Genomic DNA, 576,716 nt, shown 5'->3' on the forward strand with positions numbered 1-576,716 from the left:
TTTGTTTCCTCCTGCTCTGTGTGTGCAATTAACAAGGTCGCTCACTCCAGACCCGCTCGTCTGCTCCAGCCATTGCCTGTGCCCGATGCTCCCTGGCAGTATATAGCTATGGACTTTATTACGGACCTGCCCCTCTCTGCCGGATGCAGCACTGTCTGGGTGGTCGTGGATCGATTTTCAAAAATGGCCCACTTCATTCCTCTGACCGGTCTTCCGTCTGCTCCCCAACTGGCCAAACTGTTTATCCAACACATCTTCCGCCTGCACGGCTTGCCACAGCATATTGTGTCTGATCGGGGGGTTCAGTTCACCTCGAGGTTCTGGAGAGCCCTCTGCGGACTTCTAGGTGTGAAGTTGGACTTTTCCTCGGCCTACCATCCTCAGTCCAATGGACAGTTCGAGAGGATCAATCAAATCTTGGAGAACTACATGCGTCACTTCGTCTCTAGGCAACATGATGACTGGGTACAGTTGCTCCCGTGGGCTGAATTCTCCTACAACAATCATACCAGCGAGTCCACAAGGAACACTCCGTTCTTCATAGTCCTTGGCCAACACCCACGAATACCTCTCCCGGTTCCTGATTTATCCAAGGTACCAGCTGCTGACGCAGCCTTCAAGGACTTTCTACAAATTTGGCGGCAAACTCGATCCTCCATCCTGCTGGCGGTGGATCGTATGAAACGGAGGGCGGATACAAGGAGAAGAGAACCACCTCAGTTTCTTCCTGGCACAAAGGTCTGGCTGTCCTCCAGGAACATTCGACTAAGAGTACCGTCATGCAAGTTTGCTCCCAGGTTCCTCGGTCCTTTCGAGATCCTACAGCAGATCAACCCTGTCGCCTACAAGCTTCGGCTGCCTCCTACCCTCAAGATCCCCAACTCCTTCCATGTTTCTCTCTTGAAGCCAGTGGTTCTGAACCGCTTTACCAAGACTCCAAGCACTGCTGTTGCCTCCAGCGGCCCTTCAGACACCTTTGAGGTTAAGGAGATCTTGGACATTAAAAAAGTAAGAGGAAGAACCTTTTATTTAATAGATTGGAAGGGGTTTGGTCCAGAAGAGAGGTCCTGGGAGCCAGAGGAGAATCTCAACGCTCCTACCCTCATCAAGAAGTTTCTCTCTCGTTCTGGTCCCAAGAGAGAGAAACACAGACCACACAGACCACCTGGAGATAGTACCATACAGTCCCCTGTAAATAGTGCCACACAGCCCACCTATAGATAGTGCCACACAGCCCCCTTTAGATAGTGCCACACACACCGCCCTTGTAGAAAGCGCCACACACCTCCTGTAGATAGAGCCACACAGCCCACCATGTAGATAGTGCCACACACCCCCTGTAGATCGCACCACCCCCTTTAGATAGCACCACACAGCCCCCCGTAGAAAGTGCCACAAGGCCCCCTGTAGATACGGCACACAGCCCCACCCCTGTAGATAGTGCCACACACCCCCTGTAGATCGCACCACCCCCTTTAGATAGCACCACACAGCCCCCCGTAGAAAGTGCCACAAGGCCCCCTGTAGATACGGCACACAGCCCCACCCCTGTAGATAGCGCCACACAGCCCCCTGCAGAAAGCGCCACAGAGCCCCACTGTAGATACGGCACACACAGCCGCCCCAAAGATATGGCACACACAGCCCCCGTAGAATGCGCCACCCCGCTGTAGTTAGTGCCAAACTTACCTGTCCCCGTTCCAGCGGCGTCCTTTTCTCCGACGATGCAGCCCTGGTCTCTTCTGACCAGGCCGCATCCAGCGGAGCAACGCAAGTAGCGCAGTGATGTCATTGCACCACTTGCATCACAAAATAAGGCCGAACGGCTTGGAAGGGAAACGATGGTTCCCTTGCTTTGTCAGCAATGTCAATTGTATCCGCTTCCGAAGGACGCGGATAAAATTGAGTCCAGTGGCCTTCAGTTTTGGAGCAGTTTTTTCCGCGATTCGTGTTAAAAACGTGATAAAACTGTGAAGTGGTCTTTGGGCGGCCATGTGCCCCCAATAGCCTTGGAACATGGGCATCCACCCATAACGGACCTGATGGTCCCCACGGTCTCAAAATGTAACTCTCCTTGTACACAGATAGGCCACATTCTTAAATATAATTACGTTTCTTGATTTTGGGAAGAAAATTGAGTACCTTGAGGGAAACATAGACCAACAAGGATACAATATGCTTGTTCATATAGATGCTGCATAATGTTCAAACCTGTTAGCCAACAATGTCACTACCTTAAAAAACAAAACCTCATAGATTAGAATGATTTTCTTTTTGATTGGTAAAAGTAGAACAAAGTTAGACAAAGCTCTGTACACAGACCCTGTACAGCCGAACACAAAGTGTGCTGGCATATGGCGCCTCCGTGGGACACTATATTGCCTCCTAGAAGCATTGCCTTCAATACAACACAGAATTATAATTCCGCTGTTGGCCCGAGCCCTTAGATTGCCAACCACTTGCTTCGGGCCAATGACTGCTAGTCATCAGGCAGTGTTGGAGCTTGTATCTGGTGACATGCTCCAAAAATGTACGTTTTTCAAAATGGTACTGCAGTACACGTTGTCTTTTTACACCACTACTGGGAAGTCTAATAAGAAAGCATACTCAATATATTCTGGTTGCCTTTTCATTAAATACCCTTGGAGACAAATTTTGATGTCCAGTAAAAGGCAAAATAAAATGGTTTAGGCAATTGAATAACTTATTTTAGAATAAGTTACCATGTTTTCATGCTTAATTTCTCAGGAAACTATTTTAATTTAACCTGAATAAAAAGGAGGTAAATTGAGAAGAATGGGATTTTGTAGGAGTTCCCATGGGCACTTGTCACTAGACAGTACCATATTACATTCTCTGCTGCTGGGATGTAGGAGAGTGCCAGTCATCGGAGTTTATTGTGTGTAAGAAGTCTCATAAAAATATGTGTAGCCTTAGGTTAGAACTATGTGAATAAAACATGGAATGTATTTGCAATAATCTCATTTCACCAGAGCACCTGACTTTTGCTTGATCTGCTTAAATTTCTCGATATTATTAAGAAATGTAATTTGCCAATAATTATGGTTGTGTGTGAAGGTAATGATAGGTCATATTTATGACTTATTTATTATTTGCCCTTTACCACATTACTTTTCTGGCTATATTAGCCCGGCAACCGTGAGATATTAAATAATATGCCTATACAATAGTAGGTTGCAGCCTGCTCTTATACACACACTTTAGATTGAATTAGACTGGTTTTTGTTTTTTTCAGTTTTTTTTTGTTTTTTTTTTTGTATGTATTTAGAATGATGATCGTGTAGAGAAAATGTTTTCTATGCATTTGAAACATGCAGATGTAGCAGAGCTAAATGTGTGAATGAATGCTTTGGCACTGCTTTGCTTGGGGATCAACACAACTCTCTGAGTAAAGATAATGCAATAGGTTACCAGCAGTCCTATGTAAAACTATAGATAACATGTCCTGATATCCTAATCAACTATGCCACTAGATTTAAACTCTTGACATATTTACATACTCTGTACCCTACCATAACCTTCGGATTAGAATATGAAAAATTTGAACTCTCAAACATTTAATGCCACTATTCATACACAGGTAGCCATTTTGACGGCTACTTTAGGGGGGTTGGACAATCTCTACCTTTAACAAGGGTCCCTTGTCATTAAACTGATCACAAAGTGTCTCCGGCTGGAACCTGTAGCTGAATTCTGTGGGGAAACCTGTCAGTAAGTGTTACATTTTCCTGCAGCACCATCACAGGTATAATAGAACATTACACAGTTCCCATTCAAATCAATGAGTTGTCGGTGTAATACAGGACAGGACAGGACACTCTCTGCAGCCGCTCTTCACTCTGGTCAAGAGATGAGGATCCTGAACAGTGGGCCCCCATCCCCTCTCTTAACTCCCTAATAGGGTATATAAAAATGAGTTTTCTAAATTGGACAATCTCTTCAGCCTTTTTTTGATACATAATCCTAACAAATGATCTTATGGCTCATGCACACATCAGTTAAATTCTTCAGTGTGCTATCCATTTTTTTAACACACTGACCTATTCATTTCTATTCGACCATGCGTGCTTCCGTTTTTTTGCGGATCCATTTGCCCTATCCTCAAACTCTGAGCAGGCCCTATCCCTGTCAGTTTTTGCGGATATCTCTCACCCATTCTATTCAATGGGCCGTTTAAAAAACATAACATACACGGAAGCCATCTGTGCGTGGTCCGTTTTTGGTGGATCCTTTTTTTGTGGCCTTATAAAAGGACAAGGATGTATGCATGAGGCCTTAGTGAAAGTGTTTGCCCCTAGTGGACATCCTATAAAGTTTTCCTTACCATATAATATGGTTTATCTCTGTATTTCTACTGCTTCTTTTTCTATCCACACCTGTGTTTAATTTAAAAAAAAATACAACATCAACAGCTGCATGTGTGAACCCAGGCTGATATCACTTACTTGTATTAAGAGAATATGTAGTACATGACTTACCGTATTTTTCGGACTATAAGACGCACCTGACTATCAGACGCTCCCAGGTTTTAGACAACAGAAAATAGGAAAAAAAATCATATTTTACCTCTTTTACAAAGAAAAAGCTATTGGTTAAAAAAAATATTTTTATTTTATCTATATATAATATATTTTTCTATCGTTTGAGCAATATGAGGGCTTATTTTTTGCGAGACGAGCTGCAGTTTTTATTAGTACAATTTTTTTGGTACATACGATTTTTTTTATCACTTTTTATTTCATTCTTTTTAGCGCTATGGTGAACAAAAGGCAACGATTCTGGGGTTTTCAATTTATTTATTTTTACGCCGTTCACTGTGTGAGTCAAATAATGCTATATTGTAATAGTTTCAGACTTTTACAGATGCAGCGATACCAATTTTTTTATTTTGACGTGCTTGGGGAAAAATGGGAAAAGGGTTTGTTTGAAACTTTAAAAAAAATGTACACTCCTGAAAATTGATCTAACTTTTTTTTTTTTACACATTTTATTAGTGCCCCTAGGGGACTTGAACCAGCGATCATTAGATCGCTGGTACAATACACTGCAATACATGGATGAGTTACGGAAACAGCTCAACTAGCTGAACTACGCTGTTTCCGTAACTACTATTCAGTTCTATGGGAGTTACGGAAACTGCATAGATCAGCAAGTTAGGCTGTTTGTGTAACTCGAGCATGTAACCAGGAAGTGGCCGGAAGACGGTGGAGCCGGGTAAGATAGAACGGGGTCCCATTCTAGAGATAGATGCGGGTCCCAGAGGTGGAACCCGCATCTATCTGACATTTATGACATATCCTGTGGATATGTCATAAATGTCCTTCATGGAAAAACCACTATAAATGCTGCGGTCACTGTTGACCGCGGAATTTAACTAAACGGCCAGGAACAGTGTGATTGGTGTTCCCGGCCGCAGGAGCAGCGTGTCAGTAGCTGACACCTGCAGTGTATGGAGCGGGCTCAGCGCATGATGTGTCGGCACATCACGGGTTGTGAAGGGGTTAAGTAAGGAGCGGTCAGGGGGCCCGGCACTGCTGGGTCCCTTGACTGCCGACTATAAGACGCAGGGACTTTTTAGCAAGATTTATTCTTGCTAAAAACTGCTTCTTATAGTCTGAAAAATACGGTAATACATTTCTGTATCTTTCAGGAGGTAAATCATATGTGCTGTATTATGTTAAAAAAAAACATTGAAATAACTAGACTAGCGGAAAAAGTAATCGGAGAATCCTACAATGTGGAACAGATGACAAGTTACAGGGTGGAGGAGTCAAAATACATTTTGCTTTTAACTCTGTACAGCAGAGATTCGCAAAGTTTTTAACTCAAGAGCCACCATGAAATGTAACAATTAATTTACAAACAGAAAATACCAGTGTGAAAATGTCACGTGAGTTATATTGTGCTATCCAGGATGAAACAATTTTTCTATTGGATTCGTACAGAATCTGACAGAAAAAAACTTTGTATGCCTACAGATGAGATTGGAGGCATAAAGAGGTACAGTAGAGGGATTTTTCAACATTTCCAAACACAGCGAAGCCATAATCTGGCCATGTGCATGAGCCCTTATAAGCCAATTTCCACATTCATAGAGTCCTCAAATGAATAAACACAGGCAATAATTCAGAACCAAAAATGAACCACATTAAAATAAAAGAGACCAAACAGAACAAAAGAGGAGGAAAATGGTAGGATAAATGGGGTATAGAAGAAAAAGACAGAGGGAATAGGCAACAAGACTGGACAGTATCAACCCCCTAGAATGGTAGGGGGTGTCTATAACTTTAATAGAAATTCCTATTCCACTTGTGTCCCAGGTAGGAAAATAGAGATCGACTTTCACAAAAATTTTCACTACGGCCATCTGAAGAATCTTTTTTGTAAATATATAATTGAAGAAAACAAAGACCCTTTTTATGACAAGGTTCCCCTGACAATAATTTCATACCGGCGCTGGGACGCCTCAGTAATTAGCTGTTATCTGTGGTGGAACCCAGCAGCAAATGTTCATTTCCCATGTAGTGCCACCGCAGGGGAAATAGAGCATTACACAGTTCCCATTTCCGGGTCCTCCAGAGCAAGAGACGCTCTTTGTAGATACTGTATGCTCTTGCTGATAGATGGGAATCCTGAACAGGGGGCACCATCTGTTATCTCCGAATTTCTTAATAGGGTATTAGAAAATAGGTTTTCTAATCCAGATAACCCAAGTTTCAGGCATAAGTTCATAAACACATTCAGCATTTTTATTGTAGAAAAAGTGTCAGTAATCATGCACTGGGCAATAAGATGGTTTGCTCTCCTTTATGCTTTGTTCTTCTCAATCCTGCTCCTTTGTAATGATCCATGTCATAAACTGAATATAAATTTCTGCAAAATTATGCAAAAAGTGCTTAACCGTACAACACTGAGAAAGCTTCACCTACCTCGACTTTGAATTTCTAAGCATTCTTGGCTGCAGGCTAAAGTGCGTGATTGAAACGAGTATCTTCTCAGTTAATGTTTGTGATCACAAGACACAGTGGGAAGGGGTGTGCATACATTGAGGAGCATATAACAGTACATTTTTCTTGCAGGGCTAATTTATGGTATTCAGTGGAATATAATAAAGGTGATGTGGCAATCTCTATAGGAATGCTGTAAAGACATAGATCTTTGTGTAACAAAGGGTGAGCGCATGAACCCGGCTGAGATTCCGAGATATTGAAAACGTTTAAATCTCAGAACTGCTGGGAAGTAAAATAAGCCTATGCAACACGGAACATTTGTCACAGCTGGTGGTCAGAATGTGATGCTGTCTAATTCTAATAAGTGCTATTATCATTACATCTTATGTCCAATCTCACCAGTTACCTTATATTTCCTTGCCTTTAAAGAAATTAAATAAAATGCAACTACTTTATTTCAGTGCTTCTAAAACTTTAATGCGCCCCCCAGTTATTGGTGAGGGGCAGATGGGGAGGCAGACTTAATAATAATAATAATAATAATAATAATCTTTATTTATATAACGCCAACATATTCTGCAGCGCTTTACAATTTAGAGGGAACATAAACAGACAATATCAGACATTACGTAGTGACAAAGCTCATTTAGAATTCAAGCAAGAGGAGTGAGGACCCTGCTCGCAAGAGCTTACAGTCTATGAGGAAATAAGGGAGACACAAAGTGTAAAAGTGTTTGTTTAGTACAATGGTCCAGCTATATTTTATACACATGGGGTGGTAACATAAAGCTGCATGAGCCAGTATCTGTGTATGACGGACATGAAGTGCATTAGGGTGCAAGGAGTGTGAGGGAATCTTATTCTGATGACTAATGGGGCCAAGGAAAGGAATCAGATTAGGGAATGTTATAGCCCTGTCTAAAAAGATGTGTTTTCAGGTCACGTTTAAAACTGTAGATATTGGGAATTAATCTGATTGTCTGTGGTAGCGCATTCCAGAGAACTGGTGCAGCAACGAGAAAAATCCTGGAGACGGGAGTGGGAGGTTCCGATTATGGAGAACGGAGAGCCAGAGTAGGGTGGTAGACAGAGAAGAAGGAGGAGATGTAAGGAGGTGCAGCACTGTGGAGAGCTTTGTGTGTGAGAGTAATAAGTTTGAATTTAATTCTGAAGGGGGTGGGCAACGAGTGTAGTGATTGGCACAGGGTAGAGGCGTTGGTGTAGCGGTTGGTCAGAAAGATGAGCCTGGCTGCTGCATTAAGGATAGATTGGAGAGGGGAGAGTTTAGTGAGGGGAAGACTGACTAGTAATGAGTTACAGTAGTCAAGACAGGTGTGAATCAGAGCAACAATGAGAGTTTTGGCAGTTTCCTCCGTAAGAAAAGGGCGTATTCTGGAGATGTTTTTCAGGGGAAAATTGCAGGAGCGTGAAAGTGATTGTATGTGAGGAGTAAAGGAAAGATCGGAGTCAAAAATAACCACTAGACAGCGGGCATGCTGCCTAGGAGTTATGATAGTGCCACACACAGCGATGGAGACATCAGGTTTAGGTAGGTTAGTAGACTTGCTTAGGCCTTTCTATGGTTGCACCAATCTTTGGTAGAGAAATGTAACTGACTTATTTTCTGCTTATTTTAATGTTTTACTTGGCTCAGGAGACCAATTTTAAGATAATCAGGAGTATTTTTTTTATTTATTTTTACATTTTGGCCTGGACGTATGACCAATGATTATTTCACCTCTAGGATCACCATGTTCTGGCTGTGGAGGCAGAAATAAAAAAGGATTGAGAAGCCGGGCTCCATTTATTCAACACAATATAAATAAAGAGTAAGCTATAAAAAAAATGAAGTATAAAAAGTTTTTTTCAGAATGTGTGCAGGTGGCAATTTTTATAATCAAAGGGAAATGTACTAACTTAAAGGAAGTGTCACCCCATAAAATTTTTTTATATCAGTTTGATGTTAGTGTTTTATTAAAAACGTTTGTATTTATTTGTGTGCTAGCGTGTGTTACTTTTTTTTATTTTTACACTTTTTCTTCCCTATGGGGGCTGCCATTTTTTTTTCCATTTCTGTATGTGTCGATTAACGACACATACAGACATGGAATACGGCAGCTCCAGTCCAATAGGGACTGCGAACGGGGCCCGTTCCATCCACGATGGTGTACGCCGTCTGTGTGGGAACGGCGCATGCGCCGCTCCCACACAGTCCAATTTGAAATGCGCGCCGTCCGGCACCATTTTCCTGTGGACCGGAAGTCGCGGCCGGACAGTAAGATTACTACTTCCGGTCGCGGCTTCCGGACTTGTGCACATGGAGCAGCGGCAGCAGACGGAGCGAACGGTCCGGAGGGAGCGGCGGCGACTGGAGCAGGTAAGTGATTTCTATGTATGTTTGTGTTTTACTGTGTGTTTACTAGTGTATGTTAACCTACTACACTGTGTGTTAGCTCAAAAAATGGCGACACACATTGTAGGAGGTTAGACCGTTCAATCCCCTCGTTTCTCCCGGCACTAGCCAGGATAAAGGAGGGGGGATTCTGAGAGCTCACTAGAGCGAGGGATTTTTTCCCAATTTTGCAGCATAAAGCAATGTGGTTGCTTTACCACATGCAATGCTGCAATTTTGGGAATTGCTCCATCTAGTGACCAGCAATGGGAAATATTATAAATTAGAATCCAATTGAATCCAATTTATAATATTTCCTTACTCGTGAAAAAAATAAAAAAAATTAGAACAATGTTTAATCACCCACACACTAATTGTTTAACTAAAAAAAAAAAAAAATTTTTTGCTAACACATTCCCTTTAAATGGCATTTTAAATGCTAGTCAAATGTTTTTGTATTAATAGTTTTCCTGGATTCCTTCTGCTGAGCTCAAGATTGAGTATAAAAATGTTTTTGTCCTTATTAGTTATGGAATACTCTTGAGAGCTTTAATGGTTCAGGTTGTATGTATTGTATAGTATTGTATAGTATTTGTATTTATAATCCGTGGCTTCCTCCATAATGTCTGAGCATGGAAAATTAACATCAAATGCAGTCATCCCAAGTTGTTCTGAGGTTCTTGCTAGATAATATTCTTCATTTTCCAGAATTGAATCAGTCTATTCACCACAAATCTTGACCCTTGATTCTATCATGTTTAGTGGTGAGCTGTTCTTCAATCTACACCCACTCGTGTTTCAGAGGATAGGTCTTGTATCATCTCCAGTGAACTGGGAAATCCTTCTCCTAAGTAGTCCTGACCAGATATTTCATCCTATAGACCTTTACTTACACAGAATCCAAGGAGAAGGAGCACGTAAATTATGGCAGGACATTCAGAGTGAACAAATGAAGGTGTCATGCTTATGGGAGTGGGCATGGAAGGAGACGGGATCAGATGAAATATCCTGTAAAGGAAGTTTAGAGGTAAGGTCTGTTGCAGTTGTGTGAAATTTGCAGCTCTGGAGATGTATGTGATCTTCCATGATGGCCTATACAACGACTACACATACTCCATTCTATGTGCCCAAGGAGCCCTGGTCTGTGACCTCCCTGACCATTAGGTCTGCTTTATTAAAGGGAGCTTAGAAACCCAACAGGGCCCAATTAGATCATGTCCCAACCACATTATTCCATGCCTCGTGTCTTAACGAGTGAGTAGATGACATGTAGTAAAGAAAGGAGGAGACCTCCAGCTCACCAGTAGTTGCGTCTCCAGACACCTCGCACGGATCCCCGCTACGGCCAGCGGTAGGTATATCAGGAAAAAGAAAGAGAAAATCCAGCGCTGTGTTTGATTAAAAAGGAAAATTGTTCCCAATTTTATTGAAAAAATAGTTAAAAGTTACACGGAGACGCAGTCTCAAGGTGTATATATAGCGGGCTGGATGACCTTGGCCTACGCGTTTCGAGCAAGCGTGTTGCTCTTAATCATGGCAAAAAGAATATCATATTCTTTTTGCCATGATTAAGAGCAACACGCTTGCTCGAAACGCGTAGGCCAAGGTCATCCAGCCCGCTATATATACACCTTGAGACTGCGTCTCCGTGTAACTTTTAACTATTTTTTCAATAAAATTGGGAACAATTTTCCTTTTTAATCAAACACAGCGCTGGATTTTCTCTTTCTTTTTCTAGATGACATGTATGCAGCGTGGGACAGCCATAGCTCCTGGGTTTTCCTGTGACCATGTTGTCCTGCATCACCATGTTTGTGATACAGTCCGAGTATGACAGGTGGTGAATACATGCTCTACAGAAGGCAGACTTTTTCAAGTAGAATATGCTATTAAAGCTATACGGCCACATGCACACGATGCATATTATGTGTGGATTTGCTGCGCATATTTTCCTGTGGCAAATCTGCAGCGTAATACAATTCTAGCAAAGTAAATGAGACTTTAAGTAATTTCATCTACACGTTGCAGAATTTTTCCGCACGTAAAGTGACCTGTGGTGCGTATTTTAAAACCTGCAGCATGCCAATTTATCTTGCGTTTCCGTCTCAGAATTGTCTTACAAGTTTATATAAGAAACGTATCAAAACCTGCAGCATAAAATATTCACCTGTTTCCGCATCAAAATGTAAAAAGAGCACCTAAAATCACATTAAAAAATGCACAATTAATGGGCAAATTTTTTTCCTGCTTAATTACCTGCATTTATTTGCGGTTTTGCAGATTTTCTGCACCAAATTACGGAACATGTGCATGTAGCCTAAAGCTTGGCTCCACAGCCATTAGTATCTAGACATCGGATGGAGTATGTCTTGCTATCAAGAAAATAATCACATCACATCTGATGGAGCCCAGCAGCATTGAGATGATTGTCTTAGACGCTCATGTAGGCTGCGCCATAAGTAGATTGATGGCGGATGCAAAGACATTAATTCATAAAGCTAGAGTTGAAACAATCACTGGTTCACATATAACGAGATAATGACTGTAGACACCGACTGTAACTAACCTAGCACTGCAATTTGAGAAATAAGATGCCACTGTAACTTTAAGTGCATTATTTTCATTTATGTTTGCTTGACTTGCTTTCCTCCACAGTTCTAGATCCCAGAGTAGGACTGTTAATATCATTTTATTTAAGAGAACTTGCTCATGATCTTTGGTGTATAAGATAACATGTATTAGGTGGCAATTTGAAAGTCTTTGTTTCACACTTTTTAGCACCATTGGTACTTATTTCAATATACCTCTCCTCGTCTGTGTTACAGTGAGATACGTAAAAAGTAATGTAATGTGTTCTTAATTACAGGTAATGGTGGCTCACTTTGTCTTTTATAGTGCGATGTCGGGAAAAACGTCACGATGCCATTTGCTATTATATTTTGTTGCGTCGACAACTGTGTGAGTATGTAACCAGTGTAGAGACACTGCGGACCACAGATTCAGCGGTTCTAAAGTTATAAAAAGCTGCTGTTCCTGCCAATCGGGGTTCAGTGCACGGGCTAGGATCCTGAGAGCAGTAGGGTGCTGTAGTGCAAGCACGTGAATCTGGAGAGACTCTGGAGATAGAGTTGGGTGGGTAATTGCGGTCAGGTTGCCAGGGAGCTTCCCCACAAGCAGCACGGTGGCTCGGTGGTTAGCACTGTTTCCTTGCAGTGCTGGGGTCCTGGGTTCAACCAAGGGCAACATCTGCATGGAGTTTGTATGTTCTCTGTTGGTTTCCTCTGGCTACTGATAGGGAACTTAGATTGGGGACAGTAAGCGAGGACCTTTGTACAGTGCTGCAGAATACATTGGTGCTATATAAGTAACAGAAATAAATAAACAATCAGGGAGATTTTTTTTTCTTTATCAAAACAATTTTATTAGAGTCGAAAACATAACAGAGCATATAAAACATCTCGCAAAATTGCAAAAGTGTGCACGCAGTGCAACATAATAAATTCAAACTGTATAAAATGTTACAAAGACATATGAACATTGGTAGGAGGTAGCCTCCCAGCCACCGAAGCAATGGGAAGAATATAATAACGGCTAATGGCAATTATCAATACCCAATTTACATCAAAGGTAGTACAAAATGTAGGGGAACCAGTCCCGAAAAAAAAAAAAAAAGAGCAATAATGACACGGTTAAGTGCAAATTTCAACCCAAGGTTACATAAACACAAGACAACAAAGGGAAACACAAACGGACAAAAGCACGCAGTTTTGGCTATATGATCAGTCAACAGAAAAGGCCATCCAGCCAGAGGCAGATCAGCACCACCCCAGAATCCAGACCAGATAGACCAGGTACGAACAAAGATCTCTAATGTACCCCGATCAGCAGACATCAGCTCCTCCATCCTCATAATTCCATTCAGCTCCGTTACCCATTCCTTCAAAGAAGGCACAGTACTAGACTTCCAATGACGTGGGATGACAGTTCTAGCTGCAGTCAGAAAATGCCTAAAGACCCCCCATTTGAGGTGTGGAAGTGATCCAGGAACCATGGAAAGCAACCCAACAGAAGCCAAGGTAGGCACTTCAGTGCCAAAAAGTTTATTGCCAAGATCAAAAATTTTTCCCCAAAAGGGCCGGAGCTTGGGGCAATCCAACCAAATATGCAATATAGTTCAAGGAGCCTCCGCACACCTCCAGCAGTCGGCAGACACATTAGGAAAGATCCTATGTAGAAAGGAAGAACAGCGGTACCATCTGGTAAGTATCTTATAGTTCTTCTCCTGAGCAAAACACGAAGTCTGTAATTTATGAGCCAGCAAGAATGAAGTTCCCCATTCCTCCTCAGAGTGCCGAACTCCCATTTCCTCATTCCAAGCTGCAGTGAAGGTCAACTGAGAGTAAGAATATCTAGGTTGGAGGACACCATGTAAATGAGACAGTGTGTGAGAAGGAGCAGAGATAAGTGACAGATAATGTTCCAGAGGAGTCTTATCCTGTAGCAACACAAGACAATCACCCATGGAAGAGAGATAGGAGCGCAGCTGAAAATAAGACCACCATATTGATCGTCTCCCCGGGCAGGCCTCAGAGAGAGCAGTCAGTGACAAGATTGAACCATCAGGTGTAAGGGTCTGAGCCAGACATCCACTGCCCCGTCTCTCCCAACAGAGGAATGTATCCACACCCACTGCCGGAGGGAAGGAAGGGTTATCAAAAAAGGGAGTCATAGGACCCGGACGGTGAACAATGTCCAGAGTACCAATGATCCGCTCCCAAATTACAAGAAACTGACGTGTGAGGAAAGGCAAAGAAGACGTTTGTCGCTGAGAGGCAGTCAACCACGGCAAGGAGGATAAGGCGAGGGAAGACATTCCCTTCTCAATGCACACCCATTGCTTACCGGCATCTGATCGGAACCAGTCCACCAAACGCATGAGGATCGCAGCTTGATGATAATGCTTAAAATCTGGCAAACCCGCAGCCCCCTCCAGTTTCGGTCGGCTAAGGACAGAAAATCGAATGCGCGGCTTAGAGGACCCCCATACAAATTTGGCTATGGCCCTATGAAAGGACTGGAAGAAACACGCTGGCACTACAATAGGGACGGTCTGAAAGATGTATAGGAATTTGGGCAAGATATCCATTTTGACAGCGTTAATACGCCCAAACCATGACATGCGGCTCCTGCCATACGCCGCCAATTCCCTCAAAGTATGTTGTAAGATAGGTGTGTAATTCAAGGTAAACAGGTCAGACAAATGTGTAGGGATATGTATCCCAAGGTATTATAAAGACTTAGATTGCCACTTAAACGGGAAAACCCGAGCGAGATGAGCAGCAAGAGGAGCATCCAGAGATATATTCAGTGTCTCCGATTTAGAGTAATTAACTTTAAAATTACTCAAATGCCCAAACCGCTCAAACTCCCCAGTCAAAGATGGCAAAGAAATCATAGGAGTCGTGATGTATACAAGAAGATCATCAGCGTAGAGTGCGAGTTTGTGATGCTGTGCACCACAATCAGGGAGATTGATCTGGTGGGTCAAGTTGCCAAAAAGCCTCCCTGCAAAAGAGAGGGTGGAGACAGGGAGAGAAAGGGCCTGGGTATAATGAGGACGCTTTCCCTGTATCAGGGAGGAATTTAAAGCTCTGTTCGGAAGTTAAGTGATGAAACACCATTATATTGTATAAAGTTCCAAGAGGCTACCATTTGTGACAAAAACCTCCCTGCCTTACTCTACTTACATGTACACTGAGTCAGATAAGATACCTGTATAGGGGAGCAGGCAAATTAAATATAATAAGATGTGCTGTAACGTGGAGAAGATTTGTAACTCTGGAATGTGGTTGCTGGGAACAGCCTTCATGACAGTATGCACCAGATGATAAAGAGGATACAGTATATAGACAGTGGGGCTGCATACACCTGTTGCTCAGGGGTTGCCAACCTCCACTTCAGAAATTTCTGGACTACTGAGCTAAAATTCACAGACACGTTACAAAATCATTTCCTGTGCACTGTGCAGTGTTCTAGGAGTGACTCACCAATCTCAGCCTGGAGCTTTCCTCCGCTAACTTAGGGGATGTTTTTTTCTGTTTAGAGTCGTTCACTTTACCTTTTTTTTCTCCATCCGGCCCAGACCACTGTGATGACTTATTCCAGCCACGACTCGTCTCTGCAGAATTTGACACACAGACATGTTGGTTTCCTGCTTATAAAGCACCTTCCACACCTATAGCCCATCCTCTAAACAAACTGGTAATCTACAGTGCCCCAGATGGTAATAATGATCCCTCTGTGCTCGACACAAAAAAATTGTGCCATCAGTAACCGTGCCCCCTGTAGATAACACCACACACAGATGTACAGTAGATAGCGCCACACAGTCCATCCTTGTAGATAGCTCCACACAGCCCATCCTTGTAGATGGCTCCACACAGCCCATCCTTGTAGATAGCTCCACACAGGTCCTCTTTGTAGATAGCGCCACACAACCCCCTTGTAGATAGTGCCACACAGCCCATCCTTGTAGATAGCGCCACACAGCCCCCATGTAGATAGCACCACACAGCCCACCGCCCCCTTGTGGATAGCGCCATACATCTCCCCTCTGTAGATTGCGCCACACAGCCCCCCTTGCAGATAGCTCCACACACAGCCCCCTTTTGTAGATAGCGTCACATACAGCCCACCCTTGTAGATAGTGCCACACAGCCCCCCTTGTAGATAGCTTTGCACAGCCCACCCTTGTAGATAGCGCTGCATAGACCCCGTTCCCTTGTAAATAGTGCCACACAGCCCCCTCCCCTTGTAAACAGCGCCGCACAGCCCCCCCCCCCTTGTAAATAGCGCTGCACAGTGTACTTAGTACAAACAGAGCGGACAAACAGTAGTGGTAGCCTACTGCTACCACTCTCCTCTCTGCCTGACGTGACTCACCATCAGGAGGAGGTGGTCATGTGGCGAAGCGGCAGAGGATCACTCTTGACTGGGGACGGTGATGGAACAGGAGTGGACCAGTCCAATCAACTGACCTGAGTCACCTGACCTCGTGTCGGGTGACTCGATTGGTCCACTCCCGGCACCGACCTTACTTGGCAGTGACCGGAATCTGAAAATATGCCTGCCCGCGGCCTACTATTCCTTTGCACTGCGCATGTACATTTTGGCCCATGCGCAGTGCAAAGTTCCTGGGAGACTTTAGAAAAATCCCAGACTGTGCTTTTTTCTGGCGGATGCTACGGACGGCAGAAAAAAAACACCCATTTTTGCAAACTGTCTGTAAATTTACGGACGGTTGGCAACCCTGCTGTTGCTAATGAAGGCCCACTGTTATGTCAGTATGTTATCCATCAGGAAGGGGCATTGTGACTTTCAGTTGGGCACCTGTGTAACTGTTAGTAGGCTTCGCACTTGCGAAGAAGGGTAAAAAGCCCCATGGGAGCTACTAAAAACAGCATAGAAATATATAACCCCACTTAGTGATTTGTTTACCTATGTCATGTTTGACTAGAAAACCCCTTTAACATCTAATATTTATTGCAGTTATGGATTGTTGTTCTGATGACCCAAATACCATCTAATCTCTTCATGTCTGAACACATCAACAATGTAGAGGAAAGGCTGACAAACCAGCTTGTGTTCTCTCCTGCAGAGATGCGGTTAATCCACCCCTTCACCTCCTAGAAATGTGGACATATGGATGCCAAGCATGCTGCACTCCCTTACGGTGTGCTGTAAGGGTTAAGTTAGATATTTAGGCCATTTCATGCAGATTATAAATCCATACACGGAACTGCAGTGGCTCGTCTATCAGATTTTACTTAGGAACACAGGATAATTTGAAGTTTGTTTGTATGTTTTATTTTCTTCTTTAAACCAATTTCCCTTCGAGATGTTTAGATGTAATTTGATTTGAGTTTTATTGTCAGGAGTTAAGTGGTTTATTCTCAGTGCGGCTGTTAGGAAAGAAAGGTTTGTTTCCTTCTTACTTTTTTCTTCTTGGGGTTGTTACAATGTAGCTTGTGAACGCCTTGAGTGGGTCAGAAGGAACTAGATGGCCATTCTGTGCACTGGATTTTCTTTCAAGTGCATATTTAACATTTTAAGTGACAGATCATAAAAATCTTAAAGGTACTTAGCTGAAAAATAGGACAAGATACCAGGTGCATAGGAATAGAAAACTTATGGTTAGCTACGCAAGAATTGAGAAATGAGCTAAGCAAGTTGTATTCCCTAAGCAAGCCATGGTACTTGAACTACAAGTCCTAAGAAGCCCGGGTTGTGGGAGACCGTGATGAGATATTTAGCTTCTAAAAGCTTGAGAGTCCCCAACTGTCTTGCATTTTCCTATAGAAACCTAACAAAAGTCTATATAATTGAATGCATAATTTTTAAAGCAGATATATTCTTCTAGACATGATGGAAGACCAAACCGGACAGGCTGGAGTAGGTTTTGGAGCATTGCCTCAAAAGCACCATAATTCTAAATTTCAGGACAATGGAGAGACTTTTCTAAAAGTTCTATACCAATACATGAATTTATGGGGGCAGAAAACTCTATGTACCCACACCCATACGTTCCATGTGAACAAACAAAATATTGCCTGTAGTAACATGACTGAGATCTCGTCTCAGAGATTAAATCACTGACCATAGCATATTACAAAGTGTAGGTATATATGTCTACAGTATCTAAAAGAACCTCTAGTAGCCCAAACTAGCATTGTGTGATGTATCTAGTCAAATAGAATAGTAGACCCTTTGGTGGTCAGATAGTGGCCCTTATCTGCATTTCTTTATTTGACTCTCTACAACAGTAATTCCGAAACATATTACCATCAAGAAACCCCTACTCTTATTCCTACCTCAGAGAGACATTTACAAAGGTCTAGGGCAAGATAAAGCAATCTACAATTTTTGCTGAGATTTGTTAATGTATTTGCCTGTATGCATAGTAAGCATGTACAGTATGAGCAGGCTGAGTTTGCCATCCCTAATGTAGAAGTGACTGCTCTTGCTACTGCTATCTTCTTGGGAACCCTTAACTAGGTTCCAGGGCGCCCCAGGATTGCAGGGAACCCTGGTTGGGAATATGCAGATATTTTATAATTTAACCAGGTTTTCCACATTTCATCATGCTTACACACTGACAACCACTGCCCCTATTACAACTGAATTGTAATAACGTAGTAGGATACTACACAATATTATACCTCCACCCAAAACTTTTCACTAACTCTAAAGTTGGCCATGTACTTATGATAACCGTTGACTGGCTGACAACTATACTGTCTAATTCCCCTATAAATATTTACACTCGGATCAGCTGGATGAGCATCCTTACTTTCATAGTGACCGAGATGGATAAGCAACTGCCAGACACATTTGGTGATCTCAGAAATAACTAAGTGACATATGAGATGCTTTGGTGCTTTGAACTGGAGCGTATATTTTGAGGGCCAACTGAGCATAGTCTATAGGAGCCTGTCTTCCTGGCAGCTTCTCTTTAAAATATTAAAGGGGTTGCCCACTACTGGACAACTGATAACCTATCCACCGGATAGGTCATCAGTACATGATCTGTGGGGGTCCGACACCAGGACTCCTCACCATTAAGCCGCTCCGCATCATTAAGACGTGCATGCCAGAAGAAGTTGGCTCCGGCCACAGAATAGCGCCGAGCTGCAGTACTGCAGCACTACTCCTATTGAAGTGAATAGGAGCAGAGCTGCACGCTATGTTATGTACGGGGCTAACTGTTTCCGGCTCAGTGCATCGCATAATGGGCCATAACATCCGGTGCCTGGAGGCAGCCGGTGCGGCTTAACATTGCGGGGTCCGGGTATCGGACCCGCACCAACGATATACTGATAGAACACAAAAGGATGAAAAAGACCCCAGGTAGTTGGCAGGCACACTAATGAATTGCAGGAGAAGAGAGTGTCGCCCTCATCCTACCGATGGCAAAACCTATTCTGTAAAACAGTTTCTCAACTGTCAGAGCAAAGGGGTTGTCTACATTGCTAGATGCCCATGTCCCAAGCTGTATGTGGGAAAAACAGTGCAAGAACTGAGAAGACGTATATCCAGACATCTCAGTACCATCAGGCTCAAGGAGGACACCACCCTCTCGAGACATACCCACGAGCATCATGGGGGCAACTCAGGGCTGCTTAAATTCTGGGGGGTTACCCAGATTAAAATGGGCCCCAGAGCAGGTAACCTTGACCGCAGACTCCTACAGGAGGAAGCGCGGTGGATTTACCGCCTTAATACCATGTCTCCCAGGGGTCTTAACGAGGGTTTCACTTTTAGTGCCTTCCTATGAGCCTCTTTGGACCATTCTGTCATCAGTAAAATATAGTGGATACTTTATTGACACTGTTCCTTCTACTTTATACTTTGAAGTTTTCTTCCCTGCCGTATTCTTTCCAAGATATTGAAATATTTTGGTGATTATTCTTCTGACCCCACACATTAATGTTGGGGTCTTACATATATGTTTATCCTATCTATCCTTATGACGAGTACCACACAATTATGGCGACATACATAGCATTATTTCTATAGGGGACGGTACTCACTGCCCCTCTATTTATTAATGGACTCACCTCTCCTGATGTGGACCTCCTTTATCATGCCGCATTTGGTGGATCTTTTGCAGTATACTTTCTATAAGTTGATGCTTTCTTGTCATCTTGGTGGCGTGGTGATTATGGGGGGGTTTTATTTTATTATTTTTTTGGTATTTATTATATGTGTCATCTTTCGATTTACGATAAAGTTGTTTTGCACATGCGCCAACGAGCCGTGCACTTTCATGCATGCCTCATTTATCTCTGATTTGGTTTATTTTATATACATATATTAAATTTAAAATTATCCGTTTACGTCAGTGCTGTAATTCCAATCATTTCTATATCTCACTTACCATCTGTCTTCTGAGTACATATACTGTCGGTTGCGCCTGCGCCGCCTCTGCCGTTAACTGATGGGAACTCGCTATTCTTTTTCTGAGTCATTGTAAGTGAGATCTGCGCATGCGTTGTTTGGCGCCGCTATACTTGGCTTGACACACACAGCCTAAGTCCGACTTTGTGCTTCCGCGCCTGCGCCCTAGCCCTCGCGCTATTGGTCAACCTCACACAGTTTTTCATTTGTTGTTTCTCCCTCTCCACGCTACGGACATGTCTCTTTTGACAGGATTGGCTGTCCTGCTGACACACCCCCACTAAACGTCAGCCACTGGCCCATATCAGGAGCTTCCGTCTCGCCGCGTCGCCATTAGCCCCGTGTACCCCTGAGGACGCTACTCCGTAGCGAAACATGTCGGGGGGGCTTTCAAATTTCTTTTAATTCCTACCACTGACCGGTTTCACTTCGCTATCCATTTAGTTGACTAATGTCAAGCAATCTAACTTACTACACTCGCTAATGCGTACCTTATCGGTAGCTATCCTATGCCTGCACCACAGGCAAGATATTGTCATCCGGTCTTCTGGTAGTGAGAATTTTAAATTTGTGTGTGTGGTTGTCTTGCTATAAGTAGCTAATAAAGAAATACTTTTAATCTAACTTGTTGGGTAGTTGGGAAATTAGGCTGGTCGCCTGAGGGCGACACTCTCTTCTCCTGCAAACGATATACTGATGACCTATCCGGTGGATAGGTCATCAGTTGTTCAGTAGTGGACAACTCCTTTAAGAAAACTTACTAGAAAACAAAAATCTGTTCAGTAAATCGCTTAAATCTGCTTTAAAAGTGGGTGCATTCTAAGCTTTAGTCGCTTGTGTGCTGGTGTTATTACTACTGCTACAGTACTGATTTTCCACCGTTTGCGAAGGTTTTGTTCTGGTGCATTGGGTTACATTGTCATGTCATTATTTCCAAAAAGATAGTGTTATGTGTCAACATCTCTGAAATTAAAGCACTTATCTTTTTGAGCAGTTGTTATGGCCACACATTGTCGAAGTGACTGAGTCGTACATTGTGCTGTATCTTATTCAGATGATCACTCTGATATCAATAGAGAAGAATGAGCTCCATTATTCTGCTGTCACATTCTGCTAACCACACCACTCTGCCTACAAGCAGAATTCATTGCTGCCACTTTCTAGTCATGGCGTTGGCATAACCTTCCCATTACTGCAGAATGGCCAGGTATAATTTCCATTCATTGGCTAACTACTTCAGTTCAGAGACAGATGAAAGCCTCTCAAAAAACAGAAATTGCAATTTTAAATGGCAAAGGTATGTAGATTTTGGTACAATAAATGTATTTTTAAACCATAGATGTCCAGAGGTATTATTATCCCAAACAAAGACGACTGAACACATACTATACAAGTATTATATTACAGACCTCAGGGGAAAATGGCTCAAAATTAACCTACCAATTCCATAGGCAAAAATGTGTCTGAATGTTGGAAACCCACTAACCCTGTATTGCTAGCCTTGCTGTCGTCACGCAGCATAGTGGTCATTTAAAAAAAAAGTGAAAAATTATCGTTGTCGGCAGCACAACAGGGAGACGCACTGCCGACATGATAATAATGTATGGGGATGAGCGATCGGAGTAACGACTGCTCGTCCCCACCCATAGCTCCGTGTGACTTATCGGCCCATGTAAAAGGGCTTTAAGGTATTGGATCCATCCTTTAGCCAAAGACTAAAGTAGAAAGTTACTTAGAGTCATATAAATGTTTAATAAATAGTCCCCTGAGAATCTGAATATAAGGAGTGCATCAGGCATTTTATAATGGGAGATTGCAAAAACAGAAATCATTTCAGATCTTCTCTGGGCTTTGTTCAATGTGGTTTCATTTACTTTTCAGTGTATGTTTGATGGTAGGAGTTAGAAGCCCCAGAGAAAACTAATGGTGTTGGTGGTACTAGTGGATAATTTTATTCAGGCCACAAAAACAAAGTTGGGACAGGGATAAAGTATTCTTTATTCTTTATCTTAGAAGTTCTTAAAGAGGATCTGTCAGCTATTCTGACTGGTTTGTTTGAGTAAATACCTTTATTTCCAAAGAGATAACAATTCTGGAGCATCTTGTGTTTGAACTCTGTTCCTCCCGGAAATGTATGAATAAATTGACAACTGGGCGTTTCCATTGTCTTTATCAAGAGAGTGTGTCCCTATACCATCTGACATTGACAGCGATTGGATAGTGTCACAGTGGGAAGGAACATGCCCTTTTTTGACTAAGGGAAAGGTAACACCCAGTTGTCAATTTCCAGGAGTAATAGCAGAGGAATAGTACAACAAAGAGCTTGTAAATAGGTGCTACAACACTGTTACTTTACAGAGAATGCAAGCATTGACATAAAAAAGACATATCAGCAGAGTTGACAAGTCCTCTTAGGCTAAGTTCAGACTTATAAACCATTACTCTGCTCCGTTTATAGATGAGAATAACGATAAAAATGGATCAGTTAAAAATCCTATTGAGATCAAAATAACGGATGCAAATTAATCACAATCCGTTTGTATCCATTTTACATTGACACCAATGATAAAAATAACCCATCTGTTAGACATCTTTTTTTTTTTTTAAACCGAGAAAAAGTCCTGTACTCTGCACTTTTTTATCTATCTAAAAAATGGATGACTAACATAACGGACGCAAACAGATGCAATTAAAAATCTCATTGATTTCAATGGGATTTTTAACAGATCCGTTTTTAACCTTATTCAGATCTAAAGACGGCTCAGAGTAACGGATTATACAACGCAAGTGTGAACTTAGCCTTAGAGATCTTATTCACTCAACTCTAAAAACTCTTTCCACCTAATTTTTTAAAACTGGTAAGAGTGCAGATAGACTGTAATGAAATACAGAAATGAAATCAAATACTCTGTCAAGATCAGTTGGTTTTGTGGATTTTTTTTTACAACCAAATAACAGTTGATGAAATGTTTTTAGTGGTGTTTTAGTTAATATAAATAGCTACTTATGGAAACTAAATGGAAACCAGATGTATGACACAAAAATTGGATGCAGTTGTAAAACTGTGGACTAGCTGTTACTCAATAATTAAAACTGTAAAGTCGTGCTATAAGGGGCTGCAGTGGAGCCCCAGCCTTAAACATACACTATATATGGACAATGTCCCTATTAAGTATAACTAGTCAGGGGTGTACATGGCGGTGAGGGTACCCCATAGCTAAGATTAAGGCCTCATGCACATGGCCGTAGTCATGTGCACAGCCGTGATTTTCGGGTCGGCCGGGGATAGAGTGTCACCCGCGGGCCGTGCACATGGTTGCGTCCATTATTTGCGTCCATTATTTCCTATGAGCCTGGACCACAGAACACGGCCGTAATTAGACATGACCGTTCTTTCTGCGGTCCGGCCTCCTGGGCCATGCACGGACCGTGAAAACCGTGTGCTTGGCCTCATAGGAATGAATGGGGCCGCAATTCTCCCATGGATTTTCGGGGGAATTGTGGCCGCAAAAGCACGTTCGTGTGCATGGGGCCTTAAGGGTAACTAAACTTTAGAAAAACTTCTGACATGTCATAGTGACGTTTCAGAAGTTTTGATTAGTGGGGGTCCGAGCACTGAGACCCCCATTGATCACTAAAACGAAGCGGCAGAAGTGCTCGGGTGAGTACCGAGCCGCTTCGTTTCCATTAAACTTTACTCGGAAAAGCCGAGCAATTGGTGTACAGGCTCAATAGAAAGTCTATGAGCCCGTACACAAACTGCTTGGCTTTCCGAGAAAAGACAATCAGAAACTAAGCGGATCAGCGCTCACCCAAGCGCTTCATTTTAGCGATCGGTGGGGGTCTCAGTGCTCAGACTCCCACCGATCAAAACTTTTGACATGTTACTATGACATTTTAGAATTTTTGGGAAAGTTTAGTTATCCTTTAAAATGGGTCCCACTTCTGGTGCTGGTTAATACAACTATATCCCTAACAACCTGGGACAGGAGGACTTAATGCTTGTTTGTCTCCTTTTGATGATGCTTGGGTTAATTCCTCACACTTTTGTATATAACATTGTTATATAGTGTTACATAGTATGCTGACTTGATTGAAGAAAAGTAATTTATCCACATCATGGATCATAAAATGATCATTTATTATTAGGTGATAATTGGAAAGACATTGTAGCATTCTTCAGAATAACAATGACAAGAAAATACGTAAATGCGTATTAATAAACAAATGGAAGAAACACATCTAGGGATTTTATAGCTGTAATTTTGTCACCATATTTGTGATTCCAATAAGTTAAATAATCACAAAACATCAGTTTTCAAAGTACAACAATGAAAATCAATCTCAAGCTGCAAATCCAGTCACCCTTGAAGAGATTCTCATAAATAGACATGTTCTAATTTCCTATTGGACTCTATTACGAGTTTACGTGCGTCCTTTCACTGCAAGTGGGTTAGGTTTAGAGTGCAGTCACACGCAGCAGATTTGCTGCAGAAATTTCTGCTACTGAATCAGTTCTACTTATTTGAATGAGGTTGTTTCTGGAGCAAACACATAGATTTTGGCAAATTTCATTTAGATGTATGGATCTAATTTTTAGTCACAGAAATTTCTGAAACAAAACCTGCCGCGAGTGACTGCACCTTGTGCTCAGACCTTTAGGCCACATTCAGACGTAATGGAAAATTTCTTCTGCAAATTTTGCGGCAATTACGCAACAAATCTGCAGCAAAATTTGCATATTTGACAGTTAATTCAGATGTGTCGGATATCAAAGCGGACTTGCCACAGATTTCAGGCTAAAATACGCAATGAAAATCCGTTGATTCTGCATAACGTCTAAACTAAGTTACCTAAAAAGCTATAGAAACCAAAGGAAAAAAAAGCCTGCTGCGGTTTTCTACTGCGGCCTGTAAGTAGAACCGATAAAAACAAGGGGACATATATGAAAACACAGAAAAAGGCCATACTTACAAATGGACACAGCCAGGTCAGAAAATGCTGATGAAGGAGTGAGCAGGTGCTTTAAATAATAATAGCCACTCCCACTAGTCTTGAGGGGAGTGGTGTGTGGTGCATGGGATGTGTAGTAAGAAATAATAAATGAATAGTGTGTGTGCAAGTGTAATACTATGAGTGAAATATAGGGGGCAGTAATGAGTGAAGTGCCTCAATAGAAATAAATGGATAATGGGGTGCAAGTGTGTGAAACATGGAGGGATAGTGTGTACGTCATGAGGCACAACGTGTATAGCCAGGTAGAAGCCTATTTGTGACGCCTTGATAGTTCATAGAGCAGGCTACCCTGCTTGCTATGCCAAACAACAACACACCATGCTCTCCCAGCATCAAAGACCCGGCTGTGTCCAAGAGAAGTAGTGGAATTTCGCCATGTCTGAACATGACCTTCAAGTAGCTGCAAAGCTGTTTTATTGAAATAATGTTGGATGGTTTGTTTGCAATAGCTTGAGCGGTTTATGAATGAATCTGTTCTTTTCTCCATTAAAATATTGTACTTTATGTGATTTTATACTAGGCTCCACTTTATTTACCATATTAGGGAAACTTAGGAAAGAGGGAATGGTTTACACAGTCGAGTCACATTATTATGACCACCAGCTAATATCCAGTGTAACCGCCGTGTGCAGCACAGACATCAGCTAGACGGGCTGGGAGTGACTCAATGAGGTGCTGGTAGGTTGTCTCAGATATCTGGAGCTGTGCTGACTGCAGTGCATCCCACATTTGCTGGAGGGTGCGTGGGGGAGGATCCATAGAGCGAACAAGAGGGGCCAAGGAAGTCTTGGTCGTGCTCTTCCAACCACTCTCGGACATTTCTAGCCGTATGACATGTTGCATTGTCTTGCTGGAAGATTCCATCTGCCCCAGGAAGACAAACAGCATGTATGGGTGGACGTGATCTGCAAAGATGGATTTATACCCAAATCGGTTCAGAGCCTTCCACATGGATGAGCGAGCCCAGATAATGCCATGAAAGTATTCCCCAGACCATAACGCTGCCGCCACCAGTTTGTGTTCTTCCAGCAATGGTTGTAGACTGTTTGTTCTCTGATGTTTCTCGCCTGACACGCCAACTTCCATCCGTTCGATGAAGCAGAAAACGTGACTCATCGGTGAAGGCAACCCTTTGCCAATCTTCGGTGCCGTGCAAATCGAAGCCTTATTTTCCGATGCACCTTTGTTAGCATAGGAGCAGTGACCATCCATCTGCTTCGGATCCCCATACGCAGTAGGGTTCGCTGAACTGTTGTTTTAGACACATGTCTGGTAGCCCCTTGTTGATTTTCACGGTGAGCTGCTCGACTGTAGAGTGTCATTCCGCCCTCGCGCACCTTCGTAGCTGACATTTACCTCTCACATCAATGGCACGTGGTGCTCCACAGTTTCCGTCGGCTATTATCAATGGTGTAATTTGTCCACTCACGATACACTTTCACCACAGCAGCATGCGAACACTTCACAAACTGCGCTGTTTGAGAAATACTGACACCCTTGGCCCGCAAGCCAATAATCATCCCTTTTTGCAATCCTGATAAATTGCCACTTTTACACCAGGCAACAACGAGTGATATGTGTTCAGACAGTCTATCGCACACCTTATATACCCACCAAGCCAGCCCACGACACATCACTTCCTTCATGGGGTATGCGCTGCCGTCGTCGAAAGTAGGAGGTGGTCATAATAATGTGACTCGACTGTGTATATTAACTGTCCAATCCAATGGGGGTGAAGGGAGTAGTCAGATTGGGGGGGCAAGGTAGGGACCTTGCAACGCCCCATAGAGTGAGATGTACGCCAGCAAGTAGCTAGCATAGATTTCCAATATAATTTATGTCAGGCGTAAATTATAATAAATTTGTCAGACCTCAGTGGCCATGCCCTTTTTCCAAGAGGCCATGCTCCCTTCCCACAAAAGTGGTGCCTTTTTGCCCTTTTGCGACTTTTCTACGCCAGAAACTAGCGCAGAAAGGATGACAAACTACTCCATCTGTGTCCAGAGGGAAGATAGGACATGTACCACCCGCTCCCCTTAGATGTCCAAGTCAGTGGTGAGGAAAGAGGTCTTTTAGCGGCTGGATCTTAAGAGCTATATTATGGTGAAGCGCTAGGGCTTTTATTCTATAATCAATGGCATAGAGTTCAAATTAATTAGTGCCACACAATGCTGATATGGTACTGTTATGCAATGCTGATATAATAGAGCCAATAAAGTAGCCTCATAAATTGCTAATATAGCAGTGTCTTAAAGTACCAGATTACAAGTGCCATACGTTGCAACTATAATAGTGCTATATGTATGCCATAGAGCAGAACTCGCACTATACAGTGCCAATATTATGGTTTTAAGTAATGCTAATAAAGTATCAATATAAAACCGCCCATACGGTCAGCATATTCTCTATGCCCCACTGGTCTATCCCCTCTGCTAAAGCTATGGATGACTGTAATGTTATGTTCACACACAGCGGATTTGTCTGCCACTAAAAATCTGTTCCACACATAAATACATCTGAATTGGGTTGTTTCTGCATCACGTACATTTGTTTTGACCTACCCCATTTAGATGTATGGGACATTCCTATACATTTCTGCAATAAATCTTCATAGAAACATACCCTTATATTTAGCAACCAGTTCCTGAACAATGTCTGCTAATATAGTCACTAGCCCCCCATGCTCTATCTGGCTATGAACCCTCATGTTGGGGCCTCTGTACAGAAACAGAGAAAAAACATTTCACCAAAATTTCTCAATCTGACAACTGACAATCTTTTCAGACTGGTGCTGAGGCAATAAAATTCTAAAGAAAATTGCAGCAATTACAAAATAAAAACACGCTGGGCCTTGCACAACCTCCCCATTGATAGCAATGAATCCCTTGATTTGAGGCAGTACCAGTAGTAGAAAGGATGTCTGATACAAGTTTAGTCAGAACATTGTTTGGTATCTATGATTCATGAATTCCTGTGACAGTCGCATTTACCTTCAATGTGATTGGAAATAATAGCAGCCCACCAAACTCAGCACAAAGGCTTTGTACAGAGAAAGGTGGTGGTTAAAATCCCTGTCAGCTATGGTCCAGGATCAATCTCACCTCTGCTACTTATATTCGACAAATAAATCTTTCCAACCTAGAAAATAACATGCTATGCTCTTCTCATTCCACGGGTTACTTATTGGACATTACGGCTGCATAGAGAGAAACGGGTGCCACCGGTAATGATTGGATTTTCCGAGATAAAACTTTAGCGCCAACGTTCCTGTAACTAGGCCATAGAAGTGATGTGTTGATTAAAAACTGATCTTTAGGTCTTTTCCGCAAGAGAGACAATTTACACTTGCCAGGGCAGAAAATATATATGTTTTATGCAAAGGGTAAACCTGTGGATCAGACACCTGCGGACACCGGCCTCTTCAAGCCTCCAGACTCATTTTCCATGAGCTTTCCTAGCAGTCACTAAATTACAGATCAGCACTCCAGCTTAATCCTCTCACTTGACTCTCGTGTCTCCAGCTTAGACTGTACTGATGCAGACGACTGACTTCATCACTGCCGGGACAAACTATAAGATGGGAGGATTTTCTTTTTTTTTTTTTTTTTTTTTTAAAATAAGCAATTTATTTGAGTTTTGTCGATGAAAAAGAATCAAACGAATTATTCGAATTATTTTTGACCCATAAAAACTCTGCTGCTTTCCTACAAGGGGTTTGATGAGATAACCTCCAAAAGGTTTTCACTAACATTAATATCTTATTGTAAGTTTATATTTTTAGGTCACTTTTCTTTTACCCCTCCCCCATTTCATTTATTAACTAGGGGAGAGATATAACACATAGAGCAACAAACGACTGTGGATGAAGGATGTACTCTACCTATCCTCTGACATCTTCTATAGCGTCTGTGTACTGATGTTTTCTGACTCCATGGATATCACTAAACTTGATGACCTCCTTAAATTAAAACTCTTTCTGCGTCAGCAAATCCTGGATATGAAAATGGAGATTCTGCTTTTCTCCAATGGTTTTCCTGTCTTCATCATGGGACTTAGGTGTGATCTCTTGGCTTTCCTGGGAGTTGGAAGATGCTGAGGTGATGGTTGTTCCTGGACTTGTTGCGGGGACTGGGGGTTCTTCATCAGGGCTAGCGAGCAGGAGTCCATAGGATCCTCTTGTGGATAAGTCTCTAGTGGAGAAAGCCTTTTGGAACAACCAGAGGTATACTCTCCCACTCTTCCAGCATTAGGTGTCTCTTCCAGTCTAGAAATTTTTACTTCCCATAGCATTTTGAGTAACAGAGAAAAGCTGCTGCAGGGAATTTTTATTCCCCACAGTTGCCCTCTCTGCTCCACTAGCAAATAATACACATTAGTACTAGACTGTGGGGCCTTTGAGACATTGCATCTTCTCTCTAAATACACATAATACTTTATTAACAGCCCCTAGGGGGCACTAGGATGGTATGCTTTAGGCCCGTTTCAAATGAGCGTATGTGTCAATATTCAAAATATGGAACTGCAATAAGGCTTTATCTAATCGACTACAGAACATGTAGAATACTGATGGTCTCTCTTCTAAGAGCATATTCACACGTGTGTTTTGGTTGGTATTTTGCATCAGAATTTTGTAAGCAAAAAGCAACAGTGGAACATAAACAGAGAAAATGTATAGTAGAAAGATTTGTACCTATTCCATGTTTTGGACCCATTCCTGGTCTTGGTTTTAAAATAGTGATGCAAAAAATTGATCAAAATACTGCCGTGTGAAAGTGGCCTGAGGAGGATCAGAAAACACATAAGACAGATTCTTTTAGATACAGATGCAATATTGATGACAAACTGATGCCATGTGGTTGAATCGCTTTTGTACAATATCCGTAGATATCGGAGGTCGTTTTGCATTCACAAACGTTATTAACGTCGCACCATCCATGTGATGTTGACATTGGCTCTGAATTTTTCACTACACAAATATAGATGAAATATAGACTTGTTTGATACTAGTCTAAAGAATATTCTCCTTGGCTGACCTGCTTTCTTACCCAAATTGCCCAATATCCTAGAATGGAATAATTTAAAGTCAAAGGTGTATTATTAGATATTCAGGTAATCACTTGGAATCCATTCACCTTATAGAGGTGGCTCCTATGTAAAACTTCCCTTTAAATAATAAAAATAGCAACACTGTAGAAACATATCAAAGATCTTTTCCCACAAAGAATTATATGGCATAAGTCAAGGAGGTGGGAACCTGACTACCGGACCCCTCTGATCCAGGGGATGTGAATACCCGGAGAAGTGGTTGCACATGCTCGCCGTGCACAACTGTTTTTGTATCCATCATAGAAATGAGGCCCAGACATCACTGTTCTTGGGATAGTCTGAACAGTCAGATCCCGACTGATCATATTTTTATCGAATATCTAATGGAAAAAACCCAATGAAAGGGCTATGGATATATAAAGGTATAAAGTTTCAAAGAATATATATATTATATAGCTGTTATTTTTCATTAGTTTGCCATGCCTTACCTTGGTTGGTTAATGCAGGACAACATTATGTTTATCTATTTATCTTATTTGTCCACTGTGAAATATTTTTATGCAGTAATTATATTAAATATTTGTAAAAATGTATACCAGATAAGATATGGAAAAAAAAAAAGCTGAAAAGACGGCGCTAAAAAAAACCAACGTGTAAACGCGTCAAAAACAGTAGTGATTTTGGAAAGCACTTTTTAGAGTACAGGCGCTTTTGACGCGGCTTTGACGTGTTTTTTTAAAGGCATTATTTGGTGCATTTTAGGCGCTCGTTTTTGGTCACGTAATTAGAGAATTAGGTGTGTTTTCGGCGCATTTTCAACGCGTTTTATGTACCAAGAATTGACCTGATGCTTCTTTTTTTACACAACGCGTTTTTTAAACACACGTGCGTAAAAAAACGCGTCTTATCTACTGCAATGCGTTTTTCCATTGACATCAATGGGAAGCTTAAAGCATGCATGTTTTTCGGCGAGTAAAATGCATCAAAAACGCATCAAATAAACGCTGTGTGAACAAGGCCTTATTGTATTTGTGAAGTAAAAGACTAAAGTGATATGGGTATCACCCATCACCAGCGCTAAGTGATTTCAAAAAGTGCAACGTATAAATTCTAAATTCTAAAGCCACAGCTACTGGTAATATCTACACATCATTGTCTTTCTCTTCATAAAATTGACGTTCAGGAGACATTTCTGTGATCTCAAATCATGTTTGCTTTGTCTCTTCTGTAAGGCTGGTTTAGCAACAGGGAGTCCTCGAATCCCTGCCAAGAATACTGAAACACCAAACAACCTTCTCCCTTCTTGTAAAACCCGAGTGTCATGTATTATTACTATTACCAATTAAAAGTATTTTATATTATTGCAGGAAAAAAAAGCACTTGTAATCTCTGTTATTTGGGTTTTACAATAAAATAGGCTCTACTTATGAACAATCTGTCTGCACATGGTCTCCTCCATAGTAGCTGTGAATACATAGTTTACTTAGCGTCACATACCTTCCCCTGTGTTTATTTATCTACTAGTAGCCCCCGACCCTCCTTAAATATTCTGTAGGCTGTGGCACAGGAGGTGCCGGGCAACCAAATGAATTGCACGTTGGTTCACCAACATTTAGGCCTTATGCACACGAACATATTTTTTTCCTCCCGTAAATACTGGCGTAAATACGGGTCCTTTGTCACAAGTATTCGACCAGTATTCCACCAGTATTTATGGCCCCCTGCCCGTAAATACGGGTCCGGTGTCAACAGTATTCCACCCGTATTTACGGACCCGTTTTCTCTGCACTAATCGGCAGCCCCTTCTCTCTTCCAGTGCTGGACAGAGAGAAGGGGCAGCCCTTTCGGGCAGAGTTTCCGCAGCAATTGAAAGTAAAAGAAGTTCATACGTACCGTTGTCTTGGTGACGCGTCCCTCATTTGACATCCAGTCCGACCTCCCTGGATGACGCGGCAGCCCATGTGACCGCTGCAGCCTGTTATTGGCCTGTGATTGGCTGCATGGGATGAAATGTCATTCTGGGAGGCCGGACTGGAGGAAGAAGCATGTGAAGAAGTATCCGGCACACAAACAAAATGTGGTTTAATTTTTCGGTTTTATTAATTCTGATGCCATGGGCAATGTGCAACGTTTCGGTTCAAAGACCTTCGTCAGGCACTGTAGGTGTACAAAATATTACACATGAATATATTGGCATCAAATAAGTATGACAAGGTACATAATATCAATGGTGAGTAACATAAATTAAAGAGAAACTAAATAAAAAGAAACTAAATAAAATAGAATTCAATAAAAGATCTGAAATAAGAACAGAGTCTTTTGACAAGGCACATACAGAGTTCATATCTATTCAACATGTACAGCATTTCATTCAAAAAATGCCTCAAATTATAGACATAAACCTTTATTTACATATGAACAAATGTATGCTGATGGGTGACTTCCCTTCCACTGCACAATACTTAATACAAGGGATAGTGGTACACTCCAGAGTGTCACATAGAAGTTATCTAGACCTTATGCAGAAATAGCTGTCAAGTGTAATAGACACAATACAACAGTGAATAGTGCATAGTGCAACTGTGGAAAGCAAAGCGAAGTATATGTGATGATAATCCGCGTTCCTGTAGATATTCTCTATATCTGTTTCACAAACTTTGAGGAAAAGAGCATTGCAGCAAGGATAACATTGATCACGGAGCATAAATTTACATGATGTAAAGGAAAAAAGGGGGGATCCACCTGGGAAAGTTACATTTCTGCAGCATCATATGTATCCCTATCTGGGGTGCTGTCAGTGTGTTGCCAGTACATACAGGATCGTATAAAGCCCATAAATTCTGTCGGTCATGGAGTAGGCAGATAGCATCGATATGAGACTTAGCAGTGGTGTAAAGCATGGCAATGATAAAGAGTTAGAGTTATAGGCTAGTTACCTGGATCCCATTTGGCGTTGGTTTATTCACTTGGAGCGCTGCAGTCAGTATGGCGGCTTGCCGCTCGGTTTTTGGCGCTAAACTGTGTTGTAACCCCTGTAGTTTAAATGCTGTGGGTATGGGGCGGGGCGTGGGCGGGGCTCCAGTGTGTGTATTACTTCGATCGTAACATCGAAGGTGTCCGAACAGGAGGGTGTGTCAGACGACGTGGCTGGCAGGGGGCGTGTCTAGTGGAGGGAATTCCACTTACTCACGGGCTTAGACTGTGTGACGGCCATGTGTATGAACGTCATGAAAGGCGTTCCTTAGGGCGATGTGTCATATGTTGTGGCCAGTAAGGGGCGTGTCCAATGGCCCGCTCCGTGTTACTGCTAGTGGATGGCCATGTTATGCCCTGATTCCAACCATATTTGAGAGAGTATATATATATATATATATATATATATATATATATATATACATATATAAAGAAATATATGTATGAGGCAGAAGGATATAAGTAGGTATCACCTACTCTTTAAAAGGTATAAAGTAATCGTATCCTCATATAGTATATATCAGTGTGAATGGTCAAAAATTGTTTACTGGTCAAAAAATGTTAACTCAAAATCTGGGCTACTATCCATAATGAGTCATAAATATTGTTATGGATTATACATAATCAGATAGATGTCGTTTCAACATATTATGATATTAGTGTAGTGGTAGGATTTTTATAAGGATATACATATATATGTGTCATATTTTTGTATCAATATGTATTGCCACTATGTATTACCACTGAAACATCAATCGTATTTAGACTTACTGCAAAATACTAGAAATTTTCAAGGATACCGTGGTCCGGTGTGGCCGGATGAAGGTGTACTATATATCCTATAATGGATCAGCGTGTCTGTTGTGGAGTAAAAAGATAGCATTAATCATTGCAAATAGACGTATTTAGACACATTTAGATCATTCTACTGCATACAGTTATGTTCTCTGGTTACAAAAAGCTGTTAACTTCATACTCCCTATTCAAGCCTCGTGGCTCAAGTGTCTGCAGTTTATGGATCCAGTACGCTTCTCTAGGTTTCAATGTCCTAATTCTATCCCCTCCTCTCCTGGGTGCTGGTATATGTTCTATAACCTGGAATTGTAGTTGCGAAATGTTATGTGTTCTTGTTAAGAAGTGCGCAGGGATAGGTAGCAAGGTTTTTTTACAGCGTATGTTACTCTTATGCTGTCCGATTCTGTCACGTATGCGCTGTGTCGTTTCGCCAACGTAGGCTAGTCCACAGGGGCATTTTATCAAATAAACAACATAATTAGTGTTGCAAGTAAAGTAATCATTCACCGGTATGCGTTCGCCTGTCTGAGGATGCTGTAATGTATCACCCTTGATCACATGAGAGCACTGCATGCACGACCGGCATGGAAAAGTCCCTTGTTTAGGGGTGTTCAGGAAGGTTTGTCTCGAGGGCCTCTTGGATGAGCCAACATCCGCTTTAACCAGCTTGTCCCTAAGGTTACGTGGTCTTTTAGAGCATGGAAGGAAAGGAGCTTGGAATTCTGTAATTTTGGGGTAAGCTTCTTTAAGTAGGGGCCAGTGTTTTCTGATTATATGATGTACCTTATATTCGCAGGGATGGTATATATGTACAAACGGTATGCGTTTAGGTTTTATCATGCCCCTATTGCTGGTGGTATTTACTTGTGCCTCCAATAGTGTACGAGTAGGATAGCCCCTGTCCATAAATTTTTGAGTCATGTTGGTCATTCTCATGGTTCTATTAACGGTGTCGTCCACTATCCTAGTCACTCGTTTGAATTGGGACTTTGATAAAGATTTTTTGGTCGATATTGGATGTCAGCTGTCATAATGTAGGAGACCATTCCTGTCTGTTTCCTTAGTAAATAAATCAGTGCTGAGCTGGCCCCCATCGCCCTTGATGACCATTGTGTCTAGGAAGCTAATCCTAGATGTATCACAGTTAAGAGTGAACTGAAGTTCAGGCCAAATGTTATTGAGGTATTCCAAGAATACCAGTAAAGACTCATTTGAGCCTTTCCATACGCAGAATAAATCGTCGATATATCTTTTCCAAAGCAGGATATGCTCCTTAAACGTATTTGTAGGGTAGACAAAATTTTCCTCAAAATGGGCCATGAAGCAGTTGGCATATGGTGGTGCCACGTTGGACCCCATAGCCGTGCCTCTCTGTTGGATGTAATATGTGTCTTCAAAGAGGAAGTAGTTATCGGTTAAGATAACATTTAATAAATCCAGACTAAGGTCTATAATCTGTCTTTCCTTGTCTGCCTTGGTCAGTATTGCCTCAACTGCTATAAGCCCTTTGGAATGTTCAATAGACGTATAGAGGCTACACACATCCATGGTCACAAGGATGGCGTCAGGAGGTAGTTCATCCAAAGTGTGAATGATTTCTAGAAAGTCGGATGTGTCTAACAGAAAGGATCTTGTATTTTTCACTAGGGGAGTGAGCAATTTCTCCATGAACTTGGAGAGTGGAGTGAATACTGAATCTGTTGAGGCTACTATCGGGCGACCTGGAGGGTTGTCAAGGCCCTTGTGTATCTTGGGTAGTGTGTAAAAGACAGGTGTGACTGGATGTCTATTAGTCAAGTAAGACACCGTGTCTTGGTCTATCGTACCTAGGGTCATATATTTCTTTAGGACATTTTGGATCTTCAGTGCGATCCTGTTAGTGGGGTCCTGGTTCACAGGTAAATAGACAGAGGTGTCCTGTAATTGCCTGTGAATTTCCCTAAAGTAAGTGGACCTATCCATGATAACAATGGCTCCCCACTTATCTGCTGGTTTATGTCTATAATTTGAGGCATTTTTTGAATGAAATGCCGTACATGTTGAATAGATATGAACTCTGTATGTGCCTTGTCAAAAGACTCTGTTCTTATTTCAGATCTTTTATTGAATTCAATTTTATTTAGTTTCTTTTTATTTAGTTTCTCTTTAATTTATGTTACTCACCATTGATATTATGTACCTTGTCATACTTATTTGATGCCAATATATTCATGTGTAATATTTTGTACACCTACAGTGCCTGACGAAGGTCTTTGAACCGAAACGTTGCACATTGCCCATGGCATCAGAATTAATAAAACCGAAAAATTAAACCACATTTTGTTTGTGTGCCGGATACTTCTTCACATGCGATTGGGTTGGGACCCTATCCGTGCACCTCCTGAAGTCTTGTGCGCTCTGAACCAATACAGGCCTGTTTCCCATTCCGACCTGCACAGACGAGAAAATGACCACCTCCGTTTTTTCCTACAATCAAGAACAGACGGATGACATCCTTTCCAGGGTAACAATCTCCAGGGATTTCCTGCAAACACCACCATCAGAGGTCCGCACTCGGGATCTGGTAAAAACCTCCAAACGCCTGATCAATCAAGAGTTACATAGCGCAACTCTAGCGGAATATGTAAGAGTACAACGAATACCGAGGGGCTTACGGGTGCCCATAAGACCAACCATGTTCAACGAAGATCATGAATACTGTACACAGTTTGAACATATATTGAATAAATGTTCACTGGACCTGATGACGTTGACGATCTCACACCTACAGACGAGTATCACGGAGTTGAAAAAACAAACCACGATGGCTGAACAACAGATGAAGACCACAATGTCTGTCGCAGACTACAATACCTTTGATGACAAATTGCGAGCAACTCTGAACATACACAGAACGGAGATAGAACAACAGAAGAGGAAGAAATTCCAAAGGGACCTGGATGACTACAATAACCAGAGGGTCTACAGGTGGCATGAGGGACATGCTGGCAGCAGATCAACATGGAGAGGAGCATACAACTCTTCATGGTCTTCCTATTCAGGATCTGGGGGCGAAGGACACGATTATCAACAACGAAGACCATATGGGGGTCGTTTTTTAGGCCAGCGACGGGGCAGATGCCCAAGAAGAGGACGAGGAGAGGCTGAAAATACTCAGGCAGAGATCAACCAGATGGAGACGAGATCGCAGGTATGACTCCAATATCACAGTCATTGGTAGTTAATATTTCATCCAAGACCCTAAGTCCAGCACAGTTACTTCTCCTCCAGAAAGGCCTATCCTTCTGTCCCACGTATAGATACGATTTATTCCAGCTTGATATGGATCTTAATCGCTTCTTCAGATCCCTACGCCTCCGGGTCTACTTCTCCAACTTGGTGGAGTCCCGAAGGAACGAAGGGACAACTATCGACCCCGTAGGAAATCCTGCTATTACCAGCCGAGACTTTGGACTAAGAAACAAGAGTTTCTTTAACCCTCCAAAGAACTCGCCAGCATTGGAGACATTCATTAACCTGATCCACAGAGATGTGGACGGGTTCAATCACGACTTTAGATTGGGCCAATTTAAATGCCAGGCCAATCTAAGTAATCTGGACAGACAAGCCTTGTCCTCCCTTACCGGGGACAAGGATCTGATTATCAAACCTGCAGATAAGGGGGGAGCCATTGTTATCATGGATAGGTCCACTTACTTTAGGGAAAAACAGGCAATTACAGGACACCTCTGTCTATTTACCTGTGAACCAGGACCCCACTAACAGGATCGCACTGAAGATCCAAAATGTCCTAAAGAAATATATGACGCTAGGTACGATAGACCAAGACACGGTGTCTTACTTGACTAATAGACATCCAGTCACACCTGTCTTTTACACACTACCCAAGATACACAAGGGCCTTGACAACCCTCCAGGTTGCCCGATAGTAGCCTCAACAGATTCAGTATTCACTCCACTCTCCAAGTTCATGGAGAAATTGCTCACTCCCCTAGTGAAAAATACAAGATCCTTTCTGTTAGACACATCCGACTTTCTAGAAATCATTCACACTTTGGATGAACTACCTCCTGACGCCATCCTTGTGACCATGGATGTGTGTAGCCTCTATACGTCTATTGAACATTCCAAAGGGCTTATAGCAGTTGAGGCAATACTGACCAAGGCAGACAAGGAAAGACAGATTATAGACCTTAGTCTGGATTTATTAAATGTTATCTTAACCGATAACTACTTCCTCTTTGAAGACACATATTACATTCAACAGAGAGGCACGGCTATGGGGTCCAACGTGGCACCACCATATGCGAACTTCTTCATGGCACATTTTGAGGAAAATTTTGTCTACCCTACAAATACGTTTAAGGAGCATATCCTGCTTTGGAAAAGATATATCGACGATATATTCTGCGTATGGAAAGGCTCAAATGAGTCTTTACTTGTATTCTTGGAATACCTCAATAAAATTTGGCCTGAACTTCAGTTCACTCTTAACTGTGATACATCTAGGATTAGCTTCCTAGACACAATGGCCATCAAGGGCGATGGGGGCCAGCTCAGCACTGATTTATTTACTAAGGAAACAGACAGGAATAGTCTCCTACATTATGACAGCTGACATCCAATATCGACCAAAAAATCTTTACCAAAGTCCCAATTCAAACGAGTGACTAGGATAGTGGACGACACCGTTAATAGAACCATGAGAATGACCAACATGACTCAAAAATTTATGGACAGGGGCTATCCTACTCGTACACTATTGGAGGCACAAGTAAATACCACCAGCAATAGGGGCATGATAAAACCTAAACGCATACCGTTTGTACATATATACCATCCCTGCGCATATAAGGTACATCATATAATCAGAAAACACTGGCCCCTGCTTAAAGAAGCTTACCCCAAAATTACAGAATTCCAAGCTCCTTTCCTTCCATGCTCTAAAAGACCACGTAACCTTAGGGACAAGCTGGTTAAAGCGGATGTTGGCTCATCCAAGAGGCCCTCGAGACAAACCTTCCTGAACACCCCTAAACAAGGGACTTTTCCATGTTGGTCGTGCATGCAGTGCTCTCATGTGATCAAGAGTGATACATTACAGCATCCTCAGACAGGCGAACGTATACCGGTGAATGATTACTTTACTTGCAACACTAATTATGTCGTTTATTTGATAAAATGCCCCTGTGGACTAGCCTACGTTGGCGAAACGACACAGCGCATACGTGACAGAATCGGACAGCATAAGAGTAACATACGCTGTAAAAAAAACCTTGCTACCTATCCCTGCGCACTTCTTAACAAGAACACATAACATTTCGCAACTACAATTCCAGGTTATAGAACATATACCAGCACCCAGGAGAGGAGGGGATAGAATTAGGACATTGAAACGTAGAGAAGCGTACTGGATCCATAAACTGCAGACACTTGAGCCACGAGGCTTGAATAGGGAGTATGAAGTTAACAGCTTTTTGTAACCAGAGAACATAACTGTATGCAGTAGAATGATCTAAATACGTCTATTTGCAATGATTAATGCTATCTTTTTACTCCACAACAGACACGCTGATCCATTATAGGATATATAGTACACCTTCATCCGGCCACACCGGACCACGGTATCCTTGAAAATTTCTAGTATTTTGCAGTAAGTCTAAATACGATTGATGTTTCAGTGGTAATACATAGTGGCAATACATATTGATACAAAAATATTACACATATATATGTATATCCTTATAAAAATCCTACCACTACACTAATATCATAATATGTTGAAACTACATCTATCCGATTATGTATAATCCATAACAATATTTATGACTCATTATGGATAGTAGCCCAGATTTTGAGTTAACATTTTTTGACCAGTAAATAATTTTTGACCATTCACACTGATATATACTATATGAGGATACGATTACTTTATACCTCTTAAAGAGTAGGTGATACCTACTTATATCCTTCTGCCTCATACATATATTTCTTTATATATGTATATATATATATATATATATACTCTCTCAAATTTGGTTGGTTGGAATCAGGGCATAACATGGCCATCCACTAGCAGTAACACGGAGCGGGCTATTGGACACGCCCCCTACTGGCCACAACATATGACACATTGCCCTAAGGAACGCCTTTCATGACGTTCATACACATGGCCGTCACACAGTCTAAGCCCGTGAGTAAGTGGAATTCCCTCCACTAGACACGCGCCCTGCCAGCCACGTCGTCTGACACACCCTCCTGTTCGGACACCTTCGATGTTACGATCAAAGTAATACACACACTGGAGCCCCGCCCACGCCCCGCCCCATACCCACAGCATTTAAAGGAACAGTGTCACCAACATTTTTTTTTTTATATCAGTTTTATTTTAGGGTTTTATTAAAAACGTTTATATTTATTTGTGTGTTTGTGTGTTACTTTTTTCTATTTTTACACTTTTTCTTCCCTATGGGGGCTGCCATTTTTTTTTCCATTTCTGTATGTGTCGATTAACGACACATACAGACATGGAATACGGCAGCTCCAGTCCCATAGGGACTGCGAACGGGGTCCGTTCCATCCACTTTGGTGTACGCCGTGTGTGTGGGAACGGCGCATGCGCCGCTCCCACACAGTCCGATTTGAAATGCGCGCCGCCCGGCGCCGTTTTCCTGTGGACCGGAAGTCGCGGCCGGGCAGTAAGATTACTACTTCCGGTCGCGGCTTCCGGACTTGTGCACTTGGAGCAGCGGCAGCAGACGGACCGGAGGGAGCGGCGGCGACTGGAGCAGGTAAGTGATTTCTATGTATGTTCGTGTTTCAGTGTGTTTTACTAGTGTATGTAAACCTTCTACACTGTGTGTTAGCTCAAAAAATGGCGACACACAGTGTAGGAGGTTAGACCAGGATAAAGGAGGGGGGGGATTCTGAGAGCTCACTAGAGTGAGGGATTTTTTCCCAATTTTGCAGCATAAAGCAATGTGGTTGCTTTACCACATGCAATGCTGCAATTTTGGGAATTGCTCCATCTAGTGACCAGTGCAAAAATAATCGTGGAAAAAAAAAAAAAAATTAGAACAATGTTTAATCACCTACACACTAATTGTTTAACTAAAAAAAACAAACATGTTTTGCTGGCAACACATTCCCTTTAAACTACAGGGGTTACAACACAGTTTAGCGCCAAAAACCGAGCGGCAAGCCGCCATACTGACTGCAGCGCTCCAAGTGAATAAACCAACGCCAAATGGGATCCAGGTAACTAGCCTATAACTCTGACTCTTTATCATTGCCATGCTTTACACCACTGCTAAGTCTCATATCGATGCTATCTGCCTACTCCATGACCGACAGAATTTATGGGCTTTATACGATCCTGTATGTACTGGCAACACACGGACAGCACCCCAGATAGGGATACTTATGATGCTGCAGAAATGTAACTTTCCCAGGTGGATCCCCCCTTTTTTCCTTTACATCATGTAAATTTATGCTCCGTGATCAATGTTATCCATGCTGCAATGCTCTTTTCCTCAAAGTTTGTGAAACAGATATAGAGAATATCTACAGGAACGCGGATTATCATCACATATACTTCGCTTTGCTTTCCACAGCTGCACTATGCACTATTCACTGTTGTATTGTGTCTATTACACTTGACAGCTATTTCTGCATAAGGTCTAGATAACTTCTATGTGACACTCTGGAGTGTACCACTATCCCTTGTATTAAGTATTGTGCAGTGGAAGCAGGGGCGTAACTAGGAAAGACTGGGCCCCATAGCAAACTTTTGACTGGGGCCCCCCCCTCTGCTGGGTATCACACAACCCCCCCCCCCCTTGTAGATAGTGCCTCCCTATAGATTCCACCACACAGCGCCCGCCTATAGATAGCACCATACACAGCCCCCTGTAGATAACGCCATACAGCCCCCTCTGTAGATAACGCCATACAGCTCCCCCTGTAGATAACGCCATACAGACCCCCCCCTGTAGATAACGCCATACAGACCCCCTCTGTAGATAACGCCATACAGCCCCCTCTGTAGATTACGCCATACAGACCCCCCCCCAAAAAAAAAACGGCCTATAGTTTGTCCTACAAAAGACATGCATCCCCTATCCACAGGACATCCACAGGATAGGGGATACATGTGTGATCGCTGGCAGCGATAAGGAGAACGAAAGTCCCCCGAAGTTCTCCATGACTAACCTCGGACTTCCGGCGTCTGCGCAGTTCAATAAAAATGAAAGGAGCGCTGGTCACGCATGCACACAAGCACGACCGGTGCGCAAGTCATTTCCATGGAGCTGCAGACAGACTACGGAAGTCCGAGGTTTGTCATGGAGAACTTAGGGGGGACTTTCGGTCCCCCGTTCTCCTCATCGCTGGGCGTCCCAGCGATCCCACATGTATCCCCTATCCTGTGGTTAGGGGATGCATGTCTTTTGTAGGAACAACCCCTTCAGTGGCGTCGTGCTGTAGCAGCCATAGCGGCTGCTAGCGGAGCCTGCGGCCATGGGAGGGGCCGTGCCGGCGGATGGCACGGGCCCCCTCATGCTGCAGGCCCCGTAGAAGTCGCTACGGCTGCTATAGCGGTAGTTACGCCACTGCGCATAGGTTTGTACGGCGTAAAACTACAGCTCCCAGCATGGCCGAAACAATGATAAGGATATGCTGGGAGATGCGGTTTCACAAAAAAAAAATCATACCACCATCATCTCGCTGCAGATCATACAGTGACTACAATACTGATTAGAGGCAGAATAAACATTTACATTAAGTGACTCACCGGTGACGTCTCAGATTCTAGTTCTTTTCTTCTCCCTTCTTTTCTTCTCCCTCCGGTTCAGACATCTATGATGGATTTCTCCCGGGCATGACCCATTTCTGCAGTTTTCCGTTTAGATGTCTTCAGCTTCTCACTTTTAAAACATTTCTGCACCTGTAAACAAAGTTAAAATTCTCAACACATCTAAATATAACTGTCACACACACACACACACACACACACACACCGTGCCCCCTGTAGATAGTGCCCCCTGTAGATCGTGACCTACATAGAAGCCCCTGTAGATAGTGCCCACATATGGACTCCAGAGCTGCAAGGCAATAGTGCTAACCACTGAGCCACCGTGCTGCCCTACATATAGCTTCCCCTATAGTTAGTGCTCCACGTATAGCCCACCTCTGTAGATATTGTCCCACATATAGCCCACCCCTGTAGACTGTGCACTACATATAGCCACCCTGTTGCTAGTGCCCCACAGGTAACCCACACCTGTATATAGTGTCCCACACATAGCCCACCCCTATAGAAAGTACCCTAAAAAATAGCTCCCCTATAGATAGTGCTCTACATATAGCCCACCCCTGTATAGTGTCTCACATATACTGCCCCACATATAGACCCCCCTGTAGATAGTGGCCCACATCCCCACATACAGACCCCCCCCTGTATATAGTGGCCCACATATAGACCCCCCTGTATATAGTGGCCCACACCCCCACATATAGACCCCCCTGTAGCTACTGCCCCACATATAGACCCCCCTGTAGCTACTGCCCCACATATAGACCCCCCTATATATAATAGCCCACATAAAGACGACCCCCCCACTATAGATAATGCCATTCACATTTTTATGAGGAAAAAATATATAAAGTTGACATACTCACATTCTCCGGTTCCCACGCTGTTCACTGGCGATGCAGACATGCTCTCTTCTGAGCATGTCTGCAGGAACTGAATGAGCGTCCTTCAATGACGCTGATTGGCGGGGCAGAATGACTTGCCCCGCCAATCAGCACCTTCCAAGCATGGAAGCGGCGCGATGATGTCATCGCGCCGCTAGCCAATCAGTGTCATTGTAAGGCACTGGATGGTCAGGCACGGAACATGCCCGGCCATTCAGTGCTAATACATGTATTTGGCTGCCGCTAGCACCGGGGCCCCCTCCGGTGCTAGCGACACCTACAGGCATGAGAGTGCCTGTGTAAGGCTCGGTGGCGCGGGCCCCACAGTAGCGGTGCTACCCCTGTAGCAGCCATAACGGCTGCTAGCGGCGCCACCGGGCATTTGGGAGGGCGTGTCGGCTGGCGGCACGGACCCCCTCAAGACCCGGGCCCCGTAGCAGCCGCTACTGCTGCTACCGCGGTAGTTACGCCGCTGAGTGGAAGGGAAGTCACCCATCAGCATACATTTGTTCATATGTAAATAAAGGTTTATGTCTATAATTTGAGGCATTTTTTTTTATAAAATGCCGTACATGTTGAATAGATATGAACTCTGTATGTGCCTTGTCAAAAGACTCTGTTCTTATTTCAGATCTTTTATTGAATTCTATTTTATTTAGTTTCTTTTTATTTAGTTTCTCTTTAATTTATGTTACTCACCATTGATATTATGTACCTTGTCATACTTATTTGATGCCAATATATTCATGTGTAATATTTTGTACACCTACAGTGCCTGACGAAGGTCTTTGAACCAAAACGTTGCACATTGCCCATGGCATCAGAATAAATAAAACCGAAAAATGAAACCACATTTTGTTTGTGTGCCGGATACTTCTTCACATGCGATTGGGTTGGGACCCTATCCGTGCACCTCCTGAAATCTTGTGCACTCTGAACCAATACAGTGGAGGAAGAAGCAGGTAAGTTAACTTTTAATACTATTAACTCCAGCGGTAGTGACTGTCCCGGGTGCTGAAAGAGTTACTGCCGATCAGTTAACTCTTTCAGCACCCTGGACAGTGACTATCCCCTGACGTCGCCTAGCAACGCTCCCGTAATTTACGGGCGCACACACGTAGCCACCCGTAATTTCGGGAGCCCCATAGACTTCTATGGGCCTGCTCGTGCCGTTATTACGGCCTGAAATAGGACATGTTCCATATTTTTCAACGGCACAGGCACCTTCCCGTAAGCATATGGGAAGGTACCCGTGGCCAATAGAAGTCTATGGGCCCGTAATAACTGGCCGTAATTACGGCTCGTAATTACGGGCGTTTTTATGTTCGTGTGCATGAGGCCTTACCAAGTAAAGAAGAACTGGAGTGGCGACAAGAAGTTGTATCCATTATAACATTGCTATTGCTATAATATTACAGCTATGTAACACACAATTTATTCTAGGTTTAAGAGGCGTAACCTGAAGTATTTGTGCCGCAAATGCAAAATCTGTAACTTTATTGTAAATTTATAGTACTGGTATCCTCTTATGTAGCAGAGGAATTGTTGTGCTACCTCAGGACCCAAATGCATCTGCACCCTCTGCACCTTATATGTTTACACCCAAGAATATTCACACTGTGACGCATAGCAGTCAACATTTCAAAATTATTTCCAAGGACACTTTGGCTTTAAGCAGGGCGTGGCTTCCCATGGGGAGGGGTTGTCAGAATATATTTATTTTCCCAAAATGTTTCTTCTATATTGTCCTTTCTCTAAGGACCTTACAGTGACAACAGTACAGAGGGAGGGGATTCCCCAGTGACAGCGATCTCAGATGGCATTTGCAGTTACAATTTTTATAAAGTCTGGATAACCCTTTAATCCAGACCAAATACCAAGGTTATTTGAGACCCCAGACCCCAATATTCAGAACTCAGACCAGACCCCATAATTCAGACCCCACATTTGACCCCAGAGTTCATATAGTAGACTAGACCCCTCTAATTACTAGCCTTTCCTCACTTCTGGCTGCCCATCATAAGTGCAGTTGCACACGACCGAGTGCCACTCGGGCCGTTTTTCACGGCATCCGAATGGCACCCGATAGTTTTCACTTTAGCGGGTGAACCGGGTCCGTGAAAACTGACCCAATTCTCCAGTCCATGGAAAGATAGGACTTGTTCTGTCTTTCCACGGATCACTGACGGGACCCGGCCGGCGCACACTGTCGTGTGAATGAGGCATTGAGACATTGTGTGCAATGGGCGCCGGAGCCAAAGAGGAGCTGGGAGCGAGGAGAGGTGAGTTATATCAGCTGTAATCTATTGGATTAATGCAATAGATAATGGTCAACTTTAAAAAAAATAGACCTAAGTACTTAAAAAATATGTACAGTCCCAGGAAATTAAATAAAAAAATACAGTGATGCCACAACACAGAGATAATGAACTCAGAAAATGCACACATGGGTGTCACAATAAAGATATTGTCATAGAACAGGGATAATAATAATAATAGTGATGTCACAACTAATGGCTAAAGACCACAGTGATGTCATAGCTAATGGCTAATAATAGGATTATGTACAGGGCTGCACCGTCCATGAGGCAAGATGAGCACCTTGCCTCAGGCGGCGGCCTGTAGCCACCTTCCCCTCCTGCACTAATTGTACCTGCGTCTATAGAACGCAGGTACAATTACATGTATAAGCACTAAACGGCCACTCACGTTCCGTGCCTGACCATTCAGCGCCTTACAATGACTTACCCCACCAATCAACACCTTTCGACGACGCGCGCCTCTTCTGTTGTTGAAATGAGCCGATTGGCGGGGAAAGTCATTTTGCCCTGCTAATCAGCGCCTTTCAATGACGCTAGCAGCACTATGACATCATCGCGCCGCTACCGTTATTGAAAGGCGTTGATTGGCGCAGCAAGTCATTCTGCGCTGCCAATCATCGCCTTTCAATGATGCAAGTGGCGCGATGACATCATCGTGTCGCTTGCATCATTCAGCCCCAGCTGACCTGTTCAGAAGAGAGCAGGTCTGCATTGACACAGGACGGCGCAGGAACCGGATCAAGGTGAGTATGTAAAATTATTTTTTTCTTTAAAAAGTGTGCATCGCATTATCTACAGGAGGGGAGGAGAGGGCTATATGTTGGGCACTATATACAGGGGGCTATGTGAGGCACTATATACAGGGGGCTATATGTGGGCTTTATATTCAGTGGGCCTATATGTGAGGTACTATATACAGGGGGCTATATGTGAGGCACTATATAGAGGGGGCTATATGTGGGGCACTATTTTCAGGGGGGCTATATGTGGGGCACTATCTACAGGGGAGGCTATATGTGGGGTAATATATACAGGGGGCTATGTGAGGCACTATATACAGGGGGCTATATGTGGGCATTATATACAGTGGGCCTATATGTGAGGTACTATATACAGGGGGCTATATGTGAGGCACTATATAGAGGGGGCTATATGTGGGGCACTATTTTCAGGGGGGCTATATGTGGGGCACTATCTACAGGGGAGGCTATATGTGGGGTAATATATACAGGGGGCTATGTGAGGCACTATATACAGGGGGCTATATGTGGGCATTATATACAGTGGGCCTATATGTGAGGTACTATATACAGGGGGCTATATGTGAGGCACTATATAGAGGGGGCTATATGTGGGGCACTATTTTCAGGGGGGCTATATGTGGGGCACTATCTACAGGGGAGGCTATATGTGGGGTAATATATACAGGGGCTATATGTAGGGTACTATCTACAGGGGGCTATATGTAGGGCACGATCTACAGGGAGAGCTATATGTGGGGCACTATCTACAGGGCGATCTATGTAAGGCACTATCTATGGGAGGCACTATCTACAGGGGGATCTATGGGGGCCCTATCTAGAGGGGGCTCTATTGGGCACTATGTACAGAGAGCACAGTCTGTATGGGACATAGTGTATTATTCCATTATAATCAGGTACAGTGTATGGTGCTAATATAATTAGATTTGCAGTGTATGGCACTATTATATTTATATTTAGGGCGTAGTGTCTGGCATCATGAGAATTTTATCCTCGTTTATAGGTGCAAAAATGTTTGAAAAGTAAGAAGCTGAAGACATCTGAGCGGCAGACTGCAGAAATGGGCCGTGGCTTGGAGAAGTCGTCATAGAGGTCTGGACCGGATGGAGTAGAAAAGATTAAAAGAAATAGAATCTGAGACGTCACCGGTGAGTCACTCAATGTAACTGTTTATTCTACCTCTAGTCAGTAATGTAGTCACTGTATGATCTGCAGCGAGATGATGGGTGGTATGATTTTTTTTTGTGAAACAGCAACTCCCAGCATATCCTTGCAATTGTTGGGACCATGCTGGGAGCTGTAGTTTTACGCCGTACAAACCTATATGACAGGGGTTGCACTAAATTGAGCTGTATTTGTGTTGGTGTTGTATTTATGTACTGAGCTTAGTTCTGATACTGTATATATGTACTGAGCTTGGTTCTGGTGTTGTATATATGTACTGAGCTTGGTTCTGGGGCTATATATATGTACTGAGCTTGGTTCTGGTGTTGTATTTATGTACTGAGCTTGGTTCTGGTAGTGTGTGTGTGTGTGTGTGTGTATATATATATATATATATACACATATATATTGGGCTTGGTTTTGGTGTTGTATTTATGTATTGAGCTTTGTTGTGGTGCTGTGTATATGTACTGATGTTGGTTCTGGGGCTGTATATATGTACTGAGCTTGGTTCTGGTGTTGTTCATTGTTTATTTAATGGAAAAATGTCAGGTAATTTTAACACTTGAACCGCCACCATGCGTTCATACATGACCTGACAATATTTCCAAACATTCCCTTGTATGTTTTTTTCAGATGCAGCAAAATTTACAAAATCAACTTTTAAAATTGTGCACACTATATGCTAATTACTCATTAAAGGGTGTCACGTTGGGTTCGTGGACCCACTGGGCCATACTGCCTTGACGGTATGACAGCTGGCCAACAGAGCGCAGGTAACAGTCTATAGTTCGTATAGGCTCGGCTGGGACTAGGCAGCAGGCAGACGTCAGCCATGGTGTGGCAGGACAGGCGTGGTATGCAGCACAGCACGACTACAGCTCAGCACGGCACTTGACCAGGATAGAACGGGATACAGGATACAGGTACGGGAAACACTGGGAACTGGAAGACACTAGGAGACCATTTGCATAAACAAACTTTGGGTACGACAGCAATGCTCAGGCATGGGAGGAAGGGGCTGGGCCCTTCTTATAGCCCAGGGTGCTCTGGGAGCAATCAGCTCAATCTCCCACCTGCCTAAGCTTTGGCTTCTTAAGTCTGGACTGAGTTTGTGAGCCCACCTGGTGGTCACTGTGGAACATAACGGCCGTGTGTGCAGACATCTCTGGAGAGAAGGGCGTCGACTGGATGGAAGGAGTTCGTGGTCAGCGACCACGGACATTACAAAGGGTCATGGGGCGGTGCTGCTATCCTGAAGAGTCACATAGTCCTGCCTCCAAACCCAACTTTCCACGTTTGATTGCCATCCCCCTGGCTGTTATATATCACTACCAGTCTCCTCCAACTTTCTCATATGCGCCATTGCCTTGTATTACTTGGACCGTGCAGCGAGATGTATTTTGCCCGGATGCACCGCGCATGCCATGACAAGTCAACAGTGCATCCGCAAGATTTGGAGGAGGCTGCTGGTGTTGTAGAACAACCCGAAGGATGTCAATCCAAATATCGGGGGGGGGGGGGGCATTTAAATTTTCGCCTCAGGCAGCAGAAAGGCTAGAATCGGCCCTGATTATGTACACACAGTAATGTGAGCCCAGAGCTAAGCAGAGCTGGGCAGAGGGCGGTCATGACGGGTCTGGGCCTGCAAGGGGTCATTTAGAGGGGTATTTTGGTTATAGGTTGGTGGGTGGGGTTGAGTCAGGAATTGTGCTAGGGGGTTGTGAGCATTGGGGGTGGAGTTAAGGGGATGTATATATAGTGGGATAAGCAGGGAAGCCATTTCATGGCTTGAAAATTTTTGTCAAGAATAGGTGTGTGCAGCCAGTGTCAGGGTAGCTGTTTTCTGGTCAGTTTTAGGGCCTAGAGTTATGGAGCGTTTAGAGCAGTTAATTGCTAGGGTTAGGGAGCAGGCAGCTGATAAGGGGCTGGAGTGGGTCCGGGAGCAGCTAGGGGCTTTAGCAGGCTCCCCGGTGGGGCGTGCCCCCAGGGCTCGGCGTTCACGGCCGCCTGAACGCTTGAGCCCCTCGGATTCCCAAGCCGCCCGGCGCAGATGGAGGAGTGTGACTCCCCCTTACCTGTTTCCGCGGTAGTGGTCCCTTGTGTGACAGATCCGGTGGCTGGCGACGGTGGCGTTATTCCGGTGTCGGGGATTGGAGCCATGGCGGCATCGGGAGCGGGGGCAGCAGTGGAGACGCCTGGAGTGAGAGGCCGGGGTGCGGTTTGCCGGGTGTCCAGTCGGGGTCAGCGCAGCACAGTCCGTGTGCCTGAGGAGCGACGTGGAGATGGACGTCGAGGGAAGCGGTCTTCATCGGTGGTGCAGCGGCGGGGAGCAGTCCCCCTCCTATCCAGTACGGTGGACTCGTTCAGGGAGCCTGTCAGGAGTTCAGCATAGAACTGAAAAAGGTTTGTCGTGGGCATTAGGACACAATACCCGGCACAAACACAAAATTGCAAAAAAACCTTTTCAGTGTCAGAAAACCCCTTTAAAGGATCACAGGGTTTTGTATGGCAGAACAATGTTGTCACAACATGTTATTTATCTTGTAGGATTCTGCAAATATCAGTGAGTATGCTCAAACATATAGAACTTCTTATTAATTCTTGTAACAGTTTTTTTAATTTGATGCACAGCTAGTCACTTTTGTGCCATATCTGCCAGCATTAAAATGTCAATAAAATATAGGCTTCCTGTAAAGTTCTGTAATAACGTTTTCTAAAAATTTTGTTGACTGTAAGAAAACCTGCAGTAGCAGTTCTGGCCTCCAGCTAGCAGAGGCGCTATGTGGTTCACCGTTTTAACCATTAGACGCTCTCACCCTTAGACTTGGGCACTGCGTCTTTCCGCCAGCCCCAACAAGCGACCACAGTGTAGGCATGTACCCGGTAAAGAGCGGGCTGTGCGGGATCGGGAGAGGCTGCCAGTGCTGGATCTTTGTGGCCTTTGGGGTCCTCAGAGTCAGCGCTGCATAAGGCTAAGGCACACGGCTGCTAGGAAATGCACGGTATGCTGGGACCAGTAGTTTTTTCTCTGCAGCAGGGCATGATGGGACCAGCAGATTCTTCTCTGCAGTATTTTATGGGCAGTGTGGATGACACTATTAAATGTACCCTGTGGCAGGCATTAAATGGGAACCATGACAATAATTATTTTATGGGCAGAATTATTGAGGCTTTGCTGTAATCTACTTGGTCTTTTGCAGCTCTTACAGCAAGAAACCTTCATGAAAAAAATGGTTATATGTGCAGTTTTAACAGTCTAACTCAGTCGTCTAGCCATTCCTCGCGTATTTCAGCTACGCTTTGTTTGATCCTGTGCTGAACAATTGTGTAAACGTTTTTATATGTCCATTGTGACTGTGGTTTTACTTAATAAAAAATTATTAAAACAGAAAAAGTGCCGACATTTTATCCAGTGTGAAATTTAATGGCAGTGATGTATGTTGTGTCTGATTTACCATGTACACGTGTGATAATAAATTTGTCACAACAATAAATTAGCCAAGTGTTCACTTAGATATTGGCTAAAATTATGCCACTTTTGATAGGGGTCGATCAATGGGGCAAACACACGACCACACGGAGGTTATTGTCTCATGTGGGAAGGCGATATCTGTCTATATGTGATGGACCCAAACAAAATAAATCAAACTAAAAACTGTACAATAAATACACAGAACAATTTCATTTGTTGTTAAATAGCCAAAATTTTATTTTGCCAATATATGGGAAACCCCCGACTCACGAAGACTCACCCTCCAGCACTCAGGAAAGGAAAACCCCCTGTGGGGGAAACCTCTAGGGAAACCATGGCTGGAGGATTGCCCTTCTTCTGGGCTTAGGAGGTTAACACCAATAAATAATTTCTTATAAATAATAGCAGCGCTGTGTTCTTGGGTGAAGGAGCTTCACATCCGGGGCTGAGTCTTGTGGGGTCGTCAATCTCAAAGGTCCTCAGGTGCATCAAATATGGCGCTGCACGTGGTGATATGGTCTATTATAGAATCTTCTTGCATTTATAACATCAGCACATTAGTCATGGCTACTACAGATGTTTATCACTGATGCAGGTCTCATTCATTATGAAGTCACCCACAGGATTCTGAAGTATTAACCCTCTAATGACTGCCAATGTACCTTACTACAGAGACCGTTATAATGCACTTGCCACTAGGCAAGCCCTACTCATAAGATGTCCTAATAAATAGAAGATAACAAGTTATTAGATGTGATGTACAGAATTCCTTTGGCCAATAAAATATGACGAGAGGGCTCATGTGCCATCTACTCATTCTTGAAGCTAAGTAGCCAGGAGAAATTGGCACAAAACTCCACTTGATGCATGTGATCTGTCTAAATAGATCTAGTACATTTATTTTCATATTGTGAGCCAAAATACAAGCCATCAATGTGTGATCGGTAGGGATCTTAAAGTGATCGGGGCTGAGCTGCAGTACCAGACACATCCACATGTGTATAGAGGTCACTGTCCGGTAGTGCCGGAAACTGGAGTCTGTCTTACAGGGGTTGTCTCATCAAAGATAACCCCTTTCACATTCGTGATCAGCTAATCGCAGCGGATTTTGTCTAGGGAAGCAGTGTCCAGACATTTCCCCTGCAGCTGCTTCTGAAATGTAGTATTAACCCCTTAACGCAAAAAGATGTACATGTACGTCATCAGCGGGATGTAGTTTGGCATTGGAAAAAGCTTAAAACCTTAAGCACTGCAATGTTCAAGATTTGATGATATAGTTGCGGATTCCGTGCCTAAATTATCATCAAATCCGCTGACGCTACGCATCCAATATAAGTTAATGGGGTATTTTACATGCTACTTACACGTAGGGGAGAAAAACTGTGCGGAATAATGACCACACTGCGGATTTTAAAATCTGCTGCATTCTCAGAATTTGCGTGAATACTCCAAGGAAAAGTGCGGATTAGCCCCATCAAAATACAAATCCACGAGTGGACCCTCTGGTAGTCTTGGATTACTGCCATAGATACTTTCAAATATCCATCCTGGATACTCCTGAACATTTGAGCATAGCCTAATAGATGTCTGTACATCTTATCACAACTGAACGAAGGAAAATACAATTTCAATCAATTGTATTGCAAATGGAAACGCTAGTTTCCGTTTGTCTTTCTGTTCATCTGTTCCCAAGACGAAACGTGATGTGAACAGCGCCTTACATGCATGGGCACTAATCTGCTGTCATATAGGCATACAATGTTTAAAAAATATATATATTTTCAAATAAATCAATTTCATTTCCACAAAGTCACAAAAACATATAAAACATATAGTTATTATAGATCCCCTCACTCGCCTTGGCCCTTGTAATCAATGACAAATTGTAAATGAGCATATTTCAATACTCTGGCCTGGCCTATCGCGCCACAAGCAATAGGGCAATGTTGTTCCAGTTAAACTTTATTACAGTTCAAGTGATCGATCCTGCCCCTGTGTCTAGGGAATGTGTCGCTAGAAATGTTTTTTGTTTTTTTTTCAGTTAAACAGTTAGTATTTAAGTGATTACACATTGTTTTAATTTTTTCACAAGTCAGGAAATATTATAAATTAGATTCTAATTTATAACATTTCCATGTGCTGGTCACTAGATAGAGAAATTCCCAAAATTGCAGCATTGGCAATGTGGTAAAGCAACCTCATTGCTTTATGCTGCAAATTTGGAGTAGACACACTCGCTCTAGTGTCCTCACACAATCCCCCCTCCATTATCCTGGCTAGTGCCAGGAGAAAGGAGGGGGTTGAATGGTCAAACCTCCTACACGGTGTGCCGCCATTTTCTGAGCGAATGCACAATGTAGGAGGATTAGATACAGTGGTACTCAGACAGTATAACACTAACATACACACACATCGCATACACAAACATAACTTACCTGCTCCTGCCGCCTCCACTTCTAGTCCTTGCGTCTGCGCTGCCTTGAACATATGGCCGGAAGCCGCGACCGGAAGTCGTCATCTTACTGTCCGGCCGCGGCTTCCGGTCCACATGGAAATGGCGCCGGATATTGCTCTACCTTCCTTTTGGTCTGTGTGGGAGTGGCGCATGCGCCGTTCCCACACAGACGGCGTACGCTATAGTGAATGGAACGGCTCTCGTTCGCATTCTCTATGGGGATGTATGTGCCGTATTCAATCTCTGTATGTGTCGTTAATCGACACATACAGAGATGGAAAAAAAATGGCAGCCCCCATAGAGAAGTAAAAGAAAGAAAAAAGTACAACACAAAAACACAAATAAATAAAATGTATTTTAATGACATACTAAAAGCAATATTATATATAAAAAACATTTTTCGTGTCACCTTCCCTTTAAGGCTAACCTTTCCTGCAGCCAACTTTCAAACAAACCATTATCAAAAGAAATACAAAAATTTCATTCATACAATAAAGATATGCCCTCTGTTAATTTTAAAGGTGAGAATTTTAAAAAAAATAATAATTTGGATTTGCTTTATTTATTTTTTTAATTGTACCAACATTACCATATATTAAATTGAAAATCATGGCAAAAAAATATGACCTCTTTTGTAAAAAAAAAAGACTAAAATAACTATGTATCCTTAAAAATTAAAAAGTTATGTCTGACAAATTGCAAGGGGGCAAAAAAACAAACAAAAAAACAACCACTCTTGATTCTTGAAGAGCTTCTTTGTTATATACAATCCCTACTTTTTAAAAGGGTCTCATGGCAATAATCAGATCAAAAAGTTTCCCCCTGTTGGGACGCCCAGTGATCAGCTCTAATCTGTGGGCAAGCCTGGCAGTAAGTGTTAAATTTTCCAGGAGAAATGAATTCCACAGTGCCCATTAAAATCAATGTGCTGTTTGTGTAATACAGGACAGATCCTCGAGAGATGAGGGTACTGAACAGAGGAACCAGCTCTATTAAGTCCTAATTCCCTAACAGGGTAAATGGAAATGGGATTTCTAAACTGGATAACCTTTAAGGAGTCAAGGAAAACCCAACGTAAAAGGTGCCTTAGTACAGGCCAGTGGCGGACACAGACTGCAAAAGGCCCCTGTGCAGATAATGTGCCAGGGCCCCCCCGCCCCCCCCCCCAATACCGACAAAGTTACCTAAACATATATATGCATATAAAAATAAACCTTACTAATAAAAATTATGAAGGAAGATTTATATTGTACATTTTATTACCAGTTTAGAACACAAGTAACACATTTTTTTCCGGGTTAAATTCTTATCTAAACTAAGTCCCTAAATGTGGGCAAAGAAAATGAAAAACCTATACTCACCTCCTCCGGCGCCTCCGTTCCCCCTCCGCAGCCCCTATCCCTTTCTGTGTTTACAAAGCTGCTGTGGTGACGCGCGGTCGATGGCACATGACCGCTGCAGCCAATCAATGCCCTCAACAGCGATTTGCTGTGGAACTACTGTCCTCAGCAGCACACCAATGAGGAGTTATTGGCAGCAGCGGTCACGTGCCATCGGCAGCGCGTCACCAGTGCAGCCTTGTACACTTGTAACACAGACCGAGACAGGAGGATGGGGGCTGCGGCGGGTGAACGGAGGCGAGGGAGGAGGTGAGTATAGTTTTTTTATTTTCTTTGCCCACATTTAGAGACTTAGGTTAAATTGAATCATTGAATATAACACAAAGCACTCATGCAACTGAGATGCAATAATTTAGATGATCTTATCATGCTTAGCTTACTGCACTGTTACCTATCAAGCAGGACTGAATCTCAAGATATCTACAGAGGGGGCTGTATGGCGTTATCTACAGGGGGGACTGTATGGCGCTATCAACAGAGGGGGCTGTATGGCGTTATCTACAGGGGGGACTGTATGGCGCTATCTACAGAGGGGTCTGTATGGCGCTATCTACAGGGGGGTCTGTATGGCGCTATCTACAGGGGGGACTGTATGGCGCTATCTACAGGGGGGACTGTATGGCGCTATCTACAGGGGGGACTGTATGGCGCTATCTACAGGGGGGACTGTATGGCGCTATCTACAGGGGGGACTGTATGGCGCTATCTACAGAGGGGGCTGTATGGCGTTATCTACAGGGGGGCTGTATGGCGTTATCTACAGGGGGGACTGTATGGCGTTATCTACAGGGGGGACTGTATGGCGCTATCTACAGGGGGGACTGTATGGCGCTATCTACAGGGGGGACTGTATGGCGCTATCTACAGGGGGGACTGTATGGCGCTATCTACAGGGGGGACTGTATGGCGCTATCTACAGAGGGGGCTGTATGGCGTTATCTACAGGGGGGCTGTATGGCGTTATCTACAGGGGGCTGTATGGTGTTATCTACAGGGGGGACTTTATGGCGTTATCTACAGTGGGGTCTGTATGGCGTTATCTACAGGGGTTCTGTATGGCGTTCCCTACAGGGGGGGTCTGTAGGGAAAGTCATACAGCCCCCCCCTGTAGGGAACGCCATACAGACCCCCCTTTAGGGAACGCCATACAGACCCCCCTGTAGGGAACGCTATACAGCCCCCCCTGTAGGGAACGCTATACAGCCCCCCCTGTAGGGAACGCCTTACAGCCCCCCCCTGTAGGGAACGCTATACAGCCCCCCCCCTGTAGGGAACGCCATACACCCCCAATCACTCAAAAAAATGCGACCTACAGTGTGAAAAGACAAAAGACATGTATCCCCTATCCACAGGATAGGGGATACATGTGTGATCGCTGGCATTGATAGGGAGAGCGGGGGACCGAAAGTCCCCCGAAGTTCTCCATCACTCACCTCTGACTTCCGGTGTCTGCGCAGCTCAAGTGTGACCGGCGCTCCATTCATTTCTACGGAGCTGCCGACACAGACCCCGGAAGTCCGAGGTTTGTGATGGAGAACTTCAGGGGACTTTCGGTCCCCCGTTCTCCCTATCAATGCCAGCGATCACACACGTATCCCCTATCCTGTGGATAGGGGATACATGTCTTATGTTTAATGGCAGAGCGGGGAGATACTCCCTGCTCTGCCGTAGTGTTCCGTGGCATCGCGCTGTAGCAGCCATAGCGGCAGCTAGCGGAGATTCCGGCCAAGGTGGGGGCCCGTGCCGGCAGGTGACGCGGGCCCCCTCATGCCGCGGCCCCGTAGCAGCCGCTACGGCTGCTATAGCAGTAGTTACGCCCCTGTGTTAGGGGGAGTTCACACTGAGGTTTTTTTCGCGAAAAACGTCAGAAAGTGCCTCCCATTGAAATCCATGAAATTTTTCCTGCGAGCAGTAAAAACCGCATGCGGGAAAAAGAAGCGCAATGCCCTTTCTTCGGGCGTTTCTGTCTCTGACTTCCCATTGACAACAATGGCAGGCAGAAAATGCGTTTTTTGCTGCGTTTCCCTGCCCACGGCCCGATGGCCGAAAAACGCCACAAAAAAACGCAATGAAAAACGCGGGAAGTGTTCTACCGGCAGGTCAAAATATGCCTCAAAATTCCGGAAGGAATTATGAGGCAGATTTTTCTACATAAAAACTTCTCCCTTCTGACATGAACTTTTTAACTTCATCTACCTGTCCTCTGCAGTCTGCACGTCCTCCACTCGTCCTGTGTCTGTCCTCCGCTCATCCTATGAGTTCTCCGGCAGTCCTGACTGTACTGTCCAGCCGCCCGAAGTCTTACGTCGCACCGCCCCCTGTCCTCTCCCCTGCCTGAGCGCTCCTCCTACCACCAGCATCGCCGTCCTGTCCTATTCATCTGTGCCAGATTGGCAGTGCAGTGTAGCGGCTATCACCGGGCCCGGGCACCCGCCCCCTCCCTCCCGATTGGTAGTGCAGTGTGGCGGCTATCACCGGGCCCCCGCCCCCTCCCTCCCCTCATGCCTAGTGTTGTGATGCTACTAGGCATGAGGGGGCCCGTGCCGCCAGGCCTGGTACATAAAATGTAATGTGCCTGTCAGGGCGACACGGGCCCCCCCATGCCGCGGGCCCCGTAGCAGCTGCTACGGCTGCTACTGTGGTAGTTACGCCACTGAACGGGCCCCCTTCCCACGCGGGGCCCTTGTGCAGCTGCACCGGCTGCACATGAGGTATGTCCGCCCCTGGTACAGGCACAGCATTTTTTTGAAAAATATATAAATTTCACCTCAATTAACGGTACCTTAGGCAACTGCCAATTCCTCCCCACCCTTATCCAAGACCCCCTTGTTTTTTGAATCCGGAAGCATTAAGATTGATGATACAAAATCTTTGATGGACCGGCTGGCAGAACCAAAGATCTTAACTCTATTAGGCTCTAGTGCAGGTGTCAGCACCCTTTTGCACTTTAACTGTTGTAAAACTACAACTCCTAGAATGCCATGAAGGGGCAGACACAGACAGCAGCGCACCCCTGTGCAAGAACGGTTTGGGCCTTTACCTACCTCTATGGCAAAAAAGCCGCAGAAACCTGTACATTTTATCATTCTACATGGATATATATTAAAATAACATAAAAACATGCTGAGGGTATTCATACTACACGCTACACTTGCACTGCACTGTATACCTTGTACAGGTCTGCATATGTCTGTTTGGTTATATATACACAGACAGTTATTAATGGAGTTTTTCAGGCTTTAAAATGTTCATACAAGGCAGTTGTATATGTGATAGCTATGCAGAACAACCTTTTTTGGCAAACAATCTACAGGGTTGTGCCGGGCTCCCCTGATAAGGAGCTGCTCTTTCCAGCCCATCTCTGCTGTGGCTTATAAGGAGGGGCCCCAGATGGGAGGATCTCCCCTAAGAAGTCCAAATGCTATAATAGGGCATATGCTATTAGTATTTTTAGTAATAAACAATATATACATATTAAGATTCTGAGGACACAAATGTACAATGGGCATGACGCTGTACAAAGCAGAAATGTTTTGAAGTTTGCTCCATGTACTCCGCTTTCCTTCCACACCAGATAAAAACATATTTAGATGTTGAGCCCCATTAGTGACAGTGAGTGATTGCAACTTCTTTATAGAACTTTCGAATATGATGGCGCTACATAAGCAGCAGAAAATAAGTAAATAAACACCACTTAGAAATAAAAGTTCAAGATGTGCAAATTTATCATGCTGCCATATGCTATTATCTTTTCTGCTGTTATTGTATTTAGTCTGTACACGGTGGCCGTTGCCAAAGGAGAATGTTCTGGAGATTTTATTGGCCAAATCCACAATTCCGTATGGAGGGTAAAAACCTAGCTATCACTTAGACTCCACTCCCAAGTTTAACCCCCTGCCAAATCTGTTGGCAGCACAGCAGGTCAGCACCATTCTCTTTTGGCCGCAAGACAGTCACCAATCTCGATGGGCACCAAGTCAAGGGGAAGCCGTGCTCGCCAGAGCAACACGGCCCGCTAGAGCAGCTCATCAGAGCACTCAGCTGAGCAGAGGAGTGCCAGGAGTCGGATCCCCACCAATATGATATTTCTGGCCTATACTATTCATAAGCCATCAAAGTCTTGAAAAACCCCTTTAAACCCTTAAAGGTTTGTCTCATGAAGGCAACGTTTGTCCATACAATATACAATTGTCCATATGCAATAGAGGGTATCCCCTGCTGTAGACCCTCTCTATGAGCCGGGATGAAGTGCCACTCTAAATGAGCGACTACCGTTCTGGTGGACTCGAGCCAACCTGGTATAACAAGGTTGGCCATACAGCTCAATAACCACCATTTAATACTACATGTCCTGGCTGGCCACAGCTTCCCGGCGAGGTCAGCTGTTTGACTGGCAAGCCAGGAGCAGGACCTGGGGCAGAAAGCAAATCCCCCAAGGAGCCCCATTATAAAATAGGTGGTCTATGATGAGACAACTCCTTTAAACAGGTTTTCCAGAACTTTACTAGAGTTTAGCCAAGTGAGCTGCAGTACCAGGCACAACTGTACGTACAGAGTGCCGCAGCCCCTTCATTCAGGTGAGCGTCAGGGTGACAGGAGTCAGACTCCACCCTGATGTCCTGCAAAACCACTTGAAAGTAATAAGGTGCAGTGGAGAGCTGGAAAATGATGACCTTCAAGATGCCTGGATTGTATTGTATTAAATATAATAATTATAATAAGATAATATAGGTAGAAATCCAGAGCTACTATGAACAAGGAACGATTACGTATTACGTTCCTTCAAGATTATTATGTAGTTTTACAATAGGGCAGTTCTAATTATTTTTTGTACTATAAGTTCCTGGGAACTTCATAGGTTGAAGAAAGAGAGTAGCCGTCCAGTATTACAAATCATGCTCTTAGGATTCTCTACTGGCAAATAAATGGATTGGTTTTCTCCTCATGCAATTCAATCAACTCCAAAAATATAAATTCTTAATGGGAGTTTTCCAACTATCGCTTACTAATCAGTGGGTGTCTGCCAAACAAGACCCAACAGATGGACGGGTACTCCACTTTGGACGATACTTTTTTGTTTGAAGGGTACCCAACGATAAGCTGAATAGCTGCTGGGACACCCAGCAATCAGCTGTAACCTTTGGCAGAAAGTGTTTAATTCCCCTGCAGCGCCCCCACAGGGGAGAAAATTTGTGAAGAAAGAGGGAAGCCCTGACGAGATCCTTTGTCCATTTTACCCTGGTGTGATTATCTGCGTTTCTGAGAGACTGGGACCAGTTAGGCCTTGTTCACACAGTGCAGATTTGCTGCAGACTAAACATAAGAAATATAGAAAAGAAGGTCTAAATTGTCTCATCTCCTGAATCTAAAACGCAGACAAATTCTGCATTGTGTGAACAAGGCCTTATATTTTTTTTTTAAAAATCCTTCCCCTGCTCTTATCTTTTAACCTTGCTATATAAAACTTTATAGTATCTATGTCATTAATATATTTTGCTGTCAAGCAAGTGTCACCTTTCTCCTCCTTCATAGATGCTTGATGTTGGGAGCTACTGTATCCTTTGGCTAAGTTTGCCCGCATTGTTCCACATTTGTTCCCAGATTCCAACTCGCACACTGTCGGACATATATGCTTCTGCACATGGCACAGCGGGCAGCTGTTGTGCATTTTCCGGTGTCTAAAGCTGGCTATATACATTGAGGCTACATGCACACATTGCATATTTTGCGGCGGAAAATACACACCAAAATCGCAGCAATATGCAGGAAATTCGCAGGGAAAAACCCCACCTAATCGTGTTTTTCGATGCAATTTTTGCGTTTTGATGTGTTTTCATGCTGCAGATTTTGGTGCGATTTTCCCCAGCACTAGGTATATACAATTCGCAAGCGGAAATGAAAGTTAGATTTACATGAAGCAGATTTTAAAATCCGCACCGCAGGTTAATTTACATGCAGAAAAATACAGCAGCGTGTACATGAGATTTCCTGGCATCTCATGGACCATGCTGGTACTGTATTACGCTGCGGTTTTGCTGTACGCGAACATGTGCAGCAAAACCGCACGTAATACGCATCGTGTCATTGACCCTAAATTGATCCACCAACATTAGTTTTCTTTCAATGGGGAGAGGGGAATAAGCGGTTTAATCTTCTGTGGGAACAAAGGATCGGGCATGTTGAAATCCAAGTAGATTTCAGGGGAGAGTCAGATAGTTCCCATACACAAGATCGTCAGCTGAAACTGTCGGGTTGGGCCGAGTTTTGTCTAATGTGTATGGGCACCTTCAGACCTACATTAGCAGCTGACTATAGCTTCTAATAGTTGATATCTACCTTTGTGATGCCTGGAATATGCAGTTATCGAACTGCCTGCAGTTTTCTCTATATCAAGATTGCGGACAGAAGCTGGAATATTCTCTTCTAAAAAGCAAGTTAGAGGTGGCATGTGGGCTAATAGAAGAACACTATTATAATAATGTGGGCGAGGAATCGATCGTGAACGTTCATAAATGGGTTATGGTATACGCCTAAAGTTGGGTTGGGGTGCCATCTGGTGGTTGTAAAAACTCTTACACAGCACATACACATTGTATCCACAACCTTATATACATGTAATGTGTGGACCTGAAATCAGGGCAGGTAAATCTAAGTAAATATAATAGGTTTGGCCGGCACTTATTTTGTAACCAGGTGATCGAGATTTGCCCACTTAATAATCAAGAATCTCTCAGCCCCGGACCCACATACACTGCAGTAAGACGAAAACACAAAATTAAGTATAATTTTCAATTTTATTTATAACAATATTCTGTGTTATTTAAGTTGTAAAGTAATCCAGCAAAAATTATTAAAACTCTTTTTGTAACCCTGCCTCCCTCAATTCAGCCCGATAAAACATCTTGAAATGAGTGCTTTTCAGATTTACCAAATAAAAATACTGCATGTTAACATAATGTACCATTTAGCATGTCTGAGAAAATAAAACCAAAGAGCGAAAGAGTGAGAAGGGGGCGATTAACGGTTAATGTGCTGGAATTCCAAAAGGAAACATATTCGAGAAATAGTACATCAAACAATGTGGAGAAGAATTCTTGAAGGGTGTGCTGACATTTGAGCGATTTTCGGGAATGTGGTTCAGCCTATCTTTCCTGGGGTAAGCGTTAGTGTTAAAGAGTGAGGAGATGAAATGAGACGACATAAGAATAACTTTTACATAGTAAGGCTATATAGTGCAACAATATTTTCTTTAAAAAAAAAAAAACGGAAAATAAAAATGGTGGTCTACATCAATGGCTGGTTCGCCTAATATTAGATGAAACAAAACCGCCGTCACGTGACTGGTCTTCATGGGGCTTAAAGGTGCAGACACAGATTTCATGGTTTTCTCGTGTGATCCCCTTACACTGCAGATATTACATTAATGTTTAATGTATTATCTAATTTTCCTACACTCCTAAAAGTATATTAATATTTAAGGAATATCACTGCCAGGCTTCTGCAGGTCTCATTTCAGAGGAAACCTGGTCATACCGGTTGATGGTAACCCAGATGATACTAATGGTCACAATTAGATACCAACTGCAGAGGTTCAAATAGTTTATGATGAAGACCATACACTAGGAATCTGAGATGCTCATAGCTCAATTCTGCTACTTAATATGTGCAAAATGACCCGATAATCATATTCTAGAGATGAACATTTTTTTATAAGAGTGTCATCTATTGCAAGAGTGACAGTTACAAGGCAGTTCTTGAGTCACAGTGACTTTGTCACTCATTCACACAGCTATCTTGACCTGACAATTCCTTCCAAGGCCTTTTACATTTAGGTCAAAAAATATTTCTGAGCATTGAAAAGCACAATAAATTGTATATGAGCAGAAAAGAGAAGAAAACAAATGTAAACAGATAACGCCAACTTAAAAACAAAAACAAAACAAAAACACCCAACATTGTGATGCAAGGCCACCAGGGTTAGTGATCAACCGCTTTACAAACATATATAAGCTCAAAGTGAAGCGGAGGCATGCACACAGCGGAGGTGGCCATTTTGTGGGCTGCGCTAATACTCATGTAAAAGGCACTCAACAGTTAACTAAAATCTAGCTACATCACGCTCTGTAATGATACTGGTTTCTATTACACTGATAGGCTCAACATCGGAACAGCCCAAAAAATAGCCATTGCCCCTGCACGTGCGTCATAGGTCCAATTTAAAAGTGCAGTGCCACAAGAAAAAACAAAAAAAATAACATTAAACTTAAGAGATCGTGTTAAGGCCCACCTACCTAGGTCGAGCTTGTGAGCTCATCTCTTATAGTGTATTATGTGAACATGGTGAATGTAGAACCAAAGTCTTATCCTACTATAAAAAAAAAAAAAAAAGACTAGTTGGGATTAGAGTGAGAAACTAGTGAACGTGAAATTAAAAAAAAAATAATTTTAAAGGAAAAGAACATTTTGGGTTATGGAAAATAAAAACTTGTCACATTTAGCAACACTGCTCTTTAAACAGAGAGTTCACTTTTAGCCAAATATCAAAAACATTGTTACATTGATTGCAATTATTCTATCTCCTAGGCATCCATATATCATACTTAAGGAATTTAAGGGAAACCAAAACTTTTTTACGTCTAGACAGTTCCAAAAATGCAGCAAAAGCAAGAAAAACACAACAAAAAGCCCTATGAAGGTAATTACTGAAAGCAAAACCGCTTTTTCTGGAGCACATTCATTGGTGGGGGAATCTTCTCTCCAGCTTGGGTTGTTCTTTCGGCTTTCCAGTAACCAGGCACTATATAATCTATAGAATCAGCTCTTTGCGTGTCTTGGAAGGTGGACCCTGACAACCGTGGGTAGCCTTTCATGTGTTCACATAAGATGCCAAGAAATACAGTCCAATAATAAGCAACGCACTTCTACCTGTTCAGCGGCAAGTTGCTACGGCAGTGATGGGGCTCGACCTCAAATTACAAAGAATTGTTAGTCTCACAAAAGTATGTGTTGCTCACCCCACTTCCAAAGGGCTGAACCGAAAGAAAAATACCATCACACTCTCTTTATCGAAACATTAAAAAAATAAAAACAATTTAAAAGTATTATGTACTGTATGCTGTAGCTAAAACATGAAGCAAGTAAAGTAAAAAGTAGTGGAAATAGAATCAGAAAAGCTCGTTTGACGCGCTTCACTCCGGTGACTTCATACCCTGCTGGCAACTTATGAAGTGGAAAAAATAACGTAACAGTCTTGATTAAAAGGCCAGCCCTTGAAATAATAAAAGCGCCCCCTCTCGTGTGTGGAGGATTCCTCTTCTTCTCCAGACGAGCTGCCTTTCATTGCTTCTCTCTCTTCAGCTCTCCTATCTGCTTGACAAGATCTGCGAGCCACTAGTGTTTATTGCAGAGTCCTGTTACAGCAGGTCCCGAGCACATGTGGGCGAGGAGGTGAAGGATTTCAGACAGGTTCCAGAAAATAATGGCAAGGAAAAAATATATTTATAATACTGAGATCAATATAAAAGTAGTCCTTCATTTATACACTTTATACACCGTTAGGTTGTGTGTGTGTTTTCTCCATAATTTTTAAAAGTTTTTTTTTTTAACTATTTTTTTTCTCCTTTTACTAAAATTTCCACCCTATGCCAAAGGGTCTGAGAAGTCGTCCTCTCCTCCACGGGACAGCAGCTCTCGCTTCTCATCCGTGCTTGCTAGAGAATTTCTGCTATTGTGAGCTCCCATGTACAAAGTGGCATAGACTGGGTTAGTGAAATTTGTAGGCTATAAGTCAGAAAAAAAATAAAACAAAAGACTAGTTAGGATTGCAAAAAATTCACAGTAGAAGAACTATGGTGTGACAACAGTTACTTGTCTTTCACAATTGCACGGTAGAATTTCTGAAACCAAATGATATAAAACTAGTAGGCAATAGATGATCCAAGTGAAATTGCCAGATTCTGCTACTATTCTCAATTTGTCATTGAATACGTTAAAGTTTTTGTTCAGTTTCAGCAAATTAATTTTATTTTTTGTATCATTAAAAGTTATACAATGTTCCAATATATTTACTGTATTAAATTCTCACGGTTTTCAAGATTTCTGCTTGTTATTCGGTAGGAACATTCATGGTTTACTTCCAATGGATACAATTCTAACCAGGGTCATGTGATGGACACAAGGGTCATGTGATGGACACAAGGGTCATGTGATGGACACAAGGGTCATGTGATGGACACAAGGGTCATGTGATGGACACAAGGGTCATGTGATGGACACAAGGGTCATGTGATGGACACAAGGGTCATGTGATGGACACAAGGGTCATGTGATGGACACAAGGGTCATGTGATGGACACAAGGGTCATGTGATGGACACAAGGGTCATGTGATGGACACAAGGGTCATGTGATGGACACAAGGGTCATGTGATGGTAAGAAGACACAGCTCCGATACACATACTGTAATGATCCCAGCACCTGTGTGTCCATCACATGACCATGGACAGAATTGTATCCACTGGAAGTAAACAATGAATGTTTCTTCTAAATAACAAGAAGATATTTAAAACTGTGAGCATTAAATACAGAAAATATATTGGAAAACTGTATAACTTAATTATGCAAAACAAATAACGTGAATTTGTTAAAACTGCACAACCTCTTTAATGCCAAGGAACTTGACCATTCTCTTAACCAAAGTACCAGGGTCCCATTGGCTCATATAGCTGTGAGGAAGAAAAAAAAAAGGAGTAACACTAAAAAGGATTTGGTGAGTGCTAGAAACAAACTTTTTATATCCAAGGTAATAGAAAAGATTTGCTGAATGTGGACTAACCCTAAAGCATATCCATAAGTAATGGCTACAAAATGAGAATAGGTAAAGGAGCAGTAATATCAGCCACGTCTCTGGTAACGCTGATCTATTACCTTATCTGGATCTAAAGTGAAGTCGGCATCCAGCAGCTCCCCAACATCATCGTCTGGCTCTCCTTCGTACATTTTGTAGGTGGGATTGCCAATTTCTACATTCATGGCTCCATTGGTCATTCGCTGATGCTGGAATCCTTTAGCCCTGTGGAAACCACAATAAACGTAAACTATCATAGTTACACAAGATGGCTGCTCTCTTTATGGAATGTGACTTATCGTATTGCAACGTATTAGTAAAACCGATTACGTAACACTTGGTTTTTCTTACCCACTCATTCGATGCCTATACCACAAGAATACTCCAACTCCAAGTATAACCAGCAGCAGTATCAACACGATTGGAATTATAATGGAGGCGGTTTCTGCAGCAGATAAGATTCAGATCATTTATAAATTGTCAATCTACTGAAAATATTTTGAAAGAAATATTACAATAAATTCAACTAGTAACAACTTTATCAACTTTGGGTAATTTGAGAAGTCAGAAGTTATAGTCAATGGAGGTCTGCGAGTAGAGACCCTCACCAATTGCTAGAATGAAGGGGCCTTTGTGCCCCTTTGGCTTTTGGCTCAGTTATATAGGTTTTTTTCTTGTAAAAATAAATAAATAAAATAAATCAGAACTAGAATATAGATCTATACGTGTCCATGGACATATCCATGGCAACCACAATGCAAAGTTACCATGTTTCAACTGATGACCTTGCAATGACAATGCCAAGTGCCGGGAACACGTATTTAATAGAATGGCATCTTTAAATCCTCAGACTATGTGCAATGTAAAAAGTCATTGAATGCAAACAGTATATACTTACGAGAGGTTGTTTGTGTTTGTCCTATAAACATTTCACATGTTGAGCCAGTCATCTCTGATGTGCATCTAGAGAAGAACAGTTAAAGACAGATTAAAACAGCAGTAAATCCTTTGAGTGGTTACTGAAGTTGTCTTTTCAGCTTTGGGAGGAAATATAGCATATACAAGAGATTTCCATAATAAAGAAGATAAATTGTCAGGATTATAGGGGGTCTCATTGAAGAACCCATCATTCATAGTCAATGCATCTCTTCTAAGCAAATAAAGTAAGAAGAACTTCCTGATCCAATTACACAACCCTCATTACTAAAAACCAGTTGTGTTTTCAAAGAAGGCGACTAGATTTTAGCGTAACGAGATCTGAAGGTTCACATTAATATGACATTTATGTTATATTAATCCTGATGCCCCTTTGCCCCAAAATCGGGCATTTCTTACTGGCATTCTGGCATCTCTGTCATCCGGTTGATTGTGCATGTTCCTCCATTCTTACAATAATTTTCACATGTCAAACAAGACTTTGCAATGCGTCCATCCTTGCACCTTTAAAGAAAAAACAAAACAAGGATTAGATCACATATCTGCTTTAACTGAAAAGACTCCTGTCGCCAATATTCCAGACTTACGTGCAGAGAACATCGCCACTGCTCAAGCTACATTTGCCATCTTTGCATCTGGCACATCTGTTTTTCTCACAGCGACTGCCTTCAAACAGAGGGGTACAGCGGCACAGCTTGGTTTTATTTGCACTGAGTTGGCAGATTCCATTATTGTCACAGAACCCAGAACATTTTCCTTCAGAAGAGAAAGGTCTCATGTTAGATTCTGGAGCATTGACCAAGTAAACTAAATGATTTCAGAATTACACTCAAATCATTTGACAGGTAAATGTGTATTATTTGCAATGTTCAAAGCGGTTCAGACACTCCCCGATCCTAAAACAATTACCAAGTCACGTCCAGCACATGAGGCTGCGAGATGAATACAAGTATCCCCCAACCAATTTTAAGATCCTATAGCAGGTGTATTTGTCTAACTGCTTATACCGAGCCACAATAATGGATAGCTGCCATTTATGATTACACCCTATACATATTCCATGCTATAGACTCATCCAGTAACGTAGGACTCTATAATACAACACATTTATCTCCTCTGTGGTTCTTCACTGCAGTCTACTCGAATAACAGGAATTATATTTGAGCAGGACAGCTGTCTCAATGACGCCTGGAACTGCACGAGGCTCCCAGGCTTGACCGTGGCCATCCTGATCCTAGTGAGTCTAATGGGGTCACTTTGTACCAAACACTTATAAATGTCATCACTTCATATCCGTTCAGAGTTCACCGGCTTCTGTATTCACTGAATAAGCCTGAATCATTTATAAATCCATAGCAAACTGAGCTGATCAGCTCTTTTCCTAAAAAATTTTTTTCTTGGAAACGTGAGAAATGTATTCATATTATAAAGTTAGATTGAATTCAACGAAACCATCCAGGCAGTAACTGCGCCAAACTTATCACAGTGGCGCACACTACTGTATGATAAATTTGGCGCTTCTTGCTAGACACTTTTCTATTACACCACCGATTTTGTGACAAAAAATGGTTCATGCCACGACTAAATTTGGGAATCTTATGGTCCTCTTAGCCACGCCCCCTGTCTAGTGAGACATAAAAAGTGTCACGCCAGTTTTTTGGGTACATCTTGCTTAGTAAATGTCCCCCACTGTAATACAAGGCTCTGATGAGCAATGAAGAAAGTACTATCTTCTATTCTGCCAGATATAAAAATGTGAAATATGTAGTAACATTTATTTAAATTTCTTGTGGGCTATAAAAATTCCTCACGTGCTATAAAAAAAAGCCTTATTTCCTTTAATTTTAAAATAGTGTTTATTGTTACATCTCTTAAGGTTTCGAAATGCAATACTGCATCGGACTCAAACCTGAGCCGGAAAAACCAGATGCAATGTCACCTGGATGTGATGCTGGACGCATTGAACTTAAAGGGGTTGTCCACTACCGGTCATCAGTATATCATTGGTGCAGGTCCGACACTCTGACTCCGCACCGTTAAGCTGCCACTGGGCACCAGACGTACATGCCGGAAGCAGTTGGCTCCAGCCATTGAATAACGGCTGAGCTGCTGTACTGCAGCTCTGCTCCTATTCAAGTGAATAGAAGCAGAGCTGAAATTCTGCAGCACGGCCGCTATGCAATGTACAGAGCCAACTGCTCTGTACATCGCATAATGTGTAACAACATCCAATGCCCACAGGCCACAGGAGCAGCTGATCGGTGTAGGGTCCAGGTATCGGACCCGCACCGATGATATACTGATGACCTATCCGGTGCATAGGTCATCATTTGTCCGGTAGTGGACAACCCCTTTAATTAATGCTATTGGATTTTAATGCTGGCATAAACCCTGTGGGCACATTGGGGGGAATAATAGCAAACAAGCTGGAAAAGGATGCGACAAATATCTTAAGAAGTATATGCCTCTTAATAAATTTTTCGCAACTTTGACTTTCCATGTGCCATTGAGCGAAATCTACACCTTCCAGGAGTTCATGGCGTAAATTATAGTAATTGCGTCGGGCGGCACTGCCTCTTCTGCTAAACTTTACCCACATTTTAGAAAAGGTTTAGAGAGCGTCAGAAACTACCCAAAAGTTTACATTTTTTACAACTTTTCTATACCAGAAAACTGGCATAGAATAGTTTATAAATTCCCCCCAATTACACTATGTAGCTACTTACCATATTGACATTTGTCTCCAATGAAGTCAGGAAGACAGCGGCAGTTTGGTTGGTTTCCCAAGTTGACAGAACAGGTGGCGTTGTTTTGACAGTAGTCTGCAGTGCATACTTGCTCTTGGCACGTGGGACCAGTAAACCCAGTAGAGCAGCGGCAGGTTGGTAAACCTAGGAAGGATAGATGGCAAGAACAGAAGTTAGCTTTGGTAAACCTAAAGACGGTTTTAGGATTATACAGTCAAGTAAGTGGAATATAATTTGATTAGATGCTGTAACAATCTGTATAGATAAAAAAGTTTCTCCGCACCCTAAGTTAAATAGCAATGTTCCCTTTTATGTGGATCGCTTACAGTTCTTAATGGAAGGTTAGGATTCAGAGTGGAGGTGAAATACAAGAAAAAGTAAATCAGTTGAATGAAGAGGCCACGGGGCTACAGCAAGCGCTGTGTCCCCTTCATTATTTACCCGTGCAAAGCACTGTACATAAGGTTTCGGCTGTGCCTGGTACTGCTGATGGACAGGGGTGCTGGTAACCAGACCCCATCGATCAAATGTTGATGGCCTATCCTACGGATAGGCCATCAATATTACAGCCTCGGAAAACCTTAATAGAAAATTAAGCAAAAAAAAAGCCCTCCTCTACTTCTACTGTATTATATAGGATTTGCTCTAGGTAACATGTGTAGCTCTTCTTAGTTTACCTGTATGTGATGGGGCACAGTTTCCTCCGTTCTTGCAGTAATCTTTACACTGGTCAATTTCACACCTTTCGCCATGATAACTTGGTAAACAGCGGCACTTTGCTTGTTTTCTGGCATTCAAGAAGCACTGCCCTCCATTCAGGCACTCTACATTGCAAGTATCTGGAATGGATTCTAGATAAAAAGATGAAATATTACAAAACTAAAACGCAAAGCTGAAAACTGTACCATGTAAGCGGTTAGTCACTTATCTCCCCACTTACCATCAGGAGACTGAGTAGGTGATGGAATAAGCACACACGTTCCGTTGTCCAGTCTTCTTCCATTTGGACATGTACAGACTGGTCCACTAGGACTTAGCAGACACAGCCATTCACACTTCTTCCGGTCACATGGATTTGTCACTAAAGGCACAACAGACAGTGACTAATCCTTACTACCTAGCTCTAACATAAGCTTAATTTCACAGTAAATTACGTGCAACATCCTCAGAAAAGTATAAGCGGCTGCCAAACACTTGTGACTGCACTTCTCTCAGGGGAACAAAGGATTGGACAGGTTAAGATCTATTCGATCAGATCCTTCTTTCCACCACGGCAAATGTTAGGGAAACATTGAGTAGGCTCCATAAACATTAGATTGTTAGTGTAACCTTCAGTATTCTGCTGTTTGTCTATGGCTAGCTTGAAGGGGTTGTCTCATGATTGCCCTCCCTTACAGAGCGGAAAGTTGTTATGCTGCTCTGGTGGACACCCTGCGAAAAACGGTTGTTTACTAGGGCGATCAGTCGGTCACAGACCCTTTAGACAGCTGATCGTAGGATTGACGGGGGACGGACTCCACCGATCGGATATTGATGGCTTATCCTAAGTATGGGCCATCAATATAAAATTCCCGGAGAACGCCTTTAAGCTACGAGAATTCTCTCTCCCTTCGGAGGACACGGTGCATTACACCGACAACCCACTGATTTCAATGGGCACCATGTAATGCTTCATTTCCACCTTTGTTGATGCTGCATGGAAAATAAACACTTGCTGTCAGGTTTCCCCTCAGATTACAGCAAATTACTTGGGGTCCCAGCAGCGGAGCACCCTGTGATCAGCATCTTTTCAGCAGACCCTTCCAAAAAAAAAAAAAAAAGGAGTATTCCAAAGTAAAGCCGATTTTTCTGTGACCTGCTCTCAGCTACCCATCTGCTTGTTTTCGATATTCCAGCTCTACTAGAACTTCTAGATTTCCATTCTTACCTTCAGGCTGCTTATACTGGTGATGGAGAACAACATCAGTGACGTGGTTAATTCCCCAAGTAAGATTGGTCACAGGGCCATGTCCATACTTGTGCACTTTAAAAATAAGATTGTTAATATATGTAACTCCGTAGATGTAATCCTCAAATATATCAATGCTGAACGGATGAGTGAGGCCTGCAGAGAGAACAAAAAATAAATAAATCACTTGAAATGAAGAACATTATGTCAGTGACAAGACTAAACGATCTGGCATAATATGTTACTGTTATATAGAAGTGTTCCTAATAAACTTAATTGTTGTGGCAGTGGCCCTATGCTCAAGTATGTGCAAAGGCAGATCTGCTCTGGACCCTCCATGGAATGAATATTGTGTAGCCCCCAGACAAACTCGTATGGTGAAATGTGTCCAACTGCTGGGTGTCCGCTCTGTCAGTTTCATAGTATGCCTATTTGTTAGGTCTTTATTGATATATACACTTAACCCCTTAAGGACGCAGCCTAGTTTTGGCCTTAAGGCTCAGAGCCCATTTTTCAAATCTGACATATTTCACTTTATGTGGTAATAACGTCGGAATGCTTAAACCTATCCAAGCGATTCTGAGACTGTTTTCTCGTGACACATTGGGCTTCATGTTCGTGGTAAAATTTGGTCGATATATTCAGTCTTTATTTGTGAAAAATTGCAAAATTTAGAGAAAATGTACAAAAAATAGCATTTTTCAGAATTTAAATGCATCTGCTTGAAAAACAGACAGTTATACCATCCAAAATAGTTACTAGTTCACATTTCCCATATGTCTACTTTAGATTGGCATCGTTTTTTGAACATTATTTTATTTTTCTTGGACGTTACAAGGCTCAGAACATAAACAGCAATTTCTCATATTCTTAAGAAAATTTCAAAAGCCTTTTTTTGAAGGTACCAGTTCAGTTCTGAAGTGGATTTGAGGGGCCTATGTATTAGAAACCCCCATAAAACACCCCATTTTAAAAACTAGACCCCTCAAAGTATTCAAAACAGCATATAGAAAGTTTTTTAACCCTTCAGGCATTTCACAGGAATTAAAGCAAAGTGGAAATGAAATTTGCAAATTTCATTTTTTCTGCTGAATTTCAATTTTATTACATTTTTTTCTGTAACAGAGAAGGTTTTACCAGAGAAATACTACTAAATATGTATTGTCCAAATTCTGCAGTTTTTAGAAATGTCGTGCACTAAAACACAAGCCCTAGAAGCAAAGAAGCACCTAGTGCATTTTGAGGCCTCTTTTTTATTAGAATATATTTTAGGCAGCATGCCAGGTTTGAAGAGGTGTTGAGGTATCAAAACAATGGAAACCCACCAGAAGTGACCCCATTTTGGAAATTACACCCCTCAAGGAATTCATTTATGGTTTTTGTTATCATTTTGACCGCACAGTTTTTTCACAGCACCTATTTGAATTGGGCTGTGAAATGAAAAAAATGATATTTTTTCCAATAAGATGTCATTTTTTATCAAAATTTCTTATTTTCACAAGGAACAACTACCCCATTTTGTTGCCCAATTTGTCCTTAGTGCGGTAATACCCCATTTGTGGTGATAAACTGCCGTTTGGGCCCATGGGAGGGCTCAGAAGGAAAGGAGCGCTATGTGTTTGTTGGAGTCCAGATTTTGCTGGATTGGTTTTCGGGTGCCATGTCGCATTTGCAGAGCCCCAGAGGTATCAAAGCAATGGAAACCCACCAAAAGTGACCCCATTTTGGAAACTACACCCCTCAAGTAATTCATTTATGGTTTTTGTTATCATTTTGACGGCACAGTTTTTTCACAGCACCTATTTGAATTGGGCTGTGAAATGAAAAAAATGATATTTTTTCCAATAAGATGTCATTTTTTATCAAAATTTCTTATTTTCACAAGGAACAACATACCCCATTTTGTTGCCCAATTTGTCCTTAGTGCGGCAATACCCCATTTGTGGTGATAAACTGCCGTTTGGGCCCATGGGAGGGCTCAGAAGGAAAGGACCACCATTTGGCCTACTGGAGCTTTTCTGGTGCTAAGTCATGTATGCAGAAGCCCCTGAGGTACCAGTACAGTTGAAACCCCCGAGAAGTGACCCCATTTTAAAAACTACACCCCTTAAGACATTCATCTAGAGGTGTAGTGAGCATTTTGACCCCACAGGTACTGTGTAAAAGATAATGTGCAGCAGATGGTGCAGTGTGAGATTTGCAATTTTATATAAATATATGCCATTTCAGTGTCCAATATATTGTGCCCAGCATGCGCCACCGGTTCACCTGGGTACGGCAATACCCTACATGTGGCTGTTATCAGCTGCCTGGGCATACGGCAGGGCTCAGAAGGGAAAGATGAGGGGGGTAAGCTGTGCGGAGTGCATCAGGGTAAATTAAAAATCAAGGGATGTATGATACATTTTAAAACAATCTTTTATACAGAGCCCTGGTTTTTTGGGACACGTGTCACATTGGTATATTGTGTTCTTCCTTATCCCCCTCTTATAGCAGACTCTGCACCTCTTTTGACTCTTTCCCTTTCCACCGGTTTGGGGAACTTCTCCTGGAAAGTGTTGCCCTGGTACGATGCGTGTGGCCTCGCTTCCAGAAGTACTGGGTGCCCCCCCCCCTTCCTGGTCCCTAAAGATTAGATCTTGAAATTCCAGGAAAGTTCCCCTCTGGCCTGCACATCGAAGTAGCACGTACGCATTGTACAAAGCCATCTGTATGATGTGCCCGGCCAGCTTCTTATACCACACCGCATGGCGCTGTAGGGCTTCAGGACTTGATTTGACAAGTCCATCCCTCCCATGTACCTATTGTAGTCCAGGATGCAGTCTGGTTTGGGGGTGGCCTTTCCTTCATATATCCTAAATCTGTAGGTATACCCTGATGCACTCTCGCACAGCTTATACATCTTCATGCCATACCTTGCCCTCTTACCCGGCAGGTACTGGCGGAATTGAACCCTCCCTTTAAAATGTACCAGGGACTCATCAATAGAAATGTACTTTTTTTTTTTTGTCAGAAAATCCTCGATACCATTTTTTTTATAACACAAAAGGTTTTATCAGCGAAACGCAACTTAATACTTATTGCCCAGATTCTGCAGTTTTGAGAAATATCCCACATGTGGCCCTAGTACGGTAATGGACTGAAGCGCCGGCCTCCGAAGCAAAGGAGCACCTAGTGGATTTTGAGGCCTCTTTTTTATTAGGCACCATGTCCGGTTTGAAGAGGTCTTGTGATGCCAAAACATTGGAAACCCCCCAAAAGTGACCCCAATTTGGAAACTAGACCCCTTGAGGAATCCATTGCAGTTTTCATGGGGTGCATGCGGCTTTTTGATCCGTTTTTATTCTATTCTTAGGTCGCGTGGTGACTAAAAAACAGCAATTCTACTATTGTTTTTTTATTCTATTTTTTTTACAGCGTTCACCGTGCGCTATAAATGACATATTCACTTTATTCTGCGGGGCGATACGATTACGGCGATACCCTATGTTTATAGTTTTTTTTAATGTCTTATGGCGTTTGCCCAATAAAATACGTTTTGTAAAAAATCATTCACTTTTTGTGTTACCTTATTCTAAGAGCCAGAACGTTTATATTTTTCAATCAATAAAGCCGTGCGAGGACTTATTTTTTGCGTAACGAATTGTAGTTTCGATCAGTACCATTTTTAGGTACATGCGACTTTTTGATCTCTTTTTATTCAATTTTTTGGGAGGTGAAGTGACCAAACAATTGTTATTGTGGTACGGTTTATTATTATTTTTTTTTACAGCGTTCACCGTGCGGGATAAATAACAAAATAATTTTGTAGTTCAGGCCGTTACGGACGCGGCGATACCAATTATGTATAGTTTATTTGTTTGTTTATATATTTTTATTAATAATAAATGACTGATAAGGTAAAAAATGGGACTTTTACTTTTAAAACTTTTATTTTCACACAACTTTTTTTAACTTTTTTTTAACTTTATTACTTTGTCCCACTAGGGGACTTGAGGGCAGGAGACCCTGATCGCTATTCTAATACACTGCACTACATGCGTAGTGCAGTGTATTAGAACTGTCAGCTACTCACTGACAGCAAGCATAGTGGGTCCTGACGTTGTCAGGACCCACTAGGCTTCCGTCTATGGCATAGCCGGACGCCATTGTTTGGTGTCCGGTTGCCATAGTCACCATCGCCGGCCGCTATCGTGTAGCAGGCCGGCGATGGCGGATTAACCCCTAAGAAGCCGCTATTGAACGCGGCTTTTGAGGGGTTAATCAGCGGGGGAGTTCCGCGATCGGTCCCGGCACATTGAGCAGTGATAGTCTGCTGTCGGAAACAGCAGCTATCACAGCTCATGAACGCGCCCCGCGCGAACGGTGCCGTGTTTACTCCATGACATACTATTAGGTCACTGAGCGCGAACGATGCACTTACCATGACATAATAGTATGTCCTGGAGCGTTAAGGGGTTAAAGGAAACCTGTCCTAGATTTTAGGGCACTAACCCATTAGGATGTAATTATACTGCTGGGGTTTAGCACCCTAATCATGTCCCTCTCAAAGCTCTCCGATTTAGCATTTTGTCGAAGACGACGTAATAAATTACAGGAGAAAGGTCCTAAGAGGAGTCCAGCGGAATTCTGCGCGGTAAAGCTAGGTGAACCGGCCTCTGCTTCAACTGCGCAGGATGCTGCTGGACTCCTCTCAGGACTCTTCTCCGGTAATTTATGAATTCTTTTTAAACAACATGCTAAAATGGACCGTTTTGATAGCGGCATGTTTAGAACGGAGAAACCTCAGCAGTATAACGACAAACTGGTGGTTTAGTGCCCTGACAGGTTCCCTTTAACAATGAAGGTAGATGACATTGTAAGAATGTGGAAAAATAACATATACTGTACATGATCTACATATTTTTATATAACATGCTAGATTTACTAGGTATACAGACTAAACAGATACAGGTTTTCAATTTTGTAATGTCTTGTGACAGAACTCCGAACTCCACATTCAACAATATATCACAGTTTAATTTAATATTTATACAGTTTAGCAACATTGCAAATCCTTTTTTTTACTTATTACGAGTTCTTTTATGTCCTTCTCTATATTTGTATAGGATCCGCTGGTTGTCCTTGGAAAGACAGCGGTTTCTCTGCACTTTACTGTCAGACATGTTGCTTAACAGCTTAGCTCTATGTATCGGTCATCTGAGTTCCAACAATGCACTGCTCTCTGCAGAAGTCTGAACTTAGCATTAGACATGGATGGAAAATAAATCATCCCAGTACAAGATAAGTAAGGCAAAGTATTCAGAGTTAGGCCTCATGCACACGACCGTGCTCATAATTACGACTCGTAATTACGAGCACGGCCGGCCACGGGCAGCCGGCCGCTTTTCCGAGCCGTGCTCCCATTATAAAGTATAGTAGCACGGCCAGTAAAATAAAAAAATAGAACAAGTTCTATCTTTTTAACGGCACGGGCACCTTCCCGTGAGAAAACGGGAAGGTACCCGTGGCTAAAAGAAGTCTATGGGCCCGTTATTTCGGGTCGTAATTACGACCCGCAATAACGGGTGTTTTTACGGTCGTGTACATGAGGCCTTACTCTACATTTTCTGTAGCTTTTAACTGTGGGATGTGTCAACTGAGGTTCATAAATGAAGTTTTCTAACTGTTCCTTCAAGACGTACGTAGAGAAGTTCCTGACCTGGAAGTGGTGACATAGTCGTGCATACACTACCTGGGAACCAACGCATATAATATTAGGCACAAATAGTGTTTATGTGAACGGAATATATTGGTTACCTTTCATGTTATTGATCACAACCACGGAATCTGTTCCATTGAGACGGATACTGCTGATGATGGATAACTTGGCATCGGCCCAATAGAGGCGTTCATTGTAGTAATCCACAGCCAGACCTAAAATATAAGCAATGGCCTAATGAAATTGTATGTACTTATGTATAGATCATTGAATTATCACATAACCATTAAAGCATCTGATCTCTTATCAGCCATGTCAGAAGTTTCTTGCTTGCCTTAACACTTCACTTAGACATCAAACATATCATATGTTTCTAAAAGACTTCCGTAATTTTGTCACTGATATATTTTTTTTTTTTCAGTTGGCTTCCAGGAGCTTTGGAGGTGAGGCCTCGGCATCAGATTGTGGTTCTAGCAACTGGCCCACCCTACAGCAACACCTATCAGTTCTAAACTTCAGGTGTGAAACCCGGAGTTGTAAGTAACTGGATCTAAACGTTAGGTAATCTATGTTTTGGGTCAAAGGAGACTGTAAGGGGCAGTTAAGTGATATTTACACCAGATAGAAGAGGGGTGATGGATCATACATTATATTTAAATTCCAATTTTCAGACTGCTAGAATATATAAATATGAGGCAGAAGTTAAATTACTGTAAAACAGTAGTGGATCCTTTTACTCACCCAAATGCAACGTTTCAGCCCGCTCCAAGGATTGAGAAAAACCCCATTGAGCATGGCTGAATCGGTGCATTTGGGTGAATAAAAGTACCCACTACACTTGGAGTGCTGCCTCATATATGGATTTTTCTGGCTATTAGGGGACACCGAGTCGAGTGTCTGGAGAAGATTTGCACCTAATACAAGCGGTGCTGCTTTCTTTCTAGTTTTATATGATTTCACTGTTCAGATCCAGCTGATAAACAATTATCAATAATGTCCAATATTTAAAGTAAAAGCAAAAAAACAACAAAAAACGGACGTACAGTACTAGATTGTAGTATAGGGGACACCAATTCTCTAGTGCACTCCTTCTAACAATAGACAAGGCTGGTGTCACGCATCATATACCTGTAGGCCACTGAATGTTCTCCTCCACCAGAGTTTCCCTCATAGTACCATCCATAGCTGCGGTTTCAATTTTTGGGTGGTTTCCCCAGTCAGACCAATACATAGTTCTGCATGAAAGAAAACATTATTAAACACACATTATTATCTATTTGTATGTACAACACTTTTAACATGCTTTTAATAATAGTAATGTAAAAAAAAAAAAAGTTGTATACTACACGCCTCTACCTGTGAATAAAGTGTATTCTGTAGACAAACTGTGAGGAAGGAGGGAGAAGCTTATAGTACAATATGTGCCATATAACAATATGATGTTACATAACCACAGTAACAATAGGTTTATAAGTGTTAGAATTAGAAAATAATGGATTTCTTTGTAAAGGGGACGCATCAACAGAAAGATTTTCACCAATACTTTCCAAATTCTGTTCATCAAATAGTTTCCCATTCATTACCCTCGTAATGGATCCACTACTATGGCATGAGGTTCATCAATCATTCCAGAGATTAACGTTTTCCTATGTTCTCCCTTCATCTGAGCCACCTCGATGACATCACGGCCAGAATCAGTCCAGTAAATATTTCCTGCTACCCAGTCAACAGCAATGCCTCTGGGCATCTTAAGACCTGGGATCTGTAAGGAGAACAGAGGTCAAGTTTATGCAGCTACAAAAGACCGCAAATGCAAGACATACAGAGAAAACCATCCCTTACAACACATTAGAGGACCACAAGACGCACAACCAGAATAAAGTAGGCCCAGAAGCCAGAAAGGATTCAAAATACCCTCATGACCAACAGCAAAGAACGAACATTTAATACACTCACATCCAGGTCAGTCACCATCACATCAATCTGACGCTTGTTGCGGTTGGAATTTGTGGATGTAGAGGGCGAATGAAGCTCTCTATAAGAGATCTTCCCAGTGTGCCAGTTGCTCCAGTAAATCTTGTTGCCCTTCACATATACATCCATGGCATCAATGCGAACATTTTCATCACCTCGGAAGGTCTGTTCATATGCGGAGTTGGGATTAAATGGGTAAAGGCTTCTGATCTCGTTATCATCAGCAATATAAAGGACCTGGTTAGCTCCTGTGAAAAAAAGGACAACAGACGATGAAAACAAAAAGTATACGTTTGTGGTAACTTGCGTTCACTACAGAGAACTGTACATATAGGAAGCCTTGGCAAATGGCCGGTAATTCTGTTCCCACCCGAAATTACAACCATAACATTACTCTATTCAGTATCAATGTGTATAAAGAAAAAAAAATCAACTCTTACCGTCAGCTTTGCAGGTGTGATTTGACTTGACGAAGTTCTTGGCACAGGTGCACATATAGGAGCCTTTGGTATTGTTACAGATCTGTGAGCAAGTCCCAAATGCTAGACACTCATTCACATCTACAAGAGAAAAGGGGTTAGCGACATTCATGGAGATCGCCTGGGAATAAAGATCTCATCTATATGACTACATGTGCTGAGTATTCTTCTGCTGGTGGATTATTTAGTGGGTTGTCATATCACAGACACTCCTTTCCTTTGGAGCCGCTGCGGTGATCGGCTGATGGACAGGGGGTCGTCTTCATGAGACACCCCCCTTTAATTATTGAAAATTCATCATGTCTGAGTGATATCTGTTCATAATAAACATACGATCAATATTGTTTCTACTGCAACTTACAATTGCTCTCTTTTAAGTATAGGCAAGTAAGAATAACCCTTTCCAAAATATAAATGATAAATAATATTAGGTTATGATTTTATTCTGGGTTTAGATTTGTGGCTGTTAAGTACAAGGTAGAATTGAATGTTAAGTCGCAGCTTTTCCATTTTTGTTTCAATGATGACAACCACCCTAATTTTTATAAGCATTGTCACAGGCCTCCTTATATTTCTATCATCACATGATATGATGATAGGCTTCCAGCCTTACCTCTGCATGCATTGCTGCCTTTGATCTTCTGGAATCCATCTTTACATGTGCAATAGACACTGGTCTTTGTCTGGATACATTTCATCTCTTCTCCGCAGATGGTGCTATTGGTATGGCAGCCATAGTTTTTAACATCTGCCAAATAATGAGTTAAATGTACTTATTTTGGTTCCAAGCATATATGATAAATTAATTCTATGTGACGGAGCACACATTCTAAAGCGAACTGAGGGAATAAGGGCATGACCTCCTCTACCATATACATATAAGCACTGTCTGTACAAAAACTTACTATAGTATTCAAAGTCCATTGGGCCCATAGTTACTGGTATTGAGTCCGTTTTTCAATCATTCTGACACACAAACACTACGTGCACTTTTGGTAGACCTGCTCCATATCAAAAGTGATTACCATTGCGAACAGTGATGTATTTCCATTAGAGACATCTTACAATCTTATTTAGGATTAGTACCATATAGAAGTCTGCATATCTTAACATTCAGGCAACAGGCAAGCTCATGTGGTGTAAAAGCTTACCAAGTATATACATTGGTTTTATTATTAGTAGTCTCAAAAATTGGGACATTCATTGCGTGTGGAAGAAAGACGCTTCAGACATCAATATAGGAAAGGGTTCTTTACAGTTAGAGTAGTCAAACTATGGAATGCCCTACCCCAAGAGATAGTGATGGCAGCATTTAACCCGTTAGTGACCACCCCATAGTGTTTTTACAGCGGCCACTAATGGGCTTTATTCCGATGCAGTAGCCATTTTACGGCGCTGCATGAGAATGAATAAATAAATATTCTCACCCCACCGGCACCCTGCGTAGCAGATGCCTGTCCATTTTACATGGACAGGCAGTAATACACTGCTTAAAAAAAAATGTGCTAAAAAGTGATCAAAAAGCTGCATCTACTCCAAAATGGTACCAATAAAGTCGCCCCGCAAAAAAAAAGCCTTTATACAACTGCATCGGCGGAAAAATAAAAAAAGTTATGGCTCTTCAAATATGGAGACACAAAAACAAATAATTTTGAAAAAAAAAAGATTTTACTGTGTAAAAGTAGTGAAACATACAAAAGCTATATAAATTTTGTATCGTTGCAATCGTAACAACCCGCTAAATAACGGTAGTGTTATTTATACCACTCGGTAAACGGCGTAAATTTAGGACGCAAAAAAGTGTGGCGAAATTGTTGTTTTTTTCTATTACCCCCCGAAAAAAGTTAATAAAAGTAAAATCAATAAATTATATGTACCCCAAAATGGTGCTATTAAAAAACACAACTTGTCCCGCAAAAAGCAAGACCTTATACATCTATGTTGATGCAAAAATAAAAAAGGTTATAGCTCTTGGAATGCGACGATGGAAAAAATAGCTTGGTCATTAAGGTTTAAAATAGGCTGGTCATTAAGGGGTTAAAAAGGGCTAGACGATTATTTACTAACAAATGGCATTGAGGTTTGTAACTAATCTAGAAATGAATGACGAAATGAATGACGTGTAATTGAGAGAAAAGATTGAACTTGATGGGCCTGTGTCTTTTTTTCAACCTATGTAAATATGGAATGATTTTGCCAAGATTACAATTTTCTAGATTCGATATTTTCAATTGAATGTATTTCCCGTTAACACACAATTAGACGTAGTACACACGCCGACTTACTGTGAGGACAGTTTTCTTCATCTGAACCATCTCGACAATCATCAAAGAGGTCACAGAGCAGGTTGGAGCTTATGCACTTGCTGTTCTTACACTGGAACTCTTGCTTATCCAAGTCGCAACTCTTAGGTTTATGCAAGTCTAAAAAAAGCAATGGGATACAGTGTCTATGAATATCCTTAAAGAAGGCGCACTAAGACCATTTCATTACGTCTCTTAATGTATCAAGAAGGGGAAAGGTAATATCAGTATAAAATTCCATGCAATCAAAGTATATAATAATATTTAATATTCTGTCCGCTGGTCTCCAAGAAAGCCACATTTGTTAAAAAAAAATAAAAAATTGCACGTGCGAAGGAAATATGATTTTGAACAGAAACTCAATTCACTGGTTCCTTACCCACCAGATACCTCTACCTACCCTTTGGTGTAAATTGTTGTGACATGCACTAGAGACAAGAACTGCTTTCTGAGGAATCACTACTTCTACTGAGGATATATTGAATATTTCATTCCAAAACCATGGCTATTAATATGGAGATGGTTCTGTCTTTGCAGCCACCACTTTTCTGGCCAGGCTTTCCACTAGATTTTGGAACTTGTGACAAGAGGATTATAGTGAGGTTGGTCATGAATGTTGGCTTGCAGTTGGTTGATCCCAAAGGGCACCGTGCAGGCTGGTCAAGTTCTTTCACATCAAGCTTGGCAAAGCATCTATTTACCAACCTCCCATTGTGCACAAGGTGGTAAAACAGCTTTGTCTGACGACAAATGGCAAAATATGATCATCAAAATATGATCATCACTCCAGAGTTTAATGACATTAAGCTTTAAACCACTCCAGCCATTCCGAATGGTGATCTCAGGCTTGTTTGTCAGCCATGGAACCCAGGTTGATGTTTAGACCTCGGAAGAGAGGACAGATGATACGTACACTATTTACAGTCATCACTCATCAGATCTAATCTGCCAGCCTGTGTAAAAGTTCAAGTTGTTCCTAGACATTTTCACTTAACAGCAGTTCTGTTGACTAGGGTAGATTTTCATGGCAGAAAGGTAACAAATTGACTTGTTGCAGGGGTAGTATCTCATCAAAATTACTGAGGACTTCAGCAAGACCCATTCTACTGCTAATGTTTGTCTATAGAGACTGGAGAACGGATGTAGTTGTAATGGTGAAATCCACGAATTAGAAAGGGAGACCGCATAGTTTTGGTAATGTAGTGATTATTATCCACTCTACCGCGGTGGAGGGACACTTTAATTGTATACAAAACACTTGAAATAGTTGAAGAGAAAATTTTTATGGCTAGAACTGGGGTCATTGGTTTAATTTTACAAGTAAAATATATTAGATCGTAAGGTTTAACAGGAAATACTCTCGCTCTCCATTATTCTCACTATTCTTAGACATTTTATGCTAAAAAAAAAAACTAAATGTCATTTATTTAGTAATTTAAAAAAATTCCTACAATACATTTTGTTGTGTATTTAACCTCGTACTCACCACAGTTCTCTTCATCCGTGCCATCTCCACAGTTATCAATCCCATCACAGACACGAGCCACGCTCAGACAGACACGGTCGTTCCTACAGCGGAACTGTCTGTACGGAGGACAAGTGAATTTCACTGGTAGAAACACAAAAACATAAAAATAATTTTACAAATCCTACATCAGCTACTCATACTCAAACAATCCAAACCCTGATGTTAATTGGAAGCAAAACAGGGGTTCAACAGAAGACCAGCACCACGAGCGGTCACTTTTACATAGGGACGGCACACGGATTTCAGCGTGATGCTGGGCATCAGAGCAGGTTAATCAGCCAACAAATTCCCACCCGAAAATAGAACTGAATTACAAAATGTTTTATCTGCCCCTACACACAGCCTCTCTGAGGTAGGAATGGAGCAGTGGTTCCCCAGAACCCCCATGGTGAGAAGGTTGGGAATCAATGGTTTTATTGCTTGTTTGATGGAAGGAAAATGGAAGTAATATCACTTCTTTGATGTCTTTGATGTCTGAGCCGTTAGCTAGCGCTCGCTTTTTGGATCCTTTTTAACTTACATGACAAAACACCGGTCACTCCTTAAATTAGAGCAGAATGGTAAAATGTGGAAATAAAATAATGCAGCACATGAAATCCCCACGTGACAGCACATTACTCACAGCATTCCTCTGGTCTCTCATCCGAGTTGTCCCCACAGTCATCCTCTCCATCACATCTCCAAGCCAAAGGTTTGCATAGAGTGTTGTTACACTGAAACTCGTCCAAGGGACAGCTTCGTACTACTGAAGAAAGGCATATTTATTAAGAACCAGGCATTTATTTAAGCCAAGCGATTACTTTTACATAAATTCTAACCCAACTTAAATTAGTCAAAATTAACCTTCAATTTGAGAATTTTGCAGACACAACCCACATTATTATTGACCATTTCGTCTCCATCGCTTACCAAATTGACCAGATTTTGGCATACGCTGTTATATGCAAGTTCTCTGCTCAATGTATTATTTGTCTGTATGTTCAGTCACACAGTAGAATCAAGGAATGGGTAAGGCATTATACGAGTTAACTAGTAACATCTAAGCAGTTTCATTAAAACTTCAATTCACTAGGGTTTTATGGTACAACCGTGAAATGAGATGTAGTCTTGTTGCCAAATATACTGTATGATCAGACCATAATGAATCGCATATCCGATTTACAATAATTATCAAGCAGTGGTCAGGCCTGAATATACTATGGGCCGAAAGGAGCAGCATTACCTCTAGTACTACAGTTCACTTCATCACTTCCATCCATACAGTCAGCATCCGCATCACAACGCCAGCGGTGTGGGATGCAGTGGCCATTTGTACACTGGAACTGGTCGGGTTCACACCGTAACTGACAACCTTTCTGTTTGGAGAAACCAAAAAATTGGGTATGCATATAAACTATTGCTAGATTTTTTTTTATAATAGAATGTAACTTCCATTTGAATATGTACAAAAATGCTCGACTCTGAAATTGTTATATACCAGTGTTTCTGAATCGAGTCCTCCAGGAACCCCAATATGTCATGTCTTCTGAGTTTCCTTAAAGGGGTTTCCCCATCAGGGACATTTATGACATATCCACAGGATATGTCATAAATGAAAGATAGATGCGGGTCACACCTCTAGGGACCGCACCTATCTCTAGAACTGGGCCTCTTAAACCCTGTTTTAGCTTTCTGTGTTCCCATCGACGCTTGTGATTTCCGAACATACAAGAGGAAAACGGCGTAGCTTGCTGAGCTACGCTTGTTCCTAAGTCCCATAGAAGTGCATGGCAGATATGGAAACAGCGTAGCTCGCATGCTATGCTGTTTCCGTAACGGACATTTACTATTATGGGAGTTACGGAAAACGTGTAGCTCAGCAACCTACGCCGTTTTCCTCTAATATGGTCGGAAATCACAAGCTTCAGCGGGAACACAGAATGCTACAACAGGGTTTAAGGGGCACCGTTCTAGAGATAGTTGTGGGTCCCAGAGGTAGGACCCGCATCTATCTGACATTTATGGCGTATCCTGTGGATATGTCATGAATGTCCCTGATGGGAAAATGTTGAACAAGTGATTTAATGAGGTTCAATAAATCAAAAATTAGCATGTGGCAGTGTATGCTGGGAAGAACAGGATGGTCAGTTCTCTCGCTTTCTAGTAATTGGGATGCTTTTTGCACTTCTCTTATAAAAATGTGCAATATCCTATTAGGAATGTTACTGCTATATGTTCACGCATGTTCGTTGATTTTGCTGTCTTCCAAGGTACTTTCTCTAGGACTCCACTGTCTTACTGTGCTACTATGTTGTTGTGGGTTAGGGTGGTGGTAGGGATTTGTAGTCTTTTGTATGTACTGTAAAACAAAATGTAAAAAGTTTGGGTTCCTTAAGGACAAGTTTGTGAAATACTGGGATATACCAAAGGCTATATCTCTTACGTGTGTGTTCTTACCTCATCTGATCCGTCAATGCAGTCATGATCTCCATCACACTTCCAACGACCAGCAATACAACGTCCATTGGCGCAAGAAAATTCACTTTCTGAACATGGCCTTGGGGCTAAAAATAATAAGAAAACAGAGATATTTTTAATATTATAAGTTGCTAGTAATACTAATCTTTATACCTAAATCTTGAAAAGACTTTAACCTCAACTTACAGAAATAAAAAAACCTTCTATACCCCCAATGGACATTATTACGGACTAAGGGTTCATGCACACAGGTGTTAAGCTTTCCATTGTTGAATCTTCGCAGATCAACAGACTAGGTACGAAAGTAAAAACAGGGGACTGCACATGAGGTGTTTAGCATGCGTCATGCATTATGGTTGTAACTACAGCTTCAGAACACGGCATATCAATTCAAGTATCAATGTACAGTGACAACTAAATAATGCATGAAAGCTTGTGAGAAAATTTGGAAGGGTTAACTGGTTTAGACAATCTATTGTTAAATGCCCTTTTAGTGTACGTTAAGCCGATCAATATATTCCTTTTCTGTTGAGATCAATGGATGCCTTATTGAATTTAATAAGTAGTGTAATGCTTCACTTTGAAAACGAGGATTGACACTGAAGCTCATGGCAGGAGGACAAAATGTAAAAAAGATTTGCCAAAACTTGACAACTCCTTTAATTGTTGATGAAATCCCCTTCCATTAACATTTTACCACACTCATGTGCACCATTTAATGACACCCGTGTGCCTGAGCCCTAAAGAGCAAATCAAGACAGACCTAAAAAAATTTTTTGCAGTGAACTATATTTATAGAAATCTTTGGATAGTGTTATTCCAAGTATTACAGTGATTCCCATTATCATAAACATGACTACAATGATACAGTGAATGGATGAGAGTGATTTGGATAAAGTTAAATATCATACAGTACGAAAAAACCCATAATTCAGATAAAAATGTAGTGTTTTAAATCGGGAAGAATACAGTATCAGGGCAGAAAAGATGGCATTCGGCCTGAACTGTAATTTTATTAAAAAATGTGTATGCTTGATATGTTCTTATTAGTAAAACAAAAAAACAAACCGCCAAAAAGGAATTTTGTTTCATATATAGACCACGCTGAATGACCAGGCAAGAAGGCAAAAAATGATCCCCCAATGTTATAAGAAGCTTCTACCTTCACCTTCTATCTGCTCTACCTTGTAGATTGTAAGCCCTCGTTGCTCAGGGTCGTCTATCCTTCTGTACCAGTCCATTGCACACGGCATCAATATTTTACAAAATTTAAAAATGTTTTGAAGCTTATCCCATATGGCCCCAAAATATTAAAGGGCATGTATATATATATATATATATATATATATATATATCACATTGTGAATATAGTCTTTTATATAGGTTATAGTCAGTCCTGATCCCGTCACTCAGAGTCTGGCTGGCTGGCTACGTACAGCTGGCAATACAGAGGACAATGTCTTGTCAAGATTAAGACTGTCCTCAAACGTCCTTTTCTATAGAGGTATCTTCTTCCCCCAAGTTTTTGATATTTCACCACATACTACCTGACTTGTGTCTCAGACCATGTATAGTCACCCTATGAAACCACAGCATCATAAAAAAAAAAAAAAATTAGACTACGGGTCACATTTATCAAAAATTTCAAAAAACAAAAAGCTTTGACCACTGAGTCACTGCTATTGGGGCAACAAGTCTGGGTATCTCTAGGTACAGGCACAACGTGTCAGGATTTCTTTACCGTTTAATGCATGAAATCATAGACCCCAAAATATTAAAGGGGTTATCCTATAACCATTTATCACCTATCCACAGTAAAGATGATAAACCTCTGATCGGGAGGGTCAGACCACTGGGACCCACACAGATCATGAGAACGGGCTTACCTTTTCGCTCCTGGGAGCTCCATAGGAATGGAGCGGTAGTGCGCATGCTCGACCACCGCTCCATTCATTTCTATGGGGCTGCCAAGCGCCATCTTCGGTAACCCCATAGAAATGAATGGAGCGGTGGACAAGCATGGGCACTCCCGCTTTTTTCCTATGGGGCTCCCCGGAACGCAAAGGTAAGCCCGTTCTGAGGATCGGTGGGGCTGCCAGTGGTCGGACCCCAACCGATCAGATATTTATCATCTTTCCTGTGGATAGGTGATAAATATTGATTATGGGAAAATCCCTTGAAGTGAAGTAATGCCTGCAGGCTAGACTGGCTGAAAAAATAATGCGGAAGATTTGTAAAAACTAGAGAAAGGGAAGTTGTGCAGTTGCCCATAGAAAACCAATCAACATGGAAAAATTTAGCTAAGTGCTGTAAGGATTGGTTACTATAGGCAATTGCACATCTTTTCCCTTGCACTAGTTTTTATTTATCTCCCCCAGTATGTTTCTTGGTTTTTAATGCATTCGTTTCCCAGGTTTTTCAGGAGGCATGCTTGGGGACACAACACACCAAGGAAAGAGAAAAGGGCCAGAAGCACACAGCAAGGGATACGGAGGAGCAGCATGGTTAGTCGGTGTTATATGGAGAGATTATTCTGCACCTACCTCTGGATGCCCCAGGGACGACAGTGTTAAAATGGAGAAAAACATAACATGAGGTGAAATGATACCAACACAAATACACAACATGTGAGAACAAGAGGTGAGCTGCTAGGCTGGAAGAAAGTTCTAGACCCCGGACAGATGAGTAGGATAATGATGGATAAATAGTGAAATGACTTATAGAAGGAAAAGATGTAAAGAGGAGAACGTAATGCAGTGGAACAGCAAACAGAACCTCGAACTGGGCAGAGGAACATTACAACACAAGCTGCTAGTAAAATGAGGCGCATGGGGCACATTCATTTATATAAAGCTAGTAAAGGGAAAAAGCAGCACTACCGCCCACTTCATAGCGACATTTGGAATCGGAATGTTTGGCACAGGCTACGCAATTATTTCCTGTGCATTAGCTTTTATAAATGGCCTCCACAGCACAAAGTGTTCCTAGCATTTCTAAGGGCATGATGCATCTACCGATGAGATTTAGTAGACGTTTTACTAAGTGTGCGCTCCAATTATGGACGCCTTGCAGCATCTCATATGCTACAGCTGTGTAGAAGCTACTAAGACTAAAATGCACATACTGCAAGTCTCTTCATCAGAGTTATCCCCGCAATCATTGTCATAGTCACACTGCCAGCGACCGGGAACACAGCGGTTGTTCTTACAGCGGAACTGATAAGGCTCACATGTTCTCTCATCTAGAATCAGAAAAACAAAGACAAGTCAACCAGAGTGAAAATTACGTTATGATGTAGTCTGCGACATGTGGTTCCATTACTCTAGGGATTATGAAAGCCTTTGGTATGGACAGGAAAAAAGAATGATTTCGAAGTTGTACTTTGCTATGAGACATGATGAATATGTGCTCGGTGTAGAGAGCCAGCCATAAACACAAGGGCGTGATTTCCATACCACATTCTTCTTTGGGCTCATCTGAACTATCTCCACAGTCATCTTCTCCGTCACATTTCCAGCGTGCAGGGATGCATCGTCCAGAGTCCTTACAGCGGAACTCATCCACCCCACAAGTCATCTGAGCTGTAAAATAATACAACACGGCTATATCATTGTAGTTAGCAGAGTTCTCTCCGGTATTATAGTTTACACCACAGATTCTTAATCCTTTTCTACTGAGGCCTCACCAGCCAGAGTGTAATAATGCTTAAGGATCACCATTGGTCATAGTCCATGTCAATATCTAAAAAAAAATGACCTCAATTTATCTTAAAATGTGTCTCCTGAACCCAGTATAAAACGGACTCCCAGCTGCAGCTCACCGACAACTAAGGGACACCTCACAGTTTTAGAAACCAAGATCTACACATCACTGATGCTTGTATACAGATATAGGAACTGACAGAATGTTCATGTCCCTGGCAAACTTATCCTTAAAACATTTATGAGAGACCTTTTAAAAACCAAATGCAAATGCCTAGATGTTTTCCTATATAGGTGTATGACAAAATGACCAAACCTCAGCTACAACTAGTTTTCCGTTACACTACCGTTTGATGTCATTTTGTAAAATAGGTTCCTGGATAGGACATATTATAAAACGGTATTTTGACAACTTGAATCAATGGAAACTTGAAATGTTATGTATTTAAAAATCCACTATTGTGAGTCAGATCTAGGACCTTCTCATTGAATATTATAAGCTGTCAAATGAAGACGACCACTACCTGTGATATCCTTTTCCACTCAGCATTTTCCAAGAATGTGCTATATTCTAACAGGTTATTTGGGGTACATAGCAGAGTTCTCTGAAGAGGCAATATTGGCAGAGGAGCCCTGAAAAATTCAGACACTTTAGTGCCTTACAATAAACTTGCTTTTTGTGCTGGTCACCTGCTCGGTTTCAACGTTAAATCACCGCAGGCAACAAGTGATCCAACAGTGAAGATCCAATTGCCAAGCAGCTATAGCCCAAAAAACAATCACAGAAAGCGGTTTTATTTCCAAAGATCTTTTTTCATTGTTAATTCAATGCATTAAGGCTCCATCCATATTACAGTCATGGCTTCCGTTCTTAGCAGAGCCATGATGGCCTTGATGGAACCGTTTCATCGATGATCATGTTTCAGTTTTTGTTTTTTTTAAGGAGAAGTATAGTGCTGCAGATTAAATGAAAACCCAAAAAACAAACATGAGCCCTTACTGCAATTTTGCGGTTCATCGGATGCGTCCACACAGTCGTTGTCTCTGTCACAAACCCAGACACGGGGTATACATCGCTTGTTAATTGTACACTGGAATTGATTTGGCGCACACGTAACTTCAGCTGAGAAAAACACAACAATGAGTCAAATGCAGTGTACATAAAAAGCAACAGGCATAAACAAGTAAAGAGTGAAACTCCCCAGGAAGATATTTAGGGCAGACATTTTCGCAGGTGACAACTGGAAGTGCAGTTATATTGGTTGTCATCTTTGAATTGGCGACTTAAGTTTTGAATGGATAGACTCGGTAATGAATCAATCCTGGGTGCTTGTACAACAGGCACAATGGCTATACTTATGTCAGGAATCCTTATAATCTACTCACGACAATCCTTTTCATCTTCTCCGTCACCGCAGTTATCTTGTCCATTGCAGCGGAAGATGCCTGGAATGCACCTATTTGTGTTGGTGCACTTGAACTGACTTGGCAGGCACACATGAACATCTGAAATGATAAGCAGTAAAAGCATAAAATGAAAATAATTTGCATTGCATGTATAATGTGATTTACCGCTTGGAATAAAGATATGATTTCTTGCTTTTAACCCCTTCCTGCCCAATCACGTAGAGTTACGTAGTCAGCGCTAATGGGTTAGCGCCTTCTCACGTAACTGTATGTGATGGTGCAGGCTCAGAGACTGAGCCATGTGCCATCACCAGCAGGTGTCAGCTGTATATTACTGTTACAGCCAGGACCGGAGCTAGCCTCCGATCCTGCCGATTAACCCCTTAGATGCAGCAATCAGGCGATCGCTGCATCTAGCTGGTTTCTAGCCTGTCGGCATCCTGGCGCCGCTGTTGCCGGGATGCCGGTGCTTGCAACGGCAACGGAGGCCTAACAATGGCCTCTGGCATGCCAAGCACGGAAGTCTTTTAGGCCCCGCCGGAGGCGGGGCTTAAAAGGCTTACTATCAGGGCCAAGAAGATGGCGCAGGCTCAGAAGCTGAGCCTGCGCCAGCATCCGCGGATGTCAGCTATTTATTACAGCTGACATCCTGATGTAACGGCCAGGGCCGGAGCTTGCCTCTGATCCGGCCGATTAACTCCTTAGATGCAGCGAAAAAAAGCGATTGCTGCATCTAGGTGATTAGATCGCAGCCGATGGTTACTATGGCAAGGATCGACACTTGCATTGTTGCCGATGGTTGCTATGGCAACTGGAGTCCTAACAATGGCCCCCTGGTTTGCCTAGTACGGAAGCCTATCAGGCGAAGCCTAAGGGTAAGACCACACGGTGCATCGTTGACTCGCTTTTGTTGCGTTTGAAAATCGCATGCGGTCAACTGCATGCGTTTTTTGTCCCTGTAACGCTGCAGTTCTGTTGCGTTTTTAAAGGAAATAATTGATGGACATAGTTTTCACCCGTGTTGAAGTTTGTTAGGCGCTTCCTGTATATAGTTCATTCCAATGCATTGCAAAACTGTTAGCAAAAACGCAAGCAGTTCAGCAACAACTTTGTCAGCGCGGTCATTAACTGCATGCGGTCACACATTATGAAGATGCAGTTAACTGCACAAAGAACACATTGTAATATAATAGCAGCAGTCTATTGAAAAATGACTTGGTGCAGTTTAAAAACGGAATATAAACGCACTGTGACTGCACCGTGTGGCTTTACCCCAATAGGCTTGCGGTCAGTGAACAACTGACAGCTCTAATACACTGCACTATGTAGGTAGTGCAGTGTATTAGAATAGCGATCAGGGCTTCATGCCTTCAAGTCCCATAGTAGGAAAAAAAAAAAAAAAGTTAAAAGAAAGTTAATAAAAATGTTAAAAAGTAAAACAAATTCAATCAAAAAAAAACAAACACTGCCTTTTTTTCCCCCATAATAAGCCTTTAAAAAAAAACCAGTACACATATTTGGTAACGCAGCGTCCGTAACGACCCAAACTACAATGATATCACGTTATTCCCCCCCCCCTGCATGGTGAACACCGTAAAAAAACAAAACAATTCCAGAATCGCGTTTTTTTGGTCAGCACCCCTCCCAAAACAGAATAAAAAGTGATCAAAACGTTGCATGTACCCCAAAATTGTACCAATAAAAACTACAACCTGCAAAAACAAGTCCACCCACAGCTTTTTTGATGGAAAAAAACAAAACGTATGGCTCTCAGAATATGGGGATACAAAAAAGAAATGATTTGAAAATTTTTTTTTAAAATAAGAAAGTGATTTTATTGTGCAAACGCTGTAAAATATAAAATCTATATACATATGGTATCGCCGTAATCGTATCGACCCACAGAATAAAGTGAATATGTCATTTATAGCGCATGGTGAACGGCGTAAAAAAAAAATATTGTCAGAATTGATGGTTTTTGGTCACCTCACTTGCCAAAAAAAATGGAACAGCAAGTGATCACAAAAATTGCATGTATCCCAAAATAGTACAAATGAAAACTAGAGATTGTCCCGCAACAAATAAGCCCTCATACAGCTCCGGTGGAGAAAAAATAAAAAAGTTCTGGCTCTCAGAATATGGCGACGCAAAATGTGAAGAGCGTTCCAAAAGCGGATTAGATTGGGCACCATTTATGGGCACACATCTGTGGATTATTATTTGTTTACGGCATTATTATACCCTTATGTACACCGCACAGCTTACATATGCCTCCGCATTATAAACTGAAATACCAGCGAAACCACATATCGGGCACTAAAATGGCATATCAGTGGAAAATTGCAATTTTCACTTTGCACCATCCACTGAGCATTCATTTCCAATAAGAAAACACAAAAACCCCTGTGGGGTCAAAATGCCCACTACACACCTTAAAGAGGCTCTGTCACCAGATTTTGCAACCCCTATCTGCTATTGCAGCAGATAGGCGCTGCAATGTAGATTACAGTAACGTTTTTATTTTTAAAAAACGAACATTTTTGGCCAAGTTATGACCATTTTTGTAGTTATGCAAATGAGGCTTGCAAAAGTCCAAGTGGGTGTGTTTAAAAGTAAAAGTCCATGTGGGCGTGTATTGTGTGCGTACATCGGGGAGTTTTTAATACTTTTACTAGCTGGGCGCTCTGAAGAGAAGTATCATCCACTTCTCTTCAGAACGCCCAGCTTCTGACAGTGCAGATATGTGACGTCACTCACAGGTCCTGCATCGTGTCGGCCACATCGGCACCAGAGGCTACAGTTGATTCTGCAGCAGCATCAGCGTTTGCAGGTAAGATCGACTTACCTGCAAACGCTGATGCTGCTGCAGAATCAACTGTAGCCTCTGGTGCCATTCGGATCTGGATCCGTGAGCAGAATTGGCCAAAAGCGAGTCACAATATTTGTTATCTCCATCCATTGCGAGTTGTATGGAGTAATAAGTCTCACTATATCATCCGTGTTCTTACGTTTTTGTTGAGTGAGCAGATTATTCCTATTACTGTGACAAGCCCTATGATATCCCTTCTCGATATCCTTTTTAGGATACCCTCGTTGTATGAAACGGGTCCTCAGACATTGTGATTCTCTTTCAAAATTAGAATCGGAGTCACATACACGTCTGGCCCTCAGGAATTGCCCCGTAGGGATAGCCCGTATAACATGAGAGGGATGAAAGGACGATGCATGTAGGAGAGAATTTACAGAAGTTTCCTTACGGAAAATAGTGGTGCTGAGCTTACATAGAGTGATACTTTTTGTATATAAGTTTGCGTGCAAACAGAAACACATCCTTGATGGCTAGAAAATCATCAAAGCCTGTCACAGGACAGAATGACAGACCCAAGGAGAGCACTGAGATTTGACTAGGAGTAAATACACGGGTTGGTATGGCTTCTGGGACCTACTCTGATTTTTGGTGATACCCTGGTCTCTATACCACTTTATTTACACTGAGATTTCAGTGTTAGCTACCAGTCTCCCGTGTATACTATTTTTTACAGGGTCTGTATTACATTGCTCTGTTTCAGCATGCTTTTTGGAGACACATTTTGTGGTGTAGGTTATCCTTGTACTGTACATTTATAGCATGACTGTCATAGTGACCCTGTTCGATATTATTGAATGTTGAATATAGGCCATTCTGAGTAGCCTCATGTTCTCCACATTGTATATTTTAATTGTCTGTGTTTTTTAGGTCCTGATGGCCAACATGTTCTTATGTATATTGTAATAAAGAATTTATATTTTTTGCAAGTTACTTACTGTACTTGGTGTCATTATTTTTCCCTTTTGGGAGATTTGATTTGTCTTCACATACAGTTATAGGTATTTATTGTCTGTTTTTCCTTGATATGTGTGGACGTTTACTATAACGTTTATCGTTAGGTCTGGTTCTATATAGGTACTCTTTAAGGATTAGTAGTCTATGTGGCAATCTCGGTTTCTTGGAGGCTCAAATGTATTTTCAGAAAATTTGTCTAATAGAATTAAAAAAGGAGTTTGGAAGGCGAATAGGTATAGCTTGTAGTACTTATAACAATTGTGGGAGAATATATGCTTTCACATAGTTCTTTCGCCCTGACCAGGAGATAAAAGGGATGGTAAGAGAGTTAAGGTGTGTGTGGAATTTATTAGCTAAAGGGAGGAAATTTAGGGGGTAAAGCATAGATGAGGATTTAGGCAGTTGTATCCCCAGGTATTTAATATGGGTAGCCGGCCATTTGAATGGGGTAAGACTTTTAAGTTCATTCACTTCTCGGAAAGCAACGGTGATGTTAAAGAGGCTGTCACCAGATTTTGCAACCCCTATCTCCTATTGCAGCAGATCGGCGCTGCAATGTAGATAAGAGTAACGGGTTTTTTTTTTCAAAAACAAGCATTTTTGGCCAAGTTATGAGCATTTTTATATTTATGCAAATGAGGCTTTCTAAAGTACAACTGGGCGTGTTTAAAGTTATGTACAAGTGGGCGTGTATTGTGTGTGTACATCTGAGCGTTTTTACTTCTTTTACTAGCTGGGCGTTGTGACTAGAAGTGTATGATGCTGACGAATCGGCATCATCCACTTCTCTTCGTTAACACCCAGCTTCTGGCAGTGCACAGACACACAGCGTGTTCTCGAGAGATCACGCTGTGACGTCACTCACTTCCTGCCCCAGGTCCTGCATCGTGTCGGACGAGCAAGGACACATCGGCACCAGAGGCTACAGTTGATTCAGCAGCATCAGCGTTTGCAGGTAAGTAGCTACATCGACTTACCTGCAAACGCCGATGCTGCTGCAGAATCAACTGTAGCCTCTGGTGCCGATGTGTCCTCGCTCGTCCGACACGATGCAGGACCTGGGGAAGTGACGTCACAGCGTGATCTCTCGAGAACACGCTGTGTCTGTGCACTGCCAGAAGCTGGGTGTTAACGAAGAGAAGTGGATGATGCTGATTCGTCAGCATCATACACTTCTAGTCACAACGCCCAGCTAGTAAAAGAAGTAAAAACGCCCAGATGTACATACACAATACACGCCCACTTGTACATAACTTTAAACACGCCCAGTTGTACTTTAGAAAGCCTCATTTGCATAAATATAAAAATGGTCATTACTTGGCCAAAAGTTGCTGCTGCAATAGGAGATAGGGGTTGCAAAATCTGGTGACAGAGCCTCTTTAAGTACATCTGATTTGTCACAATTGATTTTAAAATTGGAGACCCAACCGAAATTTTCAAATATGTGTAGAATGTGAGGGAAGGCCTGTCTTGGATTGGTGATTAGCACTAATAGGTCGTCGGCGAAGGCCGCTGTCGAGTGTGTGAAGTCTCCAAGTTTGATGCCCTGAATGGAGTTTGTTTGAACGATTTTCTGAATTAGTGTTTCCATAGCGAGTATAAATAAAGTAGTGGAGAGAGGGCAACCCTGTCTCATGCCGTTCGCGATATAGAAGAAAGGGGTAAGTGTGCCATTTAACTGCAATCTTGCTTTGGGTGTGGTGTAAAGAGAGAAAATATCTGATATAAATAAGGGAGGGAGACCAAATTTAAGTAGAGTCGCATGCATATAAGACCACCGAACCCGATGAAAGCCTTTTCTGCGTCCGTGCTTAATAAAACTAACGGTATCTTTTTTAAATTAGCGTAGTGGATAATGTTGACGAGTCTGGTGAAAATATTCTAATTTTAATCCATTTCTTTCAGTAACACAGCGAGTGTTATCAGTGTAACAACTCAACATTTACAACAAAGATTCTGCAGTTTTCAGAAATATCCTAGTAGTTTTTATTGGTACCACTTTGGGGTACACGCATTTTATTTAATTTTTTTGCAATTCTGGCACGATACGATTACAGCGATATCAAATTTATATAGGTTTTTTTTCTAAAATAAATCACGTTTTGGTGTCACCATATTCTGAGAGCCATAACTTTTTCGATTTCTTTAGACAGAGCTGTATCAGGGTTGTTGTTTTTTCGGATTCGGAAAAAGCTATAGTTTTTATTGGTACTAGTTTGGTTTGGGGTTCATGCGACTTTTTGATGATTTTCTATTACATTTTTTGAAAGGCAAGATGAACAAAATAGAGGCATTCTGGCAATGCTTTGATATCATAGCTGTAACTGTACTAGGGATTGCGGTAAAGAACTCACAATCGCGATGTACAGCTATGTTATTTTGCAGGAAGGCGTTAAAAAAGGCTTAGATAATTTCTCAGAAAAAAATAAACGATGTCAATGTATAGAATTCTTGTTTAAATGTTGATCCAGTCTGATAGCTACATGGGATTAACCCCTTCCCTCTTTAGCCACTTTTGACCTTCCTGACAGAGCCTCATTTTTCAAATCTGACATGTGTCAATTTATGTGGTAATAACTCCGGAATGCTTTCACCTATCCAAGCGATTCTGAGATTGTTGTCTCGTGACACATTGGACTTTATGTTACTGGCAAATTTTGCTCGATATGTTCAGTATTTAATTGTAAAAAAAAAAAAACATTAGCGAAAAATTGCAAAAATTAGCATTTTTCTCAATTTAAATGTATCTGCTTGTAAGACAGGCAGTTATACCACACAAAATTGTTGCTAATTAACATCACCCATATGTCTACTTTAGATTGGCATCGTTTTTTGAACATCCTTTTATTTTTCTATGACCTCACAAGGCTTAGAACTTTAGCAGCAATTTCTCACATTTTCAAGAAAATTTCAAAAGGCTATTTTTACAGGGGCCAGTTCAGTTGTGAAGTGGTTTTGAGGGCCTTATATATTAGAAACCACCAAAAAGTCACCCCATTTTAAAAACGTCACCCCTCAAAGTATTCAAAACAGCATTTAGAAAATGTCTTAACCCTTTACACATTTCACAGGAATTAAAGCAAAGTAGAGGTGAAATTTACAAATTTCATATTTTTCTGCAGAAATAAATTTTTAATACAATTTTTTTTATAACACAGAAGGTTTTACCAGAGAAATGCAACTCAATATTTGTTGCCCAGTTTCTGCAGTTTTAGGAAATATCCCACATGTGGCCCTAGCGTGCTACTGGACTGAAGCACCGGCCTCAGAAGCAAAGGAGCACCTATGGGATTTTGGGGCCTTATTTTTGTTAGAATATATTTTAGGCACCATGTCAGGTTTGAAGGGCTCTTGCAGTGACAAAACAGTAAAAATCCCCCAAAAGTGACCCCATCTGGGAAACTAGACACCTCAAGGAAATTATCTAGGGGTGTAGTGAGCATTTTGACCGCACAGGTTTTTTACAGAAATTATTGGAAGTAGGCTGTGAAAATTAAAATCAACATTTCTTCAAATAAAATGTAGGTTTAGCTAATTTTTTTTTCTCATTTCCACAAGGACTAAATGAGAAAAAGCACCATAAAATTTGTAAAGAAATTTCTCCCGAGTAAAACAATACCCCACATGTGGTAATAAACGGCTGTTTGGACACACGGCGAGGCTGAGAAGGGAAAGAGCGCCATTTGGCTTTTGGAACTCAAATTTGGCAGGAATGGTTTGCGGAGGCCATGTCACATTTACAAAGCCCCTGAGGGGATAAAACAGTGGAAACCCCCCACAAGTGACCCCATTTTGGAAACTACACCCATTGAGGAAATTATCTAGGGGTATAGTGAGCGTTTTGACGCAACAGGTTTTTTGCATAAATTATTGGAAGTAGGCCCTGAAAATGACAATCTAAATTTTTTCAAAGAAAATGTAGGTTTAGCTAATTTTTTATAATTTCCACAAGGACTCAAGGAGAAAAAGCACCACAAAATTTGTAAAGCAATTTCTCCCGAGTAAAACAATACCCCACATGTGGTAATAAACGGCTGTTTGGACACACGGCAGGGCTTAGAAGGGAAAGAGCACTATTTGGCTTTTTGAAATCACATTTAGCAGGAATGATTTGCGGAGGCCATGTCACATTTGCAAAGCCCCTGAGGGGACAAAACAATGAAAACGCCCAAAAAGGGACTCCATTTAGGAAACTATACCTCTTGAGGAATTCATCTAGGGGTGTAGTGAGCATTTTGACCCCACAGATGTTTCATAGAATTTATTAGAATTAGGCAGTGAAAATAAAAACAGTCCTTTTTCTTCAATAAGACGTAGCTTTAGCGCAAATTTTTTCATTTTCTCAACAAATAAAGGAAAAAAAGAACCCAACATTTGTAAAGCAATTTCTCCCGAGTACGGCAATACCCCATATGTGGTCATAAACTGCTGTTTGGGCAAACGGCAGGGCTCAGAAGGGAAGGACCGCCATTTGGAGTGCAGATGTTGCTGGATTGGTTTCTGGGCGCCTGTGGGCCCAAAACAGTGGAAACCCCCCAGAAGTGACCCCATTTTGGAAACTACACCCCTCAATGCATTTACCAAGGGGTGTAGTAAGCATTTTAACCCTGCAGGTGTTTTGTAGAAATTAGTGTTCACTCGATGTTGCAGAGTGAAAATGGGATTTTTTTTCCATAGATATGCCAATATGTGGTGCCCGGCTTGTGCCACCATAACAAGACAGCTCTCTAATTATTATGCGGTGTTTCCCGGTTTTAGAAACACCCTACATGTGGCCCTAATCTTTTGCCTGGACATATGACAGGGTTCAGAAGTAAAGAGTACCATGCGGAGTGGAGGCCTAATTTGGCGATTTACAAAGTATTGGTTCACAACTGCAGAGGCTCAGATGTGAAATAATAAAAAGAAACCCCTGATAAGTGACCCCCACTATGGAAACTGCACCCCTCAAGGCATTTATTAAGGGGTGTAGTGAGCATTTTCACCCCACAGGTCTTTTCCATAAATGAATGCGCTGCGGATGGTGCAAATTAAAAATTTATATTTTTCCCTAGATATGCCATTCAGTGGCAAATATGTCATGCCCAGCTTATGACGCTGGAGACACACACCCCAAAAATTGTTAAAAGGGTTCTCCCGGGTATGATGATGCCATATATGTTGAAGGAAACTGCTGTTTGGGGACGCTGTAGGGTTCAGAGCCGAGGGAGCACCATTTGACTTTTGGAGAGCGGATTTTGCTTGGTACTATATTTGTTTGAGTATTGCTGGTGTTTTAAAATGTGGGGGTGCATGTAAGCGGGGCGGAGTATATAAGGGGCATAGTCAGGTGGTATAAAAAAATTAAATAATCCATAGATGTGTGTTACGCTGTGAAGCAATCCTTTCCGCACAGGCCAGTGTCGCACTGATAAATGGTGTCATTTCTTATCCCCCTTTTGGTCCACACTCCGCACCTTTTGTAGTTTGGGGAATTTTGCTGGGAAAGTGTTGTCCTGGTATAATACGGGCACCGTCGCTTCCAGCGGATATGTTTGGGCTCTCCCCTTCCTGGTTCCCTAATTTTAGGTCCTTGATAAATCGCCTCTTGAAACAGAAGAACTGTTCCCCTCGGGCACAACTGCATATTTTTTTATTTCCTGACTTATTGGAGCCATAACTAATTTTATTTTTCATAGACGTAGCGGTATGAGGGCTGGTTTGTTGCGGGACGAGCTGTAGTTATTATTGGTACCATTTTGGAGTACATGTGACTTTTTGATCACTTTTTATCCTATTTTTTGGGATGCCAGGTAAACAAAAAAAGCAATTCTGGCACAGCTTTTTTCGTTTTTTTTTTATACAGCGTTCACCATGCGTTATAAATTACATGTTAACTTTATTCTGTGGGTCAGTACGATTCCGGCGATACCTAATTTATAGCACTTTTTTATGTTTTACAACTTTTTGCACAATAAAATTACTTTTGTAAAAAGAATGTATTTTTTCTGTCGCCAAGTTGTGAGAACCATAACTTTTTAATTATTTTGTCAACGGAGGTGTATGAGGGCTTGTTTTTTGCGGGACGAGCTATAGTTTTTATAGGTACCATTTTTGGATACGTGCGACTTTTTGATCACTTTTTATTCTAATATTTGTAGGGCAAAGTGACCAAAAAACAGAAACTCTGGTAAAGTTTTTTAAGTTTTTTTTTTACGCTGTTCACCGCGTGCAATAAATAATATAATATTTTGATACCTCAGGTCGTTACGGTCGTGGCGATACCAAATACATATGGTTTATTATTATTTTTCAATAATAAAGGACTTGATAAGAGTAAAAGGGGGATTGTGTTTGATTACTTGAAACTTTTATTGTTTTCAAACTTTTATTTTTTGCACTTTTTTATACTTTTTTTTACACTTTTCTTCAAGTCCCACTAGGGGACTTGAAGGTCCAACGGTCAGATTTTTTTTTTTTCTAATACACTGCACTACCTATGTAGTGCAATGTATTAGATCTGTCAGTCATTCACTGACAGCAAGCCGATTAGGCTTCGCCTCCCGGCGGGGCCTAAATCGGCTTCCGTAATGGTAGAGCAGGAGACCATTGTGTCTCCTGTTGCCATAACAGCAGTCGCCAGTCCCGATTGCCTCTCAGGGCTTGCGATCTGCTAGTAACCGCTACGATGCAGCAATCGCTTTCGATTGCTGCATCGAAGGGGTTAATGGCAGGGATCGGAGCTAGCTCCGGTTCCTGCCGTTACAGGTGGATGTCAGCTGTACAGTACAGCTGACTTCCACCGCTGACGACGCCGGATCAGCTCCTGACCCGGCGCCATCTTGCCGGCAGCTACGGAAGCCGATCAGGCTCCGCCGCCGGGCGGATCTTGACCGGCTTCGGTGCTAGGCAGACCGGGAGGCCAGTATTAGGCCTCCAGTTGCCATTGCAGCCACCGGAACCCCGGCAATTTCATTGCTGGGGCTCCGATGAGCTGCAAACACCTTAAGTGCAGCGATCGCGTTTGAGCGCTGCAGTTAAGGGGTTAATGGCGGGGATCGAAGCTAATTTCGGTCCCCGCCGTTACAGTCGGATGTCAGCTGTAAGATACAGCTGAGATCCGACGATGATGGCACCGACTCAGCTTCTGAGCCGGTGCCAAACATTTGACGTAAATGTACGGCATTTTGCAGGAGGTCAATGCTTTCCATGACGTACATTTACGTCAAATGTCGGGAAGGGGTTAAGTGGGAATTTTTCTCTTTTTAAAGCAGATTGGTTAATGCCTAAGGAATTTTTTTTTATTATTATTTTTTTAAATCAATAGGGGTAAATCAAAGTTCCACATTTTACCCACATCCCTTCCCTTTCTCCTATTCTTTGGTTAAACTTGATGGACTATGTAACATTGTGAAAATAATAAATAGGTTACACTTAAAAAAACAAACAAAAAAACAATAAAAACCTGTAGTACTGTGATCTATCTAACTTCAAGTGACTGCACACCCTTGAATACAATGACTCTTTTTTTTTTTTTTGTAATCCAAATAGGTTTTAACTGTGTGATGAAGAATTTTTTCGATTTTTATAGCGGTTGGCGCCCCATATTTCTGATCCAGGAGTCCAGATTCCCTGAATAGCTTTAGATTCAGACATAGACACCTCTGGAAGCGGCCTATCTCCTGTGAAAACAGCATACATGATCCTGCTTTCCCCCGGCATCTGCTATCGGGGGGGGTCGGGTAGCCCCATACACATTAGATCATAGCCCAATCCCACCAAACTTGGTGATTTCAACCGAGTTCTGTCTTAAAGAGGCTTTGTCACCAGATTATAAGTGACCTATCTCCTACATAATCTGATCGGCGCTGTAATGTAGATCACAGCAGTGTTTTTTATTTTGAAAAACGATAATTTTTGAGCAAGTTATGAGCAATTTTAGATTTATGCTAATGAGTTTCTTAATAGGCAACTGGGCGTGTTTTTACTTTTTACCAACTGGGTGTTGTACAGAGAAGTGTATGACGCTGACCAATCAGTGACCAGTGTTTTCAGCCGTTTTTCGGGCCGTAAACACCCGAAAAAACGGAAGCAGAACGCCTCCAAACATCTGGCCATTAAAATCAATGGGAAAACGGCGTTCTGTTCCGACGGAGCGTTTTTTTTTAAGCGTAAAAAAACGGCCGCGAAAAAGAAGTGCAGGACACTTCTTGGGACCTTTTTGGAGCTGTTTTCCATAGACTCTATTGAAAAAAGCTCCAAAAACAGCTACGTATTTTCAGAAGTTTTTGAGTTTGCGTGTGAACATACCCTAACAATGAGCAGGAACAATGACACGGATTAGTCACGGCTTGGTCAGCCTCATACACTTCTCTTCAGAACGCCCAGTTGGTAAAAAGTAAAAACACGCCCAGTTGGTCATTAAGAAACTAATTAGCATAAATCTAAAATTGCTCATAACTTGCTCAAAAATGATCGTTTTTCAAAATAAAAACCACCGCTGTTATCTACATTATAGCGCCAATCATATTATGTAGGAGATAGGGCATTTAAGTGTATGGGCATAAAACATTCCATACAAGCCTTTACATTCATAGATTTTGTGTCTTGTTCTCTTTGGGTATAGGTTACTGTGTAAGGCTGGGTTCACACGACCTATTTTCAGACGTAAACGAGGCGTATTATGCCTCGTTTTACGTCTGAAAATACGGCTCCAATACGTCGGCAAACATCTGCCCATTCATTTGAATGGGTTTGCCGACGTACTGTGCCGACGACCTGTCATTTACACGTCATCGTTTGACAGCTGTCAAACGACGACGCGTAAAATAACTGCCTCGTCAAAGAAGTGCAGGACACTTTTTTGAAACGTAATTTGAGCCGTTTTTCATTGAATTCAATGAAGAACAGCTCAAGATTACAGGCGTCAATGACACCTCGCAAAATGCGAGGAGGAGCATTTACGTCTGAAACGGCGGAGCTGTTTTCTCCTGAAAACAGTCTGTAATTTCAGACGTAATAGCCAGTTATCGTGTGCACATACCCTAACTTTAATAGCAGGTTAAGAAGTACACAAATGTCTGTATCTAGACTAGTAAACTGTCAACATTTCTTTTCCTCACACTGCTGAAAACAAAAAATAAAACCATGGATTTCTCTATAACTGTAAATGCAAAACGACATAAGTAATAATCTTACCGCAGTTGAGTTCATCCGAGTTGTCCTGGCAGTCGTTGTCTCCATCACAGATGAATGCAGGATTGGTACATATTCCTGTGGAACACTGGAACTGCCCTGGGCGACACTTAAAGTCAGCTGTAATAAGAGAGAAAGAGAAGTCAATTATTTAAAACAAACTTGAAAAGCCCTGTATGGGTGAAGCAACTGTTGCTATTAATGACTGACCTGCTCCACTTAATTAAAATGGATTACAAGAAATATTTTTCATAAAGAGATTTGTCTTTAAAAATATTTAGCTAATTTTTATCACTTCTCACCATCCTGTCCAGGAGTATGATGTAGCACCCTAATTAGTATAATCTATATACTCTTCATACTTAGTTGGCAATACTCGTGAATGGTCGGCCGAGTGTGCATGTCTATTCTAATGGGAAGAGGGGAATAAGCAGCTGCCAGACCTCTCCGGCAGTGGCTTATCTCCAGCAGGAACAAAATATCAGGCTTGTTGGAATACAACATGCCTAATCCTTCTATCTGCCAACATCTGTTGTCAGGGGGACAGTCAGGAGGACCCGTACTCATTAGATCGGCCGATTCCGCCACAATTGATGGGTTCGGCTAAGTGTTATCCAATGAGTAAGGCCAGCTTAAACCAAAAGTGATAAAAATAAAGTGAATTACTGATGTTAACATACGGCAATCAGCAGGCTCATCTGACCGGTCTCCACAGTCATCTTCTGTGTCACACTTCCACCAGAATGGGATACATTTGTCATTTTTGCAGACAAACTAAATAGATGTAGAAATATTTGGTTAACAGATGTCTCACATTACTGCCAATATAGATTAAAAAAAAATCCCCCAAAAAATAATTTAAAAAAATGAAATCGATGTACTACTTGTCAAATACTATTAGACTAAATGACATGGTACAGTAGAATCAGGGAAGACATGTAGTCCATAATCTGCCAGCTAGATGATAGAATACACAAATTCCCTACCTGGTTCATCTATGACAGAATATCATAATAAAAAGAGTTAGGATATGTGCACACACAAACTACAAAAAAAGCTGAAAATACGGAGCTGTTTAAAAGGGAAAACAGCTACTGATTTCAGGCATTTTTTAACAATAATTGCTTTCTTCACGACGGTTTTTGGAGCTGTTTTTCTATAGTCTATGAAAAACGGCTCCAAAAACAGCTTAAGAAGTGACATGCACTTCTTTTTCGCGTCCGTTTTTATTACGCGGGTGTTTTGAAAAACGCCCGCGTAAAAAACGGCCCGTCGGTACAGAACACCGTTTTTCCCATTGAAATCAATGGACAGATGTTTGGAGGCGTTCTGCTTCCAATTTTTCAGTCGTTTTTCAGGACATTTACGGCCCAAAAAATGCTGAAAACCCTGCGCGTGCACATACCCTTATAGTGCTGCAATCTGTTTAAGTGTCACCATAATTTTGTTCTCCCCTGTGATTGGACACAGGGAGCAAGCTGAGCGGGACAATTGCCAAGGCAACTGTATGACGCCTGATGAGTCATGTATGGGTCTTATTCTTAGTAATGGGACGCATGTAGAAGACTAACGCCCAAAATGCTCCCTGCTTCCCTACGTCTGATGTCAGATAGGGCGGGAGGTGGAAATTATAAAGACTAAGCATTAATTTGAAGACAAATTATTATACAGGGCTTTAATTCAATTCTTGAATATTTTGCACTTCGTGCTTATTTCCGTACATATAAGACTAACTTACCTGACTAGCAGTGCAATTGGACACACAGTTTTTGCCATCTGCTCCAAGGTAGAAGTTAGAGGGACAAGCACATTTATAACCACCATTAGGTGAGAGAAGACACAGGTTGCTGCAACCACCATTGTTCATTTTGCAGGGATGATTAGGAACTTAAAAGGAAAACAGATCAAAACGGTCACATTACTGACGAAGGAGCCTGTGTGCTCTGAAAGCTTGTATATATCATTTCTATGGTTAGCCAATAAAGGTATCATACCTACTATACTTTTGTCTTTTTTGACACAAAAGTATTTAACATTGCATATAGTTTCTGGCTAACACGGTACTACACTATTTGTTACTGTATTTCGTACAAAAGAACTCCAAATAAATACACCGTAATGGCGGATAACCAGAAGCACAGCCCAGGCTCAGGAAATATGAACAACTCCAAACACAGCACAGAAAGCCATTAAATAATCATTCAAACGACAACCCATAAAAATAATGTACATAAAATAAAATTTTGCATATAAAACAAACCCATGGAATCATTAGTATTAACAGGAATTTGTTTAAGAAATAGGCTCTGTGAGTGCTAAAGCTCTTAAAGGGAATGTGTCGCTAGAATTTTTTATTTATTTTTTTAGTTAAACAATTATTATTTGAGTGATTACACATGGTTTTAATTTTTTCACAAGTCAGGAAATATTATAAATTAGATTCTAATTTATAACATTTCCATGTGCTGGCCACTAGAGGGAGCAGTTCCCAAAATTGAGGCATGGTCAAAGTGGTAAAGCAACCTCATGGCTTTATGCTGTAAATTTGGGATAGACACACTCTCTAGTGTCCTCACACAATCCCCCCTCCCTTATTCTGGCTAGTGCCAGGAGAAGGAGGGGTTTGAATCTTCAAACCTCCAACACGGTGTGCCGCCATTTTCTGAGCGACTGCACAGTGTAGGAGGATTAGATACAGTGATCAGCAGACAGTATAACACGAACATAATACACACATCACATACACAAACATAAATTACCTGCTCCTGCCACCACCGCTCCTATTCCTTGCTCCTTTGCTTCCTTGAACATATGGCCGGAAGCCGCGGCCGGAAGTAGTCATCTCACTGTCCGGCAGCGGCTTCCGGTCCTTAAGAAAATGGCGCCGGATTTTGCTTTGCGAACGAGCTTCGTTTTGGTCTGTGTGGGAGCGGCGTATGCGCCGTTCCCACTCAGACGGCGTACGCTGCAGTGAATGGAACGGCTCCCGTTCGAATTCTCTATGGGGTTGTATGTGCCGTATTCCATCTCTGTATGTGTCGTTAATCGACACATACAGAGATGAAAAAAAAATGGCAGCCCCCATAGAGAAGTAAAAAGTAGAACAAAGTAAAAAGTAGAACACAAGAATATAAATAAATAAAATTGATGTTATCATATTAAAAGCAATATGATAAAAAAAAATTCATGACACCTTCCCTTTAACTAAAAGGTGTCATACAAACTAGCAAATGATGGCATGGAGGTTTGTGCTGTTTGTGGACCCAAATGTAGAAAATGGTTGGCATTTATATCTAAAGAGCTAACAGTAACATTTATTGCAGCTGCACTCACCATCAGGCTGCCGATACAGATGATAGATGTGTATGTCCATGGGTCGGTGAAGTGTGCTGATGAGCATGGACTTGTTGGCTCCAGTGGTTTTATGCGCTCGGTTAATAGATTTTGTTTCCCAGTCCGTCCAATATATATAATCTTCAAAGAGTGTCAGAGCAAAGATGTGTGGGATGTCTTGACTAAGCACTGTAGAGAGGGTATGAAGTACAGTTATTAAACAAAAGCAGAGACTTGGCAAGAATATACAGCATAAGAGTCTAATTGTTATATGCTCTTCAGGACTTTGAAATAAAAACGTCTCTGTTCTAGCTTAGAAAGTGTTACAACTTTCTAATAGTGCATGTTGCTGCAACTATGTTCCTGGGCACACATCCAGGGGTCCTACATACATGCAAGTTTATGGATTTGCTACATACTTGGATTCTACGTAGGCATTGCATCTATAAACGGAGTGGTATTCAAGATCCTGGCTTAGAGACCAAATTATGCCAAAATATAAACTTATATTCCAACGTATTTCAACCCGTAAGGTCCCACCAATTTTAAGCTTCCAGGACAGAGCTATTTTGTTTTTCTTTTAAACCTTGCGCCGTGTGGCAAATATTATGATAACTTTATTCTACAGGTGGTTAGAAGTGCGGCGGCGCTGCCTGATATGTATTTTTCGTCTTGTATACTATTTTTAAACAATAAAATAAATTTCCTGCTTACGTCATTAGGGGACACAGAAGACATGGGTATATGCTGCTACCCCTAGGAGGCAAACACTAGATCAAAAGTGTTAGTTCCTTCACTGCCTATTCTCCCCTTGCAGACAATGAGCTCACCAGTTTTTTTAAATCTTGGTATCCGTAGGAGGGGACATCCCTGCTTTATTTTAGTCATTTTTTTCCTCGTCTCTCTGTTGCTCCCCTATATGGAAGCTGAACAGCATTGACGTAATCACGCTTTTATCCCCTTACTTTTCAGAAGATAAATTGAAACAGAGCAGACTAGCTCCTCTAATGCCCATCAGCCATGGCTTCACCCAGTGTTCCTAACTGATGCCTCCTACAAGTGCTCTTTCACAACAGGGTGAGCTAAAGACTCCATCTGGGAGCTTAGGGGGAAGAGGAGCAAGACAGGGTTGTTCCTCTTCCTCACTGTGTGTCCCCCCTGCCTATACCCCCTTCCTCCTCCATTTCTCCCTTCTCCTCTCTGGTTGCACCTGGGTTGGGGGACTTCCTCTCACAGGGCAGTATTTTTCTGCCTCACAGGAAGGTCGGGAGTCAGGCTGAAAGCTTCCTCCCCAGCTTCCCCACCTTGTGGTCCAGGCCTCCACTGTTCCAGCTTCTCATGAGGACAATCCCCGCTCCTTTCGCCCTCTACCCACAGCATTCCTGTTCCTCGGCCGCAGAAGCTACTCCAGGCCTCAGCTTCTCTTTGGGCCTACATGGGAGCATGGGGGTGTGTCCTCCACTAGGCTCGATGAGGCGGACGCAGGACTTTAGCAGTAGCTAAAGGACCCCTTGTAAAACATTAGCACGGAATTCAGGAGAGTTAATGTGTAGCATAGTGATTACTCCAGTTGAACAATGCCAAAGTAGTCACCTACCTAAACCATCAGGGTGGAACCCCCAACTCAGTGGTGATGTTAGAGTCAGGCAGGATTCTGCTGTGGGTGGAGAGTCACATCCTAGCTCTGTCCAAAATCCGGGAGTGGACAATTGGATAGCAAACTTCCACAGCGGAGAGCGTCTGGACCCAGGAGAGTGGTCTCCCCATCAGGACGTTTTTTGACCAATGATACGCCAGGTGAGAAATTACAGACATAGACCTAATGTCCAGGTTCAAACACAAGCTTACTGGCTTATGAAATGCATGCTCTGGTCGTCCCCGGGACTGGTTCAGTCTTTTGTACATCTTTCCTCACGCCTCTTCTTGCCAGGATTTTCAGACAATCCTAGTTCCTCCAGACTGGCCTAGGCGGGCGTGTTACACTGACGTTGTATCCTTCCAGGCCGATGCGCTGTGCCTTCTGCGACTCGTGGTCCAGCTTTCCACCAGCATTTAAGGTTTCTACGTTTGACATGCCGTCAAACGTAGAACCTTACGGCTATTGAAGCTGCAGGCATGAGATCTCGTGGTTTCTCTGAAAGTGTCATCAAATCCATGTTGAAGGCCAGTAAACAGTCTTCCACTCATATTTACCTAAAATCTTGTCCATTCTCTAAAGGGGCTTGGACCTCGGACTCAGCTTTAGCAGCTCTCTCAAAGGGCAGGACTCAGCACCCCCCCCCATCCTTGATCAAAGACATTTGATTTCTAAACCGGATGTGCAAACCTTCTTCCAGGGGGTTGCCCATGCAGTCCATCCTTATCAACATCCTACGATTCCTTGGGACCTGAACTTGGTCCTTAAGGCAATCCAGTAGTCTTCCCTTTGAGCCTCTACATGAAGGTCTTCTTCCACATCTCTCATGAAAGGTGGTTACTCATGCTTACTAGTGCTTCTCCAAGATAAAGCGGTTCTCTGGTCAGTGCCTTTATTCCTGCCAAACGTGGTATTCTCCCTTCCACCTGAGCGAGGATATGGTGCTTCCCTAATTCGGCCTCTGCCCCAATAACTCCACGCAACGCTCTCTCGCGTCACATGATCTTCCTTGTCCCCCAATGATACGAACTAGAAAAGCTGATTATTTTTTTTGTTACTCTCCGTAAAAAAAAATTCTCGTCAAGTTCATTTGAAAACACAGCTCCCACCCATTTGCTTCTTCTTATTTCTGGGTATCTACCGTGTCTGATGGAAGATTCCTCTGGCCTTTTTGGCACTGGCGTTTTGTTGCCATTTCTTTCCGGTTTACTTGTTTGCTTCTCATAGTTCTACTGCATTTATACAAACTGGTAAGCACAGTGTCTAAAGGAGGAGTATAGACTGTGGACAAGGTGTCAACACTTGACGTAATAACCGCCTCCTAGTGGCAGCAGAATATACCCACGGTCTTCTGTGTCCCCTGGTGAACTCGCCAAGAAATGGATTTTACGGTTAAAAAAAAAGCCCCTCTTTTTTAATGAAAAGAATGGGTTTATTTTAGTAAAGTTTATTTACTATAATTTCCAATTTTTTGGCCCACTAAGGGAGTTGTAGCTGCGATCGTTTGTATAATGCTTTGGAATACTTAATATTCCAAAGCATTTTTGCCTGTTAAGCTATATTCAGACGAGCGTCGGCAACCTCGGACGTGAAAAACTGACATTTTTCATGTCTGAGATGCACCCGTGCGGGACGCGTTGTCACGGATCCCCCACAGACTAGAGTCTATGGAGGGACGCGTGACACGCAGCAAAATAGGACAAGTCCTATTTTTTTCACGGACCCTTCACACGCTCCGCTAAAACAACGGTCGCGTGAACAGCCCCATTGAAATACATGAGTTCGTGTGACGGCTGTCACACAGACGTGATACACGCTCGTCTGAATGAGCTCTTAGTGTTAAACTGACAAGCAATTAGGCCATGCTAGCTTATACCTAAGGAAGACCATGGGGCCTTTATTAGGCCCCCGGTTGCTATGGGAATCAATCTGTACACTGCAATCGCGTCAAGGGGCACTGATGGGCAGACAGGGGGAGCCCCCTCACTCTGTCAAGCTCATTAAATGCTGCGGTCGCTATTGGCTGCGGTATCTAAGGGGTTAAACGTCCGGGATCAGAGGCTTCTTTGATCGTGACTGCTACAGCAGGAGCCTGTCTGTCAATCACACCCAGGCTCCTGCTGTTGATCACACAGGCACAGCTCCTGTGCCACCACCATGATGTACATATCTGTATGTTATGGAGTTTTAAGGGGTTAAAAGTAAAGTTCACCTATGCAACCAAATTTTTCGTTGTTGTTCCAATGCATTGAAAAAAAAAATAAAGCAACTATCCAGATAATTAAAAGGGTTTTCCAGTTAGAAGACATTGATGCCCTATCCTCAGGATAGGCCATCAATATCTGATCGGTGGGGGTCCGACTCCCCACTGATCAGCTATTTTGAAGGCGCCACGGCACTCATTCGAGCACTGCTTCCCCTTAATTCTAGTCACTGCTCATACTGTGAATTGACGACACACTTGTTGCGTCGGTTCAATTATTACAGCCTTCTCCTGCTCTAATAGGCCATCAATTTCTTCTAACTGAAAAACCCTTTTAAAATTAATTCAAAATCTCCTATCATTTGTATCTACACCTGCTATGCAGACCTTTTATGTTTCCATGGTAGCGGACTGCAAACTCTGTGTTGTCTGATCCTGCAGTCATACTCCCATCTGTTCCCTAATTCTTACTGACATTTGATGGGTTAGCAGGAAGTGGAGGACAGGTGGACAGCAAGAAGACTGCAGCAATAGACTGCACAGTTTGTTAATAGCCTGTTACCATGGAAATATAGGCCTGCATTGAAGCTGTAGACACAAAATGATAGGGGACTTAATTAAGAAAATTTAGAAAGTTGATTCACTTTTTACTTTAAATACATTGAGACAAACAAAAATGGTTGCAAAGGTGTCCCTTTCCTATACATAACCCCTGTAATAAATCCATCATCAACATCTGTCAATGTTTACTAAAATGTCCTCGCATAATATCGGATACTACGTTCTTTATTGGCTGCTAGGGTCATGATAAAATCATATATCATATAATAAATATCCCTATATAAAACCATAGTGCGAACTAAAATTTCAGGATGGTCTCTTGAACAAAAGATCTCACCTGTGTGTCGGCTGGTTCCATCAAGGTTAGCAAACTGAATGTAATCCTCCCTAGCGTCAGCCCAGTAAATTCTGCTATTGACATAATCCAGCGTCAGACCATTGGGCCACGTTATTTTGCTCTCCACAATGACACTGCGGTTGGTGCCATCCATACCAATTTTACCAATCAAGGAATTGTCTCCCCAGTCTGTCCAATACAAATAGCTAAAAAGGGCATAAGATGGCAGGCAACAAATTACAAGTCTGCTCAGAAGCCAACAACATGAGCTCCTAATAGAGCATAAAATGTATGCAATTGACTCTTACCCATGTTGTACATCTACCACTAAAGCGCGAGGCTCCCTCAGTCCAGAGTTAACCAGCACGGTACGATAAGCACCATTTAGCTTGGAAACCTCAATAGTGTCCCTTCCTTTGTCACACCAATACAGATTTCCGCCAACCCAGTCCACAGCCAGCCCATCAGGGTTACTAAGCCCAGTACGATGAAGAACCTGTGACAGAGACATGGATCAGTTTTATTTTCCATAGATCATTTTCTATTCTTGCAGAATTTGCTCTAGGTTTGTCAACACCTGATATGAGTTTTTGTATTTTATAAGGTTACAAGTACTATTAGGCGAGTAGAGTTCTATATTTAATGAATATTGCTGAACGATCACATATAGTGCTCTGAATCAGACTGTGGGTGCAAGAGCACTATTGTTTTATATGACTCATGTATATACATCCCTATGGCTGTATCCCACACGTCATAGAACGCTATTTATGAAAATTGAATAGGTGTTGGTGGTTTTTATACCTGAACATTGCTCCCATTGATATGCATACGACGAATCATGCTGCCCTGAGTGGTGACATCAGTCCAGTAAATCATCTGTTCTCGATAATCAAAATCTAATGCAACAGCATTATTCAGGCCCTGAGTAAAAGATAGAGAAAATTTTTATTAAGTCAAATAGGCTATACCAACTATATAGCACTTTTTTTTTTGTAACTAAATCATTCATTTTTTTATTTTTTTTAACATATATAAGGAATTACAAATATTGAATTCTCCTTAACGCACTGGATAAGGGAAAAAAAAAAGGCTTTAATGTCCCATCACTTTTTATTTATCTTCCTCAGTTTTATACCGCTATATTTCCTCTTTTCATTATCCAGGGGTTCCATGTTACCAGGAATTATTCTTTATTACCTCTTTTATACTCCTAAAATGTTTCATACTGTATACTAGAATTTAAATATTTTAGCCATTCAGAAGATGTAGGCCTGTTTTGCAGCTATTCAATTTTTCAAAGTTATTTTCTTAGCAAAGTAAAACAATTGTATTATGGCTTGACTATATTCTTTTAGATACCTTAACCCTAAAGTTATCCCCAGATAACTACTTCTTCCCAGAAAGAAAATATGTTCAAAACATGTATAAGATATCCCTTTTCCACTTTACATTTATAGTGCCAAGTGTCTGAGTTTTATTAAATTTTGCTATCCTTTCTGTAGTATAATGAAGTTGATGAATTATAAATAATTAAGATAGTTTAAGAATTTAATTATATTGGCGCATTTTCTATTCCAGTGCTACTTTCTAATAGGACGTATATCCACGCCACATTTTTTGACTACTGCCTCTTCGCTATCTCTATGGTTTTCATTAGTAATTACCTTACAAACCTTTATATTATCCCTTTCATCCTCATATCCTGAGACAATATTCCTATTAAAGGGTGTCTCCATATACTTCCAACTCTTAACATATTTTTATCTGTAATGGCCTACCTTAAGGGGGCTTTACACTGGACGATTATCGTGCAGACAAGCGTTCATATAACGCTCTAATTGCCCTGTGTAAAAAGAGCAGTGATCAGCAGATGAACGAGCAAACGCTCGATCATCTGCTGGTCGTATCGTTTTAAAAAAGTAAAAGATTATCGATGTTGGCAGCACATCACGCCCGCTCATCCCCATCCATAGCTCCATGTGACAGGAGCAAACGAGCGCCGATCAGCAATGTCTCGTTGATCGGCGCTCGCTGCACTGGCCTATTGTCGGCCGCTGTAAGAGGGCCTTTAGTTGGAGATAGCAAAAACTCCCATTTGCATCTATATCCTAATCTTTTTCAAGTTCCATGAAGCTCCCCTCCCTGTAGAGTTGATTACATTTATATATTTCTTTTATTGAGCAATACAGATAGATATTCATTTGAGAAAAACAAACAAAGTTTTTAAACATTTAATTATCGACAAGATATCCAAGATTTTAATCGGTGTTACACTTCTCTTTTACCCTTTACCACACTTGATGAAGCATTTTTAAATTAGGAGACTTAATATTTTTTCTCTTTTCAAAACATCTTGTTTCTATAATTTCCCATATATTATATTTTACCATCATGCAGTGTTTTGTTTTTTATATATTGTTTAAATATAGGATTTTTTTTGCAACATTTCCGAGGACTTCAGCTGTGCAGCTAAATAGTATATCTTCATATGTGGCACAGCCGGACCTGCAGATTTTAGACTAGCAAGTTTTAGCCTTGCCTGTTTCCCCTCCAAATAAAGTCTATAAAAAAAAAAGCTTCCAATGGTTTTAAATTTTTTTGGGTGTATCTTAGCTGGAGGATTAGAGATGGCATATAATAAGGTGGTAGAAATTAACATTTTTATTAAGGCAAACCTGCCAGCTATAATTATTCTTTTTCAAATTTTAATCTTACCCCTAAATTTATTTATCAGTGGCAATATATTATTTCTTACCATTTCCTCTATATTGAATGAGATCTTAATACCTAAATATCTAAATGTCTGTCTCTGGGGGACCACCTGTAGCTTATTAGACTGAAATTCAGTGTCCAGGCCAAAAGCAATGGATTTATTCCAATTTATATTTCAGACTGATTATTCCCCATATTGAACAAAAATTTCTTAAACAAACTTTGAATGATCCAAAGTATAGCATTACATAGTCCGCAAAAAATAAAATTTTCTCCATCTTATTTCCAAACTGAAAGCCAATTATCCTTTGATTTGGTCTTAGTTTTAAGACCAATGGCTCAATTACCAAAGAGAAAAGCAGGGGGGACAGGGGACAACCCCACCTAGTCCCCCAACCTATTCCAAATGCCCAATACTTCAACCTATTAACCTCAACTTTTGCCAAGGGCAACAGATACATTAGAGTCAGACATTTTATAAATCGGTCCTCGAACCCCATAGATCTCATAACTTCCGACATGAATGACCATTCAATTGTATCAACAGGCTTGGCTATGTCCAATGACATAAACACTCTTTCACCTTTGTTATCATATTGGAATTGTAGATTCATCAATAGTCATCTTATATTGGACGCTGTCGACTCCCCGTCATAAATCCTGTTTGGTCTCCATGAATCAATGAGGGAAGTACAGAGGCCAGTCTATCCACCAAAATCTTGGCCAAGAACTTTATATCCATGTTTATAAGGGAGATTGGCCTATAAGACTTTGAGGTTTGGATTTTTACCTTCCTTAAGAATTAATATAATTAATGCTTTACACATTGCACTAGACAAACTATCCTCCTAATTTCATTCATTTGAGACCCCCATAAGTCCTGCAACAATATGTGGTATTATTAACACAGTTCAAAAGGCAGGCCATCTAGTCCGGGTGTCTTGCTATTAGCGGTCACAGTCAAGGCACCACTTAGATTCCGCAATAACCATGGAAAAATTAACACCTCCACCTGGTTTTGAGATAGGTGCCAGATTTCAATAGCCTCCAAATATATAGCACTTTTATGATCTAAATAATCAGGCAAATCTACCAAAAACACAGAATTCTGTGATATTGTGTTTATCTTTATACAGTATTTCACAGTAAACAGCTCAATTTATTGCAAATCGAGAGGATTTCTTAAGGTTCTGAACTTGCAATGTGTTAAAAGTGAGGGCGGGGGAGACAACCATCGTGCTTAGTAATACTAAATATAATTTAGACAATAGAATCTATTGTTCCATTTTGTAATATGTCCTTCAATGTTTTTCCATTGTTTTCACACTCTTTTAATGCAATTGTGAAGTTGGAGACACATGGTGAGTGTCTGCCAATTCTGGTTGAGATCACTGCTAAAGACAACCAAAATAAATTAAAGTTCAACTGGAGTTTTGTTTTAGAGAAATAAAAATAAAATCCGAAGGCTTCAATTTGTATGTATGAAGATTCTAACTGACCACACAGACTAAAAATGATAACGTTCTATTATGTGCCGATTGGTAGGTCTAGCAGGGTGACCCATTTAGAGATGCAGCCATTTGGCCACGTGTGTTATCGAACACCAAACAAACATTTAAATTACAAATTCAGCCCTGCTACATCTGTACAAAGCAAATTGAGTCTGGTATCCTGAAAATGCAAACAATAAGATTTAGGTGAAAGATAAATTACACATATTTACAGATCAAAAGAGAAGATGTGGAGAAGAAAAGTTGCAGTATTCGGGACACGGCGCCTGACAGGTAAGTATTCAAAACGAAGTATTTTTCAGTAGACTTTATTTGTAATAGATACTACGCGTTTCAGGACCGGACAGGGTCCCTTCCTCAGGTTCATACAGCGATACACAAGAAACAGGCATCATTTTATGCACAGAAAGACCGGGAAAAAAAGACAAGCGTTTTTTCTAGGATGGCAATTACACCTCATTTTTCAAACAGGAACGGAGGAGTGAATTAACCCCAAAGGTCAGTATAGATCAAACAGTGATGTCAGGTAGTAGCTCCCCCTGATCGTATGCAGGTGAACTATATATGCACAATTGTAATGACGGGTATTTGACCTTGCCATCACAACTAAGATAAAATTATAAAATGTATATATCTATAAAAAACAAAGCACAATACTGCGTATTTGTGATAAAAATCTGATCTATTACCGATCAGAATAAAACCCCATCCTTGTTCAGCAACAATGGGCAGGGTAAAAACTAACTGATTTAAATAGAAACATATGAATATGACCTGGTTCAGTACTCAAATTTGTGCTGTTTTTACAAAGGTGCCAAAAATGTATAGCAAGGCTACCTGAAATTTAATTGATATAGTGTAAATGATATGTCCCAACTAGAGCGCTATCATCCCTTACTAACATTAATGTTTGCATCACATGAAATTGTATATTTTAACAATTTTTTTTTTACACATTTTTAAATGAAGGGTGCTTTAGAAGGTTAGAAGAGGTCCCCTGTGGATGTTTTGTTTTTGGTTGCCCCTGGTTACCCTGTATTATTAGGTCAACCAATAATATTGGATTTTTTTCAATATATTTGCTACTTGATACTGAGGGCCCCATATGATATTTTATTTAACAAGTGTTCTCCAGGGTTTCACTCAGCCCCTCCGGAGAGAGACTATGAAATTTATAAATCCAAAAGGATTCCCTATTTTTCAGAAGTGAGAATCTGTTAGTGGTTTCTATGGGGATTTGTTCTAGTGGTGTGATCTTCATCTCAAAACGTTCCCCATGATGTTGATGCAGATGTCTAGGGACACGGTTTTAACCCCTTAATGACCGGGCCATTTTGCACGTTAATGACCAAGGATTATTTTTTTGTTTCTTCACGGTCGCATTCCAAGAGTCGTAACTCTTTTTTTATTCGGTCGACATAGCCGTATGAGGGCTTGTTTTTTGCGGGACGAGTTGTATTTTGTAATTGTACCATTTTTAGATGCTTACAATATATTGATTAACTTTTATTAACTTTATTTTAGGAGAGAATTGAAAATAAGCAGCTATTCCAGCATTGATTTTCACGTTATAAATTTACACCGTTTACTATGCAGCGTAAATAACATGTTAACTTTATTCTATGGGTCGGCACGATTACGGGGATACCAAATATGTAAAGGTTTTATATGTTTTTTCGAAGTTTGCACAATAAAAAGCCTTTTAGAAAAAAATTACTTGTTTTTGCATCGCCGCGTTCCAAGAGACATAACGTTTTTATTTTTCCGTCGATGTGGTCGTATGTGGGCTTGATTTTTGCGGGACAATGTGTAGTTTTCATTAGAACTATTTTGGGGTACATAGGACTTATAGATTAACTTTTATTTTATTTTTTATGGGGGGAATGGGAGAAAAGAGAGAATTTTGACGTTGTTTTTTGCGTTTTCTTTGGACGCCGTTCATCCGGCGGTTTAATTAATATGTTAATTTTATTGGTCAAGATGTTACGATCGCGGGGATACCATATATGTGTATGTGTGATTTGTTTTGACCGTTTTACTAAATAAAACCACATTTTGGGCCAAAAAAGTAGTTTTATTTGACTTTGACTGTAATTTTTATTTTATTTTTTTTCACAAACTTTATTTACCTGTTTTACATTTTTTTTTTTTGTCCCACCAGGGGACTTCACTATGCGATGTGCCGATCGCATATATAATGCTTTGGTATACTTCGTATACCAAAGCATTATTGCCTGTCAGTGTAAAACTGACAGGCAACCTGTTAGGTCATGCCTCCGGCATCGCCTAACAGGCAGATGCTGAAGGCAGACCTGGGGGTCTTTGTTAGACCCCCGGCTGTCATGGAAACCCGACGGCGACCCGCGATTTGTTTGCGGGGGCGCCGATCGGGTGACAGAGGGAGCTCCCCCATCTGTCAAACACATTAAATGCCGCTGTCACTATTGACAGCGGCATTTAATGGGTTAAACTGCCGGAATCGGCGCGCGCTTCGATTCCGGCAGTTGCAGCAGGAGCCAGGCTGTGTATAACAGCCGTGCTGCTGCCGCTGATCGCGTGGGTACAGTGTCAGTACCCGCGCGATCACAGGACGGATATATCCGTCCTCCTGCGCGAACTAGCAGCTGCTGAGGACGGATATATCCGTCCTTCGGCGTTAAGGAGTTAAAAAGTGAATATTTGTTTTGGACCTGTGTTTGTTTATTCTGGTTCTCAACGTTTGTTTGGTCCTTCCTATGTATTGCAGTCCGCACGTGCATTCCAGGAGATATACCACGACATTAGCTGCGCAGTTTAGGAAATGTTTCTGAAAAATAGGAAATCCTTTTGGATTTATCAATTTCATAGTCTCTCTCCGGAGGGGCTGAATGAGACCCTGGAGAACACTTGTTAAATAAAATATATAGATCATATGGGGCTCTCAGTATCAAATAGCATATATATTGAAAAAAATCCAATATTATTGGTTGACCTAATAATACAGGGTAACCAGGGGCAACCAAAAGCAAAACATCCACAGGGGACCTCTTCTAAAGCACCCTTCATTTAAACATTTTTTATTTTTTTTAATATACAATTTCATGTGATGCAAACATTAATGTTAGTAAGGGATGACAGCGCTATGGTTGGGATATATCATTTACACTATATATCATCAATTCAAATTTCAGGTAGCCTTACTATACATTTTTTGCACCTTTGTAAAAACAGCACAAATTTGAATACTGAACCAGGTCATATTCATATGTTTCTATTTAAATCAGTCAGTTTTTACCCTGCCCATTGTTGCTGAACAAGGATGGGCTTTTATATACTTGTTTTATTCTGATGGAAAATAGATCAGATTTTTATCACAAATACGCAGTATTGTGCTTTGTTTTTTATAGATATATACATTTTATAATTTTATCTTAGTTGTGATGGCAAGGTCAAATACCCGTCATTACAATTGTGCATATATAGTTCACCTGCATACGATCAGGGGGAGCTACTACCTGACATCATTGTTTGATCTATACTGACCTTTGGGGTTAATTCACTCCTCCCTTCCTGTTTGAAAAATGAGGTGTAATTGCCATCCTAGAAAAAACACTTGTCTCTTCTTTTCCCGGTCTTTCGGTGCATAAAATGATGCCTGTTTCTTGTGTATCGCTGTTTGAACCTGAGGAAGGGACCCTGTCCGGTCCTGAAACACGTAGTTACTATTACAAATAAAGTCTACTGAAAAATACTTTGTTTTGAATACTTACCTGTCAGGCGCCGTGTCCCGAATACTGCAACTTTTCTTCTCCACATCCTGTGTTCGATTTCCCCGGGAATAGATTTTTCTCTCGTGGGATAGCAGTGGGTGGCAGCCGACATCCACAACGATCTTCATGAATTCTCGTTTCCACGCTAAGCAGTAGTGTTGTGCCTATCCTAGCACAACACTGCCAGGTGAGTGCATCAGCTCACCTCTTCGCTCACACTGTCCCCCGTTCTTTACAATATTACCTTAGAGGAGCGCCGTTGTCCTTCTCTTTCCTTTTTCTTCTTTAAAGTAGGGCATCTATTAGACTCCTACTTAAATGGTTCCCACGGGTGCTACTGAACCCACTGAACATTACGACTGATTGGTCGAGAAGTATCACATGGCTTGCATACCAACATTTAGACATAAAGAGTATCGCTATCCTAGTTGCATGATCCCTCCCAGCCAATAAGTACAGAGGGAAGCACTGCTTATGCCCCAGTATCACGTTTTTTTGGCCTACTTCTGTTGCATACTCTGGAAAAAGCTTCCGTAGTATACATTAAATATAGGCTGTGCCACTATTCGGCATCTGCCTCCAATAGACTACTTATGGTATCCGTTTATTGTGTACGTCATAAGTTATAAGAGCCCATGACGTATACATTAAATAGAGGTCAGTGATGCATACCATACAGTGGCAAACGTCACACATAGGCACAGATGTTAAAAAACCCTATATGTTTTTACAGGATTCCATCGTATGCAATAGAGTAATCTACTATGCTATTTTATACCACACAAAAAAATAAATTATACAGACATCGTTTCGGGCTCTGTCGGGCTGATGGAGCGCTATGAACATGTTCAGCACATATGTCGGGAGCTTTCACAAAGTACACGCTAAATGTAGGGCAAAGTCTCTTTCAACAGGTTGTTCAGTGGGGGACACCATTTAGGGAGAGCATAAAATAGGAGCCCTTATTTACGGAGGTCTGCCTGTGAGAGATGCCCTTGGACATATATGTATATTTTATACTTTATCTCACCTGTTTCAGTAGGGTGTAATTGCTGCCTCCCAGGCTCAGCTTCCTCAAGTAATAACGGTTTGCAAAAATTAAGACGGGCTCCTCCACTATTAAAAAGGAAAAAAAAAAGTCTTAATGTAAAACCCTTTTGTGATGGCCGCTTTTTGTGATGTTGGTTTGATCAGACTTATTTGCTTTCTCTCTCCGTTTTATACATAGTCTTTTTTGCTCTGGCTTCTTGCCTGCCACGTGTATACACAGTCATGTATATGCTCACCTTGCATTATGCACTTTATCTTTAATTCATTTGGTATACTGATTGACAATTTATATCTGATCGGTTTGCACTTTTTTCTCCCTGTTTAGCAGTTCATGCTTTATGAACGGTATTTACCAGTGTCTAGAGAGCTTTGTATTAGAGACTTTATATACATTCATTTACACCGGTCTAGCCTCATTGTAAGGGACCTCATCACTAGAAGGTCGCAGTATTCATTGCAACCCTCTTTGACTATTGTCTTTTCTAATTGTGCTTCAATATTTGTGTGTTTGTTTTTTTGGGCATATGTGCATTTTCTTTGTGTATTACAATAAAGTCATTGTGCTTTTTCTTTTTGCATTTTTGTGGATGTGCATACTTGCTCTTTTTGAGTTGTCGCTTTTTGCATATTACTTTAATGTAAAACCTAACCACAAATGCATGAACAGGCTTTATACAATGTTTTTGGGAAAAAAAAAACTCCTTTTGACAAAGATGGAGAAAAAAAAGTTTCCTACTGGTTCTAAAAAACAGACCAACTTGGTTATAGCACGGCATGCTGGAGTCAATCATGTTCAGGTGCTGGCTCCATAACTGCTGGTGGAGCATCATAAAAACATGCCACCGGCCCTTCGTACAGTGGGTGACAATGCCGGTCTCCACAGGAGCACGGAGATCTTGTGTTGTCACCAGTATACTGTGTTGTCTATTGCTAAGCAAAGACCCTAACCTATTAATTATTGATATTCATTAGGGTATGTTTGCAGACTGCGGACATACAGGAATATTTTCTGCAGTGGAAATAAGCACCCATTCCAAAAGTCTGAAGGACTCTCTAATGAATGTCTACAATGGGGAAAGAGTTATAATGAATATAGAAATCATATATAAAACACTACATTAAAAAAATGACATTTGGAGATTAGGACGTTCGATTTGCTCACTTTCCATAGAACCAACCACCTTGCAGCTTGTACTATCATTTGCTCGCATTTCATAGCCCTCGACACAGAGACAGCGGAAGCTTCCAATGGTGTTGATACATCTTTGGCTGCAGGGGTAAGTGGTGGTGCATTCATCAATGTCGACACAAGTTTTACCATCATCCTTCAGCCAAAAACCAGGACGGCATCTGCACTGTACGGTGACAAAAAAAAAAAATCAGCAAGAAAATGTAGGTTTGTATAAAGGACTAGTAAGTTACATCAGTGTAATCCAAGTTTAATGTACATCAGTACTTTGACTGTTAAAAGGGGTTTATACCGTTTATCTAAAAGTGAAAAAAACAACCTGATTCCTGAGCATGGACACCAGCAACTGCAGCTAAACGGAGCATCCTTTGCGGTCTTTGGTGGGGTTCCAGCAATCAGACTCCCACCTCCCCAGAACAGGTGTCACAAGTCAACCATTTGGAGGGGTGGCCACACGTGCAGTTACCCGCCATTTTAATGAATGCGAAATACAGAAACAGCCTATAATGACCACATATATGCAGCTAAGTCTTTGCTACAAAGGAAGGACAAGGGATATTGAATGCAATGAGTGGAGCTTGGATGGAGTCCAGGGATGCATCTGAGGCCCACTAGTCTGCAGTTACAATTTGAAGGTGCACACTAAAAAAGCAGAGAATTGTTAACAGTTATTTCGCGTCATATGCCCAATATACCATTTATATGGCAGGACACAGGCTGAGATGCATGTCGTGCAATGTTAGCGGTCTAAATGACCGGGTCAAGAGGGCCTTGGTTTTCCAACTTATCAAACGCCATACCGTGGATATAGTTGGTCCTCATGAAACCAGCCTGACTGGTTCAGACTAGCGCTTTTATAAAAATAAAATGGCATGGGTAGTCTGGTGCTACTAGTCCACCTTTGCTAACTCTTCCAGGAGTGTTTCTGTTCTTATTCCAAAAACTGACTTTTTTAAACTTTCGGAGGCAACTTGTGACTCCTTTAAACTGGCGCTCTCTTGCTACACTATTGAAAGACACTCGTATAGATGTCTGGTGACAAACCACCTACAGATACAGTCTACACATGTTTTTACTCTTCTAATCCAAAATCAATCATAAGCTTGTTTCCAGAGACCTTGTGACTTATATGACCTCTGCTTCCTAAGTCTCCTGCTCGGCTTTCTATGTCTCCCGCTTTGCCTCTAGACTTTGCTTGGGAACACAACCCATGTCATTAAAATGTCGGCAACATGAGTACTGGCATAGCCTTTTTCCAGAGAAGCAAGATTTATCTGTGGCAATTCCGTCTTATTTTAGTGGCAATACTGCCATGGCAGATATTCTAGTGGTATGGGATGCCTTTAAGCAGATATTTAACTTCTGCAACCAACACCCTTAGGAGGCATTCCCTTGGAATGACCACGGGATTGGAGGCAGAGTCATTGTTAGCAGAAAATGCGTACATAAACGGCACTAGTGGTAAAATGTGTACTAGTTGGTTTTGAGCACAATCCGCTGTTTGAGATGCTCAAGTTGAAGCTGACAACCAGACAGACTTTTTTTTCTGGCATCAGCGTGTTTTTGGACATGGGGATCAATGCATAAAGATGCTGGCCTTCCACTTTGGGGAAATGCACACACCTCCGGTTACTACTGAAATAATAACCCCTACAAGTGTTAGAGTGACCACTCTAGATCCCCCTCCCTCCAGCCTCAGTCTCTCACACTGTGTGAAGCAGCTTCATGCTGATAGGACAGCGTCAGAGGCTGTGAGGAGGCTCCACCTCAGGAGAATCACTGATGTTGACACCCCCTTGTCAAGTATAGCCTCATTTGCACATTTAGGAAAAAGCTCATAACTTTTAAAATAATAAACGTTTCGGGACACAATTTTCACTAGCATTATCAGTGTGACAGCGCCTATTAGATCAGCTAGGAGATAAGGCATTACTAAACTAGTGACAGATCCTCTAACTCTATCCTAATCCCCTTCAAGTTGCGGGAGGGGAGAGAAAAAATGGATGGGGAGGAATTGGTGAGATATTCTCATCATTTTAGTGTGTGTGTAAATATTTATTTTGGTAATTATAAGTACATAAGACCTTTGTCCCCATTTGTCATGATTTGATGTGTACCTTGTAGCCAATCTTAAGGTCCTCGCACTCCTGACTGCAGCCACTTAACCTTTTGTTCTGACATTCATTGATAAAGCAGTTGAGCTCATCTGAGCCATCTCCGCAGTCATTGTTGTTGTCGCACATGAGATGCTCTGGAATACACTTGCCATTTTTACAGAAGTAGAATGTGTCATTGCATTTGCCTTCTGTAAAAAGAAAGAAAAAACAAAATATCTATAGAACAGAATTTCTGATATCTACCATCTTTATGTCATACAGCAACTATGATGTACAGAAATATAAAAAGAACATGGAAAGTAATAAAGTGTGTGAATATTTATAAAATATATTAACTATCAAACAGCCCCATCGGTATGTTATTATATTCGACTAATTTAAAAACATTTTTGAACTTTACACAGCTCTGCAAACATCTTAGTCTTACCGGTGCTGGTACAACTTGGATTTTTTGGTGCCTCATCTGATTTATCATGGCAGTCAAATTCTCCATCACATTCCCACTGTTTGTTTAGTAAGCAGCGCCCATTAGCACACCGGAACTCGTCAGGACCACAGGTATGGTACTCTAATTCAATTTATTAAAAGAAAAATAATTTTTTAGAAAAAGTGAAATTTGCTACCATCATGAATGATATGTAAGTAAGAATAGCAGCACGGCAAAAGAATCAAGAAGTAAGTAGCCAGGTGAAGTAGTATTCATAAAAATACAAATGTTACCAAATTTACCCAAAGAGTCTAGTTTTAAGGTTAATATTAAGGGGAACAGTCATAATTTGTATCAGAACTTCAGCCTTCTTATCCATGAGGCCAGAAATCCTGCCATGTAGATGGTACAGTAAGGGCTCTGCCATGTAGATGGTACAGTAAGGGCTCTGCCATGTAGATGGTACAGTAAGGGCTCTGCCACAGACAGGAATTTATTTATCTACACTTGGAGTGCCCACAACTGCTCATCGAGTAGCCAACTCACCACACTCAGGAGATTCATCCGATCCATCGCTGCAGTCCGTATCATGGTCACATACAAACTGCTTCAGAATACACTGCTGATTCTGACACATGAATTCTTTTGAGTCACAGGTATTGTTGAAAACTGGAATTAGAGAGACATTAAATTTATAAGATTTATTTAGTGCTGCAATAAAAGCGGTTACGTAGTTTTTGGACAGGAGTGCTAGCCCACAAGTATGTAGTTACCAGAGGTACCTTCTATTGAGATACAAATTAATTTATTCACAGAGAGGCTACAATTCGAGAGCATTACCAATCCAGATCCTTTTCAAAACCATTAAACAGATTACCTATTCAGATTAAACAAACATGATCACCAATGTAAGGGCTTCTCGTGTGGACAATTTCTGCAGCATTTCCGCTTGAACTAGCAGACCATCCGAGGTGGAAAAAGCGAACATTTCCTGCGTTTTTTACTGCAAAAAATAGTGCGGATTTTTCAGCATTTTTTTCCAAGCCTGAGTATGGTGATATCTCCTTTGAAAAATGCAGGAATTCAGTACACTTTTCGCAGCAGTAATGGACGCTGCGGAACTAAAAATACGCACCGCATGTGAATTTCTGGACTGAAATTTTCCGCAGCGTATGGATGACATTTGTTCATTCACACCCACTTTGCATGCTATTGTATTCTGCTGCGTATTTTCTGCCCTAAATTCTGCACGAAAAATACGCAATTCCGTTACGTGTGGACAAGCCCTAATAAACGAGGTCAGGATTATATAGATACAGTTAAACCTCTGTGAGATAACCACCCAAACGTGCAGTGAAAATGGACTTCAAGAGGAGTGGTCCTTACAAAGAAGAGGGCCAATATACATAGAATATAAGGGAATGGAAAATCCACCACAGAAAACTTTTATTAGGAGTTGTCTTTTGTGGAGGTTTCAACGTACATTATATATCCGCTTTTCGGATGTCCAAGGTTACGAGGGATGCTGAGCGTCCGAAATGTCTCTGATTGGCTGCCTAGACAAGGGGGCTCGCCGCAACCCTGACAGGTCATGAAAATGAAATCCCCTTGCTAACCGACTGTCCAACATTGATTTGTATAGCAGATAATATTCTGCTATGCTCCTTAGCAGTGACTTCCTATCTTGAAATGTGTTCAAGTCCATAGTACTGTATCCCCGCAATGTTTATATATCCGCTTTTCGGATCTCCAAGGTTACGAGGGATGCTGAGCGTCCGAAATGTCTCTGATTGGCTGCCTAGACAAGGGGGCTCGCCGCAACCCTGACAGGTCATGATTGACGTGTCTTACTAGGATTGGCGGCTTGCCGCAGCTACGTCAGCAGAGGAGGAGGGCTTAAGCCTGTTAAAAGACCGGCACCTCTCCGGCTCGTGTGTGACGATTGTATCTGAGTCGTGCACGAGCCGTGAGGTTGATTCAGCACAAAACTGTGCGAGCCGGCAGTAACAATTTGAACAATAATAATCCCTGATGATGCACCACAGATATCAGTGGTGCAGAAACGCGTTGGATTAGCGTAATATTCATTCAGCAAGTTGGGTTCAGCGATTATATAATAAGAGGAGAGGCTGGTCTAAGGGTGGACAATCTACATCACTGCCAATAGACTTGTCTCTGCTGCTGATCATTTGACTGAGCCTGTTGTAATTTGGCTTCAAGAGCCCATTTTTAGCAATCATTTAATAAAATTCATTTTAATCGTTTATAGATTACAACAAAATGCTCTATACTTCACATATTACCGCAAAACAACGGAGGAGGCACGCAACTTTCTTACTGCAGTGACTTTACCTGTTCTCTCTACTAAACAACGCACATACTTACACCATCTCATTACTGAGGAAGAAGTCCTCCAATCTGCAGTCCAACACTAAAATCCTGGTCCAAATACTTACTAATCGAGTAATATTAACATTGATACATCATGACAAGACAGGCTTTATGCCGGAAAAGGCCACTTTTTTCAGTGTGAGGCGCCTCGATGCAGCTATAACCTACAACTCCGTCAAATGGCCTTCCCTCTGGGCTACACTCAAAACCTTTGGATTTGGTTAAAATTTCATAAAATGGGTTAGCTTACTATATCATGCTCTGACCACAAGAGTCAGTATCAATGGGTGGGTCCGCCACTTCTGTATGCACAGACTGTTGAGCCTTTGACTCATTGTCTTTGCACTGACCCAAATATAGAGGTCCTTCGTAAACATAGCCTTGAAAAACACATCAGATTATACGCCGATTATATGATCTCTACCAAGTAGACTCAGGTAATTCCCTAACACTTGCACTCTTTATAGTGGACCGTTTTGGGGAGTTTTCCAGTCTCAAAATTAGATGGTCCAATTCACGTATTATGCTCTTGGACCTATTACCCTGCAGGCGTTGTCAGGGTATGTTCACACGGCCAAATTTCAGACGTATACGAGGCGTATTATGCCTCGTTTTACGTCTGAAAATACGGCTCCAATACGTCGGCAAACATCTGCCCATTCATTTGAATGGGTTTGCCGACGTACTGTGCAGACGACCTGTTATTTACGCGTCGTCGTTTGACAGCTGTCAAACGACGACGCGTAAAAATACAGCCTCGTCAAAAGAAGTGCAGGACACTTCTTTGGACGTTTTTGGAGCTGTTTTCTCATAGACTCCAATGAAAACAGCTCCAAAAACGAGTTGGTAAAAAAACGAGTTGGTAAAAATGCGAGTTGGTAAAAAAACGTCTGAAAAGCAGGGTCTGTTTTCCCTTGAAAACAGCTCTGGATTTTCAGACGTTTTGGTTGACTACGTGTGAACATACCCTCACCATTACAATGAAGCAGCTCCCTTAAATACCTTGGTGTGGAAGTCAGTAGACACATCCCCGACTTTCAGGCAGATAATATATTACCCCTTATCAAACACATCCAAACTCCTAGGCTAGGCTCTTCCTGACGGTGGAGGGGTGGATTATCCTACTGAAGTTGGTTTTGTTAGCCAAAATTCTTTGTATTTATTCACCAGTCCTCCTTAAACCCCGGGTCATACCGTCTTTGGGAAACTTAAAGAGGATCTGTCACAGTTTATTAATTCACTATCTCCTAACTAATCTAATAGGCGCTATGATGCGGATAACTACAGTGTGATTTTTCAAAAACGTTTATTATTTGCAAAGTTATTATTTTTATAAATATGTTAATATGGCTCGAATAGCCAAATAAGAGGTGACTCTTTTTTTCTCTCTGGGTGGTGTAATGTTTTCTGGATGATGCTGTCCAATGATCATACAGTTTCTCCCCTTCCCTGCATAGAAGGAGCAAAAATTTGCTGTTACATTAACATGACATTTGCTGCTTTACTCACTACAGCCGGCATGGACACTTTCATCTGCCCCATCCTGGCAGTCTTTATCTCCATCACACAGCCAGCGGCGAGGTACACACACATGGGTACTGGGGCATTGGAAGGCTTCAGGGCTACATGTAGCAGATTCTGAAACAAAATAAACAAAGCATTGCTACCAATATTTGCCTCTAATTAAGGACAAGGCGGAAAAAACTTGGGTATGGACTTACGGCAACGGATGTCCTCATCAGATTTGTCCCCACAGTCATCGGATCCATCGCACACCCAGTGTTTGGAGATGCAACGGTGGTTATTACACTCAAACTGCATTGAGGTGCAAAACTTGTCTGTTAAATAAAAAAAATCTCAATCAAGACTATTACCATTTATATAATGAATAAAGACATCAGATGTGCTGAATCTCCTTTTTCAAATAATTTTTACCGTACGGCGAACACCAAAAAAAACGTTGGAATTGTTGTTTTATTTTCCATTACCCCTCCAAAAAATAAATCAAATAAACATTTAATACATTATATGTACCCCATAATGGCACCATTAAAAAATACAACTCGTCCTGCAAAAACCGACTACGTCACCAGAAAAATTAAAAAAGGTATGGCTCTTGATGGAAAAACTATAAAAAAAAATGTAAAAAAAAAATCGCTGCGTCCTAAAGGCCAAAAAAAAAACTGCGACCAGGAGGGTTGAAAGTATTTTCTTCCCCATTTTACCTGCTTTTCTCCAAACAATACACTTTCTGAAGAAGTTTATTTGAAAACATCAGCGATTCTCCATTTCTTACCACAATGGGTTTCATCCTCCCCGTTCTCACAGTCATTCTCCTTATCACAAGTCCAGCTCATAGGAATGCAGCGTCCGCTTGGACAGGCAAAATAATTCACTGGACAGCGCGGCTTGCGAATACCTAGAGAATTATATTTAATTATGTTAATTACCTTTCCAAAACAAATGATATAACTTCTAGAATAAAATGTAGAGTTTGTTTACCTGGGCAATTCATCTCATCCGTGAAGTCACCACAGTCATTTGACCCATCGCAGACCCAGCTGGGAACATAGCACAGGGAGGTCCTCTCACATTTCTGGAAGGTCGCTCCTTTGACACCCAATTTAAAAAAGCTGCTGCAGTCAGTAATGTCTATGGGCCAATAACACAAGTTATTAGGATGTTATGGACACGGATACCAAAAAGCCTTATTTCGCAAATGGTTTAGTGGGCAGACCCGACTGTACAAACGGAACCTAATAAAATTCTGATTTGTGTAATAGTTGGATAGGAGGTTGCTTATAAGGATTAAATTTTTGTGGGAATTATGTGATCAGTACATTAATATAATGCTCAATTAAAAGTTTCTATGATACCCTGAAATATATGGAAGGGGTGGGGAACCCCTGGACCCTCTGATCATCTTCAATGGCGCCCAAAGGAGAAAAATACGAACAGCTGTACATCCGAAAGACTTAAAGGGGTTATTGGCTTTGTCAATTCCTACTTGTTAGAAGGGTCCCTTGACAATAAGCTGATCACACAGTCTCCCTGCTGGAACCCCCAGCGATCAGCTGTAATCTGAGGGGAAACTTGGCAGTAAGGCCAGTGCTAGACCTAGAATTTTTTTGTAGTTTGCCATTTAATTGCTGTCCACAGTAATGCATTAGGCTACGGCTATTGGTCTAAAAAAAAACGCTATGATAAATCGCTGACATATAACTTACTGCAGTTCATCTCATCTGAGGCGTCATCACAGTCAATAAGCTGGTTACAGCGACTTGAATTACCAACGCAGCTTCCATCCCTGCACCGAAAATCTTCTGGGGCACATGATGTCTCTTTAATATACAAAACGGGTCAAAGACGACTCATTGTCAATACCATATAACAGCATAAAATTAAAACGCAGTATTTACTTAAAAAAAATAATAATTCGGCCTCCATGCTTTGGTAGCCATCTGATCTACAGATTGCCCTGTGCAGGCTGGAGAATGACTTTACAGCAAGAAAAACATCTGGGGCTAATAAATGGACTGAGGTCATCATGCGGCAGTGTATAGGGAGGTCAAATATTATGTATTGTTTGATTGAGTTGAAAAAGGCCTTTTTATAAACTTCATATGAATCAGCTTTTTTTTTTATGAGACAGCGGCGAGAGGTAGTTCATACTGATCTGACTAAAGTAGCAAAATAAGGGTCAACAGTCGGCTTTTTGGACATACTCACTGTTGCAAGATATCTCATCCGAGTTGTCACCGCAATCATCTAGACCATTACACCAGTTGGCAGTGGAGATGCAACGTCCATTCAGACAGTGGTGGAAACCCTTCTTACACCGGCGATTAGCTGTGGACAACAGGCAGTACACAATACACTATAGATTTCATAGCCCACGTCAGCTAATCCCATTATGTGCAGTATGGCTGTCACTGGGCTGTGACATTTACTAAGGCTATCAGATGACTAATGGTAAACAGAAATGCATATGGGAATGATTATATTTCACAGTGTGATCGAGGGGAAAAAAGCAAAACAAAAAAACCTGAACATCGTGTTCCATATCATGTTTGTTTTTCCTGTTGAACCATTTATACGGTTTTCTAAGCTTAAAACACAAGGTAACTCTTAGGCTATGTTCACACGGGGTCTTTTGCCGAGTTTTTTGACGCGGAAACCGCGTCGCAAAACTCGGCAGAAACGGCCCGAGAACGCCTCCCATTGATTGCAATGGGAGGCGTCGGCGTCTTTTTCCCGCGAGCAGTAAAACTGCCTCGCGGGAAAAAGAAGCGACATGCCCTATCTTCGGGCGCTTCCGCCTCCGACCTCCCATTGACTTCAATGGGAGGCAGGAGAAAGCGTGTTTTATGCCCGCGGCGCTCAATGGCCGCGGGCGAAAAACGGCGCGATAATTGCTGTTCACACGGAGTATTTTGGGGGAGGAATATCTGCCTCAAAATTCCGTTTGGAACTTTGAGGCAGATATTCCTCCCCCAAAATACTCCGTGTGAACATAGCCTTAAAGGGAACCGGTCACGCTGAAAATGCAGTCCATGTCATAGAGCAGGAGTAGGTGAGCAGATTAATAGAACATATAGCAAAAGATTCAGTATAACTTGTCATTTATTTATTTGAGCCTCTGTTCATTCTGGGCTTGGGAGTCCAGTGGGCGGTCCTACACAGTTATTGACAGCCTTCTCTGTATGAGTGTGAATACAGAGATAGATGTCAATCAGTGATTAGGACCATCCACTGGACTCCTACGCTCAGAATGAGCAGAGGTTTAAATGAGTAAATTATAAGTTATACTACAGAGCTGTGACAGAGCAGACTTTGTCAATATAGTAGGACTAAATGTGTCATTTGGCATAACTGATCATGATATCACAGCTGCACATGGACCTACTGAGTTATGTTACATTCACACTCCGCAATAACGGTTACGGCAGGCTTTGCGCCAAGTGTACTTGTACATTGTACTTATTGTATTGGATCTCATAAGCAGCTAGTGATTAGAAAAGTATCAAATCAAAAGGTTGGTGAAACGTTCCATTTAACGCAGGGACCGGAAGCGGCATACTCACCACAATACGAGTGCTTCTCATCCGCCTTGTCTTTACAGTGGGCGACAGTATCACAGGTCAAGCTGTAGTTTATGCAGTCGCCATTACCACACTCAAACTCATCATGTGGATTGCAGGTGGAGTTCTGGGCTGTTCAAGAGAAGAAGACCCCAGTGTTGTTATAATGTAGTGTTCTATATATAGTCTTCTACAGGTGAATACAGCCATAGGAGAATTATCAACCAGGACAGACACTTCTCCTACATCACAATCTTGACCATTCCAAATGGTGTTTTTTCATTGAAGATCTTACACTGCTCAAATAAAGTTATTATCTGTGGCACTCTGTGTGAATGTTGGGTGCTGTTTGTAGGGTTCCCACCCCGTAGATCATTAAAAGATAGACTTGAGCGCTCCGTAGATTGTAATGCAGCATTCTTTTATTCAGAAGAGGGCAAACATAAACGTGTAACGTTTGGGCCTAAAGTACGGTCTTTTTCAAACACTATTGCCACTGGATACAAATGTGGACTGCTGGAAATACAGCGCTAGGGATGCAGTATCTTTACCAGTGGTGGGCGCTATTGCTCAAATAAAGAAAGAAGTGTTCTCCTTCATAATGTCTATTCTGGATCACTCCACTGTACCCACCAAACAAAAAAAGTAGATCTCTAGAAATAAAATGACATACCTTTACATGTGAAATCTTCCTGTAGAATCCTATCCCCTCTGCAGGAGCAGTTCACCCTCCCGTCTGCAGTGATAAGGCAAAGGTCCTGACATATACTGTTGCTGCTGCAGGGAGATAACTCGCCTTGGAAGGAAAATGAAATTATATAGGTTAATATTATTACTAAGGGAGGCTAATTTTCTGGAGTGGAGCAAATGTACACAGATTCTACTCTTTATGCTAGTATCATACAATACCCACTAAGAAAGTAGGAAAAATTCCATGATTGTAACCAAAAATGAAAAGCTACATTGTAGATATTAGTATGCCAGTAAAGTGATAAAGCTGCACATACCACATAGTGAAACATAAAAGTAGTAAAAAAAAACCTGCCCCGGATAGATACCACTTTAAAGGGGTTGTCCACTACTGAACAACCGATGACTAATCCATCGAATAGGTCATCAGTATATCATCAGTGCCGCTATCTCTGGGCACCGGATGTTACGGCCCATTATGCGATGAACGGAGCCAAAAGCAGCCAAACTGCAGCTCTGCTCCTATTCACTTGAATAGGCGCTATTCAGTTGCCGGAGCCAACTGCTTCCGGCATGTACGTCCAGTGCTTGGAGGCGGCCGAAGCAGCTTAACGATGCGGGGTCCGGTTGTCAGACCCCCACTGATCATGTACTGATGACCTATCCAGTGGATAGGTCATCACCTGTCCAGTAGTGGAAAACTCCTTTAACATAATTTACACTTGTTTCTTCCTGAAGTAGCTTTCCTTCTTTCAATAAATATATATATATATATATATATATATATATATATATATATATATATATATATATATATAAAAATCACATAGACACAAAAGTTTGAACAGCACATTCCAACAGAATGATTCAAAACGTGTATACAGGTGTGTGTGTGTATATAAACAACAAATATATATATATATATATATATATCATATATACACACACACACACACACACACACTCATATATGTATCTTTAGAAGTGTAAGCTTCCTTCAACCAGAATATCTAGTTAACGATACTTCAATGATTGTAATACCCTTTATTAACCTATAGGTGGCGCTATGGACCAGGTGATCACAGCATTGAGCAGCTATCTCTTCATACAAAGGAAATACGGTCTCATATAGTCTGAAAGAGGCTCAGTCACCACATTATAAGTGCCGTATCTCCTACATAAGGAGATCGGCGCTATAATGTAGGTGACAGCAGTGCTTTTTATTTACATAAACGATCTACTTTTACCACTTTTATGATTTACACGAGCATGTGTGTTTTGCGCAGGCAAAAAACGCGGCGTTTTGCGTGCGCAAAATGCATTTAACAGCTGCATGTGTCATCAGTGTATGATGCGCGGCTGCGTGATTTTCGCGCGGCCGCCATCATTATGACACTCCATTTGGATGTTTGTAAACAGAAAAGCACGTGGTGCTTTTCTGTTCACATTCAGAGTTTGACAGCTGTTGCGCGAATCACGCAGTTCGCACGGAAGTGCTTCCGTGCGACCTGCGTGGTTTTCACGCACCCATTGACTTCAATGGGTGCGTGATGCGCGAAAAACGGCGAAATATAGAACATGTCGTGAGTTTTACGCAGCGGACTCACGCTGCGCAAAACACACGGACTGTCTGCATGCCCTCATAGACTAATATAGGTGCGTACGACCCGCGTGAAAAGCACGTGCGTATATTACGCTCGTGTAAATGATGCCTAAGACAGCACATAGCGATCTAACAAGATCCCTATGCGCTGTGTAAATGAATGGAGAGGAGTGCATGACGCTGATTGGTCAGCATCATACACTCCTCTGTACAACGCCCACTTGGTCTAAAGTAAAAATACGCCCACTTGGGCATTAAGCAACTCATTAGCATAAATCTAAAACCGCTAATAAAGTGGTGAAAATAGATCGTTTTATTAAATAAAAAGCACTGCTGTCACCTACATTATAGCGCCAATCTCCTTATGTAGAAGATACGGCACTTATAATGTGGTGACAGAGCCTCTTTAGCCCACAGTTTAAAAGCACATTATGTGGTATAGTGGGTCTTACATAAACCATAAGGGCTCCTAAATCTCTAGAAATAATGACTGGCATCCACTGTCTCGGTGCCTTATTATTGCTACTGGGTGGTTCTAAATAGCCTGTTTTTCTCTATATCTGTAGTGCCAAAAAACGTGCTACTTACAGCTGTTGGTATCATTTGCCACAGCAATAATGCCCATGGGCTGCTGCGGGATGTCGCCTCTTAGCAGTTTCAGGTCAGAGCCATCATATTTATTTGCACGCTGAACTGCTCGTCGAACCCAATCTGTCCAAAAGATGTAGTCACCATATACAGCTAGACCAAAGGGGTGGACTGGATCAGACTTTAATATCCACTGAAATAAGAATACAGTGATACGGACATGAGCCTTCATTACATGACGCCAGGAATGAAAAAACGTGCGTAGCTTTAACAATCATTTAAGGGAATATGTTATGTATTTAATTTTAATGTCAATAATTGGATATATAAATGATAAATAATGTGTTTGGTCTTTTTTTTTACATGTTGTAGCTATTAATTTGTAAAACCTTCCCTGATTTTAGATACAGACTTCCTTCCGGTACTTTGCTGAGTCACTAGAGTTCGGGTGTGTGCGCTTTACGGCAGCAGAAAAAAATTGGAGTCAAGCGACGAAGAAATCTCCAAGGACGAGATGGAGTACAGCACTTCTTGCATAAACCAGGGGAGATGCATACAGAGCCATATTTGTGTGTACATAGCTTGTAGTGTTGCTATTATACATTATCTAGGCTTCCAGTATTATAATAGAGCGGTCATTTGCTTGCCCATCCTCTAATGATCATGAGATGATTTTCCTCATCCTCAGGAAAGATCAGCTTTTGTAATTGCTCTAGTGGCGAGTGTGAAAACGTATATTTCAAGATTTCTTTTAACGTGCATAGTCACATAAAAAATAAAAATAAAATTAAAAAAACACTACCGAATTCGCTTTTTTTTTGTTTTTTAAATGTGTATAATAAAAACATTAATTAAATAATGTCATATTCTGACGATACATTCCCTTTAAAAGGGGTAAAAAAAAAGACAATCCAGTGCAGATTTATGACAGTTACTTACATAGTATGGCTCCACCATGAGCTGACTAATGGTGGACAAGTATGCTCGGTGACTCTCCCCACAGCCAGTTCTCTGCATAGTGATCCTCTTTTCACTGCAGAGCCGCCAATAGAAATAGCTTTCTGCCCTGCTTGTCAGGGAAGGAGCAGAGCCTCTGCAGTAGCATGGCAGTATAGCTGATAAGACTCCTTCTCCGCTTGTTAGAATTGTAAATCTCTGCATCCTGACTGCTGATCTGAAACCTGCAGATGCCCACTCAGGCTTTATTGCAGGAACAAGGAAATTCCCTGAATTCCTGATATTATATTAAAAAAATATTATTTTCTGTTATTATAATCTTTAAAGTGGCTGCAATTTGTTTCACCATAACTCATATGTTCCTAACCCCCAAATGAAGCAAAAAAGACATATTACAAGAGACCGCAGGACCTGCATTACCTTCTTAGCTCTGATGCACCATCCTAACCTTAACCTATTCACTTACATGTCTGTTGGTCCCATCATATTCACAGCGCTCAATCTTGTCCAGGGTGGCATCTGAGAAGTAGAGTTTCTCCGCCCTGTGGTCAATTGCAAGTCCATTGGGGGTGCGGATGTCACGGTCAATGATTATAAGCACATTGATACCTGAAAGTGTAGACCTCATAATACTGGGGTGTTGCTCATTCCAGTTGGTCCAGAACATAAAGCTGTAAAAGAAACGTAAAAACATGAAAATATATCCTGAAGGAATGAGGTGTCTTACTATGGACCGTCTAAACCTAACCAGTGTAAGACATTATTCTTATTGGGTATCTGCAGTGCGTGTCTGTAAGACAGTCCTAACATGGTACTGTTCTGTAAGTATGAAAAAGATCGCTCAAGTACATATAGGTCAAAAATAATATTTCATTAGTAATACACTAGCTCAAAACCATAGTATAAACCATAAAATATTAGCATATACCAGACAATATTTCATTAAATTTATCTGCAACATGTTTTAATGGAAGTTTGAAATAAAAGAAGTGATATTTTAACACAGGAGTGCTGGATGAAATCCCATGAGAACAATCATATTTGACATATTAATACCATGCCTATCTCACAGGCAAGTAAAACTAAACGTGGAATCCATAAACTAGTCAGACAGTGCCATTTTTAGCAGGTGAGTGGACGCATTAGTATAAAAAAACAAAAACAAGCCCCCCCCCCCCCAACAGACCGCCATGACCTCTACAGAAAAACCTCAGGTAATGTCACCTACTTTTGACATTCATCCAGGACAAAGGCACGAGGATGATCATCTCCAGACATGGTCACTACAGTCTCCCTCTCAAAAGCCCCAAAACGGTTTTGGTCAACAGTGTGACGGGTGATTGTAGAAGTGGTGTAACTGGTCCAGTACAGGGTGTCCCAGCCACGATGGTACGCCAGCCCCTCCACAGAGCCTACATCTGTCATAATAGAGAGATATTATACCACATACATACCACTGTACTATCTAACACAAAAAATATAACGCTTTTATCATTACTACTCATTCTAGTATTCAACGGACCGTACATTTACCATGAATATCCCTTTATTCTGTGTATGTAGTAGAAAACAAGGGCCATAAAGCTTGTAAACATACAATCAGGACATCAATATTTGATTTCACAGCTATAGAGTTTAGAGCATTTAGCCAAATCACTTACTCTCCACTACGGTCTTGCGTCCTGTGCCATCATTGTTGATCTGTTGAATGTTCCCAAAGTGAATGTCACTGTAGAAGATACGTGTTCCTCCTTTGTCACTCTCCCGATAATCAAATGCCAAGGCAATGACGTTCTTCATGTGATCATGGTCTTCAAAGGGCTTAACCGGGGCATTGAGGCTACTTTCATCAGATAGATGAATGCTTTTTAGAATGGTGCGTTCTGAATACAAGAGGTAACCATCATACTCTCTGCAATTTAGACCATTTTCTGCAAGCATGCCATGGGCACAAGCGCAAGTACGTTCACCTCCACCTCGGAACAAGCACAACTGTTGGCAGCCACCATTGTTTTCAGCACACACATTAGTTCCTGGAATGTGAAACATAAATTAGCGCTACGTAAAACCAGCATCAGTTCAGCGTTCTTCAACTTCGTTTTTTTGCACACAGAAGACTAGGTAAAAACAATCTACATTTGAATATAAATTTAAGGAAAAAATAGTTTTATGCTAAATTCATGTGCCCATTCTCAACCAATTAACTCTTTGCAGTTAGTCAGTGTAACATTTTAGTAGGTTTATTGTATGTCCTTGTATGGGGGAAGTAATCTGTACGATTTCACATTCGGTTTATAGCTGATAAATGATTTACCCTTCTGTCGGTTTTTGTTGAACACCTTGATGTCTTTAAGCTGTACTCCAATTCCAGTCCTCAAGGATATAGATTCTGTAGCATTGTCTTTTTGGCCTCTCTTAATGGAGCCATTAGCATGGGTTCTGTGAGACAGACCACAACATACATGTCAGAAATATCAAACTCTTAAAAAAAAATAACGTGTATTTAATAGACAACCTCATTTATTTTGCACACATTACGCTCTGTTCTCACCCTCGTCGTGGCTAATGTTTATATTGAAACCTATAATGCAGTGTCAGATTAGTTGCACAATGGACACCAGTGGAGCCCCCCAATGACATACATTGTGTTGTTTCTGCAGCATGTAGGACAGATTTTTTTCAGTTGCAGAAATGTCTGCAACAAATCTGCCGCATGTGAACATACCCTTACTCTCAAAGACTTTGTTAAAAAAGATGCACACACTCCTTACTACTCATCACAATCCTCCTCTTGCAGCAATACAGAATATTACCAGATAATGTGCTTGACGGGTAGGAAGAATGCATTAGAAGGGACCACTTTAAACCTCTGCACGAGACCTCACCTGTCACTCCAGTAGATGTAATCTTCAAAGACAGACACCGAGAACATGTCCATGTTGTTGTTGGACAGCACCACCTCTCTGTTCTTCCCCGTTTCCAGATCAATTCTCTCAATTTTATCAGTGCGAGCATCACACCAGTACAGCTTTCCTTCCTGCAAGACAAGCAATGCTGAGATTTGCCACTGAATACAAACATCATTAAATATTTACAACCTGAAAGAGTAAGCCCCTCCACTGCCCAAGGGGTGTCATATGAGAGCATTACCAAGAACCATTGCTTAAATAAGAGCAGCGAGCGCAACTATAGCTAAAAACTAGGACGATGTGAGCACTTTACACTTACATTTTACCCCCAATCAATCAATACTAACCTAAATTGGCGCTTGTACATGATCAATCGTACTAACTGAAATCCGTGTCATCTGTCCTGCTCGAAAATATTTTTTGTCTAGCAATCACAATCCCTTCAATTTTAGCAAGTACTTAGTGCTATGAGAGACAACTATTATGGGGAATTCTCAAATTATGGGAAGCATGGAGGGAAACTTCTGACAATATACAACTAAAGTCAACGACATTTCCCATCTGACACTATGTTGAACCGCTGATGTGTCCCAACCCCCAATCTGCCCCGCCACCACCACTTTGCAATTACTGGAACCCACTTCCTTTAGTGAGGGAACGTCGGCTGGCTTAATGAATGTATATATGAGACGCGATCTTTTCCATTTAAAGTTGGTCTAATCTACATTTGTGCTACAGATGTGTCCATCCTTACCTTTGCTTGAATTTTGTTAAGGACTCAAATCTCTCATGTAACAAATTCAATACAATATCGCGACATGCTAGTAAAACCCTTGACAGGCTGCAATCCACATCACAACCACTGGGTGGCCACACAGACACACATTGCACAGACATCTCATAACAGAGCATTAATAAATCATTGTTTCTTTCATAGCTGATCATCTTGTGCCCCACATCTCAGGATATGTTGAGATATGAGGAAAGGTAAAAAAGAAAACATCTGTATATGACATACTAGTAATGCATGATTATGACTAAAGTTGTATAAACTCTTATGCAAGACTGTGATCTTGTAGGATAGTCTATTTATTCTCTTATAGAAAATCAGCACCACAAAATATGTGACAGATCTCATACCTCATAATCTATTGAGACTCCATTGGGCCAACTGATGCTGACATCTACCAGGACAGTTCTTCCACTTCCATCTAGATAGGACCTTTCAATTCGAGGAAATTGACCCCATTCTGTCCAAAACAGATACCTAACAAAACAAAAAGTCAAGAAAGCAAAAGTGAGGAACAGGAGCTGAAACCATTGAAACGGATTTTACATTAAATATTAATGCACTTTACCCCTTCTCTGGATGCACAGTAATAGCCCGGGGCTTGTCTAGTCCTTTGGATATGACAACATAACGGAATGAACCATTTAGACGGGCCACCTCAATAACATCAAAGCCTTGATCTGTCCAGTAGATGTTGCCTGTGAAAGACAAATGTAGACAATGATATCCTAAGTAAGAGGAAAGAATAGGAGGACGGCCAAATGGAATTTCATATTGATACTGTCCGATTGGATCCAAATGGCTTAGAGAAATTATTTTGGAAAAATAACTGCAGTAATTGTTCTTCCAGTCTTTTTCCATGGCATGCTTATCAAGTATAATACTCATATTCTGAATTCCTGAGTCCATCACACGCAGAAAGAAAGAGAAGTTCCCAAAATATACCAGAAGTGCGTCTATAAGGAATCAACACTAAATGACTTTTATAATTCTTCTTTTATTGTCATGTAGTTTTAACGTTCAAACTTTTGTTCTCACTAATTTTTTAAAAATGGTCGGAGCTTTGTTTTTCCAAAATGGAGCTCTCAATCCACTGTAGTGTCACAGATTTAAAAAAAAAAGATAATATTCTGGCTTTCTGCAGCTGCCACAAGAGGGAACTTAGCAACAATGGGGGAGATTTATTAAGACTGGCAAAATAAAGTAAATTATATAGTATATAGTAAAAGGAAGCCCCCATTTTTGGGAAAAATACAGTGACGAAAATGGCAAAAAAGTTGCAATTTTAGCCGCAAATTCGTGACTTTTGTGCCATTTGAAACTTTTTTATGGGAGAACACTGGTGTACAAAACATAATAAATTCCCCACAATGAGTTCAATGTATAGACCGTATAACGTTAGCTTCTATTGCCCCCTCTATCGGCAGCGGCAGGTACCCAGCATGTTTATTTATAAATCTATGACTATGCAGAGGATTTGGAGCTCGGTTTTCGAAAAAAAAATCCAGATGCTATGCAGATATATTAAAGAAATAGCAACTTGTTAGGATGCTATAATAATACTATGCATCTTATAGCAAAACAGCCACAGGAAGGATCCACAGTTTTTCTACTCAATGAAATGGTTATCAATATCTGTATGTGAGAAGTTCAATGTACTATCAGTATCTAAAGCATCTAACACAATATAAGCGATAACATAAGTTTAAAACAGACAAGAATAGTGTTATGGTAGTAAAACGGTCATTAATCCCAACCTGCTATCCAATCCACGGCAATTCCCTCCACTCTGCCGATGCCATTAGTAACCACATCCTCTCGCCAGGTCTGGTCTCTTTTGGCTCTGCTGATGGTGCTGAGTCCCATGTCCACCCAGTAGATTGTGTCATTTTCTAAATAAACATAAATATAATTGCTATTTATATTACCTTGAAGGATTTTCATTTGTGTGAATTATACGAATACAAATGTACTTTTACGCATTTCATACCTGCAAATGCAGCTATCATACAAACATATTATAACATTATAGAATATAAGATAAAACTTATTTTAAACACATACTAAACACAAAGGACAAAAAGTGACAAATGTAAAAAAAAATACGCTATTCCTATGGGCTTTGGCAAGACCGTATGAGCAGAAGTGCAAGAGAGGAAAAAACAAATGGATGAATGTAGGCCAACCGCTATCTCCCCTGATCTCCTGCTGGAATTAATCATACGTGTACGGGCAGCCTTAAACCCATGTCGAGAAGACTGCTAGACAAGCAATACAAAACAAATTTTCCAGACACTAAAAATTGATCACCTATCCTCAGGTGTCGACTCCCGGGACCCCCGTCGACCGGCTGTTTAGAAGGGGGCGCAGCACTGCTTCCCGTTCATTTCTACTTGCTCAATGAGAATCTTCGTAACGCATTTAGCGGCGATTCACAGATATTGCAGCCTTCTTCTAAAATTCACTTCTATGGGAGAAAAGGCTGCAATACCTGTGAATCGCCGCTAAATGCATGTCGAAGATTCACAGTGAGCAAGAAGAAATGAAGGGGAAGCAGCGCTTGTACGAGCGCTGCACCCCCTTCAAAACAGCTGATCTGTGGGGGCAGACCATCAATTGGATAGACCACCAATTTTTACTGGTTTGAAAACCCCTTTAACATTTATCTAGGGTGAACAACTAGGCAGCAAGTTAAAACAAATGCTCAGAGTAGAAAGATATGCTAATCATATCAGTATAACAAAGAAATAGGCAATTCTAATTCCTGGTTAAAAACATCCAGGATAGTAGTGGATCTTACCAGCATGGAAGTCCATGCCAACAGCCAGGGATGTACCAGAGACCGGAACCAGAGCATCAGATTTATCTGTTGGGTCCAAAGGAATGCCCCTTATCCCTTCATGTACAGAGTACAGCAAGAAAGAGCCAACCCCTGCAGGAAAGAGTATATCACACATTATGATGTCCACTTATATAGTGCAACATTGGAAATCAAAAAGCGCTTAAAAAAACCTGAACAGACGAAGTAGCGATAGATATAAAGAATTCTGGGACCAACAACAATGCACATTCTCCTGGACACAGCAAGATTATTTCAAAGGGTGGTCCCAGAATTCTTCATGTAGATAACCAGTCTGCACGCGCAGACCAATATCAGTCATTGTCATGCAATTCAGACTATAGTAGGTTACCTAAAATGATATGTAGTTCACATCAATCACTATTGTAACTTACTTCAGGTAGGTAGGCAGTACTTACCCTCACATGTCTGCTTCCCAGTCTTCAGGCTATAGCCAGCAGTGCACATACATGATCTTGTTGTAGAGGAGGTAGGAAGGCACAGTTGGGAACAGTCTCCATTATTGACAGAGCAGTTATTGGCTCCTAAAGTAAAAGTAGTATAAAGAGCTCAGTGGACCAGAATGGAGGAAAGGAAGGAATTCTATTGTAATAGAACCGTTGAATAAATTGGAGGAGGTGATACCAGGGTCCTGCTCCTACCTTTCTGGATCTCTTCATCATAAACCTTCATGTGCATGACTTGATTAGTGTTCTGGCGTAAGATTCGGGGGTCTGATCCATCCTTCTTATTGCAAGTTCCCATTTTATCAGAAGCATGGTCTGCCCACCACAGCTTGTCACCTAAGAAAAAAAGTCAAGAAAAGGTCCTGATGATGATGAACTTCATGACACTATAAAATCTAAAGCAATACTACCTGCAACAGAAACAAGATCTAAGCACGATGGGGCTCAGGTAAACCCAGGCAAACAAAGTTTCGGGAGTTGTAGAACTATCCCTAACCTGGGCAAAAATCTGAAATTATATATTACTCTTCACCGATTAAAAATTAGATAAATATGTTCCCCCAGGACTGAACATCACCTTATTTTTCACTGAATAGTCACAATAAATAGGGATTTTGTTTTTTAAAACGTAACCTTAAGCGCTTTATTCTAAAAAAAAACAATTATGATACAAATATAATAATATATGTGTGAAAATCTTGTGCTTCCGCACATTGCATTGCAACGGTCATCTTCTCGGCTGTTTTGGACAGACCAGATGCGTATAATTATTTATATATTTATATGCAGTGGAGACCGGTAACCCCAATGCGCCTGATAGAGTTATTCCCCTCCTATGGCTCCAGTCCGGTATCTGCGGCCATCCCTCACAGCTGCTTGATGGTGATCGAGCTAGAGGACAACTGATGGGGCTGTATTTATTTGTTGAAGGAGAATACAAGGCTATTCCACTAAACATACTGTGTCGTCTAAACCCGGTTAGCCCTACGCGTTTCTTCACTTTTATTACTCTGCAGTGAATGGTCAGGGGCTTTGCAGAGCTGATGTAGTTATTCCTCTGACAATCCAGATTAGTGTACAATGCACTAAATATTGAATCCTGTGTGTCGTGGGTGCAAATGCCGAGCTGCCAACATTTGAGATACATTTATAATAAATAACCATAACACATAGTAAATAGAACAAAGCAATCTTCATTAACCACACAGAGTCTTATAAAAGGTGAGGTACTTCGTAAAACTCATTTACCCATGATGGCCAATGCGGTTGCCTTTCCAAAATTAGTTTTCATGGTGAGAAAAACTTCCAGTCCATTTCCATTGAGGTTACATCTATTAATTGTGCCAGCCCCAGAATTGATCCAGTAAAGCTTTTTCTCAGGAAAATCAATTGATAAGCCTGCAAAGCAGAGTATCGTGACATATATAAGATTTAATACATCACATAGTCACACATACATTATACGCCATATTGATCTTGATGTAAAAAAAAAAAAAAACAGATCTAAGAGTAAACAGTGTTTCTGTATGCTGGGAAACATTTATTTTAAAAAGGGAATGTCTGATGTACTTCATTTTAGTTTCATGAATTAGATGTAAGGATCGGGTAACACCTGTTTTGGGGGCTCTGTTTGCTCTATTTACATGGAACAATGATCGGGAGTATAAGTATCAATAATCCTTAATACAATCATTCGTCACCATACAGTTGTCATATGGTCTGCAGCACATCCCCTATTTACACAGGGATGTGCTGCCAACAAACGATAATTTTTTCTGCGGCATAGAGGATTGTTTGCTCGTTTGTCAGCTGATTACTGCCCTTGTTAAACAGGGCAATGAGCAGCGCTCGTTCAGCCAATCATCTGCCCGTATACAAGGGCCTTTACTATCGTGACTTATCTAGGCCTCCAGCAGAACAATAGAGCTTGCTCATTTATTAGTCCACTCTCTAAAGAGAACGACATGACTCTGCTCAAACTTTCCCAGTTATACAGCAAAACTGTCAAGTCATCTGCTGGAAAGAAAAAGTATCAGTTTATTGTGACTGCTTTAGTGGTCAGTAAAGAAATTTTGAATACTTCAAAATTTATTTCTTTTGTGGATAGTAACAAAAACAATGTAAAAAATAAATAACTACATTACTAACATTATTTTAAAAACAGGATTAAATAAATACAAAAATTATTTAAATATGTCATTTTCTGATAATTCATTCCCCTTAGGCCTCATGCACACGACCGTAGTGTTTTTCTGGTCCGCAAATTCCAGGACCGTGTTCCGTGAAATGTAATCCGCAGTTCATCCGTATGTAATCCGCAGTTCATCCGTATGTAATCCGCAGTTCATCCGTATGTAATCCGCAGTTCATCCGTATGTAATCCGCAAAATGCGGATGAAAAAAAAAAAGCCTAGGTAAAACAGGATGACGACAGAACTCATTCCCGGTCGTCGCCTAGCAACACTTCCGCAAAACTGCGGATGACACACGGAGGTGTATCCGCAATTTCCACGGGCCCATTGACTTCTATTGGCATGTCCGCATCGAATTTGCGGCCCGTAATAAGACATGTCCTGAGTTTCTGCGGCACGGATTTGCGGACATGCGGAGACCCGTGAAAACACGGATAGTGTGTATGGGCCCATAGAAATGAATGGGTCCGCAATTCTCCCGTGGATTTGCGGGGGAATTGCGGACGCAAAAACACGGTCGCGTGCATGAGGCCTTAATCATTTGCCAACTTGTAACTATTGTGCTTATTTTATTATTTTCATTATGTATGCTATAACATGACCTTGTACACAAAATATTGAAAAATAAAATCAGCTAAGTTGTAAGTTCTTGTGCTGTCCCTTACTTTCTAAACTTTAGTCTTTTCTGCTTACATTGCATATACATTAGGCTTTTCCATAGTTGCACCCTAATGCCACTGCTTTTGGTATATAAAATAGCACAGTGAAAAGGGGAGAAAGTTCTTCAAATACATCTAAGATAGAATCAGTAAATAACAGGTGTACTGTAGGTCAAAATGTAAGAAGTGTGTTAAAATCTCACCAACTGGTCCCTTCTGTCCGGTAAAGAGGACTTGTTGCTCTGTGCCATCCATATTCGCCATGCTGATGTTGTCGCCATCTGTCCAGTACATTTTCCTGAAAGAGATAAACCCATTATTTAGGTCCAGACTGGCAGTCACATGTGCCCAGAATAAGACGAGCTTTGCACATCACACTGAGGCAATTACCTAAATTGAACCCGGACACAACCACAGCCATTACTCAATATTCCAGACCCCGATTACTGCCCAGCTACCCACAGAGGAAACTATTTAGTGTATTCTAGAGCAGCACATATTGGATTATTGCAGGCTCCGATCATTCTACCTTTTACTCTAGCTGTATTATGCACCACAGGCAGAAAAACACTGAAATGATCATTAAGACCACACTGTAATACTGTGCTATTCAATGTATTTTTTCTTGTGTCGTTCACCCTAAATCAATGGATAACCATCAAGCAGATGACTATACTTCTTCGCATCAACAATCGAAACAGCAGTAGTCCGTCCAAATTGTGTTTCTTAATACCATCAGCAGCAAGTTACGTTACAGCCTCCTGACATTTTTCGAGGCCTTGTTTCCACTGATAACACCAATATGGCTAAACATGTCGGAAAAAACGGCAGCACTCGTTCTTAAAATTTGAAAGCTAAAGAGCTTTATTTCACCAAAACATTGCAACATTTTGAGATTCAAATGTTGCGTTAAAGAAAAATCAAGAACGAGTACTGTGTTTTTGATATAGTGGGGTTGGAATGGCTACAGCTCGCACCGGTCCTATATACCATTTGGAATCTAATCTCTCCATATTTTTGGGATGCATGATGTGCTGCTGATTTTTTTAATTTTTTTGGAAACCTACCAGGAAGGATATATACATAATTTTATACAATATATCATTTTAAAATACGGTGGTCAATAGCATTGCTGCTGATATTAAAACAAATTGTATGGGCTGCAGCCATCTCAATAGACTGTTGATAAGGAGAAGGAATTAGTAAATGTCTGGATTGTTATCCAGTGATTTAGGGTGAATAACCCAAGGATACATTGAGTAGCATACTAGAACACCAGGCACTTAAGCACCTTGTACATAAACTCATTTCACTGTAAAGACAATATTTAAACCGACTCAAATACAGAAAGTTTTCATCGTAGTCCAGGTAAAAAAAAAGATGTTTTTTTTTTTTTTTTGCCGAAAAGCAATTTGCTGAAATTTTTTTAACATTATAATCCCTACCTATATATAAGGCAACATTTGGGGAATTTTAATTATATTAGCAATGGTTGTCCAAGGAATAAAAGGTAAATCTACTGCATTAGCGGTAATAAATGTGCAGAAAAGAAACCAGTTATTGAAAGGGGTTGTCTGAACCCCTTCCCGACATCCGCCGTATATATACGGCGCTGTCGGGAGGTGCTTCCCGCAAAGCGCCGTATATGTACGGCGCAGTGATGGTGCGGGCTCAGAAGCAAAGCCGGCACCATCACCGCGGGGTGACAGCTGTATTATACAGTTGGCACCCTCCTGTAACTGCCAGGACCGGAGCTATTCTCCGATCCGGCAGATTAACCCCTCAGATGCTGCGCATCATCTGACCGGCAACCCAGTGATGCAATCGCTGGGTTGCTGTGGCATTGGGACGCCAGAAAATGGCGTCCGAGTCTGCCTTGTACGGGAGCCGATGAGGACCAGCCTGCGGCTTGCTTGAATAACTGACAGCGCTAATACACTGCACTACGTATGTAGGCCCTCATGTCCCCTAGTGGGACAAGTAAAAAAAGTTAATAAAAATGTGGTAAAACAATAAAAACACACACATTTCAAATAAAAATAAAGCTAAATTGACTTTTTTCCCATAGTAAGTCTTTTATTATGGGAAAAAATATAAAAATTAAAAAAAACTATACATAATTGGTATTGCCGCGTCCATAACGACCCAAACTACAAAACTATTATGTAATTTATCCCGCACGGTGAACGCGGTAAAAAAAAACATGAAAAACAGCGGCAGAATCTTTGTTTTTAGGTCACATCTCCTTCCAAAAAATGCGATAAAAAGTGATCAAAAAGTCACATTTACTCCAAAATATACTAATAAAAACGACAATCCGTCCCGCAAAAAATGATCCCTGACACCGTTTCGTGCACCCAAAAATAAAAAAGTTCTGGGTCTTAGAATATGGCGACACTGAAAACAAATGATTTTATAAAAAAAGTGATTTTATTGTGCAAAAGCCGCAATACATAAAAAAACTATACATAATTGGCATCGCCGCGTACGTAACGACCCAAACTACAAAACAATTATGTAATTTATCCCGCACGGTGAACGGCGTAAAAAAAAACCATGAAAGACAACGCCAGAATCTTTGTTTTTAGGTCACATCTCCTTCCAAAAAATGCTATAAAGTGATCAAAAAGTCACATTTACTCCAAAATAGTACTAATAAAAAACGACAATCCGTCCCGCAAAAAAGAATCCCTGACACCGCTTTGTGCACGCAAAAATAATAAAGTTATGGCTCTTAGAATATGTCGACACAGAAAACAAATGATTTTATAAAAAAAGTGATTTTATTGTGCAAAAGCTGCAATACATTAAAACTATATAAATTTGGTATCGCCGTAATCGTATCGACCCGCAGAATAAAGCTAACATGTAATTTAGGGCACACTGTGGATGCCGATAAAAAACCCAATAAAAAAACTATTCCAGAATTGCTTGTTTTTGGTAATTTCCTTTACCAAAAAATGAAATAAAAAGTGATCAAAAAGTCGTATGTGTTCTAAAATGGTACCAATAAAATCTACAGCCCGTCTCGCAAAAAACAAGCCCGCACACCGCTCAATCAACTGAAAAATAAAAAAGTTATGGCACTAGTAATGCGGTGATGAAAAAACATCTAAATGCGCAGGCCGGAGGGGAACATTCCTTCAGATTCAGGGCCCTAGTATTTAGGAACTAGGAAAGGGAATGGACATAGCACATCCGCTGGAAGCGAGGGCGCCATTATACCAGCGCAAAACTTTCCCTGTAATATTTCCCAAACTACGAAGGAGAAAAAGTCCCCAAAAGGTGCAGAGCGTTACAGAAGGGGGATAAGAAAGAAAACCGTTTATCAGTGTGACACCGGCCTGTGCATAACGGATCGCTTCACAGCGTAACACACATCTATGGATAATTGTATTATTTACCCCATTATTATACCCTCTTATTATGCCCTGATGTACTCCGCACAGATTACATATACGATGATGTACTCCGCACAGATTACATATGCCCCCACATTATAAACGGAAATACCAGCAAAACCCCAAACAGAACTACTACCAAGCAAAATCCATGCTCAAAATGGCGGTCTTTCCCTTCTTAGCCCTACAGTGTGCCCAAACAGCAATTTATGGCCACAAGTAAGGCATTACCATACCCGGGAGAACCCGCTTAACAATTTATGGGGTAAGATTCTCTAGGGTCACAACATCTTGTGCGGTGAATGGGCAGATCAGTGGAGAAATTTTCACTTTGCACCATCTACTGCGTATTCATTTCTGAAAAACACCTGTGGAGTCTAAATTCTCACTACACCCCTTGATAAATGCCTTTAGGGGTGTAGTTTCTAAAACGGGGTCACTTTTGTTTGGTACATCAGGGGTTTTGCAAATGCAACATGGCGTCCGCAAACTCCAGCAAAATCTACGCTCCAAAAGATAAAATACAGCTCCTTTTCTTCTGAATGCTCCCATATACGTAAACAGCTGATTATAACCACATATGGGGTGTTACCGTACTCGGGAGAAATTACTTTACAAATGTTGGGGTGCTTTTTCTTCTCTATTCCTTGTAAAAATGAAAAATGTGTATCTAAAACTACATCTTGTTGGAAAAAAAAATAATTTTTCATTTTCATGGCTTAATTCTAATTAATTCAGCAAAAAACCTTTGGGATCAAAATTTTCACTATACCCCTAGATGATTCCTTAGGGGGTGCAGTTTCCCAAATGGAGTCACTTTTGGGGTGTTTCCACTGTACTAGTACTACAGGGGCTCAGCAAATGTGACATGGCGCCCAGAAACCATTCCAAAATCCAAATGGTGCTAGTTCCATTCTGAGCCCTACTGTGTGTCCAAACAGATGTTTGTGACCACATGTGGGGTATTGTTTTACTCGGGAGAAGTTGCTTTACAAATGTTACGGTGCTTTTTCTCCTTTAGTCCTTGTGGAAATGAAAAAAAATTAGCTAAACCTACATTTTATTTGAAAAAAATGTAGATTTTCATTTTCATGGCCTAGTTCCAATAAGTTCTGTAAAACACCTGTGGGGTCAAACTGCTCACTGTACCCCTAGATAATTTCCTCATGGGGTGTAGTTTCCAAAATGGGGTCACTTGTTGGGGGTTTCCACTGTTTTGTCCCCTCAGGAGCTTTGCAAATGCGACATGGCCTCCGCAAACCATTCCTGCTAAATTTGAGTTCCAAAAGCCAAATAGCGCTCTTTCCCTTCTCAGCCCTGCCGTGTGTCCAAACAGCCGTTTATTACCACATGTGGGGTATTGTTTTACTCGGGAGAAGATGCTTTACAAATGTTACGGTGCTTTTTCTCCTTTAGTCCTTGTGGAAATGAAAAAAAATTAGCTAAACCTACATTTTATTTGAAAAAAAATTAGATTTTCATTTTTATGGCCTAGTTCCAAAAATTTTTGCAAAAAAACTGCCCGGTCAAAATGCTTGCTACACCCCTAGATAAATTCTTCGAGGGGTGTAGTTTCCCAAATGGGGTCACTTTTGCTGGGTTTCCACTGTTTTAGTTCCACTAGACCCGTTCAAAGCGGACATGGTGCCTAAAATATATTCTAATAAAAAGGAGGCCCAAAATCCACCAGGTGCTCCTTTGCTTCTGAGGCCGGTGCTTCAGTCCAGTAGCACACTAGAGCCACATGTGGGATATTTCCTAAAACTGCAGAACCTGGGCAATAAATATTGAGTTGCATTTCTTGGGTAAAACATTCTGTGGTGCAAAAAAAAAATTGATTCAAAATGAATTTCTGGAAAAAAATAATGAACTTTGTAAATTTCACCTCTACTTTGCCTTAATTCCTGCGCAATGTCTAAAGGGTTAAGAAACTTTCTAAATGCTGTCTTGAATACTTTCAGGGGTGCTGTTTTTAAAATGGGGTGACTTATTGGGGGTTTCTAATATCTAAGGACCTCAAAGCCACTTCACAACTGAACTGGCCCCTGTAAAAATAGCATTTTGAAATTTTCTTGAAAATGTGAGAAATTGCTGCTAAAGTTCTAAGCCTTGTAACGCTCTAGAAAAATAAAATGATGTTCAAAAACGATGCCAATCTAAAGTAGACATATGGGGATGTTAGTTAGCAACATTTTTGTGTGTTATAACTGCCTGTCTTACAAGCAGATACATTTAAATTGAGAAAAATGCTAATTTTTGCAATTTTTCCCTAAATTTTGGTGTTTTTCACAATTAAATACTGAATGTATCGGGCAAATTTTGCCAGTAACATAAAGAAAATAATCTCAGAATCGCTTGGATAGGTAAAAGCATTCCGGAGTTATTACCACATAAAGTGAAACATGTCAGATTTGAAAAATGAGGCTCTGTCAGGAAGGTCAAAAGTGGCCAAAGAGGGAAGGGGTTAAAGAGTACCTGTCACTAGGTCAAAGAAGTTAAACTGAACAGACCTGAATAGTGCAGTCTCCCTGATTTCAGCGTTGTTTTTTCTCCTGGAGATATGGTTCACCGATTTTTTGGCTCCCTATATGCCAATTTGCTGTAGTTAGCCAACAGGGTGTGAACAATTTTCAGGCTGCCTCACGCTGATTGGTCAGCATCAGGGGCAGGGAAGCAAGCTGAACACCACTGGTTAACTACAGCAAAAATTGCATTTAAGGAGCCAACACAACAGTGGGCCATATGTCTGGAACAGGGGCTGTACAGAACCACCCCACCCCCCCCCCCCCCAAAAAAAAAAAGAAACAGCGCTGGAATACAGGAGACAGCGCTATTCAGGTCAGTAAACCAGTTCAACTTATATGACAGGTCCTCTTTAAGAAAACCCATATTCAAATGCTCTATTAGAGTATTCTTAGTTATTTGGGGGGAATCCTTAGTGCAGCATCCCCAGAGTAAGGTGGCGCCATAGAGACCTCTCACTCTGAAGGACCTAGCATGTCTGGACAGCCTATTAATTTTTAATGTAAAAAGTGGGAATTCAATACTTGTTATCAGGTTCCCCCAAAGATTAGAGCAAAAGGATCGGGATCTTAGCAGTGGCACACAATGAGACCAGCCTAATGTTGAGGAAATCCCTTTGAGAAACATTTTACGCACTAGATTTCATCAAGCAAAAAATCCTAGTTGGTCCATGCATGCTTTATGAATAGAGCAAATAAAAAGGTAATATCCTCTTTTTCAACTAAATGTAGTAATAAAAAAAAATGCAAAACACCCTGAAATTTTCCTCCCTAAGGAACTGTTCAGAGTTTTCTTGTCACGGAAACCATACAGTCTCCCATTGATTTTAATGGGAGGTGGAGGCGTTTTTTACCCCGGATTTCAGCTAGGATTTGCCGACGGAGGCTCGCGGGAAAAACCAGCGACATGCCCTTTCTTTGGGCGTTTCCGTCTCTGACCTCCCATTGACATCAATGAGAGGCAGAGAAAGCGTTTTTCCTGGCATTTTTGCCTGCGGCCGTTGAGCGAAGAACGCCGCGGGAAACGGCGTGCAGGCAGGTCAAAATCTGCCTCAAAATTCCAGATGGAATTTTGAGACTGATTTTTCTGCCTGCAAAATACTCAGTTTGAACTAGGGGCCTAACACCTTATTCACGCAGGGCAGATTTGCTGCATTGACTGCATGTATTTTTTTAAGCCAAAACCAGGAATGAAACCTAAAGTAGAAAAAATAAAGGAAGGCCCTAAAGTGTCTACGATCCTAGATCCACTTCTAGTTCTGGCTTAAAAATTGCATGTAAAACCTGCATCAAGGCTGTGCTGTGTGAACAAGGTCCAATGTTCTTGAGAGCATATTTATTTATTGGTTATCATCCACTTAAAAAATAACAGCTCCTGTTATCAGTTAGAGAAGCCGCTGCCATTCACACAAGCATGGATAAGCCATTGGTAAAGAAATATGAAGTCCCCCCACAAAGTAACGTGTACGTATCCAGTCTACTTACAAGCGGAGCAGCTGAAATATATTAACAAATATCAGATTTCCATAGCATAACTTGTATAATATGTCCAGTATTTTATTTGGCTGCTGGAAGAATTTCAATGCATTATGCATTTCGATGCGATGGACGTATAAACCTCTAAACATAATCATTTTCTTAAACGCAGCCGGTAAATTCTTGGATCGGATTTGGGGTCTGCGTGACATTATCACCAAGTCTGATCCACCGTTTCCTCGCATTAATTTCCCGTAATGAACCCAGCTCTCCCACACAGTTGGCTCTGCTTATTTCCACATTACTGGAAACTACTTTAGTCCACCCCCACATGCAGGCCAGCCAGAGACAGGAAAGCAACCAGAAGTAGTCACATTCTCCAGTGTGCCACTAACAACTACCCACAAGAGCACCCGCCTGGAGGCAGAAACGCTGAATTACAACAAGTGTGTATGAAGAAATAACACTGGGCAACTTCCCGCTTACTACCTAAATTTCTAATGATAGTGGAAAAACTTCTATGCAAACAACATCCAAGTAAAACTGTAAAATCTCCAGTGGCCTGCCCTGGGAGCATTCTGTACAGTTCCTAATGTGTTAAGGATTTTTCTCCTTTACTTCATAAGAAAAAAAATATTTTCAAGCTCTAAACCTGGCCATCGACACTGAAATATTTGGTCATTCCAACTAAGGATCTGAAAAACAAATCCGATCATAGCACACTCATCTCCCACATATGAGGTTATCCATCCGGTTATCATTTATGAATTCACATAGAGAACATTTTCTCAGCATGTCTAGTAAATATTTCAGACTTTTGTATTTTTACTGGAAATCTGGTTTACTTGACGTACTTCTGGTACAATGGCGGGCTTCACGAAGGCTGTATCTGTGTCGATCCTTTCTGCATTACAAGTTGATTTAATTTCCAACATACAGATGTACTTAAAGGCTATTTCTGGAAAGCTGTGCTCTGATTAAAAAAAAAAACTATACAGGTACAGCTGCTAATGGGATTGTTGAGTTCTTTAGAATTTGTATTAATAGGGTTATCCCATTACAGACAGAAAACCCCTTTAATTTGAGATCTGTTTGGCGGCCTCGGAGACCCCCGCTAATAGTGGATTTTGTCAGAAGTGGTCGTCAGCTGCTTATTTCACTTGCAGAAGCTGCTCCAGGGGGAAATCTAGTATTGCATGTAGTCATTCAAATGACTAGATCTTTCTAGAAGAGACAATTTAGAGGTAATACTGGTTGTGACAGCCATAAATGTGCTGTTAAAATAGAGTAGAGTCACAATATTACGACCACCAGCTAATATCCAGAGTAACCGCCGTGTGCAGCACTGACAGAGGCTAGACGGACTGGGAGCGACTCAATAAGGTGCTGGTAGGTTGTCTCAGCTATCTGGAGCCATGTGGACTGCAGTGCATGCCACATTTGCTGGAGGGTGCGTGGGGGAGGATCCATAGAGCGAACAAGATGATCGAGGTGATCCCACAGATGCTCAATTGGGTTCAAGTCTGGCGAATTAGGGGGCCAGGGAAGTACTTGGAAGTATTGGTCGTGCTCTTCCAACCACTGTCCGACATTTCTAGCCGTGTGACATGTCGCAATGTGTTGTGGGAAGATTCCATCTGCCCCAGGGAAGACAAACAGCATGTATGGGTGGACGTGATCTGCAATGATGGATTTATACCCAAATCAGTTCAAAGTGCCTTCCACATGGATAAGTGGGCCCAGAGAATGCCATGAAAAAATTCCCCAGACCATAACGCTGCCGCCACCAGCTTGTCTTCCTCCAGCAATGGTTGCAGGGTGTTTGTTCTCTGATGTTTCTCGCCTGACACGCCAACTTCCATCCATTCGATGAAGCAAAAAATGTGACTCATGGGAGAAGGCAACCCTTTGCCAATCATTGGTGGTCCAATTCTGATACGGTCGTGCAAATTGAAGCCTTTTTTTCCCGATGCACCTTTGTTAGCATAGAAGCAGTGACCATCCGTCTTCTTTGGAGCCCCATACGTAGTAGGGTTCGCTGAACTGTTGTTTTAGACACACATCTGGTAGCCCCCTGTATGATTTTCAGGGTGAGCTGCTCCATTGTAGTGTGTCGTTTGACCCGAGCGCACCTTCATAGCAGACGTTCACCTCTCACATCAATGGCATGTGGTGCTCCGCAGTTTCCACATCGGTTATTCCCAATCGTGCCATTTGTCCACTGACTATACACTTTCACCACAGCAGCACACAAACGGTTCACAAACTGCGCTGTTTGAGAAATACGGACACCCTTAGTCCGAAATCCAATAATCATCCCTTGCAATTCTGCTAAATCGCCCCTTTTATCTATGGCAACGAGTGATTTGTTCAGACTGCCTATCGCCCACCATATATACCCACCAAGCCAGCCCACGACACATCACATCCTTCATGGGCTACACGCTGCAGACGTCGAAAGTAGGAGGTGGTCATAATATTGTGACTTGACTGTATATTATGAAGAGATTCATCTTACTTGATGGCCCAGAAATTCATCCAATAGGATATCAATTTCACCACACCATGCAAAAGGTTCCAAACAAGCTTGTGAAGAATGGTTTCCTGGAATGATGAACCTTACAGGTATGATAATAGGACATTAAAGGAGGCTCTGTCACCACATTATAAGTGCCCTACCCTCTACATAATGTGATCGGCGCTGTAATGTAGGGAACAGCAGTGTTTTTTTATTTAGAAAAACGATCAATTTTCACCAAGTTATGACCTATTTTAGATTTATGCTAATGACTTTCTTAATGCCCAACTGTGCGTTTCTTTAGCTTTTGAACAAGTCGGCGTTGTAGAGAGAAGTCTATAACGCTGACCAATCAGCGTCATACAATTCTCTCCATTCATGTACTCGGCACATAGTGATCTTACTACTCACACATTAACTTTACTGAAGTGTCTGGAGAGTGAATAGACATCCCGTCCAGCCAGGACGCGGTGTCTAATCACAATCCCAACACTTCGGTAACGTTTGTGTGGGACTTAATGACAGCACGCATGATCTTGTGAAATCACGCTGTAAATGACAGCACAGCGTGATCTCGATGTGCTGTGTTAGTAAGTGACACACAAACATTACCGAAGTGTCGGGATTGTGAATAGACATCGCGTCCTGGCTGGAAGCGATGTCTATTCACGCTCAAGACACTTCAGTAAACTTAATGTGTGAGTAAGTGACAGCACATCGTGATCTCGCTAGATCACTATGTGCCGAGTACATGAATGGAGAGAAGAGTATGACGCTGATGGGTCAGCGTCATACACTTCTCTTTACAACACCCACTTGGTCAAAAAGTAAAAACACGCCCAGTTGGGCATTAAGAAAAAGTCATAAATAAAAAAACCACTGCTGTTCTCTACATTACAGCGCCAATCACATTATGTAGGAGATAGGGCACTTCTAATGTGGTCACAGAGCCTCTTTAAAGCCAATGATTTTGCTTCAGGCATTTTCCATTGGGTTGCATAAAAAATAAGAAATAACTGAACCAATATTGATTTTAAGGGGGGGTGGGGAGTACGAATTCTTTTAATATATTAAATCCTTTACTTACAATTATCTATCTATTACTCAACAAAATAAAAAACAGAAACATACCCTTCCAGTGGATATACGACAAGGCAATGTGGTTTGTCCAAGCCCTGGATGACTGCATTCTTGAAAGACCCATCCAAGCGAGCCACATTGATTTGCTTTTTATTAGCATCATAACTGGTCCAATAGAGGTTTCGAGACACCCAGTCAACAGCCAATCCTTGAGCATTTGGTAAATCTGCAAATTTGAAAGAAAAATATATATATATATATATATATATAATTTAAAAATATATAACCAAAAACTTCTTTATAGACCTCCTAGGGTAGAGAGAACAAGCGTGTTGGTTATTACCAGCAGACACCACAGTCTCTACTCCAGTGCCATTGATGAAAGCTCTCTTGATGGTTTGTGTACGGACATCCGACCAGTAGATGCGCTGTTCTAGGGCATCATAATCTACTACAGTGACATTGTCGATATCAGGGACAGTGAAGGAGATGATGTAGTTGTAATATGGGTTATCAATGTCAACGCCACGGATTTCCATCTGGCGAGCATACAACAGGAACTTTCTGGATTCTGAAAGTGTCAAAGAGACAAAACTGAACTCGATAGACTGGACAATTAGACTAAACTCTACGAGGAAACCAATACATGTTTCGACTATATTTTACAACGTATTCCAAATGCATCGTATTTTTCAGCTGCAAACAGCTGGCACTATGTCTTAAAATGCCAAGATTAAAACATACAAACAATACTCTCAAGAACGAGTGATACACTTACCAAGACAAGTCTTTTTATCTGGAGACAACTTCATGAGATGAGGGCAAGCGCAGGAGAATGTCTGGTTGTAGTTAATAAGGCACAAATGACTGCAGGGTCCTTTTCCATCATTTGCTGCGCATGGATTTGGAGCTACAATGTATGAAACAAAGAAATCTAAAATAAGCATTTAAAAGAAATACAGAAAATAATCTACTTTCTTACAGTGGTACAATAATGCATCAGTCACGGAGAACCAACGCTTGAAGTACGAATGCACAAACATGAACAGAAACGGGATATTGCCCTTTATGAAAGTTTTATGCCTTACCTAGGGGTTGGCGTGAGGGGTGATAAACCTGCAGGTCAAAGGGTTGAGTGTTGGTACGCTGTACAATTGTCACATTGTGACCAGTCCATTTATTTGCCTTTGCCAAGGTGTTTGTTCTCCAGTCAGTCCAATATACTTCCCCACCATATAGCGTGACGGCAAAAGGATGAGATAAGTATTCATGGCCTTTCAGTACTTCAATGTGTCCAGAACCATCATACTTTGCCGAGTAAATTGCATCTGATCTAAGGAGTGAACACAGCTAAGTAACATAGTAACCAACTCAAACAGAACTCGAGTTTGATGGTTCAAAAGCCTATAAAACTCCTGTACATACAAGATGATAAACTAACAACAATAATACACATAATAGAAAATGATTTTACTATGAATGAATTGAATCGTATAGTGATGCACTGGAGAGCACATAGGTGATGCATTGGGAACCAGAAGATTAACCCCTTCCAGGCAGTTTTGCAACGTTTTTTCCACTTTTTTTTTATCCCCCACCTCTCAAGAGGCATAACTTTTTCTATTTTCATTGACATAGCTGTATAAGGGCTTGTTTTTTGCAGGTTAAGTTGTAGTTTTAAACTATACCATTTTATGTACCACATATTGTATTGAAAAACTGTGTGGTGTGGAATGGACAAAAAAAATAAATTGTGCCAGTGTTGTTTTTTGTTTTATTTTTACAACGTTCACCGTGCAGGATAGATAACATTATATTTTAATAAATGGTATTGTTACGGACACAGCTGTGCCCATTATGTTTATGGTTTATATTTTTTACGCAATAAATTGTAAAAGTTGTTGTTTTTGTTACTTTTAGACTTTAAAAAAAAAAAATTAATAATTTTTTTGTCCTGCTAGGGGACTTTAAAATGCGATTGCTTTTAGAATACACTACAATGATTCTGTATTAAAGTGTATTATGCTGTCAGCACTATCCTATTAGGCCCTGCAGATGTCAGACCTGGGAGTCTTCATTAGGGCCCCTGGATATCATGAAAATCCATCAGAACTCCACGATTGCTTTGCGTGGGCTTATTGGGTGAGAAAGGAAGCTCCCTCTCTGTCTAACCGCTCAGCTGCCGCGGTTGCTAAGGGGTTAAACAGCAGGGATCAGAGTTATCACTGATCCCAGCCGTTAGATTAGGCTGTCAGCTGTCGTACCAAGAGGAGTCCTGAGCTCGCTCCATACATTCACCTGCGACAGAAATACAGTGGATGTCAAAAAGGAAGTTAAAATACAAGTATCACCGCCTTGCTATTTCAAGTTACAGGATACAAGCTGTGGTCCTCTTCTAGGTCAAAAAATATTGTGTGTGTGTTCTGGTCTGTGGCCTTTACACGGCACTCATATCTGTATATGATTGTATGGTTAAGTTGTACCTGGCATCAATCCAAAGAATGCGCTCCTCCAGGTAGTCCACAGTAAGACCATTTGGCCATCCTCCTGATCCAGTCTCTTTATGAATTGTCCTGCGTCCCTCTCCGCTCATAGACGCTGCTTCGATGCGTGGCAAGCTAGAATCCCAGTCTGTCCAGAAGAGAATTCTAAAAAAAATAATAAAGAATTTTTCACATAAAGAATATATGACTTATGCTAGATAGGAAAAACGTGTCTTGCGCTCTTATATCTTACATTGGACATAAATACTATAATCAGTAGCTCCAATAAGCAGATTGCTAAATATATTCCAAGATGTTTTCTGACCTTGAGTTACGTTTTTTTTTATCCCAATTGAAATTATACTGCTTTTATCAGGATTTATTATTTGTGGAAGTACCATATAGACCTAAGTCGAAAAGCTACAAGGGTCATAAAGTAAATTATATGTTAGAGCAACCGACCTTTTTTTTTTTAAAATAAATAAATTACATTTTCAAAGATATTGTTATTTTTGTATCTCAATGCGACAGCCATTTTTACAAAGTGACAACAGGATCCATCACCATATTGATTGTAAATTTTAAATGATCTTCCGGAAATGAATAAAACTTTTAAATTCCTTGATAATGTTGAAATATCAAATTTGTTAATATTCTTAGCTTTTACAATTTGTAACCATCACCTCACGGCTGCTGTTCGGGTCACCACAGTCATTTTTGTTTACATGAATGCATGGCAGGGGCACAGAAGTGAGCTGGCCAATCACTTCAGGACATGTCACCAAAGAGATCTGTAAGCAAAGATGTGTCTGGGGACCCAAACCGTGAGGGATCGTAAAGTGAGGTATACTAACAGGTTTCTTATTTTAACGTTGGGTGAATTCCCGGAAAATCCATTTAAACTGTGTCTCTCTCAACTATTGGTCATCGATTGCTGAGAATTCACAATGCACTATGTATATACTTATTACTAAAAACCTGCCCATTCTTTACAGATCAGCTTCATTTCAGAAGGTACTATTTCTTCTTGCAGAGCTTTAGCTAATAGTTAAGGTAAAGCAATGATCTCTGGGAGAAAAAGTATGCAAAATAAATCTCCACCGGGAGAAAAAAAAGCCTCCCTAGTGCACCATTTGCTTCAAGGTTTTTTTATAGGGTCGATGTACCCCAAAAAGGAAATTGCTAGAAAATCCAAGCTTTTTTTTCCCATAGTAGGCTGTCAAACTACTACAAATTGCATATACAAATATGCTGAAAAAATAAGAAAAGTCTAAATTCACACATGCACTTCATATCAAGGACATATAGCATTTGACTAAACATCTGCCAAGTGCATTAGTGGATTTGCTATTTGCTTGTGAACTCTGTGTCGCTTTCACCATTACAGCCCATGTCTACTCTAGTTTATGTGTTTTCAGTAAAGCTTTGGCATTCCATTTGCATTCTGTTTCATAACACTTCCAAGAACCTCCCGCTGGACTGATCAAACACAACTATCAATTACAGTCCCACAAGCTTATCTTTGGACTCTGTCAATGGAAAAAAAAAAGTCAGAAGAGCCAGAATTATGCAGAAATTCTAACAGTTATACCACAAGTGTCTGTAGAGGGCTGCACCTTTCAGATAAAACCATCTACAATAGAAAAACATATTGCTTTTTTCTAATTTTCCATGAATGTGACTCGATCGCTTAAGGCCTTATTCACACGACAGTGATAAACTGCCACGTGACGGCCGTCCTTTTAACAGTCGTCACACGGCCGGTTTCAGAACACGGCCCCCATAGAAGTCAATGGATCTGTTTTTAACGGCTGTCAATACATGTAACAACCGTTAAAAACGGATCTGTGACATGGGGATTTGCAAGGGAACGAGTAGTTTCCCTGCTGGCTATTGGCGGCGCAACGACACATACTCACCGATGCAGCACCGACTTCTTCTGTTTTGGTCGATAGTTTTGTGCGGCATCGCCTACAGGGGGGGCTGTGCGGCATCGCCTACAGGGGGGGCCGTGCGGCATCGCCTACAGGGGGGGCCGTGCGGCATCGCCTACAGGGGGGGCCGTGCGGCATCGCCTACAGGGGGGGCCGTGCGGCATCGCCTACAGGGGGGGCCGTGCGGCATCGCCTACAGGGGGGGCCGTGCGGCATCGCCTACAGGGGGGGCCGTGCGGCATCGCCTACAGGGGGGGCCGTGCGGCATCGCCTACAGGGGGGGCCGTGCGGCATCGCCTACAGGGGGGGCCGTGCGGCATCGCCTACAGGGGGGGCCGTGCGGCATCGCCTACAGGGGGGGCCGTGCGGCATCGCCTACAGGGGGGGCCGTGCGGCATCGCCTACAGGGGGGGCCGTGCGGCATCGCCTACAGGGGGGGCCGGGCGGCATCGCCTAAAGGGGGGGCCGGGCGGCATCGCCTACAGGGGGGCCGGGCGGCATCGCCTACAGGGGGGCCGGGCGGCATCGCCTACAGGGGGGCCGGGCGGCATCGCCTACAGGGGGGCCGGGCGGCATCGTCTACAGGGGGGCCGTGCGGCATCGCCTACAGGGGGGCCGTGCGGCATCGTCTACAGGGGGGCCGTGCGGCATCGTCTACAGGGGGGCCGTGCGGCATCGTCTACAGGGGGGCCCTGCGGCATCGCCTACAGGGGGGCCGTGCGGCATCGTATACAGGGAGGCGTGCGGCATCGTATACAGGGAGGTGTGTGGCATCATATACAGGGAGGCTGTAAATAGTATCTAGGTGAACATGTGACCTTCTTTTGGGTGTTTTCAGGGGGTTGGGACAAAAAAAGCCTGACCAATGAAATTCATCAGTTTTTTTTTTTTTTGTTTGTTTTTTTTTAACTGCCATGAAAAACTGATGCAAAATGGATGTCAAACGGCCATTAAAAACGGACAAGAAATGGATGAAAATTTACAGACACACTGATGGAAAACGGCCATGAAAAACTGACAGATCGGTTTTTAATGGACATTTTTTTTCACTGTCGTGTGAATATAGCCTAAAACTGTACTTTGCAAACACTTCATAGAATAATTTAAGTACAGTTCAAGTACTTTCGAGCGACCAACGTGCTACTAGAAACCCCAATTTTTGGTCTTGTGCATGCTCGTGCTGGTCCTTCGATGACCATCTGAAATATTGGGATGTAGGATAAAATCTCTAAATTAAAAGGAGAAGAGAAGGAGGATGTAAGGGCAAGCTGCCCATAACTTACTGTATGTAAAGCTATTGCCTTGCTTAGTTTTAGTGCTGCTATTCGTCTGGAACATCGTTGCTCCTCCACACAACAAGGAAGGCCAAGCTAATGTATACAAGCCTTCAGGACCATTCCCATTACAGGAGCAGTTCGGTTTCAGCAAACGAATGTTTTTGTATAATTAAAAGCTCTACAATTTTCCAATATACTTTCTGTATTAATTCCTTAAGGTTTTCACTATAGCTGCTTGTTGTTATTCAGTAGGAACCTTCATTGGTTACTTCCAGTGAATAAAATCCTGTCCTGGCGATGTGATGGACACACAGGTGTACGGCTCGTTACAGTTACAGTATGTGTATCTTCTAATGACCCCAGGACCATGGACAGAATTTTATGCACTGGAAGTAAACAATGAAGATTCCTACTGAATAACAACAAGCAGAGATATTGAAAACCATGAGTTATTAATACAGAAAGTATATTGGAAAATTGCATAACTTTGTATTATACAACAAATAACATTAATTTGCTGGAACCGAACAACCCCTTTAAGTCCTTGATATGTCCTCATCTGTCAGGTTGCAAGTTTTATTTAGGCATTTCCCAATTATATCTGTATTTAAATAGGATCTGTCACTAGTTTAGTAATGCCCAATTTCCTAGCTAATCTAATAGACGCTGGCACACTGACAATGCTAGTGAAAATTGTGTCCCAAAACTTTATTTTATACTTTTTTTTTCTAAATATGCAAACGCGCTTATACTACACAAGTGGGCGTCAAAACGAACGATTCTCCTGAGGTGGAGCTACGTCACAGCCTATGACGCTGTCCTATCAGCATGAAGCCGTTTCACACACAGTGTATGAAACAGAGGTTGGAGGGAAGGGAGATCACTTAAAATAGCCAAATCTCGGGCTGCTGGTTCTGGTGGCATATGAAAGATGAGATTCTAATCTGTCATATGGCACCAGGATAGAAGATCTATCTGTGAAACAACCGGAGATATCACTAGTTGAAAACACAGTCGGGAATGGAAACTGTATACTTTATGCATATACAGTTCCCATTCCCAACTGTGTCTTTAACTGGTGATACCTCCGATTGTTTCACAGCTAGAACTGCGCTCCTGGCATATGATAGATTACAATCTCATCTTTCATATGCCACCAGAACCACTGTTCTAGGTGGTCCACAGCCCAAGATATGGCTATTTTAACAGATCCCCTTCCCTACAGCATTAGTCTCTCACAGTGAACCTCACTCTGAACTAGCACTGTGTGTAAAGAAGCTTCATGCTGATAGGACAGCATGACAGGCTGTGACATAGCTCCACCTCCGGAGCATCACTGGTGTTGATGCCCATTTGGCAAGTATAGCCTCATTTTTCATATTTAGAAAAAAAGCCCATAACTTTTCAAATAAATGTTTTTGGCCATAATTTACACTAGCATTATCAGTGTGACAGCGACTATTAGATTAGCTAGGAGATAAGCCATTACTAAACTAGTGACAGATCCTCTTTAAGAAAGTTGTGGGACAATCATTATAGCCACCTTTCCAACTTCCATATGGGTTGCCCTGAAGATCACATCTGGCTAGTCATGCACTAATACTGCCCCCTACTAATGTGTTGCTTTATAGACATTGATGTTCAGAGGTCTGCTTAAGCTGCTAAAGGTCTGCAATAATACTAAAAAAAAAAGTTATTTCCATCCAATACATTTATAGCATATCCACTGGATATGGATTCAATAAAGTAAAAAAAAACCTTATCTTCCCATTGGATTGGCCTCGGTGATCATTAATGAGTGCCTTACAAGATACTGTGCATTATTTCACAATAAATTTTGCTACTTGGCAGCATGTAACATTTTAGACAACATGCACTTTGCTACATTAAAAGAAAATTATTAATAATTGGCTTTGCTACAGCTTCATGTGCATTTAATGAAAAAAAAAATGTATATATACAGACCCATTTCGAGGATCTAGGGCAATGGCGCGAGGATGTTCAATATCTCCAGCCAGAAGCGTTGTCCTCATTGTACCATCTAGCTTGGCCACCTCAATCTGATCCAAGTTGCTCTCTACCCAGTAGATATTTCCAGCAATCCAATCTACAGCCAGGCCTTCCGGTGTTGCCAGGCCGTACTGAATAATAACCTCAAAGCTGGTAAGGGCTGAAGAAAAATAAATGACAGATGGCAAGAAGTACAAGATATGACAAGGTTTATCTTTACAATTCTTTTGACAAGTCACCGAAACACGTAAGGCTGGGTTTACATATATCAGCTGCTGCCGGCCAGTTGCTTTTAGCCTGAGCTGGATACAACCGATGTAATTTTGTGCACTGGTCCGGCGTTCATAGCCAGAACAGAAACGTTACACGCAACGTCTTTCTGTCCGGCAGAGGTAGACATCTGGCATTAAAATAGATGCAAGGGATGCCAGAACTGCTCCCATAGGAATTAATGGGAATAGTTATGCATAAGTTTTCCTGTACCAAAACGTAAAGAAACTATGTCAGATCGCCAGATAAACGGAAACGGGGCCTAAAATGATGTTATTGGTGAAGGTCTGTGCTCCATCAGTAGAACAAAGAGGCCGCAGTGCTCCTCCGAGCACAGTGCATCCTGTTTCTATTATAAATGCCTATTCACTGCATTGTTACCCCTTCATTCCAGCAATCGGTGGCATCACAGGATACAGAACACCACTGGTCATATTTTCTGACATGTCTCCAAGTAGAGCTCATCTTAACAATAAGTTGAAGGGGTTTTCCTGCTTTATATAATAGGAACTACACTTTTACCAAACTTTTGATATGTCAGAGACATGTCAAAAGTTAGGATCGGTGGGGGCGGGTGCTGAGATCTCCACCGTTGCTGAAACGAAGGTGCAAAAGCACTCACCTGAGCACTTTGCTCCTTCGGCTGTGATCAGCGCTCATGGTCAGGATAAAGATGGCTTACATAGGACCTGCATGAGCACCGTCTTCAGTTTGATCAGGAGCGCCGATCACAGCCGAAAGTGCAGGGCGCTCAGCTGAGCGCTTCTGCATCTTCGTTTCAGCAACAGTGGGGGTCTCCATACCCAGACCCCCACTGGATTCAAACTTTTAATATGTCTCTATGACATATGAAAAGATTGATGAAAGCGCAGTTACTATGTACTGTATTACAGTATTGCAGCTTTGTAACATACCACGTGTTTAAATTTCTCACAATTTTTAAGATGATATTTTTTCCGTCAGTGAATTAGAACATTCTTGTTTATATTCTTGAGGATACAAACCTGTACATAGCTAGGCCTGATCTCTGGCTGAAAAGTGGATACAATTGTATCTAGTCTAGGCAATTCTATGTGAAGTACTGTATATTAGAAAGCTGTAGAACTTCACTGTATAATAGAGAATAATGCCTCATGCACACGACAGTGTGCGCCGGCCGGGTCTAGTCCATGATCCATGGAATGATAGGACATGTTCTATTTTTCCACGGATCGGAAAGTTGGGTCCGTGAAAACTATCGGGTGCCACTCGGATGTCATGAAAAACAGCCCGAGTGGTACTCTGTCATGTGCAAAGGCCATAAGGGCCTGTTCACATCAGCGTTGGGGCTCTGTTCAACCATTCCATCACAGGAACCAATGAACGTAAAGCCGAATAGAAACGATAGCTTCTGTTTGCATTACCATCGACGGTAATGCTTCCATTTCAGTTTGAACCCTGAAACTTTACGAAACGGAAACAGACTGAAACTGAAGAATTACCATTGAAATCAATGGTAATGCAAACAGAAACTATAGTTTCCCTTCGGCTTTCCGTTCATCGGTTCCTCTGACAGTAAGGTTGAACAGAACCCAAACGCTGATGTGAACCGGCCCGAAGCGATTTATGGGGAAGAAAACAAAAAACTTCATTGATGACTACAACTGATATCACAAAGTATCAATGAAATAGGTTAATTAAAAAAAAATAACATAATAGAAGCTACCATATGTGTGTTTCTACACAACCTTGAACATTTCATGAGAATTTAGTACACACACACACACACACACACACACACACCAATTGCATTTTAGCAGCAACTTTGATTAATAATTGTAAGGGATAGACGTAAACAGTAGTTCGGAATCCAACAACATTTTACTCTAATCCTGAAATGTACACAGTTAACATCTACTGTGACCAAGGGTTTGGAAAAAATGGAATCTCTGAAGGTTTCTGGTTAGTGTCTTGCTGTGGTGCCTTCATATGCAGATATACGGAAGATTCCATCACAACTCTATTTTCAGCTTTGCCTTGCGTCCAATTGTTAAGCTGCTTTCATGAATGCTACATATATTGCAGGAAACTAATGGACCCAAATTTGATGTGTAAATAATCCAACATGGTAGAGATGGCCTCAAGCCCCTAGCTATACAAACCATTAACCTAATGAGTAAAGGGTCTATTAAACGAAGCGATTATCATACACATTTTTGTATAATCATTTGAATGTAAAACATGATCGCCACGTATAATAACGTGCAACGATTGAACAACGAACGATAAATCGTTGGGTTTCTGTGGATCGGCCACATCTACCCAAGCGAAAGAGGATTTCAATGATGAGGTGTGTGCGAACAAGCAACGATTGCAGTAACAGAAAAGTGAAAATCTTCTGAAATTATTGTCATGCGTAACAGACCGTCTTTCGAACGCAAACGGCTTGCTAAATCCTCATTCAGCCATGAAAAAATATAGTCTAATAGGACACGAAGGCCTCATGCACGCGACACTAGCCATGTGCACGGCCGTGATTTTCGGGTCGGCCGGCAGCGGTGTGTCAGCCGCGAGCCGTACGCAAATCGCGGGCCGTGCACATGGAAGCGTGCATTATTTCCTATGAGCCTGGACCGCAGAACACGGCCGTAATAAGACATGTCCATTTTTTCTGCGGTCCAGGCTCCTGGGCCATGCACGGACCGTGGAAACCACGGTCGTGTGCATGGGCCCATAGGAATGAATGGGGCCGAAATTCTCACGTGGATTTTCGTAGGAATTGCGGCCGCAAAAGCACGTTCGGAACAGTCTAGCTCGGATAAGGAAGCACCATAATAGTGAATGTCTATGCAGCAGACCTAGTTACATACAACTAAGAGGGAATTTGCATTTTGTTTTCTCATTCCCCTTCTCTTTGTAATTGCCATCAGACTATAATTAGCATTAACAGCAGCACAGAATGCTAATTATCTCTTGTATCATGATGAATGTTTTCCGGCTACAAAGGGTATCATTAAGATGTGCCACCCAGACCAGACAAATCTCTAGGCTGGGTGTTGAACTGTGGTAACAGACTCACATGCTTCACTGCTGAGAGCGGAGAGTATATATATAAAAATAAAAAAAAGTACTGTATGTAAAACCTCCCAACTGATCTATCATTTATATATATATATATACTGTCGATTATTCAGTCCTTTGAAAAATTACCGTTAAAACAAAATACGATGCCAATGTAGAAAGAATATAATCTCGATAAACCAGAAGCATGTTACTTAGTTCAGCCTATTATCCTGCAACATTGAAACATTGATCCGGAGGCAGGAAAGGTTTTTGTCAATTGTCCTCATCTTTAGGGGAATAAAATCAACCGTCACAACATCCTCTGGTAGAGGGTTCAAACTACATAAAGAATTTTGATAATCTTTCGGTAACATTCCTCTAAACCATTTCCTATACTACTAGGTCTTTATTAAAGACTTCGGACAGGTCTGTTATGATAAACATTTGTATTCCGCAGCAACTAACAGTTCAGGAGCATCTTTTCTTAAAACTCTACGTTGTACCTTTCCTCGGTTATTCCTTAACCCCTACGACTCAGTAACTATACGTCATCGCACAAGGTTAATTCCCGCACGAGGACGTATAGTTACTGAGTCGTTCCTGGTGCACACTGTCGGCGACAGCGGACACGCCACTCTTGCCGGCCAGCGGTCATTAGCTGCTGATTTAGGCATAACCCCTTAAATGCAGCGATCGGTTGTAATCGCCGAATTTTAGGGTTTTCTAGCACCTCGGCAGACCGCACGATGAAATTGCGGGGTTTGCCAATGGTTGGCATGGCAACCTAAGGCCAAACAATGGCCTCTGTGTCTGCCATGGACGGAAGCACATCAGGACTAGCCTCCAGCTGGTCCGGATAGCCTTCCTGTCAGAGTGACAGGAAGTCACTGAGTTGTTCCCGATGCGTCAGCGTGCATTGGGAACCGGGAGTGACACTTCACTGTTGCCAATCAGCGGCTCATGGCCACTGATTTAGGCAATTAACCAATTAAAGAGGCTCTGTCACCAGATTATCAAATCCCTATCTCCTATTGCATGTGATCGGCGCTGCAATGTAGATAACAGTAACACTTTTTTTTTTTTTTTTAAACAATCATTTTTGGCCAAGTTATGAGCAATTTTATATTTATGCAAATGAGCCTTTCTAATGGACAACTGGGAGTGTGTTTTCTCTTATTTCCAACTGGGCGAGTATTGTGTTTGTAACATCTGGGCGTGTTTACTTGTTTTACTAGCTGGGCGTTGTGAATAGAAGTGTATGATGCTGACAAACACTTCTATTCACAATGCCCAGCTAGTAAAACAAGTAAACACGCCCAGATGTTACAAACACAATACACGCCCAGTTGGAAATAAGAGAAAACACACTCCCAGTTGTCCATTAGAAAGGCTCATTTGCATAAATATAAAATTGCTCATAACTTGGCCAAAAATTATCGTTTAAAAAAAAAAAAAACGTTACTGTTATCTACATTGCAGCGCCGATCACATGCAATAGGAGATAGGGATTTGATAATCTGGTGACAGAGCCTCTTTAAATGCGGCGATCGATTGCGATCGCCGCATTTAAGGGGTTTGTAGCACATCGGCAGCCTCCATGCAATAGTGGGGGGCTGCCGATGGTTGTGATGGCATCCGGAGGCCAGACAACGGCATCCGGGTCTGCCGTGTATGGAAGCCTTTGAGGACCAGCCTCTGGCTGGTCCTCATAGGCTTGCTGTCAAAGTGACTGTGACATCACACTGACAGTTGGAATACATTACACTACTAGGTAGTGCAGTGGTGTAACTACCGCGGTAGCAGCCGTAGCTGCGGCTACGGGGCCCGCGGCTTGAGGTGGCTCGTGCCGCTAGCCGACACACCCCCCCATATGCCCATTATGGCTGCTACAGCTGTAGCGACACTACTACGGGGCCCACACTGCCGAGCCTCTAACATTTATGGGCCGGGTGACACAGAACCTCTCATGCCCGGGGGCGTCGCTAGCACCAAAGGGGGCCCCGGTGATAGTAACAGTCACCCCCTCTTGCAGTAATTGTACCTGTGTCTATAGCACGCAGGTACAAATACATGCATCAGCGCTGGATACCATTCAGTGCCTTACAATGACGCTGATTGGCGGGGAAAAATGACTTGCCCCATCAATCCGTGCCTTTCAACGACGCTAGCGACACGATGACATTATCACGCCGCTTCTGTGCTTGAAAGGTGCTGATTGACGGGGCAAGTCATTCTGCCCTGCCAATCAGCGCCTTTCAAAGACGCGCCGCTTGCATCGTTCAGCTCCAGCAGACCTGCTCAGAAGAGAGCAGATCTGCATTGCCACCGGACAGCGCGGGAACGGGATCAGGGTGAGTATATAATTTATTTTTTTTCTACTAAAACTGAGTGGCGTTATCTACAGTGGGGGCTCTATCTACAGGGGGGCACTATATACAGAGGGGTCTATATGTGGGTCACCAAATGGGGTTGTCTATATGTGGGGATGTGGGCCACTATATACAGGTGGAGCTATATGTGGGACACTATATACAGGGGTGGTCTATATGTAGAGCACTATCTATAGGGGAGGTATTTGCAGGGCACTATCTATAGGGGTGGGCTATATGTGGGACACTATATAAAAAGGGGTGGGTTACCAGTGGAGCACTAGCTACAGGGGGGCTATATGTAGTGCACTGTCTACAGGGGTGGGCTATATATGGGACACTATATACAGGGGGAGCTATATGTGAGGTACTATGTACAGAGGTGAGCTAGACGTGGAAAACTATCTATAGGGGAAGCTATATATAGGGCAGCACGGTGGCTCAGTGGTTAGCACTATTGCCTGGCAGCTCTGGAGTCCATATGTGGGCACTATCTACAGAAGGCTGTATGTGGGCACTATCTACAGGGGCTTCTATGTAGGGCACTATCTACAGAGGCTCTATGGGGGCACTATCTACAGGGGGCACGGTGTGTGTGTGGGACACAGTGTATGGTACTATTATAGTTAGAGGTGCAGTGTATGGCGCTTTATTATATTTAGAGGTGATGAGAATTTTAACTTAGTTTATAGGTGCAGAAATTTTTTAAAAGTGAGTAGCTGAAGACATCTGAGCATAAAACTGCAGAAATGGGTCGTGGACGGGAGAAGTCCATCATAGAGGTCTGGACCAGAGGGAGAATAAAAGAACTAGAATCTGAGACGTCACCACTGAATCACTTAATGTAAATGTGTATTCTGCCTCTAAACAGTACTGTAGTCACTGTATGATCTGCAGCGAGATGATGGGTGCTTTGATTTCTTTTTGTGAAACAGCATCTCCCAGCATATCCTTACTATTGTTCGGGCCATGCTGGGAGCTGTAGTTTTACGCCGTACAAACCTATACAGTAGGGGTTGCACTAAATTGAGCTGTATTTGATCTAGTGTTGTATATATGTATTGAGCTTGGTTCTGGGGCTGTATACATGTACTGATCTTGGTTCTGATGCTGTATTTAAGTACTGAGCTTTGTTCTGGTGCCGTATATATGTAAGAATTTTCTGGGGATGTATATATGTACTGAGCTTTGTTCTGGTGCTGTATTTATGTACTGAGCTTGGTTCTGGTGCTGTATTTATGTACTGATCTTTCTTCTGGTATTGTATACATGTATGAGCTTTGTTCTAGTGCTGCATTTATGTACGGAGGTTGGTTCTGGTGCTGTATGTATGTATGAGATTGGTTCTAGTGCTGTATTTTTGTACTGCGCTTGGTTCTGGTGCTGTATATATGTGTGAGCTTGGTTGTGGTACTGTATATATGTATGAGCTTGGTTCTGGAGCTATAATTATATAAGATATATTTATAACAAAATTGCAGGGCAGATAAAATTGTTCTCAATTCATTGTATATTTCATGGGAACCTGTCAGGTAGTTTTAATCCCTTTAACCTCCACCATGCGGTAATACATGACTGGACTATTTCCAAATGTATGTTGTTTTCAGATGCAGCAAAATCTTTAAAATCCACTTTTAAAACGCACACTATATGCTAATTACTCATTAAAGGCTCATGGGGCGGTGCCGCTATCCTGAAGAGTCACATAGTCCTGCCTCCAAACCCAACTTTCCATGTGTGATTGACATCCCCCTGGCTGATATGACTTTCTTGAATCGCCTTGTGGCACTGTATACAAGGGGGGGCTGTGAGGCACTATACACAAGGGTGGGCTGTGTGGCCCTATATAAAAGGGGGGGGCTGTGTGGCACTATACACAAGGGGGAGCTGTGTGGCACTATACACAAGGGGGAGCTGTGTGGCACTATACACAAGGGGGAGCTGTGTGGCACTATACACATGGGGGAGCTGTGTGGCACTATACACATGGGGGAGCTGTGTGGCACTATACACATGGGGGAGCTGTGTGGCACTATACACATGGGGGAGCTGTGTGGCACTATACACATGGGGGAGCTGTGTGGCACTATACACATGGGGGAGCTGTGTGGCACTATACACATGGGGGAGCTGTGTGGCACTATACACATGGGGGAGCTGTGTGGCACTATACACATGGGGGAGCTGTGTGGCACTATACACATGGGGGAGCTGTGTGGCACTATACACATGGGGGAGCTGTGTGGCACTATACACATGGGGGAGCTGTGTGGCACTATACACATGGGGGAGCTGTGTGGCACTATACACATGGGGGAGCTGTGTGGCACTATACACATGGGGGAGCTGTGTGGCACTATACACATGGGGGAGCTGTGTGGCACTATATACAAGGGGGAGGGCTGTGGCTCTATCTACAGGGGGCTGTGTGTGGCACTATCTACTAAGGGGGGGCTGTTTGGCACTATATACAAGGGAGGAGCAGGGCTGTGTGGCACTATATACAGTGGGAGCTGTATAGCGCTATATAAAGGGGGGCTGTATGGCACTATCTACAAGGGGGAGGTGGGGGTTGCTATCTACAAATGGGGAGTGACATTGTCTATAGGCGGGGCTGTATGGAACATTCTACATGGGGCACTATCTATAAGTGGGGCTGCTTGAGGGACCTGGGGGGCCCAGTCAAGAGTTTGCTATGGGGCCCAGTCTTTCCTAGTTATGCCCCTGAGGTAGTGTAATGTATTGTTGCAGCGATCAGGGCTGCAGGTAAAAAAAAGAAGTGTAAAAAAAAAAAGTAAAAAACAAACACTGCTTTATTTCCCTACAAAAGTCTTATTATAAAGAAAAAAAAAAGAAAGAAGTACACATATTTGGTATCACCGCGTTTATAACGACCCAATCTCTAAAAAAAACAAAAACTATAAATGTTTATTTTTCCCACATGGTGAACACCCCAAAAAAAATAAAAGGAAAACTAAATATTTTTTGGTCACCATCCCTCCCAAGATATAGAATAAAAATAAAAAAAAGTCATCAAAAAGTCGCATTTACCCCAAAATGGTACCAATAAAAACTACAACCCGTCCCGCAAAAAACAAGTCCTTACACAGCTTTTTTGTCTGTAAAATAAAAAAAGGCATGGCTCTCAGAATATGGCAACACAAAAAATTTATTTTATAAAAATGGGATTTTATTGTGCAAACGTTGCAAGACAAAACTATATACATATGGTATCGCTGTAATCGTACAGATTTGCAGAATAAAGTAAAACTTAATTTATTGCGCACGGTGAATGCCATAAGAAATAATTTAAACCGCCAAAATCGCAGGTCACCTTAGCTCTAAAAAAAAAATGTAATAAAAAGTGATTGAGAAGTTGTATGTACCATAAACTGGTACCAATAAAAGCTACAGCTCGTCCCGCCAAAAATATGCCCTCATACCGCTCAATCGACCAAAAATAAAAAAAAAGTTCTGGCTCTCAGAATGTGGGGATACAAAACAATTTTTTTTTTTTTTAACAAATAGTCTTTTCTTTGTAAAAGTAGTAAAATATAAAAATAAACTATATAAATTTGGTATCACCGTAATCGTACTGAGACGCAGAATAAAGTTAAGTTGTTGTTTTTACCGCATGGTCAAAGCTAGGTAAAAGCATTCCAGAGTTATTACCACATAAAGCAACACGTATAAATACATTGACAACTGGGTGTTACCAGTTGGGGGTGTGTCGCTACACGGACTGACACTGTCCAATCATGGCTGACAGAGTGAAACTGTACAGACCCGCCCCTTTGACAAGTGGAATGGTAACACCCATTTGTTAATGTATTCATAAATTTCTAGGAGGAATAACAGATGAACGGCACCACTAAAAAAAGATGTTCCAGATCTATTTCTTAGGGAATACAATTATTTATTAAAACAGACATGTCAAGAGAGCTCACAGGTCCTCTTTAAAGACAGGTACCCGGAAATATATATATAGTATTCCATGTGAAGTTGGACTAGTTACTTAGAGAAAGGTAAATCTATGTTCTCATCATGTACATGTAAGCCCTTTTGTTGCATCCCAGCAGTGTCATTTTCCCCATAGTTGTGAAATTTATTTTTGAAATTTGCCCTAACCGCAATAGCGAACATTTATTTTATCGACCAAGCACCACTTACCACCACTTTCGGACAACTTCCCACGATATATCTTGTCCTCTACCACATCAGTCCAGTAGAGGGTGCTCTGGTTCAGGTGGAAATCAAGGGCAATGGTGTTCCTTAATCCTGGCACAAGGACGCTGTAATCTCCCTTATGCAGATCTATCCGGCGGATTTCATGGCGGTTGGAAAATATGATGAATGGTTTAAAGGGATCTAAAGAAAATAAGAGCAAACAAAAAAGTTAATAGATTATTTCTAATGTCATTACCAAAAATGAGATGCCCGCAATATGACTATAAACGCAGCCACGTGTTTCATATCAGGTGTCCCGTTATTGGCCAGGTGCCATACATTAATGTGCTCAACTTCAGCAAAGTAGATGGAAAAGATGATTAAAAAAAACAAAAAATTTTTAAACATTAATATAAAGAACTTTGCACTAAGGACATGTGACCACTTCACGTAAGTGCAATATAATATTCTCTCATTCATCATTCGTTCTCACTACGTTTAACGGCACAACATATTTTGGGATAATGATATTTAATGATCAAGCGCTAAGAGTCCTGCCCATGAAAATAAACATGGCAGCCATCCCTTGTACGTAGGCAACGGGCAGCTGAGGTCCACCGAAAATATTTATGTTATGAGCGATCAGAGGTGGCAGAAGGTCATGATAGATATATATTGGCCAGCATAGCTTCCCGCAGTATTTTTAAAGCAGCTGAAAACATAACTGCACATTTCCAGCTCCTTGGACCATCTTCCAAAAGCAATAGTCTCAATACAATGCCTAGAGGCACCCTGGGAGAGGAACTTCAAATAATTCAAATGAGATTCCAACTCCTGAGCACAGGAAGAAGAAGCGCATTAAAATGTATATTAAGATCGACACAAATATTTGGATAGGGAATACAACGAACACATAGATTACAAAGTGGTAACCTAGAATAACTGAAAGTTACGCAGGCAGTGACAGAGTCAATGCAAAAGGAAAATGCTCTGCACATCTTCTGAGCAAACAGAAAAACCTTGGTCTTGGCACCCAGTTGCTCGCACAATGGTGCTATTATAAGGGTCTGTTAATATGCTGACTGCGCCTCTCTGAGGACGACAAGAGCTGGATGAATGGCTGGGTCACTGTTTCCTTTGGCACACGTCTGGAGCACACTGAACTCATTTGGATAGGACTAAGGCTCCCAGGTCATGGGATACACAAAGATGCCACATGTATAGAAAAAGCATTTTCCAGAGTAACGATGCTCCAGATTTTAATCTTAGGACTGTTTAATACAAACACAACAGGAAATGCTGCTAAATATTAATAGGAAGGATATGAATACAAATTCAATTTGCTCACCCTGCCTTTGGCAAAGGAAAACACCACAAAACCAGAAAGATTTTACTGTTGAAATGGGGTCAACGCCATGTAAAGCTAACCGCTGCCGTTAGGCATTTTTTTTTATCTTTCACATTAAAGGGGTTGTTACATTTCAGCAAATTAATGTTATTTTGTGTATAATTAGAATTTAGACATTTTCCAATATACTTTCTGTATGAATTCCTCATGGTTTACAAGATCTCTGCTTGTTGTGATTCAGTAGGAACATTCATTGTTTGCTTCCAGTGCATACAATTCTGTCCATGGTCATGTGATGGACACACAGGTGCGCGGCTCGTTACAGTATGTGTATCGGAGCAGTGTCAACTAACGATCCCAGCACCTGTGTGTCCATCACATGACCATGGACACAATTATATCGACTGGAAGCAAACACTGATTGTTCCCACTTTACAACAAGAAGCAGAAAGCTTGAAAACTGTGAGGAATTAATACAGAAATGAGATTGATAATTCTAATTATACCCAGAATAACATTCATTTGCTGAAACTGGACAACCCCTTTAAATAAAAAAATTCTCAGCCACAGTTATAGTATTATCTGCAGTTGTATTTTTTTAAAGAAACATTGTCATTTTTAGACACAATTTTACAAAATGTAATATTTACCAAGCAAGATAATATCTGTAATTTGTTGAATCGCCCCTATTAAATACGTGGATATTATTGTAGCAATATATACAGAAATCGACCTGTCCCCAGATCCCGCTATTTTCCAATGTGCCAGTTGTACAGAAAAAGTCTGTTTCTTAACTATTTTCTGAGAAATGAAAAGGATCTGGTCCATGCAAGAAGACTCCTAACATATTGGCCAAAAATCGATTTTTCCCTACAAAACTTGAGAACTGATCATTGCACCGGACCAAACATGCAGTATGGTATTACTAACATTGATAACCTGAAGTGTTTGTCATAGGAAAAATCTTGGAGGTAGGGGCTTTAAATGAATTCTTACTGGTAGAGGTAATATGGGTTTAACAAATATTATTTAGGGGATTTAAGACTGGCATTTCATATGCCAGTATTAAGAGGAAACACGCTGGAGTAAGATTCGAGAAATTCATTAAGAAGCGCACTCCTCCTAGTAAATTTGTCGCATCTTTGGCTGACCGGGCGGCCCTGCGACTTTTCTACACACAAAAGTTGTTAAACTCCTTCTAATATACTTTGTATTTCAATTCCTTAAGGTTTTCAAGATCTGTTTGCTATCATTGCCCTTCATTGTTTACCTCAAGCATAAAAATCGGTGAAAATGTAAGGATCCCAAAGCAGCCTGTTTTTTAACAATTCATATAAAGTTATCAGAGTTGTCTGTCTTTAAAGGGGCTCTGTCACCACATTATAAATGCCCTATCTCCTACATAATCTGATCGGCGCTGTAATGTAGAGAACAGCAGTGGTTTTTATTTTGAAACACGATAATTTTTGAGCAAGTTATGAGCAATTTTAGATTTGTGCTAATTTGTTTCTTAATGACCAACTGGGCGTGTTTTTACTTTTGGCCAAGTGAGCGTTGTACAGAGGAGTGTATGACGCTGACCAATCAGTGACCAATCAGCGTCATACACTTCTCATTGTTCCAGCCCATTGTTACAGTGTGATTGTGCAGTGAAAGAAGCTGGGCTGGAACAATGAGAAGTGTATGACGCTGATTGGTCACTGATTGGTCAGTGTCATACACTCCTCTGTACAACGCTCACTTGGCCAAAAGTAAAAACACGCCCAGTTGGTCATTAAGAAACTAATTAGCATAAATCTAAAATTGCTCATAACTTGCTAAAAAATGATTGTTTTTCAAAATAAAAACCACTTATCTACATTACAGCGCCGATCAGATTATGTAGGAGATAGGGCATTTATAATCTGGTGACAGAGCCTCTTTAACAAGCCGGGAGCCTATGTAATCACACCTGGGAGTAAACGATGAAGATTCATAATCAATTACAGCAAACGGAGATCCTGAAAACCATAAGGAATGGATTCAAAAAGATTATTAGAAAACAGCAGAAATTTTCATTATTTTATGAATAAACTGTATTAAGCTGAAACAAAAAAAACTTTAATATTGTGTCTTGTTCTTAAAAAGGTTTTCATTTCATTCTTTCTGATCACGTGAAACACCAATTTCTCTACTCCAAGAGAGAATTCACATATGACCGAAATGTGTGCAGACAACCTAACAAAAACAAAACAAATGCATTCATATAACTATTTGGAAATTGACTGACCCCTACCAATTTCCATGTATACATACCTAAACTCTTGCAGGTACCGTGGTCAGGGTCCAAGATCCAGTCATCATAACAAGAGCACTTGACAATAAACTTCTCCTGCTCACATCTCTGGCTGCATCCAAGATGCTTGGGACAGTTATTCTGGATTTGGCACGTCTTGTTATCTGGACCCGTTTCCATTCCCAATGGACAGGAGCACACAATACCCTCTCCAGGGGCCACAGTACAGTTGTGACTACATCCACCGTTGTTCAACGAGCACTGATCTGTTCAAGAGAGACATGTATGGGACAAAATCATTTCAGTTGTCCGACATGTCTTCAGCACAGACTCTGCATCTTCAGTACTAAAGACTAGCCCGTTTTAGGGATTATGTACAATGGAAATAAGCAGAATTTTTAAGAAATCAAATATTTCAAGTAATTAATAGTCATACCATTGTCAGTGTCAACCACAAGTAAGAGTCTTAAAACATCCCTGGTCTATTACACGACATGCACTTCCTTCACTGGCTAGTTGAAAGGAGGAGGTACATCGGGAAGGGCATCGATCACTTTCTATTACCCAATGATGCCTTGAAAATAACATGGATGTCCTCCTCATACAGTTTTCTGTTGCCATGATAAGCATCTTGCGGAGCTTAACAGTGGTACTGGTGACGTCCTTATGGTAGAGTAACACTGAAGCATCTCCAGTAAACACTTTGTACACTCCCGACACAAATAATGCTGTGGAAATTACCCCCCAGTATTCATGTTCAGTATGAGACATCTCTTGCTTCAATATAGGCATAACCTGCAAACTTTTTTGTTTTCTAGAAATGTTACAGAACACATACCATATTGTTCCACACATGCAGGGAATATTTACAGCTCGTAGAACTACTGCAGTATTTATACTACTTTTTAGCATATATAAGTGAATTGCTTAAGTAGATATTTCGAAACATTCTTCTTGGAACCATCTTGAACCATTGAAGAAGGGAAATTATAATTTCCTGCCGGTTCCTTCAAAATCCATCAGCAGACTACGGACTGCAGTATATAACAAGATCCAAAATACAGACGGTCATAGAAAAGGCTCTAGTCTGTTGACAGACAGGCAGGAAATGTTGCTGAAATGCAATTTCCCCAATAGCCCTGTAGTAGAACTGTGGCGAACAGAAGCCATTCCAATAAATATAAATATAATAATAATAATAATAAAACCAACAACAACGTATTCAGAAATCACTATTCTGGAAAGAAGAGCCAAAGTGGAGTTCAACTTTTAACTAAACCCCATAAGTTAATTAATTAAAAAAAATATATGCAAAGATGGGAAGACTAACTGGAGGAAATCCAACTTACCACAAAGTTCTCCTTCATCGGAGTCATCTCCACAATCGTTGATGCCATCACACAGCTTCTCAGGAGGTAGACAGATAGAGGTGTTATGTGCACATGTGTGAGATGGAGGTTTACACACAAGCATATCACAGTTCTCTTCATCAGAATGATCCTCACAGTCGGTATCACCATCACACACCCAGGCTTTACTAATGCACCTTGCTGTGGTAACAGAGGAAATATCAGTGCTAGAAACCGACTCAGAAAGGGATTGTTTACCAGTCAAATATAATTAAAGCCCAATGCTAAAGAAAACCAAACCCAATACACAGGTTACCTTACATAATAGAACAATAATAGTGTGTATGTGTGTATGTATGTATGTATGTATGTATGTATGTATGTGTGTGTGTGTGTGTGTGTGTGTGTGTGTGTGTGTGTGTGTGTGTGTGTGTGTGTGTGTGTGTGTGTGTGTGTGCGAAATCAATGGATGAAGTTTAAAGAGGCTCTGTCACCAGATTTTGCAGCCCCTATCTGCTTTCGCAGCAGATAGGCGCTGCAATGTAGATTACAGTAACGTTTTTATTTTTAAAAAACGAGCATTTTTGGCCAAGTTATGACCATTTTTGTAGTTATGCAAATGAGGCTTGCAAAAGTCCAAGTGGGCGTGTTTAAAAGTAAAAGTCCAAGTGGGCGTGTATTATGTGCGTACATCGGGGCGTTTTTAATACTTTTACTAGCTGGGCGCTCTGATGAGAAGTATCATCCACTTCTCTTCAGAACGCCCAGCTTCTGGCAGTGCAAACACAGTGTGTTCTCGAGAGATCACGCTGTGACGTCACTCACAGGTCCTGCATCGTGTCAGACGAGCAAGGACACCGGCACCAGAGGCTACAGTTGATTCTGCAGCAGCATCAGCAGGTAAGTAGCTACATCGACTTACCTGCAAACGCCGATGCTGCTGCAGAATCAACTGAAGCCTCTGGTGCCGGTGTCCTCGCTCGTCTGACACGATGCAGGACCTGTGAGTGACGTCACAGCGTGATCTCTCGAGAACACGCTGTGTCTGCACTGCCAGAAGCTGGGCGTTCTGAAGAGAAGTGGATGATACTTCTCATCAGAGCGCCCAGCTAGTAAAAGTATTAAAAACGCCCCGATGTACGCACATAATACACACCCACTTGGACTTTTACTTTAAACACGCCCACTTGGACTTTTGCAAGCCTCATTTGCATAACTTCAAAAATGGTCATAACTTGGCCAAAAATGCTCGTTTTTTTTAAAATAAAAACGTTACTGTAATCTACATTGCAGCGCCGATCTGCTGCAATAGCAGATAGGGGTTGCAAAATCTGGTGACAGAGCCTCTTTAAGAAGGACTAAAAGGTATACAGATGCCTAAATATTGGAGCGTATACTAAATTAGATTAAAATGTATTTATCTTTTGAAAAGTTGTAAAAACTGTTATTGAATGGTCTCTCATTATATCTAGTTTTTTAGAAAGCATGGTGGTAACTAATATAACCACAAGCCGTATGGCCGCAACTTTTCCAGGTTTAATGGCAAACTGGCTTAGATGAAACTGTGTTATTGCAGGATTTGCCAGATTTGATTTGGAGTTTAGAAAAGTTGGATGACAACCCGTGTTTCAAGACGTTAGGGTTATTTTCCAGTAGAGAGACATCTTTCTGTCCAGTAATTCCTTTAAAGGACACTACTTAAAGAGGAACTGTGGCCTCTCCTGACATGTCTGTTATGGTAAATACTTATATTCCTCCTGAAATAAACAAACATTCAGGAGCATCTTTTAACTCTATTTTGTGCCGTTCCTCTGTTATTCCTCCTAGAAACGTAAGAATAAATTTAGAACTGGGTGTTACCATTTGTGGGTGTGTCCCTACACAGCTTGATACTGTCCAATCAGTGCTGACAGAGCGAGGCTGTGTAGGGACACACCCCTTGAATAATTGGAATGGTAACACCCAGTTGTCAATTTATTAATATATTTCTAGTAGTAATAACAGAGGAACAGAACAACATAAATATCTAAGAAAAGATGCTCCAGAATTGTTGTTTCATGGGGAATACAATTACAGTATTTACTAAAAACAGACACGTCAGGAAAGGTGACAATTCCTTTTTAAAACCAGTAACTTGCACTGAAAACTCATTGTTGCTAACTGTTTACTTGCTATTTACTTGTCCTCACCAGAGTCCTTGCAGCCAAACTTAACATTGGGGTCACAAGCATGTGTCACGCCATCGCAGTTCTTCTCATCACTTGTATCCATGCAATCTGTGTCTCCATCACAGCGCCAGCGGCTAGGAATGCACAGGCCATCCAGCCGGCACTGGAACTCATCAGTATGGCAACCACCAGGGGGTCGAGTAGCTATTTGAAACAATAGTGAATTAGAAATCGTTAATAGAATATAACATTTTAATTTTCTTTTTAAAACATGATAAAATCCTTTTTTTCCACTGTGCTAGTTGCAAGTTGCACAAATTATTTGTGTGCAAAATGTCAAGTTTTTAGCAGTTTATCTATGGCTAAAGCTAAACAGATTAAAAACCCAACAAATTCACCAAAATACACCAAAAACCATTACAGGTAACACATCCTATTCAGGCCAGGATGATAATTCACAATACATCTAACTGCATGATGTATGTATGTATGTATGTACCTATGTATGTATGTACCTATCTATACATGTCATAGTACACATGTGCATATATAATATTTGTATTAAAAATTGTAAGCTTTTCACCTTGGTTAGTGCAGTTAGCATGCGTCTCATCGCTGTAGTCCCCACAGTCATTGTCCCCGTCACATGTCCAGTGCTCTGGGATGCAGCGGCCACTATTACATTTGAACTGGGTGCTAGAACAGGAGTGACTGCAGCCGTCCTCATCACTGTTGTCTCCGCAGTCATTGTCTGAATATAAAGAGCAAAATTATAAATGGGATGATCACTAACCAAAATTGATCACCAGAGACATGATATGCAGTCCTGCGCAGAATTCACTAAAACAGAGGTCATCTAAAAATGGCAGCAGTCGATAATATGTATTATTACAGTCATCTTTGGCATGGTAATCGTTAGACTAACAGATCAGGGGAAACAATGCAAGTTAAAGCTGTAGATAGCTCAAGATGTTCATTTAAAGATTACAGGAAGAAAAGAGTAAGCACAAATAACAGTCCAGTTCAAGACCAACACGGAGCTAAAAGCACTGCCCAAGTATTTTATCTTTAGAAGAATATACTGTATAGACCCTCCATTGACTTTTACTACAAAATACTTTACTGGCTCTGTCTACCTTCTTACTGTTGCTCAGACAGGTCATCAGACAATGGTATTTAATCCAGTTTCATAAGACTGCATTCTGCTTGTTCTATAGAACCCAAAAATGGCAAAAAAAAATGCAGAAAGTAGACAGAAACAAAGACCAATGTCTGTAGTGAAAGTTACATAGGAGTTGTGATCAGTTGAAGCATAGCGGACTCTCAAACACCATAGTCACTGACCGGATGACACACAGACACACAGGATCACTATTGGGAATCAGGATCAGGTAAAAAAAAAAGTTATTTAAATATGCAAAGCTGATCCCCCCCTTCTCTAACAAACAAAGAATAGGCAAAAAGCTCTAATATCTACATTTAGGAAAAAGAACACAGAAACTGCATAGATCATTACATGCACCATATCTGAAAGGGAGAATTATATTATATGCCTAAAACGGGCTACAAGTGAGATGGCTTTGCCAGATCTGTTTAACATTCAAATATTGCTCAGCCATCCTTAAGTTTATTTTTGTCCATATGGTTTAAACCATCCATGGCAGTTTCATTTAAAGGAGTTGTATAGGACTAGAAAAACATCTCAGAAACAGCGCCACACATGTCCATGGGTTGTGTCTGGTATTGCAGCTGAGCTCCATTTACGAGAATGGGTCCGAGCTGCAAAACCACACACAACCTATGGACATGCTGTTCTTAGAAGAAAGCAGCCATGTTTTTTCTAATACTGTAAAACCCCTTTAGTTGCTAAAGCAATATGCACCTAAGCTCATGACATGCAAAAGCACTTGTACTTTGGTAAATATAAAACCAAGCCCAGTAATAAAATGTGTTCCTAATCTCACTTTATCAAGTAAATGATACTGTACTCGCTCTCAACTGGAAGGACAATTTCAAAAGATGGCCTTTTACGAATAAAGATTTTGACTCTTAAGTAAAAAAAAAAAATTCCACAGAAACAGCACCACTCTTGTACCTGGGCGATGTCTGGTATTGCAGGTCAGCCCCGATTACTTGAAAGGGAATAAGCTGCAATACCAGACACAGCCCATAGACAAGAGTGACACTGCTTTTAGAAAGAAAAGCAGAGCAATATTTGTAACCATGAACAACCTCTTTAACAGGTAGTCGTCAGGATCGACACATGGATTCATAAAGTCTATTATAGATCTATGGAGGGCGGCTTATGCTGCATTTCAACAAGACCGCATCAGGTGGAAGACTGTAGTCGCCACGGCCATCAATGCACAAGGTTGACCTTTGTTCGATCAGATGAATTAATAACTGAATGAATGAATTGCAGGATGGACATTGCATTAATGATGATTAGAGCTGGATGTTAATTGGCTGCATCAAGCTGCATAGCTAATCCGTTAAATTAGGAACCAGCAGAACTGTGGGACCCGTGTTAAGGAAACTGTATTCAAAGCTACAATACAGAACTGAAAGCCACTTTCAAATAATACTATTACAATATACAAAAAGAACTAAGGATTTTCTCATCAGATGACCAAATCCAGCTAGAAGCCAGGATTCGGACTCTGCTGTTTCGTAGAGTACAGATTCTCTCAAAGTCTACAAGACACGGGTATATCCCTAACTGGCTGGATGGTGCATGTTGACCTATGCACTAACCGGCAGACTTTGTACAGTTCTTTTCGTCAGAGCCATCCCCACAATCTTTTTCTGAAACAAAGAAAAACCAACCAAAGACAAGACATTCGAGACATTAAAAGACACAGAATAGAAGGAATTACAGACAAACATAATTAGAAAAGACAAACACAAACTACACAAAAATGAACATACATCATTGATCGTGGACGTGTAGCCTTTAGTCTACTGATCAGGTTAATGCGCGGGACCAGCGGGCTTCATACAAAACACTCTTATAATCATAAAATATTCGTGGACCAAAGTATAGACTGCATATAATATATCATACCATAATAACCTATTATATTATTGTTGGATTTACTAACAGTTGACTATTTTTGCTACCAATTTCTTCATGAAGCACATAATACCTCCCAAGCTTCTTGAATTTAGAAGGACAGTGTCCTGTGACTGGACACTTCTGTCCCGGGAGAAGAGATAATATCATAGATTCCTTCACTTTATAGTGAAAATTTTTGGCATAGGAAGTTAAAGAGGCTCTGTCACCAGATTATAAGCGCCCTGTCTCCTACATAATGTGATCGGCGCTGTAATGTAGATAACAGCAGTGGTTATTATTTTGAAAAACAATCATTTTTGAGCAAATTATGAACAATTTTATAGATTTATGCAAATTCGTTTCTTAATAGACAACTGGGCGTATTTTTACTTTTTACCAACTGGGCGTTGTACTGAGGAGTGTATGACGCTGACCAATCAGTGACTAATCAGCGTCATACACTTCTCATTGTTCCAGCCCAGCTTCTTTCACTGCACAATCACGCTGGAACAATGAGAAGTGTATGACACTGATTAGTCACTGATTGGTCAGCGTCATACACTCCTCTGTACAACGCCCAGTTGGTAAAAAGTAAAAACACGCCCAGCTGTCTATCAAGAAACTAATTAGCATAAATCTAAAATTGTTCATAACTTGCTCAAAAATTATCGGTTTTCAAAATAAAAACCACTGCTGTTACCTACATTACAGCGCCGATCTCCTTATATAGGAGATAGGGCACTTATAATGTGGTGACAGAGCCTCTTTAACTTCCTTTGTTTCAGAAGAGGCAGGGGGGTGAAGGTAATTTACTAGGGGGCATGGTGACTGTTTCTGGGGGCTCTGTGACCAGTACTGACGACACCCTACATGGCCCTGTAATTGAATGGGACACACTGCTGTGCCCAGCTGCACCCATGGTTTGGCTAGTGAGGATCCAGAAGAAAAAGTGTGAGAAGCCCCGTCCTGGATTATTTCAAATAGATATGTTAATCGAATGATCTTCTAATTCATACCATAAAAAGAAGTGTAAAACTTTTCTGAATCCCAATCGTCTATACATGTACCTTTACAATGTTTGCAAAATCGGCATCATTTTGGTGTCCTTGTTAAACTAAGAAACAGAAGCCTCTATGTGGCGCTATTTGCTCGGAATATAGACTAGCGTCTAGAGTTCTTCCTAGCCATAAGTATATTCAGCATATATTTGTTGACAAAAACGTAACACTCGATTTATCAGCAGACAAAAAGCATCCATGCTCCGCACTTTGTTCATTACTGCATGTCTGTACTGAGCAGGGTCAAGGTTATGTACATTTATTCATTTATGGTTATGTACCAGTAACTGAACTATTCCACTATGTAGAACATGACAAGACTTATCAGAAAACCCTTGTGTCAGTAAAAAGTAATAAACTATATGTTCTCACATGTATTGCCATCATATAAATCCAGCATTAACTGCAATTTAGAGAAAATACCTATAAAAAATATTTAAATGTTTGAATTTAGCAAAGTACAGAATGCAAAGATCTTTGCTTCCCCTCCTACCTAGGAAAAACTATCCCCCTGCTGTAAAGAAAGGACTATATTGTAGTCAAGAAACTTCAGTACAAGTGACGAATAGTCCACAGTTTGCGTCCTATAATGGTGCAAGTCGTACAGATTTAAGGCCTAATTTCTGGTAGAAATGATCTTTCCTTTACCAAAACGAAAGAGTTCATAACACAGCTCATATGGTAGCGAGAACCAATTGTTTTATGCTAATTTGCATATGATTTATGTGGTATTTAATCTATACAGTTTTATGTAACTTAAGAACGACTTTGTAGCGCCTACATAGGGTTGGAAGTGAAAGAAATAAAAGTCCAGTTAATAACGATCCCATCACATGACATTCTATAATAGAGACATTTGTCAAGTCGGAAAACATACTGAATGCCTTCAACTTCAACATTTCCATGCTAGTTGCAGAGGACTCGTCAAACAGTAACACTTACCATTATCGCATCGCCAATTTATGTTGATACATCGACCATTGGTACAGGTGAACTGGGTAAGAGGGAAACAGGTCGGGTAGGCTGCCAAAGAAAAGTGAAAAAAGGTAAAATGACTTCTTTCCAACCAATGGCTGACCTATGCAGGTCCGATGGCCATCTCATTCTTACCACATTGGGATAATTATTACTAGTTACCCAGACATAACTTGGGTGGCAGGCCAAAGCCTGGCATGGTGCCCATCTGGGAGACTAATATGGCAGGTGACATGTCAAACAAAAGAGTAAAAACCAACACTGTGCCCATAGCAAGTCAATTATGTCCATCATCAGGCCCTTTAATGACGTTTAGACAGTGGTGTAACATAGATCTTATAAAGCTGCACTGTTCACGTCAAAGAAGAGCTAGAGAAATCTGGGATACCAAAGTAAAATGGAAATTTACAGGAGGTACAAAGCTTCTTCTGTATTCTATTAGACAAACTCACAAGTATTTAGTAGGTCGCAGAGAATGTACATAACTTATGTTTGCTGCAATAACAACCACAGCTCGATCATCCAAAGTCCAAAAGTTATACCCTGAGCCCCACATGTTGTTGAGCAATCTCCTATGAGTAACTATGACATTGCTAACTAATGATCATCTCCTACAGAAGAGTTTAGAGAGCAGGAACCCCAAGACCAGGTTCTTGAAAGCCCACTTTGTGCTCAAACTTTAGGACCTGAACTGATCTTTGGTCTGTGCAAATTTCTGAGAAAAGAAAACCTCATTGAATGTATTCTCTACTACCCAGTTTGCAGAACGCTCCAGTACAGTGTTATACTACGAGGAAGGTGTGGATACAGCGTGGAGAACACAACCATGAAAATAAACGGAACATTTTCACAAACACTCGGGAATACAAGATAAACCTCTCAATGTTTTCATTCCTGTTTAGCAGTTGAGATAAGATAACATATTGCACATCAACATTGATTTTCTATTGTAAATAATGAGAAGCTGCTTTGGTCAACTTCTAGGACATCCCGCTAATGAGTGAGTCACTAATTCTGGGAAGGGTTCAATGGGGCCAGTTTAAAGGGAAGGTGTCATGGAACTTTTAATTTTTTTTATCCAATTGCTTTTAGTATGATATTAAAATAAATTTTATTTATTTGTGTTCTTGAGTTCTACTTTTTTCTTACTTTTACTTCTCTATGGGGGCTGCCATTTTTTTTTCATCTCTGTATGTGTCGATTAACTAAACATACAGAGATGGAATACGGCACATACATCCCCATAGAGAATGCGAAAGGGAGCCGCTCCATTCACTACAGCGTATGCAGTCTGTGTGGGAACGGCGTATGCGCCGCTCCCACACAGACCAAAACGAAGTTCTTTGGCAGAGCGAAATCCGGCGCCATTTTCATGTGGACCGGAAGCCGCGGCCGGACAGTAAGATGACTACTTCCGGTCGCGGCTTCCGGCCATATGTTCAAGGGAGAGAAGGCGCAAGTAATAGGAGCAGAGGCGGCAGCGACGGCAGGAGCAGGTAAGTTATGTTCGTGTATGTGATGTGTGTTTTACGTTCGTGTATGTTTGTGTTATACTGTCTGTTGAGCACTGTATCTAATCCTCCTACACTGTGCAGTCACTCAGAAAATGGCGGCACACAGTGTAGGAGGTTTGACGATTCAAAGCCCCTCCTTCTCCTGCCACTAGCTAGAATAAGGGAGGGGGGATTGTGTGAGGACACTAGAGAGTGTGTCTACCCCAAATTTGCAGCATAAAGCAATGAGGTTGCTTTACCACATTGACCATGCTGCAATTTTGGGAACTGTTCCCTCTAGTGCCCAGCACATGGAAATGTTATAAATTAGAATCTAATTTATAATATTTCCTGACTTTTGAAAAAATTAAAACAATGTGTAATCATTCAAATAATTATTGTTTAACTAATAAAAAAATAAAAAAAAAAACAATTTCTAGCGACACATTCCCTTTAAGGGAATAAAAAAGTAACACAAAATCCTATACAATAACTAGATTAGCATGAGAAAACGTTCCTGAAGCACAAAGTCTCACAAAGAGATAGAAGCAGAGTTAGTTTCATAAAATCTAACTTCCCCTCTAAAAAGGAAAAGTCTTTATAAAAAATAGATGAAGAAAAAAAACAGGGATCACATGAATTGCACATTGGAGTGAGGCTTTTGTAAATTAAAGAAAGCACCTACTTTCCTACTAAAATGTGGGGGAAGGTTTTCATATTGTGATGCAAAGTTTAATATGAAACCACAGACTCCGTTTCCATAAGACCTTCTGTGGTTACCAATATGATTCTGAATCTGCTAAGTGGAAAATAAATTGAAACACTGTTCAAAAATAAAAATTCTATATTTGCTAGCTCAGGCTGTCTATTCACCTCCCCCTCCCTATCTTTAAATAAATAAAGTATGCAGCTCAGGGGTTGTCCTACCGTCCCTACAGTAAGACACCCTCGTTCGCATGAAGATGTGACATGTTTTATGCCATCATCCATCATTGGCTGACTTTCATGAAAATTAAATTTTCTGTTTTTACCACTTTTGGTTAATAGTGTTTTTTTCTTTTATGTTGGAGAAACAACAACTCACCGCACGTAGAGGATTCATCAGAACGGTCACCACAGTCATCATCCAAATCACAAGTCCAGGAAGTTGGGATACAACGGCCACTAGCACAGGAGAACTGATTAGGAGGACACGTGCGGGCTGTAAAGCAAAAGTAGGGCGATGAATGTCAAAGATAAGGGATTTCGACTTCTTAAGTACATCTTAGAAACCAGTAAGTGAACAAGAATGAAAGAATTCCTATAAAAACAATAAAAAAAAGTCTAGATATTGTTATTTTCACATGATGTATTCACCAGAGCATGTAGCATTAGATTCATCTTCTCCGTTGCCACAGTCATTGTCGCCATCACACAACCAGCGGTTGGGGATGCATCTGTTGTTCTCACATTTGAATCGATCAGATGGGCAGGTGTGTTGATCTTGATAAAAACAAGACAGTTTTTGAGAAAACACTTCTATTTTAGTTCTGTACAAACAACCGGGTATGGGACGGATTCACTAGAAATAATTATATCCTGTTTAGAAAGCAAAAGTAGGTGTACAGAAATTACTCACGAGCAAGAATGGGTGACCACTAGCGCAATCGTGCCCAGCAGAATACAGAAGTAATATCAATCATGCTTATTATACACAAATATTCCTTTCACTTATTGTTATCACCTAGTGGTATTCCCTGCTTGGTTGAGCCAGGGCAGCGCTCAGCATTGGAGGATTGCTAGCTTATACACTGTAACAAATGTCAGCAGAGTTATAGTTTTGTTAATTTCCCTGCAACTACTCCACTCTAAACAACTAAAATGAAGGTCGATCTAATGTTTATGAGATTCTCCCGACTCTCCCGACGGCAGATGTTGGGGGAAGGAATGAATGGGCATGTTAGATTTCAACTATTCCAGATCCTTTTTTTCCCATGGGAGATAAGCTGCTGATAGAAGGGTCTGGCAGCTTCTAAGTCCCCTCTCCCATTTGAAATAAAGCCAAACATATTTATGGTAGAGTTGGCCAGCAGTTATTAATGTATGTGGCCACCTTAAGTCTCATCCGCACACTGGCAAATACTTTTTGATCTCCACTACTTGTTTTAGTTTTTTTTATATTCATGACACAGAAAACAATTGTGATCTTCCTTAAGAACAGGATTTAATTGCTACAACGTGCACACTTTTTAGTGCACAACCTTTGTAGTGGCATCTATGTCTGCAATAGCAATAAGACCCTCACACGCTTGTAGAATGGCAGATCATTACACCCGGAGGGACGAGTGTCCTAATAAGCCAGGAAATTACAGATAACTGTTCTTATATTCAAGGTATTAACAACATTCCAGGTGTCAAAGCTCAAACGTCCTAAAGCTGTATACTATGGAGAGTTACTGAACAGAATTACAACAGACAAGCTGTATAGTAAGAAATTCTAGAGTAAACTACGGTGTTCAATATAAAAAAGGGTCTGAACTCCTAATTGTTTGTATAGTTTTAGTTATTTGTCTACCATAACTCACTCCATAGCAGAGACTATAATTGTAGAGACCAAGTTAAAGAGAGATCAACTTTCCCCATCAGCCACATCACCCAAAACCTATTGAAAGCACTTGGGGCACATATATTAACAGCAGCAGAGAAACACTCATCGGGACAGGATTCTTGATCTGCCAGTGTTCATTAGAGACCTCAAGTAGACTAAAAACTGGGAGGTGACAGTGTTGCCTGCCTGAGAAACATTCTAGTACAGAGAGCGAGTTGCTTTTCATAGGTAACAACACAGGGAACTTCCGTAGAGCCAGGGAGACAAAAATTTATATTACAAAAACAGAACTTTTTCTTTTTCCATTGGATACAGGGTACCCATTAAGGCATGTACCCGTGAGCATCTTCCTAAGGAAAATGCCCCTTTAAGATGGTGATTATAGGTATTTTTATTGAATGCATGGGGAAGCTGAAGACATGCTACCACAAGAAATAGCTACTTACGGCACAAATCAGGAGCCTCATCGCTGTTATCTAGGCAATCATTATCTCCATCACACTTCCAGCGTTCCTGAATGCAGCGGCTGTTTTTACAGGCAAATTCCCCGGGCTGACATTGGGGAGGAGGGATGTATGATGGGTTGGCTTGAAACAGAATAAAGTAAAGGTATGTGAACGCACAGCTTGCTACTGAAAGAGGAAACCAATTAAGTAGAACCTAATTAAAATCTGGAGAAGCGATCAAACTTTATTGTCTATCTTGTTTAGGGAATACATTAAAATGCTGATCGTACATGTTCAGGTTCACGGCTCAGGTCTAAGGCTCCTCATAACGAATTGTACTGTACAATCCTGGCATACAGCTTGAACATTTCCTGGTTATAAATCAGGCATCCGATTATCCATATGGGTGAACGACATTTCGTATTAAACTTCTGGACAAATATGTTTATTTACGGAACCAAAACTGTTTAAAAGCTAAAAGTTTTATACTATAAGGAAAGTATAAAAAAAATTACAATGAAAGCGTTTTAAAATAAAAACAATTGTTATTTATTCCATGTACTGAAAACCTAAGGATTCTCTAAGTAAGAAAATAAGTGTTAACCTTCTGTAGAAAGCACTGAAGTGGAACAGCATCTCCATTGACTATTATTTCAGCAAAATAAGGAAGGCGTCTCTTTTCAATCAAGAAATAACTAATGCACAATATAGCACTCAAAATGGATCATCTCCCAAATCAATAATAGGCAGCAAAGCCTGGTGTTCACAAGCTTTTATTTATGCATCTGGGTCAGTGCAAAATGAAAGGCTTCACTTGAATTGGTGGCAAGAACAGTCAGAAGCTTTCAAAATATTCCAAACCAACAACATGGACAGCTATTTCTGCATTCTCAAGTATTGTTGTCTGGTGGATTCAATTATAGGGCTTTGTGAGGCAAGCCAGGCTTTACAAATAACAGAACTTTAAGAAAAAGTCAAGAGTTAAATTACATTGACATATATGGGAATGGACTCAATATACATTTTTAGACTATATTAAGATAAAGCGAACATCTCGTGAAGACAAGCCCTACTCTAATAATTGCCAAACCCTTGTCTGTCAACTGCTGCGAAAATGTAGTATTACATGACAACCATTTAAATGAATGGCAGACCATGTAAAACATGGATGGGCCAGGTATGTCAGAGTAGTGGCCGCTCTTACTAAGGGTCTCACTGCTCTAGCTCATGAAGAGCGTCCCGATCAGCGGTCATACCCCTAGGACGTCCATATGCCCTGACTTGGTGAGACAAGCTCTGTAAATTATATCTGTGAGGAGTAACGAATAAGGGTATGTGCACACACACTAATTACGTCCGTAATTGACGGACGTATTTCGGCCGCAATTACCGGACCGAACACAGTGCAGGGAGCCGGGCTCCTAGCATCATACTTATGTACGATGCTAGGAGTCCCTGCCTCGCTGCAGGACAACTGTCCCGTACTGTAATCATGTTTTCATTACGGGACAGTTGTCCTGCAGCGTGGCAGGGACTCCTAGCATCATACATAAGTATGATGCTAGGAGCCCGGCTCCCTGCACTGTGTTCGGTCCGGTACTTGCGGCCGAAATACGTCCGTCAATTACGGATGTAATTAGTGTGTGTGCACATACCCTAACAGTGAAGCCTTACCTTTGCAGGTGACATTATCATCATCAAGAATCTGGTCTTCAGCACATGCACATTGTCGGCCGCCAGGCACTGCCAAGCAGAGGCTACTACACCCACCATTATTTACACGGCAAGCATTGGAGCCCACTTTAAAAACAATAAAGAGAAAACTTTTATCAATGAGATGAAAACAAATAATATTAAATCATTTGGGATAAATCAAAATGAGCACCACTAATTTCTGTGGTAAAAGCCATAGTAAGGGATGCAAGAGAAGTTTAGAACTTGAATAATTAAAATTTGTGTTTGAGAATCCAAAATGATGGTTCTTAATGACTTCTGTTCATTGAATTCATACCTTACAAAATAAAAAGCCCTCGACTACATTATCAGATATCCAGATATAAACAACAACAATTGGTTTAGTTAATGCTCAAAACTTACACAAACTTTGTCAACAAATGTGGTAGGGGGAAATACAATTCTGTAACTGAGAAGCTATGATAACGTACACCATTCACTTTACTCTACAAAGCCCTATCATTGTAAGCAGGGCCCTGTTTGACAACTCCTCCATAATTGGGGCAATGCCAAGTAGCACTATCAGTTTATCATTATCTTAATATGAAGGCTACTCCCATCCAGGACTACTTAGGCTGTATTCACATAACTGTTCCTTTCCGCTGAGGGGTTCCGTCTGAGGCTTCCGTCGGGTTAACCCAGGGGTGGGCAAACTTTTTGACTCGCGGGCCACAATGGGTTCTAAAATTTGACAGAGGGGCCGGGCCAGGAGCATTTGGAGGGAGTGTTTGGGCCGGATATACTAAAGCATTAAATGTAGTGTGTGCAAACCTCATAGCACAGTAAGAACACTACAACCCAATTTATTAACTGTCTTTCAAATGTGAAAAATAGCCCTTATCAGTTAATAAATTTGTCTCAAGCAATATGCAAGATATGGCATTTACATACTATTTCGCAGATACTGGGAGGAGGAAATGTAAATAGATTAAAATAACATACGCACTGTGATTTATCAAGAAAAAAGTTCTGTTGACTCTGTAAATTAGCTGCCAACCTCTGAGCAGTAGCCGCCCGTTCTTGTGTTGACTGCTTGCTAGCATAGTTTGCATGCTTCGTGGCAAAGTGACGGCTGATATTGTACTCTTTGAAAACCGAAGGGCTTAATGGTGACGTGAAACGAAGTGAAAATTAAAGTGAAATAAAGAGAAATACGCGCCACATTAACCCCTTAATGACCGGGCCATTTTGCACGTTAATGACCAAGGATTATTTTTTGTTTTTCCACGGTCGCATTCCAAGAGTCGTAACTCTTTTTTTATTCCGTCGACATAGCCGTATAAGGGCTTGTTTTTTCCGGGACGAGTTGTATTTTGTAATTGTACCATTTTTAGATGCTTATAACATATTGATTAACTTTTATTAACTTTATTTTAGGAGAGAATTGAAAATAAGCAGCTATTCCAGCATTAATTTTCACGTTATAAATTTACGCCGTTTACTATGCAGCGTAAATAACATGTTAACTTTATTCTATGGGTCGGCACGATTACAGGGATACCAAATGTGTAAAGGTTTTATATGTTTTTTCTACGTTTGCACAATAAAAACCCTTTTAGAAAAAAATTACTTGTTTTTGCATCGCCGCGTTCCAAGAGGCGTAATTTTTTTATTTTTCCGTCGATGTGGCCGTACGTGGGATTGATTTTTGCGGGACAATGTGTAGTTTTCATTAGTACTATTTTGGGGTACATAGGACTTATAGATGAACTTTTATTTTATTTTTTATGGGGGGAATGGGAGAAAAGAGAGAATTTTGCCGTTGTTTTTTGCGTTTTCTTTGGACGCCGTTCATCCGGCGGTTTAATTAATGTGTTCATTTTATTGGTCAAGTTGTTACGATCGCGGGGATACCATATATGTGTGTGTGTGATTTGTTTTGTTTTGACCGTTTTATTAAATAAAACCACTTTTTGGGGCAAAAAAGTAGTTTTATTTGACTTTGACTGTAATTTTTTTTATTTTTTTTTTCACAAACTTTATTTAACGGTTTTACTTTTTTTTTTTTAGTCCTACCAGGGGACTTCACTATGCGATGTGCCGATCGCATATATAATGCTTTGGTATACTTCGTATACCAAATCATTATTGCCTGTCAGTGTAAAACTGACAGGCAACCTGTTAGGTCATGCCTCTGGCATCGCCTAACAGGCAGATGCTGAAGACAGACCTGGGGGTCTTTGTTAGACCCCCGGCTGTCATGGAAACCCGACGGCGACCCGCGATTTGTTTGCGGGGGCGCCGATCGGGAGACAGAGGGAGTTCCCCCTCTGTCAAACACATTAAATGCCGCTGTCACTGTTGACAGCGGCATTTAATGGGTTAAACTGCCGGAATCGGCGCGTGCTTCGATTCCGGCAGTTGCAGCAGGAGCCAGGCTGTGTATAACAGCCGTGCTCCTGCCGCTGATCGCGTGGGTAAACTGTCAGTACCCGCGCGATCACAGGACGGATATATCCGTCCTCCTGCGCGAACTAGCAGCTGCTGAGGACGGATATATCTTGGACAAGTTCGGCGGGCCGGATTAAAAAGCCTAACGGGCCGTATGTGGCCCGCGGGCCGTAGTTTGCCCATGTCTGGGTTAACCTCTCAACAGAAAGGCAAACTGAAACCTTAGCTTCCGCTTCCCTCACCAATGAACTCAATGGTAACGGAAACCTAGCGAAGTCAACTGTGCCATTGATTCCATCAAAACGACGGAACCCTGTCACAAACAGAAACCATTAGCTAGGTTTTTGTCACCATTGAGTTCAATGGTGAGGGAAACGGAAGCTAAGATTTCAGTTTGCCTTTCTGTTGAGGGGTTAACCCCATGGAAACCTCTGACGGAACCACTCAACAGAAGGGCAACGCTGATGTGAAGCATCATTTGCTAGTAAACATAGGAATGTTAGTTTGTCTTTGCTCGCCTAAATTAAGGATATACCCACCTTGCTGCTGCTGAGCATCATACATTCGGATTTCAAAGATTGGTGGCCTCTCGTTCCTGAGAAGAGTCACTGTTTTTGTTACTTGATCTAATCGGTAAATGCTACCACTCCTGTATTCTGTCCAGAAGAGGAAGTTACCATAGTGGCAAAGACCAAAAGCATGATTCAACTCAGGACCTTCATATACAGCCTAAATGGAGGGGAAAACAAAACATTTCCATCACTCTAAGACCAAAGACTAGATGAAAACTGACAAATTGATCAAATAAATAAAGATGGCCACTCCGACATAACTTAAGAGACTCTAGGCCCAATTCTGCTAAAGTGAAATAGGCACAGAAAGAGCCACAGTCCAAATGTTTTTGTAAGAGATCCCACTTGCCATCAGTACTGGAATGGATGGTAAATGGCGTAAAGGCTGCGAGAATAGATATCTCTACATGCATGCACATCACACAGGGAAGGCTGAATTCTTAACAGTATTAGTTCCAGATTGTACATCTTGAGGGAACAAGGGGTAGTTCGCAATATTTCATCAAAAACAAAATTCCTTTTTAAATAAGATGGCATTTTACTTCCCACAGTATCTTTCATCTATTAGGCAGTTTTGAAAGTTTTTCTGATAGAATTACTGATGTTGTAACAGAAAAATTAAATTAAAATCCTCAGAACAATTTGCAGATGATCAGTTGTATGTCAAGGTTTTATCCCTGGTGTGTGTTGATAATAGCACCACGATTTATACAGTACTGGCTGAATGTTCAAGTAACTCCGCTACATCAGGGATGAAAAAAACAATCATGCTAATAAGACAATAATTCCTACCTTGCGGCCAGTGCCATTAAGATATACCATTTCAATACGGTCATAAAAGGCATCTACCCAGTACAACATTTTTTGTGGAATGTCTATGCTCAGTCCATTAGGCCAGAGAACAGCCTTAGATGTAACAAATACATTCCGGTTAGAGCCATCCATCCATGCTCTTTCAATCTTTCCCCGTTTGCTATCTTTAGGATCTTCTTCCCAATCAGTCCAGTACATCCACCTTAAAACACAGATTCAATGGAAATTAGATCCAAACATCATCCAATGAAAGCCAGTGTAGAAACCGGTGTATATAATGCATTAATTTCTTACCCGTTCAATGGATCAACCACAATGGCTCTAGGATGAGTCATTTTGCCCTCTACTAAAGTTTTCCTGGTTTGAGACGCCTTCTCTAAGCGAGCCACACTGATGGTCTTCTTCGGGCCATCATCGGTCCAGTACAGATTGTTTCCCATCCAGTCCACAGCAACACCTTCTACATTATGGATACCTATAAGATATCCAAAATATTATTTACAAATGTATTCCATCTACTAAAGCGAATTCAAATAACGGCTCAAATAAAGAATTAGTGTCACTTATCATATTGTCATACATGAGCAGAGGAAGCCACATACTTATAGTCTAGTATATGTGCCAATATGTGGAGCCAATTTAATAAACACTAAAATTTGAAATCTAAGTTCCAGTTTCACAAAGTACACAAAATAACAAAAATAACAAGAGCAATTCCCCAAAAATGTAGCATAATCAATGTTACAGTAAAAACAGTTTTACAACCATAAACGGACTTTGTAATATTCACCAAGACGACTTCTAGAAAGCACCATTACAACTTGCTGCCATGTCATCAAAGGGCAGGATCACATACCGGAGAAGTATATCTCATGCTTCAGTATGGCACTGTAGTCCAGCAGTGGCTGCCTACAATATAACTGACCAGATGACCCCTAACCGTAGTCTAGCACCAGGAGCAGAACTGCAATGTATCATATCCAATGGGCAAATACAGAAGCAATCACATTGAAAAAATTCATAGCACCAGATGGAAAGCTACAGAGTAAACAAGCAAAAGCAGATGATATAGCACAATATGGATGTCTGATGTGTAAATCGTACACCACATGCTTTCGAAATAGACTTCAATACAGTTATGAAGAGATTTGGAGTGAGAGAGTATAAGATATTTAAAGAGGCTCTGTCACCAGATTGTGCAACCCCTATCTCCTATTGCAGCAGATCGGCGCTGCAATGTAGATTACAGTAACGTTTTTATTTTTAAAAAACGAGCATTTTTGGCCAAGTTATGACCATTTTCGTATTTATGCAAATGAGGCTTGCAAAAGTACAACTGGGCGTGTTGAAAAGTAAAAGTACAACTGGGCGTGTATTATGTGTATACATCGGGGCGTGTTTACTTCTTTTACTAGCTGGGCGTTGTGTATAGAAGTGTCATCCACTTCTCTTCACAACGCCCAGCTTCTGGCAGTGCAGACACAGCCGTGTTCTCCAGAGATCACACTGTGTCGTCACTCACAGGTCCTGCATCGTGTCAGACGAGCGAGGACACATCGGCACCAGAGGCTACAGATGATTCTGCAGCAGCATCGGCGTTTGCAGGTAAGTCGATGTAGCTACTTACCTGCAAATGCTGATGCTGCAGAATCAACTGTAGCCTCTGGTGCCGACACGATGCAGGACCTGTGAGTGACGTCACAGATCTGCACTGCCAGAAGCTGGGCGTTCTGAAGAGAAGTGGATGATACTTCTCATCAGAACGCCCAGCTAGTAAAAGTAATAAACACGCCCCGATGTACGCACATAATACACGCCCAGTTGTACTTTTACTTTTCAACACGCCCAGTTGTACTTTTGCAAGCCTCATTTGCATAAATACGAAAATGATCATAACTTGGCCAAAAATGCTCGTTTTTTTAAAATAAAAACGTTACTGTAATCTACATTGCAGAACCGATCTGCTGCAATAGCAGATAGGGGTTGCAAAATCTGGTGACAGAGCCTCTTTAAAGGCTATGTACAAAAGGCTTCGTAAGTGATTTTTTTTTTTTATATAAAAAATGTCAGAATGTCAGTCCATGTGTTTGGTGCAATTTTCAAATTAGTTTTTATTAAAAAATATTTTAACTTTTTGAGATAAAGCTGCTCTGTATTCTGTATACAGAGCAGATGTATCGTTCGCTAAGACCTGAATCTGTCAGGTCCTCGGGACTGGCTGATTCAGTGACAGCGGGTCCTGCGTGATCCACCTGCTATCCATCACATCTAAGAACTAAGAAGTGATGGATAACCGGTGGATTCGGCGTGTCGGAGGCACACAGGACCCGCTGTCACTGAATCGGTCAGTCTTGTGGACCTGATGAGTCAGTGAACGATACATCTGCTCTGTATACAGAATACGGAGCAGCTTTATCTCAAAAAGTAAAACAATTTTTTTCATAAAAACGATATTGAAAGTTGCACCAAACACATGGACTGACATTTTTATATAGAAGGAATGGAAGACATTGGATTATAGAATACATACATATACACCGCCGGACTTTTATTCACTATTATACATAGATAGAGCATAGGGGATGTTGTATAGGAGTTTTCTATTCAAGTAATTGACAGTGTAAATACTGTGCTGTTCTATTCATAAAGGTGAAATATAATTTACTTCGTCCAATCTCCAGGAAATGCTCCAAAAAATAAATAAAAGGAAAACATTTTTTCTTTTCTACAAAAACAACGCATTGAAAATAATCTATAGAAAGATCAAAGCTGGTAAATGTTACTTCCAAACACAAAATTTTATTTACTCAATTTGGTAAATTCTGCAATAACTCTGGTGACTGAAGGAACGGACAACATAGATAAAGTAGCAATATACGTTCTTTTCAGCCTTTCCCTTCTAAAAAAAAACAGCCGCAATGTCAGACAGGCATCTATGAGCCATCACAGCTAGCTAATTATTTGGATTGTACCAGGCTGGACAGTTCATGTCACACACAGGAAAGAATGCATACGCCTCCAGGATTTTTTTTTTGTTGCAGGAATTTGACTCGAAATACAATACTGTCTAATCAGACTAGTAATATGGATAGTCCAGATCCTAATTTATATTTATTTTTTAAAATTATGATCACTAGAAATATTTGGGATTTGCATTGATATTCCTGCCCTCACCTTCTTGAAGAATGTTTTCACGACCTGTTCCATCAATTTTCTGTCTTCCAATCAAAAAGCTTGTGGTGTCTGCAAAGTACATGAACCCATACTCTGCATGAAAGTCCAGGGCTCGAGGGTTCATTAAGTTCTCAATCGGTATCATATGTTCATCTGGAATATTGGCTCCCATATCCATCCCTCTGATGATACCCGGGCGCCCTCGACCATAAACCAGGAAGAGTTCGTGTTCTGGCTCTGAAATAAGAGAACACGTCTTAATAGTGGGATAATAATACTGTGCAAAGCAACATCTTTTGTACTAAGTGTCTTCCTGAAAAGTCTTCAGGAGAGTTGTGAATACACAGAGAAGATCCAGCATAGCAGTAGACATCAATTTATTAATACATTTTATATAGGATTTCTTAACGATGATTGCAATGAATGAAAATATTATTTTCCTCAAGAAAAATTGATTGGTGTGAGTCATTCTATGGTCAGAAGTATTCTTTATTTCTCAGCATATAATAAGAAGAGATTGAGAGATTAAAACCAGTAAATATTTGAATAGCAGGGAACAAAAATGAACATGTTTAGGAAATTAAAACGAATGCCAATCTCGATGAAACACCAACAACTTAAAATATATTTCATGTGTCTGAATGGAGCTTACTTTTGCATGACTTGCCATCACTGCCAAGACTGAACCCTGATCGGCAGCGACATGTTCTGGTTTTGTGATTGCTGCCAAGGAGACAAATATCTGAGCATCCTCCGGGCTTCTTATATTGATCCAGCTCACAGGCATGGCTCCGCACTGGACATAAAGGCAAGAGATAAGGATGAATACACTATGAAGGACATAGTGATAACACTTACATTTTAAGGTCTATTAAAATGAAGTAATCGCCAAGTAGCGATGTTGAGGACTACCCCTAACAACTGGGATGATAAACTGGTTATAAACCGGACAATTATTGTAACAGTCCGGAGGAGAACAGTAAGCGATTTGTGTAAACAGGTCATAAATGAGCTTATCATAACATGAATGAACTTTTCGGGCATAGCGCAACACTGATACTGTAAGATAGAGAGATAAGACTAGAGGAACATTAAATAGAACTATGTAAAGTGGGGTTTACACTGGGCGATTATCAGGCAGACAAAAGTTCATAGAACGCTTGTTGCAGATAAATGCACTGTGTAACTAGGGCAGCGATCAGCAGATGAACAAGCAAATGATCGTTCATCTGCTGATCGTATAGTTTTAAAAAAGTTAAATATTATCGTGGTCGGCAGCACATCCCGTGTGAAAAGGGAGACGCGCTGCCGACATGATAATGTATGGGGACGAGCGATCGCAGTAACGACCGCTCATCCCCATACATAGCTCCTTGATCGGCGCTCGCTGCACCGGCCAGTGTAATAGGGCCCTAACCCTTCCTGTTCGTCAGAGATCACTTCTCAACAGTTATCTCCTTATAATCAAAGGCAGGATTACAATGCAAAGTAAAACCTATATATAGATAATACACGATACACCATTTACCCTATTTGATGGACGCAGCCCCCCTCCCATCTCTTCCTGCACAATGACCACTACACAGGTCACATGCCTAGAAAAATCTCCTATAGAGGTCAATGGGTCAGTTCGAGAGGTCAATGGTTCAGCTCTAGACTATCCTGTGGTCCATATGGCTGTTGTAACGCATATATCTCTAAATACCTTTAACAGCCACTCAGACAAGATGGCTGCCTGTATAATCATATGCAGAAGATAGAATTTAAAAAAAAAAAAAAAAAAAAAGCTACAATCCAAAAATAAAGACAGATTATAAAAAAGGATAGGTATTAGTACCTGGTTTTAAATAGTAAAAAGATAAGTAAAGGTAAAACATTTCCTTTAAGACGTTCGTAGTGTAGGGTCACAATTAGAGTTCACCCTATACGTTTTCAGTTACATTAAAATTTACTGAATGTCTCACCATATAATGAATAGTGTTTATGAACTCATAAAAAAATTAAAGCAGACGGCATAATGAAGTGCTATGAAAGTGACGATCATAGAAGTGCTAGAATACACTCTTTGATCCTGGGGGGGGGGGGGGGGGGGCAATAAACTGCATGCTTTAGGAGTCAGCGACACCAAACTCAGAGAGTCAATTTGACTATTTTAGGAGCCAACCAATAACAATAGAAAACATACACAAATAAATAATGCTACACCTGCTGTGCCAGTATTATTGTATCTTTACCTTCCCTCAGGGTGGATAACTGAAAAAGGAGTATACCTTCAGGATTATCGGATACAGTTTGTGGACTCATTGGGTCATCAGGGCGGCTAAGTATTTATTTATTTCCATATGTTTTGTAAAAAAAAAAAAAAGTTTTTTTGGACAACTCTTTACTTAGCCAGCTCCGACCGAAATCCCACAGAACTCCGATGTAGCAAGAAAAGTGGTTTATCCATACCAGTGCTCTGTTGCCTCATGTTCTCCCACTGGGAAACCACAACTCCTGACATGGGAGTTTGGAGCAGTCATTTCACAACAGATAAAAAGCGAATGAATTTAAAACTTCTGTACTATATACCATATGAATAAGATACATATAAAAGACTTTGGATGAGAGTTTAATAAATAACAGTAGATTCAGGAAATGTTATTAAAAAAACCAAAAACCATACTCATCCTAAAACCCTTGCAGCTCCAGCTCCGATGCTCCAGTGGCCCCTGCCGGTCTTTGTTTATTTTCCTGGAGCCAAGACATGTTGTACACACACGTGATGGCAGCAGCCAATCATTGGCCTCAACTTGACAATGGAGGCCAGTGATTGGCTGCAGCTGTCACATTGATGTATAGCACGTTATCACTCCAGGAAAAAAAACAAAGACCGGAAGGGACCTCCAGAGGATCGGGGGATTTAGCAGGTGAATATTGTTTTGATTTTTTTTTTCAAGACATTTCCTGCATCTCCTGGATTTTATTAAACTCTCAGACAACCCCTTTAAGCTCAATTTAGTACTAGCTCTACACAAGAGTTTTATTTTGAAGTCTTCTCAATGTTCAATATAAAAAATCAAGTACATCCACATAGACATCAGGTTCCAATCCTACCAGTTGGCTGTCTGCGTTGGTGATAAATGTGAAGAGCTCCACCTTTGTCCACCCTGGTCACTACCTGGTGCTCTGAACTGTTAAATCGGTTAACACGAATCACACTGGTTTTTTGCTGAGCATTGGCATGGTCTGTGTTTGTAGCATACAAATAGTTCTCAAAAACAGTAAGGCCATATAAATGTTCAATCTGAGAAAAACAAAAACAGCAGCATAAGAACAAAAAGAAAAAGAGAAAAACCGGGACAATGCCTATTAGAGAAAAATACGTAAATCATACAAGTCAAATCTGTTCTTAAACGTGATACAGAAGAACCTGACAGAAATAAAACAGCAATGTTATGAAAGTCCAATAGATGGAAGATGTTGAACATCATGAAATTAGGACGACCCTGTTTGAATGCGGCAACATATTATAGATTAACATTTTTTTCCCCTTTTGTGTATGATTAGATGTTAAGCGGGTCAAAAAGTCATAGTTGAAAAAATGGTTAACACATGGTCTTATCTCAGAGCATGAGATGAAACGAAAAGATAAAAATCTGACTTAATAAAACAATCACAATGAAAATGGGAATTTTGGTCATTTGGCACGGCTTGCTTTAGGGCTGAATTAATGAAGATGCCATCACAGCAGGCCTGAGTTGCCGTAAGATAACACAGAGGATGACATGACCCGACAGGGGTCTTCGTCTTGACACATTTTCTCCATTCTCTCCAATAATGATTATTAGCATTTGGGAAAATATCACCATACAATCAGAGATACCGAGCCAGTCACCAATGTTGATACAATATTACACCATGTGTAGGCACCCATAGGGACCTGTTCATGAGTGGGCATCTGGTGATTTATGGTTTCATTAAGAGTATCTGATGAGGTACCGACTCCAGATGAAAGGTACAAAAACAAAGCTACAGAAGGAGTGTCTCACAAGATGGAACAGATGGAAAGCAGACTGTTACAGAAAAAAATAAAAACATACCAGTCACGCGAAGGATTCATCTTTATACATGGCAATACAAACGCTAAAATTAAACCCGTGAAATACGTGAAGGTTACTAGGCAAGAACAACATTTCTTTTCTAGTTTTAGGGGGGAAAAGAATATATCATACGGTCTATGAAAAAAATAAAGAACAAAATACTTACCAGCAGTCCCTGAATAATTGTGTGCCTGTTCTTGCCTTCATAATCCACCACTTCAATATAATCCAGGTATGCATCTGCCCAGTACACCAAACGATTCACCAGATCTAAAGTGATGCCATGTGGGAAGACAATCTTGCTGTCCACCAGCTTTGTTCTGTTGTGGCCGTCCATATCACACCTCTCCACTTTGGGGATCTGCCCGTAATCCGTGAAAAATACCTTCCTTTAAAAAGAAAATTCTTATAAGTCTCGTCCACATACATCAAACCATGAAGTGAAGTGTACATAACTCTTACATTCATGGGAACAGCCAATTCTAGGTAGAGTAAAGCTATAGATTGAATTGGTTCAATCCATAAAACGGCTACCTAAACCATGCAAAAGGGCAATACATAATAATTTCCAATAAATATATATCTGAATATATGATGTGTTTGGTGGCTTTACCGAGACCCTTTATCAAATGGTGTCCATTACATGCCCATTAATCTAACTACAATTCATCAGTCACTAATATACTATGGGAGAACTTCAATACACAATCTCAATGAAGGGGTAAATAAATCACGCTCTGCACATCATGCACTCCTCTCCATTAATTTACTCAGCGCATAGGGATCCTGCTAGATCCTTATGTGCTGTCTTATACTAACACATTAACAATACTGAAGTGTTTAGACAGTGAATAGACATTCCTCCGGATGTCTATTCACAATCTCTGCACTTCGTTACTGTTTATATGGTAGTTACAGCAGAGGAAGCGTGATCTCGTTGTAACCTGTCATTTACCGCATAATCTTGCGAGATTACACGTCCTCTGCTGTAACTACCACAGAGTAACAAAGTGAAGAGATTGTGAATAGACATCACGTGGAATGTCTATTCAGTGTCTAAACACTTTTGTTAATGTGTTCGTATAAGACAGCACATAAGGATCTAGCAGGATCCCTATGCGCTGAGTAAATGAATGGAGAGGAGTGCATGATGCCGATTGGTCAGCGTCATACACTCCTCTGTACAACGACCACTTGGTCTAAAGTAAAAAAACGCCAACTTGGGCATTAAGCAACTCATTAGCATAAATCTAAAATCGCTAATAAAGTGGTAAAAATAGATCGTTTTTTTTAAATAAAAAGCACTGCTGTCACCTACATTATAGCGCCAATCTCCTTATGTAGGAGATAGGGCACTTATAATGTGGTGACAGAGCCTCTTTAATCTCATCCACTTTGCTGCTACTGTAATATGCTGTTAAATTTCAGCACAGAAATTCCGGCCAGAATTTACGCAACGTGTGAACATGGCCGAAGGCCTTGGTCACACTGCAGATTTATTCCAGATTTTGGATGTATTTTTTAAGCCAAAACCAAGAACGGAACCTACATAAAGAGATATATTAAACAAACAACTAATGGATTTATTTTTGGTTTTGGCTTACAAATCTGCACTGTGTGATTAGAGTGGACTCAAATGCGACAAATTTTGCTGCAAACATTTCTGCTATTGAAAATCAGTTTCATTCACATAAATGGAACTTACAGAAATCCATGAGCATGCTGCAAAAATAACCTCATTCAGATGAATGGAATAGAATTTCAGTAGCAGAAATTTATGGAACAAAATCTGCTGAGTGTAAATCATCCTTAGAGGCTGGGTCACACACGGGATGGAAATGCTGCAGATTTTCCGTAGGAATTCTGCAGCAAATTCTGCAAGTGCGTGTTTTGCTGCGGATTTCACCCTTTCTACATGAAAAAGCGTGATATCCGCAGTTAACATCCAGAACAGAATAAGTATGCTGTGAATTGGAAAATCCCCAGCATGCTCTGATTTCCGCCTGGGAAATGTTCCGCAGCATGTGGATGAGATTTGTTTAAATCTCATCCACATGGCTATGACTGTAATCCGCTGTGAATTTTCCACATGGAAAACCTGCAGCATTATTGTCCTGTGTGAATTCAGCCTAATAGTCCACTTATTACAACACTGCCAACATTTCTGGCCGGTGTCTTTTGGACTCCTTAAGAAACCCTTTTTTTTTTTCAGGGTTTTTGAGACGATGATTATAGTCTATAATGGTATCTGTTTGATATATACGCCATGACAAGGTTTTAAAAAGCGTATGTCGTATGCGTTAAACATAAGATAATAAAAAGACCATGACGTATATGTTAAAAACGTATACCTTCAGTGTTCGCTTAATTTTTTTACTTGATTGGGTTGAAAGGAATAGCTTCGTGTACTACGCTGTTCCAAACCTAAAAAAAAAGTTTTTGAATTATGCTGGCGCATACTAACAGAGGCCAAAAGGACACTATTTTGGCCTCTGTTGGGCTAATGGAGCCCTATGTACAGGTTTAGCGTGTAAGCCAACTGCTTTCCCGACACACACTAAGCTTAGTGCAATAACAACGTGTGAAGGCGGCCTAAGGGAGAAAGTATCTAGCGTCTTCTACTTGTTTTTCAATAGAAAGCAACATCGCTGCATTTTGGGACATAACAGTCTTTGTACGAACAGAGTATTGTAAAATAAAGATAAACGTAAAATATTTTTGCCCTCACTTTTAGTAGGAGAGAGACACGGGGAAGTGCCACATTTTGTGAACCTAAGGATCTTTAAAGTAAATAAGCCAAAGCAAAATTGGAGCTATTAACCTATGGCCCAAATAAACCTCAATAATAAAGTATTTCTCTGTCCAGATTCCTCATATATTTATCAGTCCATTTCCAAACTTAAACTCTCCAATTATAAAGCAGTGACAGGTTGGACACATTTAAGATAAAATTCCAAAAAGGCGTCTTATACAACCAGTATAAAAAAGCCTAAGAGTTCATCTTTAAGGGTTAATGCACACAATAAGTTGAATGGTCCAATTACATTATTCCATGTATAAACACATTCTCCATCTGCGACTACAGTGTCAATGAATATAAAATAGCCTCTAATAATTGGGAATAAGCCGGAAAGTAAGGTCACAACCTAAGCTCAGCCAAGTGTAAAATACATCAGAGTGACATGCGGCACTAGTCTACGAGATTGTATGGAAACCCACTTCAACAAAATTAATCATGGTTTTCCTAAGCGATAAAAAAAAAAAAAAAAAGGACTTGAGGAAAACAAGAACCAGGCTTTATCTATGTTAATTCTTCAACTGAATCACAACAATTTCATAGAACAGATTTCCCTTACATATTTAAATGTAATCAAAAAAAAATTAACAAAATTTAACTGCAAAATATAGCTAGCTATAAAGACAAAATCACAGCAAAAATAAGTAGAAACACGGCAACCACTGCTACAACACAAGATTTTACTTCCCAAAACTGCAGTGCAGTTAATCAAGAAGAAAATGACCCTCAGCACTCAGATATTTATGGGCAGTGCCCCCATCGGATGCCCTCCTAATCAGTTGTTGAAGACTTCTGAACCGTGAAGCTGTACAGAGGGAGCGTGAAGCATAGCAGCACATGAAGTGTACGATATGATGGCTCTAATGGAGCGGAAGTTTTCATTTTTCCTGTACTGACGGCTATTGCCATCGTGTCACATAGGTGGACCCTTATATTAGAAAATATGAGAAACACGTCTTATGAAACTCAAATGGGACTTTCAGAATTACTTTGATAGATAAGGAAGCTGAACTCTGTAAGCAACTTTCTATTTTATGGCCACTAGCTTTAATACTCCCTTTAGGACTGTTTCACACGAGCATGTTCAGTTCGTTATATACAGACCGTATGTCGACAGTATTTCCCAGACCGAACACAGTTCAGGGACCTGGACTCCTAGCATCACAGTCATACATGACGCTGCGAGTCACTGCCTACCCGCGGGAATACTGACCCATACTGAAAACATGATTACAGTACAGTACTCCCGCAGGAATACTGACCCATACTGAAAACATGATTACAATACAGTACAGTACTCCCGCGGGAATACTGACCCATACTGAAAACATGATTACAATACAGTACAGTACTCCCGCGGGAATACGGACCGATACTGAAAACATGATTACAATACAGTACAGTACTCCCGCGGGGAGGCAGGGACTCCTAGCGTGATATAGAACTATGAAGCTAGAAGTCCAGCTCCCTTAACTGTGTCCAGTCCTTGAAATACTGCGACATAAGGTCCGTATATAACATACTGCACACGGCCCTGTGAAACAGGCCTTACAAGCAGATAGGATTTGGGAAATAAAAAGGAATAGCTCTAGGGAATTTACATTTGGTGTGGTTGTTCTCAAGGGGTCATCGTCAGGATACATTTTACATATTCTAAAACCCCATTCACTTGCATTGTTCTATACTTCGTCTCCGTTTTTTTTAGGGAATAATCTTCACTGAAAAATACACTACAAATTCACAATATTTGAGAACGGCCATAAAGTTGATATTATTTGGTGAGTACACAAAAGATTCCTTGGAATAAACACTAAGAGTTTATGAAACAAGAGGCATATTGTAGCACCAGAGAATCAAAGTGGTTCCTCATTTTGCAAATCATTCTAAAAGGAACAAGATCACCAGTTGTTTTTCTATTAAGCAATATAGTGGAAGATCTTTATCCAGTTTCAAGAAGTTCAGCAGAATACTTCCCCTATCACTAAGCTGATAAAGTACGAAGGTATGACTAATGGTAAGTAAAGCTTTTGTGTAACTTATATTTTTAGAAACGCCACATTTTTGGTGTATACTTCCAAATGTAAGTTTCAAGTAAGGTTAATAGGAAAGGAAGAAATAGAGAAAGGGGCAGTTTGTGTCCTGCCAAGAGTCATTGTTAAGTAGCTCATCTAGCAACCCACTACTCTCCCAGCAGTTTAGGTGAGAGCTGTTTTGGCACTATGTTAACAGCAGAAAAGGTGGGAAAAGAGCAATTTGGCAGCAGCCAAGCCATGTCATTTCCCATATAAACCGTTTCTATAACGAATATTTACCCAAAAATAACTTTGGTTGGTATACATATTATAGCTTTTTTACATTTCTATTGTCAAAACTCTCAGTTTACATTAGTGGTGATGCACTGGTGTACAAATCTAGAGGCAATAGCCTTAAATACTAACCACGATCTAGGATAAAGGGCTGGACTGGCCCACCAGTATACCAGGGGATTCTCCAGTGGGCCCTGGCTGTGACACAAAAATGGCCACCAACAGACGACCACTCCACATGAAGCGAATTTAAAGCCAATCACTTATTGCTAGGGACAATTCACGAATGACACATTAGAACGGCGTCCTATAGTTAATGATGCAGTTAAAAGGGGCTGCATAGATTGGTGGTGGGACTTCAGAACTATTTCCTTTTGCTGGGTACAAGGTGCCTTAATCCGACACGGCCAGGAATGGAGTATGGATTTAATTTTTGCAAAACAATGCTGGACTCCATGTTAATTATGTGGCTCTTTCAAAATTACGAATTTACAATTGTTGTGCTTATTAACACCAATTCATTTTCTATTTCAGTAAAACCGTTATTTTTTACATAATGGGTCAATGGAGCAGCCGCTCCGGAAACCCAAGGTCCTATTACACGGGCCAATGATCAGGCAAACTAACATTCATACGAAGGGTCATTCTAGATCACTGCCCTGTGTTTTTATGATATGGGCCATGTAATGGGACCCTTAGGCTGGGTTCACACGAGCACATTAACGTCCGTAATGGACGGACGTATTTCGGGCGGAAGTCCCGGACCGAACTCAGTGCAGGGAGCCGGGCTCCTAGCATCATAGTTATGTACGATGCTAGGAGTCCCTGCCTCTCCGTGGAACTACTGTCCCGTACTGAAAACATGATTACAGTACGGGACAGTTGTCCTGCAGAGAGGCAGGGACTCCTAGCATCGTACAGAACTATGATGCTAGGAGCCCAGCTCCCTGCACCGAGTTCGGTCCGGGACTTCCGCCCGAAATACGTCCGTCCATTACGGACGTTAATGTGCTCGTGTGAACCCAGCCTAAGGGTCCCATTACATGGCCCATATCATAAAAACACAGGGCAGTGACGTTAATGTGCTCGTGTGAACCCAGCCTTACGGTTTCTAATACTGACCATGACTTACAATTAAGACATGATCCAGATGGGAAGCCTAGGATTGAGGGAGGGGACTATAACAAGGATAAGTTGTCTTTATGTCACACAAGTAGTTAAAATATATAGAATGCACACTTGGCCTATATGACCTATAGTCTGAAGCAAAAGAATAAATTTATATACACATACATATATACACTACCGTTCAAAAGGTCGTGGTCACCCAGACAATTTTGTGTTTTCCATGAAAACTCACACTTATATTTATCAAGAATGCTCCATTTGCAGCAATTACAGCATTGCAGACCTTTGGCATTCTAGATGTTAATTTGCTGAGGTAAATCGGGAGAAATTTCACCCCATGCTTCCAGGAGGGCCTCCCACAAGTTGGATTGGCTTGATGGGCACTTCTTGCGTACCATACGGTCAAGCTGCTCCCACAACAGCTCTATGGGGTTGAGATCTGGTGACTGCGCTGGCCACTCCATTACAGATAGAATACCAGCTGCCTGCTTCTTCCCTAAATAGCTCTTGCATAATTTGGAGGTGTGCTTTGGGTCATTGTCCTGTTGTAGGATGAAATTGGCTCCAATCAAGCGCTGTCCACAGGGTATGGCATGGCGTTGCAAAATGGAGTGATAGCCTTCCTTATTCAAAATCCCTTTTACCTTGTACAAATCTCCCACTTTACCAGCACCAAAGCAAGCCCAGACCATCACATTAACTCCACCATGCTTGACAGATGGCGTCAGGCACTCGTCCAGCATCTTTTCAGTTGTTCTGCATCTCACAAATGTTCTTCTGTGTGATCCAAACACCTCAAACTTCGATTCGTCTGTCCATAACACTTTTTTCCAATCTTCCTCTGTCCAATGTCTGTGTGCTTTTGCCCATATTAATCTTTTCCTTTTATTAGCCAGTCTCAGATATGGCTTTTTCTTTGCCACTCTGCCTTGAAGGCCAGCATCCCGGAGTCGCCACTTCACTGTAGACGTTGACACTGGCGTTTTGCGGGTACTATTTAATTAAGCTGCCAGTTGAGGACCTGTGAGGTGTCTATTTCTCAAACTAGAGACTCTAATGTACTTGTCTTGTTGCTCAGTTGTGCAGCGGGGCCTCCCACTTCTCTTTCTACTCTGGTTAGAGCCTGTTTGTGCTGTCCTCTGAAGGGAGTAGTACACACCGTTGTAGGAAATCTTCAGTTTCTTGGCAATTTCTCACATGGAATAGCCTTCATTTCGAAGAACAAGAATAGACTGTCGAGTTTCACATGAAAGCTCTTTTTCTAGCCATTTTGAGAGTTTAATCGAACCCACAAATGTAATGCTCCAGATTCTCAACTAGCTCAAAGGATGGTCAGTTTTATAGCTTCTCTAAATAGCAAAACTGTTTACAGCGGTGCTAACATAATTGCACAAGGGTTTTCAAGTGTTTTCTAATCATCCATTAGCCTTCTAACACAGTTAGCAAACACAATGTACCATTAGAACACTGGAGTGATGGTTGCAGGAAATGGGCCTCTATACACCTATGTAGATATTGCATTAAACACCAGACGTTTGCAGCTAGAATAGTAATTTAGTACATTAACAATGTATAGAGTGTGTTTCTGATTAATTTAATGTTATCTTCATTGAAAAAAACCTGTGCTTTACTTTCAAAAATAAGGAAATTTCTAAGTGACCCTAAACTTTTGAACGGTAGTATATATATATTTATTTTAGCATTAAAAAAAAACACTTCAATCAGATCTTCTTTTTTTTTTGCTTAAATACAATGACAAAAAAATATATGATCGCAATAATAGAAAAGAAAAACCAACAAAAAAAGTTGCTGCATACATAAACCTGTTTTGTGGTTTGGTAGAATTATGAAATTCCTGTTTATATTATGTATTGTACACCCTGCTTAAACAGTAATGTAGGGTATATAATACCATTTGAAGTACATCTGTGTGAGATAGCTAGGTATACTATATACAAGGGCTTCCAATCAAGGGTTTTGTAGCCCTGTTTTGGAGAGTTCCTACTACATCATATGGATTAGGAGAACAAACATCTAAACAGCTCCTTTAAATAGACATCCTTATAATCAAGTCCGAAAGAGCGGACGATCTATAAGCGGAAGCGCCTTCCAATCCTTCACATAATTACAATGAGCAGTGAAAAGATTTAGGTATTTCTCAGGTCCAATTTGCCACAGAGCCTTACCCCACGGTTGGATCAAGAGCGATACCCTTGGGATTATACAATTCTCGATCAAGAAGGGTGACGCAGGTGTCACCATTTTTATTGCAGACAAAGATTCGGTCATCGATATCATCAACAAAGTAGAAGTTGCCCGTTAGCCAGTCTATGGCCATCTGTTCTACATCTGAAAGATAAAAGAAGAAATAACAGGTTGTCAAATGTAGAACGCTGCTTCATGTCATGTCACGCGCTGACAAGCTGTAGAGTTTATGTGCCCTTGGTACTTCTACAAAGAACATACAAAGAAACATGAATGTTTTCCATAGTATATTAGCAAGCTAAAAATAAGAACGCAGACTAGGACTTGACAAATCTACTGGAAAAAATTAAAGCATGCATTATTTTCTACTGTAGCAAAACAGATAGACAAAAGTTTGTTTTACGATGACATTTTTTGGAACAAACATTTCAAAGTGTCAAACTCTTAAAACAATGGTAGAAAGTGAATGGGATAGTGGTGCAATACCTTGCATGGCAGCTACAAATGTAATGGTGCGTGCAAGTAACGAGAAGAAAAAACATGTAAACAATAAAGAGGCTTCGGTACTTGTACAATCGCCGTGGCTTCTACAAACAGCTGATCAGCATGGGTGCCAAGAGTCGGCCCCCCACCCATCTAATATTGATGGCCTATCCTAAGGTTAGGCTATCAATTTTAAAAACCTGGATAACCCCTTTAAAGGCTCTTGGTTAATAAAGATTCAGATAGAAAATGTAATGTACAGATTTAGCAAGACAAGGAATAGAAAAAAAGAAATATGAAGTAAACTTTTTGCCAAAATACCACTGCAGGCGCTACTCCACTGACACAGCCAAAGATCAAACCAACAGGAACACGCTATATTATTTGCATAAAAATGGCTGCCAAATTGCACTGGCCTTATTTGCCTTGGACTGAATAGTCATTCTGCAGAGCTGTAATCTCCTGAAGTTCATAAGGGTCTTGTGCTAAGTGACTGGGAAGGTTATTTTCTCTCAACCAACTTGCTTTTTCTTCCCCCTCATCCTCCCTCTATCTTCATTAAACTCCTCTGGGTCTTGTCCTCCTTTTTCTGTTCAACACATTTCCAGGTACACGGCCCATACACTTACAATAGCTTTTCCTCTCCGCTCCCCCATATACATGTTTGGCTCTGATAACCTTTTTACACAGAAGAATACAGTTTATTTAAACAAAACAACAACAAAAACACACACACTTCGGTATAGCTTTTTTTTTTACATTGTGCAACATATGACACTGTATGACTATACAGTGGTATGCATTGCAGTTTTTCATTAGAGATGTAAGTCAGAGAATCCACTCGACCTTTATCTCCGACAGAAAGCTCAAACATAATGTGAAAAAACGTAGAAGATGTTGATTGGAAGCACTCGTTCCATTATACTATACACTGACCTGCGAATCTCAAAAAAAAATTTACAATGAAAAAAATCTTCACTTGTGATGCCGTGATTTTTTCCCAAAGATGGAAAAGCATGAGAAAAAAATAAATAAATACTGAGCAACCAAAGCAATTGAAACAAAAGCAGATGTGAAAAAAAAACATAAGAGGAAATAAGGCTGGAGTAAGATTCGGAACAGAGCAGCTTGTCTGTTCCACCCATGCTGACTCAGATGCACAAGAATTGCCAAAAAAAAAAAAAAAGAAGAAGAATACATTAGGAGAAAACAAATTCACTAAGAAATAGATTTCTATTGCCTACGCGAAGCACACGTAACAAGCTTCAACAGTACAGATACTTTGCTACACAGATGCTCATTCATAGTACACTATAATTTCCTAAATTACAAATCACTTGAATCATACAGTAACCGCTCAATATAATCTATGTATGGTCGCATCCATCATTCATTAGAAAGCATACTACTAGGCTCCGCCCCTATAAACACCCGTGTAACGTTGTCGGAATGCACCTCTGAAACCGCATAAAGTACCTCTAGAAAATAGCAGACACGTTTGAATGCAAGGAAATGCTGAAAGCACCATTTCAACTAAAGGTGGTCAAACACTTAGCTATCCGTGGGCAGACAGCGATTCTTCCCGATTCTCCCATAAAGTTGCATGCTCGGGGAGTGTGCATGCATATTGAATAGACAGAAGGGAATAAGCCACTGCAAGACACCTGTCTGTGGCTTATCTCCTGCGGGAACAAAGTATCGACTATGTCGAAATCCTACAAGCCCGATCCTTCTTTCCTCCAAGATCTGCCGAAATCAGCATCTAATGTGCATGAACACCTTTCATGCTGACTATCTAATGTGTATGGAGGTGTACGGACACTCCTCTGTCGGCAGATGTTTGGGGGGGGGGCGGGGGGGGAATCAGGCATGTTGGATTTCAACATAAAAACACATTGCTTGAGAACCTGGCACTAGTCTAAATGCCAAACTATGAGACCTGAAAAGATTATTTTAAAAAATGTAAAAAAAAATAACTTTTTTTTTAAAAATAGACACCTGCTCTCGGAGCAACCTATATATTAATAATGATAACCTCACAATGGAATCATATATACATGAAAAACGAGGAGCAAAAAGTACACTTTTACCATGATTCTCCAGAGTATTAAAGAGGCTCTGTCACCAGATTTTCAAACCCCTATCTCGTATTGCAGCAGATCGGCGCTGCAATGTAGATAACAGTAAAGTTTTTTGTTTTTTTTTAAACGAGCATTTTTGGCCAAGTTATGACCATTTTTATATTTATGCAAATTAGCCTTTCTTAAGTACAACTGGGCGTGTTTAAAGTTATGTACAAGTGGGCGTGTATTGTGTTTGTTACATCTGGGCGTTTTTACTTGTTTTACTAGCTGGGCGTTGTGAATAGAAGTGTATGATGCTGACGAATAAGCATCATCCACTTCTCTTCGTTACCACCCAGCTTCTGGCAGTTCAGACACACAGCGTGTCCTCGCTCATCCGACGCGATGAAGTTCCTGTGGGAGGAAGTGAGTGACGTCACAGCGTGATCTCGCGAGGACACGCTGTGCACTGCCAGAAGCTGGGCGTTGTGAATAGAAGTGGATGACGCTGATTCGTCAGCATCATGCACTTCCATTCACAACGCCCAGCTAGTAAAACAAGTAAAAACGCCCAGATGTACACACAATACACGCCCACTTGTACATAACTTTAAACACGCCCAGTTGTACTTAAGAAAGGCTCATTTGCATAAATATAAAAATGGTCATAACTTGGCCAAAAATGCTCGTTTTTGAAAAAAACAAAACGTTACTGTTATCTACATTGCAGCGCCGATCTGCTGCAATAGGAGATAGGGGTTGCAAAATCTGGTGACAGAGCCTCTTTAATTCTTCTCTACACCTGGGAAAATCAATTAAATTCCCATATATTAAAAGCATTGTCCTACTGGGAAATAGGTCGCAAAGGATGACAAAGCTTCCAATCTATACAGCTAGGACATCACTGGCCTCATCTCATAGCAAGAATCAACCAATCCAGAATATTCCAGCAGAGCAAGCCGGACTCCCACCGTGCTGTGGATCCATAAGAAGCAATTAGAACAGAGGCGACAAACAGCATGTACGACCGGTACAGCAAATCACAAATATTCCATTTATTTCCCCTAACATTTCATATATCCAGTATTTCTGTCAACTACATTTCAGGGGAAAAGAGGTTTTCACCAAAGAGTACACAGGCTCAATTCCACAGTTTTAAAAACACAGAAACTGCCACCTTCTACACATAACCATTAACCATTTCAGATGAGTTCTTAAAGCAGTTTCAGCGAGTCCGTGAACAAGAAGAACTTAGCCTTGGCAATAACCAGTTTTGTAATGCCAGTATCAAGTACAATGTTTAATCTAAGCTCCAATTTACCACTCGCACAATTATAAGCATAGCTTTAGTCCGGTCAATGGAAAGTGTAAAGTTCAAATATAGATCACACTGTTTAAGAACATTATATATACACCTATCCAAAATAACTATTGGGAGAGAAGGGGGGGTACAAGATCGAACTCCTTTCACCCTCTTTAGCATTGGCAGTCCTAAACACTTAGGGATGGAGCCTAAAATAATGACTAAAAGTCCAGGAACGTAGAGAGTAGTGGGAAAGACGGCCAGATTCCAGATAACGTCTCACAGTACACTCGGTGTTTGGGCTTTACACGCTTCAACATTAGATACAATGCAGTTTCAACCACTTGTTCAACTATAGCTCCTGATCCTGAAGGAAACATAAGATGCGTCTTCATGTAACAGTTATTCAATATGGTGATTAAGGCAAAAGCACAGTCCCAATCATTGTGCATGGCAACACCCTTTTAAAATTTGCATTGACACATAGCGATTTACTGATCTTACCTGCAAAAATTGCAGAATTATACGCATTATCGAGTTGTATAAGGGCCCTTTTACATGGATCAATAATTGGGCAACCGAGCGTTCACAGAACACTCATTCCCGATAACTGCTCCGTGTAAACAGGGAAACGATCAGCAGATGAATGACCAAACACTCGTTCATCGGCTGATTGTATAGGTTTAAATGCCGAAAATATTATCGTAGTCGGCAGCACATCCCCCTATGTAAACAGGGAGACGTGCTGCCGACATGACATAACAAGCGCTCATCCCCGTACATAGCTCCTTGTGACTGGGCCAAACCCAGTGCCTATCAACGATCTGTCTCATTGACCGGCGCTCGTTGCATTGGCCAAAATTGGCTAGTATTAAAAGAACCTTAAAGAGTGCTTATGTGTGTCAACTCCACCCCAATAAGTGTATTGTCCTCCAAATCACTGATAACTCACTACGATAGAACAGATCATGGAAATTAGATCAGAATTTTAACATTTCCCTATAGATCAGTGTTTTCCAGCCAGTTTTCCCTGTAGTTCCTTGGAGCCTGGTCAGGGGTTCCCCAGAACACAGCAGCAAGACCTGTCACTTTTATAGTAGAAACAGCAAACTGACTTCAAGAGGTTTGAATAAAGAAAACACATCTCAGCCAGAATATAGCTTTACCTCCCCTTATACCAAGCTTCTATGAGGTAGGAATGGGAGTTAGAGTTCCCATAAGACGGATACATTGTTCAGGGATTCCCCCATGGTTATATGGTCGGGAAACTGCTGTAGATGACGGATTCCAACGGACCCGATTATTTGACCAATTGCACAATGATTATCAACATATTCCATCATCCTATCTGTTCGCCCAGCCTTGGTCCATATCCATGTCCCAGCCTTAGTCTACCGGCTTGTTCCTGCAGCCCTCTATGGTACTACAGCAGAAGGGAAAATAAATATGCAAAGTCTGACAACGCAGGATTAACTTCAGAATAACTTACTGCATTTGTTTTGGTAAAACCTTCATAGTGTTTACACATTAGCGGATATCTGGGTGTGGGTTCAGGAATGCGTGAGGTATGAGAAATCTTTCCAAATTTAAGGCATATCAAATTTTTCTGTGTGAGAGATCCGATCAGCAGGCCAAAATCTGTCAAGATTTTCTTTTGCACTGAGCACACGTGTAAAGAGGATGTGTGCATGGCCGCTTAAACATGCTAAGCCGGAGAAATCAAAACACAAGGTGGAATTTATTCCCCTAAGGGTAAAAGTACTGCCTATATAAAACCATCATATATCAAACTTCTAATTATTACAAGCGTTAATCTCCAGAAGTCAGCACACAGCTTCCTTTCTCTAATCGGGTATACTAAGCAAGAACAATATGGAAGCGGTAAAGGGCATAGCATCATGTCCACACGATACCACCGGATATGACCAGTGAAACTTGTCTAAAATCACCCACACCTAGAATGAGATCTGGAAGACATTTATAAGGCAGTTGTCTACACTTTACCCACAGTTCAGTAGCAAGTGCTGTACACAAATGCGGAAGCCAAGTGAATGGATGCGATAGTGTTGAAAATGTAATTTGTTGGGAGAACCAAACTAAAAGGCGATATTTAGCATGGATACCTCAACAACTGAATATTGATATTACACAAATGTTATATCAGTTTAAAGAGGGAGTAGATGGTCTCCAGCCATCTTATAACATTTACAGCAGCACAACCATAGAACCGGAAATTGAGTGCCCTGAGCAAGACCAGTACAGCGGGGTTCTCAGACTATTACATGCATCCCTTTAAGGCCCTGCTCATGCGAAGGAATTTACAGGTAGAAAAAAACCTGCCTCAAAATTCCTTCAGGAATTTTGAGGCAGATTTTGACCTGCCTGCACTTTCTTGCCACGCCTTTCACTGCGGTTTTCGCCCACGGTCATTGAGGGACACAGGCAAAAAACACTTTCTCTGCCTCCTATTGACTTCAACGGGAGGTCAGAGGCGAAACCGCGGCAAGAAAGAAGCTGCCTTTTTTCCCCACGAGCGGCTAAAAGCCGTCGACTAAAAAAAAAAGGCCTCCATCTCCCATTGAAGTCAATGGGAGGCGTTATAGGTCGTTTTTTGGCGCCGATTCGGATGCAGTTTCCACGTCAATATCGGTCCAAACTCTGTGAATTGGTCCTAAAAGACAAAGTGACATCAGAAAATAAACTATTGTTTTAATTGGTTTTATGTTAAAGAGTAACTGCGATGGAAGAAGGTAAATATAATAAGGGACAATCCGTTATTACTAGACTGCTGCATTTACGGCCAGGGTACTTATTGCCAGGAAATGAGGCGCTGCCTCACCCCCCCCCCCCCCCACAGTTGAGGAGTGAAGAAACCTCATGGAAAAAAAATATGAGAAGCTTTTGTTTAGTAAAACCGGTCAAATCGGGAGATGGGAGGAGATCTTGTGTACCGAGTGAGGTGGGCGAGGTTGTTTTTGATTTTCTCTCTCTGTCGATCATTGCGATCCCGATGCTGGTCTGTAGGAGAAGTTTTTTTAGGTGGTCAATGGGGATAAACAGTTGAGTAGAGATGTATTTTGCAGACCACATGTTGTAGAGGGGTTGTGAAAAATATGTTTATTACTATAAACTTTATTTTGATTCTACAGTAGGTTGGTGAAAATGGGATCAAACATTTGTTTTGAATAGGGAGATATTGGGATTGTGTTGAGGACCCTAGTTTTGTCATTTCTCCTATACAATACCATTTAGAATGGTAATTATAACAAAGATGTACTAGTGTGAGGAGCCAACTAATCCCTTTGCTAGAAACGGGTGGATGAGGAGGGGAGAAGAGTGGGAAGACTGAGGGAAGGGAAAACAGGGTGTTTATTGGGTTTTAGGGCGGGGATGTGGGGGTATAAATGATGTATTCATGCAATATCTTTGTGGATGTTGACTATTAATTTGTTCAACTGAAACAAAAGGAAAATTAAATCTTAAAAAAAAAAAAAAAAAAAGAGTAACTGCACTAAGGCAAAACTTTTGATATGTCATAGCGACACATCAGAATTATTTAAAAATCAGTGGAGGTCCAGGTGCGGAGACCCCATAGTTGCTGAAACGAAGGTGCAGAAGCACTCCGCACCTTCGGTTGTGAACAGCTCTCCTCAATAGACATTTTATGTGAGCCTGTCTTCATACTGACGAGGTGCAACGATGAAGGTAACAGCACCCGTACCCTCGCCGATCAGAACTTTTGGTGTGTCTTTATAACATATCAAGAACGTTGTCAAAGTGCAGTTGCTCTTAAACATAGTTTAAAATATTTTTTAGTGGTCGTCGTCGTCGTCCCCGTGTCATTATATATATATACCTAATATAAATCCTGTAATCTTGCAGTTTTCACTGTGGCCACTGATTCTCACAATAGACGGACACTTCCTGTGTATAGAGATCACATATCCATATGGCTGCTGTAAAGCATCTCCCTAAGGGCTCCTCCACACGCTCTGAAATGGACGCGTTTTTTCTGGCCGAAATTTCGAATGAAAAAAAAAACACAGCAGTATACAGTAGCAGCATAGTGGATGAGATTTAACAAATCTCATCCACATGGTGCGTAAAAACTCTGAGCAGACGTTGACCTGCGGTGCGTATTTTTCGAGCCGCAGCATGTAAATTCCTGCTGCAGAAAGTGTGCAGAATTGCTACATTTTTCAGAGGAGATGTCACCATCTTCCAACATTGTGAAAAACGCCGCAAAATGCACACCATTTTCTGCCGTAAAAAACGCAGGATATGGTGCGTTTTTGCCGCAGCAGAATGTTTGTGTTTTTCAATGGAATCGCTGCAGAAATTTTCTTCAGCAATTCCATTGTGTGTGGACAAACCCTAAATGCGGTTTACAGCAGCTCAGGCAGGAGGGATGCCCCCATAATCATGTACAGGAAATAGAATAAAAAAAATATGCAATAAAAAATAGACTAGAAAAAAAATATGTAGCCCTATTTTTAAATTAGTAAAAAGAAAAACGTTAAACATTCCCTTTAATACAGTTCAGAAGTGTGCGTGTGTGCATATGTATGTATGTATGTGCGTGTATGTGTGTGCGTGTGCGTGTATGTGTGTATGTGCACGTGTATGTGTGTATGTGCGCGTGTATGTGTGTATGTGCGCGTGTATGTGTGTATGTGCGCGTGTATGTGTGTGCGCATTCAATGGATGAAGTTTAAGAAGAAAGCCTAAAGGGATACAGATGCCTAAATATTGGAGCGCATACTAAAAACTTACGTTAAAATGTATTTATTTTTGAAAAGTTGTAAAAACTGCTATTGATCTGTCTCTTCATTATATCTATTTTTTTTAGAAAGCATGGTGGTAACTAATATAACCACAAGCCGTATGGCCGCAACTTATCCAGGTTTAATGGCAAACTGGCCTGGATTAAACTTTATTAACAGGATTTTCCAGATTTCATTTTGAGTCTAGAAAAGCTGGATGACAACCCGTGTTTTGATGGTCATGATGTTTGGCACCCAGCTTTCCTAAAAAGAGATCGAACTAAGAAACTATTGAATAATTCAAATACTTACCGGTACATGTATTAGTGCTGTTTGTTAGTTTTTATAAATAATAATACTTTTTTATGCTTTGCTCTGCCTATCACAAACACATATAGAAGCTGGAAAAAAACATCATCTCACAAACGCCTGTCATTTTCAGCGACCTTCCTCTTAAAGTAAGATACTATGAGCGATGTTTAAGAGTCCAGCTCGCATGTAATCTGCAAAAAAACACTCCCGAGAGAAAGAATAGGGAGAGAAAATGACCAGTAGGAAATGAAGCCAAGAACAAGTTGTTCAAAAGCTGCGGTTCGAGCAGTATGATCCACGCAGTCACATGTACTTTACGGAACATGCTCTAATCTCTCCCTGGCCATCTGGGGTCAGACTTTCACATGGATATCCCGGCTATATGTACTAGAAACTGAAAAACAGACTACATATTCATCATGGAGGTACCAGGCTTTATTAAAAGACTTGAAAAAATGGGTCACCTAAAATAACCCTCCCTGTAGTCTACAAAGATTTTGAAGAAATGAATTGCTACCAGCCCAGCAACATGCCATAACCTTCAGGGCTGCATTCCCCCTTCCCTGGGCCGAGTGATCACCGGCTTAATAGACGGCGCTCGCCTTAAGGTTTTCAGTTTCAATGTTAAGCTGCTTTTCTGTTAAAGACAGATTATAGGGTCTAAAAGGTAGAAAACAAGAGCGCCGTTTTATAGAGAGATTTCAGCCGTGTGGACAGATTCCAAGACGTTTGTAATTACATCCATAATTAGGCGTCTGCCCGGACAGGAATATTATAGATAACATACTCAATATATGCAAACAAACAAGGTCTAGGAAGGAAATGAGGGCATTAAATATAATCTACGGATACTGGGCTGCTTTTATATTAGATGCAAGCAAAAGGCCACCTCTGAGAATGACCCGACTATCAACTCGTCAGGAGAACTCTCTGCTAACTCTCTTGGACGGCGTCTTTTTGAACGTTATCATCCTGTCCCACTAGTCTGTTGTGTTACGAGTCTCCAGTATTTGAAAACATATGGATGGAATAACGTGAAGTTCCCACAAAAGTAAGAATGAATTTCTTTGTGACTTGGGTATTGGGGTAATTTGTGGAGAAGGCCAGCTCCTACATTGATGTGAAGAGCATTTTGAATAATGCGGTGAAGAACAGAATGGTTTAAGAAAAGCATTATGCCCGATCCTTCACAATTCTCAGTTTTGAAGTAGAATTGACCATTGAATAAAAAAACTGCATTATAAACAGATCATGATTTTTACATGTGGTAACACAATGCTGTTTTCCACTGAAGCAGTTTTAGACTATGTTCACACGGGGTCTTTTGCCGAGTTTTTTGACGCGAAAACCGCGTCGCAAAACTCGGCAGAAACGGCCCGAGAACGCCTCCCATTGATTTCAATGGGAGGCGTCGGCGTCTTTTTCCCGCGAGCAGTAAAACTGCCTCGCGGGAAAAAGAAGCGACATGCCCTATCTTCGGGCGCTTCCGCCTCCGACCTCCCATTGACTTCAATGGGAGGCAGGAGAAAGCGTGTTTTATGCCCGCGGCGCTCAATGGCCGCGGGCGAAAAACGGCGCGATAATTGCTGTTCACACGGAGTATTTTGGGGGAGGAATATCTGCCTCAAAATTCCGTTTGGAACTTTGAGGCAGATATTCCTCCCCCAAAATACTCCGTGTGAACATAGCCTTAGAGACATTTCCTAGATTTGCTTCTTTAAGAAGACACCACAGTAATACGACATATTTCTAATACTGTAGAAGTATGGCTTCTTGCTGCATTACTACTGTTGAATGAACATACCCTTAAAGCTTTACTTACTGGGGGCTTCCCACAGCTGTTAGCCACTTATGGGTCCAGGCAAGTCCTGAAGACATTCGGTATATTTTTTTTTTTTAACAATGCTTTCAATGACGCTAATTATTGAGTTTTTTAATTACACCCAATGTAAACAGGTGCATAAATCTAGCACACAGCCATGCAATCTCCATAGAAGCAACATTAAACATGGCACTTTCATCTAGAAGTAACAACAACTCAGCCACAAAGCAGTAGACTACGCAAACTCACAGAGCGGGGCCGCCAAGTGCAGAAAGCATCCTATCCTATCTTCTGTTGCATCACTCATTACAGCACAAGAAAATGGGCTTCCATGTCAGGCAGCTGCACACAAGCCTAAGATCACCAAGTACAAATGCTAAACGTCAGCTGGAGTGGTGTGAAGCATTGCGCCATTGAACTCTGAAGTAGTGGAAACATGTTCACTGGAGTGATGAATCACATTTCACCATCTGGCAGTCTGATTAACACATCTGGCTTTGGTGGATGACAGGAAAACGCTACCTAATGCATAGTGCCTACTGTAAAATTTGGTTGAGGGGTAATGGTCTGGGGCTGTTAAATGAGGGTTTGAGCTAGGCACATCCAGTGAAGGGTAATGTTAATGCTACAGCATGCAAAGACATTTTTGTAAATTGAATGCTTGCAATTTTTTGTCAACAGCTTGGGGAGGGCCCTTTCCTGCTCTAGAATGACTGTTCCCCAATGCACAAAGCAAGGTCCACAAAGTCCAGGTGTGATGAGTTTGGTGTGGTGGACCTCAAGTGGCCTGCGCAGAGCTCTGACCAGTCACATCAGACACCTTTGGGATTAATTAGAATGCCAATTGCGAGCAACATCAGCGTCTGACCTCACGAATGTTCTTTTAGAACAAATTTCCAGACAAACCTCAAAATCTTGTGGGAGAGCCCTACCAGAAGAGTGGAGCCTGTTGTAGGCACAAAAGGGGGCCCAACTCCATATTAACTCCCATAGTATATAAATGGAACGTCCAACAAGCTCATTTAAAAGTGTTGGCCATATACTTTTGGCATTATAGTGTATTTCTAATTTCCAATAACGCAATATTTATACACAATAGCCCTGGACAATCCGTGATACTCATGTCTGCTATACTATAACTCGTTCTACAGTATTTAGTTGACGGAATAAGTGAACTTCCACTTTCAGGCAACTCCCGAGAATAAACAAAAACAAGGTAACTGAATAGCGCCTCTTCTGTTCAAGCCGTGACTATAACTATTCCAAACACACAATGCATCATGTAGTGGAAATGCAATGCAGGTATATAGTTATACAAAATATTGTGCAAGTTTGTCTTATACACTTCAACACAAAACCGTGCACTTTCCTACTACAACAACACGACAAAAAAATAAAAAATAATAATCCGGTTGGACTTCCAGGAGAAGGAGTCAAGTAATTAGCATCCCTCGAACTTTTAAGCTGTCCTGTAACAGTGCTGGCTTCAGTAAGCATATTTATTGTACAGAGCGTGCCTGCTTTACAAAGCAAACCCTTTATGCCCCAGAGGGTTAGAGAATGTTATCCCGGAAAGAATCTGATTTGGAAATTATGACTAAATTCCTGAAGTTTAGCACCATGATGGGCTAGGGGTAATTATCTAAATACTTATGCAGATCTAAAGAAATTAACCTTATTGTATTTTAAAGAGTGGAACAGCTGGTAATGCAGATTTTTTTTTTAATCAAACTTGTGAAAAAAAATTATCAGTATAGATATAAATAAACAACCTCTTTCCATGTGCACTTTCAGATTATTCTATCAATGGCCATCAATGATCATATAGATCAGTTTTAAAACCAAGCCATCTGCATAAAACTACATATTACTACTTTGTCATAATTTTTCAACACAGATTTTTGTTTACTTAGAATTTTTTTCTGATACAAAATGGCACTGATCAATAAATGTAACAATTATATGTTTCTTAATAGCCTAAGGTTTAGACGAAGCCCTCACGGACGTACTATGTCTCCGTATTGTACAGTGCCAAAATAGGGGTGCATGGATCCTTACGGAGTTATTGGGTTTTTTTCGGAATCAGTACCAATCTAACAGAAAAAAAAGTCTTTGCATGCACCATTGAATGCTGTATTTTTTAGCTATTCTCCCCTAGAAGAACTGCTTTTAGGAGAGAATATATGTCACATATGGCATCAAACAGCGCATTATACAGCAGCATACAGAGTCCCTGTTGGACACGGTAGACCATACGTGAGCCTATACAACTCTGCAATGTGTGAGGTGTATTAGTTACCCATAGAAGACAACCATGAACCTAAGGCTAGATTCACACGGGCGTTACGCATCTTGGAAGTGGAAAAACTGCAGTTTTTCACGTCCGAGGTGCATCCGTGCTCTGCGCTGCGGGATGCGATATCACGCATACCCCATAGACTATAGAGTCTATGGAGGGATGCGTGAAAAAATAGGACATGTCCTATTTTCTCACGGACCCTTCACACGATCCGTTGAAACAACGGGCGTGTGAACGGCTACTTTGAATTATATAGGTCCGTGTGACGGCCGTTGTTTCAACTGCTGTCACACGGACGTTAAACACTTTCGTCTGAATAAGGCCTAAAGCAAATGCTTTAAGCATGAAGTTTACTTGTAAATACTAAGGTCTCTTGCACACGACTGTTGGACGTTTTTGACGGCATCCGAGTGACACCCAATAGTCTTCACCGACCCATTCACTTTAGCGGGTGAATCGGGTCCGAGAAAAATGGTCCGAGTCTAAGATCCGAGGAAAGATAGAACATGTCCTATCTTTCCTCGGATCACTGACGGGACTCGGGTGGCACACACGGTCGTATGCATGAGGCGTTAATACAAGTGTTCATACACGTTCCACGTGCAATGTTTTCTGTAGAGGATAATGCTTAATCTTTTAATTAAAAACAAACAATAATTAAAAATAAAATTACATTTTAAGGACTAGGTTACAGCTGACTGCTCCTTGTTCCAAATGATTTAAGCATTTTTGCTTTTATATAAAGCGAGAGATATCTTTTTTTTTTATTTATTTTTTTGCTATATGCACAAAAAGTAGTCTGTTTTTAAAAATATAAAAGTGCATGCTATAGTAATGCCCCAGGCACACGAACGTGCTTTTGCGGCCGCAATTGCCCCAAAAATCCATGGGAGAATGGCAGCCCCATTCATTCCTATGGGGCCATGCACACGACCGTGGTTTGCACGGTCTGTGCATGGCCCCGGTGCCCGGACCGCAGAAAGAACGGGCAAGCCTTATTACGGCCGTGTTCTGCAGTCCGGGATCATTGAAAATAATGCCCGTGGCCATGTACACAGCCCGCGATTTGCAAACGGCTCGCGGCTGACAGTACGCTGCCTGGCCGACCCGAAAATCACGGCCGTGCACATGGCTATGGTCGTGTGCATGAGGCCTTACACAAATGACACAGATAGGATGTGCTGTGGTTTCAACAAAAACTGCAGCAAGCCCTAAATATACAAGCACAGCTAGAGGGAGATTTTTTTGTGGTTTGTTTTTTTTCTACTGAGCAAGAAATGCAGCGGGAAATTGCAAAGAACCGCAAAGTAGAAACTTGACCTTACACAATGAAAAGATAGACGACTGGCCAGAAACCACAAGTATGAACAGGGCCTCAATTTAGCTGAAAGGACCAGACAGTGGCTACCATATAGCAACACAACAGAGAAGAGTCCAGTGTGTTCTAGTATTAATAAGTGTTCATTGTAACAGTATAGTAAGGCTTCGTTCACATCTCCGTCAGGGCTCCATTCCGTCGGAGCATTCAGCTGACTACGGTATTCATCCGGTCAAAACGACGGAACCCTTGCACAACGGAGACCAACGGAAACCATTGGCACTGGATCCGTCACCATTTAAATCAATGGTGATGGAAACGGAAACCTATGGTTTCAGTTTGTCAGTCAGGGCTCTGTTCCAACGGAAAGCTCAGACGGAACGGAGCCCTGACGCAGAAGTGAACATAGCCTTAGCTGTAATAGCAAATTTTCCAGGCATAGCAGCTGTAATATGTAAGTTACTTGTACTTATGCGTCACCCCCCGACTCAGACAGACATAACCATCTAATGTTCCCTGTTATCAACCATTTAAGGCTGGGGAAAGGCTGACTGTTCTTCAATGGGATTAGTTAGGAAGGCCAGAAAACTGTCTGTTCTCATGACCAGTACCTTATCCTACATATACAGTTCCAAGATCCTACATAGACATTTACATAGAAGATCTGTGTCTTAGGGGTCCTTTAGACGTCCAGTCATTTGGAAATCTAAAGCCACAACAGAAGAAAAAACAATACAAAAACCTTCTAATTTTTTTTTAGCATATAGCAGTCAGGCTGCCAGCTGTAGGATAGAGTTAACTTTGTTAGCCGGTTACAGTATTAAGACCGGATTAAAGTACATAACTCCCTAATGCTTGTACAGAGTATAAACATGGGTGCTGATCTGAGACAAAATAAACAATTATAGTAAGAAGAATGTTAGAAAGTAAGTTAGGAGCCAAACAACAAGACCAAAGTGCATGCGAATTTCAATATGAAGTGCCCCAAAGGGAGAACATGTCAGATCCAGGCCGCTCATATCTGCCGCTATACTTCCAGAGAGCTCTTAGTACAAACAGCGATGAGATGGCTCACTTCTAAAAGTCCTGCCATAGTCTGTTTTGGCTGGGTTCACGTGTAAAGCGCTGAAATGTACTCTAAATGACTAAGCTTCAGTTTAAATCATCGCCTAAGTCTTCGGCTGCTCTCTGTACAGCTTGTCTCTTTACTCTGCCAGTAGCACGCAGGCCAATGACACATCCAAACTGGCATTTATACCCGCTCACTGGAGGCCCATCTGGGGAGACCTACAGCCCACTGCATTTAGCTCTCTAATTCAACGTCTTTGTAACCTTGGCCCTTAGAAATAACTTAAGCACTAAAATAGTCATACATTTTTCCATCTCACAAGTGCTAACCATATTTATCATACATAATATAAATGTAACAGAAAATCTTATGCATCAACATAATAGAATACTAAAAATATCATAAAACCTCCAAATAGGTCACTATTAGGCTATGTTCACACGGGTATTTTGCAGAGTTTTTTGACGCGGAAACCGCGTCGCAAAACTCGGCAGAAACGGCCCAAGAACGCCTCCCATTGATTTCAATGGGAGGCGTCGGCGTCTTTTTCCCGCGAGCAGTAAAACTGCCTCGCGGGAAAAAGAAGCGACATGCCCTATCTTCGGGCGCTTCCGCCTCCGACCTCCCATTGACTTCAATGGGAGGCAGGAGAAAGCGTATATCTCACTGTTTTATGCCCGCGGCGCTCAATGGCCGCGGGCGAAAAACGGCGCGATAATTGCCGCGAAAATCAGCGTGCAGGGAGAGGAATATCTGCCTCAAAGTTCCAAACGGAATATTGAGGCAGATATTCCTCCCCCAAAATACTCCGTGTGAACATAGCCTTAGGCCCTGTTCACCTTGCATATGGGAGAAAGAAGGAAAAAAATCCACGGCACTATCATCCAGTTGAAATATTCTTTGTTTATTCAGCAAGGCAAGGCAATAAGAATGTGGAGCACAAGACAACGGCAGTTTTGCGTGTACCTATTCTTTGTCAAGGCCTCCCTGTTCACTTTACGCTTTTGGTTTACGTTTCGTGTGTACGTCAGGAAAGCTCCTGATGTACACGCTAAACACGTACATAGGACTCGATTGAGTGTCCTTTTGTCTCCGTCTGTCCAGTATACGCCAGTTTATAGCCAAAAAGAAGTGATTGAATAGCGTAGTAGACTAAGCGATTCCATCCCGCGGAGTCCAGTAAAATAAAAGTATACATTTTTTGACATGGTAGCCTAAGGGCACTGGATGTTACTGTATGGCATCTGTCCCAGGCATCTGTTAAACAGATGCTTAATTCGTTTTACAGGAGGTATCCGTTAATCTGATACCATTATAGCCTATGGGGGACGGGTGCGTTATAATGATACCTAATGGCGCCATCCATAGGCTATAATAAAATCATTAAAGGATCATGAGAGTTCAAAGGCGTAGACATTAAACAAATTCCATAATAGCCTACGGATGACTGATGCCACTGTTAGACATTAGTTACAACCTACGTTTACCGTATGCGTCGGGAGCTTTAACCAGCGTATACCTCAAATGGAGGCCAAAAAAACTGTCATGTGAATATAGACCTAATAGTGTAATTAGTAGTAAGTCTTCTAGTGCTGCTTTTCATGAGCCATACGTATAGAAAATATTAAATGATTTATCCCGAGTCAACAACGCTTGTACATTTGCCCTAGTAGGGCAATTGGATGTCATTATGCTAGCCCTAGTAGGGCAATTGGATGTCATTGTGCTAGCCCTAGTAGGGCAATTGGATGTCATTGTGCTAGCCCTAGTAGGGCAATTGGATGTCATTGTGCTAGCCCTAGTAGGGCAATTGGATGTCAAGGTGCTAGCCCTAGTAGGGCAATTGGATGTCAAGGTGCTATCCCTAGTAGGGCAATTGGATGTCAAGGTGCTAGCCCTAGTAGAGCATTTAGACTGCCACTCAAGAAAGCATGAACAGAGAACTGCTCTGTAAGAGTGCCTCCCTCTCTGACCAATCCAGTCCATACATGGCCATTTATTACATGGATGGACAATTATTTTTCAATTCACTATTCATTGTGCACTACTTATCTTGTACCGAGCCTGCGTTAAAGCCTATATGTACCCAGATTTGCATTCACAATTCTGCTGTATTAAACAATAATTTGGAGTGTGCCGATGGACAAACTCTCTGTACTTTAGAATAGTTACATTCTGCTGTAGATTCCTGTATAGGTGTCTGGTGAAGAGACTACACTTCACAATTTAAAACTTCTAGACACTGAATCAGCAGGTAATGCTGATAGCCTTGAGCTCAATAACCATCAAGAATGTAAATGCAGTTTTGATTAGAACAGACTATGGTAAGAAAAAAAAAAAAGAAAAAAAGAGAAAAAAAACACACAGAATGCAACTCTTTCATTCCTTCTCTCTTCATATAAATTCACATAGACTATACAAACAAACCTTTTACAGGCACCTATAAAACATTTCAGTAGTATATAAACAATGGGAAATACCATACTTGAAGGAAGGTGGCATTGTCAGAAAAACAGAATACCTTCCAAAGTCCTCCTATAGGAAAGGAATGAATGCTCAATATATCGAGAGACAGAAGCTTTATGCCATGTTGTCAGTAGAATAAAATCTTCCAGTATTTTCTAGACGTTGCTTCAGTGTGAAACCGGAATCAAATTTGACCAAACTCACACACAACTCCCTCATAGGGTAAAGACAATATGAAACAAATTACATTTCCACTGCTCACGGTGCCAAGAAGACTACTGTACATGGACTTATTCTGAAGCCCGATCCAGGCAGGAGAAAAAATAAATAAATAGAATTACGGCGGGACTACTTTGAGGAGGTCTAGGTTTGATGTTACCAAGTGTCTTCTCAATTCTACAGTAATTGGTCCACCAAAACCGGAGGCCTCTAGACAGATTGTTGAGAACATTGCTTCTCAAACTGTGAGGCAGGCATCACACGTGAGGTGTCCCCCAGTAGTTGGCGAGGCACAGCAAAGGGCGGCAGTTTTTACAAGGGTCACTCTATGCTGATCTCTCCTTGTGCACTGGTCTGTCTCTGACTTTAACAATTTCTTATTTACCAACATAATTTAGTCCTTTTGTGCTTATTTTAATATTATATTGGGTTTAGAAAACTAACAAAAGATCAATCGAACACTGGCATGAACTCAGACTACTGGTGGCGATGCCCAGGTGTCACCATGTTCTGGAAGGTGAGGCCCCATTAGAAAAAGCCCTAATTTAGAATTGGGGTCTAAAATGGCAAATGGTTATACGGTTGAGGACTATAGTCAACTTTTACTTCACCTCTAAGCGAAGAAAGAACCTAGAGCTCGGTAGAAAAAACAATATACAACATAACACAAGAAAGGAATCATTTGTATTGTATTAGATCTGCCATTTTACATTTGTATGAACTTACGATGAAGACTTAGTGAGATGTTGATGGTGCGTTCTTCTGTAAATCCTTTCAGGTTTGGAATCTTGGCGCAGTTTAATGTGGTTAGGCTCGGGCTGTCCCCCATGTTGATCCAGCACACAGTCTCCTCAGCATAGTTAAAATCCATCGCTGTTGTTTGCTTAGTGCTGGTTGGGTTAATACCTTGTACTGGTGCCCCATTTAAGTATGTGGCCAAGATGTTCTGCGTGCTGGCAATAAGCAGAACTGTGGGTCTTTCTACAGGCTCTAAAAAAAAAAAGTGTTGCATGTTAACAATTTATGACCCCCAACATCCTGAATTTATTAAAAAATTGTAAACATTCACAAAAAAAACATCCCAATATGTTACATGTAACTCTAAAAACGACATATATTGTGCCAGCTTGGAACTTGAAATAAGAAACGTAGGATGCCATGATTAGGTTATGGTGGTACTGCTTCAGCTTACATTAGGGGGAACGAGATAAAGATAACAATCCATCATACAGCAATTCACTATTACTAGGCTCATGACGGCAGCAGTATTATTTGGTCAATCTTAAAAGGGTTAACCCTAAACCACACAATAGGTGATAAGATGCTGATCGGTGGGGGTCTGACTGCTAGGACCCTCACAAAAATGGGGGTCCTCTTCTTCTGAATGAAGAGAGCACACGCACTGCCGCTCCATTCACGGTCTATGGGACTGCCGGAAATAGCCAAGTACAACGCTCGGCTATATCCGGCAGTACCATAGAGAATGAATGGAGAAGCAGGTCGCGTGGTCAACCTGCCACTCCATTTATTCGGAGGAACAGGACCCACGTTCTTGTGATCGGTGGGGGTCCCAGGGGTCGGACCCAACCAATCAGCATTTTATCACCTATACTGTGGTGAGGGAATAATATTTAATATTGGGACAACCTCTTTAAGCTGGCCACAAATATTTTATAATTGTTGCCTGAAAGATCAAACTGATAAAATACAACATTTTGGGCAAACCCTCCTCTGATATGAGATCTTGATCTATCAACATTAAACCATTGTTGTCTGAACGTGGCCAGTTATTTTACAGTTACACTAGCGAGGCGAGTTTTAGTACTAGAAACGGACTGACTGAGTCCAATTGGAATGAATCTAACACATTTTATAAAGAACTTCTCCTCTAAATAGAGCTTTCAGACGTAGGGAGAAATTGGAATCTAGGTCAACCTCGGTCAATGATAATATTAAGGTCAATAAGTCCCAAAGGCTATAAAGCACCTCCCAAAAGTCAAGTATATCAGATGTGACAAAGACAGTGCTCTTTTTAAGAAGGTATAAATCAACAGAAAGATTGGGTGCATACATCCAGGAAACCTATGTATATATTTGTTTCACATATTCAACCCACCAAATATTGAAGAATTAGGCAAATAGGTTAAAAGTTGGTGCTTCTGAATGTCCCCTATTAAAATCGGATAAAACAGAAAAAGCTGAGAGCCCCTGTGACTTCAGGTAAAATTATGTATTATGAGGCATAAATTAAAATAAATAGATATCTATTATTTTAGTGGAAACCTGGGGTTACCCATGGCCTATAAGCCTGTTGGAAACAGCTCTCTGCATTAGACAACATAGGGAAGTCCCTAGGGCCAGCCCAATGCCGAAGGGGGACCTAGCATGGCCACATGAATCCTAATATTTATGGCATAGTAGAATTTTGATATTAGAACTATTATTAAAGAAGCACTCCCATGAAACTTTGTATTGCTTTGCCCGTTTGTAATGGGCATCTTGTACATGTATATGCTATTTATTTGCTTTCTAATGCAAACCACTCATCTCAATTAAAATGAACACAGATCTTTTTCTCAACATAAATTGGTCTAGTAAAAATGTTCACGTCTCTACCCATGCCTAGTGGGCTCAATATTTCATTTTCTATATTTGAGCCACACATGGTATGGAAACTTTAGCGGACGCCAACTAACCTAAGCAGGTTCTCATTTACAATAGTTTAAGAGTTTTAAAATGAGATGTAAACTAAATTCCTATTTACATCAAAACACAAAAATAATAAAAAAAGACAATGCAATGCTTACGGTTTTTTGCTTTGCAGGACTTATTGTCAGGTTGGAGCAGATAGCCCTCTACGCATCCACAAGTGTAAGACCCTTCAGTGTTCTGGCAAGTCTGACTGCAAGTTCCATAGAGTGTGCACTCATCAAAGTCTGCCGAGAGAGCAAAGAGTCAAGTATAAGAAGTTAAAAGAGAGATTTTCATTACAAGTGTATTTTTAGGTTGATTTAGATGAGTAAATAAACAGTTCAACGATGGTAAATGTATCATCATGTTATAAGAGGAGGTCTACGTGTTGCAATTTACATTGGTAAGATTAACAAGGGAAATTACTGCATGCTCGACATTTAGGCTCCGTTCACATTGCCGCTGTGTTCCACTCCACTGGGTTTAGTTTATTTTTTATTTTTTTTAAGGCAACAGTAGCATAGCCACACATTGGAAGGAAATCGAACAGACCCCATTACAAGTCAATGGGAGAAGTCAGGATCGGTTTCACAATGGATCCGTTAAAGTGGTCATGGCTCCAGTAATAACGTAAGCCATGGTGTGAACAGAGCCTTAGACTGCTCCACATTTTTTAATACATTATGTGAATGAATCCTCTTTTTGGTATCACCAAATTGACAAAGAAAACGGCAATAGATAAATACAAAGAACGCTGCTCTCCTGTCTAAGGTTTAGGATAATCAGCAGTGTGGCAGACGTTTTTTTAATGGCCATCACACGGCAGTATTAAAATCAGTGCATGTCTATTTGGCTATTCAGACCGCCGTTTTTTAAACGGACCATGTGAACGGCCTGTGAAAAAACAGGACATGTCCTATTTTTGCCCGTTTTCCAGAATCCCTCAATAGGCTCCAGTCTATGAGGTATCTGTGAAAATGGGTCCCGCACAGGTGCAAATTGGCCGTGAAAAACTGCAGTTTATTCAAATAAATAATATACAAAGAAAAGCTGAAAATATTTCTAAAAAACAAGCTTTTCTAGAAATTACATTTCTTCATATATTAATCAAAAAATGCATTTATTTATTTTTAATTCTTATTTTTTTTAATAAAAGGCGGCCAAAAAAAAAACTAATAATTCGAACATTAAACTGAAGCCTTCCTTCTATATGTTACAGACTTTAACTAAAGAAATCCAAAGTCTTGCAAGGTGTATTTTCAATTCCTTTTATTTTAGCTTCTTACTGGCATGTATCCCACATATGACGAACTGATTTTCTCACATTTTTAAAGGGAAATCTTTACAATGTGTTTTCCATATTAAAGTTTTTCCTCTCTGAAACAGTTGCTATCGGCAAAATGTTATTTTTTCTAGCAGTATGCCGTTTTTGCAGTTGTCTTACTCATGCAATTAAAAGTTTGAGCTGCATCACCCGCCTGTTCTGACCATTGTGCAAGCAAGTGATCTACTGACCTTTACAAGTCTTGCCATCTTCAGCAAGCTGGAAAGAGGCTTTACAGTAACATACGGGTCCATGCACAGTTCGTGCGCAGTGATGCTGACATCCTGATATGGTGCAGTTGTGAGCATACTCTAGAGAGGGGCGAACATAAGGAAAAAAATATCAGCAAAATTTGTAGATGGTTTATACATTTCCAGAAGATGACTATAATGGAGTAATATAATGTTAAATGTCCATCAAACCATAAAATAAAAAGGTGTAACATCAGAGTAAAGGGGTTCACAAATACATAAATAAACCAAATTATGTAATAGGGCACTAGACACGTTCCTACCTCTGTCTCTGATAAAAAAGTTCCTTAGTTTTAATCTCCGATTTAATCTCCACATCTATAAGGCTGCTCTAAGGACAGTATGTATGTGCCCTTATGCAATCCTCTGCCACTCACTGGTTTGTGTGAGAGAGCATTGTATGCCACCACCTCCTGGAGACTGTATTAGTCTACAGACATTTTTATGTCCATTAACCCCCATTCATTGCAACTACCATAAAATGCACACAACCTACAGCACTGCAATGCAGGAAGGATGCGTGCCTCCAGTATGGCAGCCCCCAGGGAAGCTTTTCAAAATAAAAAATAAACTACTGCGACATTTAAAAAAATAATACACACACATTATCGCTCTACTACATAAAATGTAATAAATTAAACTAAAATGCAATATTGTACATGGTACATAAACACTGGGGAGATTTATGGATTGGAAGTCAGAGCTGCAGAAAACCAGACTCCTCAAAATCCTCAATTTTTTACTTATAGTTGTATTAGGCCTATAGTTTATTAAACGGGATCTGCCAATAAGGTTATATTCACACGTGGCAGATTTGTTGCAGAAAAATGGTATGAACATCTATGCAGTCAATTTATTAAAAACCTCTAAAGTATCTAGAATTAACCCATATGTTTACATACACAGCTAGATGCAAATAGGAATTGATGCAGCTTTCTATGGCTTCGTTCACATCTGCGTCAGGGTTCTGTTCATGGGTTTTGTCGGACCTTTCTGCCATGGGGACCCATGAACGAAAACCAAACTGAAACAAATAGAAACCATAGCTTTCCTTTTGCATTACCATTGAATTCAATGGTGACTGATCCGCTGCAAATGGTTTCCGTTTATCACCGTTCTGTAAGGATTCCGTTGTTTTGACTGAATCAATAGCGCAGTCGACTACGCTATTGATTTAGTCAAAACAACGGAAACCTCACAGAACGAGGACAAACGGAAACCATTTGCAACGGATGCTATGGGTCACGCAAAGGTCTGACGGAACCCATGAGCGGAGCCCTGACGCAGATGCGAACGAAGCTTTAAAGGGTGATAAATTAAGGATCCTTTATTCACCCATACGTGCAACATTTCAGCCCAGCTCAATGGGGCCTTTCTCAAGCTTATATAGCTAAATGTATATATTATCTGTCTAGAATAATGGTGAATTCACCCTTGTTTTCTTCTCTTTTGCAGTATGTTTTCTGATCATGACAGATTACAATACAACTCAGGCCTGTTCACATCATGATAATGGCTTCCTTGTGACGTATATCCCAGGAAAAGATCCAGACGTATACCTTTGACAGTGGCCTGTGATGTATTCCATTGTATAGGCATACAGTGGGATGTCGACCATAGGCTACCAATGTAAAAAACTTATACTGCAATATATACTTTTTTATTGTATACAGTTGTATGGAATAGCGTAATCTACTACGCTATTCCATACCTTTTTCTGTTTTCTTTTTGTCAGTATACCAACATATATAGGACCAACTCAGGCCAAAAAAACACTCCTTTAGGGTATGTTCACACGAGGGCGTCCGTAACGGCTGAAATTACGGGGGTGTTTCAGCCTGAAAACATCCCCGTAATTTCAGCCGTCACGGCATGTGCAGGCGCTTGAACGCCGCGTCAATTACGGACGTAATTGGCGCTGCTATTCATTGGAGTCAATGAATAACGGCTCCAATTACGGCCAAAGAAGTGACAGGTCACTTCTTTGACGCGGGCGTCTATTTACGCGCCGTCATTTGACAGCGGCGCGTAAATATACGCCTCGTGTGAACAGACAAACGTCTGCCCATTGCTTTCAATGGGCAGATGTTTGTCAACGCTAATGAGGCGCTATTTTCGGACGTAATTCGGGGCAAAAACGCCCGAATTACGTCCGTAAATAGGCCGTGTGAACATACCCTTAGTCTCCGTCGGGCTAATACAGCCCTATGGATATGCCTCCCGTGTACGCCGGGAGCTTTTCCCAGGCGTACACGCTAATCGTACATCGCAAAGGTAATGCAATGGAAGCGGATACTAAAATTGCCATCAGATTAGTTGCAGAGCAAAAAATATCCTGTAAAAGTATGCAAGTGCAAACTCAAAGGGGTTCTCTGGAATTTTAACATTGATGGCCTATCCCTAAAGGCTATGTATGCCTTTGAAAACAAATGGATTACAAATTAGTAAAAATAAGTGTATCAGTGTGTTTGGTGTAACTTTGTAATTACTTTTTATTAAAAATAATTTTTACTTTTTCAGATACAACTGCTTTGTATCCTGGATACACAGCAGCTGTATCTTGCGCGGAGACCTGAATCTGTCAGGTCAGCGGCACTGACTGGTTCAGTGACAGCGGGTCCTGTGTGTCTCTGACACCCAGGATCAGACTATTATCGATCACATCTAACTTCTTAATGGACATGAAGGACCCGCTGTGACTGAACCAGTCAGTCCAGCTGACCTGACATATTCAGGTCTCAGCGCAAGATACAGCTGCTGTGTATCCAGGATACAAAACAGCTGTATCTGAAAAAGTAAAAATTATTTTTAATAAAAAGTAATTACAAAGTTACACCAAACACACGGATATTCTTTTTTTCTTTACAAAATAGTTTTCAGAGTGTGTACATAATATTTTGTGTAAATGGGAATTTCCTAAAAGGGGTTATCCCAACGTGATAAATGTCTGATTATTAGGGGCCCCACGAATCATTAGACTGGAGGTCCCAAGCCCCTTGTTCCTCTTCAGTGGGCAAAAGCTTGAAAGGAGCGGTGGCCAAGCAAGCGCACTGCTGCTCCATTCAACGTCTTTGAAGCTGACCGAAAAAGCTGTGCGCTGTACTGCACCGTGCCCGTGAGTCCCATAAACTTTCAACTCCATTCAAAGTTCTCCTCTATCTAATTATGCAGTGAGGAAAAAACAGGTGGGCTCAAGACCCCTATACTAGTGATCATGGGGTCCCAGTGGTGGGCCCCCAGTGATCAGACATTTATCACCAATCTTGTGGTTAGGTGATACATTTTGATCTCGGGATAACCCACACTGCAAAGACGAATGGGCGTTTTCTTAAGTCACAGATACTGCACGCCAGGACATTGTGAAGACATACAGCAATACAAAAAACCTAGGCTGCAAGACATCTTCGGCATGATTGATTCAATTATTTTATTTTTTGCTTTATTTTATTTCCAAAACATTTACGTAGTTCGTTAGCAGTATGGTTGATGCTTGTCACTAACAAACACAAACTTTAGAATTTAATGGTTATGCCTGAGGGTTTATTTATCTTGTCCTTGGCAGGTAACTAGTCATAAATGAAGCAGTCACCAGCAGCAAAGGAGGAAACGGCTTCATCATGTCTAGCTTTAGTGTGCACAGAAAATAAATCTCCCTAGGGTTTGTATGCCGAACATTCCACATGCAGAGAAGTTAATTGGACAGATTAATTATTATGTGCAATGATCCCATAAAGTGTGACTGTTCCGCAGCTAAAAGTAATTGCCACACGCAACAGCATTTCTGACTACCACCTTTAACAATGCCCTGCACAGTACATAACTGGCAAGGGATTCTGGAAAAAAAAATATGTGGTTGTATCCAAAGTAAACTACAATTCTTTATCTGAAATTATTGACAGATTTCCAATTTTTCCAGACAGCAGCGCCCTGATAAGCATCGCCAGGCTGTGCTGTTGGCGTCACAATTTATCTAGGTTCGGTTAAGTTTACAAAACAACCATTCCTTAAAAAATTCAGCAAACTCTCCAGACCAAAAAGTTTATAAAAATAAAAAACCTGCAACGTAAGAGCTTTAACTTGCTCCGACGTGCTAGGTTGTGCATGACCAGTATACAGATGACTTATGTCTTACTGGTCACTTCCTCTGGACTACCACAAGTATGTTTTCGTACATGAATGTTTATGAGGAGATGACCTTCTCAGCACCAGAACTATAAAATAACCGCATCAGCATATTCCAGCTTTCCATGCACGTTAACCTTTTACCACAAACAGCAGGATTGACACACGAATCATTTTTTTTTTCTTTCACAGTGTATTTTAGTTCTTCCTGTTTAAATACCTTTGAAATATATGTACAAATTTAAAGGAACACTAAACATACAAAACACGCAAAAAAATAAAAATATTCCAGAAATGCCTCACTTAAGGCCGCTTTACATAGAAAAATGATCAGGCAAACAGGGTAGTGGTCAACCGATGAACGAGCAAACGCTTATTCAGCACCCGATCAGACCCTTTATGCAGCCAATTAAATGTGCTGCCAACATGCTGCAAATGCATGGGTACGAACAGTCGTAAAAACGATCATTCAGTCCCATATATTACTGATCATTGCTCCTTGGGACTGAAGCAACAAGCGCCAATCGACGTGCTGCAACGTTGATCGGCGCTCGTTTTCACGGCTACTATTGGGGCGTCTCACAGAAACCTTAATATCTTCCTCTGCTTTAAACCTATTTGGTCTCCTATTACAAATTAAGAGTAAGAAATATATAAAGAACTCTTCTCTGTGTGTTCAAGGAGATCAGCCACTATCCTGTGTCTGGCTGTACGTCAATTAGCTGGACTTCAAACCCCTAACCCGTCTGCAGTATGAAAAATAATTAAGCCCCGTCCACTTCGCCATTCCCCAACTTAAAATGGAACAGATCAGCAGTAGACTAAGGACCCTTTTACATGGGCGAATTATCAGACAAACGAGCGTTCACAGAAAGCTCATTCCCGATCATTGTCCTATGTAAAGAGGGCAATGATTAGCCGATAAATGAGCAAATGCTCGTTCATCGGCTGATAGTATCTTTACTGCAGCCTAAAATATTATCGTTATCGGCAGTGTAAACAGGGAGACGTGCTGCCGACATGATAGAAATGTATGGGGACAAGTGATCATAGTAATCAGCACTCGTCCCCATACATAGCTCCATATGAAAGGAGCAAACGAGCGCCGATCAACCAGCTCTTTGATCGGTGCTCGTGGACACGGTCAAAATGGGCCAGTGTAAAAGGACCCTAACCCCTGTGTCCTCTACAGCTTTGCCACAGGACGGTTTCAGGAAAACGGCTGAAGAAGTGACATGCAATTTGACAGCGTCCCCCATAGACGCCTAATGGGTAAATTAAGGACTATAGGTTTAGAAAATATAGTTTGTAATTGGATTGAGAATTGGCTCAAGGACCGTATCCAGAGAGTTGTGGTCAATGATTCCTTCTCTGAATGGTCACCGGTTATAAGTGGTGTACCCCAGGGTTCAGTGCTGGGACCACTATTATTCAACTTATTTATTAATGATATAGAGGATGGGATTAATAGCACGATTTCTATTTTTGCAGAGGACACCAAGCTATGTAATATAGTTCAGACTATGGAAGATGTTCATGAATTACAGGCGGATTTAAACAAACTAAGTGTTTGGGCGTCCACTTGGCAGATGAAGTTTAATGTAGATAAATGTAAAGTTATGCATCTGGGTACCAACAACCTGCATGCATCATATGTCCTAGGGGGAGCTACACTGGCGTATTCACTTGTTGAGAAGGATCTGGGTGTACTTGTAAATCATAAACTCAATAACAGCATGCAGTGTCAATCAGCTGCTTCAAAGGCCAGCAGGATATTGTCGTGTATTAAAAGAGGCATGGACTCGCGGGACAGGGATGTAATATTACCACTTTACAAAGCATTAGTGAGGCCTCATCTAGAATATGCAGTCCAGTTCTGGGCTCCAGTTCATAGAAAGGATGCCCTGGAGTTGGAAAAAATACAAAGAAGAGCAACGAAGCTAATAAGGGGCATGGAGAATTTAAGTTATGAGGAAAGATTGAAAGAATTAAACCTATTTAGCCTTGAAAAAAGACGACTAAGGGGGGACATGATTAACTTATATAAATATATTAATGGCACATACAAAAAATATGGTGAAATCCTGTTCCTTGTAAAACCCCCTCAAAAAACAAGGGGGCACTCCCTCCGTCTGGAGAAAAAAAGGTTCAAGCTGCAGAGGCGACAAGGCTTCTTTACAGTAAGAACGGTGAATTTATGGAATAGTCTACCGCAGGAGCTGGTCACAGCAGGGACAGTAGATGGCTTTAAAAAAGGGTTAGATAATTTCCTAGAACAAAAAAATATTAGCTCCTATGTGTAGAAATTTTTCCTTCCCTTTTCCCTTCCCTTGGTTGAACTTGATGGACATGTGTCTTTTTTCAGCCGTACTAACTATGTAACTATGTATGTAACTATGTAACAGAACACCGTTTTTCCCATTGAAATCAAAGGGCAGATGTTTGTAGGCGTTCTGCTTCCGATTTTTCAGCCGTTTTTCGGCACGTTACCGTCCGAAAAACGGCTGAAACCACTCCGTGTGAACATACCCTTATAGGAACCCTTATTGTTTACTTCCTATCCTGGATACATTGAAGCTATATCTTGCGCTCAGAGCTGAATTTGTCAGGTCAGCAGGACCGACTGCTTCGGTGATCGCGGGTCTTGCGTGTCTCTGACGCACAGGATCCCCCTGTTATCGATCATATATTAGATGTGATCGATAAACAGGTGGATCCCGAGTGTCACCAGCACTCACTGAAGCCATCAGTCCAGCTGACCTAACTGATACGGCTCTGAGCGCATCATACAGCTTCTATGTATCCAGGTTACATAGAAGCTGTATCTAAAAAAAAGTAAAAATAAAAATTTGAATAAAACGCAATTACAAAATTTGACTTAAGCACCTTAATACTTATTTTTTTAATAAAACAAAAGTGTATAAAAGGTTTACATAGCCTATGAAGTCAGCATCATTTCAGAATTAAAAATAATTTTATTCCCCATGAAATAACACTTCTGGATCATTTTTCCGTAGAACACTGCCGTTTCTCTGTCATTTCCTACTAGAAATGCGTGAATAAATGGTCAACTGGGATGTAACAAGTTGAGGGTGTTTCCATAACCAGACTAAAAATGTCCAATTCGTGCTGACAGTGACTTAGTAGGGACACAGCCCTTTGTCAAGGGAAATGGTAGCTCCCAGTTGCCAATGTATTCATACATTTCTAGGAAGAATAACAGAGGAATGGAACAATGCAGAGTTCTAAGAAAATATGATCCAGGATTGCTATTTCATGGGAAATACAAGTATTTACTAAAATAGAGTTAACATATTTTTTTTGTCCTGTCCACAGTTCCCAATTTGTAAGCCATAGAAAAGAATGAGAATTGACTTGCCCGTTATTCTCTTAAAATTACTAAAACTGAAATTCAAATGTGTACATTTTGCTCGGAAAGTGACGTGTGTCAATTGGATTTGCGTAAACGCTGCTTATTTGTCGAGGGTTTTCCCCATTGAATCAAATGGGAGGTAAAACCCGCAACAAATAGCAGATACTGCCGCGAAAAAACGCATATCTTAAAAATAATAATAATCTTATACTTACCCAGAATTCTGCATTTCTTTGGCCAGGCCGTCCTCCTGGGATGAAGTTTCATCCCAGGTGACCGCTGCAGCCAATCACAGGCTGCAGCGGTCACATGGGATGAAACGTCATCCCAGGAGGCCAGGCTGCAGGACGGCCAGGGGACGCGTCGTCATGTCTACGTAAGTATGAAGTTTTGTTTTTTTGTTTTTTTTTTCAGGTGCAGTTTTCCGCAGCTAACATTCTGGTCAAAAACCTGCACCACAATTTGGTGCGTTTTTTTGGCTGGATTCCCCTGTGGCGCACAGGGCGGATATGCAATTTGCTTTTATGCAGTGCAGCGGCCCTGTTTGAACATACCCTAATAACTGATATAGCCCATGCACAAAACGGACATGGTTTTCTAGGAAACAAGAAAAAACAAAAACCCTTTTTTAATTCAGGACAACCTTTTTAAGACCTTCTTAAAATTGCAAATATAAACACCACGTCTAGAGATAAAACTTCCTAAAATAAAATCTCTCTTCCCTCTGCCAATACATACTACTCCATATCTATATTTCATCCATATAGATTTATATGCATGGATGAGCTCATGTAAATAAGTAATGCACGCACACATACTTCTTGTTTAAAAGGAAAGAGGGGGGATTAAGATTTTACTAATAAATGAGCCCTTAGTTGGTGACTGCCCCTAACTTTAGAGGAATGGCGAAAAGGTTTATTAAAGGGTAACTAAACGTTCAACAAACTTCTGACATGTCAGTGACGTGTCAGAAGTTTGTTGAACGTTTAGTTACCCTTTAATTGCCCCTTAAAGAGGCTCTGTCACCAGATTATAAGTGCCCCATCTCCTTCAAAATGTTATCTACATTACAGCTCCGATCACAACAGCGGTTTTTATTTTGAAAAACGATAATTTTTGAGCAAGTTATGAGCAATTTTAGATTTATGCTAATTAGTTTCTTAATGACCAACTGGGCGTGTTTTTACTTTTTACCAACTGGACGTTGTATAGAGAAGTGTATGACGCTGACCAATCGGTGACCAATCAGCGTCATACACTTCCCATTGTTCCAGCCCAGCTTCTTTCACTGCACAATCACACTGTAACAATGGGCTGGAACAATGAGAAGTGTATGACAATGATTGGTCAGCGTCATACACTTCTCTGTACAACGTCCAGTTGGTAAAAAGTAAAAACACGCCCAGTTGGTCATTAAGAAACTAATTAGCATGAATCTAAAATTGTTCATAACTTGCTCAAAAACGATCGTTTTTCAAAATAAAAACCACTGTTATCTACATTACAGCGTCGATCACATTATGTAGGAGATAGGGCACTTATAATCTGGTGACAGAGCTTCTTTAAAGAGGCTCTGTCACCAGATTTTCAAACCCCTATCTCCTATTGCAGCAGATCGGTGCTGCAATGTAGATAACAGTAACGTGTTTAAAGTTATGTCCAACTGGGCGTGTATTGTGTGTGTACATCTAGGCGTTTTTACTTGCTTTACTAGCTGGGCGTTGTGAATAGAAGTGTATGATGCTGACGAATCAGCATCATCCACTTCTCTTCGTTACCACCCAGCTTCTGGAAGTTCACAGACACACAGCGTGTCTTCGCGAGATCACGCTGTGACGTCACTCATTTACTCCCACAGGAACTTCATCGTGTCGGATGAGCGAGGACACGCTGTGTGTCTGTGCACTGCCAGAAGCTGGGTGGTAACGAAGAGAAGTGGATGATGCTGATTCGTCAGCATCATACACTTCTAATTCACAACGCCCAGCTAGTAAAACAAGTAAAAACGCCCAGATGTACACACACACAATACACGCCCTGTTGGACATAACTTTAAACACGCCCAGTTGTACATAAGGCTAATTTGCATAAATATAAAAACGGTCATAACTTGGCCAAAAATGCTTGTTTTTGAAAAAAACAAACGTTACTGTTATTTACAGTGCAGCGCCGATATATGTACATTGAACATGTCACAATGAGAACTGTAGTTAATAAATATCTGTCTAAACTGTATTTGGATACACCAGCCTAGCAGCAAAGTGTCCATAGACATTATATTGAAATGCTGGAGCCGATGCAGAGGAGCGGGCCCTGTGGAATATTGTACAGTACATCAGTCTCTCCATGTACTGAGTTTTACATTTGAAATAATGGATGAAATAAATGCTTACCTTGTAAGTGAAAGAGTAGTGTGCAGGGGAATTAGGAGAACTATCTCCAGCTCTATGGGACATCATTAAAAAAAAAAAGGACGATGTTCTCAGAGAACACAAAGCGCCCATTGTGGCAGACCCAGCAGCTGAGTGCCTCTTGCACTTGTACTGTGCCAAAGAAATTTAACAGGAGAGGCCTGATATATCCTGATGTGTGCACGGCCAGGAATTATTTGCAATTCTTTGATTTTTGCTTCCTCCATGCTCACTCCACCACAAAAAGAAAAGCATGATCTTGTGCAGGAAGACCTGTCGGCAGTGACCAATAGCAATTAAAATAACTAATAGTATTAAGGCGTGCAGAAAACTCAGGGCACGTTATATCGGCTCTGTCATTGGTTCTTAGGGTGTACACATTAAAAGCCATGGAAACCTTTGTGCATGAAAAAAAGTCCCTGCAAAAAAAAAAAGTTGCACTTATCTGGTTTATGAATTGAGCTTTACTTTTTATGGCTTCAGCAGATGTTATAACTAGTTTGGAACCATTTCGCAAACTTCCCCTCTAGGGGCGTTCCCCAGCACTGGTCACACGTTCCCTTCTCTAGGAGTGTTCCCCAGCACTGGTCACACGTTCCCTTTTCTAGAGGTGTTCCCCAGCACTGGTCACACGTTCCCTTTTCTAGGGGTGTTCCCCAGCACTGGTCACATGTTCTCTTCTGTGGGGGCGTACTCCAGCACTGGTCACACGTTCCCTCCTCTAGGGGCATTCCCCAGCACTGGTCACATGTTCGCTGCTCTAGGGGCATTCCTTAGCACTGGTCACATGTTCTCTTATCTAGGGGCGTTCCCCAGCACTGGTCACATGTACTCTTCCCTAGGGGTGTTCCCCAGCACTGGTCACAAGTTCCCTTTTCTAGGGGCGTTCCCCAGCACTGGTCACACGTTCCCTCCTCTAGGGGCATTCCCCAGCACTGGTCACATGTTCGCTGCTCTAGGGGCATTCCTTAGCACTGGTAATACGTTCTCTTCTCTAGGGGCGTTCCCCAGCACTGGTCACATGTACTCTTCCCTAGGGGCGTTCCCCAGCACTGGTCACATGTTCTCTTGTGTGGATTTCTCATGCACAAGCAGAGCCTTCTTTCTGCTCTCCTCTCAGCTCTCCCGTCTGCTGTTTCTGAGGCTGTTTTGCATAACCACTCCCATACAGTTACACAGCGTGTCCATGTATTTGCCATCTAAGGCCCTGTTCACACTGAGGTTTTTTTACGACTTTTTTGGCGTGGAAACCGCACCGCAAAACTCGTCAAAAAACGCCCGAAAATGGCTCCCATTGATTTCAATGGGAGCTGGACGAGTTTTTTTACCGCGAGTAAAAAAACTGTGTCGCGGTAAAAAGAAGCGACATGACCCATCTTGAGGTGGTTTCCGCCTACAAAACCCCATTTCAATCAGTCAGAAAGGGTAAAAAAAAACACCTTGACAAGTGTTTTGACGAGTTTTTGTCAAACCACTGTGCAAAAAACGTCTGGAGCAGTGTGAACACAGCCTTACCCCCTCTCCCTCTGAGCTTTTGCTCAGGATGTTCTCACTGACACAGGGGTCACATTGCACGGTGCATGCCCAGCTATCTGTAGTTGGGAGAGAATCGATGGGCATGCACTGTAGTCCTCAGTGAAGAGGAGAAAGTGGCTGCTGAATAACTGAAGGGGAACAGTTCTAATCTGCACAGCACACACCACTGAGTAGGACCTGGCACACGCGCAGATGTCACAGTAAATGCTCGTACATGAGTTTACAAAAGAGGGGCTGCTGAGATTGCAGTCAGGGAGCAGACTGACGGACCAGAGAGAAATACAGCAGCTGACCCTGTACTGAAATACGCTGCAGATACAGAAGACAAACGGTAGACAATATTTAATTAAGACCAATTAGAAATGTGTTTTATTTTGCAAAAAACAACATACAATGCGATTTAAAAAAAAATAAAATAAACTGCACAAAAGGTGTACATAGCCTTTAATTCTTTGCAGCACTGACCATTGACAAAACAATTGTCCTGTGCTAAAGCTATAGAACACAAAAACGTCTACACTGAAACAGGATAGACAACAAAAATCTGTCAGTAATAATATTGTAAAATAATTAAAGATGTATTCCCATCTTAGACATTTATGGCATATCCATGGGACATGCCAAAAATGTCTGAAAGGTGTGGGTCCCAGTGGAGGGAACAACATTTATCTCCAGAACCGAGGGCCCCCGTTCCCGTACCGCCTGGTGAAGTGGCTGCACCATCCAGGTGAGAATCAATGGAGAGGTGGCTGGAAATTACAGAAACAGCTGAGTCGCTGGATCACCGGGGGATTGAAGAGAGAAGTACTGATGGTTTCGTATTTTAGAAGATTTTAAACTCTCGGACAACCCCTTTAATTAATTTAATGCCAATCAATGCCCATGAAGGATTCATTTTTGCTTTCAGCTAGGATCAGTTACTCCAGTTTAGATGCATTGCCTAAAATGTCTCATTGTATTAAGTTGCTGCTTGGCACATGAAATGCTTTACACTGCAGCTCTTCTCGTTTTGATTGTGTGCTTATACAAGGTGGCCAAACCCAGTAAGAGATCACAGAGGACTTGCCAACCATGTAATGTCTAACCTTTTGTACGTTATTGGATAAGTTGCTGTCAGACTCGTCTAGTAGCGGCTTTCTCCCGAAGTACACAAGCGTGCTTGCTGTACAAGAGGGAGTCTGGAGGAATAGCTGTCGGCCACACGAACGTTAAGGCGACATGTTTCTAAAGTGTATGGCCAGCCTAAGATCCAACCTGTTCAATCCAATTGGGAACGCTCGCTTGCCAGATAATTGGCCATTGTAAAAGGGCCCTTCGTTCAACTGATCTGCAGCCCCTCTAATTTACTACTAAACAAAGTTTTTGTAGGTTATTACCCGTCAAGCAGAATAATGATTTGTTTATTAACAGACTATCGCAGTCTTGCTTAATCTATGAAGTGAGGTTTAAGAGATGATAAGAATCCCTGACAGTACGCTAGGAGGCAATCCGAAAAAAGATTTATGCCTTTTTTACTGTACCTACATCATTAATCACTCCCTAATAGCATCTTTATGCCAAGTCATTTTGCATTCAAACATGTGGATCTAGTGCCAAACAAGAGGCATAACAACCTGCTGTAACAAAGAAGAGGGCCGTCCAAAACCACAAAATTACAGATAAAACAAGTCAGTGAGAACAAAGGATCTTCTTATGGTGCGTTCTCTAGGAATAAGCCCACAGGCCGTGCATGCACTTCTAACTAGAAGCCCAACCAGAACGAAGTCCGTTTAAATAGAAATCATATCGATCATATTGTACATTTTATGAAAAAATGTACAAGAAAAACCCAATGCCAGGAAAACCTTCCTTCATCTGCTTTTCGCATTTTACATAGGCAAAGGTCGATGAAGAAGGAAAACAATTCTAGGTTCCCCGCAGATTTCTTAGCAAATCTATATCAAACTATTTAACAAAATAAATACAAATGGTATATCTATCTCAAATCATGTTGAGGAAATGTTTACTATAAATCCGTTATCAGCGTCTAGTGTTTCACTTTACTGCTGCTCTGTTAACCAGTGATAATCCAGAATTACAGGTAGACCAGCAGTTGTAAATGACTCCGTATCATAACCGTCCCGATAAGGTCAATGACACTTTAAATCTGCAACTTTTAGAGACTATAGAAAAAATTACAAAAAGTTAAGAAAATATCCTAAAGGGGCTGCAATGCTCCCAAAAAAAAAAAAAACTATTGACATTTTTGGAGGCTTTATGTACTTTCAATAACCACGCTGGTCATATTGAGCCTTATTTATTAACCCCTTGTGGGTGAAACCTATTCAGCCCTGCGTTTTCCAAGAGCCATAACTTTTCCCATCAACTTAGCCGTATGTGGTCTTGTTTTTTGTGATATGACTTGTATTTTTTAGTGGAACAATTCTAGTGTACATATAATTAGCTTAACCCTTTCCCACCGCAACCATTTTTTTTTCCCCTTTCGCTTTTCCCTCCCCACCTTTCAAATGCCATAACTTTTTTCTTTTTCCATCAATATTGCAGTATAAGGTCTTGTTTTTTTGCAGGACATGTTGTAGCTTTTCATGACACCATTTATTGTACTTATTACATTAAATTGTAATATTTGGGGGGTGGAATAGGAAAAACAACAGCAATTCCTCAATTTATTGTTGGGGGGGTTTTGTTTTTATGGCGATCACCGTGCAGTAAAAACGGCATGTTAACTTTATTCTGCGGGCCAATACGATTACGGTGTTACCAAATTTACATCGTTTTTTTTTTACGTTTCACAAGGGAAAAACTGATTGTTAAAAATAAAATTTGAGTGTTGTCGCCATATTCTGAGAGCCATAATTTTTTTATTTTTCCGTCGATTTAGCGGTATGTGGGCTTTTTTTTTTTTTTGCAGGGCGAGCTGCCGTTTCTATTGGTACCATTTTATGGAACACGAGAAGTTTTGATCACAATTTTTTTGTGGGAGATGAAGTGACCAAAAAACAGCGATTCTGGCGTTTATTTAGTACAGACTAAATAATGATATATTGTATAGTTCAGACGTTTCCGGACACAGATACCAGTTATGTTAATTTTTTCTTTGTTTTACATTGTGCTTGGGAGAGAATGCGAAAAGGTTTTTTTTTGTAGCTTAATTTTATTTATTAAAAACTTTATATTACTGTTTTTTACTCGTCCCCTTAAGGGACTTAAACCAGTGATCGCTTACATGATGTACTGTAAGGCCGGATTCACAGGAGCGTGTGCGTTTTGCGCGCGCAAAAGGTCGGCATGTCATCACCATATGATGCGTGTCTGCGTGATTTTCGCGCAGCCGCCATCATTAGGACACTCTGATTTTATGTTTGTTAACAGAAAAGCACGTGGTGCTTTTCTGTTTTCATTCATAGTTTTGACTACTATAGCACGCATCACGCGCGGCACACGGAAGTGCTTCCGTGTGCGGTTTTCACACACCCATTGACTTCAATGGGTGTGTGATGCGCGAAAACTGGGCAAATATAGGACATGTCGTGAGTTTTACGCAGCGGACATACGCTGCGTGAAAAATCACTGACAGTCTGAACGGCCCCATTGATTAACATAGGTCTGTGCGACGCACGTGAAAATCACGCGCGTGGCACGGACGTATTATACGTTCGTCTGAATAAGCCCTAACTTTCACTCTGGTGAATTGCTCGAGATTAGGATGGATAGATAGATAGATAGATAGATAGATAGATAGATAGATAGATAGATAGATAGATAGATAGATAGATAGATAGATAGATAGATAGATAGATAGATAGATAGATAGATAGATAGATAGATAGGATAGATAGGATAGATAGATAGGATAGATAGATAGGATAGATAGATAGGATAGATAGATAGGATAGATAGATAGGATAGATAGATAGGATAGATAGATGGGATAGATAGATGGGATAGATAGATGGGATAGATAGATGGGATAGATAGATGGGATAGATAGATGGGATAGATAGATGGGATAGATAGATGGGATAGATAGATGGGATAGATAGATGGGATAGATAGATGGGATAGATAGATGGGATAGATAGATGGGATAGATAGATGGGATAGATAGATGGGATAGATAGATAGATGGGATAGATAGATGGGATAGATAGATGTTTAGTGCAACTTTCTAAATACTTATTAAAAATTATTTTTACTTTTTGAGATACAGCTGCTTTTTATCCTGTATATAGAGCAGTTGTATCTTGCACTGAGACCTGAAACCACCAGGTCCACGGGACTGACGGGTTCAGTGTCAGCGGGTCCTGCGTGTCTCCGACACGCAGGACCCGCAGACACTGAACCAGTCAGTGCTGCTGACCTGACAGATACAGGCTTCCGCGCTAGATACAACTGCTCTATAGACAGGATAAAAAAAGCAGCTGTATCTCAAAAAGTAAAAATAATTTTTAATACGTGTTTAGAAAGTTGCACCAAACACACTAATAGACATCAAGGAATCGGTACTTGAGCAATTCCCCAGAGTGAGCGTTTATGGAATTGCTATACGAGCAATTCCCCAAAGGCAGCTAGAGACTGTCTGGATCAAGCGTGCTAGTAAATCCGCTACCTCAATTCCGTCACCCCTCTGGTCAGCAGAATCGAAGGCTACTCTATAGTCTTAACCAGAGCCCGCCACAAGGCAGGTTGGGTTTGGCCACATAGAATCGAGGTTGCTTTTACAGAATAAGGTGTTGGACAGGAGGTGCACTTGCAGGCAACATAAGAACGGATAACCGGAAAGCCAGAGGGGGTAAACAGCAAGCAGAGTTCGCAACCAGGAGCTGATAAAAGTCCAAATTGCAAAACAGAAGAACCAGCTGTGAACAGAATATCCAAATCAGTGAGCAGAGGGTAAATCCAAAGACAAAGCTGTTCAAAGAGTCCAAGTAGTCAAGGGGATTCAGGGTGTAGCCAGGCGCTTGATCAGGCACATGCATTCACAAGAAAATCACAAGCAGCAATGAAAATACTGAACAGACTCAAATACTCCAACCTTGGCCCTGATAGGTTGCAGGCAGAGGAAAAAGATTGGCTCTGCATCACAACCCAGGGCCATCCAGAAGCTTGGCTAGTAGTCATGACAAACTAAAAGTGACAAACTTTTCTTTTCCTAACAGTTTACCTTTTTTCTGATAAAATAATTTTTTTATGTGAAAAAAAAAAAAGTTATTCTTATTACATTTTAACTTTTTTTTTTTTATATAGCGCCCCACTAGGGGACTTGAAAAAGTGATTGTTTAATCGCTTGTATAGTGCTTTGGAATGCTTAGTAATCCAAGGCATTAGCCCCATTCAGTGACACATTGCCTCTGGCATAGCCTAATATAGGTCTACCAACGGCAGAATTCAGGGCCTTTGTTAACTTAAACGCACCAATCGATCAGTTCAATGGGGCACCGATGGACTGACTCCATCCAAGTGGTTAAACAGCCAGTATCCGAGTAATTTAAAATACAGGCCAATAGAGCTCATGTACCCAGATCAACATTCCACCATAATAGTATAGTAGTTTGTGGGAACGACCCAGATTTTCTGCTAGACATGCTGATAAATAATACCCGTTGTCTGTGGCATGGTCAATCACTCACTTTTCATTTTTACCATTCAATGGACATTGCTGTAAAAGGTCTATTGTTAATCCTATGAAGGTGTCAAATTTGTATAACAAAACCTCAGGAGGTAAGAGCAATAGCTCCCATGACTACGTTTAAGGCGTTGTCTGGTTTAGAAAAACCATTTTCAAGTACCGATCAGGAAATTCTGAGGAAGTCCCCCATACCAGGAACCTAATCTAATAGCCGGAGAACCAGCAAAGTGTCTCTTAAGCTACATTCACACGAACGTAGCCCACCTCGGACATGGAAAAACTGCAGTTTTCCACATCAGAGGTGGACCCGTGCAGGACGCGTGGTCACGGATCCCCCACAGACTAGAGTCTATGGAGGGACGCGTGACACGCAGTAAAATAGGACATGTCCTATTTTTCAACAGACCGTTCACACGCTCCGTTGAAGCGGTTGTGTGAACGGCCCCATTGAAATGCATGGGTCCGTATGACGGGCGTTGTTTTAACAGCCGTCACGTGGACGAGATTCACGTTCGTGTGAATGAGCCCTTACTCTGCAGGATCCAAAATATCCATACATTAGACAGACAGCCCATTGATTTAAATAAGAACGGAGCAATGCCGAAATGGATACTAACTTTTCTAACAACTTCTAGTAATCTATAGTATACGTGATATATATAACCTTCTTAATTTACTTAGTTAAAATGTTTGTTTTATCCCTGAAAATTTTTTGTGAAATGAATGCCATTAGGTGTCTCTTTTCCTGTAATCTGCTGTCCATCCCGTGTTGTCGAGTAAAATACATCCCTAGTTACAGAGCAGAGGAGACTGACTGTAGAAAGTGTGTGTGGGGGGGGTGACTCTTCACTGCCTGCCAATACAAGTCTATGGAGAGGGAAGGAGGAGCAGGAGGAGGGAAGGGGAGTAGAGACAGACACAGACGTTGTACAAACAAGTCTATGGTGGGGAGGAGGGATCATGTGCAAAGTGAGTCAGACATAGGCACACTGCCCATACAAGTCTATGGCAATTGTGGGGGAGCAGGAGCAGAGTGAAAAAGACACAGACAGAAGTACTGCAGATTCCCGGTGTTTTATCTGACCACAGCGATGGATTCTCATCCACACTGCTCATTACTGCTGTATAATTCCCCCCATGCGGCTGCAACTTCCATAAATATCTGTTAGAGATAGGAGAACAGGATTCTCCTCTTCTATGTGTGTAGTGTATAGAAGACATGATAGCCATTAGGCTCCTCCCACTAGCTCATGCCATACGCAAGTCATATATTATAGTCAGATATAGTGTTATTCCTCATGTACACACATTACAGGTTATTATGAAAGGTCACACTGGCATCATGGCTTCCATTTTTACAGGAGATATGACAGATATATATATATTTTTTACACTTGACAGAATAGGATGTTATGCCCTTAAGGGCAATGGAAACCTAACAGAAAATAACCATTACACCAGTTTGAACAAAGCCTTAGACTCTGATAACACTTAAGTTACTTCTTTTCCGTAAGGTTCTTTGACAGTTAGTATGCGTAGAAGTGCAGTATTCTACTCCGAATATATAAAAAATAAAAAAAAACATTCGAAACAAAAACCTGAGACCCATTATAAGTCAATGAGAAAAAAAAAAAAGAAGCAATAACAATCCTTTCATCCACATTTACACGGTTATCTGGTTCTGCAAGAGAGCCAAGCAAAAGCTTTTTGTTCCTATTCTTATAATATAGATAATAACGTGCAAATAAATGCTGCCATTTGATGTGCTTTAAAATCAGACATACGGTATTGGTTGCAATTCAACATTCGGCACGGTTTATGGACATATAAAGAGAATGTTTTCAGTACAACAAATGACATCTGGTAATTCTTTATTGATGTAGATGAATAGCGTTCAGTGAAAAAAAGTACTTTACATATAACGTTTCAAGTTAAAGTTTTTATTCTCTTCCATAAAGCCAGTTACAGTGTTTTTCAGTGAGATAGATTTTTATCTTCACAAACACAGCCCAAGTGGAGAGAAATAAATGGAATCTGAAGTAATGGAGAAGATATTGGACAACTGGACCAATTCTGCAACTAAAGTAACCTTATTAATTTATACTGATCACAACAAAAGCAAGAAGGAGGCAAGAAAAACAGGTCAGAAAAAGACATTACTAGCCTGGGTACACAGTTCGAATTGTAATTAGACACTAAAGGTGGTTTTACACTGGAAAATATTGCCGGTTATTACCATCTTTAAAACGAGCACCGATCGTTCATCCCCATACATTTCCACCATGGCGTTTACACAGGAAGATGTGCTGCCGATAAGCGACCATTGTGTTAGCAGCATAAAAGGTCTGATCAGATCACGCACTTTATATTGTCAATTTTGTTAGTCTGTCAGTAGGGGATGACTTGTCATAAATATGTATATGCCACTGTATGTGATACCTTACTTTTCTCTCAATAAAAATTTAATGTTGAAAAAAAAAAGTCAGATCAGCCGATGAACGAACGTTTGCTCACTCATCGGTTGATTTTTGCCCTGTTTACACAGGGCAATGATGAGGAACCAATGTTCGCATGAACACTCGTTCAACCAATCATTGGCTCGTGTAAAAGGGACTTAGGGCACTTATAATGTGGAGACAGAGCCTCTATCTCCTGCAAAATGTGATCGGCACTGTAATGCAGATCACAGCAGTGGTTTTTATTTTGAAAAACGATCAATTTTGACAGAGTTATGACCTATTTTAGATTTATGCTAATGACTGAATAGACAACTGGGCGTCTTTTTACTTTTTGACCAAGTGGGCGTTGTGGAGAGAAGTGTATGACACTGACCAATCAGCATCACACACTTCTCTCCATTCATTTACTCAGCACATAGGGATCTTGCTAGATCATGATGTGCAGTCACATACTCACACATTAACGTTACTGAAGTGTCTTGAGAGTGAATAGACATCACCTCTAGCCAGGACGCGATGTCTATTCACAATCCCGACACTTCGGTAACGTTTGTGTGGGATTTACAGCACAGCACATCGAGATCAAGTTGTGCTGTCATTTACAGCGTGATCTCGCGAGATCACGCTTCTGGTCATTAAGTCCCACACAAACGTTACCGAAGTGTCGGGATTGTGAATAGACATCGCGTCCTGGCTGGAGGTGATGTCTATTCACTCTCAAGGCACTTCAGGAACGTTAATGTTTGAGTAAGTGACAGATCACTATGTGCGGATTACATGAATGGGGAGAAGTGTATGACGCTGATTGGTCAATGAATGGTCAGCGTCATACACTTCTCTTTACAACGCCCACTTGGTCAAAAAGTAAAAACACGCCCAGTTGTCTATTAAGAAAGTCATTAGCATAAATCTAAAATAGGTCATAACTCCGTCAAAATCTATCGTTTTTCGAAATAAAAAACACTGCTGTGATCGACATTACAGACACATTATGTAAGAGATAGGGCACTCATAATGTGGTGACAGAGTCTCTTTAAGGCCACATGCATATGTTGCAGATTTCCAGTGCCAAGTGGAAAACAATACATTTAAAAGGGTGCGCGGAATCCACACCAAAAACCTGTTTCAAACCGGTCACGTCTAAATGTAGCCATATAACTAAGTCCATCAGCCTGTGTATTGCCATTAGCTAGTATAATGATTTAAAAAAAAACACTTTATAATTGAGTGTGGCTAGATGCATTAACAGTGGAGTAGGGTTTAAAAGGGTTGTCTAGTTTAGAAAACAAGATTTTTGCACTCACCGTAAAAACTATTTCTCGTTGAATATATTGGGGGACACAGCACCATGGGTATATGCTCCTGTCACTGAGAAGCCACAATAGGTAGGAAAGAATCTTAACTCAAGACAGGTTATACCCTTCCTACAGAGACTGGTTGATTCATTTTGTACAAAAACAGTAGTAACAAAGAAACCCAATCATGTCCATGGTCTAGGAAGAAAACCAAACAGTGAGAGCGACATGTCTTGGGCCTGAATTAACAACAAAAAGTAGCAGGGTGGAATCTGTGTCTCCCAAAAGATTCAACGACAAATAGATTTTACGTGGAGTACAAATAACTTGTTATCTTGTTCATTATTGGGGGAAACGGCACCATGGGATGTCCTAAAGAAGTCCCAGAGGGAACGAAAAACAAATTAACAGCTTTCCGACCAGCCTAACATGTAGCTGCCTGCAACACTCTGTGACCCAGACTGGCATGAGCAGAAACCAAATAATTAATTTGGTAGAAATTAGTGAAAGTGTGCACAGAAGCCAAAGTAATTTGAAGGGGAGAAAACTTACCCTTCGAAAGATAAATTTCCAAAATCACAGACAGGACCCAACACACAACAGTGGCCTTCGATGCTGCCAACACCTTGCATGGTCTCACAGGATTAAATGTTAAGCCTATTCCCTCAGATGAGATGGGGAAGGGCAAAAAGAATGAAGAACAATCTCTTCACAAATATGGAAGGCAGAGACGTTGCAACACTACCTTCCCCTTATGGATGACCAAAAAGATAACTTGAAGGACAAGGCAACAAGTTCTGAAACCCACCTGATAGAGGAGATAGCCACCAGAAAAAAATACCTTCCAGAAAAGGAGATGCAGCAAAATGTTTCTCAAAAAGGTACGAAAGAAGTCACCTGAAGAGATCAAATAACGAAATTAAGATCCCAAGGATTAATGGGATTTCTTAAAGGAGTAACTGCATGAGCCACCCCCTGCAAAACAGATATCACCTGAAAATAAAAAGCTAAACTTCTCTAAAAAAGAATATACAGTGCAGAAACCTGAATAATCAGGGAAGATTAAGTCCCTGTTCAAGACCTGTTTGCAGGAAAGACAGGACTCCAAGTGTGGAACGTTTCATAGGATGGAAATTGTGTTCACACCAGCAGAAATAAGACTTCTGCGTATGGTGACATACCCTGGCTGATTTTCTGGGCTTAAACATAGTCTAAATGACTGGCTCAGAGAGACTCCGAGTCCTCAGAACCACAGCCACGCCGTTAAATGTATCTAAGGTAAGGTGACGTGGAATAGCAGACCCTGGAAAAGGAGGTCAGGAAAAACCGGTAGACGCTATTCGAGAAGGTAGATTAGATCTGCATACTAGGACTGGCAAGGCAGTCTGGAGCCTCTAGAATCATAAGAACACCCTTCTTTTTGAGACTCCTGCGCACTCTGTGCAAGAGTGGAAGTAGATGAGAGATACAGGAGAGAGACCACTCTCCATGGAGTAACCAGTGCATTGACTGCGAGGGCCTTAGGATACTGTACCCTGGTCATGTAGGTAAGAAACTTTGTGGTTGAAACGCAAAGAGATCCACATCCGGATAGTCCCACCTCTGGTACAGTTGTTGAGAACCCTCTCTAGACCTTATTGGCTGAGAAAATCTTCCCACTTCTGGTGTGTGGACCGCTGACAGTGCTTGAATATGTTGCTCCACCCACAGCAGGATCCGAAAGGATTCCAAATGAGTCAACCTACTAGTGGTGCCGCCCTGGTGGTTCAGATAAGCAACCGCCGTGGAGTTGTCAGTCTGGATCCTAAACAAGCCGACCCTGAAAAAGAAGAGCTCAGTGGGAGAGGGCTAGGAAGATTGGCCTTAATCCCAACGAGTTGATGTGCAAGGACTTTTCTTACTGCAACCAGGTTCCATGAACTGTGTGAATACTGCACCCCACTGACAGACTGACATCCATTAAGATGACCCGCAACTTGAAGAGAGAAAAAGACCGACATTGAGATGGTCGGTGAGGTCAGCCACAATCTCGCAACTCCTGACAGACCCGAGCGGGCAGGAGAATAGGTTTGTCTAGCGAGTCCTGAGACTTGTCCCAGCGTGAAAGGATTGAACAGTGAAGGGACCTGTAGTGGAACTGTGCATATGGAACCGCACATATGGAACCACCTCAAAAAGTCGACACCATTCTGCCCAGCTCGCGCATGCAAAATACAGATAGATAAAGTAGTGTTCTGGCAAAGAAAAACAACCTGGATTGAAACAAGAGCTACCTTGTCCACCGGAAGAAAGACCTTAGCTGTCCTGTTGTGGAGTATCATTTCCAAAAACTCCATGCTATGAGCTGGGACCAATGAGGACTTTTCGATGTTGATCATCGAGAATGTCGATGGAAGAGAGGAATTCTCCCTATTCCAATGATGCGATGACCAACCTTAAGGATTCCATGCAAAACTTTCAAATGTGAACGAAGTGATTTAACATCCCCAAATCCAGACTTGGAAGAGGAGATCTGTCCTTCTTGGGAAATGTCAAAAGATTTGAGTAGAACCCTTGAAATCATTCAAGCTGAGAAATTGGGAAAATAACTTACTGCAGATGAAGGGAACAAACAGCCTGAGAAAAAACAAAGTTAGATCAGGAGAAGGAAAAGGGGAAAAGTATGTGGTCTGTGAGAAAATTAATAAATAACTTGTATTGTTTTTACATTAAAAGGAACAATTGATTAAAAGGTCCAGTGGTGCAATTTGGTATGTGTGAGTGACCCCTCAGTTCACATACCCTTGGCCATGAATTATATGATGAGGTAATATATAATATTGCTGTCAGTATGATCCGTTAACAGTACTTGGTGATTAGACTGTAACTGCCACAGATTGCATTGCGAATGGATGAAGCTGGTGAGCTATAAGTTATGCCGAGCTGTCTTGAATTGAGACTGGCTGTGTAACTTTGATTGGGGTTATGTCTGTTACACTATGCAGCAATGAGCGCAGCTGGGCCAGTATTGGTATGCCCTGCTGCGTATTGAGAGTAACGGTGTGAACAGTCACTTAACCGCACCCTCATGCTGGTGCTCCTGTGATCAGAGCAGCAGCGTGGGGAACGGCCGTGTGTATGGTAGGAGAACTCTCAGCTAAGAGGCAATGTGAGAGAGTCATTCACAGGAGTGACTCTGCTGTTATGACGGCCGTGAGCAATAGTGGCCGTGCTCAGCTGTAAGCCGAGAGGCAATGTCACATTAACCGCCTGCAGCTTGCCTGATAGCAAACGACAGCAAGCTTTACTTGGTGGTGTACACCATTGTGGTCTCTTTGACACGATACAATATTGTGTAACAGGTGATCTTCACCAATCTGAGAAAAAACAAAGCCTTAATCTGCAGTGCGAGACCAAGTTGAGAAAAAGCATCAAATCTATCTATCTTGTATCCCATAGACTCTACCAAACCCAGGTGCATCCACATGAGCGAGCAATGTTTCATAAAATTAAAGGAGTCGTATATAATGCCACAATGTAGCGGTTTCCCCCACACTGAGCAGGCCTTGCTCACCCAGGCAGATGCAAAATATCGGACGCAGAGCAGGACCTCCTGCCACAAAAACAGATTAAGCTTGAAAATCCAAGATCTTGTCCAGAGAGTTGCAGAGAGAAGCCATCTCGGCCAGTTCAATAGTAGTGGTTCTTGATAGCCTAGCACTAGGCGGACACAGAGAAGGCGAGATATACCACAATGACATCAAATGCTCCTGAAACAGTAACAAAGTATCTACCCGTTTAGAAAGAGCAAGACGTCTATTCGGATGTTTCCTCTCCTTGGTTATTAAAGAGGCACTGTCACCAGATTATAAGTGCCCTATCTCCTACATAATCTGATCGGCGCTGTAATGTAGATAACAGTGGTTTTTATTTTGAAAAACGATCATTTTTGACCAAGTTATGAGCAATTTTAGATTTATGCTAATTAGTTTCTTAATGACCAACTGGTCAGTGTCATACGCTCCTCTTCACAAAGCCCAATCAGTGACCAATCAGCGTCATACACTTCTCATTGTGCCAGCCCAGCTTCTTTCACTGCACAAGCACTCTAACAATGGGCTGGAACAATGAGAAGTGTATGACGCTGATTGGTCAGCGTCATACACTTCTCTCCTCAACGCCCACGTTGGTAAAAAGTAAAAACACACCCAGTTGTCTATTAAGAAACTAATTAGCATAAATCTAAAATTGCTCATAACTTGCTAAAAAATGATCGTTTTTCTAAATAAAAACCACTGCTGTTATCTGCATTACAGCGCCGATCAGATTATGTAGGAGATAGGGCACTTATAATGTGGTGACAGAGAGTCTCTAACTTTTAAAATGCAAAATAGTTTGGAAAACATAGCTGGTGTTTCCTCACGAGAAGGGGAGATGAGATCATCCCCTACTAGGGATGCACGATGCATCGAAACTTCGATACTGTTTCGATACGGTGTATCCCTAAACGGTTCGATACCATTATTTCGTAATAACGGCCGCACAGCTAAGTATAGTAACATATGAATGTATGAGAGTGGAGCTGCGGCTGTGTAATACGGTCATTGCCCCGCTCCTGAATCCTGACAAGTGCGCGCCGTCAGGATGATGCGATGCGGCCAGTGCTGCAATAATGAGCGGCGGCACGGAAGACAGAACATGGCGGGCGCACTGCAAAACACCCCCATGTTCTGTCTTCAGTGCCTGAACCGCCGCTCATAAGTGCAGCGCCGGCCGCATCACCTCATGCTGACCGCGCACTTATGTCAGGAGCGGGGCAATCGCAGTATTACACAGCCGCAGTCCCGCTCTGTAACGGCGGAGATCAGGGAAACCTCATCTCCGCCGCTTTTCCCCTGAATGCTGTGATCAAAGCTGACCGCAGCTTTCAAGGAGAAAATGAGAAGGGAGGATGCCCGTGAATCCCGTCACAGGAAATTCCTGTGACGCGATCGAGGGCCATACCATATAAGGCCAGACAGCCCAGGGACTATTGAAGGACCCCAGGGCTGTCTTACCATATTTCCTGTTAGGGCATACTTAGGTATGTCCTAACAACTGCGTGTGTACTATACGTACACAGGCTAATGTACTGGCATAAATCTGATATATGCCAGTACATTAAAGTTTAAAAATAAAGTAAAAACAAAGTAATATTAAATTAAAAAAAATACACATACACCTTTTTCTACAATAAACATTAAAATAAGTTTAAATACATAAAATATACACATTTGGTATTGGCGCGGCCGTAATAACCTGCACACCAATTTTTTTGCATCATTTATGATGTGTACGCTGTAAAAAAATAAAATAAAAACTGCTTTCACTTATTAATGTAAGGCACGAGGTGTGATGAATTTAACCTCCATGTGCCTCACATTAATAGTAATTAACCTTATGTACCTCACACATTGACCCATTTTGATGGACAAACATAATGGGGTTAATTACTATTAATGTGAGGCACATGGAAGTTAAATTCATCAAACCACACGCCTCACATCAGAAAATGGAAGAACTTTTTTTTTTTTTATTACTGTTGGCAAAGTATCGTTTTGGTATCGAAATCGCAATACTACACACAGTATCAGTATCGAAGTCCAAAGTCTGGTATCGTGACATCCCTATTCCCTACATGCAAAGTGTCTCTTACAACACGTTTTAAATTGGGTTTTCCAGGCCTCAGAAATTGATGGCCTATCCACCGATCCTATCCAACATTTTTTTTATACAACTTCCAGTTGGGGAAAGCATTTTTACACAAGAGACAACTTAATTAACACTTTGTTTTGTGGTACAACCCTTTTAAAAGGTAAGATTGATGTTTAATATCTGCTTTCCCTCTGAACAAATAATTTAAAAAAAACTGCATGCATGAACCAATCCTTATGCAAGCCTCTTACATGAAATATTGCAAAAACTTTCCAACACGATTTCAAAAAATGAACATGCTTACTGGCATCTTTTCATCTATGCACCATCAATGGCAATGGACATAGTGTGTGCTAGTAAAATCACTTTACACTGAGCACTTTAGTGCTGTAAATTGAATGGATCCTTTTTACCCATAACACATCCTTTTACTGAATAGGTCTAGTTAGGATTTAAAAAAAATAAAAAATAAAAACACTGCATTCCTTACCCCTACAAAAAGGTCCTTCATCTGAGCGATCTGGACAGTCTGGATGACCATTACATAGCTTACTCATAGGCATACACATTTCTGTGCCCAAACAGTTATGCTCATTGGGTTGGCATTTCGAAATCTTGCTTTGTGGACCTAGTGGGAAAAAAATATAAACAAAAATAAATAAAGAAGGTATAACATATTGAAGCCAATAACATTCATCTATTATTAAACAGTTTTGAACATTAAAAGTGTTTATTTAGGAAAGCATCTAATGTGCGAGACATAAAAAGCAGCATAGACATAGGAGGTGCCTAGAGGATTTTCACCTATACCCCCGAAATTTCAGCGGTATCCAGGGCTCCTTACTCTGGTGTGATGGATAGCAAAATGGTGATGGCATAATTGTAAGAACTTTTTTCTATACAGAGAAGAGTATATTTGAGGTACTGTTGACATAAGTTAGCAATTAAGTTTTCATAATGATTCTGTATATAGCAATAAATTTGAACAACTTAGGCTCCATCAATGCTACAATTGACCCATAGAGTTGAGGTATACATTTTAGTCTTTTGGAAAGCTATATTGAAAACAAAATTTGTATGCCGTACAGTTGGACATGTTTGCCCAATGTAAAAAAATAAATAAAAAAAAAATAAAGTTTTGTGTTACTGAATATCCTTGTAGGCTACTATTTTCTTGAACAGCAGAAAAACACAAAAACAGAACAAAAAGAAAACCGTATCACGATGAAAACCTGTCAATTGTATGATAAAGGGATATTCTTTTTCCCTAGATTTGTCCTTTTGAAGACTACTGTACTGATGTATTTTTTAATTTTGCCTGCAAAACGTATATATTTTTTGTAAAGGGGGAGGGTCAGATTGTTGAAAATAATTATAATTGAAGCAGTAATCTAATAATGGACACTTCCAGTTTATTTACTAGTGAGAAATCATAGGGCCTGTTCATATCAGCGTTCGGTTGTGTTGATGGTTTCCGTCAGACCTTCCAAAAGGAAACCATAGCCATCGTTTGTTTTCAATGGTAACGCTTCCGTTGCTAATGCTTTCCGTTTGTCTCGGTTCCGTAAGGTTTCAGTTTCTTTTTTTGCGGAAACAATAGTGCAGTTGACTGCGCTATGGATTCCGTCACAAAAACGTAAACCTCTTGAAGATAGTACTACTTCCTCAGATTCCATACGTTCTCAAATACAGAGAACACAATTTTTTTAAAGAAAAATGAAAAGTGTTTTTAATGATTGTATTTTGAAAAATTATAAAGTAAGGATTTCACAAAAAAAAGTACTTCAAGACAGACCAAAAGAGGGCGGGTGGGCGGTTCTGAATGTTAGATATTATTTAGCTGTACAAAAATATTAAAGATTTGGGTGAAATGTATAAAAAAAAATGGAAAATGGCGATTGGTAGGGAGTTTCCAATCGATTTATAGGCAGTAGCACGGTGCACAAATTATCACTAATTTCAGCGCAATTAAACAAAACATGGATATAGGTAAATCTAGACATGTATGGCCAGGTCACTGATCATTACTACCCTGTGGGGCATCTATTGTAAAAGGGGAAATAGGTTTTATGGAGGGCTGAACATTTTGGATTAATAAATGAGTAACACGATTTTTATTGATGGAAACTTATTACCATTTGAAGCATTTGTAATGAAATAAAATTTGACACAGAGATATTTTGGAATGTTCAGCTAAAATGTGCCATCCCAAAGACCAGAAATAAAGAAACATTGCACATTGATCAACGGGAAGAGTTAAAACATATAATAAATATAAAAGGGTATTAAAGGATTAACCACAAAAAAGGTTTATACTCGCTGCTCTCTGCCGGGAATAAGGGTTTAACTATTAAATAACATGTCAAATATGATAATGATTTGAGTAGGAGTTTGCACTGGAACAAGTTAACCTCTTCATCTAAAAAATTACGTAGATAGAGTTACGCAGTTTATCTCACACATCATACTATTCCACCGCCTTCCTATTCTAAATTGATAAAAAGGTACACACCAGACTGTCCAAAACGTTTGGGCTCTGAAGCTAACTGGATAGATTTGACATGGAGGTGCCCAAATTTGTTCCAATATTGGGAGAATGTGTTATAATATGTTAACCAAGTGTTCTAAAACCGACATTGGAAAGGTGTATCCTGGGTTTCCCCAGTCAGCTAGATGTACCATTGGAGTTTTCGGCAGGACTTAGAGCTCGGTTTATAGTATGATATTAAAGTTGATAGTAAAGCACTGGCTGTCTAGTTCAGTCCTCATTATATGAGAGTGGATTATGCAAACTTCAAGACATGCGAGTTTAATACGTGCGAGCTTTGGGTCCCTGGGAAAATATCAAACATTTGATAAGATGTAGGGACAATGGTCGTCTTTTCGGTATACTTTAATAAATCTAATCTTTGATAATGGTAAAACCCTTGTGTTGGATATTTAGTTCAAGACCTTTTATAGAAAATTATTATTATTATTGATCACTTTTTTTTTTTCCTTACTCAGGGGATGGCGGGAGTAAAAATTGTAATGGTGTTGTTTTCATTAAATTTTGTATGCGAAAAAACAAATAAGAATACTGACCAAAATGTTGCTTTGTAAAAGATGCCTAGACAGAAGCAGGATGAGGAGGTTCTACAAGGGGGGATGGATACTGCATTTATTACAGGTCAGAGACGTCTGCAGAAGGAACTGCCCTATCTCCTGCCCTGTACAATCAACAACCACCTTTATAACAAAAACAAAAGTCAATAGAGGGCATTTAAAAGAGGTTCTGTTACCACATTATAAGTGCCCTATCTCCTATTTAAGGAGATTGGCGCTATAATGTATGTGACCGTACTGCTTTTTATTTTGAAAAACTATTTTAAACCACTTTATGAGCGATTTTTAGCTGTATGCTAATGAGTTTCTTAATGCCCTACTGGGCGTGTTTTACTTTAGACCAAGTGGGCGTTGTACAGAGGAGTGTATGACGCTGACCAATCAGCGTCATGCACTTCTCTCCATTCATTTACACTGCACTAGCGATATAGTTATATCACTATGTGCAGCCACATACACAAACACTAACATTACTGCAGTGTCCTGATAATGAATATACATCACTACCAGCCAGGACGTGATGTTTATTCAGAATCCTGACACTTCTGAATCTTTTCTGTGAGATTCCAGCAAGGCAAGCGTAATCTCGTTTGAAATGACAGGTTACATCGTAATCTCGCGAGATTACGCTTGCCTTGCTGGAATCTCACAGAGACGCTACAGACATGTCAGGATTCTGAATAAACATCACGTCCAGGCTGGTAGTGATGTATATTCATTATCAGGACACTACAGTAATGTTAGTGTTTGTGTATGTGGCTGCACATAGCGATATAACTATATCGCTAGTGCAGTGTAAATGAATGGAGAGACGTGCATGACGCTGATTGGTCACCGATTGGTCAGCGTCATACACTCCTCTGTACAACACCAACTTGGTCTAACGTAAAAACACGCCCACTTGGGCATTAAGAAACTCATTAGCATAAAGCTAAAATCGCTCATAAAAGTGGTTTAAAATGGATCGTTTTTTTAAATAAAAAGCATTACTGTCACCTACATTACAGTGCCGATCTCCTTATATAGGAGACAGGACACTTATAATGTGGTGACAGAACCTATTTAAAGAGGATTTTCAGTCGGACGATAGAAACGTTTAGGTCAAACATTTTGATATTTTCTTCTATTATGCCCTACTGGCCAAAAGTGAGAACCAAAATCTCTCCACAACGCTCACTTGGTCAAAAAGTAAAACCCGTCCAGTTGTCCTTGAGAAAGTCATTAGCATAAAGCTAAAATAGGTCATAACTGTAAAAAATGATCGTTTTTCTAAATAAAAAACACTGCTGTAATCTACATTACAGCGCCGATCACATCATGTACAAGATAGGGCACTTCTAATGTGGTGACAGAGCCTCTTTAAGAAGCTATAAGGTGGCTGTAGGGTGGCTATAGCTTTTTATGCCTTGAAATGCAGCAGGAACTAAATGGGTTAAAAAGCCGTGCGGGAGAACGGAACTCCATATAAAACAATCTCTGGACTCACAGTATTAGGCTGGGTTCACACGAGCACATTAACGTCCGTAATGGACGGACGTATTTCGGGCGGAAGTCCCGGACCGAACTCAGTGCAGGTAGCCGGGCTCCTAGCATCATAGATATGTACGATGCTAGGAGTCCCTGTCTCTCCGTGGAACTACTGTTCCGTACTGAAAACATGATTACAGTACGGGACAGTTGTCCTGCAGAGAGGCAGGGACTCCTAGCATCGTACATAACTATGATGCTAGGAGCCCGGCTCCCTGCACTGAGTTCGGTCCGGGACTTCTCCGGGACTTCCGCCTGAAATACGTCCGTCCATTACGGATGTTAATGTGCTCGTGTGAACCCAGCCTAAGGCCTCATGCACACGACCGTAGCCATGTGCATGGCCGTGATTTTCGGGTCGGACGGAGTGTCACCCGCGAGCCGCCCGCAAATCGCGGGCCGTGCACATGGCCGCGACCATTATTTGCTATGAGTCTGGACCACAGAAGACGGCCGTAATAAGGCTTGCCCGTACTTTGCGGTCCGGGCTACGGGGCCATGCACGGACCGTGGAAACCACGGTCATGTGCATGGCCCCATAGGGATGAATGGGGCTGCAATTCTACAGTGGATTTTCGGGGGAATTGCGCCCGCAAAAGCACGTTCGTGTGCATGGGGCCGAAGGCCTCATGCATATGACCGTAAAAAATATGTTCCGCAATTACGGACCTATTCAGTTCTATTGGCCGTGGACACCTTTCCGTATCGCTACGGATAGGTGTCCGTGCCGTAGAACCGTGCCGGGAATTATGGAGCATGTCCTATTTTTTTGTATTTTACGGGCAGTGCTCCCATACTTTGTGTGTGAGAACGGCCCGAAACTGTGGCCCGCTGCCGGCTGTGCCAAAATCGCGGGCCGCGATACGGAAGCGCGTACGCAGCCAATAGATCCAGGCGGGTCCGTAATTGCGGACCGTATTGCGGTCCGCAATTACAGAGATTTTTTTTATGGTCGTCGTGTGCATGGGGCCCTACACAGAGTTAGCAAACCCCAGTCCTCCTCACTGCTGCTTCTGTTCATTGTCGGCATTCATTAAAGTAGATGCGCTGTGCAGCGTGTCTGCTTGTTAATAAAGCTTTTTGTTTTTTCTCCTGCTATGGGGGCGGGCATGTAAAGATTTCACAATTCTGGGCAAATCCAGAATCGTGCCAACTTGAAATGGCAAATTAATTTGATTAATCGCCCAGCCCTAACGTAAAGATAAATATGAGGAAGAAACGAGCACGATTTAGCAAGTTTTTAACATTCAAAAGACATGAATATATATGCCATATTAATTGTATGTTCTTAGTAACTTCGATCACTTTTGAGATCGCTTTTTTTTTTCCTCCTTTCCTCTGCTAATGAATAGCGGAAGCCTGTTTACATGAGGATCATTTTCATGCCATCATAAAAGATTTAACCAACGACAAATTAGCAAATTCTCGCTGATCGTGCAATCGCTCAACATAATCGTCCCATATAAAAGGCTATGTTCACACGCCACAGATTTGCCATAGGCAGCGGACGCTTTGATTTCAGCTGTACGTGTGTTAGCCCCATTGCAATTCTATGGAGCTATTCCGCAGCATTTCAACGAGGAATCCAAGCCGAGATCTTTAGTGGTCATAAACAAAAACAAAAGTAGATTGGAAAGCTGTATAACGGAGGCCGCCTGCACACGGGTGTAGTGCAGGGGGCCGCATTTGTAGGCCGTGCTCCCATTATAAAGCAAGAGAGTACAGTCCGTAAAATAAAATAATAGGACATATCCTATTTTTTTTACAGAAGCTTTCTATGGCCCGGACACCTTCCCGTAAACTTACGGGAATGTGTCAGTCCGCCAAGGAAACGAATGGGTCCGTAATTACGGATCAGATCTATGGTCGTGTGCATGGGGCTTTAGGAAGTGCTGATGTCAAATTAATTTCCAAAAAATCTTAATGTTGTTAATCTACAAACATGCAAACATTCATGTGACTAAAGAGCTCCTATTTATACTGCTACGACAAAGCCATAATACAGCCGCATTTTTAATGACTGCAACACTCAAGACACCCCGCGGTTCTACTGGGCAAAACTTAGGGTTCAATTGGGTACTAAAATGTGGCCATAATGCTTTCTGGTACAAGGAAACATGCAAGATTTTTGGATAGAAAATAAATAATCAAATAACTAAATAGCCATATATAATAAATAAAGCAAGTGTTTACAAAATGTAATGTGTAGGAAGAAGGTTATATATTATTTCTAGTATGGTACAATCCAGAAAGCATGAAGCACCCCATAGAAACGTACTTTCTGCACTATCAATTTAATATACAAGTATTCCTTGAAAACATCTATATTAAAAAATCAGCTCTAGAGACCTATAGACATTATTGGAAGCTTGACAGGTTTCTAAACTGTGGGGAGACCAAAGCTGGTATTGAACCGCTCACTGGCCATTTCAAAGCTAGCTTAAAGAGGCTCTGTCACCACATTATAAGTGCCCTATATTGTACATGATGTGATCGGCGCTGTAATGTAGATTACAGCAGTGTTTTTTATTTAGAAAAACGAGTCATGACCTATATTAGCTTTTCTCAATGGACAATTGGGCGTGTTTTACTTTTTGGCCAAGTGGGCGTTGTGGAGAGAAGTGTATGACCCTGACCAATCAGTGACCAATCAGCGTCATACACTTCTCCCCATTCATTTACACAGTAGATAGCGATATAGCTATATCGCTATGTGCAGCCACATAAACACACTATAACGTTACTGCAGTGTCCTGACAATTTACATTACCTCCAGCCAGGACATGAGGTCTATTCAGAATCCTGACCACTTCTCTGCACGTCTCTATGATTTACCGCACAGCAAGCGTAATCTCGTTTGAAATGACAGGTTACTGGGTAATCTCGCAAGATTACGCTTGCTGTGCTGTAGTGTCTGGATTGTGTTAGCGAAGTGTCAGGATTCTGAATAGACGTTACATCCTGGCTGGAGGTAATGTATATTCATTGTCAGGACACTGCAGTAACGTTATAGTGTGTTTATGTGGCTGCACATAGTGATATAGCTATATCGCTATGTGCTGTGTAAATGAATGGAGAGAAGTGTATGATGCTGATTGGTCACTGATTGGTCAGGGTCATACACTTCTCTCCACAACGCCCACTTGGCCATATAGTAAAACACGCCCAGTTGTCCATTGAGAAACTCATTAGCATAAAGCGAATATAGGTCATAACTCCGTCAAAAATGATTGTTTTTTTAAATCAAAAACACTGCTGTAATCTACATTACAGCGCCGATCACATCATGTACAATATAGGGCACTTATAATGTGGTGACAGAGCCTCTTTAACCCCTTCCCTCTTTAGCCACTTTTGACCTTCCTGACCAAGCCTCATTTTTCAAATCTGACATGTTTCACTTTATGTGGTAATAACGTCGGAATGCTTGTACCTATCCAAGCGATTCTGAGATTGTTTTCTCGTGACACATTGGACTTTATGTTACTGGCAAAATTTGCCCGATACATTCAGTATTTAATTGTGAAAAACACCAAAATATAGTGAAAAATTGCAAAAAATAGCATTTTTATCAATTTAAATGTATCTGCTTGTAAGACAGGCAGTTATAACACACAAAATTGTTGCTAATTAACATCCCCCATGTGTCTACTTTAGTTTGGCATCGTTTTTTGAACATCCTTTTATTTTTCTAGGACGTTACAAGGCTTAGAACTTTAGCAGCAATTTCTCACATTTTCAAGAAAATTTCAAAAGGCTATTTTTACAGGGGCCAGTTCAGTTCTGAAGTGGCTTTGAGGGCCTTATATATTAGAAACCCCCAAAAAGTCACCCCATTTTAAAAACTGCACCCCTCAAAGTATTCAAAACAGCATTCAGAAAGTGTTTTAACCCTTTAGACGTTTCACAGGAATGAAAGCAATATAGAGGGGAAATTTATAAATTTCGTTTTTTTTTGCAGAAATTCATTTTGAATCCATTTTTTGTGTAACACAGAAAGTTTCACCAGAAAAATGCAACTCAATATTTATTGCCCAGATTCTGCAGTTTTTAGAAATATCCCACATGTCACCCTAGCGTGCTTATGGACTGAAACACAGGCCTCCGAAGCAAAGGAGCACCTTGAGGATTTTGGGGCCTTGTTTTTATTACAATATATTTTAGGCACCATATCCGGTTTGAAGGACTCTTGCGGTGCCAAAACAGTGGAAACCGCCCACAAGTGACCCCATTTTGGAAACTACACCCCTTGAGGAAATTATCTAGGGGTATAGTGAGCATTTTGACCCCACAGGTTTTTTGCAGAAATTATTGGAAGTAGGATGTGAAAATGAAAATCTACATTTTTCACAATAAAACGTAGGTTTAGCTCATTTTTTTTTCATTTCCACAAGGACTAAAAGAGAAAAAGCACCACAACATTTGTAGAGCAGTTTGTCCCGAGTAAAACAGTACCCCACATTTGATCATAGACTGCTGTTTGGACACATGGCAGGGCTTAGAAGGGAAGGAACCCCATTTGGCTTTTGGAGCTCAAATTTAGCAGGAATGGTTTGCGGAGGCCATGTCACATTTGCAAAGCCCCTGAGGGCACAAAACAGTGGAAACCCCCCACAAGTGACCCCATTTTGGAAACTACACCCCTTGAGGAAATTATCTAGGGGTATAGTGAGCATTTTGACCCCACAGATTTTTTGCAGAAATTATTGGAAGTAGGATGTGAAAAATGAAAATCTACATTTTTCCCAATAAAACGTAGGTTTAGCTAATTTTTTTTCATTTTCACAAGGTCTAAAAGAGAAAAAGCACCACAACATTTGTAGAGCAGTTTGTCCCGAGTAAAACAGTACCCCACATTTGATCATAGACTGCTGTTTGGACACACGGCAGGGCTTAGAAGTGAAGGAACCCCATTTGGCTTTTGGAGCTCAAATTTAGCAGGAATGGTTTGCGGATGCCATGTCGCATTTGCAAAGCCCCTGAGGGCACAAAACAGTGGAAACCCCCAACAAGTGACCCCATTTTGGAAACTACACCCCTTGAGGAAATTATCTAGGGGTATAGTGAGCATTTTGACCCCACAAATTTTTTGCAGAAATTATTGGAAGTAGGATGTGAAAATGAAAATCTACATTTTTCCCAATAAAACGTAGGTTTAGCTCATTTTTTTTCATTTCCACAAGGACTAAAAGAGAAAAAGCACCACAACATTTGTAGAGCAGTTTGTCCCGAGTAAAACAGTACCCCACATTTGATCATAGACTGCTGTTTGGACACACGGCAGGGCTTAGAAGGGAAGGAACCCCATTTGGCTTTTGGAGCTCAAATTTAGCAGGAATGGTTTGCGGATGCCATGTCGCATTTGCAAAGCCCCTGAGGGCACAAAACAGTGGAAACCCCCCACAAGTGACCCCATTTTGGAAACTACACCCCTTGAGGAAATTATCTAGGGGTATAGTGAGCATTTTGACCCCACAAATTTTTTGCAGAAATTATTGGAAGTAGGATGTGAAAATGAAAATCTACATTTTTCCCAATAAAACGTAGGTTTAGCTCATTTTTTTTCATTTCCACAAGGACTAAAAGAGAAAAAGCACCACAACATTTGTAGAGCAGTTTGTCCCGAGTAAAACAGTACCCCACATTTGATCATAGACTGCTGTTTGGACACACGGCAGGGCTTAGAAGGGAAGGAACCCCATTTGGCTTTTGGAGCTCAAATTTAGCAGGAATGGTTTGCGGATGCCATGTCGCATTTGCAAAGCCCCTGAGGGCACAAAACAGTGGAAACCCCCCACAAGTGACCCCATTTTGGAAACTACACCCCTTGAGGAAATTATCTAGGGGTATAGTGAGCATTTTGACCCCACAAATTTTTTGCAGAAATTATTGGAAGTAGGATGTGAAAATGAAAATCTACATTTTTCCCAATAAAACGTAGGTTTAGCTCATTTTTTTTCATTTCCACAAGGACTAAAAGAGAAAAAGCACCACAACATTTGTAGAGCAGTTTGTCCCGAGTAAAACAGTACCCCACATTTGATCATAGACTGCTGTTTGGACACACGGCAGGGCTTAGAAGGGAAGGAACCCCATTTGGCTTTTGGAGCTCAAATTTAGCAGGAATGGTTTGCGGATGCCATGTCGCATTTGCAAAGCCCCTGAGGGCACAAAACAGTGGAAACCCCCCACAAGTGACCCCATTTTGGAAACTACACCCCTTGAGGAAATTATCTAGGGGTATAGTGAGCATTTTGACCCCACAAATTTTTTGCAGAAATTATTGGAAGTAGGATGTGAAAATGAAAATCTACATTTTTCCCAATAAAACGTAGGTTTAGCTCATTTTTTTTCATTTCCACAAGGACTAAAAGAGAAAAAGCACCACAACATTTGTAGAGCAGTTTGTCCCGAGTAAAACAGTACCCCACATTTGATCATAGACTGCTGTTTGGACACACGGCAGGGCTTAGAAGGGAAGGAACCCCATTTGGCTTTTGGAGCTCAAATTTAGCAGGAATGGTTTGCGGAGGCCATGTCGCATTTGCAAAGCCCCTGAGGGCACAAAACAGTGGAAACCCCCCACAAGTGACCCCATTTTGGAAACTACACCCCTTGAGGAAATTATCTAGGGGTATAGTGAGCATTTTGACCCCACAGGCTTTTTGCAGAATTTATTGGAAGTAGGCCGTGAAAATGAAAATGTAAATTTTAACCAATAAAACGTAGGTTTAGCAAAATTTTTTTTCATTCCCACAAGGACTAAAGGAGAAAAAGCACCACAACATTTGTAGAGCAGTTTATCCTGAGTAAAACAGTACCCCACATGTGGTCATAAACGGCTGTTTGGACACACGGCAGGGCTCAGAAGGGAAAGAACACCATTTGGAGTTCAAATGTAACTGGAATGGTTTGCGGTGGCCATGTCGCATTTGCAAAGCCCCTGAGGGGTCAAAACAGTAGAACCCCCCCACAAGTGACCCCATTTTGGAAACTACACCCCTTGAGTAAATTATCTAGGGGTATAGTGAGCATTTTGACCCCACAGGCTTTTTGCAGAATTTATTGGAAGTAGGCCGTGAAAATGAAAATGTAAATTTTAACCAATAAAACGTAGGTTTAGCAAAATTTTTTTTCATTCCCACAAGGACTAAAGGAGAAAAAGCACCACAACATTTGTAGAGCAGTTTATCCTGAGTAAAACAGTACCCCACATGTGGTCATAAACGGCTGTTTGGACACACGGCAGGGCTCAGAAGGGAAAGAACACCATTTGGAGTTCAAATGTAACTGGAATGGTTTGCGGTGGCCATGGCGCATTTGCAAAGCCCCTGAGGGGTCAAAACAGTGGAAACCCCCCACAAGTGACCCCATTTTGGAAACTACACCCCTTGAGTAAATTATCTAGGGGTATAGTGAGCATTTAAAAAAATGTTTCAATTAAAATCCATGGATGTGTGATAAACTTTGAAGCACTCTTTTATGCACAGGCCAGGTTTGTCGGGACAGGTTTCACAATGATAAGTTGTGTCTCGTCTTCTCCCTCTGTTGTAACACACTTTACACCTTTTTTGGCTCCTTCCCTTTTTACCAGTGGGGGGGATTTCGCCAGGAAAGTGTTGCCCTGGTACAATACGTGGACCATCGCTTCTAGAAGTACTGGGGCTCTCCCCTTCCTGGTCCCCAAATACAAGGGCCTTGATAACCGCTTCTTGAAACTGAAGGAATGTCCCTGTCCGGCCTGCACATCGGTATAGCACGTAAGCGTTATACAATGCCATCTGTACCACGTGCACGGCCAGCTTTTTGTACCACGTCTTTGTTTTACGCATGGCACTGTACGGCTTCAGTACTTGATCAGAGAGATCAACACCTCCCATGTACTTATTGTAGCCGAGGATGCAGTCTGGCTTGGGGGTCATTGTGGTGCTACCTCGGACAGGGGTGATGCCACTACCGTGTATTGTGGTCAACATAAGGACGTCCCTCTTGTCCTTATACTTGACCAGCAACAAGTTATCGCTGTGTAGTGCCCTGCTTTCTCCTTTTCTTAGGGGTTGCCCAATCAGATTTTTAGAGAGGCCTCTCTGATTTTTGCGCACGGTGCCGCATGCTACAGTACTTCTGGTGGAGAGGCATTTAAATAGTGGGATGCTGGTATAGAAGTTATCCACGTAAAGGTGATAACCCTGGTCCAGCAGTGGGTGCATCAAGTCCCACACTATTTTTCCACTAACTCCCAGGACAGGGGGGCATTCTGGAGGTTCTATCCTGGTGTCCTTCCCTTCATAAACCCGAAACCTGTAGGTGTACCCTGAGCTGCTCTCGCACAGCTTGTACATTTTAATTCCATACCTCGCCCTCTTGCTTGGCAGGTATTGGCGGAATTTTAGTCTCCCCTTAAAATGTACAAGGGACTCGTCTATTGCTATGTTCTTTTCGGGGGTGTACACTTCCTGAAATTTGGTGCAGAAATAATCAATCATTGGCCTGATTTTGAATAGGCGGTCGTATGTGGGGTCATCACGGGGCGGGCACTGTGCATTATCATTATAATGCAAAAATTTCAGAATAATTTCAAATCGTGCCCGGGTCATTGCCATGTGGTATAATGGGGTGCTGTATAAAATGTCCGCACTCCAGTATTGCCTAATCTCTGGTTTTTTTACTAGGCCCATATGTAGGACAAGGCCCCAAAATTTCATCATCTCCGCTGCCTCTATGGGGGTCCACCTAGCAAATGATGACGTGGGGTTTTGGGCTAAAAATTGTTGGGCATATAAATTTGTTTGGGCCGCCATTACATTAACAAAATCCTCAGTGAAAAACAGATTGAAATAGTGAATTTCTGCGAGGCCTACAGTCTCAAATAGAATTCCAGAGCTCCCTGTGAAATCTGGAATGTGAGGCTCATAATTATCAGGGGGTGGGTTCCACAGGGTATCGCTCATTTGGGGGGTTGCCTCAGCTGATGTCCTGGGGCGTCTTTGCGGGGGTTCCTCATCACTGGATGAGGATGATGAGGTCAAGATGAATGGGGCAATTTCCTCTTCTCCCTCGCTGGCCGATTCAGTGTCAGAGGCCAGGATGGCGTATGCCTCCTCAGCGGAGTAGAGCCTTTGAGATGATTGGGCCATTTTTATTAGGGGGGTATGTAGTGCTTCAACACGTGTAATACTCTTTATAGAGGTGGTTTTGTATGTTGTGCTTTTACACGTGTAATATGAAATTTATAGGAAAAAAAACAGAAAAAGAAGAGAAGAATAAGAAAAATTTAGGAGAAAGAAATTTATTGAACGTTCAATATAGAACTGTAAAAAAAACTGAGCTACAACTGTGTCGCTACGCTATCAGAAATTTAGTGAACAAATTTCAGTTAAAAAAAACTGAATGTATGTCACTAAATGGACGCTGACTATAAGATGTAAATTTATACTAAAACTGTCGCTACGCTATCAAAAATTTAGTGAACAAACTTCAGTTAAAAAAAACTGAATGTCCGTCACTAAACGGACGCGGACTATAACGCTATAAATTTATACTAACTGTCGCTACGCTATCAAAAATTTAGTGAACGAACTTCAGTTAAAAAAAAACTGAATGTCCGTCACTAAATGGACGCTGACTATAAGATGTAAATTTATACTAAAACTGTCGCTACGCTATCAAAAATTTAGTGAACAAACTTCAGTTAAAAAAAACTGAATGTCCGTCACTAAACGGACACTGACTATAACGCTATAAATTTATACTAACTGTCGCTACGCTATCAAAAATTTAGTGAACGAACTTCAGTTAAAAAAAAACTGAATGTCCGTCACTAAACGGATGCTGACTATAAGATGTAAATTTATACTAACTGTCGCTACGCTATCAAAAATTTAGTGAACGAACTTCAGTTAAAAAAAACTGAATGTCCGTCACTAAACGGACGCTGACTATAACGCTATAAATTTATACTAACTGTCGCTACGCTATCAAAAATTTAGTGAACGAACTAAATGTCCGTCACTAAATGGACGCTAACTATAAGAAGTCAATTTATTCAAACTGTATAAAAAAATATATAGCTAGAACTTCTGCTATATATCTTTTTTTACAAAACGGACGTCAGTAAACGTCCGCTACTCTAATGCTAGTCTTTTTTTTTTACAGTTTTATAAAATGAAGAAAAAAAGGCCAAAAAAAAACCTGCGTAAACAAATTACCACTGAGGCTGATTATTAGACTCAGCACTCAGTAGCCGCAGGGCGCACGCAAAAAAAAGGTGCAGTAATAAAAAAAGGCCAAAAAATAAAAAAAATTACCACGGATGCTGATCAGTGATGGCGGTCACTGATCAGCACTCAGTGGCCGCAGGGCGCACACAGGGAGGTGCAAAATACAAAAAAAAAGGAAGTCCTGTGCCAAAAATTGGCGGTCAGTGATGGCGGTCACTGATCCGCACTCGGCGGCCGCAGGACGTAAAAAGGGAAAGATGGGGAGGGTGGGATGGGGGGGGAGGGTACAGGGATAAGAAGTTTAGGAAAAAAAACAAGTGCTGCTGCTAAAAAAAAAAAAATCAGCAGCAGCACAGTTGATGATGATGACGGTTCACTCTTCTGCAGGAAGCAGTCGGATGAAGACGTCACAGCAGGATCGCAGCACAGAAGGCCTCAGATTCGGTAAGTTGGCTTCACAGACGGTCACACCAGCTCTGCTCACCGTTCCTAACCGGAATGAGGTGGGCAGGGCTGGTGTAGGGTGTTTCAAACACCCGCCATGGCTGCGATTGGTCGGTCGGTGCTGACCGACCAACCATAGCGATCTGGGGGCTGGCATCACCGCCATTTTTTACATGGAACATGGTAGTCATTGGTGCTGTCCTAGACAGCACCAATCACCACCATATCACTGTGCCCTGTGGCACAGTGATTGGCAAAAGCCGCAAACAGCCGCAATTGGCCGGTCTGAATTGAACGGCCAATGGCGGCGATCGCCGATGCGGGGGGGAGGCGACACGCCCCTGGGCATCGTGTACAGATGTCCTGCTGTTATGAACAGCAGCCATCTTTACTTTAAAACTTTTATTTTTGATACGGTAACCCCTTCTGCATTTGACGTACATGTACGGCAAGATGCGGGAAGTCAATGCTTTCCATGACGTACATGTACGGCAAATGTCGGGAAGGGGTTAAGACCACGTTCACATGCTGAGAATAAGAGCGGCTTAATAAACGCACTGCAGATTTTAAAACCGGAAAAAAACTGCGGATTGAATTACAATGGGGATAATTCACAGGCCAATCCGTGGCAAAAATACGAATTTAAGCTACGAATTTCTGCCACGGATTATCTAAAACATTCATAGTGGTTTGTGTAAGGGAAATTCGTGCCATAGAGAATGGCCTAAAAAAGGCACACAATCGACAATGTGTTACTTGTGAATGAAATTTCTCAATTCAATTTTTTTTCTTCTTGTTATTCTAATTTCTTTTACTTTAGATTATATTTTGTTTACATTCTGGAGGCAGTGTCCACAAGTCTTCACAGCACGATGCTTTACAGTTAAGTCAAGGGAGTCTGGAATTCAGAGGGGCAGAGACATCCCCAATCCGCCCCGGAACACATCACCCCTTTTTCTTTTCTCTGTCTGATGTCTACATTCTTCCTTTTGTATCTTACGGGAGGTAGAACAATAGACCTGTCACTGTCAAATTTTCTGCCTTCAAACTGTGTCACCTGTTTGGCCACTAGATGTCAGCGCATAAAAACTGCTATATGTCATTTTATTTTAACATGGATAGATATGACATATAAATAAAAAAATGTATATAGATCTGATTTAAATAAGCCAAACTAGAGAAAATACAGAAATCGGAAATAAAAAATATTATGTACATTTACTGGGTAATTTATGAGGAACGCTGGAAAATGTTGCAGAAGGCCTGCGAGTGCAGTAACCTCAAAGAGTTAACGCCCTATATCATTTAAAAGGCCACAACCTGAAGTCAAAAACTCGCACAAAGAACTGCTGGTCGGCCTCTCCTCAGGATAAAGTAGCTGCTGAAATAACCGGGTCTAATACTTGACTTAAATGGGTTGTCCCAAATTAAAAAGATTTATGAGCGGAGACAAAAGTACGGAATTCATAAAGTGATCAGACTTACCTATATATATATATATATATATATATATATATATATATATATATATATATATATATATATACACACACACACACACACACACACACACACAAAATTACAAATTTAGGACAGTTCAACCTTATCACAACTGCGGAATCCCGTAAACTGGCCAGTGAATTTACCATTGAATGTACCGACTCTGCATATAAGGAGTGAGCCCTTGACGCAGACATTTGAGACTGACCCGAAGGAGGAATGGCACTGAACTAGCTATTTATATTGGCTTTTTTTTTTTTTTTTAAATGGCAGTAACATTTTCTAGGCTTTGCCCAAAGGATGCATGGCATCGTGTCAAAAACGGCAAAAAACAACCTAATGCTCGGTTTACATCTGCATCAGAACGGACCCTGAGCAGACACAAACTGACAGGAACGGAAACCAGAGGTTTCCGTTTCCATCACCATTGATTTCAATGGTAACGGATCCGCTGCCCGTGGTTTCCGTTTGGGTCTGTTGTGCACCGAACCCGTCGTTTTGCCGGAAGCAATAGCATAGTCAACTACGCTATTGCTTCCGGAAAAATGACGGTTCCGGTGAACAACAGAGACAAACGGAAACCTCGGGCACCGGATCCGTTACCATTGAAATCAATATTGATGGAAACGGAAACCTCTGGTTTCCGTTCCTGTCAGTTTGTGTCTGCTCAGGGTCCGTTCTGACGGAAAGCTCCGACGGAACCCCAATGCAGATGTGAACGAAGCCTAAGTAAGGCAGGTCAGACCAGGTGTATAATGTAGAAGGAGCAAAATGTTGCAGATGCAATTTTTTGTTTTGAAACATTTATGTAACATTTTGGGTTTATTGCTCCAACATTTACTTGTATAAAATTCTCAATTTTGTGCATTTGGCTGTAAGGGGGTGGTGGGAGGCAGGTATAGACATACTATAGGCCTTGGTTCTTTTTGTTACGTCACAGGATAGGGAGAGCAGAAATAAGAAACGTATAGAAGAGAACGCATTATTACCACGGCTATATTCAGCTTTTCATTTCCCAATACTGGACTTGTCCTATCCCGTCTACTAATGTTTACATAGATAATGGTTTTCTATTTAAACTCTTAGCAGAGAACAGAAACTTTTAAATAAGTAATATAAAGGATTGGTACACGCTGACATAATGTCCTGCCAAACACTTTCTTTACACAGAGGGGGTGTCATTGTTGACACAGAAATCTCATGTGCAGAAGGTCAAAAGGTAACCGTCCCCTCTCTCCCAATAATGGCTGACCACAGGCAGAGTGAAGGGCACCTGGGGCATTATGAATTTCACAGCCATGGTTTTCTGTATTATACTCCAGGTCATACCAGCGCACACAAATCTCTATACGAAACAAATATGGCTGACATGCAACATTTTCCGTGAAAACCAGAAGTCATATTTTGTGGAAAAGCTATCCTGTAAGATCCATTAAGTAATCCATTGGTCCTCGTAGTGTGTTCCCTACACTATTGGTGGACAAATGGTTAACGTATCTGTACAAAAGTGGTTTACTAGATGACAGAAGCTGGCTAGACAGGCTTTTTACAGGTTATGTCACCTTTGATGTTTTTATGCATTCTATACCCTCATTCATGACAGAAAAGGTAGATAAAAAACAGAACAATAAAAAAACACTAACCAGACAATTTTTTGGTGTATTCTTATCTGAACAGCAAAACTATCTACACAATTGTTCTATAGTATAAAGCAGATAAATGCCCTTTTAGGACACATGGACGTCACAGAGACCAGCAACAGCTCTGGCAGACTCGGGCCTGCAACTACCCCCGGCAAAATAAGAAGCCGATCAATCACCAAGGCAGCGCTGTCGGTGATAAGATAACCCTTTTAAAACGCAGACATTTCTGCATTGTAAATTCTAAAACATGACTATTTTCAAACTGGCTGCTAGATAATACACAATAGGCGGCCACTTTCTGCTTTGTACAATATCTTTTTCTACCTGTTCTGTGTAGACAATGTTATTAGAAGGGTGGGTTATAATGGCTAAATGACAGGACTGTTCTGCTGCTGGAGACTAGATAAGCAGGACTCTGCCACTAAAAATAAAAGTATACACACATTTTGCTCTGTTCTGTAGAGGTATGCAGCTCCCCCTGACTCTTTTCTTATAGCAAGAGGATTGAAGCGGAGTCTTTATACCCGATTCCTAAAGCACCCAACTGGCTGCATGGTCTATATATAAACTATAGAAGGCTCTCAGCCAAAACAGATATATAGCTAACACATATAAATCAATATTAAGCACATTAATGCTCTTGCACTATTAGGCCTTGTTTTCACACACATTTTTTTTGCAAGCAAAAAGATCTGCCTCAAAATTCCTTCAGCAATTTTGAGGCAGATTTTGACCTGCCTGCACGCTGTTTGCCGTGTTTTTCGGCCACGGCCATTGAGCACCGTGGGCAAGAAGACACTGCGAAAAACACTTTCTGCCTCTCATTGATGTCAGACATTTTTGTGGCGCTTTTTTGGTGCCGTTTCCCATGCGGTTTCCGCGTCAAAAACAGCGCCAAAATACTCTGTGTGAACTACCCAATAGGCTCCCTTAAAATATAACCAACACATAAGCCCCTATTTCCAGTGCATATTACTAACAGTTAGAGCTGCAGCAGCTAGATCAGATTTGTCCGCACCTTCGTGTTTATTGAGAACACCCCTCATTCGACCTTTTGTTAAATAATTTTTGAACATGTTGGAAAATCTCTTTGACATCTGAGGTTTTGCTTGGTTAAATATAATTTGTACTTCACTAATGAAATGATACGGGTATCATTCATATTGAAAAAAATTGTATGGCACTGGATATTGAATAAGATGTGAAGTAAGATAGAGACAACTCTATGGAGGCCTATGTTTATGTTGTGTGTTAGTCCATGATCCATGAAGTAACATAAATGCAGTGTTTTATGTGAGAAATTCTGGTTATTAGGTCATTTGATTGTTATCTTAATATTTCTGTATTAACCTGCAACATATTGAGATTTGCCTGCCTACAATACAATACTTCTCTGTTGTAAAAGACCTTCATGTGATGTAGGAAACACTTCCTGAAGCAGATTAGACGTGTAGCGTCAGCTGAGTCCTCAAGCTCGAAGATTTGCCACCATAAAGCCTGCCATAAATGAAATGTTTACGGCTAACACTAGAGAACTGACCTTTGTTCCAATTACCTCAAGACAGATGAATGTAAAGCTCGGCCTTTTCTTAAACCAGACCATACAGATTTCTTCATATAGTTTGGATTAAACATTCCTGTTTTTACAAAGCAGTGGTCATTCAGGGAAACCCATTTCCTTGACGTGCTCCAACATGCATCTCGAACCAGCGAATACGTTTCCAATTGAGACAGCAACATACTTAATATGTTGTTAGGGTGCACGTACGCCCACGGGATGGCCTCCACTCCCAAAAGTCTAAAAGTAGTAGTTGGGAAAACAGCATCCTTTTTCAATGAATTTCTTTCATTGTGCCCATAATCGTACAAAAAAGTAAAAGCAATGTTTCGACCCGTTACAGGGGTTTGGGTCTCTTTCAAGCTCCAAACACTAACGGGTCGAAACGGTGCTTCTATATTTTGTAGGATGATGGGCACAATAAAATAAATTCATTGAAAAAAGGATGCCGTTTTTCTCAACTACTACTTCCAACATGCATCTCTATCACATTACAAAGACTATAACAGCTTGGTGTAGATCAACAGCTTTTCTTTTTCACCTTCACTTATTTCACAATTGTCTCTCTAGAAGACGAGGGAGTCAAAGTTTGTGCTTATTTTGACAAGCATATCGACTTTTGACACCGTAACGAAGAATCCATAGCAAACATACATTTACTATTAATCACTTATCTCAATGAACCTTAAAAGAGTACAAATTTCCTTGTTGTGCCTACAAATACATAGCACGTTGGTCAGAGGAAAGCAGGTACCTGCTAAAACTGGGAAGCCACTCTCCTATGTCACCAGCCTTGCTTTCTCCACACGAAGGCTAGATTCACACGAGCGTATGAAACCTCGGAGGTGAAAAAATACAGTTTTTCACTTCCGAGGTGCATCTTCGCACTAAAGTCTATGGAGGGATGCGTGATGCGCAAAAAAATAGGATATGTCCTATTTTTTAACGGATCCTTCACACGGTCCGTTGAAACAACGGCCTCGTGAACAGCCCCACTGAATTACATAGGTCCGTGTGACGGTCGATGTTTTAACGGCTGTCAAACGGACGTGTGAATAAGGCCGAATGGTGAGGGTTGACAACGTACCTGTGGAAGACATTTATATAGGGAAGGCTTTTCAAGCCACTTTTATCTGCATTGAAGGTATGTGCGAGCAGTTTCCATTCAGATATACCTTCCTGCGATTAGTAGTGGACGAGAGCAGAGTGGGGGGTATGGCGGAGGTAAATCTGTTAGTGACTGGCACCCTTATGGGCACTGCTGCTGAGAGTGTTTCAAGAATACTGAAAAAGAGCATGCCTATACTCTTCCCCCCCCCCCCCCATTTCAAGAACCAATTTGATCCAATAATACAAACGACATCATTTAAGTGAATAAAATAAATGTATAGATGGCTGGGTAGGTAGCTAGACATAATCTGGTACATTTATCAAAAAACTGTCCAACAGTAAAATTGTCCTTGTTGGCCATATCAGAGCAGGTTGCTTATGTGTAAGGCTATGTTCGCACGCTTAACAAAATACGTTTTCAAGGGAAAACAGCTCCTGATTTTCAGCCATTTTTTAATCAAACTCGTGTTTTTGCTGCGTTTTTTACAGCCGTTTTTGGAGCTGTTCTTCTATTGAGTCAATGAAAAACGGCTCCAAAATCGGCTCAAGAAGTGACATGCATTTCTTCTTACGCGCCGTTATTTGAAAATGAGGCGTAAAACAACGCCCTGCTTTGAATTTTTAAGCCGTTTTATTTATTTGTCCTACAAATCGGTCTGCGATCCTTTACAATGGGGCAGGAAGATTGAATATTTCTTTGTTTCAAAGCATACATTCACACAAATAGATAAAAATCAGTCGGAGAAAGTTTGTTTACACAGAAATTTCCAAAGTACAGACGAACAAATAACCTGGTTTGAGAAATCATTCCAAGTATTTGATGGGGATTTCCACCACAGCAATGATCGGGAAGGATTTTCTTCTCCCATCTACACATTTGTATTTACGATCGACATTCCCACAACCGCAAATGTATTGTAAAACCTCACTACAAGTGACAATTCCTGATATAGCCAGCGGCGGTTGATATTAGACAGTTCTAGAAAATTATCGATCTTTTTGTGCTTTTACGCTCAGCAAATATAGGTATGTGTTTTGGAGAAAACAAATATCTAACATTTTTAATTGCCCAGTGTAAGCGAATATTAATCCCTTATGGATGCAGCCTATTGGGGCCTTTAGGACGTAACAATATTTTTTATTCTTTTCATTGCTGCAATCCTCTAGATGCAGGAGGGCTTGTTTTTCAGTCGCACCAATTTGGGGTGCATATAACAGGAGATCAGAAAAGTTCACTGCTCTTAAATGACATTTTACAATATTGCACAATTTCAGTCTACATGAAAACTTGAGTAAAGGCCCTGTTACACCGGCTGATAATCGGCAGGTGCAGTGAGCGCCGATCAACGAGACATCGTTGATCGGCCCTCATTTGCTCCTGTCACACAGAGCTATGGATGGGGACGAGTGGTCGTTACTCCGATCGCTCGTTATCATGTCGGCAACGTGCCTCCCTGTTTACACAGGGAGACGCGGGGAGCACCGGAGCGGCAGGGGATTTAACAGGCAAGTTATGCTTCTTTTCTTATTTAGTAGCATTTCCCCCTCCTTGGCCTGTTTCTTTTGACAAAGGGCTCTAACGCTATGTGAACACAGTCTTATACGTTCTTTAGTGTGCCAGGCACAGGCATTACATAACACTTTATGACAGGCTGCAGAAAAGTTTAATAGACTCCGATTTTCCCACTGCTTTATTGTTATCGGATCATTACCATCCAAAAAGAAGTCTAATATATTATATTTGCGGAAATTGCATGTATAGAAGTTCCCTCATATAGTTCTGAGTGTTGATTTTTCTTTGGCTTACCATCGGTAAACCTACACTTTTTATCTCGTCTCATGTAACTATTAAAGTAACAATACAAAAATTTGAGTAACACTGCCATTAAAAATCTTCATGTAACGTTTTTTAATTCTTCAAAACCGCTCTATTTGGAACGCAGCAAACTGAAAATCTACTTCCGCAGGTTGTACATCCTGTATTAACCCCTTAGTGACTAAGCCGGTTTTGGCCTTAAACCAGGCCATTTCTTTTAAATCTGACATGTGTCACTTCAGGGTGTAATAACATTGGAATGCTTTTATTTTTTCAAGCGATTCGGAGATTGTTTTCTCGTGACACATTGGAGTTTATGTTAGTGGTAAAATTTGGTCGACACATTCAGTGTTTATTTGTGAAAAACACCAAAATTGAGAAAATGTGCAAAAATTTGAATTTTTTTTTTTTTTACATTTAAATATATCTGCTTGTAAGACAGAGGGTTATACCACACAAAATAGCTACTATTTCACATTGCCCATATGTCTACTTTATGTTTGCATTGTTTTTTAAACGTCGTTTTATTTTTCTAGGACGTTACAAGGCTTAGAACTCTAGCAGCAATTTCTCACATTTTCAAAAGTCTTATTTTAGGGACCGGTTCAGTTCTGAACTGGTTTTGAGGGCCTTATATACTAGATAGACCCCATAAATCACCCCATTTTAAAAACTGAACCCCTCAAAGTATTCAAAACAAAATTTAGAAAGTTTCTTAACCCTTTAGGCGTTTCACAAGAACTAAAGCAGATGAATTTTTTTTGAAGAAAATCAGTTTAAGGCCTCATGCACACGACCGTAGTGATGTGCGCGGGCCGTGACTTGTGGCTTGGACGGCCGCAAGTGTCACCCACGGTTGCCCGCAAATCGCGGGTCGTGCACATGGCCGCGTGCATTCATTTCTATGAGCCTGGGCAATGCATGGACCGTGGAAACCACGGTCGCGTGCATGGGCCCATTGAAATGAATGGGGCCGCAATTCACCCGCAGATTTGCGGGTGAATTGCGGCCACAAAAATACGTTTTTGTGCATGGGGCCTTAATCCATTTTTTTCTGTAACACAGAAGGTTTTACCAGAGAAAGGTAACTCAATATTTATTGCCCAGATTCTGCAGTTTTTAGATATATCACACATGTGGCCCTAGTGTGCTACTGGACTGAAACTCAGGCCTCAGAAAAACCTAGTGGATTTGGGGGCCTTCTTTTTATTAGAATATATTTTATGCACCAAGTCCGTTTTGAAGAGGACTTGTGATGCCAAAACAAAAAGGAAACAACCCCAAAAAATACACCATTTAGAAAACGACACCCCTAAAGGAATTTTATTGAGGGGTATAGTGAGCATTTTGACCCCACAGTTTTGTTTTGCTGAATTTAGTGTAGTTAGGCTGTGAAAACGAAAATCTAAGTTTTTTCTAATAAAATTTCGTTTTAGCTCAGATTTTTCTATTTTCACAGTAGATAAAGGAGAAAAAGAACCCAACTTTTGTAAAGCAAACTCTTCTGAGTACGGGAATACCCCATATGTGGTAATAAACTGCTGTTTGGACCCACGGCAGGGCCCAGAATGGAAGGAGCGGCATTTGGCATTTGAAGCTCAAATTTTGCATGATTGTTTTTTGGGTGCAATGTTTCATTTGCAAAGCCCATGAGAGGCCAAAACATTGGAAAACCCCCAAAAGTTACCCCATTTGGGAAACTACACCAGTCAAGGAATCTATCTAGGGGTATAGCGAGCATTTAGACCCCACAGGTCTTTTGCAGAATTTATTGGAATTAGGCCGTGAAAATGAAAATCTACATTTTATTCCATTAAATTGTAGAATGTCTTCATTTTCACAAAGGATACTGGAGGAAAAAGCACCCCAACATTTGTAAAACAATTTCTCCAGAGTACGGAAATACCCCACGTGGTCAAACTGCTGTTTAGACACACGGCAGGACACAGAAAGGCAGGAGCCCTATTTGGCATGCAGACTTTGCTGGATTGGTTTTTGGGCGCCATGTTGCATTTGCAAAACCCTAAAAAGGTACTAGAGTACAGTAGTAGCACCCAAGAAGCGACCCCATTTTGGAAACAACACCCCTCAAGGCATTTATCATTTACCTGAACATATGACAGGGCTCAGAAGTGAAGACCAACATGCACATTTGAGATCTATTTTGGTAATTTTCACAGCATTGGCCCACAATTGCAGGGCTCTGAGGTCAAATAGTAAAACAAACCCCCAAGTAGTGACCCCTATATTGGAAACTACATGCCTTAGGACATTTTAAAAAGGTGTAGTGAAAATTTTGACCACACAGGTGATTCTACATTAGAAATTAGCGCCCAGCGGATGGTGCAAAGTGAAAATTGCAATTTTCCACTGATATGCCAATTTAGTGCACAATAGGTTGTGCCCAGTTTGTGCCGCTGAAGACAAATATCTCAAACGGTTAAGCCAGTTCTCCCGGGTATGGCTATGCCATATATGTGGACGTAAACTGCTGTTTGGGCACACTGTAGGGTTCAGAGGGGAGGGAGCACCATTTGGAGCGCAGATTTTGCTTGGCAGTTGTTACATTTGGGGTTTTACTGGAATTTCAGTTTATAATGTGAGGGCATATGTAATCTGTGCGGAGTACATTAGAGTATAATAAGGGGGTAAATAAATAATTCATAGATGTGTGGCCAGTGTCGCACTGATAAATGGTGCCCAATCTTATCCACTTTTGGAACGCTTTGCACGTTTTTCGTCGCCATATTCTGAGAGCCAGAACTTTTTTATTTGTTCTCCACCGTATCTTATTTGTCGCGGGACAATCTGTAGTTTTCATTGGTACCATTTTGGGGTACCGCAATTTTTTGATTTGACTTTATATTAAATTTTTTGGGCAAGCAAGGTGACCAAAAAGCATCAGTTCGGACAATGTTTTTTTTTTTTTTTTTTTTTTTTTTTACAGTGTTCATCCTGGGGTAATAAAATACAATTTACTTTATTCTGCGGGACGTTACAATTACGGCGATAACATATGTATATAGGTTTTTTTTTATGTTTTGCAGCGTTTGCACAAAAAAAATAACTTCTTAAAAAAATATATTTTTTGTGTCACCATATTCTGAGAGCCATAACTTTTTTATTTTTGCATTGACAAGGCTGTGTAAGGGCTAGTTCTTTGCGGGACGGGGTGTAGTTTTTATTGGTACTATTTTTGGGTACGTGCGGCTTTTTGATCACTTTTTATTCCATACTTTAGAAGGGATGGTGACCAAAAAGAGAGACTGGCATTGTTTTTTATTTAATTTTTTTGCTGTGTTCACCGTGCGGGAAAAAGAACACTATAGTTTTATATTTTGGGTTGTTGCGGATACGGTGATACCAAATATGTATACTCTTTTTAAAGTTTTCATTTTTTTCCTATAATAAAATACTTATACGGAAAAAGGCAGTTTTACTTTTTTTTAACTTTTACACTTTTGTTGAACATTGTTATAACTTTTTTTTTTGTCCCATTAGGGAACTTTAAGACCTGCACCTCTCATATTTATTCTAATACATTGCACTACCCACGTAATGCAATGCATTAGAGCGGTCAGCTATTGACTGACAGCAAGCCTATTAGGCTCCGCCTCCGGGCGGGGCCCAATAGGCTTCCGTACGTGGCGGACCAGGAGGCCACAGTTGGCCTCCGGTTGCCATAGCAACGATCGGTATCCATACGACCACATCGCAGCGATGGCGATCTCTTAGAAGCCACTAAGATGCTGCAATCGCGGCATCTGAGGGGTTAAAGGCAGGGAACAGAGCTAGCTGCATTCCCTGCCGTTATTGCAGGATGTCAGCTGTAACATACAGCGGACACCCTTTGGCTGATGGCGCAGGCTCAGCTTGTGAGCCCGCCGCCATCTTTCATCTGCGGCCGGAAGCCTTTTAAGCCCCAAATCTGGGCGGGGCCTAACAGGCTGCCATACTTGGCAGACAGGAGGCCATTGTTAGGCCTCTTGTTGCCAACAGCCGATCGGTTAGCATGGCTACCCGACTCTTTTAGCCGGGTAACCATGCTGCAATTGGTCAGTCAGTAGTAACTGACGAATTAGAGCGATCGCAGGCGGCGCCGCGATTGTTCTCCCGATGAGTCCCAGTGACTATCGGCTGTCTGTGACAGCCGATGTCACTGTTCCGTCACCATGTCTTTTGACATGGTGACAGAAAAGAACTATGACATAACAGTACTTCATGGTGCCTTAATGCAGGGCAAACCGTAACGTACAGTTGTGTCATGGTGCGTTGAGGGGTTAAGGGGTATTGTGGTTTCTGAAATTTCGTGTATTGAAAAGTTATCCAATTCTCCAAATTTACTTTGGGTTTCAATTCCTCACGGTTTAAGAACTCTGCTTGCAGTCATTCAATAGGAACCCGGATTATTTACTTCTAGTGGGTAAAAATCTGCCCATGGTCATGTGATGGACACACAGGTGCACGGCTCGTTAAAAGACACAGCTCTGATACATAGTTCTGAAACGGTGTCCATCATGACCAGAAAAGATCTTTATCCCCTGCAAATAACCAATGGAGGTTCCTATTATTTCACAGAAAGCAGACCTATTGTAAACCACAAGAAATTGATACAGGAAATATATTGGAAAAAAAATATTATACAATGTTTCATTACCCAATGCATACGAGTTCTTTGCTGAAGCCATAATACCCCTTTAACTCCCACCATATCTACTGGCGAAAACAGAAGGATAGGCACAATTTAAGAGAAAATGTCCAGTACAATGAGGAATAAAAGTGCAGTGTAGCAGCAGAACACAAGTAGTGTATAGCCAGGGCTGCCACGTGTTTGTTTGTTGTCTCACATTTATTTTTTACATGATCTGCATGCCAGGCTACACGTAGCACACTGTGGCTTTGTGCTCAGCGCTGCGTCACAGGCTATGGCCCTCTTACCAAACACCAGAAACATGAATGGGACACTGTGAAATGGGGCTTGTAAGGACTGAGGTCTTTGCAAACGCTGCCAGTCTCTAAGGTGGGTATAGCCACCAATTACCCAAGACACAGGCAGTCTTAATGATGTACGTTCTTCTCAGGGATGGGTGGGACTGAAGGGTATCTTATAATGAATGACCCCATACACTTGCAGCTTCTTATGTACCTCACAACACCTTCTATTATAAACTACAGGCCTCGAAAGTTCCAACCCGAAATCTTGTCCCAGGATATAAATAATGGCAGTAATTCTATTTTATGACATTAGGGTTTACTGAAAATTTTGCTCTCATAATGAACTAAAAGATGTGACTGAATTTATAGTGGTCAGCCCTTTATTGAGAACTTAGCACATGTGGAGGGAATGGGGGTGGTGGGAAATAGGGAATATGTATTTTAAATACGAATACTAGGGGTAGTAAGGGAAGGGGGCAACATGGACAACTATTCAATTGTCTATTAGGCAGCTATCATGCTGAACTACAGGGACTAAGTTGTGGTAAAACCCAGGCCTAGTCATCAGCAGAGCTCTGGTGTTTTGAAGAGGATTGGACACCGCTTTAGTACATACTTGTATTGCCCCTATGATAACAATGAATAAATTGACAACTGGGTGTTACCTTTCTGCCTTTCAATGGGGCGTGTCCCTAAACACTTAACACTGTCCAATCAGTGCTGACAGTGTCAAGCTGTGTAGGGACGCACCCTATTGACAAGAAGAAACACCCAGTTGTAAATTTATTCATACACTTCCAAGCGGAATAACAGAGTTAAACAATACAATGCAGAACACTAAGAAAAGACGCTCCTGAATTGTTATTTTATGCAAAACAAGAGGAATACCAAGTACTTACTAAGGTCCTCAGGGTAACGCCAACCAAAATGTAAAATCATACTATTTTGGTGCCTTGGTCAGCAATTTACCATACGGCTATTTTGACACTTTTGTGATCACGGCCTTCAATGCCTAAATGACCACAACAAAATGTCATCTTTTGGAATTATTTTTTTCGCTTTGCGGCACAGATGGATTTTTGTAGAATACCAAAACTGTACCCGTAATGTAAGCTTCATTTAGGGCATTTTTGTAGCTTTATATATGGGGGAAAAAGGGTAGAAAAAAACTAAAAATAATCCACTCAGTCTCCTGTACATAATGATATTAAACATATATACTTGGCTTAACCTTAATTGGTGCTCTAATACCCAAGAACAAAGGTCCCCATTTTAATTCTAGCGCGTTTCCCACAACCGGCTGGTATATTGGCTCAGTTTGAGCTGATCATTTTCAGCTCCCTGTCCCTTCTGTAGTATCAGGCTATAAAGGGTTAGTCAGATCTCTATAGCAAAGTGCTATTAATGTCTATTGTCAGATGAGTTTTGTCCTCCTTGGACCTAAGCACTGCTGGCATATGGCCAGACAGGACATTGATCACCTGTGAATAACAGCATCTGTGAATAACGGACAGAACATCCACTTACATATTTCAGGAGCCTCATCGGATCCATCAGGACAATCCTTCTCGCCATCACACCTCCAACCTTTTGATATGCACGTTACCTGGTCCTTGCAGGCAAAATGTTTAGGACTACAGGTTTTTGGAGCTGAAAGACAAATAAATACAAAATTTTACTATCTATGAGAAGGAAGGTAAAATGAGAACAAAAAAAGTATAAACAGAGAGATTACAAAACGTCTTATATTAGCACAAATAGCGCTGGCCATACACTAGTGATTAAAGACAGAGACGTGTAAACAACTTGATAAGAATTGGTCTGAAAAGGCTTTAGTTTAGAAAGACAAAGCGATCACATGGGAAAATGACCACCGACTGTGCCCATCAATAACTGAAAAATGACACGTCAGATCAACTTTTTCCACAGACACCTGCATTTAATTGGCGTCACGTTCATTCAGGTTACCAAATGGCGCGAAAAGTCTGGACAAGGCCATCTTATATTACTAGTCGATCATAGTTCGTAAATATTCAGTAGAAAAGTAGCATTAGGAAGTAATAAAAAATATTTTTTAAAGTTTCCGGAATCTGATTTGAACATATATCTTATGTCCTTCCGTGAATCAAAAATCATGTATACTGCGACACATTTACGCTTTTGCCATATTTTACAATATATCTAAGTTATAGAGACTTGACAGTTTGCAAGACGGGAATACAATTTCTACATAGTGAATACTACAACTTTACAAGCCTGAGCAAGGCTGAATATAGAATGCAATGTTGTAACACAGCAATGCATTGTAGCACTGCTTCCAGGCATGTCAGCATACAGCGCATGATACTGGGTCTACCACATCAATGCCCTGTCACTGCATCCGTGCCCAACGTTATCAGGTAACATGGTACATACATTGTGCATTAGGAGAGTCCATCCATCTACGGGCAGCACAAAAAGGCACTGCACGTTGCGTATGTCTGCTCGATATGTGCCACACCAGAACGTCTGTTCTTAATAGATCTTGTGCTGGACTGCAGCTGAGCGATGACGGATACTATAGTTAATATGATTTTCAGGCTTACTGGTGAAAAAAAAAATCTTCAAAAAACAATGGAATTCTTTCAAAAAATTCAACTCCGATGTGGCCATGGACATTTTGAGTATGACCAAAGTCTTCACTATAGTTGGTGAAAGAAGTTCCCATTGTACAAAATGGCTCAAAACCTCAGGCTATTTAATGGCACAGCAACTAGAAGATGAAAAGTAGTTACCAAAAAACGTAATGTTCTGGAAAATCCATTGGAAGCCCATGACGCTGCATAAGCTCAAGGGTCTTTAACTTTTCCCCTTTGCTTTCAACACCCCATTTATGTGGTCATTAAAGGTTTAGTAAATCAGGAGCTCTGTATGATGACATAGAACTTTTTTGAGCATTCAGAACAAAGCTGTTTTTTTTACACGTACCATTTGTTTTTGCTAAAATTTAGAATTTTGTGCCATTGGGCATATGACGTTCCATGGGTCACGGGTGTAAATTCTCTTATATACAAATTTTCTTGTGGCAAAATAAACCCTTTTTCCCAACTATCCCTAGAAAGTAATTTGAAATTTTTATTGTGCTATTATAGCAAATCAAACGAACCACATATAGATTTATAATATAACGTGCATGCAGCTGCAAAGTAACACCGTTGGACAATGTCCACACAATATATGGTGTACAATGTCAAAGATGGCCGGCGACTGCAGAACGCCAAGACTAATCAAAATGTATAATGGAGGAGAGCTAGCAGCAAAGCACGAAATTAAAAATGTATTGAAAGCCCCCCACCCCCGACATGTTTCGCCACACAAGCGGCGTCTTCAGGGGTACTGGGGCTATCCTATATGTGATTCGTCTGATTTGCTATAATAGAACAATAAAAGTTTCAAATTACTTTCTAGGGATAGTTGGAAAAAAGGGTTTATTTTGCCACAAGCAAATTTGTATATATGATGTTCCAGTGCCCGCCAACTATCAGGGTCTCCTTTACTTTTTTTGCACGGGTGTAAAATCTGGCACACGGTGTTAGACAGCATTGGCTAGAAATGAGTGAATGGGTTAAACATTTTTAAAATGAAAGGCTTCTATCATCACAGGGAGGAGAAAATAAATCCTAAACCAAATCCAAATTGACCTTGGAATGGTTATTATGAAGAGTCCCCATTGTAACAGCAGACTGCTTCCCCACTATACCTATAAGATGAATGCGTAGAGTCAGGCAGGATCTCTCAGCTATTGTCTAGTGACTACATGTTCTACAACCCAGGGGTTGCTTGTGCTGATCTGACAAGCCGACATACACATTTTGATCAAAACGAGAAGTACAATTTAAATCATTTTAAAACCAGAAGAAATCCTGCATGCGGTGAAGAGTCAAATAGATACCTACAGTACGGAGCTTTGCAGAAGAACAAAGTTAAGGAAAAACTATTTACATACCGGAAACCAGAAGCTTGCATGTACCAGACCTGTTATATACCTTAAGTGTTTTTCTATCATCTATGCTGGTAAAGAAATTCCAGCCTTATTAATAACGTACTATACAACATTCAATGCCCAATGATAAAATGACGGACACTGAACAATGTGGTATACAATACATGACCCTTCTGCCACTGGGTTGTTTTTATACATTATCGATGGCTGATTGGAATTTTACAAATGGGGCTATTGTTTGAAATCTGGAAATATAGAGGCTTATTCGATAGCAATGGTATCAAATGTATTAGGGGTGTATACTATCCGGATGTATAATAACGTGTGTCAAAACATGCTGAACCAAACAGGAGAGGACTATGAACAATGCTGTGATACAGTGCATGATGCAGGTTTAATAATCTCAGTTACTTCCCTAAGGGAAAACTAAATAACACCTACAAAACTTGACCGCAGAGGAATCACACCAAACCCGAAAGATATAAAATGATAATGCAATTTTTTTAATTACCCTTGTCCTGGACTGACCCCAGTAACCTAAAAAAAACAGGGGTTTACATGTTTATTCAGGTTTACTAATGGAATGCTTTTCGGGATGTTTGACGGGGTTGACTTTGCGCAACCTCTGTATAGAACATTGCTTCTTAAACTCACTTTTTTCATTAGAGAAATTAATAAAATAGCAAAAACTCAAGCGAGATCACCACATCTCATCACAGCTGTCTATACATATCATTATACCCATGTCAGCTTTAATGGGGGCGCCCTTTCTGCCGTCATCCTCATTCCCGACAGCACAAATGCTGTGGTGGACAGTTTTATACTTACAAAACTGGGCCTAGCAAAGTATCTCCAGTATTAATGCCAGTTAGGACATACCTAATTTTACATGCTTAGGCAATAATGCACAAATATGACAAAAGATTAAAGGTTTGTTGTTTTTTTAAAATAATGAAATAAAGTTTGTTTTAAAAAAATGATTATGCAAAATCAACAAAATACAATAAACAGGTTCTCTTTTTTTATAAATATTTTTTCTTAAAAGAAAGTCAATAAACGGTATAAAACATGTACATAATTAGGATCTTCGTACTCCTAATCATCTGTACAATAAAGTTATGCCATCTGTTAAGGTGAACGCCAGAATGTTTTTTGTTTTTTTTGCATTCCGTCATAAAAAATGCAATTGATATTGATTGCTACCATGTATATGTTTGCTATGCCTATAAACTGTACATCTTGTCTCACAAAAAACAAGTCTGACAAACGACAAGGAAGCAAAAACAAAAGAATTTCAATAGTCCTTGCAAGGGTTGTCCCACAAAGAACACTTTTCACCTATCCACAGGACAGGTGAACAACGATCGCTGGGGACCCCACCACCCAGACACCCATGATCAGTAAAAGGAGGGCATGATCGTAGTGAGCAGTTTAAATGGAGCCGTGGTCCACCATGCGCCTTGCTGCTCCATTGAATCTTTATGGCACCAAAAAAAGTCAATTGCTGTACTCGGCTGTTACCGTCAGCCCCATTGAATAAAATAGCAATGATCAGTGGGGTTCCCAGTGGTGAGGCCCCCAGCAAAAAAACGATAATTACCTTTTCTGTGTGTAGGTAATAGACGTCCTTCATGGAACAACCCCTTTAATGCCAAAATTGGCTTAGAACTTAGGGGTTTACCTGGATTGGAAAAATAAAAATACCACTAAAGCTTTTGCGTGTTTTGACACAAGGCAGGGAGCCCTAATAATGCACTGTGATGGAAAACAATGTGATAAACATAGCTTTCCTATGGATATGACTAAGGACCCATGCACACGAACGTAAAAACGCCCATAATCACGGGCCATAATTACGGCAAGTAATTACGGGCCTATAGACTTCTATTAGCCACGGGTACCTCCCCGTATGCTTACAGGAAGGTGCCCGGGCCGTTGAAAAATATAGAACATGTCCTATTTTAGGCCGTAATTACGGCACGGGCAGGCCCACAGAAGTCTATGGGGCTCCTGTAATTACGGGAACGTTGCTAGGCGATGTCAGTGGATAGTCACTGTCCAGGGTGCTGAAAGAGTTAAACGATCGGCAGTAACTCTTTCAGCACCCTGGACAGTGACTTCCGATCACAATATACATCAACATGTAAAAAAAATAAAAGTTCATACTTACCCAGAACTCTCTGCTTCTTCCTCCTGTCCGGCCTCCCGGGATGACGTTTCAGCCCATGTGACTGCTGCAGCCAATCACAGGCTGCAGCGGTCACATGGACTGCCGCGTTATCCAGAGAGGTCGGGCTGGATGACGAAAGAGGGACGCGTCACCAAGACAATGGCTGGGTAAGTATGAATTTCTTTTACTTTTACTACGGAAAGGGCTGCCCCTTCTCTTTATCCTGCACTGATAGAGAGAAGGGGCTGCCGATTAGTGCAGTGCAATTTTGCAGCGAAAACGTGCCGGTAAATACAGGTGGAATACTGGTGACACCGGACCCGTATTTACGGACCCGGGTCGAATACGGGTCGAATACGTGTGACCATGGACCCGTATTTACGCCAGTATTTCCGGGAGGAAAAAAATATGTTCGTGTGCATGAGGCCTTAGTCAATGTAGCCAATTACATTCCAATATCAGTGAATGGAGATGGCTGCTCAGATGATACTTTTCCCTATAGGAGTGCAACTCATCACAGTGGTTTTCATAGACTCCTATTTTAATATTTTGGAATCACCAAAAACATGGTGGAATAAGAACTGCAAACTCGCTCCTGGTTCTGACAGGACTACTGCATTTTCCCAGTACTGGGATTTTATTTATGTCTGTTTTCCTTCTCCTGCAGTTTTAAACCTTCTACACTTCAAAAGTTATGATCTAAATGGCTTGTGTATTAACAAACACCAGCTTTCCTAAGATAATTTTACACAATACGTTTTGTGGCCTGTCTAAATATTATTGCAGTTTTCATAAAATTAAATGTCTTCATATAAACGTTGGCAGAACTATTTTCTCAGCTTCCTTTCCAAATCCTCTTGGACTTGTTTAGACTGTACTTGAGGCAAGCAGAAGCAGCGCTACGAGCACCATAAATTTGGACGGTAAGATGACGACCGTTTAGACTGTAATGATTCCGCACTGCAGTAATGATGTGGGTCAAGAAGGTGAGAAATAGAAACGCTACAGCAAGATATAGAGATAGTCAAGAAAATGCAAAGGAGATCAGATGAAGAGCAAAAGGTCAAGACCAGCTTCAAGTGGCAGGAAAACAAAAAATAAAACGAAGTTGCTCATTGGAAGTGCATTAAAATATGTTAGTGACCTGTCCCATCGTGATTGAGGTGGCCGACATGTCAAGCGCCACTTAAGATAACCATCTCATCAGTCCACAGATGAAGCCCTGGATGACTATACTTTACAGTGTCAGCATAGGCGTAGCTATAGAGGGTGCAGAAGTAGCAGTCGCACCCACACCCTGGTGCCGGAGGGGGCTTAAAGGCCCCTCTACCACATAAAAGACGACACCAGTATGAAAAATGGCACATGGTAGTTGGGGGCCCTGTTCAGATTATGTATTGGGGCCCAGGAACTTGTGTCATTGTACTCCGTAAATTACCACACAAACCAGCCATGAGTCAACGGAGAGGTCTTCCATTTAATATCCATAAATCTAAAATTTATATCATAAGTTCAACTGGATAATCAGGAATAAAGGTACTTTACAGTTTCTCAACTTCAGACCTCTAGTGCCCGCAGTATGTCATGTGTTGAGGAGTTCCGTAGTATTGCACGGAATTGCTACAGGTTAGAACATCCCATCATATGACTTGTTAGCGGTACTGGAGGATTGGCGCAGAAAAACACTGCACTATAGTATCCAGTCAATAGATGATCAGCACTACAATGCAAGCATCGCCATATACATAGATTTTTCCAGTATAATTTATATGCACAATCATTGCATCCCCTGATATCCACCATTCACATTTGATTGGTGAAGCTGGCAGGATCCGAAAACATTGAACTAATGTGCAGCTTTAGTTCCAGTTGTGCGATCTATTTATCAAATCTGCATCAAACAAAATGTAAAGGATATACAAACCAATAAGAAATAATTCTTTAATGTGAGCACCTTGAACTGTTCACACTTCTCAATATACTTGGTAAAAACCTGTCAAGTTCCGTGTCTATGGAGAAGAGGAGTTTGTTTTCTATTGTATTGGTGTTGCTGGACCCCCACTCTTTAGATTGATATGTCATAAAAAGGTGACACTCTTGTCCAGGGGCTGTATCAAGCATTGTAGCTGAACTCATACCAATACTCGACACAGCCCAGGAACAACAGACTGCGGTCCTGCTTCTTCTGCTTGTTTTTTAATCTCATAAAACTTCTCTAAATTGTGGGAAAACCCATTGAAGAATGAGGACAAGTGTCACTGCCTCTCTGTCCTTACAGCCAGGAGTATGGACAGAGACTGTATTCTTCGCTGATTTCCCCCCCCCCCCCCCCAAACCCCACGTTATTAGTCGGTGACTTTACTACAGTTGTCCTTTTATTTTAGTACGCCATAAGACAACATTGGTCATATATGCCCCTCATAGACAACAACTTTATTATACTGTATATGGCACACAAACTAGCTTTAGTACTACATCATCTACACCTGGCAAAGTGTTTAATGTTAATATTTGTACAGAATAACTATGTCACAGGTTAATCTGTCCTTTGGCCCTGTTCTTCCTGGAACTGACGAGTCCACATGAAATGTTTGGAAGGATCTAAAGCCAGCGGTAACTCTTTATACATAATATTTAGCAATGTAGAAGAATATTAAACATTATAAAACTGCATAACCATACACGTATCCATGTACTTTGTCCATTAATGTGCATGTTAGGCCGTATTCATATGTTCATGTATGGCCATTGATGGATCAGTCAATAGATTGTATTCAATTTCTATGGGGCTGATGCCACTGTATTAGTCTTCATTGGTTCTGCCATGATCAGTTTATGGTTTAATTTACATCAATGGTAGATGGGTTAAACGAATGTTAGTTTGTTATCAATTTGTAACCATTTTACAAAGGTTTCAGATAAAAAAGAAAAAAGATAAGTGCCACGTAACCTAGCATAAATCATTTGTATAATCAATACAATGTGACAATTGTACAGAGATGAGCGGCACATGCTATGCACATGGGCATAGGTCCACATTGTTTTGTATTTAGGGCATTGTGTGAGCTGGATAACTGGGTTACCATCTCTTTTCACATCGATACAGAACATAAATGATTGACAGTTGAAGTACAAGACCTCCAATCTAGCCATGGAACAGTAGAGAGCAGACCTCTTGCAACCCTTGAACATTATTATCCTCTCTACTTGCTGGCAGGAGCTGCAGAGCAGACGTGACCAAAATGATAGACCTTTGTTTAACATTTTGGTCACACGCTCCGTGCTTCAAGCCCATTTGTGATGGCTGGGGAGAAATAGGAGATGTTTAACAAAGCACAACGGAGCAATGAGTCTCTCTTCTTCAGGAAGAACAAAATAACAAATACGAAAAGGGCGAGTTTGGAGAAGAAAACGAGATCTTGGCAGATCCTCAGAAATCGCTTCACCCTCCCCTGCCTTGCTAGAAATGGTTTGTTTTCATCTACTAAATTATATACAGAACTGGGGTAAATCTGCTTTCATCTCCCTCGTGACTAAAATAGGTCTGTCTTGGATAATGTATGGAGAAGAGCTGCCTATCTATAATGGGCTGGACTTGTCTCTTTAGAAATCCCAGTTCAATGACATGGAGGTCTATTATTCTGTAATCACCCATGAAATGCTATTGTTATAAGAGCGGAGTACATGTCTAAGAGTTATACGACATAATGGTTTCTTGGAATTTTAGGAAAGAACAGTGATTACGTAGCGGACAAGCTCTTATACTTGTCATAGACGCCTCTACTAGCCGTGTAAATGACAGAGCAGTTCCAATTATTTTTCATTGAGCATGTACAATGTAAGCATCGTAAATTCCAAGCCGACTGCAAGGCCTGCTGTCATTTAGAGAAAGCTATGTTACAACATGTAGCACTGTTTTAATGACACGAAGGGCGACAATTATGAACAAATCCTTTGTGATGGGAACCTGAAGAGGTGCGTGTTCTCATTGATTTTAAGAAAGCATCTTAGCCCTAACGGGAAAGACAAGGTTCTGGTTGCTGAAAAGCCATAATGTTCTAACAAACAAGTGTCCGGTACCCCAAAGCTTGTAACAGATTTAGAGCAGTCGTATCGGCTGAGGTTAATGGGTTAGTATGGTTTCTAAGTGAGGTCTGATAAGATTTTATCTACTCAAGTCTTAAGTGTTAATTCACCTTTGATCATCATTTTATGGTTCATATAGAGCAGAAATGGAAGAATTTAAGACCTTAGAAGCCGGTTATATCACTACAGGAGAGAGTGTTGTCCTATGTTGTATTCAAACATTTATAGGTTATCTACATACAAAATTGAGTAACTGCAAAAAAAAAAAAAAAAAATAAGACTACCTATCTTGCATTGATTCGTAGTTACAGACTGTATTGGGTCACGTTCGGACATGGCGGATGTATTGCAGATAGTCAGTGCGGATGTCGCACCGAATGCTCGCAACTAAGTATAGAACAATGCTAGTGAATACAATTTTACAAAAAAACAATAAAACGTTGCAGTCGTTTTGCTGTAACACGTGGATTTGCTGAACCCAAGGGTCAAGAGCTGCATTACCAATTCTACATGCTTCAGAATGTAAATCTTCCAGTATCCCTCACGGGTTCATTGTCTATACAGAACATGTTCGGGTGATACACGCACACTGTACAGTAATATGATGGATAATGGAAAATTAAATGTCTCACTGCATTATAGAAGCTTGGCTAAAGTGTTAGGGAAGGATCGGTCAACAATCTTGTTGACGGTTTCCAAGGACAACCAGCAGATTGTAGATGCAAATGTGGGCCATAATACAGTCTAACTCCTAATCAGTGCAATGTATTTACAAAGTTATTTAACTATACACTACCGTTCAAAAGTTTAGGGTCACTTAGAAATTTCCTTATTTTTGCAAGAAAAGCAGTTTTTTTCAATGACGATAACATTAAATTAATCAGAAATACACTCTATACATTGTTAATGTGCTAAATGACTATTCTAGCTGCAAACGTCTGGTTTTTAATGCAATATCTACATAGGTGTATAGAGGCCCATTTCCAGCAACCATCACTCCAGTGTTCTAATGGTACATTGTGTTTGCTAACTGTGTTAGAAGGCTAATGGATGATTAGAAAACACTTGAAAACCCTTGTGCAATTATGTTAGCACCGCTGTAAACAGTTTTGCTATTTAGAGGAGCTATAAAACTGACCTTTCTTTGAGCTAGTTGAGAATCTGGAGCATTACATTTGTGGGTTTGATTAAACTCTCAAAATGGCTAGAAAAAGAGAGCTTTCATGTGAAACTCGACAGTCTATTATTGTTCTTAGAAATGAAGGCTATTCCATGCGAGAAATTGCCAAGAAACTGAAGATTTCCTACAACGGTGTGTACTACTCCCTTCAGAGGACAGCACAAACAGGCTCTAACCAGAGTAGAAAGAGAAGTGGGAGGCCCCGCTGCACAACTGAGCAACAAGACAAGTACATTAGAGTCTCTAGTTTGAGAAACAGACGCCTCACAGGTCCTCAACTGGCAGCTTCATTAAATAGTACCCGCAAAACGCCAGTGTCAACGTCTACAGTGAAGAGGCGACTCCGGGATGCTTCAGGGCAGAATGCCAAAGAAAAAGCCATATCTAAAACTGGCTAATAAAAGGAAAAGATTAATATGGGCAAAAGCACACAGACATTGGACAGTGGAAGATTGGAAAAAAGTGTTATGGACAGACGAAGTTTGAGGTGTTTGGATCCCACAGAAGAACATTTGTAAGACGCAGAACAACTGAAAAGATGCTGGAAGAGTGCCTGACGCCATCTGTCAAGCATGGTGGATGTAATGTGATGGTCTGGGGTTGCTTTGGTGCTGGTAAAGTGGGAGATTTGTACAAGGTAAAAGGGATTTTGAATAAGGAAGGTGATCACTCCATTTTGCAACGCCATGCCATACCCTGTGGACAGCGCTTGATTGGAGCCAATTTCATCCTACAACAGGACAATGACCCAAAGCACACCACCAAATGATGCAAGAACTATTTAGGGAAGAAGCAGGTAGCTGGTATTCTATCTGTAATGGAGTGGCCAGCGCAGTCACCAGATCTCAACCCCATAGAGCTGTTGTGGGAGCAGCTTGACCGTATGGTACGCAAGAAGTGCCCATCAAGCCAATCCAACTTGTGGGAGGGGCTTCTGGAAGCATGGGGTGAAATTTCTCCCGATTACCTCAGCAAATTAACAGTTAGAATGCCAAAGGTCTGCAATGCTGTAATTGCTGCAAATGGAGCATTCTTTGACGAAAGCAAAGTTTGAAGGAGAAAATTATTATTTGAAATAAAAAATCATTATTTCTAACCTTGTCAATGTCTTGACTATATTTTCTAGTCATTTTGCAACTCATTTAATAAATAGAAGTGTGAGTTTTCATGGAAAACACAAAGTTGTCTGGGTGACCCCAAACTTTTGAACGGTAGTGCGTATATATATATATATACATATATATATATATACATACATACACACACACACACAAACACACACATACATACAGTGGAGGAAATAAGTATTTGATCCCTTGCTGATTTTGTAAGTTTGCCCACTGTCAAAGACATGAACAGTCTAGAATTTTTAGGGTAGGTTAATTTTACCAGTGAGAGATAGATTATATAAAAAAAAAAAAAAAGAAAATCACATTGTCAAAATTATATATATTTATTTGCATTGTGCACAGAGAAATAAGTATTTGATCCCCTGCCAACCATTAAGAGTTCAGCCTCCTCCAGACCAGTTACACGCTCCAAATCAACTTGGTGCCTGCATTAAAGACAGCTGTCTTACATGGTCACCTGTATAAAAGACTCCTGTCCACAGACTCAATTAATCAGTCTGACTCTAACCTCTACAACATGGGCAAGACCAAAGAGCTTTCTAAGGATGTCAGGGACAAGATCATTGACCTGCACAAGGCTGGAATGGGCTACAAAACCATAAGTAAGACGCTGGGTGAGAAGGAGACAACTGTTCGTGCAATAGGAAGAAAATGGAAGACATACAAAATGACTGTCAATCGACATCGATCTGGGGCTCCATGCAAAATCTCACCTCGTGGGGTATCCTTCATCCTGAGGAAGGTGAGAGCTCAGCCGAAAACTACACGGGGGGGACTTGTTAATGATCTCAAGGCAGCTGGGACCACAGTCACCAAGAAAACCATTGGTAACACATAACGCCGTAATGGATTAAAATCCTGCAGTGCCCGCAAGGTCCCCCTGCTCAAGAAGGCACATGTACAGGCCCGTCTGAAGTTTGCAAATGAACATCTGGATGATTCTGAGAGTGATTGGGAGAAGGTGCTGTGGTCAGATGAGACTAAAATTGAGCTCTTTGGCATTAACTCAACTCGCCGTTTTTGGAGGAAGAGAAATGCTGCCTCTGACCCAAAGAACACCGTCCCCACTGTCAAGCATGGAGGTGGAAACATTATGTTTTGGGGGTGTTTCTCTGCTAAGGGCACAGGACTACTTCACCGTATCAATGGGAGAATGGATGGAGCCATGTACCGTCAAATCCTGAGTTACAACCTCCTTCCCTCCACCAGGACATTAAAAATGGCTCGTGGCTGGGTCTTCCAGCACGACAAATGACCCAAAACATACAGCCAAGGCAACAAAGGAGTGGCTCAAAAAGAAGCACATTAAGGTCATGGAGTGGCCTAGCCAGTCTCCAGACCTTAATCCCATCGAAAACTTATGGAGGGAGCTGAAGATCCGAGTTGCCAAGCGACAGCCTCGAAATCTTAATGATTTACAGATGATCTGCAAAGAGGAGTGGGCCAAAATTCCATCTAACATGTGTGCAAACCTCATCATCAACTACAAAAAACATCCGACTGCTGTGCTTGCCAACAAGGGTTTTGCCACCAAGTATTAAGTCTTGTTTGCCAAAGGGATCAAATACTTATTTCTCTGTGCACAATGCAAATAAATATATATAATTTTGACAATGTGAATTATTTTTTATTTTTTTAATATAATCTATCTCTCACTGGTAAAATTAACCTAGCCTAAAAATTCTAGACTGTTCATGACTTTGACAGTGGGCAAACTTACAAAATCAGCAAGGGATCAAATACTTATTTCCTCCACTGTATACACACATGGGAAGAAAAAAAAATGTGTTAAAGAGATGAGTATCCACTTGAACAATTGTAGACTTACTGACAAGACAGTATTTCATATTGTACTGCAGTAGCAATACACCATGAAAATAGATGGGCAGTTCATATAGTAATTATTACACATGAAAGGGGTTGTCCCGTTTAGAAAAACTATTTTCATATACCCCTACTAGAGAATACTAAAAAAGTTTATATAGGGGGTACTCATTTTTTGGCCAGAGTGGAGAGTGGTTACCAAGAGCATCTCTTTCTCTGGAGGAGCTGTCCTGTTCTGCACAGACAGCCCACTGATTTGAATAGGCACTGTGTAATGCCCAATTTCCCCTGCGGTGGCGCTGTAGGAAAATGAAACACTTATTGCCAGTTTCCCCCACAGATTACATCTGATCCCAGAGGTTCCTAGCAGGGGGCACTTGCATGTGATCAGCTTATCGTCAAGGGACCCTTCTAACAAGTATGTAGAGATTGTCCAAAGAGGAAAACACCTTTAACTTGCTTGATAACACATTCAGCCTGAAATCTGCCAATAGGTCTGATCTTGACGTTTGCTGAGCAGTCTTACATACATGGACGGTATTAAGGTGATGAAATGTTGCAGTTGTTTTTTCTCTCCATAAACAGGTCACAAAGAAAGAAGTCAGGGTAGACTATAAACAGGTTCTGGAAGAAGCCTTATTTCAAAAACAGATGTTTTATGGAAAAGAAAGGCAACAAAAAAACAAAAAAAATGAAACCACATTCCATCTCTGAAGCTGCTTCTACAAGGTTTCGTTTCCAAATATGAATAACAGGAATAGAATGAGAAAAACAAGCTTGTTTTCATGAAGATCCTGCACTGAGAAAGCAGCTGGAATATCACAGCCTCGGACACGGACAAATGGTTTTCTTTACAGGGAAACAACACCATCTTATGTCCTATTATGATACTGTGCACCCGAAACACGAGAGACTGGTCAGCCCCACAGCTGTTAATGGTGTTCTTCTATTGGGAAACTGGGAAGGGCCGCCATCAGGTTCCCATCAATGACGCTGTAGATTAAAGCACATCTGCAATATGTGCTCTGTAAAATAAGCTCACATTCTCTGTTGACACATGTGGGAGTTCAATATTGACATATACAGCCATTATAAACATGCGTTCCTTGTGCACATTCCATCTTCCATTCCGCTTCCTTCAAAAAAATAAATATTTTTTGAAAGAGAAAAAAAAAAAAAAAAAATACCTTAGGCTGGGTTCACACTGAGTTTTTTGCAGGCAGAAAATCTGCCTCAAAATTCAGTTTGGAATGTTTAGGCAGATTTTGCTCGGCCCGCACGGCGCAAAAAATTTTGCGCCGTTTTTCGCTCGGGGCCATTGTGCGCCACGGGCAAAAAACTCTGCAAAATATGCTTTCTCTCCCTTCCATTGTCAACGGGAGGTCAGAAACGTAAACGCCCGAAGACAGGGCATGCCCCTTCTTTTTCCCACGAGCCGTTTTTTCAGCTCGTGGGGAAAAAACGCCTCCACCTCCCATTGAAATCAATTGGGGGTGAAAAGCAGATTAGGCCGTTTTTTTGGCGTGTTTTTCGACACTGTTTCCACGTCAAAAAAACTCTGTGTGAACTGACCATTAAACTACTAAAATCTGGAGATTTTCAACTTGTAAGAACAAACCGTACGTAACCAACTTTTAAATCAATCAAAAAGTCACATTGATATAACGTACAACAAAGTTTGGAAAAGATAAGAGTGGTCGCTGATAGACATAATATACAATGCATTATATGGAACAACATGTGAACATAATGAAGTCAACTGGATTTGGAAAAGGGATCACTCCTTCTCGGGGCGCTCCTGTATTCTAAATGATTAACTCGGTGGCTCGTATCAAGGGGGTCTCCACAGTTTTTTGGATAAAAAATCATTTATTCTTTTAAAATAGATTACATATGTGTATAGACCACCATGCAACGCGTTTCGACCTAGCACTTAGGTCCTCATAAGGCATAAAAACTTTTTTTATTTAGTGTTATTTGAGGAACCCATCTAGACCCTTTGGTAATATTTGCTTAGAATTATGCCATCATTTCGGAAACATTTTTTGCTACATGAATGATCAAGTATTGATATAGTTCAGATTATGTATTCTGGAAATGGATTGTAGATTGGCATGAAAAAGGGTAAATCAGTTGGGGGTGTAGAATGACAAGTATAATCTGCATTTCACCCCCAATGATCCAGCAGAAGGCAATGCCATGGAATAAACTGGCCCATGCTGCAACCTATAATCTAATTGTTGCGACCACCGCCCATGGTGTATACCGTGTTATCGGCTGATAGTTGCCTGTTCTTAACTGCCTTTACTCATGTTTTGTATAGGACTGAAAATATTTCAGTAAACATTGATTTACTAAAAAATTAGAGTAAGTAGGACACAACATTTCACTAAGAAGTAACGTCGTCCGACATGCCACAATGATGGACACAGCTCTGTGGGGCATTCACATAGCTGTCACTGTGCGTAAGAAACTGCTGTGAATAAGTCAGCCAGCAGGGAAGAAACACTTGCGCAAGTCAGGATCACAGAATAAGGCAGCCGCAGGAGTTTAAGTTTATTAAAATTATTGTGTTTAGATTGAGAGATTTACGAATTTAAGCCATGTAAGCCCCCACAGGGAAGCTTTAATTTCGTAACTAGACTTTATTACAGATATGATTATATTTGGCTTACATTCCTTGGGTAACATTAGAATTGTCAATAGGTAACAGGACTGTGTGCAGTATTTCCACCCAAAAACAATTATATAAAAAAACAATAAGATTACAATTCATTTCAGGATCCAGTATTGAAGTGTAGCTGCGCTCAATGTTTGTAGGCCAAGTACACCCTACTCAAAAAAATGACATAATAAAACCCCTAATTCTAGGATCATACAATGTTCTACATATTAAAAGGTATTGCATAATTACTGTGCAATTACCCCCTAGAGCAGGGGCCTCAAACACGCCAACGGAGCTGCCTAAAGGGTGAAGGGCACCGTGGCAGCGCCTACGGGGTGGGGGTGGCAGCGCCTACGGGGTGGGGGGCACTGTGGCATTAGCTACGGGTGGGGGGCACCGTGGCATTCGCTACGGGTGGGGGGGGGCACCGTGGCAGTATCTACAGAAGGCACTGTGGCAGTATCTACAGAGGGCACTGTGGCAGTATCTACAGAGGGCACTGCACTCAAAAGGTGTCCATAGCCTTTAACTCTCCTGACGTGTCTCTTTTTAGTAAATATTTGCATAAAACACCATTCTTAAGCACCTTTTCTTAGAGCTCTGCATTGCGTACTTCATCTGTTATTCCTCCTGGAAATGTACGAAAAAAACTTGACAATTGGATTTTCTCATTCCCCTTGTCAATAGGGTGAGTCCATATACAGTCCGACACTGTTCAATCAATGCTAAGGATGTCAGACTTTGTAGGGACAACATCATGTGGATAATCGTCAACACCCAATTTATTCACGCATTTTCAGGAGGAACAACATTAGATGTATGACTGGTAACCCACACATCATCTGCTTTCTATCTATTGAGTATAAGCAGCTTCATGCAGGTCATAAACCTTGACATCCCTCGGACATATTGTAAACAGAGTTGTCAATGCTGGTGTATATGCTGTGATTCAAGCCTGATCATTTCTGTAGTAAGTGCTTTTTATGGCCTTTTTAATTTAATGTCATTTTGTACATGCTTTTTTCTAAAAAATTTAAAGAGAAACCTATGGGGGGGGGGGGGGACGCCATACACAGAGCATTCTGGATTATGAAAAAAGAACTGCAACTGACCACTAAATTGCCTCAAATATGCCACAAACCAAAAGGCAGTTGTATGTGCATTTTCTATTTCCCCAGACTTTAATGTATAATCTGGCCGCATCAAAAAACGCAGTTTAAAATGCCACAAAAAAAGCAACAAACCTAACATGGAGGTGCTTGCAACATATTCCCCAAAAAATGACAACTTATTAGTGTTCCTCCAGGTTTTAAATACTTACACATAGATAGGCAACAAAATCAAAAAGAATTATAATCAAGGTGGACGGAGAATTCAAAACCAAAATCATTGCTGGGAAAATGGATTTTGGACATGTGTCTTGACTTGTGATGATATTTAATATACACTGTAGCAAAGTACATGGAAACGACTGAAGAAGGGCTGGGATTTGCATCAGAAACACAGTAACCAGACCTGGAAGGAAGTGAAAAGGTCTTTATCCATATCCAAAATACCTCATTACAGTAAAGTATCAAGTTTGCAGCCACAAGAATAACAGGCGAAGATGTTGGCAGTTTTCTCAATCGCTGCTCCATGTATGCTAAACATTAGAAAAAAAACTAAAAAATTCTGTGTGACCATTTTCATTATTAATAAGAAACATGATCACATTAGAATTAATTTTTTTAAGCCAAGTAGCAAAAAACACCATTTAGTCAATGCCTCAAAAGAGTAAAATGAGTGTCTCAAACAGCTGTAACGCAGTCGCAATACCCAGACCTCCCGCAGTCCTACTGCACCGGACTTAGGCCCTGTTCACATCACGTATACTTGTTTGCGTTTAGCGTGAACACGTGTTTCCATGGAGCTCTATTGTACGACAACGGCCAAAAGATTGTACATCATGAGATTTTCAATAGCTTTTCATGGTTTAGCCATTTAACGGATACTATTATAGCTTATTGGCGACAGATGCATTAAACGGATGCCTATCAGTGGCATCCAACACCCACAGACTATAACCGATGTCATGAAAAGGGTTGTGAGAGTTTATGGCATATCCGTTAAATGGATACCATTATAGCCTATGAGTGACGGATGTCAGGCATCCATCCTAGCCGAAGTTTAATGCTGCTTTGATTTTTCACTTTGTATTTGGAAATCCTCTAAACATTAAGGGGCAGATTTATCAAAATTGTCTAACAGAAATGGCCATGTTGACTGTAGTACATTTAAAAAATACTAATTATTTTTCTGGGGCAGAGTAAATGGAATGGTTTAAATCAAGTTTTTAGGTTAAACTTATATTTTCCAATTTCACGATTTATAAATTCTAAAATCTTGGGAGTTTTCACACGGAACATTGAACCTCACAGTAAACTAACCCTTCCTGTTCTGTAGAGATCACTTCTCAGCAGTCATGTCATTATCACAAGCAGGATTACAATGAAAAGGTAACAACTATTTTAGGCTTCGTTCACATCCGCGCTAGGGCTCCGTTCGGACGTTCCACCGGAGCTTCACCGTCGAAACAGAGCTCTGACAGAAACGAACGAAAACCATAGGTTTCCGTTTCCATCACCATTGATTTAAATGGCGACTGATCCAATGCAAATGGTTTCAATAGACAACGCTATTGATTCCATCAAAACGACAGAACCCTTGCACAACTGACACAAACTGAGACCATTTGCACCAGATCCGTCTCCATTGAAATCAATGGTTATGGAAACGGAAACCTATGGTTTCCGTTCGTGTCTGTCAGGGCTCCGTTCCGACAGGAAGCTCTGACGGAACGTCGGAACAGAGCCCTAGCGCAGATGTGAACGAAGCCTTATACAGCTGGAGGCAAATAACACAGGATCCTCCATAGACAATAGGTGATTGGGACAGTTCACATCCTCTCCCTCCCTGAACAGGTCACAAAGCATGCCCACAACACTCCCCCATGAGTGAATGAGTGGTCTTCAGACTGCAGTTTCCTATAATGTGGCTGTTGTAATGCAAATCTCCAAAATGCTATTCACAGAACAGAGCAGCACGCTCAGGCGAGATGGCTACCTACATAATCATGTAAAGAAAATAGAAAAAAACAAAAACATTATATATATTATATACATGTACATACACACATACTAATATAATTATATGCTGAAAAAGAAGAATGCTTTCAAAAATAGAAGTTAATTGTATTATGTTAATTGACAAAAACTAAGTGAATAGTCAGAAGAGAAATCTAAATCAAATCAATATTTGGTGTGATCACCCTTTGCCTTCAAAACAGCATTAATTCTTTTAGGTATACCTAGCACATGGATTTTGTAAGATTAGGGTCAGTTCACATGTTGCACAAATACTGCGGATTTTCCGCAATGGAAAATCCACAGCATAATACAGCAGCAGAAAAGTGGGTGAGATAGAACAAATCTCATCCACACGCTGCGCTACGTAAACGCATTTTTTTGCAATAATTGTTAGGGGGAGCAGATTTTTTTTTACCTCCAAAACTTTTTTATTTTTCTGGATTTTTTTTTTTAATCCCAGAAGGGGACACCAACATGCGATCCTCAGATTGCTCAAATATTACACTGCAAAACGTCCATATTGCAGTGTATTATGCCTTTCAGTGTTCGCGTTTATGCACACGTAGAGGAAATGCTGTAGATTCTCCATGTAGATTTGCACAATACCAGCAAAGTGGATGTGATTTAAACAAGTCTCAGAATTTTTTAGGTTAATTTCGGTTGATGATTTTTATCGCACATTTCACCCTTTTTAATGTACAGGAGTGAAAAGGGAATTTGTGGCATATTTTATCCACCACCTGTGCACCTACCCTGAAAATAAGGCAGCCTAGCAGGCCTTGTGTTTGGCATACTACAGTGAAACCCCTCCAAAACTCCACCCCTTAAGAAAAGAGGGCCCTCAACCCATCCAGATAAAATCCCCCCCTTCCGTTATAGTCTATGGAATTTGCCGCTCTATAAGCAGACCACACCCTAAACCAACCAATATTTACTTATTAGAGTAAATTTTTCGGTGGGAACCAAGTGCCATACCGCATCACCGGACAAGATAGAGCATGAGCAGGACACTTGCTTGGCACATCAGGGGAGAGAATCTGGCAGCATCGCACCACAGTATTGTGACAGAGATAACAGGATGAGGAGCATTTCCAGCACCACGGAGCGTCATAGGATAGGAGGGGGGCTTTTAGAGAAGGGAAGGGAGCAGAACGTGTTATGCTGCACTAAACAGCCGAGAAAGGGAGTCTGCAAACTGCCAATGGGGTGTCAAGGTTAGCAGTGAGGGGGAATATGGAGAGCGGAACCTGACTGGGGTCTAAGAATGTGGGGAGCCATGTTGGTCTACGATACTGTATAAGAATAAAAACTGAGCCCTAATTGAGACCAGAAATTAAATAAGGGCCATGCTGGGGACCAAGATTGAGAGCGGGAGCTACGCTGGGGACAAAGATTGAGAGCGGGAGCCACGCTGGGGACTAAGAATGGGAGCGCAAGCCACGCTGGGGACTAAGAATGGGAGCGCGAACCACGCTGGGGACTAAGAATGGGAGCGCGAACCACGCTGGGGACTAAGAATGGGAGCGCGAACCACGCTGGGGACTAAGAATGGGAGCGCGAACCACGCTGGGGACTAAGAATGGGAGCGCGAGCCACGCTGGGGACTAAGAATGGGAGCGCGAGCCACGCTGGGGACTAAGAATGGGAGCGCGAGCCACGCTGGGGACGAAGAATGGGAGCGCGAGCCACGCTGGGGACTAAGAATGGGAGCGCGAGCCGCGCTGGGGACGAAGATTGAGAGCAGGAGCCACGCTGGGGACAAAGATTGAGAACGGGAGCCATGCTGAGGGCCAAGATTGAGAGCGCAAGCCATGCTGGGGACTAAGAATGGGAGAGCAAGCCACGCTGGGGACTAAGAATTGGAGCGCGAGCCACGCTGGGGACTAAGAATGGGAGCGCGAACCACGCTGGGGACTAAGAATGGGAGCGCGAGCCACGCTGGGGACTAAGAATGGGAGCGCGAGCCACGCTGGGGACTAAGAATGGGAGCGCGAGCCACGCTGGGGACGAAGAATGGGAGCGCGAGCCACGCTGGGGACTAAGAATGGGAGCGCGAGCCGCGCTGGGGACGAAGATTGAGAGCAGGAGCCACGCTGGGGACAAAGATTGAGAACGGGAGCCATGCTGAGGGCCAAGATTGAGAGCGCAAGCCATGCTGGGGACTAAGAATGGGAGAGCAAGCCACGCTGGGGACTAAGAATTGGAGCGCGAGCCACGCTGGGGACTAAGAAAGGGAGCTACGCTGGGGACTAAGAATGGGAGCGGGAGCCACGCTGGGGACTAAGAATGGGAGCGGGCGCCATTCTGATGACAAAGAATGAGAGTTTATTTGTGTGCTGTATGCGGTTTGCTGACTAGATTACACACATTAACCTATATACTTTTTTCTTTGAGAGGACCACCCCCATAAAATACCATTTTGTGTTGTTGGCTCAGACGTGTCACTGTATATTATTTGCAAATCAATTTTGTTGCAGTTCTGGTCACTTCACTGTCATGACAAGGATGAACAATCATCTAACAACCGCAGTTTATTAAACAGCTGAGACAGGAGAGAAATGGGCGGCAGGGGGCTTCACATATCTGCCATTTTCTGAGGACACTGGTTCAGAGCGGACTTGTGAAGTAGAACGTATAGAAGTCCTTTCCTTTCAGCAAACTGTGACTGCACATATTGACACTGACCTACCAGACAAGCTACTGTCACATTTCGCTGTAAGGCTTCATCTTTCTCAGTGCATTAGCAGCTCATATTGGAAACCAGATGCTTTAACTCAGAAGAGCAGACAGAAGGCAGCGTTACAGTGTCAGTAGACAGACATGACAGGAAAGGCTCCGGACAAGCCAGGGATCTGAACAACCAGCCAAATATCAGATGGCATGGTTAACCACAAAGCTCCACTTCACCGGAAGGCACGTATGAGCGGCCCACTTTCCTTCATGCTGAGGAGTGTTGACTGTCAGCCCAATCAGAAGCGGGGACTGGGGCCCTCCACCTTCTCCCCCAGGGGAACCATCATTTAAAAAAAAATTGCAGCTATCTGCCTGCAGTCTCCATTTAATTATGGTTCTCTCCCTCCCTGGCTTATCAATTAGCTGAGAATGGAGATGCCTGTAAGCATGCTGGATGCCTTACTTCACTATACGCTCTTAGTAATAACCGACCTGAGACATAAAAATGAGGATAAGGAGGGGGTGGGGATCATTTTCACCTGTCAGGAGCGGGCACTAATGTCTAAATATAGCTCCGAACCAGTGCTCGGTCATGCCTGCAGATGCCATTCCTGTGCCCTTTGCAATCAGAGATAATCACAGCCATATGGACTAATGAAACCTTTTTAAGCCTCACCAGACAGTCAAATTACAGTTTTAGATAAACATCTCCACACACGTAAAACCCCAGATATATTTTGCTCTGCTATGTTGTTAGAACGTCTCCAGTTCTGGTAATTTTTCCATTCTACCCTTTTTTTGCGTCTAGCTGGAAATGCAGCCTCCATTTATCCAATGCCATCCCCACCTACGGAAAAAACTAAAAGCATCAAAGCCGATACTGCAGGCCAACACCATAAACATAAAAAGCATATTACAGACAGAAGTCAGCCAGTGAAATCTGAACGCAGGATATCTAGAACAAGGGACCTGAACATGAAATGAAAAGACCTAAAGGGTATATTAGTACATACTTCTATACAGAAAGGGAAGGATCCATGGAATAATCTTCCGGTAGAGGTTCATAGATCAAAAGACATGCATGGGACAATCATATAGGTACTGTAGGAGTCAAAATGAAAGAAGGGGGGGCTCTGGCCCCACCCGAGCTCAAGTCTTCACAAAATGGTAAAGGGCACATATACGCAATACAGGGGGGCAAACTAGATGAACCTGCTGACTTTTGTGACATCAAAGTCCATGTTTCAGTCGGACAGGCATAGCCCTGCATCATGTGGGTGCAGCCGGTCTATTCTCTCACACGGACAGAATTCCTGTAAGTACTTTAGTCCATTCGTAATCCACGGGGCAGCTCTAGGCTATTACCTCCGCCATTTGTGATCAGTCAGAAAGCAGTGACATCATTAGAGCCCTCAGCACCTTCAGTAGAAGACTGGCTTCTTTAGGCAAAAAAAAAAAAACTTAAAACATAGTTTCTAACATGGTGTTCAGACGGCAAGAAGTATAAATCAACATTCACAGATGTTTTGAAGGGATCACAGTAGCCTAGGAGAGATTATCATACTGAACCAGATGTATTCATTTACATAATGCATAGGGAGATATCCAGTTCTGGCAGTGGCACCACTTATCTCCTGAGGACAAAGGATCGGACAAGATAGAACTTGGGGGGAAAAGTTGGGCTCTCCCCATGCATATTGATTGATGGCGGATAACAGGATCTTCTGACAAATATTTATGTCAAACTTTAGAATCTGTGAAAAGACTGAGCAGATCAAGAACAACCTGTTCCATCTATTATAGTTAGTGGTGGCAGCCATTTTGACCAGAAAGCGACAAGAAATGTAGCTCTATGGGTTGTCACTTTGATAGAGCGGCACAGAAAGAAATAGAATTTTGTAATGTTGTCGGCATGTTCAATCTATTTGTAAGTGACAACCAATATGTTGTCACGTATACAAAAATGGCCGCCGCAACTGAATAGAATGACAATCTCTGTAAAAAAATTAAACCTAATTACCAAACATTGGCTACCGCTGTCACTTCTCATTTACTAACTAAGGGCAATTTTTACGTTTTTGATGGAAATCCTCTTTAAGTTTAAAGTATTCATAATGAAGCCACAATCATCTTTTCTGCACAGACGCAATGGATGCCAATCAGTTGGAGAGGAATACATTTCCTCCATTACCATTTACTTGGTGAATAAATGGTACGATACTACAGTAGAACGGTTTGTCTTCGAAGCAGTATGAGCAGCTTATTTGAACGGACTACATATCTACCTGTTCACTGAAATATATATTCACATCTAACGTTGTAAAGTGCTCTCTGAGGGCAGCTATCTGAATACGCATAATTTCAATGGTCGAGATCGAGTGTTGAGACGCTAAGTTCAAGGAGTTGTTTTTTTCTTTTCAAAGTAAGCGGGGAGATCTGACCGGTCCACTTATAGAAGTACCAGATTCTCCATAATACCATCCGGACGTCGATGAATATTATCAAAAACGGATATTACCAATACCTAAGTTCCTGCACGTTGCAATTTTATAGTATCAGAGCTATTATATGACGCGCGCGCACACACACACACACACACACACACACACACACACACACACTATATACAACAGGTATTTGTTGAACTTTCTTTTCACATGTTGACTACCAGACGACAATCTTTGGAGTGGATTTTTTCACGTGAAACCATACGATACATACCTTCCGAACGATCTTAACCCGAACGTCATCCAAACTCTTAAACCACTAAATTTGCGTCCATGAACTGTCTGTAATGCATTGTTACAGACCACCATGTTCCCTCAATGTTGGCAAAGTAGACTTTGAGAGTGCGTTAAAGCGGGTGTCTCACAAAGACAACCGCTGTCTACAGGAATCATTAGTCCATATAGAAAGGATAGAGATGACGGAGAGCCGCGCCTGCCAACCATGTAATGTCCATCTATGCATTACACGGTCAGCTATTCAATTGGTCAACATGAAATGCTACATTTGCCTTGCCGGAAACGCGGTAAGAGAAGTCGGACGCACAGCGGCTTTTTTTCATGACAGAACCCCTTGAAAGATACTCTTCAGTGTCAGAACCCTACAAAACAGAACTATAAATGATTCCTGTACCCTTCAGAGAGTACTTAAGAGTTAAATGCAGTCCTCCTTAAATGATCAATTTTGGGTGGGGTTAGAATTTAACATCTTCCTTAAAAAGTAACGCTAGACGCTAGACAGTCCTTTAGCCATACATAAATAACATTCCAGACATGACAGTAACGGTTCTAAAAGGTCAACTCTGCTTTTATAGGATAAAAAGCACTACACGGTCACAGGAAATTTTACATATAGCCATATCAGTTGTCTACATATTTACATTGTGATCCATATAATTAAACAGATCAGGTAATCGGACCAGACAGCCGCTTGCCATATGTAACCACAAGCCAGACACGGCATGAATGGTTATATAATCTAAGCTGAATATCAGTACTGTAGCAGGAAAAAAAAAAACACTACCAGCAGGCCAAGACACGCACAAAATATTGAATACACACAATGTGATTTTCATCACAAAATAGATCCAGTTTCAGAAACATATTAATGTCACAAAACATGAAACCCCACAAGTTTAACCGGGCCCCACTGCAATATAGCGGTCACCCCGAGTAACAATCGCCGGCTTTGTGGCAGATTCTAAAATAATGTATCCTAAGTTAACACTGCTCGACAGAGCTCACTACTGGGCCTGACTTCATTTATCGCTACATCCTCTCCCCGCTGCTTCCATCTCCCTATGGAATATCATTTAGTATGATGGAATTTCCTCTGCATTCCTTTCACAATGTTTCCACCCATTTCATATGCAGAACAGTGCGGGCTGGCAGAAAGATCTGGGTATAATGTGCTCATAGTCTGCAAGGGCCAAGTATTAACCCCATGGCTGTTCAACAAGCATGTTCAGGGCAAAATCCATTGTTCAGTTTAAGAAACGACATACAGTACAAATGCAGTGGCGGAAAAATGATGAAAGACACTTCCATACAGACTTGATCGCTCAAACTGGGACCATATTACCAGAGATAAAGGTTTTAAAAAAGAAACCGTGAACTGCACCCCACATGCAAGGCAATTTCTCTGTGCTGCTGAAATGGTCCTAAAAAGGTGTGAGGGTGCCAAAAATACACTTTGCAAAAGAAAACCTATTGGCACATCGGGTGCTAAAGGGGTTATTCAGTGGCAGAGAATAATACGGTTATCATGTAGTCACATAAAATTAGGTAACTAACTAAATATTATTGATGTGCACTGATTCTCCATATGAAACGGTCACAAGGTCTCAAAAATTCGGTACTTACTTCTTTATCCACTTTGATGACGAGCGAACAGTCCCACGTGTTCAAAAAAAGCTCAGAGTCAGCACGTCATCAAAGTACATGACTGCAAGGGGGCTGGCACTGTGACGATGTTGAGGTAAACCAGTGCTGTCTCGTTTCCCCGACATTGCACATTGTAAGGGTATGTTCACACGGCAGCGTCCGTAACGGCTGAAATTACTGGGCTGTTTTCAGGAGAAAACAGCACCGTAATTTCAGCCGTAATGGTATGTTGAGGCGCTTTTTGCTGCGTCCATTACGGACGTTAAATGGAGCTGGTTTTCCATGGAGTCCATGGAAAACTGCTCCATTTACGTCTGAAGAAGGGACATGCACTTCTTTGACGCGGGCGTATTTTTTATGACCGTGTGTACAGAACATCGTAAGACCCATTCTAATGAATGGGCAGATGTTTGCCAACGCTATCGAGCCGCATTTTCGGACCTAAATATAGTCGTAAAACGCCCGAATCACGTCCGTAAATAAGCCGTGTGAACATACCCTTACAGAGCGACTCTCACGCAGCATCGGAAAAGTTGACAGCTGTAAAAATGGACGACATGTGCAGAGCGGATGGTGGGCATGCATATAGGAATGGAGGGGAAAGAATGGTACAGTTTCGAAACTGCTAGTGCCGTCCATAACACGTACTAATGGCAATAGCGTTACACTGGAAGACGTTGACTAGCTTAAAGATATGATTTTGCGCAAACGGAGTGGATTTAGTAATGTGTAATGCGGATTACAAGTATTTGGTTTTTGACATATTTTTACGGTCCCTGGGTAACTACTTTAAGTGTCCCACTTTAGAATGTCGGTAAGTGTGAAAAACCATTTTTAACGAAAGAGTTTCTATTAAAAAAGGTTTACGCTTTTGGCAGGGAAACTTGCAACATTTAATTTGTGATTTCCTGCTTATAAAGAATTATACGCTGCATTTTGTGGCCGGTCTATCTGCACCAATTTGCGGAGCACAATTCAGTCTTGGAAACGCACAGATAAGGAAAGTTCTCAGAGGCTTTGGTCTACTGTACCGGATACCCAACAGCAACCAGTAAAGGGGGTTTTACACAGGACGATTATCGGGCAGACGAGTGTTCATATAACGCTCATAGACGATAATTACCCTGTATAAACAGGGGAACGATCAGCAGATAAACGAGCAAACGCTCGATCATCTGCGGGTCGTTTCGTTTAAAAAAAAAAAAAAAGTTAAATATTATCGTTGTCGGCAGCACATCCCCTGTGTAAACAATGAGATACGCTGCCGACATGATTATAATGCATGGGGACGAGCGATCGGAGTAACGACTGCTTGTCCCCATCCATAGCTCCGTGTGACTGGAGCAAACAAGCGCCGATCAACGATGTCTCTTATCGGCCGGTGTAAAAGGGCCTTTAGAGCTCAACTTACCGCTCTCCAGAGAAGTTAAAAAAAAATATAAGTTTTATTTGGTACAGTTTTGCTACATCAGGCCCACAGTGGAATAAATAGAAAGAGTCACCTGAAAGATGGCGGAATAATATATTCACTGTATCTATAGATTTGATCTCATCTGCGATTGCAGTGTTCAATGCAATCTATTGTTTTCTGTAAGCAGCTATTTCAGGTTGGGGAATGGTTGCATGTAGTGTTTGTTCTAACAGAAAGTCCACAAACACTCCCCCCCCCCCCCCCCATGATTACAACTTTATGGTATACATCTCCAGTTCTGGTAAACTCAAGTAATACAGCATTATTAGGGTATGTTCACACAGAGTTTTTTTTTATGTGGTTTTCTCCCGTTTCCGTTAAAACCTGCTCGCGGGAGAAAGAAGGGACATGCCATATCTTCGAGCGATTACGCCTCTGACCTCCCATTGACATCAATGGGAGGCAGAGAAAGCGTATTTCGCAGCATTTTATGGCTCAATGGACGCGGACGAAAAACACTGCGAAAATCGGCGTGCAGGCAGAGGAAAATCTGCCTCAAACTTCGAAATTGAATTTTGAGGCAGATTTTCCGCCTGCAAAAAAGTGTGTGTGAACCGGCCTTAGGCTGCGTTCACATCTGATCAGGGCTCCGTTCCGTCTGAGCTTTCCATCGGAACGGAGCCTTGACTGACACAAACGGAAACCATAGGTTTCAGTTTCCATCACCATTGATTTCAATGGTAAAAAATCTGATGCGTATGATTTCAGTTTGTCTCCATTGTGCACAGGTTCCGTCGTTTTGACAGAATCAATAGCGTAGTCTACGGTATGGATTCCGTCAAAACGACTGAACCCTTGCACAACAAAGACAAAAGAAAACCATTTGCACCAGATCCGTCACTATTGAAATCAATGGTGATGGAAACGGAAACCTATGGTTTCCGTTTGTGTCAGTCAGGGCTCTGTTCCAACTGAAAGCTCTGAGGGAACGTAGAAACGGAGCCCTGACGCAGATGTGAACGCAGCCCTACCCTTTTTTTAGGTCGCACTAATGTATATGTACCCATACATAAATAGTACTCGGATACAATTTCTACTATACTTTGTAAAGGTGCAGATTTCCAGATTTTTTTGTGCGCAATATAAGGAAACCCGACAAGTCGGAACTGCAGCGGATTCCGCACTACAAATCCACAGCATTTTACAGTACATCCAGTGGGGTCCATGCACACATAGCAAAACAAAAATAACGCGGAAGTGTGAATATTTTGACCATGGATTTCAGCCTTTGCAATGCAGAGCAAAATCTGCAACAACATTTTTCCCACCATGTCTGCCCTTACCCTAAGGCCTCATGCACACTTCCATCACCGTTTTCTCGGCCGTTTTTGACGGATCCGTGTGTCCGTTTTGGTATCCGGGTGTACTCAGTGTCTGTTCCGTGTTTCAGTTTCGCTTCCGTGTTTCCGTTAAGAAAACAGAAGGTATTGAACTTTATTTGAACTTGTCACATGTCCCAGTCTGTGAACTTTGGCACGCCCTGCCATTGCTAGGACAACGGATCCGTCAAAAACGGACGGCACACGGAAGCCTTCCGTGTGACGTCCATTTTTGACGGACCCATTGACTTTTATGGGCCCCACGGTCACGGAACCACTGACCAAAGTAGGACATGCTCTACTTTTGATGGAACAACGGATCAGTCAAAATAACAGAAGCGTGCATGGGCTCTTTGAAATGAATGGGTTCAGGGTGCTATCACTGACAAAAACGGATACCACCCTGAAGGAAAAAACTGAAGTGGGCATGAGGCCTAAGGATGTATTCACATGTGGTAGATTTCTAGCAAAAATTTCCATACATCAGAATGGGTTTTCTTTCACCAGAATATGCATGGTTTTCTGCAAGCCCTATTCAGAGGAAAGGGACATTGGCAGAAATCTCTGCAATAAATCTGCCGTGTGTGAATTTACCCAAAAGCAGCTACATGTATTCACAAGCATTCCATTAGGAAGCGTTCATCACTCGGAGAACATCCCAGTAGCTTAAATCAATGCATTTGGGAAATATAGAGAACCTCGCCTGACAGATGGCTATTTCAGGCAACAAGCGAATAATTGATTTCCGGACAGGACTGTGCCTCTCACAAGTGCCAAGACTGGTGTAGTCATGTCTCATTTTACCTATGAAAGGAGACAGAAATATGTTGGCTTATTGAACGATCATTTCCCCCTTCGACAAAAATATGATGAGGATGTTTTCAACTTTGAGTTATGTGTACACGTTAGAGAATGTGCCTTGTGACAGACTATTTGTCATACTTTTGCTTACCAAAAAGTCCATTATAAAATCGATGTAAAGACAAAAAATAACACCTTAAAAAATAAAAATTGCATATCCAGGATGTAATACAAAATCCAACCTGGAAAAGCGCACTTTATCCCCTTTATTTACCTTTCTGTAATAAGAACCCTTAACTATTAACAGACAATAAAACCAGAATTAGGTGAAGATTCCACGACAACTTTTTGTGGTGCAATTTTCCAATCAAGTGGCAGCTGCTGTCCACAGGTGTGCGCCGAGTTGCGTGCTGTCAAAAGTATTCCACTGGACTGCAGCGGTAGCTCAACAGTTCAAATTGGAAAGTCGCACTACAAAAAAAGTCGCAGTGGAGCCCCAGAATCAGGTTTTTCAGCCATTTTTCTCGCTCTCCCCCCTTTTTCTTTATGCACCCTCTTTGATAATTAATCCATGTCGATTTTATTTATTACAAAGTAAGGCCACCTATGACAGAAGTTCCTGGATTACATAAGCCTGCAGACACCGGCAGCCAAGATCTAGAAATGAACCAATGTTGGTGCTTTGAGTTGGAGAGCCACGGGTTCCTCATAATTCTGTCTCCTTTCATTGTTTTCCTATGCAGCTATTAGATTCATTTTTTGTCAATGACGGGAAGACATTCAGAGGATTTATATCCTGTGGCAGATGTACAAGGCCTTTAGAGCAGCGCTGCCTGAGGAAGTTATTGCAATGAGTATTTCCTTGTCAAAACAATAAAAACACTGCTAATAGTTCAAACAAAGGCCGTCTCTCCGAGATCGGTAATCCCTTGTATTTCCTGACCTAAAGGACTCTAGGCACATTGCCCAACAGAGTTTATTTCCAAAACCAACCACTTTGTCATGCCACCCTACATAGTCTAACACGATACAAGTTCATATCTTTTTTGGTGAATAATGTGGGTTTGTAAACTGTAACCTCAGAACTTCCTAGAAAGAGCCAATGCAGGAAGTATATGTGTAAATGAAAAATGGTGCTAAATAAAAAGTAACGCATCTTACAGAAATTACGTTATTATTTAGATACAAAAAAAAAAAAGCAAAAAACAAACAAACAATGCTGCATCATCTGGAGGCCAGGGCGAGGGGAGGTTGTGAAGCGCTGGATGAAACCTAAGACAACCGTCACATAGTTTACATTCTGCAAACCAGAGACAGCCCCCCTAAAGGTATTTTTTCATGTTCACTATGATAGGGATCCTGCTGCAGGCACTGTTATAAGGGTCCTGTGACAATTTCCCAGGAAAATTATCACCAATTTGGGCACACGTTAACAGAAATTTTTCCTACACCTGCACTAGGTCATAAATGTTGCGGTAGGGTGCGATCCAGCTATTTACGTCTTCTCTCCTTGCCCCTTAGGAGAACAACTTACCAGTACAAGCTCAATATTATAATATACAGCAACAGATGGAGTGCCAATAGCACTGTATTCTCCCCTAGAAGCGTGCGTATTATGGGATACAATTTTATGTCTGTCTCACAAATCTGCATGGAATCTGTGAAGAAAAAAATAAATAAAAATTGGAGCAACCGGGATGGAAAGGTATGGGCCCATAGGAGCCATGTGTGTGTGTGTATAACCATGTATACATGTTTCATTATATGGATGATAATTATTGATTTTCCCACCCTTCATAATGGTGTCACTGTTTTTATATTCATCTGTGGTATGTGCTCTTAAGTATTTACCTCAGCACGATGCATTTTAAAAGTGCCAATGGTTATTTTATGTATCCAAGCCTCGCTTGTGGTCGATTTGGGAAACAAAACGCTGGATATGGGATTTATGTTAAAAACATAGTGGTGCTTAGCTAGACAACTACAGGTAAGACCATTATATGTATTATATATTCTACAGGAAGACCTGAGAAATGCAGCAACTGTCGTATCCAAAAACTTCTGACTACATGTGATCCTTCTCTAAGCCAACATTGTAGAAAATGCACACATCAAAACAGACACTACATACACTAACATACTCTAAATTGGGCCGCCTATGTTCTACAACAGCACCTCTGTATAACTTATTCATTCAGATTACTTGTTGCTTTAGGGTATGTTCACACTGGGTGGATACACTGTGTAAAAGCACACAGCGTATCAGCCCTGTGCGCCGCAGGGAATTCTGGCCGAAAAACCGAACTAAATTACAGTGCAGTTTTTCGATCGGAATGTCCGCTGCGGAAAACAGCACATCATAAAAAAAAAAAAAAAGGGATTCATACTTTTATAGCCATGGCGATCCCAGGAGGCTAGCCTGGACGCAGAAACACAGAATTCGAAGTATAAGATATTTTTTTTATCCGAGTTGCGTTTTTTTGGCGGCGGAATTGCTTCTTTTCCGCTGCCAAAAAACGCAACTTATGCTATTTGTAGCAGATTTTACCTTCCCATTGAATTCAATGGGGAAAACCTCGCAACAAATATGCAGCGTTTACACAAATACAATTGACATGCTGCGGATCCAAAAAAAAAACAAAACACACTGCAGGTCAATTTCTGAGTGGTTTTTCCACTCGTGTGGATGGGAATTGTTCAAATCTCATCCACTTTGCCGCTACTGTATTATGCTGTGGATTTTCCGCAATAAATTCCGTTGCGGAAAATCCACAGTATGGACGCTACTTGTAAACTTACCCTTCGTGTACTTTACAATCTATTTTTCATTTTACGACAAACATTAAGCAGATTTGTGCGGGTCCAGCAGCTGGGACCTCCACCAATACCAAGAACAATCTGGTCCCACAAACAGGTTGCAGGCTTGAATGAAAAGGAGGCCGTCCAAGAATGGACACACTCCACTGAAATGAACACTAGTTTCCGAAGTCTATTCGTGGGAGGTTAGGTTTCCAGATGTCCTGTTTATCTCTTTACTGAAAATGGAAACTGATCGTTCTCGAGATCGGTGGGGGTGCCTCCTGATACCGCAAACTGGCCCATGCTTTCCAGACTTCTCTTGTAAAATGGAGACTACTATCGGATTCTCATTTTACTGCGCTGTAAGCTCCACCCCAGGAATGGATCAGCATAATGCTGTATACAATGAAGTACTTCCCGTTCTGCTGCTCATTTATGCCGTTTCAACCAAATCACTAACATAGCTGAAACGATTGTTGAATGAGGGCCTGTCAATTCACTAAATGTGACCAAGGAGTAAAATTATAAATTCTTTATTTAGATCTCGCTAAAATCAGGGGTACAACCACCACTGTGACAAAAGCCCAATGTGCTGAAATTAAATAAATTATAGATTGAAAAAAAAAGAAGTATCTCATCAACTGGTTCAATTGTGAAACCTAAAGAATTAATACACTCATATATAGATACAAGACGTATGGGGTTATGGTGTTCAACTGCGATACCAATTGCAAATCATTCCCAACAGCACTGGCACATCAGAAGCCTCCTGAGCAAACCAGTGCTAGGATATTCAATAAAGCCGTTACCTACACTAAATTCCCCCTCTAAATCGGACCCTACGCGTTTCCATATATTGATTTCATCAGGGGTCTGCTGTCATTTCTGCTGGCTGACGGGCCAACGATAATACAATTTGTCAGTACATTTGTTTATAAAACACAGAAGCGTGCTTGCAATTGAAATCAGCGGTAGGCTTCGCTAAGGACTCTAGATATATGTAATGTAAACCACACCCCCTTCAGGGAGGCCGAGCCTACCCACCGACCAATCAGAGCTACAAACGTCAGCTGTGACATACAGCCAATCAGAGCTAAGCGTGTCATGTGACCCGCCCAGCCAATCACAGTCGCTACTCGCATAAGGACGCCGGCGCTGAAGAATCGACAATGAGCGCCTTACACACCATCCAGCTGCTCCTATTTAGGAGGGGGAGTGTCCTGTTATGGGAATCAAGGACGCTGCACAGCTCAAAGCTGCGTCGTGGAAGCTTACAATGATGCAAGATGAATATCATGCGGATTCAACACTAAGTGATGAATTAGCAAAAGTAAATTGCGTAGAAGTATTGTCAGGGCTAGTAACGGAATGCCCATCGTTAATACGTTACATGCTCATTGATTGTAGGTGCAATAGCTTCACAACCCCATCACAAAACAAAAAGACATTTCTACACACGAACTCACATCCTGTACCCTCACCATATGTCAGGATGGCTGCACAATACAGATGTGTGAGCCTCAGAGGAGAATAGAGCAGACTCTCAGGAACTGGACCTAAATAAACGGGCAGCTCTACACCATGCATGGATTTAAATAAAGCATGTATAGTTAAGTTGGTCATTGAGGCCATCCGGTAGTACACAAGCCATCCTAAAGATCCATTGGGCTTCTTTTAAGATCAAATTGTCCCAATCTCCCCCTCTTTAAGGAGGACGAACCCATTAAATTACCTGAAAACGTATACATTCTGCTCTCCCCTGATGCTTCTCATGTTCATGTTTCAAAATGGGGGTGTTCCTCTCAATAACCACATCCCCCACATGGTCCCTAATATGGCGATAAAATTGACGAATGGTCTTACCCACATAATTTAGTGGGCATGGACAGGTGATTAGATATGACACCCATCGTTCTGCAATTCACAAAATCCTGAACGCCATATTCAATCTGGGTAGCCACACTACGAAACTTCTTCCCAGTCTGAAGCAAGCTCTACAGCTCCCACATCTGTATGTACCTGGGATCTATCGGTCCGGTCATGTTCCCAACCATGGTAAAGGGTCAAACAGCTATGAATCACTATCACGGATATTCTTTACTCTTCGAAATATAACAGAAGGTTTACTAGTAATTCTATCTGCCATGTCCCTATACGACCTAAGGATATGCCAATATCTCATGAGGATTTCCATAACCTCTGGTTGCTTAGAGTCAAAAGTGCCCATCAGCTTATTAGTGTTGGCTTCTCTCTCTCCCTTGGGACCAAAATATTAGATCTCCGAGTCGCTCACCGCCTCATAGGCCCGTTTCACTACCTTTTTGGGAAAACCTCTCTCCTTTAGTCTCTTTCCCAAATCATAAGATTGTAACACAAAATCTTCTAGGTAAATACAGTTGCAACGCACCCTGAGGAATTGGCCCCTAGGGATTCCTCGTTTGAGGGGATAGGGATGGAAACTGTACCACTGGAGGAAGCTATTTGTAGCCGTCTCTTTGCGATGGACTTTGGTCCGTATTGTTCCTTCCCTTGTCTTCATGATCTTTAGATCTAGTAATGATCGGAAATCCTCACTAATTTCAATGGTGAACGTATGTCCCAAGGCATTTTTGTTTAGGGCCAACACAAAGCCATTGAACTCTTCAATTGACGAATTCCAAAGTAACAGCACATTATCAATATATCTGATCCATAGGACTACAGATTATGTACATTTTGTAAAATGGTCTTCGGGGACCAGTCTCCTCCCACAAGCCAAGGTACAGGTTGGCATAGGTAGGGGCTGCTGGGCTCCCCATCGCTGTACTATATAATGCCACTACATCCAAGCTTGCCAACATGGTTCCCGGCTCCAGTGTAATCCCATCGATGCGTTTAAGTACGTCCATAGTATCAGGGACAAAGAATGTAAAATTAGTACAAATGGACGCAAAACTGCATCCACATATGTACTCACATTCTGGGTCAAGTTGGTAATTCCTGATACAATAGGCCTACCACAAAGGGGAGGGTAACCCTTGTGGATCTTTGGTAGGCTTTGAAAACAAGCCCATGTAGGAAATTATGGAAAGAGGAAACCAAATTCACTAGGACTAATAAGTGCTTTGCTTCTTGAAGTAGGTCTAGAAGCTCCGTCTTATAATTTGTGGTTGGATTGTCCTTGAGGATTGCATAACAATCAGGATCTAGTAATATGTCCTCACATCTTTTTATAATCCTCTCTGTTCATAATGACAACGTTCCCACCCTTATCAGATGACTATTCTAGAAAAGAAACAGAATATAGTTTTAAAGGCAACGCCTCACGTTCAGTAAGAGACAAGTTGTTCTGCATACCACTCAAATCCTGATCCATCTTTCTCATCTCATTAGATACGAGAGCAACAAACAGATCAAGGTTCGTGAAGTCTCCAACAGGCGGTCATTTTTTACTTCTAGGTTTTAGACTCGTAAAGGGACCTTGTCCCAGTGTTCTAGTGGATTCCTCCCATAAAGCTTCCAAAACATCAAGCCCTTCCAAGTCCGTTTCATATAAGCCCATTTCTTGACACTTCCTTTTATCATGATACTTAAAAAAACCTTTATCCACTTCAGTTTCCAAGCGAAAAGTTGAAGATCATTCACCCAAGTGAAGAAATCAAACCGAACGGTGGGAACAAACGAAAGACCCTTCTCCAATAATGTAATTTCTGCTGCCTCCAAAGTGTGATCAGACAAATTGATGATTTGCAACTTGTCTCTCCCTCCTTCCTTTAGAAACCTTGTTGACCCCTCAAAACGTAGCGGGAGTTCGGGCTGTTATTGGATAAAAAAGCACTACCACTATTTGCACAAGCCCTGGCACGACGTTTCTGCTTCTGGCATCCCCTTCCCCGTATCTCTGTCTCCCGTCACCAGCCCCAATAAAAGTGGCTTCACTTTCTGATATGGAAGAGTCAGACTCCCTTGTTCCCTTATTCGGTTGTTGTTGTCTGAAAAATTTGTAAGCTTTTTCTCTCCCTAAATTCCTGCAGATCCCTCTAGAATTGGAAATGCTTACGTTCCTTTATGTGATTTGTAAACCTCTCTAAAGATTGTTGAAAAGCCTTATCCTTCTTTTGAAACCCCGGTATATCTTGGTGGATCTTTGGCAAGTCTTCAATGAGGGCCCGCTTTTTCCAAACATGAACATTTCCTTGATACAAAAACATTTTGAGAAAACACAGGTTTTTCATGAACATGCATACACCTCAACCGTACATATGTGAAAGAGGTTACTTCTGGAATATCACATCGGACTTGGTGTTCACATGGCGACATATTCCAACTATCTTGCACCCTGCCAAGAAGCAAACAGCTGTTATTCTTGCAGACATCAAAGGCCTAATCGCTAATGCAGTCTCTCTCTGCTGAGGTTCTCTGAAATACTAAGAGGTCAAAAAGTGAGGCATGCTTTGCAGCGACAGTAAATGAGCTAACACATATAGCTGAAGCTTTAGCTAACAGACTGGACTGCACCTTTAAAAAGAAAAAAAAAACAGAGAAAGCAAAGTCAGCATCTGGAAGAATGGCTGATGGAATTTTCCACGGCAGAGGAACTTCCTCCCATAATACATAATATATTCAATATGCTTTGGTTATACAACGACAACTGATTTAGAAGAGCAAGCCTGTGAACCCAACATCAGCGGCTAAATCTCTGAAGGCTTACATTTTAGTTTGTTTTTATTCTAAGCTTTTATTAAAATTTTATAAAAATGAAATAACCAGGAAAGGGAACAAAAATAACAAAACATGGAGGTGGAATACAATCTTAGGCCTCATGCACACGACCGTAAAAACTCCCGTTATTACGGGTCGTAATTACGACCCGTAATAACGGGCTCATAGACTTCTATTGGCGACGGGTGCCTTCCCGTTTTCTCACGGGAAGGTGCCCGCGCCGTTGAAAAAGATAGAACATGTCCTATTTCAGGCCGTAATAACGGCACGGACAGTCCATAGAAGTCTATGGAGCTCTCGTAATGACGGGTGGCTACATGTGTGCACCCGTCATTACGGCAGCGTTGCTAAGCGACGTCAGTAAATAGTCACTGTCCAGGGAGCTGAAAAAGTTAACTGATCGGCAGTAACTCTTTCAGCACCCTGGACAGTGACTACCGATCAGTACAAACCTGTAAAAAATAAAAATAAAAGACTTTCATACTTACCGACAACTTCCTGCTTCCTCCAGTCCGTTCTCCCGCCCGTTGCCTTGATGACGCGTCCCTCTCGACATCCGGCCCGACGTCCTGGATGACGTTTCAGGCCATGTGACCGCTGCAGCCAATCACAGGTCAATCACAGGCTGCAGCGGTCACATGGACTGCCGCGTCATCCAGGGATGTCGGGCTGGATGTGAAGAGAGGGACGCGTCACCAAGACAACGGCCGGGTAAGTATGAATTTCTTTAACTTTTATTACAGAAAAGGCTGTCCCTTCTCTCTATCCTGCACTGATAGAGAGAAGGGGCTGCCGATTAGTGCAGTGCTATTTTGCCGCCAAAAACGTGCCCGTAAATACGGGTGGAATACGGGTGACACCGGACCCATATTTACGGGCACGGGTTCGTAAATACTGGTGCAAAACGGGTGGAATACGTGTGACACCGGACCCGTATTTACGCCAGTATTTACGGGTGGGAAAAAATACGGTCGTGTGCATGAGGCCTAAGAGATAACTCGACTAGCAGGTCAGCCAGTAATAGCGTGCAAAGCACAGGACACAATAAGTGTGCTACAAGTCTTACATAGTAGAGCTTGCGTTGGACGGAAGCAATGCCCGTGTCATACTGGAATACATGGGTAGGCTTAATAGCTCTCCAAAATCCTTGTAAGTAAGAAACATAGGATAGCCCTGTATCAAAGCGAAGGTATGGTATTCCAACAATACAAGAGGGCTTAAAAAGAGAAGAAACTGGAAGGCATACATGTTTTAAAGAATTACTTTTAAGAGCTTGCTGGTGACATAGCCTCTGTATCGCCTGGAGTGCCTCATGGAGATGTATAACGCTAGATTACCCATTTAAAATGCAATATGTAAGCGGGTTAAAAAAAACAACTTATATGATGATCTGTCTTGTATACTTTTGATGAACATGAATCACCACCAGATTGATTCAGTCATTCTAAACATAAACATGGCTGTTCTTTCTAAAACAATGGAATAAATTTAGAAAGGTCTGAAAATACAGGTCAGGCAGATATGTAATATATATATATATATATATATATATACACACACACACACACACACACACACACACATACATACATACATACATACACACACACACACTATTATATATAGTTAAATGTTAAACCCGAACATGTTTTAGAAATATGTTTTGCGAATCTGGAAAGGAAGCACTAAAATGACTATTTAGAATTAATGAAGACAGACGTACCACCCCCCATTTAGAGGAAATTTCCTTTAGGTGTTTTTTCATAGCAGTCAAGATGACTTATACAACCCTAAAGATTATGACAAGTAATGAGAAAAAACCTTATTCCAGCAGACCATTCAAAGTAGACAGATGTGAGCAACTTTTCAAAAGGTGCCAAGAGACATATCATATCCAATAATTAACAGAATAGACCTAGAAAGATCGAGAAGTCAACATTTTGTATTAATACATTATGGTAAAGTAAATGTGGATCTACGCCTTCTAATCACTAGTCTAGGATCCAATGTGAAACCCCTAGAAATTTACCTGACAGCAGCTTATCCAAAAATTAATTTGTGCCTCATCTAGTCTGTTAGGCACCATGCACACGACCCTGCCCGTAATTACGACCTGTAATTACAGGCATGGCCGGCCACGGACAGCCGTCCGTATTTACGGGCTGTGCTCCCATTATAAAGTATGGGAGCACAGTCCGTAAGTTAAAAAAAATAGGACACGTCCTATTTTTTTCAGAAAGTTTCTACGGCAGACACCTTCCCGTAAATATACGGGAAGCTGTCCGTCGGCCATAGAAACGAATGAGCGCGTAATTACGGACCGTGATTACGATCCGTAATTATAGGCGATTTTACGGTCGTGTGCGTGGGGCCTAAGGCTACATTCAGCATATTTCGTGCATTTCATGTCCACGTGCCATCAGTGTGCTTTGCATGTGGCATGCGTTTTTCACATCTATGCAAGCATTTATTTTTTTAATTCTCTGCATTTTCTTACCATCTGATGCATGAAGCACGAACAGCGTCATTGTACGGTCTGTGGCATAAAAAAAAAACTGCAGCGCTTTTTTGCCCTAATTTTTGCATTAGATTCATCGGCCATGAAAAAAAAAACGCAGCAAAAACCATGAAAACAAAAAAGCGCCAAAATAACACTGCCAAAATCTTCAAAATCTGCTTCAAAATTCCTGAAGGAATTTGGAGGCAGATTTTTTTTCTACTTGCAAAAAACTCTGTGTGAACTAGATACTATCTATTAAATATAGTTTATTCCAAATAGTAGTTTAGCGTAAATAGCCAGTAATAACAACATGTTCATTTGTGAAAACTATTACAAAACCAATGTACAATGATTCAAGGTAAATACATCTGCTTGACTGTAAATACATTAACTCCCAATGAATATTTGTATTATTGCTGCAATGAATGTCAATGAAATTCACTGAGCTAATGTTTTTGCATTATAAAGGTTCTCTCTGGCCTCAGCCCTGGCAGTCAGCGGTTATCGGCCATTCATTTCCGCTGAAGAGGAGATCAATTATCATGAGCCAGAATTTCACTTGGCTGTCCACGTAATATGGCCCACCAAATACGTTCTCTCTTAGCGACTCTCCCCTCTGGCAAAGACAGGGGGGTTTCGGTCAGACAAACCATCCCTTCATATGACTTTCATATCGGGCTGGGAAATTAATCCAACAAAAAGCTAAACTGAAATTCAGCGCAATTAACCGACGTCACCTAGCGCATTTCGGTTTTATCAATTCTTTTTTTCCTGGTTTAAACTGTACGTATATGCATCTTCAGGACGCAGATACAGTTGAATCAAATGGTAGAGAAGGTAAGGCAGTCATTGGGGGCATTATACGGTGTGGACGGCAGCTATGGGGGGCATTATACTGTGTGGACGGCAGCTATGGGGGGCATTATACTGTGTGGACGGCAGCTATGGGGGGCATTATACTGTGTGGAGGGCAGCTATGGGGGGCATTATACTGTGTGGAGGGCAGCTATGGGGGCATTATACTGTGTGGAGGGCAGCTATGGGGGCATTATACTGTGTGGACGGCAACTATGGGGGGCATTATACTGTGTGGAGGGCAGCTATGGGGGGCATTATACTGTGTCGAGGGCAGCTATGGGGGGCATTATACTGTGTCGAGGGCAGCTATGGGGGGCATTAGACTGTGTCGAGGGCAGCTATGGGGGGCATTATACTGTGTGGAGGGCAGCTATGGGGGGGCATTATAATATGAGGGGAGCACTATGGGGGCAATATACTGTGTGGGGCAGTGTCAGGGGGTGTATTATCTATAGTAGTATACAGCCGGCTCATGGGATATATATTAATTCAATAGAGTAGCATCCAAATAGGGGGCAAGGCATGCAAAAAGGGGTGTGGTCTTAATAATCGTTCATTAATCGTAATCGAAGTTACATGTTCAATTAATCATGATTTTTATTAATGTCATAATCGCCCAGCCCTACTTTCATATGCCCTAATGATATGGAAAGGGTTTGTTTTGATGAGACAATCCTCGCACCTCCCCTTTGACATAAACATGCATGCCCGGCTGAGTGTGCATATTTATAGGGGGGGGGGGCAGGAAAATAAGCAGTTGCCCAATAATTATTTCGTCTGCATGGCCACCTCTAGATAGGGACACACACAGCGTTGATGCTGCAGATTTTCCACAATGGATTTCACTGTGGAAAATCTGCAGTGTATTACAGTAGCAGCAAACTGGATGAATAAAGCTCATCCACGCGCTGTGGTAAAAATCTGCCAAGAAACCGGTCACAAATGTTCAATTTATGCTGCGGAATCGCTGCTTTTTATGTTGTGGGTTTTCACGATTGAATTCAATGGGGAGGTAAAACCCACAACAAATAGGCCCATGTTGCGATTTTTGCAGCAGAAAAGCGGAAAAATCCGCCGCAACAATCACGAATTAGAAAGAAAAAAACTCAATCGTAAGCAGAATTTTTTTTTTGGGGGGGGGGGGGGTCAAATTAATAAAAAAAGGTTAATGCTTACCCCCTCTGGTGCTGTCACAGGGACGCGTTCCGTTTTCCAGAGTGTGGCCCGGCCTCCTGGGAGGACAACTCATCCCGTTCGACTGCTGCAGCCAAAGTCTGCAGTGGTCGCATGAACTGCAGCATCACCACTGGAGGCCGGGCTACACTCAGCCTAGAGGGACGCATCACTATGACAACGGGGTAAGTATTAACGTTCTTTTTTTAGCAGTGTTTCCGCCCGCAAAAACTGCACCACAATTTGATGCGCTTTTTCGGACGGAAAAACTACAAAATGTTCTTTTTTATGCGCACACACACTCGTCTGAATGTAGCCTTATATGTTCCCTTTAAAGAGGCTCTGTCACCAGATTTTGCAACCCCTATCTGCTATTGCAGCAGATAGGCGCTGCAATGTAGATAACAGTAACGTTTTTATTTTAAAAATACGAGCATTTTTGGCCAAGTTATGACCATTTTTGTAGTTATGCAAATGAGGCTTGCAAAAGTCCAAGTGGGTGTGTTTAAAAGTAAAAGTCCAAGTGGGCGTGTATTATGTGCGTACATCGGGGCGTTTTTAATACTTTTACTAGCTGGGCGTTCTGATGAGAAGTATCATCCACTTCTCTTCAGAACGCCCAGCTTCTGGCAGTGCAGACACAGCCGTGTTCTCGAGAGATCACGCTGTGACGTCACTCACAGGTCCTGCATCGTGTCGGCACCAGAGGCTACAGTGGATTCTGCAGCAGCATCAGCGTTTGCAGGTAAGTAGCTACATCGACTTACCTGCTAACGCCGATGCTGCTGCAGAATCAACTGAAGCCTCTGGTGCCGATGTGTCCTCGCTCGTCTGACACGATGCAGGACCTGTGAGTGACGTCACAGCGTGATCTGGCAGAAGCTGGGCGTTCTGAAGAGAGGTGGATGATACTTCTCGTCAGAGCGCCCAGCTAGTAAAAGTATTAAAAACGCCCCGATGTACGCACATAATACACGCCCAGTTGGACTTTTACTTTTAAACACACCCACTTGGACTTTTGCAAGCCTCATTTGCATAACTACAAAAATGGTCATAACTTGGCCAAAAATGCTCGTTTTAAAAAAATAAAAACGTTACTGTAATCTACATTGCAGCGCCTATCTGCTGCAATAGCAGATAGGGGTTGCAAAATCTGGTGACAGAGCCTCTTTAAAGAGACAGGGCACTTATAATGTGGTGACAATCTCCTACATAAGGAGATCGGCGCTATAATGTAGATGACAGCAGTGCTTTTTATTTTAAAAAAACTATCTATTTTCACCACTTTATTAGCAATTTTAGCTTTATGCTAATGAGTTGCTCAATGGACAACTGGGTGTGTTTTACTATTGAACAAGTGGGCGTTGTACAGGGGAGTGTATGACGCTGACCAATCAGCGTCATGCACTCCTCTCCATTCATTTCGGCAGTGCATAGGGATCCTTTTAGATCGCTATGTGCTGTCTTATACTAGCACATTAACAATACTGAAGTGTTTAGACAGTGAATAGACATTCCACGGGATGTCTATTCACAATCCCGACACTTCGTTAATGTTTCTGTGGTAGTTACAGCAGAGGAAGCGTAATCTCGTTGTAACCTGTCATCTACAGCGTAATCTTGCGAGATTATGCTTGCTCTGCTGTAACTACCACTGAAACAGTAACGAAGTGCAGAGATTGTGAATAGACATCCCGTGGAATGTCTATTCACTGTCTAAACACTTCAGTATTGTTAATGTGCTAGTATAAGACAGCACATAGCGATCTAAAAGGATCCCTATGCACTGCCGAAATGAATGGAGAGGAGTGCATGACGTTGATTGGTCAGCGTCATACACTCCCCTGTACAACGCCCACTTGGTCAATAGTAAAACACGCCCAGTTGTCCATTGAGCAACTCCTTAGCATAAATCTAAAATCGCTAATAACGTGGTGAAAATAGATCGTTTTTTTAAATTAAAAGCATTACTGTCACCTACATTATAGCGCCGATCTCCTTATGTAGGAGATAGGGCACTTATAATGTGGTGACAGAGCCTCTTTAATGTCTCAGCATACGGCATTATTCACATAGTAAGGTTTTAATGCCGTTCCTGAATCTATTCTCTTTAGCCAAAACTAGGACTGGACCTAAATATGAGAAAAAGTAGAAGTCTTTTCTTTATACTACATCTTCCATGGGTTTAGCTAAAGAAAACGTATGGGGGGACAAAAACTACATCATAACTGTTGTGTGTGAATAAGGCCTAAGGCAGGAGTGCATGTTGTGTGAACATATGTATCCTATGTTGTTGCAATATGTGGTTCCGTCTCCGCTGTTTTTGGGTCATATTACTAGTTTTGTAGGCATCCAGCTTCTGAACTACAAGTTCATGGACAACCTGTCTGCCACTGTACAACTTCACAAGGACATAACATGTTTGCTTGTGAAGATCTAGCTATGATAAGGCCTCTGCACATGGATGGATTTCTTGCGCTATACCAAAAGAAAATAACCCTGTACAATAAAGCATATTACAGTTACTATTTTATCATATTCTTTATTTCATGCGTTCCTTCCCAGCTATCATAGAATCCACAGATGGAAAAAAAACGGCTGTAATATCTGAAAAACTGCAATTTCCCAATTATATATAATGCAATTTTCCGACACTTTATGAAATGTACCAGACTGGTCTGCTTAATCTCTTCCTGAATAAAACCGAACAAGGAATATTTGTATTGATTATTTCATAGACCTTTATATTCAATGGATTTCTGAAGTTAATATGTAGTAAAAATTGCGGTCATCTTTCTATTAAGCCAGTGTCAAAGTTCAAGTTTCCTGCAATACTTGCTATCCGCTAGAGCTTTTCATTGATCTTGTACACTTTCAGGGTTGGATTATAGAGAGGGCAATGGGAAAATGTCCATGGGTCTCCACCACCTTAGGGTGTCAAGCTCCCAGTTCACTCAATGACTTTTCAGACAGTCCCAGCAGCAAGTTTTTTTTAGTCTACCTTGAACAATATAAAAGTTTAATATGTGGTAGAAGAGGTGATTTCTAAGCTATTTTTAATAAGTTTTGGTGGTCTTATCCCTTTTTTTTTGGAGCTCCAACGACCTATCTAGCTGCCCTGCTAACTAAATGAAATTCAGTGGCCAAGTGTTTGTGTATATTGCCATAGCGAGGGGGGGGGGGGGGAATAACCAGCTTCCAGACATCTCTGGCTCTTTTTTAGGATGAACAACGGAATGATTAAAGCACAACATTCTTGTTTTCCCCAACAGCAGGACATCTGAGGACAGTTAAGCGGTCCACATAAACATTAGATTACAGGCAGATCCTGTAGTCAAAATCTGTTGACAATTATCGGATAGGTAGGGCCATATTAACTTAGCCATGCACTACATGACACGGCTGCTAGGTGGAGGCCCCACCAAATACGGTGACCAGTCTTCAACCATACATTGGCCCTGCACGCATTGTATGACTATACCGTGTATGAACAAAATCTTTAAATCTTAGTAGTCACCTAGACAAATGTTTCACAAACTGTGAGGTGACCCCAAGATGGAGAGGTGCAGCTCTGGAGGCAGATTTGACAGAAGTGCATGTATGCTACAAAAGGCCTTTCCCTGGCTGTTGCTGGTTTAGCAACATAACTCCGTTTGTACAAATTTTGAATGTTTCACTGGATTCAGGAATAAACTTTTCAAGTAAAATTGTTGACATTTTTAAGAATTTTGGTGATGCCCAGACATTACCATGTTCTGGCTGGGGAGGTCTCAGTTAAAAAAAAAAAAAAAAAAAAGGATTGAAAAGCCTTGACCTACACCACTTTGGAAGCCAATTTGATTATGTATAAGTCCAACAATAAGACCTTTCATAGAAATCAGGAGAAATAACCCAAAGGTTTAGGAGTCTTCCAAATTTATAGTTGCATTGTCTACCTTGCCGCTGGTACAATTGAGCCCTGCACAATATATTTTTATAGGGAGGGATTTGAGCTATACATTTCTCCCTACTAAAATGTCCAAAGTTATTTAGGAGATCACCACTCCAGGGACGCACCACGACTTCCATCCAGACCGTAACTTCCGGTCTCTGGTTAAGTTTATATTAAGTGCACGTTTGATCATGGACAGGCAGTACTTGGTAGCGATAGCAGTCTCCCACCGAGAGGGAGCAATACTGTACTATATGCGATGGAGATACAGAAACTACTTGGACGACAAAAAAACAAAAAACAAAACCACCATAAAACACACATTTCAATATGAAATGAGCACATGGAAACGGCCTTCAACCAGATCTGAAGCCTTTTGAAGTTATGAGATACTAAAAATAAATGATTATATATCAACTTCTTTATTAATGTAATGTAATAAAGTAGATGGTATTGAAAATAAATAGACATAGGACTATTCCTTCCCAAAATCAGAGCACAGTAGTCAACAGGCATCCATGTGTTTGGCCAGGAGTCCTGTATGAATGCCGACACATTATTATATTGCAAAAGTAGTCCAAACAAGAGATGCTTTTACTCCAAAGTCGCTGCCCTTTCCGAGAAAAAAAAGGAAAAGCTCAAAAGGAAATTTATTGTCAACACGGTGTCCTTATTCACTAGATTGTGGAGTCTCTCCCATAGGGACATTACAGTCTTAAGATGCCCATACCCATTATATGACAGTCGGCCAAACCCGACTATTTTGGCTGGACCAGCGAACTATCTAATGTGTCTGAGGGTATTTTGACTTTCCCCTGATGGCAGATGTCCGGGTAGAAGGTTTATGTATGTTGGATGTCCACAATCTGCAGATATATGCATATTTGTCATCAATTGAAGTCCACAGCATGTCTAAAGATATTTTTTGCACAGTTTAAACGGCAGGAGGCATTTCGGTGCAGGAAAATATGCACCCATTCCGCAAAATGTGAACAGCCCTTATCCTGATATTACCTTGGAAAGATATTACCTTGGAAAGAGAGCCACAGCAAAGTGAGAAACAGAAGGCTTGGCTGCTTCCAGCCAATCCAGCTCTGAGCTGAACCACGTCCGACAGTCTGGTTGCAAGGGACACACTGCCATATATGCAGATTTGGTAATCGGGTTGTCCAGCAGCACATCCCTAGCAACCGGTCTTATTTATTTTATAGCATGTTATAGCTTACTTATGGCTCAAGAGCAAAGCAGAATTTGCACTGAACTGCTGGCATCGAAAGGGCAATGAGGCTTGGCAACAATTAGATTTCCCTACCTCTTACTAATATATTAAACATAGCTTTGTAAAAATTAATATAGGTGGAGGTCCTCTTTCAGTTTCAAAAACAGAATGGTCTTAGACAATTTTAGCAGCTTGATAAAGCTTGACATAGCTTAGGGGCTTAGGTCTAAAGGTACTTCTACAGCGGCCAAGTTTGGCCGATGCAACGAGCGCCGATCAACGAGACAGCTCGTTGATCAGCGCTCGTTTGCTCCTTTCACAAGGAGCTGGTAAGGGTGACAAGCGCTCGTTACTCGGCTTGCTCGTCCCCATAAATTTCTATAATGTCGACAGCACGTCTCCCGGTTTACACAGAGAGATGTGATACAGACAACGATAATATGTTACACATTTAAAACGATACGATCAGCAGATGAACAAGCGTTTGCTTGTTCATTGGCTAATCGCTGCCCTATTTACACAGGGCAATTATCGTCTATGAGCGTTCTATGAATGCTCGTTTGCCCAATAATTGGCCAGTGTAAAAGGGCCTTAAAGATGCTCTGTCACCACATTATAAGTGGCCTATATAGTACATGATGTGATCGGCGCTGTAATGCAGATTACAGCAGTGTTTTTTATTTAGAAAAACTATCATTTTTGATGGAGTTATGACCTATTTTAGCTTTATGATAATGAGTTTCTCAATGGACAACTGGGTGTGTTTTACTATATGACCAAGTGGGCGTTGTACAGGAGGAGTGTATGACGCTGACCAATCAGTGAACAATCAGCGTCATACACTTCTCTCCATTCATTTACACTGCAGAAAGCGATATAGCTATATCGCCAATTGCAGTCACAAACACACTATAACGCTATTACAGCCATGACTAAGAACGCAGCTAGCGTTTGAAACGCGTAGGCTTCATCTATCCTCCCACTTCTCTCCCAGCACTCGAGGACATCATGCCGATTGACCTCTTTTAATACAATCCATTAAACTTGGAACAAGTTCCTTTTTAGTTAAAGCTACGCTGGATCCAAACCACCTGTTGTCTCTTGTATCCCACACGACGCGTGCCGACGCGAGGATCCGTGCGAAGACTTCAGTACACCCATTTTGTACTCACAAGGTGAGCTGGAGGTTCTCCTCCTCCTTTTTTTCTACACTATAACGCTACTCATGTGTCATGACAATGAATATACATTACCTCCAGCCAGGACGTGATGTGTATTCAGAATCCTGACACATCTGTAGCGTCTCTGAGATTTACAGCACAGCGAGATCTCGCTGTGAATGACAGTTTACATCGTAATCTCGCGAGACTACGCCTGCTATGCTCTAAATCACAAAGACGCTACAGAAGTGGTCAGGAGAATGAATACACATCACGTCCTGGCTGGAGGTAATGTATATTCATTGTCAGGACACTGCAGTAATGTTATAGTGTGTTTATGTGGCTGCACATAGCGATATAGCTATATCGCTATCTGCAGAGTAAATGAATGGAGAGAAGTGTATGACGCTGATTGGTCACTGATTGGTCAGCGTCATACACTTCTCTCCACAACGCCCACTTGGTTATATAGTAAAAAACACGCCCAGTTGTCTATTGAAAAACTCATTAGCATAAAGCTAATATAGGTCATAACTCCGTCAAAAATGATAGTTTTTCTAAATAAAAAACACTGCTGTAATCTACATTACAGCGCCGATCACATCATGTACAATATAGGGCACTTATAAAGTGGTGACAGAGCCTCTTTAAGACACAATCAAAAACAGAGATGTCACAGGCATGAGAAACTATATATAGATGACATACGGTCCTTTCTGTAGGGTTTGGTGAAGCCAAAGTGGCAATATCAATCTGGTAACATTGGTGGCTAGCAAAGCTGCTGAAGCGATTGGACAACCTAGTATAGTTTCTGGTGGTCGCAGATGCCATATAAAGCTGCAGAAAACGACGTCACCATCAGAAAGTCAGGAACACTCTGCTATTAAGATTGCCATGTAGCTCGCCTGGTATGCCAAAATGGCAGATTAGCACGTGAGCCCTAAACTTATCACAATGATACCAAGTTGCAATTTCAAGTAAAAGTGGCATCTTTTAAATAATACCCATTAACAGTAAAAGAACTGTAGAGATTTAAGCTAGAAAAGGCCACTTGCAGGGGAGGGGTATGGGAGTTCAAACTTGTCAATAAGTCTTAGTCACACATGAACAGTGCTGATAATGGTGACCTTGACACATTTGTCAGTGTACGACATAGGATTAATTGAAACTAAACAAGTAGTAAATTTGCTCAAGAACAATGAAAATTCCTTACTGAAGTCTCAACTTAAAAAATAAAGAATGTAGATTGCTTTGTATTTTCAGTTAAAGTGAGTGCTCTTAGGCTACATTCACACGACAGTGAACAACGGCTGTGCGACGGCCGTTTTTTTAACGGCCGTCAGACGGGCATCTTCAGAACAATGAAGTTCTATGGGTGTATTCACATGGCCGTTTTATTAATATTGGCCGTCAGAAAATAGGACAAAAATGGGAGCGGCCCATAGAAGTCAATGGATCAGTTTTTACCAGCCATTTTTCAGGACACAAACCTTGTAACTGATCCTTGCCGAGGATTCCCCGCACACAGTGCTACTTTGAGCACTGAGCCCGGGGAAGACCTTGACATCACTGTCCTTATATGGACAGTAAAGTCAGGGCTTTAAACAATGGAATCCCCGGCCAGAGCATCGCAAGATCTCTGGCCGGGGACTCCAGTCTCATAGATCGCACGCCTCCATGTAGAGAACATCCCCCTGCCTGAAGATAGCAACCCCCCCCCCCCACCCAGATAGTGCCACTGTAGCTTTCTGCAAGAGCGGACTCCCCAGCGGCCAGACCCTGATCTGGCAGGGGATTTCGCTCCTGGAGAAGCCCTGGCATCACTATCCATATATGGGCAGTGACGTCAAGGGGTTACGCCTGGAGCGGAATCACCGGGCCAGTCTGGCATGGGATTCCGCTTTCCTGATGTCACTGTCCATATATGGACAGACACGTCAGGGGCTCCTCTATGAGCGGAATTCCCCCGGCCAGAGGGATTGCAATCCTACGGTGAGCTACAGTGGCGCTATCTACAGGGGAGGGGGATGGTACTATCTACATGGGCACTATGTGGGCTCTGTGCCACTATCTACAATCGGTACTGTTGCACTACAGATGTAGCCATCTTTATCTTGACTGATAACTCGCTGCAGCGTGATATCACACAACAAAAGCCATTGAAAAGTCATTGAAAAAGTCAAGATAAAGGATCTTACCACTGTGTATTTAATGCGTTAAAAGTCAAGATAAAGACGGCTACATCTTTATGTGGGCACTGGCGCTTTATATGTGGACAATATGTAGCACTATGTGGGCACTGTGGCACTATTTCGGCACTGTGGTACTATGAGGCCATTATCTACAGTGGCCACTGTGGCAATATCTACAGGGACATTGCAGCACTATCTGCATGGACACTGTTTTGTGGGGGTTGGGACAAAAAAAAAAACCTGACAAATTAAATCCATCCTTTTTTTTTTTTTTTTTTTTAACGGCCATGAAAAACAGATGGCAAACGGCCATGAAAAATGGACAGACGGACTAGAAATGGGCATGAAAAACGTTTGCTACTGTCACACGGAGCTATGGATGGGGAAGAGCGGTAGTTACTCTGATCGCTCACCCCGATACATTATTATTATGTCGGCAGTGCGTCTCCCTTACACAGGGAGATGTGCTGCCGACAATGATAATATTTAACTTATTTAAAACGATACGACCAGCAGATGATCCAGCGTTTGCTCGTTCATCTGCTGATCGGTCCCCTGTTTACACAGGACAATAATAGTCAATGAGAGTTACAGTAACGCTCGGCTGCCCGATAATTGACCAGTGTAAAACCCCCTTAAGTGCCTGTTCACATTAGCGTTAGTTTCCGCTCATGGGTTCTGTTGCAGCTTTCCATCGGAGGAACCCATGAATGGAAAGCCAAACGGAAACCAAAGTTTATTTTTGCATTACCATTGATTTGCCAGTTTTTTAGCGGAAACAATAGCGCAGTTTGCATTACAATGGTAATGCAAACAGAAGCTTTGTTTTCCATTTGGCTTTCCGTTCATGGGTTCCGTTGCAGCTTTCCATCGGAGGAACCCATGAACGGAAACCAACACTGATGTGAACACAGCCTATGCATGGTGTGACATCTGATAAAGTCCCAAATCTTGCTGCTTGCCTGCCTAAATCCAGCATAGTACTATACTGCTGCTTAAACATAAGTTACAAATTATTCCCAAAAAATAAATAAAATATATATTTTTGCAACGCAGAACAAAAAATGGAAGGAAGATTCTAATTGGAAGTTAGAACCGGCTGCTCTGCTTTTTGGATGCAGTAATTTTTATACATGGTACATCAAATAAACATGTGTAGAACAAATAGCGTAAACTGACCTAGAATAACTGATAATATATGCTGAAAGTAGAAAGTCTAGTAGCAGGACATAGTTATTAGTCTAGCTAGAGACCAAATCCAGAGGCGTGAAAATAATAATAAAAGAAAGCTACGTAACTGGATTACATTATAGTTGAAGTATTTCCTGCGCCTGTCAGAATGACTGTGTTCTGCCTTCCCCAGGTTGACTACAAGCCAACTGATCTCTCATATTCTGCAGCACTTTCTGCAATGCACTGACTCGCACATCTACAAAAGATTGAGTCCTTTGGAACAGCAGAGCTTCACGTGCGCATGGTCTTCACGATAAAGTCTTAACACAGCTTTAGAGAAGACGCAGCAACAAGTGACTTTACAGGTTAGGACTACGAGGTGCAAGCAAAGCTTCATGGGACGCCTATGGCTTTCTAGCGATTTAGACGTTTTGGAGAACATATGAATCAGGTCTTCACAACGCAGTCTGCCATGCTTCTGCGGAGGTCACATCACCTGTATTGTGGTCCCATTATAGAGTTTAACCATATTTTAGCAAGGCGGATTCTAGTAATGTTCTGAAAAGGGATGTTAGAATAAAACCGCCTGTGGAACCTGTATTTATGACTGGGGTAAACGCGGGGAATGTGGATTTAGATTAGGAACCGTTCACATCTGCCAGCTTAGCAGATTCTGTCTCATTTACCGGGCCAAACAAAAAGCGCAGCAGACATCTCTATTTTGTCCGACAAAATGATGGAAACTATGACAGAAAGTCAATGGGTTCCGTTGGGCACCATTGATGACCGTCACATGATGGAACTGGCGCTTGCGTTATCTTAGTTATTCTGTTCCTATGACGGCACAGAAATTCTAGCAGAGATGGGAACAGAGCCTTCGGGTCCTTTTACATGGCCCAATGCTGGCTGTGAAAGCGAATGCTGATCGTCAAGATAGCTCGTCGATCACGCTCATTTGGTCCTTTCACAAGGAGCTATGACGGGTATGTATGGAGACAAGCGATTGTTACTACGATTGTTCAACCCTATACTTTTCCATTATGTTGGCAGCATATCTCCCTGTTTACACAGGAAGATGTGCTGCCGACTAGCAACCATTTTATTGGTTGAATAAACAAACTGACCAGCCAATGACCGAGCATTTGCTCATTGATAGGCTAATCGTTGCCCGGTTTATACAGGGCAATGACCGTGTACGAGCGTTCATATGAACGCATGTTTGCCTGCTCATTGGCCCATGTAAAAGGGCCTTCAGTGATAACACTTGTGTTCACATCTGCTCTGGAGGCCTGGTTAGTGGTCTCCGTCACAGATTCCATCAATAATCCTGGACAAAGTAGAACGTAGCGCTATTTTGTCTTGTAAAATGATAGACATCATGATGGAAACACGATGGACCCCATTATAGTGAATGAGGTCCGTTGGGCACCGATGGTTTCCGTCAAGTGACAGATCCAGAACTGCTGTCATTTTCATTGTACTGATGTTCACCAGAGTGGGAGCATGGCAGCAGATGGCGGTCACTTGGCCTTCCGTAAGATCATTTTCACGTTCTATTAACAGATCTTATGGAAAGATTATTCTGTTCAAGACAAAATGGCAAACACCATGTGCTCGCAATTATGTCTTTACAAAAAATAAAATAAAATTTTATAATTAAAAAAAATTGTGGCTGCATCTACATTTGGAAATTTATGCAAACCCCAAGGGGTAATAAAAATAATCTTTATTTATATAGCGGCACCATATTCCGCAGCACTTTACAATTTATAGAGGGAACATGAACAGACAATATCAGACATTACATAGTGACAAAGTTCATTTACAATTCAGACCGGAGGATTGAGGACTCTGCTCGCAAGAGCTTACAATCTATGAGGAAATAAGGGAGACACAAAGTGTAACAGTGTTTGTTCTGTACAATAGTCCGGCCATTTTTATACACATGCGGTGGTAACATAAAGCTGCATGAGCCGGTCACCAGCCAGTATCCGTGTATGACGGACATGAAATGCAGTAGGGTGCAAAAGTGTGAGGGAATCTTATTCTGATGACTAATGGGGCCAAGGAAAAAAAAGAGTCAGATTAGGGAATGTTATAGGCTGGTCTAAATAGATGTGTTTTCAGGCCACGTTTAAAACTGTGGATATTGGGAATTAATCTGATTGTCTGGGGTAGCGCATTCCAGAGAACTGGTGAAACACAGGGGTAATCATTTAGGGTATGTTCACACGCTTAACCAAAAACATCTGAAAATACGGAGCTGTTTTCAAGGGATTTTAGCTGCGTTTTTCACAGCCGTTTTTGGAGCTGTTCTTTTTATAGCGTCTATGGAAAAACGGCTCCAAAAACAGCTGAAGAGGTGACATGCACTTCTTTTTCGCGGCCATTTTTTTTACGCAGCCATTTTGAAAAACGTCCGGGAAAAAAACGGCCCGTCGTAACAGAACGCCGTTTTTCCCATTGAAATCAATGGGCAGATGTTTGGAGGCGTTCTGCTTCCGATTTTTCGGGGCGTTTACTGACAGAAAATAAGCCGTGTGAACATATCCTTATTTTGTGCCACACATTTAGGATGGGTTCACACTGTGCGTTTTTGTTGAGCTTTTGTTTTGGTAAATAAACTGCATTGCCTCTCAATGGGAGTTGATCAACCTGAACAAAAAAAAAGGCATGTTAAAAATGCAATAAAAACGCACAGTGTGAACCCAGCATTAATATTAGGCAAAACAGATGCATTCAGTAATCAGAGGTCTAAGCAGTATAGTAAGAAGCTGTGCCACACTGAAAAACAACTGGCACACGGCTCCAGCATGACCAGCCTGGGCAAGCAGGTTCAATTATTATCACACAACCAACCACACGCATGCTTAGCAATTTCATATTTATGATGTTTTAGACATTCATAGCATTGACAGGAATTTATTTTACGCTTATAGTTAAATTGGCATAGTCGATACACAACATAGTGTATGACATTAACCCCTTAAAGCCCAGGCCAATTTCAGTTTTTCATTTTAGTTTTTTCCTCCCCGTCTTCCGAAAGCCATAACTTTTCTATTTCTTCGTAGACAAAGCCATATGAGGTCTTGTTTGTTGCGGGACAAGTTGTAGTTTTTCATGGCACCATTTATTGTACCACATAATGTACTGGGAATCTGAAAAAAATATCTTTGTGGGGTGAAATGGGCAAAAAACAGCGATTACATCATTTCTTTTGGGGGGTTGTTTTTACGGCATCCATCAGGCGGTAAAAACTACATATTCACCTTATTATACAGGTTGATACGATTACGGCAATACCAAATTTATGTTTTGTTTTAGGTTTTACCACTTTAAAAAAAAAAAAAAAACGATTTGCTAAAAAAAATAAATAAATAATGTTTTGTGCCATCATTTTGCGGGGCGAGCTGTAGTTTTCACCGATACGATTTTGGGGTACATTGACTTTTTTATCACTTTTATTCCTTTTTTTTGGAGAGTGAAGGTGACCAAAAAAAAGCAATTTGCATGTTTCATATTTTTGTGTTTTTTAACGTCGTTCACCGAGCGGGTTAAATAACGCCATATTGTAATAGTTCTGCCTTTTACGGACGCAGCGATACCAGTTATGGTAAGTTATTTTTTTCAACATTGCTTTAGGGGAAAAAAATGGGAAAAGGGGGGTTTTTTGAACTTTTAAAAATTTTTTTTTGGAACATTATAAAAATCTTTAACGGTTTTTTATTTATTTTTATTAGTCCCCCTAGGGGACATGAAGCAGCGATCGTTGCATCACTTGCATGATATACTGCAATACTAATGTAACCGTCTCAGAGGCAGGTCTTCAAAGGAGTACAAAGATGGCAGACCTGTGGGTCTTTATTATGCCCCCCAGGCTGCCGTAACAACCACTGTAAATGTCCGATAGTGCCGTTGGGGGGGGGGGGGGTGTGCGATTGCGTGTTTGAGGGGGTGCCGAAAATGCCTCCTATTGATGCGGAGGCATTTTTTTTCCCGTTCCCGGAAAAAAACGCTTGCGGAAAAAAGTAGTGTCATGCCCTTTTCTTTAGGCGTTTCCATCTCTGACCTCCCATTGACATCAACGGGGGGCAGAGAAAGTGGATTGTTCTGCGTCTTTTTCCCGCAGCGCTCAATAGCCTCGGCCGAAAATTCCTGAAGGAATTTTGCGGCAGATTTTTCCACCTGCAAAAAACTCCATATGAACAGGGCCTCAGGCATGTATGCTCTAGAAGTCACCATTTAGTCACGACCTGGTACCGATTTCTCCCCATTGACTACAATAAAGTAACCAATGGATCACGAAAGATGCAATTGTTTTTTACATGTGGTACTACAATGCGATTTTCCATACATGCAGTTATGTTATGGGTATTTCTTTAGAACTGGGTCTTACAAACTGCAGATGTCAAGAACATACTAATGGTCAGAGCATTATGCCCTAAGAGCGTGACCCCACTAGATCCCTATGATGCTGAGCCCACTGAAACAACTAAACCCCTATGAGTACCATTGCGGAAACCACTTAAGACACCAGCAATGTTTGGACTTTAATGGAAATACATGGAAAGCTTAGAGGTCATACATCAGAAACCGGTGAAGAGCTTAGATACATCATGACTGAATGAAGCCGATGTAGTAAAGGGTGATAAACACACAGTCCCTTGGGTGTGGGAAGACTTATCTTGTAGACCACAATCACAGGCGGCTACAATACATATACCACAGGTCCTCAGGCTTTTATAGCTGGTAAGCTACTTTCAGGTATTACAGATGGTGTTGAGCCGCACTAGTTATTTACATGGAAAAATGTACAGAAGATATGACCAATTGATACGGCTCTGGTTTGATCCCAATTCCAACATTCATTTATGATAGGACATCCTGGTAGTATACTATAGTATCTGCGGCTGCCAACAGCTGGGGAGCCACAAACAGGGGGCCTGGGAGCTATATGTGGTGTTTGAACCGATTCACACATGCAGTTTTTTAAGCAATTTATTGAGCCAAACACAGAAGTGGATGCAAAAGACAGAAGTATAAGGCTCAATGCACACGATGCGTAATACGTGCAGTTTTGGTGCGCATATTTGCGTATTACAGTCCCAGCAAAGTAAATGAGATTTCAGGAAATCTCATGTACACGCTGCGTTTTTTTTTTCTCCATGGAAATTGACAAGCGAATTGTATCTGTCTATTTGTAAGGAAAAACGCACCAAAACCCGCAGCATGAAAACGCATTAATTTACGCATCAAAACGTAAAAAACCACACCGAAAAACGTTAAATTCTTAGTCTAAAAGATATGCTGGATTTCCAAAAGGGACAAATTATAAATAATTCCGGGTATGTGGAAACCGAGGTGACGACCTCCATGAGCAGGATCGGATGACAGTCCTCCTCACCTACTATAGTTTTGCTCACACAGCTGATGGGCTCGTTGCCATGGCTATACACACTGGGGAGCTAATGAAAGCAGCAGCACAAATGTCCTGCCCTTCACTGGCAGCAAGCAGAGATCTTGAAAATGGTGGAGAATTGAAATACAAATTTGCAAAACGTATTATACGCACACCAGTTGAGTTTTATTTGCAGAAGAATGGACAAAACTTTGAAACCTTGACGTGTGTATATAGATACATCCGCCATTTATTCACTCTAATAGAGGAATTTTACGAGTTGCACTGTAAGACATATTTCCTAAACCAAAGAAAAGAAGCAAGTCATCCGCTGTCAGGATGTTGCTAAGGAATCCACCTTTGTCTGGAAAGAAACTATGGACATCCGATGACATTACTGTTGGCTGACAGGACCATTTCAGCCGCCTTACAGTAAACGATTGACTAAATGACAATATTTTGGGGACACATTTTATACATACACATACATTATTTAATATTTATTTAAACCATGCATGAAGAATGAGTCCAATATTTGTCTCTCAATTTAAAAGAACAAAAACAAAACACAAACTTGTTTTTTTTAGGTGTAGCTATTTAACTTTTTACTATCTTCCAATTACATAAATAAATAATCTTAACGCACTCACCCCAGCCCCAGAAAAATCACATATTGAAACAATTATTTGAGAAATATACAGATGCATTCCTAGTTATTTCACATCATAAACAAGTACGTGTGGCCGAACTGGATTCAATTTCATTGTTTTGGTGCAGACAAGTAACCCAAACCACTTTGGCGCTAATCATTGCCTAACCTGAATTAAGGAAACAAAAATTTTGTACTGCAAATCACAGCAAAGCCTTCTTAAGACGAAAGTTATTTACATCATTCATATCTAACAGTCCTTAAACAGCTGTAATTAAGCGGAAATTGGCCGCAGGGGCATAAAGAAATAATCCACGACGCTGCACAGCATGACAAATGCCATGTTTTCTCCACGGCAGGATTTTGATTCAGTATTTGGAAGCCAAAACGAGGAGCAGATCCAAAACACAGAAGAGGTACAAATCTTTCCATTACACTTTTTTTCTCTTTATCTTCAACTCCTGGCTTTGTCTCAAACACTGTAGCGAAAGATGGACCAAAAAAACTAAGGCCACACAAGCGTAATACGGGCACCTATTTTATGTCCGTATTATGTCTAGAAATCACAGCCCAACTGCAGGTCGAATGACCCGAACTAACACCATCATAGATCCCGTTGATGCCGATTCTTCAGGTTGTTAGACCTGCGGCCGAAACGAGATTTGTGAAACGAACCTAAGGCCGCATTTTAGGGTCTGTATCATAGCCACACAGACCCCCACACAGCCCTATTGAACAGAACCGAGATTGCAATAGAAACCCATAAAGACCAACGTTTGGTTTAGCAGGACTTGCGTAGGGTCCAGGGTTGCAACCGTAACATAAATCCTAAATGTGGCCATAATATGGCTCGTGTGAACACAACCTAAACGAGGAATGCCCCTTTTGGTTTTTAGATAAGTAATGTAGGTGAGCTCGGTAAACGCCTTCTGTGTTAGGCAATTGTCATTAGATCATAAACCCTCTCACTGCCAAAATATTTCAGGATCGGCATTTATGCAATTGCCCATTTGTCAGTGATTGTAAAAACCGCCACTTTGCCGTGAATTTTAAAATCACAAAATACTCGACAAGGATGACTTATGTAAATACACGGATACAATTTGTTAAGTCCCACTTAATGGATACTGCAGGGTAACTGAATCTAAGGGTATGTTCACACACAAACGCAAATTACAGGCGAAAACAGCTCCTGAATTTCAGACGTTTTTGCAAGTACTCGTGGCATCTTTTACGGAAGTAATTGGAGCTGTTTTTCATTGGAGTCAATGAAAAACGGCTCCAATAACGTTCCAAGAAGTGTCCTGCATTTCTTTTGACGCGGGCGTATTTTTACGCACCGTCTTTTGACAGCGACACATAAAATTACACCTCATCTGAACAGAACATCGTAAGACCCATTGCAAGCAATGGGCAGATGTTTGCAGACGTAAAAAAACGCCTGAATTACGTCTGAAAATAGGTCGTGTGCACATACCCTAAGGGTCCAAGTAGATAACGCAACTAAGCTGAGGTTTTGCTGCGCGGTTCTCGGCAAGTAGCGCAGCTCAGTCACGTTGTGTACAGGCACCCTAAAGCTGGTCATAGAAAGATCCTCTTCATTGACATGCAGGTTTGGCTCCGCCAAGCGTGCGCGTTTATTCAATAAGAAACAGGGGGACACCCAGCTGGCAGACACTTCTGGCAGCAGCTCATCGCCTACAATGTTAAAATCCAACATGTCTGATCTTCATTTCGCGACATTAAAAGACAGTGCAGATCCCAATCATTGTACAGTGTGAACATGTGCAGCAAGCGATCAGTGATTATTCGCTAGTTTGTAGTCGATCGTGAATCCTTTATGCGAACTTAAAAAGGATTGTTTGTCGGCAGTTCATCCACTCGTGTAAACCGGCATCTGTCTGTCGTTTGTAATGGGAACAGCATGAAAGGAAGACAGACAAGTGGTTGCATGAAAAATCACTGTGGGGACCGCAAGAAATCAGGACATGTCACTGTCCGTATTTGCGGGTCATGTGACCTACTCAGGGTTGGGACAAATTGGTGACATCAATTCCAGCCTTCCTTTTTTTTGCAGATCCATGAATACTGATGACACACAGATGCCCTCGGGACGTTTTTTTTTGCCGACAAATAGACCGCAAATGAAGATAACGGCTGTGGTTTTGCGAACCTCAAAATCACCACGGTCATGTGCATTCGGTCAACACAGGCCAATTTTATTGCACCGATCACATTCTCAGCAGGGATTTCGCAGTATATCGGTGATCCGGAATCTATTTTAAGGGAACCCCCCATCACAAGGTGAAGGATACCCTTTCCTCTTGTGAATCAAATGCAAATTTCCTGACTTCATATGATAGGAGACAATTATATGGCCTGGAGATTCTTTAGGAAATCATGAAGAGAACTACCACTAAGTTACCACAGGTAGCAATCTTAACCAAGAATCTCCTGCTGAGAGTCCAAAATTCGACGCTGATCAAGGAAAAATTATTATTTACATAATCTTTTGAATATTTCTCAACATAAAACTTTTAAAAAGGCATCGTCTGGGTAAGATGAGCTGATCATAGGGAACTCCAGCTGCTGTGGGCTCCCAGTCAGCGAGTATGGCTGGGGCAGTAGTCCTCATTTACCACGCTGCATTCATTGATGTCAATGGTTCTCCAGAGCATCGAGCGCAGCTTTCAGCTCCAGCTACTGACATATAGGGGGAAGTGCTTGTCTAAACCATACAAGCTCCATTAATATTTTTTTTGGTAGTGAGCCAGGTTAATATTCCGTCCAGGGAGGTGGATATTGTGTTTTTGCCCATTTTACTCGCCCGAGGCCCATCTTTATTACTTGGCAGCTTTATCTTATCAATCTGGCTTGTGAAATAAAAGCAAGTTATGATTTTAATTTTCTGCAAAGAGTTGCAAATATTGCAAAATAGTAACCAGGTTTGGGCTAAAGATGATCATTATTCAAAAGCGTGGTCAATGTATAATGCATTGCAGCAACTTAAGAAACGTTGCGATGTTGTGTATCATCTTTCTGCTCTACTGCTATTATCACATAATATTAATATTACATGACTGAGGTGGTTTCCCTTATAGATGAGCAACTGCTTGACTGACACAGTCACAATACGCAGCTACAATAGAACAAGTGAGCTGGGTCCACAATGCCTTCAGAGCAGGCGCTTCGCAGTGGTTCCCCTCACATCTGGTTTGCAAACACGTCCCTCTCCCATGAATCTCGCTTTCCCTTCCTGCCAGTGTTAAATGCCATGTCACACACTGAAAGCGCACTGCAGCCTCACACTATGGAGAAAGCCGCTGCTGTGCCTGCAGATGAAGCCTGGAAAATGCAATGGAGAATTCACAATGTCAGCCTTGTTTTCTTGGTCTACACCCCACTGCCACAGAGTCAAAACTAAAAAACAAATATCACAGCATTTACAAATATAGGACACAAAGTAATAACATTCCAGATAATAATATAAACAAATTATATTCCAATGATCAGATCACCAGGCCCTTCTGCATTCATAGATTTTATATCTGGAGATCAGACCATTGGAGGGGTAATAAATACCAGAGGGGATAACATATTTTACACAGCCTGACTGCCACAAAAGCCTTCCATAGCGGTGCATGACCAAATATCACTTCTCTTATATGCATCAAACAATACAATACATCTGCATGCAGAATATATCAAATAATATTACACAAATAGGTCATGGAAAAACATATGAATGCCCTCTGCGAGAATGAAATTCCCACAGATGAAAGGGAACCCAGGAGAGAGCGCGGGAGATGATGACCCCGTCACCAGGAGGCTACACAATGACCATATCATCAGATGTATACAAACACCTCATCCCCAGAAGAGTATACAATGCCCCCGCCATGACAAGACGTATACAATGCCCCCGCCATGACAAGACGTATACAATGCCCCCGCCATGACAAGACGTATACAATGACCCCGCCATCTCGACGTATACAATGACCCCGCCATGACAAGACGTATACAATGACCCCGCCATCTCAAGACGTATACAATGCCCCCGCCATCACAAGACGTATACAATGACCCCGCCATCTCAAGACGTATACAATGAGCCCGCCATCACAAGACGTATACAATGCCCCCGCCATCTCAAGACGTATACAATGACCCCGCCATCACAAGACGTATACAATGAGCCCGCCATCACAAGACGTATACAATGAGCCCGCCATCACAAGACGTATACAATGACCCCGCCATCTCAAGACGTATACAATGACCCCGCCATCACAAGACGTATACAATGAGCCCGCCATCACAAGACGTATACAATGAGCCCGCCATCACAAGACGTATACAATGAGCCCGCCATCACAAGACGTATACAATGACCCCGGCATCACAAGACGTATACAATGACCCCGCCATCACAAGACGTATGCAATGACCATTTTGTTTTATACGCCACATACAGCAAAGCGCATCATTACTGCATGTATATATGACAATGATGTAAGCTCTCCTCGTAGTCGGTGTATAGATTTCTGAACCTCCCTGCATAATACGGCTTTGATGGAATGGCAGATCCTTAAGAAAAGGAATCACCCATCCCCCATTGATGAGGGCACCTTTCTAAACACATCACATCTCATTGTTACAGCAAACACCACAATAGACCTGGTGCCGGGGCACATTCACCATCCCAATCCTCTATAGGCACAGTGGGGCCTTTATCTCAGGGTCACTTCCCCCAGTAATAGGGATGAGGATGATGGGGAGATGGGAAATCTCAGCATGAACAGCAAGTTTAGGGAAGGGATGATACATGCATTGTTAATACAAAGAGCACCCTGCACTGCATGCCACAGCCTGGGCACCCTGGAGAAAACCCAATAACCCCTGTCCTGGGGATGAGGCATGTGTGTGGAGCCATGTTATACAGCACATTGCTCAGGTTGCAATCATCTGCAGGGCCTGCAATGTGAAGGTGCAAGAAAAGAAAACGCAGCCCCTTCTCCCCCATCTAATGCATATGACAAGGTGGCACTCACCATCGCTGACAGAGGTGGCATGGACGTGCAGGGCACAGCACAGCAATCCCAGGACGACAACCACTGGCACATCTGTCCTGAGAGGCGGCATTATGGGGCCAGGCACTAGCGGGGAGCTCAGGAGATGGAGGGGAGGGGGTGCCTATGTCTCAGCCTGCCAGCCTCCCTCCTCCACGTCTTGCTATCTAGTCTCCGGCAGCCAGGAGGGAAATCAGATCACCCGCAATGATTGAGAAGGGAAGGGGGACTGCAGCCACACTCCAGTGCTGGGGAGAGGTGCAGGGAGGGGGCGCTGCTGCTGGTGGTGGGGGGCGCCAGGTAAGGGAAGCATGCAGACCCTGCTCCTCGGCTTCTCTTCCAGGGTGTCCCCCGTGATGATGAGGGGCTGAGGAATCCAGCAGTGTTATTAATGAGAGGGGAATGGTTGGAGAGAGAGGATGTGTGGGCAGGAGAGCGGGAGGGAGGGAGAGTGAGGAGGGCGGGAATGGCAGCTCTCACTCCTCCTCCTGCCCGGGCTGTACACAGGGCTGTGCTGTGACTGGCAGCCGGTATATGTGACAGCTATGTGTATGTTGTGTACATTCCTTTATTGCCCATTATGCCCGCTGGCAGCGCCTCTCCCGCCTGTACAGTGTCAGTCAGGGATTTCTCAGAACAAACCTGCACTTCAAGTTCCTGCAACTTCATCAAGTGCAAGTTCTGGTGAAGTAAAGCAGCGCCTTATGTAAATCTAGCACTAATATGTATACAACTTTCTCATATACTTCAGTATTCAATGATGACTTGTTGTCAGTAAGCGCCCCCTAGTGGCCACTGCGGTCAGACAGAATTTTATCTGGTGACTGAATAAGCAAAGGAAAATGTGATCTAAAGTTGTGATCCTTGGTAAAGATATATTGTGAGATTAGTTATACCGCTTTAAAAGGCTGTATTCGCATCTGCATCAGAGGCAACGTTCGGAAGCTTCCGTCACAGATTCCGTAAGCGGTGCACGCGCTATTTTTCCCATCAAAACAGAGGGGAACCATGGCAGAATTCAACCTCTTTATAGGTCAATGGGGTCCGTCCGTCTTACAATGGATCCAGCAGCGGGTTGTGGTTTCCGTTATAAAAAGAAACCAAGAAGCAGATGTGAACAGAGCCTAAGATACTCTGTGAATACCTCCCAACATTTAAACCCCAAATCATATTTTAAGCCCCCCCCCCGATCTGGCTAAAACTTTGGCCAAACCTTTAGAAACGCCTCTTTCAATCATTTTGTACAGGCCCCACCCCTTTTTTGGTTGCAAAAAAATAAGTTGATTTGTGTTTTAATGTCTCACCAATCTAGAAATCTGTTTGCTGTCAGTGAATTTGAACATGCCTGTTAACTTTCAAAAACTGAAGATCTGAACGGACTTCAAGGGGTATTCCGAATGCCAAATAAAACAGCAGATTTCCCCTAGACTCCATAACGTTCATAAACGTTGCATTCTACGTCAATTTCCTGTTGTTAGTCCCTAGCAGTTTGTCAATCACTGGCCTGAAGGGCGGGGCATGCGCTCCCCTTATGAATACGCCGGACCTATGAGTCCAGTTTATTCTTTCAGTGCTCCTATTAGCTAAATGGCACAAATCTGTTTTGTGCCGTTTTCGCTACTAGGAGCTTGGACCCGTAGCTGTAATATGCTGCCCTTACACTGGCAGCTTATGTTCATGCACCTGTGCGCTGCCCCCCTCCGTTCATGCTGTTTTACTGAAAGTCCATGTTCACATGGCATATTTGGTAGGCAGAATAAGTACAATACATAACCTGCGTCAAAAACGCACTTGTTTTTTTTTACTGTTTTTAATGAACACGCTTATTTTAATGCTTTTTTTGCAGGTTTTTGACCTTTTTTGGTGCTTTTTTTATGCTGATATTCTAAGGCTGGATTCACACGAGCACATTACGTCCGTAATGGACGGACCGTATTTCCCGGACCGAAGACACTGCAGGGAGCCGGGCTCCTAACATCATAGTTATGTACGATGCTAGGAGTCCCTGCCTCACTGCCGGACAACTGTCCCATACTGTAATCATGCTTTCAGTATAGGACAGTAGTTCCACGGAGAGGCAGGGACTCCTAGCATCGTACATAACTATGATGCTAGGAGCCCGGCTCCCTGCAGTGTGTTCGGTCCGGGACTTGCAGCCGAAATACGTCCGTCCATTACGGACGTAATGTGCTCGTGTGAATCCAGCCTAAAAGTTAAAAATGTACTTGCCTAAAAATATGCTCCGCGTATTTTGCACGCGTTTATGCATACTAAAATACTCAAAATAGCAAGCAAGAATTTTTTGGCAATGTTCTGAAACCTCCCGTTGACTTCAATGGCAAAAAAATGTTTTTTTACCCGTCATGTAATTGTATTCAATTGGAATATTTGAATTTGCATTTTCAACGTGTAATGCATGTCAAAAATACGCCGTGTGAACATGGCTAAACATTGAAATGAGAAACTGCAGTTACATCCCCCACCCTTTCTAATATTTACAGTTTTACTCTATAATCATTTTCTTGGGTTTCTCAGGAGGTATCTAAACATTTAGAACGAGGCAGAGAAATAGGGATTACAGAATACTGGAAGGTGATTTTCCCCTAATATGAATTATTACTACGTTTCACATATTCACATGTACACTGATTTATGAAAAAGACAATTTTAACAATAGGTAAACTTTTACGGCCAGCTGTCACCTGAAGTTTTTTATTCTACTGGATAGGCGATAAATGTTAGATCCGACTACAGGGCCTACCACCAGTTGCTTAAACGGGGGACCCTGGTCCCCCTTAACTGCATGACCATGGTGAGGAGGACTTTGTATGGGTCGGGGGTCGGGCATACGCACAGCCGCTCCATACAAACTCTATAGGAATTACAGAAACAGCCAACTACAGCATTTTGTTGGGACCCCCACCAATCTAACATTTATCACCTATCCAGCGTGTAGGTGATAAATGTTTCTGTCAGAAATTCCCATTTCATTACCCTCAACTTTTTAGGGGATAGTAAAAACAATAAACAGTATATAGAAATGAATTTGCCTTTGGCAGAATGATCTTTGGACCAATAGTCATTGCCTCCATCTCCCCTACGAAGGCCTGATTCACATAACGTTTTTTTCATATGTATAGCGTGTACGCCAGAAAAGTTCCCGGCATACACGCTTAACAAGTCTATAGGGTGCCATTAGTCCGACGGAGGCCAAAAGAGTGTACTTTTGTCGTCTGTTGGGCTGGTATATGTTGGCATACTTTTTTTTTGTTTAGGTATGGAATAGCGTAGTATACTGCGGGGAATTTGTTTTTAACATGGATGATGTATGCCCCTGTTTGGCAAAAGTCCAAGACATCTGTCTGACGTATATGTCATGAGCTTTTCAATAGCTTTTCATGACGTATACAATAAATGGTTAACATATTAGGCATCCGACACCCATAGACTATTACGTTTTCTGTTTAATGTATATGTCGTGAAAAGCTCATGACATATAGGTTAAATTAATGCCATAATAGCCTATCGGTGACGGATACCACTGTGAGTGGTAACGTATATGTCGAGAGTTTTTCCCAGCGTTTATGCTAAAAATAGAAAAACACTTTATGTGAATGAGACCTTATATGTAAGTTTAGCTAAACGCACCTTTTTTTCAGTAGATATTGGTTTTGATCTCTGCAAATAGGGAAGAGCGCACAGAGCGGAAGTGCATACCTCCCAACTGTTAAATCTGGAAAAGATTCTTCAATAAATAATTTAAGAAAACGACGTGTGGTCCCCCCCATTTTTCATAACCAGCCAGATACAATAAAGCAGCTGCAGTCTAGCATTACAAGGGTGGAAAGTGCCATGGTTTTTGGCCCTTCCCATCCTCATAATACCAGCCTGCGGCCGCCTCAGTACCCGACCGTCACTATAAATGGTCGGGTATTGGATCGCACCCAGCTCTTACCGGAACCCCTGGTGGCGGTGGGTACTGGGGTAATAAGGGGGGTTAGCGCTAGCCTTTTTACTGGCTTACACTAAGCCCCGCCTTAGTAATGAATGCTGTCAAACAAATAACTGCCATTACTAAGGCGCTAATAAAGTATTCAAAAACATAGAGAAATAAGAAAATATTTTGTTATTGAAATAAAAACTCCCCACACAAAACTCTTTGAACATTTTATTTAAAAAAACAAAACATAAATCATCTAAGTAGTCCAGCAAATTTACGAAGTAGTCCAAACAATCCAGCTGAACTTGCAAAACCAAAAAATAAAGTTAGTAATATGAAAAATAAAAAATCTTATACTCACCTACAGCAGACGTCTGTCTTCTCCCCTGCGCCACAATAGAAACATCAATGAACTTCTGAAACGTCATATATTACAAATTAAAGGGGTTTTCCCAAAAACACATGTATCCCCTATCCACAGGATAGGGGATACATGTGTGATTGCTGTGGGTCCGACCACTGGGGCCTGCAGCGATGAGAACTGGGGACCGAAAGTCCCCCGAAATGGCCAGTGTTCCATTCATTTGCATGGGACTGGAGCTCCATAAACATGTATGGAGCAATGGTCAAGCAAGTGCACCAGCGCTCCATTCTCATGGAGCAGTTCGGGGGAATTTTGGTCCCCCGTTCTCAACGCTGGGGATCCCAGTGTTCAGACCCCCAGTGATCACACATGTATCACACATGTATACCCTATCCTGTGGTTTTTAAAGGGGTTTTCCAGTCCCTAAAAATTGATGGCCTATCCTCAGGATAGGTCATCAATAGCTGATCGCTTGGTGTCGGATTCACGGGACCCCCGTCGATCAGCTGTTTTGAGGGGGGTGCAGCGCTCGTCCTAAGGATCGGCCATCAATTTTTAGGGACCGGAAAAACCCATTTAACTCCATATGGGGCATCCACTTTGGCCTTTTTACTTGGAGACACTAGCGTTTCTAAAATCATAAAATAATGTAACTATATTATTTTTACTCACTACTCACCGTTCTGTGTGTCGGTTTATTTTTCTCTGCTCCTTTTGGTGCCATGCTGCCTCTACGCCCTGCTCCCTCGCTCCAGGCAGAACGCTGTTGCTGTGTTGCGCTGAGCGTCACAGTGTCATGGTCATGCTGAGCGCAGGCAGCTCATGGGACAGGGATAACTTCATTGCGGGGGGGTCTGACTGGTGACAGGGAGGGTCCGGGGCATGGCAAGACATTTTTCAGACCGTCCGGGACAGCGGTGAAAAACCAGGACTATCCCGCCGGATCCGGGACGGTTGGGAGCTATGGAAGTGGCATGACACACATCACTTCCTTGAGGAGAGATGCTGGCGTGACAAGCAGGTAAATATGTTTTTATTTTATTAACATACTGCTGCAATTCACTGTGGCACTCTCTGACTATCATGGTTTATGTAAGAACTTTCTGTCTGACACTGTATATGGGGGCACTCTCTAGATAGTTCTGTTTATTGGGAACTGTTTTAGCAGTGTTATTAAAAAAACAATTGTGCAACTGTAAACCATGTACATTTAATTTGGGACACTGAGCTACTCTTTCCCAAATCAAAAAATATGTTTACAAATGGGATTTATCCCTCGTAATTTTTGAATTGCAAAGTTAAAGTGGTGTTCCCTTGGTAGACATTTATGACATATTGATTTGATAAGCCATTAATGTAAGATTATTAGGGTTCCGACTGATGACAACATTGAGGGTAAGGCCACACGGAGCGGCCCTGACACGGTCGCAACACGGGTAACAAACGCCGACACCATGTTCGATGCGGCTATCAAACAGACTGTTAGTGGCCTCACATTAATGCAGGTAAACAGTCCCTTTATCTGCAAAATCGTGTGGCCATGAATTAATACACCCTTTATGGCCGCACGATTTTGCAGGTTACAACAATTTACCCCCTATTATTCATTCTCTATGGCAGCGCCGGAAAAAGCCGAAGACTGCACTTGGCTATCTCCCGCGCTCCCATAGAGAATGAATGGAGCGGCAGTGCACATGAGCATGTAACCAGAATACCCCTAACAAAGTATTTGACAGCCGCACCTACATAGTGCCAGCGCGGTTGTTGACCATGTTGCGACCGTGTCAGGGCCGCTCCGTGTGGCCTTACCTTGAGTGTGCACATGAACTGATTCTATTGGATAGACTATCACCTGTTTGGTCTCCTGAAAGAAGCCCTACGAGGATGAAGATTCACGTCTGATGAAGAGGTGAAGACAGAGGTGCATTTGTGGCTCGCAGCTCAGCCTACTACCTTTTTTTAATGTGGGAATACAATTGCTTGTTGACAGATGGATTAGGTATATTGAAAAGCAGAGAGATTATGTAAAAAAATGAGGCAATTGTCTTTTTCTGAAAGCTGATTATAATTAATTCTACAGCCAGAGTGCGGATAATATTTGACTCACCCTCGTGTGTGTGGGTGTATATATATATATATATATATATATATATATATAGATAGATAGATAGATAGATAGATAAATAGATATATGTATATATATATATATATATATGTATGTATATATATATATATATATATATATATATATATATATATATACACACACACATTGATCAGCCAAAACATTTAAGCCACCTGTCTAATATTGTGTAGGTCCACCTCATGCGGCCAAATTAGCTAAACCGTCGAGGTATGGACTCCACAAGACCTCTGAAGGTGTGCTGTAGTATCTGGCGTCAAGACGTTACCTGCAGATCCTTTAAGTTCTGTAAGTTGCAAGGTGGGGTCTATGGATCAGACTTATTTTTCCAGCATATCCCAGAGATGCTCGATTAAGATCTGAGAAAAATGAAGGCCACGTTACCACCATGAACGCTTTGTCATGTTCCTCAAAATATTCCTGAACAATTTTTGCCGTTTGGTATGGCACATTATCCTGCTGAAAGAGGCCACTACCATTAAGGAATACCGTTGCCATGAAGGAGTGCACTTGGTCTGCAACAATGTTAAGGTAGGAGGTAAGTTTAAAAGTAAAATTTACATAAATGCCAGGACTCAAAATTCTCGTGCAGAACATTGCCCAGAGCATCACACAGCTTGCCTTCTTCTCATAATGCATCCTGGTGACAACTCTTCTGTAGGTAAGCAACGCAAACACACCTGGCCGTCTACATGATATAAAGGAAAATGTGATCTTTATACCAGGCCACCTTTTTCAGTTGCTCCATGGTCCTATATACCCATTGTAGGCACTTTCGGTGGTGGACAGGGGTAAGTATTGGCACGCTGACCAGTCTGCAACTACACATCCCCCAAAAACTGTGTTCTTACACCTCTCTATTATATCCAGCATTACAGTTTTAAGTAATTTGTGCTACAGTAGCTCTTCTGTGGGATCGGACTAGAAGGGCTAGCCTTTGTTTCTCATGCACATCAATGTGCCCATTGCCCTGTCGCTGATTCACCGGTTTTACCACTTTTGGTAGGTGCTAACCACTGCATACGGGGAACACCCTATTAGACCTGCCGTTATGGAGGTGCTCTGACCTAGTCATCTAGCCATCACAATTTGGCCCTTGTCAAAGTCGCTCAGATCCTTACGCTTGCCTGTTTTTACTGCTTCCAACACATCAACTTCAGGAACTGACTGTTCACTTGCTGCCTAATATATTCCCCCTTGAGAGGCGCCATTATAGCGAGATACTCAATGTTATTCACTTCACCTATCAATGGTCCTAATGTGATTGCTGATCAGTGTACAGGGTGGGCCACTTATATGGATACACCTAAATAAAATGGGAATGGTTGGTGATATTAACTTCCTGTTTGTGGCACATTAGTATATGGGAGGGGGGAAACTTTTCAAGCTGGGTGTTGACCATGGTGGCCATTTTGAAGTCGGCCATTTTGTATCCAACTTTCGTTTTTTCAATGGGAAGAGGGTCATGTGACACATCAAACTTATCGAGAATTTCACAAGAAAAACAATGGTGTGCTTGGTTTTAACGTTACTTTATTCTTTCATTAGTTATTTACAAGTTTCTGACCACTTATAAAATGTGTTCAAAGTGCTGCCCATTGTGTTGGATTGTCAATGCAACCCTCTTCTCCCACTCTTCACACACTGATAGCAACACCGCAGAAGAAATGCCTCCCGATCTGACCCCCTTAGACTTTTATCTTTGGGGTCATCTGAAGGCAATTGTCTATGCTGTGAAGATACGAGATGTGCAGCAACTGAAACTACGGATACTGGAATCCTGTGCTAGCATTTCTTCTGCGGTGTTGCTATCAGTGTGTGAAGAGTGGGAGAAGAGGGTTGCATTGACAATCCAACACAATGGGCAGCACTTTGAACACATTTTATAAGTGGTCAGAAACTTGTAAATAGCTCATGCAAGAATAAAGTAACGTTAAAACCAAGCACACCATTGTTTTTCTTGTGAAATTCTCGATAAGTTTGATGTGTCACATGACCCTCTTCCCATTGAAAAAACTAAAGTTGGATACAAAATGGCCGACTTCAAAATGGCCACCATGGTCAACACCCAGCTTGAAAAGTTTCCCCCCTCCCATATACTAATGTGCCACAAACAGGAAGTTAATATCACCAACCATTCCCATTTTATTTAGGTGTATCCATATAAATGGCCCACCCTGTATATATACACAGTCGAGTCACATTATAATGACCACCTCCTACTTTCGGCAGCCCGCAGCACTTGAAGTAAGTGGGTAAGTAAGGTGTGCGATAGGCTATCTGAACACATATCACTCGTTATTATCAAGGGTAAAAGGTTTGATTTATCAGAGGAAAAAGGGATGATTATTGGCTTTCGGGCCAAGGGTGGCGGTATTTCGCAAACAGTGCAGTGTATGACCTGTTCGCATGCTGCTGTGGTGAAAGTGTATCATGAGTGGACAAATGACATCATTGGGAATAACTGACGTGGAAACTGCAGAGCACCATGTGCCATTAATGTGAGAGGTGAACATCAGCTACGAAGGTGCACGAGGGCCAAAAGACACGCTACAGTGGTGCAGCTCACCATGAAAATCAACAAGGGGCTGCCGGACGTGTGTCTAAATCAACAGTTCAGCGAACCCTACTGCGTATGTGGCTCCGAAGCAGACGGATAGTCACTGCTCCTATTCTAACAAAGGTGCATCGGAAAAAAAGGCACGGCAGTATCGGAATTGGTCCACTGATTATTGCAAAGGGTTGCCTTCTCCGATGAGACACGTTTTCTGCTTCATTGAACGGATGGACAATGACGTTATAGGCAAGAAATATCAGAGAACAAACACCCTGCTACCATTGCTGGAAGAACACAAGCTTGTGGCGGCAGCGTTATGGTCTGGGGAATTTTTTCATGCCATTCTCTGGGCCCACTCATCCATGTGGAAGGCATTCTGAACTGATTTGGGTATGAATCCATAGTTACAGATCACGTCCACCCATACATGCTGTTTGTCTTCCCTGGGGCAGATGGAATCTTCCAGCAAGACAACGCGATATGTCACATGGCTAGAAATGTCCGACAGTGGTTGGAAGAGCACGAGCAAGAATTCCAAGTACATCCCTGGCCCCCTAATTTCCCAGACTTGAACCCAATTGAGCATCTGTGAGACCACCTCGATCGTCTTGTTCGTTCTATAGATTTTCCCCCACACACCCTCCAGCAAATGTGGGATGCACTGCAGTCAGCATGGCTCCAGATACCTGAGACAACCTACCAGCACCTTATTGAGTCACTGCCCGCCCGTCTAGCAGCTGTCCATGCTGCACACGGCAGTTACTCTGGATAATAATCATGGTGATCATAATAATGTCAATCGACTGTGTATATATATTGTGACATAGGCACTGCAGGATAGAGGAGTACATGTGATATGCTCTAATTTACAGTAACCAGAATAAATTTTTGGGCATGGAACAAGCTATTTCCCCTGGGTCTGGTTGCTAAAGTGGGGAAAGAATGGTGGTCCTGCACTCCACTAGTACAGATCAGGTCTTAGATTATCAGATAGGCACAATTAAAAACCTGGTGTACAATCCCTAAAGAAGGGTGTAAAGCTGGGTTCACACATCACAGTTATTGCAGAATTTCGCTTGTACTGTACAATGTAAGTGAATGGGGTTGTAGACATGCAATGACTGAACTCTGCGGCTATATCCGCAGCAATTTCCCCGCCAAGATTTCTTTGCAGATTTTGAGTTTGGATTTGTATACCGGATTAACAGCGTAATATTTCCGCGATGTGTAAACACTTCATAAATCAATGGGAATTAGCTCTAAAGACAGAATTCTCTCTAAGGCCTAGTTCACACAGAGTATTTTGCAGGCAGAAGATTCTGCCTGGAAAAATCAGCTCCGTTTTTTTTAAAAGTGGTTTTGCACCACAAGCGTTTTTTGACGTGGTTTCTCCAAAAGGCCAAGGAAAAAAACGCTGCCGTTAGCGCCATTTTTTTTCCATCTCCCATTGATTTCAATTGTGTTTTTTTTAGACGGAAAACGCCTCAAGATAGGTCATGTCGTTGAAATCAATGGAATGCATTTTCAGTCGTTTTTGGCGCAGATTCCGACGCAGTTTCCGCATCAAAAATTGTGCCAAAAAACTCTGTATGAACAGGACTTTACAAAAGTGGAGCCACTGTACCCAAGGTCAGCGAGTGACAGCTGGTTTAGAGATCACTCATGTTTTTACATAACTCCACAAGTGTCTTGGGTGATGTCGTGACAATATTGACTGTGACTCCAAGAAATATAAAATAGGGAAACAACATTTGGCTGGAAGAAAAGTATTTGTGAGACGAACTGTACATAAAGTTGAATGAACCAGGTAACGTTTATAAGAGATGACAGAACAGCTCCAGGCAGTCTGTCCTGAGTAATTTCACACTGGCTTTATTTCAGAAACACAAAAGTGTTCTCTCAGCACACAGGTGTTAGATTCAACAGCAGCCAAGATGCCTCCTTCAAGGGCAATGTTTTATTAGAAAGATAATGCAGAAAACTTAATGTGCTCCAGAAAAGTTGTGTTCCTGCTGGTCTGGAATCTTTCGGATCAAGACCTTATGGGCCATATCTGGGATTGGAGTAGTCCTCTGGGCATAAATGCACTCTGCCCCAATGTTCCTGTTACTCTGACAGTTCAGAATTTATCACAGGCTTACAAATGTTTCCAATAAACTACAAGTAAAATTATTTGGACCATATTAAAGATCATCAGTCATCAAATACTATTTGCAACGTCATTTAACCCCTTAAGAACAGGGCAAATTTTTGCCATGAAAACAATGATTTTTTTAATTTTTTAATTTTAACTGTTTTGTTTGACGTAGCTGTAGGAGACTTTGTTTTTTTTTGCCGGATGTGTTGTACTTAATGTCAATGTACTAAAAAATTGCACCTACATAATTGTTTCATTTATATAAATTTTTATTTTGGCAAATATGCAGAAAGAAAGCAATTCGGCTGCAGTTTTTATTTAAATTTTTTTACAACATACACCGATCTTCATAAATTATGCTTTCAAGTGTAGCTAAACGTTTGACAAACTTCTGACATGTCATAGTGACATGTCAGAAGTTTGGATTGGTGAGGATCCGAGCACTGAGACCCCCACCAATCGCTAGAGCGACGCAGCTGAAGCGCTCGTATGAGCGCTCAGCCGCTTCGTGTCTGTTCGGCTTTTTATCGGAGTACGGGCTCATAGACTTTCTATTGAGTCCATACACCACTACATTTATTTCCGGAAAAAGCTGTTTGTCAAACGTTTAGCTACACTTTAAATTTGTTGTGCCTTATGGCCATGAGGATACCATATATGTGTATATTATTTTATGTTTTGGAAAGTATATTTAATAAATGTCATTTATGGAAAAAAAATTGCATTTGTGCCCCTTATAGGTAGTGCCACATAGCCCCTTGTAGGTAGTGCCACACATCTCCCTTGTAGGTAGGTCCACACAGCCCCCTTGTAGGTAGTGCCACTCCCCCTGTAGGTAGTGCCACACAGCCCCCTGTAGGTAGTGCCATACAGCCCCCTGTAGGTAGTGCCACACAGCCCCCTTGTAGGTAGTGCCACACCCCCCCTGGAGGTAGTGCCACACAGCCCCCTTGTAGGTAGTGCCACACAGCCCCCTTCTAGGTAGTGCCAGACACCCCCTTGTAGATAGTGCCACTCAGCCCCCTTGGAGATAAAAACCCCATTTTGCTGTACATAGTGCCACTGTAGCTCCCTGAAGGAGCAGAATCCCCCTGTGGTCGGAGATTCTGCTCCTGAATGGAGCGCTTGTTGTCTGTCCATATATTCGTCGGCAACGCAGTGGCCGGGGATTCTGGTTCAGGAGTTGCCCCTGATGTCACTGTCCATATATGGACAGAGATATCAATCGCTCCATCCAGGAACCAAATCCCTGGCCACAGGGGGATTCTGCTCCTTCAGGGAGCTACATTTTATGGCACCACTGGCACTTTGTTTTTGGCAACAGATACAACATGTGACAGAGGCAAGACTCTGTTTGACTACATATGATATTGGAGTCATACGGAGGCACAGTATAGTCCAATAGACTTCTAAAGGGGCTAAGTGTTACAGCTCCGAACAACTTAAAGCCAGGGCCGACTCTAGCTTTTCTGCTGCTCTAGTGGAACAATGGCGCCCCCCCCCCTGTCCACAGATGTTGATTGACATCCCCCTGGCAGTTCCACATCAGTACCAATTTTCTCTAACTCTTGTGGATGTGTCATTGGCTTGTTCTCCCTGATAATGCGCAGTGCGGAGAAATTTACTCCCAGGGCATGCATTGCACATCGATAAAGCCGGGTGGAGTACACCTCGCTGCAATGCCCAGGGAGTACAAGGCAACTGCGCATCTGTGAGAGTTGGGAAAGGGTTGGTAGTGACATAAAATGGCCAGGGGGTTGTCAGTCAGTGCGGAAAAGCGGGTTTGGAGACCAACCTGCTTGACTCTTCAGGATAGCAGAACCGACCCAATACTCTTCAAAGAGTAATTAGCATACAGTGTGCGCACATTTTAAAAGTTCATTTTAAAGATTTTGTTGCATCTGAAAAAACATACAGGGGCAGTTTTAAAAATATTGTCAGGTCATGTATTACATCATGGTGGTGGTTTAGGGGGCTAAACAATCTGACAAGTTCCCTTTGAATATACAATGAAATGCAATTTTTGTCCTTATAAATACATCTTACATAAATACAGCACCAGAATCAAGCTCAGTAGATAAATACAGAACCAGAACAAAGCTCAGTACATAACTACAGTAACAGAACCAAGCTCAGTACAAAAATAGAGCACCAGAACCGAGCTCAGTGCATAAATACAACCCCAGAAACAAGCTCTGACATATATACAGTACCAGAACCAAGCTTAGTACATATATACAGTACCAGAACCAAGCTCAGTACATCAATTCAGTATCAGAGCAAAGCTAGTACATAAATACAGCACCAGAGCAAAATCTAGTACATAAATACAGCAGCAACCCCAAACTCATAACATAAATACAGCACCAGAACAAAACTCTGTATATAAATACAGCAGCAGAACCAAGCCCAGTACATATATACATCACCAGAACAAAGTTCAATACATAAATACAGCATCAGATCCAAGCTATGTACAAACCAAACTCATAACTGTAATGATGGGGGTAGGGAAATGGACAAGTGAGCCCTAATCTACCCGCCACTCTGTCCCTGCCTACTTGCAACGACCCGCCCTAGGCGACGGGGTACAACTGAGCGGCGGTCCCTATGCTCAGTAAGTGCACGAGACAAACAGACAAGGGTACACAAAGCTAAGGGAAAAGGGGCAGTTGCCCACGGCAACACCGTGAGCAACAAGAGTGGTGAACGAGCCGAGTCAAACCAGGAGGGAACGAGGTACCAAACGCAGAGCAGGAGAGTAGTCAGCAAGCCAGGGTCAGTATGGAGCAGGATCAAATAGTCAGAAGCTGTAGCTGGGCCAGGAAACCACAAGAGAAGAATCACAAGCAAAGGAGGAACAGGAAAGGCAGGTATAAATAGACAGAGGGCGGGAGCTAGCTCCGTCTGGCCAGGCTGCGATAGGCTCTCCCACTCCTAAGCCTGCCATCCTGAGTGGTGGAAGATGGAGTCAGTCTCAGAGACATAGACTCAGGTGCAGACTGATTACCTATGGGCGTATACACAGAAGTTGTGCCTGGCAGATCCTTTACAATAACATAAATACAGTACCTTGAACAAAGATCTGTACATAAATACAGCACCAGAACAAAGTACTGTATAGTAAATAAATAAATACAGTACCAGAACCAAGCCTAGTACATATTTACAGCATCAGGTCCAAGCTATGTACAAAGCAAACTCATAACATAAAAACAGAACCAGAACCAAGCTCAGTACATATATACACTATCAGATCCAAGCTTAATAGATAAATACAGTATCAGAACCAAGCTCAGTACATATAAACAGCACCAGCACATATCAGTAAAGAGATAATTTCCAAAGTTAGATTAACCCCTACCATATAAATGTATATAGTGCCCTACCGTAGATAGTCACACAGTGTCCCCTATAGATACTGCCCCATCTACATTGTGCTACACAGTGCCCCCTATAGATAGTTCCCCCTCTATTGTCACACAGTGCACCGTGTAGTGTCCCACAGTACCTACTATAGAGTGCCACATACAGAGCCTCTGTATATAGTGCCCCCTTTAGATAGTGTCACACAGTGCCCCTTGTAAATAGTGCCACAAAGTGCCCCTATAGATTGCCACATACAGTGCCCCCTGTAAATAGTGTCTCCTGTAGATAGTGTCACACAGTGCCCTCTGTAGACAGTGTCACACAGTGCTGATGGTTTCATTGCCAGCGCTGGTTTAAATATTCCATTGTATCTGCATCCTACTGAATCAGATGCAATTGAAACACAGTAAGGACCAACGGCTGTTGGGTGAACTAGACTGCGCAGCCTACAACTCAGAGACCCTGTAGAATACCGCCAGAGGCAAGACGTTTATCTCACCTCATGGCAGATACAGTCCTGCTTGAAGCTTATATACAGCTGCAATATGGCCACGTGCATGGGCCCATACACAAATGCTAAAGGAAATGAGGTTATTCTCCAGAAGTAAGTAGTAAAGTTACGCTTGAAGTTTGGGATATACTGTGTCGAATCCTTAGCTTGGGAACTGAATTGAGGCACATAAGAAATTGAAAACTTTGAGCATGTCGTGTGCATGTATAACCTTCTGGATTTACTTAACGTACAAACATTGCCTCATATTTCTTCCTACTCCTCTTTTGTCCATGCCATAGGGAGTTGTTTGGGGTTTAGTTGCGTAAAGATGGTGAACACTGTGAACTATGAACTAACAGCCGGTTTAATTTGTCTGTTTACAATTGCTCATCGTTATTTCATGAAATGTAAACATTTCAAAATCCACTTGTTTTTACAGTTCTTTCCATGTAAAGTGCGGATTTTCAGAAAACAATTTGAATGACTTATTCATTGCTTCTGAAATGAATTTGCTAAAGGTCACAGTAACCTCGACACCAAGTTATAGCCATGGAATACAGTACTTTACAAAGGCCTCATGCACACGACCGTAAAAACACCCGTTATTGCGGGTGGTAATTACGACCCGCAATAACGGGCCCATAGACTTCTGTTAGTCACGGGTACCTTCCTGTTTTCTCACGGGAAGGTGCCCGTGCCGTTAAAAAAATAGAACATGTTCTATTTTTTCATTTTACTGGCCGTGCTGCTATACTTTATAATGGGAGCACGGCTCGCAAAAGCGGCCGGCTGCCCGTGGCCGGCCGTGCCCGGCCGTGCTCGTAATTACGAGTCGTAATTACGAGCACGGTCGTGTGCATGAGGCCTAAGTCTTTGAAATTCCAGAGGTTTTTTTTTGTTTGTTATTTTAATACAGGTTTACTTTAAATTTGGCTTTGTAATACTTAACTGGTAAACTCGAAAATAAACAAATTTGTAAATTCATTTAGGCCTCATGCACACGACCGTAGTGGTGTGCACGGCCGTGATTTTCGGCTCGGACGGCCGCAGAGTGTCACCCGCGGGCCGCCCGCAAATCACGGGCCGTGCACATGGCCATCTACATTCATTTCAATGGGCCTGGACCGCAAAATGCGGCCGTAATAAGACATGTCCTATCTTTTTGCGGTCCAGGCTGCAGGGCAATGCACAGACCGTGGAAACCACGGTCGTGTGCATGGGCCTATAGAAATGAAAGGGACCGCAATTCAGCTGCAGATTTGCAGGTGAATTGCGGCCCGCAAAAACATGTTTGTGTGCATGGGGCCTTAGTTATTATTTTAGCTATTTTGCTTGAGTTGCAATAAAAAAAAACACTTTCTTTCAGAACAGGCTGTGCTAAATCATTCCCTAGGCTGCATAATCTAGACCACTACTTCCCAATACCTACTCTAAGGGATGTGTGCCATGGATTCTGGGGTACATGTTGTGCCCTACTTGCGTGTACCACTCCTCTGACACTCTGTCAAAGAAGTTATAGTAAAAGTTATTTAATACATCACAGGCTTTATCTACATGTATGTAAATAATTATAGTTGGCTGTATGTATCCACGTGTATTTACGTAGGTGTTTATATTTATGAGTACTGTATCGTGGCATAAATTGAGCACTAGATGAAGGGATTTATTTAACGTTGTATGGTGCCATTAAATGGGAATTAAATAAAGGTATTAATTGAGCATTAAATGGTGCCATGTGGTGGTATTAGTTGAGCATTTTATGAAAGAATTAATTCAACAAATCACTGGAGTATTAAAATGGTATTCCACCATTAACATTTATCACCTATTGATAGGATAAGCGATAAGTGTTAGATCAGTGGGGTCCAACCACTGGGACCCGCACCCGTATATCTGGAACAGAGGGACACAGTACCAGGATGTAGTATATAGAGGAAAATGTATGTTACACATACAGAAGAGTTATATGAAAAAACACTCTTGATCATATATATGTAACAAAAAGTGATATCACCCATTGTGCCATAGTCCGTTAGAGGATCTGGTTGTGTTTTTCGGTCTCTCTGTTCCAGGACTAGCAGCAGGGACTACTCGTGGTGAATGGGTCAGCGTCTCACATTGCCTGGTGTGACGTTTCCGGGATACGCCCCCTATAGACATTGAATGGAGCTGCAGGTGAATACACCATTCAAGTTCCTCCTCATTGCAGGGGGTGCAGAGAGGAAGAACTAATGGTTCGGGGCCCCAGTTCTCCTGATTTTTTTGGTTTTTCAGCTATTTATTAAAAGCCATGAATACAGTGAATCAATACTCTAAATACATTTCGTATTTTATTTGTTGACTTCATTGGTAATAGTTTGCTACATCTTACTTAGTAAAACTGTATCAAATTGTCTTTTCTATAAACCAGACGTAGAAATGTTTAATGCAATGCAAACAGTGCTGGAAGGAAGAATTGATGAATATTTAAAGCACAGCAATTTCTAAGATCAAAGGCGGCAGCTTTCATAAAAGGGGGAAACAGATGCTCCCCCTGGATATCATTGACTCTTCAGAATTAGGGGTAGCATCTTAAATATGTTTTATCTGTTGCACAAAATGAGTAGAAAAGAAAAATCTGTTAAAGACAAGTCAAATAAAAGAACAACTTTACACATTGGGAAGCACTTGTAGGAAATGAATAGGTGAACAGATAAAGCGTATAAATTCATTTGAAGAGATTATTTATCTATCTAATTTTCAGTAGATATACTGGGCATGCAAAAATGTGATTTATGAAAATGACTTGTACCATTATGTTGTAACTTACTAGAGTTCAAATAAAAGTGCTATTTCTTCTCTGTACATTATGTTATGATTCTCATGTAAAATGTTGGGTAACTTCACTAAAATTTCATTTTACTTATCTTATGACTGATGACATGTCCATACTGATTCACTGCCTTGGTCAAATGACAACACCCCACCATGCTTCTCTGTAAACAGTGAATGAGTGTGGAACCCAGAGAGTTGCGGAGAAGAAACGTTGAGGAAGCACAAATTCTGAAAATTAGTCAAAGTTTGCTATTTTTTTTTTATTCTAAGAAAAGTGAGACATATCTCTATCTTAAAAAAATCCTTTACCCTCAATTAACCTGTTGGGCTTTAGTTTCATATATTGTACCATCGCTTGCTGAAGCACCGATTGCTCCCAAATTTCTCAGTTCCTGTATCTGGGGGCTCATAAAGGAGGTCACAATATCACATAGTTTCACCCACTTCTGCATTTTAATATGAAATTGAATGAACATTTGGAAATCCTGTTGATACATGTAATTTGATTATTGCCAAAATATCTAGTTGGTTAGAAAGACATTGTGGAAGTTATCGTAATGAGAACTTGTGCCTTATATTTGGAAAAGGAAAACATAACCATTTTAGCCTGTTTTAATTTTAGGAATTTTTACATAATAAAAAAAGCAAAATAGTTATTTTTTTCATAGATGTTTCAAAACTTTTGGGTGTATGATTTTGAACCATGTGGATTGTTAGGTCAGATTCACACAGGGGGGTGAGGTAATGGGGAGGGTCCACACAAATGATGCTCATGTTTTCAGAAGTGAATTTTTTTTATTTTTCTAGAACATTTTTATTGACTTCATTGGTGGTATGTGAAAATATACAATATAGAAAAATCCATTTGTGGGTTATAAATGTGGTTTTCTGTCATTGAGGACATGAAATTCCAAAAGCCTGCCTCAACTTGTGAAAGTTGTGGTTTAAAAGATGTTCTAAATTATGGGGACATCAAATGTTGTTCTTGATTCCTTTAGGGGGCCACATGTCATGTTCAGACAGGGGGTTGGCATTAAAAGCATCACTGGTTTAGATGGTCATATTGCGTATTACCTCAATATTTTTTATACCAAAATTTTCTCTTGTATTTGGCAAAATATATAGAGGAGGAACACGGGGCAAATAGAAGGCAAATACAGCCTTGTACAAACAAAAAGCCCAATATGTGTATGTGTGTCCTGGCCCTATTGGAATGTGAGCATATTTAGCAACTATTCCTTCATGACAGTGCCATAAAAGTGCCCCATAACAATGTCCTCCAATCAGCACTATTCTCTGTTACATCCTGGCTATTATATCCTGGCACTGCACCCTATCCAGCTGCAATATCTCTGCTAAATATACTGTGCGAATGAGATTTCATATAATTCCTTTCAAAAACATTGAATATCTGGGCATCACATTCACATCTGTGAATGTTGTCGTATGATGACAAAACGCATTACAAAGGACAGAAATGTGTCTATGATTTATTCTGGATGTTTATTATTTATAATTATTATATATTACTTTGTATCTGTTTAAATATTCTTATTCTTGAAACCAGTGAATGAAGCAACTCTTATGCTATTGCTGATCCAGTCAAGCAGACACGACTGATGCGGTAATTCATGCATATGAGCAGTGAACTAAAGACAAGTCATTAAAGATTTGCTATACATTACTTTTCAGCAAGCCTCCTATAATAACAATCAGAGCTCTATGATTTCTTTGCTTTGATGCAGTTAGTACATTGGACAATAGCAGTAGATGAATGCTCCGCATCCAGTTCAACAATGGCAGGGATTACAATTGGAATGAGGGCCTCTGTTTTCTCTTCTTCTTTTGTATGTTTTCAGTCATTATCTTCAGAATATAAACTCCTGGGTCTGTAGCTCTATCTAGCACATTGTCCTTGTGAGGCAGACAACGGTTGTGGCGGTAAGGTTTGGCAGTCAGGAGATAAACTCAGAGTTTCCAATATTTTTAAATATTTTAAGTCAAAGCATTCATAAAAGATTAATGTGATAGCGTTTTATTCATAAACTACAAGGCAGTGCAATACCATTGTGTTATGTTTACTGGATTGATACGATTTCTCGGTATATATTCACTTATAAATGGAAAAAAATTGCACTTAGTATGAACATTTTCCAGTTTCCAGCGATCTCAGAGAATGATTTTCCTATTCATTTTCAAATTAAACCTTTCGATTTCAGAAAGTACGGGTGTTCATTGTATTTTCTGTGTGAATAATTTGAATAAGGGTAGAATGCAACAGCAAATAGCAGACAGGAAGATGTTTGGGGTAGCAGTGTCATGACAAACTGATAAGAACAGCTAAAAGTTGATTTGTATACTTGGAATTGAGAGCAACTCCAGCAACTGCATGGTAGATAGAAGTTAAAAACTAACCTTCAATGAAAAAACATGATAAAAAACATATGTGCACATACAAAAAAAATGGACGAAAACCGCTGACGCGTTTCGGACACCCTGTCTATCCTTAGTGGTAGCCAATGTTACTGAGACAATGGACAAGTTATTTACCTAAAAGGGGCGGTGCTTAGGGATCACATGATCCTCAGGTTAGAGGTTAGGATGACGACACTGAAACAGGTGTATGAACATAGCATATTGCTAGTATAACAAATGGATGGTTTATCCGAAGCAAAGCAATGCAAGTAAGGCCCCATGCACACGAACGTATTTTTGCGGCCGCAATTCATTTCAATTGGGCCATGCACACGACCGTGGTTTCCACTGTCCGTGTATTGCCCAGGTCCGCAAAAAGATCGGACATGTCTTATTACGGCCACATCTTGCGGTCCAGGCTCGTTAAAATTAATGCACATAGCAATGTGCACGGCCCGTGATTTGCGTGCGGCTGCTGGAGACACTCCGCGGCCGTACGAGCAGCAAATCACGGCCCGTGCACACCACTACGGTCATGTGCATGAGGCCTTACTCTGAAAATGTGTAAAAAAAAGTTAAAAGTTGATACTTGTCTTAAAATACTTCAGCCTGTTTTTTTTAATGTGCTAGAAAGGTCATTTTTATGGCTTGGAAATTGGAAAATAAACCCACTCTGGCTCAATGGAAAAATGTAGTGAGTTTGTATTTCTCCCAATACGCAAGCTATTATATGTGAGTAGGGAGCGTCCACAAATGTTTGAGACGGAATAAAGTGGTTGAATCTGTCATCTGGGGAACCATGGGGAGGGGGATGTATGGATTTAAAAACAAAAACAAAAAAAACAAGCAATGTTTTTTTTATACTAATATTCTTGTTTAAATGGGACTGCTAGGAATTGGAGATAAATAATTGTCCATCCAACAGCTATCATGCTAAACTTCAGCAACTGACGGTGTTGAGGCCCATTCTGAAACCCCTGCCTTGGGCAACAAGAGAGCTTATCTCGCCCCTGTGACTGGAGTGTGAATGTTGGAGTGAGTGAACAGGTGTGTGCTTTGTGACTGGTCCCTTTTAAGCTTTGGTTATTGTATAGGCATTTTCGTTTCTGTTAGTTCCACCCGATATGACGCTTTGCGCTGGATTCTTCCTCTTTTTGTTCCTTTTGTTGAATGAAAATAATTAATGAAAAAAAACTATAGATAAAAAAAGCTGAACCGGGCCCAAGAGTCTAATTTGGCTTCTTGTTCTATAAACGTGCATAGAGCTATGGAATTTCCTGCTTGGATATCACCTCTTCACAGATGACAGCTGATGAGCAAGCAGGAATCTGAAGCGGGGTAACAACTCTCAAGTAAAGTAGTCGGTAAAGGCAGGTGGAGTGATATCAGGCCATAATGTGGGAAGTGATCAAGGTAAGCAGAGTTAGTTTGGGTTGATACATAGACAGAGGACACTGCAAGTAAAAATTTGTAGGAAGGAAGGGTATCAGAGAACGTCAGTGATCACCAGGAAATTAATAAAAATAACACTCTGTCAGCGTACACAGGACCCTATATCTCGACATTGGAGCATGTTGTAGACAATTCCCATGATGCAAAGGGGCAGACAAGCCATGCAAGTGCTGTAAGCAGTGGCATAACTACCGCCGTAGCAGCCGTAGCGGCTGCTATGGGGCCCGCGGCATGAGGGGGCCCGTGTCGCCCGCAGGCACGGGCCCCCACCATGGCCGGAGGCTCCGCTAGCAGCCGCTATGGCTGCTACAGCGGGATGCCACTGAACACGACTACGGCAGAGCAGGGAGTTATCTCCCCGCTCTGCCATTAAACAAAAGACATGTATCCCCTCTCCACAGAATATCCACAGGACAGGGGATACATGTGCGATCGCTGGCATGAATAGGGAGAACGGGGGACTGAAAGTTCTCCATGACAAACCTTGGACTTGCGGGGTCTGTGTCGGCAGCTCCGTAGACATGAATGGAGCGCCGGTCGCGCTTGTGCGCATGCGTGACCAGCGCTCCTTTCAATTTTATTGAGCTGCGCAGACGCCGGAAGTCAGAGGTTAGTCATGGAGAACTTCAGGGGACTTTCAGTCCCCCGTTCTCCCTATCAATGCCAGCGATCACACATGTATCCCCTATCCTGTGGAGAGGGGATACATGTATTTTGTAGGACACACTGTAGGTCGCATTTTTTGGGAGGGGGGACGCTGTATGGTGTTCCCTACAGGGGGGGGCTGTATGGCGTTCCCTACAGGGGGGGCTGTATGGCGTTCCCTACAGGGGGGGCTGTATGGCGTTCCCTACAGGGGGGGCTGTATGGCGTAACCTACAGGGGGGGCTGTATGGCGTAACCTACAGGGGGGGCTGTATGGCGTTCCCTACAGGGGGGGCTGTATGGCGTTCCCTACAGGGGGGGGCTGTATGGCGTTCCCTACAGGGGGGGGCTGTATGGCATTCCCTACAGGGGGGGCTGTATGGCGTTTTCTACAGGGGGGCTGTATGGCGTTAGCGCCATACAGCCCCCCTATAGAGAACGCCGTACAGCCCCCCTATAGGGAACGCCATACAGCCCCCCCTTGTAGATAACGCCATACAGCCCCCCTTGTAGATAACTTCATACAGCCCCCCCTTGTAGATAACGCCATACAGCCCCCCCTTGTAGATAAAGCCATACAGCCCCCCCTTGTAGATAACGCCATACAGCCCCCACTGTAGATAACGCCATACAGCCCCCTCTGTAGATAACGCCATACAGCCCCCTCTGTAGATAACGCCATACAGCCCCCACTGTAGATAACACCATACAGCCCCCTGTAGATAACTCCATACAGCCCCCCTGTAGATAACGCCATACAGCCCCCCTGTAGATAACGCCATACAGCCCCCCTGTAGATAACTCCATACAGCCCCCCCTGTAGATAGCGCCATACAGCCCCCTCTGTAGATAACGCCATACAGCCCCCTCTGTAGATAACTCCATACAGCCCCCCTGTAGATAACGCCATACAGCCCCCCCTGTAGATAATGCCATACAGCCCCCTCTGTAGATAGCACCATACAGCCCCCTCTGTAGATAACGCCATACAGCCCCCCCTTGTAGATAAAGCCATACAGCCCCCCCTTGTAGATAACGCCATACAGCCCCCACTGTAGATAACGCCATACAGCCCCCTCTGTAGATAACGCCATACAGCCCCCTCTGTAGATAACGCCATACAGCCCCCACTGTAGATAACACCATACAGCCCCCCTGTAGATAACTCCATACAGCCCCCCTGTAGATAACGCCATACAGCCCCCCTGTAGATAACGCCATACAGCCCCCCTGTAGATAACTCCATACAGCCCCCCCTGTAGATAGCGCCATACAGCCCCCTCTGTAGATAACGCCATACAGCCCCCTCTGTAGATAACTCCATACAGCCCCCCTGTAGATAACGCCATACAGCCCCCCCTGTAGATAATGCCATACAGCCCCCTCTGTAGATAGCACCATACAGCCCCCTCTGTAGATAACCCCATACAGCCCCCTCTGTAGATAACCCCATACAGCCCCCTCTGTAGATAACCCCATACAGCCCCCTCTGTATATAACCCCATACAGCCCCCTCTGTAGATAACGCCATACAGCCCCCACTGTAGATAACGCCATACAGCCCCCTCTGTAGATAACTCCATACAGCCCCCCTGTAGATAACGCCATACAGCCCCCTCTGTAGAGAACGCCATACAGCCCCCTCTGTAGAGAACGCCATACAGCCCCCTTTGTAGATAACGCCATACAGCCCCCTGTAGATAACGCCATACAGACCCCCTGTAGATAACGCCATACAGACCCCCTGTAGATAACGCCATACAGCCCCCCTGTAGATAACTCCATACAGCCCCTCTGTAGATAACGCCATACAGCCCCCCTGTAGATAACGCCATACAACCCCCTCTGTAGATAGCGCCATACAGCCCCCTCTGTAGATAACCCCATACAGCCCCCTCTGTAGATAACGCCATACAGCCCCCTCTGTAGATAACTCCATACAGCCCCCTCTGTAGATAACACCATACAGCCCCCCTGTAGATAACACCATACAGCCCCCTCTGTAGATAGCGCCATACAGCCCCCTCTGTAGATAACCCCATTGTTATGGCAGGAAGGAGGTGAAGGGAACAAGTGAGCCCTAATCTACCCACCGCCCTGTCCATGCCTACTTGCAACGACCCGCCCTAGGCGACGGGGTACAACTTGGCGGCGGTCCCTACGCTGACTAAGTGCAAGGGGATACAAACAGGGAACAAGCAAGGGAAGGGGCAGTAGCCCACGGAACACCGTGAGGCAACGGAGTGGTGAACGAGCCAGTCAGGATCAGGATGTAGTGGAGTATACAAGCGCAGAGCACGGAGCAGGAAGCAAGCCAGGGGCAGAGCGAAGCAGGATAAGCGGGAACTGAAGCAAGGCAGAAGCACGGCAGAAGCAGGCTGGAGCAAGGCAGCAGTGGGGCCAGGAATCCAAGAAGAATAACAAGCAATGAGGAAGAGAAAACGGCAGGTATAAATGGACAGGGGGCGGAGCTAACTCCGACTGACCAGGCCGCGATAGGCTCTCCCACTCCTGAGCCTGCCACCCTGATTGGTGGGAGCCGGTGTCAGTCTAAGAGGTCTGGCCTCAGGTGTCGACTGATTAACCCTGGGAGTATCCACAGACGTAGTGCCTGGCAGATCCTTTACACCCATACAGCCCCCTCTGTAGATAACCCCATACAGCCCCCTCTGTAGATAACCCCATACAGCCCCCTCTGTAGATAACGCCATACAGCCCCCTCTGTAGATAACGCCATACAGCCCCCTCTGTAGATAACTCCATACAGCCCCCCCTGTAGATAACGCCATACAGACCCCCTGTAGATAACGCCATACAGCCCCCCCTGTAGATAACGCCATACAGCCCCCACTGTAGATAACACCATACAGCCCCCACTGTAGATAACACCATACAGCCCCCTCTGTAGATAACTCCATACAGCCCCCCTGTAGATAACGGCATACAGCCCCCCTGTAGATAACTCCATACAGCCCCCCCTGTAGATAACGCCATACAGCCCCCCTGTAGATAACTCCATACAGCCCCCCTGTAGATAACGCCATACAGGCCCCTGTAGATAACGCCATACTGCCCCCTCTTTAGATAGCGCCATACAGCCCCCTCTGTAGATAACCCCATACAGCCCCCTCTGTAGATAACGCCATACAGCCCCCTCTGTAGATAACTCCATACAGCCCCCTCTGTAGATAGCGCCATACAGCCCCCTCTGTAGATAACCCCATACAGCCCCCTCTGTAGATAACCCCATACAGCCCCCTCTGTAGATAACGCCATACAGCCCCCACTGTAGATAACCCCATACAGCCCCCTCTGTAGATAACTCCATACAGCCCCCTCTGTAGATAACTCCATACAGCCCCCTCTGTAGATAACGCCATACAGCCCCCTGTAGATAACGCCATACAGCACCCCTGTAGATAACGACATACAGCCCCCTCTGTAGATAGCGCCATACAGCCCCCTCTGTAGATAACCCCATACAGCCCCCTCTGTAGATAACCCCATACAGCCCCCTCTGTAGATAACGCCACACAGCCCCCTCTGTAGATAACTCCATACAGCCCCCTGTAGATAACGCCATACAGCCCCCTGTAGAGAACGCCATACAGCCCCCCTGTAGATAACTCAATACAGCCCCCTCTGTAGATAACGCCATACAGCACCCCTGTAGATAACGACATACAGCCCCCTCTGTAGATAACCCCATACAGCCCCCTCTGTAGATAACGCCATACAGCCCCCACTGTAGATAACGCCATACAGCCCCCTCTGTAGATAACTCCATACAGCCCCCCTGTAGATAATGCCATACAGCCCCCTCTGTAGATAACGCCATACAGCCCCCTCTGTAGATAACTCCATACAGCCCCCCCTGTAGATAACGCCATACAGCCCCCCTGTAGATAACGCCATACAGTCCACTCTGTAGATAACCCCATACAGCCCCCTCTGTAGATAACCCCATACAGCCCCCTCTGTAGATAACCCCATACAGCCCACTCTGTAGATAACGCCATACAGCCCCCTCTGTAGATAACTCCATACAGCCCCCCCTGTAGATAACGCCATACAGACCCCCTGTAGATAACGCCATACAGCCCCCCCTGTAGATAACGCCATACAGCCCCCACTGTAGATAACACCATACAGCCCCCACTGTAGATAACACCATACAGCCCCCTCTGTAGATAACTCCATACAGCCCCCCTGTAGATAACGGCATACAGCCCCCCTGTAGATAACTCCATACAGCCCCCCCTGTAGATAACGCCATACAGCCCCCCTGTAGATAACTCCATACAGCCCCCCTGTAGATAACGCCATACAGGCCCCTGTAGATAACGCCATACTGCCCCCTCTTTAGATAGCGCCATACAGCCCCCTCTGTAGATAACCCCATACAGCCCCCTCTGTAGATAACGCCATACAGCCCCCTCTGTAGATAACTCCATACAGCCCCCTCTGTAGATAGCGCCATACAGCCCCCTCTCTAGATAACCCCATACAGCCCCCTCTGTAGATAACCCCATACAGCCCCCTCTGTAGATAACGCCATACAGCCCCCACTGTAGATAACCCCATACAGCCCCCTCTGTAGATAACTCCATACAGCCCCCTCTGTAGATAACTCCATACAGCCCCCTCTGTAGATAACGCCATACAGCCCCCTGTAGATAACGCCATACAGCACCCCTGTAGATAACGACATACAGCCCCCTCTGTAGATAGCGCCATACAGCCCCCTCTGTAGATAACCCCATACAGCCCCCTCTGTAGATAACCCCATACAGCCCCCTCTGTAGATAACGCCACACAGCCCCCTCTGTAGATAACTCCATACAGCCCCCTGTAGATAACGCCATACAGCCCCCTGTAGAGAACGCCATACAGCCCCCCTGTAGATAACTCAATACAGCCCCCTCTGTAGATAACGCCATACAGCACCCCTGTAGATAACTACATACAGCCCCCTCTGTAGATAACCCCATACAGCCCCCTCTGTAGATAACGCCATACAGCCCCCACTGTAGATAACGCCATACAGCCCCCTCTGTAGATAACTCCATACAGCCCCCCTGTAGATAATGCCATACAGCCCCCTCTGTAGATAACGCCATACAGCCCCCTCTGTAGATAACTCCATACAGCCCCCCCTGTAGATAACGCCATACAGCCCCCCTGTAGATAACGCCATACAGTCCACTCTGTAGATAACCCCATACAGCCCCCTCTGTAGATAACCCCATACAGCCCCCTCTGTAGATAACCCCATACAGCCCACTCTGTAGATAACGCCATACAGCCCCCACTGTAGATAACGCCATACAACCCCCTCTGTAGATAACTCCATACAGCCCCCCCTGTAGATAACGCCATACAGCCCCCTGTAGATAACGCCATACAGCCCCCTATGTAGATAACGCCATACAGCCCCCTCTGTAGAGAACGCCATACAGCCCCCCTGTAGATAACTCAATACAGCCCCCTCTGTAGAGAATGCCATACAGCCCCCTTTGTAGATAACGCCATACAGCCCCCCTGTAGATAACGCCATACAGACCCCCTGTAGATAACGCCATACAGCCCCCCTGTAGAGAACGCCATACAGCCCCCCCTGTAGATAACGCCATACAGCCCCCACTGTAGATAACACCATACAGCCCCCTCTGTAGATAACTCCATACAGCCCCCCTGTAGATAACGGCATACAGCCCCCCTGTAGATAACTCCATACAGCCCCCCCTGTAGATAACGCCATACAGCCCCCCTGTAGATAACTCCATACAGCCCCCCCTGTAGATAACGCCATACAGCCCCCTGTAGATAACGCTATACAGCCCCCCTGTAGATAACGCGATACAGCCCCCTCTTTAGATAGCGCCATACAGCCCCCTCTGTAGATAACCCCATACAGCCCCCTCTGTAGATAACGCCATACAGCCCCCTCTGTAGATAACTCCATACAGCCCCCTCTGTAGATAACGCCATACAGCCCCCTGTAGATAACGCCATACAGCCCCCTCTGTAGATAACTCCATACAGCCCCCCTGTAGATAATGCCATACAGCCCCCTCTGTAGATAACGCCATACAGCCCCCTCTGTAGATAACTCCATACAGCCCCCCCTGTAGATAACGCCATACAGCCCCCCTGTAGATAACTCCATACAGCCCCCTCTGTAGATAACGCCATACAGCCCCCTGTAGATAACGCTATACAGCCCCCCTGTAGATAACGCGATACAGCCCCCTCTTTAGATAGCGCCATACAGCCCCCTCTGTAGATAACCCCATACAGCCCCCTCTGTAGATAACGCCATACAGCCCCCTCTGTAGATAACTCCGTACAGCCCCCTCTGTAGATAACGCCATACAGCCCCCTGTAGATAACGCCATACAGCCCCCTCTGTAGATAGCGCCATACAGCCCCCTCTGTAGATAACCCCATACAGCCCCCTCTGTAGATAACCCCATACAGCCCCCTCTTTAGATAACGCCATACAGCCCCCACTGTAGATAACGCCATACAGCCCCCTCTGTAGATAACTCCATACAGCCCCCCTGTAGATAACGCCATACAGCCCCCCTGTAGATAACTCCATACAGCCCCCCTGTAGATAACGCCATACAGCCCCCTTGTAGATAACGCTATACAGCCCCCCTGTAGATAACCCCATACAGCCCCCTCTTTAGATAGCGCCATACAGCCCCCTCTGTAGATAACCCCATACAGCCCCCTCTGTAGATAACGCCATACAGCCCCCTCTGTAGATAACTCCATACAGCCCCCTCTGTAGATAACGCCATACAGCCCCCTGTAGATAACGCCATACAGCCCCCTCTGTAGATAGCGCCATACAGCCCCCTCTGTAGATAACCCCATACAGCCCCCTCTGTAGATAACCCCATACAGCCCCCTCTGTAGATAACGCCATACAGCCCCCACTGTAGATAACGCCATACAGCCCCCTCTGTAGATAACTCCATACAGCCCCCTCTGTAGAGAACGCCATACAGCCCCCTTTGTAGATGACGCCATACAGCCCCCCTGTAGATAACGCCATACAGCCCCCTGTAGATAACGCCATACAGCCCCCCTGTAGAGAACGCCATACAGCCCCCCGTAGATAACCCCATACAGCCCCCCTGTAGATAACGCCATACAGCCCCCCTGTAGATAACGCCATACAGCCCCCCTGTAGATAACGCCATACAGCCCCCCTGTAGATTACGCCATACAGCCCCCCTGTAGAGAACACCATACAGCCCCCTGTAGATAACGCCATACAGCCCCCTCTGTAGATAACGCCATACATCCCCCTTTGTAGATAACGCCATACAGCCCCCTCTGTAGATATCTACAGGGGGGCTGTATGGCGTTATCTACAGGGGGGCTGTATGGTGTTATCTACAGGGGGGCTGTATGGCGTTATCTACAGGGGGGGCTGTAAAAAAGGCACTATCTACAAGGGGGTTGTGTGACACCCTGGGGAGGGGGGGCCCCAATCAAAAGTTTGCTATTGGGCCCAGTCTTTCCTAGTTACGCCCCTGGCTGTAGGAGCTGAGGTTCGAGCATTTGTGGTTGTCACGAAGGGTCTTTGGACCCACTGGGCCCTACCGCCATGGCGGTAAAGCAGCTGGCCAACAGGGCGCAGGGCAATGTCAATAGTTTGTATAGGGTACCTGTGGCAGCTCAGACAGCAGCAGGGCAGGATCGGCTGGGTCTAGGCAGCAGGCAGACGTCAGGCGAGGTGGAGCAGGTCAGACATGGATGCAGCACAGCACGACTTTGGCACAGCTCAGTGCTAGACCAGGGATGTATGGTTTGCTAGGAACAGGAACTGGAAACTGGTATAGGTACAGGGACAGGGACTGGAAAAGAGACTGGAACAGGAAACGTCGAGACTGCTGCATCTGAGAGGTTTTTACCCGACCAGCAACCCAGCAAATAATGGCCTCCGTGTCTGCCTTGCATGGAAGCCGATGAGGACCTGTCTCTGGCGGGTCCTCATAGGCTTGCTGTCTGTGAATAACTACGTATGTAGTGCAGTGTATTAGGGTAGCGATCGGAGCATCAGACCTTCAAGTCCTCTAGTGGGACAAGTAAAAAAAGTAAAAAAAAGTAAATAAAAAATTTGAAAAAAAATAGAAACACACAAGTTTCAAGTAAAAAAAGCCAAACTGCCCTTTTTCCAATAATAAGTCTTATATTATTGGAAAAAAAAAACGTAATAAATAACAAAAACGATACATTATGTAATCTATCCCGCAGAATCTTTGTTTTTAGGTCACATCTCCTCCAAAAAAATGGTATAAAAAGTGATCAAAATGGTCATATTTAGTCCAAAATAGTACCAATAAAAACGACAACCCGTCCTGCAAAAAAATAATTCCTGACACAGCTTTGTCCACGCAAAAATAAAAAAGTTATGGGTCTTAGAATATGTTGAAACAGAAAACAAATTATTTTAAAAAAAAAGTGATTTTAATGTGCAAACGCTGCAATACATAAAAAATGTACATAAATTTGGTATCGCAGTAATCGTATCGACCCGCAGAATAAAGTTAACATGTAATTTATGGTGCACGGTGAATGCCGAAAAACCCCCCAATAAAACGATTCTAGAATTGCTTGTTTTTGGTGATTTCCTATACCAAAAAATTAAATAAAAATGATCAAAAAGTCGATTGTGTCCCAAAATGATACCAATAAAATCTACAGTTTGTCTTGCAAAAAACAAGCCTGCATACAGCACCATCAACCGAAAAATAAAAAAGTTATGCCACTAGTAACGCGGTGATGAAAAATATCCGACGCAGGCCGGAGGGGAACATTCCTTTAGTTTCAGGGCCCTAGTATTTAGGAATTAGGAAGGGACATAGCACATCCGTAGGAAGGGCGCTCATATTATACCAGCGCAACACTTTCCCAGCAAAATTTCCCAAACTACAAAGAAGCAAAAGACCCCAAAATGTGCAGAGCGTTACAAAAAGGGGATAAGAAAGTAAAATGTTTATTAGTGCGACACCGGCCTGCGCACGACGGATTGCTTCACAGCATACCACACAACTATGAATTATTGTATTATTTACCCCATTATTATACCCTCTTATTATGCCCTGATGTCCTCCGCACAGATTAAATACCACCCCAACATTATAAACTGAAATACCAGTAAAACTCAAACAAACTACTACTAAGCAAAATCCATGCTCCAAATGGCAATCCTTCCCTTCTTAGCCCTACAGTGTTCCCAAACAGCAGTTTACGTCCCCAAATAAGGCATTACTATATCTGGGAGAACCCGCTTAACAATTTATGGTATAAGATTCTTCAGTGGCACAAGCTGGGCACACCATATTGTACGGTTAATAGTCAGATCAGTTGAAAAACTGCAATTTTCACTTTGCATCATCCACTGCGTATTAATTCCTGAATACACCTGTGGGGGTCTAAATTCTCACTACATCCCTTGATAAATGTCTTTAGGGGTGTAGTTTCTAAAATTGGGTTACCTTTTTTTTGGTATATCAGGGGTTTTGCGAATGCGACATGGCGTCCATAAACCATTCCAGCAAAATCTACGCTCCAAAAGTCAAATACCACTCCTTTTCTTCTAAACCCTCCCATATATGTAAACGGCCGTTTATAACCACATATGCGGTATTACCATACTCGGGGAGAAATTACCTTACAAATGTTACGGGGCTTTTTCTTCTTTATTCCTTGTGAAAACGAAAAATGTTGATCTACATCTTATTGGCAAAAAATTAAATTTTTCATTTTCACGGCTTAATTCTAATTAATTCAGCAAAACACCTTTGGGGTCAAAATTCCCATTAGACTCCTAGATGATTCCTCAAGTGGTGTAGTTTCCCAAATGGAGTCACTTTTGGGGTGTTTCCACTAAACTAGTACTACAGGGGCTCAGCAAATGTGACATGGCGCCCAGAAACCATTTCAGAATCCAAATGTTGCTGCTTCCCTTCTGCGCCCTACCGTGTGTCCAAACAGCCGTTTATGACCACATGTGGGGTATTGTTCTACTCTGCAGAAATTGCTTTACAAATGTTGCGATGCTTTTTCTCCTGTAGTCCTTGTGGAAATAAAAAGAAATTAGCTAAACCTACATTTTCTTTGAAAAAATTTAGATTTTCATTTTCACGGCCTACTTCCAATAATTTCTGCGAAAAACCTGTGGGGTCAAAATGCTCACTATACCCCTAGATAAATTCCTTGAGGGGTGTAGTTTCCCAAATGGTGTGACTTCACACATAATACGGTATACAGAATACAGACAGGTCACAAGTACACTTTTCTAATATTTTTCTAATACAGATACCACACATAAAGATAATAAGACAGTATGTTAGTGTAAACATGCCCATAGCATAATACAAATCACTGTATATGACACTATAGTGACCATATAGAGCTAAGGATAGTGCAATAGGCGCTAAAATTACTGACAGATAAGCAGCAATTTACAAATGAATGTACTGGAATGTACCTATAATAAAAGGGAAATAAGATAAAGAAATTTATAAAGTGCAATCTAAAGTGCAAACATAAAAGTGACATCAGAGTGCCATAAAAGCAATCAATGTAAGGAGCAGTATACGTGGCCCGAGATAGACTGCAGCATAGAAATCCTCTGTACACGTCTCGCTGCCTCCTAGTGCGGCTTCGTCAGGGGCTAGATATAAACAAAATGTATCTCCTACAGAATTTATACAAATGTAAAAGAACTTATAACTATAAACACGTTGGGTTATAATCTTCTGGTATTATAATTGTGCAACTTGAGAGAACAATATCTGTGCGTTGTATAATTCTAGTACTATTGCCGTATACTAACGTTTACACCAGGTGTACACCACCAAAAAGAAGTGTTATAGTAAGAAGAAAAAATAAATGGGAAAAAGCGGGGGGTGGGATATATAAAAACTGACCTTTTAGTAATATACCCCAAAATAATCAATGGCACAAGATTTAAAACATAGGCAGAAATTTTCGGGTAATTATTGAATTTTGACCCAAGGTATTAAAAGACTGGATGTCCCCAATAAATTGAACCAGCCATAGGCTGGGTTCACACGACCTATTTTCAGGCGTAAACGAGGCGTATTATGCCTCGATTTACGCCTGAAAATAGGGCTACAATACGTCGGCAAACATCTGCCCATTCATTTGAATGGGTTTGCCGACGTATTGTGCAGACGACCTGTAATTTACGCGTCGCCGTTTGACAGCTGTCAAACGACGACGCGTAAATTGACTGCCTCGGCAAAGACGTGCAGGGCACTTATATACATTATATGCAGGACACTTATATACATTATATGCAGGGCACTTCTTTGCAACGTAATTTGAGCCGTTCTTCATTGAACTCAATGAAGAGCAGCTCAAGATTTACGAGCGTCACAGACGCCTCGCATAATACGAGGAGGAGCATTTACGTGTGAAACGAGGCAGCTGTTTTCTCTTGAAAACAGTCTGTCTTTTCACACGTAAATGCCTGCTATCGTGTGCACATACCCTAACTACTGGATACTCTGTATTATTTTGTTCGCACACAGTATTTATTTTAGTTAGTTGATTCTTGTCACAAAGTAATACAGAAATTCTATTATCTTACAAAAGTTCCAGCTGCAATATACTCCTAGTTCTTTATTGTTTTCTTAGACTCCCATTAAGTTTTATATTAAAACAATGTTGGTACTTATTTTCAACATAATTGTGTTGAACCGTGATACAGATTGTCCCGCTACCAGTGGTATTATATTCACTGGATGCAAAGAAAATTGTTAACACAGCTCAATCTAACTTGGCAGCACATACCATACAGGTAACGGGAAAAGCGGCTAAGCCGGCGTCCCAAGTGGTAACTTGCCATGTACTCCGCAATACTTAAATTGCAGGGAGACTACTGCCGTTGTATACTCTTGGCATGTATAGAGCACGCGGAATGGAAGGCAGCTCAGATGGCTTCCACACAGTTCTCAGGGGCAGAAAACGACATCAGCGAGATATTAACTTTAGTGTGGGCACATTGTAAGTATGCCACAGCACCGCGCTTTCGATTCTGCCCAGAGATTCTAACTAAGTAGTGATTCATATCTTTATGCTAACTGGGTATGATCGTTTTGGCGAGTGTATCTTGGCTTCTCCTAGCTCTGTGCTTCTTGACTAACTTTTTGCTTTTATGCACTTTTCTAGCACGCCACTTTTGTGATTACTTTCTAGTAGTGGCCGTACGTCTCCAGTTTCTTGGACATATTCTAGCCATAGACAAGAGAAATACACCATACCTTTACCCACATTGTAGAATCAGAAATATTTGACATTAGCATCAGGATCAGCAGGTTAGATCGTCCAATGATGTACATCTTTAACCCCTTACAGACACGGCCTGCTTTGGGCCCTAGGGACACAGCATTTTTTTTATTTCCACATCTAGAAAGCCATAACTTATTTGTTTTTTGACATAACCATATAAATGGCTTGTTTTTTGCAAAATGTATTTTGTGCTGGCACCGTTTTGTAGTACTTAAAATGTATGGAATAACTCTTATTATTTTTTTTGTGGGGGAATGGAAAAATACCAGCAATACCGCCATTGTTTTTTTTGGGATTTATATTAACCCTTTCACGATCGAGCTCATTTTGGCCTTCAGGACTAGCCCCATTTTTTCAAATCTGACATGTGTTACTTTATGTGGTAATAACTCTGGAATGCTTTTGCCTATCCAAGCGATTCTGAGACTGTTTTCTCGTGACATATTGTACTTTATATTAGTGGAAAAATGTGGTCAATAAATTCATTGCTTACTTGTGAAAAACACCAAAATTTAGAGAAAATTTGCAAAAATTATGATTTTTCTAATTTTAAATGTATGTGCTTGTAAAACAGATAGTAATACCACCCAAAATAGTTACTAGTTTACATATTCCATATGTCTACTTTATATATGCATAGTTTTTTGAACATTATTTTATTTTTCTAGGACGTTACAAGGCTTAGTACTTTACCAGCAATCACATTTTCAAGAAAATTTCAAAAGGCTATTTTTACAGGGACCAGTTCAGTTCTAAAGCGGCTTTGAGGGCCTTATGTACTAGATAGACCCCATAAATCACCACATATTAAAAACTGCACCCCTCAAAGTATTCAAAACAGCATTCAGAAAGTTTCTTAACCCTTTAGGCGTTTCACATGAATTAAAGCAATGTACTGTAGAGGGGAAATTGACAAATTAAATTTTTTTTGCTGCAATTCATTTGTAATACATTTCTTTCTGTAACACAGAAGGTTTTACCAGAGAAACGCAACACAATATTTATTGCCCAGATTCTGCAGTTTTTAGAAATATCCCACATGTGGCCCTAGTGTGATAATGGACTGAAATACCGGCTTCAGAATCAAAGGAGCACCTAGTGGTTTTTGTGGCCTCCTTTTTTTAGAATATATTTTAGGCACCATGTCGGGTTTGAAGAGGTCTTGTAGTGCCAAAACAGTGGAAATCCCCCAAAAGTGACACGGTTTTGGAAACTGCACCACTCAAGGAATTTATCTAGGGGTATAGTTAGCATCTTGACCCCACAGGTCTCCTGCTATATTTATTGGAGTTTGCCTGTGAAAGTGAAAATCTACTTTTTTTCTGAAAAAATATTTTAAAAAAAACACCCCAAAACTTGTAAACCTACTTCTCCCGATTACAGAAATACCCCATATGTGGTACTAAACTGCTGCAGAGCTCAGAAGGGAAGGAGCGCCATTTGGATTTTGGAGCGCAGACTTTGCTGGATTGGTTTTCAGTGCCATGTTGCATTTGCAACGCCCTGGAGGGAGCAAAACGGTGGAAACCCCCCAAAAGTGACCCCATTTTGTAGACTACACCCCTCAAGAAATTTTTCTAGGGGTATAGTTAGCATTTTGACCCCACAGTTTTTTTGCTGAATTTAGTGGAATTAGGCCTGAAAAAACATAGAAATGTTTAATTTTTACAATGAATAAAGGAGAAAAATCTCCCCAAAATTTGTAAACCAATTTGTCCTGATTACAGCAATACGCCATATGTGGTAATAAACTGCTGCTTGGACCCACGGCAAGACTCAGAAGGGAAGGAACAATATTTGGCTTTTGGAGCTCAAATTTAGCTGGAATGGTTTTCGGGTGTCATGTCGCATTTGCAAAGCCCATGAGGTACCAAAACAGTGGAAACCTCCCAAAAGTCCCTTTAGGGGACTGGAACGAGCGATTATTAGGTCGCTGCTACAATACACTGCAGTACTAATGTATTGCAGTATAATATCATTTTTACAGGCTCCTGTAACAGCGCGATCGCTGTTCCTGTCCATTAGTCCCGGGTGTCAGCTGTAATACATAGCGGACACATGCAGAATATGGTGCGGGCGCAGAGCATGAGCCCACTCCATATATAACCCCCCGCACCTCGACATGCTATTAAGTCGTGGTGCGCGAAGGCGTTAATGCGCAGCGGATGGTGCAAAGTGAAAATTTAAATTTTCCACTGATATGCTATTTTAACGCATAATATGTTGTGCCCAGTTTGTGCCACTGAAGACAAATACCTCATACAATGTTGAGCGGGTTCTCCCGGATATAAAATATCATATATGTGGACGTAAGCTGGTATTTGGGCACGCTGTGGGGCTCAGAAGGGAGGGAGCGCCATTTGGCTTTTGGAGCGCAGAGTTGGCTTGGTAACTGTTCTGTTTGGGGTTTTGCTGATATTTCAGTTTATGATGTGGGGGTATGTGTAAATTGGGCAGAGTACATCAGGACATAATAAGAGGGTATAATAATTCGGTAAATAAATAATAATCCGCAGATATATGGCCAATGTCGCACTGATAAATGGCGCCCGATCTTATCAGCTTTTGGACACTGCACAATTTCTGTCGCTATATTCTGAGAGCCAGAACTTTTTTTCTTTTTTCTTCACCGGAGCCGTGCGAGGACTTATTTGTTGCGGGACAATCTGTAGTTTTCATTGGTACCAAAAAACAAATTCTGACAATGTTTTTTGTCTTCTTTTTTTTTACACTTTTCACCGTGCGCTATAAATGACATTTTACTTTATTCTGCGGGTCGATACGATTACGGCGATACCAGATGTATATAGTTTTTTTATGTTTTTTGGCATTTGCGCAATAAAATCACTTTTCGATAAAATTATTTATTTTTGTGTCACCATATTCTGAGAGACATAACTTTTTTATTTTTCAGTCAAAAAAGCTGTGTAAGGGCTTGTTTTTTGCGGGAAGGGTTGTAGTTTTTATTGGTACTATTTTAGGGTACATGCGACTTTTCGATCACTTTTTATTCTATATTTTTGGAGGGTTGATGACCAAAAAAATAGTGATTCTGACACTCTTTTTTAATTATTTTTTTTGCGCTGTTCACCGTGCGGGAAAAATAATATTATAGTTTTATAGTTTGGGTCGTTACGAACGCGGTGATACCAAATATGTGTACTTTTTTTTTAACATTTTCATTTTTTTCCTATAATAAAAGACTTATTATAGGAAAAAAAGCATTTTTTGTTTTTGTAACTTATAACTTGTTTTTACACTTTTATAAAACATTTTTATTACTTTCTTTTTTACTTTTTACTTGTTTTACTTGAAGATCTGCAGCACTGATCGTTGCTATAATACGTTACACTACCTAGGTAGTGTAACGTATTATAAACTGTCAGTGTGACACTGAGAGTCACACTGACAGGAAGCTTATGAGGACCAGCCTCCGGCTGGTTCTGATAGGCTGCCGTGCGTGGCTGACCCAGGGGCCGTTGTATGGCCTCCGGTTCTGCCTCATAACCGAATGCAGCACCCGCAATCGGTCCCCGGGAAAGTTTGTTGTAGCAACAAAGTTTCCAGTTTGTTGTAGTAACAAACTTTCCCGTTCGTTGCTACAACAAACTTTCCCTGCGATCACATGACCGGGACCTGAACCAATTAGGTCCCGGTCATGTCTCCGGTACTAGAGGCAGGGGATAACAGCGCGATCCAGTTTGTTGTAGTAACAAACTTTCCAGTTCGTTGCTACAACAAGCTTTCCCTGCGATCACATGACCGGGACCTGAACCAATTAGGTCCCGGTCATGTCTCCGGGACCAGAGGCAGGGGTTAACAGCGCGATCCGGGTGTCAGCGCTACTCTGAGACACCCGGATCGTGCTTTTAACACCCACCGTGAATTCACGTCGACGCTGCACAGAGCCCAGCAAATGCCGACGTGAATATACAGTGGGCGGTCGGGAAGCGGTTAATGATGTTGACTGTGCAGTTGAAATAATAGGTTAACTTTATTCTGCGGGTAGTTATGATTACAGCGATGCTAAATTGATATATATTTTTTTATGTTTTACTGGTTTTGCACAATAAAAACAGATTTTTTTTTCATTCAAAATACTTCGTTTTTGTGCCGCTGCATTTCAAGACCCATAACATTTTTATTTTTCCATCAACTAAACTTTTTGAGGGCTTGTTTTTTTTGCAGTTTTCATTAGTTTGGGTACATATGACTTTTTGATTACTTTTTATTGTTGATTTTAGGAGGCAGACTGAACAAAAAACAGCTAATGTAACATTGTTTTTTAGATTGTTTTTCCTTTCACAGCATTCACCATGGGGTGTTAATTTTATAAAGAGGGTTATTATATATGCTGCAACACCAGTAATGTGTAGTTGTTTTTTTTGTTTTTTTGTTTTCCCAACAATAAAACTTTGTGTAAAGGAAAAATAAATATTTAATTTTTTTTATTTAGGATATTTTATTTCTTTTTTTTTTCATTTGTTTTAATCCCACTAGGGAACTTGACCCCGCAATCGTTTTTTTTTTTGTTTTTTTTTAAGGATTACATTTTATTGAAGGAATTTTTCAATAACAATACAGTATATGAAAAGTACACTCAACGTTTTGTAACATAGTACAAGTAATTTACAATATTCGTTTGAAGATACATGTGCCATGGTTAAGAGAACAGTCTGTCAGTGGTACAATGTTATTTAGGGCGGGTTCACACATAGCGGAATTTCACTTAAATTCCGCTGCGGACACTCCGCAGCGTTAATCCGCAGCGGAGCCGTTTCTACATTGACTTTCACTTTAATTTAGCAGTGTTCGTTTACACGATGCGTACAATTCCGCTGCGGAGCATAGGCTGCGGAGCGGAATTTGGTGTCCGCAGCATGCTCTGTCTGTTGCGGAGCAGTGGCGGACTCATGGCGGAATTTCTCCATTGACTTCAATGGAGATTCTAAGTTCCGCAATGAAGTCCGCAGCTGTCATGCACATGTTGTGTGCTGCGGATACGTCTTGCTTTTTTAACTTGACATTTCTTCATTCTGGCTGGACCTATGTATTTCTAGGTCTACAGCCAGACTGAGGAAGTCAATGGGGCTCCCGTAATGACGGGAGCGTTGCTAGGAGACGTCAGTAAATAGTCACTGTCCAGGGTGCTGAAAGAGTTAAGCGATCGGCAGTAACTGTTTCTGCACCCGGGACAGTGACTACCGATCCCAATATACATGTATCTGTAAAAAAAAATGAAGTTCGTACTTACCGAGAACTCCCTGTTTCTGTCTCCAGTCCGGCCTCCCAGGATGACGTTTCAGTGTAAGTGACGGCTGCAGCCAATCACAGGCCAAGCACAGGCTGCAGCGGTCACATGGACTGGCGCGTCATCCAGGGAGGTCGGGCTGGATGCCGAAGGAGGGACGCGTCATAAAGACAACGGGCGGTAAGTATGAATTTCTTTTACTATCACTAGGGAAAGTGCTGTCCCTTCTCTCTATCCTGCACTGATAGGGAGAAGGGAAGCACTTTTCCCGCAGTCCGCAGCAGCTAGTCCGCATCAATTTTCTGCACATTTTGTGCAGATCCGCAGCCGTAATCCGCAACCCGGATTAGGTGCGGCATTGATGCGGACAGTTGCGGAGGAATTCCGCCATGTGTGGTCATGCCCTTAGAGAATGCTGGGAAACATAAACAAAATTAAAATACTTTTATATAGGTAATGAGATAGAGGATATGTTATATTTACCCGATTTTTACATTTCTGTAGTTTCTTTTTATTGAGGGTCGAGGTCGACATACATTTGAAACAACAATTACATTTTACACCTCCTAATAATTCCATCATTGAAGGCACAGAGTTTTCTTCCCGTAGTTTGGCAATCGTTTCACTAGTTACAATGAATATATGAGACATTTGGGTGCCAAGAATCTCTGAGAAGAATTGAAATACTTGGTTCTTTAAGTGGAAAATTCCTATGACTCCCAATACTCTGAATACACTGCAATACTTGTGTGTTGCAGTGTATTTTGCCTGTCACTGTTACAGTTCAGGGCCTAATAGGCTCTTGCAGACCTGGTGGCCATTGTTAGGCCCCAGGCTGCCATGGCAACCTATTGGCACCCCATCCCTTGCAGAGGAAGCCCCTTCCCTCTATAAAACCATTAGGGTGCTACAGTTAGTATTGATCGTGGCATTTAAGGAATTAAAGAACTATTTCGCTAGGCCCCTATAGATGCAGCATTTATTTATTTAATTTATTTCACATTGCTTATATCATGCCAACATATTCCACAGCACTGCACAGATTGTTTTTTTGTTTATTGAATTTTGCAATTTACATAAAACAAAAGGAAATAAACATATATGTACCACTAATCGTTAACAAGAGAAATTGGTACAGCCCACAGTTTTGTATACACAAGTTGCATCCATTGTACAAATAATACACATAATACAAACATTAAGCATAAATAGTCACCCCCCTCGCACCCATGCAAATGGACATCGGGTTTGTACCAAAAGAAAAATGTAAAGTTACTAATAATGAGTAGTATAGGACAAGCAAAAGCACCTCAATTGGTGAAGGAATAATTGTTTTGTGTATCGTTCTATTTTTTCAGGCGGCCTAGGGTACCAGCAATATCTCTAGTTAAATATCAGGTACTGTATTGAAATTAGATCGTTAATTTCCTTGGGTTGAAAATGTTTGCAGATAAATATCTCCCATTTCTTGAAAAATTTTGAGGCCTGTGCCATCCGCAACCCTCTCGGTCTACACAGATTGTTATCACTCGCATTAGTACCTCACAATCTAATTTCCCTATCTCTCACACACACACTAGGGACAATTTGATAGGAAGACAACTAATGAGTATTTTTTTGGAGCATGAAAGAAAATCAGAATACCAGAGGAAACCCACGCTGACATGGGGAGAACATATAAACTCCAAGTGATTTTGATGTCTTTATAACTTATGATAATCACTCTTTTTTAGGAAATAAAATCATGTTACTGTTAATTTCCCTCACAAAATTTCACATACAATTTAACATCTGAGATAAATATGCAGTGATGTTCTTCCAGATCTTCTTGGTTCTTATAAATCCATTAGCATAGCTATAGGGGGTGCAAGGGAAGCAGTCTCACTCAGGCCCTGGTGCCTGAGGGGACTCGAAGGCTCCTCTGCCACATGAGAATACCCCAGTATTATCAATGGCACATAGTAGGAGGGGGCTCTGTTACATATATTTATTGGGGCCAGGAGCTTTAAATTATTACTTTATGGGGTGTGGCCTAAGCCTGGAAGGGAGCAGACGTGTTTCTGAAATACTCTGCAAATGTGCTATCTACACACATCCTCCATCCACCGATTTGAGGGCTCCATTTGCAGCATCCACCTTACCAGGCACTGCAGGACCGTAATGATGTGGTCTCCAGCTCTACTTGTACTCCCGGCAGGTCGCGGCCCGTCGTGGCCTACAGAGCAGCTGAAGCACTGACCTCGAGTTCTGGCCGCTGACCTCCAGCTCTATGCCTACTCCCTAAGCGACTGCACTTACAAGCTACCTCTTCGGTTCAATTCCCTGCCACTCTCGGACATCGGGTCGTACTGGGGCCTAACACAAGGCCTGACCCGCGGTTTCACCTGCCGACTTCCATCTCCCCGGCTCAGCCTAGAAGTCCTGCAGGGGTAAAAGCACTCCCTGCTTGGACAGCCGGCCTTCCTGATCCCCGTCTCCTCCTACCATGGCCTGTGAACGGTCCACAGCAGGGTGTGAGTATCATGGAGGGACAAACACCAGGGGCCGCAGCCTCCACCATTTTCACCATGCACAATTTTTACAGTCACCGGTCTGACCACCTACACCTTCCCCCCATGGGATAAGAGCGTTGACCACCTGGAAAGCATATCACCCCCCACACTTTTCCTTTCCTAACTTTTCCATCCAAAACTAGATATGGGACTCACGGTTCAACCTATTTGGACTGCTGCTCTTCCTCCATGAACTACCTGCATAGCAGACAAGGGCATTGGCCTAATCCTTTCGGACTTCCCCAAAGATGTCTTTGCCTACCACAACACTCTCCTGAGTTAAACTGTCCTCACAACTACTAGGGCAGATGTAATGATGGGGGTAGGGAAACAGACAAGTGAGCCCTAATCTACCCGCCACTCAGTCCCTGCCTACTTGCAACGACCCGCCCTAGGCGACGGGGTACAACTGGGCGACGGTCCCTACGCTCAGTAAGTGCACGACAGACAAACAGACAAGGGTACACAAAGCTAAGGGAAATGGGGCAGTTGCCCACGGCAACACCGTGAGCAACAAGAGTGGTGAACGAGCCGAGTCAAACCAGGAGTTTACGAGGTACCAAACGCTGAGCAGGAGAGTAGTGAACAAGCCGAGTCAAACCAGGAGTGTACGAGGTACCAAACGCAGAGCAGGAGAGAAGTCAGTAAGCCAGGGTCAGTATGAAGCAGGGTCAAATAGTTCAGAAGCTGCAGAAGGGCCAGGAAACCACACGAGAAGAATCACAAGCAAGGAGGAACAGGAAAGGCAGGTATAAATAGACAGAGGGCGGGAGCTAGCTCCATCTGGCCAGGCTGTGACAGGCTCTCCCACTCTTAAGCCTGCCTTCCTGAGTGGTGGAAGATGGAGTCAGTCTCACAGACATAGAAGCAGGTGCAGAATGATTACCTATGGGCATATACACAGAAGCTGTGCCTGGCAGATCCTTTACAGCAGAGCTCTAATTTTTCTGGACCTATTTTTTTTAATCTATATTAAGGGCAGAGCCCTAGACTTTCTAGACTGACTTGTTTGAATTACCACAAGGGCAGGGCCTTAATTTTCCGCTTGCTAGAAGCTCTACAACTTGGTCGACAATGAGCTATTATTTCTACCACTTTGGGGCAGCTTCCTCATCCTTACAAGCAATAGTAAATTTGTATAATGGTCAAAGTAAAAACAGAGATTCCACCGGGACAACCAGACACACTATCCTCGATAACTACTTTAAGAGAAGTCTCTCTTCAGATTTCATGAAGGACTATTCGGAAAAATCTCATACTGCTTCAATGGCTCTTACCAAACCACCTCCTCGTACCACACATGATTGTGCCAGCGAAGATGACGGTCAACACACCAACCTGGACCTACCGATCTCTAGATCCTTCAACACCAGCGCCCTGACCAAAGATCCTATTAGGGACTTGCAGGATATTAAGCAAGAGGTCAAGCAGATCGGTACCAGAGTGAAAAATCTTGAATCTCGCCAATCACAAGTTATATTTTATACTACGGCCTCTACCATGTCCTGCCAAGCCTGTCAAACAGATCTTAACTCAGTAATAGATCTTTTAGAGGACCAAGACAATAGAGGCAGGCGGAACAACCTGCGCATTAAGGGTTTGTCCGAATCGATTGAACCTGAATCTCTGATATCCTCTGCCAAACAAATGTTCATCTCAATTCTGGGGGACAACTGACATCAATTGAAAGAGCCCATAGGCACTCAGTAAAACCGAAGCCTTCCAATCCTCCTAGGGACATCATCTGCAGGCTCTTCAGCTCTCGAGTCCATGATGACATTCTAAGGAAGTCTAAGGATACGGAACACCTCCAATTTGAAAGTTCTCACATCTTCATCTTCCAGGATGTAACACTTTCTAAAAGGAGGACTCTAAAAACGTTAACTGATCCCCTCAGACAACAGAATGTCCCATACAGGTGGCTCTTCCCTTTTGGGATTACATTTCAAATCTCCGACAAAAGATTCCTCATTCACTGTCATGGAGATCTCCTAGATGCTTTAGAAGCCTTGAACCAATCATATTTATCCATACCAGACTGGGCAGGTGTCCAAGATCTGGCCTCTCTTCCAGCATTGCAACCTCCTGCTCCCTGGGAGGTGGCTGGTCCGAGTAAAGCTAGCAAATCTCGTAAGAAGTCTGGGAGACTGACTAGTAAGGTATCACGACGCGGGGTGTGGACCCACTGGGCCGAACCGCGTAGCGGGGTAGCAGCTGGCCAACAAGGTACAAAACAATGTCTATAGTTCAGAACGGGTACCTGAGGCAATGTAGACAGTAGCGGAAGCACGACTTGACTTTCTCAGCGGGTGGCACCGTGGATGCAGCGGAAGACACAACTTGACTTTATCAGCAGGTGGCACCGTGGATGCAGCAGAAGACATGACTTGACTTTATCAGCAGGTACGATAGCACGGGATACAGGGTACAGGCAGCAGGAATGGGTAACACTGGGAACTAGGAAACACTGGGAGACCATGTGCAAGACAAACTTAGGTAAACAGCAATGCTCAGGCGAGGAAAAAGTGGGCAGAGCCCCTTTTATAGTCCAGCAGCCATTTGGGTTAATTATTGATGGGTGACAGCTGGACGCATACTGGCTCTTTAAGGCAAGGCAAACGCGAGCGCGCACGCCCTGCGGGAAACAGTCCGAGGACCCGGAAGTGAGTGCCGGCGTCTCCCTGGAGGGAGCTGACGCCACGAAGACAGATGTCCATGGCCGGGGCCATCAGAGGGTAAGTCTGAACCACGGCCCCCGGCCATAGACGTTACATAAGGAATTCAACATGGACACTGATCTTCTTCTACATCTGATTTTGTAAGATGTATCTTGTTTTGTTTATTAATGTTGTTACTGACCCGTGGCTTGCAGGTTTTTAACAAAGATAGGTGTCATCTGCTAGCTAACATTTATTGTTTTCATGTGTCTTCCAGACATGACTGTTGTTGTTTTATTATTATATATTCTATTATGCTATTTAAGATTTTAGGTTGTATTTTGCTTAAGATCCTGGTTTAGCTGCCCTTCACCCTGACCTTAATGACAATTCTAGTCTGCTCTCTGCCTCCTAGAAGTCATCCATACTCCCACTGCTCACTTCTTTATTTTCATAATTGTACACTTATCCTAGTCCACGTAGGTTGTTGGTACGGGACGAGGAATTTCCCTCTTTTTCTCCTCCCCTGTTACTCCTGATTGTCCACACCCAAAGGGTGTTAACTGTGCTCATTTTAATCCAATATGTTCGTTTTGGTACTCTTGTTGACAATCCTCTAGGAAGCATTAATATTTATTTTGCAGCTTTCACAATTTCAAACATAACTCATGGCTAGTCAAGGTTTATGTATCACCTCTTATAAAAGGTTTCAATGAACCCCAGAAACACGATCAGATATTATCTCTTTTAAAGAAATCTAGTTCTGATATCCTTCTATTACTCTCATTTTAAATCCCACAATATCCCCAAATTATCTCACCACTATTACTCTCAATGTTTTCATAGCACGCACCCTTCCTCTGCCTCCAAGGGAACTCGCATTGCTAGCATCAGAAAATCCCTTCCCTTCTCTCCCACTCTAGTTCACTCAAACCCTGAGGGTCGTTTTATTTTCGTAAAAGCAGGGGCGTAACTAGGAAAGACTGAGCCCCATAGTAAACTTTTGACTGGGGCCCCCCCTCCCCTGGGTGTCACACAACCCCCCCCTTGTAGATAGTGCCTTTTTTACAGCCCCCCCTGTAGATAGCGCCATACAGCCCCCTCTGTAGATAGCGCCATACAGCCCCCTCTGTAGATAGCGCCATACATCCCCCTGTAGATAGCGCCATACAGCCCCCTCTGTAGATAGCGCCATACATCCCCTGTAGATAACGCCATACAGCTCCCTCTGTAGATAGCGCCATACAGCCCCCACTGTAGATATCTACAAAGGGGACTGTATGGCGTTATCTACAGGAGGGACTGTATGATGTTATCTACAGAGGGGGCTGTATGGCGTTATCTACAGGGGGACTGTATGGCGTTATCTACAGGGGGGACTGTATGGCGTTATCTACAGGGGGGACTGTATGGTGTTATCTACAGGTGGGACTGTATGGCATTATCTACAGGGGGGACTGTATGGCGTTATCTACAGGGGGGACTGTATGGCGTTATCTACAGGGGGGGTCTGTAGGGAACGCCATACAGACCCCCTGTAGGGAACGCCTTACAGCCCCCCTGTAGGGAATGACATACAGCCCCCCCTGTAGGGAACGCTATACAGCCCCCCCTGTAGGGAACACCATACAGCCCCCCCCTGTAGGGAACGCCATACAGTCCTCCCCTGTAGGGAACGCCATACAGCCCCCCTGTAGGGAACGCCATACAGCCCCCCCTGTAGGGAACGCCTTACAGCCCCCCTGTAGTGAATGCCATACAGCACCCCCCTGTAGGGAATGGCATACAGCCCCCCCTGTAGGGAACGCTATACAGCCCCCCCCCTGTAGGGAACGCCATACAGCCCCCCCCCTGTAGGGAACGCCATACAGCGTCCCCAAACCCCCAAAAAAATGCGACCTACAGTGTGAAAAGACAAAAGACATGTATCCCCTATCCACAGGATAGGGGATACATGTGTGATCGCTGGCAGCGATAGGGAGAACGGGGGACCGAAAGTCCCCTAAGTTCTCCATGACTAACCTCTGGCTTCCGGCGTCTGCGCAGCTCAAGAAAAATGAAAGGAGCGCTGGTCACGCATGCGCACAAGCGCGACCGGCGCTCATTCATTTCTACGGAGCTGCCGACACAGACCCCGGAAGTCCGAGGTTTGTGATGGAGAACTTCAGGGGCTTTCGGTCCCCCATTCTCCTTATCGCTGCCAGCGATCACACATGTATCCCCTATCCTGTGTATATCCCGTGGAGAGGGGATACATGTCTTTTGTTTAATGGCAGAGCGGGGAGATACCTCCCTGCTCTGCCGTAGTGTTCAGTGGCGTCCCGCTGTAGCAGCCATAGCGGCAGCTAGCGGAGCCTCCGGCCATGGTGGGGGCCCATGCCGGCGGGCGACACGGGCCCCCTCATGCCGCGGGCCCCGTAGCAGCCGCTACGGCTGCTATAGCGGTAGTTACGCCACTGCGTAAAGGGTAATCTGGTGGGAACCATGGTGAAATTGCTAATCTATATGCACCCAATGTTCATCGGGAAGACTGGCTGCTGGGGGCGCTAAAAAAAACTTATTTTCGCTGAAGGCTTGATTCTTGTGGGTGGAAACCTAAATTTAGCTCTTGACCCACTGATATACCCCTCAACCGCAAGGTCAGCCCATTCCTTTGCATCTCTTAGCAGTCTAACTAAAAAACTGCATGTATCCAGACTTGTAGACGTGTGGCAAATCTAGCACCCGATCGAGGAAGATTAAACCTTTCACTTTGCAGTCCACAGTACTTATCAAAGGCTAGATTACTTGTTTATATCTACAACTCACCTTCCTTCCGTACATTGCACCGAAATTGTTAATATAACTCTTTCTGATCATGCCCCTATCCACATGAAATTTACTATTTCTTCCCTTCCCTCTTGAAGCTGAATGTGGAAACTCAATAAAAATGCTTCTAGATGGCGATAGAGAGGTAACTTGGATTGAAGAAGCCCTGACTGATTTTTTTTGTTAGAAATGAGATCTATGATGTCTCCTCTCCCTTGGTGTGGAAACCCACAAAGCATTTATGCCTGGCAAATTTATTGCCTTAGGATCGAGATTGAAAAAACTAAGACAGACCAAATTAAATTCTCTCCTAGCCCAGATCTCCTCCTTAGAATCATCTGGTAAACAGTCTCTGGCTCTTTTGACTCAAGAAGACCTCATCGAACTGAGGTGTCAATTAAAACACCTTCTCAATATGCGTTCAGCCAAAATGTACCACTCTAGTCAATTCTAATTGTACACAAACGGAGACAAAGGTTCCAGAGTCATATCCTCCCTTGTTAACAAACATACTGATGTAGCTCACATACCTGAGATTAGAACGAGATCTGGAGCCAAGGTCTCAGATACTGATAACATAACCCTTGAATTCCTATCCTTTTAAGATTCCTTCTATAATCTTCCTACAGATACTAATACATCTGATCGTATAGAAAATCGTGTCTTATAGCAAATTTGGTTTCCACTCTAGCTTTGCTCAAGCCATTTTAACTCTATACTCCGCCCTTCATGCATTATGTGGTTACACGGACATTATAGTACCCATTAGAACCCCCCTTTCTGGTCATCGTGCTTACGCCTTTAATAGTTTCTTGTCTATCCAGCCCAATTTTAGTTTTTGATTTCTATAATAAAATTAATATCTTAATCGTTCATATGGGCAGTGATATTTACATATTATTTATTAATTAACTTTTATTAACTTTTTTTGGGGGGGAATAGAAAAAACCAAGAAATTTCGGCACACTTTTTCGCGTCCTAAATCTACGCCGTTTACTGTGTGGTATAAATAACACAATAACTTTATTCAGCGGGTTGTTATGATTGCAACTATACCAAATTTGTATAGATTTTGTATGTTTTACTATTTTTACACGGTGAAAACGCTTTTTTTTCAAAATTATTTGTTTTGTATCTCCATATTTGAAGAGCCATAACTTTTTCATTGTTCCGCCAATGCAGTTGTATGAGGCCTTTTTTTTTTGCGGGAAGACTTGTCGTTTTTATTGGTACCATTTTGGAGTAGATGTGACTTTTTGATCACTTTTTATCCCATTTTTTTTAAAGTCAGGATTCACAGAAAACAGCAATTTTTCCATAGTTTTTTATTACATTTTTTACGTAGTTCACCGTGCGGGTTAAATAATGTAATAGCTTTATAGTCTGGGTCGTTATGGACGCGGCGATACCAAATATGAGTAACTTTTTTACTTTATTTTGGTTTTTTAATAGTAAAACTGTTTGTAAGGGGAAAAGGTGGGTTTTTCATTTTTTTTTCACATTTTTTTAATTAACTTTATTAAACTATTTTTAACTTTTTTACTAGTCCCACTAGGGGACTTTAACCCCTTAATGACCGGGCCTGTTTGGGCCTTAATGCCCAAGCCAGATTTGTTAAATCTGGTATGTGTGACTTTATCAGAGAATAACTCAGCGAAAGTTTTGAATATCCAAGTAATTCTGACATTGTTTTTTCGTCACATGTTGTACTTTATTTTAGTGGTAAAAGTAGACTGATACGATTTACGGAAATTAATAAAAAAATAGAAGAAATTTTGTAAAAATTATCATTTTTCCCTATTTTTAACGGCAATATGTCACATATGTACATACATACAGTACAATTTTTTTTATTAAATATATATTTCCATCTCTTTACTCTATTTTGGTAGCACTTTTGGAAAAAAAAAATTTTTTTTGTGCAATTTAGAAGACTTACAAGTTTAGTAATAATTTTATACATTTTGAAGTACATTTGGTTTTCCTGCACCAAGCCAGGTTTTCAGAGGCTCATAGGTGTCAGAATGGTGGAAACCCCCACAAGTGACCCCATTTTGCAAACTACACCGCTTAAGGTATTTATCTAGGGGTGTAGTGAGTATTTTGACCCCACAGTTTTTTGCTAAATTTAATGCATAGCAGGTGAAAAAAAATAAAAAATCACTTTTTTCATAAAAGTATCACTTTGAAGACCGATTTCTGTGTAAAGCAACCATAAGAATGAAGAAACACACCCCAAAATCTATCACCCTGTTTCTCCTGTTTTCAAAAATGCCCCCATTGTGACTCTAATGCATTGCCTGGACACACAGCAGGGCTTGAAAGGAAGGGAGCACCCGGAGGCTTTCAGGACTCATATTTTGCTTGAAAATGTTTTAGGCCCCACTGTACATTTGGAGAGGTTTTGAACTACCAGAACGATAGAAACTCCCCATAAATTACCCTATTTAGAAAACTAGACCCCTTAAGGTATTTATCTAGGGGTGTAGTGAGTATTTTGACACCACAGTTTTTTGCTAAATTTAATGCATAGCAGGTGAAAAAAAATAAAAAATCACTTTTTTCATAAAAGTATCACTTTGAAGACCGATTTCTGTGTAAAGCGACCATAAGAATGAAGAAACACACCCCAAAATCTATCACCCTGTTTCTCCTGTTTTCAAAAATGCCCCCATTGTGACTCTAATGCATTGCCTGGACACACAGCAGGGCTTGAAAGGAAGGGAGCACCCGGAGGCTTTCAGGACTCATATTTTGCTTGAAAATGTTTTAGACCCCACTGTACATTTGGAGAGGTTTTGAACTACCAGAACGATAGAAACTCCCCATAAATTACACCATTTAGAAAACTAGACCCCTTAAGGTATTTATTTAGGGGTGTAGTGAGTATTTTGACCCCACAGTTTTTTGCTAAATTTAATGCATAGCAGGTGAAAAAAAATAAAAAATCACTTTTTTCATAAAAGTATCACTTTGAAGACCGATTTCTGTGTAAAGCGACCATAAGAATGAAGAAACACACCCAAAAATCTATCACCCTGTTTCTCCTGTTTTCAAAAATTCCCCCATTGTGACTCTAATGCATTGCCTGGACACACAGCAGGGCTTGAAAGGAAGGGAGCACCCGGAGGCTTTCAGGACTCATATTTTGCTTGAAAATGTTTTAGGCCCCACTGTACATTTGGAGAGGTTTTGAACTACCAGAACGATAGAAACTCCCCATAAATGACCCCATTTAGAAAACTAGACCCTTAAGGTATTTATCTAGGGGTGTAGTGAGTATTTTGACCCCACAGTTTTTTGCTAAATTTAATGCATAGCAGGTGAAAAAAAATAAAAAATCACTTTTTTCATAAAAGTATCACTTTGAAGACCGATTTTTGTGTAAAGCGACCATAAGAATGAAGAAACACACCCCAAAATCTATCACCCTGTTTCTCCTGTTTTCAAAAATGCCCCCATTGTGACTCTAATGCATTGCCTGGACACACAGCAGGGCTTGAAAGGAAGGGAGCACCCGGAGGCTTTCAGGACTCATATTTTGCTTGAAAATGTTTTAGGCCCCACTGTACATTTGGAGAGGTTTTGAACTACCAGAACGATAGAAACTCCCCATAAATGACCCTATTTAGAAAACTAGACCCCTTAAGGTATTTATCTAGGGGTGTAGTGAGTATTTTGACCCCACAGTTTATTGCTAAATTTAATGCATAGCAGGTGAAAAAAAATAAAAAATCACTTTTTTCATAAAAGTATCATTTTGAAGACCGATTTCTGTGTAAAGCGACCATAAGAATGAAGAAACACACCCCAAAATCTATCACCCTGTTTCTCCTGTTTTCAAAAATGCCCCCATTGTGACTCTAATGCATTGCCTGGACACACAGCAGGGCTTGAAAGGAAGGGAGCACCCGGAGGCTTTCAGGACTCATATTTTGCTTGAAAATGTTTTAGGCCCCACTGTACATTTGGAGAGGTTTTGAACTACCAGAACGATAGAAACTCCCCATAAATTACCCTATTTAGAAAACTAGACCCCTTAAGGTATTTATCTAGGGGTGTAGTGAGTATTTTGACCCCACAGTTTTTTGCTAAATTTAATGCATAGCAGGTGAAAAAAAATAAAAAATCACTTTTTTCATAAAAGTATCACTTTGAAGACCGATTTCTGTGTAAAGCGACCATAAGAATGAAGAAACACACCCCAAAATATATCACCCTGTTTCTCCTGTTTTCAAAAATGCCCCCATTGTGACTCTAATGCATTGCCTGGACACACAGCAGGGCTTGAAAGGAAGGGAGCACCCGGAGGCTTTCAGGACTCATATTTTGCTTGAAAATGTTTTAGGCCCCACTGTACATTTGGAGAGGTTTTGAACTACCAGAACGATAGAAACTCCCCATAAATTACACCATTTAGAAAACTAGACCCCTTAAGGTATTTATTTAGGGGTGTAGTGAGTATTTTGACCCCACAGTTTTTTGCTAAATTTAACGCATAGCAGGTGAAAAAAAATAAAAAATAACTTTTTTCATAAAAGTATCACTTTGAAGACCGATTTCTGTGTAAAGCGACCATAAGAATGAAGAAACACACCCAAAAATCTATCACCCTGTTTCTCCTGTTTTCAAAAATTCCCCCATTGTGACTCTAATGCATTGCCTGGACACACAGCAGGGCTTGAAAGGAAGGGAGCACCCGGAGGCTTTCAGGACTCATATTTTGCTTGAAAATGTTTTAGGCCCCACTGTACATTTGGAGAGGTTTTGAACTACCAGAACGATAGAAACTCCCCATAAATGACCCTATTTAGAAAACTAGACCCCTTAAGGTATTTATCTAGGGGTGTAGTGAGTATTTTGACCCCACAGTTTTTTGCTAAATTTAATGCATAGCAGGTGAAAAAAAATAAAAAATGACTTTTTTCATAAAAGTATCACTTTGAAGACCGATTTCTGTGTAAAGCGACCATAAGAATGAAGAAACACACCCCAAAATCTATCACCCTGTTTCTCCTGTTTTCAAAAATTCCCCCATTGTGACTCTAATGCATTGCCTGGACACACAGCAGGGCTTGAAAGGAAGGGAGCACCCGGAGGCTTTCAGGACTCATATTTTGCTTGAAAATGTTTTAGGCCCCACTGTACATTTGGAGAGGTTTTGAACTACCAGAACGATAGAAACTCCCCATAAATTACACCATTTAGAAAACTAGACCCCTTAAGGTATTTATCTAGGGGTGTAGTGAGTATTTTGACCCCACAGTTTTTTGCTAAATTTAATGCATAGCAGGTGAAAAAAAATAAAAAATGACTTTTTTCATAAAAGTATCACTTTGAAGACCGATTTCTGTGTAAAGCGACCATAAGAATGAAGAAACACACCCCAAAATCTATCACCCTGTTTCTCCTGTTTTCAAAAATTCCCCCATTGTGACTCTAATGCATTGCCTGGACACACAGCAGGGCTTGAAAGGAAGGGAGCACCCGGAGGCTTTCAGGACTCATATTTTGCTTGAAAATGTTTTAGGCCCCACTGTATATTTGGAGAGGTTTTGAACTACCAGAACGATAGAAACTCCCCATAAATGACCCCATTTAGAAAACTAGACCCCTTAAGGTATTTATCTAGGGGTGTAGTGAGTATTTTGACCCCACAGTTTTTTGCTAAATTTAATGCATAGCAGGTGAAAAAAAATAAAAAATCACTTTTTTCATAAAAGTATCACTTTGAAGACCGATTTCTGTGTAAAGCGATCATGAAAATGAAGAAACACACCCCAAAATCAATCACCCGGTTTCTCCTGTTTTCAAAAATACTCTCATTGTTGCCCCAATCTGCTTATTAGACGTGTGGCTGGGCCAAAAAGAGAGGGAGCACCCTTTGGCTTTCAGGGCACAATTGAATAAATTCTAGGCCCCATATCATGCATTTAGAGGCATTGAGCTGCCTGAACAAAAAAAAAAACCACGCAGAAATGACCCCATTTTAAAAACTAAACCCCTAAAGGTATTCATCTAGTGGTGTAGTGGGCATGCGGACCAAACATTTTTTAAAGGAGGAAATAATGGGTATCATTTCAGACACTATGGGTATATAATGTTTTCTTCAAATTCTTATTAAGTTTCCAGATAAAATAGAGGAGACGTGGTAGAAGGTTATTTTGTTAGAAATATGCCACATTAATAAATTTGTGCGGCACAGAATAGAAGTGAAGCCGTGTATTCATAACGGATACATGTCGCTATAGACGTATTTGCCTGTACTTATGACTATGTCTTGCTGAAGAAGCAGTTGGTGCCATTATGATGTCATTGTGGACAGAATTCTGTCCTAATATAAAATCAGTCAGAGAGGAAAAAATAAACTGTACTGGAGTGACGGGCAATATCTTCAAACAAATGGAGGAAAATGTATCCAACTATGTTGCAAACTCGAGTCTGTTCACTAGATAGAAGAACACCTGCAGGGCTGCCATGACAAGGTTTTTTTTTTCAGTGACTGGTTGTACAACGTCTCTTTAGCTCCATCAATCCTTATGAGGGACGAATGTGCCAAGTGACGCGGTACACCATAACAGGCCCCTGCCCGGCAAGGTAGGAACCGCTATGTGCACAAAACAACCAATCACCTACAGAATATATAGAGGGGCAGTGTCCAAAACCATCTATAGAAACAGTAAAGGATCACTAATCCCCAAAATGATGTCAGTATTTCCAGAAGAACCGTAACAAAGCCCATGGTGTATTGATAAGGAACAGCTCGATTATTAGAGATCCTCCAAAAAAAAAAATATCATGCCCGTATCACGGTACAGAATTAGGAATGTAACAGCTGTATGTGGCAGGACCTAGTCATAAGAAAAAGGAAATACATCCCCAATTTATTCTTGTAACCATTGCTAAAATGCACAACTTCCACAAATTCAGGGGCGGCACGGGCCGCAGGTGTTGGATTTATCTACTAATAAATGCAATGCCCACATTTATTTTTTATTTCAAGAACACTTGTGGGGTCCATGTTCTGAATAGACAGATGTGGGCTCCTGCACAATAAACTGTATTCATTTGTGAGTGATCAAGTCCTGGATTTAATTGTCCAAGAAATGTATAAAAAAAAAAATCAAAAAAGGGGAAAATTAGTTTTACAGTCTGAAATAAATACTTTACTTCCTCCCCATGAGAATCCCTCCCTCCCTTGGAAAGCTCAGAAACGAAAAATAAAATATGAATAAATGAAATTGACTCCCTAAAAAGAATCCCTCCCACCCCACCCTTTTTGGTGTTCCCTAAATTATAGATAAAATTAATAATTAGAAACGGTGTGGTAGGTCTCAAAACAGGGGTAGTTGCACAGGCCTGGATTTGAAGGGCACATGGGGCAGTAAAACCGGGTATCCCTCCTCCTTCCGTGTTTACTGCACACCCGGCATCTCCTTTGGGGGTATTCCTTACTCTCAGTGGCAGGGACGGGGTGAAGGAAGTGGCGCTCAGTGAGCCTTTTGACATTCTCTGACTCAAAGGAGTCTCCAGGTGCGGGGGAGTCAAACAGGAGGTGCTCTATAATTTTCTCCTGATACTGGAGGAAACTGAGCATTCCCTGGGTCTTATAGAGCACATAACTGTTGTAAGTGGCCATCTGGATAAGGTAGATCGCTACCTTTTTATACCAGGCCCTAGTTTTGCGCTTGACCAGGTACGGTTGTAGGACCTGGTCAGATAGATCGACTCCCCCCATGAACTTGTTATAGTCCACCACGCAGACCGGTTTCCTCTTATCAGAGGTAGCGCCCCTCTCTCTTACTGCCACTGTGGTGTCCTCGTGCCCTGTGGAGAGCATGTACACATCCTTTTTGTCACTCCATTTTATTGCGAGCAACTGGTCACTGGTGAATGAGAGTGACGCACCCCTTACTAGTCGCCTGGACACCAGCTGTTGAGGGAAGCCGACTCTATTTTTTCGTACCGTCCCACAGGCCCCTGTATTCGCAGCATGGAGGGACTTATACAGGGGGACACTGGTGTAGTAATTGTCGGTGTACACATGGTACCCTTTCTGTAGGAATGGCACCATGAGTTCCCAGACAATTTTCCCACTAATGCCAATATCCTCTGGGCATCCTGGGGGATTAAGGTGGCGGTCCCTGCCCTCATATATAAAAAAGGCACAGGTGTAGCCCGTTGTGCTCTCGCACACCTTATAGAGTTTCACTCCGTATCGGGCTCTTTTGGAGGGGATATATTGGCGAAACGATAGACGGCCCTTGAAGGCCATAAGGGACTCGTCTACCGGTATTTTTTGGCCTGGGGTGTACAAATTCAGAAAAGACTCAGATAGGAGGGAGATGAGGGGTCTCAACTTGTTGAGGCGATCATGGCCTGGGTCACTTCTTGCGGGGATTTGGGAGTTGTCCGAGAAGTGCATGAAGCGCATTAGCGTCTCATAGCGCGTTCGGGTCATGACAGCAGCAAATACAGGGGTGCTATGGATAGCGCTAGTAGCCCAGTAGGAGCGGATAGACGTTTTTTTTACTATCCCCATATTTAGGGTAATTCCCAAAAAATTTTTCATTTCACAGACGGTTGTGGGGATCCATCCTCTGGAATAGTAAGAACTGGGATTTTGGGTGACAAATTGCCTGGCGTATAAATTCGTCTGCTGGACGATTAGTTCCAGGACCTGATCGCCTATAAACAAATTAAAAAAATTATAGGGGGTAAAATTTGTGACATCAGAGTTGATGCCTGGAGTCGCTGTAAATGGCGGAATTTGGGGGGAGAACGAAACTGCAGGATCCCACATGGCGGGAGGGACTGCAGTACTAGGCCCGGCTCCTGACGCTTCACCGGTGACCACTGCGTCCACCACCATAGGGCTGGGGGGTCCAGTGGCAGAAGCAGAACTTGTGTCGCTTTCTGAGCCAAGTTCTGCTTCTGACGCAGTGTCTGTATCACTGCCGGAACCGCTAGAGCACAGCATGGCGTATGCCTGCTCTGCAGATAACATTCTGCGGCTTCTGCGGTTCATTATTTTATAACACTAAACTAACAAGTAAATTTTTTTTTTTTTTGTATTTTTAATTTTTTGGGGATTTTTTATTTTTTTTATATAATATAGACACAACACTAACGTAAAAAAATAAAAAAATACGGTAAACCGCAGTTAATTACAGCAACTAAAACTAATTCAGCGGGGAAAAAAAAGAATTACGGAGATAACAAGTAATTACGGGTAATCTGGCGTGATTACGGGTAATCTGGGGTGATTACTGGTAATCTGGGGTGATTACGGACAATATCGGAACACTGGCGAGTACGTATGTGGTGTATTTCACAGTATAATACAGCACAAGATTTCTATAGTATTTCTCTCTCTCCTCTCACAGATCAACTACAGTGAGAGGAGGGAGGGAAAGAGCACAAATCTTGTGCTGTATTGTGTAAATATGGGACTATGGTCACTGTGATAGGTATATCACAGTGACCATATGATCAGGGACCAATTATCAGGGTCCCTGATCAGTTTCTATGTACAGGCAGAATAGCTGCCTTATGTCACTGCGCATGCGTGCGCCATTTTCTTTTTTTTTCCCGGCAGTTAGGGACGGGGGGACGACGGGGGACACGATCGGAGGCAGCAGGGGGCCTAAGAAGCAGTTTTTTTATCTCCTCTCACCAAACATTCATGGTGAGAGGAGATAAAATCATAATTTGCTGAGGCACATTTATTGTAACGTTGAATACCGGCGATCGCCGGTATGGGGACCGCAAACAGCGGTTGAATACCGGCGATCGCCGGTATGGGGACCGCAAACAGCGGTCCCCAGTCACTGCTCCCAGCCCTCAGCTACCTCTAGCAGCTGAGAGCAGGGAGCTAAACCTCCCCCCGGCGGCGCTATTTTATTCCGATGCCGCGACGTAAAAAGTCTATGGCATCGGAATAAAGCCCGTTAGTGACCGACGTAGAAACACGATGGGTCGGTCACTAACGGGTTAATATGCGATAATACCATCGCTATTATAATATACTGCAATACTTTTGTTTTGCAGTGTATTACTGCCTGTCCGTTTAAAACGGACAGGCATCTGCTAGGACATGCCTCCGGCATGAACTAGCAGGCATTCACTACAGGCAGACCTGGGGGCCTTTATTAGGCCCCCGGCTGCCATCGGAGACACAGACACTTATCTTATCGCCGGGTGTCAGTGGGATGAGAGGGAGCTCCCTCCCTCTCTCCAAAACAACTCAGATGCGGCGCACGCTATTGAACACCGCATCTGAGGGGTTAAACGGGTGAGATCGATACTTATATCGATCTCACACGTTAGAGCAGGGAGCTGAGAGCAGGGAGCTGAGAGCAGGGAGATTTGACAGCTCCCTGCTCTGTTTATTTATTCTGAGGCAGCGCCGTAAAAAGGCTTATGCATCAGAATAAAGCCAATTAGTGGCCACTGTGAAAAGGCTTATTGGCGGTCAATAATCATCACCAATCCTGGTCCCGCCTTCCCTAAGATCCTACAGTTATTTGAGAACTTTGGCATTGTCTCTAATTTTAAAATTAACTTTAGCAAATCTGAATTTCTCAATGTATCCGCTCCTCCCTCAGACTTAGAACCTCTCAAAAGAATTTCTCCCTTTCGATGGCCAGATAAAGCTATAAGATATCTAGGAATCTCAATCCCTGGAAACCCCTCCCTTCTCTACTCCCTTAAAAATCCTCCCACCCCGCAGCAGATTAAAACTCAACTAGACAATATAAACCTCCCTTTTGTGGCCTGGTTGGGTAGGAAAAACTACCTTAAAACATATATTTTACCCAAGTTCTTATACATACTTCAGACTCTTTCCATTTTCCTCCCTCAATCCTTCTTCATTAACTGAGAAACCTTTTATACCGACTTTCTTTGGGCAAAAAACACCCTAGATTTCCATATAAACTATAGGCCCTCAAGAATTATCCAGGAGGTCTGGGCCTACCAAAACCATACGACTACTACTTTGCCACTCATCTAAGTAGGTGGGTTTCCCTCTGCAGGAAAAATAAGAGCGGCCCTCACGTAGATATTCAACGCTATCTCCTAGGTACTATCCATTTCCCGTTATTATGGGGACTATTTTCACATTTATCAATTACAAGGGATATAAATAAACTTTCTAAGGGAATAATATTGGCTTTCCGTAAGTATCTCACATCCTTTCACCCTCCTAGACAGTTCTCCCTGAACACCTCCCTAAGTATGATACCAATCATTTTTGGTGCGAAGCCCCCGCTGGAGGCACTTTGGAGACTAAATGAGGTCCCTCTTTTGGAGATCTTTGACAACCTTCAAACATACAGACCAAACTCCCTTCCTTCCACCGAACAATTCTACTTTTTTACATATGTTGGTTTTCCGAAGTTTATGTAAAGAATTTAAAAATAAATACTCCACCATTGCAGAGCCTTCCTGGCTAGACGTCCTTATCCACTTTCCCTCACCCCCAATGAAATCATTATCTAAAATATACTCAGACATTACTCTCCGTAAAAGCCACCGCGAAACCAAACTTTATACTAGCCTGGGAAACAGAGCTTCGGGTAACCTTAGATGACCATGATCTAACTCTGATCGCCCACAACACACGGGTTCACCAGATATGTACGAGAACTCCAGAATTCCTATTCAAAATAGGCCTCACTTCTAATAACAATTTTTGGCGCTGCAATGGCAATACTGGTTCACTATCAAAAATTTGGTGGAGCTGCCCGAAAATAGCACCTTTCTGGTTGGCGATCTCCTCCTTTATTTGATCCGCCTGCAATAAAACAATTGATATCTCTGCCGCCTTAGTTCTCCTATGGAAACCAGATTTAGGCTTTAAGCCCTCTAAAAATGACCTTTTGACCTTTATGATAACTGGGGCAAAAATGCTAATTCCTTTAAAATGGAAGTCCATTGAACCACCTTTCATCCGAATGTGGGTAGACAAAATGGACCATCTATGTAGGATGGTGGAGCTTGCCAGCTCAGAAGACAGGAAACACGCCAGATTTGAGATAATCTGTGGTCCCTGGAGGACAGCTAGGGGCAATCTTACTGTAGACTGATGACTTATTTTCTTTCCGCTGTATGAGCACAGTACCTCTCCATGTATATAGTTCATGTTTCTCTGACTGGTCACATCCTTGCGGTTCTCACTGCTGTACTTGATATTGCAATACAATTTTGTGTATGTAACTGACACGTTGCTGACAAGAACCATAAGAGAGTCCCAATTTATATGTTATTCTGTATTGAAAAATATCTTTCTTTAAATAAAGAATTAAAAAAATAAATTATGCCTTTATGAATAGCAAGATTTACTAATTAGGCTAAGACTGGCAAAGGCACATTAGGAAAGAGGGAAATGAACGAATATAATCTTAATTTACGGAATAGATGAAAATGTTTTGACTTTTTTGCTGACAATCACAGGATTGTATAGGTATAGTGCCAAATGGTGTGCAAAATTTTGATACAGGGTTTCAGTCATGCATTTGTTGTTCAGCTATAGTGTTAACATATGGATTAAACTAAGACGCATTCTAAAAATGCAACAACTTCCGACAGTACATCCTCAGCCATGTTTCTCACTCTGGACAGTGCTTCTCAAACTGAGATGAGCCCCCCCCCCCCCCCCAGTGAGATGCTTCCAGTTGTTGGTGAGGCGCAGCTTGGAAGGCAGATTTAACCGAAGTTATCATAAACTATACAGGTCTTTCTATGGCTGCATCGGTTTTTGGTTTAGTAACATAAGTGACACCTTTGTTAACGTTACACCAAGTTCAATCAAATATACATTAAGATAAGTTTTCATTTTGGCTTGCACTGCGAGCAATGGTGAAGCCCAAGCACAACTTTGTTCTGGACGGTGAAGCCCCAATAGAAAAAGATTCGAAGCCCTGCTCTAGAATATGGTGGTAAAATTCAATTGTCTGATAATCCCAGAACTATAATAATTACTTTAGTGGTTGTGAATTGAATTCTCTGTGGTTAATACACTTGTTATAGCCTGTGGGCTTGAGTAAGTACTGGGAAAAAAAACATCAGATGTTCTACAAAGAAGAGAACATCCGTTATATCCAAGCAGCGCACCATAGAAATTCAAGGGTTAATTAAATCATAAAAAGATTAACATAAATGCAAGTAGATCCATTTTAACCCTTTATGCTCATTGGATACATCTTAACTGCTTTATCCCTTTGAAATATGAAATAGTACTGACACAGCGGAGCTGAACGTGTCATTAAATTGGTTGTTTTGTGCAATGTAATTTTGATTCCAAATCAGGCCAATGTACACCATATGGACAAAAGTATTGGGATACCTAAACATTCCACCTACAGGAGCTTATATGGCAGCCAATTCTAAATCCATAGGCATTAATATGGAGTTGGTCCCCGTTTGCAGCTAAAACAGCTTCCACTCTTCTGGGAAGGCTTTCTACAAGATTTTGGAAAGTGTCTGTAGGAATTTTTTCCCATTCATACAGAAGAGCATTTGTGAGGTCAGACACTGATATTGGACTAGAGGGCCTGGCTTGCAATCTCCATTCTCATAATTCCAAAGGTGTTGGATGGGGTTGAGGTCAGGGCTCTGTGTGGACCAGTCAAGTTCTTCCACACCAAACTGGGTATGCTGAAGCATTAATATTTCCATTCACTCGAACTAAGAGTCCTAGGCCACCCCTGAAAAACAACCCCATAACATTATCTCTCATTTACCAAACTTTACAGTTGGCACATTGCAGTCAGGCAGGGAACATTCCACTGGCATTCGCCAAACCCAGACTCGTCTATCAAACTGCCAGATAGAGAAGAGTGATTTGTCACTCCACAGAACACATGGCATCCAGTGGCGGTGTGCTTTACACCACTTAAACATCCAAAACTTGGAATGGTGCTTGGTGATGTAAGGCTTGCATGCAGCTGCTTGGCCATGGAAACCCATGCCATGAAGCTCCGGGTGCACAGTTTTTGTTCTGATGTTAATACCAGAGGTTTGGAACTCTGCAGTTATTAACCCCTTCCCGAGGGGTGGGGAGTATGGAGCGGGCTCACGGGTTGAGCCTGTTCCATAGAACGAGCGTGTCGGTTGTGTGTTACAGCCTACACTTCAGGGTAATGAGCAGTCAATAGCGATCGCAAGCATTCAAATGACTTGAAACTGTAACGTTGCAACGGCCCCCCTGCGATGTGATTATGGGTTGGCATGGCAGACTGGGGGCCTGCCAGCCTGCTATCTTTGTACTCCTATGAAGCCCTGGCAGGGCTTCATAGGAGAGTGTTAGTATCACGATATATTGCAATAAATTAGTATTGCAGTATATCATTCATGCCATCCAAAGATCGCTGGTTCACGTCCCCTAGGGGGACAAGTAAAAACTAGTAAAATAACGGAGTTTTTTTTATAAATAAAAAAATATATGTATATTAAAAGTTAAAAAAACAAATATTTTTCCCATTGTCCCTCAAGCACAATGTAAAAAATATAAAAAATTAACATAACTCATATCGACGCATCTGTAAAAGTCTGAACTATTACAATATATCATTATTAAGTGCGCATGGTGAACGCCGTAATAAATAAAAACCGCCAGAATCGCTGTTTTTTGGTCACTTCATCTCCCACAAAGAATGGAATACAAAGTGATCAAAAGGGACCCAAAATGGAACCAATATAAACTACAGCTCGCCCCGCAAAAAATAATCCCCCATACCGCTCAATCGACGGAAAAATAAAGTCATGGCTCTCAGAATATGGTAACAAAACTCAAATTTTATTTTTAACAATTAGTTTTTTCCTTGTAAATGTAGTAAAACATAAAAAAATGATATAAATTTGGTTTAACCATAATCGTATTGACCCGCAGAATAAAGTTGACATGAAGTTTTTACCGCATTGTAAACGCTGTAAAAATAAAAAAATTCCAAAAAATTGAGGAATCGCTATTTTTTTCCTATTTCCCCCTACAAATATTTTTTCCAGTTTTCCACTACATTATATGGTACAATACATACCGTGAAACTCTACAACTCGTCCCGCAAAAAACAAGCCCTTATACGGCAATATTGATACAAAAATAAAAAAGTTATGGCTTTTGGAAGGTGGGGAGAAAAAACGAAAGTGAAAATCCAAAAAATGTCTGTGGCGGGAAAGGGTTAGGGCAGCAGAGCGTTGGTGACTTTTATGTACTATGCGCCTTAGTGCTCTGTGAACCCGAAACGTAACTTTACGTGGTCTGGCACTGTGTGGCTGAGTTGCTGTAGTCCCTAGATGCTTCCACTTTGCAATGATACCACTCACAGTTGATCATGGAATATCTAGAAAGAAATCCCACAAAATGACTAGTTGCAACGGTGGTATCCTATTACAGTACCACGCTGAAATTCAGTGAGCTCCTTAAAAAGCCCCATTCTTGCACACCTGTTTGTAAAGGCAAACACTTGAAACACTTGAATTCAATTATTTAGGCCTTATTAACACGGCTGTATTCGGTCCGTGATATATGGACCGTATGTCGGCCGCATTTCCCGGACTGAACACAGTTCAGGGAGCCGGGATCCTAGCATCATAGTTATGTATGACGTTAGGTGTCCCTGCCTCCCTGCGGGAATACTGTCCCGTACATATTATGGAGAATACCATCGTGATCAAATGGAACATTGCATATTTTTTCTATGTCGAATCCTGTACAGCAAATCTCTGTATGTCTCGGTATGTAATTGGAAAAATAAGAAAGTACAACAGGGCCCCATAGAAGTCTATAGGAACCATGTTATGGTTCCAGAACAACTAAGTGGTTGTAGAGAGCAGTACTATGGTAGTGTGAGCTCTAACAGAAATAGCTTCTACCATGATCATGAGGATGAAAATAGATTCTAATCCATACTAAAAACTAAAGTGAGGAAACTGCAAGTATATACATTTTAGAAAAATGAAGCATCTCCCATCACTCTGTACAGCACCGTGTTGTGAAGAAAGTAATTTATGTATATGCTTTATGGAAGAGCGAATCTTTAAAAACTCTCTTGTCCATTGATTCTCCAAAATGAGAATGCTAAGAATCTCGAGCCTGGTGAATTCATTCTAGCATCTCTTTGAGAGTGTCTGCGAAGGGGTGGACAAGCGGCCTGTGAAGTTGTACAAGGACTCGGAGTGCTAGGGCCCGCTGATGATAGCTTTGCTGTAAGTACAAAAGGGTCTGAATTTACAGCACTTTACAGAGCATCAAGGAGCACTATAGCGAAGGGAAATGTCAGCTATGCAAAATAATAAAACACTGAAAAGACCATAGTAGTTGGTGGGCATATGAGCCTAAGGCAGAAATCCTGTTTTCCAACTACCACTATAAATAAATGACATAATCTTTATTAATGCTATTAGAAGCAACAAGAAACGACCCACATAAAATTAAAAATAATCAATGAACATTGATACTGAGTGACCTGAAGGCACAATGCCTAGATAGTATAAGGTTAGTGTAGTACTTATATCTGCATGTGTTGACACCAGCGGCTGCAGTTACGCCATGCCCACATGATCTAGTGCTCTATGATACGTCTATCATGGAAACATTGTATTAAAATGAATAAGCCCCCCCCCCCACCGAAATTCTTCACTACAGCAGTAGCGTCTTCAGGGGTTTCCGGGGCTAATGATGGCACGCTGTTCCACTTTCCCTTTTAGAAACGATGTAATGAAGTGTAAAAAGGGTGTAGCTCAATGGGCAGCCAATTATAATCAATAAAACCCGACAAACCTCTACGAGACATGACGGACAGCTAAGTTGTCCAATCATAGACAAAAGAAGGTGCGTCCAATCCAAAAGGACCGTTCACACCTGCGTAAAGAAGGTTATCTGAGTATACAAAATCTAAGTGAGGAAAGGGACCGCACTTAGAAAATGAAAGATTAGACATGTTGCGCATGCCCAGGGACTTATTTGTTGGAACTCAACGGACGATAAAGAAGGTAAGCCTGTTTATTATATAGATGTCAGAACATCAGAAAAGGAGAAAGGGAGGACGAGTAACTTAGTCATTAAGACTAAAGAAACCTAATGAACAATACACCTATTTAATGTATAGGTATCAGATTAAAACCGATACATATGATTGGGACTCCTGTGTCAAAAACACTATTAAGCTATAAGGTTAGAATTAACGTAATATTGATAAGATGTGTAGAATAACACTACCATAGTATATAATAATATCCAAAAAAGAGGAAAAAGGGGAGAAAGTATGCCATCATAAAATAGTGACAATGGTTCAATCCTGAATGCAAATTGAAAAGGAATTACCTATTTAGTCTTGTTTATAAGTAGAGACGTCTATATATAATTATGATGCTTGAGATATAGTATCAGCTCAAAATGAATAACAGGAGCAAAAGGCTGTAGTTCTCTGTTGTCATTGTTGTCACAACATGACCAAAATAATTGGAAACATTGTGTCAAAGAAAGGAAGTGAAGGTGAAACCTTCATTAAGTCCATTGGGACTTAATGTACTCAACCGATGAATCCACCTGGCCTCTATGTCTGGACAGAGGGGTGTCTTCTTTGGTGTTAATAGTGCTGAGGTGCTTGGAAATTCTGTTTTGTCCACATATAGTTTGGGACATGGGCATTTGGCCACACAGATCACCCCGATGCTCTGACAATTGATGAATTGCCTGATTTGCTAAGATTTACCATCATGTGGATTATGAAAATTCATTGTGGTGGGCATAAGAGGGCAGAAGGAACATCTCCCACATGGATGGGAGCCTATCACCGGAGACTGAAGCCAAGTACTACGTGGAATAGATTGTCTAGAATAATGACTATGTACCAGAAAATCAGGTTTTTTCCTCTCCTGTACGTGGCATTGGGAATATCAGAAATAGCATCAGTCAAATCTGGATCAGCCTGAAGAATGGGTAAATATTTGCGTAAGATGTCGGTGACTTGAGAGGAACAGGCATCAAAGGTACCTATGCATCTGATGGTAGAGGAAGATTTTAATGATTTTAGACTTTTGCCATATAGCAGATCCTTTCTATGAGTTACTCTAGCCCTAGCGTATGCCCTATGTAGAAATTTTTTAGGATAGCCTCGTGTCACAAATTTTTGGTATAAGTCATCACATTCTGATTGAAAAGATTGCTCATCAGAGCAATTTCTTTTGGCTCTTAGATATTGTCCTATCAGGATTCCCTTCTTTAATGAGGGTGGATGGTAGCTTTCCCAGTGTAGGAAACTATTTGTAACTGTTGTCTTACGAAAAATATCAGTATGGACACTGCCACCAGGATCCAGAGAGATTTTGAGATCAAGAAAGTTAATTTCTTTTTCATGTATTTCATAAGTAAAATTCATGCCAATAGTGTTGTCATTTAGTATATCCATAAATCCTGAAATAAGTGCCCTATCACCATCCCATAGAATAAGAATATCATCAATGTATCTACCCCAAAATAAAATGTGACAGGTGAACAAAAGTAAATCTTCAGTGAAAACAAAGGTATCTTCCCACCACCCTAAAAATAAATTAGCATAAGTGGGTGCACAAACCGTGCCCATAGCAGTCCCTTTTAATTGTTGATAGAATTTACCATCGAACATAAAGTAATTGTGTGTTAACAAAAAATTCAAAAGTGATAGTACAAATTTGTTGTGTGTTTGAAATTGAGTTGCTTTAGTGTTCAAAAACTTTGTACGGCAATCAAACTGAGGTGGTGTTGTATTTTAGTGTATAGTGATTCTACATCAATACTCTCTATCATTGTGGTAGACGTGATGTTAAAGGGAAGGTGTCACAAAAAATTTTTTTTTTTATATGTTATTGCTTATAGTATGTCATTAAAATAGATTTTATTTATTTGTGTTTTTGTTTTGTACTTTTTTCTTTTTTCTTTCTTTTACTTCTCTATGGGGCTGCCATTTTTTTTTCATCTCTGTATGTGTCGATTAACGACACATGAAACCTATAGAGAAAAGAGGTCAAGTACACTCAAGGATATTACAATAGAAAAACTTCTTTATTAACAAATGCAGGAAACAGGACAATTAAAAAATGAGTCATACAATGTAAGTTGGCATCAGCCCATGTTGTATATGAATATTAATGGTAACACGTGATATCACAAATGAGTAACAAGGCCCGGGATCAATACTGTTGTATATTAGACAGTCTTAAATGCATATGGCTATATGTAACACATCATAAATAGGTGGTGCAGGTGGTGCAGATCCTCAGGTTGAAACCACCATTTGTAGGGTTTATAAGCAGTGTGAACAAATATATGTGGCCAATACACATGGATGAAATCATTCACATATAAGATACACAGTTTAACAAGTGTTGTATAGTGTAAGTCGTAAGTGTGATTGGTAGCACAATGTAGTATATCTAAAGAAAATACAGGTGAAAAGTCGAAGATCTGAGTCCTATTACCAGCAGATAGCCAGATGCATGGAAAGAAAGTAGTATTACGTACCCGGATTCATGTAAGCAACATGGGGGAGACGCCAGTCCCGACGCGCGTTTCGGCTGATGCCTTCGTCCGGGGATGGCGTCTTCCCGGCGGGACCCTCCCTTAAATATGGGCATAATTAGACCGTAATTGGTGTCAGTGGGTGATGTCGGAGGTACTCGGCGACAGGCCGGGGGTAGCAAGATGGCTACTCCCCACTTCCGGTACCGAGTCATCCAGGCGGAAGTGCGCGGACGCTGTCTGACAGCGCCGCCCACGTCCAACCAGGATCAGAGACTCGGCCGAGAGTGAGTGAGCCACTCCCCCACCCCCTGCCAGCGCACACCTCCTCCTCCCAGATAGTACTTAGAACGGAGACGTAGATTGGAAACACTGATGACATTGGCGGTGGAAGTATGTGAGTGCATTGGGGAAACTTAAAAACGATAAACATTATTGATAAGGGATGCAAATGCGATCTATATGCAGGTAGATTGGCAAGAAACAAAAGAAGAAAGAAACAAAAACAAAAAAGAGAAAAAAAGAAAACAACGAACAATAAAGGAAAAATGTGAAAAGAAAAACACAAGTATATGTGATGTGACATGAAAGACGGTCCATGATGAGTAAAAATGAAAAAAATATATAAATAATTGAATAAAGGAAGAGGACCGAAGAGAAGTGAATGAATAAATAAATAAAAATGTAGAAATTGTGTAGAATAATAAAAAAGTGTTACATAAGTATATATACAAACAGTGTACAGTGTATTGTACCTATGTACAAAAAATAATAAATAATAAATAAAGTGGAACAATAAATTAATAACGGTGTAAGTGGTGAATTAATGAATTTGATAGTAAAAATATAAGGAACATGTTGAATAATATGTGAACAAATCCAGGAAATATGGGAAGGTGTTACAAATGTGTATATACAAAAAAATACATACAATATATTATATAGTTATATTAATAAATAAATAGAATAGTAGAATAATATAAACACAAATTTTGTATAAATGCAAGTGCATGTTCACCAATACTCATGTATATAGACATCATAAATAAATAGAAATAAAATTAAATAAAGTTAAATAAGAATACACAGATATAGATATATATATACACATACACACACAAAACATACAACCAAGATACAAAAATATATATATATTAAATATCATAAAAAGATACTGTATGTACATATAAATTCATAGGGAAATGTCCGCAGATATAAGTATATCACTAATGAATAAATATATACATGCACGAAGAATACATAAAAATATATACAAAAAATACAAGAATGTATGTATTAATTGACATAAATCAGTGCAAGAAATATCCATGCATCCATATATTAGAATCTTCATGCATGCAATATAATATGGGCCAGTGCGGAATAGTATCCATAACAATACCTGCACACACATACCAATAAAAACAATACATGCATACATACAATACACTACAATATATGAAATCAATTTTATACAGACATATATATACACATATATACAACAATGTGCTGCCACTAGAAACCAATTTAAGCAGATTTTTTCCCCCGTTGCACATATAAAATAAACCTCCCCACCCATTTATAAAATGGAATTAGTCAGGTACGTATGTATTGATAGCTTCATCTCCAAGAATCCATGACCTCCAGTGTCCCCGATGTATACGTCTCCGACAGATAACTGTATTTCTAAATGCCTTCAAAACATGAGAAGATCCCAAAGGAGGGTAGTTAACAAAGTAATGACTATATATGTAAATAAAAATAGCAACTGAACGAAGCTATGTTAAATGATATAATAAAAACATAATTAAAAACTAGACCCGCAGAGAGTCAGTGGTTCAGAGGAATGGAGCGAAACTAAGGGATTCATTGAGACCCAGAGGCTGCATTGACCCAAGGGTCCAAATCCAGCGTGCTTCGCATTGTGCCAATTTTTGTTTGATATTCCCCCCTCTCATGCTTGCAACAATGTGATCAATGCCTCTCACCTTTAGCTTTGTTGGATCACAGGAGTGGTATGTTTTAAAATGGCGCGGTATAGGTTTTAACGTTTCCACGATTTCCTCACTTGCTGCTCTTCTGATATCAGACATGTGCTCTCTCACCCGCACTTTTAGTTCCCTTGAGGTAAGGCCGACATATACTTTAGGGCATGGGCACGTTGCGTAATATACTACAGCTTTCGTAGTGCAAGTTATCGCATGTGTAATGGTATATGTTTTCGTGCCTGTAACATTAGGGAAAGTTGTTATACTCTCTATGTTAGGACATGCCACACAATGCCCACAAGGGGAACACCCCCATTTGGCTCCCTTTGTCCCAAAAGGATATTTTCTCATACCTGGGTCATAGTGACTCCTCACAAGGTGATCTTTTAAATTTTTCCCACGTCTTGCTGTTATACTGGGATACCTAGTCACATAATTAGTAAGAATTGGGTCCGTGAGCAGGATTGGCCAGAACCTTTTAACAATTTCCTTCATTTGTGGCCATCTAGAGTGAAAGTTGGTTATAAACCTCACCTTGGTCTGTGTATCTTTTTTCCTTTTGGTGAATAGAAGATCATCTCTGTTAGCATGTTTGGCTCTATGATATGCTTTCTTAATGGACCGCATGCTGTAGCCTCGTTCAATGAAGCGGTTTTTTAGGTCCTTGGCTTGTTCCTCAAATATGATATCAGAGGAACATATCCTCCTTATCCTCAAAAATTGCCCAATAGGGATTGCCTGTAGGGTCTGTGGTGGATGAGAGGATGAGAAGTGCAGTAAAGAATTAACAGAGGTCTCTTTTCGAAATACGTCACTCTGCAGAAATCCATCCGAGTCCTTGGTTAGTTTAATATCCAAGAAGTCAATGTGCTGGCTGTTTGATTTGTATGTAAATTTAAGATTGATCTGATTGTTGTTGAGATCCAACATAAATTTATCCAATTCAGATAGGGTGCCCTTCCAGATGACCAGGATGTCATCAATGAACCGTGCCCAAAACAGGACCCGGTCCATTGAATCATCCCGGCCATCTGTAAAAAGGTCCCTTTCCCACAGTCCAAGGAACAGATTGGCATATGAGGGTGCGCAGGCTGCCCCCATCGCCGTTCCCTGGAGCTGTAAGTAAAAATTGCCATTGAAGGTAAAAAAATGTATGCGTCAATGTGTATTCAAGTAACTCAACAAGGAAATCACACATAGGTTTTTCTAGATTGATCGTGGACAAAAAGAATTTAGTGGTCAGCATGTCTAATACTAGTATAGAGAGATTCAAAATCAATCGTAACTAGTAGCATATCGTCATCAATGCTGATGCCACTGACTTTTTGGAGGAGATCCGCAGAGTCACGAATATATGAAGGGAGGTTAATAACCAAATCCTTCAAATGATGATCAATATATCTACAGCACTTCTCTGTGATACTGCCCCTACCTGAGATTATTGGTCTTCCAGGTGGTATTGTGTCATTCTTATGCACTTTAGGGAGCAAATACAGTGTAGGGACAATGGGTTCAACCGTTGTAAGTGCGGTTAGTAAGTCCTTGTTGATAACATCTTCTTGCAAAGCTTTTGATAGTATCTGCTGCAGTTTAGATCTAAAAGAGGATGAGGGATTAAATGTGAGTTTTTTGTAGCACTGTCTATCTCGTAGTTGTTTATAGGCCTCAGCCTCGTACATGTGACAAGGCCATACCACCACATTCCCGCCTTTGTCGGCAGCCTTAAACACTACATCCTTCAATTTTTGCAAGTTATTTAGGCTTTCCCGCTGTGCTGTAGTTAGATTGTCATGTCTGATATTAGCAGGAATATTTTGAAACTCTAGTGTGACCGCCTTCACAAATGAGTCCACAGCTGGGCACAAGCTAAGTGGGGGAAATTTCTTGGATTTCATACGGACACACACTGGGATTTTACCTGGTACAGTAGTGTCCTGTTCTTCCAATAAGTCCTCCAAAATCCCTAATGCTTGTTGCTCTTCTGCAGTTGGAAAAAGGTCCGTATGATTGGATTTGTGGAACCATTTTTTGTGTATAAGTGACCGACCGAACATATTGAGATCTTTTACTGCAGAAAAAGCATCAAAGCGATTACAAGGTGAGAACGTAAGACCCTTAGCAATGACTTCTCTGTCTGTATCTGAAAAAATATGCGTGGATAGGTTAATCACCTTAAGACGATGGGTCGGATCCTGCATATCTGGTCTTTTCTTGTTTGCCATTTGTCTCTGCGTGAGTTTTCTTTTAGGACGTGAGCCAGATGATTGGTTATAGCGAGAGAATGCATTTTCTGTTTCACTAAGGGAGGATATAGAAGAAATGGAGGGTGTGCGACTCCGTCCACCTATTCTATTCCTCCTCCATCTATAGACCCGATTTTGTTGGAAATCTCCAACATCTCTAGTGAACTTTTTAGATTTTGTGGCTTGTATCTCTTTCTCCCACTCAGAAAATTGAGCTTCAAGGCCCAATTTAAATCTAGACATATTCTCTGCAGATAGAAGTGCAATCAACTGAGATTGAACCTCTTCAATTTCTGTGTCCAACAAAACGAGTGTGTCTTGATTGAGTCCCACCAACAATTCCATAAACCTTTTAGAGCTACTATTGCAAACAGCTTCCCATCCAGTGATGAAATTTTCATCACTGATTGGAAATGAGGGGAAAATTTGGATCCTAAGACCCCTAGGAATAAGACATCTCTGAATGTAGTTTTCTAAGAATACTTTGTTCCACCAGACTTTTATTCGTCGATGGAGTAAATTTTTGTATTTATGCTGAAGTTCGCTCACATTCTCTGAACCACTAAAACCAGACACTGTAGACTCATCCTTAAAAACTTGATCCATCAAGGATCGCCAGGCGCCATCTCTGGCTTTGTAGTCCATGGGACCCACGGTACCTGATTCTGTGTGGAACACAGAGAGAATTAGTATAGACAACCAATATGTACACAAGCAGGAATCGTGTGAACTCCAAGAATATATATCTTTATATGTCTATAAAAGTCAAGGTAACACAAATAGCTATACCTATAGACTGAGGAGAACACACATATAACCCAATATGACCTGGTACTCTGACCATAGCATTACTACGAAACCTATAGAGAAAAGAGGTCAAGTACACTCAAGGATATTACAATAGAAAAACGTCTTTATTAACAAATGCAGGAAACAGGACAATTAAAAAATGAGTCATACAATGTAAGTTGGCGTCAGCCCATGTTGTATATGAATATTAATGGTAACACATGATATCACAAATGAGTAACAAGGCCCGGGATCAATACTGTTGTATATTAGACAGTCTTAAATGCATATGGCTATATGTAACACATCATAAATAGGTGGTGCAGGTGGTGCAGATCCTCAGGTTGAAACCACCATTTGCCTGTTGTGTAGGGTTTATAAGCAGTGTGAACAAATATATGTGGCCAATACACATGGATGAAATCATTCACATATAAGATACACAGTTTAACAAGTGTTGTATAGTGTAAGTCGTAAGTGTGATTGGTAGCACAATGTAGTATATCTAAAGCAAATACAGGTGAAAAGTCGAAAATCTGAGTCCTATTACCAGCAGATAGCCAGATGCATGGAAAGAAAGTAGTATTACGTACCCGGATTCATGTAAGCAACATGGGGGAGACGCCAGTCCCGACGCGCGTTTCGGCTGATGCCTTCGTCCGGGGATGGCGTCTTCCCGGCGGGACCCTCCCTTAAATATGGGCATAATTAGACCGTAATTGGTGTCAGTGGGTGATGTCGGAGGTATTCGGCGACAGGCCGGGGGTAGCAAGATGGCTACTCCCCACTTCCGGTATCGAGTCATCCAGGCGGAAGTGCGCGGACGCTGTCTGACAGCGCCGCCCACGTCCAACCAGGATCAGAGACTCGGCCGAGAGTGAGTGAGCCACTCCCCCACCCCCTGCCAGCGCACACCTCCTCCTCCCAGATAGTACTTAGAACGGAGACGTAGATTGGAAACACTGATGTCATTGGCGGTGGAAGCAGAATAAAATATAATGGTCATTTATAGTGCACGGTGAACGCCGCAAAAAATAAACTAAAAAACGTTGTCAGAATTGCTTGTTTTTGGTCACCCGGCTTGCAAAAAAATGTAATAAAAAGTGATCAAAAAAATCACATGTACCCCAAAATGGTACCAATGAAAAGTACAGATTGTCCCGCAACAAATAAGCCCTCACGCAGCTCCGGTGGTGAAAAAAGAAAGAAGTTCTGGCTCCCAGGAATATGGCGATGCAAAATGTGCAGAGCGTTCTAAAAGCGGGTAACATCCGACACCATTTTCAGTGCGACTCCGGCCACACATCTATGAATTATTATTTATTTACCGCATTTTTATACCCTCTTATTATGCCCTGATGTTCTCCGCACAGATTACATATGCCCCCCACATCATAAACTGCGAATACCAGCGAAACCCAAAACAGAAAAACTACCAAGCAAAATCTGCGCTCCAAAGGCAAAATGGCGTCCCTCCCTTCTGAGCCTTGCAGCGTCCCCAAACTGCAGTTTGCGCCCACATATATGGCATCCCCATACCCGGGAGAACCCGCTTAACGTTTTATGAGGTATTTGTCTTCAGTGGCACAAACTGGGCACAACATATTATGCACTAAAATGGCACATCAGTGCAAAATTGTAATATTCACACCATCTGCTGTGCATGAACCCCTTTGAGCACTATGACTTAATAGCACGTCATGGTGCGGGGGTGATATATGGAGCGGGCTCACGTGCTGAGCATGCTCCATACGCTGCGGGCGTCGGCTGTGTATTAGAGCTGACACCCAGGACTAAGGGACAGGAACAGTGATCGTGCGGTTACAGAAGCCTGTAAAAATAACAATATACTGCAATACATTAGTATCGCAGCATATTGTACCCGCGATCCAATGATCACTGGTACAAGTCCCCTAAGGGGACTAATAAAATGTGTAGAAGAATTCAAGTTATTAGTAGTGAGAAAGAAAAAAAAGTTACAAAAAAAACCTTTTCCCATTTTTCTTCAAAAGTAATGTAAAAAAATAAACAGAATTGATATCGCTACGTCCGTAAAAGGCCGAACTATTACAATATGCCATTATTTAACTCGCACGGTGAACACTGTAAAAAACGTAAATAATTTAAACCGCCAAAATCGCTGTAGTTTTCGTTTTTACCGCACGGCGAAAGCTGTAAAAACGAAAACCCCAAAAATGGAATCAGATTTTTTTCCTATATTACTATATTTTCCTATTTTTTTCAGTTTCCCAGTACTTTTTATGGCACTTTAAATGGTATCAATAGAAACGACAATTCCTCCCGCAAGAAATAAGCCCTCACATCACTCTACTGACGGAAAAAGAAAAAAGTTATGGCTCTTGGAAGGCAGGCAGTGAAAAACTAAAATAAGAAAGCAAAAAATGGATCAGTCCTGAAAGGGTTAATTCATTTCTAATGAAAAAAATGCAGGACCCCATGTGGGGTATTTCCGTACTCGGGAGAAATTGCTTTATAAAAATTGGTTGTTTATTTCTCCTTTATCCCTTGTGAAAATGAGAAAATTCAACATTTTAGTGGAAAAAAATTGTGATATTAATTTTCTTCGCCTAATTCTAATAAATTCTGCAAAAGACCCGTGGAGTCTATATTCTCACTATACCCCTAGAAAAATTCCTTGAGGGGTGTTTCCAAAATGGGGTAACTTGGGGGGCTTCCACTGTTTTGGTCTCTCCAGGGCGTTGCAAAGGCGGCATGGCACCAAAAAAACAATCCATCAAAATCCGTGCTCCAAAATCCAAATGGCGCTACTTCCCTTCTGAGCGCTGCCATGGGTCCAATCAGCAGTTTATTACCACATATGGGGTATTGCCGTAATCAGGAGAAAATGCTTTACAAATGTTGTGGTTCTTTTTTCCTTTATTCCTTGTAAAAATTTAAAATTTCTATGCTTTTTCAGAAAAAAAGTTGATTTTCATTTTCACTGCCTAATTCCACTAAATTCTGCAAAAAACCTGTGTGGTCAAAATGCTAACTATAGCCCTAAATAAATTCCTTGAGAGGTGTCGTTTCCAAAATTGGGTCACTTTTGGGGGGTTTCCCCTGTTTTGGTCTCTCCAGGGCGTTGCAAACGCGACATGGCACCAAAAACCAATCCAGCAAAATCCGTGCTCCAAAATCCAAATGGCACTCCTTCCCTTCTGAGCCCTGCTGTGGGTCCAATCAGCAGTTTATTACCACATATGGGATATTGCTGTAATCAGGAGACATTGCTTTACAAATGTTGGGGTGATTTTCTTCATTATTCCTCGTAAATATTAAAAATTTCTATGTTTTTTCAGAAAAAAAGTAGATTTTAATTTTTACAGACTAATTCCAATATATTTAGTGAAAAACCTGTGTGGTCAAAATGCTAACTATACCCCTAGAAAAATTCCTTGATAGGTGTAGTTTCCAAAATGGGGTCACTTTTGGAGGGTTTCCCCTGTTTTGGTCCCTCCAGGGGGTTGCAAACGCGACATGGAACCGAAAACCAATCCACGAAAATCCGTGCTCCAAAATCCAAATGGCGCTCCTTCCCTTCTGAGCCTTGCTGTGGGTCCAATCAGCAGTTTTTTACCACATATGGGAAATTACCGTAATCGGCAGCCATTGCTTTACATATGTTGGGGTGATTTTCTTCATTATTCCTCGTAAATATTAAAAATTTCTATGTTTTTTCAGAAAAAAAGTAGATTTTCATTTTTACAGACTAATTCTAATAAATTTAGCGAAAAACCTGTGCGGTCAAAATGCTAACTATACACCTAGATAAATTCCTTGAGGGGTGTAGTTTCCAAAATGGGGTAACTTTTGGGGTGTTTCCACTGTTTTGGCACCACAAGACCTCTTCAAACCTGACAAGGTGCCTAAAATATATTCTAAAAAAAAGGAGGCCCAAAATCCACTAGGTGCTCCTTTGCTTCTGAGGCCGGTGCTTCAGTCCATTATCACACTAGGGCCACATGTGGGATATTTCTAAAGACTGCAGAATCTGGGCAATAAATATTGAGTCGCATTTCTCTGGTAAAACCTTCTGTGTTCCAAAAAAAAAATGTATTAGAAATTAATTTCTGCAAAAAAAATAAAATGTGTAAATTTCACCTCTACTTTGCTTTAATTCCTGTGAAACGCCTAAAGGGTTAAAACACTTTGTGAATACTGATTCGAATACCTTGAGGGGTGCAGTTTTCAAAATGTGGTGACTTCTGGGGATTTTCTAATATATAAGGCCCTCAAAGCCACCTCAGACTGAACAGGTCCCTGAAAAAATAGCCTTTTGAAATTTTCTTTAAAATATGAGAAATTGCTGCTAAAGTTCTAAGCCTTGTAACGTCCTAGAAAAATAAAAGGACGTTCAAAAAACGATGCAAACATAAAGTAGATATATGGGAAATGTTAACTAGTAACTATTTTGTGTGGTATTACTATCTGTTTTACAAGCAGATACGTTTAAATTTAGAAAAATGCTAATTTTTGCTAATTTTTTCTAAATTGTGGTGTTTTTCAGAAATAAATACCAAAATTATCGACAAAATTTTTTCACTAACATAAAGTACAACATGTCACGAGAAAACAATCTCAGAATCGTTTGGATAGGTAAAAGCATTCCAACGTTATTACCACATAAAGTAACACAGATTTGAAAAAATCGGCTGGGTCCTGAAGGCCAAAACAGGCTGGGTCCTGAAGGGGTTAAGTAGTGAACTTGGCTCTGTTCCAGTATATATGTAGTGAGATCAGTTCTGTTTGAGAATCTATGTAGTGAACTTAGTTCTGTTTCAGTATCTTTGCAGTAAGCTTGGTTCTGTTTCAGTATCTATGCAGTAAGCTTGGTTCTGTTTCAGTATCTATGCAGTAAGCTTGGTTCTGTTACCATATCTATGTATTATCTTTATCTTTCTGTTACCATATCTAGGCAGTAAGCTTGGTTCTGTTTTATTATCCATGCAGTAAGCTTAGTTATCTTAGCATATATATGTAGTAAGCTTGGTTCTGTTTCAGTATCTATGTAGTAAACTTGGTCCTGGTACTGTATCTTTGTAATAAGTTTGGTTCTGTTACTGAATTTATGTACTGAGTTTGGTTCTGTTACTGTATGTAGGCAGTAAGCTTGATTCTGTTAGTATGTCTATCAAGTAAGCTTGGCTGTGTTACTGTATTTATGTGCAATGCTTGTTTCTGGAACTATATCTATGTAATAAGCCTATTAATTTAGGGGGTGTAGCAAAAGGTTTGGAGGTCTGCACACACAGCAAGATGTCCCCGTCTCGCCCACTGCACACCCTAAAAAATGAGGTTGCACATTCTGACACTGGGGGAGGTTAACCAAGTCTCCACTCTCTAAGTACAATCAGTATCATCTACATATCTTTATAATAATATTGTAATAGAAAAATGTTGGTCTGGTCAGTATGCTCAGGGGAAGTGACCATCCTTAGAAGAGTAGCAGCAGTGTACTGTGCACAACTCAATTAGTCCCCCTTGGTCTTGGTCCCCCTCCAGATCAAGTTTTAAACTTTGGTGGAAACATGGGTTGGTCCAGAAAGTTGAGAAGGGGGAGCAGAGGTGGATTAATGGGCTGTATGAAAAGTGTGGGCTGCTCTCTAGACCAGAATTTTAAAACTTGATCTGGCGAGGACCCGAGAGCCATACAGGGGGGACTAATTGTGTTGTGCATAGTACACCGATGCAATTTTTTTCTAGGTGAAAAATTTAAAGTGGTAGATGGCAAACTTATAAGAACAATTAAAATTTTGAGATATGTCATGTGTACACAACTCTGAGACTGTGGCCTTGTGCTTTCATTTGTTTAAGTGGCACTATTAATAATAGTAAAAATTGCCTTTCAATACAAAGAGTAAGAAATTAGAATGTAAGAAAACAATTACAAAGAAGCACTCAAGCAAGAATGCTTTAGTTCCCACTTCTGGTTCAGACAGATATTTTTAAGACAATTTCAAATAAATATATTATTTGCATATAATTTGCACATTTAACTTTATATAGGCGTTTGTAAAAGTAAAATTATTTATTGTTCTAAATGACTTTCTTTTTATGAGTTTCACATTGAAATTAAAATGGAAGGGGACAAAAGGTTTCATCAACTGAACATGATGAATGTCTTTCTATAGATTTTAGCAAGTTTTTAAGAGCTGTGCATTCTTATAAATGGTGCGCTTCTATGGTTCACTGCTTGTTATATATGGAAGTGCTAAGAGGTGCTCAATCAAAATAGCACTCCATATCTCATTAAACTACAGTTATGGGGCTGTTGTAAATTCTGACTTCTATGATTTGGTAAAGAGTTTCTCCAGGAGTTTGGCATACATAAAAAAATCTGTTGTCTTGTGGAATGCCATAATCTAAGAAGAATAACTGAACATCTGAGGTAAGAAAAAAGCCACTGCTATAATGCTACAAAAGTAGTTCCAGTAGGAAGGAGAAAGAGACATGTAGAATAAAGTACGTGCACCATGGCAACACAGACATGGGAGTCACCTGTGATTTACAGTAAAATCAATGTGTATGGTGTATGATAGCCATGTATCCTATATTGTGTGAGTAGTGCCCGGGCATCATTTGTGTTATGTTGCTGGAATAGTGCATGTGTGAGAGGTGCATATGTGGCATGTGTCCTGGTAATGGGTGGCACATGTGACGCATGTCCCCAGTATGTAAGTGGCACGTGTGTAGCATTCATTCATAGTGCGAAGAGCACATTTGTAGAATTGATACAGCTTGTCAGTATAGCAATATATGCTTGTGTCCAGCATATAGTTGGCAGGGTCCAGGGTGTGGGAATGGCATGTTTTACGTGAATAGGTGTCATGTGTGCAGCATGTGTGCAGCATGTAGGTAGCGCATGTGCAGCATGTGTACAGTGTTGCGAGTGGCATGTGTGCCTTCTTTATTATATATATGTATATATATATATATATATACATATATACAGGGGCGTAACTAGGAAAGACTGGGCCCCATAGCAAACCTTTGACTGGGGCCCCCCCTCTGCTGGGTATCACACAACCCCCCCCCCCTTGTAGATAGTGCCTCCCTATAGATTCCACCACACAGCGCCCCCTATAGATAGCACCATACACAGCCCCCTGTAGATAACGCCATACAGCCCCCCTGTAGATAACGCCATACAGTCCCCCCTGTAGATAACGCCATACAGCCCCCTCTGTAGATAGCGCCATACCGCCCTCTCTGTAGATAACACCATACAGACCCCCTCTGTAGATAACGCCATATAGCCCCCCCCAAAAAAAAAAACGGCCTATAGTGTGTCCTACAAAAGACATGTATCCCCTCTCCACAGGATATCCACAGGATAGGGGATACATGTGTGATCGCTGGCAGCGATAAGGAGAACGGGGGACCGAAAGTCCCCCGAAGTTCTCCATGACGAACCTCGGACTTCCGGCGTCTGCGCAGTTCAATAAAAATGAAAGGAGCGCTGGTCACGCATGCGCACAAGCGCGACCGGTGCGCAAGTAATTTCCATGGAGCTGCCGACACAGACCCCGGAAGTCCGAAGTTTGTCATGGAGAACTTAGGGGGGACTTTCGGTTCCCCGTTCTCCTCATCGCTGGGCGTCCCAGCGATCACACATGTATCCCCTATCCTGTGGATAGGAGATGCATGTCTTTTGTAGGAACAACCCCTTCAGTGGCATCGCGCTTTAGCAGCCATAGCGGCTGCTAGCGGAGCCTGCGGCCATAGGATGGGGCCGTGCCGGCGGGTGGCATGGGCCCCCTCATGCTGCAGGCCCCGTAGAAGTCGCTACGGCTGCTATAGCGGTAGTTACGCCACCGCGTATAGGTTTGTACGGCGTAAAACTACAGCTCCCAGCATGGCCGGAACAATGGTAAGGATATGCTGGGAGATGCGGTTTCACAAAAAAAATCATACCACCATCATCTCGCTGCAGATCATACAGTGACTACAATACTGATTAGAGGCAGAATAAACATTTACATTAAGTGACTCACCCGTAACGTCTCAGATTCTAGTTCTTTTCTTCTCCCTCCGGTTCAGACATCTATGATGGATTTCTCCCGGCCATGACCCATTTCTGCAGTTTTCCGTTTAGATGTCTTCAGCTTCTCACTTTTAAAACATTTCTGCACCTATAAACAAAGTTAAAATTCTCAACACATCTAAATATAACTGACACACACACACACACACACACACACACACACACACACAGGAGCTGAACGAGCGTCCTCCAATGACGCTGATTGGCGGGGCAGAATGACTTGCCCCGCCAATCAGCACCTTCCAAGTATGGAAGCGGCGCGATGATGTCATGGCGCCGCTAGCCAATCAGTGTCATTGTAAGGCACTGGATGGTCAGGCACGGAACAAACCCGGCCATTCAGTGCTAATACATGTATTTGGCTGCGGCCAGCACTGGGGCCCCCTCCGGTGCTAGCGACACCTACAGGCATGAGAGGGCCTGTGTAAGGCTCGGCGGCGCGGGCCCCACAGTAGCGGTGCTACCGCTGTAGCAGCCATAACGGCGCCACCGGGCATTTGGGTGGGCGTGTCGGCTGGCGGCACGGGCCCCCTCAAGCCCCGGGCCCCGTAGCAGCCGCTACAGCTGCTACTGCGGTAGTTACACAACTGCATATATATATATATATATATATATATATACATACTGATATAGAAAGACAAAGGAAGGCAGAACTCCACAGCAAGGAGTTTTCAAGTGAAAAATAGCATTTTATTCACCCATTGATAGTGCAACGTTTCAGCCCCAGCATGGGCCTTTCTCAAGCAGTTTCAACAATGCATAACATGGGTTTAAATATCGTGTGGCATATAATTACATGATTACAACTATGGAGACATATTAGATATATCCCTCTAGTGAGAAAAAAGTGCCAAGTACATGGTGATAAACATTAAAAACCTTATACATACACTGATCCATCAGATCCCTATCCCATATATAATTTATCAATCACATTTCATATAAACACATGTTACAATATACTGTACATCTTACTTAATAACTCACTGCCCGGAAGTCCATGACAATCATAGTATTCTGTGTCTTGAGGCCGAATTTCGGCGTCCAACTATACACACTGCGCATGTCTACACACCTGTTTCATTCCTGTACTCAAACCCTGTGATGTGATCAATGAAAAAGCCGATGAGTTATCTTACTGGGCAGCGTGTGTTTACTCCGCACGCGCATGCACAGAAGACAGCTCAGAGTTTTAGCCATCCCATAAAAGAGTAAATATACCCTTTAGCCCATAGATATAATTACTGAGTATCTAGTAAAATGCCTATAAATAATGTAGGAAGTGGTTGGGGGATACCTAATCACATCTGTATTTTATATTCCATAAAGAAGTAAAGTGCATCTCCTATGTCATTCTAAGCTGAGTCGGCTTAGTTTGCAAGGGTACCAAGCCTCCTCTGCAGTCAACGCCAACCTGGATTTCAGATGTGTGGGTAGCACACCATGTATCACCTGTGCATTAACAAGAAGAAGATAAAACAGGAGTTCACATCAGGTAAATAATCATAAATTTAGGCATCAACCTAAGCTCCACAACATTATGATAATTATTTTTATTATTTTAAAATTAAATGGGGGGGCATAATACAAAGTAATACAGTACAGAGATGATGGTTTAGATTATCCACAGGGAGAACCACTGGATCCATGTGTACTGGCAAGATAAGCCGTAATATCGGCATGTACATCAAACATCAAATCTTGAGACAGGCGAACCATGATGTGTCTGGAATTTAATATGGCAGGTATTTGATCCTCATATCAACAATCTATATATAAGAAAAGAAGATTTTAAAAATCAATGAACAATTGATATTTATCATTAGAGGATACATATTGTCTACTCCCTACACAGACAAAGTTATGGAATCAGATCCAACAGTTACCAGAGGGCAAGCCAACCTACTCAGATCACATTACCCAACTTAAAATCAATATTCAAGCCAGGGGGTCTCAGGATATTCAGCATGAATTAATATCAATATATCATGTAAAAACAATCATTTGCAAAATTAGCTATAGTTCTAAAAGAGAGACAGACATTGTTAGTTCCATCCTATGCATGTTAGAATATACAATAAACTCCCCAGAAAAGTACTGAAGGGCCAGCCCCCACCTAAGTCAATATTGCCAATTTATAATCAATATTTAAGCCATGATGTTTTAAACTATTTAGCCCAAAAATCCATTCTAATTCCTTTTTCTTTATCAAACGAGTTCTATCTCCATCTCGTCTTATTGGGGGAACTGAATCTATCACGCGAAAGCATAACTGTTTTTCAGAATGTTTTGCTTCAAAGAAATGCTTGGAGACCAGTAGGTCCAAGCGTTTGCACCGGATTGTGTAGCGATGTTGGTTAATCCTTTGCCAAAGATCTAATGTAGTCTCACCTACATAAAGTAGGTTACAAGGACACTGTAACAAATATATTGTGAAATCGGCCTGACATGTCAGGTTGTGATCAATATGGAAAATCTTATTTGTAATGGGATGTGTAAATGTACTACCCTTAATCATAAGAGAGCAATCTACAAAGTTGAGGCACGGAAAGCAAACCTTGTTCTTTGGACCCAGGAACGTTTGTAATGATTTCTTTATGGAGCCCAAATCTGACCTCACTAGTTTGTCACTTAAATTACATGGACGCCGGTATAAAAATAATGGTGGAACCCCAACTTCAGGGATATTACGGAAATACCCCCCTAAAATAGGCCAGTTTTTGCATACGATCTGTGAAATCGGTTGGCTCAATTCACTATAGGTGTATACAAATGGGATTCTATTGATCTTAATCTCATTTCCTCGTGGTGTTCCCTTCAACAGATCTTTACATTCTATATCCCTAATCCTGCTACGGTGTTTCTGTAGAGATGTATTGGGGTAACCCCTTTCCCCAAACTTGCATGTAAGTGCATCTAGTTCAACATCCAATGAATCTTCCTCACTCACTATTCTCTTAAACCTAATAAACTGACTATAAGGTAATGATTTGATCATTAGGCGTGGATGACCACTATCAAACCTAAGAAGATTGTTTTTCTCCGTTGGTTTTACATATAGATTGGTAGAAAATTTACAAACAGACAATCTTTCCTCCACATCTAAGAATTGTATTACCTCCATAGACCATACCAATGTAAATTTTAAATCAGGGTCCATTCCATTAAATAACTCATGAAAATTGTTTAATCCCTCTAAATCGCCTTGCCAAATCAAAAAAATATTGTCTATGTATCTCCACCACCGCAGCACCTGTCTGCAGTGGTGGGACACATAGACACATTCCTCCTCAAGTAGGTTCATAAAGATATTCACGTAAGTGGGTGCAACATTTGCGCCCATTGCTGTACCACACAATTGAAGAAAAATATCATCCTCAAATAGAAAGTAGTTGCAAGAGAGCACAATTTTTAACAAATTTAGTATCAATTCCTGGCTCCCCTTAGAGTAATCTGAGTTCTGAAGTTCCTTTTAGACCACCAGCATGCCCCTATGGTTATCTATAGAGGTAAAGACTTACAACATCGAATGAGGCAAGATATATCCCATCCGTGTCATTCAAGTCCACCTCTCCCAATTTGTTTAAGAAATCCGTTGTATCACGTATGTATGATTTAGTTTGTGAAGCAAAAGTCCCCAATGCTTTTTCCAAGAATATAGCGATGCGGCTCAAAATCGAGTCCCACCCGATACTATCGGACGTCTAGGGGGATTATGTAAAGACTTATGCACTTTCGGAAGGATATATATGACCGGAGTCTCAACTATTAAAAACCTGCACAGGTCATCATCAATGTCAATAGTTTTAGCCTCATTCAATATGGATTTAATCTTACGTGCAATATCAATCTTGGGATCGCATGTTAATTGTCTATACACATTAGAATCATTAAGTTGTCGGCGTATTTCGGACACATACATGACCCTCTCCATGACCACGACCGCACCACCCTTGTCAGCAGGTTTGATGACAAGAACCTTGTCATGGACTAGGTCCGTAAGGGCCCTAATCTCTTCTCATTTCATATTGGGATATTTAAATCTACCAAAATCATGGTTCTCCCTCAGATCATTAATCGCATTCTTACCTTTAGTCATGAATGTATCAATTGCTGGTACACTAGTAGGGGGTATAAAGTTACTCTTGTTATAAAGACCAAATTGTTTCAATGTTAGACCCGTGCAGACATTTTTATTAGGGACATCCCGCTCAATGAACCAAGTTTTAAGCTTAATTGATCGAAAGAATCTATACAAGTCAGTTTCTATATTGAACCAATTGGTTCTTACATTCGGACAAAATGACAGTCCCTTATTTAGTAGACTTATTTGTGGTACAGTTAATTGTTTAGAGAAGATTTACCGCTATATCTTTTCTTTGCTCCTCAAATTCGGGGTTCTGTTGGAGTTGTATCTGGTTTTCTGCTTTTTGGATCTTACATCTCCTGTTATGTCTTCTTCCACCGCGTCTTGTAGGTTTGGGCTTAAATCCACCACACTATTTGTTGTCCCTAAAAAAGTAGCTTGTCTTATTCTCTGGTCTCGTTGTTCCTGTTGATGTTGGGGTTCCATTTGTTTACGTCTCCGTCCACAAACTCCTACTTAACATGCTCCACTCTATTGGCCTCAAGGACGCGGCTCTCTCTTGGTTTTCCTCCTATCTCTCTGACCGCTCATTCAGTGTGTCATTTGCTGGTTCCACTTCTTCTCCTCTTCCCCTTGATATCGGGGTTCCTCAGGGATCAGTCCTAGGTCCGCTCCTCTTTTCTCTCTACACAGCTCCTATTGGACAAACCATCAGCAGATTTGGCTTCCAGTACCATCTCTACGCTGATGACACCCAATTATATACCTCTTTCCGTGACATCACCCCTGCTCTAATACAGAACACCAGTGATTGTCTGTCCGCTGTCTCTAACATCATGTCCTCTCTCTATCTGAAACTGAATCTTTCTAAAACTGAGCTCCTTGTGTTCCCACCATCTACTAACCTCCCTAAACCTGATGTCTCCATCTCTGTGTGTGGCACTATCATAACTCCTAAGCAGCACGCCCGCTGTCTCAGGGTTATTTTTGACTCAGATCTTTCCTTTACTCCTCACATACAATCACTTTCACGCTCCTGTCATTTTCACCTCAAAAACATCTCCAGAATCCGCTCTTTTCTTACGGAGGAAACTGCCAAAACTCTCATTGTTGCTCTGATTCACTCTCGTCTTGACTACTGTAACTCATTACTAGTCGGTCTTCCCCTCACTAAACTCTCCCCTCTCCAATCTATCCTCAATGCAGCAGCCAGGCTCATCTTTATGACCAACCGCTACACCAACGCCTCTAATCTGTGCCAGTCACTGCACTGGTTGCCCATCCCCTTCCGAATAAAATTCAAACTTATTACTCTCACCCACAAAGCTCTCCACAGTGCTGCACCTCCTTACATCTCCTCCCTCATCTCTGTCTACCACCCTACTCGGGCTCTACGTTCTGCCAACGACCTTAGATTAAAATCCTCCATAATCCGAACCTCCCACTACCGTCTCCAGGATTTCTCTCGTGCTGCACCCGTCCTCTGGAATATGCTACCCCAGACAATCAGATTAATTCCCAATATCCACAGTTTTAAACGTGCCCTGAAAACACATCTATTTAGACAGGCCTATAACATTCCCTAATCTGACTCCTTTCCATGGCCCTCCATTTAGATTAGTCATCAGAATAAGATTCCCTCACACTCCTTCTCTTCATGTCCGTCATACACGGATACTGGCTGGTGACCGGCTCATGCAGCTTTATGTTACCACCGCATGTGTATAAAAATGGCCAGACCATTGTACAGAACAAACACTATTACACTTTGTGTCTCCCTTATGTCCTCATAGATTGTAAGCTCTTGCGAGCAGGGTCCTCACTCCCCAGGTTTGAATTGTAAATGAACTTTGTCACTATGTAATGTCTGATATTGTTTGTTTCATGTTCCCTCTAAATTGTAAAGTGCTGCGTAATATGTTGGCGCTATATAAATAAAGATTATTATTATTATTATAGGCAGTCAGATTCCTATTCCAAGGGTCATCCATCTGCCAATTATATATACGTCCTTGTTGGTAGTCATCCAGATCTCGATACCACTTATTACGTTTGGTGTCCTCAATCTCTGCCCGAAATTTCTGCAAATAAACTGCACAGCCGTCTTTAAACTTTACATAATCCTCCTTAGATATTGCGGATTTTAACATTCCATCAGTGTCATGCAATTTCTGTTGAACTTTCAATAGCTCAATCTGTAGGTGCTCGATATTTAAAAGCATCACATCCATAGCATATTTGTTTGATAATTGCTCGAAACTGGTACAAAACGCTGTATTTTGTGTAAAAAGATTGGGTTGCAAATTAGATCTCATCCCCCTAGGGATTCTTTTCGCTTTATAATATTCACCCAAGTTCGTAAGATGTAAGGATAAATTGATATGTCTTTTAGACTCAGCCTCATACCTTCTTTTCAAATCCGTAGTGGATGGCATGTTTAGGAAGGTGGCATCTCCCTCCAGATTCTGTAGGATACCATTGACATCCTCCTCTGTATAAGCAGATACATATGGTGAAAGAGAAGCGGTACTTGTGGTAGGTAACGACATGTTTCCAAGTGGTAGTGCAAGCTCATACATCAAAAATAGAAACATACATATACACACAGATAGATAGATAGATAGATAGATAGATAGATAGATAGATAGATAGATAGATAGATAGATAGATAGATAGATAGATAGATAGAGGAGGGGATACACAGTATGGGATCATATAAATGTATGTATTTTTCCCTGATAAAAAGTTCATACAGTTTCCAGCTACACAGCACATACAGTGCCCATACAGTGTGTCACGATCTGTGGGTATGTAGACCCACTGGGCCGTACCACCGTAGCGGGATAGCAGCTGGCCAACAGGATACCAAGTCAATGTCTATAGTTCAAATAAGGTTACCTGTGGTAATTCAGACAGTAGCGATGGTAGGCTCGGATGGGAACTTGGCAGCAGGCAGACACCAGGCGCGGTGTAACACAGAAGGCATAGTATATGGCAGAACACGACTCCAACTCTCTATGGCACAGGAACAAGGTAGCATGGGATGCAGGATACAGGTAGCAGGTACGGGAACACTGGGAACTGGAAAACACTAAGGGACATTTGCAAAGACTAAAACGGGGAGAAAGCAACAACGCTCAGGCAATGAGGCCCTTCTTATAGTCCAGGGAGAGTATGGGCTAATTACATATTTACTTCATGTGTGCACGCTGGCCCTTTAAGTCTAGATATGAGCGAGCTCGCACAGACCCTACGGGACACAGCAGAATGAAGCGGAAGTGAGCGCTGGCGTCTCCTGAGGAGGAGATGCGGGCCAGCGCTCACAGATCCATGGCTGCGGCCGTCGGGAGGTGAGTAATCCCGATTGCTCGTGGCCATGGGTGTTACACAGTTTCATGTAGTGCCCAGATAAATAGTGCATATAGTGCTCAGATAATTATATAATACAATGCCTAGATAAATAATATCATCCAGCACCCAGATTGTGCCATACAGTGAACATATAAATAATGCATAGTGTCTAATAGTGCCATACTGTGGCAGAATGTACCATACTACCCTAAAAGAATATACAGATGTAGCCATCTTTATCTTGAATTTCAACGCATTAAATACACAGTGGCAAGATCGTTTATCTTGACTTTTGTAATGACTTTTCACTGGCTTTTGTTGTGTCATATCACACTGCAGCAAGTTATCAGAGTCAAGATAAAGATGGCTACATCTGTACATTGTATACATTGTCCAGAAACTGCAATACACTGCCTAGATTAAAACTGCTCAACTAAAATTATAATTTATTCCTTAACCACTTTAGAACTCCAGGAATATTAAAAGTAAGTACTAACCCACCCTAGAATCCTAGACCATAAAGTCAAACTGTCCGGTATAGTACAAACAAGACAGATGTTACAAATGGAAGATTAAAGTTCATGCTAAACTATAAGCTCTTATTTACAATATTAATCGATGCAGTTATATATCTAGTTACAATATAGTATTTGCTAGAAAATGTTGACTAATGGACACCATGGACCACAGACCTCTTCCATAATGGCTCGGTCTCATTTCACACACAGCCAGACTGATTCAATAACAAGAGCAGATTGGTCACCCCACCAGAACATTTTTAATAATTTGCTTTAATATTTGAATGAGCTGATTGTAAATAGATAGTATATAATTTAGACTGCTTTTTACTATAAGTTACGCACAAAAATGTGCACAAGTCCTAACCTTAGTATGTTTCTTGTTTTTTACATCAGTTATCAAGATTTGATCATCCAGATCGCTTGTCTACATAGAAGCTAAAAATAAGTCAAAGAGACATAGCCTAAAAAATGAAAAACAACCTTCGTAATGCAGACTTAAAACATACATACACTTAGATAAAGTAATTCATTTATGAGCGCTGTTTCACAAAAATGATCCATGGGGCTGGAAAGAGCACAGAGCATGGGGCATGTAGAACCATAGGGTGCCTTTACAAGCTGCGATTTGTAATATAATATGACCAATTTTGATTGCATTTATTGGTAATTGCTGCATGTAAATAATTTTTAATTGGCTATAATAGTTACCATTGTGATAGAAATGACTATTACATTTAAAATTTGTGTTGTCAGGCAGGCCCTATCATTGTATGGGAATAAGGTAGGTTGAGTGCATGCAAATGAATTGTCCCCCAATGTCGAACTCTGACCAATATTATAACAATTTGCATCATTTTGAAAAATTGCTGTGTACCATCAAACTGTTTCATTATAATAATTAGATTGCAAGTTGCATGTAGAGCCAGCCTTATATATGAGGCGAACATAATAGAATCATAACTGAGCCAATTTAGAAGAAACATGATCAACTATCTAAATATATAAATTGTCCATACAGAAAATACAATAAAAAGCCACCTAACAAATGTTACCTCAAAAGACAGAAGAAAAAAGGTTCATCTAAAAAGTTTTCTTTATTGTAAGAGCTCTGAAGTTACAGTGTCTTCACTTGTGATTTGTTTGTAATAGGAGTTTATAGACTGGCAATACGATGGGGACCCTTGAAGTGTGTTGGTAGCTTGTGTATTTTGGCAAAAATATTAACGAATACCTCATGTTTATCATTGATATGTATCGTGTATCATGGATATCTTTTCAGGATGCAGCCAGGTCTAGTGCTGGGGGAGAATGGTTTGTCAGTATGTGGGAAGGTGCTGGGCAGCCCGCCTTGTCTAATATTATGGGCATGACTAATAGGCTGTAAGCCAGCACGGTGCACTACATGCGCCCATGTGACGGACACTCTTATAAAAGCTACATTTGTGTTCAATGATAGTTCTAAGCAGCCATCCTCCTCACGAATAGGAGTCGTGTTAGTGGGTGTTCATCAGTATATTGCACCTGTGTAACCTCCCTCTATGTAGCATTGTGGTTTGTCTGCGTCCTGCCAGGAGGTGTTGTACCTGCCCTCATGAGTAAGTATGGCCTGTTCAGTGATTTTAAACTAATATAGTTATTTTTCAGTGATTTAATTGTCTTCACTTGGAACAAGTAGTTTTTTTGTCAACAACTAAAGCAACACGTGGCTGTTTATCTACAAAGCATCTATCAGAAAGTAGAATCAATTTTTTTAATATAAAGTATTAAGTATTTTTGTATACTGCAAGGCCCTCTTCACTTGTGCAAAATATTGGCGCATATTTGCTACAAATCCTGGCACTGACCGCGGGTCTAATAACCTGAACTAACAGCCTCATTACTCTAAAATAATATGGGCAAATTTTTACGCCCATGTTAAGACTGCAGATCCTGGTCTGAAAGCGGGTCTAATGACCCGAACTAACAAAATCATAGGGATCTAAAAATGTGCCCGTAATACTCTTGTGTGACACCGTCCTTAGGAGCATGTGGTCAACATTGAGGCAGATTTAGCAAATTATTTATACCAGTTTTCTGGTGTAAATACTTTGAAAAATATGGCATTCGGGTCAACAATTATATTTCTGAAGACCCTTTGTTACTTTTTCCAACATGACTGATAGTTTTGGAAAAAGCGTACGAGGTTTCAGGATTGGCCATTTTGTAAGCTTTTCTACATAGCCATTGTTTTCTGCCATTTTTCTGACCTGGCAGATTTATCAACAGGGTGTGCAACATTTTGATAAATTTGGCACACGCACAGGGGGAGGTTGGCCCGCTGCTTGTATGGTGCAGCAGTACTTATAAATCTCCCTCATTGTGCCAAGCCATACCAAAGGCAAAAGCCTATACTGTTGGCTGTGCCTTGTAAAGTATATGTTAGAACTGCAATTTGCGTATATAGTGCCAATATTATCCACAGCACTGTACAGAGATTATCATTCATATCAGTCCGTCTCAAAATCTGATTTCCCTATCTTGGACACTAAGGCCAATTAACCAAGCACAATAATAATAAAAATCAATAATAATAATAATAATAATAATAATAATAATAAAGAAAATTAACAACTTTCAACTTCAAGCAAATTCTAATTTTAACCTAAATTGATTTAAATCAACAGTAATTGATTGACCTGCGTTAAAAAATAAAAGTGATAACATACGTCATGTCCTCTCTTAAGTGGTGTCATCATGATGTGATTGAACTTTTGCGAGCTGCAGGACGGGTTTGTTACTTGAGGCGATATAACACTGGTTTTGACATATGGAATGATTCTGCAGAGAATTTTAACAGAAATGTTGGCATTGTTGCTTGAAAAGGAATGTACAGAAATACATGAAAGGTCTTTAGCAGTCATGAGAACGTCACATTCCTATGGCTTTTTGGATAATCTTATTTTATGATAATGTATCATGGCTGTGATTTCCTGCTCTTGCACATCAACTGCCAAAAAGCACATTTACGAATACACTGTAATGATGAGGGAAAATATATTAAGCAACAGAATTTAATTGTGACATTTCCATCTGTTATAAGTAGCTGATGAAAAGAAATCAAACATTTATTGAAAATGTTTTTGTTTTTATTTATATTCCCGTATAACCCCTTAACCCCTTAGTGACCAACAGTACGCCTTTTTACGTTCCTCACTAATGGGCTTTAGGCTAATGCGACGCCTTTTAACGTGATCGCATTAGCCTAAAGTAGCGCCGAAATTAATGATCGGGGCTCCGTTCTCTCAGCTACCGGAGGTAGCTGAGAGTTCGGGGCAACGACCAGAGACCATAACGAGTGGTCTCTGGTCACGTGATCGCCGTGAATCGCTATTTCACGGCGTTCACGCTAAACCGGCGGATAATCGCCATTTCTCTCTCCTCTCATGGAATAACTCCTTAGAGAGGAGAGAGAACGGGTAAATAGTGCGCCCCCCCCCCCGTCCGATTCCCCTTCATGTCCGATCCCCCCCCCGGTCCGATCCCCCCCCCCCCGGTCCGATCCCCCCCCCACGGTCCGATTCCCCCCCCCCAAAATGGCGCCCGAGTGCGCTTTGCATAACTTACCTGTGTCGTCATCTGGCACAGCAACAATCAGGGACCGTTGTGACTGGTCCCTGATCAGGTGATCTCTGTGATAAAACCTATCACAGAGATCACTGACAGTTATTTTCAAAACACAGCCAGGACATGGGCTGTGTTTCTCTCTCCTCCCATTGTAGTTGTTCTGAGAGGAGAGAGAAATCAGTCTAAGTCCTGTGCTGTGAAGAAAGAAAAAAAGTGATAAAAAATCATCGTTACATATACATACATATATATATATATATAATATATCAAATCTATATTAGCGTCAGCGCTAGATTAGCGTCAGCGCTAGTTTAGCGTTAGTGCTAGTTTAGCGTTAGTTCTAGTTTAGCGTTAGTGCTAGTTTACCGTTAGTTTAGCGTTACTTTAGGGTTAGGGCTAGTTTAGCGTTCGTGTTTAGGGCCGTTTAGAATTAATTTTACGTCTGTTATATAAAAAAAAAAAAAAAATATAAAAAAAAAATATATATAAAAAAAAAAAAAATTTGTGTCGTTTTTAGGATTTTAGGTTTACTTTAGGGTTAGGACTTATAGGGCATATATATATATATATATACATACACATCTATAAATATGTCTCAGCGTATGTACAGCGCGGAGCAAGCCTACGCCTTGCTATGTTCCGACACTTCTGAAAGCGAAACAGACACCGCTTCAGAATTTGTTCCAGACAGTGACAGTGACGATTCTAATTCCACCGCTGAACCCCATAGTCCTATGGTGGTGGATACGTCAGTCGCTGTAGAGGTGTCAAGTGCAGGGCCGAGTGTTGCAGTCCCTCCCGTGATGTGGGATCCTGCACTATCATTTTCCCCCCAAGTACCCCAATTTGAAGCGACCCCAGGAATTAGTGTCGACGTCCAAAATTTTACCCCCTATAATTTTTTTAATTTATTTATATGTGATACGGTCCTAGACTTGATAGTCCAGCAGACTAATCTGTATGCTAGGCAGTTTGTTCTACAAAAGCCTGCATCTATGTACTCCAGAATGTGGAGCCCCACAAGTGTCCCAGAAATAAAAAAATTTTTAGGCATTACCCTCAATATGGGTTTGGTTAAAAAACCCTCTGTCCGGTCCTACTGGACTTGTAGTGCTGTCCACGCTACCCCTGTATTTGCAGCAGTGATGTCCAGAAACCGCTATGAGGCCCTAATGCGATTCATGCATTTTACTGATAATTCCCAAGTCCCCCCAAGAAGTGACCCAGCTTATGATCGGCTTAATAAATTAAGGCCATTAATCACCCTTCTAAATGATTTATTTTTAAAGTTGTACACCCCTGACAAAAATTTGTCAGTAGATGAATCGCTCATGAGCTTCAAAGGGCGTCTTTCCTTTCGTCAATTCATCCCTTCCAAACGAGCCAGATATGGGGTGAAATTGTACAAAGTTTGCGAGAGCACAACGGGTTACACCTGCGGTTTCAAAATCTATGAAGGCAGGGACTGCCAAATTTATACCCCAGGCTGCCCAGAAACTATTGGCACCTCTGGCAAAATTGTGTGGAACCTAATGGAGCCATTTCTGCACAAGGGGTACCACGTCTATACAGACAATTTTTATACCAGCGTTGCCCTTTATAAAGCCCTCCATGCTGCAAATACAGGGGCCTGTGGGACAGTACGGAAGAACAGAGTGGGACTCCCACAACAGTTGGTGTCCAGGCGTTTGGGAAAGGGAACATCCATGGCCCTTGCAAGTCAGGAATTGCTTGCAGTGAAGTGGGCCGACAAGAAGGATGTCTACATGCTGTCCACCGTACACACGGACACCACTGTGGCAATTACGGAGAGGGGGGCTACCACTGCAAAGCAGAAACCGGTCTGTGTAACAGACTACAACAAATTTATGGGGGGTGTAGACCTTTCCGACCAGGTGCTTCAGCCTTACCTGGTGAAGCACAAAAATAAGGCCTGGTACAAAAAGGTAGCAATCTACCTCATCCAGGTTGCTACCTATAACAGTTTTGTTATTTTCAAAAAAGCCCAAGGAACGCTCACTTTCCTTCAATTTCAGGAGAAGGTCATTGAGCATCTCCTTTTTGAGTCCACTATACCGGCACAATCCTGCGAATCTGAGGATGTGCGCAGGCTTTCAGAGCGCCACTTTTTACACCCTATTCCCTCCACTGAGACCCAAAAATATCCCCAAAAAAGGTGTCGGGTATGTAGCAGGCATGGCAGGAGGAGGGATACCCGCTTTTATTGCCCCATGTGTCCATCAAAACCAGCCCTTTGTAACTATCCCTGTTTCGAAACCTTTCACACGGTTGCAAATTACTAGAATTTAACACAAAAAAAAATAATGGGTTGGGGGCCTTTTTAGGGAGTCAATTTCTTTATATTTTCTTTTTAGTTCGTGGGCTTTCCAAGTAGGGATTATTTCTTGTGGGAGAGGTTGTAGAACACATTTTTTTCAGACCGTGAAACTAATTTTACCCCTTATGATTTTTTTTATTTATTTGTGGGTGATCAAGTGCTGGAATTAATTGTCCAGTACAAAATCCCACATCCACAATTTTTTTATTTTGACTGTTCTTATGACTATGTCCTGCCACATACGGCTGTTACATTCCTAATTCTGTACCGTGATACGGGCATGATCTTTTTTTTTTATTTGGAGGATCTCTAATAATCGAGCTGTTCCTTATCAATACACCATGGGCTTTGTTACGGTTCTTCTGGAAATACTCATTTTGGGGATTAGTGATCCTTTACTGTTCCTATAGATGGTTTTGGACACTGTCCTTTTATATATTCTGTAGGTGATTGGTTGTTTTGTGCACATAGCGGTTCCTACCTTGCCGGGCAGGGGTCTGTTATGGTGTACCGCGTCACTTGGCACATTCGTCCCTCATAAGGATTGATGGAGCTAAAGAGACGTTGTACAACCAGTCACTGAAAAAAAAAATCCTTGTCATGACAGCCCTGCAGGTGTTCTTCTATCTAGTGAACAGACTCGAGTTTGCAACATAGTTGGATACATTTTCCTCCATTTGTTTGAAGATATTGCCCGTCACTCCAGTACAGTTTATTTTTTCCTCTCTGACTGATTTTATATTAGGACAGAATTCTGTCCACAATGACATCATAATGGCACCAACTGCTTCTTCAGCAAGACATAGTCATAAGTACAGGCAAATACGTCTATAGCAACATGTATCCGTTATGAATACACGGCTTCACTTCTATTCTGTGCCGCACAAATTTATTAATGTGGCATATTTCTAACAAAATAACCTTCTACCACGTCTCCTCTATTTCATGTGGAAACGTAATAAAAGCTTGAAGAAAACATTATATACCCATAGTGTCTGAAATGATACCCATTATTTCCTCCTTTAAAAAATTTTTGGTCCGCATGCCCACTACACCACTAGATGAATACCTTTAGGGGTTTAGTTTTTAAAATGGGGTCATTTCTGCGTGGTTTTTTTTTGTTCAGGCAGCTCAATGCCTCTAAATGCATGATATGGGGCCTAGAATTTATTCAATTGTGCCCTGAAAGCCAAAGGGTGCTCCCTCTCTTTTTGGCCCAGCCACACGTCTAATAAGCAGATTATGGCAACAATGAGAGTATTTTTGAAAACAGGAGAAACAGGGTGATAGATTTTGGGGTGTGTTTCTTCATTTTCATGTTCGCTTTACAAAGAAATCGGTCTTCAAAGTGATACTTTTATATAAAAAGTGTTTTTTTTATTTTATTTCACCAGCTATGCATTAAATTTAGCAAAAAACTGTGGGGTCAAAATACTCACTACACCCCTAGATAAATACCTTAAGGGGTCTAGTTTTCTAAATGGGGTCGTTTATGGGGAGTTTCTATCGTTCTGGTAGTTCAAAACCTCTCCAAATGTACAGTGGGGCCTAAAACAATTTCAAGCAAAATAGGAGTCCTGAAAGCCACCGGGTGCTCCCTTTCTTTCGGGCCCTGCTGTGTGTCCAGGCAACACATTAGGGTCACAATGGGGGCATTTTTGAAAACAGGAGAAACAGGGTGATAGATTTTGGCGTGTGTTTCTTCATTCTTATAGTCGCTTTACACAGAAATCGGTCTTCAAAGTGATACTTTTATGAAAAAAGTGAATTTTTATTTTTTTTCACCTGCTATGCATTAAATTTAGCAAAAAACTGTGGGGTCAAAATACTCACTACACCCCTAGATAAATACCTTAAGGGGTCTAGTTTTCTAAATGGGGTCGTTTATGGGGAGTTTCTATCGTTCTGGTAGTTCAAAACCTCTCCAAATATACAGTGGGGCCTAAAACATTTTCAAGCAAAATATGAGTTCTGAAAGCCTCTGGGTGCTCCCTTCCTTTCAAGCCCTGCTGTGTGTCCAGGCAATGCATTAGAGTCACAATGGGGGCATTTTTGAAAACAGGAGAAACAGGGTGATAGATTTTGGGGTGTGTTTCTTCATTCTTATGGTCGCTTTACACAGAAATCGGTCTTCAAAGTGATACTTTTATGAAAAAAGTGAATTTTTTTTTTTTTTTCACCTGCTATGCATTAAATTTAGCAAAAAACTGTGGGGTCAAAATACTCACTACACCCCTAGATAAATACCTTAAGGGGTCTAGTTTTCTAAATGGGGTCGTTTATGGGGAGTTTCTATCGTTCTGGTAGTTCAAAACCTCTCCAAATATACAGTGGGGCCTAAAACATTTTCAAGCAAAATATGAGTTCTGAAAGCCTCTGGGTGCTCCCTTCCTTTCAAGCCCTGCTGTGTGTCCAGGCAATGCATTAGAGTCACAATGGGGGCATTTTTGAAAACAGGAGAAACAGGGTGATAGATTTTGGGGTGTGTTTCTTCATTCTTATGGTCGCTTTACACAGAAATCGGTCTTCAAAGTGATACTTTTATGAAAAAAGTGAATTTTTTTTTTTTTTTCACCTGCTATGCATTAAATTTAGCAAAAAACTGTGGGGTCAAAATACTCACTACACCCCTAGATAAATACCTTAAGGGGTCTAGTTTTCTAAATGGGGTCGTTTATGGGGAGTTTCTATCGTTCTGGTAGTTCAAAACCTCTCCAAATGTACAGTGGGGCCTAAAACATTTTCAAGCAAAATATGAGTACTGAAAGCCTCTGGGTGCTCCCTCCCTTTCGGGCCCTGTCGTGTGTCCAGGCAACGCATTAGGGTCACAATGGGGGCATTTTTAAAAACAGGAGAAACAGGGTGATAGATTTTGGGGTGTGTTTCTTCATTCTCATGGTCGCTTTACAAAGAAATCGGTCTTCAAAGTGATACTTTTATGAAAAAAGTTAAATTATATTTTTTTATGCCTGCTTTGCATGAATTCTTACAAAAAAACTGTGGGGTCAAAATACTTACAACACCCCTTAATAAATACCTTAAGGGGTCTAGTTTTCAAAATGGGGTCACTTGTGGGGGTTTCCACCATTCTGACACCTATGAGCCTATGAAAACCTGGCTTGGTGCAGGAAAACAAAATGTACTACAAAATTTATACAATTATTACTTAACTTGTAAGTCCTCTAAATTGCTCAAAAATTATTTTTTTTTTTCAAAAGTGCTGCCAAAATAGAGTAAAGAGATGGAAATATATATTTAATAAAAAAAATTGTACAGTATGTGTGTACATATGTGACATATTGCAGTTAAAAATAGGGAAAAATGATAATTTTTACAAAATTTCTTCAATTTTTCTATTTTTTAAGTTATTTCCGCAAATCGTATCAGTCTACTTTTACCACTAAAATAAAGTACAACATGTGACGAAAAAACAATGTCAGAATTACTTGGATATTCAAAACTTTCACAGAGTTATTCTCTGATAAAGTCACACATACCAGATTTGACAAATTTGGCTTGGTCATTAAGGTCCAAACAAGCTTGGTCACTAAGGGGTTAATGACACAGCTATTTTTGGCCTGAATGACTGGATCTTTTTGGCTTTAGCCTCTCCACAAGTTGTTTTTGTTTTTCATTGATGTCACTATGTGAGCCCTAGTTTAATGCAGAAGCGTTTGTATTTTTTTTATGCATTATTTGATGGTATGTACACATTAGCATGTAATCTATAAAAAAAAATGGGGGGGGGGATAAAGGAAAAATGTGATTATTTGTCTATTTATTATGCTGTTCACGCTAAATAACCTGTTAACCCCTTGCCGCTGCAGTCATTTTTCATTTGTTCCTTTTTGTTTTCTCCTCCCTACCTTCCATAAGCCATACGGTTTTTATTTTTTTCTCGATATAGCCGTGTGAGAGCTTGTTTTTTGCGTGATGATCTGTAGTTTTTCACAGAACCATTTATTGTATCATAGAAAAATAAGGGACTGGGAAACTGGTAAAAAAATATTTGTGTGGGCAAACGGAAAAAAACCCTGTGATTCCTCCATAGTTTTTTGGGTTTTGTTTTTAAGGCATTCACTGTGCGGTAAAATCGACATGTTAACTTTGTTCTCAGGGTTAATACGATTATAGCGATACCAAATTTATATAGTTTGTTTATGTTTTACCACTTTTACAAAGAAAAAAAACTAATTTTGAAAACAAAATGTGCTTTGTATCACCAGATTCTGAGACACATATTTTTTTATTTTTTAGTTGATTGATTGTTTTTAGCAGGATAAGCTGTAGTTTTCATTGGTACCATTTTGGGGTACATGAGAATTTATGATCATTTTTTATTTTATTTATTTGTAATATGTGGTGACCAAAAAACAGAAATTTTGGCGTCTTAAATAATTCTTTTTATATGAGGTTCACCTTGCAGGTTAAATAGTGTTATGTGTAATAGTTCAGACTTTTATGGATATGGTGATATCAATTATGTTTAATTTATTTTTAACAGTTCCCCTAGGAAATTTGAGCTAGCGATCATTGGATCACTTACACAATATACTGCAACGCTTAGGTATTGCAGTATATTGTGTCTTTTACTGACCCCTTCAGCTGTAATGGGATAATTTTGTCTATTTTCGGCTCTTCTCGGAAAAACTCAGTTAGATGAAGACATTCTCATAGACTTCTAGGAGCTCGTCTTCAGCTAATTCTGCCTCTACGAGAAAAACAGAGGAGAGCCGAAGTTATACAAGAACAGCTGAATGGGCACTGCGTTTGGCTGAGCAATTTTGCCCCTTCATTCTAGCGATCAGTGGGAGTCTCAGGGCCCAAGCACCCATCAATCAAAACTTCTGACATGTCACTATGACATGTCAGAAGTTTGATAGATATAAAGTTACTCCAAGACAGTATTTTACGATCAGTAAGGGAACAATCATGGAAAATTGCATTTTCTTACTTTTGAAAATATGTCGACATGGTTCTCCAATCTCATTTACAGAAGCACATATAAAAAGATGTCTAATATTATTCAACTGGAATTTTGCAATCGTTTTGGAGAGTTGACCTTGTTTTCATACAAAAATAGGACTGTTCTATAAAATCCAAGGTGGTGAATCAGAACAGATTTTGAAAGGTTTATGGAGCAATAATAGCTTTCCACATCTGTGGTGTTAGAGGAAGATTAATCTATTTATATATTGTGTACATATTTTATGTAGGCAGTAATAATTTATTGCAATTTTCCTTTCCAGTCAAGCTTGCAATCTAATCTCGGTAGTTAGAAATAATGATCTATCAAGATTCACAAAGAGCTGACATTTGGTTCAGAATCAGGTCTCCAGCAAATTTCACAGGCGTCATACCTATTTGAAAGTTGGCGATCCGGATGACCTAGCTATTTCCAATTAAACGGCAAAGATCCCAGCTAACACATCTGCAACAGAAACAACAAAGTTTATGGAACAACAACCATCACTTTTACATTATCATTTACATGGGGTCTGTAAAATCCCCCTTACCCATAATAATTGCCAGCTATTATACATAAGGGATATTTCCATCAGGACGTAAGATTTGTTTCCTTGATAGAACGTCTGTAACTCGTTGCTCGTTAACCAATCAGGAGCACGGTAGCTCTAATAAATCAAATATTTGGCTATTAAAGTTCCTATAAGTAATTTAACACTTATAAAGGTATTTCAGTTTTTTTCAGCATCAGCTCTGTAATTTACCGTATGACTGGTACAAGTTAGTGAATTGTAGAGATTTTAACCTTCATTGATTTTCCAAAATATAAATCACTCTATTTTATTTCAGCTCATCAACCTGGCTAAATGAATTCCACAATCTCTAGAAAAGGCCAGGGCCCTAGGACTTTGCCTTAAGGCATGGCTACCCGGCAACTTTGGCCATGACATCGTACGCACGGCCAAAGATGGCTGTGTTGCGCTGCCTGCATCACAGAGTCGCAGTGGCTGTGGCTGCATCGCAGTAATAAAAGTAAACATGGCTGCATTGCATACCAAAGGTTACCTTGGCCAAAACATGAAATTAAGTTTGGATCTCTTGTGGCATTCGTGTTGCGATCACGGCAACGTGCAGGTCACAACGTGGCCAAATTAATTTTTTTTATTGCGATGCAACCAGTGTGACACTGCAATGCAGGCAGCGCAACACATCGACCTTTCACTGTGTAGCCTACTGGGGCCAAGGTTTCCGTGTAGCCATAGCCTAAAGGGGTTGTCTCACCAGAGACAACCCCTTTCAGATTGCAGCCATAGCTGATTTTGCTGATGGAAGCCTTGGCCAGCCCGTACAAAAAATATGGTAAAAAGCGGTTCCATGGATAATTCCCTCAAATGAACACGTCCTACAGCTAGATAAAAAAAATGTCATTATTTAAAGGCTTAAAGGACCAGTGTCACGAAAAAATATTTTTTTATATCAATTTGCTTTTAGTGTTTTATTAAAAAATGTTTTATTTATTTGTGTTTTACTTTTTTTTATTTTTTAACTTTTTCTTGTCTGGCATTTTTTTTTCCATCTCTGTACGTCTCGATTAACGACACATACAGACATGGAATACGGCACATACAGCCCCATAGTGAATGCGAACGGGGCCCGTTCCATCCACTATGCATGCGCCGCTCCCACACAGTCCAAATTGAAGGTCTTCGGCCGAGCGACATCCGGCACCATTTTCTTGTGGACCGGAAGCCGCGGCCGGACAGTAAGATTACTACTTCTGGTCGCGGCTTCCGGACTTGTGCACTTGGAGCGGAGGGAGCAGACGGAGCGGACGGACCGGAGGGAGCGGCGGCGGCAGGAGCAGGTAAGTTAGGTCTGTGTATGTACGTGTTTTACTGTGTGTTTACTACTGTATGTAAACCTACTACACTGTGTGTTAGCTCAAAAAATGGCGACACACAGTGTAGGAGGTTTGACCGTTCAATCCCCTCGTTTCTCCCGGCACTAGCCAGGATAAAGGAAGGGGGGTTCTGAGAGCTCACTAGAGCGAGTGAGTTTTCTCAAATTTTGCAGCATAAAGCAATGTGGTTGCTTTACCACATGCCAATGCTGCAATTTTGGGAATTGCTCCATCTAGTGACCAGCACTGGGAAATGTTATAAATTAGAATCTAATTTATAATATTTCCTGACTCGTGAAAAAATTAAAAAAATTAAAATTAAAAAAATTAGAACAATGTTTAATCACTTATACACTAACTGTTTAACTAAAAAAAATGTCTAGCGACACATTCCCTTTAAAGAATCATCTTTACTGTAAGAAGAGGAGGTATTTTTCCCCTTATGTCCTATGTTTTTCTGTTTTTTTTGCCTTCCTCTGAATCAATAGGGGGGAAAACAATGCTGGAAAGTAATTTTATAAAGCCGCATGAAATATCTCACATTACATATCATTCTTTATACATCACTGATAAGGTCACAAAGTCCAACTTTCAGAACTGAGAGACCTTTTCTAACCGCAATATACACCAGTGCTGGGAAAAGTACTTTCTGGATCAAGTAATTTGTATATAAGAATGATAACATAAATGTTATAAAACTCTAAAATGTTTATAAAAGGTAAGAATATCCTTCTGCGATGCATGCAAAGCAATATACATTTTGTCAGATATTGGATCAGTTCTATAAAGACAGAAAAGTTTACTGAGATACATTTCTGTACATTTATAGGTAAAATACAAAGTCAAATCATCAATGAAATATAACATACAATAAATATATGGTAGACAATGCAAATATTAAGCCAATACTTGGTAAAACCTATTTGTGGAAAGGAATAAAAGCTTGACAATGTATATATATATATATATATATGAAATTGATTTTCTGGATTTATATATATATATATATATATATATAAATATAGAGGAATGATCGAGGCACTCACCGGTGAGTGCCTCGATCATTCCTCTATATTTTTATTAAGCTGGTTGTGCTACATTTTCGATGAGCAACTCCGGGGCAACTTGTCTGCAATTATTCATTAAGAAAATAAGCCATTTGACACTCCTGTTCCTATTGTGCCGGCTCAGCAGTGCCAGCCTTTTTCCTTCTTCCTATTTCATATATATATATATATCTATCTATCTATCTATCTATATATATATATATATATATATATCTATGTATATATCTACGGTACAAAAAATAGGCAGCACTCCGTTCAAGTAAAGGTGAAAAAAGAGGGTACTTTATTGTCCCATAGACAGCAACGTTTCAGCTCCTTCCACTGGAGCCTTTCTCAAGCTTGAACGGAGTGCTGCCTATTTTTTGTACCGCATACAATTGAGATCTTGGTTTGCTCTCGTTGGCTTGCACCCACACTATACCGGTGCTGCTGGATCCATTTGTTCGTGTATATATATATATATATATATATATAGCTATAAATATATATATATATATATATATATATATATATATATATATATCTGAGATATGCTGGGGAGCTGTAGCTGGTAATATTCACATGTTATTGCTTAGTTTGATATTAGTGCCTATAAATGGTAATTGCGAGCCTATAAAGGATTGTGGGGGAACTTTAAAAGTATTCTATGTTGTAAAGAGCACTGGGACGTTAACTGTGATTTTCAACGCTGAACATTGTAAAACAGACCAGAAAAAGTACCACATCTGTTTCTCATGAAGTTGTCAGAGATATAAGAGCTTTGAGGTGTTAAGGAATTCTAGGAATGTAAGCCCACCCCTCAATGGGTACAACACTGAGGTCAAAGACCCATCTGATGTCCCCCTGTTTCTGTGCCCTTCTTTCTATAAGTAAACCTCCACTTTATACTTTAAAGACAGAAATAAGGAGAACACAGTCATACTGTACATTAGACTACAAGTAACACCATGTACAGCCACTGCTGGTTATGGAAGGCATTGGAATTGAAAAGCTTTTTTTAATAATAAAGTTTAGGAAAAAAAAGTCTCCCCTGAAAAATTAATAAATAAACCCCTTTTTTCTTTTAAAAAATATTTTATTTTTTAAAAGTAGTAAATAAAAAAAATACATATAAAGGCACTGCTGCAATCGTTACAACGCTTAGAATAATAATATTTTTACTGCACGGCACATGGTGTAAAAAATACTAATGCCGGTTTACTTTTTTTACCCCATTCCTCCCAAAATGTTTTTTAAAAATTTATTCTATGAGTTATATATACCCCAATAGTTTTAAAAAAGAACACAACCCATCCTGCAAAAAACAATTCTTCACACAGCTATGTCAACGGAAAAATAAAAAGTTATGGCTAACATTTTTTTGCATACAGCATCGCAAAAAAACAATAACTTGCTATTTTTTCTACCCCCCAAATTTTTTTATAAACGTTAATTAGTACATTACATGTATGCCAAAATGGTTCCAATAAAAACAACAACTCATCCTGCAAAAAACAAGCCCTCATACAACTACGTAAGAAGTTATAGCTCTTGGAATGTGGCGATGAAAAACCAAAAACTCAGCCGGTTCTTAAGAACAACATATATATGTACAGTAGATTAAGGCTTTATTCACACGACAGAGTCCGGGTGTCGGCCGATAAAAATGGCAGTTTTGGTCTGTTTTTCTTGGTCGTTGTGCATCAGTTCCATTTCCGTTATTAACGGGCGATTGGGACCTGTCGGCAACGCTCTGGCTGGGGATTCTGCTTCAAGAGGAGCCCCTTATGTCACTGTTGATATGTGGATAGTGTTGTCGGGAACATCTCCTGGAGCGGAATCCCCGACCAGGAGGAGCCCCTGACGTAACTGTCCATATGTAGATACTGATGTCAAGGGCTTCTTCAGGAGAGGAATCCATGGCCAGAGCGTCGGCAATGCTCTGCCTGGGGATTCTGCTTCAGGAGGAGCCCCTGATGTCATTGTCCAGGCAAAGGTTTAGGAGTATGGGCAGCACAGCAGAACAACAATTCCAGGGAAAACCGGTGCCGGCCTCCAGGAATCCAACTTGAAGATCCCACAGTGTACAGACAAGAATAAGAGAAGGAGGCAGCATTTCAAGTTGAAAATATCAAATACATTGATTTATTCTCCCATATGTGCAATGAATTAGTGCAACCTTTCAGCTGCTCATTGCAGCCTTTGTCAAGCTTGACAACGGCTGCATTGAGCAGCTGAAACGTTGGGAGAATAAATCAATTTATTTGATATTTTCAACTTGGAGTGCTGCCTCTTTCTCTTGTTCTTGTCTGCACACTGTCCAAATATGTCCAATATCCTCCTGGAGCAGAATCCCTGGCCAGAGTGTCCACAATGGTCTGGCTGGGGATTCCGCTCCAAAAGGAGCCCCTGACTTCACTGTCCATATATGGATAGTGATGCCAGGGGCTCCTCCAGGAGCGGAATCCCCGGCCAGAGCATCGGCAACACTCTGGCTGGGGATTCCACTTCAGGAGGAGCCCCTGATGTCACTGTCCATATATGGATAGTGACGTTAGGGGCTTCTTCTTGAGTGGAATCCCTGGCCGGGGAGCGGTAACGCACTGGCCGGGGATTCCGCTCCAGGAGGAATCCATATATGGATAGGACGGGCCGTCAAGAAATCGACTGTGTGAATAGCCCCATTGGGGTGAACAATTTTTAATGCAGCTGTGTGACGGCCATTAATAAAATGACTGTAACACGGCCGAGTTTCTCTGTCGTGTGAAAAGGGCCTTAAAGCTTAATTCCCTGAAATAAAACCAGTTGCTCTATGCACGTCACCACCTCTCTGCTCTGTTCTCTCTTAGACTCTTACTGGAATTATAGTCTGTAACGATTTGGGTCTGTAAGAAGAATAGATTTTGTGGTCACTGAGGCAGTAAGTGATGACATTTGATTGACAGTTGCAGACAAGAGGGCATCATTTAGAGATGACTGTGGGCATCATGTTTCCCTTATTATGGGCAGCATAATTTAGTGACAGACATGCTGATTTCAGCGGTCTGTCGCTTATCTGTTAATCTGAACCCTTTTATGAGAACTTAAATTCAGAGTGCGGGCAGCTTCGGGAATATCAATTTTCATAAAAGGGTTCACATTAACAGATAAGTGACAGACCGCTAAAATCACTGTCTGTCACTACATTATGCCATCCTGAGTAAAGTCAACATGAAGTGGATGACAGGTTGCCTTTAAGAACTTTCCTTATTGCCTCAATGATAAATGAAAGGCCTGGTCTTTGGTCAAACTTATAGTAAACATATGTGCAGTGCCGGACTTTGGTACTTCTTGAGGAAGTTTTTCCGAGGGCCTGTACCCCAGCCATAAATAACAAGTGCATGTGCATATTAATCACATCATTATTCAGTATCATTCATTTGGACAGACATGTTTTTTATTAAATAACTCAGATAAGTGATTAACAAGCAAATGATCCACGAGTGGGATTGTTTCCTGCTGAACCACAGGATTGTTGTTGAAGCTGGGCCTTGTTCCCTCGACAGAACCTGGGTCCACATCCAACTCAAGATGTGTGATAAAATCTTGGGGATTAACATGAAAACAATGGTTCACTATCGCTAACCATGGTAACACTGGAACCTTTGCCCATTTGTACAGGTGATCCTTACTGTAGCTCAATAAACAGTAATGCACGTTGTGAATATTATCAATTCACACTTGGAATTGTGGCTGGTTTGAAGAAAAATATGCCCATGTGTAAAGGGCCTCAGCAAGACTTGTAGAGCTATAGAGAATGGAACATGAACATGAGACCCCCATATTCTTCTCATTCTGCTTTAAAGTCTATATACACCTTTGAAAACTTTTTTTTTAAAATAAAAATGTGTATCAGTGTGATTAATGCAACTTCCTAAATACAATTTATTAAAAATAATGTTTACTTTTTGAGATACAGCTGCTTTGTATACTGTATACTGAGCAGCAGTATCGTGCACTGTGGCCTGAATCCATCAGGTCAGTGGGACTGACGGGTTCAGTGACAGTGGCTCCTTCGTCTCTCTTACTCGCAGGATCCACCTGTTATCGATCACATCTAAGTTATGAATTTACATGTGATTGATAACAGCTCGATTCTGTGTGTCAGAGACACTCAGGACCTGCTCACACTGAACTCTTCAGTCCCGCAGACCTGATAGATTCAGTTTTCAGCACTAGATACAGCTGCTCTGTATACAGGATACAAAGCAGCTGTATCGCAAAGAGTAAAAATAATTTTTAATAAAATGTAATTACAAAGTTGCACCAACCACACTGATAGAGTGTGGTTGGTGCAGCTTTTTAAAGGTGTACATAGCCTTTAACCTTTATTACCAACCTGTAAATCAAATGTAAATAAAAAGGACTTAGAGAATGGCTTTCCTATTCTGTTTACTTTTACAGTCTCACTAAAAATAGACATAAACCATGTCTTCTCTGCATATTTGCTCCAGCCTGTTTTCAGTCACGTCCTGATGAGAGCTCCTATACTAGAATTATGTCTGTCTTAGAAAAGACAAAAGCAGAAGCTTCATGTCCTTATAGAGGAGGAATGTGTTACCTACACCAGCGCCTGTCATCCAAAATTATATAATAGAGTTCGAACACCTTCTATTGCCTCTTATATCCCCATTCTAGATGGAACATTTTACTAAATTATGAAAGTGATTTATTTTTATTTATATATATATATATATATATATATATATATATATACATTACATAGTCCAGTGGCTTCATAGTTCTAAGCATAAACCCGACAGTGTGAGGCCTGTCATATCATACAAACTGTCTTATTAGTGGTTTCCCAAAACTCGTGTATTATAATATGACTTTATCTGCATTTGGTTATTCAATCAGACTGATGTCATGTTATTGTTTCTCTTATTGATGCATGATTACATTTTATGTGATCACATTATTACGTTTTATGTGATCACATTGCTGGCTTTGGACGGCCCTTCTTGTTGTTGCACAATAGTGAATTATATGTGAGTGGAGATCTTGTAAATGGAATAACCATTATTCTAATGAGCAACACAAAATTTGCTACAGTACCTTTGTATATGTGCCAGAAAGTAACAAAAGAAGTTAAGAGTTAATAGCCCTTTGAAAGTTCTGTGAGTGGAAGTGAACAACACCATGTCTAACAACCAAAGAAGAGTGTCTTCTTGTCATGTTATCGGCAATTATTTTGTTTAGATCCTTTTTTTGTATATCACCATGACCACCAGTAAGGGTATCCTGCCTTTATTCTACAATATCTGTTTTGTATCTCAGGACATTGTTCCAACAAATTATATTTTAAACTGAATAATGTATCATCAATGACCAGTTATTTAAATCAGCTTTTTATTATGTCTATATTTTTTGGGCAGGATGTTTTTCTGTAATATGTCACTATACCTACAAAAACATAAATTACTGTTATCTGAAGCTCACTTTTTATCTTTGCTGTGTAGATTTTAATAGGGTCAGCAGAGTCATCTCATTATTATTACATGGGGAATTTAGTGACAGATTGTACTGCTAGTAGCCTACATAATTAAATCATCACTATACAAACATATAAGTTTCTAAATGCAGCTCCCCTCTCACTTGATGATTTCTGGAGGAGGGGCAGTACTTCATCTCGAGTACTTTTTTTTGTTTAGAATTAATAAAAAACTAAGACTTATCTCTGGCTATTGTCATAGCGATGCTTTCTTCTGTTCTCCGTCCAGACCAGCCTTTTGGGACGGCGTTTCAGCCCATGTGACTGCTGCAGCCAATCACAAGTTCAGCGTTTACATGGTCTGCAGCGTTATCCCAGGAGGCCGGACTGCAGGGGTAAGTATAGACTTGTTTCCACGGCGGAGATTCCTTAAGTTACCACTTAATTTGGCATGGTGGTATAGTGGTGTCTGTTGCTGTAGTGTTGCACTTGTGGGGGGACGTGGCCCAGAGCCAAGGAGGCTTGGCACGGTCTGAAGGCATGGGTGCTTTTGGGCCCCTGGGTTGCTCCCTCTGCAGGAGCGGTGCTGCGGTGGCGGTAGCCGCCATGCGGTGCTGCAACCGCTAGAGTAGGGACCCACTTTAGAGAGGTTGTCGTGAAGTGGCAAGTGGGCTTATACAGTTTGATCAAAATGTTTACAAAGAACCTCATGTTCAGATTTCTAAATTATGCCTAGCGGCTCAGATCAACGTATATATTGTGGATTGTGCGGTTCATGTCTTTTTCCTCTAAATATTGCCATATATATATAATCTACCCTTTTCCATTTATTTGTTTTACTTGGACCAGCACTCCACACATTTGAAAAAAACCCCAGCTGATTTTAATCCAGGAATGACCTCATAAGTGTTTCTGCTCTTGCTTGTGCTCTCAGTCGGCCACTGGGGGCGCATGGTAAGGTGAGCTTATTCCATCTGTTCACTTGTTGTGGTGCTGTATGATGGTGTCTGTTGCTGTAGTACTGCACTTGTGGGGGGACGTGACCCAGAGCCAAGGAGGCTTGGCACGGTCTGAAGGCATGGGTGCTTTTGGGCCCCTGGGTTGCTCCCTCTGCAGGAGCAGTGCTGTGGTGGCGGTAGCCGCCACGTGGTGCTGCAGCCGCTAGAGTAGGGACCCACTTTTAGAGGTCGCCGTGAAGTGGCAAGTGGGCTTATACAGTTTGATCAAAATGTTTACAAAGAACCTCATGTTCATATTTCTAAATTATGCCTAGCGGCTCAGATCAACGTATATATTGTGGATTGTGCGGTTCATGTCTTTTTCCTCTAAATATTGCCATAATTTTAAGAATCATCACTCCTTCCTTTTTCTTCATGACCAGCTACAAGACATGTCTTTATCTTATGCATGCTTTTGTGATTGTTATTTAGTGTTAAAGGGATTGTCCTGTCCCTAAAAATTGATGGCCTATCCTCAGGCTAGGCCATCAATAGCTGATGGCTTGGGGTCTGACTCTTGGGGACCCCCGCCGATCAGCTGTCTTGAAGGGGGTGTTTCCCTTTAATTTCTACTTGCTCCCTGTGAATTGTTGACACGGCGGCGATTCACAGGTATTGCAGTCTTCTCCCATTGAAGTGAATGAGAGAAGAAGGCTGCAATACCTTTGAATCACCGCTAGATTTGTGTCAACGAATCATAGTGAGCAAGTAGAAATAAAGGGGAAGCAGTGCTCCTAAGAGCGCTGCACCCCCTTCAAAACAGCTGATCGGCGGGGTCCCGAGAGTCAGACCCCGAGCGATCAGCTATTGATGGCCTATCCTGAGGATAGGTCATCAATTTTTAATTACTGGACAACCCCCTTAGATATGTAACCTATTTTGATGGGATTTTACGGTTTTATGTTAATAATCCTTATTCATTGTATACATGACTTTCTAACATACTTTGCGTTTCAATTCCTCTCCATTTTCAAGGCATTTGTTTATTTGCAGTCATCGAATGAGAAAACTCTTGTCTACATCCAGAGGCAGGAAACTCGTACATATCTAGCGCTGCTTTCAGATGAGAAGTGTGTATGCAATGCTCTGTGAACACAGAAGCAGCTGCACAAATCTCTCTGTAGTTTGCTACAATGTATCAGTCTGGAGTCCAGAGTGTTTAGTTCACAGACCATAACCTAGACTGGATACAATTGAATGGATGTCTATTTTTGCACAGGTTCAGGGGCGAGACCAGCTTTGTTGGTACCCAAGGTGGTGGTATTAGAAGCCCCAACCCCTGCCCGGTGACTGAAGCTCTGCATGATAGTTATCAGATTGACAATCATTCATTTGATTGTCCCCTATTGCACCTTTCCCTACCAATCTCTAATGTTCTTATTTATACCAGAAAACTCTGATTTGTAAAAAATAAATAAATTTGCTGCAAAATGGACTAAACCAGAACTATCATATTTGTAATGAATCCTGTAGCCACGGAAGGCATGTCACCAGTATGAACAAAACCATATTGGTAACTCTTTTTTATTGCGACCAGAAAATGGGGATTAGTGGCAGAATTGTCCTGTACAGTTGGCCGTTCAATAGATATTGCAGAGCTTTCTCTACGGACGAAGCTGCTACCCCGCCCTACAAAAATTAATCTTCAATAAGCTAAGCAAATTAACTGATTGCTTCTAATTTAGTTATTTTAACGGAAAAGAATAGATATATAATAGTAAAATGGAATCACAAATTAAGAAGAATGAGAAGAACGAAAATCTATGTTAATATATGATTATTATGTAAATGGACTGCTTGCTTACAGCTATCCAGGTGGATACTAAGGAAGTGGAGGCAGTAAAAAGAGTGAGAAAGATTAAAGTTGATGCTGAATATGTTTTGATTGGCCCATCAATTTCCTAACAGGAAATCGGTGCTTTCCCTATGGACGACTTGCTGGATTAGTGCTGCTTAAAATTTGTAGAGTGTCAGCTACTTAGGGACAAGAGAGTCATTTGTATAAAGAGACACAAGGAAAGAGTTGGCTGCTACATCCTAATGTTCTGAAATATTGATGAGTTACTCTTCTATCTGTTATAAGAACTATATAAATTATGGGCAACTGTTACAATGCAATGCCTTACTTCAGCAGAACTTGGTTCCTTATTATAAAATATTTCCCTAATTTAACAAGTTTACCCCCCTGACAGCAGCATCAGTATTCAAGACACGAATTACAAAGCCCGATACTGATTGCTCCATAATAAACTTCTTTCTTACTCAGCAAAAAAGTAAGTGGTGATTCATGAATTGCCACCATATCATGCCTTATTTACCCTGTTTATGAATACACATAGTAGTGATATATAATATGTGTGCTATTTCTTTTAAAGTCTAATTGCCTTCAAATTATTTGCCTAATTGCTTAAGTTTTCATATTTATAGTCATGTATCAATTGGCAGAGTAGTGTAGGGATTGTTTATTGGATATACCATAAATGTTTTATAGTGTCTACGGAGACCCTCATGATAATGGATGTGTTTGGTCCCTAGGTCCTAGCAAAGAGGGGGTTAACACTCCCCTATACTTTATGGGCGATGGGGCTGAGTACACTCATTCAGCTTTTCTATATATCCCATACACATTGAATAAGAGTGAACCAATTCTCTCCACCTATACCAGGGCACTGACCAACCTCATTCTTGAAGGTGTTTGTTGGTGTTACATTTCTCAACAGAGAAGTGGATTCACAAAACCCAAATCGGTTTGGCGCTGGCTAGAATGAGTTGCAGAGTCTATGGAATAGCCTCATTCTTTACCCTTAACCCACGCTGAGTGGTTTAAACTTTCCCAGTCGGTTTCCAAGGTCCCTAGAGCAGTCACTGATTGTCAGCAGATTTTCTATAGCATAGAAGTCAGGAACATAGCCCGAGGTCGTCAACAGATTAGCGGTCATGATGCAACAAACCAGAAGATGAGTCAGAAACGTAGTCTGTCAGGAGTTGATACTGATAGAAGCCAGAAGTTTAAATCAGGAGCAAGGCCTACTTCAAGGTCAGGGTCAGAATCAGGAGTCAGGAACAGGGTTAATAACAATAGGAACAGGAGCCAGACAAGGATGTACCTTTATCTGAAGGCAAGGCATAGATGTTTGATTCCTATTTACATTGGCCAAAAGTCCTGAGTCATCAGCTGGTGCAGGTTTCCCTGGTAACCCAATACTGCCGGCCCTGGTGAAGAAAAGAGCAGCGGCCCAGATCCAACAGGGCAACGAAGAAGGGATTAAAGGAGGAGCCGCTCAGTTGCCTAACAACCGGATGCAGTTGTCGACTGGAGCTGGCTGCTCGCTGGGGCTCACCGCTGGAGGTGGGAGAAGTGAGTAAGGGTCCTCTTACACAGCCCAACGTGGACCGTGTAAACGAGCACCAATCAACGAGTTGTCTTTTACAAGGAGCTACGTATGGGGATGAGCGCTCGTTACTATGATCGCTCGTCCCCATACATTTCTATCATGTTGGCAGCACGTCTCTCTGTCTAGACAGGAAAATGTGCTGCCAACATCAATAATATTTTCATCTGCAAAAAAAGACAATCAGCCGATGAACGAGCATTTGATCGTTTATCGGCTGATCACTGCCCTATTTACACAGGGCAATGATTGGGAATGAGCGTTCTGTGAACACACATTTGCCCGATAATTGGCCTGTGTAAAAGGGCCTTAAAGGGGTTGTCCGAGATTTAATGATTGTGTTAATGCTTGCAATTTATAAATGTAAATACATTTGTAATATTGTAATGACAGGGATAGGGAAACAGACAAGTGAGCCCTAATCTACCCGCCACTCAGTCCCTGCCTACTTGCAAAGACCCGCCCTAGGCGACGGGGTACAACTGGGCGACGGTCCCTACACTCAGTAAGTGCACGACAGACAACCAGACAAGGAAACACAGAACAAAGGGAAACGGGGCAGTTGCCCATGGCAACACCGTGAGCAACAAGTGTAGTAAACGAGCCGAGTCAAACCAGGAGAGTACGAGGTGCCAAACGCAGAGCAGGAGAGTAGTGAACAAGCCGAGTCAAACCAGGAGTGTACGAGGTACCAAACGCAGATCAGAAGAGTAGTCAGTAAGCCAGGGTCAATACGAAGCAGGGACAAGTAGTTCAAGAAGCTGCAGCAGGGCCAGGAAACCAACAGAGAAAAATCACAAGCAAGGAGGAACAGGAAAGGCAGGTATAAATAGACAGAGGGCGGGAGCTAGCTCCGTCTGGCCAGGCTGTGATAGGCTCTCCCACTCCTAAGCCTGCCATCCTGAGTGGTGGAAGATGGAGTCAGTCTCACAGACATAGAAGCAGGTGCAGACTGATTACCTATGGGCGTGGATACAGAAGCTGTGCCTGGCAGATCCTTAACAAATATACTTAAGTTTTCCAAAGTGGTCCCGTTTCCAGATCCTGCCGTGGGGTACTTGATGGGTGATGTCACTCTCTGCACTGGCTCTGGCCGCTTTGCTGATCTTGATCTTTGCCGGGTATACGACAGCTTATTTTTCCCATAGTTTATTTCAAATCGCAAATCAATGCCTGCTTAATGTAATGTGTATATCTAGAGGTAAACCCGGACAAAAAATATATTGAAAAGCATCTAATCTGACAAGACTTTCATTTAGCCATTAATTGGGTCAGAAAGTGTTATGGCATATGATTAGGATATGCCATGACATTCTGATCGGTGGGGGTCAGACCTCTGGCAAAACAAAATTACCGAAGTGACTTCAGCTTCTTTCCTGCAAAGCAGTGAACTTCAACACAGCTCCCTTTAATTGAAGGGGGCAGTGTTACAGGGAAATTCTGAGCACTTAAATAGCACTGGAACCCTTTCATTTTAAGGCCGAATTCAGACGAATGTAGGGAAACTCCAAATCTGTTTGAAGCACCACACAAAATAGTCTCTTTGCTGCAATGATGCATTAATTAGAGCGTTTAAGGTTTGGTAATTGCAGCGTACCTACAGCCTTTGAAGGTTCTTACATGAATAAACATACCCCAGTTACCCCTTTGTAGAGTTAAAAAACAAACAAAAAAAAAAAAAACACCGGACCGGTACTCATCAGGTGTTGCAGTCCTTAAATCAACCAGTAAATAACCGTAAGGTCGAACTCAGACGAACGTGGGGAAACTCTGATGTGAAAAACGGCTGTTTTTCATGTCCGAGTTGCCCCCCGTGCGGGTCCAGTTTTCACGGATCCCCATAGACTTGAGTCTATCTGTAAAGGATCTGCCAGGCACAGCTTCGGGGTTAACTCCCATAGGTAATCAGTCTGCACCTGAATCTACGTCTCTGAGACTGACTCCATCTTCCACCACTCAGGATGGCAGGCTTAGGAGTGGGAGAGCCTATCGCAGCCTGGCCAGACGGAGCTAGCTCCCGCCCTCTGTCTATTTATACCTGCCTTTCCTGTTCCTCCTTTGCTTGTGATTCTTCTCGTGTGGTTTCCTGGCCCAGCTACAGCTCCTAACTATTTGATCCTGCACCATACTGACCCTGGCTTACTGACTACTCTCCTGCTCTGCATTCGGTACCTCGTGCTCTCCTGGTTTGACTTGGCTCGTTGACCACTCTGGTTGCTCACGGTGTTGCCGTGGGTAACTGCCCCTTTCCCTTTGCTTTGTATTCCCTTGTATGTTTGTCTCGTGCACTTACTGAGCGTAGGGACCGCCGCCCAGTTGTACCCCGTCGCCTAGGGCGGGTCGTTGCAAGTAGGCAGGGACAGAGTGGCGGGTAGATTAGGGCTCACTTGTTCGTTTCCCTACCCCCGTCGTTACATAATCACAAGCCCATACCTAGTCTACCCTGGTCCCTGACACCACTATGGACCCCCTTGAGACCCTGGCTCAGCAAATGCAGGGTCTCTGCCTACAGGTCCAGGCCCTGGCTCAGAGGGTCAACCAGCCTGATGCTACCTTGGTAGTTCCCCTCACCTCACCTCTTGAACCCCACCTCAAGTTGCCCGACCGGATCTCAGGGGACCGGAGGGCTTTTCTCTCCTTTTGGGAGAGTTGTAGGCTTTACTTTCGCTTAAAGCCTCATTCCTCAGGTTCTGAGAACCAGCGGGTGGGTATAATTATGTCCCGGCTCCAGGAAGGGCCCCAATAGTGGGCCTTCTCCTTGGCTCCTGACGCCCCTGAACTTTCCTCCGTTGATCGTTTCTTTTCTGCTCTCTGACTCATTTATGACGAGACTGACAGGACTGCCTTTGCCGAGAGTCAGCTGGTGACCTTACGTCAGGGTAAGAGACCTGTTGAGGAGTATTGTTCTGACTTTAGGAAGTGGTGCGTAGCTTCTCGGTGGAATGACCCTGCCTTAAGGTGCCAGTTTAGGTTGGGTCTGTCGAATGCCCTGAAAGACCTGCTAGTTAGCTATCCCTCTTCTGACTCCCTAGACCAGGTTATGGCTTTAGCGGTGCGACTTGACCGACGTCTCAGGGAACGACAACGTGAACGTTTATGTGTTTTCTCCTCCGACTCCCCCATGATGCCTCCCGAGGTTCCGTTGCTTCGTTCCTCCCCGGAAGACTCAGAGGTACCCATGCAACTCGGGGCCTCCGTGTCCCCCCAACAACGTAGAGATTTCCGCAGGAAGAATTGTCTCTGCTTCTACTGTGGGGATGACAAGCATCAAGTGAACAACTGTCCTAAGCGTAAGAATGCAGCCGGAGAACTTCCGCGCCTAAGTGATCATCGGAGAGGTCACTTGGGCGCACAGGTATTTCCCGTAAATATGAAACGTAATAAGATCTTGCTTCCCTTTCAGGTCTCTTTTGGTGGTATGTCTGCTACCGGCAGTGCCTTCGTGGATTCAGGGTCCTCTGCTAATATCATGTCTGTGGAATTTGCTATGTCTCTTGCTATGCCTTTGATTGATTTGCCTAAACCTGTCCCTGTAGTGGGTATTGACTCCACTCCTCTTGCTAATGGTTTTTTTACACAGCATACCCCTGTTTTTGAACTCCTTGTTGGCTCCATGCATTTGGAGCAGTGCTCTGTACTGTTGATGCAGGGATTATCGTCCTATTTGGTTTTAGGCCTTCCCTGGTTGCAGTTGCATAATCCCACGTTTGACTGGAATACTGGGGAGCTTACCAAATGGGGTAATGAATGTTTGACGTCATGTTTTTCTGTTAATTCTATTTCTCCCCCTGAGGAGGTGAACACGCTACCTGAGTTTGTTCAGGACTTCGCTGATGTTTTCTCTAAGGAGGCCTCCGAAGTGTTACCTCCTCATAGAGAATACGATTGCGCTATCGAATTGGTACCAGGAGCTAAGCTTCCTAAGGGTAGGATATTTAATCTTTCTTGTCCCGAACGTGAAGCCATGAGAGAGTATATCCAGGAATGCCTGGCCAAGGGTTACATTCGCCCCTCTACTTCTCCGGTAGGTGCTGGCTTCTTCTTCGTAGGGAAGAAGGATGGTGGTCTTAGGCCATGCATTGACTACCGTAACCTGAATAAGGTCACTGTAAGGAACCAGTATCCCCTTCCTTTGATTCCTGATCTCTTTAATCAGGTTCAGGGGGCCCAATGGTTCTCTAAGTTTGATCTACGGGGGGCGTATAACCTTATCCGCATCAAAGAGGGGGATGAGTGTAAGACTGCGTTTAACACGCCCGAAGGTCATTTCGAATACCTCGTCATGCCCTTTGGGTTGTGTAATGCTCCTGCGGTCTTCCAGAATTTCATAAATTAGATTTTGAGAGATTACCTGGGGATATTTCTTGTAGTGTACCTTGATGACATACTGGTGTTTTCCAAGGACTGGTCCTCCCACATTGAGCATGTCAGGAAGGTGCTCCAGGTCCTTCGGGAAAACAAACTGTTTGCTAAAACCAAAAAATGTGTGTTTGGGGTACAGGAGATACCATTTTTGGGTCTAATCCTCACTCCTCATGAATTCCGCATGGACCCCGCCAAGGTTCAAGCTGTGGCGGAATGGGTCCAACCTGCCTCCCTGAAGGCGTTACAGTGTTTTTTGGGGTTCGCTAATTATTACAGGAGATTTATTGCTAACTACTCGGTCATCGCTAAGCCTCTTACGGACCTCACTCGCAAAGGTGCTGATCTCCTCCACTGGCCTCCTGAGGCTGTCCAGGCTTTTGAGGTCCTTAAGAAGTGCTTTATCTCGGCCCCGGTGCTGGTTCAGCCCAACCAAATGGAGCCATTTATCGTGGAAGTTGACGCATCCGAGGTGGGAGTGGGGGCTGTCTTGTCCCAGGATACCAGGTCCCTCACCCATCTCCGCCCCTGTGCCTACTTCTCCTGGAAGTTTTCGCCCACTGAGAGTAACTATGATATTGACAACCGCGAACTCTTAGCCATTAAATGGGCATTTGAATAGTGGCGCCAAATTTCCTGGAGGGGGCTAGGCACCAGGTAACGGTCCTTACCGACCACAAGAATCTGGTTTTCCTAGAATCTGCCCGGAGGCTAAACCCGAGACAAGCTCGATGGGCGCTATTTTTTACCAGATTCAACTTTTTGGTTACCTATAGGGCTGGGTCTATAAATATTAAGGCCGATGCACTGTCGCGTAGCTTCATGGCCAGCCCTCCTTCGGAGGAAGATCCTGCTTGTATTTTGCCTCCCGGTATAATCATTTCTTCTATTGATTCTGATTTAGTCTCTGAAATTGCGGCGGATCAAGGTTCAGCTCCCGGGAACCTTCCTGAGGACAAGCTGTTTGTTCCCCTGCAATACCGGCTAAGGGTACTTAGGGAAAATCATGACTCCGCACTATCTGGTCATCCAGGCATCCTGGGTACCAAACACCTCATTGCCAGAAACTATTGGTGGCGTGGGTTGCCTAAAGACGTTAAGGCCTACGTCGCCGCTTGTGAGGTTTGTGCTAGGTCCAAGACTCCCAGGTCCCGACCAGCGGGCTTACTACGTTCGTTGCCCATTCCCCAGAGACCTTGGACACATATCTCCATGGATTTTATCACCGATTTGCCTCCATCCCAAGGCAAGTCGGTGGTGTGGGTGGTAGTAGACCGCTTCAGTAAGATGTGCCACTTTGTGCCCCTCAAGAAACTACCCAACGCCAAGACGTTAGCTACCTTGTTTGTCAAACACATGGGGTCCCTGTCAATATTGTTTCGGACAGAGGGGTACAATTTGTTTCTTTGTTTTGGAGAGCCTTCTGTAAAAAGTTGGAGATTGATCTGTCCTTCTCCTCTGCCTTCCATCCTGAAACCAATGGCCAAACTGAGAGGACTAATCAATCTCTAGAACAATATTTAAGGTGTTTTATCTCTGACTGTCAATATGATTGGGTCTCATTCATTCCCCTCGCCGAATTTTCCCTTAATAACCGGGTCAGTAACTCGTCAGGGGTCTCCCCCTTTTTCTATAATTTTGGATTTAATCCACGGTTGTCCTCCGTTTCACCTGGTAGTTCCAACAATCCAGAGGTAGAGGTCGTTCATCGGGAACTGTGCACAGTCTGGGCCCAGGTTCAGAAGAACCTAGAGGCGTCCCAGAGAGTACAAAAAACTCAGGCTGATAGAAAACGTTCTGCTAACCCCTTGTTTATGGTCGGGGATCTGGTGTGGTTATCGTCTAGGAACTTGCATCTTAAGGTCCCGTCCAAGAAGTTTGCTCCCCGGTTTATTGGGCCGTATAAGGTCATTGAAGTCCTCAATCCTGTCTCCTTCCGGCTGGAGTTACCCCCATCTTTTCGTATACACGATGTGTTTCATGCCTCCCTCCTTAAACGCTGCTCCCCGTCCTTGGCTCCCTCGAGGAAACCTCCTGTTCCCGTTCTCACCCCTGAGGGGGTGGAATTCGAGGTGGCCAAGATTGTGGACAACAGGATGGTCCAAGGCTCCCTCCAGTACCTGGTCCATTGGAGAGGATACGGGCCTGAGGAGAGGACTTGGGTACCCGCCCGGGATGTTCACGCTGGGGTATTGGTCAGGAAGTTCCACCTTCGTTTCCCCAGTAAACCAGGTCCACTTAGAAAGGGTCCGGTGGCCCCTCATAAAGGGGGGGGGGTACTGTAAAGGATCTGCCAGGCACAGCTTCAGTCTGCACCTGAATCTACGTCTCTGAGACTGACTCCATCTTCCACCACTCAGGATGGCAGGCTTAGGAGTGGGAGAGCCTATCGCAGCCTGGCCAGACGGAGCTAGCTCCCGCCCTCTGTCTATTTATACCTGCCTTTCCTGTTCCTCCTTTGCTTGTAATTCATCTCGTGTGGTTTCCTGGCCCAGCTACAGCTCATAACTATTTGATCCTACACCATACTGACCCTGGCTTACTGACTACTCTCCTGCTCTGCGTTTGGTACCTCGTGCTCTCCTGGTTTGACTTGGCTCGTTCACCACTCTGGTTGCTCACGGTGTTGCCGTGGGCAACTGCCCCTTTCCCTTTGCTTTGTATTCCCTTGTATGTTTGTCTCGTGCACTTACTGAGCGTAGGGACCGCCGCCCAGTTGTACCCCGTCGCCTAGGGCGGGTCGTTGCAAGTAGGCAGGGACAGAGTGGCGGGTAGATTAGGGCTCACTTGTTCGTTTCCCTACCCCCATCGCAGGGGCGTAGCTAGAGGCTCATGGGCCCCGATGCAAAAATTCTTACTGGGCCCCCCCCCGCAAACTTCTCATGGCCGACGGTCCGCAGCTTTCAGCTGCATCGCTGGGTCTCCTAAGTGACCCAACAATGCAGCACTAGCAGCCGGGGGCGTCACTAAGGCTGGGTTCACACACACTATTTACGGACGTAATTCGGGCGTTTTAGCATTGAATTACGTCCGAAAATGCGGCTCAAAAGCGTCGGCAAACATCTGCCCATTCATTTGAATGGGTCTTACGATGTTCTGTGCCGACGGTCATCTTTTTTTACGCGTCGCTGTCAAAAGGCGGCGCGTAAAAAAGTGCCTGTCACTTCTTCAGACGTAAATGGAGCCGTTTTCCATGGACTCCATGGAAAACCAGCTTCAGTTACTTCCGTAATGGACGCAGCAAAAGACGCCTGCACATGCCATTACGGCTGAAATTACGGTGCTGTTTTCTCCTGAAAACAGCACAGTAATTTCAGCCGTAACGGACGCTGCCGTGTGAACATACCCTCAGGGCTTAAAATGTCCAGGAAATAGCCCCAATACATATGTGTCCGCCCAAAAAAAAGTGTGTATATGAGACAGCATATCTATAGCACTACGACCCTATAAACTATGGATAGGATTAGATACAGTGGCTCAGCAGACAGTATCACACATGATAGGATTAGATACAGTGGCCCAGCAGACAGTATCACACATGATAGGATTAGATACAGTGGCCCAGCAGACAGTATCACACATGATAGGATTAGATACAGTGGCTCAGCAGACAGTACCACACATGATAGGATTAGATACAGTGGCTCAGCAGACAGTACCACACATGATAGGATTAGATACAGTGGCTCAGCAGACAGTATCACACATGATCGGATTAGATATAGGGCCCAGCAGACAGTATCATACATGATTGGATTAGATACACAGCTCAGCAGACTGTATCACACATGATAGGATTAGATACAGGGCCCAGCAGACAGTATCACACATGATAGGATTAGATACAGGGCCCAACTCGCTGACATTGCGTCTCCAGCGCTGGACCCAGGATAGGTAAGAATAATAATTTTGCTTCTTTATGTGTTACTGATTATTTTTGTGTGTTTGTGGTTTTTTACAGGTTCGGTTGTTGGACTTCGGATACGAGGACTTCAATGACGGCGTTTTTTTTATTCTCAATAAAATGGTTAATGAGGGTTGTGTTTTTTTTATTTCAATAAAATATTTTTTCTATGTGCTTGTATCTTTTTAAACTTTATTATCACCGCCTTAGTAATGGCCGCCGGCTGATTGACAACCTCCATTACTAAGGCGAGGCTTAATGTTAGCCGGTGCAGAGGCTACACTAACCCCCATTATTACCCCGGTACCCACCGCCACCAGGGGTACTGGGAAGAGCCGGGTACAAACCAGTACCCGACCATCTGTAGTGACGAGCAGGCACCGGGGTGGCCGCAGGCTGGTAGGCTGGGGAAGGCCAAAAACAGTGGCCCTTCCCACCCTTGTAATGCTGCCTGCTGCTGCTGTGTTGTATCTGGCTGGTTATGAAAATTGGGGGGGACCCCACATCGTTCTTTCCAATTTTTTTATTATTTTTTTTTAAATGACGTGGGGTCCCCCCCATTTTTCATAACCAGCCAGATACAATAAAGCAGCAACAGCCTAGCATTACCAGGGTGGGAAGGGCCACTGTTTTTGGCCTTTCCCCTCCTGATAATACCAGCCTGCGGCCACCCCAGTGGCCGACCATCACTACAGAAGGTCAGGTACTGGATCGTACCCGGCTCTTCCCAGCACCTTTGGTGGCGGTGGGTACCGGGGTAATAAAGGGGGTTAGTGTTCGCCTCTGCATCCGCTAACACTAAGCCCCGCCTTAGCAATGGATGCTGCCAATCAGCCGGCGGCCATTACTAAGGCGGTAGTAATATAGTTTAAAAAAAAAAACACAAAGACATAGAAAAAATATTTTATTGAAATAAAAAAAAAACCCACACAACCCTCATTAACCATTTTATTAATAAAAAAAAAAGCTGTCATCGAAGTAGTCCTGGAATCCGACGTAGTCCAACGACCGAACCTGTAAGAAAACACACAAAAAATGATTAGTAACACATGTGTTAGGGTATGTGCACACACACTAATTACGTCCGTAATTGACGGACGTATTTCGGCCGCAAGTACCGGACCGAACACAGTGCAGGGAGCCGGGCTCCTAGCATCATACTTATGTACGATGCTAGGAGTCCCTGCCTCACTGCCGGACAACTGTCCCGTACTGAAAACATGTTTACAGTATGGGACAGTTGTCCTGCAGCGAGCCAGGGACTCCTAGCATCGTAAATAAGTACGACGCTAGAAGCCCGGCTCCCTGCACTGTGTTCGGTCCGGTACTTACGGACGTAATTAGTGTCTGTGCACATACCCTAAGGCTTAGATACAGGGCCCATGTGTGATACTGTCTGTGGGACCCTGTATCTAAGCCTACCACAAGGTAGGCTTAGATACAGGGTCCAGCAGACAGTAATCTTATACAGTATAAGATTACTGTGTGCTGGGGCCCTGTATCTAAACCTACAGTGTGGTAGGCTTAGATACAGGGCCCAGCAGACAGGATCACGCATGGGCCATGTATCTAAGCCTACCATGTGATTGGCTTAGATACAGGGCCCAGCAGACAGGATCACACAATCTGTGATCCTGTCTCATGGGCCCCCTAAGCCTGCTACATCGTAGGCTTAGGGGTTGTGCAGTCCCTAAACATTGATGGCCTATCCACAGGATAGGCCATCTATAGCTGATGTGTCGCCCGGGACCCGCAAATCAGCTGTTTTGAAGGGGCCGCAGCACTCGTACGAGAGCTGCTTCCCCTTCATTTCACTACTCGCTCACACTGTGAATCGCCGACACCGATTCACAGTGACAGGAATGAAGGGGAGCAGCTCTCGTACGAGTGCTGCGGCCCCTTCAAAACAGCTGATTGGCGGGTCCCGGGAGTCAGACCCCGCCAGTCAGGGCTAACCTTACCTTCCTCTTCGGCCGCGGCGGGAGTTCTGTAGTCTCGATGCTGTGCGCGGCGGCATAGCGCTGTGACGTCATGCGCTGCGCACAGCGCTTGACGTCAGGACCTCCGCTGCGATCCGGAACCAGGAAGGTAAGTAAAAGTATGTTACTATAGTAACAGGGGCCCGCGGCCCGAGTTACTATAGTAACTTTTTATTGATGTGGTGCGGGGGCCGTGGGCCCCCCTGGCTTCGGGGCCCGGTTGCAATTGCGACCGCTGCGACCCCTATAGCTACGCCAGTGCCCCATCGTTACACTATCTAGGGATCCGTGAACACGGAACAAAATAGGTAATGTTCTATTTTTCAACATACCCTTCACACGGTCCGTTGAAATGCATTCAAATACATGCGTCCATGTGAAGGCCGTTGTTTTACATCCATCACACGGACTTATACCACGTCATCTGAATTCATCCTAAGGATCAGTGGGAGCCCGAGCAGTTAGAACCCACCAATCACTACCTCATGGTATATCCTAGTTATATACCCTCACATACTTTGGTCGGAAAACCCCTTTATATTGTTTAATAATACAATTAATTGTAACATTTGTATTAAAATAAAATATATAATATTTAATAAATATATTCAAATCTGAAATTTAGTAATTTTAATTTAATTGAGTCATCAAGATTTTAACTATTGTCACTGGTTGTCAAATTTTCTTTCAGGCATTTCAATCATCATCAAAATGTCAATCATTAATCTGAAAGCATCTGCCCTAATGACTGGGTACTGACTGTAGAAGTGTGGGTGCATCTGCAGCTCTTGTAAACTAGCACACTAAGGCTGGATTCACACGAGCACATTACGTCCTTAATGGACAGACGTATTTTGGCCGCAAGTCCCGGACCGAACACACTGCAGAGAGCCGGGCTCCTAGCATCATACTTATGTATGACGCTAGGAGTCCCTGCCTCTCCGTGGAACTACTGTTCCGTACTGAAAACATGATTACAGTACGGGACAGTTGTCCGGCAGAGAGGCAGTGACTCCTAGCATCGTACATAACTATGATGCTAGGAGCCCGGCTCCCTGCAGTGTGTTCGGTCCGGGACTTCCGGCCGAAATACGTCCGTCCATTACGGACGTAATGTGCTCGTGTGAATCCAGCCTTACAATAGGGATGAGCACCAGATTGTTTTTGTTGCAACAATGGCACCATGCAATTCTTTATATAAGCTGCATCTGATATAAAGAGTCAGGTGATGAAGCTAAAAAGATAGGGAGATTTAAAGGCTATGTAGGCCAGTGAACACATATTTTTTTTAATTTATTTTTTTATAGTTATAATTATGCATTAAGCAACTTTGTAAGATTTTCTTCACTTTTGCAGATACAGCTTCTAAGGTATACTGTATACATAGAAGCTATATTTTGCACTCCGTCAGGTCAGCAGTACTGATGGCTTCAGTGATAGCAGGTCCTGTATGTCTCTGGCACGCAGGATCCACCTGTTATCGATCACATCTCAGGTATGACATTTAATAACAGCTGGATCCTGGGTGTCAGAAATACGTAGGACCCATTATCACCGAAACCATCAGTCCCGCAGAACTGACGGATTTCTGTTTGAACGCAGGATACAGGTTCTATGTATTCAGAATACATCGAAGCTGTATCTGAAATTTTTTCAATTTTTTTTTTTAAATAAAACAAAGTTGCTTAAAACACCATAATACATTGTTTTAATAAAAGTAAAAATGTGTTCAGAGGTTTACATAGCCTTTAAATATCATTTTATATGACAAAGTAGAATTCAGAATTATAGCAAAAATCTGAAGAAACTCTAAACCTGGTTTTGCATTGGAGAAGAACAACATGAGGACTGTTCACATCTTGTGTGGGTCATACATCTGTAATATTCCAAAAAAGTATACCAGTAAATACTGTAATGTTCTCACAGCTTTCTGTGGTGACAAGTTATGCCAAAGTTTGACAGGTCTATGTCTGATTACTGTTGCTTTGAAGATATGGAATAATATAGAGCCACAAATAAAATGCATATACAGCGGCCCCTGTAAAAAGACAGATCAAAATGTATGGTATTTGTTTGCATTTTATTATTTCCATCTGAACAGGGAAAATTCTCAAATATTCAACCCAAGTGCTTCAATTTATACCTTTACCCAATGTATACAAAATGCTTACTTTTTATTTTTATCTGTCAAATAAATGGATCAGTCAAAAAAGATAATGTATAACTAAAAATGCATGTTTAGAAAAGAAAAAAAAAGTAAACTGCATGACCCAAACTTAATGTGATCAGAGTCTGCGAGTCATTTTACACCTACCAATAAACACCTGAGAACGATCCTTCTGGCCATTTACAGTATCTTTCCTAATATGATAATATAACTAATGTTTGGAACTTACAAGAAGCAAAAGAGTGTAAGGCCCCATGCACACGAACGTGTTTTTGCGTCCCCAATTCCCACGAAAATCCACGGGAGAATTGCGGACACATTCATTTCTATGGGCCCATACACACTATCCGTGTTTTCACGGGTCCCCGCATGTCCGCAAATCCGTGCCGCACAAACTCAGGACATGTGTTATTACGGCCCGCAAATTCGATGCGGACATGCCCATAGAAGTCAATGGGCCCGTGGAAAATGCGGGTACACCTCCGTGTGTCAACCGCAGTTTGCGGATTTGCGGAAGTGTTGCTAGGCGACGACCGGGAATGAGTTCTGTCGTCATCCTGTTTTGCCTAGGCTTTTTTTTTTTATCCGCATTTTGCGGATTACATACGGATGAACTGCGGATTACATACGGATGAACTGCGGAGGACATTTCACGGAACACGGTCCTGCAATTTGCGGACCAGAAAAAACACTACGGTCGTGTGCATGAGGCCTAACTGTAAATTCTAAATGAGAAGAGTAGGAACGGAAGCATTTTTTTTCCAATTTGTTAGGCCTCATGCACACGACCGTAAAAACTCCCGTTATTACGGGTCATAATTACGACCCGTAATAACGGGCTCATAGACTTCTATTGGCGACGGGTGCCTTCCCGTTTTCTCACGGGAAGGTGCCCGTACCGTTGAAAAAGATAGAACATGTCCTATTTCAGGCCGTAATAACGGCACGGACAGTCCATAGAAGTCTATGGAGCTCTCGTAATGACGGGTGGCTACATGTGTGCACCCGTCATTACGGCAGCGTTGCTAAGCGACGTCAGTAAATAGTCACTGTCCAGGGAGCTGAAAGAGTTAACTGATCGGCAGTAACTCTTTCAGCACCCTGGACAGTGACTACCGATCAGTATAAACCTGTAAAAAATAAAAATAAAAGACTTTCATACTTACCGACAACTTCCTGCTTCCTCCAGTCCGGTCTCCCGCCCGTTGCCTTGGTGACGCGTCCCTCTCGACATCCGGCCCGACGTCCTGGATGACGTTTCAGGCCATGTGACCGCTGCAGCCAATCACAGGTCAATCACAGGCTGCAGCGGTCACATGGACTGCCGCGTCATCCAGGGATGTCGGGCTGGATGTGAAGAGAGGGACGCGTCACCAAGACAACGGCCGGGTAAGTATGAATTTCTTTAACTTTTATTACAGAAAAGGCTGTCCCTTCTCTCTATCCTGCACTGATAGAGAGAAGGGGCTGCCGATTAGTGCAGTGCTATTTTGCCGCCAAAAACGTGCCCGTAAATACGGGTGGAATACGGGTGACACCGGACCCATATTTACGGGCACGGGTTCGTAAATACTGGTGCAAAACGGGTGGAATACGTGTGACACCGGACCCGTATTTACGCCAGTATTTACGGGTGGGAAAAAATACGGTCGTGTGCATGAGGCCTTAGTTTTTTTTTTTTTTTAAAAATGGGCACAATGAATTACCAACTTTGAACCTACGAGATCATTATCTGTCAGTGCATGAAATAGAACATGCCTGTGATGGTATTATTCCTGTTCACTCCTCCGTTAGTTTTTTTCCCCTCAGGCTTAAAGGGGTTGTCCAGCGCCTAATTTTTTTTTCCTAAAAATACTGCTAAAAATAGTTTCTCATCATGAAACCTTATTCTAAATAATAAAGACCTACTTGCCAAATCTCCATGTATCGGCATACACTATCTTCAGCTTTTGCTTCTTAGGAGGTAAGCTACAAGTCCCACCAACCCCTTTTTCTCTTTTCTGCAAATGATTCCCCGCACAACCCTTGCCTCAGTAACTGCAGTAACACAATGGAGCAGTCACAGTGCCTGCCCCTTGCGGTCACGTGCTTGATGACTCACCGACTCGACCAATAGGAGAATGCAGCACTCAGTCACGTGGGGCTGTGTTGGTGCGTCATCAGGTAACAGAAAACTACAGCCGGCCGGCACCCTGCGACCTGGTTTTGGATCGGCAATTCTACACACATTTGAAAATAAAAGCATAGTGATAAGTGAAATTTTTACAGATAACATGAAGAATGATCACCATTTTTTGGTCAGCGGATAACCCCTTTAAGTTGCTTTTTTTGATGGCCAGAATAGCATAGCATGCTGCAGTATTGTATCCAGCAAAACAACCTGATACCTTATAGAAACATGACTGATCCATAGGTCAACGGAGAAAAAAATGGATCTGTCATAACTGATCATGACAGATCATAACAGATCCGTCATATCAGTCATGGCTCCTGTAAATATGTAAATCATTACGCAAGTGTGAACAGAGTCTTAGTTGTAAACTGTGAGGCTTAGACTTGATTTGTTAATTTCTAATCGGGGTGTTTATTTGATTGGGTACCCCTATAAACCCTAAAGCATTTACCAATGGTTAATGCTTACGTGCTCGCATTATAAATATTACCTTGCAAGCCAAAATGTGTGTCTATCTTGAGTGTGATGGTGACCATTCAGTTGTGTGGTTATATGTCATTGTATGATAAGAACTGAGACAAATAGAAGCCCTAGAATCTGTGTATAATGTAAGGTCTCCCAAATATGTAGAGGGGGCAGGGGGATAAGTCACTTCCAATGTACATCTTGATGATATTGTAGATAAACTTGTGATATGTGTATGTGGATCCACTGCTTAAAACTTCTGTAAGATTTTGTAGATCTCAGTTATTTATATGTATGTGCTTCATATACATGTTTATGGTTATGCACAATGTGATCCATATGGCTGAGGTTGTTGTTACACGTTGTCATATTCAATAAGACCTCGTAGTAGTCTGCATGAAAAGATAAAATACAGTGCTCGAGTTTTAGAGGGCAATGGCTGAGTTATGGATCAGATTCAAACCAGATGCAGCTCAAAGTATTAAAATACATTACCATAATGTCTGGGAGAAAAGGAGCTTCCTTATGGTTATTGGATTTTTAAGTTCTAAGGGTCTTTAAACAGTAATGATAAGTAAAACGAGAGTATTACAATTCATTGTTAATGAGGTCTTATATTTAAAATCCTGAACAAGACCCTGAAAATGTGGTAATACCTCCTGCCACTAATGGTGATAATAACCCCTTAAATGGTTACTAACTTTTCAGCAAACTTTGCATAAATCAATAGTACAAGTGAATATAAGTAACTTTGTTTTATATCTTATTAGAGATAAATGCCCCTTTCTCCACTTATTAGGCTCCTTTCCTCCCCCTTCCCTCCTAACTTTTTACTCACCCTAAATTTACCTCTACATCCATCTCCTCAAGACGAGACGGACTGTCCGCTCACTCAGGGATCAGGTTAGAGCTGCCCATAGAAGCCTATGGAGAGGGGAGGGAGAGGAGGGAGCAGGAGCAGAGTAAGATAGAGAGAGAGAGAGAGAGAGAGAGAGAGAGAGAGAGAGACAGATAGAGGCAAAGAGAGATACACGGAGATGCTGCTGCAGCTTCTAGTAAATGTTATATTTTACCCAAGTGCTCGATTCCCAGCTACACTGCTCAGTACTGCTGCGTAATATGACATGATATCTCTTGGGCTCCACCCACTAGCTCAGGTAAAACTAAGAATAAGAGATAGAGCCTGCAAAAAAAAGGCTGAATATAAGTCATAAAATGGTCAGATATAGTGTTATTTCTCATTTACACACATATGACAGCTGATTCTGAGAAGTCACCTAAAAGGTTAGATAAGCTGAAAAGACACGGCCTATTATGGGCCTTAAAGTGAAACTGTCAGTGACTTTATGCTGCCCTCTCTGATTTCAGCAGTCTGTCATTCATGTCTGATAATTTAGTGATTTATGAGAATTTATATTTTGAATGTTGCAGCGCAATGCGAGCGCTGTGAGGACGGAGTTTGGGCTTCCGCTCCCTCTGATGATTGACAGCTTTCTTCCTATGTGCAGTAATAGGGAGAAAGTTTTTAATTATTGGTGGATGGGCAGGGGGAGCAGCAGCTTATGAATACGCCAGTCTCCTTCCTCCCAGCACTTGTACCACACTACAACATTTATGTTAGTTATCCTAAATCACTAAACACCCAGACTGCTGAAATAAGCATTTTTTTGTCACCACCCTATGCTGCTTTCAGAGAGAGCAGCATAAAGTCACTCACAGGTTCCCTTAAACAATGCAGCAATTAGTTTCCATTTTTTCATCATCGCATTCCGAAAGCCATAATTTTTTTTTTTTTTATAACAACGTAGCCAAACGAGGGCTTGTTTTTTGCGGATTCAGTTGAATTTTGGAATTCCACCATTTCAGGGTACATATAATTTATTAAAAAAAGCGTTTATTAATTTTCTGGGGGGAGGGGAGGGAAAAAAGCAATTCTGCCATAGTTTTGTGTGATTTTTTTTTTAAGCCAATTACTGTGAAGTATAAGTTACGTTAACTTTATTCTGCAGGTTGTTACGATTTTGATGATTCCAAATCTATATAGCTTTTTTTCATGTTTCAATACTATTGCACAATAAAAATGCTTATTTTAGAAAATAATTCATTTTTGTGTTGCTACATTCCAAGAGGCATAACTTTTTATTTTTCTGTTGTCAAAGCTTTATTAGGGCTTTTTTTGCGGGACACGTTGAAGTTTTGAATCAAGTAAAACTTATTGATTAACTTCTGTTGCCCTTTTTTGGGAGGGGGACGAACAAAAAAAAAATAATTATGGTATTGTTTTTTAGTTTTTGTTTTTTTACAGGATTCACCATGTGGGATAAATAATCAGTTAATTTCATGGTACAGTGGTTAAAGAGGGCCTGTCACTAGGTTATTTAGGTAGAACTGGTTTACTGACCTGAATAGCGCTGTCTCCCTGATTCCAGCACTGTGTTTTCTTTATTTCTGCACCCCCTGTTCCAGAGATATGGCCCACTGTTGTGTTAACTCCCTATATGCTAATTTGCTGTAGTTAATCAAAGGGGTGGAGCTAGCTTCCCTTCCTCTGATGCTGACCAATCAGCATGAGGCGGCTTAAGGGTATTTCACACCCTGTTGGCTAACTACAACAAATTAGCATATAAGGAGACAACACAACATTGGGCCATATCACTGGAACGGGGCATCGTCCAGGAAAAGGAAAATAGTGCTGGAATCAGGGAGACAGCGTTATTCAGGTCAGCAAACAAATTCTACTTATATGACATAGTGACAGGCCCTCTTTAAGGCTGTGGCAATACCAGTTATGCATAGTTTGTTAAAAAATGTTAATTGTTTCCCCAAAAATATAATTTTGGATATGGCTACACACAGCCCAGGCCCACCTGCACTGGAGGACTCCTGGCCTGCTGTCTCTGAGCCCATGCATAGGCCTTGTCCTCGGACCGTTCCTCTGCAGGAAGCATTCTTTCCGCTGCTGGATCTGAACTGTGAGTACCGGGGTCACATCCCTCATGTTCCCCTATCCGCTGCTCAGGCCCACATACAGCTCCAACCTCCCCAAGGCCCTAGCCCACTGGGAGTTTCCCCCACATGGTCTTCTGGCTTATTTTTTTTGTTATTATATGCTGGGGAGAGCGGATCGCTCTCATGCGTAGCTGTCACCTCCCCCTGTAGGTACTGGACCATTCCAGGGCACAGTCGTCGCTTTTTGGTCCTTCACATTTTTGTGTTTAGCTTCTGCGGCAGTATCTACATTGCTGCCTTTTTTGTTGTTGTTTTTGTTTTTATTACATGCTGTGTTTTCTTTCCCTAGACCGTTCCCCCCTCTTCTCTTCCCCTTCCTTATGGTGATCCTGGACTCCTACCTCTCCTGTTCTTTCCGGAACGTTTCAGAGTGTGGTTCTGCATGCGTCCATGGCTGACCTCACTGTAGCCTCCTTCAATGTGGGAGTCGATCTCGGTTGTACGGGGGACAGTGGTGTTATGCAGAGACTTTAATATTACATTGGACCCGACTAGATAATTCTACTGGGTGCTCCAGTGTCGCCTATGGTGCTATGAGACGGGTGCTACGCGCACTTTCACAGCTTCAACTCTGTGATGTTTGGCGCCTTCAACATCCCTCTGATAATGACAATAGCTTTTACTCTAATCCGCATGGCACCTACGCTCGCTTAGACTACATCCTCCTCCAGCATCATGCCCTACCCTGGGCTGTTTCCACGTCCATAGGCAATATATTATGGTCAGATCATGCCCCGATGTTTTGTACCTTACACCTTCCTTTTCTCACTAAAGGTCCCTGGTCCTGGAGACTTAACGAGTCCCTGATCCTTGATGGGGTCTGTGGTGCGGAGCTGTTGCAAACGGTTGAGCACTTCACGTCTGATCACGCCTGTGATACCACTTCTCCTATGATGCAGTGGGAGGCACTCAAATGTGTGCTCCGCGGTGTCCTCATAAAACATGGAGCATGCCTTAAAAGAGAACGAGCCCACTCCCTGAAACTTGCTCTCCAAAAAATCAGCTCCCTCGGACTGGCTCACAAACGTGCGCTTTCTATTCCACTCTTACGGGAGTTACAGAGTGCCCGCCAAGAGGCCAGACATCTGTTATACTCAGCCCAACAGCGTGCCCTCTAAGTTTGTAAGAGTTCGTTTTATGAATTTGGTAACAAAAGCGGGCGCATGTTAGCCAGAGTGTTAAAGGCTCAGTTAGCCCAATCCCATATACCAAATATTAAATCCCCTTCTGGTCCTGTGGTCCACACCATCCCCGAGATTGTGGATTGCTTTCACACCTTTTACTCTGATCTATATAATCTTCAACCCTCCGCTGGCTCTTCCTCCCCACCGGGCCTCTCTCCCCTCTCCTTTCACGCCTTTATCTAGTGCGATGGCTGAGGAGATGGATGCTGATTTTACCTTGCCAGAGATCCTTGCCGTTATTAAGGATCTTCCGGGGGGGGGGAGAGTCCAGGACCGGACGGATAATTTTATAAAACATTGACAGACGCCACTTCTTCTCCAAGCCTTTAATTCTATTTCCCCTGAAGTCTTGTTTCCCACGGTCTCCACCTTGGCACATGTCAAGGTCATTCCTAAACCGGGTAAAGACCCTCAGCTTTGCTCCAGCTATCGCCCCATCTCCTTGCTCAACGTAGACTTAAAAATCTATGCCAAATTGCTTGCTAAAAGATTTAATAAACATCTTCCCCATTTAGTCCATCCGGATCAGGTGGGCTTTGTCCCTGGCCGGGAGGCGCGCGATAATACCCTGAAAACCTTAGATATCATTCATCATGCCCAGTCCCATCACATCCCTCTCATAATCCTGTCTCTGGATGCCGAAAAGACATTCGATAGGATATCCTGGCCCGCCCTTCACCAAACTCTTCAACATATAGGCCTAGGACCTTCCCTTATGAGTAAAATTATGGCCCTCTATCATTCCCCATCTGCCCAATTAAAAATAAACGGCTTCCTCTTTGCACCCTTTGCTAGTAACAACGGTACCAGGCAGAGTTGCCCTCTATCCCCATTGTTGTATGTTCTCGTCATGGAACATCTCATGGCCTCCATCCGGAACAGCTCGGATATTAAAGGTATTCTCATAGGTGGGACGGAATATAAGTGCTCTGCATTTGCTGACCTGTTGGTTTATCTTACGAACCCGCATGTATCTCTTCCATCGTTGATGCCCGAGCTGTCCCGTTTTGGATCATGGTCCAACTTTAAGATCAACTTCTCCAAGTCTGAGGCTTTGAATGTGTCCCTCTGACCCTCGACTCTATAACTCCTCAAAAGTAATTTCCCTTTTTCCTGGCCTTCTAGGGGTATAACTTATTTAGGTGTGCACCTAAGCTCTGACCTCTCCCAACTGTTTACTAATAACTTTGCCCCTTTACTAGGCAAATTTCGCACAGATCTCGACCCGTGGCATAAAAGGGAATTCTCCTGGTTTGGCCGTATTAATATTATTAAAATATCGCTCCTCCCCATATTGTTGTACCTCCTGCAGACGATCCCTATCTCCATCCCATCCTCTTATTGGCTACGTATCCAACAGTGTTTTTGATCCTTCATCTGGCCAATGGGTCGTCCCCGCCTGAGTAGGACAATTCTTACTTGCTCCAGGGATGTGGGTGGGGTTGGTCTGCCGGATTGTCGTCTTTATTATCTGGCGTCGACTCATGCTCGTGTCCTCGACTTCTTTCATAACCATGACGCTAAACTCTGGGTTCGCTTAGCCCAACAGCTCTATTCCCGTACCTTGTCTACTTTGCCATGGACCCTACCTGGAAACAGACAGAGACCTGCCTCCTTTGTTGTTTTCCATACCCTCCTGGCGTTGTATTCCTCTGGTATAGGGGGCTCGCCCGTGGACCCACCGGGACCACTGACCCCTATTACTGACAAACACGCATTTCCTGCTGGGGAGGCGCGTCTCTCCTTCCTGGGTAGGTCTTCCACCAATCCCATGTACTTCACTCAGGTCCTATCCGACTCTTCTTTGCTCCCATTAACCACTATCTGCCCTACTGAAATGCCTTCACCGCGTCACATATTTGAATATTCCCAGTTACGACATTTCTATAGTGCTACTAAGCGCTAGGCTCACCTTCACCGACCGCTTACTGACTTTGAACGCTTGTGTGTTTCCACCCTGTCCCCTGCACATGCCATCTCCACACTCTATAATTTTACTCCTCTCCCAGCGATCCCCTCATCTCCCATCCTTCTGCAAGGCTTGGGAGACAGAATTGAACATGACATTTGCTGACGCACAATGGAGACAATCTTTTTACCTTACCCAGAAAGCCTCAATAGCCAAACAAGCCCAGGAAACTAGCTACAAACTTATCTCTAGGTGGTATCGGGTCTCTTCTGCCCTACATAAATGGTACCCGTCTGTACCTGACTAATGTTGGCACTGCGGGGCGTTGGGGGGATCCATGTTTCATATGTGGTGGAGTTGCCCCTCTTTGCGGAGCTTTTGGGAGGCGGTTCTTAAAATTATATTTGAAGTCACTGGGGTCTCCCGAGGCGGCCCTTTTATTTATGTTCCCTATGCCACTACCCATTTACAAATGCTCCCTAATTAGGCACCTCCCTCAGGCTGCCAAATCGGTTATCCCCCGCAAGTGGAAAACGGCAGTTCCTCCACTGTTGGATGTATGGTTTGAGGAGGTTGCCTTAATACAGCGCATGGAACACCTCCTGGCTTAATCCCCGGCTGCCTCTGCATGATATACGGACACTTGGTCTCCATGGCTTCTGTTTCTCTCTTCTCCCACCTACCGTACTGTAGTGGCTTGAGGCTCAGTACCCATCCTCCCCCATGAGACTTCATCTGAGAGGGGACTGTATGTGGGTGCAGAGGGGTTTGCTTGCTCCACCCAGGTTTTTATCAGGTGCATAGCTGCTTTTTCTTATTTGCCTATTCTTTTCCGGAACTGGAGTCCAGGTTCACCATGAACTCTCCTTTTCTCTGCCTTGCCTTCGTTTGTCTCCCATTCTATCTCTCTTTTCTTTCTTTCTTTCTTTCTTTCTTTCTTTCTTTCTTTCTTTCTTTCTTTCTTTCTTTCTTTCTTTCTTTCTTTCTTTCTTTCTTTCTTTCCTTCCTGTGAGTGTGCCCACATGCTATGGCCATTGCATTTTAGGATGTGTAGGAAGTTGAATTATTGTATGTTTCTCTCCCTTTACTTTTAAGCAATGCTCCTTCCCGTTATGATTGCTCAGATAGCTGTCGTACTGTGTGCTCTTCATGGGTTGTGATGCTGACCCTTCTGTTTGGGCTGTGCCCTTATTTGTCTTGTTTTTTTTATTATGGGGACACATTTTCTATGAATGTTTTTGTAATTGTTTGTATTAAAACCAATAAAAATTTAGAATTGGAAAAAATATATAGTCAAACAGAAAAGTAAGTGACACTGTAGACCAAGATGTGGTCTAGCGGTAAGTCTAGTCTTTCGGCACGTGTGGTCCTAATATTACATATGCTAAGGCCTCATGCACGCGACCGTAGCCATATAATGTTTCTAGGTATGTGTTATTTTCTTGACCAATTACCCTAATTAAGCAAATACTTCATCTATATACTGACCACAGAGGCGTAATACTGAGGCAAGGAGGCATCCAGAGTGTTTACAGCAGAATCATTATAGCATCTTCACACACAGCATTTAGCAGCGCTTTTCGCAACGTTATTGTCACATCTTTGCAGGGTTCTTTTCTTTAGCTAAAAAGCTGCGGGCAGATGTTATTTAAAAATCTATAGCAAAATATGAAAATGTCTTCATACACAGTATTTTGGTTTGTGGCGGTGTAGTGGCATTTTCGAGGTCAGTGGTGTTTCTATCAAAAAGTAGCATGCTGAAGGTATTGCATTTTTTCAGGTGTTTTCCTCCATAGGTTTTAGTTTTTGAGTACACATACGCCAAAATTCTTTCCTTTCAGCATACATTTGGCCATGATGTGCCAGGATCATGCAGTCCATAATGTATATTTGCTATTCTAAAAGACTCTGTTTACTTATTAACATTATGTAACCACTAAATACAAGGGAAAATATTTGGGCCGAATGGAACAAAAATTATGTACCATTCCAGATGCAATGTAGAAGAGTTTTTCGGTGAATAACAAATATGTATGGAAATTGATAGGTATAAAATAATTTGACAGTGGTGAGTATACATTTTTACTGTAAAACTATGTGTTGATACCTTATGTATGGGACCATCACATGTATGTTATCAGTGCAGGACTCATTTTATGCAGATGATGATCAGCATAACATGGAGATGTAAGTGCTCAGCTGCTTCGGTCAGTGCCATAGTGTTTCAATGAAGTGGCAGGGCACGTGCACAAGCTCCGCTCCATTAATTCCTCCTGGCAATGGGCTTTCGGCTGAGGGCAATGGGGGACACATACTCCTGTTCTGGCGATCAGTTGGGGTCCTAGCAGTCAGATCCCCACCGATCTATTAGTTATCACCTATCCAGTGGATAGATGATAAGTTGTAGTAACCGGAATACTCCTTTAAGCTGGCAATTTTTTAAACCTCTTCACAGTTGGTAATGATAGTAATTAAAGGGGTCGTATCCCCACAGACTACCCCTTTTATATGGGAGTTGCCATGGACGATGAACTGATTACTGCAGGTCCATTTTCTGACAGCTGATTTTGCAAGAAGGAGTCACGGTGCAGGGGAAATGTAGTACATGATGACCATTCAAATTAATGATCTTAGAGGATCTTAGAGCTCATCCCTCTTGGTTCCAAAGTTAAAAAGCAAAGGTCTGCTGAGCTTAAGGTGCCCAATTACCACCACAGACCTTAGAAGCTTATATTAGATTATTGCCTAAAGAGGGGAAAGATCCCATGTCATGTGCCAACTATAGACCTATTTCGCTGTTGAACACAGACGTTAAATGGTGGGCTTCTAAGATTCAGCCCCTCTTACCTAAACTGATTTCTTCAGAACAAGTGGGTTTTGTTCCTTTGAGGGAGGGTAGGCACCATCAGACTTATAAATTTAATACATTTTGTCTCATTAAAAAAACTTCCTCTTGTCTTAATAGGGACAGATGCAAAAGCTTTTGATAGAGTAAAGTGGTCCTTTATGAGGGTAACCCTCCAAAAATGTGGCTTTCCTACAGTATTTGTTGAGGCCATTTTTTCACTATATGCCTCAGCTAGGCTACGACTGAATGGCACACTCTCCCCTAAGTTCAACATAGCGAATGGCACGAGACAGGGTTGTCCACTGTCACCTACTCTGTTTGTCCTGTCGATAGAACTCCTTATACAGAAGTTTACTCAAACACCGGAAATTCAGGGTATAGAGTAAGGCCCCATGCACACGAACGTGCTTTTGCGACCGCAACTCCCCCGAAAATCCACGGGAGAATTGCGGCCCCATTCATTCCTATGGGGCCATGCACACGACCGTGGTTTTCACGGTCCGTGCATGGCCCCGGAGCCCGGACCGTAGAAATAACGGACAAGCCTTATTATGGTCGTGTTCTGTGGTCCGGGCTCATTGAAAATAATGGCCACGCCATGTGCACGGCCCGCGATTTGTGGGTGGCTCACGGCTGAAACTCCGCCCCCGGCCGACCCGAAAATCACGGCCGTGCACATGGCTACGGTCGTGTGCATGAGGACTTCACATCACCATAAAACTGCAGCGTTCGCAGATGACCTATTATTAATCATTACTAACCCTCGCCAAGCATTTCCTCACATGTTAAGCATTTTTGAAACGTTCGGTTGGATCTCAAATTTTAAAATTAACTATGCAAAGTCTGAGGTACTCAATGTCTCTTTTCGTGGTAGTGACATTGAAGACCTGAAAAAACTAGTCCCCTTTCAATGGCCTACACACTAGCTTAAATATCTGGGCATTCAACTCCCTAATAACCTTTCCACCTTTTTCTCTGCAAATTACCTACCATCAATTCGTAGAATACAGCTCGAGCTAAATGCTCTTAATGTTCCCTTTATGTCCTGGATAGGAAGAAATAATTATTTAAAATCCTACATACTCCCCCAGCTGCTGTATGTCCTTCAAACAATACCGATTTTCCTCCCGCAAACATTTTTTAATACAATTCGTAGGATTTTTTCAAACTTTCTATGGAACACTAGAGCTCCTAGACTTCCTTATGGGCTGTTGACTCTAAAACCCTCCTTGGGAGGTATAGGTTTACCTGATCCTCTGCTTTACTATAGGGCAGTCCATTTTAGCAGATGGGTGAACCTGATGAGGCACACACATAATTCACTTGACCTAGTGGTAGAGAGGGCCATGATGGGAAAACATGGACTAGGGCAATTGTGGTGCTCTGCTATTCAGCTTCACAGTACTTTTAAACCGAGCCCTATTGCCAGAGGGACGATTTCGGTCTTCCAAAATTATTTAAATTCCCTCACACCAACTAGATTGATCTCTTCTTTGGCTCCCTTGCAAATATTGCCTTATTTTACAGATACCATGCATCCTCTTCCGGGGTTATGGGAAAAATTGCCAGACCATAATATATCTGATGCATTCAGGGACACGGTTACACTGGATTTACGCGATTTACTGACATCTCAGGGTTTGCCAGTTCCCACCTTTCTGCACACCACTTATTTTCAAAAATGCTGTACTCTATTTAAACAAAAGTTCACGAATATCCAGGAACCTTCCTGGCTTGAAACTTATATTTTATTACCTAACACAGTAAGGGGACTACTCTCTAAATTATATTCTGGTCTACTCATGAACAGAGAACGCTCTAAACCAAACTTTGTTTAAGCTTGGGAAAAGGAACTTGATCCAACTTTTACTATTGAAGAAGTTTCTCGCATTCTAAGTTCCTCACATGGCTTTTCAAGATGTGTTTGGGTACAAGAGAACTCTTATAAAACAATCACCAGATGGTATAGGACCCCCGAGTTTTTTCAAAAAATGTACCCGACAGTATCAGATAGATGCTGGAGATGTAACACATAAAGGTTCTCTCTCTCATATCTGGTGGTTCTGTCCCCGCATACAACCCTTTTGGATAACAATTGAATCAAAAGCAATTACCAAGAAACCGATTGTTTTGACACATTCTATGATCTTATTTTGGCTTCCTGCAGGCACTTATACGCCAAAAAGAAATTACTTGCTCACTCACCTCCTAATGGCAGCAAAAATGCTCATACCTTTACATTGGAGATCTGAGCGATCCCCTTCCATTACTGAATGGATTGCAAAAGTTGACATGGTGTGCAGAATGGAGGAACTATTGAGTTGGGATTTGTGTAAACATGAAAAATTTAACCCTTCTATTATTGTTATAGACATCAACTTAATGCCTTTATTCGTTTACATAACCCTTTATATAGGATTTTCACCACCTGACTCAGCTTAATGTAAATTCTATTTTTTGTTGTTATACGACTACTGTGTAGACATATTTCATTTACTCAGATCTTTCCGTAAGCTTTACATTGAAAGGGACTCATGTATATAGTTTCCTAGTTCATTCTTACAGGTTATCAGAGGCAGAAATCTTCGAAAATTTTGCACCATTCTATTGTGAATATTAACATCTTAAAATTATGAGAAATGTACTTTCTTTTTTCGGTGTTAATGCTATTGTGTTATGGAATGTACTGTCGCAGAATGACAAAATTTTGTAATTTGTTCCTATATCTTTCATATGACTCTGTATTTTGTTATATCCAAAAATAAAAAAGAGATTTACAACAAATGAATGATCTTCCATGAAATACGTGGATGTCTCGAGTCCACCAGAGCAGGAGTCGCTCCTACAGATTTCCTCTCTGTTATAGCTTATAAAGGGGCGTCCCAATTGAAAGACGTTCTTCTATGAGGTCCAAACACTCCGTTAAGGCACATGCACATGATTGTCTACATGAGTCTCTGGTACTAAAAGTTATAAGTTCCAACTAATGGAAATCTGCTTCACTGGTCAGAACAATTATCCTTCATGCTTCAAAAATGTTCTGCTCTTTTGCAAACGAGTGGTGTGATCAAGAGGAGTGAGGAATCTGTGAGGAAAAAGGGTGGGCACAAAATATAAAAAGTGCTTGTTCAGTACAATGGTTCGGCCATTTTTTTTATAAAAATAGGGTAGTACACATAAAGCTGCATGAGCCAGTCACCGTACAGTTTTTTTTGTATGACATGTAGGCATGAAGTGCAATAGGGTGCAAGGAGTGTAGGGGATACTGCTGAATGAAATAGAGGGGGGTAAAGGTAGAAGTCACGCTATGGAATGTGATAGGCTTCGATGTTTTTCAGGGCAAACTTAAAGGGGTTTTCAAATCCCTAAAAATGTATGGCCTATCCTCAGGATAGGCGCTGATCACTCAGGGTCCGTCTCTCTGGACCCCTGCCTATCAGCTGTTTTAAAGGGGGTGCTGTGCACGTAGGAGTGCTGCTTCCCCCTCATTTCTACTTGCTCACTGTGAATTTTCGACACAGATGTAGCGAATGGGAGAAAAGGCTGCAATACTGTGAATCGCTGCTACATCTGTGAGCAAGTAGAAATGAAGGTGAAGCAGCGCTCGTATGAGCGCTGTCGGTCTCTTCAAATCAGCTGATCGGCGGGTGTCCCATCAGCTCCTGAAGATAGGCAATCAATTTTTAGGGACTGGAAGACACCAGTAAAACTGTGAATTGTTGGGAATTAATCTGATTGTCTGGGGTAGCACATTCCGGAGGACTGATGCAGCACGAGAAAAATCTTGGAGACGGGAGTGGGAGGTTCGGATTATGGAGGTTGTTAATCTAAGGTTGTGATCAAAACCTCTGACATGGCACGATGACATGTCAAAACTTTTTAAAAGTTTAGTTACCCTAGTTAAGGCCAATACAGTGAAGCTGTAACGGCAGGGGGTAGGGAGACGGACAAGTGAGCCCTAATCTACCCGCCACTCTGTCCCTGCCTACTTGCAACGACCCGCCCTAGGCGACGGGGTACAACTGGGCGGCGGTCCCTGCGCTCAGTAAGTGCACGACAAACACGACAAACATACAAGGAACACAAGCAAGGAAAAGGGCCGTGAGCAACCAGAGTGGTGAACGAGCCGAGTCAAGCCAGGAGTGTGCGAGGTACAAAACGAAAAGCAGAAGAGTAGTCGGTAAGCCAGGGTCGGTATGGAGCAGGATCAAAAATAGCAGGAGCTGTAGCTGGGCCAGGAACCACAAGGAAGGAAACAAAAGCAATAACAAGCACCGAGGGACAGGAAGTGCAGGCTTAAATAGACCGAGGGCGGGAGCTAGCTGAGTCTGGCCAGGTTACGATAGGCTCTCCCACTCCTAAGCCTGCCAGCCTGAATGGTGGAAGCAGGAGTCAGTCTCAGGGATGTATTCTCAGGTGCTGACTGATTAGTTCTGGGAGTTAACCCCGCAGTGCCTGGCAGATCCTTTACAGTACCCCCCCTTTTATGAGGGGCCACCGGACCCTTTCTAAGTGGACCTGGCTTACTGGGGAAACGCAGGTGGAACCTCCTGACCAATACCCCAGCGTGAACATCCCGGGCGGGTACCCAAGTCCTCTCCTCGGGCCCGTATCCTCTCCAATGGACCAGGTACTGGAGGGAGCCTTGGACCATCTTGCTGTCCACAATCCTGGCCACCTCGAATTCCACCCCCTCCGGGGTGAGGATGGGAACAGGAGGTCTCCTCGAGGGAGCCAAGGACGGGGAGCAGCGTTTGAGGAGGGAGGCATGAAACACGTCGTGTATCCGAAAAGACGGGGGTAACTCCAGCCGGAAGGAGACAGGATTGAGGACCTCAATGACCTTATACGGCCCAATAAACCGGGGAGCAAACTTCTTGGACGGAACCTTGAGACGCAAGTTCCTAGACGACAACCACACCAGATCCCCGACCATAAACAGGGGGTTAGCAGAACGTTTTTTATCAGCCTGAGTTTTTTGTACGCTCTGGGACACCTCTAGGTTTTTCTGAACCTGGGCCCAGACTGTGCACAGTTCCCGATGAACGACCTCTACCTCAGGATTGTTGGAACTACCAGGTGAAACGGAGGAGAACCGTGGATTAAACCCAAAATTACAAAAAAAAGGAGAGACCCCAGACGAGTTACTGACCCGGTTATTAAGGGAAAATTCGGCGAGGGGAATGAAAGAGACCCAATCAAATTGACAGTCAGAGACAAAACACCTTAAGTATTGTTCTAGAGACTGATTAGTCCTCTCCGTTTGGCCATTGGTTTCAGGATGGAAGGCAGAGGAGAAGGACAGATCAATCCCCAACTTCATACAGAAGGCTCTCCAAAACAATGAAACAAATTGTACCCCTCTGTCCGAAACAATATTGACAGGGACCCCATGGAGACGCAGGATGTGTTTGACAAACAAGGTAGCCAACGTTTTGGCGTTGGGTAGTTTCTTGAGGGGCACAAAGTGGCACATCTTACTGAAGCGGTCCACCACCACCCACACCACCGACTTGCCTTGGGATGGAGGCAAATCGGTGATAAAATCCATGGAGATATGTGTCCAAGGTCTCTGGGGAATGGGCAACGAACGCAGTAAGCCCGCTGGTCGGGACCTGGGAGTCTTGGACCTAGCACAAACCTCACAAGCGGCGACGTAGGCCTTAACGTCTTTAGGCAACCCAGGCCACCAATAATTTCTGGTAATGAGGTGTTTGGTACCCAAGATGCCTGGATGGCCAGATAGTGCGGAGTCATGATTTTCCCTAAGTACCCTTAGCCGGAATTGCAGGGGAACAAACAGCTTGTTCTCAGGAAGGTTCCCGGGAGCTGCACCTTGATCAGCAGCAATTTCAGAGACTAAATCAGAATCGATCGAGGAAATGATTATACCTGGAGGCAAAATACAAGCAGGATCTTCCTCCGAAGGAGGGCTGGCCATGAAGCTACGCGACAGTGCATCAGCCTTAATATTTTTAGACCCAGCCCTATAGGTAACCAAAAAATTGAATCTGGTAAAAAATAACGCCCATCGAGCTTGTCTCGGGTTTAGCCTCCGGGCAGATTCTAGGAACACCAGATTCTTGTGGTCGGTAAGGACCGTTACCTGGTGCCTAGCCCCCTCCAGGAAGTGGCGCCACTCTTCAAATTCCCATTTAATGGCTAAGAGTTCGCGGTTGCCAATATCATAGTTACTTTCAGTTGGCGAAAACTTCCTGGAGAAGTAGGCACAGGGGCGGAGATGGGTGAGGGACCTGGTACCCTGGGACAAGACAGCCCCCACTCCCACCTCAGATGCGTCAACTTCCACGATAAATGGCTCCATTTGGTTGGGCTGAACCAGCACCGGGGCCGAGACAAAGCACTTCTTAAGGACCTCAAAAGCCTGGACAGCCTCAGGAGGCCAGTGGAGGAGATCAGCACCTTTGCGAGTGAGGTCCGTAAGGGGCTTAGCGATGACCGAGAAGTTAGCAATAAATCTCCTGTAATAATTAGCAACCCCCAAAAAACACTGTAACGCCTTCAGGGAGGCAGGTTGGACCCATTCCGCCACAGCCTGAACCTTGGCGGGGTCCATGCGGAATTCATGAGGAGTGAGGATTTGACCCAAAAATGGAATCTCCTGTACCCCAAACACACATTTTTCGGTTTTGGCAAACAGTTTATTTTCCCGAAGGACCTGGAGCACCTTCCTGACATGCTCCACGTGGGAGGACCAGTCCTTGGAAAACACCAGTATGTCATCAAGGTACACTACCAGAAAAATCCCCAGGTAATTTCTCAAAATCTCATTTATGAAATTCTGGAAGACCGCAGGGGCATTACACAACCCAAAGGGCATGACGAGGTATTCGAAATGGCCTTCGGGCGTGTTAAACGCAGTCTTCCACTCATCCCCCTCTTTGATGCGAATAAGGTTATACGCCCCCCGTAGATCCAATTTAGAAAACCATTGGGCCCCCTGAACCTGATTAAAGAGATCAGGAATCAAAGGAAGGGGATACTGGTTCCTTACCGTGACCTTATTCAGGCTACGGTAGTCAATGCATGGCCTAAGACCACCATCCTTCTTCCCCACGAAGAAGAAGCCAGCACCTACCGGAGAAGAAGAGGGACGAATGTAACCCTTGGCCAGGGATTCCTGGATATACACTCTCATAGCTTCACGTTCGGGACAAGAAAGATTAAATATCCTACCCTTAGGAAGCTTAGCTCCTGGTACCAATTCGATAGCGCAATCGTATTCTCTATGAGGAGGTAACACTTCGGAGGCCTCCCTAGAGAAAACATCAGCGAAGTCCTGAACAAACTCGGGTAGCGTATTCGCCTCCTTAGGGGGAGAAATAGAATTAACAGAAAAACATGACGTACAACATTCATTACCCCATTTGGTTAGCTCCCCAGTATTCCAGTCAAACGTAGGATTATGCAACTGCAACCAGGGAAGACCTAGCACCAAATCATACGATAATCCCTGCATCAACAGTACAGAGCATTGCTCCAAATGCATGGAGCCAACAAGGAGTTCAAAAACAGGGGTATGCTGTGTAAAATAACCATTAGCAAGAGGAGTGGCGTCGATACCCACTACCGGGACAGGTTTAGGCAAATCAATAAGAGGCATAGCAAGGGACATAGCAAATTCCACAGACATGATATTAGTAGAGGACCCTGAATCCACGAAAGCACTGCCGGTAGCAGACCTACCACCAAAAGAGACCTGAAAGGGAAGCAAGATCTTAGTACGTTTTATATTTACGGGAAATACCTGTGCGCCCAAGTGACCTCCCCGATGATCACTTAGACGCGGAAGTTCTCTGGCTGCAACCTTACACTTAGGACAGTTGTTCACTTGATGCTTGTCGTCCCCACAGTAGAAGCAGAGACCATTCTTCCTGTGGAATTCTCTACGTTGTTGGGGGGACACGGAGGCCCCGAGTTGCATAGGTATCTCTGAATCTTTCGGGGAGGAACGAAGCAACGGAGCTTCGGGAGGCATCATGGGGGAGTCGGAGGAGAAAACACATAAACGTTCACGTTGTCGTTCCCTGAGACGTCGGTCAAGTCGTATCGCTAAAGCCATAACCTGGTCTAGGGATTCAGAAGAGGGATAGCTAACTAGCAGGTCTTTCAGGGCATTCGACAGACCCAACCTAAACTGGCACCTTAAGGCAGGGTCATTCCACCGAAAAGCTACGCACCACTTCCGAAAGTCAGAGCAATACTCCTCAACAGGTCTCTTACCCTGACTTAAGGTCACCAGCTGACTCTCGGCAAAGGCAGTCCTGTCAGTCTCGTCATAAATAAGTCCGAGAGCAGAAAAGAAACAATCAACGGAGGAAAGTTCAGGGGCGTCAGGAGCCAAGGAGAAGGCCCACTCTTGGGGCCCTTCCTGGAGCCAGGACATAATTATACCCACCCGCTGGCTCTCAGAACCTGAGGAATGAGGCTTTAAACGAAAGTAAAGCCTACAACTCTCCCGAAAGGAGAGAAAAGTCCTCCGGTCCCCTGAGAACCGGTCGGGCAACTTGAGGTGGGGTTCAAGAGGTGCGGTGCGGGGAACTACCAGGGTAGCATCAGGCTGGTTGACCCTCTGAGCCAGGGCCTGGACCTGTAGGGAGAGACCCTGCATTTGCTGAGCCAGGGTCTCACGGGGATCCATAGTGGTGTCAGGGACCAGGGGTAGACTAGGTATGGGCTTGTTATTATGTAACGGCAGGGGGTAGGGAGACGGACAAGTGAGCCCTAATCTACCCGCCACTCTGTCCCTGCCTACTTGCAACGACCCGCCCTAGGCGACGGGGTACAACTGGGCGGCGGTCCCTGCGCTCAGTAAGTGCACGACAAACATACAAGGAACACAAGCAAGGAAAAGGGGCCGTTGCCCACGGCAACACCGTGAGCAACCAGAGTGGTGAACGAGCCGAGTCAAGCCAGGAGTGTGCGAGGTACAAAACGAAAAGCAGAAGAGTAGTCGGTAAGCCAGGGTCGGTATGGAGCAGGATCAAAAATAGCAGGAGCTGTAGCTGGGCCAGGAACCACAAGGAAGGAAACAAAAGCAATAACAAGCACCGAGGGACAGGAAGTGCAGGCTTAAATAGACCGAGGGCGGGAGCTAGCTGAGTCTGGCCAGGTTACGATAGGCTCTCCCACTCCTAAGCCTGCCAGCCTGAATGGTGGAAGCAGGAGTCAGTCTCAGGGATGTATTCTCAGGTGCTGACTGATTAGTTCTGGGAGTTAACCCCGCAGTGCCTGGCAGATCCTTTACAGAAGCATATTAAGTCGGAGTTCTTGGTCTACAGTGTCAAAGGCTGCAGAGAGATCTAGAAGAATCAGGAGAGCGTATTTATAGCCCAGGACTTCTTCTGTGCATAGGGAGTTTGTTGTAGCTCTTTTTGGAAGGATGGAGAGTAGACAATTTTCTCTTAACAGCTATGCTTTGGAAAGTTAGAAGAAAAAACAGTATACAAAACATATTTTAACCCTTTTCATTCTATTTTAATTTACTGGCTTAAACTCAGAATTGTTGTAAGTAGATAACAAGCAGCTGGACGCTGGAAGGATAACTAGTACTGTGGACAAACCTAAGAATGCTATAATGTCCCAGCCAAGGAACCTTATACAGACTTTTATTTGTTAAGAAGAGGGGTTAAGGGGAAGATCTGCTACGAGCACATGATGCTGTTGAACGAGTCTCTCCTCCTCCTTTTGTCCCAAGAACATATGGGTCTCCTTTTTGCAGTGTTTGTTAAGCAATCCTCTCACCGCAGGTCAGACCAGAGTAAAAACCGCCTGGATGTCTCCCAGATGTGAATTCTTTGCTGGATGAGAGAGAACTCACCCCTCCCCAATTTCCTGTCTCTGTAAGATGGAGCAAGGCTGCGTTCACTCTCCACACTGTACTTAATATATAATATACTGCCTTAGTGCCATGCCAGACAACAAGGTGGGCATGACCGTATAGAACTTCAGAAAATTGAATTTTTTAAAATCGGAATTCAAGTAACGGGCAAAGAATTTTTATTGTGGTCAATGCAGCTGTTCTGCAACACTTAACTGAAGCTACACATAATTGTCAACAGATGTGTATGATTTTGTGTGTTTTTCTGGGTCTGGTGTTATGTTTTCCTCTTTTTTTTTTTTGTTTGCTTACATTTATCTATACTTTTGTACTAGGTTGATATTAACCATCATGTGTGTACATTATTGTTTCCAAAGAATTCTGGCAACCAAGAGATAAATGGGAAAGAAACCACAGCGGGATGCTTTTAAAAATTAATTTAAAGTTCGGCAGGAGGAGAAAAAATACAATATCACGTTAGGACCCGGGGTATCATTTTACGCACAAGGAATGTAGATTGCAAAATTGGATTAACATATTTTTGCATTAGCTCTTTTAACCCTTGCTTTACAATAAAATATCGACTACTCAATCATTATTGCATTTCATGTTTTAACTTCTTACAGAAGAGGCATCGTTCCTTTTAGATAGAAATGTTTATGAAATACATGCATGGAACATGAGGTGGGGTGGGGGGTATTTTCTCATTGTCTAATGTGTATAAAGTAGAGTAGTCAAATAGTAGAGCAGATAGCAACCAATTCCTCCAGATGAAGAGACGCTCTGGCTACAAGAAGGTCCTATTCAGGGGATCTTCTTTATAAGATGTCCCTATAGGGAATAAAGACAACGGATGTTCTTGATAAACAACCCTATATGACTGTGGTCCTCTAAGGCCCTGACCACACAGTCCACACACAGACCAAATCTGGCCCAGGGCCACCAGGACACTATTTCTTGACACTCAGAGATGCTGTTTCTTTACTACTACTACTACTACTACTACTACTACTACTACTACTACTACTACTACTACTACTACTACTACTACTACACACAATTTACATGAAAGGGGGTGCCGTTCTAGACAGAAGATCCAATATATCAAGGAAATCTAGGCCCACATTTATTAATAATGGTGTATTTTGTGGTAATTAAATTGCAGAGGTTAGTTGGCAAAATTTCACCTAATTTAGAAAGGTGCACACTGAATTGGCGGACTGTTTTACTTTCTTGTGTCTGCTATAAGCACATTTGCGTTGCTAATTTGAGCCTTTTTCACCCTTGCATTTGGTAATTCAGGCTAAAACTATGTTAACAGCTTGACCACGTAACTTTTTTCAGCTGTTTTGTTTTTGGAGCGAGAACACAAATGGTTAAAAAAAAGTGTACACAAAATTTTGCCCATTTTTAAATGCTTAAAAGTTTTTAATCCTGTGCAAGTGCCACGTAGAGTAAATTGGATGTAAACAGAATAATAAATGTGGCCACGACACTGTCATGACATTATTGTTAGGCCTGATTCACACGAACGCTGTGCATCTCGGACGTGAAAAACTGCCGTCTTTCACGTCCGAGGTGCATCCGTGCTCAGCGCTGCGGGACGCAATGTCACGCATCCCCCATAGATGAGAGTCTATGGAGTGATGCGTGAAAAGGTAGGACATGTCCTATTTTCCCACGGACCCCTCACACGGTCCATTGAAACAACGACTGTGTGAACGGCCATATTGAATTACATAGGTCCGTGGGACGGCCGCTGTTTCAACGGCCGTCCAACGGACGTTTAACACGTTCATGTGAATCAGGCCTTAATGGGGTTCTGTAGTCTTAATGCTCACTCACACTTGCATATTACGGATCCATATAAATTCTGGTTTTTTTTAATTGAAAAAAGATTGCCAATACATTTAAATAATTTTACTCACATTTCTTTTTTTATGCGTATGGTGTTTATGCGCTTGGGTTTCTTTTCAATAAGCAGCATATTCCAACAGATTGGTATGGGTACATACATAGTAGTCAATGGGTTGAATTGTTAGAATCCGTATTACTCCAACAACACACAACATTTCTAGAACAGCAAGAACAATAATTTTATCATTTGCATATAGAATTAAAGGGGTTGTCTGGAATTAATATTTTTTTACTTGGCCCGCTTATTCATTAAGAATTAGATGGCCTTAAAATTGAATGTGTTTAAAAATAAAAAAAATCTTGTACAACAGAGCTAAGAGTTGTAAACATTGCAGCAGCGCTCACTCCATACCTTGCCTCCCTCTCTCTTCGAGCCAGTGCATTTGAATGGCCGCCATGCGATGCTACATATTTCCTGCAGTGGTTTCCCTTAAGAGATACAAGCTGATTGCCGCATATGAGAGAAGCTGGACAAGGCATTACATTACTTTACTGATTTTGTATTGAGCCCGAGTTCCAGCGCTTACTTTACATCAGCCAATGTAATATGATGTACAAAAATAACTCTCCCACTCCATGATAGGAGCTCAGCAAAGTTGTTAGATGTGTGCCTGCTGGCAGTTCACAGACACACAGCGTGTCCTCGCTCATCCGATGCGATGAAGTTCCTGTGGGAGGAAGTGAGTGACGTCACAGCGTGATCTCGCGAGGACACGCTGTGTGTCTGTGCACTGCCAGAAGCTGGGTGGTAACGAAGAGAAGTGTATGATGCTGATTCATCAGCATCATACACTTCTCTGTACAAACTCGTCCTGCACAGGTCTCTCCGCCGCTTCTCTCCTCCGCCGCTTCTCTCCGCCACCGCTTCTCTCTCTCGCCGCTTCACTCTCCACCCTCCTCCTCCTCTGCCTCCGCGCCGTTCTGACCACTTACGGTCGCGCGTCACTTTCTACCCGGTGAATGCGCGAGCGCCTGACAGCTGCCGATTCCATGCCGACACCACGCTCCGCTCCTGACTCCGGACATGTAAGTCCACAAGGCTGTTGACCACCCTTACACTTCCCCCCTTGTTCTGAAGTGCAGTCCTCTGCACTTCCACTGTGGTGTGTCCCGATCATCAAAGGAACAGCGACCTCTTGACGGGGTTGCACCCAGATTCCGGTTCTGCTTGGAGCGTAGACCATCCCTACTTGCCCCACAAGAGTCTTTCAGCTTGCTTGCCGTTGGCACGCCTGTTGAACCTGCCATAGGGTCTGTTGTACCTTCTGATCAGACGCCAGACGTTCCCAATGACTGTCACCGACTTCGTTCAACATTAGTCCGGGTATCTCTTGTAGAACATTCATGCCGATGATTACGGGCACACCTAGCCGACCACAGTTATGGACCACCACGATGCCGGCCCACAGGAACTCTCGACCCAACACCTTCACCGGTAGCCAGATCACCTCCGCCATCGGAATTGGAAGGCTATTGGCTGCCGTTAGTTCTAGCCAGGGTACCCCTTACCTCGGATCCCGTATCAATCAGGCAGGGAACCCCACTCCCCCAATGACGGCCGTCACCACTGGACATCGGGCCGTCAACAGTTCCCTGTTCCCTCTTGGGCCTAACAGTGAATTGCCCGTGGCTTGACCCTCAGCGGCGGGAGTTCCTAGTTTAACGGCGGCTGTTCCCTTCTGTGAAACCGCTCCGCTCTGCAATCACGGGCAAAATGACCTGGTTGATCACAGCGCCAACAGCAACGAGGACCACCTGGTGGCTCTCGGGATAATCGGGTGGCGGCCTATCAGCCATCACTCTCAACTGCGCAACCTCCGTTTTCAATTCCCGGATTGCTTCCCGGACATCCCGAGTGAACTCTTGCAAACCGGATCCCGGTCGCTCCACTCGACCTGGTGTCGCTTCGTGAGGGCCGTTACATTGTGAGGCGACATTGGTTTCCGCAGCCTCTTCTCGATGGAGTTCCAGGACTACTCTTAGAACATCGTCCATCGTCACCGTTGGGGTGATTCTGATGAAATCTCGCAGTGCCCTTCTCAAGGTGAGACTTTCCAGACCAGAGATGAACTGGTCCCTCACGATCCAGTCGGGCTCGGGTAATGCCGCACATCCCACGGGGTTTTTCTTCACCAACCGACTCCACATACCTTGAAGCCCCACTGCAAATTGTTGGAGGGAGTCCCCATTCTTTTGCACCCGCGTGTAGAATTTCTTTCGCAGATCAGCGACTGAAGTGACATCCCCGAATAATGAGTCCAGTCTATTGATGATAGCTTCTAGCGTGTCACGCTGGTCAGCGGGTAAGACCAGTACAGCTCACCTGGCATCCCCCTCCAGAGAATTGAGTGCCAAATCGGCTTGGTGCGCCAACGGTACCTGGAACAACCGGGCGGCAGCGCGTACTCTCTCTGCCCAATCCGTAATCGGTATACTCTGTCCATCGAACTTTGGTATATTCATCAGAGCTGCTCCCATCGGTATCACGACCGTAGCTGGCGCAGCTGCACCACCGCTGCTGGACGCCAAATTGTGTAGGAGGTGCTGTAGTAGTGAACAGTAGGTACGACACCGATGTTGGGTTAACTTTTATTTTACTGTAGACGATCAGAATCGGATCTCTTTCTTGGGATGAAACATTGACTTCAGATAACACAGGTCTTCATAAATGGGTGCCGGTGCCCAGGCGGGAGGTAGCCACGGGCGGGAGGTTGGGACGTGGAAGTGCGCGGCTCAATTTCTGTTTCGTCTTTTCCGTGTGGGCAAGTCCCTGGTGCACGACTACGGGAAAGTCTATGAGCCCGTACAACGCTACATCAGCTTTCCGGAAAAAGCCAAACAGAAACGAATCGGCTCAGCACTCACACGAGCACTTCTGCCGCTTCATTTTAGCGATTGGTGGGGTCTCAGTGCTCGGACCCCAACCAATCAAAACTTCTGACATTTCACTATGACATGTCAGAAGTTTGTTGAACGTTTAGTTACCTTTTAACTATCCTTATAGTTTGCTGCAATGCATCAGTGTAGGTAAAAAGTTCCAGACTCAGCTATGAGAAAAATTATGTCTGTTCAGGTTTTTTATCTGGATATAAAGAAGTATGCTTCAATTCACTGACAGCAAAAGAGAGATATTGGAAATGGTGAGGAATTGTAATATTTGCAGATCTTCTAATTATACAATGTTTAAGCTTTATTTACATAAAAAAACTGAAAAATCGCTTTAATGGAAGCAATGGAGCTACCAAACATTTTCCCCAGTGTATCTGATGAACAGATGATCAGAATATAAAATAGTTCTAGAGGATTGGCTGCATAGTGGAGCTCTTATCGTAACGCACCTTTTTAAAAAAAAAATAATTTCTTAGACATTACAAACTATGACAGATATTTATTTATGTCTCATGATTATTTCATCTTATACTGAAAGCTATAGTTTTACGACTTATCACTCCTGGCTGAAGGTCTAAATAGAGTTCCACAGATATTATGGAAATAATGACATCAAAGGAAAAGAAAGACATCAAGGAAAAAGTAGATCATTAACTTGTGTCTCTTTATTTATATAGTGTGACAGAATGTATACGATGCATTTTACAGGCAAAAAAAAAGAAGGGGAAGGAGGGCCATGTCCACACCAGATTTTATTTTTTAAGAAAAAAAATATATAATTTTTTTTTAAGGGAACAATTTAGCATTTTTTTTTCTTTAGATGGATTCAATTATATACTGTGTAAAAGTATACACATACATTTGGATCCACCTGCCATTGACTTCCATTACACAAAAACATAAATTCAATGTTTTTTGGGGGATTCTTATTAGTACAGTAAAGTAAATTTTATCACCCTATATAATAGGACACTTTTGATATACGTCTACAACAGTGGTGATCAACCTGACATATTGAAGTGCCCTCAAATGAGTCCCTTGAATCCAAGGGCCATACATCACATTCCGCCGGGGCTACGACAATGGGTAAACATACACATACTATTTGATTTTTTTTCTTATAGCTATATTTGTGGCAGTGTTTCCTCCATATTTTGTATATAGCTCTAAACAAAGAAAAAAAAAATCTTTCTAACAACAGATCTTTACAGATCTGTCCGTGTTTTTGGAAATGTACAAATGGAAGGAACATAGACCACAGGCATATAAAAAAAAGCACACACACACACACACACGCACACACACACACACACACACACACACACACACACACACACACACACACACACACACACAATATATACATACATACAGACACACACGCACACACACACACACACGCACACAAACACATAATCATACACATGGCGCAACTCATGGAGCTGAGAAAGATAACACAGTTTCCGTATAACAGGGGACCACCATATATATTTGCCTTCTCTTCAGTGACTGTTTGCTGCCCTTGAGCTTCCAGATGGGTATTATTGAGCTACACCATGGAAGCCTATTGATATGTTACAGTATACGTCAATATATTGTTTTGGTATGCTGACATATTTCTTAGACAAAATAAAGGCATGCCTAGGGAAATAACAGAAGTTGTTATGGGGCAGAACCTAAAAAATCTGCCATGTGTACTCGATGGTCAAAAAGTACTAAAAGGCTTGTCTAAGCACCAATTCCTTGACTAGTTGGTGCTTTCAATACTTACAGGAATCACACTTTTTGGGTGATGGACAAGCAACTGAACAGTTGGGAGGCTGAAACTACACAGAGAAGACAAAGCCTGTACCATTGTGGTTGGGTGAAATGATTTTCACAATTCTGGAGACCATAAAATGGCATTAAAGATGTATTCCCCTCTATGGTATATTACTAAGATATGCCATAACATTATGCTTGGTGGGGGTCCAACCTCTGGCACATCCGTCAATCACGAGAATAAAGGAACTGCAGGGAGCTCCAAGTAAATGGGACTCTGTTCTAGTTTTCTGCACAGCGAGTGGCCGAGACACTAGTTTTGCCGGGAACCAGCGCTGTTGCTCTTTCATTCTTAGGATCAGATAGGGATCTTGCGCTTGAACCGCTATGATCAGTAAATAGTGGCATATCTTAGCGATATGCCATTATTTAAAGTGTGAAAAACCCTTTAAAAGTGTTGTCTGGGATTAGAAAAAGTTTCCAGTACTGGAACTCTTCACACTCAAGTAAATAAGACTGAGCTGCAATACCAGACAGCCCATGGACAATAATAATGCTGTTTCTGGAAATATAGATCTTTTTTGTTAAATCTTATATAACCCGTTTCACTAGGTATAGCTAATGGGCAGTAGAGGCACGTAGGTAAACATGTCGTTTTTTTGGAATGAAAGAAATAAAGAATAACATTGCAAAAATATTTCTCCTATAGTGTCTAAATAATACCACCATACAGTGTCAAGGAACAGTACCATAAAGTGCTGATATAATCCAATATAGATATATTATAGTATGCACAGAGTAATATCATACAGTGAACACATAACAGTGCCTGTAGTGCTCAATATTAATGATCTAGGTTCTTAAAAAATATGACAGCTGATTCCATGATGTAAGGGTGATAAGGACCCAAACTGGTGTAGGCCCAGGTCAATAGCCGTATTTGCCATAATCTGGCTTGCTTTAGAGGGCATACTATAGGTAGCATGACAATGAAAGGGATGTTTTCTGCTGATAAAGGTTTGCATATACATTAATCGACCAGTTTACATAATAATATGTATAGTAGTGGATAACTATCATATACTATGTGTTTTTTTCCGACTTTCTTAGCATTATTAGAAATGCTTTATATGTAGTCGACTGGTCATGCATCTTTAAGGTATTACTATGAGGCAGCTGTTGTTTCTATAACCCTAAACCACTGCCCTGCACTTCAGGAGACTGGGAAACAGATCACATATTTCTTCCTCTTCTGTTGACCTCAAAGGCAACATTAGGATATTTATAGATAGCAATGATGAGCAGTGTTGTTTCATTCCTGGTACTTGCAGCTGCAGCAAGGCATCTTGTCTTTTTTATCTTCTAACCATAATATCACTTTTGGAAATGGTTACGCACCCATCGAAAACATCTGGACTTCCTGCATGATAAAACGTTAATTATCTTGCAAAATAGGGCGGATGATACAAAGCATGACTCTTAGTCAAAGTTTATAAAAGTCCATACAGTCCCTTCCCATTGCTGGAAAATATTGTCCATTGTATGAGATTTTTTTGATCACTGCAAAACAAGTTTCATGTATTGTGTAAGCACGGAGTGGCGCCTTTTCAGACAACTGTTACAACATTTCATTGTAATTTCTCTTTTTTTTTTTTTAAGAGGGAATTTCATAAATAGAACAACACGCACTAAACAAAGCACAAATAAAATCTCCACAGTGATCATAATATGAAAATAAAAGCCTGGTGTCTTTTTCTCGGAAATCTTAAAAAGGGCGTGTATTCTCTTTTTTTGTTTTAACTACTTTCTGCTGATTCTCAAAAGGTATTACCATCTCATAAAGTAATGGCGTATCGGTAGGATGTGTCAACACGGACACCACCGATCTTGAGAATAAAGGGTTTGGGGCGCTGGTTTTAGCAATTCCCTGCATAGCTGGAGCTTCTATATTTGGATCCGTGGGGGTCCCAGGGATCCCCTCACCCCACCAATCAGATATGCCATAATTTAAGGATATGACATCACTTTATAAGATGAAAATCAATCTTCTTGTATGTGTGTAAGATCTATTAGTTTTACTTCCTGTGTTCCTGCACATTCATAAGACTTAGTATACGCCACGCTATTTTGCCTACAAAGCATAGCTATTGTCAAAGACAAAGAAAGTAAATCAGATGTCTTCCTCTCCTGCTCCCACTCCCCTCTTTTTCCATGCTGTTCTATTAAAACACTAAGTGAGAAGCTGCAGCTGCATCTCCCTCCACCCTGTCTTCTATCTACTGTATTACACTAAACCTATTGTAGCAAAGGAAAGTTACTTCAAGTGCATAGAGTAGAAATTTGCTTTCCTCATTTATAAAGAATGGACAAATGTGGGAAATATTTTTGAGTAGAATTCTGTGAAACAGCAAAGTTGAATGATACCCTTAAGCAGGAATGTTGGGAAGAAGGGGGTAGTGGGGTGTTGCCAACAGAGATTGTTACATCATTTGGGGGAGCGAATCATGCAGGAGGAAAGATGACAAGTTCTATCTTTTCCATGTTAAGATTGAGGAAGTGAGAAGAGGACATAGCAGATAAACAGGAGCATAGGATAACAAGGGATGCCAAGACTAAGTTCTAAATTTGGGTGTCATCAGAATAAAGAGGATACTGGAAGCCAAATGCTCTGATGTGTTTTCCAAGACAGTAGGTATAGATGGAGAAGAGAACCTATGACAGAGCCTGGTGGTCCAGCCAAAGATTTTGGGGGAGGAAATGAGGGGGTGAGAGATTCTAGATATCCGGTCCTATTCTTTCTATACCTACTTCCTGTGAACTTTTATCTGAGAGGAAATAGCTGTTCCCATAGATTGTTCGGGTAAAGTTCAAGATTTAGGCCTCATGCCCACTTCAGTTTTTTTCGTCAGGGTGCTATCCGTTTTTTTAACGGATAGCACCCTGACACATTCATTTCAATGGGGCCACGCACACTTCCGCTGTTTTAACTGGACCGTGTGGCCGTTCCGTCAAAAGTAGTGCAGGTCATACATCTGCCTGTTTTTGATGGAACAGTCTTGGTCTTTGCATTGATTTGGTCCGTGAAACAACGAGCTGCACACGGTAGCCATCCGTGTGCGGTCCGTGATTCACGGAACTGTCGTTAATAGCCGTTCTTAATGATACAGAAAGATGACCTAGATGGATGAAATTCAGTTGTTCTAGAATTTGGTCTATTGCATCTCATTCTTCACATGTGATGACCATGCAGAGCTTCATGGGAACTATCAGCAGATATGATACATTTTCCACTGTATCAGGAACTTGTATCCGTCATGAAGTGATCATTATAGAGCATAGACGTTATTTAAGAGTGAGACATACTATAATATTAGCCAATATTGTGGCAATTAATGCAGTACATGTGATAGGCATAAATAAGAGCAACGAGTGCTATACTTTACCTTCATTGACATCAAGCTTCACTTCACTCAACTGCACAGTTTAGGTTTTAGATGTTTTACAAACAGAACTGGGGGTATCGTCGGCCTTTACTTTTTACCATAAATCATCTTAATAGGCTGAGGTGTTACATATCTAGATATCATAACATTCAGAACGTGGGAGATAAAAGCCGAAAATGTTTGGAAAGTGGAAACACATCTGAACACTAATCATTGCCTTACCATTAACCAGTGTCCTGATTCTGACCTTGCACCAGATCCGATCAGCCCGAGCTCTTATTCTAGTTGGACCTAAGACATGAAAAAGCTGTGGTCTTGATTTCTAAAGTCCAAAAACATAATAATCTTAACGGAATTCTGTTAACATATTTTTTGCATATTTATTTGGGATCCCCTAATCTAATGAGTATCGGAAAAGCCCCACTGTCCTTCGACATCTGCTGTCAGGGGAACAAGGATGGGGCACATTGGGTTTTAACATGCTGGCAGCCATCTGTCCCCTCTCCCTATGTAATAAATATGAACACTTGACTGATCCCAGCATAAATTGTTTATGGGCAGTTGTGGCAGATAGCCATCAACTGAAACGGAAGGACCCCCAATGTTCTGAAAGTGATGTCATATGCTAGCGATATGCCATAACTTTCTATGGTTGGAAAACCCCTTTATAGAGGATTTCCACCCAAGTTGGCATATATATTAGCAAGTTGGAAGTAAGAACAGTAGCCAAGGTTTGGTAATTGTGTTTTTTTTTTACTTACAGAGATAATGTTTTTTCTTAAAACATGATTAACAAACTTTTACCACTCTCTAACTGCTGTAAACCAGAAGGGAGAGCGGTTAGAGGGTAGTAAAAGACATTAAAATGTTTTTTTGTTTTACCCATTTTTACATAAGTGGCTACAGAAAGTGAACACATATTGCTTGTCCCCTTTGAAGCTTTGGGTTCAATTTCAAAGTTGATAACAAACACGGCTGCACATCCTGGACCATTTTATGGTTTGGGTAGAAATCTTCTTTTTAAGATTATTTTGGTGTTTTCCTCCTTTGCTTAAACTTCCGATAATCTGCATTAAATATTAGACTGCCCCCCTTAAATTCTGCGCCTGCTACCCTTGAGCTACACCCATGTGGTCAGTATTAGAAATTACAATGCGCTATGGTGGTTTGTCATCAGATCATAAATAATTGCAAAAAGTCAAGATGTAATCCATATGTCTTTCTAGTCAGAACGTATCAAATCTATTTAATCAGTGCCATCTAGTGGGGAATGATGTAGTTGCAGTCATTTTAGTATGTACATAAAAAAAAATTAGTGGGAATATATTAAGACTAAATGCATGAAATATATGAGGAGGCGCACACCTCTTAATAAATTTGGAGCATCTTTGGTCTGTCCGTGTGACAGAAATGCAAATCTACGCCTGCTATGAGCAGGCGTAGACTTGCGGCATAATACGCACATTACTGGCGTAATTTAGGATAAAACTGTTGTTCAATCTCACTGATGTTGCCTCAGACAGAACAGAATCTGAAGCAGCGATAAAGGTGTTCCGAGATGATGGTCCCAGCACAAATTGTGACGCCCATGGGGAGAATCCCTTGCGAGAAGTTTGGATGCCACGCGTAAGGATCGCTCATTATATTACAGGATTTGTTGCTCATGTCTCTCTTGTAACATTGTAGCAGAATATCATGAACTTAACACATATAAAAAAAATATTCCAGGTCCTTATGGGAAAAGAGAAGGGAAGGATCAAATACTTAAATATTTACTGGTAATGTGAGGGTAAAGGTTCTATTTAAAGGGTAACTAAAGTTTTAAAAAACTTTTTACATGTCATAGTGAGATGTCAGAAGTTTTGATTGGTGGGGGGTCCTAGCATTGAGACCCCCACGATCGCTACAACGAAGCAGCAGAAGCAGCAGAAGCTTCCGGGTGAACGCTGTGGTCTTTCCTCAGAGATAACAGTGTACAGACTCTTAAACTTTCTATTGCCCATACACCGCTCCAAGGAAAGCCGATCAGCAATAAAGCGGCACAGCGTTTCCGAGGATAGCTGATCAGAAGCGAAGCGACACAGAACTCATCCGAGCACTTCTGCCTCTGAGTTTAAGTGAACGATGGGGTCCCAGTGCTTGGACTCCCACCGATCAAAACTTCTGACATGTTATTATGACATGTCAAAAGTTTTTTAAAAGTTTAGTTACATTTTAAGCCTTGTAGAGGGGCTTTAACCAGATGGGAACTTTTCTATTACAGGAAGAACGCATAGAAAGTAAGGTAATTTAGGCCCCTAGTCGCTTAATTCTAGTGAAAATCTATTTTGCCTCCTTTTGTAGTGTAAGTGTCACGTTGGGTACGTGGACCACTGGGCCGTACCACCTTCACAGTATGGCAGTTGGCTAACAGGACACAGGTCACAGTCTATAGTTCGCATAGTGTACCTGTGGTAGCTCAGACAGTAGCAAGACAGGCTCGGCTGGGACTAGGCAGCAGGCAAGATCCAGGCGTGGTGTCTTTCTAAACAGGCGTGGTATACAGCACAGCACGACTTCAGATCAACACGGTACTTGACCAGGATAGCACGGGATACAGGTTATAGGCAGTAGGAACGGGAAACACTGGGAATTGGGAAACACTAGGAGACCATTTGCTTAGACAGACTAGGGTACGACAACAACACTCAGGCATTGCAGGGAGGGGCACAGCCCTTCTTATAGCCCAGGGTGCTCCGGGAGCAATCAGCTCAATTTCCCACCTCTGTGCGCTTTGGCTCATTAAGTCTGGACTGAGCTCGCGAGCGCACCCTGGTGGTCACTGTGGAATAGGACGGCCACTTGTGCAAACATCTCTGGAGAGAAGGGTGTCGACTGGATGGAAGGAGTTCGTGGTCAGCGACCACGGACGTTACAGTATCCCCCCTCTTATGCCCCCTCCTCTTGGGACCAGAATGAGAGAGAAACCTCTTAATGATGGTTGGAGCATTGAGATTCTCTTCTGGCTGCCTGTTGTAGGAGAACTCAGCCTAAGGAAGCAGCTGCAGCCAGTCATCATGCTGCCTGGAGATAAAATGTCGTAGATAGTTTTCCATAATCTGGTTTATTCTCTCGACTTGACCATTGGACTGGGGATGGTAGGCAGAGGAAAAGTCCAACTTCACACCGAGGAGTACGCAGAGGGCTCTCCAAAACTTAGAGGTGAACTGAACCCCCCGATCCGACACAATATGTAGAGGCAAGCCGTGCAGATGGAAGATGTGTTGGACAAAGAGATTTTTTAACTTTCATTTTGTGTAATGTAATAATATTTTTGTGATTTTAACATACATGTTCCTTTCCTTCCTAGTTTATCAGATATATACGTGCATGAAATACCATCGATATTCATCATCTTTGCAGTGAAAGACAACAAATCATGCTTAAGCGATGTGTCACAATGATTTATAGATATATATCGAGCAACTTGTGGTCTATATGTTCTCAATTTCTATAATAGTCTATATATGACAGTGTAAACAAAGTAATGAAATGCGCAATTTTTAATAAACAATTTTATATTCTATGAATTTCTGCACTATTGCACTTTAGTCACTTATATGTATATATTTTTCTATATCTACGTATTCATAATATTAGCATTAACTGCTTTATATATTTCACAAAAATATATGTGTATATATATATATATATATATTTTTTCACTTGATCATATGGCTATATGCCTTATGTACGTATGTATGTATTAGTATGATAATAATTGTTTACCACCATATAATATATGTTCATTTTTATATTCTTTTTGTATATAACAGATTATCATGTATCTCTTGTGCACGTTTGTTTATACATGCATAACATGCATAATACTTATTTTAGAATGACTTAAAGGTTACTAAATCTATTATATTTCGTATTACGATCACATTTATTTATTTTTGTTTTAATATTTCATCATGTCACATTTAACATAAAATATGCGTATGCATATAATATTTATATGTGTGCCTTCTAAATACGGTATACCTTGTGTGAATATGGTTTACCCCACATTTATTGTTTATTGAATAATTTTTATATGTTGTAATACAAAGTGATGTTTTTAAATTTATTTGCGCATTCCCTTGTAAATTGTGTGATGTATATCAAAAGGACTCTTTTGTTGTTTCAAAAAACTATCTAAAAGTATATATAAAAAATCACAAATTACATATTTTTATGGATCGCTTAGGGGATTGACATATTTAGAAATATTGCATACTTAGTTTTCATTGTATGGAGTGTAATCTTTCGTTACACATATATATATACTGTATCCGGTGGAATTATCATTAACGTACCCCAATCTAGTGCGCATGCGCTGGCGTCCTTAGCAACTCACTACGAGTCGGCATCTGAATGTGCACAGGATGAAGGGCGCCGCTGTGACATCATCACGCGGCGCACCCATCACGTATCACATGATGCCCACACCATGTGATGTTTGTTTATTGACAAACGCGGACATGACGCCACAGTTGATTGGGGTAGGTATATAGTATAATACTTTCACCTGGCCAATCGATTTCTGATTGGTCGTCATCTTAGTTTAAATAGGAGGGTCATATTTGTAGATGCCACCCCCGGACGAAGGCGGAAGCCGAAACGCGTTGGGGCCGGCCGCCATTTGTGGAGTCTCAGCTACATGGGTTAGTACTCTGTTAGTACTTCGGTCTTTGTACTATTTGCTGCTGGTGTTGTCTGGGTTCTTATATATATGCGGGTATTTCAGTACTCATACATGCATTAGTCCTTTTGTGGACACTATATGATTGGTATATCAGTCCTGTCTCAATTGCACTTTGCATGGTTGGAAGTTACATCCCCTTCACCCACTTGTAAAGTAGTTCAAATATATTACTTGTAGCCATACCTACTCACATGATTATATTCTGATCAATAATATTTTGACTCATGTGGCGGCCATGCTTTTATTTGTGATTCATTTTAGAAACTCGTATTGTATTGATAGTGTAATATGTTGAATAAAAAGATTATATATATTTTTTTGACTTAAAGACTCCTCGGTTCTTTCTTTGCTCGGTTTAATATATTTTGGGAGTACAGTCGCAAGTCATAAGGGAGGATATATATATATTTTGCCAGATGATGCAGCATGCATGCCCTGTATATAGGATTTATTATTAAAGAGATTGGACAGTTGGGAAGCAGACGGTAGGCCGGTCAGTGGAATGAAATGAGCCATTTTGGAGAATCGGTCCACCACCACCCAGACCGTACTGCAACCAGCAGAGAGAGGCAGGTCCGTGACAAAGTCCATAGCAATATGTTGCCAGGGGGCATCGGGCACAGGCAACGTTTGGAGCAGGCCCGCCGGTTTGGAGTGGGCAACCTTATTTGCTGCGCACACCGTGCAGGAAGAGACAAAGTCTGTGCTGTCTTTGGGCGGCGTGGGCCACCAGAACTGACGAGCGATCAGGTCTTGGGTCTTACAGGCGCCCGCGTGACCTGCCAATTTGGAACTGTGTCTCCAGCAGAGGATTCTTCTTCTGTCCTCCAGACGCACAAAAGTCCACCCCTGGGGAATGTCTCTAACTTGCAGAGGGTTGACAGGGATGATGCAGGATGGGTTAATGATACTCTGTGGAGACTCCATAGTGTCCTCTGTCTCGAATGACCTGGACAAGGCATCGGCACTCACATTTTTGTCGGCCGGATGGTAGTTGAGCTCAAACTGGAACCGGGCAAAGAACAGCGACCAACTGGCCTGATGAGGATTCAGTCGTTGGCCCGTCTGGATATAAGTGAGGTTCTTGTGGTCTGTAAATATCAAGATGGGATGAACTGCGCCCCCTAATAGATGTCTCTACTCCTCCAGAGCCAATTTGATGGCCAGTAACTCCCGATCCCCAATCGAGTATTTGCATTCTGCGGAAGAGAAGAGCTTAGAGTAATAGCCACATACCATTGACTTGCCCTTGGAACCTCTCTGGAACAGGAGTGCACCAGCGCCGACAGAGGAGGCGTCCACCTCCAACAAGAACTGTCGAGAAACATCTGGGTGATGGAGGATAGAGGCTGACATGAAGGCACTCTTCAGGCTATTAAATGCAGACTCTGCTTCTGGAGTCCACACGTTGGCGTTCATGCCTTTCTTGATGAGGTTAGAGATAGGAGATGTCAGTGAGGAGAAGTTTGGAATGTACTGTCTGTAGAAATTGGCGAATCCCAGGAAGCGATGCCTTGAGGGTGTGGCCATTCCAGGATGGACTTTACTTTTCAGGATCCATCTTGAGACCTTAATTCGAGATGATGTAGTCCAGGAAGGGTAGAGCATCTTTCTCTAATACGCACTTCTCCAACTTGGCGTACAGGAGATTCTCCCTTAACCGCAGAAAATCTTGATGGACATGTCTCCGATGAGTCATTGGATCTGGAGAAAAAAATCAAGATGTCATCAAGATAGACCACAACACAAACATAGAGGAGGTCGTGAAAGATGTCATTAACGAACTCCTGGAAGACTGTGGGAGCATTACACAGGCCGAAAGGCATTACTAGATATTCATAGTGTCTGTCACGGGTGTTAAATGCAGTCTTCCATTCCTCACCCTGGTGAATCCGGATAAGGTTGTAAGCCCCATGCAGGTCTAGTTTAGAAAAAATATTTGCACCACGTATACGATCAAACAGTTCAGAGATCAATGGCAACGGATACCTATTTTTCACCGTGATCTAGTTGAAACACCGGCTGTCGATGCAAGGACTCAGAAAACCATCCTTTTTCTTGACGAAGAAGAACCCGGCTCCTGCCGGGAAAGAAGACTTCCGTATGAAGCCCCTCTCCAATTTCTCTTTAACATAGGCGGACATGGACAGAGTCTCTGGCAAGGAGAGAGGATATACCCTACCACGGGGAAGGGAACCACCAGGAACTAGGTCAATAGGACAGTCATACGCCCAGTGTGGGGGCAGCGTCTCCGCCTCTTTCTTGCTGAAGACATCCGAAAATGCAGAATAATGACCAGGCAATCCTGCCAAGGACCGAGTCAGAGGAGGCTGAGCCAAACAAATCTCTACCAAGCAAAGGTTGAGACACTCGGAGCCCCACTGGAGAACCTCCCCCGAATTCCAGTCCAGGATTGGGGCATGTAGTCGGAGCCAAGGCAGACCCAGCAGCACGGGGTTGACAGCCTTAGGCAGGACAAAGAACGAGAGGAGCTCGGAGTGGAGGGCTCCCACTTGGAGCCTCAGTGGCTTGGTCACAGCTATAATTGGGTCTGGCAGAGGTAGTCCATTTACAGTTGCAACCATCAACAGCCGCTACAAACTGGTAGTGGGCAATTGGAGAAGATCCACCAGGTCTCTATGAATGAAATTAGCAGCGGATCCAGAGTTCAGATACGCAGAGACGCGATGCGTTTTTTCGCCGGACACTATGGTCACGGGAATGGACAATCTAGACGAAAGTCCTTCTTTACCCAAGGTTGTCTCTCCCACCAACACTAGGCTCTGGGGCCCCAGATGTATCTGCGTTGTCTCTAGGCTCTGGGGCTTTTGGGGACACAGACACACAAGATGGCCTCCGAGGCCGCAATATACACAGAGTCCCGAGGTGCGCCTACGTTGTCGCTCCTGGGTAGATAGCTTAAACTGGTCCGTCCTCACAGACTCCTTAGGAGGATCGGCATCTGAGGACAGCAGGGTTTTGCTGCAAAGTAGGGACCGGACTAGGGAGTCCTTTCTCCCAACGAGCTTCTTGGAGCCGTTCTCGGATCCTTATATCAATCCGGGCGGCCAGAAGGATGTGGTCATCCAGGGTAGATGGTAGATCTCGGACGGCAAGCTCATCCTTAATCTTAGGAGACAGTCCCTGACAGAATGTAGCCACCATGGCCTCATTGTTGCACAACAATTCTCCCGCCAGGGTGCGGAAGTGGATGGTGTCCTTCCCTCAGAGGTGTCTCCCTGGCATAGGTTCAGCAAGGAGGCGGCTGCAGACGAGACTAGTCCAGGCTCCTCAAACACCATGCAAAATGTCCGTAGGAACCCCTGCAAGTCACATGTCTCTGGTCCTTGTCTCTTCCAGATAGGATTCGCCAATGCAAGGGCCCTGCTAATGAGGAGAGAGACGATGAAAGCGATCCTTGCGCCATCAGACGAAAATGCCCTTGCATACAGGCTAAAGTGGATCTGGCACTGGTTCAAAAATCCACGGCAGGTCCTTGCGTCTCCATCATAACGGTCAGGAAGTAGCAAAGAAAATCGGGGTTCAGCACTGCCGGAAGGGGAGTCAGAGGATCAGTACTGCCAGGAGGTGTAGTAGGAGGATCGGCAGCTTGCACCTCCAGCCGACGTGCAATAATGTTCAAGGTCTGGAGGAGTTGGTCCTGTTGAAACCGGAGGTCTAGCATATCCGCCCGCACCTCTTGTGACGTCATCATGGTCTTGGATTGACCAGCGGGGTCCATGGCCTGAGCGTACTGTCACGTTGGGTACGTGGACCCACTGGGCCGTACCGCCTTGACGGTATGGCAGCTGGCCAACAGGACACAGGTCACAGTCTACAGTTCGTAAAGTGTACCTGTGGTAGCTCAGACAGTAGCAAGACAGGCTCGGCTGGGACTAGGCAGCAGGCAAGCAGGCTCCAGGCATGGTGTAGCAAAACAAGCATGGTATACAGCACAGCACGACTTCAGACACAGTACTTGAAAAGGATAGCACGGGATACAGGCTACAGGCAACAGGAACGGGAAACTCTGGGAACTGGGAAACACTAGGAGACCATTTGCTTAGACAGACTAGGGTATGACAACAACGCTCAGCCATTGCAGGGAGGGGCACAGCGCTTGTTATAGCCCAGGGTGCTCTCGGAGCAATCAGCTCAATCTCCCACCTGTGTGCATTTTGGCTCCTTAGGTCTGGACTGAACTCGCAAGCTCCCCCTACTGGTCACTGTGGAACAGGACGGCCACATGTGCAGAGAGAAGGGCGTTAACTGGATGGAAGGAGTTCGTGGTCAGCGACCATGGACGTTACAGTAAGTTTGTTCCATTCCCTCCTCTGCGGGTTTTACGAATTCTTTCATTCTAAAATTTGGGATGATGTTCCTTCATAAAATGCATGAATGTGTTTGGCTACTGGGGTATCTAATTCCTGTATGATATCTTTAATGTGTTTTCTTATGCATCTCCTCAAATCCTTATTAGTCTTTCCAATATACGTAAATCGTCAGGTGCATATAGCTATATATGCTATCCCCTACGTGCAGCTATTAACAAACTCTTGTACCTGGAAAGACTGAACTGTTGAAGCACTCATAAAGTGTTTGACTATCTGTACTTTCTCACAGGCTTTACAATACCCACATTTAAAGGTGTTTGTTGGTCATCTAGTAAGCCATGTAACAAAAAAGGGAAAAAAAGGGGACCAAGGCGCTGCTAGTAATAATCAAGCATGGTATTCAACATAAATAGTATTTAATCGTAAAAGGGACTACGCGTTTCAACGCCGGACCGGCGTCTTCATCAGGTCAAGATTTTGACCTGCCCACACTATCTTGCCGCGTTTTTTGCTGCGTTTTTTGCCTGCGGCGATTGAGGACATCAGACAAAAACGCAGGAACGGCATGAACACTGCGGATTTTATGCAACACATTATATTGTGGAAAATCTGCATCGTATTACAGTCGCAGCCGAGTGGATGAGATTTAGGTGACACGATCCTCTATTCTTAGCGCAGCCCGGCCTCCTGTCATGACGTTTCATCCCATGTGACTACTGCAGCGGTCACATGGTCTACAGCGTCATCCCAGGAGGCGGGGCTACGTTCAGAAGAGAGAGATGCGTCACCTAAACTATGGCCGGGGTAAGTCTAAACTTTTTTATAAATTTAAAAAAGTGCCTTTTTTTTTTTTCTCATTTGTGATTTTTGCGGCAGAACCGCAGCATTTCCGTAACAGAGGAGCAGCGATTCCACAGAATAATTGGACATACTGCAGCTTAAAAAGCCACACTGCAGGTCAATTTTTTTTGCAGCGTGTGGATGAGATTTGTTCAAATCTCCACTCGGCTGCGACTGTAATACGCTGCGGATTTTCCACAATAAAATGTGTTGCATAAAATCCGCAGTGTTCATGCCTAGTGTGTTCCTACCCTAAGGCCGGATTTACACAAGCGTGTGCTTTTTGCACGGCAAAAAACTGGCGTTTTGCGCATGCAAAAGGTCCATAACATCTCTGTGTGGCAGCAGCGTATGATGTGTGGCTGCGTGATTTTGGCGCAGCCGCCATCATTATGACACTCTGTTTGTTTGTATGTTTGTAAACAGAAAAGCACGTGGTGCTTTTCTGTTTTCATTCATAGTTTATACTGCTGCGGAAGTGCTGGGCGTGATTCTCACGGACCCATTGACTTCAATGTGTGCGTGATGCGCGAACAATGCACAAATATAGGACATGTCGTGAGTTTTACGCAGAGGACACACGCTGCGTGAAAATCACTGACAGTCTGAACGGCCCCATAGAGTAACATAGGTCCGTGCGAGGCGCGTGAAAATCACGCGCGTTCCACGGATGTATTACACGGATGTTCGTCTGAATAAGCCCTAACAATAAGGCCCAGTTCACAGAGTTTTTGGGCCTTGATATTGACTCAGACACTGAGTCAGAATCAGCACCAAACAACTTCCAAAACCGCCTCCCATTGATTTAATCTGAATTCAATGGGAACCAGTCGCGGAAAAAAGAAAAGCAGCACGTCCTTTCTTGCCGCTGTTCCGCCCCTGACCTCCCATCGAAATCAATGGGAGGCAGAAAATGCATTTTTCGGTGCATTTTTTGTCTGCTGTCCTCAATTGCCGCGGGCAAAAAACGCAGCAAAAAACGCGGCAAGATAGTGTGGGCAGGTCAAAATCTGCCTCAAAATTCGGTGTGCGGTTCCAGGCGGTCGCGTGTGCGTGCGGTTGCGGGTGCGTGTGGTCGCGGGTGCACGCTCGCGGACGCTCGCGAGTGCGCACGCGCGGGTGTTTGACGGCCCCCATGACGAGTGGGGGGCCCGCAGCTCACGACATTCTTTTGGTGAAAAAAACTTTTTTTTTTCTACCAAAGGCAGTTGCCGGGCCCCCCTTTCAATTAGGTTTAGCCGGGCCCCTCACATCAGTACCCTTAATACCCCCCCTGATGGCGGCCCTTGGTAGCATGATATAGTGCTGGACAGAGTACCGTTGACAGGCGGTGCCACGGTAGGGGTTCCCAGAAAATTTAGCTGTATGGGGCCCTGAAATTCCTGATGGCGGCCCTGGGTCTATAAGCTAGTATGAGGATTGACTATCCATGAGTTCTATATTTTGAAAAATTTATCAGGACATCCACGCGCTTCATAAGTGAGCTTAAAAAGTGTCAGGGTAGAGTTTACTAACGTAATCCATGCCGACAATGTAGGAACCTTAGGATGTTTCCAATTCAGGAGTATTGTTTTTTTGGCATAGAATATAAGGAGAATCATAAGAGACCTAACGGCCACAGTGGGTATAAGTTCTTCCACCAAGGGTGTCCGACTAACGCCTTCGGGATGAATCCATTTTTTTACTTTTAATTTTCGTTTTTCACTCCCCGCATTCGAAGAGACATAACTTTTTTATTTTTCCATCAATAGAGTGGTGTGAGGGCTTATTTTTTGTGAGAGGAGTTGTAGTTTATTTTGGTACTGTTTATAGTTCCATATAATGTACAGGGAAACTGAAAAAAAAAATCTTTGCGGGCTGAAGTTGGAAAAAACTGCGAGTCCTTAATTGTTTTTTGGGTTTTGTTTTTACGGCTTTCACCGTGCGGTAAAAACGACAACTTTTTTTATTCTGTGGCTCAATACGATTACGGTAATACCAAATTTATATAGGTTTTTTTTAAAAATGTTTTGTGTCGCCAAATTTTGAGAGCCATAACTTTTTATTTTTTCACCGATTGAGCCATGTGAGGGCTTATTTTTTGCAGGACGAGCTGTAGTTTTTATCGGTACCATTTTTTGGTATGTGGAACTTTTTGATCACTTCTTATGAATTTTCTTTTGAGGGCTAAGGTGACCAAAAACAGCGATTTTGTCTTTCTACATTTTCCTTTATTACGGCGTTCACCATGCGCATCAAATAATGCTATATTGTAATAGTTCAGACTTTTATGGACGCAGCGATACCAATTTTGTTAACTTTTTTTTATTTTTTACATTACTTTAGGGGGAAAATGGGAAAAGGTTTTTTTATTGAATTTTTTATATTTTCACTACTAAAAACGTTTCTCTTTTTTTTTTTTACACACTTTATTAGCCACCCTAGGGAACTTGAACCAGCGATCATTAGATCAGTATATGTAACGTATTGCAGTATATTGTCATTTTTACAGGCATCTGTTAAGCCCTGCGGGGGGGGGGGGGAGGTGATGAGCTGTCGGAGAGGGACGCCCCCTCTTTTCAACGCCTCAGATGCTGCGGTCGCAATTGACCGCTGCATTTGAGGGGTTATACAGCCAGGAATAGCGCGATCGCTGCTACCGGCTGTTAGTACCGGGTGTCCGCTGTAAAATACAGCCGACACCCGCAGCATATGAAGCGTGCGCAGCGCTTGATCACGTACCAAACATCACCCCCTGCACCCGGACGTAATAGCACCAGGATTGCTCCTCCGCAGGGAAAGTGTAGCATTGATCTCTGCCAGACCTTCAGAGTATTCTGCATTGGAGTTGTAAGTCGGTGTCCTGGGGGAGGCTGTCTATAGATAGAATTTTCAAGGGCTTTATAAGAACCAAGAAGGGAGGCCTCAGGTTCAGTACAGGGATTAAAATATCTATGGGTAAACCACCACCAAACATATACCAGTTGGCTACCAAGGAAGTAGAGATATAAATTCGGGAAGGCCAGCCCACCATGCTCAGTAGGTAGTTGCAGTGTACTCAAGGCAATTCTAGGAGTACCCCCTGCCCAAATAAAAGATTTGAGATCCTTATCAATATTGGAGTACAGTGACAAAGGTAGCCATACTGGAGAATTGTGGAAGAGATATACAAATCTAGGTAGGGCCTTCATTTTGAACAGATTAGACCAGCCTGTGACTGTGAGAGGGAGGTGTTTCCATCTATCAAAGTCCACCCTGTGTCGCTGCACCACTGGAGTAACATTGTCATGTATAAAATTACCAATATTAGAGCTCGTCACTATACCCAAATAAGTAATTTTGTCTGCCCACTGTATCGGGGAAGGAAGTACGACACTCCTAGCCGCATCATCTATTGCCAGTACCAGAGATTTTGACCAATTGACACGGAGCCCAGAGAAGGAGGAAAATAAATTAAGCAAAGACAACAGTGCTTACAGAGATGGACCCGGATCATTGAGGAATAAATGTGCATCATCTGCATAGAGGGAGACATCCTCCTCCCTCTTCCCATCCTAAAGCCCCTTATACCAGGAGAGGCTCTTATAGAAAGCGCTAGTGGCTCAATGGTTAGTGCAAAAAGAGAAGGAGATAGCGGGCAGCCTTGCCTAGTTCCTCGGGCAAGTGTAAATGAAGGGGAAATATGACAAATGTGATAAATTAGTTTTAATAGTTGCTGTAGGTTGAGAGTACAACAACTGTACCCACCAGATAAATCTGGGGCCAAAGCCAAATTTGCCTAGCACAGACCACAGATAGGACCACTCCACCAAGTCAAAAGCTTTTTCAAGATCCAAGGAGGCAATAACTCTGGTGCCGCCTGGCTCTGCATTAGATAAGTTAGTGAAGATTCCCCCAAGATTAACATCAGTGGCCTTCCCTGGCATAAAGCCAAATTGGTCCGGATGAATAATATGAGATATAATCCTTTGTATACGCATCGCCAAAATTCTGGCTAATATCTTAATAGGAGTGAGATAAGTCGGTATGAGTCACAATGACGAGTATCCTTACGGGGCTTGGGAATCAGCACTACAAGAGTCCCTCTCATAAAAGGGGGGAGGGTAGTACCACCACTAAAGGATTGAAAAAAAGCAAGCAAATGAGGGGCAATCATGTCAACATGCAATTTATACCATTCTATGGGCAGACCGTCCAGACCCAGGGTTTTCCTTTTTCAGAAGGAACTAATAGCCTCTGTAACTTCCTCTATAGTCATATCAGCTTCCAAAAAATCTAAATCTTCACTGTCCAGGGTGGGGAATACAATGTTATCCAGGTAAATTTCCAGCTCAGATGGGTTATTTGAAACCTTAGATGAGTGTAAATTGGAGTAGAACTTAGCAAAGACTTCGTTAATGGCTAAGGGGTCACTGACACGCATTCCAGTAGACGAGGTCATTTGTAATATAGGATTGGGTGTGGTGTCCTCTCCAACCAAGTAAGTTAACAAGAGACCATTCTTGCCCCCTTGCTCAAAGACCCTCTGTTGGGAATACAGGGTTTTCTTCTTGATAACTCAGTAAGTAGAAGGTTATATTCACGTTGCTTCACCATGAATGTAGTAAAGGCCGAGGGGTCCCTAGTCCTAAAGTAATCCTCCTCAGCTACAGCCAGTTCAGCCTCTAACCCTATACATTGTTTAGCAAGTCCCTTTCTATGCTAAGATATTGCTCGTACAACTATACGCTTTGAAGGCATCCCACACCAGATTGCTATCAGTATACCCCAGGTTAGTATTACAGAAACCAGTAGATTCTAGTTCTAGGTTAGTTGCAACCTCTTTACAGGATAGCCATACGGGACTCATTCTCCATATTTTTTGTTTCGCAAGGGAATCCCAAAATTATCATAAGGGGAGAGTGGTCTGAGATACCCCGAGGGAGATATTTTGCGTCTACCACATATGCCAGAGAAGCATCCAAATGCCCGGTCGATTCTAGAAAAGGACCTATGAGTGTGTGTGTATGTGTGTGGGGGGGGGAAATTACATGAATAGGTTATGGACTGAGAGTTACGACTTCGCCAGACTTCCACAGATGTTAAGTTGCAGCTCAATTAGCTAAAGGGGAACCAGACCCTGGGACTTCCCCAAATTTATCTAATACAGAGCATAGCAAAAGGCTGAAATCCCCATGGATTAAAAGAAGAGCTGGGCCCAACTCAGCTACCAGCAGCATTATGTCAGTGAGCAATTAAACATCGGCTGGAGGAGGATTATAGACCCTAACAATGATAAAGGACGTAAAGTGGATCTGACATAATAACAAAATTAATCTGAAAGGCATAAACAATTAAACCAAACCCAACCCCATCCTACCCACCCCCCCGAACTCGAGACAGGTTTCAATCCCAAATGTAGCATATAGCAAAAAATATGAATAGAACTTTAGGTTATGCTTAAACAGTTAGTGAAAAAGGGGGGCAGCCCCCTTCCCTCAGAGTGCAATAAGGATACTCAAGTAGAAATTAGAGGCTCAATATTGTTACAACAAGAAATGTATGAGTAACACACCCGAGCCAGGATTTTCACAGTTGAAGACATCATCGAGGAAAATTCCAGTCCCCTCCAAAGTTAGGAACATGTTCCACGACAAGTAGTTAGTACCCTTGGATGGAATCACCCACCATCAATGGAGATATCATCAAGGAGAGTCAAAATCCTCAAATAAGAGCAAAGTCAAAAATAGGTGCCATGGTGTAGAGAAATTCCTGTCTGTTATAATCTCTCACAGCATAGGAAGACACGATACCTCAGAATTTGAGAAATCCGAGTCCATGACGTTCCAGCCAGGCAAAGACATCATCCGGCTTATTGAGGAATATTGTAGAGTCATTGTGCACCAATCTGAGTTTTGCGGGGTAAACCATAGAATAGATGATTTGTTTCTCCCTCAGACATTTCTTGGCCTCCGTAAAGCGCTGCCTCTGTTTTTGCACCTCCAATGAATTGTCGGGACAGACACTCACATTTTGATTAGTATGTTTTAGAGACCCCCCTTTTCCTTGCGAGTCCCAGCAATTTGTCTCGGTCTTTTGAAGTTTCGAAACTTGGCAATAAAAGTCTGCGGTGGCGCCCCAGGTGGCGAAGCTCTAGTCGGGATCCGATGTGCATGTTCCACACAGAACATAGGAGAAAAAGCAGTATTTCCAATTGATGACTTGAGACAATTTTCTAAGAACGCAGCTGTAAAGGATCTGCCAGACACAGCTTCTGTGTCGACGCCCGTGGTTAATCAATCTGCATCTGCTCCTAGGTCTGCTACCACTCAGGCTTGTAGGCTGAGGAGTGGGAGAACCTATCACAGCCTGGCCAGACGGTCTATGTATACCTTCATTTGCTTCTTGTCTTTGCCTGTGATTCTCTCTTGTTTCCTGGCTCTGCTGTTCCAGCTATTACTATTGACCTCTGCTTCATATTGACCCTGGCTTTACTGACTATGCTCCTGCTCTGCGTTTGGTACCTCGTACACTCCCGGTTTAACTCGGCTCGTTCACTACTCTTGTTGCTCATGGTGTTGCCGTGGGCAACTGCCCCATTTCCCTTAGCTTCTGTGTACCCTTGTCTGTTTGTCTGTCGTGCACATATTGAGCGTAGGGACCGTCACCCCGTTGTACGCCGTCGCCTAGGACGGGTCGTGCAAGTAGGCAGGGACTGAGTGGCGGGTAGATTAGGGCTCACCTGTCTGTCTCCCTACCCTGTCATTACATAATCACAGGCCCATTATATAATCACAGGCCCATATACCTTTTCTACCCTGGTTCCTACTACTATGGACCCCCTTGAGACCCTGGCTCAGCAAATGCAGGGTCTCTCTCTACAGGTCCAAGCCCTGGCTCAGAGGTGCGACCAGCGTGATGCTAACCAGCTAGTGCCCTCCATCTCACCTCTTCAACCCCATCTCAAGTTGTCTGACCGGTTTTCAGGGGACCAGAAGACTTTTTTCTCCTTTCGGGAGATTTGTAGACTCTATTTCCGTCTAAGGCCCCACTCCTCAGGTTCTGAGAGCCAGCGAGTGGGTATAATTGTCTCCCGGCTCTAGGACGGCCCCCAAGAATGGGCCTTCTCCTTGGCTCCTGACGCCCCTGAACTTTCCTCTGTTGACCTTTATTTTTCCGCTCTCTGGCTCATCTATGACGAGACTGACAAGACTGCCTTTGCCGAGAGTCAGCTGGTGACCTTACGTCAGGGTAAGAGACCCGTTGAAGAGTACTGTTCTGACTTTAGGAAGTGGTGTGTAGCTTCTCGCTGGAATGACCCTGGCTTGAGGTGCCAGTTTAGCTTGGGTCTGTCAAACGCCCTGAAAGACCTGTTAGTTAGCTATCCCTCTTCTGACTCTCTAGATCAGGTTATGGCTTTAGCGGTACGTCTTGACCGACATCTCAGGGAACGACGACTTGAACGTTTTTGTGCCTTCTCCTCTGGCTCCCCCATGATGGCTCCCGAGGTTCCGTTGCTTCGTTCTTCCACGGAAAACTCAGATGAACCAATGCCACTCGGGGCCTCCGTGTCTCCCCAACAACGTAGAGAGCTCCGCAGGAAGAATGGTTTCTGCTTCTACTGTGGGAATGACAAGCATCAAGTGAACAACTGTCCTAGGCGTAAGAATAAGCAGCCGGAAAACTTCCGTGCCTAAGTGACCATCGGGAAGGTCACTTGGGCGCACAGATATTTCCCATAAATATGAAACCTAATAAGATCTTGCTTCCCTTTCAGGTCTCTTTTGAGGGTAGGTCTGCCTTCGTGGATTCAGGGTCTTCTGCTAATATTATGTCTGTGGAATTTGCTATGTCTCTAGCTTTGCCATTGATTGATTTGCCTAAACCTATCCCGGTAGTGGGTATCGACTCCACTCCACTTGCTAATGGTTATTTTACGCAGCATACCCCTGTTTTTGAACTCATTGTTGGCTCCATTCATTTGGAGCAGTGTTCTGTACTGGTGATGCAGGGATTATCGTCCGATTTGGTTTTAGGCCTTCCCTGGTTGCAGATGCATAATCCCACGTTTAACTGGAGTACTGGGGATCTTACTAAATGGGGTAATGAATGCATGACGTCATGTTTTTCTGTTAATTCTATTTCTCCCCCTGAGGAGGTGAACACTCTACCTGAGTTTATTCAGGACTTCGCTGATGTTTTTTCTAAAAAGGCCTCCGAAGTGTTACCTCCTCATAGAGAATACGATTGCGCAATCGATTTGGTACCAGGAGCTAAGCTCCCTAAGGGTAGGATATTTAATCTCTCTTCTCCTGAACGTGAGGCCATGAGAAAATATAGAAATTAGGGGAAAGGGAATGGGATAAGGACGAGTGTGTGGTCTATTAATAAATAACCTTTAAAAGTATATTAAAATAAACAATTGTGATTAAGATGCCTGTGGTGCAAAGAGGTATGTGTGAAGGACCCCCAACTTCACATACCTAGGCCGATAGGATGGTATAACAATTATTGAGGCTGCAATATGAACTGCTGTGTGTATAGGTAAACTGCCTATATTGAGCAGGTACATGGGGTAAATGTACCTATATGCTGTCACTTAGTGTTGCTAAAGAGTTGGTATATCTAACTCTAAAACGGGGCTGGTGTGAATATTAAGCCCTGTATTGACCGTAGCAAAGCTCCAGCAGGATGAATGGGATGTCGCTGCTGAAAGATAGTGCTAGGTAAATGTGTGAAGCAATATAGTTGTGAGTACAAACTCTGACTGAATCGGCAGAGTGTGAGCACAACTGAGCGGCTAGCCCAGCTTGTGATGGAGAGCGGGTCAGCTCTGCAGGGAATCCCAGAGGACTGTCCCCAGGCCGGTTGGACAGCCTCGGGGAAATCCCTGAGGTGGACAAAGAGACGGAGCTGAGGTGAGGCGTCCCGTCTGGGTCTCGCCCAGCTGTCTGAGCGAGACACCGCAAGCTGACGTTCAGCTCTCGCGAGATGTCGCTAGTGTGCTGGCGAGGCGGCTGTCAACTCCGTACAGAGGCAGATTAAGCAGTAGGTGAGTATGAATTGCAGAATACACATGAGGGCCAGTATGTTGCACCCAGGAAGTATTTAAAAAGTGGCTAAGCACCCGACGTGCGTTTCGCCAGCATTCTAGCTTCTTCTAGGGGTGGGAGGCTGCCATTGACCAGCCCTATAAATAGGATCATAATTTGATTGACAGCCTGAACGCCCAATCAGAGACTAGACTCTGAAAAAGTATATAGAGTTATGCAGTTCCTATTGATACTATGGGAAACTGCATAGAGCTATGCAGTTCCTATTGATACTATGGGAAACTGCATAGAGAATTGCAATAATTAGTTGTACAATGCCATGTTCAGTTATATAATATATAAATAACACAGTATACGTCTTTTGAACTCTGAAAGAGAGGATGGTATATAGAGATTATTTATTCGAGAGCAGTGGGATGCAAATCCACTATACTCACAGGAAACAGCCAAACCCAAAATTTTCATTAAGTCCAGAGGGGTTGACTGTTCTCAGGTTAAAAATACACTCACTCTCTTTCTTAAGGAGTGGAAGGGGCAAATTTACATCCTCGGCGGGGTTGAAAGTACAAGGACAACGGTACTATACAATTTTAATTCACCCCCTTGGTGGCTTGTGCCTCCCTTTGGATTCTGCCTCTCTCCGTGTGGTCTCTCGGCTGCCTCCGAGTCTTTGGAGGTAGGGACTTTGCAAACAAATTCCGAGACGGAGCTGATTAAATGGAGGTAACTCTGTGGTGGCCATGGATATCTATTTTTGGATCTAGGTGGTAATAAATTTTGACCGAAATGGTCTAAAAATAGACTACCATTTACCCCTGATCTGAATGATGATTCAATCTAAAGGAAGCGTTAATAGCGTACTTTCGCCTCATTTTTGTTAAACTCAGATTGCATATAGATGAGAACGGGCATAAAACTGATATTTCAGCCCTTATTCTGATTATCATTTAGCTTGATGAAGTTTTTGTGCCAGCTTCTGATTAAAATCTAAAAAAAATATAGAGAACCGCAAGTGTGAACTGAGTCCAGCGGTTTCTGACACAAAACAAACAAATTTTGCTTAACTATATAGGTAATTTATCTTGCATGAAGGGAGATATACTAATGGGAATAATGTTATAATCATTTATGTGCTTGTTTCCTGGCCAGGAGATTTTTTTAAATAAATGTGTACATCCTGTTTGGAAAAAGTAATTCTATCCAAACTTTTATTTTTTTCTATATATTTATACTCTAAAATGTATTTAGAATTCAATAAAATATTTTTACATATTTCTTATTATCCCAAAGAGTGGCTGTCTTGTTTTTGGAATCTTTTTTCTTTTTTGTTTTGTATAGTGTAGACATTCACCTTATCCATATTTACTTACAGACTTATCAGTGCCTAACTAAATATGTAATAGATGGTCAAACCTAATTTATCAGAATGTTAAGCTGGGTGAGTAAAACAAAGTTAAAGTATGTTTACTTCATTGCAAACTCAATAAGGTACTGCCAAAAGATAATGAACTGAAAGAACTGTACAAACAGGCAAAGAACTTCTATAGACTACGAACTGGGCGACAGTTATTGTAAATTTGTTGGAAGCAATGTTACATGTAATCCGGGAATTTAGTATTAAGAGCAGAGGTATAACTATTATAGTTCACTGTTTTTAAAGGTCCTTTATGCAATTTTGCAATTATTTTCGGTTATTCAAGTTTTATGAGAACATTTTGTTTTGGGGTCACAGAACAATGACATGCCAATAATTGTGATTTGTGAAAGGTATGAGGTATGAGGAATGAGTTATAATTTACTATGATGTAAAGAGGAATTTCATTTAGGTTTGTTAGAGGTTTTCCATCAAAATATAAAAAATGGCCACATAACGGTAAATAAGAACTTAAAGAGGCTCTGTCACCAGATTTTGCAACCCCTATCTCCTATTGCAGCAGATCGGCGCTGTAACTGTAGCCTCTGGTGCCGATGGTGTCCTCGCTCGTCCGACACGATGCAGGACCTGTGGCAGGAAGTAACGTCACTGCGTGATCTCTCGAGAACACCCTGTGTGTCTGTGAACTGCAAGAAGCTGGGTGGTAACGAAGAGAAGTGGATGATGCTGATTCGTCAGCATCATACACTTCTATTCACAACGCCCAGCTAGTAAAAGAAGTAAAAACGCCCAGATGTAACGAACACAATACACGCCCAGTTGGACTTTAACTTTAAACACGCCCAGTTGTACTTTAGAAAGCCTCATTTGCATAAATATAAAAATGCTCATAACTTGGCCAAAAATGCTCGTTTTTAAAAAAAACAAACACGTTACTCTTATCTACATTGCAGCGCCGATCTGCTGCAATAGGAGATAGGGGTTGCAAAATCTGGTGACAGAGCCTCTTTAAAGCAGTTGCTTAAAGGGGCTGTCCTACCATTAAATATCATATTCACTGCAAAGATCATAAAAATAAAGAAAATCAACAATGTTTGCCATTTACATCCTGTTAAAAAGACAGTCTAGTTAAGACTTATGACATTTACTTACATAGTATGGCGCCACCTGGCATTAAAAGTGTATTGCAATGTGCACGTCCACCTAATATGCAGTCCCTCCCCCCACTTCCAGGTCTCTGTATAGTGATCTGTTCACTGCAGAGCGGCCAATAGAAATAGCTTTCTGCCTTGCTTAGGCCCTGTTCACTTTTTTGCAGGTGGAAAAATCAGGAATTTTGAGGCAGATTTTGACCTTCCTGCACTCTGATTGCCGCTTTTTTCGCTGCATTTTTCACAGCTTTTTTCGGCCTGCTGCCATTGATGGAAACACCTGAAGATAGGGCATGTCGCTACTTAGTACCGTGAGCATTTTTTTTACTGCTCGCGATAAAAAAAAATGCCTCCAAATCCCATTGAAATCAATGGGAGGTGATTTTGGTCATTTTTTGGTGCCGTTTCCGATGCGGTTTCCGCATCAAAAACAGCGCCAAAATACTCTGTGTGAACTACCCCTTAGTGTAAGCTATGGATGTCACACAATATATACCCTCAATACTCTGGGTCCCATGTTGCCTATCTGCAGGGAAAGTAAAAAGGGACTGTATTGTCAGCTGCCAAAGGGGGAAGTTGACAAATTTTGCTCAGAACCTCTCCCCCAGGAAAACAGATTAGCAGCTGCACCAAGAGGGACACATGGAAGAAAAAAAAAAGATGAGAAAAGGTATTTTTATGCTAGAAACACTTCAAATTACTTTTAGATTTGCTAACTATGTTTGTTTTAATTTGTCTAAACCAAGTCCAGACCATGTGAACATACCACAACACTGTCCAATCAAACCTGAGGGTCTGTGTAGAGCATATACTCTAAGGGCATGACCACACGTATCGGAATTGCTCTGGAATTCCGCTGCGGACAGTCCGCAGCGGAAATCCGCAGCGTACACATTTTTCCATTGCCTTTCACAGCTTTGTGGTTGGGTTCGTTTACACGTTGCGGACAATTCCGCTGCGTAGCATAGGCTGCGGAGCGGAATTTGGTGTCCGGAGCATACAATGGTTGTTGCGGACGTGTGGCGGACTGTTTGCGGACTCATTGCGGAATTTCTCCATTGACTTCAATGGAGAGTCAAAATTCCGCAATGAAGTCCGCAGATGTTATGTAGATGTTATGTGTGCTGCGGAGCGTATTGGTTTTACTAACATGACATTTCTTCATTCTGGCTGGACCTATGTATTTCTAGGTCTACAGCCAGACTGAGGAAGTCAATGGGGCTCCCGTAATTACGAGTGACTACGTGTGTGCACCCATAATTACGGGTGACTACGTGTGTGCACCCGTAATTACGGGAGCGTTGCTAGGTGACGTCAGTAAATAGTCACTGTCCAGGGTGCTGAAAGAGTTAAGCGATCGGCAGTAACTGTTTCTGCATCCTGGACAGTGACTACCGATCACAATATACATCAACCTGTAAAAAAAATAGAAGTTCATACTTACCGAGAACTCCCTGCTTCTTCCTCCAGTCCGGCTTCCCGGGATGACGTTTCAGTCCAAGTGACGGCTGCAGCCAATCACAGGCTGCAGCAGTCACATGGACTGCCGCGTCATCCAGGGAGGTCGGGCTGGATGCCGAAAGAGGGACGCGTCACCAAGACAACGGCCGGGTAAGTATGAAATTCTTTTACTTTCACTAGGGAAAGTGCTGTCTCTTCTCTCTATTCTGCACTGATAGAGAGAAGGGAAGTACTTCACCTCAATACGCAACAATTTAATGCCCATTTTGCAACTCAGATTCTGTGCGGCATGGATGCGGACAGTAGCGGAAGAATTCCACCACGTCTGGGCATGCCCTAAAGGAATCAAGGAAAAAGGCAGCACTCCAAATAAGTAGAAAAAATTCAAAACATTTGTTCAGCCAATGTACAAGCATTTCTAATGACCTTGTCGCCTACTTTATGTTGGCGAAACTACAGAATGCCGTTTGAGATTGAATAATCATAAATCAAGGATTGGTACTGGCAAGAGTGAGCCTTAGATTTATAATCATAGATCATGTTCCCCCATTAAAGCGGGGAGGAAACATAGAGCTTATTTTAAAACAAAGGGTCCACATGGTTTAAACAAAGATTATCCACTTCATATTTTCAGAAAGTAACTCCACTATTGATATTATTTTGATACTAATCGCAGATATATCTACTTGCCCATTTACCACCTGGTCAATATTATATTGAGTCAGCCGTTATAGGTAGAATGTGAATTGTATTTTATATTTAGTCAAATTGGGATAGTTACAATTTTTTTCTCTTCACAGCTATACATTGGAAAACAGCTGAGCACTCACTAACTGAGATGGACATGTCTGATATCTTACATTTACATTATCTGTTTTTTTTTAAAGATTGTTATGACAATACTGAAATGGTTGGGGAACCCATTCTACACTTGATACTATATTGGTCAACTTCTTTATATAATTCTCTAACTGGCCATCATTACTTTTTGTTTGCCATGGATTTTTTCCGCACACACACTAGTTATGTGAGCCCAGTTTTGATCCCATCTTAATCTTGGAGTGAGGGATATACACATTCCTAAGATGATGTTGCTGATCCAAGGGAAGATCGCTTTCCTGGGCACAGGAGCTAGATTCTCCTTTGTGGGTCTATCTAGAACTGAGTGAGTAGTGCTTATTATTGTTTTATATATTTACATGTCTGTCCACCTGTAGACAAGATTGTATTTACCCCTTTACGGCGAAGGGCGGATATATCCGTCCTATGCAGAAGCTAGTTCCCGCATAAGGACGAATATATCTGTCCTCTGATCGCGTGGGTACGGCCAGTGTACCCACGCGATCAGCGGCAGGAGCACGGCTGTTATACACAGCCTGGCTCCTGCCGCAACTGCCGGAATCGAAGCGCGCTCCGATTCTGGCAGTTTAACTCATTAGATGCCGCTGTCAATAGCAATAGCGGTATCTAATGTGATTGACAGAGGGATGGAACTCCCTCTGTCACCCCATCGGCGTCCCCGCAAAGAAATCATGGGGCACCCTTTGGTTTCCATGGCAGCTGGGGGACTAACAAAGGCCCCCAGGTTTGCCTTCAGCAACTGCCTATTAGGCCATGCCGGAGGCATGGCCTAATAGGCAATAATGCTCTGGTACACGAAGTATATCAAAGCATTAGATAAGCGATCAGTAGATCGCATGGTGAAGTCCCCTAGTGGGACTAAAAAACAATAAAAAAACAATTATTTTTATAAATGATTACAGTAAAAATAAAATCACTTTTTTCCCCTACTTTTTATTTAGTAAAAGTGTCAAAACAAATAACACATATGCATATATGGTATCCCCACGATCGTAACGACTCGAACAATAAAATTAACACAATTTAAACGCCGGACGAACGACGTCCAAAAAAAACAACGCCAAAATTATTTTTTTCTCCCATTACCCCCTTAAAAAATAACATAAAAGTTAATCAATAAGTTCCATGTACCCCAAAATAGTACTAATGAAAACTAATGAAAACTACACCTTGGCCCCCAGGTCTGCCATCTTTGCACTCTTATGAAGCGCTTCCTCCGGCAGGTCTTTGTGAGAGGCTGTCAGTATAACCATATACTGCAATACATTAGTATTGCAGTATATCATGCAAGCTCAAGTCCCCTAGGGGGACTAGTAAAAAAAAAAGTTAAATACAGTTAAATAAAGTTTTTTTAATGTATAAAAAAATAAAAATATTTAAAATATTTAAAGAAAAACCTTTTTCCATTGGAAATTTTTATTTTTACAAATTTAACATAACTGGCATAGCTACATCTGTAAAAAAACCGAACAATCACAATATAACATTTGTTAACCCGCTCAGTAAATACAGTGAAAAAAAAATAATGAAAATGCCAGAATGGCTTTTTTTTGGTCAATTTATCTCCAACAAAAAAGTGAAATAAAAAGTGAACAAAAATTCTAATGTGCTGCAAAATGGTACTAATAGAACAAACATAACCCCACAAGAAATAAACCATCATACCACTCAAAACAACAGAAAAAAAATATGTTATGGCTCTCAGAATATGCCCAGAAAATAAAAATTTTAGTTAGTAGTAAAACATAGAAAAAACCTATATAAATTTGGTATCGCCAAAATCGTATAAACCCGCAGAATAAAGTTAACATTCAGTTTTTACCGCACAGCAAATGCCGCAAAAACGAACTCCCCCCCAAAAAAAAAATGGAGGAATTGCTGTTTTTTTCTCCTTTTTAACCCCACAAATATTTTTTTCAAGTCTCCCACTACATTATAATGGTACAATAAATGATGTGGTAAAATCTAAATCTTGACACGCCCCCAAAAAAAGCCCTCATACGGCTATATAGATGAAAAAATGTTACAGGCTATGTACATCTTTGAAAGGCATTTTTTTTCTACGATCACACAGGATCCATCTGTAATCTATCACATCTAAGTTATTAATCACGCAGGACCCGCTTTCACTGAACCAGTCAGTCCCGCAGATCTAACGGGAACAGGATTTAGTGAGCAATACAGCTGCTCTCTATACAGGATACAAAGCAGCTTTATCTCAAAAAGCAATGGAGTTCACTGCCAGGAGGAGTTGGTCGTGACGTGACCGAAGGTCTCGCAGGTCTGCTTGCATGGCTTGTGACGTCGTCATGGACCAGCGGGGTCCCTGGCCTGGGCGTACTGTCACGGTCTGTGGGACCACTGGGCCGTACCGCCGTAGCGGGATAGCAGCTGGCCAAACAGAGTACCAAGTCAATGTCTATAGTTCAAGAAAGGGTACCTGTGGTAGCTCAGATAGCATCGATGATTAGGCTCGGATGGGACCTTGGCAGCAGACACCAGGCGTGGTGTAACACAGCAGACGTGATCGGCGACACAACATGACTCCAACTCTCTAAGGCACAGGAACAACGTAGCACGGGATACAGGATACAGGTAGCAGGTACGGGAACACTGAGAACTGGAAAACACTAAGGAACCATTTGCAAACACAACAACGCTCAGGCAATGAAGGAAGGGGCACGGCCCTTCTTATAGTCCAAGGTGAGTATGGGCTAATTTACTGATTTACTTCATGTGCTGGCTTTTTAAGGCCGGGCACGAGCGTGCGCTTGCACCCTACAAGACAGTAGAATGAAGCGGAAGTGAGCGCTGGCGTCTCCTGAGGAGGAGATGCGGGCCAGCGCTCACAGATCCATGGCTGCAGCCAGTGGCAGATTAAGTAGACAATTGGCCCTGGGCTGTTACCCAAACTTGGGCCCCCCTTCCGCACCGCCGCCCTGCCGCGCCGTAACTATTTTTAAAACTACCTTTTTGGGCAAGCATTAACAAATGGGTGTTACGATTCCCCTTGTTACAGGGCTGTGTCCCTACATACTGACAGTATCACACTGTGCAGGGACACATCCTCCTGACATGGGGAATTGTCTATCAGTCCTGGACTGCAGAAAGACTTTTTGTGAAATACAAGGATTTCCTATAATAAACATGTCAGGAGAAGTAACAGATTCTCTATAAATCTAGTGACTCACAGGTGACGACGTCTCAGATTCTAGTCGTTTTTTTCCTCTTTTTTTCTCCATCCGGTTCAGAGCTCATGACGACTTCTCCCGGCCATGACTCATTTCTGCAGAATTTGCCACTCGGACGTCTCCTCAATTTTGCAACATTTCCACACCTATAAACGAAAATAAACTTATCATGGTGCCACATACTGTACCCCTAAATATAATAGCACCAAACACTGTGCGCCTGAATATAATAATACCACACACTGTAAAACACCACATACACACAGCCCCCTGTACATAGTGCCACACACAGCCCCTGTAGATATTACACACACCCATAGATATCGCCATACACAGCCCCCTCTATATATCACACATCCCCCCATAGAGAGCGTTACATACAGCCCCCTATGGATAGTGCCATACAGCCCCCCTGTAGAGAGCTCCACACAGCATTCCCCCTCTTGTAAATAACACCAAAAAGCCCCCTATAAAGAGCGCCACACACATACCGCTGTGGATAGCACTACACAGCCCCCCCTTGTATATAGTGCTACACAGCCCTCCCCCTTTGTATATAGTGCCACACAGCGTTCCCCCTTGTATATAGTGCCACACAGCGCTCCCCCTTGTATATAGTGCCACACAGCGCTCCCCCTTGTATATAGTGCCTCACAGCGCTCCCCCTTGTATATAGTGCCTCACAGCGCTCCCCCTTGTATAGAGTGCCTCACAGCGCTCCCCCTTGTATATAGTGCCACAAGGCTATGTACACATTTAAAAACTTTATATTATAATTATGTATATATATATATATATATATATATATATATATATATATATATATATAATGTATGTGTGTGTATCAGTGTGATTGATTCATTTTATTAAAAAAAAAATTTTACTTTTTGAGATACAGCTGCTTTGTATCCTGTATCCGTCAGGTCAGCAGGGCAGACAGGATCAGTGACACGCAGGATCCACCTCATATCTATCACATCTAAGATTATAATTTAGCGCAGGGCCCGTTTCACTGATCCCGTCAGTCCTGCTGACCTGACGGATACAGGATACAAAGCAGCTGTATCTCAAAAAGTGTAAATATTTTTTAATAAAATGTAATTACAAAGTTGCACCAAACACACATTTTTATTAAAAATAAATAAAATAAAATATAATAACTGCTGAGAGCTCTATGGGGGAGGGGGAGAGTTATACTGCAAGGGGGTCTAACCATCTGACTGTAGGCAGGGGGCTCTAGGAATAATCGGGTCCTCAGTAGTCACTATACTGCAAGGGGGGGGGTTGAGCGTCTAACTGACTGAAGAGAGCTCCATGGGGGGACACAATTATCCCCCCATAGAGCTAGCTGCCGTCAGTTAGATGGTTAGCCCTCCTCTTGCTGCATAATCCCCCACCTAGCGTCGGCCAGTGACTTTAATGTTAGTTGGGCAGGAGGATAAACCGGCAGCCACTAACCTCAGCGACGGTGACCGCCCGCCCGGCTCTTCTCTTCCAGCTTCTCTTCCAGCTTTGAAGTAACAGAACAGCTGTCCGTTGCTGTTCTGTTAGCCCTTATTCACACGACAGGGTTTCCCGGCCGGGTGACGGCCGTTTATAAATCGGCCGTCACCCGGCTGCAGTAGGAACAATAGACCCCTAATGGGGCTATTCACACAAATTCAATACGAAACTTGGGCCCCCCTTCCGCACCGCCGCCCTGCCGCGCCGTAACTATTTTTAAAACTACCTTTTTGGGCAAGCATTAACAAATGGGTGTTACGATTCCCCTTGTCACAGGGCTGTGTCCCTACATACTGACAGTATCACACTGTGCAGGGACACATCCTCCTGACATGGGGAATTGTCTATCAGTCCTGGACTGCAGAAAGACTTTTTGTGAAATACAAGGATTTCCTATAATAAACATGTCAGGAGAAGTGACAGATTCTCTATAAATCTAGTGACTCACAGGTGACGACGTCTCAGATTCTAGTAGTTTTTTCCTCTTTTCTTCTCCATCCGGTTCAGAGCTCATGACGACTTCTCCCGGCCATGACTCATTTCTGCAGAATTTGCCACTCAGACGTCTCCTCACTTTTGCAACATTTCCACACCTATAAACGAAAATAAACTTATCATGGTGCCACATACTGTACCCCTAAATATAATAGCACCAAACACTGTGCGCCTGAATATAATAATACCACACACTGTAAAACACCACATACACACAGCCCCCTGTACATAGTGCCACACACAGCCCCTGTAGATATTACACACACCCATAGATATCGCCATACACAGCCCCCTCTATATATCACACATTCCCCCATAGAGAGCGTTACATACAGCCCCCTATGGATAGTGCCATACAGCCCCCCTGTAGAGAGCTCCACACAGCACTCCCCCTCTTGTAAATAGCACCAAAAAGCCCCCCTATAAAGAGCGCCACACACATACCGCTGTGGATAGCACTACACAGCCCCCCCTTGTATATAGTGCTACACAGCCCCCCCCTTTGTATATAGTGCCACACAGCGTTCCCCCTTGTATATAGTGCCACACAGCGCTCCCCCTTGTATATAGTGCCACACAGCGCTCCCCCTTGTATATAGTGCCTCACAGCGCTCCCCCTTGTATATAGTGCCTCACAGCGCTCCCCCTTGTATAGAGTGCCTCACAGCGCTCCCCCTTGTATATAGTGCCTCACAGCGCTCCCCCTTGTATATAGTGTCACAAGGCTATGTACACATTTAAAAACTTTATATTATAATTATGTATGTATATATATATATATATATATATATATATATATATATATATATATAATGTATGTATGTGTATCAGTGTGATTGATTCATTTTATTAAAAAATATTTTTTACTTTTTGAGATACAGCTGCTTTGTATCCTGTATCCGTCAGGTCAGCAGGGCAGACAGGATCAGTGACACGCAGGATCCACCTCATATCTATCACATCTAAGATTATAATTTAGCGCAGGGCCCGTTTCACTGATCCCGTCAGTCCTGCTGACCTGACGGATACAGGATACAAAGCAGCTGTATCTCAAAAAGTGTAAATATTTTTTAATAAAATGTAATTACAAAGTTGCACCAAACACACATTTTTATTAAAAATAAATAAAATAAAATATAATAACTGCTGAGAGCTCTATGGGGGAGGGGGAGAGTTATACTGCAAGGGGGTCTAACCATCTGACTGCAGGCAGGGGGCTCTAGGAATAATCAGGTCCTCAGTAGTCACTATACTGCAAGGGGGGGGGGGGGGTTGAGCGTCTAACTGACTGAAGAGAGCTCTATGGGGGGACACAATTATCCCCCCATAGAGCTAGCTGCCGTCAGTTAGATGGTTAGCCCTCCCCCTTGCTGCATAATCCCCCACCTAGCGTCGGCCAGTGACTTTAATGTTAGTTGGGCAGGAGGATAAACCGGCAGCCACTAACCTCAGCGACGGTGACCGCCCGCCCGGCTCTTCTCTTCCAGCTTCTCTTCCAGCTTTGGAGTAACAGAACAGCTGTCCGTTGCTGTTCTGTTAGCCCTTATTCACACGACAGGGTTTCCCGGCCGGGTGACGGCCGTTTATAAATCGGCCGTCACCCGGCTGCAGTAGGAACAATAGACCCCTAATGGGGCTATTCACACGACCGATTTTTTGACGGCCCGGCAAACCTGGCCGTCAAAAAATGGGACATGCCCTATTTTCGGTCGTTTATCCGGCCGCCCGGCTCCCATAGAAGTCTATGGGGCCGGGTAATACACGGCCATCACCAGAATGTGTCCCGAGTGATGGCCATGTATTCCGTCGCTCGCGCTCTCTCTCCTCCTCCTCCTCACAGTGCAGAGTGCATGTGAGGAGGAGGAGGGTCTTTTTTTGCTCCCTGTAGGAGTCGGAATCCCCAATCCCTGGCTGGGGATTTGGGATTCCGCTACAGGAGAAGTGATTGACTAAACTGTCCATATATGGACACAGCGACGTCACTCACTTCTGAAGCGGAATCCCCGACTCTATGGCCGGGGATTCCGCTACAGGAGAAGTGAGTGACTACACTGTCCATATATGGACACAACGACGTCACTCACTTCTGAAGCGGACTCCCCGACTCTATGGCCGGGGATTCCGCTACAGGAGAAGTGAGTGACTACACTGTCCGTATATGGACACAGCGACGTCACTAACTTCTGAAGCGGAATCCCCGACTCTATGGCCGGGGATTCCGCTACAGGAGAAGTGAGTGACTGCACTGTCCATATATGGACACAGCGACGTCACTCACTTCTGAAGCGGAATCCTCGACTCTATGGCCGGGGATTCCGCTACAGGAGAAGCGAGTGACTACACTGTCCATATATGGACACAGTGACGTCACTCACTTCTGAAGCGGAATCCCCGACTCTATGGTTGGGGATTCCGCTACAGGAGAAGTGAGTGACTACACTGTCCATATATGGACACAGCGACGTCACTCACTTCTGAAGCGGAATCCTCTACTCTATGGCTGGGGATTCCGCTACAGGAGAATTGAGTGAGTACACTGTCCATATATGGACACAGCGACGTCACTCACTTCTGAAGCGGAATCCCCAACCCCGTGGCCGGGGATTCCGCTACAGGAGAAGTGAGTGACTACACTGTCCATATATGGAAACAGCGACGTCACTCACTTCAGAAGCGGAATCCCTGACCCTGTGGCAGGGAATTCCGTTACAGGAGAAGTGAGTGACTACACTGTCCATATATGGACACAGTGATGTCACTCACTTCAGAAGCGGAATCCCCGACCCTGTGGCAGGGAATTCCGCTACAGGAGAAGTGAGTGACTACACAGTCCATATATGGACACAGTGACGTCACTCACTTAAGAAGCGGAATCCCCGGCCCTGTGGCCGGGGATTCCTCTCCAGGAGAAGTCAGTGACTAAACTGTCCATATATGGACATTGAAGTCAGTGACTTCTCCTGTAGGGGGGGGGATGGGTGCAACCTACAGGGGGCTGTGTGGCATTACCTACAGGGGACTTGGTGGCATCACCAACAGGGGACTTGGTGGCATTACCTACAGGGGGCAGGGTGGCATTATTTACAGGGGACTTGGTGGCATCACCTACAGGGGGCAGGGTGGCATTACCTACAGGGGGCAGGGTGGCTTTTCCTACAGGGGGCTGGGTGGCATTACCTACAGGGGGCTGGGTGGCATTACCTACAGGGGGGCTGGGTGTCATTACCTACAGGGGCCTTGGTGGCATTACCTACAGGGAGCTGGGTGGCATTACCTACAGGGGGCTGGGTGGCATTACCTGCAGGGGGCTGGTTGGCATTACCTACAGGGGGCTGGGTGGCATTACCTACAGGGGGGCTGGGTGGCATTACCTACAGGGGCCTTGGTGGCATTACCTACAGGGAGCTGGGTGGCATTACCTACAGGTGGCTGGGTGGCATTACCTACAGGGGGATGGGTGCAACCTACAGGGGGCTGTGTGGCATTACCTACAGGGGACTTGGTGGCATCACCTACAGGGGACTTGGTGGCATTACCTACAGGGGGCAGGGTGGCATTACCTACAGGGGGCAGGGTGGCATTATTTACAGGGGACTTGGTGGCATCACCTACAGGGGGCAGGGTGGCATTACCTACAGGGGGCAGGGTGGCTTTTCCTACAGGGGGCTGGGTGGCATTACCTACAGGGGGCTGGGTGGCATTACCTACAGGGGGGCTGGGTGGCATTACCTACAGGGGCCTTGGTGGCATTACCTACAGGGAGCTGGGTGGCATTACCTACAGGGGGCTGGGTGGCATTACCTACAGGGGGCTGGGTGGCATTACCTGCAGGGGGCTGGGTGGCATTACCTGCAGGGGGGGCTGGGTGGCATTACCTACAGGGGGCAGGGTGGCATTACCTACAGGGGACTTGGTGGCATTACCTACAGGGGACTTGGTGGCATTACCTACAGGGAGCTGGGTGGCATTACCTACAGGGGGCTGGGTGGCATTACCTACAGGGGGCTGGGTGGCATTACCTACAGGGGACTTGGTGGCATTACCTACAGGGAACTGGGTGGCATTACCTTCAGGGGGCAGGGTGGCATTACCTACAGGGGGCAGGGTGGCATTACCTACAGGGGGCTGGGTGTCATTACCAGCAGGGGGCTGGGTGGCATTACCAACAGGGGGCTGGGTGGCATTATCTACAGAGAGCTGTGTGAGGCAACAAATTTAAATAATATTCATCCGATTTTAAAACGGACAGGGAAAAATACGGATGCAAAACGGGTCAAAATCGCCTGTTAAAAACGGCAACACGGGCCGGAACGGAATCGGAACGGATGCAAAACGGCCGGGAAAAACGGCCCAAAACGGCCGATTTTATCGGCCGACACTCGGACCCTGTCGTGTGAATGAGGCCTTACTCAATGGCAGCGCCCGAAGTGTCAGAGAGGCGTGTCCTAAGCACTAGCAGACGTGCTTAACACCTGCTACCTACCCCTATCCCGGCCAATTCCCTGCTCCTTCTCCTCATCTCCGTAGCGGCAGTTAGCAGCGCTAGCGCGCTGAATAGTTTTACAAGACTATGTGCGGTTCGGGCTGCCATGGGCCCCCTGGGAGCCTCGGGCCCCGGGTGGCCGCCAGAACCGCCCATATGATAATCCGCCACTGGGTGCAGCCGTCGGGAGGTGAATAATCCCCATGGTCCGTGGCTATGGCCATTACATGCTTCACATTACAAAAGAGACAATGAGAATTAGAAACGTTTTGGTGGTTTCCTAATCTTTTTGTGTCCAAGGCCTGTCAAATGTAAAAAGTGTCACTTTCCAGATGGATCAAGGAGAGAATCTCTGAAAAATATATTGACCTTGGTTTTGATGTGCCATGTCGATAAGAAGAAGCAATCTTCCACTTGAATTTATATGCACAGCAGCTACATGGAGTAGTAACGATCGTTCTTCCCCATTACCGAGGAATGCCCATCATGAATGGAGCTGACAAACGCTGATCGATGTGCTATATCGTCAATCAGCGCTTTTTTTCCTGGTCACTATTGGGCTGTCTAAAAGGACTATAAGGTAAACCCGCTGTGTAATCTGATGACCCTAATGGAGTAAATACTGCAGACACATACCAGTGAGCCAGCATCTCATAGCCCTTAACGGAATTATACACATAGTTAGTTATATTAGGGATTCTTAGTACTAAACCTAAAAAAGGTAACAACTGTCCCTACCTGCCATTTATTCCAGGGACAATTGATCCAATTGATTTATAATGGGGCCTGTCGTGTTTCTGTTGGGATTCCAGTGTTTGTTATGGCAAAAATAGCATTGCAGAATGCAAACATCAATGAGACCGGAGCCTAAATGTGGCAATTTGCATTACATCACCCCAACACCACACCCCTTATTACCCCCATAAAATTGGCTGATAATTTATGATGCAACCTTACTTCTAGCATTGGCTCAAGACTCATTGCAGTGGCGGCTAAAGGGACTGGCAGACAGCGCTGGATTGCGGGGAGGTGAGTACGTCACGGAGGGGAACGATATACTGAATTATTTTTTTTAGACGTTCCTGTCCTACCTGCATGAGGAGAAGACTAACCCTGCTGCTCAAACTGGATGCAAGGGAGTAAATCTCATATTTTACCGCTTAACAGACCATTAATTTTTTTCTTTTTTTTTAAAGCTGCCTGTGTTAGTCACTCTATTTTACACTTTACATCATAATCATCTGATATTACCACTAGGTGGCAGCATTTACATGTATAAAACAAATAGCACAATTCATGATTTCAGTAGTTCCTAAACTTAGCACACAAACTTATAAAAAAGAAAGACTGCAGAAGCGATTTAGGAACCAAAAGAGAAAATTAAACTGCTTCTTTTCTGTATGCTTTCATTTTATGTATAAGCTTTAAGGGCAGCTGAAACTGCCTCATAGCTAAAATATACATCGAACAGACAGACAGACAGACAGACAGACAGACAGATAGATAGATAGATAGATAGATAGATAGATAGATAGATAGATAGATAGATAGATAGATAGATAGATAGATAGATAGATAGATAGATAGATATGAGATAGATAGATAGATAGATAGATAGATAGATAGATAGATAGATAGATAGATAGATAGATAGATAGATAGATAGATAGATATGAGATAGATAGATAGATAGATAGATAGATAGATAGATAGATAGATAGATAGATAGATAGATAGATAGATAGATTTTTGTAGTGTTTTTGCCATGAATCAAGGGAAAAACCGTGACAGAACTGCATTGTGTATGTCCTGCAAAAGGACCTGCAGACATAAGGTCACATGACCTTATGTCTGCAGCTCTTGTTACTATTTAGAGACCTGCAGGTCACATGACTGCAGCTCCTAGTATAGCAGCAAGAGGGAAGAATGAGCTGCTATGTAAGTATAAGGGGATGGATAAGTTTAAGGGGTCTGTATTTAGGGTGTTTGGTCTGGGGTCTGTATTAGTTTAAGGAGTCTGGGGTCTGTATTTATGGGGGTTTGGTCTAGGGTCTGTATTTAAGGGGTCTGGTCTGGGGTCTGTATTAGTTTAAGGAGTCTGGGATCTGTATTTAGGCGGTCTGGTCTGGGGTCTGTATTAGTTTAAGGAAACTGGGGTCTGTATTTAGGGGGTCTGGTCTTGGACGTGTATTAGTTTATGGGGTCTGTATCTAGGGGGCCTGGTCTGGGGTCTGTATTAGTTTAGGGGTCTGTATTTAGGGGTTCTGGGGTCATTATTAGTTTAGGTGGTCAGTTCTCGGGTCTGCATTTAGGGGTTTGGTCTGAGGTCTGTCTTTAGGGGGTCTGGTCTAGGGTCTGTATTCATTTAGGGTGCTTGATCTGGGGTCTATTTGATTAGGGGTCAGTTCTGGGGTCTGCATTTTAGGGGTTTCGTCTGCGGTCTGTTTTTAGGGGGTCTGGTCTAGGTTCTGTATTCATTTAGGGTGCTTGTTCTGGGGTCTGTATTTGTTTAGGGGGATCTGGTCTGGGGAATTCAATAGTTTAGAAGGTCTGGGGTCTGTATGTGTTCGAGGATCTGGCTTGGGGTCCATATTTATTAGTCTGAGTAAAAGTTCATCAGTATAAAGACCCGGTCCGTGCCCATACAATTGATTTAATGTATGGACCTGGGCCTTGGTGTCTGAATTTTTATGTTTCTATAGAAGCTGGAAATGGCTGCAGAACCGAGGGGCAAAGATGTCTCATCAGGAGAAGTCACCATAACGGTCTATGTCAGATGTAGAAGAAAAGAAAAGAGAACAACTCCCATCAGAGAAGACATCACTGGATCTATAGAGGATCTATCCCCTCTCCTGACGTGTCTGTTGTAGGGAAGCCTTGTATTCCACATAAAGTCTTTGTGTAGCCCAGGACTAGAGATGAGCGAACCGGGACAACCGAACCCGGTTTCGGTCCGAACTTCCGGAAAAGTTCGGTTCGCAGCGAATCCGAACTTCACCGGGTTCGGCCGAACCCGTTTTGACCGAACCCGGCTACATTTTGGCGCCTGCCACATGTTACATCTAAAATGGAGGATTTCACAAGATCACCTGACATCACGCTACCCCATAATGCCTATGCACGGAGCTCAGCGGCAGTTTTACAGACAGGAGCTGTAGGGATAGCATCTCTGTGCAGTAAGGGAAAGCTTTAGGAATCAAAAAGGCAGGAATCCAGCAATCGAAGGGGCTCATCCACTACTCACTACTCAGCCAGTGTGTGAATACGCTTTTATAAGGGGCTCATCCCCATTGCATCCAACTTGCAATACAGGCAGGCTTTGTAGTACTAAAACGCCCAGCATTCCCTGAGTGCACTGCAGCGTGGCTGATAGAAATTCTCATTCATTGCCATTTGCAAAGCCAGTGTCAGTGTGTGAATACGTTTTTAGAAGGGGCTCATCCCCGGCCATTAACAGAACAAACAAATAACAATACAACTTGCAATACAGGCAGACGTTGTAGTAGACGTAGTAGTACTACAAGGCCCAGCATTCCCTGAGTGCACTGCGGCGTGGCTGATAGAAATTCTCATTCATTGCCATTTGCCAAGCCAGTGTCAGTGTGTGAATACGCTTTTAGAAGGGGCTCATCCCCGGCTGTTATCAGAACAAACAAATAACAATACAACTTGCAATACAGGCAGCCTTTGTAGTAGTGGTAGTAGTACTACAAGGCCCAGCATTCCCTGAGTGCACTGCGGCGTGGCTGATAGAAGTTCTCATTCATTGCCATTTGCCAAGCCAGTGTCAGTGTGAATACGCTTTTAGAAGGGGCTCATCCCCCAGGTTTTGATTCAGCTTGCTGCACTCCAGCAGTGAAATGTTTGGGAAAAAAAAGGTTGTGAAAGGACAGGGTAGAGGAAAAAACACCTATGCCGTCTCCTCTTCCAGTCCAAATGTTGGATCTGTTGGTGCCAGACCCAGTACCAGCATTTGTGGCACAAGACATGTGCCCAGTTCCACTAGTAGCAGCTGCCATGTGCCTGCTGGTAGTAGTAGCAGTATCAGCAAGCCAGACTTGTCCATCTCCTCCGGTGGGCGGGTTACTTCAGACAATACGGCCATTGTGGACTGGTTGGCTGGCTCGCGGTCACCTCAGCAGGAAGACTCTGACGATCTGGCTTCAAGCCAGGTTTCGTTGGATTCCAGATCCTCTACAGTTCCTTGGCACAGTGACAGTAGTAATATAGGTATTTCTAGCGTTTCCATTCCATCATCTATGTCTTCACTCCCCCTTCCTAGCGGGAAGCCATCTTTCCTGAGAGTCCTTAGAGACATCTCCTCGGGTGCGAAGGAAGATACTGAACAACATAGGGATGATGATGATTTGTTTTCCGCGAGTCAGCCAACGGAGTGTGTTGCGGCGGTGGTGGAGGTGGAAGTGGTGTCCGAGACGCATAGCTGCATTAGTGGGGGTGTTGGTGGTGGTAGCCGTGGTGGCAGACGCAGTAATGAGGGGGGCATGGAGCCCGCCATGATGTCACATCACATTCACAACACAGTGACAGAAGTGACGGGGATGATGAGGAAGGCTATGATGATGATGTTGTTTTAGACAGGACGTGGGAACCAGGTGACGAGGTGATGACGGCGTCAGAGGAGGAGGGTAGTAGTGGCGGCACTGGCCGTGATAAACAGCCAAGCCGAGGTAGGGGCAGAAGTCAATCTGAAAAACGTTGCAGCGGTAGGGTCAGCTCAGGAGCCGGTGACGGCGACACTGATGCTGGTGTAGGCTCCTGAAAAAAGCCTGCCAGACAAGGGGCAAGCTCGGGTGGTGGTGGACGTGGTACTACCTCTTTACGGTACTCTGCCGTGTGGCAATTTTTCTGTACCTTCCCGGAGGACGAAAACATGGCACAGTGCCGTAGCTGCGTGGGCAGGGCAGCAATGTAGGAACTACCGCTCTACGTAAACACATGGAGCGGCATCACAAGGCCATGTGGGACAATCGACATTCCCCACCATCATCATGTACATCTAATGAAGACCCCTCTGCAGCTGCTGCTGCTGCTCTGACTCCCTGTCATCTAAGTAGTAGCCAGGCCTTATCCACCATGTCGTTGTCATCATCATCATCACTGTCATCTAGTGCTCCTCCTACGTCCCGTCAGTTATCCATTACGGAATCGTTGTCCAATAAGCAACAATATATACCCAGTCATCCACTTGTCGTGCGGCTTAATTCACACCTGGCTAAGTTGTTGGTGGTGCAGTCGCTGCCGTACCACCTGGTCGACTCCGGCTTCAAGCAATTGATGGCGTGCGCTCAGCCTAGGTGGTGAATACCTAGCCGACATTACTTCTCCAAAACAGCTGTCCCTGCCTTGCACAAGCATGTGGAGGAAAAGGTGTGCCAGTCTCTGCAATTATCCGTGTGCAGCAGGGTAACATGCCACCGTCGACACGTGGAGCAGCAACTATGGGCAGGGACAGTACATGTCTTTCACGGCCCACTGGGTCAATATTTTGCAGTCCGATGCACCACCGCAGCAATGCCAGGCATTACCACCTCTACGCTTGTATCTTTTTGGTTCAACTCCGGACACCAGGCGCCTACCATCCTCCTCCTCCTACTACTCCTCCTTGCCTTCCTCCTTGGAGGTCTTCCCGTCCCTGACAGGACACAGCATATCTTCCACTCCTCCTCCCTCCTCTTTTCATAGGTGCAAGGTGAAGCGCCACAACGCTGTCTTACACCTGCTGAGCCTGGGCGAGAAAAGCCACACAGGGCAGGAGCTGCTGCTGTGCATCAAGGAGGAAATCGCACGCTGGCTGTCTCCTCTGAAACTCACACTGGGCAATGTTGTCTCTGATAACGGGAAGAACGTTGTGGCTGCACTGCGTCTAGGTCACCTGACACACGCTCCTTGCATGGCACATGTGATCAATCTGGTCATAACACGCTTCTTAAAGTCATATGTTGGTTTGAAGGGTGTGCTGGCCATGTCCAGGAGGGTTTACGTTCGCTTTAGACGTTCGGATGCATTTAAGCACGCCCTCCTGGACTTGCAGCGTCAAAACAATCTCCCAGAACACAGCCTGATTTGCGATGTTCCAACACGCTGGAATTCCACCCTGCACATGTTGGACCGTCTGTACGAACAGCGGAAAGCCGTGAATGATTTCCTGATGCAGCAGACGGGCAGCGTTTGGAGCCAGTGTAATTTCGAGCTCAGGCACTGGCAGCTGGTTAGAGACGCATGTCGCGTTTTGAGGCCCTTTGAAGAGGCCACACGATTTGTGAGCCGTGACGCTAGCGGAATGAACGATGTTATGCCGCTGATATTCATTATGGAGCAAACGCTCACAGCGATGATTCAGCAAAGGATGGAGGAAGGATCACATCTGGCTATGGATGTTGAGGAGGAGGAGGAGGATGAGGAAACAGGACCTGAAGAGGAGCTGGATTTGGAGATGGAATCACAGGAAGGGATAGGGGACGAGGCAGCCGCACAACATGACAGTGATGGTGGTGATGACGAGTCTGATGACGACCTTGATGATGGACAACCATGGCAGTATGGGGCGGAGATGGAACCAACCGGGCCCTCTGAAACGCTGGCCAGGATGGCGAGCTGTATGCTTCGTTACTTGCACGCTGACTGTCGTATTGTTAGCATGAAGCAAAGAGATGAGTACTGGATAGCCACACTTTTAGAGCCTCGGTATAAAGCCAGAATGGGGGAGTTTTTTGCGCCTTCCGAGAGGGAGGCAAAATTGGCTTATTATCGAGAGAAGCTATGCAGCCAGCTTGTCACGGCTTTCAAACGGCAAACACCTGCTGCAAGCATGTCTGACCGGGGGGCCTCTCTCCGCTCCATACTCTCTCATCGTTCCACCGCCTCTGGCAGAGCTGAATTGGCAGCAGCAGCCAATTCAGTTTGGAAAATATGATGACAACATTTTTACATCCAATACCCCGACCTGACACACATCGTAGTCACCAAAGGGATGTTCACCATCACCAGGTGCAGCACCTAAACAACCAGGTTCACTCGTACCTGGACTGTGCCCTTTCTCCGTCAGAAATGCTGATCCCAGACCCCATGGACTTCTGGGTCATTGGCAAGAACTGGCCCAGTTTGTCATGGGTGTACTGTCTTGTCCACCCTCCAGTGTAGCGTCAGAGAGGGTATTCAGCGCGGCCGGGGGCTTCGTCACCCCTAAGCGAACAAGATTGTCCGCCAACAGCTTGGAAAATCTCACGTTTCTGAAAATGAATCAAGCGTGGATCGGTGAGGATTTTAAAACCCCTGTGCCTGATGCCACTGATTAGATCTGACATTGCTGCTGCTGCCGCTGCCGCCTGCTACTGCCGCCTGCTACTACGGGATTCTGTCCTGTCCACTCTTTTTTTAATGTGCCGCTGTTGGTGCTGCTACTACTTCTACCACCAATCCACCCCCAGTGCCGTCTGCTACAAGCAGGCCTGCCCCACCACAGGGCTTTGTCCTGTGACTGTCCAGTCTCTTTTTTTAATGTGCTGCTACTACTACTACTACCACCCTTGCTGTCTGTGTTGGCTACCTCTACTACCACCAATACACCTCCACTGCCGTCTGCTACATGCAGGCCTGCCCCACCACAGGGCTTTGTCCTGTGACTGTCGTCCAGTCTCTTTTTTTAATGTGCTGCTGCTACTACTACCACCCTTGCGGTCTGTGTTGGCTACCTCTACTACCACCAATACACCTCCACTGCCGTCTGCTACAAGCAGGCCTGCCCCACCACAGGGCTTTGTCCTGTGACTGTCGTCCAGTCTCTTTTTTTAATGTGCTTCTACTACCAGTCTACCACCCTTGCTGTCTGTGTTGGCTACCTCTACTACCACCAATACACCTCCACTGCCGTCTGCTACAAGCAGGCCTGCCCCACCACAGGGCTTTGTCCTGTGACTGTCGTCCAGTCTCTTTTTTTAATGTGCTGCTGCTACTACTACCACCCTTGCTGTCTGTGTTGGCTACCTCTACAACTACCAATACACCTCCACTGCCGTCTGCTACAAGCAGGCCTGCCCCACCACAGGGCTTTGTCCTGTGACTGTCGTCCAGTCTCTTTTTTTAATGTGCTGCTACTACCAGTCTACCACCCTTGCTGTCTGTGTTGGCTACCTCTACTACCACCAATACACCTCCACTGCCGTCTGCTACAAGCAGGCCTGCCCCACCACAGGGCTTTGTCCTGTGACTGTCGTCCAGTCTCTTTTTTTAATGTGCTGCTGCTACTACTACTACCACCCTTGCTGTCTGTGTTGGCTACCTGTACTACCACCAATACACCTCCATTGCCGCCCGTCTGCTACAAGCAAGCCTGCCCCACCACAGGGCTTTGTCCTGTGACTGTAGTCCAGTCTCTTTTTTTAATGTGCTGCTACTACTACTACCCTTGCTGTCTATGTTGGCTACCTCTACTACCACCAATACACCTCCACTGCTGCCTGTCTGCTACAAGCAGGCCTGAGGCCTGCCCCACCACAGGGCTTTATCCTGTGACTGTTGTCCAGTCTCTTTTTTTAATGTGCTGCTACTACTACTACCACCCTTGCTGTCTGTGTTGGCTACCTCTACTACCACCAATACACCTCCACTGCCGCCTGTCTGCTACAAGCAGGCCTGAGGCTTGCCCCACCACAGTGCTTTGTCCTGTGACTGTCCAGTGTCTTTTAATGTGCTGCTACTACTCACCCTTGCCAATAAAAAGGGTCAATTTTTGGAGGGCTTGTGAAAAGCCATTGCTTGTTGCTTTTACATCCATGTATGGAAGAACCCCGGCAGGTATCTGCCAAAAAAAGGGTACATTTTTGGAGGGCTTGTCAAAAGCCATTGCTTGTTGCTTTTACATCGATGTATGGAACTCTTTTATTATAAAAGTAAAAAAACATAACAACAACATCAGCCGATGTAAACCATAACCAAAATACAACATATACAAACATAAACATAAGACATTATATACATATTTTTAAATACATCACTGTATTCCTCCATGTTCCCGGACTTGGCCAATTCCTCAACCAGCTACACTCATCCACATTCAACTTTTTTCGTATCCCCCGCCACCTCTCAGTATCCATTTGCCCCCACTCACTCCCTTCCGTACTCATTTGAAACAATCAGCCAGAATGTGTCAAACCCCCCAACGTTCATACCCATATTTATATACAACATACTTTAATCTTTACACCCACATATACATAAGAATATATATACACCTATATACACCTCCACCTATATACCTATATATATATATATATATATTATTATTTTATTTTTTTTTCCTTTTTTTTTTCCTTTTTTTTATTTTTTCCTCAATATATATACTAACCCTAACTCTAACTAACCTAACCCTTCACCACACCAGGCCAACACCCCGCCTCATGTCCCCTCACGTCCGCTTAGTCCTGATGCTGGCCTCCGCCACCACACCGTAGACCTCCCACTCAGACCCTCTCCCCATGTCCTCTCATGTTCTGCATAGTCCGGGCCCGAGCGGGAGAAAAAATTTAAAACAATATAATCCTCCCCACACCTCCCCATTCCCCCACCCAACCTATCTAAACCCCTGTCACTCTCCCTCGCATATACATAACAACAACAAAAAAACAAAAAAAAACACAACCCGAAAGCACCAAGTTCGGTTCCTGTAAGCCTTTATACTGCCTTTATGTACTGAAAACAAAAAACTCTGCCGTGCACAATCCCAGCCTACCACCAGAAAGAGGAGAAAGAGACCCACCCGACCCCCCCGGGGATAGGATCGACCCACGCCGACACCTTCCCTATCGCTTCCCCTATCGCTTTCCCCTAAAGCTGTCCCTTCTCTTACCCTTTGTTTGATCTAGCCCTAAACTCGCCCTCCTTTCCCTATTGTTTTCCCTATCGCTTAATTTTTTAGTGCCTAAGCGAGGGCGGACCCCCCCCAGATGAGCCAGATGAGCCCCCCCCTGAAGGTCAATACCCTAAGGCACCCCAAAAGAAAAGCCCTTCCATAGGCGAGAGGCTTTGGATGCTCCCAGTCTATCAACCTCCAAAGAACGTACCTTCACCAGGCCACCGATGATGTTCCCTACAACTTCTTCCACCAGAAGGATTTTGCTCTGCGTAGATACTAAACACCGTGCGTTCCAGGTAAAGTGCCTAACCACTATGCTAACTAAAAAAGAAGTGTTACGGTCCCTACCACCTAGGTCTCCGAACATCCCATAAGCCCACCCGGCGTAGGAGAGGTTGGCTAAGCCGAGCCAGCCGATGGAGGCACCCACCCTTTTGTACACCTCTGCATTAAAGGAGCAATGAAGCAGGAAATGCTCCCGAGGACATCCTCTGTCGTCAGTGTTTCTGTACTTCAAATTGCCCCTTACGTACAGTCTCCCGTAGAAGCAGCGCCAAGCCAGATCCCAAAACTTTTGGGGAATCCTCACTGAGTTTAAAAGTTTTAATCCCTCCCCGAGGTCACTACTTGGGCAGTCTTTGAGAGCCAGGGGCTTCCGGAAGTGGGTCATCAGAACCCTTCTGTCGAGGAATTTCCTCGGCATGGTCCTGATCTCCCACACCTCCAGACCCCACTGGCGTACCATCTTCAAGACCAGGGCGGCATAAGCCGGGAGATGTCCATGGGGTGTACGCAGGTCTTTCACTTGGCCTCCTCTCTCCCATTCCTGGAAGAAGGGCTGAAACCACTCCCTGTAGGAGAGAATCCACCAAGGAGCCCTCTCTTGCCAGAGGTTTGCCATATTGATATTAACAAAGGTGTTCACTAGGAACACCACTGGGTTAACCATACCTAACCCTCCTAGTTTTCTTGGTAGATACGTAACTTCTCTCTTAATTAGGTTGAGCCTGTTCCCCCATAACAGTTGGAAGAACAGGCTATAGACCCGAGCCCAGAGAGGCTCTGGCAAGATGCACACACTGCCGAGGTATAGCAACATGGGCACCAGGTAAGCTTTGGCCAAGTGAACCCTTTCTCTAAGGGTTAAGGACCAACCCTTCCATTGGCCGACCTTCTGGGCAACTAACTTTAGCCTGTCATCCCAGTTTTTCTTGGGATAATCACCCGGGCCAAATTCCACTACTAAGATCTTTGCAGACCCCTGAGGTTCTGGAAGGGTGCCCAGGAGACCAAAACTAGGATCTCCTCCTCCCAGCCAGAGACTTACGCACTTGTCACGGTTAACCCTGGACCCAGATGCCCGTGAGTAACATTCCACTTCTGACATCACCCACTCCGCCTCCCCTTGCGAGGAGACGAAAATGGAGACGTCATCCGCGTATGCAACCACCCTCTGAGTGGCTTCCGGCCCTTCCAAGCCGACCCCGATCCCCGCCAACGGTCCACGGTCAACCCTTCTTAAAAAAGGGTCAATCGCAAACACATATAGCAGGGGACTCAAAGGACAGCCCTGGCGGACACCAGACCCAACCTCAAAGGGGGTTCCAACCCAACCGTTAACCAGCGCGAAAGTCTCTGCCCCAGCGTATAAGGTCAGGAGCCAATTGACAAACCCTCCCGGCAGACCATACCTCAGAAGGACCGACCATAGATACTCGTGATTCACTCGGTCAAACGCTTTGGCCTGGTCCAAGGACAGAACGTACCCCTTCCACTGGCCAGAATTTCCCCGCTCCACTGCCTCTCTGACACTGAGGATAGTACTAAAAGTGCTGCGGCCTGGAACGGAACAATGCTGGACCGGCGAAAGAAGCCGGGGTGCAAATTTCACCAACCGATTAAACAGCACCTTTGCGAGAACCTTTCTGTCCGTATTGAGGAGCGCTATGGGACGCCAATTCTCAATACGAGTCGAATCCTTACCTTTTGATAGAATAATCAAAGCTGACCTCCTCATTGACCTCGGCAGAGTGCCCGAGGATAGACACTCATTAAATACAGATGTCAAGAGGAGAACTAGGGTTCCTTTAAAGGTCTTGTAGAACTCGGATGTTAAGCCATCCGGCCCTGGCGATTTTTTCAGACCTAGTCCGTCAATCGCCAGCATTACTTCCTCTTCTTTGATTGGATCTATTAAGACATTAAGGGAGGAATCCTCTCCTGGCTCAGGGATAGTTTCAGCCAGGAAAGTCGACATCTCCTCTCGGTCCGGATCCTGCCTACCCAAAAGGTGAGAGTAGAAGGATCTAACGACCTCCAGGATCCCTGACTTGGATCTCCTCAGGGACCCTGTACTGTCTATTAGTCCTGTCACTATTTTACGACTCACTGACATCTTACAGTTCCTGTAGGGGTCGGGCGAGCGGTACCTCCCGAAATCCCTCTCAAGAACCAAAGATGCGTGCCTATCATACTGACACCTTTTGAGCAGCGCTTTCACCCCGGAGATCTCCTCCTGACTACCTCCGTCCGAGACCAGACGTTCGAGTTTCCTCCTCAGTTCCTGATACAGGCGGTACCTGCTCATGAACCTGAGGCCTGAAAGCTGGCGGAAAAATCCTGCTACCCGATATTTAAACAACTCCCACCACTCAGACTTAGTGCCACCTAGATCCAACAAAGGTACCTGGTCCTGGAGAAAATCTTCAAAGGCCTGTCTTATTTCCGCTTCTTCCAGGAGAGTGGAATTCAGCCTCCATATACCTCGACCCATCCGAAGGGATTCTGCAATGTTCAGAGAAAACAAAATCATACAGTGGTCGGAGAATTCCACCTCAACAACGGACACTGGTGAAGAGATGGCTTCCTCCTTCAAAAAAAACCTATCTATCCTAGACCTACAGCTTCCTCTTTGATAGGTGAACCCGGGGTGACCTGGGGTATGATGTGGATATCCACCAGGCGAGCTTCTCCAGCTATGCTATTTAAGGCTACACTATCGTAGGCCAGTCTGTCTATGGAACTTCCTCTATCGCGGGGTCTAACGACAGTGTTAAAATCCCCTCCAAAGATGACCTGTCGACTAGAAAAAAGGAAAGGCTTAATCCTCATGAAGAGATTTTTTCGGTCCCACTTAGTTTGGGGACCATAGATGTTGATTAATCGCAATTCTTGTCCCTTTATGAGAACATCTAAAATCAGGCACCTCCCCATTTCTAATTCTATCATCCGTCGGCATTTTACCGGTGCGGTGAAAAGAACCGCCACACCGCTATATGGCTCGGCCGCAAGAGACCAGTAGGAGGGCCCGCGTCGCCAATCCCTCCTGGCTTTTACGACGTCTGCCAAAAGTGACAGCCTGGTCTCCTGCAAAAACAAAATGTCAGCTTCAACTCGGCTGAGAAAATCAAAGGCCGCAAATTTAGCCATATCTGACTTAATGCTGGCGACATTAATGGAAGCCAGCGTCAACGGTGTGGGTACCGCCATCCTGCATGATAAAATTAGATGGCTTTCTTCTTCCCACCCCTGTCATGGTCTGAGGAGGACCCCCAGACTCTCTTCCTTTCTTGACACGTTTTTTTGAGGTGGTGGAGTCCATTCCCTCCTGGCGGACCTCCCCCCCCTCACTCACACTCCCATCCTTGTCCCCCTGCCCCAGGTTGACCCCTGCCCCAGAGGCCTTTGTACCTCTCGGGGGAAGGGGTCCAGTGCCCTCTGAGACCCCTACCTCACCCTCCTCTTCACTTTGCTGAAGAGCTGGAAAATCCATGAGGACTTGGTAGCGGTTGGGGGAGAGCACCAGAGGGGAGCAGATGTTGCCTTCCGTGGCCGGGGCTTGGCCAGATGACTTTGGCCCGCTCAGGATCTTGTCCTGTGTCCCAGGTGTTTTTTTAGGCTGTACCCTCTCTTCCTCACCAACACTTTCATATTGGGAGGATTGAGAGTCCTCAGCCACTTGCTCCCTCTGGATCCTCCTGACCTCCTCATCCAATTCAGCGTCCCCAAGGGCATCCGTCTCCAGGGCAGGCTCCGGGTTCAGGCCAGAGGTCCGCCCAGTTGCCTGGGTTTCCCTCAGCTCCCTCTCCTTTTGCCTCTTCTCCAGCCTTCAATGGTAGGAAGGCTGGAGCCCTTTCCTTGATGTCTTCACTTGCCCTTTTGCTCCGCCCTCTCTGCACGCCTCCCCACCCACAGGAGCCACCCCATTCTCTCCTCCTGCAGGCTTGGCGACGGCATTGACCACGGAGCGGGGACACCTACTGAATGGGTGACCTAAGTCACCACACAGGTGACACCTAATCTGGTCACACGATGCAGCTAGATGACCTATCCCCCCACAATGAGAGCACTTCTGTACTGTGCAAGCTGCACTCAAATGCGAGGGGTCGCCGCACCGGTGACACAGCCTCGGTTGCCCCTGGTAGAAGACCAGGATACGATCCCTCCCAAGGAAAGCAGAGGATGGGATGTGGGACACAGTTTGCCCCAGATGTTTAAGTTTCACCATAAACGTCCAGGCCCCCGACCAGATGCCAAACTCGTCCAGGTTCTTCCTGGGCATCTCCGCTACTTCCCCATACCGACTTAGCCAGGTCATGATGTCAATGCAAGAAAGTGACTCGTTACGGGTGAGAACGGTCACCTTCTTGAGACCATTCTGACGGGATATTGCTTGTGCAGCAAAATTCCGCCAGCTGGGCTCGTCCTTCACCAGCTCATAATTCCCCCAGAAGACCTCTAGGCCTCCCGGTTGAAGAAAGCTGATGTCGAACTCAGCTGAGCCATGAGGATGTATTAGCGCGAAGATGTCACGCGCCCTGAAGCCCATCCCCAGCAACAGCTCCACCACCGTTTTTCTGGGGGGACAGATTTCATTGCCACGCCACCGGAGACGGACCACATTCCTCCTGACCACAGCCTGCCCGGTTCTCTCGGAAGGCTTCTAACCCGTACCTATCTATCCAGAAGGATAGATCCCTCTGCACACCCTCTATGGTTAGGGACTGCTTCCCCTCCCTTAAGGCCTGCAGGAGGCGCTGTTGCAAGTGACCCTCCCCAGGGCCCGAGGACGAGGGTGGGCGGGCCAGCGGTCCCCCCCACTACCCCGGCATAAGTCCTGCTTGGGGCGCTGGGAAGGGGAGCGCCAGGTCCCCCCACACTTCTGGCTGAAACATCCTCCCGTGATCCTAACACCCTTTTGGCCAAGCCAGGTTCCACATTGTTACGTTTTTCCTTAGCCTTCCCTGCCCTGACCCCCACCCCCACTCTGCATCATCAGGCGCAACTATGGAGGGGCCGCCAGATGACATAAGCGGCACCTCCACGCAACCCTCCGCATCATTGGTGTCCATGTCACTTGCCAGGGCAGGGAGAGGCACTTCTTCATTTATATTTACATTAGCATTTACATTAACATTTTTATTCACATTTGCATTTTTATTCATATTTTTATTCATATTTTTTTTTTCCACTGTATTTACTGTATTCACTGTATTATTGGCTTCTCTATTCTTTATCATGTTGCTTTCTGCTTCTATAAGCATTTCGCATGATGAGCTGCTTTGCAGCGGCCGCTCTGTGCATATGCCAGCCGGGCCACTCCCCTCCTCCGCTCTGGAGTGTCCGGCTCCGCCCCTTTCACCTGCCAGGCTGCACAGCAGCGGCCGCTCCGCGTGTTTACCAGCCAGGCCTCTCCCCTCCTCCACTCTGGAGTGGCCGTCTCCGCCTCCAGCAGAGGCTTTGGCTACGCCCTTGTCCGAGGCGTCGGGAGCCCGCTGGCCTATCACACTGGCCGGTCCCGGTGCGACCGGACCGGCCTCGTTGCAGGCACCCGACCTGCGGGACAGTGGTGCCCCCGACTTCCGGTCCGCCCCCTCCTCCGGCATGCGGCTCACACCGCACACCGGTCTCCGGGGCTCGCCGTCAGCCGGGACTGGGGCCACGCCCCCTGCAGCGCTCTGACAGCCAGCGTCGCCCACTTCACAGTGAGCGGCTTCCGGCGCCATCTTGCCCGCCCTTGATGCTATCTCCCCGCTTTCCCGCCCCGACTCCACTGCAGAAGCCGGGGCTGGGGGGTTTGCGGGTCCTGCACGTCGGACCAGAATCTCTTCTGGCCCGGAGTGCAGGGGAGACCCGTGCACATATACAAGTCTCACCTCTCTTCTTTCTTCCATCTGTCTCCTCAGCTTTTTCCATCTCCTCCGCTCTGCTGCTGTACTTCTCTCACCTTCCTCCGGGGGCAGCTCCGTGCCGAAGCTGAACCCCTCCAGCGATACTGGGGATTCCTGGTCACGTATCTGGGTCATCATACCGCGGACACGGAGCTGCTCCCCGAATCTGGCAGCTGTGCTGCACCTGGCAAGATAGAACTCGCCGGAACTGACTGACCCGAATCCTCCTGCACAGGAATCGGTACTGACTTGCCAGGGTTTTCCTCGTCCGCAGTTCCTCTGCTTGATGTCACCTTGCTTGCTGTCAGTTTTTTTTTCTTTGTTTTCTTTTTGGTTTAATCCTTCCATTTGCTGGAACCTGTCGTCGTTACGTAATTTCTCTGCGAAGGCTCCTCCCCCTTCCAGAATTACAGCTCTCCTGTCTTCCACCTCCTTTACCTCCCGCAGCAGGGAGCGGACCTGTGCCGAGTATTTGGCCCGCCTGCTGCCGGAGGATTTTGCCGCTCTCTGCCGGGCCGCCGTCACTTCTCCTCGGAGCCGCTGCAGGGACTTCCCCAGGTCTTTATATTCCTCGAGGTGGGCCACCAGGCGAGAGCCAAAAGTAGTGGCCTCCTCTCCCGGCCTCAGTGACCCCCACTCCACGAGGTCCCTGCAGCCATGGTGTTCCGGTCCTGCTTCTCCTTGCTCCGTTGCCTCTGCTCTCCTGGTGGCATGCTGCGATGCCCCAGCCGCCTGGGGGGGTGAGGCCACATTACTGCAGCCCCGCGATGTCCTCCTCTCCCCTGGGGCTGGCTCAGCTTTCCCAGCCGACTGGGATGTCCCTCCACCCCCCCACCGGTCTGCTCCGGAGGGTGGAGGCCCGGGACTCCATCTCCAGATGGAGCCCCCCTCGGGGCACTCTGCTAGCCCAGGCAGATGTACTATACCTGGGCAGATAACAGAGCAGAGTCCCTGGGAAGGTATGCAAAAAACACCACACCCAAAGTAAGCACCTCCTCTCTCCTCAGAGAGCAAGCCGCATCTGCCAAGAAAATGGGTCAATTTTTGGAGGGCTTGTGAAAAGCCATTGCTTGTTGCTTTTACATCCATGTATGGAAGAACCCCGGCAGGCATCTGCCAAAAAAAAGGGCTCAATTTTTGGAGGGCTTGTGAAAAGCCATTGCTTGTTGCTTTTACATCCATGTATGGAAGAACCCCGGCAGGCATCTGCCACCATAAAGGGTACATTTTTTGAGGGCTTGTCAAAAGCAATTGCTTCTTCTTTTACCACCTTATATGTATGAACCCTGGCAGGCATCTGCCGCCAAAAATGGTTAATTTTTGTACCTTTTTTAACAATGCATTAAGCATACAACATGCACAAGTGCAGTGGTTTCTGTTAGTTATCACTGTGTCCCATCCGTTTTCCTATAGCCATACATGTTGGCGTAACTTTGACACTAACTTTGCCTTAAAGACAGCTCAAAAGTACTTGGATACACTCATGGGTGACCTAAGAGTGTTATACAGGGCTTCTAGGGCTTTTAAACAGTGTTATACACGATTTTTAGGGGCTTTCTTGTATTACAGGTTCGGTCAGAACTAGTTCGGTTCAAATCAAACTTTTTCACGACATTCGGCGAACCTGACGAACCGAACTTTTCATAAGTTCGCTCATCTCTACCCAGGACTAATAGACAAATGCATGTTACCATTGCCATTGTCAAGAAGATGTGTCCCTACACAGTGTGATACTGTCAGCGATGGTTGGAGACTGTCAGTATGTAGGGACACAGCCCTTTGACAGGGGAAATTATAACACCCATTTGTCAATGCTCGCACAGAAAGGTGGTGTTTACTATAGACCCGGCAGAGCGGGGTGGGGAAGGGTGGCCCAAGTTTTGGGAACATCCCAGGGCCTATGGTCTACTTAATCTGCCACTGGTCGGGAGTGTCACTCACAAAAAAACATTGGTGCTCGACTTGGCTGTGGCAATGTCAAATTCCTTGTATACATGTAGGAAAGAAGCAGACCTCACCCAAAAGTCGTATAGAAAAAATGTTTCCTTTATTGCGTTCCCTATGGGTATCACAGCCAGAGAATGTAGGACTGCACACAAGGACTGCAGTTATCTCCTAAACTCTAGTGGGGGCTGCACCTGTCAGGATATTTAAATGTAAGGGCATGGCCAGACGTGGCGGAATTGCTCTGGAATAACGCTGCGGCCAGTCCGCTGCGGACATCCGCAGCGGACATTTTCTCCATTGGTTTCCACACCTTTTTAGTTAGGTTCGTGCACATGTGGCGGAAAAGTCAGCTGCGGACCATAGGCTGCGGTGCGGAATTTGGTGTCCGCAGGATACACTGGCTTTTGCGGACGTGTAGCGGACTTGTTGCGGACTTATTGCGGAATTTCTCCATTGACTTCAATGGAGATTCAAAATTCCGCAATGAAATCCGCAGATGTTATGTGTGTTGCCTGGCGGATTGGTTTTATGAACAGGATATTTCTTCATTCTGCCTGGACCTATGTGTTTCGAGGTCTATAGCCAGGCTGAGATGAAATGAAACACAGCAGGAAGTACTCTTCACCTGAATCCGCAACGGCTAATCCGAATCAATTTACTGCACATTTTAGGCAAAGGCGCAACGGAATCTGCAACGCAGATTATGTGCGGCATTGATGCGGACAGTGTCTGCAGAAATACGTCACGTCTGGCCATGCCCTAACTGTCTATGCAGGGGATTGGGAGCTCTGTATCAGAAAAACTATATATCACTATAATTATATGTTAAGAAATTTATTATCACAGAATTGTGGATGTATTTAGATTTAAAAAAAATGGTGTTCTAGGACGTTGTAAAAAAGAAAGAAAAAAAAAAGGATGGACATTCATTCAATAATAAACTTCAAGTGTAACTGCACTTTCAAACTTTTGATATGTCATAGAAACATATCAAAAGTTTGGATCGTGCGGGTCCGGGTGCGAAGACCCCCACCGTTGCTGAGACTAAGGCACTTTCTCTTCAGCAACGGTGGGGTTCTCACTGATCTAAACGTTTCATATGTCTATGACATGTCAAAAGTTTGATGAAAGTGCAGTTACTCTAACAGCATTAGCTTAGACTTCTGCATGTGCCAGGGAGATTTGACATTTTGGAGCCGTTTTCTTGTTAGCAAACCTGGCACAACTAGCACAAGTACTGCCCTGTAGAAACCACTTCTACAGTATATGACTGCTTTGACCTGGCATAGAATGGCTGACAGTTTTTTGAGGTAGAAAATATTGCATAGACTTATCGAATTTTGTGTGTATGACAAATTAAACTACACCCCAGAAATCTTTATAGGGCCAAAGATCTCCATAGTGTTGGCAGACATGAAAACTAAGAAGGTCCAGGGGTAATACGGTACCTTGCTTTTTAGCATTTTATTAAAGCAAGCAAATGAAATAGACATTATAACACCACATCCAATGAAAGTAGATGACTATACAACAACTTCATCTCTAACATTTAAAACTTGAATCAATTACAGAAGAAGAATAAATATTATTCAACAACAAAGATGTAATTATAGCAATTAATTGCATTTGCATTAAAGCAATTATATTACGAGACAAAATCTATAAGGCAGGAATCTTAATTATATAGCTCGGTAAGTGCTCTTATGGCTGGTTTATTTTTTCACATGTAACACTGACAAAATAGCAAGATATAATTTTGGCAGTTATATAATATACTCCATGTAAGCCTAGGAAAATCCGAAGCAGAATACTAAATAATAGCAGTAAAGTGGATGACATTCTAACAAACCTCATCCACACGCTGCAGAAAGTTTGTGTGTGGATATTGACCTGCGGTGCAGATTTTTCAATCCGCATCATGTACATTTTTGCTGTGGAATAGTCACGGATTTGTTGCAGATTTTCCCGATTGAGTTCAATGGAAAAGTCAAAATCCTCAACAAACGTAGATTTATTTTAATTATATAGATTCTTTCTCTTCTTTTTATACAATATTTGTAGGTCCATCTGATGATCCATGAGTCTGTCTAGAGGTTTTCGTGTGTCCAGTATGAATATTTGCTCCAGTACTTAATTTCAGATGGATAGATGAACGTTGTACTTGGCGGCTACCACAACTCTTTCCCTCCTTTGTAATCATTTTTTAATTTATTTATTTTTTTTATTTTTTTTCATTTTATATTTATATTTATTTATTCACTGAATATTTATAAATTCAAATATATTTTTATATCTTTTATTTATCTCTTCGTGTACTTCACATTTTTATTCTATATTTTTATTTTCCATCTATTTACATGTTTAGATATATATATATTTTTTTCACACACATATTTATATATATATATTATATTTAATTTTTTTTTGTTTATTTTTCATATTTATTATCTGGTAGTATTTATTCATTATTTATCGTTTTATTTACACAATATTATTTTCCATCATTTATGTGTTTAATTTGGTATACATGTGTATGGCATATTAATTATATGAGGTATATTGCACTTACACTTTATTGTTATGTGTCACGTTAGATCATTATCACTTTAATGATTTTATGTGCCATTTGTGTGGATACATTCTTTATATTTTTTTTATTTTTTTTTCACACTTATATTTGCATTTGTTTGTATACACTTTTTCACTATTTTCGTCACATTTGGGTCACCTTATTATTATTAGTGTTACACGCTCTTAGGCCTCATTTACACGAGCGTGTGCGTTTTGCGCACGCAAAAAAACGCTGCGTTTTGCGTGCGCAAAAGGCAATTGACAGCTCCGTGTGTCATCCGTGTATGATGCGCGGCTGCGTGATTTTCGCGCAGCCGCCATCATAGAGATGAGGTAGTCGACGCCCGTCACTGTCCAAGGTGCTGAAAGAGCTAACTGATCGGCAGTAACTCTTTCAGCACCCTCGACAGTGAATGCCGATCACAATCTACACCAACCTGTGAATAAAAAAAGACGTTCACACTTACCATGAACTGCCTGCTTCCTCCAGTCCGGTCTCCCGGCCGTTGCCTTGGTGACGCGTCCCTCTCTTGTCATCCGGCCCCACCTCCCAGGATGACGCGGCAGGCCATGAGACCGCTGCAGCCTGTGATTGGCTGCAGCCTGTGCTTGGCCTGTGATTGGCTGCAGCCTGTGCTTGGCCTGTGATTGGCTGCAGCTGTCACTTGGCCTGAATTGTCATCCCGGGAGGTCGGACTGGAGGAAGAAGCCGGGAGTTATCGGTAAGTCAGAACTTCTTTTTTTTTTTACACGTATATGTATATTGTGATCGAAAGTCACTGTCCATGGTGCTGAAACAGTTTAAGTCTTTCAGCACCGTGGGCAGTGACTGTCTCCTGACGTCGCGTACCCGAACATTTTTTGCCGGGTTCGGTTAAAACGAGTTCGGCCGAACCCGGTGAAGTTCGGTGCGCTCATCTCTAATTTGACATTCCGTTTGGATGTTTGTAACCAGAAAAGCACGTGGTGCTTTTCTGTTTACATTCATCCTTTTGACAGCTCTTGCGTGATTTTCGCGCATGCAACGCAGGACCGTCAGTGTGGCATGCGTTGTTTTCACGCACCCATTGAAGTCAATGGGTGCGTGTTGCGTGAAAAACGCAAGAATATAGAACATGTCGTGAGTTTTACGCAACGCACTCACGCTGCGCAAAATTCACGCATCGTCTAAACAGCCCCATAGACTATTATAGGTGCGTACGACACGCGTGAAAAGCACGCGCGTCGCACGCGCGTATAATACGCTCGTGTAAATGAGGCCTTATATGCACACATAATCATGAAAGAAGGAAAAGGACATTGTATGTTCTCCTCTCTCTCTTTTATAGAGCCTTACGGTTCTCTCATATATATTTGATTTATTATTGTGTTTTACATATATCATATATATATATGTGTATATTTTATATTTTTTTATGCTTGTTATATTCTCTCTTTATTGGTTTATATATATATATATATATATATATATATATATATATATATATATATATATATATATACAGTGGAGGAAATAAGTATTTGATCCCTTTCTGATTTTGTAAGTTTGCCCACTGTCAAAGTCATGAATAGTCTAGAATTTTTAGGCTAGGTTAATTTTACCAGTGAGAGATAGATTACATTAAAAAAAAAAAGAAAATCACATTGTCAAAATTATATATATTTATTTGCATTTTGCACAGAGAAATAAGTATTTGATTCCCTACCGACCATTAAGAGTTCAGCCTCCTCCAGACCAGTTACACGCTCCAAATCAACTTGGTGCCTGCATTAAAGACAGCTGTCTTACATGGTCACCTGTATAAAAGACTCCTGTCCACAGACTCAATTAATCAGTCTGACTCTAACCTCTACAACATGGGCAAGACCAAAGAGCTTTCTAAGGATGTCGGGGACAAGATCATAGACCTGCACAAGGCTGGAATGGGCTACAAAACCATAAGTAAGACGCTGGGTGAGAAGGAGACAACTGTTGGTGCAATAGTAAGAAAATGGAAGACATACAAAATGACTGTCAATCGACATCGATCTGGGGCTCCATGCAAAATCTCACCTCGTGGGGTATCCTTGATCCTGAGGAAGGTGAGAGCTCAGCCGAAAACTACACGGGGGGAACTTGTTAATGATCTCAAGGCAGCTGGGACCACAGTCACCAAGAAAACCATTGGTAACACATTACGCCGTAATGGATTAAAATCCTGCAGTGCCCGCATGGTCCCCCTGCTCAAGAAGGCACATGTACAGGCCCGTCTGAAGTTTGCAAATGAACATCTGGATGATTCTGAGAGTGATTGGGAGAAGGTGCTGTGGTCAGATGAGACTAAAATTGAGCTCTTTGGCATTAACTCAACTCACCGTTTTTGGAGGAAGAGAAATGCTGCCTATGACCCAAAGAACACCGTCCCCACTGTCAAGCATGGAGGTGGAAACATTATGTTTTGGGGGTGTTTCTCTGCTAAGGGCACAGGATCAATGGGAGAATTGATGGAGCCATGTACCGTCAAATCCTGAGTGACAACCTCCTTCCCTCCACCAGGACATTAAAAATGCCTCGTGGCTGGGTCTTCCAGCACGACAAAGACCCGAAACATACAGCCAAGGCAACAAAGGAGTGGCTCAAAAAGAAGCACATTAAGGTCATGGAGTGGCCTAGCCAGTCTCCAGACCTTAATCCCATCGAAAACTTATGGAGGGAGCTGAAGATCCAAGTTGCCAAGCGACAGCCTCGAAATCTTAATGATTTACAGATGATCTGCAAAGAGGAGTGGGCCAAAGTTCCATCTAACATGTGTGCAAACCTCATCATCAACTACTAAAAATGTCTGACTGCTGTGCTTGCCAACAAGGGTTTTGCCACCAAGTATTAAGTCTTGTTTGCCAAAGGGATCAAATGCTTATTTCTCTGTGCACAATGCAAATAAATATATATAATTTTGACAATGTGATTTTCTTTTTTTTTTTTAAATATAATCTATCTCTCACTGGTAAAATTAACCTAGCCTAAAAATTCTAGACTGTTCATGTCTTTGACAGTGGGCAAACTTACAAAATCAGCAAGGGATCAAATACTTATTTCCTTCACTGTATATATATATACATATATATATATGTATATATATATATATATATATATATATATATATACTGTATATATACTTACCTTCATAATTTATTTCTATTATGTATTATTATATTTTTAATTTAATTTTTTTTTTCGTTTTATGTGCGTTTTTATGTGCATTTTTTATGTGCGTTTTTTTTGTTTTTTTCATATTCTATATCTAACACATGTTCTATGTAATTTGTGTAACGATATATTGTAAATGGATAGGGAAAGATTACTCTTATCATTTGATATTATTGTACTGATGCATATATATTCCATGATGTGTTAATGATACTTCTCTGTTTGTATATTTTTGAATCAACTATTGGTGTGATATAATATATTGTAACACTCCCACGAATCAACTATATACATATACAAACAACAATACGATACACATCTTTATACTACAGCGTCACCATGGCAATTCATGTGACGGCAGTCTGGTCATGTGACTGCGTAGCATTAGCCCTTCCCTCCTTTCAGGTGACCTGCATGGATGTTACCATGCTGGTCACGTGTATCGGAGTGGTGTTCGCGCATGCGCACACCACATGAACGCTTTTGAGCAATGTGGTGTATTATATGCATGACGCTTGGGGCGTTTCTCTGTCGGCCTCCGACTTTCTGTTTGCTCCGGATGTGCCACATCCGTTTCATCAGCTGTGACTGATGAAATTGGTTAGCTGATCACACTTGTGATTGGTGGCTGGTCACATAAATACCTCCCTCAGACTCTCTTGCACCACCCCCAGAGGAAGGCTCTCAGCTGAAATGTACGTCGGGTGTGATGCCAGACAGCACAAATCTATGGGTAAGTTGCTTATACTATATATCCATATATACTTTTTATGTAACCATTTTTTTTTGGTTCGGTGCTGACTGCATCTTTGCCTTCAAATGATTATTCAGACCTGGGACTCTGCATATTATCTAGAACAGATTACATGTCTCCCGGGTTTATATATTTCATACACTATGTAGAGCACTGAATGTGCTTTCATGGTTGCAGTTACTCCCAGCCTTACTCATGATACTCCCAAAACACATATATGTTTATTTATTATCCAACTATTAACATCTGTCTGGCCTCAATTGCTTGACACTGTGGTAATCATCTTTGATTTTAATGTGTGTGTTTTTTATATTTTGTACCAATAAAATGATATATTTTATCAGTATACGCATGGTTTTGACTCTATTTTTAGGTTTTTATTCTGATTATGTTATGAGTCACTGCTGACGTCACCCGTAGTCATGGGCGTTTTCTAATATATGCTCTCCCCCCATATAATATATTATATATGACCTACTGATATCTATTTAGTTTCTTTATAGAGGGGTATTTAGGTTGTTCTCCATATTGGTTAAGTACATTTTTGAATATTTTGTTGAGGATTACATGCAGTTCCGCAGCAAAATCCGTTAGTCCCCAAATAATAACCCCAACGATTTTCTCAAAAGTTTGAAATAAAAAAAATACTATACTCGCCTCTCCTGGCACTCCCATAGCAATGCATCCCTGCTGGTTGGTTTAGATTTCGTCCCATTCAATATTAAATACGACAGATAAGCTTTAGGGTATATTCACAGGGTGGGAATGAATCCTAGTTTATTGCAGTGATCACAGTAAAGTGTTGATGTCTTGACGTGCTTTAACAAAAACCAGACATTTTGCTGTGATTTCATGGTAATTGTGGCAATAAACTGCATTTTCACCACATCCTGTGAATCTACTCTTACAAGAACGAGAAAGAAAACCTTTTTACTGAAATGGAAGATAAATTGAAATATATCTGTGCTGTTAGTAGAGCCATAAAGTGCTATGGGTCTGTTCACATCACCGCCACTTTCCGCTGAGGGGTTCCGTCGGAGGTTTCCATCGGGTTAACCCCTCAGTCAAACGGAAACCTCAGCCTCCGTTTCCCTTACCATTGAACTCAATGGTGACGGAAACCTAGATAATGGTTTCTGTTTGTCACCGTTGTGACAGGGTTCCGTTGTTTTGGACAGAATTAATATCAACATTTACTCCTTAGGCCTTATTCACACGAACGTGTTATACGTCAATGCTACGCGCGTGATTTTCACGCGCGTCGCACGGACCTATGTTACTGAATGGGGCCGTTCAGACTGTCAGTGATTTTCACGCAGCGTATGTGCGCTGCGTAAAACTCACGACATGTCCTATACTTGGCCGATTTTCGCGCATCATGCACCCATTGAAGTCAATGGGTGCGTGCAAATCTCGCACGGCACACTGAAGCACTTCCGGGTGCCGCGCGTGATTTGCGCAACAGTAGTAAAAAGAATGAATGAAAACAGAAAAGCACCTTCTGCTTTTATGTATGTAAACATAAAACCAGAGTGTCATAATGATGCCGGCTGTGCGAAAATCGCGCAGCCACGCACCATATGCTGATGCCACACGGACCATTTGCGCTCGCAAAACGCAGCTTTTTTTGCGAGCGCAAAACGGACAGGTCCGTGTGAATAAGGCCTTAGACTTTATAAAATGTCAGCAGGTTTAGTAGCGTTCCACCAATGGCAAAAAAAATGCATATAGTTACAGCAAACTCTTTTAGCTTCTGTCCATACCCCAGAGCCTATATGGCAACTGCGGATATACTAATAATAAAACGTGAAAAATTTAGACAATTAACTGGCGTGTACCATGAACCCACTACTGCATTAATATAATGGGGTGAAACTGGAAACAAAGAGCAAATGCTAGGACAATTTGACTTACCCATCCTAGAATAGAGGTTTTAACACATGCTGGTTACAGCATTGTTGTGAGTATTTACTAAATGGGAAACTATTCATGTATACTAATATTAGATCTCTTATTTTCATCATCGTGAGAAGCTTATATTTGGAGTCCCACTTGCAGCCGGAATTCCAGGGAGAATTCAGACGAAGGACTCCAGGCCAGAGACACAGAGAGCTGCACATATTATTGAGTCATCTGATTATAATATTAGCTGCCAAATGAGGCAATGTTAGGAAAGTATTCAGCACACAACGAACAAAGGCTGGAAAGTTTACGTGCCTGTAGTTTATAATACACGGACTCACCGAGAAGTCTTTTTATCTTATAGTTAATAGTTGATTGTTGTCAAGCAGCGCTATCCTGTTCAAGCAGAATGAGGATATCATTGTTCGGATTTTCACTTTTGTTTTTTCCTCCCCATATTCCAAAAGCTCTAATTCGTCTATATAGCCATATGTGGTCGTGTTTTTTGCGGGACAAGTTGTTGTTTTTTTTGCACAATTTATTGTACCGCATAATGTACTGGGAAGCTGAAAAATAAATTATTTGTGGGGGTGAAATGGGCAGAAAACGCCATTTTTTTGGGGTGTTTTGTTTTTACGGCATCCATCGGGGCGGTAAAAACTACATATTCACCTTATTCTACAGGTTGATACGATTACGGTGATACCAAATTTATATGTTTTGTTTTATGATTTACCACTTTTAAAAAAATAAAACTATTTGCTAAATTTAAAAAATCTTTTGTGTCGCCATATTCTGAGAGCCATGACTTTTTTATTTTTCCATCAATTTAGCGATGTGGGGCTTAAATTTTTCAGAGCGAGCTGTCGTTTTCACCCATACCATTTGGGGGTATATGCAATTTTTTTTTAGCACTTTTTATATATATTTTTGTTTTACGGCATTCACCAAGCGGGTTAAAAAACGCTATATTGTGATAGTTCGGGCTTCTACGGACGCGGCGATACCAGTTATGTCAGCTTTTATTTTTGTTAACATTGATTTAGGGAAAAAATGTGAAAAGGGTTTTTTGAACATTAAAAAAGTTATATAAAGTTTTCCTTTCTTTTTTAATAGTCCCCCTAGGGACATTATTTATAAAAATGTCTATCACCATGGACGGGTTCAGTGACAGTGGGTCCGGCGTGTCTCTGACACGCAGGATTGAGCTGTTAACAATCACATCTTACATGTGATCAGTTAGGGTATGTTCACACGGCAAACCAAAAACGGCTGTAATATACAGAGTTGTTTTGAAGCGAAAACAGTCCCTGATTTTCAGCCGTTTTTCAATCAACTAGTGTTTTTTTGCGGCGTTTTTTTAAGGCCATTTTTGGAGCAGTTGTCCTACTGTGACTCAGTAGGACAACTGCTCCAAAAATGGCCTTAAAAAACGGCGTTCCGTTTCCACGGGGCGAATTTTACATGGCCGATTTTAAAAACGGCCACGTAAAAAAAACACCTCGTAAAAAAAAGTGCATGTCACTTCTTGAGACGTTTTTGGAGCTGTTTTTTATTGACTATAAAAAACGGCTCCAAAAACGTCTCAAGAAGTGACATGCACTTTTTTTTACGAGGTGTTTTTTTTACGTGGCCGTTTTTAAAATCGGCTATGTAAAATTCGCCCCGTGGAAACGGAACGCCGTTTTTCCCATTGAAATCAATGGGCAGATGTTTGGAGGCACAGCCCCCCGCATTTTTAGCCGTCTGAAAATAGGCCGTGTGAACATACGCTAACAGCTCGATCCTGCGTGTGAGAGACATGCAGTATCATCTGGCACGGAACCCGTCAGAGCAGCTGACCTGACAGATTCAACTCTCAGCACACGATACAGCTGCTCTGTATACAGGATACAAAACAGCTGTATATCAAAAAGTAAAAATAATTTTTTATAAAAAGTATTTAGAGAGTTGCAAAAAAACAAACAAACAGTTTTAAATGGTGTACATAGCCTTTAAGTATTAGGCCCCTACACACAAGGAAGAGCTGGAGGCATACAGAAGTGTCCCATGCACCTCTATGTGTACCCTATTAGGGATTTGTACGGAGATGTAATAATCTCCTTGCTCCTGTAACTGACTGCACTAGGAAAACAAGACACCATAATGGCTCATATAAGTGATATACTACCTATAGAGGCAGACCCCTGCAACGGAGCCCGTGGTGAGAGTGGGCCCAGAACTGAAGGGTGTTGTATAAAGGGAAGTAAAGATTCGCTATGGGTCCATAGGACTTACGCGTACACCCCGACATACCGCGTGATTTTCATTTTGTAATCCGTATAATGATGCCATATTTATTCAATTTACCGTTCAACAGTCCCTTCTTGTTTGTCACCCCACACATCATTAGCTTTCCCAAGTATCTACTGGAAGTCCTTACGTAGGTTGCAGCACTGTACAGAAGTTGTCATTACTCACTGTCCCCAGTGTTGCTCACAATCTATATTCCCAATCTGTATATTTTTGGAGCATGGGAGGAAACTGGAAAACCTGAAGGAAACCCAATCAAACATGGGAACAACATACAAACTCCATGCAGATGTTCCCTGTGGTTGAGTTCAAACCCAGAACCACAGTGCTGCAAAGCAAAGTCATATTACTACAGTCATGGATATTCTGCTGGCTTTACCTTGATTTATCAAGACTGGTGGAGAAGTGGAGTAGTTGCCCATAGTAACCGATCAATCTGGTTCAAGCTCTTAATTCTCAGAGGTCCTTTTAAAAATAAAAGAAGCAATCTGGTTGCTATGGGCAACTACTCCACTTTTTCCTTGCACCATCTTTGATAAATCTCCCCCTAAATGTTTTTTTGTTTTATATTTAAACTCCATCCTTTTGGTTGTTAATCAATCATGTATTTATTAAAGTTCATTTCCAAGAAATAAATTGTACCTGAAAGAAATTTCAAATTGAATTAATTTATGTTCATTCAACAATGACTAGTAATATTGTAACTCTTCTGTCTGATATTTATCATGTGTTTTGTGTATGCACGTCACATCTCTTGCACACATCTTATAATGTACAAAAACGGAAGTATTTTAGAATTTCTGATAAATAATAAAGGATGCCACTTTTTAGGTGGAGTGTACACAGCTCATGTAATACAGACGTGCCATCACTGCTACACCATCCTTACATCTGGCTGGTATACGGGTGGTATCCTCTTAGTGTAGGTCTGTGGTACCATGGGCCCACCAGAAGAATGATTCTAACGGCTTTCCACTAAGCTATACATAAGTGCATAACCACGGCACATTTAATATCATCATATAATCTGTAATCATATCATCAGTAAGAGCTCACAGAAATTACCCTCAACAGATGATATGTGCCAGCATCAAACTCTATATGGTCAGATTGAGAAAAGGCTGCCTCTTACCCGTTAGACATCATGGATCTAAATATCATACTAAATCTTGTGTCCAATATAAAATGCTAAATATTTAAAAATTAAATCTCTTGCTACAGATATTATATCATTGTTTGACTTCGTAATGGTTACTGTCACGGAGCGGGTTAGTGGACCCACTAGGCCGTACCGCCGCAGCGGGGAGGCAGCTGGCCAAACAACATGACACCCCAGAAATACAATGTCCCGCACAAGGGTACCTGAATAGTCCAGATGGTGGCCGCAGCTCTGGCATAGATGAGATGGGTGCAGCAGATGGCGCCAAACGTGGCGGATGACACAGGAGCCGCGGATTCCTCCAGATGTGGCAGATGACACAGGACGTGGCAGATTCCTCTGGACGTGGCAGATGACACAGGACGTGGCACAACTTGATACTAGGGCAAAGCACGGGAAACAGGAACGGGGAACAAGGTACGGGTAACAGGAACGGGAAACACTAGGGGACCATTTGCAAGACAGACTGGGAAAACTAACAACGCTCAGGCATAGAACTAGGGGGCTGGACCCCTCTTATAGCCCAGGGTACTCACGGGTCAAAGGTCGTTCAAGATGTCCGGTGCGCGCGCTGCCCCTTTAAGAGCGGGGACGAGCGTGCGCGCGCACCCTGCGGGCTCCGGCAGAGGTGAGTGGATGCGAGCGCTGGCGTCTCCTGAGGAGGAGGCTGGGTCCAGCGCTTGCCGACTCGTGGCTGCGGCTGTCAGCGGGAGGCTGAAGTTGACAGCCCGCAGCCACGGACATTACAGTATCCCCCCTCTTACGCCCCCTCTTCTTGGGACCGGAGCAAGAGAGAAACTTCTTTAGAAGAGTAGGGGCATTGAGGTTCTCCTCTGGCTCCCAGGACCTCTCTTCGGGACCAAACCCCCTCCAATCCACCAAATAAAAGTTCTTTCCTCTCACTCTCTTGGTGTCCAAGATCTCCTTTACCTCAAAGATGTCCGAGGAGCCGCTGGGAGCAACCGCAGGGCTGGGAGTCTTGGAAAAGCGGTTTAGGATCACAGGCTTCAGGAGGGAGACGTGGAAGGAGTTGGGAATCGTGAGGGTAGGGGGCAGCCGAAGCTTGTAGGCGACAGGGTTGATCTGCTGCAGGACCTCGAATGGTCCAAGGAACCTGAGAGCGAATTTGTATGAGGGCACCCTCAAGCGAATGTTCCGAGAGGACAGCCAGACTTTAGTCCCCGGAAGATACTGAGGCGGCTCTCTTCTCTTAGTATCTGCCTTTCGCTTCATGCGATCTACTGCCAGCAAAATAGAGGACCGGGTCTGTTGCCAGATTTGCAGGAAGTCCCCATATGCAGAGTCAGCAGCGGGAACCTGAGATGAAGTCGACACAGGAAGAGGGACTCTGGGATGTTGACTGTACACGATGTGAAACGGAGTGGAAGTGGTGGACTCACTTGTGTGGTTGTTGTAAGAAAATTCGGCCCATGGTAGAAGCTGTACCCAGTTATCGTGCTGTGAAGAGATGAAGTGGCGGAGATAATTTTCCATGATCTGGTTGATCCGCTCAACTTGCCCATTGGACTGGGGGTGATAGGCAGAGGAAAAGTCCAATCTCACATCCAGGAGTTTACAGAGGGCTCTCCAGAACTTAGAGGTAAACTGAACCCCCCGGTCGGACACAATGTGAAGAGGCAAGCCATGCAAGCGGAAGATGTGCTGGATGAAGAGACTTGCCAGACGAGGAGCAGAAGGTAGGCCGGTCAGCGGGATAAAATGAGCCATCTTAGAGAACCGGTCCACCACCACCCAGACAGTGTTACATCCTGCTGAGGGGGGAAGGTCTGTGACGAAGTCCATCGCAATGTGCTGCCAGGGGGCATTGGGTACAGGCAGAGGTTGAAGCAGGCCGGCAGGCTTGCTGTGAGTCACTTTGTTAGAGGCACACACCGTGCAAGAAGAGACAAAGTCCAGAACATCCTTAGGTAGCGTGGACCACCAAAAGTGACGAGCAATCAGGTCTCGGGTTTTACGGACACCGGCGTGCCCAGCAAGTTTAGAACTATGTCCCCAGCGGAGAATTCTTCTCCTGTCCGCCAACCGAACAAAAGTCCTCCCAGGAGGGATGTCTCTAACCTGCAGAGGATTAGCAGTGACGATGCAGGACGGGTCTATGATGGTCTGGAGGGACTCCACAGTGTCTTCTGTCTCAAACGATCTGGACAGGGCATCGGCCCTCACATTCTTGTCCGCGGGACGGTAGTGGAGCACAAACAGAAAACGGGTGAAGAACAGTGACCACCTGGCTTGACGAGGATTAAGTCTTTGAGCGGACTGAAGGTAAGTGAGGTTCTTGTGGTCGGTGAAGATCAGGATGGGGTGAGCAGCGCCCTCCAGAAGATGTCTCCACTCCTCCAGAGCCAATTTGATGGCCAGCAGCTCCCGATCTCCAATGGAGTAATTGCGCTCAGCAGAAGAAAACAGTCTAGAGTAGTAGCCGCATACTACTGCCTTTCCTTTGGAGCTCCTCTGGAACAGAAGTGCACCTGCACCGACAGAGGAAGCGTCCACTTCCAGTGAGAACTGCCGAGATACGTCAGGATAATGGAGGATCGAGGCTGAAGTGAAGGCACTCTTCAGGCTATTAAATGCAGACTCTGCCTCTTGAGTCCACACTTTGGCGTTCACACCCTTCTTGGTAAGGGTCGAGATGGGAGACGTCAGAGAAGAGAAGTTAGGAATAAACTGCCGGTAGAAATTGGCGAATCCCAGGAACCGCTGTATGGCCCTTAAGCCTTGGGGACGTGGCCACTCCAAGACAGCCTTCACTTTCTCAGGATCCGTCTTGAGGCCTTGATCCGAGATGATGTAGCCCAGGAAGGGCAGAGAACTCTTCTCAAAGACGCATTTCTCCAGCTTGGCGTATAAATGATTCTCCCTCAATCATAGTAGAACCTGATGAACATGCCTCCGATGAGTCGTCTGATCTGGGGAGAAAATCAAAATATCATCGAGATAAACAACAACACAGACATAGAGTAGATCTCGGAAGATGTCGTTAACGAGCTCCTGAAACACTGCGGGAGCATTACACAGTCCGAAGGGCATCACCAGGTATTCGTAGTGCCCGTCCCGGGTGTTAAATGCCGTCTTCCATTCGTCACCCCGGCGAATCCGGACTAGATTGTAAGCCCCACGCAGTTCTAGCTTAGAAAAAATGTTGGACCCTCGTATGCGATCAAATAGCTCAGAGATGAGTGGCAACGGGTATTTGTTCTTGACTGTGATCAGGTTGAGGCCCCTGTAGTCAATGCAGGGACCAAGAGATCCATCCTTCTTTTTAACGAAAAAGAATCCAGCCCCGGCCGGGGAGGAAGATTTTCGTATAAAACCCCTCTCCAGATTCTCCTTGATATAGGCCGACATGGATAGAGACTCAGGCAAGGAGAGAGGATATACCCGTCCACGGGGAAGAGAGGCATTAGGAACCAGTTCAATGGGGCAGTCAGAGGTGCGATGTGGAGGCAGCGTCTCAGCCTCCTTTTTGCTGAAAACATCTGCATACTGAGCAAAATGGGGAGGCAGTCCTGACAGCGACTGAGGCAGAGAAGGCTTGACAGGATGGATCTGCAACAGACAACGACCATGGCACTTGGAGCCCCATTGGAGAACCTCTCCAGAATTCCAGTCCAGGACTGGGGCATGTAGTCGAAGCCAAGGCAGGCCCAGCAGAACAGGATTGATGGCCTTGGGCAAAACAAGGAACAAAATAAATCCAGAATGAAGTACTCCAACCTGGAGCTTCAACGGCTTGGTTTTAGAGATAATGGGATCAGGCAGAGGCAGTCCATTAACTGAGGCAACAGCCAAAGATGTCTCCAGGGGAACTGTGGGCAGCTGAAGATGATCCACAAGCTCCTTCTGGATGAAATTTGCAGCAGAGCCAGAGTCAAGATAGGCAGAGACTTGATGCGTCCTGTCGCCGGATACCAGGGTCACAGGAATAGTCAATTTGGAAGCGAATCTTCTGTTAGATTCTGTTCCACCTAGTGTTGTCTCTCCAACCAATCCTAGGCAATGGGGTCTCTCCGGCCTCTGGGGGCACAGACGCACA

General features: G+C 42.4%; 1 protein-coding gene across 2 annotated transcripts; it reads right to left on the reverse strand.

The window, feature by feature from the left end:
• Positions 1-62,196: 62,196 nt before the first annotated feature.
• On the reverse strand, positions 62,197-353,735 carry LRP1 (LDL receptor related protein 1). 2 transcript variants are annotated; one of them, XM_075852009.1, is made up of 89 exons: positions 353,305-353,735; positions 291,211-291,333; positions 262,316-262,453; positions 235,268-235,387; positions 233,869-233,997; positions 231,788-232,051; positions 212,926-213,088; positions 204,675-204,897; positions 203,523-203,712; positions 201,079-201,222; positions 200,427-200,663; positions 197,547-197,727; positions 197,232-197,454; positions 196,407-196,596; positions 193,417-193,542; positions 191,743-191,883; positions 190,066-190,191; positions 189,794-189,910; positions 187,184-187,264; positions 182,712-182,879; positions 182,150-182,332; positions 179,961-180,161; positions 178,632-178,877; positions 174,992-175,189; positions 165,096-165,300; positions 159,920-160,084; positions 158,525-158,769; positions 158,215-158,346; positions 157,780-158,007; positions 157,488-157,662; positions 146,643-146,737; positions 144,837-144,986; positions 143,784-143,924; positions 143,541-143,666; positions 143,083-143,214; positions 142,040-142,174; positions 140,851-140,980; positions 140,633-140,759; positions 139,469-139,620; positions 138,898-139,022; positions 138,245-138,616; positions 137,812-138,001; positions 137,050-137,254; positions 135,627-135,819; positions 133,419-133,541; positions 132,749-132,877; positions 131,394-131,513; positions 130,892-131,005; positions 130,167-130,316; positions 129,961-130,083; positions 129,386-129,502; positions 129,174-129,302; positions 125,820-125,942; positions 125,274-125,414; positions 124,847-125,034; positions 122,703-122,895; positions 121,521-121,606; positions 113,320-113,439; positions 112,824-113,011; positions 112,516-112,721; positions 107,779-107,967; positions 106,184-106,332; positions 105,126-105,219; positions 104,449-104,565; positions 91,428-91,547; positions 91,042-91,164; positions 89,796-89,921; positions 89,465-89,581; positions 86,320-86,426; positions 85,106-85,238; positions 84,506-84,625; positions 83,842-83,964; positions 82,338-82,475; positions 80,666-80,800; positions 80,014-80,133; positions 79,556-79,821; positions 79,183-79,361; positions 78,728-78,834; positions 77,698-77,814; positions 71,878-72,054; positions 70,891-71,031; positions 70,628-70,801; positions 69,930-70,094; positions 67,791-67,959; positions 67,603-67,707; positions 67,166-67,230; positions 66,619-66,712; positions 66,348-66,492; positions 62,197-65,201 (listed from the first exon to the last, which is right to left on the reverse strand). In XM_075852009.1, exons 1-89 carry the CDS (start codon positions 353,393-353,395, stop codon positions 65,061-65,063), a joined length of 13,632 nt encoding a protein of 4,543 aa, XP_075708124.1. In that variant the 5' UTR covers positions 353,396-353,735; the 3' UTR covers positions 62,197-65,060. The 2 variants fall into 2 exon arrangements, with proteins under 2 accessions (XP_075708124.1, XP_075708123.1); XM_075852008.1 differs by having other exon boundaries at positions 84,506-84,628.
• Positions 353,736-576,716: the final 222,981 nt, after the last annotated feature.

This window comes from Rhinoderma darwinii, chromosome 2, assembly GCF_050947455.1.
Source record: "Rhinoderma darwinii isolate aRhiDar2 chromosome 2, aRhiDar2.hap1, whole genome shotgun sequence".
NCBI lineage: Eukaryota > Metazoa > Chordata > Amphibia > Anura > Rhinodermatidae > Rhinoderma > Rhinoderma darwinii.

Bases quoted from the DNA above. Each gene is read 5' to 3' on its own strand.
- LRP1 (XM_075852008.1), bottom strand. From the start codon at position 353,395: ATGCCGCCTCTCAGGACAGATGTGCCAGTGGTTGTCGTCCTGGGATTG. The intron at 105,220-106,183 runs GTAAGTTAGTCT...ACATCTATTTAG, and splicing joins CCAATTGCACTGCTAGTCAG to TTTGTCTGCAAAAATGACAA. The intron at 78,835-79,182 runs GTAATGAATGGG...TCTTTCATGCAG, and splicing joins GTAGTGGATCCATTACGAGG to AACTATGTATTGGTCTGACT.